Below are 441,525 nucleotides of genomic sequence, written 5' to 3' on the forward strand. Positions count from 1 at the left end.
AGATAGCTTATTTTTTTCAAATATGGCCCTGCCATTTTTATTGATATGACAAAAGTACTTAAGTTCTATGTGCCTCAGTTTACTCATCAGTTTAATGGACATAGTTTCTATCTCACAGATTTTTGAAGAAAGAATGAATACAGTAAATAGCTTACAATGTTGTATGACATATAGCAAATGTTTTATCAGTGTAATGTAGAACGATTATTGTATTATGGTTGTTGATATTGTTATCATTGTCTTATTATTGATATGACAACACAGAAATTGTATTTTAGCACAAAGATTTAAGAAAAATTCTTTTTGCTTACAATTTGCATCTGGTGGGAACTAACATCTTACAAAAAGTGTTGCAAACAGTAGCTAACAATTTTTTTACCTGCAGATGACTAAGTATATTTTTTCTATGTTACCTCCTCAATGAACTTCTTGCTACTTCCTCAAATAAAGTGTTTTCATAGGTTCCAAATTAGAAATAAAAGCCATAGCAGTGGCAGCGTCCACTGACCTCCTTTATTAAACAATGAGTGGGATCACTGAACTATTCTATCAACAAATTTATCAAGATTTACTCTGTTGGCCACTAGAGCTGACCTGAATATGATCAAGTTATGTTTCCTGTGTCTAGGACAGAGAATAACAATTTTTTTTTCTGCAAAGGGCCAGATAGTAAATATTTCAGGCTTTGTGGGTTATGGGGTTCTAACACAAATATTAAGCTCTACCTCTATAGTGTGAAAAGCCATGGACAATATGTAAATATAATAAATAGGCATAACCATGTTCCAATAAAATTTTACTTACCAAAAAGTATGTGCAAAGTTCTATGAAATGAAGGTAAGACTTCCCTGCTGTCTCCCCTTCAAGGAGTAAAACACTTAAACCCTATGGTTAAACAAAAATGTGGCTGAGGATATCAGGCCAAGAGTATTAAAAACTGGGAAACGTTGGAGGTGCTGAAGAATTCTACATTCCCAACATCAGTGGCTTCTTTCATGTGAAAGGAGTTCTTTTAAATTCTTCCTTAGCTCAAGCTTCTCTCTCACTTCTCACTAGGGAAGACGAAATTATTTAACTGATTTGTAATTTCAGAATTAGAATACACCTCCTTTTCCTACCTCCTTCTCTCTGGTGACCCCCAGGAATTAAATTACTCTCTGCTTCTTCATAGTTTTGAAGAGGCAGGCTCTGTTTCTGAATAGGGAAGCCTGCCCCAATCTGGTGCCAATAACCAGGTAAGTCTGATTCCCTGAATAGATATTTAGCAAGTCACTTGCCCTCAGATGCAAGCTACATTCTAGTGTTAGCTTCATTAATAATAAAGGTGATATTTTGATCTCTCACATTTCTAAGCCATAAATCACTACTTATCTATGATTTATTTTATTTCAGACTTTAATAGGGAAGGGAGATGCTGTTTATTGTGTGCTTTCTAAAATTCTAACATGTATTGTCTTATTCATGACACATAGACATAGATTACAATTTTGCAGAGGCTTTTTACTCAGCTAGTGTTTGCAACACTTTTGTAGGTGGGCATTAAGTTTTAATATGGGGAAAATAACTTTGATCTTGGCAGTTGGCAGAGGCTAAATTGAGCAATTAGATGTTCTTCAATTGACTTTTTAAATGTGTCTTTAGACTTTGAGTGAAAATCACACAGGATTTTTGGCATGTTAGGACACATCAGTTTATGGTGTTCCTGTTTATAGATAGGCCACCTTCCTGTGTATCTTAAGGGAGTGGCATGAAGTCCTTACCTACTTTAAGCAAAAGAGATTGCCTCTAATTTCAGTCAGACCATGAATGCCTTCACCCAATACTGGCTGTGTACAAGCCTACTAAACAAAGTCAGATTATGTTGATTCAGCAAAGTTATGGGGTTCTGCAAAGACTACACCTCAGCAAAGGGCATAAGAGAAAAAAAAAAAAGTAGCTGTTGCAAGCTTTAGTAAAAATGCTGCTCATGCATGTCAGAAAGCACAATCATGGGCTTGCAAGTTGGAATGAAGGGCCCACTCCAACGCTTTAACTGGTTTGGTTGGCCTTAGGTATAGGCAGCTATGGCTTGACATTGAACTACTTAGGTTTTTCTTACACAGTCATGGCTGAGGCTAACATATGATATAGGAAAAGGATGGTATCCATACTGGCATTAAGCATTTGTGAGTAGCATAACATTTGTTACTTTAAATTATAAGATGAATTATTCCTGTGGATGTTCTAGTTAAGATTTACTTTTAAATCATCTGTGCTTAGACCAAGGCAGTGTTGTATTAAGTACCCCAAATTCCACTGGGTACTTAGGACCGAGGAAAATTCATGGGACTTGTCCTCAGGATTAAGGGCCATAAAACTCTCCAAAGAGTAAATGAGTTGCAAAGATATCAAAGGTAAGAAATACAACACATCTTCAAGGACATTTATGGAATTAGGGCTCTGATGAAATGAAAGAGAGCCAGGCAGGACAAGCCAAGGCCTGGCCTGAGTTAAATGCTATTCTAATAAGAGGTATCCACTAGATATGATTTTCAAACAAAAATGTGAAGGGAATAAATACTTGATTGAACAGTAGATGCTTGTGTCAGACTCAGAGCTTACTGATTTAGGAATATGAAAGAAAAAACAAACATATGGGCCACAAAGTGGCCCCCAAAAAAGGAAAGAAAGGGTTGAGACCAAGGAAAGAAAGCGCTGCCTCTATTGTGTTAGAAATAAGGGTCCAGCTTAAGGAGCAGGTTAAATTGCTAAGCACTTGCTGAATTGGCCTGTAGGAAGGAAGAGAAGAACAGGGAAATGTTAGAGAACCCTTTAGGATTAAGAAAAGACGATGTATTTAGTAGCCCATGACAGAAGATTGGGTTTTCTCTAAGCCATTAGGAGGCCAAAACTTGAAAAACAACAGAAGCTTCAGTTTAAGACTGCACTGAGGATAATTCTCCAACTGAAAGAAATCTAAGGATGTTAAGAGAAGTTTCCATAGGCAGTATGTGGCAGTGGACTGACTATGTATTTATTTATGTTTTTGCTCAATAGGCAACAACTCCTTGTTTAACTATTCATTGATCCAAACCAAGGTGGTGAAAAAATCACCCTTCAGTGTGTCTTTCCCCTTTCCAAACCTAACACTGAATGTCCTGATTACTAGGCTCCAGCAGAAATCCAGAGAACATTTCCAGTTTTCTATAATCATTTCACTTAGAAAATCCTCTCAATGATTACAGAAGATTAGTTCTGAGCCCCAAGATTGCTAACCACCAAATGAAGCATGTCGTATACTCAGTTGAGGATGCTATTAGTAAATTCCTCCAAAATAAAGCACTTCAGATGGACTGAATTTCATATAATGAATCCAAAGGCAAATATGTATTAATTATTGGGCCTAAGGGTTATTGAAGTAGACTAGTGCCAATGTTTACTATTCATTAATTTATTAGTCAACAAATATTCATATTTCTATATTATGATTATATAAATACTGAGAATTTATATTTAAAGATAATAGCAGACTCAGAAAGAACCCAAGAGAAAATAGACAAAGGAAATTATATGCTCGTTTTAAAGAAGTAATAGCTATTTAAAAAGTATTGTTTTTCCACTGTAACCTTTTATTGTAATCAAATGTGATTAAACCTAGTTACAGAGAATCTCAAAATTCTGTGATTACAGGGTTTGTAATATTAGAAATAAAAAGGTTAAATACTTAATTCCTGGAACTTAGACTGTTTTGTGACATGGAAAGTTATGCTTAAATTGGCTCAAAGTAAAGCGAGAATACAGTTATTTCTGTGGCTTTGCGAAATGACATATCACAATCAATTCCATAATATTTTAGCTTTAAAAAATATCCTCTGTGAGAAACAAAGTATCTTACAGTATCTTGCATTGTCTTACAACTCGCTCCAGAGTATCTGTCAGATAACAAGAGATCAACAGCTATGATGCACCAACAAAATCCAAAAGAATTCAAGGGATTTTGAATAATAGGTTATTTTTAAAGAGGTAGCATTTTGTTAGTTTTACAATCATCATGGTGTATATAACTCATTGTCAAATTATTGATTTAACATATTTACTGCTAAGTAGACACAGGCACAATTATTACAGTTGATTAATTGCTTGCACATTGGCAGAGCAGCAGGCATGCGGTCTGTATGTTAAAAATACAAACTTCAATCAGAAGCTATCCCTGGATCTGTTTCCAAGGAAAACTATCCATGTGTTCCACATGATCAATTCTGGAATAAACCAAAAGTCAACGAAGAATAATATAGAATCATGAATCCCCAAGGAACCCTAAAGGGTCATCTAATTCAGTCTGTGGCTGCCTTCACATAAATCATCCAGGCTTAATGAACGTTGGAAGGCTTTTAAGAGAGATAACTAGGGAAGGAGGTGACCATATTCCTAGAAGTGGAATCTTCTCCTGCAAAGAGCCTACAGCCATTCTGTTACAATTTACACTAATTTATTATTTTTTACAGTTAATACACTAGAAAATACAGGTCACTATAATAAATGACATAGCTAGGATAATTATTCTAGTTCAGAATTTCAGAATATTGGTCCAAGCTTTTTTCCTCATACTCCATCATTATAGTAAAGGTAAAAAGGAATGCAAAGATAAGGTTTCTAAACATTGGCTCATTAAAAAAATCATTTAGCATTTGTGTGTAAACTGATCTATAGAGATTTATTGGCACTTAATCAAGAGAGACAGTTTGGAGTGCTTTTTCATGCTAAGCAGACATAACATTTTTGAAGAAAATCTTAGAAAGAGAGAATCTTATTACAGCCACCACTTTATATGACAGTTTATCGTTGCCAAAATGTTTGTTAATGTATAAACTGCTTATACATTATTCTTAACCTGAAATCATATAGAGAGAGCAAAAAGAGAAAGAAACAAAAAAACAGCTGAAAAATGGTAATGACATATGCACTTTTCAGAAATATAATACCATAGAAAAGTAAAACCATATCTAATCTATTTAGGTCATTTCCTTAGTACAGCAACAATAAAATAAGCATAATTGGGAATTAATATCCATTTAAAATGTATATTAAAATATTGCTTAGGTCCTAACCAAATTATCAGTGAAGTGTCAATATATTTTAGAACTAAAAGAAGATAAAAAGCTGATATTAATCCTTATCTTTTTTCATTTATTTTAAAACTATAAGGATATATTAAATGTGGGATACTATCAATAATTTCACAGTTTTATAATTTTTATGTGTACTTTCTAGTGAGTATTTACATATATTATTTTTTAAACTGTACAATATGCCTCTGTACTAGATTGTAAAGGTGTACCTACAGCATAATATTTTTTAATTTATATCAATACATATTATTTGAGTATTTAGTATGTGTGAGTGCTAGAAGTCAAAACCAATAGAAATATAAAAGTAGTTCTAGGCCTCAAGGGATTTGACCAATTAGTCATACCTTTGTTTTTGTAGAATAAATTTTACAGAACTTAAATCTAATGTCATATATGAACCCAGATCCCAGTTGAACAAAATGTCTGAAACCACTGGATGGCAACATGAGATTTTCTACATTTAATTACCCATGTTATCTGTAAGTTCAACCCAATTATTTGTATAGTTCATACTTGATTAAATTTGGTTTTAAATACATGAAACTGTTAAGTTGTTTTGACCTATTTTCAAAAAAGAATGGAAGATTTTTAGGTAATACAATTTAAAAAAATAATCTCTTCTGATAATTCAATATTAATAAATTCACCAGAAGAATTTTCAAATACCCTTAATTTGGCCAAATTCTAAGCTAGAGGTAGGAAGTCAAGCAAATATAATAGCAAGTATAATTGCTTGGCTCAGACAAACTTGGACTTCAGAATCACCCCAGATATAACAATCATACAATTGCGTGCTCACTGGCAGATTCTCTCCTTTTACCTGGAAAGTGCTCATAAAATCAAAAAGAGATGTAATTGTTTACAAAGTGCTATTGTGGTTGGCACTATGGGACACCTAGTTTACTTTGTTGTAATAGACTATTGTTAAAATGAAATTAAACAGATGAGTATTCATTATTTATTATTTATAAGACACTGCCATATGCAAATGCAAATAGATAATTGGCCAAGAAATTATTTCAAAACAAAGTCTGGGAAAATTCTCATGTATAAATAACTTTAGAACAAAGAAGACTAATTATGTTTATAATAATAAAATAGAGTACACATGAATTAATTAAAACAAATTATCTGCTTAAATATTCTTCAGTGAAAAGTAAACGTAGCAGAGGCAACATGTAGATAGCATGCTAAAGTTACAACCCTTTGTCATCGTATCCATGGAAAAGTATATAGGCTTTGGAAATATGCTTCTAATATTCAACCTTTCTGTGCTTCTTTGTAATAGGAGAATAAAATCCAGAGTTGTTAGGAGAATTAACAAGTTAATACTCGTAAAGTGATTTGTATGGTGCCAGGCACATAGTAAACCTTTAGGAATTATTTGATATTATTAAATCTATTTCTATATGATCTGATACTTTGTTTCTTAGCACAGCAGAGCACATTTTTCATTATGTTATGGTAATGCTTTAGTTGGAGAAGAATGATGAAAAAATGCTGTCTCATAGAAAGACAAAAGAACTATGAAGAACCCAGCTTTCTGTTCTTTAGTTTTCAGTGCTCACATACTGCTTTTTTATAGAGAGATTTATTAGAGATTAGAGAACTTGCAATGTAAGAAAATATGTTCACAGGTTTTACTGAAATTTATAATATATCATTGTACATAGACCATAGAAATATAAAATCTAACTTCAAAATACTTTTTGCTAAGTGGATTTTAACTGTGGTTAAGGGGCTTTCAAATTCAAATTTGTAAAACACTAGTCTCTAGTGGTCAGACAATTGAGCTTTTCTTTTTTGTATACACATGTGTACTTGTGGTGTGTTAAGTGTACATATCAATATGCATAATATTTTCAAGATGTAAATAAATCAATTTACTAGTTATTCAAAATAGAAAAAAGTATGCCAATATTGGAAATATAAAAATTTACTATAGATTTTATATTAAAATATTAATATAAATATTTTAATAATATAAAAATTTTAATATAAAAATATTTTATATTAAAATATTAAATTTTAATATAAAATATTCAGTTTTAATATAAAATCTAATTTCTTATTTTTGTTTTAGGTACTTGTTAATGCAATGTTTCTTCTATCAGCTTAGACATAAAATATTGACATTAAATAAATTGAAATTCTGATTTTTTTAAAATAACATACTTCATCAAAAGGCATAACATGAACCATTTGTTTCCTCATTAAAATGTTAAGGAGTTGGCATCTAACATTACATATTTTTATATACTTCTGGTTACATATTGTGGAGCCCTTTACAAAGGTTGTCTCCTTTCTGAATTCATGATTAATCTTTAGAGGACACATGCTTCATGAAGAGGCCTCACAAATGAATAACATAATGATAGTGACTCAAGCACACTTTGGCACAGTCTGAAAAGGCAGTCATCCAGCAAAGCAATTAATGTCAGAACTAATTTAGTTCTCAGCGAATTTTATTAATGATTAGAATGTTTATTCATTTAAAAAACTCTGTCTCTCTATAGCATGAATTGAAATTGTGAATTAAGAAGTGAACAATAGGTATCCTTCCTTTTCATGAAAGTGGAAATCTAGGGTTCAGACCGAATTGCAATGTAGGGAACCTGGGCCATATAAGACTATTGCCCCAAATAACAATATAATACACTAAAACTGAAAATGAATGGTCAACAGTTAATAAATATTGAGCATCCACCATATACCAAGCACAATACCATATGTTTTATAAGATTTCCTCAAGTAAAATATTTTCTTTTAGTGACTAGTTATAAAATATGTCATGGTAGTTAAAAGATAGAAGGTAATGTCTAACTGTTTAATTTTGTCATACAAATCAATATTTTACAATACACATTAAAAGCAATTTTTATCATCAATAACAGAGGCAAATTCTTATAACTCAGAGTCCAAATATTTATGCTTTTAATTTCTTTGTAATTAATGATGACAGAAACCTCTGGTGTGTGGTATGTGTATCTCTCCAGCATTCAAATTAAGATGTGAATGCTTCAAGTCAGATTACAAGGAATAATAATATAAGGCCTTTTAAAATTCAACGCAGTGCAATAAAATGTGTAGTATTACAAGAAATGAAGTAACTAGACAGACGAAAGATTCATAAATATTGAAAAAGCAAAAGAACTTTTTAAATTTTTTTCAGTATATTAATGACTAAAATGTTGGGAACTGAGATTAGCATTAACCACAGACAAATGGACAGTGCTTGGAAGAATAAAAATATATTTTAAGACTTCTATATAAAGCATCAGTTTTTACCATGCATAAAACCACACTTTTTTGTTTTAATCATGCATATTATGTGGTAGAACTATTAAAAGAGAGGAAACCTTTAAATACATCAATACCACAGACACTAAAATCAACAGAAAATTTTAACTTTTAAGAATTGAATAAAGTCTACAGAAACCCAGTAATTTATCCTACCAATGAACTAATTATTTATTAGGTTGAAATGACCAACATTAACTAATATTTGGAGGAAAAGGATGGGGTGGATAATAATAAGAAGAAGAATATCATCCAATATGAAGAGCTTTTAATGGGATCTATGTAATTGTTTGGAGACAACTATATCCACAAGCTTATAAAGCAATTTAAATGTTAAACCTAAATTTAGAAAAAAATATTATGTTTGCACATAAAGCTTTGTTACCCTAAAATGAAAAGTAACAAAATAAACCACAACTCCTTATTTAACTATGGAATATTTCTGACCATCTTATCCTAGAAAAAAAAATCTTTAAACTCCTCAAAATATATATTTACTTGATAGAAATCAGATTTTTCAAATTATTATCTCCTTGAGTATCAGGCAAGTTTCAATTCTAGTAGACATTTTCAAATTTTCAGAAATATTTTTACTGAACCCAGAGAATACTAAGAAAATATTTGAAATTTTTATTTAAACCTTATGCAAATAATAGCTAACAAAAAATATTTATTTACATTTCTTTGTGCCAGTACTGATCTAGACACTTTTTATGGTCTCAACTTTAATGGCTAATGTAATATTCATAAAATATCTTATAAAATAAGTACCATTATCCTCTCTTTGCAGATGAGTAAACTGAGGCACAGAGAGTGCTAAAATATATTGCCTGAGATAACACATATAGTGTTTCAAAGACATAACTCACAAGCAGAGCTTATACCCTTAAACTCTTATAAGCTATGTTATAAAGGTGACTTTGTACTGCAGGTTTCTTATAAAAGTAAATTATTATTCTCTCTGTTAATGTCATAATGTAAGAAAATAAGATAAACAATACTTAATCATTAAGCATACACTTAAATAACATGTGCTATTCCTTGTTCTAAACACTTTACATATATTAATCCCTCTAATGCCAAGAGTTTTTTTTTTTTTTTTTTTTTTGAGACGGAGTCTGGCTCTGTCGCCCAGGCTGGAGTGCAGTGGCGCAATCTCAGCTCATTGCAAGCTCCGCCTCCCGGGTTCACGCCATTCTCCTGCCTCAGCCTCCCGAGTAGCTGGGACTACAGGCGCCCGCCACTACGCCCGGTTAATTTTTTGTATTTTTAGTAGAGACGGGGTTTCACCATGTTAGCCAGGATGGTCTCGATCTCCTGACCTCGTGATCCGCCCGCCTCGGCCTCCCAAAGTGCTGGGATTACAGGCGTGAGCCACCGCGCCCGGCCGCCAAGAGATTTTAATCATAGAACTTCAAGCCTGGAATGTACAGCACCCTTATTTTATGAGAATGCTATAGCCAAGAGAAAACAAGCAACACCCAGAAAATTGTTAACTTTGACAATTGAAGAAATTTGAAGTAATTTTTGTATTACTTATTGTACTATGCATATAACCTATATCTTTTTTCAATAATAAATCAATTTATTAGTTACATAAAAGAGTACGTAATTGCTACATCAGAAATGAGAAAGTGGGAAATGTGAAAGGTAAATTGTCAAAAGTTCATAAATATAATTAAATAGGATCAATGCCTGAAGTCCATGTATTCATAACCAAATTCTAATGATTTCTGCTGAGTATTATTCAATACTTAACATACATTTGTAGATATTTTTGTTTCATAGTCATTTTTAAGAATCTGTTGTATGTCTAAAACTATGCTAGGCAATTTTGACATAGATTAAAATATGCCCCTTTGCTTACATATGGAGCCATCTGAAGTCCCAGTTCATGCTGGTCCTGTTTTGTTGTTGTTGTTGTTGTTGTTTTCTATTTAGCCTTTGTCTTGAATGAGAGTGTCCTAATTTGGATGTTGCCCCCACACACACCAAAAGATTCTGGATTTTAATCATGACGAAGACAAGGAATTACGTAATTAACCTTCTTAAATATTAGTTTGAAGAATATACAAGATGCTGGGTGTGTGGGGAAGAACAATTAACTCTACCCAGGGAGTTACTTCGGAGATCTACAGCTGGAATGGAGGATTAAAAATGGAATGGGAATCCATCAGGTGGTTAAAGTGATGATAGACATGAGGAAGTAATGTAAAGAGAAGCAAATAAATTAGTACAGATAGCATTTAGCAGAGATACAGTAAAAGAAGAGACTACTCTGGGTCAAATTGAATGTTTCAGTCAGTGCCTTCTCTGCTTTAAGCACAGTTCTAGAGGCTAAAGATACAATGGTGAAATGGAGAGAATTTCTTCTTCCTTCTGCTAATGTCATAATGCAAGTAAATTCGAAAGCATTGAAAGGAGACTGAACACAAAATATGAATAAACTAGAATAGAACACCTGGAGCAATCTTAAGTTGTAATTCCTATTAAAAATATTTTGCCATGTTAATTCATCTATGTCTAGAGAAATAACTGGAGCATTGAGGAAAAAAAAGTAGGAGAGACATTTCTTTCTTTTCATTTGTAATTTTTATTTCTGATTCAGAAGCCTTTATTATCTAATAATAAACAGCTAATAAAGCATCAAACTACAGCAGACATGGCTCTAAACAAGAAGGAATATAAAAACCAAATAGCAGAGCTGCAAATCAAAATAATTAAATATAAGAAATCATCTAGCGAGACTTTCCAGAGCCCATAAAAAGGGAAAATCTGCTCACATCTAGAAAAGGGAGGCAGGGTTATAAATAAGAACAGGCAAAAGCCAAACTATTGACTAAATTGCAAGTAAACAAAAAGAAACAGTCACTTTATGATAGAAATGTAGAACATTTGGTTAAATGGAACAATGAATGCTTCGTTAAAAGGAAATGTTATTAAGTACTTTACATATAGATGATCAATTTTCAGAATTTTTCTAACCTCCTGCAGTCTTTCTATATCAGTAGGTCCCCTTCAATTTCCAAGAATGTTCTCCTCCCTTTTGTAAAATGATTTACGAGGCCAAGTTCTGTATTCCATTGTATTCTTTTTTTTTAATTATACTTTAAGTTCTAGCGTACATGTGCACAACGTGCAGGTTTGTTACACATGTATACATGCGCCTATCTTTACTGAGTTAGTTCTCAACATTCAGACTGGACTCAACATCACAACAGGGGTGACTGGAATAACTCCCCTTCTCCTTACACTTAAGTTTACTATTTCTCCTCAATTAAGAACTGCCAAGAGGTACTGGCATGAAAGTAGATTTTTCCTTCTTTTCAGAACCATCTTCTCCCCAATACATGGGTCCCATACTTGGGACCAGTATATACAGGAACTCCAATTGTCAAAGGGACTAAGGGGTCCTGAAGGAAGGTATTATTTCAGCTTATTTTGTGAGCTGCATGGCCAACAGTATCTTCACTAGAACATAGTAGAGTTGGATAATTGTCTTATTCACACAGTGCTAGAAAAACTCACGTCACAAGGATGATTTCCTGCATTATATGTGTAAAATTCAACTTCTGAACTGAATATATTTCTGTCCATGCTATCCTCATTGTCTCAAGAGGGGAAATTGCCTCTCATCTGGTCCCTTGGGTCTGATGTCATTTATCCTCAAACCGTTCTCCACAGAGCAGCTAAAGTTATTTTTAATGCAATCTGATTATGGCACTTAGATTATTAAAATTTAATGAGTTCATTACTTTCTATAGAAAAAAGTCCAGATACCTTAGATACATTCTCAGACTTTCACAACCTACTTTCTCTGAGGCATCTTTCCTGATTTTCCAGGCAAAATGTATTGCACCCAGGACTGTACCCTTCATATACTGTGTACAATTTTTTGTTTCTCTCACTATTCTTTATTTCTGCCATTCTACAAGTTCCTAATATCTACTCCTTTCTCTCACACTTAGCACGTAATGACATCCAAATAAACTGTTATTAGTTCAATGGATTAATGAGTGAGTGAGTGAGTAAATGCACACACCTGTCTCGGACAATGGCTTGGTTCTGCATGGAACTTTTGGTCTTTTCATATTTGTAGTTCCACTTGGTGTAACAGTGGATTGAAAAAACCACTACTCTTAACATTGGAATATGTGACCTTAAATTCTGGTACCATTTTATACCTCATGAATGTTATATTCTTTGGCTTCTCTGGGCCCATTTTCCAGTCTATGAAATACAGTTTCTTACAGAAGAGTTATAAGCATCAAATATGATTAATGTATGCAGAAGCTTCTCGATAGCTTAGGTAAATGTGTAAATATCTAAGGTACCACTGTTAATTGTTATAAATATCTATATGATAATACAGTAATCACCACTATTGATTATTATAAATAGGTACCACTCTTGATTATTCTGTTACTACTTAAAAACTGATAAATTCCTGTGATTTATAATTACTGTCATATGTAAGATTATTATTATCACATGTAAGGTAGCAGAAGTAGCCAAGCCTACTTCTCTCAGTAGATTGAATAAATCTTTATATTATTTTAATGCTAAGATAATAAAGAACAGATTGCCCTACTCACCCTGGTTGGGGCTAGAGTTGGCCATATGTGATACATACCTGTTGGTGGGAATGTAATATCCATGGATATTACTACATACATGTTGGTGGGAATGCAATATCCATGGAGCCAGGAGTCAGGTCAGACAACAACTCGGCAACTAGCTTCTTGTTATATACGCTTTTTAGTCACATATCCTAAAGTCATATCCTAAGTGAGGATCTCAACTTGGACTTGGAAGATGACAATAACTTGGAATCACCTGTCCTTCAATAGCCAGGAAAGTTGGTTCTTGAATTAGGGCTTAAAGAATCAAAATGATTTGGATAGAATGAAATGGAAGCTAAAGGGCATTCCAGACCAGAATAACTCTTAAATGAGTGATACCAATAGAAAAAAACTTAATGAGAAATCGAGCAAATTAGACGTGTGCTGTGCTTGGTGGCTTCAGCATTCCTTTCTTACTTTGTGTAACTGCCTGATGGCTTTTGTTGGGAAACAGTGTAACAGATGGAGTCAATCTGAACAAATCAAAATGAGCAATGTAGACAAGACATAAATAGAGTAAGACGTTAAACCTTTTATTTCCCTTAACTATCCTTTTGTTATTTGTATTTTTCTTTTCATTTTGTATGCTATGAATCACTAATGATTCTCTAGTTTTAATTAATATACAATTCTAAATACATCTGTCATTTCAATGAACTTAATTAAATTTCCATTGGAAGATTTAATAATATATTTTCTGAGTATTAAATGATATCAGATTTTTATTTTCTCTTCAATCATTGTTTTGAAAACATATTACCCTGAAAAACACATATAAAAGTGCTGTATTTTAAAAATTTACTCTTCTTAACATATTTTTCCTTCTAGAAGAGGCAACATTTACTTTCATTATTTAATATGAATTCATGTACTCATTTATTTAACACTCATTTTAATCAAGATATGCAAAGGTGAGTAAAATATGGGCTTTGAGGCTAGGGTGTCCACAGCTAGGAAAATATATATTATTTAAATAAAGAGGGAATTTCTGATTAATTCTTTGCTTTCTTAACCTGATACCATGGAATATTTATAAATACTGAATATTAAGTAGGAAATTTTGATTTGCTTAATATTGAGAAAGTAGCACAATTAGCAAGTTATCTCTTTTGAATTAAAAATTACAACTGGATTATAGTTTAGTGATGAAAAATCCAACAAAACTACCATGTTTCTCTTGACTTTCATTTAGTTGTCTGCAAATGAATAGTGGCCTTGCTTGTTTATACTGTAAACCTAGTAGTTAATTTTTAAGGCACAAGGGCTCTGACTTAATTTTCTTTTCTTCATTCCACTGATAAGAAGAATGGCTCTGTGTCAAAGTCATTTTATATTTTTATTGTCATTGTCTCATTCTATTATATAAGCAGATATTAATTCTAAGTATATCTTTCTTCTTAAGTAGAGTTCAGTCTTGTTTCTCCCTCCACTTTGCCATCCATTACATATTTTCTTTTGGTATTATCTTTGAAAATTATTCAGAAACCATTTTAGATATCTATTATTCTTTTTGTTACTGTTTTCAGATAAATTATAATGTTAAATGTTATAATTATAAGCTTTCATGTCAAACACATTCTTTAAACTTTGCGGATGCTAATCATTTTCTTTTAAAATTTGCCACTTGATTATTAGTTTCAAATTTTTAGTTCCAAAAGCAACAAGTTTATATTTTTGTCTTGGATTGGATTCTCTATTTTACAAATTATAAAGTTGTCCACATAATTTAGTTGTCTCCTGTTTGTTGTATATTGTAAAGGATTTATGCCATAGTATAAAAATAATGAATTATGGAAGTGAATTATTTTAGTATCCTAATATTGTGATTTTATCATTCTTCTTCACTTCCACTAAATTCTGAGTAATGCCTCAAATCCCAGTTCAATTAAATATATATTGAAGACCTACTACTATTTGCCAGAAACCATAGCAGATGTAGTAACAGACACAATGCAAGTATAAAAGACTTCAAAATACTATTTGTTTTGGGAGCACACATTCTACAAAGTTATTCTACTTGCACACAGTGTACAACAGAAGACAAAATTTTATATGTGACTGCTTTGCAAACTCAGAAGGCTGAGGCCTTGCATAGTCAAGAAGGGCTCTGACTGTAATCTTTGCTCAAGCCAATTTAAAAGAAGCATTCTGCATTCAAAATACATAATTATCCTTAAACATTTAGTTGATGATCTGACTCTAGAAGAATAGACAGAATTTGGATATCTCACATGGTTGAAGAATTTCATAATGCGTTCCAGGCAAGTAAATGAACATGAGCCCAGAAGCAGATGGGCACAGTGTGATTGCAAGAACAAGAAACCCACTGACAAGAGCAGGATTAGCAAAAGGGCAGGGGACATAATTGATAAAATAGAAGAAAAGTATAGGGGAAGAGGTATTAGAAGTAGATTATACTGAAAAGTATAGGTAGAGGGGTGATATACTAAACCGATGTGTATGTAAAATCTCATGAGTGAGTGTGACAGACTCACGGGAAACCAGTTCGGAAGGTATCCCATTAACCCAGGCATGTTACAATAACAACCCAGATTGAGATTTGGAAATGTGAATATAAAACAGTGATTAATGATGCTGTTTTGATGATTTGTTTTCAGAAATAATAAATCTTGGTAACTATCTTGACAAAAGGAAGGAAGAAGAAAGATGAATCAGAGCCATTGTACATTTTTGAGCCTGGGTGAACAAAAATAATGGTAATGACATGCATACAGGCAAGGGCACTGGGAAGTGAGCTTATTTAGAGTCTGGGTATAGATGGAGTGAAAGGTAAGGAAAACCAAACACACCAAGTTTTCAAACTTCCATCTTGGGTATAGTTAGAGTGAATGATAAAGTATATTAAAACCAGACTCACTTTATTTAGACACTTTCATTCTCTATTTTGATTTGTGGAAGTTTTCTACAATCTCTGTTCTCTAAGAGCATCAATCAGTATATTTCATATAAATAGCTATTGTTAGTATCCTTTAAGTTATTTATTGCTCTAAGTGATTTATATATTTAACTTGTTTAATGCTCCCAATATCCTATAGAGAGTTACTAAATTATTATACAATTTTATAGATGAGAACAGGGAAGTACAGAAAATCAAATAGCTTAGCGAAGGTAACAAAGCTAATAGGTCCTGAAAACAATTTTTGGAACCCAAGAATCTTCTGCTCTTATCTACTGGTATGTAGATTGATTCCTTCATGTCAAATAGTCAGTTTAGTATAAACAAGTCACATCTTCTCTACCTCTTTTAGCTCTTACATACTCATTTTTTTTTTTTTAATTTAAGTTCTGGGATACATGTGCAGAATGTGCAGGTTTGTTACATAGGTAAACATGTGCCATGGTAGTTTGCTGCACCCATCAACCCGTCATCTAGGTTTTAGGCCCCACACGCGTTAGGTATTTGTCCTAATGCCCTCCCTCCCCTTTCCCCCCACTCACCAACAGGCCCTGGTGTGTGATGTTCCCCTCCCTGTGTCCATGTGTTCCCACTGTTCAACTCCCACTTATAAGTGAGAACATGTGGTGTTTGGTTCCTGTGTTAGTTTGCTGAGGATGGTGGTTTCCAGCTTCATCCATGTCCCTGCAAAGGACATAAACTCATTCTTTTTTATGGTTGCATAGTATTCCATGTGTATATGTGCCACATTTTCTTTATCCAGTCTATCATTGGTGGGCATTGGGTTGGTTCCAAGTCCTGCAATCATAAATCGTGCTGCAATAAACATGTGTGCATGTGTATTTATAGTAGAATGATTTATAATCCTTTGGGTATATACCCAGTAATAAGATTGTTGGGCGAAATGGTATTTCTGGTTCTAGATCCTTGAGGAATTGCCACACTGTCTTCCACATTGGTTGAACTAATTTACACTCCCACCAACAATGTAAAAACATTCATATTTCTCCACATCTTTGCCAGCATCTGTTGTTTCCGGACATTTTAATGGTCACCATTCTAACTGGCGTGAGATGGTATCTCATTATGAACTATCAAAATAAGCATAGAAGATAAGGACATTTAAAATCTGGTGATTATATGTATAGCTAACTTTATTTCCCAAAACTCCTCCCACCAAATCTGCTCTCCAAACACGGAGACTGTGTCATTTTATTTTATGTCTCTTGGCTTTTCACATATTAATTCAACCGAACAGAAAATTCCCCTGGCTAACTAGAAATTGCTAATCAGCTTTTATGCTTGTAAAGCATACTGTGGTTGTCAACAACTGTCTGGGCCTGATTTTGTTTTCATTTGTTTTAAATCTAGACTTTTGGAGTCTTGCTGCTATGGCATGCCTGTGCAATTGAGTGTACTAAAGAAATTCAGGAGTGAGACTTTTGCACTGTTTTAGTGTGTCCTGGCTTAATTTTTTTTTATTTTTATTTTTTGGACAAGCCAGAATGATCTGCTCATATCCTACCTCTTATCTGTCTTTTTTTTAGGCTGCTTTCTTCTTTGTACTTAAAGCTCTTAGTACCTCCTGAAAATCCACCTGGCCTCAGAGTGCTTTATAGTTCCTTAGTTGCTTCCCCTTATCAAAATGTTCATGTCTCTGATTTTGAGAACTGTAACATAACAATAAGTTATGTTAATAAGATAAACAAATCCCTGCTCCTGAGTAAATGAGATAATGTGCTATTTCTTATAGTTTGATCATTTCTGCTTAACTCTGAAATGCTGTGCTCATTGAAGAGGCCTTTGGAAAGTTATAATGATACCAGAAATAGTCATTTTGGTCTACTGCAAGGTAACTTTTGATGTGGACATTACTACAAGTAGACAAGTAACACTCTGTTTTTGATAAAGAGGGCTTTAAAATCAAGTAAAGGAAACAAATTTATATGGGGTATAAAAATTTGTTATGATGAAAATACATTGAATAAAATGATAAAAAATAAGTACATAGAACTGTTAGCTAAATGTAATCATTTTTTTCAGATTCCCTCCCCTGCCCCAGAATATCCTGTATACAGATCTTGTTATTTTTTTTAAAATCTTTTCAGGTATCTTTATTTTAGTATTTAACAGCTCAAAATACCACAAGGTAAATGGAATAGACATCCATTCTCTTGTTTTGCTTATGTTGAATACAGTTTATAGAAAAGGCAATATTTTGTTAATTTTAAAGGACCATAATTTTCCTGCTTCATGGTACATATCTGTTTGCTCTTAGACAAGTTCCTAGGAACAACAATTTTATGTTTGCTCCAGGTACACAACATCCATAATATAAATATAAAGCTGCATTTAAGCTGACATTCAGTCATCAAATTTCCTCATTTTAAAAGGCTAAATCATACATTCAAACAATGTGCATTTCTGAGAAAAAAAAAATTGTGTAGGTATGGCAAAATTGTTTTGTGTCAATTAAATACCAATGGTGTTTAAAATGTCTCCAACATGCATATCAAAAGGAAATTGTGTTAATTATACTGATTAACCCTAGTTTATTATGTTTCACCAAGTAAGTCCTCCTAGAAAGGAATTAGTGGAAGATGCATAAACATTTTAAATTCAAATGCAGAGTGTGGTAAATTGTTACCACAGAGCCTTAAATGGATTATTTTATGTTCTCAGAGCATCCATCAGGAAGAAAACTGCTTTAGAAAACCAATGTGATTGTGTCAAGATGATGGGACGAAATTGACCATGGCAAGGTTTAGTCAGTGTTTTTCCTGTTTTCATTATTGATTGCATAACATTGATTATGTTAACTGTGCAGAGCTCCAATTTACTTATTACGTTTGCTAAAATAACAGATTGACATTGGCACAATTTCTTTTTATTTGAGTTTTTTAGGTACATTCTACTTGTCATTATTTTGGGAGAGTTTTTTTTTTTTTTTTTAAGAAATCTAGAATTCCTCTTCCCCATCTTAAATTCTAGGTTTTTTTTTAACTTTTTATTTACTAATTTCATTGCTTGGGAATTTAGAAAAACCCAGTCATTGATATCCTCTGATTAACTACCTTATTTCCTAAGAAAAAAAAGGAATAGCACAGGGCGTATTGTCTTTTCTATAAACAGTATTCAGCATAAGTAAAACAAGAGAACAAATGTCTATTCCATTTACCTTCTGGTATTTTGAGCTGTCAAATACGAAAATAAGTAATGATATCTGAAAATATTAAAAAAATAACAAATCATTAGGATAGATTCAACATAAAAAGCAGAAACAAAAAATGTTATGGCTTCTTTCTGTGATGCAGTTCCATATTTTATACTATTTTAAATATGTATGTATGTATATACATACACATATATATGTATCTATATATCTCCGACCATTGAAAATAAAACAAGGTTCTGAGAACATCCTCATTAAAAAAAGATTAAACTATTAATCAGGGAAAGTGAGTACCTATTAACTGAAGATGCCATTTTGGGAAAGAAGAAATAGCCCATGACCTAGGGTTTCTTGCTTCAAGCTGCTACTCAGAAATACCCAAACTTTGGATAAAAGAACTTTTGAGAAATTTTAAGGAAGTAAAACCAGATAAGTATCATTAGTCACTAATAAGAAGATTATGAGGATAAATGCAAAGGCCTGAGTTTTCCAGGAGTATGTATGCAGTGACTTAACATTATCAAAAATGGGCAAGTGAGCTTCCCTGGCATAAATGGATAAGAAAGCAAAAGTCTAACAGGGACCTCACCTCTACCATGTATGACCATGAGGACATTAGCACCAGACTGTCAGGGTGCCAGAGTGGCTCCTGCATGTACTAGTTCTGGAACTTGGGCAAATTACTTAATCATTGTGCCTCAATTGCCTCATTTACATAGTAGTGATAATATAACACCGACCTCATAGGGCTGTCATAAATGTCAAATGAGTAAATGCATGCTAAGTACTTATAGCAGTGCCATACAAGCAGTAGCTGTAATTATTACATTTGTGTTTCTTTTATATTTGGGTTAATGGCTCCCTTATAGTGAGGGTGGGTATACAAGAAAGAGTGACAAGACTAAAGGTTTAAAAGGAATGGCAGAACCAGACAGCAGGCTGGTGGTTTGTTTTGTTTTGTTTTGTTTTTTTGATGGAGTCTCCCTCTGTCGCCCAGGCTGGAGCTCAGTGGCGCGATCTCGACTCACTGCAAGCTCCGCCTCCCGGGTTCACGTCATTCTCCTGCCTCAGCCTCCCGAGTAGTTGGACGCCCAGCTAATTTTTTGTACTTTTAGTAGAGACGGGGTTTCACCGTGTTAGCCAGGATGGTCTCGATCTCCTGACCTCGTGATCCGCCCGCCTCGGCCTCCCAAAAGTGCTGGGATTACAGGCGTGAGCCACTGCGCTCGGCCGGAGGCTGGTGTTTTTTTAAGGTTAATCAACAATTTATTCTATGTTAGCAATGCACTCATTTTCAAAATAATATTTTTCTATTTATATATCTATTTTCCTTTTAAAAAGTACACATTTAAGTTTTATATAAAGAATAAATTCATTTTATTTGTTTTTCTCTGCTATTGACAGTTTTTTTTTTATTTTTTTTAATCTTGTGCTGGACACCTGCAGGAAAACTAACATAAATCCATCAACAGTATTTGAAACAATAAAAAATTATATTGTTTAAAATTAAATCTGTTTAAAATAGATGTCTGACATTTGTACCTCATAGGAATTTAAAATTATTTCAAGAACAATGGTAGCCAGGAATACTCTTATAGCACATCAAAGCATAGTTTCTCATGGCGTAAGTCTGAGCTATTTTAGCCCCTTATCAGCAATGCAAGTTCTTAATGAACTGATACAGTTTTTAGATGAGCTTAACTTCCTTCCTCTTGCCAAATATGTTGTTGCCATAGCTATCTCCTTTAGAGCAGTGATGTTATTTTATTAGCATGAGCTTAAAAAATTCAGTTATTTCTGTCTGTCAAGACACAACATACACATTCTCTCAAAATTTGCAATTTTCTTTTTTTACCTGCTTTACTTAATTTAATAGTCAATATGAAATCGTTTTACAAAGTAAGCCAGTTTCTTCACATATCTGTGGAGACAATTGGCAGTTAAATTCTCCTGGCAGGTACACTAGCCAGTTCAAAGACAGAGAGTCCTTGGGATGTATTTTCTATTGCTGAGGAAGCTGGCTTGATTTGAAAGAAAAAAAAATCCAAGTCAAATCATCCTTTCAGAGTTTTATGTTATAAAACTCTGGGGGATCTGAATCAAAGGTTACTTATTCTTAGGTAAATGTGATGATGCTTTTTGAGAAAAATCTTGTTTTTAAGCTTTTTTAAAACTGCTTCTGTGGAATTAAAGTGTTCTGGTGATTGTTAATGATAATTTCTCAGGAAGGGTTTCATGGGTTTATAGGTAACTCCCCTAGGCAGGTATCTGAGGTCAAATCTACAGATTCAGCTCCCTAACTCTTGTAATGCAGTGTCTAAACTGATAGTTTGGCTACCCAAACATTTGTCCTGAAACAGCAACATGGGGCACTAATGCCAGAAAGTCCCACAACCTAGAGAATGGCCTTGACTCTGAACCATCAAAAACTCAGTAATATTTAAGAGAGGAAATTGAGGGCTGATAAGGTTTGGCTCTGTGTCCACACCTAAATATCATATCAAATTGTAATCCCTACATATCAGGGGAGGGGCCTGGTGGGAGGTAATTGGACCCTGGGGGAGGATTTCTCCCTTGCTGTACTCATGATAGTCAGTGAGTTCTCACAAGATCTGATGGTTTAACAGTGTGTGGCACATCCCCCTTGGCTCTCTCTCTCTCCTGCTCCACCACGGTAAGATGCGACTTGCTTCGCCTTCACCTTCCACAATGATTGTATGTTTCCTGAGGGCTCCCAGTGATGCTTCTGTACAGCCTGTGGATCTGTGAGTCAACTAATCCTATTTTCTTCATAAATTACACAGTCTCAAGTAGTTCCCTATAACAGTGTGGGAGGAGACTAAAATAAGGGCCTTGACATCCATCCCTTCCTCCTGATACATTGAGTTCTAGCCTTATAGCTGATTAGATCTCTGAAATGGTACATTCTTGAAATTCATTATCTCGGCCCTCAGAATGATCATCATCCTTGCTTTTATAATTATTCCCTCAAGTTTTAAAGGACTTTTATAAAATTAGGATATTTGAAAATCACCCTAACATTTTAGGAAAACTTACCAATGACACTTCTGTTATGATGATGAATGGCCCAAATATAAGAACCCATCTGACAATGTTTTGCTAGAATTTAGCATGAAGAAAAAATACTTTTGTTGAAGAGTCACTGCTCATTCTTTGTTCATTTATTTATCAAAGAAATATTGGCCAACTACCATGGGGGCCAGAGTCTGTTCTGGATGCTGGATATTCACTACTGCTGTCAGAAAACTCACTGTCAAGTCACAGAAAGATATAGGAAAATCTGACGCTATGAGGAGCCAGGGAAGACTGGAGACTCAGGAAGAAGTCTACAGCAAGAAGTGGCATTTGGCAAGGTGTTTCATCATAAGTAAATATTTGTATGTAGAAGAACAGGAAAGGGCCTTAGGGACAGATATTAGAGCTTTGGCAACAGCACAGATGTGAAAAGTAAACAGTGAGAAAAGGTATGTGCAGTTAAGAGAGAGAAGTTCCATGTGGCTAGTAAGAAACACTAGCAGGAGCTGAGGTTGAAAAGGATCTCTCAGGGTAGGTCGTAAAAAACTTGGGATGCTAAGCTCCACAGTAAGTTTTACTCTGTGGATGAAGAAGGGTCCAAAATGAACTTAAATTTAAGGCGAACAACATGGTCAGATTTATGAGATGAACTGTTTGTGAATTTCATAATGGAATAGACTGTTATTGTGCTTTGAAAATTCCTGTATTACCAGGATGTGGAACAGATTCAAACAAATAGCATATGCTTAATTACTATCTGTTGAGTCGAATGCTTAGTTATGAGGCTGCTACAAGAGTCTAAGGGTAGAGATACAGAATAATGTTGGAGTTCAGATATATTTTACCATTGATTCCTCTTTTGGATATTGACATTCCCATAACTTTTTCCTTTTCCTGAAGGCTAGGAAATTCAGAGCTATGCAATAATTATATGTGTTCCTCACAGTTGGCATGCATGCTTCTTCCTTTTTATGGCTTTTATTTTCTGTTTCAATTATATTGATGTTAACTCTTTTGTAGCTTTTATCATAGGCCACCTCAAATATGTTTTGGAAATATGTTGAGTGTAAATGAACCCATATTTATTTGAAAACATTTAGGTTAACACTGCTTATGTATTTCAGGCCTATTCACATGGAAATAACCTTAAAAGATGCTCACAGCCACGGGCTCACCCTCAATGATGCGCCCCCTAGAGGAGGCCTGCAGCCCACTCAGGCCGGCTGCCAGTCTTATTTTGGAAGACTAATGGCAAAATCCATTCTCCTTGTTATGTCCACTTGTCTTTTTATTTTTTTGTGGTTTCAGAAATATACAAGCATTGAGTTGTCATGTACAGGGAAATTGTCTAAATGCAGCTTTAAAAAAATGATATACATATCAATTAAACTCTTTAACCTTCTGGGATTTCTTCCCAACTTTAAGAATCTAAATATTAAAGGTAATCTATGGACAATTCAGTCTGCACCATGAACTATAATCACATAAAAACTTCAATTATCAACACTTATGATCTGAACTTGCTTTTTGGTACAATAGAAATAATAATAACCTAAAGTGTTATTTGGCATTGTTGAAGGCACCTCAGTATGCTGATATGCTTGAGAATCATAGCTATGCAGGAGCTTATGGCAGGTTGAAATAAGTGACAGCTTTGAAATCAGGAAATGCGGTCCTTTCAACATCACCTTCGCAACTCATTCACAGTATAATTGGGAAAGTCATGCAATCTCCTGAAAATCTTACTTCCTCATCTGTTAGACAGAAATTATTCTTTCATAGAATTATGAAAATTGAAAAAATGTATATAAAAGTATTCCAATACAGTATACTGTATAAAATTATATTTTAAAACTGATGTAAGTGAATTATAGAAATTCTGGTTATGGGACATTGCATTTAACACAGTCAGTAAATTTACTGTAAAATTAATGTTTTCATTATGAAAGAGACATATATTTTACCACTCTATGCCCACTATTCATCTATCCTGAATTAAACTTGGCTGAAAAAGTTAAATTTTTTAAAAAATGTTTGGTTTGAAGAGCAAGTATTTCCTAAATGTGATAGCTTAATGATAACACTGAGTTAGTTCTAATCTAACATTAAAGGAAGAAACATGTACACTTATGCTTTGGATGGGACAAATTTTTGTTATTCACATTTGAAATTCACTTTAGTTTTAGCACAATAAAATTTAATAATTTATTAGTCCCTCATAGCACTCTGCTGAGAAGTGAATGTCTTGTCAAAGGATCAGTTCAAAGTAGCTTTACTTCCTACGTTTAACTAATTTAAAACTGCCTTACCTAGGCCGGGCACGGTGGCCCACGCATGCAATCCCAGCACGTTGGGAGGCCGAGGCAGGCATATCACGAGGTCAGGAGATCGAGACCATCCTGGCTAACACGGTGAAACCCCGTCTCTACTAAAAATACAAATTAGTCGGGTGTGGTGGCAAGCGCCTGTAGTCCCAGCTACTGGGGAGGCTGAGGCAGGAAAATGGCGCGAACCCGGGAGGCGGAGCTTGTAGTGAGCTAAGATCGCGCCGCTGCACTCCAACCTGGGCGATAAAGCGAGGCTGTGTCTAAAAGAAAAAAAAAAACTGACTTACCTAATAAATACTAAAGTAGTCCTCCCTCCAGTTTCGGTTTTTTTTTGTTTTTTGTTTTTTTTTGAGATGGAGTCTCGCTCTGTCACCCAGGCTGGAGTGCAGTGGCGCGATCTCAGCTCACTGCAAGCTCCGCCTCCCAGGTCCATGCCATTCTCCTGCCTCACTCTCCCCAGTAGCTGGGACTACAGGCGCCTGCCACCTCGCCCGGCTAATTTATTGTATTTTTAGTAGAGACGGGGTTTCACCGTGTTAGCCAGGATGGTCTCGGTCTCCTGATCTAGTGATCCGCTCGCCTCGGCCTCCCAAAGTGCTGGGATGGTAGGCATGAGCCACCACGCCGGGCCTGGTCCTCCAGTTTTAATAAGTAAAAATAAAATATGTATATATATATATATATATATATCATTTATAGATTATAATTATCAAGGCCTTCTATCATATATTATTTTAAATTTTCAATTAATTCTATTTTCTTAATGCAAATTTTTCAATGTTTTGAAATGGAATGGACAACGTCATGATACTTTTGATTATTTTATTACTGAATTGGTCTCATTTTTGACAAAGTAAGAATTTGCCATATTTTGTCTATGATTAATCTTTATTTCCAAAGTATTTTTTATGAGGCTGAAATCACACAGGGGAGATGTTTTGGTGACAGAATCTTGTATATATTTAAAGTCATAAAACCAAACACTAGCTATCTAAAGCCCCATGGTTTAGCACCACAGATCTAGACACACATGAACAACCCTCAAATTTGTCCCAAAAATGTTCTCCATTTACCTACCTAACCCTTATATGAAGAAGTTAGTGTTGATTTTCTATTTTCTAGACTGGTGATGTGAAAGCTCTGAAACATCTGCTCTACAATGATTTCGGTGTCTGATAAGTAATAATTTACTAGAAGCCCATTTAATGTAATTCAGACCACACAGGAGAACAAGTGTATTGACTTCGTTTTGTTAAATCTCACAGTGATTAGGCTTTCTAACACACAGCATGAGTTAACTAAAGGAGCCTTAATAAGACTGCATATTGGAAAGAAAGATTCCTATTTTCTTTCTATAAATGTTAAGATAGTCTAAGAATCAATGCATTCAAAATGTTATTTAATACATCAAAATGTTTACTAGGAAAAATTGATATGGATTGGAAATATTTGTTCTGTTGGTTATTCACATTTTATAGTTAAAGAGAAAGATGCATGCTGTCAGATTTGCAGAGCAAAACAATTTCTAACTATGATAGGTTTCAAAATATAATGGACACATATACATTTGCATAGATTGGACTTCTAAATCACTTCATTGTAACTTAAAATATAACTGATTATATGGGAAAACACACGTGGTAATTGTTTTTCTCTCTAACTTGGATATTTGCTTGCTGCTGGATGTTGGGAATCCAATCATGTATTTGTCTTATATTCTGTTGTATTTTTAACTCTGGTTTGAACCTTAGGAGACAAAAAGGCATCCAAGTATTGGTTCTATTATGGTACTAGTTTCCTGACAAAGCTAGATAGCACTATCGAAGATCACAGTCGTGTCTCTGACCTACCACCTTTAATTCACGATAACCAGGCTCACTGCATTCCATTTACCTTCAAGTTGAAGGTAGAGAGACTGGAAAATGCCTGACCTCATAATTCATCTCATCTCTGCTGTACAAACCGTCCAAGAGGATGGCTTGTTCAGGAAGTCTTCTTGCCTAGAGACTAAAAGCACAAGGGCTGTTTTATCTGAAGATTGTCAAGTATAGGAGGAACTGAAAAAAAAACAAGAGTGCATGGCACATGTAAGCATTGACCTGTATCATAAAGGAATGGAGGGCAATGAATACCAGGATCTCATTAATTGTACCTGTCCTTGTGGAGGAACAAAGATTAACATGGACAATGAAGTGGAAGCTGAAAAAAATAGTATTCCATTTTTCTCATGCTCCTCAACAAATGATGAAGAGAGGGGCCAAAGTATCCTAGAACACGGACTGAAATTGGAGTAGCAGATAGAAGCAAAACGATACCCCACCATGCTCTAACTTCCTTCTTGTCTCTATCTGAATAAGCATACTAATGAAATATGATACATATACTAGATATATATAGTAGATATCTAGTGCATATATATATACTAGAGATATATATAGGATATATATACTAGAGATATATATAGGATATATATACTAGAGATATATATATAGTATATATATATACTATATATATACTAGAGATATATATAGTATATATATACTAGAGATATATATATAGTATATATATACTATATATATACTAGAGATATATATATAGTATATATATACTATATATATACTAGAGATATATATAGTATATATATACTATATATATACTAGAGATATATATAGTATATATATACTAGAGATATATATATAGTATATATATACTAGAGATATATATACATATATGTATATAGATATACATACATATATAGATATATGTATACATATATATGTATGTATGTATATATGTATATACATACATACATATATACACATATATATACACATAGATATATATACACATAGATATATATATCTAGCATATATATCTAGTCTATATCTAAAGTAACATGCTTGTGGTCCAAAAACTACTATATATGAACTATATCTATATATGCACATTATATATATATACATTTATATATATATAATAAATATATGTTTGCTATTTGTGTATAGCAAACAAGAACCCATTCATTTAATTTCTGCAAATATGAGAGTTAGGAATATAGTATTATAATTTGTTGATTGTTCCACAGATTTTATCTTATAATTTTGTTAGTATGTTTAAAAATATCTCCTTCCTTGTAAACCTGAGAAACCTGAACATAGCATGGAAAATAAACAAAAGATAGCATGGAAATTCAACAAGAACATTGCCTTCTTTTCTTGTGATCTCTACCTTGCTTCACATAACAAGTGAAAGGCTGAATTCACAGTTGGTCTATTAGTTATTAAGTCAGTTAAGACTTAGTTCTTTCACTGGAATATGAAAAATCTTTAGAATTTTATAAAAATCTGATACTGCAAATATTATCACAAAAAGTTCAATTAAATTAAACATTTTTGTGGTAACATGGTACTGACAACCATCATCTTGTTATCAAAATATATTTGAAAATAAATCAACCTCTAAAGCATTTTTTAATAGTAGAAATAATATAAAATTGTTTTTTTTATTGTTATACTTTAAGTTCTAGGGTACATGTGCACAACTTCATGTCCTTTGTAGGGACACAGATGAAGCTGGAAACCAACATTCTCAGCAAACTATTGCAAAGATATAAAATTGTTGTTTAAGCAGACTACCTGTTTAAAAGAGGATGAGATAAGACAATGAAGTCTTCATGGCTCTGTTATATAATCAGGGTGAAGCAATAATTTAAATAACTCAACAACATTTATAAAAACTCATAGGTAGTTTTAAAAATTGTCCATTCCGTATATATGCATAACGTAACATAGAAGGGGCTATTCATCACATAAGGCATCTTTTGAAAGCCGAAGAGGGAATGAAGTGCATTTTTATTTCAGATGACAACCATAGTAAGAGACTGCATCATTTGTTGTTTTTTAAATGACTACATCTTGGTTCCTAGATATATAATAAGAATCAACTGGGTAAAGCTAGAACTAAACAATTTTAAAGGCATAAGAATCTCTCAAGTCGGGAAAAACAAATATTTGGAAACTTGGAGGGAGGAAGAGATCCCACTCTTTCTTCATCCCCACATTTATTTAAAAATTCCACTGGTTAATTCTCTAAGGAATTCTCTTAGGGTTTGGCTTCCATGACAATAAGCTCTCTTTGTTTAGTTTTACTTTCTTTCAAATAATGACAAGCTAATAACACAAATAAAGAGGTCAGAAAGAATGGACTCACAGGCAAGTACACTTTTTAAGTAAAGTGACAAAGCAATACCAAGGGCTTTGACACTTGAGATGGTTCCTGAGTGGAACGACAAGGTGTTCTGTAATTTTACTGAAGTTGATGAGATTATGCTTTCTACTACTTTGGTAGTTTGGGTGTCTGACATTGTGAATGTTTGTATATTTTCACGTTAGCAGAGATACAATTATTAGGAAACAATGAAACTGGAATATAATAACAATCAAGTGTTCTATTGCTTCTTCTAAAACATTTGTTTAAACAAAGAAAGTAGCAGGCATGTGGCCAAAAAACTATATATGTATACACTAAAGAAATGTTCCAACAAATAAGAAAATTGGTCTTGTTGCTTTCAGTTATTCTGTGTTGATCAAAACGGGTAAATAATGTCCCTTTAAAGCTAAATAAAATATAAATATAAATTCCAAATAAAGCCATGCAGAGTAACTCAAAGAGTATTGCCCTAGGGTCAAGAATTATGGCTTCTTTTCACCATGTTAAATATGCAGTTGTTTGTATTCTGGGTCTGTTTCTCCAACTTTAAAATGAATTGTTTAAGAATGAGCTCTAATTTTTCTTCAAGCCCTAAGATCATATGACTAAGGAGAAATGATATCCGTATGACTGGCATGAGTTCTGCTTTTCTAAGTATTTATTATTATTATTATTATTATTATTATTATTATTGGACTTGGACTCAAGTGCCTGTTGCATTTGTTATCTTAGGCTTATAGTGGTTTTCAATCTTGTTGGTCTCAGGACTCTCCTATGCTCCTAAGAGCTTTGGTTTATGTGAATTACATTACAGTACATTAAAGCTTAAGTGATCACCAATGTTAAGTATCACTTGCCAATTGCTACCTAAGCTCTCCAGCAACCTTTGGTCTCATCAGTTTTAGCATGATTCAAACTGATCTTCGAAGAAAGGGAGCTAATTTCCTTACTGTATCATTAGGTTAAAGACTGTGACCTCAGCTGCTTATGTTTATGCTTTTAGCCAGAGCTAGTATCTTTCTCTGGGTTATTCTTTAGGCAAGTTTTTGCTAACTTCGTTAAACAGATCAACAAAACATTATTTCTCCTGTGTCTACTATGTAAATTATCTTTACCTCCTCTTACTAAAAGAGGATGGAACTTTTTGTTCACATATTTTGAAAGAAGAAAAATGTTAGTTTTAAATTTTAATTTTAAATTACAAAAATTACAATTTTACAAACACAGAGCTGTGACAAGTCCGTATTTTAATACTTTTAAAAGGCATTATGGTTATTCCTTCATCTTTAAATTTTATATTTAAAAATGTTTTCCAGGCTGTGTAAAGTTTGAAGCCACTGTATTTGCTGAAACAGTCAAATTTTATCTTGGCAGTAATTGCTTCTTTACGACTTGTCTGCCTGACAGTGTAGTAGATGATCTCTTGATATGTAGTGTGAGGTTGCAGACTCCTAAAGCTCTCTGTGGCTACTCACAGAATTCCTCGCACCTACTCCACCATTGCTTCTGTGAAATTATGTGTTCCTTAAAGTGTGTCATGTAATTGTCCTTAGTTCTTCCTTTGCTCATGGTCTTTGTGAGAACAAACTTCAAATGTATTCAATGGAATTGATGTGGCTAGGAAAATGTACAAACTGCCGTCATTGCTACATTAAAATAATAATCAATTTCAATTCTACAGGGTACACACTAATGGATATGGTTTGGTGTGCGGTAATTTCCCTGTAGTGAAAGAGTATTTTTCTATTATGTATATCAAGGGGCCTGAGTCTTTCTTAGGAGCAACTCTCTATCATACAAAATAATCATGAACAGATGGTTTTTGTTCTGTTTTAGAATGGCAACAATTATGTGTGTGATATTTTCAATAGCGTGCAGTATAGAAAGGAAAAGAAAAATATAATTGCAAACTTTTGTTAATGCTACTTTTGGAGCAATATAGGCAAGAACCAATCCAATTCATGAAGATGGTTGTAGGTTAATTCCTTTCTCCCACACAAATTTTAGTGAGGGCATTATTTCTTACAATAAATATTGGGAATCAATCTCTTTTATATTGATTTTATTATTTTGTTCTCCCAAATGCCATAATGCATATTCAAATCTACTCAGTAGGAAATTTAGTCTAGCAGCAAATGATTGCATACTGGTAGTGATAATTTAAAGGCTGCTTTAAGAAAAAGTGGAGAAGACAAATAAACTCAAATTATTTAGATCTAAAAAAACACAAAAGGTAGAATATTATAAAATGATACAACATCTGAATGAAATTTCATGGACAGGCTATTTTTGGTGTAAATGTTCATAATTAATTTTCAGCAGCTATATTGCTTTTGGAAATAATGAATATGTACTTTATCATGAATATTTATGAAGTGATATGAAAGATTAAAATTATTAGCAAAAATGTTGAAAATTTTTTGTTCCTTTTTTCTAAAAACTTTTAATACTATCCTACATTGTTTTTTAATGTCATGCTAAAAATTTTGTTTCTTATATGATATATGCAGCTCTTTAAAATTGTAAGAAATTATTCATGAATGCATTTAACTTCTGCCTTAAGAAGATAAACCTACATCAAGAGATTGTACAATACTTAAAAATGCAGACTTTATTAAAAACACAACTATCTTTAAAAAATCAAAAATACCTCTGTATAAAACGTGATTTAAAAGTTGACTACTAGTGCACTGCACAAAAAATGAATTGCTGTAAATTGTTTTAAAATCATAAATTATATTTAAAATTTAAATATGTACACTTGCATAATCCCAAAATATTGGTCAACTACTTGGTAAAATCAGGTGGAAAATTAATCAGATTTTCAATTTTTCCTTAGTCATGTAGTTAGAGAATCTGTGTATCTCTCACATATGTGTTAGCAGAAAGAAACCAGTAAAGATTATCTCTAGAATATGTTAGAACCTGCACTGCTTCTCTCCGGTAATGCCTGAGACAATTCCACAGAGTTGACAGTCTTTGTATCCCAACAGCCACTTGGCTTCCCACCTGGGGCCACACTTAAGAGATCCAGACCCCATCCTTCCTTGGGTGGAGCTTCAGCTTCATCTGTTCTGTCCTTCTCTCCTCCTATGCCCTTTCCTAATTCTGAATAGCAAAGATGGGAGAAATTGGTGGTTGATTTCAAAGATCTGAACTATATTATATAGTAGGCAAAGATTTCTTTATAAATAAAAAAAATCACTAAAACCAATGATAATTGTTTATATAACACTATTTGCTTCATCCAGTTAAGGTTGCAGTGTAGTTGACCCTGAAGTGAAGGCCACCACAACCCTCTCTCTACATATATATATATATATATCATATATATCATATATATGTTTATATTTACATTTATATAAGTTGAATATATGATCCAAATGGAGGAATTCTTCATATAAAAAATAGTTTGTTTGCTTCCTTACTTATCTGTTAATATGTCCCTTAGGAGGAAATCGCAAGATGATTTAGGACAAAGAGCAGTATACAATCAAAAAGATCTGGGAAATAAACTGTGTTCTTGAGGCTTCAATTTAATGCATTTAGTGTGGTACCTAATAAATGAATATCCATTATGATACTATCACTGTGTGGTTTAGCCGCATTTATGTTGTGCCACTGAGTAGAGATGGAAGGATGTACTCAACTCTGCGTCCCAGTGACTCCAGAACACGAACACTGCTTTAGTTAGTCTCCCTGACTTTGTTCCTTCTGTACATCCTCTCAGAGATAGGGTGTTTTCTGAGAGAACAAAGAAAGGCACATACCGAGGATGGCTGCTATTCCTGCCTATCCAGTGTCTATTTCTCCTTTTCTCTTAAAAACATCTGAATTTTGTTTGTGTGATTTAGCCATTAGATACTAAATTTTGGGGGTGTGTTAAAATGTGTCACTTCTCCTGAACTTAATTTTGAAAATCAGATGCTAGCTTCCTAAAATGTGCATCTTTAGGTAAAGAACATATAAATTAAGAAATATTTGGAAGACGCTCATGGGAATGGCAGTATCTGAAGAGACCATCAATAGTTCCTGCTAATTGTTCTCGACTTTTCTATACCTTGTCCTTTCTGAAACCTCTTCAGCTTTTTCCCTCAATATCCTTCTGATAAATACTCCTTTTAATTATATGTGCATGTGTATATATACACATTTATGCACACATACATACATGCATATATACACACATATACACATACATATGTGTGTACATGTGATATGTTTGTACATTTAATAAATTACCCAGAGTTGGGTTCCACTGGTTAATGAAGACCTGTATTTATAATTAAATTTTGAAGAGTTAGAATATATTTCATTATGTAGGAGAAGCGTCACTGCAAAGCATCACCAACAGATCATGTTGAAAGAGACAGGAGGAGATGTGGAAAGAATAGTACCAGCCAAAATAGGCAATCTATTTCACAGGTAGGCAATAAATACTGCAGTAGGGTTAAGCAAAATGAGGCTGAGGAAACAGCACTTATTTTGACAATGAAGACGGTAATCTTCATCAGAGAAAGTCCTGTACCGTGATGGCCCAGGTGAAGGGGGAGGGGGCCATCTATACTGCCATGGATTAAGGTGAGGAAGGAAGAGGTTAATAAAGAGAGAAGAGAAAATCAGCCTTGGGAAAGAGAGTTGAAGATTACAATATGATTAATCTGTGTTATTTGAGGAAAGTGGAAAAAAAGGCAAAGAAAGAAATGAAAGATTTGACACCTCATAATAGGAAGAATAAATAATAAAAGAGATTAAAAGAGAAGAAAACAAAGCACAGGTGATTTTCCTAGAGGAAATAGTAAACACAGAAGTAAGGAAATGCAAAGAGCTTAAATTTACAGCCTGTACAATTTTTTAGAACACAATGGTTTTTAGTGTTCAACATTTTCCAAAGTCAGGCGTAAGATGATTCTAAAAAAACAATAAAACACTCTGTTTTATGTACTCTCCATCTTTATACTTGCACATTGTTTTATTTTTAATTTTTTTTCTGAAAAATAAAGAGAGTTTGAAAAAGCAATGAATATATAATTCCTAGTACTGTGTTGCATTGATTTTACTTAAAGGGAAAAAAAAGAAACTCTTTAAGTAGGATTGACCCAAGTATCCATACATAGTACATTTTTTCTACTTATACTTCTATAGAAACAGTTTGATACAGATTTACTATCAGGTTCCTATAAATCTTAAATTGATCAGGTAATTCAATTTAATTTAATTATAAAATAGCTAGGTAGAAGTTTTCATAATAGATAATTAAAAATTCATAAAAGAGTACATCATTGAATTAAAAATGGATTAGCTATCTGTGAGATGCTGTGTCCTCTACTCACAAAATTTATAAATTGGCAAAAGTGTCATTGTTAAACATACTGTTTTTCTTTTATCAAAAAACCCTGTTGCTGTTCATTGGACAGTTTACTTTTATACTTTAAACTGACATTCTATGAAAAAATATGAAATGATAAACTAGTATGTGAAGCAGAGAGAAAAGTATTAATTTACTTTTGAATTCTGAGACCTATAAACTTGTAGTATCTATTAACTGCATGAGATCTTGAACAGGAAATAGAAAATATTTTACTGTCCCTACAACAAATGATTAAGTGCTAAATGGGTAATGGATAATGGGCAGCTAATGGATAACACTAAGAAAATTCCTCATGCCAAGGCAAGAAAGAATGACTTTAAATCATCAGGAACATTTGAAGTATCAATATTTATAGAATTTTTACAGGAACAATTAAGAGAGATATAGAGTGCAAAATGTGAGTAAATGTATTAACTCAGTGAATATTATAATTAGTGTAAAATTTTGGTGTGCCTGGCCTGGAGGAAAACAATTTTGATTAACATGAAGAAAAATTATAATGGTCAATGGCAGCCCAATCTTGTGGAACTTTAGATCTAATGAGAAAGACTATAGATTTCATTCTATCTTTGTAAAAGAGGAAGAATTAAGATCTTAGAACAGAAAGCAGTATGACTACTGCTGTACTATGGAAAGAACATTCTTACAAGAAAGTGTAGCATGAATGGACCAGAGGCAGTGAGGTCAAGGAGGGGGTCAATAATGTAGAAATAATTACAATGCCTTTTAATATATCCTTCATTGAATCATTCTTCATCTGCATTGATATCACACTATGTCTCTGATTAGACATAGTTTGTCTAATGAGAATGGCTCATTGTCTGAGCTCCCCTATTGATTGTGATCTTCTCTCTGTCCAGGACATAATTTATGTAATTATGATTTATGATTATGTGCCCTAGACCTACCTCAGGTAAAGGTTAATTAAATATGTAAAACCAAGTGTGAGTGAATATCAAGATGTCAGAAGATAGAAATCATTAGGATATTAGTTATCAGTGTAGGATAATGAATTTCAGTGGTAATTAGGAATTGCAGGAGAAAACAATAACAGACAGATTGAAAATTAGGAGACTACATGGTTCCATCAATCTTAAAAGAACAAACACTTGCCTTTTATTTATTCTGGACAGCTGGGCCATGGCCTTGTGACCTAAGCATGGCCATTTGAATAATCCAGCAGAAGACTTTATATTTTAATGGAACACTACAAAGGCATAAGGTTTGAGAAATTATTAATAGCAACTACCATGTTCACCTGTGTCCAGCTGTTATAAGGGGAGTAATGACATCCCCAGTTAATTTTCTCTTGTCAAGGTTTTGCCTTTATCTGGGTATTCTTGCAAAAAACAGATTCTTCAGGACTCCTCCTGTGAGCAGTATTCTGTGAGGAACTGTTTACCAAGTCAGGTTCAACCTAACCCTGACTAATATAGCATCATAATTGTCAAAGGAAGGGCTACAGAGAGAGGAGAATTTGAAATTCAAACTCAGGATATATTGACAGCATTAAAGAGGTGGGAGGACCAGAAAAGTAGAAAAGGGAACAAAGATGAGTAAGAAAAGCATAAGGGGGGAAATTTTTATTCACAAAAGCAAAGGAGTATCAAAAATTTTGCCTTGCACATTATAAACGTGTAAGACTCTTCTGTCTTATAATTATATTTATGCAATTTTTCTCTATTGTCATAATTTTTTTGTTGAATTTATTTTCCACACAGGGCTATAGAATTTATAGCTCAACTATGACTTCCACTGTTGACTTTCTACTAGTAGTTCAGTTACTTGTACCTTGAAAATAAAATTTGATAGCAAATTTGTGTAAACTAGTGATTAGTGAGCATAATGTATTTTGACTGTGCATTTTGTAATAATATAGGCAAAATACACTATTTTTTACATTTTATATGGATTAAGAATAATTTTGTGCTTCTCAATTGATTAGTAAAATATAACCTTACTTTCTGTAAGAATAAGAAAATATCTTGACTAAGCCTACAGATTTATTTGTAAAAGTAAGTAAATGGGAAGGTTTTAAGTATCATAATGATTATGTATTTAATTTGTAAATATCTATTTAATTTTAAGTAAGTTATTTATTTTTTCTTATTTTTTGCTAAAAAAATTGTTATGGACACCTGTCATTAAATGTTAGTACTATTAAAACCTTATGATCTCAATTTTTCTATTTTAGTCATTTTGGTATTTTCAAATGGAAATAGGCCCTAATTTATGTGATTATCAAGTGGCAAAAAGTTTAAAAGTTGATATTAATATATTGATCAATTTTTATTGGTATGTACATGTTGCATAAGATACATATATGTATCTTATACATATGTATATGTGTACCTACATATGTCATTATGTTTGTGACAAAATCTTTAGGCAATGCTGATAATGTTAATTACTAAATTTCCACTTAATATAATTTTTTAAAGAAATTAATACATTTTTAAAATAAAGGCATAAAATAATCCTATTGTTATTTAAATAAAAAAAAAACCTTAACTCTGGCTGTAACTATGCTTTATGGCAATACCCAAATATCTTGAGAACAGCAATACTGAAAGTTTTATATGCTAATAAGAATGTAATTTACATTTATAGCCGAACTTTAAGTAATTCCCATATAATTTTATTGTATATTAACTAGGTTTTCCCATTCATATATGTGCATTAAATTCCAGCTTTTAAAAGTCACCTAAGATGTAATTAATTTATAATAATTACATCAAACATTCTGAATTTATACTTTCCATGTTGCTAAATGAATCTCTAAACATTAAATCAAGTATTGAAGATCAAAGACAACTCATGGACACATAGAGGGGGAACAACACACACTGGACCTTTTTTGGAGGGTGGAAGGTGAGAGGAGGGAGAGAACCAGGAAAAAGTAACTAACAGGTACCAGGCTTAATACCTGTAGGATGAAATAATCTCTACAAAAAACAGCTATGGGGGAACAACACACACTGGACCTTTTTTGGAGGGTGGAAGGTGGAAGGAGGGAGAGGACCAGGAAAAGTAACTAACGGGTACCAGGCTTAATACCTGGAGGATGAAATAATCTCTACAAAAAACAGCTATGACACAAGTTTACCCATGTAACAAATCTGCACTTGTACCCCTGAACTTAAAATAAAAGTTAAATAAATTTTTCAAAATAATATTTTTTTAAATCACAAAATTGATTGAGCTGTCTACCTACAAACAGAACTGTGTAATGGGTAAACAAATAATGAATCATCTTAAAATTACATACTTCACTTGAAGTTGAGTCTGAAGTTGAGTCAGTCCTAGAATGGCAGACCTCCACAGTCCTAAACCCTTTTCTCTGCACAGTTACAGTCCTAGATTCTGTTACAGTAGAGCACTGAGGGAAATAAACATCTTCACATTTGTAATTGGTTAAATGGAATTAAAATGGTTTCATAGATGTTTAGTCTAATAAAATTTGTTTTTTTCTATGAACTATTTAATTTCAGTAATTTTATATTTTACTTTGATATGAGATCTAGCTCCAAAGTAACGTAGAAAAACATTTTTAATTTAATTGTAGAAAAAATATAGGGTTAAATATCAAAACTTATTTGGAACTCTATACAAAAGTATATTATATAAATATATGTAATTGCATTATCAATTTATGTTGATGGCAAAGTCATGCTTTGTTAAAGATATCTCTTAATGCTAGCACAGCATAAATATCTGTGAAAAGAATACTCTTTCAGGTTTATTGGAGAAACGTTAAAAATATTCACTTTTTCATTTATAAGATTATATACTGTCATATCTTGAAAGTCATTAATTTGGAGTTATCCTGGTCTAAGTAATATAGGACAAGAATAGTTTTTCTGGGTTTAGTAATGAGCAGATAGGGCCAAATAATTATGAATAGAACCTCACAAATTAGATACCCAAAATAAGGCACCCAGATTTCTAGTGAGTACCAGAACAAAGATGTCTGTGTTGGCACAGAGGCAGAGAGCTTGAGGGATGTCTAACTGTACACTGTAAGATAATTTGCCAGGAGAGAATTTTGGGAAGATTTTGGTAAATAAGCAATAGGCAGTGGGTAGTAAAAGCAATACCTGTGGGAAGTAAAAATGTATAGCAATAACTGGGTAGGATAGAAAATAAAAAATGGTTTGGCAGTAATTGAAACTTCAGTAACCAAACTACAAGCATATCAATTTTCCAGTTGGTAAAAAAGATTAAAAACATCAAGAGTTGTTGGAGAACAAGAGGACAAGAGCCTAGGTAGCAGAACAAGGGCAAAGTGGAGAGCTCAGTTAGGAATGCTTCCTTCCATTTATCTTGCCAAGAGAAAGGATCTTCATGTTCGTGTGAGGCGTGTGAAAGCCTCTGATGAATTACTTCTCATATTGAAACTTAAAGGGCTCTCAGAATAGAAAATAAAAAAATTATTTTACTAGTTTACTCTATCACACGTTCTTCTAATAATAGAACTGTACATGTACACATTATTGGAGCACCTCAAAACTTCCCCAGAAAAGTATCTATAAGCCAACTCATATTAAATCTTTGTTTCTTTTTATGTGGCAAACATGAAAATAACTTACTTGGCAAAGCACATTTAGACCTTTGCTCTTTTCCAGCTGATGTTGCCTATGTTTCATTCAGGTGTCCTCCAAAGGTTACTTGCCTTTTCTTTGTAATCTAGCCATTTCATTAACAGAAGCAAAGATGCAAAAGTGCCCTACAAGGCTGGCCTCATTTCAAACGTTTACACGCTGTTTACAATCTCCCATATGTGCTGGAAAGCTGATGTTTAACAGCTTAAAAACATTATCCAAATTTTTGATGCTGTCAGTGTAACAAAGTGACATATTCCTAAAGAAATTATTAAACCTCTCTCTCATTCTCTATGCAGTCTAACAAATAGACCCAATTGATTTTGGATGTAAAAAACAAAAACAAAACATAACACCTTACCTGCTAATAAAACCTTCAGACTAGTTCAGACTTCTTCTGTACCCTTTTATCCTATGGCTGGTCTCCGTCATGTAATCTAGCCCGGGCTGGATCTTAGTGGATGCTGCTCATGACATTTTCTGCTTTCTCATACATACTCTGAGTCTATGTCTGATTTCATACCATAAGTTGAAATGTATGTTATGTATATGTACTGCTGAAGAACTCTCTTGTAAGCTAAGTTTTCCCCTTTACCATATAATTATAAACAAAGTATATTTTATCCTTAAAAATAGTCTTTAGTTGATAATCACATTTAAATGTGACCTAAAGTCGCTATTGACCCGACGGGAATGATATGGTTTGGCTGCGTCCCCACCGAAATCTCATCTTGAATTATAGCTCCCATAATCTCCGTGTGTCATGAGAGGAAAGAGGTAGAGATAATTGAATCATGTGAGCAGTTTCCCCCATCCTGTTCTTGTGATAGTAAACTCTAATGAGCTCTGACGGTTTTATAAGGGGCCTCCCCCTTCTCGGGGAACTCATTCTTCGCCTTGCTGCTGCCATGTGAAGAAAGACGTGTTTGCTTCCCTTTTTGCCATAATTGTAAGTTTCCTGAGGCCTCCCCAGGCATGCTGAACTGTGAATCAATTAAACCTCTTTCCTTTATAAATCACCCAGTCTCCAGTATGTCTTTTTTAGCAGTGTGAGAACGGACTACTACAGGGAATAAGAACAAATTTTACTGTGGAGAAAATAAAACCAGAAGCAGCTAGAGAACTGAAGCACATGTACTTTAGTTATTAAATCCTGAATGCAGAGCCTCCAGGAAGGTTGCTGTGGTAAGAGGCTATGATACTGGGTAGGTGTTTGACTGAGCAATAGTAGTAGTAGGACAAGGCTAAGGAAAATGCTCTCATCCTCCAGGAGATGAGAAAGAGTGGCTCACCTTTAGAAGAGTAGAAAAGACCAGGAGAACGGCACCTGCGAGGGATTATGAGTGGCCAACATCCATCAATAAAATGCTTTGACATGAGTGGTGCTGGGAGTTTCTTGAGGAAAAAAAGGACAGAGGACGTTAGATTGTTTTGTGTAAGTCGTTGTAAGTCTTTGATATAGAGATTTGCCTGCTCCTAATTTGAGGATACACAAAACACGCAGAAGCATAAATGTTGAATGAAGAGGAGAAAACACATTTTCCTCGGTAAAGAGATAAAGAGGAAAGAAATCCTAGTGGGCTTTTAAATGCCTTTATGTGTACCTGTGACTTTGTGTACCTCACTTTTAGCTGAGATGCCTCAAAATAGCTGTCAATTATCTTTAAAAAACAGAGGAAGGCACTCAATGACTTTTGAAGGCTTTGGAAAAACGGTGGCTATAAACAAGTTTTGTGCCACTTGTCCACCCACCAATTGGAGGATGTGAAAAGGTTAACATCAGAGAGACCACAGGAGTTTGAAACTTGAAGAATATCTTTGGAGAGTATTGTCTGTGTTCTGTGAGTACCTTAAACTATGGAAGAGGGATAGTGTTCCATCCCCATAGCAAACCAAACTGGGGAGGAAGGGATGTCAAAAAACCATTCACTGTGTTTCCTGTATCTGTTGGAATTTTTATAAAAGGGTGGATAAATGTCTAACTCACATCTAGAAATATAAAGGGTAAGAAACAGCGACTGAAACTACTACCATATGCAAAATGAAAAGAGGGTTGAATTTAGCAAGAAACCGTACTTCTACCAGAAGCATGGTCCAACATTATGTGATTCTTCTGGACCCAATAGGAAACTCTAAAACAGGAGAAAGGAGGAGAAACAGGTTTGTGCTGTCCTAGATCCTGGCTAAGAGGTTCACTGGTTCACTTGCAGGGTTAATGAGACCCTATAAAAGAGTTTCTGTAAACTTCTGTGTGGAGGTTGTCAGCTGGCTAGGGTGTTCTCAACCCATTTTGAGAACTGCTGGTGAGACTCACTAATGGAGGAGGGAATGTTCCTTAAGAAACCACAAAAATGCTCCTATGGGTCAGCTTTGTCTCATCACAAATGAGTCAGAAACACACTTTAGAGTTATGTCTGTAAAGTAAGACTTTTTTTCTGTCATATTAATTGTTTTTCTACTATTACCAACTATACAAGGGCCAGAGATCAGGTAACACTAGGTAAACAAAAATAAAATAATCCAGCCAAGCATTTTTTCCCATTATAGACTTCTTCTCTGTAGGGGGCCTGAGCTACAGAAGGGGGAACTTGATTTTGAGTGGGGTTTGCATTTTGATTATAATATTGAGTTGGATATAAATATTAATGAATTAATACTGTAGAGGATAAATTTACTTCAGAACATTTTTATGACTTGAGAATGACAAAAAAAAATTCTATTTCATTCTAGTGAGTGGGAGACTGGATATGCACAATGAGCCAGGAGAAAAGATTTAGTACAACATTTTAAAATTTTTTCCCTGAAATTTTTACTTGTCCAGTGAACCACTTAGCTTTGCTACAGGGTACTGTAAACTTCATAGCACATACAAAATTATTTACTTCAATATCATTTCTTGGAACTTAAAACTCTCAGAACTCTGGTGTATCAGTCAGGATTTGATCAGGAAAAGAGAAGCCACCAGGTAAGAAAGAGTCCAATCCCAGGAATTATGGGTATTAAAAGAAAAACTTTAACAAATTAACTTAGCCAAGTTATTTGAGCAGTGATACAATTCATGAATCAGAAAGTTCCCTAAACCATTAAAGGATCAGAGACCCTCCTCCAGCAATGTGGACAGGCAATATTTATTGACAGAAAAGGAAGTGACATACAGGAATAGCCTGATTGGTTACAGCTCAACATTTGCCTTATCTGAACATGTCTGAGTAGTTTTCAGCCTGTGACTGACTTAAAGCTAAGTTGGTATGGTTGGCCTAGACTTTGTTACTTGTTACAAGAATACACTCTCAAGTTGCAGTTGCTTACATCTTAGGTTAGGTTACAGTTTGCTATGTACAGAGGCAGATTTAAGCCAAATTTAATTTAGTTTATCAGAAAAATTGAATGTATCATGGAAGTGATGGAGAAGTGAAAGTCAGGTATCTCAGCTGCATCTGGTGGGTTTCAAACGCTTCCCAGAAGTCACTGTGAATTTTTTGACTCATGAGGGGCTACCACAGATTATTTCAGTCTGCAACACCAACAGAAGTAATTCTTAAGAAGCACCATCTTGCTATCTCAGCTACTTAGAGTACTGAAGTGGATGATTCAAGGAGCTTGCCCATAGATATGCTTGAAGCTGCAAGAATTACGGCTGCTCCTTCTATTCTGCCTTCCAAACTGCACAAGTGCCTCATTGACAGACTCTAACACAGAGCTACAAAGGGCAGAAAACTCAAAGAAAGGTTCTTCTTGAAAAGGGTGACAATGATTCCAAGTTCCCAACCAATAATGCAGCACAACTAATTTGGCACTTCTTATTTTGTCCCTTTTCCCTTATAACTTTTTTTGTAGTGACATATTTTACTATTTTACTGCTATTATGTTGCTCTTGAAGTCAGGAGTCATAGTGATTCAATCACTTGTTCACTTATCCATGCAGCATATAATGAGAGCTTTGACTATTTTTCAGCCTCTCAGGCTCTGAGCACAAGGAGTGATAAGATACAACTACTCAGAAGTAGTCTTATCATTCACACTTATTTGCAATAAGAAACAGTCAAGTGTTTACTAAGAGTCCATGGATGAATAAACATATAAATACACATTTTTCATATGTGGACAGTAAGCAGTCCTTTATCTCTGGGACAACAGAATGTTGTATCTAAAGGAAGACTTTAAGAAGATATTTGAAGATGAGGTGCTGCCATAGATGTGTTAAATGTACAAACTAAAAAATTGGGAACATAAATTGAAGTATGCGGTGCTTTTCTTGTGTTACACAAAAACAAGTGTTCAATTCAATTGGTAATGCTTATTATATGAAGTTTTGAAATATAGTTTCATTTTGTGTATTTTTTAGGGCAGATATCACCATATATCACACGTAGAAGCATATATGAAACATGCTTATCACTCAGGGAATTATGAATTGAATAAGCCATACCAAGTTGTTACTCACCACCTCTAACTAGTGTTGGAATGTAGAAAAGAACATAAACTCAGACTTAAAGGGGCAGTGGAGCGGGGTAGGAAGAAATTCTCAAGGTCCAACCTGCATCCAGAGTAAGTAAGTTTGTTAGATGAAGGGAATCCTAGGTGGTGTTCGAAGACAAATTGAATGTATCTGTATGGTCTTTTGTGAAACCAGTTTGATAAACAATTTCCTGATAATCCCAAGGCCTCCTGAAATCTCTCAAGCATATGAAATTGGGGAATCCGGGGGCAAGACTGAGCAGGAAGTGTATGGCCCCCAGTAATAGTTCTCATCTACACTATGTAGCTCCGACTGACTCTGAGCTGAATTACTGTTTTCTTCACATATTCAGGTCTTTGTTTCCAAATATACTTGATCGCTGAAGGTTAAAAATGTAAAGCACAATTTGTAAATAAAACAGATGTCAAAGGAAAGTACAAAATATCATTAAGTGTATCTGAATGCCAAGTTCTCCAGGTGACAGCAATGTGAAGTGCACAGTTAAAGATGAAAAGAAAATAGCTCAGTTATTTGGGTGATCAAAAGAATATCCAGATGATTAATTACATATTTGAAACTAGAAGACATTTCTTTTGTTTCATTTTCTTTTGTCTTTTCAAAAGAAAAAAATGTCAAGGGTTGATATGTCATTTTAGTTAAGGTTTATGAGCTGTTTTTTTTCCCCCTACAGTGAAATCATTAATAGTTTTAGCATTTAAACAGAGCTATTTGAGCTTACAACTAAATCCTCTTGGCATGAAAGCTCTTGTTTTGCTACTCATGGTTTTAGTCTTCCTAGAAGCTGATTGATTAAAACCAATGTGCTCAGAGAATTAAAAATAAGAAAGAATACAAGTAAGAATAACTTTTGACGATGTAGGCTAAGTCAGCCAGTTTGTTTCATTTATGTCGCCTTTCTACTTCACACTTTTTACCTGATTAAATCCCATTTTCACTTTGTGTTTATTTTTTTCACTTTGATTAGAGTTTCTGAAATGAATACTTAGATTCAAATAACTATCCATAAAGCCATGTGACTGTAGGATTTTAATTCATAATTACTACTCGCATACACAATTATTAACAAATCAGGAAATTTCTACATTTCCCTTGAAGCAAGATATTGTATATTTAGTAAAATTCCTTGATAAATACTTGGAATGGAAGACACAACCCCCACGTGGTAAAAGTTTTCTGGTTCCAAGGTTTTAGCAAGGAGGACATAAACTATTCTGTGTAAAAAGAGGAGGATGAAAATTTGTTTGCCTCTTGAGAGAGGAATGGGTGTGATAAAAGATAATAAAGAAAGAAAGGACTCAGGAAAATGAAGAGATGATTTGAATAGGCCAAGTGGAACTCCCTGAATGATGAGTATCCAAAATTCAGATTTAAAATGGTGGTAAGATTCTTCTACTTGATATTTGTCATGTTCAATCAAAGCACTTCCTCCTTCCTCCCTCCCATCTGAAATCTTTAGAAAAACCATCCATTTAAAAAGTTTAGCCAAAATACTGAAATTGAAATTTTATCTATATAAATAAGAGATTTTGGTGATTGAATAATTCTTTGGTTATTTCTCCTTTTAGTATTTATAACTTCTGATTTTCCAATCTATGGTTTTACATTTTGTATTTTCGTACTTTTTACTTATCATCCAGGAAACATGCTGAAATAAATATGGAGCTAAAGATCACACATATTAACAGCTTAACTCTCTGAGATATCACCATAACCAATGCTAATAACTTATCTTCTTTCAATTTGTAGATAAGAAATACATGCTTTTGTCCATTTACACACAGAACAAATATTCTTTGATATATATTTTTTTGCCATGATGATCTTAATTTTTACATATAAAATGTTTGTAAAATAATTCCACATGTTTGAATTCAGCTATGAATTTAAAATCCATTCAAAGTTAAAAACTTTAAGATAAAAATTAAAATGTCTTATAAATTTGTTTAAATTCCTCATAGATGCTGGATATGATAACTTTGACAGGGGCATAGTTTGCTAATATTTTCTTTCTGTAGGTTGTCTATTTCCTCTGTAGATAGTTTCTTTTGCTGTGCGTAAGCTGTTAAGTTTAATTAGATCCCATTTGTCAATTTTTGCATTTGTTGCAATTGCACTTGGCATCTTTGTCATGAAATCTTTGTCTGTTCCTATGTCCAGAATAGTATTGCCTAGGTTGTCTTCTAGGGTTTTTATAGTTTTGGGTTTTCCATTTAAGTTTTAATCCATCTTGTGTTGATTTTTGTATATGGTAAGGGGTCTAGTTTCAATCTTCTGCATATGGCTAGCCAGTTATCCCATCACCATTTATTGAATAGGGAGTCCTTTCCTCATTGCTTGCTTTTGTCAACTTTGCCAAAGATCAGATGGTTGCAAGTGTGTGGCCTTATTTTTGGGCTCTCTATTCTGTTCCATTGGTCTATGGGTCTATTATGGTACCACCACTTAAAAGTGGGCAAAACACATAAACAGACACTTTTCAAAAGAAGACATACACATGGCCAACAAGCATATGAAGAAAAACTCAATACCCCCAATTATTAGAGAAGTGCATATCAAAACCACTATGAGATATCGTCTCACAGCAGTCAGAATGCTATTAATAAAAAGTCAAAAAACAACAGATGCTGGTGAGGTTCTGAAGTAAAGGGAAACTCATATACTGTTGGTGGGAGTGTAAATTATTTCAACTATTGTGGAAAGCAGTATGGCAATTCCTCAAAGAGCTAAAAGCAGAATCACTATTGGATCCAGAAATTTCATTGCTGGGTATTTACCCAAAGGAATCTAAATCATTCCACCATGAGGGCACATGCACACAAATGTTCATCGCAGCACTATTCACAAGAGCAAGACATGAAATCAACCTAAATGCCCATCAATGACAGACCGGATAAAGAATACACGGTACATATACACAATGGAATACCATTCAGCCATTAAAAAGAATGAAATCATGTCTTTGTGGGAACATGGATGGTGCTGGAGGCCATTATCCTTAGCAAACCAACGCAGGGACAGAAAACCAAATACCACATGTTCTCACTTATAAATGGGAGCTGAATAATGAGAACTGATAGACACAAAAGGGGGGCAATAGACACTGGGGACTACTTGAGGGTGGAGGGTGGGAGGAAGGAGAGGATCAGAAAAAATAAGTACTTGGTACTGGGCTTAGTACCTGCGTGATGAAATAATCTGCATAGCAATCCCCTGTGATATGAGTTTACCTATACAACAAACCTGCAAGTATACTCCTGAACCTAAATTAAAAGTTTAAAAATAAAAATAAAAATAAAAAACAGTGACAACACCAAAGACTGATGAGGATGCAGGGAAATTAGATCAGTCATACACTTCTGGTAGGCATGTAAACAGGTACAGTCACTCTGTAAAACAGTTTGCCAATTTCTTAAAAAAACTAACCATGCAACTACCATATGATCCAGAAATTGTACTCCTGGGCATTCAAACCCAGAGAAATGAAAATTTGTGTTCACACAACCACCTGTACACAAATCTTTATGGTAGTTTTATTTGTAATAGCAAAAAAATACTGGAAAAAAAACCTCTAATATCATCTGTAGACTATTACTCAACAAATAAATGGAACAAACTATTAATACAAGTGATAACCTAGATAAATATTCAGAAAATTACGCTAAGTGAAAAAAGCAAATCCTAAAAGGTTACATATTGTATAATTCCATTTATATACTGTTTTTGAAATTACAAAATTATAGAAATCGAGAACAGAATAGTGATTGCCAGGGTTTAAGGAGAGAGCTAGGGGTGGGAGGAAAATGATTGTGACTATGAAAGGTCAACAGGAGGGATCCTCGTGGTGATAGGAATGTTTTCTTTATTAGCTTTATCAATGTCAATATACTGGCTGACATTCTACTATAGTACTGCATAACATTACCACTGGGGGAAATTGGTTAAAGACTATGTTGAATCACTGTAACATCTCTTACAATTGTGTGTGAATCACAATTATCTCAAAGTAAAAAAGTTTAATTTAAAACAATTTTTTAAAATTAAATAGACTTAATTTATTCATTTAAAAAATTATATATTTTTTCCAGACTTAAAATATAGATTATGACCAAATTGTTACATATTGACCATTTAACATAGGTTGTACCATCTCTATTACATTATCATGTATGTATACAATATGACTACATTTCTATAGTTTTTAAATTTTGTTTTCTGAATTTCATCACTTCTGAAATTTTACCACACTGCCTGATCATCTTTGGAAATAGGGAAAAAGAGAAAGTAGATTAGGAGTGAGATGTGAAGGCAATGGATATTATTGACATTTCTATTCTTCTGTTTAGGTTTCTAAATCAATTGAAGGAATTAAATGACATATAATCAAGTATTTAATGGCCTGAGACTTGAAGGCATGTTTCCCAGAATCCAGACTTTTGTGCCACTAGTTATTAGTAAAGATTCTTCTTAAAGCAAGGCTAATACTGAGTTGCATAATTGTGTTGACTTACGCACTGTTAAATTCTAAGTGATCCAACAGGTTATATTTTAGACTACCATCTATACAAAACAGAGCACAGAGAGCAGATTCCATACTGTGGATCATAGTTTTAGAATATTTAGTAATCCTTTGAGTAAAGAAAAAAAATTCTTAAAACATTTCTTTCTGGTGACATTTTGAAGCCTTTTGCAGGAGATAAATAGAAATATCTAGATTAAAAGGAAATAACTACACCAAGTTCAAAGCTAAATATAGAGATTTACTGAATAGTTCCACAGTCAACAAATGTTTTCACATTTGAAACAGAAACATATTTAATGAGAGCTCCTGGGCTTAATATATGGCCAAAGTTCTATTGCCTGTTTTAAGTAACAACCAAAACAGGAATAGAAAAATGGAAATGAGTAAAACAAAATGGAAGTTGATATGCCAGGCCTAAGGGCCTTCTTCTGTTCCTTTATATTCAATGCTTTTAATAAAAAGAGAAAAGGCCTGCATGTCAACTTTTGCAAATAAAAATATATGGGTTTTTAGCAGTCCTACCAGTAGGATTTCAGAGGCATTCTTATTTCCCTGACCATATACATTCTGAAACACTTTATTGTTCACACAACTATCCTTGATATCTTGATATCTTAGGTAAACAAGCTGTTTTTCTTTCACTAAAACAAAGCGATGTTTTTGAACTATGGGTACAATTCAATGAAATATGACTGAAATAAATGCTTAGGGTAAATTAAGAAAGAAACTTTTGTTTATTATTTTAATATTTCCTACATACAAAAATAACATATAGTAAGCACATCTTATTTTATATATGATATTTAATAAGGAACCATAAATAAAAAATAAAATTTAAAGGAAACCCAAAGTATATGTTTTTTGTTATACAACATTTTACCTATAGCTCCAATAGAAAATATAGAAATTTTTGAAAATTTTAAATGTAAAGACAAGGGAAAAAGAGAAATCACAGGAGAGTACCAATTTACTTAAAAGTTATCATTTAGAGAAAAACATTCCGTTTGCTTAAAAATTGAGAATTATTTCATTTGAAGCATCATTACACAAGACAGACTTCTATATATAAGTATATCACATATATATGGATATAAGTATACATAGACTCACAGAACCACTGTCCCAGGATCTGTAGAAAATTAGGTCATATGGTAAAATATGAATTCAACTACAACATGTCAGCAATTTGAATGACTCTAAGAAATAATCTGGAATACATTTTTCCAAAGTTTGAAAATTGATTGCGGTATATTTCCTGTTCCTCCAGGTTTTCACTTTTACCACTCTCTTTCATGCATTGACAGGTATTCTTGTTTTATTCCTCCCAGAATCTCCTCCCCTATATCATTTATCTACCAGGGACTTCTCAGTCCTCTTTTCACTTCCGCATCACTGCATGTTCCTTTATCTCCTTTTCTGTTACAATCTCTTATTACATAGTCTCCTTTATGGCTCTCAATTCCAGGGTTCTTCTATTCTTTTTTCTCCCTCATGACCTTACCCACTTCTTTAGAGCCAGTAGCCTAGCAGGGGGCTCTGTCCAGATGTTCCACGTGGATTCAAATTCATATGGCAACACTTAACCATTATTTCTCTCCTGGAATGTGTTTTGCTTTGAATCTTTTATCTTAATTTATGTCAAACATTGAACTAGTCATTCATGTCAAAAATCTTATTTTTCTATTCCCATTACTTATTTAGTACCAAGTGCTTTCACTTTGAACACTGTCTTAAAAATGTCTCCTCCCACCAATCTCAGCCACCTTAATCAGCCCTCAGCAACTCTAATTACTCCTGGGTAATTTAATGAGGAAATATCTGCTACCAGCCACTTTTTATTTTGCCTTCTTCAGTCCATTTGTGTATTGCCACTATACAGAGCCTTCTAGAATAACAGTCTGGTCATGTTACAGATTTGGTGAAAATCTTACAATGCTGCTTTATCAAATCTGTTCTATTGAAAAATGGTTCTATCATCAAAAAGATATGGAAATTTGTGTTAAACAATAAATAATTTTCTTATATTACAATGTTTCTAAGAAATGGAATATGTTTTCTCTTTCCTAGAGCAAGACATACAATGGTATACAGAGTTTTTTGACTCTATTAGATCCTAAAAAGGTTTATATGTATCCTCCCATAAAACACTACACAGAACCAGTGTTCCCTAGGGCACATTTTGGAAAACTTAGGTCAGGATTAAATCTGACATGCTTTGTATGTACAAAGAAGGCTCTGAACAAAGTAATCCATGCCTAACTCTTTGTGTCCTACTCATGTACATCATTCAATGGCCTGGCCTCAACAAACTTTGTAGTTCTCCAAGTATGCCACAACTCTCTTTTTCTTCTTTGGTTAAAATGCTTGACTTCCTATTAGCAGTCTGTTGAATGTCTGTGTATTATGATATACCAATTCATACACAATCTTCATTCTTGATCATATCTTGATATATTCCTCCCTCTAGTGAAAGTGGTCATTATCCCATTTGTACCATTCTCCCAGACTTAATTATGAAGATGAGAACGAGATTAATCATCTTTTTAATCCATATACTCTAGTGGAGTCCCAAGAACATTGACATTAAATAAATGCTTTTTCATTAAGTAAATGACTGAAGTCTAGTTCAACATTTAATGGACATCTCTTATGTGTCACCAACTATAAGAATTAAAAGATGAATGATGCTTTTCTTATGAGTATAATTATAGTACATATTTTATTAGATTGTTTTGGTAATTAAAATGAATGACTGTAAAACATTTAGAACACTGCTTGATGTATTATCAGTGCTATATGAGTTTTTGTTAAAATAAAATTTAAGAAAAGGAATACTAGAGCTCAGCTGTCAAGTAGCTTATAAATCTAAAGCAGAAAATAAGTTTGCAGACTTGCTGATTGTGCCAAGCAGAACACGTTAAGCACTATAAATAAAGTTTTGAAATGTATGAAATGAAGATGGAGAAATAAATTCCAGCAGAAAGAATTGAGATGGGAACTCAGAATCCAATGTTAGTGAAGAGAAAGATTCTGTAAGTAGAAAGCCAGCTTCAGAGTGGCTGGTCACTCGAAATTTGTGCATGGGTATTTCTCCTATTGATGAGGAGAAGCAAGAAGTATTCAACCTTAATTGTCCCAGTCATTTTCATATGCAGTCCATGTTTAATGTTGAACTAAATTCTAGTATTTATTTTACTTAAGTCATACGTAAAAGTCTTTTTAGTATAGTGATTTTTAGTAAAGTGGCTGCTTCAGTATAATTATCTAACACTGATAAGTAAAATAAGTAAACAATTTTTTTTTAAACTTTAACCAAATGCTTGTTTCAGACACTTAGATAATAATTTAAAAGTACTAAAATATCTAGAATTTTCATTAAATATTTAATGAACAAGAGACTTAGTAAGTGAAAAGAGTAGATGTTAATATAACTTAAGTCTAATAAAATATCTTTATTTCTCTATTCCTCTTTCTAGACAGATACTCTTACATGTTTATATCTGCAGGACATGTTTTCCTAGAGTTATGAAATATATTAAAATTTTGTTTGGTGACAAATATTTTCCAGAAATAATAAAATTAGAAAATAAACATATATGCAATAATTTTACCAATTTTACAATTATAGGATTGATTTAATAACTTGGAGATTTATAACATGATATTATTATGAGGTTTTCTTTATTTTTCTAAGTTAAAAAGCATCACTTGATATAAAAATATTAACTAATGACTTTGTTTTTGTGTTTGGCTGTTTTTTACCCTTCTAGTGACAAGCTACTAGGGATATAACAACTCTTTATTGTTAAGCTTCTAATAATCTTGAAAAACATCACCTGGCTAGGGAGGAAGGAATCTAAAAATGTCTCATTAAAATAATCATTTGGTAACTTTTTTAAAAATTTTCTTCAAAATCAAGCAGAATTACAGCACACAGACTCCAAAAGCTAAACGTGAGTACATCCTTTCCAAATCTAATTAATCCACAATTTGTCACAAGAAATTTATTCTACTTATATTCATTTTCTGAACAATCTCCGCCACTTTCGGGTTCTTCTGACACCCCACCTCTCACCTTTGATATGCCGGTAAAATTGGAGAGATTGCCACACTATTTTGTGATTAAGGGCAATTTCAAACGAAATTGAGTTCTCATGTTATAGAGCAAGAACTTAGCTAAAGTAATCAAGAAACAAGAGAAACCAGAAACTGTTTTACATGAGACAGATCTCATATTTTTAAATATAGTGTACCACTTTCTTAATAAGTAAAATTAAAAGAAAAATGTAACTTAGGATACAGAAAGTCCTAAAGGACCATTACTCCCTCCTAAGAATAACAACAAAATGTAAAAATTACCAGCTCAAAGAAGTCAATTAGCTAATGGTTGCTTTTATCCCTAGCAAAGAAACAGGAGAGGATTTTGTAGTACGCCTGGGATATATTGTGTTATGTATTAATAAAATTGATGAAAAATTGAGTTTTTTGTTTTTTTTTTTTTTTGAGATGGAGTCTCGCTCTGTTGCCCACCTGGAGTGCAGTGGCGTGATCTCGGCTCACTGCAAGCTCCGCCTCCCGGGTTCACGCCATTCTCCTGCCTCAGCCTCCCGAATATCTGGGACTGCAGGTGCCCGCCACCACGCCTGGTGTATTTATTTATTTATTTATTTTGTATTTTTAGTAGATACAGGGTTTCACCATGTTAGCCAGGATGGTCTTGATCTCCTGATCTCGTGATCCACCCGCCTCAGCCTCCCAAAGTACTGGGATTACAGGCATGAGCCACCACGTCTGGCCAATAAAATTAAATTTTAAACTAACAATTAAAATTTTAATACATTCAGAAATATTCATGCAGGGACTGTGGTGGATTACAATATCAAGGCACCCTTGCTATGGTGTAAGTCTACCCATTCGAAACTCTTTCCCATGGGCCTTTATTGAGCACACTGAAAGTATAGAGTCTGGGAGTCACACCAGTGGGTTGAAAAAAATTCTTTCAAGTCCTCTGGGCCTTTATTGCATCCACTGCTGCAGTCTCAAATAGGTGGACATAAAGCATGAGAGGTAAGATAATTCTACCAGGCAACCAGGGTTTTTATGCAATTGTCTCCAGCAGCTGTCCAAAGTCTAGAAACAGGCTTCAGGACAGGCAAATATCTCTTGAGGTTCAGAAAGTCTGGCAGGACTAGACAGCAATAAAATTTTCCAGTAACCCACAAAGTCATCACCCAGGCTACAAAGCAGAGAATGATGTTCTAGAGTTTGGAAAGTTGACAGCTATCTGCAAAATATTTTAAAAATTGGGATTTTAATCTTGCTCAGATCCCAAGTCTTGCTGAAGACATCATAATCTCATTCTCAAAATACTTGAAAGCTGTGATCAATTGACTCGAAATTGCAACAAAACTGAGAACCAGTCTACCTGCAGATTAGGTTGAATCAGGCTCCCTCAGTTTGGCAAACTAGGAAAATTACAGGAAACATTTAAAATATTCTAGGCCAGGCGCGGTGGCTCACGCCTGTAATCCCAGCACTTTGGGAGGCCGAGGCGAGCGGATCACGAGGTCAGGAGATCGAGACCATCCTGGCTAACATGGTGAAACCCCGTCTCTACTAAAAATACAAAAAATTAGCCGGCCGTGGTGGCGGGCGCCTGTAGTCCCAGCTACTCAGGAGGCTGAGGCAGGAGAATGGCGTGAACTTGGGAGGTGGAGTTTGCAGTGAGCTGAGATTGCGCCACTGCACTCCAGCCTGGGTGACGGAGTGAGACTCTGTCTCAAAAATAAATAAATTAATTAAATTAAATTAAATATTCTGAGGAGAAAATTTTATTTACTACAATGTTTGTGATTCTTTCCCACACAACGTTCAACATATAATAAAAAATTATGAGTCTCTTGAAGGTACAATAAAATATGACCCATGGTCTAAAGAAGAAACAGTCAGTTGGAGCAACCCCCTATTTTGGATTCAGTTGCTGGAATCATCTTATAGGGATTCTTAAATAACTGTGAGTACTATGCTAAAAGATCTAAAGAAAAAAAGGGGACAATATGTGCAAAGACAAGGTATGTCAACAGAGATTGAAACTATAAAATTAATTCTGATAGACAAGCTAGAAACTTAAACAATTCATATTAGAAATGACGAATGTCTTTGAAGGTTTAAAGATTAAAAGCCATGGAGAAGATAAGTGAATCTGAAGGCTTTCCATAGTAATCGTCTAAATCAACATAAAGAGAAAACTTATTTAAAAAGATCAGAGCATATGATGCCTGTAGAATAATGACAAATAGCTTCTCACACATAATTAGAGCTAGAGATGGAGAAGTAAAAAAGAGTGGAACAAAAGAACTACTTGAAGAAGTATGTAGTAATCATTTTCTAAAATTGATGAAAAGCATAAATCTATAGTTCTGAGAAGCCAGCAAACTACATACAAGATAAAGTCAAAGAATCAATTATCTATGTACATTAAAATCAAACTGCTTAGAAGCAAAGAAAAACAGAAAAAATAAAAGCAGCAGGGTTGATATATCACATCATGACATCAATGATAAGAATGACAATTGACTTAAGAAACATTGGGGCTAGGAGACACTGGAACGAAATCTTTAAAATGCTGGAAAAACTCTGTTAAGGATTCTTTACCTATATCTATGTTTTTCAAAAAGAAAGAAGAAATAACACTTTTTAGGCAGAATAAAAGCTGAGATAATTTGTCTTCGGCATATTTATAATATAAAAATTACTAAAAATACTTGTTTAAGCTAATGTAAAATTATATCAGACAAAAATCCAGAACTCCAGAAAAAACTAAGAACCCAAAAAAGTAAATATATCATTAAACATAAAGGACATTTTTCATAACACATATATACACAAACATAACTACATATGCACATGCATATGCGTATGTATTTAACATAATTTTAAAGATGGTTGATTGGTTAAAGCAAACATAACAATGTATTATAGGGTTTATATCACATGCAGAAGTAAAATATGTGAGAAGAGGACATGAGAGGTAAGAATATACAAAACTAATCTATGGTATTAGAAATCATAAAGTTGTTGGGGCAGGGGTGGGTTAATTAGAAAAGTGGACAAGAGAACTTTTGCTATAATGGGAATATTTTCTATTTTGCTTTTTGTGTAAATGGGCATATAAAATTGTCAAAAATCATCAAACCTAAACCCTTAGATCTCTACATTTTATTTAAATTATAAAAATAATATTAAAAATAAAAATTGAATGCATACGAATTTAGCATGATGACCATATTTATTTTCTTCTTTCTTGTTTTGGTTTCAAGGCATTTAAATTAGCTACTAAACTTTTTTTTTAATTTGAATTTTTACTTTTATTGGTTTTCTTTACCAAATTTTCTAAAATGAGTCTGTGTTATCAGAGAACATAAATATAAATCTGTTCTATGTGAAATGAACAAATGAATAAAATAATAGCATTGCCTCAGCAAGAAGAAATCTTGTTTCTCAATAAGATCTTTCAGTTTACATTAATCATTCAATAAATAAGCCAAAGTAAGCCAAAAATCTTAGATTTCATTTTTTTCTGTATTTTTCTTTTTCCCTTTTGCTTTCATTCTGCTTCTCTGATGATTATGTACTTTCTTGTCATTGCTCTTCTTTCCTCTTTCTCTTTTCATTTGACTTCTAATCTTTGGCCTGAAAATAGTTTTTCACCTGGTTTTATCAACTAATACTAAAATTTGGCTGTTCCAATTAATTATTTTGCAACTTTGTTAGCCCTAATTCTGAAACAACAACATTTTCTCTCAATACATTGCCTAATTCAACACATTCTGAGGAATTAACACCATCTTTTTTTTTTTCCAATGGACAATCATCAGGGAATTAGCCAATAATGAGCTAGTGATATTGGCAAACTGACATACACTATGACTGTTCAGGCCTTTCCAGACATCCAATTTGCACACAAAGGTGCATGCACACACACATACACACACATACACATAACACCTATATTTTTCTCAATGAATCTCCTTTTTGGGTGTATCTACTAAACTGCCTCTTTGGTCTTGCCTGTCCTTGTTCATTGTCTTAGTTTGAGATGCAGCCCATTCTACTTAGTTTTATGCTTGCATCTGACCTACTGATTATCTTGCCTTCCCAACCTTTATGCGAGTTGGCATTTTTAGTCTCCCTTTCTTTGCACTCTAAACTCACCAACTCCCAAATTGTCTGGGAATATTCTTTGACCGATATTGAACAAAAATTCTTTTTAAGTCTGAGAATAAGAATTTTTTAAATCTGACTTTAAGGCCTTAGAATACTACTGTTTATCTTACCTTCTGATTAACACACTCCTGAAAGAATCATGAAATCATAAATGAACGAATCTCATTATGTCAAACCAGGCATTAAGTAACTCAAGTTGAAGAACAGAATAACATGTATTTAGGATACTAAGTTGTCATACCAAAAATAACCTTGGGTCTACAATCACAAAATTAAAATCAGCCAGGCACAGTGGCTCACACCTATAATCACAGCAGTTTGGGAGGCTGAAGCGGGAGGATTGCTTGAGCCCAGGAGTTTGAGACCATCTTGGGCAACATAGTGAGACTTTGTTTCTACCAAAAAAAAAAAAAAATCAGCCAGTGTGGTGGTGTGTGCCTGTACTCCCAGCTACTTGGGAGGCTGAGGTAGGAGGAATGTTGAGCCTGGGAGGTCGAGGCTGCAGTGAGCCATGATTGTGCCCGCTGCTCTTCAGCTTGGGCAACAGAGCCAGACCCTGTCTCAAAATAAAAAAAAAAGAAAAAAAATTCAATTAAATTCATTAAAACATTGATGGATTAAAATGATTTTTCTGTAGCTTTTAAGGGAGTATGCTATCTTAAGTAGTTAACCATTTTTTTGTCATTTTAACTTATTTAAATGTCAATATTAAGTTCAAGAACATTGATATAAAATATCATCTTAACCTTAGATTAAGACTTGCATTATTATATTAATCATTTTACAACTTACTTCTTTAAGGCTTAGTTTTATTTTTAATTCATTGTTTTATTAGACTCTGATGAGAATACGATTTTTTAAAAAGTTTGTTTTCTAATACCATATATCAACTATATGTTATTAAGCACAATTTTAGCATCTATTTTTATATAAATATGTCAAAAATCACATGAAAAAGCAAATTATAGGGTGTATTTTCATTCATATCTTTTTGATAAAAGAACTATATTAACTAATGATAAATAATTTATTATTCTGTATGAATAAACTTCTTTTATCTGAAGTCCTCTTACCTGCTTCGGGAAAACAAATGTAAGGAAAAAAACAAGTAAAACAAAGGGAACAGAAAGGGAAAATAAAAAAGATCTTCCTAATAAACTATGTAACAGAGATCATTCACCTTAACTGTCAGCAGGAATTCCAGAACAAGTCATTTATTCAGTGATGGTAACTTCACAACATTATGACGACAATTACAGGTACTCTCTATTACATGGTTCAACATTGAACCTCAGCTTGAGTTGAGTCAGTGCATTGGAGTAGCAAAATAAATAACTGTGACATTTTGAAACGTCTGCATATCACCAATATATGCATTGATTTTTCATTTTAAAAGTCTGCCCTTTTTCCAAATTAATCTTTATATTTTCTCCCCGAAATTTGGGTAATGCATAGGGCTACATCCTACTTGCTTGAAAAGTGAATGGAACCATTCATATAGTTATAAGAATCTCTACAAATAGAAAAGAAAATTTAGTAAAAGAGAGATAAATAGCATTTACCATTTGGCTTATAATGTAAATATCATGCAATGTCCTTAGTTGAAGACCTGTACTTATTAACAAAATATATATATAGAAAATTATATTTATTTCTTTACATACATAAAAATATCTATTTTTTAAATAAGTATAAATCTTTAGCCAATCAGATTATATGATTTTTAATTTAATAGACCACTTTGTCCAAGAATCTTTTTTCCCTCAATTAATATACATTTGTTTATGCATTAGAGCTAAATTTATGTGCCTCTTTGTAAAATTTATTTTGTTTAACATATGGATAAATCAATACATTCTGACTTTTTAAAAAGTCCATTTTGTTTATTCCTATTTCTTTGACAGTAAAACATATATTTTTATTCATATGGCTTTTCTCTCAAAATTTATCACCCTAATATTTAACTTTGCCTTTTATAGCTGCTCAAAGTTACTTATTAGACTTCCACTTAATGCATAATCTCTCTTGTAGAGTACACCTAAGTATTTTTTAGAGACTTCATGATGAGTACTTGGTTGTCCCTAAGTTTTTCTAACAATTTTGTTATTTTAACTTTCATTTCTTGTTCTTAACCCTCTTAAATGAAACTTCCTATTTGTGATAGACTTATTGTTTTGTTCTTGACTTTCCATTGCAACCACCTCTGGGGTAATATTTTTAAAAGAATGTTTAGAAATCAAATAGGAGTTGAGCTAACTATGAATGAGAACATATTTTCATTACATGTTTGAGGAATAGATTTTTTACTGGGTAAGAGATCCCAGGCACAATTCTGGCTAACTAAAATATTGGCTTTAGCTACATAAGGTAAGACATTTAATAAGTGTCAGGTCTATACCATAGATGTCATGATTAAACAAGCTACTAAGTGTATAGCTAGGATGCATTAAAAAATTGTTCAGGAAATTTTTGGCAGAAGAACATTATCCAGCATCAGATTTATGAGGATGCAGTAAAAGATTAAGATTTTGGCTGGTGCTCATGGTAATACAGTCTAAGGGAACCAAGGTTTTATTTAAGCTTGAGGTACGTTGATGTACTACCTAATGGTTATCAAATTTTTGTTTCCAGGAATAAATGATTTAGACAAATTAGTTCATAATTCATTAGGAGAAAAATATATTGCTTAAAATCTATTGATAACTGAAGTTGAATAACTTTTAATAACTTTGATTTCTGAATTGATCATTGGTATTTTCTTTCTGGAGCCAGAAATAGGCAAATTCTATAATTGGTAACATATGCATACTTAGTCTTTTATGAAGATGGCTTTCAAGGTTATTCAAAACCATATAGAGTTTTTGCTTTTCATAATATCTATGCCCTTAAATCATATTCTGTATGCTTATTTCAGATTGTTCCTTCTATTAGGTCAAGATTTTGTAAATTTCAAGGACTCATTATCCTGCTATAGTACAGAATACATTTGAAAGGCCAGTGGTGATAGTGTTTTTCACCCAGATAACAATACTAATAAATTATTTACTAAGTGCACTTATTGTGTCCAAGGACTGCAATAAATGCTCAGCATGCATCTCCTTTAACTATCATAAAAAAATCTATAATGGGTTTTAATTATGACCATATTACAGATTTTTTTAAATGAGGCTTAGACAACTTAAATTCCCATTATCAAATGGCTAGTAAGCGTAGAACTAGGATTATAAAACAGACCCATTTGAACTCAAAATCCATGTTCTTTCTACTCCACCAGGAATAACATATCTAGTAATTGCGCTGCTAACCTTTTATGATGCTCATCCCCGCTGAGCCCAGATGTGCTCTAAATCAGTGCTCTTGTGTTCAAATCAATCACCTGAGAATCTTGTTAAAACACAGACTGTCATATAAATGTGGAATCATACAGTAATTGTCTTTTGTGACTGGCTTATTTCACTTAGCATAATGACCTCAAGCTCTGTGCATGTTGCAGTTGTTGTTTAATGGGTACAGATTTTCACTTTTGCAAGATGAAGAAGTTTTGGAGAGTGGCTGCATAACAATGTGAATATACTTAACACTACAGAACTTCACACTTAAAAATTAAGTTAGTAAATTTTGTGTTATATGTATTTTACCACAGGTTTTAAAAGTAGACTCTTAGTAGGGTACAGAGGCTCCTGTCTGTAATATGAGTATTTTGGGAGGCCCAGGTAGGAGGATCGCTTGAGAACAGGAGTTTATGCCAGCCTAGGAAACACAGCAATACCCTGTCTCTAGAAAAATAAAAATATTTTTTTTTCACACATCTGGGTGTGGCAGTGCACATCTGTAGGCCTAGTTACTCGGGAGGCTGAGGTGGGAGGATAGCCTGAGCCCGGAAGATTGAGGCTGCAGAGATGATTGTACCACTGCACTCCAGCTTGGGCAACTGAGTGAGACCCTGTCTTAAAGAAGCCAGAAAAACAAAACAAAAAATGGAATCTTATTTGCTGGGTCTGGGATGAGCCCAAGGTGATGCTGATGCCACTGGTTCATAAGCACCCTCTGCCATGCAAGGGTATAGATATTTTTCTCCAGGGTGACCTCTAAGAAACCACTGCCATTTGATTTGAATTGGCATGTAAGATATTAATAAAACATATTGAGTTTTTGCTATCTACTATACTTTCTTTCCAACTAACATGCATGTCCTCATTCACACTAGTAAGACAGGTGAGCAAAAAGTGCCCATTGCTTCTGATGCCCTTCAATTTCCTAGACAGTTCAGATTCTAAGAATGTCTTTGGCCTTGGAAGCATTTTTGTCTTAAACTTCTAAAATAATTGTGTCCTGAAATACCTTTTGTGATATTTGTTGAAAAGTTTCCTCCTACCCTGACAGCTGAGAAGAGAGGAACCATTTCCAAGCTGCTGCTACATATCAAAGAGCCTGTCTTTTCAGCTTCACTGACAAGTTGAATGATTTTCCGGAGTCTGAGAAAATATCAGGCAAAATCTTTTCCAGATAAAAAAGCTGCTGTCAGCTGCCTGCAGCTGAGGAAGCAACTTGAAATCCTGTGGGGAGAATTTCTATTGCAACCTCAATCCCAGATTCCAGCTTCTGTCTTACATCCTTTTTTGGCTTGACTCTGCTCAAGGAGCTCACCAAACTAAGGAAAAGAAAGTTAGCAGGACCTACGGGTCTCACCTTCACACTGCCAATCTCAAAGTTTTCTCTTGAGGAAACCATGCTAACAGACACCTGTTCAGAGAAGCAATGTAAGGTGATTATTTACACATAACCTATTGTGCTTTTAGCCCCACCCTCACATGATAAAGCCAATAGAAATTGATGCTGAGGTCCAAGTACAGATTTTTTTTTTTTTTGAGGTGGAGTCTAGGTCTGTCACCCAGGCTGGAGTGCAGTGACACAATCTCGGCTCACTGCAACCTCTGCTTCCCGGGTTCAAGCAATTCACCAGCCTCAGCCTCCTGAGTAGGGATCACAGGCATGCACCGCCACACCCAGGTAATTTTTTGTATTTTTAGCAGATACGGGGTTTTGCCATGTTGGCCAGGCTGGTCTTGAACTCCTTACCTCAGGTGACCCACACGCCTCGGCCTCCCAAAGTGCTGGGATTACAGGCATGAGCCATCATGCCCAGCCTACAGGTTCTTCTAATACCTAATTGAAGTGTCCTGACATGACAATTTTATATTACATGGCAATGTGCTATGGCAATAATATCTTCTGATTTGGGAAGTGAATATGATACAAAGAGAATTAACAGGAAAGCAGAGAATCAAGAGATGCCTTCTACTATGAAAATTATTCCCAGAGCTGCACTGACCTTGAAACTCACCTGTTGCTCCATGGCTGCTGAGTTAATTTTTCTTTACTTTCCCATGTGTCTTCCCAATATATTTGCATTCATTGGAATAATCCTGAGTTCTCTTGATTTCTTGCAAATTGAAAATGCCTAAACACAGAATTAGTTTTGCCCATTGATCAAGCCTTAATAAATCTTACAGATTCTGGCCTTGACCAAGGCTATGATCTCCACTCAATCAGTGACTGGCCTGAGCTGGCTCTGGAGGGGTCTGGCCAGGCCTCTTACTAAGTTATCTTTATAGTTTTCATGGCACCTGTACTCAGGGGCAGCTCTGTTTTGTATTTAGAAATACCTCATTTTCAAGAAAGATATCTGTTTTCATTATTCCTATTATAGTCCCAGCAGCCTTTAAAAATGTGCTTAGCCAGTCAAAATGATAATCTTGAGATTTTTCTAACTTTACCTTTTTCTCCTACTTATTTGCTTAGAGAAAAGAGTGGTCATCTACCTCTCCAAACTGTATGCCACCACTACTGTGCTCTTAACTAATATTTCTGATTTGTCAGTTAGGAATTCCTTCCTCTCTGTTTCATTTTTTTTTCAGAAGCCTCAAACATACCATGTTTTCTATTCTTTCTTCACGTATTACTAAAGTATATTTTCCCTTCCCTTCCATATTTGCTATTCTTTCAACTTTGCCATTCACCTTCCTAATCCATTGATATTTCAGAAAATGTTCTTTTTCCATTTCTGCTATTTATTACCATGTGGCTTACTTCATCCTACTGAGACATCATTTCTACATTTGTAAATGGGGATTAAAAATGCCTGCATTTCCTACTTTGCATAGATTTGTGAGAATGAAAGATGGTCATACAATGGAAGTGTTTTGTAGTTACAAAGTTTTACATATTATCTAGAGAACTATCTTGCTTTCATTTTATATGGTCAGAAACAAGATATTAAATAAGGAAGTGCTCTCAGAAAGAAAGACCTTTGCATTTAAAAATGTGGTTCATCATTTATATTTATTTAGTCACACACCGTTTTAAAAAGTGTCATTACTTTTTTATCTGTATGATATATATTATTTTTGGACCTGAACTCAGTTTGTTAAAATGCAAAGATCAATAGAAATCAGAAAGCTCTGAATATTAGTTGTCAAAAATAATAAAATAGTTCACCTCTGAATTTTGATGAGCAAATCAACATGTTCAGTTTTCCATCAAGAAAGAAAAATAGCTGTCTCATTCAAATACATTTTTTAATTTATATTATATTAATATTGCTGTCACAGTGACCATTATGACTTCAAGTAATCTATGTAAACACCATCTAACAAAATGTACCTGAGAACTGTGTTTCATGCTTACCAATTTATTATTCTGCCTATTTGGAAGTTCTATTATTACTAGCATAAATAGTTTATATACTTCTTCCCTTAGGGAGGAAAAACCTCTCAATTATATTGTTTATTAGCTAAGACAAAAACTCTAGCATTTACCTAAATATAAAGCTTTTGGATAGAGGAGACATATAGTTTAGTGGGGATTTTGGGCACCTAAGATTTATTGCCAGATATTCTTGTTAACTTACTTGGTCTACAGTGATTGTGAAAGTACGTTTTTGAGCGTTGTCCCCTTTGCCATTCCAAAATTGAGATTAAAGCAATGCTCAATTTTACATTTAAGATGAATAAAGTATGATCATAAAATAACATATCTAAAATGACCAAAAATTAATAATTAATTGTCTGATGTGGACCATTCAAGCACATCAGACACCTAACAAATAGGCTAGATGAGCATCTTTCATGAAAGGAAAGTTAGCATCTATATTTTTAAGGAGGCATATGATAATAAGGACTACAGAGCAATTACTTTGAGAGTGCTTCTACTGTCACATTTTAGAAGAGGTTCTAATGCAAGATTTCTGTTTCATTTCTTATTTTTAATTTTACCAAGAAACCCTTGAATTTGCAATTGTATACTACAAATAAATGCACTAGGTACAAGTGCCTCAATGTCCTAGGAAATTGATGTCTTAGTTCAAAAGGAAATGCTGTTACAGCTTTATAATTGAATCATATAATTTCCATGGTTGAGTAGATGTTGGCTTTCACCGGTCCTTGTCCTTTAAAGTCCACCACCTGACACATCACCACAAAGAACAGGTAATTTATTATTTTTTATTGCCATTAATTTATAGCTTTAAGTTTCAAAGGAGAATTATAAGTTACCACAATATCTGGAGCTTTTTAAGCTTTGTATTCCCCTTTGACTGCTTAGGATAATCTAAATCACCAGAGATTAGAAAAGAATCATGAAATAATGTTCAAATTATGGAAAAACAGACTTTAGAAAACAGTATTAAAATGCAGGTAAATTATCTTAGTGGATTATTTATTTCTGACAGATTTGCCTATATTGTAGTTAAAGAAATTGGCTTTTTTTCTTGATTTATAATGATTTTATTTATAGAAAAAATATAATGGGACAAATTTTCTTTGGATCTAAAATTTTTCTTAAAATTCAAAATTCAAATGATAGTTGTGGTATTATAAATTTGGATTCTATTTTATTTAAAATGTTGCCACCTCTGAAAATGGCTTAAAGGCTCTATCACAAAATATTTGCTAGTAAAATTAATACAATACAATCTAGCTGTATTAACACAGAGCACCAATCAACTTTACCAAACACTATTTGCAAATAAACATTTGTAATCAAGAATTTTGGAGACTTAAAATCCATCTCACTTACACACTAGTTATTGAACTTTGAGGTCCAGAGAAGAAAATAATTTATCAGTTTCCTATCCTGTGATGTGAGAATAATAACAGGCATATCATAGAAACTTGTGAGGATTATCCCTCTTACATTTATACGAAAACTAAAGTCTAGAGAGGCTAAGAGATCTTAAGGTATCACAAAGAGAAACTTGTAGGTTTAGTATTCAAATTTATATGCCCTGCTCTAAAATGCTACATTTTCCTTGATAAGCACATAATCACATACAGAGTTTCAGATTATTTAATTTCTTATTCATAGAAAGAATATGTTGGATGTATAAAACATATTTCTTAGGAATTATTATCTACAAAACAGGTTTTAAAATACTGTTAACTCCAATCACTTAACAGTTTGAGTTGTTTTGGATGGTTCACCAGTCCCTATAACTCTTGCAGCTTACTGCCATTTGGGTTTCTCAGACAAAACCACAGCCTTCTACTCGATTTGAGAATTTTTCTTTTTAACCTGTACACTCGCTAAGAGAATACAATTTGGAATAAGTTGACAGAAATAGCTATAATAGTATATGTAGTTGCACATTGACTGTTTCAGTCAAGGCACAACCAGGGAAAGAAAGTGTTGCAATTAAGTGAATTCAGATCAAAGATTTGGTTAAGATGGTTAAGAAGGAGCTGAGGACCAATCAGAACACAGTAAAGGAACCTACATATTAGGAACTGCAGGAAACCATCTAGCACTCCTAGACTGGAGAGAGAAAGGAAAATTGTGGTGTCACTTGAAGTAGCACCAGTCCCTGAACAGAAGCTGGAGATGGAGACATGGAGGACATGTAGTCACTTTAAGAATACCCTTCAAAAAATCAATGAATCCAGCAGCTGGTTTTTTGAAAAGATCAACAAAATTGATAGACCACTAGCAAGACTAATAAAGAAGAAAAGAGAGAAGAATCAAATAGACACAACAAAAAATGATAAAGGGGATATCACCACAAATCCCACAGAAATACAAACTACCGTCAGAGAATACTATAAAAACCTCTATGCAAATAAACCAGAAAACCTAGAAGAAAAGGACAAATGCTTCAACACATACACCCTCCCAAGACTAAACCAGGAAGAAGTTGAATCTCTGAATAGACCAATAACAGGTTCTGAAATTGAGGCAATAATTAATAGCTTACCAAGAAAAAAAGCCCAGGACCAGATGGATTCACAGCCAAATTCTACCAGAGGTAGAAGGAGGAGCTGGTACCATTCCATCTGAAACTATTCCAATCAATAGAAAAGGAGGGATTCCTCCCTAACTCATTTTATGAGGCCAGCATCATCCTGATACCAAAGCCTAGCAGAGACACAACAAAGAAAGAGAATTTTAGACCAATATCCCAGATGAACATCAGTGCAAAAATCCTCAATTTTTTACTGGCAAACCAAATCCAGCAGCACATCAAAAAGCTTATCCACCATGATCAAGTGGGCTTCCTCCCTGGGATGCAAGGCTGGTTCAACATACGCAAATCAATAAACATAATCCAGCATATAAACAGAACCAACGACAAAAACCATATGATTATCTCAATAGATGCAGAAAAGGCCTTTGACAAAATTCAACAACTACTTCCTGCTAAAAACTCTCAATAAATTAGGGATTGATGGGACGTATCTCAAAATAATAAGAGCTATCTATGACAAACCCACAGCCAATATCACACTGAATGAGCAAAAACTGGAGGCATTCCCTTTGAAAACTGGCACAAGACAGGGATGCCCTCTCTCACCACTCCTATTCAACATAGTGTTGGAAGTTCTGGCCAGGGCAATCAGACAGGAGAAGGAAATAAAGGGTATTCAGTTAGGAAAAGAGGAAATCAAAATGTTCCTGTTTGCAGATGACATGATTGTATATCTAGAAAACCCCACTGTCTCAGCCCAAAATCTCCTCAAGCTGATAGGCAACTTCAGCAAAGTCTCAGGATACAAAATCAATGTGCAAAAATCACAAGCATTCTTATACACCAATAACAGACACACAAAGAGCCAAATCATGAGTGAACTCCCATTCACAATTGCTTCAAAGAGAATAAAATACCTAGGAATCCAACTTACAAGGGATGTGAAGGACCTCTTCAAGGAGAACTACAAACCACTGCTCAATGAAATAAAAGAGGATACAAACAAATGGAAGAACATTCCATGCTCATGGGTAGGAAGAATCAATATCGTGAAAATGGCCATATTGCCCAAGGTAATTTATAGATTCAATGCCATCCCCATCAAGTTACCAATGACTTTCTTCACAGAATTGGAAAAAACTACTTTAAAGTTCATATGGAACCAAAAATGAGCCCGCATTGCCAAGTCAATCCTAAGCCAAAAGAACAAAGCTGGAGGCATCATGCTACCTGACTTCAAACTATACTACAAGGCTACAGTAACCAATACAGCATGGTACTGGTACCAAAACAGAGATATAGACCAATGGAACAGAACAGAGCCCTCAGAAATAATGCCACATATCTACAACCATCTGACCTTTGACAAACCTGACAAAAACAAGAAATGGGGAAATGATTCCCTATTTAATAAATGGTGCTGGGAAAACTGGCTAGCCATATGTAGAAAGCTGAAACTGGATCCCTTCCTTACACCTTATACAAAAATTAATTCATGTGGATTAAAGACTTAAATGTCAGACCTAAAACCATAAAAACCCTAGAAGAAAACCTGGGCAATACCATTCAGGACATAGGCATGGGCAAGGACTTCATGTCTAAAACACCAAAAGCAATGACAACAAAAGCCAAAATTGACAAATGGGATCTAATTAAACTAAAGAGCTTCTGCACAGCAAAAGAAACCACCATCAGAGTGAACAGGCAACCTACAGAATGGGAGAAAATTTTTGCAATCTACTCATCTGACAAAGGGCTAATATCCAGAACCTACAATGAACTCCAACAAATTTACAACAAAAAAACAAACAATCCCATCAAAAAGTGGGCAAAGGACGTGAACAGACACTTCTCAAAAAGAAGACATTTATGCAGCCAAAAGACACATGAAAAAGTGCTCATCATCACTGGCCATCAGAGAAATGCAAATCAAAACCACAATGCGATACCATCTCACACCAGTTAGAATGGCAATAATTAAAAAGTCAGGAAACAACAGGTGCTGGAGAGGATGTGGAGAAATAGGAACACTTTTACACTGTTGGTGGTGTGTCCAGAATTGGTGGGTTCTTGGTCTCACTGACTTCAAGAATGAAGCCGCGGAACCTCATGGTGAGTGTTACAGTTCTTAAAGGTGGCGTGTCTGGAGTTTGTTCCCTCTGATGTTTGGAGGTATTCGGAATTTCTTCCTTCTGCTGGGTTCGTGGTCTTGCTGGCTCAGGAGTGAAGCTGCAGACCTTTGCGGTGAGTGTTACAGCTCATAAAGGCAGTGTGGACCCAAAGAGTGAGCAGCAGCAAGATTTATTGCAAAGAGCGAAAGAACAAAGCTTCCACAGTGTGGAAGGGGACCCCAGTGGGTTGCCACTGCTGGCTCCGGCAGACTGCTTTTATTCTCTTATCTGGCCCCACCCACATCCTGCTGATTGGTCCATTTTACAGAGAGCCTAGCGCTCCATTTTACAGAGAGCTGATTGGTCCGTTTTGACAGGGTGCTGATTGGTGCGTTTACAATCCCTGAGCTAGACACAAAAGTTCTCCACCTCCCCACTAGATTAGGTAGATACAGAGTGTTGACACAAAGGTTCTCCAAGTCCCCACCAGAGTAGCTAGATACAGAGTGTCGATTGGTGCATTCAGAAACCCTGAGCTATACAGAGGGTGCTGATTGGTGTGTTTACAAACCTTGAGCTAGATAGAGAGTGCTGATTCGTGTATTTACAATCCTTTAGCTAGACATAAAGGTTCTCCAAGTCCCCACCAGAGTAGCTAGATACAGAGTGTCGATTGGTGCATTCACAAACCCTGAGCTAGATACAGGTTGCTGATTGGTGTGTTTACAAACCTTGAGCTAGATACAGAGTGCCAATTGGTGTATTTACAATCCCTTAGCTAGACATAAAGGTTCTCCAAGTCCCCACCAAACTCAGGAACCCAGCTGGCCTTACCCAGTGGATCCCATACTGGGGCCACAGGTGGAGTTGCCTGCCAGTCCTGCGCCATGCGCCCGCACTCCTCAGTCCTTGGGTGGTTGATGGGACTGGGCGCTGTGGAGCAGGGGGCGGCGTTGGTCGGGGCGGCTTGGGCCGTGCAGGAGCCCATGGCAGTGGGGAGGCTCAGGCATGGCGGGCTGCAGGTCCCAAGCCCTGCCCTGCAGGGAGGCAGCTAAGGCCCGGCAAGAAGTCCAGCACAGCAGCTGCTGGCCCAGGTGCTAAGCCCTTCGCTGCCCAGTGCCGGCAGGGCTGGACGGCAGCTCCGAGTGCGGGACCAGCCAAGCCCATGCCCACCCAGAACTCATGCTGCAGCCCTGGTTCCCGCGTGCGCCTGTCCCTCCACACCTCCCCGCAAGCTGAGGGAGCCGGCTCCAGCCTCGGCCAGCCCAGGAAGGGGCTCCCACCATGCAGCACAGGGCTGAAGGGCTCCTCAAGTGCTGCCAAAGTGGGAGCCAAGGCAGAGGAGGCGCCAAGAGCAAGCGAGGGCTGTGAGGGCTGTCAGCATGCTGTCACCTCTCAGTGGGACTGTAAACTAGTTCAACCATTGTGGAAGTCAGTGTGGCGATTCCTCAGGGATCTAGAACTAGAATTACCATTTGACCCAGCAATCACATTACTGGGTATATACCCAAAGGATTATAAATCATGCTGCTATAAAGACACATGCACACGTATGTTTATTGCGGCACTATTCACAGTAGCAAAGACTTAGAACCAACCCAAATGTCCAACAATGATAGACTCGATTAAGAAAATGTGGCACATATACACCATGGAATACTATGCAGCCATAAAAAGGATAAGTTCATGTGCTTCGTGGGGAAATGGATGAAGCTGGAAACCATCATTCTCAGCAAACTATGACAAGGACAAAAAACCAAACACCGCATGTTCTCACTCATAGGTGGGAACTGAACAATGAGAACACATGGACACAGGAAGGGGAACATCACACACTGGGGCCTGTTGTGGGGTGTGGGGAGGGGGGAGGAGTAGCATTAGGAGATATACCTAATGGTAAATGACGAGTTAATGGGTGTAGCACACCAACATGGCACATGTATACATATGTAACTAACCTGCACATTGTGCACATGTACCCTAAAACTTAAAGTATAATAAAAAAAAAAAAAAGAAAGAATAGCTGCTAAGGCAGAGTAAGAGGAGAAACATCTGAGCTCCTTCCTCCCAACTGTTGCCCATCTCTAGAGGCTGACTCAGCTGGAATTCAGGTAATGTGGGATCCAAGGAACAGCGTCTACAGTGCTCAGCCTTCTTAATATATGATCATTACTCTACAAGCTATGGCATGTTTGATTTGAGAAGCACTCAAATCACCTTATTCATTTTATCAAATTCTGTTCTTTCTTCTGACTAAGTACTAGGTACTCAATAGCTACAAAAACTATCCTCCAAAGGCAGAAACAGCATCTTACACTTAGTTATTGGGGATAACCATGATAATATTCCCTCAAAGCAGGTTCTCACACACAGATACTCATCCACTCAGTACGTAAAACCTGACCTTCACTCTGCCTCACCGTATCATAAGCAAAGGATCTGAAGTGAAGAAACAAAAACCGACATGTTCCTGGAAGATGCCAATGGTACTGCTATAATTATTTGTCAAAGAATGCAACTAATATTTTAGAATTTGTCCATGTCATGATTCTCAATTTTTTAGTTGATTTTTGTGTCACGTTTCTTTTTCTATCACAATTTTAATAATAAGCAGCCCTTCCATCCACCTCCACAGGAGGAAGATTAACTGTGAGATGGCTAAGGAAAGGCAATGCTAATCAATGATGTGGCCAATTCTTTCTGCAACAGTTATACACATTTTTATATTCCGGGATAAACTTCTCCTGCCCACTCATAAATTTTTATTTCCTTCTCCTCTGGTTTTATGGTTAAATTAACGAAAAATAAAACTTTTCAGAAGGTAGCTGACTCTTCATGTGATTTCAAATTTACCAACAGGAAATATCCAATATACACTCTTTATGCCTTCCTACAGCACATGACATCTTTGTCTTTTGTTTTTTTTTTTTTATACTTTAAGTTTTAGGGTACATGTGCACAACGTGCAGGTTTGTTACATATGTATACATGTGCCATGTTGGTGTGCTGTACCCATTAACTCGTCATTTAACATTAGGTATATCTCCTAATGCTATCCCTGCCTCCTCCCCACACCCCACAACAGGCCTCAGTGTGTGATGTTCCCCTTCCTGTGTCCATGTGTTCTCATTGTTCAGTTCCCACCTATGAGTGAGAACATGCGGTGTTTGGTTTTTTGTCCTTGCAATAGTTTGCTGAGAATGATGGTTTCCAGCTTTATCCATGTCCCCACGAAGCACATGAAATCATCCTTTTTTATGGCTGCACAGTATTCCATGGTGTATATGTGCCACATTTTCTTAATCGAGTCTATCATTGTTGGACATTTGGGTTGGTTCCAAGTCTTTGCTATTGTTAATAGTGCCGCAATAAACATACGTGTGCATGTGTCTTTATAGCAGCATGATTTATAATCCTTTGGGTACATACCCAGTAATGTGATTGCTGGGTCAAATGGTATTTCTACTTCTAGATCCCTGAGGAATCGCCACTCTGACTTCCATAATGGTTGAACTAGTTTACAGACCCACCAACAGTGTAAAAGTGTTCCTATTTCTCCACATCCTCTCCAGCACCTGTTGTTTCCTGACTTTTTAATGATCGCCATTCTAACTGATATGAGATGGTATCTCATTGTGGTTTTGATATGCATTTAGTTATCTATGACAAATCCACAGCCAATATGATACTGAATGAGCAAAAACTGGAAGCATTCCCTTTCAAAACTGGCACTAGACAGATGCCCTCTCTCACCACTCTTATTCAATATAATGTTGGAAGTTCTGGCCAGGGCAATCAGACAGGAGAAGGAAATAAAGGGTATTCAATTAGGAAAAGAGGAAGTCAAATTGTCCCTGTTTGCAGATGACATGATTGTATATCTAGAAAACCCCATCGTCTCAGCCCAAAATCTTCTTAAGCTGATAGGCAACTTCAGCAAAGTCTCAGGATACAAAATCAATGTGCAAAAATCACAAGCATTCCTATACACCAATAACAGACAAACAGAGAGCCAAATCATGAGTGAACTCCCATTCACAATTGCTTCAAAGAGAATAAAATACCTAGGAATCCAACTTACAAGGGACGTGAAGGATCTCTTCAAGGAGAAATCTTTGTTTTTAATATTGCTTTTAATTCTAATAGTAATTACTTGAACTGGCCAGAAACAGAAATTCCTCAAGTGCTTAGGAGAAAAGCCTAGCTATAGTAGCATCACACTTTTTCTATTTTTAGGCAATTACAAATATATTTTGAATTTGGAAAATAACATATAATTTAAATGATATACACACACATATATACACACACATATATACACATATATGTATATACATATATACACACATATATACATATATATACACATATATATACATATATATATATATGCAGTAACTTCCTAATAAGTTTATTGAAATTTATCTGATTTTAGGTGAATAAAAAATAAAGGTTTGGAGAGTACCTTTTTAAATGTCAGAGGAATCCAACAACCAATTGTACAAGTGAGGGGCAGAAGGAGTCTTTGATTTGAGGATACTTACTAGCTGTTGTTGCACATCTGATCACTTTGCCTATTCTTCTTACTACCTGGGTGTCAAATCAATTCAGAAAAAGAATCTGGAAACTGTAAACCAAAAATAAAATTCTAAGCCCCCCCAATCAACTGAATAGACCCCTCATCTCAGCCAAGTGCATCAAGTGCATTCTTTTTTTTTTTTTTTTTTTGAGTTGGAGTCCTGCTGTGTTGCCCAGGCTAGAGTGCAGTGGTGCAATCTTGACTCACTGCAACCTCTGCCTCCTGGGTTCAAGCTATTCTGCTGACTCAGCCTCCTGAGTACCAGGGACCACAAGCACCCGCCACCATGCCCAGCTGGTTTTTGTATTTTTAGTAGAGACAGGGTTTCACCATACTGGGCAGGCTGGTCTCAAACTCCTGACTTCACGTGATTCACCCACCTTGGCCTCCCAAAGCGCTGAGATTACAGGCATGAGCCACCACACACGGCCATCAGCCAAGTGCATTCTAAAGTAAACCAGAAACCCTAGTTCAGGCCATAATAGGAATAGGTGGTCAGACATGCTTCATTACACCTCCCTCCTGTTGGATTAATTTGGGCACAATTGGCCAGCATTAACATTAAAACAGAAACCTTAAGATGGACAGTACAGACTCTTTGTAGCAATAAGATACCTACATGACAGCAGGTTCTGAAAGAAATTGAAGTATTAATATTTTACTCCCAAATATATTTATTTGACATATTTTGAAATGGCCCTGCAAAGCTGTCTCTTGTTGGGGAAAATCTACATTCTGTAGAGAATCCTTTTCCCTTTCCAGGTGTTTTTACTGATCCGGAGTGAATTAACAAAGAGTCTGGCACCCGTTAAAGTTTGACAAGAAACATTTACAATGTTTTCTCTCCGAAGGCTGCTACCTGGAGCCTTCATCTGCATAATAAGAACCCGGGTCTCTATAACCCCTGATCTTAACCCAGACAGTCCCTTCTGTTGATTCCTGATCTTTAGATGCACTCTTTCAACTAATTGCCAATTAGAAAATCTTTGAATTTGGCCTGGCAAGGTGGCTCACACCTGTAGTCCCAGGACTTTGGGAGGCCGAAGCTGACAGATCATGAGGTCAGGAGTTTGAGGCCAGCCTGGCCAACATGGTGAAACACCACCCCCCTCCGCCCCCCGTCTCTACTAAAGATAAAAAAAATTAGCCAGGCATGGTGGCGCATGCCTGTAATCCCAGCCACTTGGGAGGCTGAGACAGGAGCATCGCTTGAACTGGGGAGGCAGAGGTTGCTGTGAGCAGAGATCACACCATTGCACTCCAGCCTGGGCAACAGAGTGAGACTCCATTCCCCCCCCGCCCCCTCCCCACCAAAAAAAGAAAAAGAAAATCTTTGAATTCAGCTATGACCCGGAAGTTCCCTCCCTACCCACTTCAAGTTGTCCTGACTTTCTGTACAGATTCAATCAGTGTACATCTTGCATGTATTGACTGATGTCTTATGTCTCTCTAAGATGTATAACACCAAGCTGTAGCCCAACCACCTTGGGCACATGTTCTCAGGATCTCATGGAGCTGTGTCATGGGGCCAAGGTCACTTGTATTTTGCTCAGAATAAATCTCCAAATATTTTACAGAGTTTGACTCTTTTTGTCAACAAAATGTAAAGCATTAAAGAAATTAGCCAGCAATATACTTAATTATCATGAGCATAGTAAGCGATTTTAGTTTTCCTTTCATCACTTATTAATATCTTACATCAAATTTATTTTTACACTGACAGGATTATATCCCTTCTTTAAAGCTTTCTATTTATAGTATGCAATGTAATATGGAGGTTACTACCTACTTCAAGCATAGAAGGCCCATCCTTTATACTCCACAGGCTTGTAGCACATTTATATCTGAGAATTATTAGTGAAAAGCTTCCTTTAACAGTTTTAGAAATGAAAATCAAGAACATCTGTGACTTTTGTTTGACCCATAGGCAGTTACAAGGCAAATGTGCATACTCCTCTAGCAATCACTATAGCAACAAGCAAGTAATTGCTTTAAATAGCATAAGGTGCCTTCGTTGAAATCATTTCAAGTATCCTGAGTTAACTCTGTGTCAACAAAGCACTCATAGGTCTTGGATTCTTTAATGGGTGTTCTTTTAAAAAAGAAAATTACAGCTTTGTAATTGGTCATTTAAAATTTCAGAAAAATGTAGATACACCAAAGAAAATGTATTCTCCAACTATGAAGAAATAATTGGCAAAATAGTATCATTTCCATATTCCTAATAATTTTTCCTATACATATACTGTATGTATTTATTTCTATTTCTTATTTCTTACTATAAGACTTTAAGCCAATGCTTGTGTTACTTGTTTTCATTGCCTTCTTACAATTATCTTATACAGATATATTATAAAATAAACTCACTTTTAAAATATTTTCTGTGATAAGATTATGAAATGGCATCCAAAGGGAATCACACGCTGGATTTTTTATTTTATTTCTGAAAAATATTTGTAGGTTCAATTTAATTATCATATATTGAAAGGTGCTTAGTGCTTTTTTGCATCAGACAAGGTGAAAAATTCAACTTTCAAATGGCTATAGTCCCTGGCTTCTTATTTTCATCTTAGCGAAATAAAACAACACCCTACTTATGAATTGAAATTGTAATGCCATTGCATTTTCTGCTATACCATAGAAATAACTCTAAATACTAAAATGTATACAGTGGAAAATGCTGATAGTATTCCAATTTGTTTCATTTTCAATTTGAAGAAAAAGGATATGTGTCTCCTGGGGTGAAGAAATGAGTCAATTAGGTATAGAAGAAGGGGCATAACTATATCAAGCTTACACTAAAAATGCTGAATAACAATGACAAATTAGATAATTATTAATAAGTAGATAATTCCAACCCTAAAAAACAAAAGACCTTGCATGGTTAATATACAAATGACTTTTAGAAACAGAAACATAAATGGAAGCCAAGGAAACAATCAACTGAGTGAAGAAACAACTTGTGGAATAGGAAAAAATATTTGCAAATCATATATTCAATAAGGGATTATTATTGAAAATGCATAAGAAACTTGAATAATTTAATAGGAAACAAATGACCCAATCAAAAAATGGGAACGATCTGAATAGACATTTCTCAAAAGAAGACATACAAATGGACAATATATGAAAAAATGTTTAATGCCACTATTCTTCAGAAAAATGAAAATTAAAACCACTCCTCAGCTCCTCACAAATGTTAGAATGGCTACTATCAAAAAGACAAAAAGTAGCAAGTGTTGGAGAGAATGTGGAGAACAGGGAATCCTTGGACATTATTAATGAGAATGTAAACAATTATAGGCATTATAAAAATACGGAAATTCCTCAAAAAATTAAAAATAGCACTACCATATGCTCCAGCAATCCCTCTACAAAGTATATATCCAAAGGAAAGGAAATCAGTACGTCAAAAAGATATCTTTCCTTTCATATTTACTGCAACACTACTCACAATAGACAAGATATGGAATCAACCTAGGTGTCCATTAACAGATGAATGGATAAACAGTCATATAAATATGTATGTCTAGTATAAATACACACCACTTATAAAGAAGGGAAATCCTATTATTTCCTACAACATGGATGAACCTGGAGGACACTATGTTAAGTGAAATTAGGCACAGAAAGACAAATATCACACAGTTTTACTTATATTTTGAATCTTTGAAGGGGTAGAGAGGAGAAAGGTGGTTATCAGGGAATTAATGGGGGGGTGGAGAAGTGAGGAGATGTTGGACAAAGGATACCAAATTTTATTCACGTAGAAGAAATAAAGATACCTAATGTATGACACGGCGACTATAGTTAATGCATTGTATTCTTGAAAATTGCTAAGAGAGATTATTTTGAGTGTTATTACCACAAAAAATGTGAGATAATGCATGTGTTAATTATCTTGACTAAGCCATTCCACAATGTAGAAATATTTCAAACTACATCATGTTGTACACAACAAAAATAAACAATTTGTAATATAAAAATAAATTTAAAAAATATATGTACAAAAAGGAAATACAGATGGCAAATATGCATGTGAAAAGATAGTCAAAGTTAGTATTATAATAATGAAAATGATCAAATCAGGGTAATTGGGATATGCTAGGAACATTTAAATCACACATTACATGAATGTATTAAATTATCACATGTGTATTGAAAATATGTACACCTATTATATCATTTCTTCTGAAATTGAAATCTAAAATACTGTACACACCACAAGGATAGCAAAAATTAAAACAAGAACAAAAGCAGACACTAAGAACTGCTGAAAAGTAAAATCTAAAATAATACTGAAAACACCACTAGAATAGCAAAAATTAAAAGAACAAAAAACAGACAATAAAAAGTGTTGACAAGGATGTAGAGAAGCCAGAACTCTCACATAATGCTAGTGGGAATGCAATGGTACAGTCATTTTGGAAGACAATTTAAAAGTTTCTTTTGTATTCAAACATACACTTACCAACAACTGATAAATTTTACTTTTGTATTTACTCATGATAAATAAAAATATTTGTCTTCACAGAGACGTGTACATAAATGTTTATAGCAATGTTACTCAAAATTGACGAGAACTGAAACTAAATTTTTATTATGTGGAGAATAGATTAAAAATTAAGGTATATTCAGACAATAGAATATTATTTAACAATCAAAATGAATGAACTATGGGTACATGCAGCAGTAAAGATAATTCTCAGAAGCAATGTGGTAAGTGAAGGAAGCTAGACACAGAGGGTCTGTAGTGTATCGTCCCATGTACATGATATTTGAAGAGAGAAAAGTCTATCAGGATAAAAATACTATCAGTGGTTTCTTAGGGTCCAGAGTTTGAGTTGGGGTTATTGACTACAAAAAGGCATGAGGGAACTTTTTCAGAAAATGGACATATTCTATATTTTGATTATATGTAAACTATACATCTATCTAAATTAATCAAATTATATACATACAAGGGTTGAATTATACTGTATAAAATTATATCTCAGTAAACTTAATTTTAGAAAACTTCTCAGGAAGATAAAGGAGGAAATAATATCCATGAAACAAGAACAAGGCACTGGGGAACAAGAATAGGCAGCTGTGAAACAGAGGTGAGGGAGAAGAAATATTTGAAGTAAAATTTACAAAACCTTTTCAGAATTGGAGACATAATCTTCATATTGGCCTGTTATCACTGAAAACCAAGGACAATTAAAACTAAATAGATAAAAAGAATCACTGTAGTAAAATAGCAGAACCTGAAGAATAAAAATACATTTTTCAATATGACTGTTAACAAAGAGAGGTAATATTGACAATTTTACATTAATGTTACTTAGAAAAGGAATATTTTCTAAGTTAAGAGAAAAAGTAACTACAATATGCAATTATTTGTTCAACTAAGCTGACAATAAGTAGAAAAATAACAATACCTTTTTAAGTATATAAAACAATTTTATTATCAAATGGATCTTTCTAAAAGAACTCCTAAAGAATTCAGTTTGCCTAGAAGAGAAATACAAATAGAAGTAGTGAAGTTGATACCAGAAGCAAGATTTGGAAAACACACACACATACACACACACACATACACACATTTTATTAAATAAATGAATATCAAGATCTCAGGATGAGTTTAGGAAAGCTTGGAAAATTTGTGATTACAAGTTTGGTGACTGGGCATATTTGTATATTTTTAAACTCCATTCAAGATTTATTTGGTTCTTTTCAATGTTAAAATATATGAAAACTACTTCATTCTCCAAAACATGTTATTTTTGATATTCTAAGAGAAAATTACTGAATTGTCAATCTTATTTCCCAAGTAAGATTCTTTTTTCTTTTCTTTAAAGTAATGGTGTTGGTTATTTTCAATTACAATAATGTTGTATGGTCTAGTCATTCTAGAAATATATTTTTTAAAAAGGCTAAAAACAGAGCAAATTATAATCACCTTCATAAAATAAACCACAGTGATATATGGACAAATATAAAAATGTATTAACTATTAACTTTATTACTAAAAGTTTAATGGTAAATTATATAAATTTGACATTATAGGAAAGAAGCAGTAATTTATTATAGGGGTCAGCAAACAATGGCCTATGGGCTAAATCTAGCCTGCTTCCAATCTCTGTCAATAAAGTTTTGTCAGAACACAATCAGATTCATTTATTTTTGTATTGTCCATGGCTGCTTTCATACTACAATGTCAGAACTGAGTAGTTTCAACAGAAACATTCTGGTTTGCAAATCCCAAAACATTTACTATCTGTTCTTTTACAGACCTGTCAGCCTCTGCACTGCTCATATAGGCACCATAGGAACATTTGTGATACTACAGACACTTTCAACTAACTTAAAAAGAGAAAGGTGCCCTTTCTTTTTAGTAGTATAGGACAAAAGGAAAGAATTCTCTTTAACTTTTGAACTGGCAATGATAGAATTTAAGAGATGCAACCCTGAAAACTAAAATTGTACATTGGTTGAATAAAATATTTTCTAAATATGTATTTTTATACTTCAACTTAAGATTGTTGCTCTGACTAAATATTTTTATAATATTTTAATCATGAGCATTCTGCTTTACAAAACCATTTCTTAAAAATACTCATACTTTTGCTGTAGAGTAATTTTCAGTCAGGGGAAATTTGGCAACGTCTGTAGACATTGTTCACTGGCATAATTCTAGTGGAGGAAGAAAAACATGCTACTGGCATCTAGAGCAAAAGGCCAGTTGATCTGCTAAACATTACAATGCATAGGACGGGCCACACAACCAAGAACTCTTCACCCCAAAATGTCAATAGTTCTGAGGCTGATAAATTTTCCTATAGAGATATGGTAAAACAAAAGAAAGCAAAGTAAAACAGAACAGAACAACAACAACAAAAAAACACAAACTAATTAGATTTCAAGATAAAAAAGATTATTTCAGAATTCCCATCTCCAGGCCAGCTTTTATTGTATATACACCAATTGCAGCATCTTTCTGAAGAAAAATAAGGAGGCTCTTTACAGCAGACATCATGTAATAAACAGTATACACTCACAAGGATCATAAGTTTGGGAACTTTTTAGGAAGTTCGTAAAAATAATTTCCCTGCAAGGAAAATTAGCTGTTAGTATGTTGATATTGTTTTCTGTAGAATTCAGGTTAAGGTGTTACTTTTTCAAGGACTCTTTTTTTAACATGGCCTTGTTGCTATTTCATCTTTTTTGAAACCACTCTATGATCACATGACAAGGCAGTTTCAAAGTTTTTGCATGTTAATGCAGTGTGTCTTTGACTAAGGAAGAAAGATAAGAGTGTCCCACAATATAACTTGTTAACTAATAGTTACATGCAGTTTTTAAAGATTTTTGTTTGTTTGATCTTACAATTTCCAGTACCAAAAATTTTCACAAAAATTAGAATTATGACATGGTCTAATCTCCATAATTCTGTTCATGTTATTCCTCAATTTTTGCAAACCTTTTGTCTAAAAAATAAATGTAATAACCTTTCTTCCTAAAGTCATTATTATTTATCTACCTTAACATTTGTAATGACCATAAACTATTTAACATTTTCTTTTCTTTCCTTCTTTGTATGTGTATGTGTGTGTGTGTGTGTGTGTGTGTGTGTGTGTGTGTGTGTGCTTTTAGAGACCTAGTCTTGCTCTGTTGCCCAGGCTGGAGTGCAGTGGAAGGATCATAGCTCACTGCAGTTTTGAAGTCCTGGTCTCAAGGGATCCTTCCACTTTAACATGTCATAACACTTCTTGATTAGCATTAAGTACTGCAGCATTTCTTGTTGCAATGTCAATTATTTATTCATATGTTAAAGAGCTGATAAAAATCAATACAAAGTTACATTTTTTGTGGCGATTGTTGATATATATTCATTAAACAAATTCATATATTTCCCTAATGTTTTCCTATATGATGTATGTTTGAACAGGACTTTGTAACTATCATTAACAAGAATGCAGTATTTCAAGAGTAATATCGATTCTTTGTTAAAAATTTAGACACAATTGTATTACATAAAGATTAAATAACTTAGAATTTTTGAAAATGCATACACATTTTATATACTACTCTTTTTTTAAAAAAAATTTCATTCCATTCCAGGGGTACATGTGCAGGTTTGTTATATAGGTAAACTCGTCTTACAGGGGTTTGTTGTACAGATTATTTCATCACCCAGATATTAAGCCTAGTACCCAAGAGTTATTTTTTTCTGCTCCCCTTCCTCCTCGTACCCTCTACCCTCAGGTGGGACCCAGTGTGTGTTGTTCTCCTCTTTGAGTCCACGTGTTCTCGTCATCTAGCTCCCACTTATAAGTGAGAACATTCACATACCACTCATAATCTATCCTTTTACTTCAAGAAAAATTATGAAAAGTTAGTATAAAATTTGTGTACATCATTGTTCTTGTATTTCTGTATCTTATTCCATTATTTTCATTTGGTAAGATATTTTTCATCATTTTTATAGTTCATACCAAAATATACTAATTTTTTACATATATGTTAAATTATATTTTCCTAGTTTTACTTTACGTTAAATTTAACTTTATGACTAATCCTTATGATGTGTAGAAATTTATTTTTTATGGTCAATTGTAGAAATCTTAGGCTTTATAATTTTTACTTGTGCATACAAAAATTTTCTTCTCTGCCAAGATTATATATATTGGCCTTATTTTCTTTTGCATCTATTATAGATAATCTGAATTAATTTTCACAGTAATTATAAGTTAGGTGTTTTTCTTAAAGAAAACACTGGCTTTAAAGAAAAGTTCCATTATGTATGAATTCAAATGATTTTCTCAAATATACACTTTCAATTCCCTTATTCTCTCAATTTCCCATGGAAACAACAAGGTTCATAAAATATAGAAAACCATCTCACTATTATGCCTAATTCATCAGACTTCAAAAACATACCTGAAGGCCAGCCATCTGAAATACATAGGTAGGTACACAGTGTCCTACATAATTTCATGAAATGCCTCATTGTATTTACCGATAATAAAAATTTTCCTCAAAAAAATTAAAAAAATAAAGTTTGTTATACAAAAATAGGTGCAGTGAGGGGAGTGTCTGATTTCTCCAAACTTTGTCTAAAGTAAAGATATGAGAGTATTTGTATTAATGAGATAAGTGCAGACGATAAAGAATAGCATAGTCTGAGATGAATAAGAAATAACAAAACCTGGCAGAGACACAACAAAAAAAGAAAACTTCAGGCCAGTATTTTTGATGCACATTGATGCAAGTATCCATAAAAAATACTTGAAAACCAAATCTAGCAGCACATCAAAAAGTTAATTCAACATGATCAAGCAGGCTTCATCCCTGGGATGTAAGGTTGGTTCAACATACACAAATCAATAAATGTGATTCATCACATAAACAGAACTAAAGACAAAAACCACACAATTATCTTAACAGATGCAGAAATCCAACATCCCTAAATGTTAAAAAAACTTTCAATAAATCAGGTATTGAAGGAATATACTTCAAAATAGTAAGAGTCATCTATGACAAACCCACAGCCAACATTATATATACTGAATGAGCAAAAGCTGGAAACATTCCTCTTGAAAGCCAGCACAAAAATGCCCTCTCTTACCACTTCTATTCAACATAGTATTGAAAGTCCTAGCCAGAAAAATAAGGCAAGAGAAAGAAATAAAGGGAATCCAAATAGGAAATGAGAAAGTCAAACTATCTCTGTTTGCAGACAACATGATTCTATATCTAGAAAACACCATAGTCTCGACCCAAAAGCTCATTGAACTGATAAGCAACTTCAGAAATGTTTCAGGATACAAAATCAATGTATAAAAGTCATTAGCATTCCTGTACACCAACAACAGACAAACCAAGAACCATACCAGAAAGGCAATCCCATTCACAATTGGCACAAAAGGAATAAAATACCTGGGAATACAGCAAACCAGGGAGATGAAAAGATCTCTGTTTACAATGAGAATTACAAAAGGCTGTTCAAATAAATCTGAGAAGACACAAATGGAAAAACCTCCCATGCTCATGGATAGTAAGAATCAATATCATTAAAATGGTTATACTACCCAAAGCAATTTACAGATGTAATACTATGACTATCAAACTACCAATGGCATTCTTCCCAAAACTATTAAATTGGCTATAGTACCCAAAGCAATTTACAGATTTAATACTATGACTATCAAACTACCAATGGCATTTTTCACAAAACTATTATAAAATTCACACGGAACCAAAAAAAAAAAAAAAGAGCTCCAATCCTAAGCAAAAAGAACAAAACTGGAAGCATTCTATTACCTGACTTTATACTACAAGGCAACAGTAACCAAAACAGCATGGTACTAGTGCAAAAACAGGCACATAGACCAATGGAAACACATTCTTATTTGTTCTTTTATTCAAAACAATAATAATTGAATGACTTCAAAATATCAGGCCTTCTTAGAGATTACACTTATTAGCAGAATTCTATTCATCATCAGGATTTTTTTTTTTTTTAGGATTAAGCTCTTCTTCACTTTTCACATTTATCATTATCTTATTCTTTTCCTTATTAATTCTGGAATTTCTAAAATATATTATTAGTCAAATCTGATGTTTCCTAGAAGTCTACAAAAATATTTTTAATGGCCAATATTTTGTTCAATCTACTTAGTAAAAATGTTCATATCTTTAATTCAGTGGAAAGTACGTTTTTAAATAGAAGCTTAGAGGAAAAATAATAGACTGAGTCTACAGATTATAGAACCTAAAGTTTAAAAGTATTCAAGAATATGTGGAAACCCATTAATTTTTAAATAATCAATAATACTGCTATTATGGAAAAAATTGGTTTTCTCATTTAATGATGGTTGAGTGGAATTATCCTGTATCTGGCTTAGAGTGAGGAAAGCAATTATCCCATTTTTACTGTAATTTTTCCTCTGCCCCTAATTTATTAGAGAGAGAAAGAGATCTGAACTGGGAAGATTTAAGATTTTTCATCTGAAAAAAATAGAAGATTGTTATAGATTAATTCTAAACTGTTATCTTTAATATTCTATATGTTTATGCTATGTTTAACAATTAATATCAGTATTAATAATACTGGTAACACAATTTTTAGTATATAATTCACATTGTTTCATTTAAAACAATACTTACTATGTCTTTCTTTCCGCCAGATACTTTTCTGAGTAGCTATTAACTGGATTTTCATAGATGAATGATTTTCATTTGGTTGCAGACAAATTAATTATTCTCAATAAATTGCATAACTGTCAATGGTAAAACTCAGTATTCTGACAATAAATTCATGCAATATGCAAATGCATTAACAATTGACTTAATGGTTGTGAATAATGCAAATATTTTAACTTTAAGTACATTCATTAATAGTAAAACAATAGTAAATTGGAAATAGGTATTGAAGTAGGTACTTAGTTTTAGAGATGAAATTAATAATTTGTATAATCAAAATGCCTAATTTGGTTGGCTAGAAAAGGTCAATGACCACCTAAGTTCTCACATTTTCTGGGTTATTACTGGAACATATTTTCTCTGGACTTAGAGCTCATTAAAGATACATAGTCTAAAGTTCTGACATTCAATATTTTTTCTCTGATTCAGAGAACTAGTTTACAGCGTTCTTTTTATTTTTTCTTTTTTGAAGCAGATGAAAAAGAATTCTTGGTCTTTAAAGAACATCAGAGAGCCTTTTCAAACAAACACGAATATAATCATTAATAATTAAGCTGTATAGAGAAATCTCATGTATTCAAAATTCTGACACCAAATTTGACTTAAGAATTTAAAGGGATTCTCACAATCTTATTATTATAATTGATGCACAGAGAGTACTCATTATGTCTACTAAATCTGAACCAGATCCTGATGTCTAAAAATACTTGTCAAATTGCATGTTATATAAGCCATCATTGTAATTAACTCATTTATTCAACAAATCTTATGAAATATCGACTACACACTTTTGCTGAGCATCAAGGTTACCATACTTGGGAATAAAAAAGACATAGTCTCTTTTCTCAAGGAATTGACAGTCTAATGAAATATTCATAGACTAATCAAACAGTCACAAGTAATGTCAAATATTAACTACATAGATTATAAAATGAATGTACAAGGTATTATACATCAGAATAAAAAAAGGAATAAAATATTCTCAAAGTAAATTTAAATCTTAGAAAACCAAAAATATCTACCAGTTTTTATTTTTAAAATTTATAATTTTCCATTTATTTCTTAGAAATATTTTAAAATTATCAGAAGTATTACATTTATTATCTCAATATGGATTCAACATTTAGTTCATCCTGCTTTCAAAAAAACAAATGTCATATCTTAGCTATTGTGAATAATGTTGCAATGAGCATGGGTAAATAGCTGTTTAACACACTGATTTCATTTCTTTTGGACATATACCCACGAGTGGGATTGCTGGATCACATAGTAATGCTATTTTTAAATTTCTGAGGAACCTCCATACTGTTGGTCATAATGGCTTTGCCAATTTACATTTCTACCAACAGTGTGCAAGGGTTTCCTTTTCTCCATATCCTCATCAACACGTATCTTTTGTCCTTTTTTTTATTTATTTATTTTTTAGACGGAGTTTCCCTCTGTCGCCAGGTTGGAGTGCAGTGGCGTGGATCTCAGCTCACTGCAACCTCCGCCTCCCGGGTTCAAGCAATTATCCTGCCTCAGCCTCCCAAGTAGTTGGGACTACAGGTGCACACCACCACGCCCAGCTATTTTTTTATTATTATTTTTAATAGAGACGGGGTTTCACCATGTTAGCCAGGATGGTCTCCATCTCTTGACCTCGTGATCCATCCACCTCCGCCTCCCAAAGTGCTGGGATTACAGGCGTGAGCCACCGTGCCCAGCCTTTTTTAAATCATACTTTAGTCTGGAATATATGTGCGGAATGTACAGGTTTGTTACATAGGCATACATGTGCTGGAAACCATCATTCTCAGCAAACTGACACAGGAACAGAAAACCAAACACCGCACGTTCTCAGTCAAAAGTGGGAACTGAAAAATGAGAACACATGGACACAGGGAGGGAAACATCACACACTGGGGCCTGTAGGTTGGGGTGGGGGTCGGGGGCTAGGGGAGGGATAGCATTAGGAGAAATACCTAATGTAGATGACAGATTGTCGTTTTAATAACCATTCAAACAGGTGTGTGGTGATACCTTACTTTGGTTTTGATGTATACTACCTGATTTTAGTATGTTGAACATTTTTTATACACCTGCTGCCATTTGTGTGTCTTCTTTTGAGAAATGTATATTCAGATCCTTTGCGTAAATTTTTTTTCTGTTGATTTATTTGACTTTCTTATGCATTTTGGATGTTATCTTCTTATCAGATGTGTGGTTTGTAGTTATTTTCTCCCATTCCCTAGATTGTCTCTTTATTGAAGCCTTCCTTTTCTGTGCAGAAACGTTTTAGTTTTATGTAATCCCATTTGTCTATTTTCAGTTTCATTTCATGCAATCTCATCTATTTTTGCTTTTGTTGCTTGTGTTTTTTATGCCATATCCAAGAAATATCACTATCCAGACCAAAGTCAGAAGTTTTTTTTTCTGTTTATTTCTTAGTAGTTTCACAGTTTCAGATCTTACATTTAAGTCTTAAATTCATTTTGAGTTGATTTTTATACGATGTGAGGTAGTAATATCCATTTATAGATGAATGAAGAAAATGTGGTACATAATGGAATGTTAGTTTTTTTAAAAAGAGAAAATACTGCCATTTTGACAACATGGATTAACTTGGAGGACATTATACAAAGTGGAATAATAGACACAGACAAAACCATATGATTTCACTTACATGTATAGTATAAAAAAATTGAACTCATAGAAACAGAAAATAGAATGGTGGTTACCACAAGCTGGGAGGTAGGGGAAAATGGGGAGATGTTGGTCAAATGATATAAAGTTTGAGTTGTGTAGATTAAATAAGTTCAAAAGATCTAATACGTGGCATGATGGTTATAGTTGATAATACTGTATTGTATACTTGAAATTTGCTAAGAGTATATAACTTACATGTTGTTATCACAAATATGCATATAAAAGGTAACTATATACAGTGATGGATATATTAATTTGCTTAATTGTGGTAATCATTTTATTGTATATGTATATCAAAACATAACATTATATATCTTAAATAGATACAATACAATTCTTTAAAATTATACCTCAATAAAGTTGGGAAGAAAAGAAAAAGAAATCATACAAATTAAAAAAAAAAAACACCAAGCATTCAAAGTACAAATTAGTGCAATATATATATATATAACTGTGTGTGTGTAAGAAATCTGGTTTCACAAATGTAAGAGAAATCCTAAATACATGGCTTTCTATATTATTTCAAAAATTTTTATCTCTTTTCAAGCTATAGGTGGCTTTTCATTATGATATTCTATATAAGGAGGAAAGAAGACTTACGCACAATTATTCTCTGGTGAGATAGTGGTTTAGTTTACCTTATCTCACTAATAAACTGTAGACAAACAAATGGAACAAAGTATACTATCTCTCTGTATTCTTTCTTGTATACAGGAAAGAAAAATTGACACCCTGGGAGCAGACATGTATTTAAAACCTGTATTTGACAGTGACTAGGTGCATGATTCTGAGAAAGTTTACAAACTAACAGCGCCTCTGCTGGTAAAAATTGCAAAATAAATGGTAGTTATTCCTATTGTCATCATCAAAATTATCATCAGTATCATCATTGATGTTAATAATAAGCAATGTTTACTTCAGCAAATCTGGATAAAATGCAGAATTGATAAGAATGGGCACTTAATTCACATTTCTTACTACAACAGTGCAGGGGATATGTCCTAGGCACTACACATTTATCTAATATTTAACAATGGAATATATTATTTAAATTGGCTATTTACACATATTTTATGCTTTACACCAGTCCACCAAAGGCTTGAAGTTGGTGAGAAGTATTTAATACTAGATTAAAATCATGTATTAAAAGAAAACATGTAGGGAAATTACAAAGCATTTGATCCTGTGCATGATTAAGGATAACACCAATTTGATTCTAATATATATATATTTTTAAGACAGAGTCTCACTCTATTGCCCAGGCTGGAATGTAGTGCCATGATTTTGGCTCACTGCAACCTCCACCTCCAGGGTTCACATGATTCTCCTGCCTCAGCCTCCCAAGCAGCTGGGATTACAGGTGTCCACCACCATGCCCAGCTAATGTTTTGAGTTTTTAATAGAGACAGGGTTTCATCATGTTGGCCAGGCTGGTCTTGAACTCCTGATCTCAGGTGATCCACCTGCCTCAGCATCCCAAAGTGCTGGGATTACAGGTATGAGCCACTCCACCCGGCCTTAATTCTAATCTTTCAAGATATTTTTAAAAATACACTTCAGTGTAACCCTTATTTTTTTAAGCTAGGACTAAAAGAAAAAAAATTCCTACCAAAAATGCAATAACACATTTTAGAAACCAGTATTTGTCAACATCTCTCAATACGGAGTGAGAGTATACATCAAAACAAAATTTAGTATAATACACTTTATAAAGTCAACACATGATTCAATAATAAACATCTATCTGTTAAACTGACACTCTCTAAGTGTAAATTTAATTCTCTATATTGAAAAGAACGGGTTTCTTGCCATTAATTTATCTATTTGATTACTTAATGTGTATTAAACAAACAGTTGTTGAAGACATTCTAGGTGTCAAGCATGGTATTATATATCACACACACAAATAAATATAAGAATTGTATCCTTTTGCCTTTTGCAAGAAATTCACTGTCCAGTGAAAGGAGAGTTAAATAAGAAAATAAACATAATGCAATACTGGAAAGAATGAAGGAATAACTTGGTAGCACAATATGCTTACACCTAAGAAAAACGGAAGTAGAAGAAAAAGCTGTCTGAAGAGTGATATCTGAAAGAAGTCTCAAGTGATTTATTTGGAAAACTATTTCTAAAAACTAGAATTTAGTTAAGAATTATAAAGAAAATTATAACATATGGTAAGAATTTTGCATAAAAATGTAATTTACAAAAGCGGTATCTTAAGAGCAATAAAAAATAAATTATCTTCCTTTTCCAGCCATAATGTTATAATGAAGACCAGATTTAACCTTCTGCTCTAAACAACTAGAAAACTGACCAGTACAACTAAAACAAGGGTTTTATGTTTTGGACAATAGACTAGAAATGACAGTGAACTCTTTGATTACCCCATCATACTGTCTGGAGAAAGTCTCTGGTCTTCTGCACAGATTGTGGGAACACAAATGGAACATGGCATTCTCCATGAGTAGAGAAGATAGATTTGAGAATTCAGGAAGGCCAAAATAAATAGAATTTTCTGTGTACAGTACCAGAGAAAAGTGAGTTGCAGAGGTCTCCAGAAATCTGCAGAGGATTAGCCTTAAGTCTTCAACTGAACACTGATCATCATAATTATGTGAGGAAACTATGGGGTTTGGAAAAAACCACCAGAAAAGAACAGACCCAACAGAAAACTGATAAGAATGGAAAGCATATAGCTGAGAAATGTGAGCAGAGGAAAGTAAGACCCATGATGGAGAAGAAGGCCTAGGAAACAGAGCTAGTGAAGGAAGATGAACATGAAAAACAGACCAGAAATTAACATCTAAAGGGAGGAGAAAAATCAGTGAGCATAGTGCCAAGACCTTTCTCTAATCAAATATAATAGTTTAAAATACAGCTTCTCTCTCTGGGCAGCGTGTCTCTGAAAGAAAGGCAGCAGCCCCAGTCAGGGACTTACAGATAAAATTCCCATCTCCCCGGGACAGAGCACCTAAGGGAAGGGGCAGCTGTGGGCAGCTTCAGCAGACTTAAATATTCCTGCCTGCTGACTCTGAAGAGAGAAGCAGATCTCCCAGCACAGCACTTGAGCTCTGCTAAGGGTCAGACTGCCTCCTCAAGTGGGTCCCTGACCCCAGTGACTCCTGACTGGGAGACACCTCCCAGCAGGGGTCGACAGACACCTCATACAAGAGAGCTCCAGCAGGCATCTGGCGGGTGCCCCTTTGTACGAAGCTTCCAGAGGAAGGAACAGGCAGCAATCTTCGCTGTTCTGCAGCCTCCGCTGGTGATACCTAGGCAAAGAGGGTCTGGAGTGGACCTCCAGCAAACTCCAGCAGACATGCAGCAGAGGGGACTGAATGTGAGAAGGAAAACTAACAAACAGAAAGGAATAGCATCAACATCAACAAAAAGGACGTCCACACAGAAACCCCATCCAAAGGTCACCAGCATCAAAGACTAAAGGTAGACAAATCCACAAAGATAGGAAAAAAAAAAAAAAAAAAAACAGCAAAAAAAGGCTGAAAATCCAAAAACCAGAACTCCTCTTCTCCTCCAAAAGATCACAACTCCTTGCCAGGAAGGTCACAAAACTGACAGAGAATGACTTAGATGAACCGACAGAAGTAGCCTTCGGAAGGTGGGTAATAACAAACTCTTCCGAGCTAAAGGAGCATATTCTAACCCAATGAAAGGAAGCTAAGAACCTTGAAAAAAGGTTAGAGGGATTGCTAACTAGAATAACCAGTTTAGAGAAGAACATAAATGACCTAATGGAGCTGAAAAACACAGCACAAGAACTTCATGAAGCATACACAAGTACCAATAGCCCAATCAATCAACAGAAGAAAGGATATCACAGATTGAAGAACAACTTAATGAAATAAAGCATGAAGACAAGATTAAAGAAAAAAGAGTGAAAAGGAGCCGGGCGCAGTGGCTCACACCTGTAATCCCAGCACTTTGGGAGGCGGAGGTGGGTGGGTCACGAGGTCAGGAGATCGAAACCATCCTGGCTAACACGGTGAAACCCCGTCTCCACTAAAAATACAAGAAATTAGCCAGGCGTGGTGGTGGGCACCTGTGGTCCCAGCTACTCGGGAGGCTGAGGCAGGAGAATTGTGTGAACCCGGGAGGTGGAGCTTGCAGTGAGCTGAGATCGTGCCACTGCACTCCAGCCTGGGCGACAGAGCGAGACTCCATTTCAAAAAAAAAAAAAGAATGAAAAGGAACAGACAAGGCCTCCAAGAAATATGGAACTATGTGGAAAGACCAACCTTCGTTTCACTGGTGTACCTGAAAGTGAGGGGGAGAATGGAATCAAGAGAATGGAAAACTCTCTTCGGGATATTATCCAGGAGAACTTCCCCTGGCAAGACAGTCCAACATTCAAATTCAGGAAAATACGGAGAACAGCACAAAGATACTCCTTGAGAAGAGTAACCCCAAGTCGCATAATCCTCAGATTTCCCAAGGATGAAATGAAGGAAAAAAATGTTAAGATCAGCCAGAGAGAAAGCTTGGGTTACTCCATAAGGCAAGCCCATCAGACTAACAGTGGATGTCTCTGAAGAAACCCTACAAGCCAGAAGAGAGTGGGGGCCAATATTCAACATTCTTAAAGAAAATAATTTCAACCCAGAATTTCATATCCAGCCAAACTAAGCTTCACAAGTGAAGGAGAAATAAAATCCTTTACAGACAAGCAAATGCTGAGAGATTTTGTCACCCTCAGGCCTGCCTTACTAGAGCTCCTGAAGGAAGCACTAAATATAGAAAGGAACAACCGTTACCAGCCACTGCAAAAACATACCAAATTGTAAAAACCATTGACACTATGAAAAATTGCATCAACTAACAGGCAAAATAACCAGCTAGCATCATAATGACAGGATCAAATTCATACATAACAATATTAACCTTAAATGTAAATGGGCTAAATGCCTCAATTAAAAGATTCAGACTGGAAAATTGGATAAAGAGTGAAGACCCATGGGTATGCGGTATTCAGGAGACCTGTCTCACGTGTGTAGGCTCAAAATAAAGAGATGGAGAAATATTTACCAAGAAAATGGAAAGCAAAAAAAAGCAGGGATTGCAACCCTAATCTCTGAAAAAATTGACTTTAAACCAACAAAGATCAAAAAAGACAAATAAGGGCATTATGTCATGCTAAAGAGACCAATGCAACTAGAAGAGCTAACTATGCCAAATATATGTATACACCCAATACAGGAGCACCAGATCCATAAAGCAAGTTCTTAAGAGACCTACAAAGAGACTTAGACTCCCATACAATAATGGTGGGAGATTTTAACACCCCAATGGCAATCTTAGATCAACAAGACAGAAAATTAACAAGAATATTCATGACTTGAACTCAGCTCCGGACCAAGCAGACCTAATAGACATCTACAGAACTCTCCACCCCAAATCAACAGAATATACATTGTTCTCACTCCCACATCACACTTATTCTAAAATTGACCACATAATTAGAAGTAAAACACACCTCAGCAAATGGAAAACAACGAATATCATAACAAACAGTCTCTCAGACCGCAGTTCAATCAAATTAGAACTCAGGATTAAGAAACTCACTCAAAACCACACAACTACATGGAAACTGAACAAATTGCTCCTGAATGACACACTGGTTAAATAACAAAATTAAGGCAGAAATAAAGAAGTTATTTGAAACCAATGAGAACAAAGACACAATGTACCAGCATCTCTGGGACACTCCTTAGTGTTTAGAGGGAAATTTATAGCACTAAATGGCCACAGGAGAAAGCAGAAAAGACCTAAAATCAATACCCTAACATCACAATTAAAAGAACTAGAAAGTAAGAGCAAACAAATTCAAAAACCAGCAGAAGACAAGAAATAACTAAGATCAGAGCAGAACTGAAGGAATTTGAGACACGAAAAACCTTTCAAAAAATCAATGAATCCAGGAGCTGTTTTTTTTGAAAATATTAACAAAATAGATAGATCACTAGCCAGACTAATAAAGAAGAAAAGAGAAAAGAATCAAATAGACACAATAAAAAATAGTAAAGGGGATATCACCACTGAGCCCACAGAAATACAAACTACCATCAGAGAATGCCATAAACGTCTCTATGCAAATAAACTATAAAATCTGGAAGAAAGGGATAAATTACAGGACACATACACCCTCCCAAGACTAAATCAGGAAGAAGTCAAATCCCTGAATAGACCAATAACAAGTTCTGAAATTGAGGCAGTAATTAATAGCTTACCAACGAAAAAATGCCCAGGATCAGATCAATTCACAGCTAAATTCTACCAGAGGTTCAAAGAGGAGCTGGTGCCATTCTTTCTGAAACCATTGCAAACAATAGAAAAAGAGGGACTCCTCCGTAACTCATATTACAAGGCCAGCATCATCCTGATACCAAAATCTGGCAGAGACACAACAACAACAAAATTTCAGGCCAATATCCCTGATGAACATCAATGCAAAAATCCTCAAGAAAATACTGGCAAACTGAATCCAGCAGCACATCAAAAAGCTTATCCACCAAGTCGGCCTCATCCCTGGGATGCAAGGCTGGTTCAACATATGCAAATCAAAAAACATAATCCATCACATAAACAGAACCAATGACAAAAACCATATGATTATTTAAATAGATGAAGAAAAGACACGATAAAATTCAACACTGCTTCATGGTAAAAACTCTCAATAAACTAGGTATTGATGGAACACATCTCAAAATAATAAGAGCTATTTATGACAAACCCACAGCCAATATCATAGTGAATGGGCAAAAGCTGGATGCATTCCCTTTGAAAACTGGCACAAGACAGGGACGCCCTCTCTCACCAAGTTCCGGCCAGGGTAATCAGGCAAGAGAAAGAAATAAAGGGCATTCAAATAGAATGAGAGAACGTCAAATTGTCTCTGTTTGCAGATGACATGATTGTATATTTAGAAAACGCCATCGTCTCAGCCCAAAATCTCCTTAAGCTGATAAGCAACTTTGGCAAATATTCAGGATACAAAATCAATGTGCAAAAATCACAAGCATTCCTATACCCCAATAACAGACAAACAGAGAGCCAAATCATGAGTGAACTCCCATTCATAATTGCTACAAAGATAATAAAATACCTAGGAATCCAACTTACAAGGGATGTGAAGGACCTCTTCAAGGAGAAGTACGAAACATTGCTCAAGGAAATAAGAGAGGATGTAAACAAATGGAAAAACATTCCATGCTCATAGATAGGAAGAATAAATATTGTGAAAATGGCCATACTGCCCAAAGTAATTTATAGATTCAATGCTGTCCCCGTAAAGCTACTGTTGACTCTCTTTACAAAATTAGAAAAAAAACTACTTTAAATTTCATATGGAACCAAAATAGAGCCTGTATAGCCAAGACAATCCTAAGAAAAATGAACAAAGCTGGCGGCATCACGCTACCTGACTTCAAACTATGCTACAAGGTTACCGTTACCAAAACAGCATGGGACTGGCACCAAAACAGACATACAGACCAATGGAACAGAATAGAGGCCTCAGCAATAACACCACACATCTACAACCATCTGATCTTTGACAAACCTGACAAAAACAAGCAATGGGGAAAGGATTCCCTATTTAATAAATGGTATTGGGAAAACTGGCTAGCCATATGCAGAAAGCTGAAACTGGATCCTTTCCTTACACCTTATACAAAAATTTACTCCAAATGGATTAAAGACTTAAATGTAAGTCCTAAAGCCATAAAAACCCTAGAAGAAAACCTAGGCAATCAATACCATTCAGCACATAGGTATGGGCAAAGACTTCATGATTGAAACACCAAAAACAATGACAACAAAAGCCAAAATTTGCAAATGGGATCTAATTAAACTAAAGAGCTTTGGCGCAGCAAAAGAAACTATCATCAGAGTGAACAGGCAACCTACAGAATGGGAGAAAAGTTTTTCATTCAATCCATCCGACAAAAGGCTAAAATTCAGAGTCTACAAGAAACTTAAACAAATTTACAAGAAAAAAACAACCCCGTCAAAAAGTGGGCAAAGGATATGAGCAGACACTTCTCAAAAAAAGACATTTATGCAGGCAACAAACATATGAAAAAAAAGCTCATCATCAGTGGTCATTAGAGGAATGCAAATCAAAACCACAGTGAGATACCATCTCACGCCAGTTAGAATGGCGATCATTAAAAAGTCAGGAAACAACAGATGCTGGCGAAGTTGTGGAGAAACAGGAATGCTTTTACACTGTTGGTGGGAGTGTAAATTAGTTCAATCATTGTGGAAGACAGTGTGGCAATTCCGCAAGGATCTAGAACCAGAAATACCATTTGACCCAGCAATCCCATTACTGGTTATATACTCAAAGGATTATAAATAATTCTACTATGAAGACACATGCACATGTATGTTTATTGCAGGACTATTCACAATAGCAAAGACTTGAAACCAACCCAAATGCCCATCAATGATAGACTGGACAAAGAAAATGTGGCACATATATACCACGGAATACTATGCAGTCATAAAAAAGGATGAGTTCATGTCCTTTGCAGGGGCATGGATGAAGCTGGAAACCATCATTCTCAGCAAACTAACACAGGAACGGAAAATCAAACACCACATGTTCTCACTCATAAGTGGGAGTTGAACAATGGGAATACAGGGACACAGGGAGAGGAACATCACACACCAGGGCCTGTTGGTGGGTGGGGGCAAGGGGAGAGATAGCATTAGGAGAAATACCTAATGTAGATGACAGGTTGATGGTTGTAGCGAACCACCATGGCACGTGTATACCTATGTAATAAAACTGTACGTTCTGCACCTGTATCCTAGAACTTAAACTATTTTAAAAAATCAATTAGTTAAAAAAAGATTTTCAGTTAAGCTGTGGTTGAATAAAAGAACCAACCACTTCCCCATGTAATATTGATAAGCATGGAATGCATGACTCATAGAGTCTCAAGGTAAGAAGATTTGCTCCAAAGCTACCTTGACTCAATTAATGGGATTCAGCTGGAAACAAAGAAAAACCTTGAGGGAGAAGTACCAGTTCTAATAAAATGCTCACAGTTAAAACAAAAATAAACAAAAACTGATATATTCATGTCTTATGTTTTTAAAGTTCAACCAAACATAAAATTGGGGGCATAATTCCTGTGGGGTTAATAAAATAAGTACATTTCTTCAGCCAGTTGATGAAAAATATGTAATTTCATTTACAGCCCCTGTTGGTTTTAAAAACGAAGTGTTTTTCAAGTATACACAATGATACTTATATGCCTTCCGGTATAAATATCAAATGATCTAAAAGAACACAATTTTGCTTTATTGATTCCAGCTGTCAAAATGATAAAATACAACTTTATTTCCTTCTATTACAGAAAGCTGGTCAGGCTGTTTAGAGAGTGATAGAGGCACTAGTATCAAAAGAAGAGAGAAAGCACATAGAGAAGATAAAAGTGCATCCAATGTCTAACCAAAATGGTAAACTACTTAGGGAAACTTCACCCAGAATAAGAGTGTGATTGAAAATCAAACAGAAAAGTATAGCACCTAGTCATAATCTTAAATCAAAAGAGTTATTCTTATCATCTGATGTTCCCAAATTATATACAGAATTTTATCCACATGAAAATATGGATTGAATTTTCATGTCTTGTTTCTTCAGGATTAAAATCCTTTTTAGAAAGTAAAACATGAAATTTTCAAAGAAAAGGGAAAATAAAGAGCATGTTATTAAAAAAAGAAGACATTATTGGAATACAAAAGTTAATGTGGTTTCTACACTTGAAGTTTCTTAGAATTGAAAACATAGAAAGGAGGGGTTAGATATTGCATAACCTCAAGTTGTTAAAGCAGGATGAGGAGTAAGGCTCTTAGGAAGGAAGAGACAGCTTCATGGCAGAAGCAAGGAGTCCAGGGAAGGTGGTAAGAACTGCCTCAGAGCATCAGCGAGCTACTGAAACATTAAAATGTATAAATGGCAATTAATAAGATCTAGAGAAGCATTGGAAGCCCCTGGCTAAAGTATGATCAGGTACACAGAACCACAACAGAGGCAAGAATGTGACCATGTTTAGAAATCAAATGTCAGAATATGGTAAATTAGTCAGCAGTAAGTGAAGAAGTCAAAGGTATGGTACATAGTATTAAAATTCAGGACAAACACCAAGTTTAGGTTTCAAGTACTCTAAGCTTAAGGAACTAGACAGGTAGTAAATGAGTTGTGACAGTAGTTTATAAACTAAAGAGAGTATATGGAATTAAATTGAAAAACGGAAAGTTTGGGGACAGGCTAACATTTAGGTGGCACTGTGACAGCAATTTTTATAGATAAATTCATATAATCCTCAAAATGACTGCACAAAATTAGTGGTAGCCCTATATTATAGATGAGCAAACTGAGGCTATGTCAGAACTTTTCTAAAGACAAAGAGCTAGTAAGTTATAGAATGGAAAGTCTGGGGTTTATTCACCTTCCAAGCTTCTGTCATATTACCAGGCACTGAAATTGAACAACTGAAGGCCTTTAAAAATTTTGGAAAATGCATAAGGACTTTGAGCTAACATTTGCTTTAGTGTGGTAGCATTTACATCATCCTTGACTAGCCAGTGAAAAACCTGTAATAAGTGATCTGAGAACAGTGAGAGTTCGCCAAAATCATGTCAGCAACATTGTGACTTGGCGATCAGTGCGTTTCCTACTTGTTCTTTGGAAGTAACTTCCACAGTCCATCTTTTTGGAGAATGAGACTCATTTGTAATGAATATATGCCCAACCCCAGGTTTTTAGAATGTTAAAGAAGGGAAGTGACTTTAAAAGTCCTAAGTATTTTTCAGATGAGAAAATTGAGATTAAGACAGGTTAATATACTTAAAATTTTAAAAATAACGTCTGTCCAGGGCCAGAGAGGGAAAAATACCAAACGAACATGTTGAGAGTGTCTTTGTTCACTTGTTCCCACTTAGATATTTATGGGGAAAGGTCTTTAGAAGACTGAAGAATATCAACACATCTATGGTGCTATGTATATTTATTCATGAAATTTTTGTCTGAATCACAAAAATCTTGTATTTCTTTTAAGCTTTCAAACAAAATAATTTTATTTAAAAATAGTTTCTTATTTAAGAAAATTACTAAATTATGAAGAATATAAGCAATTGTTTTTCATGATGTATCAGCCTTGTGCTTAATTTGCCATTAGGAGGAAACAATAATCTCTAAGAAAGCTAATTTAGTATTGTAGCTTTTTAAAATGGATTGGATTATATTCCCCCAGTGACATGTTAAAGTTAAAGTCTCAACCTCCAATAACTCAGAATGTGATGTTATTTATAAATAGAGTTATTAGAGATGTAATTAGTTAAGGTGAGATTGAGACTGAATCCATTATGACTGGTGTTCTTCTAAAAAGATGATGTGAAGACACACGGGCAGAACACATGTGACGGGAGGCAGACATTGGAGTGATGCAGCTACAAGTCAAGAAACATCAAAGCTTGACCACCACCAAGGAAGCTAGGAGGGGGCGTGGAGGGATTCTCCTCTGTAGGTTTCTGAGGAAGCATGACCCTACTGATACTTTGCTTTAGTACAGCTAGACTCCAGAATTGTGAGACAATAAATCTCTGCTGTTTTGAGACAATCAGTTTCTGGTATTTTATTATGGCAGACCTAGAAGACTAATATGTTACATTGTTCATCAAAATATATTCACTATTCCAGCATTGGTGTCACAATTAAAAGACTTAGAGTAAATATAATCAAATGTCATGTCTTCAACATCCACCATCCTCTTTAAATATTTTATTTTATAGTTCTGTATTTTCTAATCATTACCTCTGCTCTCTCTCTCAATCGTTCAAATTATATTGAAGTCTGTCCACTCCATTTTGACTTTGTTACATAAAAATGCACACTACACACACACACTCACACACACACACAGACATATGCATAGAGTATTTCAGTTAAAAATCACTATGATCAGGGCATTCATAGCTTATGTTATTAAATATTATAGTTAAGTAGAGTTCCTCAATTCAACGTGAAGATACAAATCAATTTCCAAGAATGAGTATAGATGCACAACACTAAACATATATTTTAGAATCAACATGACTTATCAACTCTTGGCAGATGCAGAAATCAGAGGTTCTTTCTGTGCCTCAGGGTTGTAATAAGGAATGTCATTATAAACTTATCAGAGTTTCGCATTATAATAGAGCTGTTGTTAGAGACAGTTTTATAGCTGATAAAAATTTCTGATAAGCCTACTTGTAGCGTGTCTAAAAATTGGTTTGCATTATTTTCCTTTATTTGTCCTTAGAGGGTGGCTTAAGATGCTTCTCTCTACTTCATAAAATTGATTATCAAAACAAAAATAATCCAATGCATCAGAAAATTCCATTGACTCAACCTTCAAAACATATCCAGAATCTGACCATTTCTCAAGCTTTCATGCTGACAGACTAGACTGAGCCATGGCCATTTCTAGCCTGGATTAGGGCATTAGCCTCTTAACTATTCTCCCTTCATGTATTCCTGCCCAAACCTCACACACTGATCTGTTCTCCATAGTATAGCCAGAGTGGTCACTCAGATAATTTCACTTCTCTGCTTAAACCCCTGGAATAAGTCTTTATTTCCACTCAGAATACAAAACAAGGTCTTAAAATTGCCTAAAATTATCAGAATCTCCTCTCCCCCATTATATATGTGCCTTCATCCTCCACAAGTCTCTACCTTGCTTGCCTGCTCATCCACACTGTCGCCCCTGATGATCCTAGAAAATGTCAATACATGCCTACATTAACACAGTACTGGCTTTTTGCTCTGTGGGCTATTCTTCTCCCCTATAGCTACACAGCTAGCTCTCATCCTCTTCAAGTTGTCTTCGTCAAAGAGATCAATCCTGATGGTAGAATGTAACAGTGTTGTCACTCACTCTTCAACCCAGAACTTGTGACACCCCACACTTGTTCTACTTCTACTTTTTCTTTTATCGCATTCTCTTTCTCTCTCTCTTTCTCTGGGTGTGTGTGTGTGTGTGTGTGGTGTGTGTGTGTGTGTTTTATGCTTAGTGTTTATTATCTGTCTCTCTCCACTAGAAGTTAAGCTCCAGAGGGCATAAAATTTCTCTTATTTTCTTGCTTAGCAATGTATCACTAACTATGGAGTCCAGGACATGGTGTATTCACAATAAAATATGCTGCTAGTGAAACATGGTTATTGTGGAAGAACATATTTTATGATAATCACTATTACACTTAGGCGATAACACTGTTGAGGGGTTTAAGTAATATCTTAATTACTGACATTAAATACCATTTCAAAATATTGCTGATTGATGCCTATTAAAGTGACAACTTGTCGTACTGCACCACATGCTTCAAGTATAAATATATTTGGGAGGCAACAGAAATATCTTTTCATTAATTTTCTATGTACAAGTGACTGACATTAGTAAATAGAATTTAAAAAGTCTGTGGAGAAGCAAGTTCTTCTCCTCATTAGCAGAATTAGGTATGTTGGTCCTACCCATGGGCAAAAGAATGTGTCTCAGGTCTTTATTCCAGTTTTGATCCCTGCTCCCTTGCTTTAATCAATTCTGCCCTGGCCTTTCTCAATACCTGGAGTGAGAGATGCTCTTCACTAGAAGACCCAGCTAAGATCTGCCCTAGCAGGAAAGTCACTGAAGGCCTGAAGGACAAAAATGATAAGCAGAACTTCACTTCCTTCCTTGAACAGTATATTAGAAGGAAAAATCCATGATATCTGGATTTCACACACTCAAATTCCAATGCCAACTCACTGGAACCTGAGCCAAGATAGTCTTTGCCTTTATATCATCTGGAAAGTTGTATAGAGACCAAATCTTCAACCCCAGATCATTCTCATGTATGAAGCAGGTATTAAATAAATGCCAGTTACTATTATAATTGTACTTGAAACCAGGAATTTTTGTCCTCATTTCAATGATTTCTAAAGATGCCCACTGAGTATCTGTGTTGTTTCTTGGTCCAACCATTTCCTCCTTATAAATGTCCTCCACAAGCCTTATTATCACTGGACCAGGTCACAGACAGGGTTATTGGCTTAGGTCCTCTGCTTAGAACATGAAAATGCCCATTCTCATTCATATTCTCAGTGTAGAACTGATATTAAGTCCTGAAATTCTGCTGTACTGAATCTTTGCTCAAGAACAGACAGCTCTTTCCTACATGAATCCTGCTTTCTGGACATCTGGAATCAAGCACTATACTGGCCGGTTACTTTGAAATAAGCCATGATCCCTTACCTTTACATCTCTCACTAGCTGCCTGGAGTCTTGTGGTATCAAATCATTGACCTTTTCAAGGTCACTCTTAGCCATCATTAAGTTGATAATTTATTGGAATTACTGTATATTGAACCACCCAACTTCTTCCTTAGGAACCAGTCACATTATATTTATTTAATTTTTAAGTCCCAGGGTGTTTTCTATTCCTAGACTTTGACATTTTTATAGCTTATGTTGCTCTGTTCATAGAAGCTTTCATAGCTAAGCCTTCTTAACCTATATTAACTTGATAAGTCTTTGTGACAATTTTTAAGATAGATGACATACAGCCTTTCTGGGATCTCCATTCTTACAGCAAAGCTTTGGATAAAGTATTATGTCTATTAATATATAACTCCTCCTGAAAAAGCCCAAATACTGCTGAGGGAAGCTAACAGAAACAACAAATGACCAAAGTCAAGGTGACATTGAGTTATGCACAATATTCTATTGGAGCAAGGATAAAGGGAAAAATTAAATCTTCAAGATTTTTTTTCACAGAAGTCTTCCAATAGGCAGTGGCATTTGAATTGGGCCTTAGGACAGGAATTCTGATAGACTGGGCAATAAACGGCATTCATGAGAAGGGACTATGAGCACTAAAGTGCAGAGTTGTGCAACTGTATGACAGGACTGAGGAATGGTGAATCATAAAACAGGTTAGAAATGAGTGGTAGAGAATGACTTTAGATGATGCAATCAAGGTTGAATATACTAGTTGGAATGCTTAGGATTTTAAACCTTTTCTCATAAAAAAGAATAACTCTTGTAACTTTTAAAATAGAGGAAAGAAAATAATATGTTTATGTGTATATTATTTCTTAAACCTCTGAAAATAATGTGGAAGGCGGAATAGAAAGACTAGAGACTAGAAATTGTCCGTTTAGAGAGAACTGCATTAGTTCAAGAGAGATCATAAGAGCCAAAACTGGAGTTGTAATAAACAGACACAAAAAGCTGAACGAGAGAATTCCTAAATATAATTCATAGTATTTTTGATAAAGTTTACCCTGAAGTTTAGAAATCCAGATGGATGTAAATTTCATATGAGACATGAATCAGGGAAAAAGAAATATGGGTAGGGAGAGAGATGAAAATTTTTGGTATTGGGAAGATTACAATTTTATCTCAAGTTTAAAGTATTGAGAGACTTACAGGGGAAACACAATAAATAGTACAAAATAAGAAAGTATATATCTCTGCAGATATTTGAAGCTATGAGTGAAAGTGCAAAGACAAATTGTGGAACAAAGGAATAAGAATTGACTAAAGAATTAAAGATGAGTGGAAAGAGAAAAGGAAGAGAGAAAGAGAGTGATGGGAAACATCTAAGAGCAAATGTTGGAGGATTCTAACATTTAAGTGGTCAGCATGTGAAGAGGAGTCTGTGCATAAAACTGGGGTGGTAGAGTAGGGAAGGAAATTACAAAATAGTGGCACCATGGACTGAGCTACATACAAAATGTTCTGGGCTGAGTTGAAAATGAAAATCAGAACCATTTGTTCAAAAAAGTAGAGAAAATGTACCGTTACAGGTAATTAGATATACAGTTTTTCCTTTGTTTTATGGTCTTTATCTAATCATTTTATGGTATTTTATTTGCTGTTTAATGTCATTCTATGTAAGAAAAATTTTCAAATATTGGCATAAATACTACCATTTATCTTTATGTTGCATAATGCCAGCTTTAATGACAAATATAATTTAACAATTAAACATCAAAATTACATAATTCATATTTCATGGTTCATACATGCATGCTATTCTTATCACAACAGTGGAAACACTGAAGCCAGTGGCTTGTATAATGCCCTTACGTTGTACTCGAGTCTCACTGAGCTGTTACATACTGTGGCTCCACCAAGAGTGAAGTCCTTCTGAGGTCACACACCCCTGAAGCCAACACTGGACAGATCTGAGGGCTTCATGAAGGGCAGATAATGGGTGTCTACCACTGTCTATGTCTTTATCATAGGGCGCCATCAGAGTGGTAGAGAAGACAGGGACATTGTGACTTGAGATAGAACAATAGGATTAAGTAGGTCTGAAATCTGAACTTTTCTGAGTCCATTTATGGCTGATACTAAAAACTTGGCGAGAAAAGTAAAATAAACCAAACTGAGAATTGTCAAAATTTACCCATATCGTTGTATCAGATGCTGACAAGTTTTCCTGTAAAGAAGAACATAGTAAGTATTCTGGGCTTGCTATGTGTGACACAACTTCTGTCACAACTATTCAACTTTGTTGTCATTGTACGAAATTGGTCATAGATAATATGTAAACCAGCGGTCTCCAACCCCTGGGCCATGGATTGGTACCTGTCTGTGGCCTGTTAGGAACTGGGCCGCATAGCAGGAGGTGAGCCTCCTATCAGATCAACAGCCACATTAGATTCTCATTGGAGGTGAACCCTGTTGTGAACTGCACATGTGAGGGATCTAGGTTGCATGCTTCTGATGAGAATCTAACTAATGCCTGGTGATCTGAAGTAGAGCAGTTTCATCCCAAAACCATCCCCTAGCCCCCCGTGGAAAAACTGTCTTCCACGAAACTGGTCCCTGGTGCCAGAAATTTTGGGGACTGCTGATGTACATGAATTGGTATAGTTATAGCTGTGTTCCAGTAAAATTGTCTCTCCAAAAACAAGGAATGGGTCAGATTTGGCCTGCAGGCTATAGTTTGCCAATCCTTGGTCTTTTTTTTTTTTTGCTTGCTATTTTTCCAAGGTCATGTACCACTGAGATGGGTATTCAGCAATGAAAATGAAAGTATTTCAAAACCAAAGAACTGTAGAATGCACAAAAAGTTTGTATTATGAAACTACCACAATCACTCTACTGTATTCTCTATAGAATGTCAATAACACTATTCCATGCAGTGACTAGTGGGAATGAAATGCAAATAATGAATGATCTGGAATACTACAAACTAACACAACACAAAAGCACGGGGCTTTCATTTGTTAGGAAGGTGCTAGCAGATGTACAGGAAAGAAAATGCCAGTATTTTACTTCTGATCTTATTGCTCCTGTGTGTTGGGTTTCAGCAGATACAGTTGGCCCTGTAGGAAAACCAGCAGCATTCATTGCTGGGTTAGTTCCAAATGAGGTTAATTGTATATATTTTAAGTAAGTTAGAACAAAAGTGACATTATATATTGTTACAAAAGATTCTGTCTTCCATGCAAATACTTCCTTGGCCACAGGAAAAGGGTTCTGAGTGACTTTTAATGTAGTAAAGTAACTTGGAGAGGTATGGTTGGAAGTGTCTACATTTTACTTGTAGGTTGGACATCTTCTTTGGTGTTTAATAGTTTTAATCAGAAGGAAAACTTTTTCCTTATTTGCTGGTTTATAAAATGTAAATATAGGAATGAGGAGTTTGAAAACCCTGGGATATAAACATTATTCAAAAAAACCCTAGGATATAAACATATGATTCAAAATATGTAGGAAAGAAAAAAGATGTTATTGTGTTAAAGAGTTACAGCTCATATTTGAACACTTCAGGGCCCAAATAAGCAAGAAGGCAAACAAACAAACAATCATAGTGGTGACTGGTGCCTGTCACAAAGTAGACCATCAATGAACACTTGAATATTGAATAAAATGATGTGATTAGGCCAGGCACAGTAGCTCACGCCTGTTATCCCAACACTTTGGGAGGCCAAGGTGGGCTTATCACCTGAGGTTAGGAGTTCAAGACCAGCTTGACCAACATGGAGAAACCCCATCTCTACTAAAAATACAAAATTAGCCAGGCGTGGTGACAGATGCTTGTTATCCCAGCTACTCAGGAGGCTGAGGCAGGAGAATCGCTTGAACCTGGGAGGCAGAGGTTGCAGTGAGTCGAGACTGCACCATCGCACTCCAGCCTGGGCAACAAGAATGAGATTCTGCCTCAAAAAAAAAAAAAATGTGATTAATTCCACTCAATTTTTCTTCTAATTTCACTAAAACGTAAAGAATACTGTAGAAATGTGATTAACAATTTTAACATAAACATAATAATTTCATTAAAAATATGTAGATGGCATGTTTGGACATAAAATATATCTCTGTGTTCCATGCAAGATATATATTATACTTTTTTCAATTGATTTCCTGTCAACTATTATAATGCTATAACTTACAATAATTTCCTAAATGAATATATTTCTCAAAATTCTTGTAAATAGTTTATTTTAATCTAACATGAATAAAATGATCAAATATGCTTTTTGAAATATTCTTAATATCTCAATAAAACACATATTTGTAAAAACATATTTTGTTCTGATAAAAAGTATATAGTAATGTGTAAAGCATGTAGAAAATAAAAGTAAATATTAAAAACAATATTAAGGTTCTAGAAGAATTAGGTTGCATATGTGTGGTGTGCATGTATACATGTATTTAGAAATAAGTATACATGGTTTGACATTTTTTCCTATAGGAAGAGAGAAGCAATTTTCCATGTCAGTATTTAATAAAGCCACCATATTATGATAATAGTTGTTTTCCAATTTTTTAAATTTTAATATAATTTTTAATATATCAGTAATAATTTTCTAAAATTGAAATTATATTTTAATGCTTTTAAAATTTTTATTAACAAATAATCCTCCAGAAAGATGGTGCCAACTTACTCTCCCACCAATAGAGTGCCTCCACTGTGACTTCCCTAATTCAGACCATTACAATTGGAAAAAAAAAAGACTAACAAATAAGTAGTTAAAATTTGTGTCACATTTTGAATTTGATACTCTGAGTTGCTCTTAATAATTTTTGAATATATTTTACCGCATATAGTTTTTATTTGCAAATTGTTTTACTGTTCTAGTGGTCAGCATTTTGCCATCAATTTAAAAGAACACTTAATAATCATATGTCTGTCTTGTAAGGTAAAACATGGCTGCATATATTTTCTTTAACAATGCTTAAGATCATTTTTTGGCTTAGAAAGGTATTACTTTTAGTTAATGTACTATAAAATGTACTCACTATCAACATTTAATTTATAATTTTCTAATTTTGCTTTCACAGTTAAAAATTTTCAATTTTGAGATTAAATGAATACTATTATTTGACCCAGCAATATCGTTACTGGATATATACTCAAAATAAAATAGTTTTACTAAAAAGACACATACATTTGCATGTTCATTACTGCACTATTCATAACAGCAAAGACACGGAACCAACCCAGGTGCCAGTCAATGATGGACTGTATAAAAAAGGTGCGTATACATCACCACCTTTTATACAGTGTAGTAACACAGCCATAAAAAGAACAAAATCATGTCCTTTGCAGCCATAGGGATACAGCTTGAGGCCATTATCCTAAGTGAATTAACACAGGAATAGGAAACCAAATACTACATGTTCTCATGTGTAAGTAGGAGCTAAACAGTGAGTACCTATGGACATAAACATAGGACTGGCAGACACTTTGGACTAGTAGAAGTTGGGGAGGGAGCAGGTAGGGGTTGAAATACCTACCTATTGGATACTATGCTGACGACTTGGATGATGGGATCTGTACCTTAAACCTCAGCATCACACAATACACCATGTAACGAACCTGCACACATACCCACTGTATCTAAAATAAATGTTGAAACTTTTATTCAGATCATTTAATGTTTTGTTTTGCAATTCTATGTGGTTATTCCTAATACAATTTATTTTGGCCTGAAACGTAGAGAACGAGTTTTCAAAATAAAACAATGCATCAACAGAATTCAGTAAATAATCCTTCTCTATGGACTCACAATCACCCCTTGGATGTAGTTTTATATATAGCATGTATATCTAGACTTTCTATTCTATTTCCTTTTATCAGCATTGTCTGGAGCAATATAATATTTTAACTACAGTTTTTATGTGTTACAAAAACATACACATTCTCTTATTGCCCTTTCTATTCAACACTTTCTTGGTTATACTTTTGCACTTTCAAATAATATAAGTTCTAAGTATTATCTTATTTGGCCTTGTTTGGAATTTCTTTATACTTTTCAAATATTGTATGTAACATTAACAGCCTACATTTCTGAGTGCTCAAATTAAGATATCACATGTCCATTTATATACTTTTATGGTTAGTAAATTTTACCTTTTAAACTGTTCTGTATGGTTTTAATAAGCAGTAGTTTGAATTTTTTGTTGCTTAATGCTATGATTTGGATATTTGTGTCTACTCTAAAATTCATGTTGAAGCTCAATCACCAGTGCTGCAGTATTAAAAAGTAGGGTCGTTAGGTGTTTAGACCATGAAGTATTCTCTCTTCTGGATGTAATTAGTGTCTGATAACAGTGCTTGATGGGGTGAGTTCAGCCCTTTTGGCATTTCTTCCACATGAGGACAACCTAGAATGCACCATACATGAGGAAACATTCTTCACCAGACACTCATTGAACTTGCTAGCACCTTGATCTAGAACTTACCAGTCTCCAAAACTGAGAAATAAATATGCATTCTGTGGTATTTTGTAATAGTAGCACAAATAGACTAAGACACTTAATGCATTTTTTCCATATTTTCTAAATTAAGTGTAAGAAATACGTGTACATGTATACATAAGGCATTTTGAACTGTTAATGAGTTTAATGGAACTATCTCTTCTGTTTCAGCATTAAGACAATGAATATTGTTGTGAGCTATTTCTATATTGGTATGATTAGGAAATATTAATAGATGCCAAAAAGATTTGAAGATGTAAATCTTTTCAGAAAGAAAAAACAAGAGATAAAATGAACACATTTAATAAACTATCAATTGAGTGTTAAAGTCTTTTTGTTTAATGATGCAGTAAATTACATTATTAAATATCTTACCTTGACTTATCCTTTTTATTCTTGGAGGAAATGCCCCTTTGTCATTTACTAGAATTTTATCTGCAGTGTACATTTTTAAATTCAGAATTTTACAACTAAAAATGGAATAAACATAACTCAAACACTCTATTTTTCCTATCCATTGCTATTTGAGAATATTTGATTCATGAAGCTCTGATTGCTCTTTCTTATATCCTTCCCAAATAACTAGTAGAAAAAATAGAGTTATATTGCTGTAGGAAAAGAATGACAAATTGCTAGAACATGTTCCCTTTTTCTCTTACATTTTATTTCCTTTGTATGTTAAATTAAATTACACAAAGTCATCCAGTTTCAAAGACGTCAGAGAAAAGGACTTTGATTCAATTTAATAGAGCTGTCACCGTACTACAGCGCCAGCAATCGTGCACTTCAAAAAGTACACAAACTCAAAGAATCATGTTGATAGAGGTGGCTCCACGATGCCTCACTTTGTTAATCGCAAGAGGTTGCTCAGAGTGTCATTTTTTTTTTCTAGTGGTCCAATACAAAGTGGGAAATCCACCAGCAGCAAGGGACTCTAAAATTATAGGCTTGCTACCTTAGCTACTTTTCTATTATGGAAATACCACATATGGTGGAAATGATAGCACTCAGTGGTCTACTTTGGAAGCAGACATCTCCCTTCATCAGTTACACATTTGTTCTATATTTTGGCAGTGTCACGGGAACCATTATGTGTAAGAAACAGGTATATATAACGGTTCAATCTTTCAAGATTTTTGCATTGTAGAACATTAGACTATGGCCTACTATATCATTTCTCTACATGAAGAGATTAGACCAGAGTTTTTATAAAGATCATTTCCAGTAATATGTTTTAGTGACTTTATACAACCACTATTAAGCAGCTATTTTAATGCCACTTAGTGTTAGATGTTAGGTGTACAAGAGTGAACAACACAGAAATCATATTTATGTAATGCTTAGTTGTTTAACCTGGTGCTGGCTATCATTTTAGGTATCTGCACGTTCCTGGAACCCAATCTTTCATGGATACCAAACAATGACTACTATGGCAACATCTGCATCTAAATTGTGTAAAACAATTTTAAAAGACGAAAATACTATAGTAACCAAGACAGTTTGGAATTGGGTAAAAGAAAGACATATGGATTAATTGAAAAAACTAAGACTCCAGAAGTTGACCCGCATGTATACCATTGATTGATTTTTGACAAGGTGTAAAAGTAATTTCATGGATAAGGAATAAGCTTTTAAACACAAGGCTCTGGAACAATTGTATCACCAAGTTTTTCTATTTTCCTTTCCTTCATTGCCAGATAATTTTAAGATGGAGTCTGGAAAGAAGATTAATTAGACTAGATGGTATTTGTCAGTTGAGAAGTTAGAAATAAGTTAATTTGCTCAACAAATAAGATGGTTATCATATTCATGCTAAGAAAGATCAGAAAAAAATTCAAATAATCACTGTGATGAAAATTTTAGGAAGCCAATTCAAAATTAACTAGGATTGCCTAGAAGAATTAAGAGTCTAGGTGAGGAATTCCATAAGAATTTTAGTGGAACAAGCCATTATTATGAATTTTGACAAAATACAAGCTGGAAATTGACAAATGTAGGACTCTAATACATCAACATTTGCTCTTCCCAATCTTCTTTCCACCCTTCTTTATTCTACCCTCTAAACACTGGAGATCAATTCAAAGGACTGGCTTTAGCCTCCAGCTACTGAACAGCTTTGGTTAATAAGAAGCACCTGCAGAAGACTAGAAGACAACAGGAAAGGGGTTGTCTAGTATTTTCTAGTCTCCTCCCTGTATGTTCTTATTGGATTACCTGTGTCCTACTTTCAAAGGCCACACCTCCTGTAACCTAGAAGCTTTCCATTTTAGGTTCTGGTCCTTCTCTTACCTCTGTCTCTTTAGGCCCAATGCTGGTTTTGCTGTTATTGGTCTCTTGAGAACTGCAAGATTCTTAGTTTTCCTTAAACTCTACCCACATTTTAATAAGTAATTACCGTATTAAACTCTCCCCAAATACCCAATTAGACTGTTTATTCGCTGATGTGACTCTGATCAACACAGTGGATGAACATATTGGAAAATGTCAACAAATGCCTTGCAAATGATTTATTATAATGACTAAATGACTAGAAAGGCAAGAAAAACTGGAAGGAGATTAGGAGATGTAGGTGAGGTCAAAATAAAGAATAGTTGCAATGGGAATGAAGAATGGGAAAAGGGAAAAGTAGCAAGATTATGTTTAAAAAGACCAAATTTAAGGTTTTATTTACTAATAATGAAGAATTTGTGCCCTGATTATTTCCAAGAGGTGGCTATGGAATGAATTGTTTGAGAGACATTTTAACTCTGCTACATTTACCAAGAACCTTATATGTGAGAAATGATGTATTAGGCATTGTATGTGAGTTATAACAGCTAAACCACAAGCTATCAGCCTGTAAAAGTACAAGGAGAATACCACATTTAAATTTGCAATTAATTTTATCATGGTTTTAAGAAATTTTGTAGACAAAATTATATCATATTGAACATACCAAATAGAATGACTTGTTCTTTCATGTTACTGAATTTTCAGCCATAAATTACACACCTAAAACCTTTTAAACGTTGGGGTAATATATGAAGCAAAAACACACAACCATACATACACAGACACAAACCACTATAACTTTATTGTCAAAGGAAAATTAATTTCACTGCCACAAAGTAACACTTGAAAATTCCACAAGATAGAACTTCTTAAAATAATGAAAAATCTTCTCTTTCTGGTAAACACAATTCCTTAACCTTTTTCCTTTTTTACATCCTTACCAATTTGATAGCAATTACAAGGGGAGATTAGTGATTTAAAATACTCTTTAAAGTAAGAACCGTTATCTGAGAAAACTGGCTTGTCATTAATATATCAAGGCTCTGAATTCAAATTCACAGATATTATCTCCTTCAATTTTTGCATAGTGCTTTTGTTAAATAAAATACATGAAATTAACTTATATCCTGAATTATATAAAATGAAACAAAAAACTTTAAATTTAAAAATGATATACCATGCCATAGAGGATAGGAAATCTCAAGAAAGTTCCAGTGATTTCCTCTTTCCCATATTAAAAAAAATGCTACCACTGAAGATACTGTTAGAAAGAGTATGTTATATTGTGTTCAACCTGACAAAGAAGCTATTTCAAGAAATGAGAATAATGAAAGTTATTTCTAAACTTTGAGAGATCTGTCATAATGAATTGAACTAGTTCAGTTTCTGATTGCTTGCCAGCAGTATAGCTGTCTCCAACCTACTACTGTATTGATCTGGTAGCCTTTGTGGCAGTGCATAAAGAATAACCATCTGTGTCAGGTACAACAGCAGGTGCCTTCTCCATTGAACTGGCTGCTGCCCTGATTACAATGAGGCTGTTTAGAGCACCCGGTGACCACGACAGGCTCTTTCTTCTCTGTAGAAAAGAAACTCATTTCTAAAAGTTTACTGAACAGAAACTGAGAAACTCACCAGAAATCATCAGCCGTTGAGGTGCCAGAATGGATTCCAGTGAAGAAAAAGTAAGAGATCTAGTGAAGGGAAGATGCCGGCTTGCAGTGGGAAATTCCTGATATTGCACACTAGGCTGAAGTTCCCATTTGGACCATTCTGAAGAAGTCTTGACCTCTTTTTTAAGAGAGGTCATATAATCCGTAAAATATGGCCAATCTGGCCTAATTACAGACATGGAGGAAGACGTCTGTATTGAAAGTGCTGGAGTTGCTGAAACTGTATAAAATGCAACATTGGTGGTGACTTCTGAAAAATCAGGCACTGAGCCTGTCAATGGTGGCAGATTATTTTTGACGTCATTTGCATGTGTAATTTCTGAATATGTCTTTAAAGTAACATCCGGATAAATTTGTAAGTTTAACTCAAAATCCAGAGAACTATCACTTGGGTGAAGTTTGAACAGTGTATGAGATCCTTTACTTTTTTCCATGTCCAATAAGCTCTCTTGATTTAGTACCTCAGTGGGGCCCATAGTTATGCCATATTGTCTTATTTTCAATAGTTTTAAAATGTTTTCTGATACCAACAGTTCATCAGTAGTCATTTTTGAAGTCAAATCAGAATTCATCAAGTCTGAAGAGATAGTTTGTGAAGGGACAATGGATAAATAAGTCTTATCCAAACATAAATTAACATCCAAATTACTTGATAGGGTAATGGATTCTTCCAAGGATGAGGATAAAATTGTTCTTTTTGCACTCTTTTTAGAAGGAAATAAAGATGGCACGTCTGTGAATGCCACTGATGGTGTTATTTCAGTAGCAGAAGAAAGTGAATGCCCAGAAGTGATAGTTTGAGCTCCCATTAGTGCATACCAGCTGGCTAATATCGCTGAGTTCATCCAGAATGTCTCATAAAAGTGGAACTGTTTGCTATGCAAAATTTGATCTGAGAATTCACGAGAGGATTTTATTTCAGTCATAGAACATGTTGCACATGTTTGGCTTAATTCTCTTAAAGAATCAGCAGCCTGTGATTTGATGTTTGTGAGTCTCTGGTTGCTTGAAGCTTCAGTAATAGCCTGATATTCACTGGGATTGAAGGCTTTTGTACCGAACCGGTGCAGAGCTGATGAGTTTAAGATGGTTACCTGTTTAGATATAATTATCTTAGCAGGAAAAATGGGAGACATCGAGGGGCTGAGCAATCTCCAGTGCTCTCTTCTTGAAATTAAAGAATCAGCTGAATATTCTTCAATATCCTCTTGAGCCCCCCTAGAGACAACTGGAGTTGCACTTATGGAGGCAGCTGTAAGCAGGAATCCACGGGAGAGTAATGACTGCCTGTTTAGCTCAATATCAGCCCCTGGAATGCTTCTAATTACTGAAGTCGTTGGGGTAGCAGATGAAGCAACAGTCTGATAGTTCTCAAATAATAAAGATTGTGTAGGAAAAATAAAATCTGACATTAAGGAAGACATGATAAATGGGGTCCTTGCTCTCCTATCAGGAAAAAAGAAACCTAGTGTGGCTGCTGAAGTTCGAATAGGCATATGTGATACCGATGTTTTGTCCTGGACAATTTGTGCTGGGTCATGAATACCAAAATTCAGGAATCGAGAAGAGGAAACATCTGCGGAAGAAAGAAGACTGTGTTTTGCTGAAAGCTCTCTAGTGACAATCAGTTCTTCGAGTAAGTAGTTTTCCAAGGGTGTGCTAATTCTTAATGTTGCCAAACCAGTGGTTGGGAGAATGTCATGCTTGACAATGCCTGTCTGTTTTGGACCTACAAAAAGGAAAAAAGCCAAAAGGAATAGAAAAATGAATCAGAAACGAACCACTTTGGCACTGGGATAAATCTCAGGCAAATGCACTGCCACCTTACATCCATTATATGTAGACAAATATGGTTCTGTAAATCATATTTCTAATAAAAGTACATGAGGAGTTTAATGATTTCACAAACTGCATAAATGCAAAGATTCCTATTATTTACACTCCATGGGAGGGCTAAAGTCAGAACAAATGGCATTACATAGAATTGACATATTCCCAAGTAAATGACTCCTTTGAATAAGAACACATGAAAAATTACAACTCTTTGTCATTGACACAACCAATGAATGTTTGACCCATCGGGTTAGAAATGTTAGAAATACTGTTTTACTTCCTCAATAGGCAAAATGTTCTGTTTATATTAGATAACACTATATTTCAATTTAATTTTTTAAAAGAATAGAAATTACATAGATGAAAAATAGACAAGGTACATTTCTACTTAGAATACCCAATAGCCTTCAAAATTATTTTTTCTTCAAGAATTCCTTGCTAAGGGCTACAATTCTTACTCTGATTATCCGAAGTGGCATTGGCTACATGAAGAGTAAATTTGGAATTTAATATACAATGTACTGTTTATAATATGACATCACTTGATTTAGAAAGTTAAAGAATTGGACATGTAAAAAACAGCCTGAAGTTGTTAAAATAATTCACAATGGGAAAATAAGCACATATCTTTTATCTGAGTGTTAGTCAAATAATTTGATAGGAATATAAATTTACCTTAATGACTCAAGAGAATATGAAGTAAAGACACATTGATGCAAGTAGCACAAGGCCCTTTTAAAACAAAATGTTCTGGGATTGAGGTCCAGTTGTCTATTCAAATTTACACAGTGGAATAAAAACTGTTAATTTACATTTTTTTTACTGATCCAGAAATAGTATTAGCAAACAACATTGCTTAAAACAAAACTTAAAACAGGAGTCATAACCAATAATGCTTAATTTTACACCCCTAAAAATCATGTATCTCAGAAAAAAAAGATTTTAATAATGCAGAAAATATGCTTTTACCACACAACTTTTTCAAGCTCAAACTTCTTAATATCTTACCCACTTCTGCTTACCTTGATCAACTGGGTAAGTGTCCATTATGGCTGGTATTCTAGTAGCCTTTATAGATGGAAAGCTGCTGACCAAAGTCCCAGAAGGGGGAACTGTATATGTCTGTGTGGAAATGGGATCTGTTCTTTGAAAGATGGGAGTTAAACAGGTAATTCTCCTTATTTCATCACCACAAAGAAGCCCAATGGAGCAGGTCTGCAAATGACAATTACAGTAATTAAATTAAGCTCAGTTTCTTTGTTCCTAAGAGAAATTGTAAAGTTTGTTTTGAGATCCATTTGCATTTTCATAGACATATTGGATAGCTCAAATAAAATATTTTACTTGAAAATTAAATCTCCATAGTAAATTTTACCCATATTTCAAAATGGACTCAATCCTTTCAATTTGAGATATGCACAGTTGCATGCCCAAATTTATTCTTAATTCCTTTAATTTTAAGTCAAAATACTATTCTTACTTTTGAGAATATAGTTTTCCAATGAAGAATTTGTACTGTATGGTAATTAATGTGGATATAAAAAAGAAGTCACATTACAAATTATAAAACTTTTCTGCTCTAAAAGTCAAATTTAGTTGGAAGCTAATGTAAAATGCAGTATCTGCAACAGAAAATTTGAAAACATATTCTTGTGATTTGCAAATTATTTTAGTTTGTATTGGCTTGCAGTAGGAATGATCTTTATATGTTTTAGTTTGACATGAAAAGGCTATTTCTACCATATCCTGTAAAATAGCTTTCACATGAAGAAACTGTGAATGAAAATTGCGATAATGTATAAATAAGTATAAATGGACCAGAGAGATACATTTATAAATGTAGAGTTAAAACCAAGTTATACTATATGAATCATTTTTATTTGTAAGAAAATAATATTTCAAAGTGATTTTAAAATACTAATACATGTCTATTTCCTAACAATAAAGACATACCTAATAGGCATCCCTGCTTTAGTGTTCTAATATTTGTTAAAGATTACATCTAATTTGCAGAACACTTAAGTCTTCTTTCAGATGTGGGTGGTGGTTGTTTCAAAGTTCCATATTCTGTAGTCACTTTCAACTCACACCAAAAAGTTATATAAATGTCAGACGATTCCTGATGTTAGATAACTGCTTTTCGCAACAAAGAAAAGCCCAGGACCAGGTGGCTTTACTGCTGAAATTGATCATACTTTTAGGAAAGAACTAACACCAAGTCTTTGCTATTGTGAATAGTGCCACAATAAACATATGTGTGCATGTGTCTTTATAGCAGCATGATTTATAATCCTTTGGGTATATACCCAGTAATGGGATGGCTGGGTCAAATGGTATTTCTAGTTCGCAACCCAAATGTCCAACAATGATAGACTGGATTAACAAAATGTGGCACATAGACACCATGGAATACAATGCAGCCATAAAAAGGATGAGTTCATGTCCTTTGTAGGGACATCGATGAAGCTGGAAACCATCATTCTCAGCAAACTATCGCAAGGACAAAAAACCAAACACTGCATGTTCTCACTCATAGGTGGGAATTGAACGATGAGAACACATGGACACAGGAAGGGGAACATCGCACACCGCGGACTGTTGTGGGGTGGGGGGAAGGGGAGGGATAGCATTAGGAGATATACCTAATGCTAAATGACGAGTTAATGGGTGCAGCACACCAACATGGCACATGTATACATATGTAACAAACCTGCACGTTGTGCACTTGTACCCTAAAACTTAAAGTATAATAATAATAAAATTTTAAAAAATATATAAAAAAATGAAAAGAACTAACACCAATTCTTCTCAAGCTATTACAAAACATTGAAGAGGAGGAAATTCTTCCTTACTCATTCTATGAGGCCAGCATTACCCTGACACCAAAACTAGACAAGAACATAAAAAAATCCACAGGCAGCTATCATTGATGAACCTAGATGCAAAAGTTCTCCCCAAAAGACTAGCAAACTGAATACAACAACATATCAAAAAATAATACACTATGATCAAGTGGGATTTATCCCAGGCATGCAAGGATGTTTCAACATATGTAAATCAATAAATGTGCTATATCAATCAACAATATCAAGTACAAAATCTATATAAATATCTCACTAGATGCAGAAATTAATTTGATAAAATTGAACATCACTTCATGATAAAAAGTCTCAACAAATTTGGCATTAAAAAATACTTTAACATAATGAAGGTCATAAATGACAAACCCACACCTGAAATCATATGAAATGGGCAAAAGCTGAAACCCTTTCCTCTAAGAACTGTGATAAGACAGGATGCCCACTTTCACCATTGTTATTCACCATTGTCCTGGAAGTGCCAACAAGAGCAATTAGGAACGAGAGAGAAATAAAGAGCATTAAAATTAGAAAAAAGGAAGTCAAATTGACCCTCTTTGCAGAAGACATAATCTTATATATAGAAAAACCTAAAGACTCCACCACAAAATCTCTTAGAGCTGATGAACAAATTCAGTGAAATTGTAGAATAAAAAAATCAACACACAAAATTTAGCATTGTTTCCATACACCAATAATGAACTATTTGAAAAAGAAATTAAAAATGCAATCCCAGTCACAATAGCCACACAAAAGAAATACATAGAAATAAATTTAACCAAGGAGGTGAAAAATCTGCAAGGAAAACTACAAAACACTGATACAAGACATTGAAGAGGACACAAATGAAGGGAAAGACATCTCATGGTTATGGAGCAGAAGAATTAATATTATTTAAATGACTGTATTAAACCATTCTGCATTGCTATAAAGAAATACCTGAGACTGGGTATTTCATAAAGAAAGTAGGTTTAATTGGTTCTCAGTTCTGCAGGCTTTAGAGGAAGCATGGTGCTGGCATCTGCTTGGCTTCTAAGAATGCCTCAGATAGTTTACAGTCATAACAGAAGATGAAGAGGGAGGAGGCACATCACATGACAAAAGCAGGAGCAACAAAGAGAGAGAGAGAGCCAGGGAGGGGATGGGTAGGGGACACACACTTTAAAATAACCAGATCTCACAGGAACCCACCAACTACTGTGACACCAGCAGAAAGTGATGAGGGATCCACCTCCATGACCCAAATTCCTCCCCCCAGGCCACACCTCCAGCACTGGGGATTGCAATTTAACATGAGATTTGGGCAGGGTCAAATATTCAAACTTTATGAATGACCATGCTATTCAAAGCAATCTACAGATTCAAAGAAATCTCTATCAAAAGACCAATGATATTTTTCAGAGAGATAGGAAAAACAATTCTAAATTTATACGGAATCACAAAAGATTCTGAATAGCCAAAGCAATCCTAAGTAAAAAGAACAAAGCTGGAAGCATCATACTCTCTGACTTTAAATTATACTATGAAGCTATAGTAACTTAAAGCAGCATGGCATCGGTATGAAAACAGACACATAGACCAATGGAACAGAATAGAGAAGAAAGAGATATATTCACATATTTACAGCTAGCTTATTTTTGACAGAGATACCAAACGTTAGAGAAAGAATGCTATCTTCAATAAATAGCGCAGGGAAAACTGGATATTCATATGAAGAAAAATAAAACTAGACTCGTATGTCTCACCATATACAAAAATCAACTCAAAATTGATTATAGACTTAAGCATGAGACCCCAAGGTATAAAACTACTAGAAGAAAACACAGTAAATGCCTCAGGACATTGGTATAGGCAAAGATTTTTATGAGTATGATCTCAAAAGCACAAGAAACAAAAACAAAAATAGACAAATGGAATTGAATTACACTAAGGAGCTTCTGCATAGAAAAGGAAACAATTGACAGAGTGAACAGATAACCTGCAGAATGAGAATAAATGTTTTCACACAATGCATCCAACAGGGAACTAATATTTAAAATTTTACAAGGACCTCAAACAACTCAACAACAATAAAAAATATAACCCCATCAAAAAAAGTGGACAAGGGGCATGAATAGGCATTTTTTTCAAAAGAAGTCATACAAATGGCCAAGAAACATATGAAAAGCTGCTCAATGTCACTAATCATCAGAGAAAGGCCAATTAAAACTGCAATGAGATATTATCTTACATTAGTTAGAATGGCTATCATTAAAAAGACAAAAAATAACAGATATTGGCAAGGATGCAGAGAAAAGGGAACCCTTATATGCTTCTGGTAGGAATGTAAACTAGGACAACCTCTATGGAAAACAGTATGGAGATTTCTCAAAGAACTAAAAATAGAACTACCATTCAATTCAGCAGTCCCACTACTGGGTATACAGCCAAAGGAAAATAAATCATTATATCAAAAAGATACATGTATTTATATGTTTATCACAGCACCGTTCACAATAGCAAAGATGTGGAATCCACCTGTCAGTGAAGGCTGGATCAAGAAAATGGTGGTATATATACACAATGGAATACTAGTCAGCCATAAAAAGAATTAAATCAGGTGTTTTGTAGCAATGTGGATGGAACTGGAGGTCATTTTCCAACGTGAAACAACCCAGACACAGAAAGACAAATACCCACATGTTCTCAGTTACAAGTGGGAGCTAAATAATGTGTACATATGGACATAGAGTGGAGAAAAATAAAAACTGGAGACTTAAAAGGGTGGGGGAGGACATGGGGGGGTAAATAATGAGAAATTACTTGCGGGTACAATGTCTGTTATTGGAGTGATGGATATACTAAAATCCCAGATTTCATCACTCTGCCATATAGTCATGTAACAAAATTGCACTTGTAATGCTTAATTTGATACAAATTTTTTAAAAGCTAAAAGAGAATTTTAATGTTCAGAACACAAAAAAGATATCTTCAATGTTATGCTAATTACCCTGATTTTATCACTACACAATGTATACATGCATTGAAATATTACTATATATTCCATAAATATGTACAATTAATATGCGTCAACTAAAAATAAAAGAACAAAAGAACTATAAAGTGTCTGTGTATAAAAACTTAAACATTAAATGGAAAAATATCCACAGCAAACAAAAACACAGGGTCAACAGGATCCCATGTAAATTAAGAAAAAAGAGAAGGGGCCAGGCGTGGTGGCTCACGCCTGTAATCCCAGCACTTTGGGAGGCCCAGGTGGGCGGATCACGAGGTAAGGAGATCGAGACCATCCTTGCTAACACGGTGAAACCCCGTGCCTACTAAAAATACAAAAAAATTAGCCGGCCTTGGTGGCGGGCGTCTGTAGTCCCAGCTATTGGGGAGGCGGAGCTTGCAATGAGCCGAGATTGCGCCACTGCACTCCAGGCTGGGCGACAGTGCGAGACTCTGTCTCAAAAACAAACAAACAAACAAAAACTTAATAGGTACCAAGATGATATAGTAATTTCTATGAAACATCATGACTTAAAAAATTATTTTCTTTCTGAATCTATATTTGAGGAAAAATACGCAAATAAGATCTTCTGAATTAGAGCTTTATAAGAATATGGTCATCTGCTTTCACGTGGACATTGTATAGCCCTCTATGTCTTCACTCAACAAATGTTTATTGATCAATATCTAAGTCCCAGTGACTGTTGTAATTGTTGGAAATGAGCTGGTCAACAAGACAGGCAAAGTTTCTCCATTATATACTTTGTATTTTCGGAAAGAAATTTGAATTAATTAATATCAATTAGTGATAAGTGATTTTAAGACAAAATATCCCAAAATACATAATAAGGAAAAACAGCAAGGGCTGTTTTGGAGGCAGTGGCCAGGGAAGTCTTCTCTGAACAGGGATATAAATTAATGTGAGTATTTTAGGAAACAGTATCAAAGGTGAAAAGAACAGCAGTGCAAAGGCCTGCGGGCAGGAAAATGCTTAATATGTTTACACAAAAGCAAGATGGACAGTTAAAGAGAATAAGGGAAGGCCATGTAGGTAGAAATGAGGTCACAGAGGCGATTAGAAACCATATATTGTGGCTTCTTTACTTGTTTGTTGTTGAATTTGGAATTGATTCTGAGAATTATAGGAAGCCATTGGAATATTTGAAATAAGAAAGTTCTAATCTTATTGATATCATAAAAAGCTTACCGTAGATAATATGCGCTCAATGGAGTTTGGATTGGGGGGGAAGAATGGAAGCTAAGGTATATTTGGGAAGCAGGCAATGATCCAGGAAAGGGAAATAATTAGACTGACCTGGAGTGGAAATGGTGAATATACTGAGTAAAGTTTGTATTCAGGGTATACGTGGAAGGCAGAGCCTATAATACATGCTGATGGACTCGATGTATGGGGTGAGAATAAAAAGTTTAGTGAATGATTTGTAAATTTGTATTCCTATCAATAAAATAGAAATAAAAATTAAAGAAGACAAGCAAATTTACTAAATTATAGAAGACCAGTTACAGATTGGAGGATAGATCACAATTTCTGTTTAAATACATTAAATTTGAGAAGCTTATTGGCCACCAGATATGTAACAAGTTGAAAATATGAGTCTCTCTTGAAGCAGAATTATTAGTAGTTTCAATAAAATAAAGTATGGTTTAAAGAAAAGCAGTGTTATCCCATAGTCCTGTCTAATTTTCTGGTAATAGAGCTAGAAAATGGCAGAGCAAAGATTTTTACCTAAGAAGTGAGGCTCCAGAACCCACACTTCAAGCCACTATACTATACTTTTGATGTATGAAACATCGTCAAGATTTGTTATCAATATTTCTAAGCTAAAGTTGATTATTTTAGGTAATAAAGCTAAAACAATCTTGTACTCTGACAGTCTACTTAACAAACATCACTGTCAATTAAATTTAATCATCACAAACCATGTTTTAAGATCTGGGCAAAACAGTTTCTATTATCTCAATGACTTTACAATCCAGTGGACTGTTAGTATATTTCACTCTATTGACAGTAACATTTGAAGATAAAATGTTGTGGCTTATCTTTATTTTCTACAAGAAATAAGGAGTACATAATACAGAAAAAATCCAGCATCCTTCAGGTGACTTGTTCCTCTTCCCTGTGTCTTTCCAGCCTACTTTGAGTGGTTTCATGCCATTGTTGACCTCTGTTTACCTCACTAACCTCTGGTTATTTTCAGCTCTCTTTTTTTTCAACTGTATGTCCAATTCTCTCTATTATTTAAGTGTTAGAAATGGTTTCTGTTTTCCTCATTAAGATATTAACAGATTCAGTGTTCTATAAAAGATACATAGGATATTTCTCTATGTGGTTATCTAACTTGATTGGGAGACAAAAGGCAAAGTAGGTGGCAACCAGAAAGTGAGAATAATATTCTGAAGATATCATTTACCCATAATAATAAAAAACTCTAGTAATAATCAAATATCAAATGTTAAGAATACTTTGCTCCAAAACATGTAATATTGAGATATCTTTGTGCTATGTTACTGGGCTAGATAAATATTTTAGTTTCTAGGTTTTTAAAAAGATTTTTCCATACAAAATCAGTATGTAGGGTTCATGATAATAATTATAGTTTTTAATGGCATTCCTTTTGTTATGCCAAATTGATTTATATGTCTTTTCCAGCATACTACCAGTGCCCCTAGGCAGGGGACTATGTTACATTTTCCACTGAATGGCCGGGGCTAATATGATGGCTGGCACATACTGATGTACTTGATGGTCAGTAAACATTTATTGGAAAAAAACTAAGAGAAACATATTGAAAACACACGTTTATCTAAGTACATACATATTTCTTTTTCCCTTTTGTAGATAACTGTATTGAAATGAATATTCATTAAATTATCTAAACCTTTCATTCTTTCCTCAAGCCATTCTAATCTAGCTTTCATGTCTTCTTGCCACTAGGACTGTTATAGTGAAATTCCAGAAATCCTATTGTGCTGTTAAACACAAAGCACAGTTTTTGATCTTCATCTTATTCAAATCATCTACATACTTAACTACCACCTTCTAAAAAACTTGGTTTCTCTCTAACCTTCTACCTCTTTCTCCTATTCATTATCAATCTCCTCTGCTGGCTCCTTCTCTTTGTAGCCTCTAGTTTGGAATTTATCATGGCTTAGTATTCAACTTTTTTCTTTCTCCATTCTCCCCAGAAGCAATGTCATATATTCAAAAAGGCTATAAAGATATCATATATTGATGAGTCCCAAAATCATATCTCTACTTCACACTTCTCTGAAATACATTTTTATATAACCAACTGCTTATTTAGAATCATTATTTAAATATCTCATGGGTACCTTAAACGTAACACGTACAGTATTGAACTGCTGATTCAGTCCCTCCATTCTAACATGTTCCTCCAACCACCTGTCCCATCACAGGAAATTTATTATCATTACTCTATTGCTGAAGTCCTCCCTGATTTTTCATTATCTTCTATCTCACACATCTACTCAATACAATGTCTTGCTAATTTTTCTTTCATAACACATTTCAAAACCAGCCTTTTCTCTGAATTTGCTTTGCCACAAATATCAAACCATCATTATCTTTTACATAATAATTGTTAGAGCCTAGCTGGTTTCTTCACTCCCACTTTTAACCTCCTTCTAGATCTTTCTTTATGGAAGAATAGGAATATTTTAAGAACCTGAATAAGATCACATCATTTCCCTTTTGAAAAAACTTGTTAGTATATATGTCAATTGCACTTGAATAAAATTCAAACCAATTACTATTTTTCTGACTCTCAACCTAACCTGACCCTGTTTACTTCTACAGGCACTTCTGTACTTTTGCCCCCACCATAGTTACTGTGCTCAACTCCCATTATCCACTCTTTACTGTCTATACAGGACAAGATCTTTTCCTCCTCATGACCCTTGTTTATGCTGATACATCTGACAGCACATCCATACCCTCACTCTTCCTTTGGATTATTTCTTTTTATCCCACGGGTTATAACTTAAAGGTCCCTTCCTTAGAGAAAACTTTTCTACTATCTACATTATTTTTCTATCCCAATAACTTTTTCTTTTCCTTCTGACTACTACTAGTTTGAATTATATTTTATTTTTATTTATATTTATTATATTTTTTATTTTTATTTGTATTTTTATTTATTATAATTATAATAGATTATAATTATATTTATTTTAATATAAATATTTTATATTTATATCTGACTTCTACTAATACTAGTTTGAATTGTATTTTATTTTTCTATTGCCTTGATTTATATGTCATTCCTGGTACATTGTAAATGTCACTAGGTAGAAGCCTATCTCCATTCCATCCTGCATTGTATTCAGCACACTATTTGTATGCTGCTAACCAGTTAGTGTTTGTTGAATGAATATAAAATTATATTTACAAAATTGCCTCTATGAATTAGGTTAAAGAGTTGAGCAAGCAAAATGTAAGTATTTTTACCTATAACTTGTTTAATTAAAATTTGAAACACAGGATGGCCCTTTAGATGCCTTTATATTACAAGAAAAACAACCAACCAAATATGAGAGTTCAATAGGCACCAGTCTTGAGCTACAAGAGTCATCAACCTTACTCTGAGAAATAAGGGCCACATCATGTGAACAGTCTGTCTTGAAACCAGAGATGACAGATGAAATGGAAGTACAATTAGCACTATTACACTCTTTCTCTGTGTCCTCCACACTTAAGAAACATTTTCCCCTTTTCCCAAGGTCTATCATTAAGAAATGCTTAATGCTGCTGAAAATGAGCTCAAAAGAATTGGTAAATTATTTGAAAATTTAGCAATTTGAAAACTAAGTAAGCTCAAAGCTATTTACCACTATCCCATTTAAACATGCATCAAGAAACATTTTCCCCCTTTTCCGAGATCTTTCATTAAGAAATGTTTAATGCTGCCAAACATAAGCTCAAAATAAGTGGTAAATTATTTGAAAAATTAGCAATTGGAAAACAAAGTAATCTCAAAGCCATTTACAACCACCCTACCTAAACATGTGTCAGGTAGCTCCTAGGCTTTAGGGACTAATAAAAACAGAGCCCTGGGTGAGTTTTTCTGGTTGCTTAGCAAGTCACTAGAGGAAAAATGCAAGCTGGTAGAAGAATAGGTCCTATTGCCTCTTGTGTTGGGTGGACTTCCTGATGAGCTATACAAGGCTAGGACATTAGAATATGTAATATCATGGATGCTAATCTTCCACAAGATAGTGCCTCCAGGTTCAAACACTGCCCTACCTGGTAGCTCTGGCCCTTTTTGGGATAACTATTTTAAACCAGGAAAGATTTATAGGAAAAAAAGTGCTTACAGGAGAGAATAATTAGTCCCATTTAGCTTTTCTTCTTCTTCTGTTTCCTCCTCTTCCCCCACTTCTACTCCATCCTCCTTCTCTTCTTTCTTATCCTACTGCTGCTCCTCTTCCTTTTTCTTCTTCATTTCAAGAGCATAATCCCACAGAGATTTTGTTTCTCTGAGACTGATACATAATGAGTTCAAGCAGAAAGAGTGAAATTAGAGATCAGGAGACCCCGAAGTGCCTGGAAAACCTCTGTTGCCTCCCAAGAGCACACAGAACTTCGCCCTTCTTGAAAAAATCCATTAGACAGGAAATCATTCAGAATTTTAGAGGAGTCTGGTGAAGTCTCTCTTAGATTTCCAAACCCGGCAGGCTGTTTATCAAAATCTTATACAGCCTCATACAAACCCTGTGATCTAAAAAAGATGTTATCTAAGACTCCAGAAAAGAAAGCCCTTTCATGTAGTTTTCTATACGTGATAGGGCTCACAGAAGTAGATGGTCATCACTCAAACTGGTTCTGTGGAGGTGAGTCAGTGGTCATATCTGAAGAAGTAAGTGTGATCTATGCATGTCCTCCGAACAGAGTCTATCTTAATGGATTATATAGATAGTACTACAGATCACATGAATTATCCCTCTGCTTAGGCTGTGTATACTACTAAAGTAAATGAATACGTGTGTGTGTGTGTGTGTGTGTGTGTGTGTGTGTGTGTGTTTTCTCTGCCTGAACCATCTACCAAAAAGGTGGCCAAGCTCTCAATAATATATATAATGCTGGTATTCTTTTCTTCCCTTATGACAACTTGACAACACACAACAGGAATTCTCATTCCCCTAATCTGCATTATTTCTCTCTTTTTTTATTTTTGGGTGGAACATGTTGCATCAAATTTATGTGCTTCGCTCTCTGTATCTCTGTCTCTTTCTCTCGGTTTAGAATAATTCATCTATAATGGCTCCTGAGAGTTATTGCCTGGGACACTGCAATGTAATATTGTTTTATTTATTTTCCTAGGTTATCCACAATATCCTGTCATGAAAGTTTAAAATGTCTTTTCCTAGGGGAGGATGATAATCATGTTTTCTGTCTGATAACATAACAATGTATGGCCCAAACTTTTCAAAACATTTTCAAGTATGTCAGTCAATTAATTGTTAATTCAAATCAGTTTTCATCTTTCTCAAGGTTAAAGAGGAGAATAAAATCAAAGACCATGAATAAAAGCTATGGGTCCATAATTTTATAAATTTGTATGAAGTCTGAAGAACATCAAGAATTTGTGAAATTTTCCACAGAGTAGAAGCACACAAGCTCCATCTAAGTTTTATGGGGTGACAACAATATAAACATGAAATAGTCACTTCTTCTCTGATGTCTGATAATTGGTAGTGAAAACTTTAAGGATAATTTTATTTTTCCTTATTGAATTTGGCTACCAGAACTTCAGGGGATTTGCTTCAATGGCAATGCTTCTGAAAGCACAAGTTCATTGATTTGCTGTGTAATTTTAATCTGCAGGGAGATCTTCTAGTGGACTAAAGAATGCAGGAATAAGGATCTTAAGGAATGCACTGAATCTCACTTTTGTTTCTAGTCTATCCAAAAGAAGGTGCAATAAGAAGGGAAATGGAAAGCATAGCTCAGGGGAGAAGTCAAGGTTAATACTAGAGACAGATGCGCAGGCAACAAATATTGCTGCAGAAAATTGATGAGGCAAGAGGTCAAGATGCATTGTTTTAGAGGCAAGGTCTCAAAAGCACATTGACTATGTATCAAACATATGCCAGAGTTATCTTTCAAAATAAAAGTCTGACCAGGTGATTCCTCAGTTCAAAAAGTCATCACTGGCTTACCACTCTGCTTGAAAACAGTAAAACAATTTAATCTAGCACACAATATCACCAGTTATTTCTTATTGAATATTGATTTTTCTTATTGAAAACATGGTGAGAAACTTACTTAGGTTACCCCCAAATTTTAAATATATGGGATTTTCTCGACTTTTCACAATAATTAAGTTTAATTACATGTCAATTATTTTTGATATCCATGATCCTAATATAAGAAGTGCCAATGGCCTTCTGATACACTAACTACATTTGTAGATATTGAGTTTTAAAAGCAAAAAAAGTTTGAATGTTAAAGTTATATGCCTGACTATGGCCAAGTTCATATTGGAAATAGCATTATTTTTAATTTAAATTTAAGTACTTTGTATTTAACTCCAAATAGCAAAATCAAGAAATTACTCTGTGTGAGTCATCGTATCAGAACAATTTAATAACTCATAATTACTACAGGTGCAAATTATCAGTGTGACTAATATATATAGTTATATATAACATAACTAGAACTCTGTGGTCCTACTGTCAATAGCATCCTCCAAATTTTTTTTTTCTAAATTCTCACCTAATTGAAATCAAATACCTTAAAGATTTCCCTGAGACCACTGTTTATGACTCACCAATCCTACAAACTGATATCTGATACAGAACCCTGAGTATGTACAAGTAAAAGAGCCATGAAACATTTCAGAAGTCAAATTGTTTGATCTTTCCTACTATTTTGGTAAGAATACATGGAATTAGCAGACACTATAGGTAAATTAGTGGGTCATCGATGTGAGGATCCCAATACTCAATTGATTTTTGAGAACTGGCAAGTAGAAATTTAAAACTTTCTTTTTCTTACCACCAAATATCTATACCATTTAGGGAAGCTTTTCTTAAGTCACAGAATGTTCAACTGACTGCTCATGAGAAAAGACATTTATTTCATGAAACATCTTACGTTCCTCCATTGGAAATAATGTCCTCATTCTCTGAATCTGCATAATGTTATGTGTTTACATTTTATGCTGTTTACCCATTTCTTTTCTGAGTTATAATTGTTGTTTTGCATGTTGTATCTCTTTTCTACGAATCTGAGTTTCTTAGGATAAAAAAATCTTAAATAGTTGTTAGAATCTAAGTTCAACAATATACACATAGTAAGTGCTAAAATATGTGTCATAAAGGATATCTAAAAAATAATATAACCTCACATCTTTCCATTCACACTCCTTGAAAGTAACTTGCAAGCTTTCCTATCTGTTCTCCCTAGAACAATGTCTCCTTATATTCAAGAAGACTTGCTACACTTGACCTCCTATAGGGACTATTACTTGAGCCAATCTGAGCAAACAAATTTGGACTGCATACCTTTATTTTGCCATCCATAGCATCTTGTGTTTATACCTCTATCAACACATATTAGTTAATATATTATCATTTGTTTACCCATTTCTCCCTTGGAGTATTATTCTATACCAACCCAAACAGCCACAGTTGTCACACACCAATGAATACACTGATTATTTTATACTTATCTTTAACTAATTTACCATTAGAAACATTAAGTTGGCATCTTCATTTTAGAACATTAAGAACAATGTCTTCTGAACACGTTCAAGCCTCTCTCATTTTCTACAACATACTGTGGCAATACATATTTTCTTTCTCCTTTCAGATTGAAGTGAGTCAGCCTTATAGTCAGAACGCCTTTGAAGCTAATCTTCAAACTCTGGGAATGTGCACACAGCCTTCTCCTCACTTGGGAATTCAAGTGCAAATGACATGAAAACAGTTACAGAAAGTAAGGCAAAACCAAAACAAACACTATCATACAAGGACACCATCTAACATCCAAAATATATCAAAAGCAGCAAGCAAGATATGCTGTGCTGTACGTCAGTATCCCTGAGCTGCACGGAGAGCAACAACCAACAGGTCTTCCTTCCTATATATTGACTCTTTTCTTAGTTTCATTTATTTTTAATTAAGGGGGGAAAAGCTTAAAGCAGGTGGTTTCTGTATGAATAAAAAAAAAGACTCCTAAGCCAAAAGAGAAGTATAAAACCCTGCCGTTTCTCAGTGGCAATGCCAGAAAAAGCAGAGAAACAGAGATTGGTTTTTATCATAAAAAATGCAATAGATGCAAGTTATATTTTCTCCCACTGCCTTGCCAGAATTTAATTATTTCTAGAATAAGCTAGCAGGTGTAAAATGCACAGTTCCATTTGTTATCATGTAAGAACCATGTGAAGAAAAGAAGTTTTGGTTAAAAAAAAAATGGAAGGAACTAAGTCTTAGTCCGTTCAGGCTACTGCAAAAAAAGATACCATGAACTGGTTGACTTATAAATAACAGAAATTTATTTCTCATAGATCAGGAGGCTGGGAAGTACAAGTTGAGGGATGTTTAGTGTCTGGGCTTTCTTACAGATGGTGCTTTCTAACTATGTCCTCATAGGCTGGAAGGGACTATCTAGTTATCTGCAGCTTTTTTATAAGAGCACTCATCCCAATCATGAGTACTTCACCCTCATGACTGAATCACCTCCCAAAAGCCCTACATTCTAATACCATAGTCTTCGGGGTTAGAACTTCAACATTTGAATTTGGGTGAGGGAGATACAAACACTCGGGCCATAACAGAATATAAAAGCTAATCTTTATATAAGTTAATGTAGTCTGTGCTCACCAAAAGAAATCTGAGTATGGCTCAGAGTGAAAAGGTCTAGAACTGTATTTTGGTTGCAGAGTGAAAACTTTCTGACATAGTGCTCATGGATATAGGGTTTGTATTCACTGGACAAACTACATTCTAACATTTGCTATCTATGAATAAGCGACCAACATCTCTGAGCCTGTTTCCTCATCATCACCATAGGAATAAATAATGATTCTTACATCGCAAAATTGTTTTAATCATTCATTAGGGTAAAGTATCCAAGACATTTAGCCTGGCAAATAGTTAGGCTTCCTTCATAAATAATAACGTTTTAATGGAAGCTTATGGCTCAAGTGATATTTTAAATCACTCTAAATATTATTGTAGAAAACAATGCATCATATCTTTAGCAGTGTATGATATTGCATTCAACAGACTGTTCCACAAAATTCTTGTGCTTAGTTGTGATTAACACCACAATAATTGTAATCCATTCATGTTTTTGTTCATGTATACTAATCAACAAAATTTTATTTAGAATCTACTATGTTGTATCTGCCTGGAGAACAGAAGTAGGTAATATGTGCACAGTTCCTGTTTTATGGAACTTATTGAAGAGGAGAAAAGCAGACCAGAGAGGGAGAAGGGAATAGAGAAGGAGAGGAAGGGAGGTGAGAGTAGTTGGTCAAACAATAAATATATAGCCACAAAAATAATTGATGAATTACAATTTTAGTAATTGCTATGAAGACAAATTATAAAATGCTGCCTAATTTCTTGTGGGAATGCAAAATGGTACAAATATTTTAGAAAACAGTTGGGCAGTTTCTAAGTAAACACACTGTTACTGTATAATCCAGTGAGTGTGTGCCTTGATGTATAGCAAACGAATTGAAAACATGTTCACACAAAAAACTCCACAGGAATATTTATAACAGCCTTATTCATGATTGCCAAAACTTGAAAACAATCAAGAAAAACTTTAGTAGGTTGAACGGATAAACCATGGTACATCTGGACAATGGAACATTATTCAGCCCTGACAGGGGCTCTCACGTCATGAAAAAATCCTGGAAGGATATTAAATCCCCATTATTAAGTGAAAGAAGCCAATCTAAAAGGGCTATATACTGTATTACTTCAACTATACGGCATCCTTACAAATGCAAAACTATGAAGACCCTGAAAAGATCAATGATTGCCAGAGATGGAGGGGACAGAGGAATTCACAGGGGGATCACAGAGGATTTTTAGGGCATTGTTACTATTCTGTATCTATAATGGTGGTTACATGTCATTATGCATTTGTTCAGACCCAAAGAATGTACAAGACCAAGAGTGAACTCTAATGTGAACTACAGACTTTGGGTGATAATGATGTAATATAGATTTATTGATTGTAACAAATGTACCACTCTGTCATGGGATGTTGATAGTGAGGGAGCCTGTGCATGTGTGTAGGGAGGGGTATATGAGAACCCTCTGTATTTTCTGCTCACTTTTTCTGTGTACCTAAAGCTCTTCCAGAAAATAGTTTAAGAAAAAAAGAGTTACCTAAGCACATGTTGTGGCAGTATTATGAGGTTTACCTGAAAAAGAGGGACATATGCTAAAACCTGAAAGATGAGTAGAATTGGGATAGTGGGCAGGAAGGATTGGAGATCATTCTAGTCAAAGTGTAGCATGTGCAAAGACACACAGCCAGAATTTTGAAGGGAATATTTGAGCAACTGAAGGCTAAATAGGGGGCTACAGTACAGGGTTAGAAGATCAGGAGGAAGTGAGGCTAGAGAAGTTATCAGGAAGGGGTCAAACTGCACACAGCCTTGTAGACTACGGCAAAGTTGTAGGACTTTGGAATCGATTTTGGAATCCAATCTGTTTTTATTTTAGAGAGTAGCTTAATAATATCTTTGTACAGACATTGTGGCTCATGCCTACAATCCCAGCATTTTGGGAGGCTGAAGCAGGACGGGTGCTTGAGGCCAGAAGTTCCAGACAAGCCTGGCAACATAGTGAGACCTCATCTCTACAAAAAATATTATAAAAAGTTAGCTGGTTGTGGGGACACATGTCTGTAGTTCCAGCTACTCGGTAGGTTGAGGCAGGAGAACCATTTGAGCCCAGAAGTTTGACGCTGCAGTGAGCTATGATCATGTCACTGCACTCCAGCCTGGGCAGCAGAGAAAGAGCTTGTCTAAATATATATATATATATATATATATATATATTTAGTTACATAATATATTAACTATATATAGACAATAATATAGTTATTTATCTTAAAAATAAATGGATATTGCATTTAGTTATCTATCTTAAAAATAAATGGATAAGATTTATGGCATAGAGGAAAGAACACTGATCTACCAGTCTGTAAGTATGGGCATTTAAAATTCTGCGCCCAACTCTCCAATGGGTTAACAATGTTATCTTCAATATAGCCAAGCTTTTAATTCATCCACATGTTCATGCTGTAAGTGAAGAAACAGGCTCAGAGAATTTTCCATCTAATTGAAGTCTAAAATGTTAAGCCATTACTTTTTTGAGTCAATATATGACATTAAATATATTCTAGGTTTCTACCAAATACATTCTTCCACCAGCCACATTAAGCAAAAATCTGATGCATAAAGATGAAAGGTGGGCATTCATTATCTTTAATATCTACATAGGTCTATGAGGTGGTCATTATTTTACCATACTCCATTTACCAATAAAAACTGCTGTTGTAAGAATTTTTTTTTTTTTTTTTTTTTTTGAGTTTCACTCTGTCGCCCAGGCTGGAGTGCAGTGGCAAGATCTCGGCTCACTGCCAGCTCCAAATCCCCGGTTCAAGCAATCCTTGTGCATTGGCCTCTCCAGTAGTTGGGATTACAGACAGCCACTACCAAGCCTGGCTAATTTTTGTATTTTTAGTAGAAACGGGGTTTCACCATGTTGGCCAGGCTGATCTCAAACTTCTAACCTCAAGTGATCCACCAGCCTTGGCTCCCCAAAGTGCTGGGGTTACAGGCATGAGCCACTGCAACCAGCAAGTTGTAAGACATTTAGATTGTACATCACAGCTGTGCCATAATAAAATGTAAGGCAACTTATTTTAAATATTCTACTTCTGAAAATATTAAACTACATTTTTCATTATACATTATACTTATTTAATACAGAAAACTTCCTCTTTTCATTAATATTTATGTCTTTATTCTAGTTTGCACCATCTCCTCCCCCAAAACCCTCACATACCTTGCATTACAAAATACTGTCACTGTGTTGCTTAGAAATGCTCAGAACACACATCCCTCCATCTTTTTCTTCCCCATAGCACTCATTGCTGCCCATAAACAAATTAACAAATAAATAAACACAATAATTTTGTTTCTTCCCCCCATGCATCCTCTGCTTTTTAGGTGGTAGATTTCATAAAAGCTAGGATCTTGGCTCTCTGTTACCAGAGCCTAATTGATCTGGGGAGAGGAAAATACATTTTTTGTGTTTTTTTTTTGTTGTTTGTGGTAAAACTTGTCCTGAGAAGCAGATTGAGGCTTATTTCTTATGGCTATTTTATATTTAGCATTCTCATTAGCAGTACTGAGCAAACCCTCAGGGTGGACTTCCACTAGGTGGTACAGATTAAGTTTCAGCGCTTTTAGAGATACCTTTCTAATCCTTAGGAGGAAGCCATTATCTTTTGTCCATTGAGAAATCTTTCCTAACGACTACTTTACTCAGAGTTCGCCAATTGCTTTATTATTTTTTAATATTACTACCAAATAAGCGTCCTAGCTAATGCTTTTATTTCCCTCATCATACAGTTTTCTTCATTTTGTACCCAATGCTGACTTCCTTATTATCCCACACATTATTTGTCTCTTCCATACAGCTGAATGCTCTGTTTGGATAACAAACTGAAACTAATTGATTTTTATATTATTTTAAGGATCTGCAAAAAATGGTGCTCAACATATATTAGAGAAAACTATCAAATTTCACCCGAATAAGAGCATTATTGATTTTTTTAGTGCATTGCAAGAGGATGTGAGCCTGTACCCTTTTCCTTAATTTGAATGTAAGACGAGTGTATACGTATTTCTTTATAAGTTTTCCAAATACATTGTTTTAGTGAGTATCCAAAGGATGTGTTTTGACTGATCTAAAATACAAATTACTTGAATTCAAATAAGGATAAATGTCAAAACCACAAAAATATCTATTTAAAAGAGCGTTATGAGTTTGTCTAAAATTGCATCTTTGCTTTATTTCCTATTAAGAGATAATAAATATTTTTTAATAGAACAAGTCATCTCAAACACAGAAAACACTTGGTAAATATTTGTTAATAATATTGATGACTTTATCACATGAGAAAATAAAGACCAGAAACATAGACATACATCAAAATGTTTGTCTGTCTTGCTATACTGGTGTCTTCTGTGTTAGGTTTATTTTGAAGATGACATTTAAAAACTGAACACCACAAATAGGCTGTCCTTCTGTAGAACTCAGAATCCTTTTTTCTCAGAAAATAGTTTCTCCATTTTTTCTTCACTTTAATACAAATACAGCTTCCACACTATATAAACATCTGTGTTTTAATTTAAGGGCTGTAATTTACACTTTCATCGACTCTATCATTTACAAAACACAATAAGCCTGACCAATAGACACTCATCAGTTAATGCATGGAGATCAATCTTGTTTGGCAGAATTTCATTTACTGAGGAAGAAATGAGCAGTTCTGATCAAATGAAAAAGAGAATGATCATTTTTCTTGAATTCTTAAGCAAGTATAGGACATTCAAAAATTGTATTCTGTCATTTAAATTCTTTTACAGAACATTTGAATTTCAGAATGATGTAAGTACTTTAATCTTGTTTGGAATCACTTTTGTAATTGGATCTGCTTAAACGAATAATATTCACTAATTATCAGCTTGTCAGAGATTGTCATAGCTCTAAACATTAAGAAAAACCTGAGAGTTCAGACTTTTAATGTTATCTTCAAAAAATTAATTCTCAGAAATAAAGAAAAAAACAGCTTCCCATCTCCCTATCCAGCAGGGACTATTTACCTCCCGCATCACTCTTCATCATTAAACAAGAATAATTGTAGTAATATTAATCCTATCTAATCCTGTAAATATGTAGCTGAATTAACATTTTTATATGATGACCTAATTAGTGAAACTTTTAAAGTAGCTTAAATAAAAGGAATCTGGGGAAAAAGTGCCATTTTTCTGAAGATCTCTGAGAAGAAGAAAGATATTAGAGGGAAGTTCAGGTGAACATAAAAGGATTTAATGTGAAGAGAATTGCTACAAATTGTTAGGTAAAAGCCTTATTGCTTTGAATTGTGCTTTGTTGTTTCATGTTCAATTAAAAATTCAATACAAACATATTTCAATTATTTGAATTATTTGAATGTTCTTTACACAGATTGCATGTGCTACTGTATCAGCTGGTGTAATTAGAGTACACATGCAAGACAATTTTTAATTTTTAATTTTTTACATGTTAATGGAGAATCTGATTGCCAAATTAATGACTTTTGAACAATCCCGTAAAGCCTTCTAGTAACTCCGAAAAACAAGACAACTATTCAAGTTGAGATACCTGAGAAGCCTAATTAGAACAACAAAATCCTTTTTTAAAAAGACACATTGAATTACATGAATGAAAGAAAATCCATTCATGTTTTCTTAATAAATATATTCATAGGTCCTTTCATTCTAAAACAATCACAAAATTCTGGGTTTTGGTCTGGTGTATAGAGAATTTGGAAGTCATCATTCCCATCTACACAATAAGAGAAAAGCTGAACAAACTAAAAATCAACTCTTCTTAGATTTTTAAGAAAATTGAGATCATTTCCCACTAAAGGAAAACTTCTGCCCCCAAACATTGGAGAGACAGTCAGGCAGATACAAAGAATTATAGCTTACCAGAGCAGAAATTCAGAAGCAGAAACCTCTGCTGGAGCCAAAACCAGGGTAGAAAAACAAACTGTAATTGATGAAATGCTGGAGGCTCAGTGTGTACGAGCTTGAGAGTTAGTTAGAAACTACAGGGGAGCCCACTCTTAGGGAATATCCCACACTGTAATGAACTTTACGCTCAAAAATGCTACAGGGTTCTCACAGTGAGGTTTGGAGAAAAATCCCCTCATGCATGGAGAGGAGAGAATAGCCATTTTGAAGACTCCCAGAGCATTCTGTTCCTCTTAACAAGGCTTGTCCTCAAGTGAAACTATTTTACCAGAGCTTAATTGACCTGCGGGGAGGGAAATATCCAACTCCAGCCCTGTGTAGATTTTCTGTCTCACCTAAGGGATTGGGGTACAGAGAAGCACATTTGAAGGTCACAGACCAGAGGCACAGAATCACCAAGACTGAGACCTAATTATAGGACTGTTAAAGGCTTACCCTCTCCCTACACCTTACTGCCATATCAACAGGGATCTTTTATAACAACAGGAGATTACAACTGAAAGAACTCCACACCTCACACTTCTTTAAGAAGAATTTTCTAATGAAACCAAAATACAACAGGCAAGATGAAAATAAAAATATAAGAGGAAATTTTGACCTCTGACACCTATGGCTGTAGCATAGCAAACACAGCCTGACTCCTAGCCAGATAAACATAAAATGTTATGCTACAGGCCTATTTATCTGAGTTCCTTTTACCCAATGCATCATGTGTTTAAATATAAAATTACAAGACACATTAAAAGCCAAAAAAATAGAAGAGACAGAGTAAGCATTGAAGTCAGACTCAGGTATGGCAGGGAGTCTGTAATTATCAGACTGGGAATTTAAAACAACTGTGACTAATATGCTATGAGCAGTAATAAAACAACCTTAACAATGATGACCAAAATGAAAACACATATACAGATGCTCCTCGACTTATGATGGGGTTACATTACAATAAACCCATCAAAAGTTGAAAATATTGTAAGTGGAAAATGCATTTAATACACCTAATCTACTGAACATCATAGTTTGGCCTAGCCTACCTTAAATTTGCCCAGTACACTTACATTAGCCAACAGCTTGGGCAAAATCATTCAACCCCACACCCATTTTATATTACAGCGTTGAATAGATCATGTAACTTATTGAATGCTGTGCTAAAAGTAAAAAGCAGAAGGGTTGTAGGGATGTTCAAAATACCATTTCTACTGAACGTATGTCACTCTCGTACAATCATAAAATCGAATAATTGTAAATCAGTGACCGCCTATACTGTGCTCTGTGCTCTTAGGAATACTGCAACGTCCAGCGTTGTCATTGTCCTTCAGGAGTTTACAGTGTTTCAGAGTTGACAGAGAAATGAGCAAACGTTCCAACAGAATGTGATAACTGATGCAATGTTTAGTCTCTTCCCATCTATTCTAGTGCTAGAATGCCATGACTTACCCCCTGTACATTGTCAACTCTCCATTATGGACACTGTTTTCATGTTCACCTACACTCTATGTACACACTTCATTTTTAGTACTAATGCAAATCAATTTACCTTTTTTCTAATTCTTATAACTGCTTTATTCTTAAGACTCTCTCAAGTTTGATATCTTCCTGTGAATGAAGTATCCATGAAGTTTCGCATTTCCCCATGGTTGTGATTTTTATTCTTTTAATATCCCATTTGCAGTAAAGATTAGTGGGGGAGGGAAAAACAAACCTAAAAAGTGATTTTCTAATGTTTTTATGCATTTTCCATACCTGTATCCATTTCAATATTTTATTTCAATATTTACAAATTTAACTTGCTACAAATATTTTATCAAATATTTTGAATATTTGATTTTCTGATAATTCAGCAGATTATTTTATTTTCTGTTCCAATTAATAATTTGCATGTGATTTTCAAAAGTATATTTCTTAGGAATATCTAATTTAGAGTAAATACATACTGCTATAGCATTGGCATGAATAACATTTCAATGTTAAAATTCTTTTTCAATAAACTGAATTTCCCCTATCTTTAGCTACTCATTTTAAAGAATAACTAATGCATTAGCAAAAGTTGAATCTCCTTTATCTCATTGTAGCATTTCACACAAACATTATCTCTTGCTATGACAAGTTTTTAAATTTTGTTTCAGCTTTCAAGTACTTAGAGAATGGTTGCAAAACTATCCATTTGAAATTAATTTATTAAATGCCTTACTAAAATGTAAATGCATTATGTCTATACCATTTTCTTCTATTTAGTAGACATGTGGTCTTATAAAACTATATTTTCCAAGATGTTTCTATTTCTAACATATACTAATGTATTTATCCTTCAGATTTGATTTTTTTATTAAAGAAAGAGCTCAAATATTAATAGATTCATATTTCACATGTGAAAGAACATATACCAGGAGATTAACTATTTCAGGAAATTTTATAGATATTTGGTAGTAAATTATTTGTTTTTATGAAAACATATCATATATAAAATAAGCATTGATTTTCTAAGTTATTTAGATTCCTACGTATCTAAGGCTGCACTGGCAGAAGACATAGTTAAATAAAAGACACATCTCAGTATTTTGCTCTTTATACTGACTCTTCGAGGAAGACATTATTGGTATAATCTGAGGTGTCAGAAAAATAACTTCTTGGTACCAACTAACTTCCAATGTAAGTATCAGAGCATCTGATATTTTTCTCCAAAGATCTATCGCTTTTGTAGCAGTAAGAGAAAATCTTTTTCCTAGGGCAAATCCAAAATTAGAGAATTCTCAGAGAAAGGAAGATATCTGTTTGAGCTTATTCATATCCCTCCAAAACAGATGAGCCCTGGGAATATCCTTTAAGAGGGAACAGCATTGGACTTAAGCCCAGGTCCTTCTACAACTGATTTTTCAAAATCTTGTGTTCTGTGACAGTTATTGATTATTTTTTTCTATGTAATTCCTTAACCTCGTCTAGAGACTCTTGGTTCTGGTTTTTCCTTTCTGATCTTTCACTTCTGAGAAGGAGTTTCCAGCTCCATTTACACTTCCCTTCACACTTGTTCATCTTTTATACACACTGGCCAGATGCTTGAAGTATGATTCTTTATTCTGGCACTGACTCTAGTCACCTGACTATACCCCATCTCTAATTATTTAGCCTTAATTTCAGTGAAGGCTGGTCTAATAATGATATTTATAAATATACATTTAAAATTTCTAATAACACATTCTTACCAATTGCTGTTTTTTCACTATATTCATGCGCTGCGGTCAGTTTTAATAAAAGACTGTGGTCAAATGCTATTTTTTGAAAGAGACATTTTTACCAAGGAAAGTCATTTCTAGTGCTAATGGAGTTCAGGCCAGTTCAAACTTGCTAAGGAAGCAGATCCGTCCTCCTTGGACATACAATATGCTGAGCCCAACCCTGGAAGTAGTACTATGTCCTTGGGCAAAATAAAAGTTCCGCCAAGACCCTGACAGTATTAAGTAATTCCTCCGCTGGCATCCTCCTTCCAAATGCATTAAGACATTAAAGGCCAATACATTAAGTCACTTGCACCTTGGTGTCGATCAATTTATCAGAATGTTTTTCTTCTGAAAGAAAGGACTGAGGGTGCAAGTGATGCATGGACAAGAAGGGAAAGAGGAATGCTGAGAAAAGTGTAGCGTGCACAGACAGAGAAGGAGAGATGCGCTGAAGATTAACTACTCCGACCTTATTTTTCACCATATAATTTTCTACTATTTACTGTGTATCAAAGAGAATAAAAAATTATTACAACCACAACCACCAGTAATCTTTACCATAAATCCAGGTGTGCATAAACATGTCGAGCCAGGTTCATTCTCCATGCAGAGTTCATGAACACATGAGTTGGGAATGCACTCAAGCTCCTTCTCACAGTGGTGTCCAGACCATCCTGTTCAACAAAATTACAAAGCAGATATGCAATTTTTAATGATAATAAAAACAGTTATGCTAAGCCTATATTTATTGGCTTTTACTATTTGAAATAATTATGCTAGATGTTTTGTACAAATTACCTCAGTGTATCTTCATGATCAGTTTATCAGGTAGCTCTTATTCTATCTCTATTTAGTTCAAGAGAAAATTAAACTCAGAGAAAATAAATAATTTGCTCTAAAATCACATAGTTAAGTATAAATGAAAGTGAGTACATGTATGATATGTCTCAGCTCTTATCCGTGGTGCCATTCAACATTACATATTCAAATGTCTTTACTTATTTTACTTTGGAATAAATACATGGAAAGCAATAGAATAAAGACACTTAATAATTCCCTTAATATGAGTCTTAAATTCAGAGGAAAGCACCTACTATAGATATCTAGATATACAATGTTATTTGTAATACTTGTAGTATTACAGTTAGTATTTTACATTTAGTATTTGTTATACTGTGATTCTATAGAATATAAGTATTGTGTCTACGTACATTTGGCCATTGGCTGTAAGAATTCTCATTAAACATGACAATCTAAAATTTTCCAGACCAAAACACAGTTTGATTGTATGTATTTTGTTTGGCTTTTGCTAGTCAAACATTTTATTATTTCCATCATCAACCTATCAACCAACATTGCTAAGTACTCCATAAGCTAATATCTCAGCTATGCTTTACTGGGTAGATATTAGGAACGTTTTTTTGAAACCATTGATTCTTTCCTATCAGATAATTACTTCTAATGAATCTTAATATGCCTAACATGCTAGCCACAACATCATGTTAACCTAAGTATACCCTTCCACATAGGGACAATGGGTCTTTACAGGCAGCTCTCACTGCTCACTGACTATGCTTACTCTAATCACAACTTTTTAACTTTTCTTTATTTTTCTATGTATTGTCCAATAGCATTTAATCTGAGCCCTGGCTGTTGGGAAATGTAAAATTTAATTATTGTTTATACTTAGGAAGATATTCTGATTGTTCTTCCATGATAAATTGTAACAAAACAATTAAACACATATTTTGAGGTACTTAGAAATGATTTATTGAAACACTTCATTATAAGAAACAAATAGGGCCTGAGTCTAATAGACATGGCAATGTCCACATCAAACTTAGAAATAGCGGCCAAGAGACTAAATTTATCAAATCTTCATCCAAGACTCTTTCCACTTTGCAATGCTCTTTCATGTGCTGGGCTGATTCTGCAGGGATCTCTACTAAAGAAGCTATAAAAGGTGATATGGAAAAAAACATCTTCACAGGGTTTATAAAAAGCCAATATGACTTTGTTGAGTCTCACAAACATAGTTGAGTCTCACAAACATATTATTGAGCATAAAAACATATTGCATAAAAATACACCCTGATAAATGCTCTTATAAAATTCGAATGCATATGAAACTTAGTAACATTGCTTAGAGATGCATACACATATAATAAAACTCTAACAAATACTAAAGGAATGCTGATATAAAATTCAGAATAGTTACTTCAGGGAGTGGGATGTTCCTGGAGGGATATAGAGGTGGCGAGAATTATTGCTAATATTCTATTTCTCAGAACACACGGTAGTTATACACATTTATTACAGTGTATTTTATATTTTTTATATATTGTATCCTCTTCTGATCGAATATTTCAAAATATATTTTAAGCAATTAAAATGACATAGTTTTCCTTTGCTTCTCATACTGTGAAGAACATGATAAAGCTTTAAACCATAAGATGGGAAGTGTAAAAGAAAAATTGCACTGGGCCAGTTATACAGACAAAGAAGACTTCATTCAAGAGTACTGCATAGGAGACAGATTTTTACAATAGAGTAGAGAGCTTGTACTCAACCCCACTAAAATAAATGGGAGCAGGAACATTTTTAAAGGCCAGGTGAGCTAACGGAAAAGTATCAGGGGGATGTTTGGGTGGGTGGGAATTTGGTCAATTTCAATAGGCCACCTGTACTTGCTGTCTCTTACTGAAGTTAGGCTTCTACTCTCCCAAAGAGACTGGGAAATAGGGGCACTATTTGTTTCGTTCCAGGGTTACATTTGTTTTGTTTTGTCTTTCATTGTTGTTGTTTTTGCTGTTTTGTTTTGTTTTGTTTTTGAGACAGGGTCTTGCACTGGTGCCCAGGCTAGAGTGCAGGGGTATGATCACACGTCACTGCAGCCTCAACCTCCTGGGTTCAAGCAATCCTCTCACCTCAGCCCCCGGAGTACAGGATTACATTTTTGAACGAATGACTCCCAGGTCCTTGGGAAACAGCCTGAGAGAAGATTTACATCTCAAAGAGACAGAGAAATAATTTACAACTACAAGTTTTCTAAAGTAAATGCTCTACGAAAAGGGAGATCAGGCCCTATAGTCAGGAAGAAGTCTGTCTAAAGCCCAGTCAAACTGAGAAAAACATTAAGGCTGTGTTGGTCAAAGACAACAAACAAGGATAGAAAATAAATTAGTCAAGATTCATTACAAGAAACAGAAATCACTCTAGTTATTTAAGCAAAACGGACCTGAATAATGGAATTAGATGCTTACAAAATTATCAGAAGGAAGGAAAGCTGTAGGAGTAACACCAAGAACCACAGGTATGACTTTCTGGGAGATGTCCCCTCAGTCAGGATCAGGAAGATGAGAAATATAAAAGCACTCTTAGGATTTTTGAGTTCAAGAGCCCATTGTGCTAATCCAAGGAAGGCTGACTACCAGGCAGCTGCCATTTCAATGCACCTACGCACTGAAATAGTGACTCTACAGTGAGATCTGCTGCAAAGATCCACATAGCTCCATGACTTTTTTACCAGAAGAATCTGCTAAGACACCCAGAAATGGTCTCCATCAGAGCCTTCAGATTTTAGGTATGTTTCTTACTGGCGGAACTCAATTATATTTGCAACTCCAGTTTTGAGGGAGTCTGGAAATTGTAGTTTTCAATACTCTTGCCTCTGCAGTACAGGAAACCACACTACATGGGAGTGGATACTGAGTGTCAATCATACCCATTAGTATGAAGAAACACGTAAGATGAATAGGTGCTTATTCTGGTGTGGGACAAGGTAATGGGTAAGAAATGAGACCAGAATAAGAAAACATAAATCAGGCAAATAAATATTTATTGGATATTTTTTAATGTTCAGAAATGAAATATATTTTCTTTTGAATCTTATGTAGGTTTTATGTTCATTCTTAATAAGGTAACCAAATATTCAGAAAATAGTTTGGTAACTGAAAACAAAAACCAAAAATTGTCATTAGCAATCTAGGAAAAGTAATCAAATTATTATGGTGTTAAACTAATAGTATTAACCTAATGTCTGACACATAATATAAAATAAGTAAGTGCATAAGAAATAAATGATTGAAAATAATTGTGGTGCAAAATAAAGACAACTTTAGGTGACACATTGCAATAAAATTGGAGTAAATTTTTACTAATTTTTTTTTAAAGACAATCTTGCTCTGTCACCCAGGCTGGAGTGTAGTGGCATGATCACAGTTTACTGCAACCTTAAACTCCTGGGCTCAAGGGAGCCAACCCACCCAGCCTAAAACTAGAGTGATCTTAAGTTGAAGACTAAACCAAATCTTTAAATACATTGATATATTCAGCTAGAAATATTGACCAGTTTTAATATTACCATTCTATAACATAAGTTATAATACTTGGAGTTTATGAATGAAAATAAATGTCACTACTTCTAAGATTTATATATTTTATTTTCATTTCATTTTCCCTCTCCGCCCATAGTGATTTCTATCTGATGTTATGAATATAAAATAAAAATAAACCTAAACCTAAAATAATTTTGTCTAACTAGTTAATACATTATTTAGTAATTGGATAACATAAAATTATTTTCTCTTCTTAGTCTAACTCTAGAATATGTAAAAAAATTTTACATGTACATCCTCATGAAAATACAATAGTATACACTCTTTTATCTCATAATAAGGATTTTTTACTTTTCATGGATCTTGATTTAAAAAAAGATTATTCTGTATCTCTTTTGTTCTAAATGCAGCCACCTCATCACTGACAATAATTGTGGCTACTGGTGGCAGATATTATCTATGTTTGTTTCTCTGTTTTCTTGCCCCAAGGATAGTGCAGCATTTCTGCTACAAAATGAACAATACTACTTTAAGGGCAAAATATGCATTTGAAGTTTGCATCACCAGCAATATAAACACCATTGCACCCCTGCTGGGTATAAAAAGTATCTGGGCACAGTGACTGTCCCAGGGATTGAGAACAACTCTGAGTGGATTTGTGGTACACAAACTGTTCCCTATCACTTTCAATTTGCTCTTCATGGGATAGCTCTGATATCACTTACTGGGTGTTCTACATTGTTAGATGACACTATACATGGTACTATTTCGGCTTAAAACATACTAAGTGTGTTTCTATTTCTATAAAAAACATCTGAATACCTATATTGATACTTCATCGGAAATGAGCTCAAAAACCCATTTAATTCCCTATGTAGGTACAGGATGAACTCTGTGATTAGGATTGTCCTAAATGATGTTCAGATTGTTTCTTGCACAAAGAATTCATGCAAAGAGGTTGAATGAGGTCTGAAATCTAACCTGAGCCCCACTTGTCAAGTCTTATACCTTGTTGGCTTGGAGGAAGTGGCATATTTATATAATTTTTCTGCCTAGAGATGGTGGAGGGCTTTATGCTTACCATGGCCCTGTCATGACTGGACAACATTGGCCATCATAAATGAATTGTACTTTTTCAATATGTGCTGAACACTCCCCAAGGACCGATTATGATACAAACTCTCTACTAGGATTTGGTGATACAAAAATAAACAACATTTACAATGTCTTCTAACCCACTTATATCCAGTTTAAATTTCAGTGTGTTTTGCAGAATGTCTGGTGGGGAAAACAGTATTTAGTTTTTCAAACTGTGTTCTGTTCAGAATGTTGCAGGATTCATGCAGCTCTGTTTGTACTAAAATGAAGAGGGAAGGGAGAAAAGAGATAAAACCTTTTGGCATAGAGGTGGAGTTACCCAGGATGACAACCATGGAGTTGTTGTTAGATAAAGACAAGAGTATTTTGATAATTAGCAACATAATATGAATGTAAGAAAGATTTCCACAACTGAAGAAAATGGCAATGATTTATAGTGTTTAACCAATTTAAAGACAGAGGAATACTTAGTGTAGTTTTCTACCTGGAGCTGTGTAAGATAAGGATAATGGCATGACTGAGATCAAAGCCTAGGAAAAAATTATCAAAATTATTTGAGGCTTTTTAAAAATCAATGACAGAGAAGTGGACATGTGTAAATGAAATGAATCAGTCTTTGTGTTTTTCTATGGCATTTAGGAGAAAGCAAATTGCTGTGAATTACTCAGAAGAGTGAAAAGTTTTATATTTTTCTAATGGAATCTTTTAAAGAGAAAAACAGATTTGGGTAGGAGACTTCCTGAGAATTCTCACAGTGTTTAGAATTGCTAACATCTAGACTAAGCTGAACCACATTGATTGATTTTATTGGGGAAGGCCTTTGTTTTTTAATGATTGGTCAATTCAATTTTTTACTGTAGTAAGAACATTTAACATGAGCTCTCACCATTTAACACGTTTAACTGTGTAATACATTACTGTTAACTATAGGCATGATATTGTACAGATCTCTAGAATGTATTCATCTTGCATGACTGAAACTTTATGAGGAGTTTCTCTTCACCAAGATAACATTTTGGGGGAATATGAGAAATGATGAATGCACAAGTGTCAGTGCAGACGTCTTAGGTGTGAATCTTAGCTTTGCCACTAACATGTTGTGGGACATTACCCAGTGGTTCTGGGACTCTGTTTCCTTATTTGAAAAATCAGGTAAAATGAGATGCCCTTTTCTCAATGTTATGAAAACTTAATTAGTTAATACATCTAAAATAACATGGTGTCTATGCAGTAATACTGATATTATTATTATTTTCTAAGCACATACATGCCAAAGAACTCACACATTTGATCTTCGAAATATAAAATTCATATACACGAGACAGAGGTGCTGAAAAAAGGTAGAATTTTCAATAAAAATTATAGAGAAAAATTAGTATTCTATCAAAATCAGTTCCTTTTGGGGGTAAAGAGTTAATTACAAAGGGACAGCATGAGAAAATTTTGGAGGATGGTGGTTAATTGCCTTACTGTGAGGGTGGTTACACAACTTTATGCATTTACCAAAGCTATAAAATTGTACACAAGAGAGTTAATTTTACTGTGGGAATAAAAACACCCTGAAACCGTGGCAAACTATGCCCATTAAGAAAATGAGAAAGGGATGAAGAGTAATCTGCAGGAGCAAGATTATTCCTTAAATAACTTTAAAGGGAGGATGGATTGGCATGATTAAGAGCTATGGCTGGAGCAGAGACAGGAGTGTTGGGGACGTGTCAATAGCATTTTCCAAAAATTTGACTTTTTCATTTGTCACTTAGTTTTCACTCCCATGACTAAGTTGTGAAGAGTGTAAGTAACTCTAAAGTCAAAGGTATCAGCAGATTTTGAATAACACCTAGCAATATAGGTGGTATCATTTTGAGGTCTTCTGCTTCCCAATAGGGATCTGAAAAGCAGCCTGAACGATTCAACAGCTTAAAAATGTCCTCTTGCTTGCAAGTGAATCCAGAGTAGTGGAATCAACCTACAGCAACAAAACTAATCTAGCACCTGTAAGATGTTTATTAACATGAAACAGAAAATGAATCTAGTAGCTACAAGATACCTATTGTTATGATAAACAAAATTTATATGGGTATTTTACTTAACTGTTCCTGTAGAATTTATTGTTTATGCTAGCTACCATAGAGTATGAAGTGTTTGTGGGCACAATAAAGATATTTTTTGCTTGAAAGAGGCAAAATGTTTGAAATGGTATTCATTTCTTACATAAGAAAACTGTAATTTTATTCTACTTATTTTACCTACAAGAGTTCCCGTTTTATGTACGGGTGGCTATTTCAAAAGGGAAGTACAAAGTTCTCCAGATGTTCTATGTGACCAAATAAAACCTGGTACTAGTAATGAATGTTCAAAAAACAGAGTAGGTCTCTGAGTGATGTTTAACTTCTAAATAGTATGTGGGTGACACTCAGTTGATAGGTATTCACTAGTTTGTGTGACTTCACATAAATCATATTAGTCCTAATACTCTCATGGCTATTATTTCCGTGGTGGGCCCAATAACCAGAAGCCCAGAACCCTAGGGTTTCCATAGGCTTTCTGAAGTCTTCTGTGAGGTAGGTAAATAGGGACTTTTTTTTTTCTAAGAGATCAAGTCCTGCTATGTTTCCCAAGCTGGAGTTCAGTGGCTATCCACAGATACAATCAAAGCATGGATCAGCCTCCATCTCCTGGGCTCAAGTAATCCTCTCGCCTCAGCCTCCCAAATAGTTGGAACTATAGGCATGCTACTATCATGACTGGCTCAATAACTTTTTTTAAGTGACCAGAAATATCCCCTACATATATTCCTGAGAAATTACTGCTGCTCAAGGAAATTTAGGCATTGAACATCCCTTTTGGGTTAACTGAATGTTGAAAATAAGATGAGTGGCAGAAGATGTAGGAAAAGAGCAAAAATCTGAAGTTAGAGAACTAAAGAAAAAAGAAGGAAAAAAAATGCATGATCAACAATCACTTATATCAATATAGACCTAAAGGAATATGATCAAAGGTAGAGATGGCCAAAAAGACCAATTTTTAATGAGTAGTTTTCTTAATCCATTCAAGACTGCTATAACAAAAATACCATAAACTGGGTAGCTTACAGAAAACAGAAATTTATTTCTCACAGTTCTGGAAGCTGCAGGGTACAAGAACAAGTTGATGACAGATCCTGTGTCTGTTGAGAGCCTGCTTCTTGGTTCTTAGATGTTGCCTTCTGGCTGTGTCCTCACATTGTGGAAGGGCCAGCTAGCTCTCTAGGGTCTACTTTATAAAAGCACTAATCCCATTCACAAGGGCTTTACTCTCATGACCTAATCATCTTCCAAAGTCCCACATCTTAATACTATACTATTGTATTGTTGATTAGGGTTCAACACATGAATTTCAGGGAGACACAAATATTTAGACAACAGCAGCAATTATTCCTTGAAGAAAACAAGTTTATTCAGCTCGTCCATCTCTGTGCTGACGATTGTTGGAAGAAATAATAATGTCAATACTAATAAGAGCTAACATTGATAAAGTACTTGCTGTGTGCCAGGCATAATTGATACAAAGATCAGAAGTATGAGGCTTACATATGTTTAGAAAATCCATCAATAAGGTATTACACTCTAAACATTAAGATTTCCTGATGATAGCCTAAGTGCTTGCTTTCTAGTATCATACAACATTCATTTCATGTTTTTAAAGAATGATCATTGCTTAAAACTTGATTAGTAGTCAACAATAGTATTGGTGGAGTGGATTGTCAAAATTGTATTATACATACATGTCCATATACATTTACATAAACATATATATTATTATATATGCAGTACGCTTATTATTTTTTAAATAGTTACCTGGTTGGCATTTGCAAACATATGCATTGATGTGATCTTCACAGTCTGCACCATGTAGACATGGTGATGAAGAGCATTCATTTATATTAATTTCACAAAACTGACCAGAAAATCCAGGAAGACATCTAAGGAAAAAAAATGAAAACGATATTTGTATATATTATACACATGAGCACTGTCACTTTTCATCTTGGGATTCCATCATTCAACGTGTTTTCAGAGCTCCAACAACATGTAGCTGGGAGCCTTCCTTGGGGTGACAATGAGTTGAATTGTGGCCCCAAAACAGTATGTCTAATACTTAACACTAAATATCTGTGAATGTGAATTTATTTGGAAATAGGGTCTCTGCAGATTTAATTAAGTATCTTGAGATGAGGTCATTCTGGATTAACTCGGTGGGCTCTAAATCCAGTGACAAGTGTTCTTACAAGCACAGAAGACAGAGACCCACAGGGGAGAAGGCCACGTGAACATGCACATAAAGGTTAACATTATGCAGCCCTAAGTCAAGGAACACCCAGAGCCTCTAGAAGCTGGAAGAGGAAAGATAAGATTTTGTCCTAGAGTTTTCAGAGGGAACATGGCCTTGCTGACACTTCAGTTGGACTTCTGGTCTCCACAACTGTGAACAAATAAATTTCTGTTATCTTAAGCTAACGAGTTTGTGGTAATTTATTATGTCATTCCTAGGAAACTAATACAGAGATTATGTTATTGTATGTATCTGCTTAAATCCAAGTGAACTGTTTGAAAAGAAATAAAACAGAGGTCTCTAGGAGACTCTTAAAATGGAGAAATTGGGGGCATGTCATGAAAGGTATGCTCCATAATTGGAAGAATAGATATGGAAAGAGTCAATAGGTCAGAGACGATTGTACTTCCTCTTAATTTTTAGGGACGCTTTAATAAAAACCATTTAGATGTCAGCTGTTAAACCATGCTTCAAGAACTGATAGAGGATCCACAATATTGATTAAAGTGCAATGTCCATAGTTATAGATACAGATTTGTCGAGTGCCTACAACATGCAGGTATTTTATGAATGCTAAGAATACAAACGTAAGTAAAACTCTGTGTCTGCCTTCAAGAAGCACTGAGCCCAGTTGGGAAAATAGACAAGTAGCCGACACAATTATATGATAAATGCTATAATCAGCATATACAGAAATGTATTTTTATCATGGCAGAGTATACGCAAGGGCAAGAATAAGAAAAGAGTGTGAGTTAATCCAGAAATTGCCAGTAGTTTTGAATGGCTGAAATATAATGTGGGAGAGCACAGTCTGGGGTGATGCTGATGAAAAAGGATAAATTAAATGAATAGAAATTAGATCATTATACAGTATTGGATCATAACTTTTACCACAGCTAATATTTACTGAAAACTTATTCACAATATATAACTTTACCAAAGTCACAAGACAAGCAAATTTGCAAAAGTAGAATTTATTGGTCTGTGCTAATCAGCTAGCCAAATTTAGCCACTCTGCTTTACTTGCATACACAGTTACTTAGGTGATATAAAAATTAAGTTCTGTTTTTCACTGCAACTGGGTCTGCCCGGCTGAAGCTAGGTAACTATGAATTTTAGACCATCCAGAATGTTAGTAACTCCACTGTGCTAGATCCTTACCTAGCTGAAGACTTTCTTGACCAACAAACAGTAAGACTTGCTTTAGGGCCGGGGGCGGTGGCTCACGCCTGTAATCCCAGCATTTTGGGAGGCCGAGGCGGGTGGATCATGAGGTCAGGAGATCGAGACCATCCTGGCGAACACGGTGAAACCCCATCTCTACTAAAAATTACAAAAAATTAGCCAGGCTTGGTGGCGGGCTTCTGTAGTCCCAGCTACTCAGGAGGCTGAGGCAGGAGAATGGCGTGAACCCGGGAGGCGGAGCTTGCAGTGAGCCCAGATCACGCCACTGCACTCCAGCCCGGGCGACAGTGCGAGACTCCGTCTCAAAAACAAAAACAAACAAACAAACAAAAAAAGAAAGAAAGACTTGCTTTAACCGTGTGTGGATTTATGGATGGTCTGATTTTGTACTGTCAAGATGACATCTTCAGTATTGAATTCCCACTGCCACAGTGAACCTCCCCATCTTTGTAGCAAAAAGAAACCCATAGCAGTGTTTTTTTTTTTTTGAGAGGAATTCATCACTAGTGGCTTACTCTTATATGCAAAATAAACTTATATGCAAAATAAACTCAGGTCTGATTTTGTCAATAATCGAAGTGTTCATTGTCTTTCCTTGAATATCATAAATTGTTCTTCAAAAATGCATTATCAATATATTTATTTTATTTATTTTTGAGACAGGTTCTTTCCCTGTTACCCAGGATGGAGTGCAATGCAGTGGCCCGATTATAGCTCACTGTAATATAAAACTCAAAGTAATCCTCACACCTCAGCCTCCCACATAGGACTACAGGTGGTGTGCACCATCACACCTGCCTAATTTTTGTGTGTTCATTATATAAAATGGACATTTTCTCTGTGTCCATTATACAAAATGGGTCATGCTATGTTGCCCAGTCACATTATCAATTTATATTCTTGGCAGAGTTATCTAAAATGTCCATTTGTCTACGTTCTTACCTATGAACAATATTAACATTTATTTTAATTTTCATTGCAAAGAAAAAAACTACTTACCTAATAAAGATTTTCTAAAGGGGATAGTTTAAAAAAATTTTAATATAATTTGTATTTTGCGATAATTTTAAGGATAACAAAAAAGTTGCAAGGGTAGCACAGAATGTTCTCATAGACTACGTAACCAGTTTCCTTTATTGTTAACATCCTACATTCACATGGTATATTTGTCACAACTAGTGACACAATATTACTACATTATTATTAACTAAAGTCTATGTATTATTACAGTTTCTTTAGCTTTTATCTAATGTCTTTTGTTTCTGTTCAAGAATCCTATTCAGAATACCACATTCCATTTAGTTGCATATCTCCTTAGGCTCCTTTAGACTGTAATATTTTCTCATGCTTCCTTGTTTTTGATGACTTCGACTGTTTTGAAGAGCATTGGTCAAGTATTTTGTAAACTATACCTCAATTTAGGTTTAATATTATTCCCATGGTTACACTGGTGTTATATGTTTCTGAGAGAAAGACATCATAGAAAAGGCTCTCATCACATTATATTAACATTACTCTTTAGAGGGAAGTTGCTTTGCACATCCACGCTTCAGAGATGAGGAGTCATGCACACCTCTTTAAAGGAGAAGTGCCTATATAAATAATTTGAAATAATTTCTTCATATATATTTTTAAAATCTTTTCTGGAATTTTGAGTGAAATGGTTTTGAATCTATAAAAGTCAAGTTGTAAGAAACAATATCTTAACAATATTGAGTTTTTCAATTTATGTTAAGAAATATCTCTCCAGTGACACATATCTTTGATTTCTTTCACTGATATTTTATAGTTTTCTACACAGAGATATTATAAATATTTTATTAGATTTATACCTAAATGCTTCATTTTTGTTTACTGTTCTAAGTGGTATATTTGTTTTGTTTTGTGTTTCTTCTTTCCAATATTCCAGTGTTCATTACTGGAAAGCAATGGACTTCAGTATGATGATCTTATATCCTGCGAACCTTGTTACACTAGCTTATTAGGTCCAAGAGCTTTTTTCAAAAATAGTAGAGGGTTTTCTATAGAGAAAATTATCTTCTACAAAGATAATGATTGCATCTGTAGATAAAGACCGTTCTGTTTCTTCCTGTTCAATCTGCATACCTTTTATCTCTTTTCCCTGTCTTACTGCACTCAGTAGGACTTCTGGTAGGATATTAAATCGCAGTGTTGTGAGAGGAAATGTTTGCCTGTATCAAATCTGAAGGAGAAAGGGTTTAGTTTTCATCATTAAGAATGATGTTAGCTATAAGTTTTTAAAATGTAGCCTTTATTAGGTTAAGGAATTTACCCTTTATTCTGAGATTTTTTTGTTTTTTGTTTTTGTTTTTGTTTTTGAGATGGAGTCTCTCTCTGTTGCCAGGCTGGAGTGCAGTGGCACGATCTCGGCTGACTGCAAACTCCGCCACCCAGGTTCAAGCGATTCCCCTCCCTCAGCTTCCCGAGTAGCTGGGACTAGAGGCACACACCACCACGCCCAGCTATTTTATTTTGTATTTTTAGTAGAGACGGGATTTCACCATGTTGGCCAGGATGGTCTCAATCTCCTGACCTCGTGATCCACCTGCCTCGGACTCCTAAAGTGCTGGGATTACAGGCATAAGCCACCACACCTGGCCTATTCTTAGTGTTTTTGACAGTTTTTATGAGTGGAAATTAAGTTTTCTCAAGTGATTTTTGTGCATCCGTTAAGATCATTATATGGTTTTACTTATTCATCTGTTTATATATAATCGTATTGATTAAATGATACATGATATGATAATGATTGATACAGTCATGTGTATTTTTCTTGATCAAGTGTTAAAATAGTGAACTATACTGAACGTTTTATGAATGCTAAGGTTTGCTTTCCTGGAATGAACTCCACTTGCTAATTTCAGGGTGTGTTAATGCAATCATCTTCTTGTTATTTGCAAAGGGCCCATGATTTCAATTTTAAACTTTTAATGTTAAACTTTTACTCTTTGTTCCTTCAAGGTTATGTGATGTTTACATTCTTAGCTTGAATGGAGGAAAGATTTTGAAAACACTTATAAAATAGAAGTGCATAACAATTTATAACCCCATGTTTCACAAAAATATTTACACAATGATCTGTAAAAATTTATAACATGCAGAAATTGTGCTACTTATATTGGCATTATCAGCAGTTTTATCCCATACATATTTATTCACTTTATAAGCATTTTAATAGAATGTCTGACGGATTGAAATTACTTACCCAACTTGTTTATACAAAAGGATTTACTAAAAACTGTTAAACACTACTACATAATGACACTGTCACACCGGGCTTTTAACATAAGAATTGCTCTGCAATACTAGGAGGAGGGGCATAAAAGACAAGTTGATTTTGCAGCATAGCAACTAAAAATATAACAATGAAAGCAATTGTTAAAAATGAGAACTCAGAACTTAACATTAGAGGGACCCAACATCGTGCCTCCATTTAGCTTATTGATACAAAAGATTTAGTTTAACTGCTATTAACAGGTGACAGGAGCCACTCTCAAATGATTCTTCAAATTGGAAAGTACTGTCTTACAACCTGTTGTTGCAGATAAGAAGTAAATGAAATTATTTTGTATGGTTTGCAGCTGTTTGGATAACCACCTGGCCTGGATACTTTCCCATAACCATTCTGCTAGTTACCACTTATTACCCAAGACCTTCCTGAAAATCCTCCTTTAGGCCCTCACTATTGTTGCTGATACTGTTCCTTTGATACAGCTGCTTTTATTTCACATTTATTAAGCCCATCATCGTAGTATTTATTTTCCATTATTTTCTTCACTTGTTTCTGTTCATTAACGATACTGCAGAGCCCATGTCTCCTGTTGGTCTTGTCCATGGGAGTTTTATAGATTTTACCACTCCAAAAACAGCACTTGGTTCATTTATTAAGATAAATTATGAGGCACATAACAAAGCAATTCTCCAGAATTGCTTTATTTGTTTATTAACAAATGTGTCTGGTATCATACAACTGAATTAAGAAAGAATAAGAAGGGTACAAAAACTGAATTTTCATCCCCCACAATCTATTCTATTCAGAAACCTTTTTTTATTTTTTCAGATGGATAATATTTTAATTTAAATGAGACTTAATTCAAGTTACATACATTCACTAAATTCTTATTTGCCTTTGAAATATTTACATTAAAAACAATTAAATTTATATTCTATTTATATTACATTTATAATTTCTAATATCCCATTTGCTGGGCTTTGATTATATAATTGATAGGATGTAGTTTAATAATTGTCAAGGAAGGAATGATGTTATAACATGACTTTTTATATCTGCAAAGCATCAACTTTAAAATATTAACTCTAAATGCTCAGAAGCTGAATGTTTATTTAGAAACTTCACTGAACCCAAGAATTCTCAAGTTAAAATAGCTGAAAAGTATCAGATATGTAAATGACTTCCTACAATTTCAGAATCACCACAGTTCTTTTCTGTGATTTATCTTCTTTTTTAATAATTAGTGACCACAACTACACATAACTTATTTTCTTAAGATATGCAAAAAATTGTAAGTATATATCTCTGTGAATAGTACTCTATTAGTAACTGATCATACTTAATCATGAATAGGAAGCCTCCAGTTAGAAATCTACACACCTCGGATATTACTTGTGCTTAATTTTGATATTTACCTGTGCTGTAGCCAAAAATTTTGACGGTTTGGAATTTTTGCCTTGTTTTTACATAAGAAACTATAGTTCTGAGGAATAACCATAAACCAAACACAACCAAACCATTTTACACTTCACTTACCCCTGTGTCCTGACCTCTTCTCTGTCCTGGATGATATACCAGAATATCTAACTGGATCAGAAATTGTCATCTAAGTCATAGGAATTCACATATTTCTATTTATATTCATCCTTCAGATGAATGGCCATGGGCTTACAAATTTGACTTATTTTCTTTTTTAAAATGTTATTTTTATAGATGATATTGTAAACTGCTATGTTTCTGGGAAACACAATAGGAGCATCAGGTTGATAAGTAGGGGATATTCAGTGAATAGGCAAAGCCAATGATCTGAGCAGAATGGTCTTGATTATGAGTTCAATATAACACTGCTTCTCATTTCAGTATTTTTATTACTACTCAATTGATCACATTATATGCTCTAAATTTTTAAAAATACAGGTATTTTAAACTCATTTCATTGCTTTGTTGCAGAGATTGTGATAGATTGGAATCTAATTATTAAATGTATTTTCAAATGTGTAATTTAATTTTATTATAGTCAAACTGCATAAAGCAGAATCCAAATTGAATTACAAAATAAGTAATTTTAGTGTTGTTTGTATTATGTATCTTGAAGGTCATTTTAATTTAACATTTTTACTTTTATCCTGAGTAATTCTATTATCACTATCAATTATGCATACAGATTAAGAGGAGTTATTCTTAGCAATTACTGTAACATAAACCAAAGTTTCCTGAAACCACTTTAAAAACTAGAATATTGTCTAAATAACTGTTGAAATTGTATGTAGACATATACAAAGATTTAGGTAAAAAGGACATTAACTACACCTGTCTCTGTAGTTATGAATGAATGAAACTCAAAGTAGTTCCTTTTTATAGATGATATTATTTCATACCAGTTTTTAGTAAAACATTGCTTTATATATTGATATTGACAGTATTTAAACTTCATTAATTTGAAATGATCCATATGCAGAAATTAAGACAGAGCTGGGTGCAGGTTGTTTATTTAGAAGGTGATCCAAGTAAGCAGAAATGAAGGAGTGGAAAGAACAAAACAGGGAAAAAGAAAAGTTAAATAAGAATGCATTATTTAGCAGTTTGTCACATTGAGTAACTGGGACTCAGTCTCACTGCAGTAGTTTTCACATTCTTTCATACTTTTCTCAGCAAAAAAAAAAAAAAAAAGAAGTCTAAGCCCCCTTTTAACCCCTATCATTGGAAAGTTGGCTTCCTCCTACTCTGTTTGGATCTCTTGTGCAGGCAAGCTAGATGCTCTATCATAAAGAAACTCATGTATCACTATAAAGAGGCCCATGTGGAAAAGAACTGGAGCCTTGACCAATAGCCACATAAGTAAATATAGAAGGGGATCTTTCAACCCCATGTGGGTCTTTATATGATTGTAATCCAGCTGGCATCTTGAGTGCAACCTCCTGAAATATACTAAGCCAGCACCACCCAGATAAGCTGCTTCTAAATTCTTGACTCACAGAAATGGTGAGACAACAAATGCTTGTGTTTGTTTCTTTGTTTGTTTGTTTGAGATAGAGTCTTGCTCTGACATCCAGGCTGGAGAGCAGTGGTGTGATCTCAACTCACTGCAACCTCTGCCTCCCGAGTTCAAGCAATTCTCCTGCCTCAGCCTCCCAAGTAGCTAGGACTACAGGTGTGTGCCACCAAGCCCAGCTAATTTTTGTATTTTTAGTAAACACAGGGTTTACCCATGTTGGCCAGGATGATCTCGATCTCTTCACCTCGTGATCTGCCTGCCTTGGCCTCCCAAAGTCTTGGGATTACAGGCGTGAGCCACCACACCTGGCCTAAATGCTTGTTGTTTAAACAACAGAATTTTGAGGGTAAATTGTTATATGCAATACATAATTATGTATAAAATGAGGACTAATTGAAAAATATGTAAAGAAGACAAATCAGAAACTACCTCAGAATGACTGATGAACAAAGCAATTATTCACTGATTCTTATTCCCTACTAGCCATGGATAGCTCATAGGCTAATAGGGGCAAACTTCTGGGCTGATTTATGAGTGGCTATCTTGCGCGTATACTCAGTAAGATACCCTAGCTTCCAAAAAAAAAAAAAAAAAGGAGCCCTAAGGCACGAAAGTACAAAATATTGAAGTGTGGTATAGTCGATATACTTGGGAACTGTCCAGCACAGCTGGGATGAGATGAAAAGCATTAAAAACAACTGCTCCACATGCAATGTGAGGATCCCCAACCTATTCCATATGTCAAAAAACATCTAAGAAAAAATGAAGAAGGGAATTTAATAAATTCAAACTACACTGAGAACTTTGGTTAAGATAATTTTTCTCTTCTATATTCCACTTTTAAGAACATTCAATATAAAAGAAATTAGATTTTTATTAAGAGGATTATTTTTAAGAGATAACAAGCATGATGGGGATGGCATTGAATGTATAAATTACCTTGGGCAGTATGGCCATTTTCACGATATTGGTTCTTCCTACCCATGAGCATGGAATGTTCTTCCATTTGTTTGTATCCTCTTTTATTTCCTTGAGCAGTGGTTTGTAGTTCTCCTTGAAGAGGTCCTTCACATCCCTTGTAAGTTGGATTCCTAGGTATTTCATTCTCTTTGAAGCAATTGTGAATGGGAGTTCACTCATGATTTGGCTGTTTGTCTGTTACTGGTGTATAAGAATGCTGGTGACTTTTGCACATGGATTTTGTATCCTGAGACTTTGCTGAAGTTGCTTATCAGCTTAAGGAGATTTTGGGCTGAGACGATGGGGTTTTCTACATATACAATCATGTCATCTGCAAACAGGGACAATTTGACTTCCTCTTTTCCTAATTGAATACCCTTTATTTCCTTCTCCTGCCTAATTGCCCTGGCCAGAACTTCCAACACTATGTTGAATAGGAGTGGTGAGAGAGGGCATCCCTGTCTTGTGCCAGTTTTCAAAGGGAACGCTTCCAGTTTTTGCCCATTCAGTATGATATTGGCTGTGGGTTTGTCATAGATAGCTCCTATTATTTTGAGATACGTCCCATCAATACCTAATTTATTGAGAGTTTTTAGCATGAAGTAGTTGTTGAATTTTGTCAAAGGCCTTTTCTGCATCTATTGAGATTATCATGTGGTATTTGTCTTTGGTTCTGTTTATATGCTGGATTACATTTATTGATTTGCATATATTGAACCAGCCTTGCATCCCAGGGATGAAGCCCACTTGATCATGGTGGATAAGCTTTTTGATGTGCTGCTGGATTCGGTTTGCCAGTATTCTATTGAGGATTTTGCATCAATGTTCATCAAGGATATTGGTCTAAAATTCTCTTTTTTGGTTGTGTCTCTGCCAGGCTTTGGTATCAGGATGATGCTGGCCTCATAAAATGAGTTAGGGAGGATTCCCGCTTTTTCTATTGATTGGAATAGTTTCAGAAGGAATGGTACCAGCTCCTCCTTGTACCTCTGGTAGAATTTGGCTGTGAATCCATCTGGTCCTGGACTTTTTTTGGTTGGTAAGCTATTGATTATTGCCACAATTTCGGAGCCTGTTATTGGTCTATTCAGAGATTCAACTTCAATGCCATCCCCATCAAGCGATCAATGACTTTATTCACAGAATTGGAAGAAACTACTTTAAAGTTCATATGGAACCAAAAAAGAGCCTGCATCGCCAAGTCAATCCTAAGCCAAAAGAACAAAGCCAGAGGCATCACGCTACCTGACTTCAAACTATACTACAAGGCTAAAGTAACCAAAACAGCATGGTACTGGTACCAAAACAGAGATATAGATCAATGGAACAGAACAGAGCCCTCAGAAATAATGCCACATATCTACAACCATCTGCTCTTTGACAAACCTGACAAAAACAAGAAATGAGGAAAGCATTCCCTATTTAATAAATGGTGCTGGGAAAACTGGCTAGCCATATGTAGAAAGCTGAAACTGGATCCCGTCCTTACATCTTATACAAAAATTAATTCAAGATGGATTAAAGACTAACATGTTAGACCTAAAACCATAAAAACCCTAGAAGAAAACCTAGGCAATACCATTCAGAACATAGGCATGAGCAAGGACTTCATGTCTAAAACACCAAAAGCAATGGCAACAAAAGCCAAAATTGACAAATGGGATCTCATTAAACTAAAGAGCTTCTGCACAGCAAAAGAAACTACCATCAGAGTGAACAGGCAACCTACAGAATGGGAGAAAATTTCGCAACCTACTTATCTGACTCAGGGCTAATATCCAGAATCTACAATGAACTCCAACAAATTGACAAGAAAAAGACAAACAACCCCATCAAAAAGTGGGCAAAGGATATGAAAAGACACTTCTCAAAAGAAGACATTTATGTAGCCAAAAGACACATGAAAAAATGTTCATCATCACTGGCCATCAGAGAAATGCAAATCGAAACCACAATGAGATACCATCTCACACCAGTTAGAATGGCAATCATTAAAAAGTCAGGAAACAACAGGTGCTAGAGAGGATATGGAGAAATAGGAACACTTCTTTCACACTGTTGGTGGGACTGTAAACTAGTTCAACCATTGTGGAATTCAGTGTGGTGATTCCTCAGGGATCTAGAACTAGAAATACCATTTGACCCAGCAATCACATTACTGGGTATGTACCCAAAGGATTATAAATCATGCTGCTATAAACACACATGCACACGTATGTTTATTGCATCACTATTCACAATAGCAAAGACTTGGAACCAACCCAAATGTCCAACAATGATAGACTGGATTGAGAAAATGTGGCACATATACACCATGGAATACTATGCAGCCATAAAAAATGAAGACTTCATGTCCTTTGTAGGGACACAGATGAAACTGGAAACCATCATTCTCAGCAAACTATCGCAAGGACAAAAAACCAAACACCGCATGTTCTCACTCACAGGTGGGAACTGAACAATGAGAACACATGGACACAGGAAGGGGAACATCACACTCCGGGGACTGTTGTGGGGGGGGGGGGAAGGGGGAGGGACAGCATTAGGAGATATACCTAATGTTAAATGACGAGTTAATGGGTGCAGCACACCAACATGGCACATGTATATATATGTAACAAACCTGCACATTGTGCACATGTACCCTAAAACTTAAAGTATACTAATAATAAAATAAAAAAAAGAGATAACAAGCAAATGGCCAGAACCAACCTGGACAATGAAACTTACCTCAATCTATCACCATGTCTATATTACTCCACGGTGATCAGAAATCTCTTCTCAAGGCAAAATTCTCAATTATTATTGTCAGTGTGGGGAGGGAGCTGGGAGAGGGAGAGCGTCAGGAAGAATAGCTGGTGGATGCTGGGCTTAATACCTAGGTCATGGGTTGATCTGTGTAGCAAACCACCATGACACACGTTTACCTATGCAACAAACCTGCACGTGTACCCCACATAAAATAAAAGTTTATGGTAAAAAAGAAAAAAGAAATTTTTTTGTTCTTTTTTTACAGTAGCATGCTATTTCTAGATCACCTTTTTAAAAAAAGAAAATGAATACAACTCCACCAGGCACCCTGATGGACCAAACCCAACACAATTCAAATATACTGATCTTAAGGATACACTGAGCATTTCAGAGCAACCCACTGTCCTGAACTGACAGTTCAAAAATGTATAGGAGTGCATTCTGAGAATACAACTATATGATATTTTTAAAATTCTTTATTTTATGAAAAAACAATTTTAAACACAGGCAGACTACTTTGAACTTTGCATATAAATGCTGGGAAGAATGTAGGACCTTCTGAGGCAGGGACAGAACTAAACTTTAAACAGAACTAGCCTATTTCTGAAAGTGTTTAGTTATAGGTAGATACATTGTTCCTTTCTAAAGAAGCTACGACTAGACTCTATTAAATCTAAAATAGTGAGAATATGAATTGTGTTTACAATAGAATACACAAATTAATAAATTAAATGATTATTAAAATAAATGTATAATGTTGTAATGATAATTATTAAGATCTGTGAATTGTCATTCATCTAGTTACCTCCACAACATAAAGCTCCTGTCTTAGTTCAGTCCATCTTTCATTTTCTTTTAATTTTTAACATGTGTCTTTTTCATTATTTGGGAGAGTTCTAGAATGAGCAAGACAACTTGCCTGTGTTCTTTTTAGACTATCTTCACCCTGAGACAACAAAATCCTCCCTGACACATCTGTCTCATATATACTTTGTAGTGGCGGGTTTAAAGCCATGGCCTCAACATATTCCAGTGCAGTCGTTTTCAAGCAATTTTCTCTAAATATCTTTTCCTCTGGGTTTTTTGAGGGTGTTGAGAACATGGTGCTGATGTTTCTACTACCCTACCAAATGCTGTTCTAATGTTGCCAGTTACCACCATATTCAAGCCACTCATTTTGTCTTTAACCACTTAATGTGTTTAACAGTTCCTTGGTTGCTTTAGTAAATTCTTTCCTTGTTTACCTCCCTGCCCCCTCTAGTAGATTTTCAGGGTTGCCATAAGAAAGCACCACAGATAAGTGGCTTGGAAAACAGAAATTCATTTTCTCACAGTTCTGGAGGCCAGATGTCCAAAATCCATGTGTGGGCAGGATGACAGGATTGGTGTCCTCCGAAGCCCTCTCCTTGACTTGTGAGAGACTGTCTCCTGCTTATGTCTTTGCATGGTCTTCCCTCCATGCATGTTTGTGTCCCCATTTTCTCTTTTTTATAAGGACACCAGCCATGTTGGATTGAGGCCCACCTTCATGACCTCATTTTACCTAATTTACCTTAATTACCTCTTTAAGAGACCTGTCTCCAATCACAACCTTAAAGCAGGTCTTGGAAAATTACAAAATCAATTTTCAGAAACTTCATGAACATTTCTGTTTTCAAGCATGAGTATTATATGTAAATATACATCTCTTTTTCCATCAATTTGTGGCTTTTAAAATCATGCTCAGTTAGAAGCATTATACAAATTTTTCCCATTTCTTAATATACAAACCTTGAAACATTCTATAAATTAAAAAGCGTTTTGCAGCTTTTAGTGAAAAGGCATCGCATGGGAGGCCCTTACGCTAAAGATTAAAATTCCTTACACCTTATACAAAAATTAATTCCAGATGGATTAAAGACTTAAACGTTAGACCTAAAACCGTAAAAACCCTAGAAGAAAACCTAGGCATTACCATTCAGGACATAGGCATGGGCAAGGACTTCATGTCTAAAACACCAAAAGCAATGGCAACGAAAGCCAAAATTGACAAATGGGATCTAATTAAACTAAAGAGCTTCTGCACAGGAAAGGAAACTACCATCAGAGTGAACAGACAACCTACAGAATGGGAGAAAATTTTTGCAACCTGCTCATCTGACAAAGGGCTAATATCCAGAATCTACAATGAACTCAAACAAATTTACAAGAAAAAAACAAACAACCCCATCAACAAGTAGGCAAAGGATATGAACAGACACTTCTCAAAAGAAGACATTTATGTAGCCAAAAGGCACATGAAAAAATGCTCATCGTCACTGGCCATCAGAGAGATGCAAATCAAAACCACAATGAGATATCATCTCACACCAGTTAAAATGGCAATCATTAAAAAGTCAGGAAACAACAGGTGCTGGAGAGGATGTGGAGAAATAGGAACACTTTTACACTGTTGGTGGGACTGTAAACTAGTTCAACCACTGTGGAAGTCAGTGTGGCGATTCCTCAGGGATCTAGAACTAGAAATACCATTTGACCCAGCCATCCCATTACTGAGTATATACCCAAAGGACTATAAATCATGCTGCTAGAAAGACACACGCACACGTATGTTTATTGTGGCACTATTCACAATAGCAAAGACTTGGAACCAACCCAAGTGTCCAACAATGGTAGACTGGATTAAGAAAATGTGGCACATATACACCATGGAATACTATACAGCCATAAAAAAGGATGAGTTCATGTCCTTTGTAGAGACATGTATGAAATTGGAAATACCATTCTCAGTAAACTATCGCAAGGACAAAAAACCAAACACCACATGTTCTCACTCATAGGTGGGAATTGAACAATGAGAACACATGGACACAAGAAAGGGAACATCACACTCTGGGGACTGTTGTGGGGGAAGGGGGGGAGGGATAGCATTAGGAGATATACCTAATGCTAAATGGCGAGTTAATGGGTGCAGCACACCAGCTTGGCACATGTATACATATGTAACTAACGTGCACATTGTGCACATGTACCCTAAAACTTAAAGTATAATAATAATAATAATAATAATAAAAGATTAACATTCATGCAAGGTATTAAATAAAAACATTCTTAAGCTTCATGATGAAAACAAAACAAAAATAGCTTTGTATTCTTTTGTCGTTCTTTGTATCCACTAAACACATTTAGTGTCTCATTTTGGATAAATGCCATTGGAACACGAAGCTCAGAATCTAAGGTCAGCTGCCCTATTCAAGAGGCTTAGGACTTCTGGATCCTCTCATTCATTAATGACATGACATTTCTACTTTATACAAAATATTCAGTTGAAATGAAAGTCTCCCTAACCAGGTAGGGCAGCAGAATTTGTTTTTAACTCCAAAGCTATACCTTCACAATAGCACTACTTGGTATTAGTCCATTTTCATTCTGTTGATAATGACATACCCGAGACTGGGCAATTTACAAAAGAAACAGGTTTAATTGGACTTACAGTTCCATGTGGCTAGGGTAGCCTCACAATCATAGCAGAAGGCAAGGAGGAGCAAGTCCCTTCTTGCACGGATGGCAGCAGGCAAAGAGAGAGTTTGTGCAGGGAAACTCCGCTTTTGAAAATCATCAAATCTTGAGAGACTCATTCACTATCACCAGAATAGTGCAGGAAAGAACCTCCACCATAATTCAATTGCCTCCCACCAGGTGCCTCCTACAACGTGTGGGAAATCAAGATGAGATTTGGGTGTGGACACAGCCAAACCATATCATGCTTATAATAGTTTGCCAACTTTACATGGTACAGATTGCATGGTACAGTAAGAAGACCAAATCAATGAATGGGTTCCATGCATCAAAATAGCATCAGAAGGGAATCTCTTGCTCTCTTTCTCTCTCTCTTTCACAGAGACATTGTGGTTGGGGGTGAATTTCACTTTGAGATAAAAACTGATTTCACTAACAGTTTCCCTTTCATACTTAAAAAATTTTACTGTGTAAGGCAGAGGTCTCCAACACCCAGGATGGGGACTGGTACAGGTCCATGGCTTGTTAGGAACTGGGCTGCACAGCAGGAGGTGAGCGGTGGGTAAGGGAGCGTTACCTCCTGAGCTCTGTCTCCTGTCGCACCAGCAGCCACACTGAATTCTCATAGGAGTGTGAACCCTATTGTGAACCTCATATGCAGGGGAATTATGTTGCGTACTCCTTATGTGAATCTAATGCCTGATGATCTGAGGTGGAACAGTTTTATCCCCACACAACTACTCCTTCCTCCCATATGTGAAAAAATTTTCTTCCACAAAAGCAGTCCCTGGTGCCAAAAAGGTTGGGGACTGCTGGTGTAAGGATGAGATAGCTGTTATTACCACTGTGTCCACAAAAAGAACAATGTAGTTAGAGTGGAAATAATATGAAGACAGAAAGATTCTGGCTCCTTGATGGCATCATCAAGCTGCTGAAAGAAATCTGGAATCACCAACTCCTAAGTTTCTGATTTTGGGGAAAAAAATAAATCTGTATTGTTTGTCCATTAGTCAGTTTGTTGTTCTGGTGGTTACTTAAAGTTAAAAGCATCTCGATTTATAACATTTTTGTTTTAAATTTCATTCATAATTTATCTTTATATTTAACATTCATCTTAATAAACTTTTTTTATAATTACCAGTTTTCAGAACACATAGAAATATGATATTTGAAAAATTATGGTAGCTGAGATTTAATGTGCCATTATATATTATGCTCTGTATTTCTCCATGGTTATATACACATATTTTCCTATACTTACAATCGATATATTCTTTTCTTCCCCTAGCATATAAGGTTATCCTACTGTGAGTGAAGATGAGAAATATGACATAGCCCTTTCTGTGCTGTGCTCTTGTCTCCATATCATTTTGTCCACATTATTTATTTCAACATATATAATTTTCCTCTTCTTTGGAGAAATAATAAATGAAATGCTTCCTGTGAGGAAAACTTACATTCAATTTTTGAGTAGCCAGGGTTCCTGCCAGAGAGATAACACTTGTCCAGCTAATGCATTACTAAAAAGCAAACAAACAACAACAACAAAACCTATGTATCTATTCTTTTCATTCTCTCTAAAACCCTTCTCTACATTGAGAGGATAGAAGAAATGTGCTGTGCACCCCTTCCTTTATTGATAGATAGTACTGGGCCAGGTGCAGTGGCTCACGCCTGTAATCCCAGCACTTTGGGAGGGTGAGGCGGGCAGATGACCTGAGGTCAGGAGTTCGAGACCAGCATGACCAACATGGAGAAACCCCGTCTCTACTAAAAGTACAAAATTAGCTGGGCGTGGTGGCACATGCCTGTAATCCCAGCTACTTGAGGGGCTGAGGCAGGAGAATCGCTTGAACCTGGGAGGCAGAGATTGTGGTGAGCCAAGATCATGCCATTGCACTCCAGCCTGGGCAACAAGAGTGAAACTCCATCCCCAAAAAAAAAAAAGAACAAAAACACTGAAGAAAAGACGACTTTTCAACTCCTCTTAGTTGGTCCAAATGCACGCACTTCCTTTCTTAGGGAGAGAAGACATGTGCTTTTATCCATAGAGTGTATAATTTGCATCTAAATTTAGATATCAGGTCAGTGCAAAAGTAACTGTGGTTTTGTCATCACTTTAATGGCAAAACTGCAATTAATTTTACACCAACCCAATACTTTGGAGGTTTAAAGTAAGTCGTACTGTTAATTATCCTGGGCCAAAAACATGAATAAACAAAAAGAATTTAAGACAAAGTGGTATGTATGGTCATCCTACCCATAAAAGGTCTATGCTCTTTGGATGCTTGGCATCTTTTCCTCTAAGGAAATCCCGCATGGTCCTGGGCAGAGTTGGGGGTGAGAGTAGGCGTAGGGAAGTGTGTGGTGTTAACAGTGATTTCCCATCACATATCCCCTGATACGGTTTGGCTGTGTCCCCACCCAAATCTCATCTTGAATTGTAACTTCCACAATTCCCACATGTCATGGGAGGGACCCAGGGGCTGGTTACTGAATTATGGGTGTGGGCCTTTCTCCTGCTTTCTCATGATAGTGAATAAGTCTCACTAGATATGATAGTTTTATAAGGGAGAGTTTCCTTGCACAGGCTCTTTCTTTGCCTGCTGCCATCCACGTAAGACGTGACTTGCTCCTCCTTGCCTTCCAGGATGATTGTGTGGCCTCTCCAGCCATGTGGAACTATAAGTCCATTAAACCTCTTCCTTTTGTAAATTGCCCAGTCTTGGGTAGGTCTTTATCAGCAGCGTGAGAGTGGACTAACACATTCTCTAAGGCACTGAAGTGATCCGAGCTGTTTAATCCAAAAAGCTAGTTAATATATTTCCTGTAATTTTGTTTGCTTTGGAAGTGAGAATTTTACTCAAGTGGTATCAATTAAATTTTCTTATATGACCTGATTTTTCTTTTGAATTGTAGCCTAAGATACAGTGAAGGTTACCAGCTGCAATTTTTCCCACCATATGTATACAGTCTGCCTTTCAGTAAAGTCATTATATACAGGGGAGCAGAGTCAAAAGATAAATAATTTCTGGACGAGTCATTCCTGGATCCAGCTGTTCTTGAAATTAGCATCATAGTGAAGCATCCCAGTTTTATAAGCTATAAAAATTCTATATATGATTTAATTAGGCAGAGTTAATTTTTTTTTTACTTGCAGTTGACAGTATTAAAACGGCATTTTTGTCCTCTTAGGATTTAAAAGAATTGGGATGGAGTGAAGAGGGTAAGAACCAAGAGTAAGAGGAATTAAGATAGGAGATTATTTCTATTGTGAGGCTGATCATGATGAGAATGTATGAATTTTTTATATTTTAATGTGCAATGTGCTTTTAGGAATGCATATTCTCTGGAGATATAAACTATATTCATAAGAATTATTACAAAGCTAATACATTCTGGAGATTTATACTTATATTTAACCATTTTAAATACACTAATATCCAGAGAAGTAGTAGAACATTATGATATGAAAAGATGATGAGCAAGGAAATTATATATGCATGGAAAAATATGTTTGCAAACCAATTCCTGATTTCAGCCTACCTGAATTGATATAAATGTATATTTTAATGCAGTTAAAATAATGGTCTGGGTTCTCTTACACTGCAATTGCTAACTATAGCTCATGTCATATTCTCAGAGTTAGTGCAATCATTTACCTGTGCCAGGCAGCTCTGAATAAAAAAGATGCACATTTACTGGATAGGAGAAATTTCTATATGAGCCTACAGGATGCAGCATCAGCATGTCAGCTTCCTGAACTCTTTTATTAGTAGTTATTTTCTGTGTAAAATTTTATTGTTTTTTAAATCTCTAATCACATTTAGTGAGTAAACAACTAGAAATAATCACTTACCAATTCATTCATCAGAATATTATTTTACATCAACTAGCCTTTAAGAAGTAGCTAAATTTCTTTGGAAAACTAAATACCATTTCTCTTTGCCACCAGACTAATAGAAAGTTTTAGGTATATCTCACTGCTAAAACCCAAGCTGAACACTAAGCAATTGGGAGATTGAAATGAACACATCATTATCCGAGCAATGAAACATTGAAAATCAGACGCTGGAGCAGTCTTGTGTTTGAATCAACAAATAAAACAGAAGCATTAAGATTTCAATAAGGTGATTAAACAACTTAAAGTAGAACGATTTTAGACAAATCACAATATTGAATCCTCTCTGGGAACATCAGTCCTGTATGTAATCATGGATCTGAAATTGACTTCATGGGAAATTCACCAGAAGACCATTTTCTAATTTAACAGAAACCAAGAAACAGCAGTATGAAATAGTAAAGGTGTGGAATATTAAGAGTCAGAGTTTTAAACTTCTTGACATCAGACGGCGTGGAGATGAGTAAGATCACTGAGAATTAGATATGTGACCTTGGTAAATGACAGATGCTTTTCATCTATAAATATTCACAAGCTTTTTCATCTGTAATATTTGGATTACATTAGAACCAAAATCGTAGGTCTTTTTAAAGATGAATGTAAATAATAAGTGTAATAATAAATGAAAAAATAAACTTATTAGAATGCTGTCAAAAATAAGGCTACTTAAATGCTAGTGATTTTTTAATTCTCTTTTTTTATTCTCTTTTATTGCTATGATTGTGGTTACTGAAAAATTAAATTTACATTATTAATAGTGCAACAGGCATAATGTTGAGATGACTAAGGTTAATCTGTCTCCATTTGCTTAAATACTCTAAAAGAAATACAGCTTGCTATTCTTATCACAAAAGTATATTTTTAAATCTTTTAATGTTTCTGCTAAAATAGAAAATGTGTTAAGATATTAGGCAGTTACAGTTAACAAGTTTGAAATATTAATATTGAAAAACTATACTAGGAAGTAAAAATCATTTGGGGATCCTAAATTCTCAGGGTAGCTGCACTTCTTGTGTAACAGCTATAGACTCTCAGAAAAAAGAGAATCAAGAGAAACCGGCAGGGGCTACAAGGCATTTTCCAACCCAGTCGTGGAAGCATCACGTCTGCCCTGTTACTTCAGTTGAGGCATAGAGACATATATCGTATTTATAACCCTAAAATCTATTTTGAGTTGTGGATGGGCTGTCAATAAAGAATAACAAATATACATAATCAACTTTGGTAAAATGCTTGAGAAAGGGAAAAAATCAAAAGTGAATCATTCATTGGATTCATTATGAAGATTTCATTTCTCTAGACATATGATTCTGACTCATATAATGGTAAAAGAGACATTTAACCTTCTTTTCCCAAATATTCTCATATTATAAGTACATGATTGTCTGCTTTCAGATATTTATGAAGTTTGAGATATTTATAAGAAAATTCTTTATAGGCAGGGCGCAGTGACTCACTGCTGTAATCCCAGCACTTTGGGAGGCTGAGGCGGGCAGATCACGAGGTCAGGAGATCAAGACCATCCTGGCTAACACGGTGAAACCCCGTCTCTACTAAAAATACAAAAAAAATATAGCCGGGCATGGTGGCGGGCGCCTGTAGTCCCAGCTACTCGGGAGGCTGAGGCAGGAGAATGGCGTGAACCCGGGAGGTGGAGCTTGCAGTAAGCTGAGATTGCGCCACTGCACTCCAGCCCCGGCGACAGAGCGAGACTCCAGCTAAAAAAAAAAAAAGAAAAAGAAAAAGAAAATTCTTTATAAATGTTGAGTTGCATTATTCCTCATGAGCATAATAATACTATTAACATGGGATGAGGTCTTGGAGTGTTACCTAGTTTATACTTCTTTGTGACAGTTATGACAAATATTTGTAAGGCATTTTAATAAAGGTGAAGAAAGAGTAGTGAATGGAATGTCAAAAATGACGCTAATAAAGATGTAAAGTTGATTTTTTTCTAATTTTCCAACTTATAAAAGAAACCACTTACCGTGTAACTGTGAGACGTATTCTACTTCAAGAAGTAATATTTACATAATTTAATACTGAAGTAACTGTATGTCCGAAAACATCTCATATAAAAATGTAAATTACATCACTTGAAAATTCTTCATATCATGCCTATTGTTATGTACCAAATTTTAGTAAAGTACCTCCTGACAAAAGAATTTCTAAACAAAAATGACTACAAACAACAGTAATACTGAGAAAGGTCAAAATTAATGCAAAAAAAGAACATATTCTCACATGAAAGGCAGTTTTTAACACACACACACATATTGAGAGAGACAGAGCTAGCTATACTGAATTTCTAGAAGTTATTTAAACTCTACAAGATAAAATTATCTTAATACAGGTAACTTTGTTTTGGAATTGTTCATTATGTTCATGAAGAATATTCAACAAATTTATAAACTATTAAATAAACAAATAGCTATGTACAGATTTTCTATATGTATAAATCACTACAAAGGAAAGATGCTTTATGGCACTATACCAATGATTATCACTTTGTGGCAAGATTATGGCTAATATTTTTTATTTGTGCAATCCTTCAAAAATATTCTGATAATGAACATACATTGTTTTTATAGTCAGGAAATTACATGATAAATTATATTAAAACTCAGTTAAATAAAGAAAGAAAAACACTAGTATTCTTCAAACTTTTTTTCTTTACCAGAGGTTTTACTTCAAACGGCATTTGTTATTCTTTATTGGGAAAATTGTCCAACCGACTCCTTATAGGTAGGAACCTTTTTGCTTATTTAACCTCCAGTTGGTGGTCATAAGGGTTTATAGAATGCATGAGTGCCTTCATGAATAAATAAATGGTTTTAAGGAAAAAACATGCTTCTGTAAGAAAAAATATCTAATTTCCTGACATTTGCCTACTAATAATTGATGTGGTCATGCCAATCGCCCTGTGAATTACAGGGTAATTATAGCCATTGTATAGCCAGTTATGCTTAAATGGCTGATTAATTAATCATGTATTTTGCATACAAATCTTGTGTTCACTGGATCCAGCTAGGTGGTGTGGTCTCTCATACACTCATAGCCTTATGATGGCTGGCCCTAATGTTATCTCACCTACCTGGTATTTGGACTGAAAAGACTAAAAACTAGGGGCAGAAACAGCTGAGCTCCTTGCCCTCCCCCTGGTCTTACTAGTTTCTCTTTGTCATGGCCTCGAGGTAACCACACTGCTTGTGTGACAACCATAGACTCCCAGAAAAAGAACATCAAGAAAAACTGGCGGAAGCTATAAGCTGTTTTCCGACCTAGCAATGAAAGCATCATTTCTACTCTATTATTTCTGTCTCTATTGGTAGATATGATCATAAAATTCTGTCTGTGTTTAAGAGAGTGTCATAGACATAACTTCTTGGTAAGAGAAATATCATACAATTTGGGAATATGGTCTGAAACCACTACAATCTATAGGTTAAAGTACAATGGCTTAAGGGCACTTAAAAAACTGATTGATAATAAATTAACACAGTACTTCTAAGAGTGCATAATCTGAGTCAAATCACGTGGAAATGTCAGATAAACCAAAATTGAGGCAAAATTACAAGGTAAACGATTTATAATCATCAAAAAGTAAAGGTCATAAAAGAAACATAGACTGATAAACCGTTCAGAAGGTACAACTACTAACTATAATTTAGGAATGGATTCTGGAGGGGGAAAAGTAGAAATGAAGAAATAGCTAAAAATAATTTTATTGAGATAATTTATGAAATTTCAGTAAAGCTTGTGGATTAGCAAATAGTTTTACATGGAGTTTAATATCTTAATTGTGATAATTTATCAAGGTTATATAATTGAATATTCTTAGGAAATGCTGAAGTATTTAGGGGTAAGGCTCTGAACGTCTGCACATTTTCTCTCATGGTTCAGGAAAAATTTGTATGCACTTGTGTGTGTATGTGTATATTTTGCACTACCTTATATATACAGAAAGAAAGGAAAATAGAAGGAATGATTTAGAAGATCTAACAGTTAAGAATTGATGAGTCCAGATGAAGAATATACAAGCATTTTTTTTGCTCTTACTGTAATTTTCCTGTTACGTTTGAAATTATAACAAAATTTAATGAAAAAAGACACTTTACCATCATAAAACTTTTCCATGCAACACACTCAACATTCCAGATTTTGCCACTATTTAATTTTGAATTATAAGCATATTTGTTAAATCCATACTTGTAACTTTAATAATATGCTTCACATATAATATTAGGACTCCATATATTTCTATAACTGCCTTTATTTTTTGAGATGTAGTCTCGCTCTGTCGCCCAGGCTGGGGTGCAGTGGCACGATCTCAGCTCACTGCAACCTCCGCCTTCCAGGGTTCAAGCGATTCTCCTGCCCCTCAGCCTCCTGAGTAGCTGGGACTACAGGCGCCTGCCACTACACCTGGCTAGTAGTAGAAACTTTAGTAGAGATGGGGTTTCACAATGTTGGTCAGGATGGTCTTCAACTCCTAGCCTCATGTTCTGCCTGCCTCGGCCTCCCAAAGTGCTAGGATTACAGGTGTGAGCCACCATGCCCAGCCAACTGCTTTCTTTTTATAGAAATCATAATTGCTTCTCATTTTTGTTTGCTTTGTTTTCTATTTTACCATCACTAATTTATCTGACAAATATCTCAAAGACATGACAAATCAATGTTCAAGAGAAAAATTTGAGTATCTTTCTTTCAGAAAGTGATGGAACAGTGAACAAAAAGTTAGGATTTTTAATGTTTATAACACATTATGAAGAAATTTGATCTCATAAATATATATCTAGAACCATGGGCCAAGGAAATAGAATATATTTTGTAAGGGTACCATGGACTACTCACAGAAATTAACCAGTTTTTAAGCCTTAAAGAAATTTTAATAATTCCCCCAAACCAGAAATCATCATTTAGAACAAATTTTAAAATCAAAATTTAATACAATTTGATATCTAACAAAATTTCACAGCTAACAGAAAGATTTTCATTGGGAATTTTAGAAAATACTGTTAAGAAGTTAATGAGTTAAAGAGAAAATATAGATTTAAATTATAATCTAGATATATAGCCATGCAACTACTACATAGCAAAAACTCTGGTTTAATCAAACATTCTCAGAGAAAATTCAAAGTTTTTAATGCATATATTAGAAAATATTAAAAATTAAGTAAACTAAATCTTTAGCTACAAAATGAATAAAATAAGAATTAAAATTATATTAATGAAAGTGGTAACACATTAATTTAACATTAATTTAAAAATACTTAACAAAACCTAGATTTTTAGTTGTTGTATTTATCCCTTGAGCAATGAGTAGAAAACTTTTAGCCAGTGTGACTAAAAACAAAGAGAAACCCCACAAAGAAATAAATAACATTAATTACATGAAAGATGAGCTGGTGAAAATGTGGATTAAATGAAAGATTCATAGGAGAATTTACCTTTATACAGCAGTATGCTTATAAACCTATACTAAGTGAATGCTTTTTCAAAGAAAATATAAACTTACAATATTGTTTTGAGGAAAGGGGGAAAATTGGAAAGCACAAATTGTCATAGAAGATAGTAAAAATTTTGACTCCTACAGTCACCAAGCCTGAGCTCTAGTATCATGTGTTCTATAAACATTTTAAGAAATATGTAAATTCATGTTGTATAAACTGTCTCAGAACATAGAAAAAAGGTGTTTTTCACATCTACCTACAAACCTAGAGTAACCTGATATTAAAATAATTCAGGTAAGCTTATGTACCCACTAAATAAATTATAAACATATCTTTGAAAATCATGAAGAAATCACAAAAATACCACAGCAATATATTAAAAATAATAAAATATAAAAATGTATCTTCACATTTATTGTTTGACTAGTAGAAGAATAAATACAACCTTATTGTCTGGCAACTCCTTAATGAGTTATGATTTACCTATATTATGAAATATTATATTGTTATCATGAAGGAGCCAATTTAACTATTTGTGTAGACAGATTCCCCAATATGGTTAACTAAAAAAGCCAGTAACTTAAAAATTGGTTTCAATGTCTTTCTAACTTAAAAAAAAAGGTCCACATGAATATTATAGATAGATAAATGCTTACAGAAAGGATAGAATGGTTACGTATCACTTTGTTAATTGTAATTACTCTGGAAAAAAGACTAAATAGTTGCCAGGAGAAAGATGTTATTTTAAGAAATATTATAGTCTATAGTTCTGTATTACTTGAATGCCTCATATTGAGAATGTGTCTGTATATATGTGCAGTTCAAAAATTATGTTTGTTTTTGTTTTTTTTCCAAAGTACCTAAAAATAAGCCATTAGATTAGAGAGTAGATTCATGGGAATAATCAGAGAGAGAGAGGGAGGAGAGAATATGAAAGATAATAAAGTAAAATAAATGAGGAAGGAAAAATACAGGGCAAAAAACAAACCTGTAAAAATATTCATAAAGCCTGGGCACAGTGGCTCACGCCTGTAATCCCATCACATCGGGAGGCTGAGACAGGAGAATCGCTTGAACCCGGGAGGCAGAGGTTGCCATTAGCCGAGACCGTGCCACCGCACTCCAGCATGGTGACAGAGCGAGAGACTCCGTCTCAAAAAAAGGAAAAAAAAAATTCATAAAATACATATCAGAGAAAAGTTCAATATTGTTATAAGAGATTTTATATATCACTGAGAATGGAAAATTAGAACAAAATGAATATGAACATAAAGAAAGACATATTAGTGAACAATAAACCTAACTCAACGTTTTCTCTTATCATTTTGATAATCTACAGTTACATAAAGTAAGATACCAATCTTTATCATATTGCTTATCAAAAGATTTTGCTGTTATTATTTAATGTTGAGATAAAGTTCTGTTAATTGGCATGCACTGGCATACAGGCACTCCAAGTGTACTGGTGGAAGTGAAAATTAGACTTTAACAACAGGTTTTAAAAGCTTACAAAAATTTGCATTTACTTTGAGGGAGAAATTTCTCTGCCAAGGAACTTATTTTAGGGCAGTTATTCTCAAAAACACAAAGATGAACTAATGAGATGATTTTTAGTAGGCAGAATTCTAAGGTGACCCACAGTCATGTATATAATCTTCTCTTAAGTATAAATGAAGCCTACTAATATTATGAAATGTCAGTTTGTGATCAAGTTTTATGGCAATAGAGAAATTAACTGGGGGTGGGCCTTAATCTAATCAGGTGAGCTCATTAAAAACAGTATTTTCTCTGATGGGGCACAGAAAGGGCAGAAAGATTCATTCTGGCTGGCCTAGAAGGAAGCAATAATTTGCATTGTGAACAAGGGGGCAAGGACCTAACGATGCATCTAAGAGCTGAAAGTATTTTCTACCTGACAGAAAAATGGAAACCTCAGTCTTACAACCACAAGGAAATGAATTTTGCCAACATCCACTGAGCTTGAAAGGAAACCCTAAGGCCTAGAGAGAAACTACAACCCCAACAAACACTCTGATTTTAGCCCAGTGAGACTCTGGACAGAGAACCAGTCACGCCATGACTGAACTTCTAGTCTACAAAAACTGAGAGAAAATGAATTTGTTTTGTTTCATACTTCTAAATCAGTGATAATTTGTTATGCAGCAATATGAAACTAATACCATATTCATGAAATCGTCATTTATGATAGCAAGTAAATGGAAACCTCCTCTACATGTAGCGATAAAGAACATGTAAGCAAAATATGACATACTACACACAGCAATTAACTCTCATGTTTGCAAAGCCTATTTACAAACTTTGTAAGAACTATGTATAAAATTCCGTGTGTGTGTACATATATGTGTGTGTGTTTGTGCATTTTACATACATTCGCACAGTTTTGCATTGCATATCATTCATTAGGGGTTGAATTCTGTCTCTCAGAAAAGGATATTTGAAGTCCTAATTCTCAGTACCCCCGTATGTAACGTTATTTAGAAATAGGATCTTTGCCTATGAAAGTAAGATGGGGTTATTAGAGTGGACTCTAATCCAATCTGACTGGTATCCCTAATTAAAATCAGAAAATTGGGCTAAATGGAGAGAAATGCACCAAGGGAAGACTATCTGGACACAGGGAGACCACCATCTATAAGCCAAGGAATGCCTGATGCTACCAGAAGCTACTAGAGAGGAAAGGAGCTTTCCCTTACAGTTCCCAGCAAAAAATCAACCCTGATAACACCTTGATTTCAGACTAGCACCCAAATATGAAACAATAAATTTATTTTGTTTAAACCACCCAGTTTGTGATAGTTTGTTATGGCAGCCAGGAAAGTAATATAGATACCTCTACGTTCATGTAGATGGAATTGCAACAAAATTTAACAGTGACTGTCTCAGTTATTGGGAATATATTAGGTGGGTTAATACGCAATTTTTAATATTTGGCCACATTTAACCTATAAACGTGGCAATTTGGCATGTTTCAGTTCATTAATTTCTTCTATATTTTTTGTGCTCATCTTAATTTTTAATTGTTTTTCTTTTCATTTTTTTGAGACAGGGTCTTGTTCCCCAGGCTGGAAGGCAGTGGCGTGACTGTGGCTCACTGCAGCCTCAACCTTTTGGGCTCAAGCAATCCTCCTGCTTCAGCCTCCTGAGTAGCTGAAACCACAAGCTCATACCACCATGCCCAGCTAATTTTTTTTTTTTGGTAGAGATGAGGTCTTACTATGTTGCCAAGGCTGATCTCAAACTCCTAGGCTTAAGTGATCATCCCGCCTCTGCCTCCCAGAATGCTTGGATGACAGGAATGAGCCACCACACCTAGCCTCCTCTAAATTTTTGAAGTTTTCATAATATGTGTTATTTCCATAGCCAAATAAATTTGATAATCACAAAAAGTAGACAACCCTCTTCAAATAAGCAAATGTTGGAGATTATTTATATTCATAAAGATGTTAAACCAAGATGAATTGCTAACTTGAAAATCATTTCCTTTCCTATATTCCTTTTTCTGCATTCAGTCTCTTCATATTTACCTCAAGATGTTTTATAGTTTATGCATTATTTGTATATGTCAGGTTTTAAATTGAAATATTAGAAACAGACATTATTGGAAACAGCAGTTTTCTGTTTCTACTAGAGCAAAATAACTAATGGGAGATTAATATTAATAGACTATGCACTGAATTTTTCTTATAAAACTTCAATTCATTGTCTAATAAATTAATGATACCTCTCACTTTTGCAAATAATATGCATATCTCTACTTGCTAGTGTTGATCTGATCATTCAATAATCATTTAAGGATTCATTGAAATCCAAAAATTGGCTAAGAAACATGCTAGTGTTGTCTAGAGGGAAAGACAGGCATCAAACAAGCAATTACAAAAATGTATGTTTAGTCTTATAATGGGAAACATGAATTATATGGAACTAACCAAGTCAAAGGTGAGAAAATGCCCTCTGAGGAAGTGATTTGCAAGGTGAAGTTTTCCAATTTGGCAGGATAAGTAGGACCAAGTTGCAGAGGGAGCTGGGGCTTGTGCTGTATAGAATGATTAAAAATAGAACAAACGTTGCTTGACAAAGTTCTGTGATTTTAGTTACAACACCTGAAAAATGTTATGATGCTATTGTCTTTTAAATACATGATTTCTTTTGACATGAATCCTGATTTTTTAGAAATATTTTCAAATCTGCATTTTCTGTCACGAATAAATCTCATTAACTGCTCCACTCCAAATGGCCACTTCTGTCACTGCAAATTTATATAGGGACAGCTATACATTATTAACAAGCTATGAAAAGTCACTGGCTAAATGTCACCAAAGCTGAGCTATAGCTGCACCTTGGGATTCATATAGCAAACAGTTTAGTTTTAATCATCCCGGACCACAAGATGTCTTGACATTTGAGCAGCAACTTTTTCCTCTTTAACTTGCACTGGAATCAGACCTCTATTACCTCAGCCATAATTTTTAGCTTAAATTGTGATAGAAAGTTTTACCTTCTAAATTAAAAACGTGAAAAAAATCGATCCATCAAAGAACTTATCATTCATTTAATCATTGCTCACCTGCAGCCTTCTTCCTCTTAACCCCCACTCCAAGAAAGGTGATCAAGGACAGCTATAAAATTCAAACATCTTTAGATCAGCCAGAAATTTTTTGAGCTAAATGCTTTTCTGTTACATTAAGACCTACAAGAAATGACCTTGCTGAACTGCATTAAGAGAGATGATTGATTTTACTGTGAAATATTTTTTATTTTGATAAAATAAGTAGGTTTCATGTTTTTAAAATATGCTTTTGAATCTTTTTCTGCTCAAAGTCTAATAATGTTATCAGGATATCAATTTTCAATGCCTACAAACTGTCTAAATTTATTAATATTTTATAAAAAATATCTAATGCATATTATATATTTGAGTCTTTTTAAGATCTATCATTTTAGCCCTTCATTGTGGAGCATTCACAGTAATTAACATAGTAATTAGAAAAAAAGGAAACAGACATATCAATAAAGATAATGTTTGCTGTATATATGTGTCTTATAACCTCATGCTGTATACCTTAAAATGGTCATCAATACAATACTAAAAATGCATTACATAACCTGTTCTGAACAAATATGACTGGCTTACTGATAATTTTTCTATATATATATACTAAGTTATGGATGAGCAATTATTAAAAAAGGGCTTATTGTCAAATAAATTGGCTTATTGGTCTCTATCATACAGCTCTTACTTTATTTAGTAATAAATATCATATGGTCCATAATGAATGGTATAGTGAATGCATACATCAAAATAAAAGTAGATGATGGAATTTAAAACAATGAGCATAGCATTGTTTCTTAACTGTTTTATGAGTTAACACCTAAAAATATGTAAATTTATAATATGTCTTCTTTTTATTTTACCAAAAAATACATGTGATGGAAAATAGTCTATGGTTGTCTTCACCTCTTTGAAAAGTTAACAGCATCACTTTTATGTTTGCTTCTATTCTCTCTATTTTATGAACAACATTCAAGTAGTATTTGTCAATTACCTATTATGTTATGAGGTATTGTAGGTTTCATACAGTGATGAGCACCATGGACAAGATCTTTGTAGATATTACAATCAAATACAGAGAGAAAAATTAGTATCACAGAAAAAAAATAAATGCTGCTATGTTTTACGATGGTGTCTAATGAGAGATACAACTTTATTGAGTGGGTTGGTGGGAGGTGGGGAAAGAAGATTTTCCCACACCTGTTCTTTTGAGACTGAGTTAGGGGAGCATTAGCAATTATTCTTGAATAACAGGCTTAACTCAGGCACATGTTTAGTCAACTAACCCTACAGCCTTGACTGATTGACGGAGAATATGGTAGGTCCTGGGAACCTTTCCAAGACAGGAATACCTTAGTTGGGAGTCTCCAGAAACAGACCTTGAGCAAAAAGTTTTAGTAGAAGTAGTTTTTTAGGAGGTATAAAACACACCTAAAGTTGAGTAAGTTGGTAGACGAAAGAGAATGTAGAAAATGAAATGAAATCAACTATTAAAGTGGGTGCTTAGAGGTTATTCCCCTAGGAAACTCTGATCAACCACAAAAACACACACTTCAGAATTATCCCACCTGATGGGCTAAGAAAGCTAAGGTATGTATACCCAAACTTCCATCAGTAATTGTTGGGGGCTGCATCCTGGATTGGGAGGATGAGAAGGGGAAGGGGGTTAATTCCCCAGAATTTCTGTTCTGCTTTGCATGAAAGTAGTTTCTAAAAGAAACAAGCTCATAAATAAATACACAGTTTGCTGGAAATTGGCTGTAAAAGGTTGAAATGGTAGGATGAGAGGAGTAGGAGTAATAGCCACCCATTAGACAACAGCATGACAGAGTGAGCTAAGGTATTTGCATCTATTAAGATTATCAGTCTCCCATTATTGTTGTGCGGGAGTCTAAGTCTCTTTCTAGGTCTCTAATGACTTGCTTTATGAATCTGGGTTCTCCTGTATTGGGTGCATATATATTTAGGATAGTTAGCTCTTCTTGTTGAATTGATCCCTTTACCATTATGTAATGGCCTTCTTTGTCTCTTTTGAAATTTGTTGGTTTAAAGTCTGTTTTATCAGAGACTAGGATTGCAACCCCTGCCTTTTTTTGTTTTCCATTTGCTTGGTAGATCTTCCTCCATCCCTTTATTTTGAGCCTATGTGTGTCTCTGCACATGAGATGGGTTTCCTGAATACAGCACACTGATGGGTTTTGACTCTTTATCCAATTTGCCAGTCTGTGTCTTTTAATTGGAGCATTTATCCCATTTACATTTAGGGTTAATATTGTTACGTGTGAATTTGATTCTGTCATTATGATGTTAGCTGGTTATTTTGCTCGTTAGTTGATGCAGTTTCTTCCTAGCCTTGATGGTCTTTACAATTTGGCATGTTTTTGCAGTGGCTGGTACTGGTTGTTCCTTTCCATGTTTAGTGCTTCCTTCAGGAGCTCTTTTAGGGCAGGCCTGGTGGTGACAAAATCTCTCAGCATTTGCTTGTCTGTAAAGGATTTTATTTCTCCTTCACTTTTGAAGCTTAGTTTGGCTGGATATGAAATTCTGGGTTGAAAATTCTTTTCTTTAAGAATGTTGAATATTGGCTCCCACTCTCTTCTGGCTTGCAGAGTTTCTGCCGAGAGATCAGCTGTTAGTCTGATGGGGTTCCCCTTGTAGGTAACCCAACCTTTCTCTCTGGCTACCCTTAACATTTTTTCCTTCATTTCAACTTTGGTGAATCTGACAATTATGTGTCTTGGAGTTGCTCTTCTCGAGGAGTATCTTTGTGGTGTTCTCTGTATTTCCTGAATTTGAATATTGGCCTGCCTTGCTAGATTGGGGAAGTTCTCCTGGATAATATCCTGCAGAGTGCTTTCCAACTTGGTTCCATTCTCCTTGTCACTTTCAGGTACACCAATCAGACGTAGATTTGGTCTTTTCACATAGTCCCATATTTCTGGGAGGTTTTGTTCATTTCTTTTTATTCTTTTTCCACTAAACTTCTCTTCTCACTTCATTTCATTCATTTGATCTTCCATCACTGATACCCTTTCTTCCAGTTAACAAATCAGCTACTGAGGCTTGTGCATTCATCACGTAGTTCTCCTGCCTTGGTTTTCAGCTCCATCAGGTCCTTTAAGGCCTTCTCTGCATTGATTATTCTAGTTATCTGTTCGTCTAATTTTTTTTCAAGGTTTTTAACTTCTTTGCCATGGGTTCGAAATTCCTCCTTTAGCTCAGAGTAATTTGATCGTCTGAAGCCTTCTTCTCTCAGCTCATCAAAGTCATCCAGTATTGTTCTGCTGCTGGTGAGGAGCTGCATTCCTTTGGAGGAGGAGAGGCACTCTGATTTTTAGAGTTTCCAGTTTTTCTGCTATCTGTTTTTTCCCCATCCTTGTGGATTTATCTACTTTTGGTCTTTGATGATGGTGACGTACAGATGGGGTTTCGATGTGGATGTCCTTTCTGTTTGTTAGTTTTCCTTCTAACAGTCAGGACCCTCAGCTGGAGGTCTGTTGGAGTTTGCTGGAGATCCACTCCAGACCCTGTTTGCCTGGGTATCAGCAGTGGAGGCTGCAGAACAGCGGATATTGGTGAGCAGCAAATGTTGCTACTGGATCATTCCTCTGGAAGTCTTGTCTCAGAGAAGTACCCGGCCATGTGAGGTGTCAGTCTGCCCCTACTGGGGGGTGCCTCCCAGTTAGGCTACTTGGGGGTCACCCCAATGTCAACATTAGACAGATCAACGAGACAGAAAGGTAACAAGGATATCCAGGAATTCAACTCAGCTCTGCAGCAAGTGGACCTAACAGACATCTCCAGAACTCTCCACCACAACTCAACAGAATATACATTCTTCTCAGCACCGCACTACACTTATTCTAAAATTGACCACATAGTTGGAAGTTGAGCACTCCTCAGCAAATGTAAAAGAACAGAAATTATAAACTGTCTTTCAGACCACAGTGCAATCAAACTAGAACTCAGGATTAAGAAACTCACTCAAAACCGCTCAACTACATGGAAACTGAACAACCTGTTCCTGAATGACTACTGGGTACATAACGAAATGAAGGCAGAAATAAAGATGTTCTTTGAAGCCAACGAGAACAAAGACACAACATTCCAGAATCTCTGGGACACATTCAAAGCAGTGTGTAGAGGGAAATTTATAGCACTAAATGCCTGCAAGAGAAAGCAGGAAGATTTAAAATTGACACCCTAACATCACAATTAAAAGAACTAGATAAGCAAGAGCAAACACATTCAAAAGCTAGCAAAAGGCAAGAAACAACCAAGATCAGAGCAGAACTGGAGGAAATAGAGACACAAAAAACCCTTCAAAAAATCAATGAATCCAGGAGCTGGATTTTTGAAACGATCAACAAAATTGATAGACCTCTAGCAAGACTAATAAAGAAAAAAAGAGAGAAGAATCAAATAGATGCAATAAAAAATGATAAAGGGGATATCACCACCGATCCCACAGATATACAAACCACCATCAGAGAATACTATAAACACCTCTACGCAAATAAACTAGAAAATCTAGAAGAAATAGATAAATTCCTTGACACATACACCCTCCCAAGACCAAACTACGAAGAAGTTGAATCTCTGAATGGACCAATAACAGGCTCTGAAATTGAGGCAATAATTAATAGCTTACCAACCAAAAAAAGTCCAGGACCAGATGGATTCACAGCTGAACTCTACCAGAGGTACAAGGAGGAGCTGGTACCATTCCTTCTGAAACTATTCCAATCAATAGAAAAAGAGGGAATCCTCCCTAACTCATTTTATGAGGCCAGCATCATCCTGATACCAAAGCCTGGCAGAGACACAACCAAAAAAGAGAATTTCAGACCAATATCCCTGATGAATATCGAGGGAAAAATCCTCAATACAATACTCGCAAACTGAATCCAGCAGCACATCAAAAAGCTTATCCACCATGATCAAGTGGGCTTCATCCCTGGGATGCAAGGCTGGTTCAACATACGCAAATCAATAAACGTAATCTAGCATATAAACAGAACCAACTACAAAAACCACATAATTATCTCAATAGATGCAGAAAAGTTCTTTGAAAAAATTCAACAACCCTTCACGCTAAAAACTCTCAATAAATTAGGTACTGATGGGACATATCTCAAAATAATAAGAGCTATCTATGACAAACCCACAGCCAATATCATACTGAATGGGCAAAAACTGGAAACATTCCCTTTGAAAACTGGCACAAGACAGGGATGCCCTCTCTCACCACTCCTATTCAACATAGTGTTGGAAGTTCTGGCCAGGGCAATCAGGCAGGAGAAGGAAATAAAGGGTATTCAATTAGGAAAAGACGAAGTCAAATTGTCCCTGTTTGCAGATGACATGATTGTATATCTAGAAAACCCCATCGTTTCAGCCCAAAATCTCCTTCAGCTGATAAGCAACTTCAGCAAAGTCTCAGGATACAAAATCCATGTGCAAAAATCACCAGCATTCTTATACACCAATAACAGACAAACAGAGAGCCAAATCATGAGTGAACTCCCATTCACAATTGCTTCAAAGAGAATAAAATACCTAGGAATCCAACTTACAAGGGATGTGAAGGACCTCTTCAAGGAGAACTACAAACTGCTGCTCAATGAAATAAAAGAGGATACAAACAAATGGAAGAACATTCCATGCTCTTGGGTAGGAAGAATCAATATCGTGAAAATGGCCATACAGCCCAAGGTAATTTACAGATTCAATGCCATCCCCATCAAGCTACCAATGACTTTCTTCACAGAATTGGAAAAAACTACTTTAAAGTTCATATGGAAATAAAAATAAGCCCGCATTGCCAAGTCAATCCTAAGCGAAAAGGACAAAGCTGGAGGCATCACCCTACCTGACTTCAAATTATACTACAAGGCTACAGTAACCAAAACAGCATGGTACTGGTACCAAAACAGAGATATAGACCAATGGAACAGAACTGAGCCCTCAGAAATAAGGCCGCATATCTACAACCATCTGATCTTTGAAAAACCTGACAAAAACAAGAAATGGGGAAAGGATTCCCTATTTAATAAATGGTGCTGGGAAAACTGGCTAGCCATATATAGAAAGCTGAAACTGGATCCCTTCCTTATACCTTATACAAAAATTAATTCAAGATGGATTAAAGACTTACATTTTAGACCTGAAACCATAAAAACCCTAGAAGAAAACCTAGGCAATACCATTCAGGACGTAGGCATGGGCAAGGACTTCATATCTAAAACACCAAAAGCAATGGCAACAAAAGCCAAAATTGACAAATGGGATCTAATTAAACTAAAGAGCTTCTGCACAGCAAAAGAAAACACCATCAGAGTGAACAGGCAACCTACAGAATGGGAGAAAATTTTCGCAACCTGCTCATCTGACAAAGGGCTAATATCCAGAATCTACAATGAACTCAAACAAATTTACAAGAAAAAAACAAACAACCCCATCAACAAGTAGGCAAAGGATATGAACAGACACTTCTCAAAAGAAGACATTTATGCAGCCAAAAGGCACATGAAAAAATGCTCATCATCACTGGCCATCAGAGAGATGCAAATCAAAACCAAAATGAGATACCATCTCACACCAGTTAGAATGGCAATCATTAAAAAGTCAGGAAACAACAGGTGCTAGAGAGGATATGGAGAAATAGGAACACTTTTACACTGTTGGTGGGACTGTAAACTAGTTCAACCATTGTGGAAGTCAGTGTGGCGATTCCTCAGGGATCTAGAACTAGAAATACCATTTGACCCAGCCATCCCATTACTGGGTATATACCCAAAGTATTATAAATCATGCTGCTATAAAGACACGTGCACACGTATGTTTATTGCGGCACTATTCACAATATCAAAGACTTGGAACCAACCCAAATGTCCAACAATGATAGACTCAATTAAGAAAACATGGCACATATACACCATGGAATACTATGCAGCCATAAAAAATGAAGAGTTCATGTCCTTTGTAGGGACATAGATGAAGCTGGAAACCATCATTCTCAGCAAACTATCACAAGGACAAAAAACCAAACACCACATGTTCTCACTCATAGGTGGGAATTGAACAATGAGAACACATGGACACAGGAAGGGGAACATCACACACTGGGGCCTGTTGTGGGGAGGAGGGAGGGGGGAGGGATAGCATTAGGAGATATACCTAATGTTAAATGACGAGTTACTGGGTGCAGCATACCAACATGGCACATGTATACATATGAAACTAACCTGCACATTGTGCACATGTACCCTAAAACTTAAAGTATAATAAAAAAAAAGATTATCATTTAAAAGTCCCAGATTTAGTTTGCTTATAGACTTTTGTCCAGTAGAGATGCAAATATTTTCTGTTCAGAAGACAAAAATAACCCCAAAGTTATAATTTATTGTCCCGTGGGACAGCAACAAGACATGCATCTAATCCAGCAAATATTATTCTGAAATGCCTTTATTAAACTCCCAGTGAATACACAACTCTTCAAATGCTCTCTAGTCTGTTTGTATAATAGTTTGTAATTTCAAACTATTATAGGCTAAATCAAATTTAGCCTTGCTTCGCTCATAGACTTTTTTTGTTTAGACTATGTTTTAGGTTCCAGGTTTTGTATAACATTTTACATAATGTATTGAGATAGTTCCTACTCTTATTTTTTGTTTTATAAATGAGAATGATTGTGTGTTGATAAGGTTAAGTAATTTCCCAAGATCACGCAGTTAGCAAATAATGGATTTGGATTCTTACTCAAGGAATTCTGATTTGAGGTCCTTCTGATATACCTCCACCCCATTTTGAGAATTACTGCTCTAGACCTTTTCTGAAAGGAACCTAGATTGTTTATATCTAAACACACAACTACCAAGTATCTGTGCAATTCAGGTCAGAAATTACATAAAGTTGCAGATCTTTGAATAGGAACGTATTCAAGAAAATAGCTTTTTATTGAAGAGGGCTAGATTTTTAAAAATCTGTAAGAGTCAATCAGAGCTTAGCGAATTGATGATTTTCCTAAAAAATAATAGAATTAGACTTTCCAATGTTACTAGTTATTTTGATAACAATTGTGCTAAAAATTCAAAATCCACTAACAACAGTAATTATGTATACTTGTAAAACAAAAAAAGCCATATTCTGACGAAATATACCATTGGTAATAAGGGAAAATTGCTCAGTTTTTATTCTCATTAAGTCTCAAGAAAGTCTGAGTGAGGAAAATTTTAATTGGATACCACTTAATTTGGTAACACCATTAATTGATCAGTTAACAACTTTTTCAAAATGTTGATAAGTGAATTGGTCATGGTAGACTAACTTATGCTGTTTGAAAAAATAATCCCCAAATCTCAGAGGCTTAAAGTAACAAAAGCTTATTTCTTGCTTATAAGACAAAGCTATCACAGGTTCACTAGAACTACATTCTTCGGATCATTGTCCTCCCTTTGGACCTGGCTGATGATGTAGTACCAATGTCCATATCAGCAAAAAAAGTGAGCCTGCAAATTCTCTCATGAGTATTTAATTGTTCTTCCCACAGAGGAACACATTACTTCCAGCCAACTTCTCCCCTTGGTGAAAAATATTGATGTTGCCTCAACCAAACAGAAGGAAGCTAGATGTACAGTCATACTGTTAGCAGCGGGTCTTTGCTCCCAGAGCTCCCAAGATGGCGGCAAGCCTCTTGCACTTTGACCTGGGGTTCTTGGCCTCACGGATTCCAAGGAATGGAACCTTTGGCCATGCAGTGAGTGTTATAGCTCTATTAGAAGCCCTGGGTCACGGAAGAGAACCATGGAACCCAGCGACTAGTGTTCAGCTAGATTAGGATGAACCTGGGCACTTAGTCGCACAGAATAATGGCGAGCCTCTAGCCCGATCAGGAGTGGCATTAGGCGCCTTGCTGGATCAGAAGGGCAGCAGACACCCTGCCGGATCTGGAGGGATGGAAGTAAGCGGCAGGTCTGCAACGCAGCGATCAGCAGTGGTGGACGGCGAGTGATAGCTCAGCTCCAGCTGGAACAAACATGGACCAGCAGAGTATGCAGTTGCATGATTTAATAGAGTGAAAACAGAGCTCCCATACAATGGGAGGGGACCCAAAGGGGTTGCCCACTCCCCGCTTAATGGCTGGGGTTTATATCCCAATTATTGTCCCTTCCCCTGTGCTCTCAGATGATAGATGATTTGACTATTTCTTTACCTCCTGTTTTTAGCCTAATTGGTGTTTTAGTGAGCCCTCTTTACTACCTGATTGGTTGGGTGTAAGCTGAGTTACAAGCTCCGTGTTTAAAGGTGGATGCAGTCACCTTCCCAGCAAGGCTTAGGAATTCTTAGTTGGCCTAGGAAACCCAGCTAGTCCTGTCTCTCAATATGATATGTCTGGAAAGAGGGGAAGTGGGATATTTGGCCAAAAGAGTTAAAAAATACTGCAGTGAGCTGAATGTTTATTTCCACCTCGTCACCCGCCCCCAAATTCATATGTTGAAATCTTAAACTTCACGGCTGGGTTTAATTGGGAGGTGAGACTTTTACCAAATGATTAGGTCGTGAGGGCTTTGCTCTAATGAATAGGAGTATTATTCTTATGAAAGAGGCCAGAGGGAGCTCATTTGACCTTTTCATCATGAGAACACAGTAAGAAGACAGCTGGCTATCTATGAACTAGAAAATGGGTCCCCACCAGACATGAATTTGCTAGCATCTTGATCTTGGACTTCCCATCCTCCAGAAATATGAGAAATCAATTTTTGTTGTTTACAAGCCGTCCAGTTTAAGGTGTTTTATATAGCAACCTGAACAGACCAAGACAAGTACCACAACATGAAATGAAGTGATTATCTATACCTATATTAATATACATCTATTACTATAGAGTACATCAATTTCTTGCATATTTCTGCACATGTGTGAAAAAAGAGTCACACGAAAAGTCTTATCTTTGTAAATATACATATGTGGGAATGTGTAAACATGATACAACTGTGATACAAATAATATAGACTTTGAAAGTTTTCATAAATGAAACGCTTGTTTTCCGAAACTTTGTCCACTGTAATAATGTTCTGGCATTTATAAAATACTGCATGTGAGGTTTTTAATAATTAGAAAATTCACATATGTGTTTTAAATAACATAGTAAAATAATCTTTTTAGGTAATGTGGAACAAATTGTGAAAAAAATGCAAGAGTGAAGTAGAAATGATAAAAGTAAAACATAATTTAATTGTTGTAAGTGCTTTGAGTAAGGGATTTATCCAAAATTGGATTTCAAACTATTATAGGCTAAATCAAATTTAGCCTTGCTTGGCTCATAGACTTTTTTTGTTTGGACTATGTTTTAGGTTCCAGGTTTTGTATAAAATTTTAACTTGGAGAAATAGCCCTAGTCACCATTAATATGGTCATTCTAAGTTTTTTGGATGTTTCAGAATTATCGTTATGCTAAAAGTGCATTTGTATGATATTTAAATGTCTTAAGTTAATAGGTCTGAAAACTATCTGTATATAGACATTTAAAACAAATTTAGAAATTATTATACTGGTATAAAAAGCACACTTAATACTATGCTTCAAGTGAACCAATTGTCACGTTTTCACTTCCAAGACCCCCTCCCGCTTTTCTTTTTTCCATACTGAGTTCAGTTCCTACTGTTCTGAGAAAGCTATGCTCTTACTGTTTTCCAAAGCTGGGCCTCCATATTTGTGAACATGCCATATATTTGTCACTCCATTCTAAAGAGAATGCCCGATTTTCCTACCTATTACCCAATTTGCTGTTTTCCCTTCATCATCAACATAATGTGTACTCTAGTGAGGGGGTGGCTGGAGGCCCAGGAACATGGATGGAGCCGGAGGCTGTTATCCTTAGCAAACTAATGCAGGAACAGAAAACCAAATACTGCATGCTCTCACTTATAAGTTGGAGCTAAATAAAAACATATGAACACAAAGAAGGGAACAACAGACACTGAGGTCTAAGTGTGGAGAGTGAGGAGAGTGAGGAGAGGGAGAGGAGCAGAAAAATAACTATCGAGGACTGAGCTTAATACCTGGCTGATGAAATAATATGTACAGCAAATCACTGTGATGTGAATTTACCTATGTAACAAACGTTCAAGTGTACCCCCAAACCTAAAAGTTAAAAATAAAACAAAACAAAATCCTGTACTCACTGCTTTGATTTTTAATTTCCCATTTACTTCTCAACTCATGACAACATATCTTTCACCTCTAATGTTTAAATTGCTCTAACAAAAATCATCCAATCTAATGATTACAAAAGTCAAGACTCTCTGCTAATCCTGACTTCATTTTGGGATCAATGCAATAAATCAATCTGTCCTTGAAGTTAATTCTCCCCTAGTTCCCATGACATTCCCATTCCAATCTTTTGCTACTTGTTTATTTACTTTCACTGTGTCAACTTCAATCACACACTTCTTAAATGTTACTGTTTCTTTGGGCTGTAATGTCTGTTGTCTTCTTTTCAATAAATTATTGCTAAATAATACCAACCAGAAATCAATGTTATTTATAACTGATATGACAATGACTACTAACTTGTGTTTCCAGTCCTAAATGCTCTCATTAAACTAGATCTATATTTTCAGTGGCCACTTAGTTATCTCCACATGGATGCTCTACACACATCTCAAAAGGAACCTATCAATAACCAGTCTGATTATCCTACTTTCTCCTCACTACCTGATTCCATATATCTAATGGGCTATGTAAGAATTATTTTTTTCTTATTTCATCCTCATCAGTCGACTGCTTTGAGAGTGTTTGAAATATTTCTCAATTCTTTCATTTTCCTAGACTTTTGTGTTTTTGTTTTATTTTCTCTCCTGGAGATCAATGGGCAGACCAGAATAGTTTTATTACAGTTCAATGGCATTTAGGGAAAGGAGCAAATCATCTTATTCACTGTGACATCACAAAAAGAATCACAGAAATCAAGAGGAGTTTCATAGTTGATGTTTAAGAACACCAAGAACTTTCCGTATATCCTCACTCAGGATTCTCTGCTTAATGAAACGTGTAAGAGCACAGAGAACTTATTAAATATTTAATAATATTTATAATATATAATAATGTAAAATATATTATTTCCTCTTAAAATGATTAACATCATTTATTGGTATCTAAGTTTTTAATATAAAAATTAATTTATTTGATCTCCTAATTTCTTAAAGATGCCAAATACATGGAGCCTTCCCCTGATGTCCTGATGGCAGAATCCCATTTTGTTACAGCGTGGGTGGAGAGAGCAGATGCCCCAGTGCCTCCTTGCAGCTTTGGACACAACGTGCAGATGGCATCATTATCTCTTTTACATCTTGGATGGATTACTGGGAAGGACATTCTGTTAAATAGTTATTTTAAAAGATCATTTGGGAACTTATGACTTTTATTTTTTGCTATTTCCTTATATATTTTATGACTAACATATATTGTTATTTTTAATTTTTTTCTGAGTTCATTCCCTTAGTTTATCATGTTAAATTTCTCTAAAGAGTAGTAGTTTTCTTTCATTTATTCAGAATATTATATTTTCATATAGATGGAGATCCAGCACCCATAAAACATTAGAAACACTCAAAAGGTAATTTAAATATTGTTTTTTAAGATTTTTAATATTATTGAAAATACATTGTGGTCATTTTATTGTCCATCACAAATGAATAAATTCATACACAAATATATGATAATAAAAAATGCTCTACAAGCAGGTAGAGGAGTGAAAGGACTCCATGTATTCAGCTAAAGACTTTGAGCCAGTATTTGCAGGTAAGTATTATAAGCCAAATGTCTCAAACTTTAGCATGCATCATAACATCTGGAGGGCTTAAAAATTCAGCTTATGTTACCCATCCCAGAGTTTTTCATTCAGTGAGTCTACAGTTGGGCGTAAGAATGTGCATGTATAATAACTTCTCAGATAAGGTTACTGCTGCTCAAAATGTGGGAACTACTGCTTGAAGTCACCTATAGAATATTTGGAAATATTGAAAAACCAAAAGCAACCTGAAACTAGCAAATATAGTTAATACAGACAATAATACAAATAAATTGCAATGTTAAGATATCAATTATTTTAATGCTTTCATGCTAAAAGGACTAACAGAACAAAAGTGTTTAATGATCAAAATAAAACAAACCTTTTGGAAGTAATAGATGAAAACAAAACCTTTCATGATAACATTCTGTGTTGTTTTAAACGTACAGAAAAGTGCGAATTACCTTCAAAATATACTTTGCAAAAAGGTCCCCTGCGGTGTAGACATTGGAAAAGGTCAAAATAACTATTTTCTCTAAATGCTTATCATATTTGTTGCTTTCACCTATTTTAGGTGACACAATTTGCTCCTTTTTTAGTGTCTTATTTCCCTATTTATGGCACTACCCTCACCCAGCCTTCCAGCTAGTACCACAATTCTTTTTCTTTTTTTTTGGGAGGGGACAGAGTCTCGCTCTGTCGCCCAGGCTGGAGTGCAGTGGGCTGGAGTGCAGTCATGCAATCTCGTCTCACTGCAAGCTCGGCCTCACCATTCTCCTGCCTTCACACCATTCTCCTGCCTCAGCCTCCCAAGTAGCTGGGACTACAGGTATCCGCCACCACGCCCAGCTAATTTTTTGTATTTTTTTAAGTAGAGACGGGGTTTCACCATGTTGGCCAGGATGGTCTCAATCTCCTGACCTCGTGATCCACCCGCCTCGGCCTCCCAAAGTGCTGGGATTACAGGCGTGAGACACCACGCCCGGCCGCTAGTACCATAATTCTTGTGGACGCTGACTGGCACTCTGACCATCATTTTTCCCAATTTATTTAGTTTAAATAAATCACGTGTTTTGCCAATTGTAGTTGGTTATCTGTGTGCTTTTCTTTCTTCTTAGCTTCTGCCTGTATCTTCCACTATTTCTTCTCTGAAGTAAAGAAGAACCTTCACAATATCTTCTATATTGCTGTAAAAAATAGCATTTTAACATGGCCTTTATATACTCACTTGTTTCTTAGAAAACAAGTTGGCTTATTTCAGTTTGAAACATAAGTAATTGATCCTTACCAAACAGGATTAAAAATAGTAGCAACTGTAATAGAAATTTTGATATTGACCACAACAATTTTATCTTACTTTACAGATTAGTCTAAGATGCTAGGAGTTGCAAAGAGACTTAAGAGGCTTGAATGGATATAATCTGTACAGATTCTGATCTTTATCTAAAAAAACTGATATTCACCCTTTGATGCAAAAAAGAGAGAGAGAGATAGGTTTGCAGAGTGGGGGAAAGATGAAGAGAGAGAGAGAGAGAAATGCCCTCAGATTTGGGCTCGTATAAGAGTTTTGTGGAATTCAGTGACTGAAGGGTCCTGGACCAGTTCTTTGAATGAGAGTACTGGGGAGAAAAGGGGGCTTTGAGAAGTGATTACATGAATAATGAAATGAATTTTCTCTAATGTTCCTTAAGACACAATTAAGTGATTGCATTTATTTTTATTTGTGCAATGGACTGTGCTTTAATAAGTGCAAATCTCTGCAGAGCCTTCGTTGCTTGGACCTCAGGATTTATAAAAGCTATGTGTTTTTTATTTGTTCTTAAAATGACATTTTCTTGATTTTAGTTATTTTCAGAATGTTGAGAGTGGGAATGAAAGGCAACTTTAGAATCAGAATTTGACAGTAGTAGGAAAAAAGTGATAATTATACTGACATGGTCAAATTCACAAAATGTTCTTAACCTTGTGGTACTTAATTTTGCATATTGACCAAAAAAGGCCTTAACATTCTTCTCAGCTTAATGTTAGATAAGTTGTTTAAGTTCCTCACCTTCCTTTTCTTAGAGCAATTACCATAGAGAACTTTGAACTTTCTAGCCTTTGACATGTAAATCTTTTAAAAACTCTTATAAGCTTTACAACCTAGGACTAAGTTTCTCCAGGATCCGGGAGCCACGCTTTTGAAATATAATCACCATAGAGATAATGCCCTGATCTCCCCGTCTCTAAGGGAAAGTAGGAGCCTAACTTTGGTGGGCACCTTACTCCAAGTTGTAAAACTCCCTCCTGTCATGAAGAAAGTCTATTTTCCCTTAGGGTAAAGCCAATTAACAAACACAGATGACTCGTGGATCCTTCTCGCCCTCATTTTTAAAAGATCGTCCATGCTTTGTCTTAGAGGAGTTCAGCTCAGACTGAGTTATGGCCTTTCCCCTATTTCAACAGCCTTGAACGAAGTCTACATTGCCTGATTAACTTTGTCCAGTGCATTTTTTACTTTAACAATACGAATTGGCCAAAAATAAATAAATAAATAAATAAATGAATAAAAAACGTTAATAGCACTAGAAAAACTACAGGCAGAACGGTGTTACGTTTGACCTTTGCTTTACTATTATTGCATTCGCACAGCTTCAGTTGTTTACACTTCAAAACATAGAGTATGAGACATTTTGCATTTCTGTATTTCACAACACCACAGTCAGGATCTTTTGTGTCCCCAGCTTCCAGGAAGCAGGAAAATGCAATCTTGCTTGTTTTAGGAACTACCCTTCGTCTGCTAACAACGGCTTATTTAAGAATCTTGGTTGTCCTAGTGCCAAAAAATGGCCAAAGACATAAATACATTTCATGGAGAATGCTGTACTTTTGTTCCCAATCTCTACATTGCTCAGGAGCTCAGGTTTATACTATTTTTTTCCTCAGGAGTTACTCCTTCAGGTATATTAAGGATAGCAACTCACAGTAGACCCTCTCCTTCACCAGCAGCCTCCCTCCCCCACCCTCCAATTCTAAATGATAAGTAAAAGTGGAGTCCTAGACTCTGCTGCTGGAACCCATTTCTTCTCCCAATATTGGAAAGACCTCAAATTCATTCCCAGACCTACTATTTCCTCCTCCCACAGGAAGAAAGTACTTTATTTTGCATTCATTCCCTCAAGGCTAGAAAAACTTCCTCAAATTTATTCTACTTTCAAGTTCTAAAACCCTGAAGAAATGTATCTACTCTTTTACCTGGAGGAGGGTTAAGGAAGATAAAGGGTCAGACCATCTGCCATGGTCTGAATGTTTGTGTCTCCCCAAAATTCATACATTGAAACCCAGTCCCCAATGTGATGGTATTAGAAGGTGGAGCCTTTGGGAGATGATTAGATCAGGAGGGTGGAGCCCTCATGAATGAAACAGTACCCTTATAAAAGAGACCCCAGAGAGATAGCTGGCGCGTTCTACCATGTGGGAACACAGCAAGGAGCCATTTAAGAACCAGAGAGAGAGCCCTCACCAGACCCTGAGTCTGTTGGCACCTTGAGCTTGGACTTCCCAGACTCCAGAACAGTGAGCAACAAATTTCTGTTGTTTATAAGCCACCCATGTATTATATATTTTTTGTAGCCGACCAAAAGAGCTAAGAACCATCTTTTTGAGACAGTATGTTGGTGTGTCATTTCAGGGATGAGGAAGGAGCTTCAACCTGGTTATACTTTGTTTTTAAGACACTCTAAACTGATGATATATTTTAATGATGAAAATAACGCAAATACACATCTGACAGTTCTGTTGCAAACATTATCCTAAGGCTTCTCAGTTGTGTATTATAATAGAATTTAAAAAAAAAAACATAGTTTTAGAAGAGGGAGACACTCAGTGCATAAGAATATGGCTACTAATATATTCCTGCTCAGTGTTTGAAAAGTATTCATTTCCCCTGATATGCACATGATTTTCTACATGTCTGAAAACATTATTATTATGTTGATAGAAAAAAACAATAATTTATGATCACCTCACTGTAATTGCATACAAAAATTAATATGTGGAAACCCACCAAGAAGAAGTTATGTATCTTCAAAGCGCAATTATTTTATTGAATTCTTAGAAGAAATTAAAATGAATATGGCATTTTATTACTGAATTATTCTGGTTTTAGATCATACCTAGATACCTTTAAAGGAAAGTCATTTCGTAGCTGTGTCTTCCAGAGGCTTTTCAAATATATATTTAGCTTGTGAGATTTTTCTTTTGAATAACCTTTCCCTTTTAACTGATGCCCTAGTCTCTGATTACCCACTCCCTGGCCTCTGCCCTTTTCTCAAATCATCTTACTCAGCGGTAATGAAACAGCAGCCACAGAACGGCAGTGTTCCAAGACTCAAATGCATTAGCCTATCACGGAAAAACACAACACCTTTGTTTAGATACAAGTACGTACAATCTGAGTTCTCTTTTTTCCCCCGTCATGAACTCTATATATCTTGATGACTTTGAAAACTAAACTTTCTTCCTCTTTTCTTAGACTAGGATTCTAATTTAGGTATAATGGGATTTGAACCTCCCTCAAGCCTTTTAAAATATTCAAGGGAGGCATAAAAGAAATAGCAGAGAGACATTCACTTTTTATTACTCTCTGTGATGGGGATATTGTATTGCTCACATACTACTGTAAATTCCTCTAAAATATATAATTTGAACCCTTTTATTCTCTCACTATTCCCTTTCCACTATCAATTTGGATTTCTGAGACCTTACGTAACTAAACTAAATCGCTTCCTGAAGCTTATGTGCCTTGGTCTTTTGAGTTCAGTAACTGCACAATCGACAGAAGTTATAACTAATAAATTTCTCTTTGTGACTCTTCCTGACAACCAGAAAAAACAGTAATTTAACTTTTCTGGTTAAACTTGAACCAAGGCCTAAAAAGTAGATAAGTGACTCAAACTATTTATCTTACTACTCCAACCCTATAACCCTCACAGGGAAATGAAATATTGCCAGCATTCTAAAACTTGTTGAAAGGGAAGCATTCATATTTAGGAAAAAGTTACAGATATAGGACATTAAAATTTAGAAACATTCCTTTTCAACTTCCGCATAACTTCTATCTTTATAGTTCGTCTTGCTCTGCTTAAAGCTATACTGAGGAATGTATTTTAAATTTAGAACCAATTTTACCCTTTCTTTTATAATTCAAAAAGTTGGAATATTTGTTTTAATAATTCCTGTAAAAACAAAATGCCATAGAATTTCATATTCAGGATATTAGTATATACCTCACTATCTTGATAGACTCTTTTAGAATCTTCTCACTCCTCACTTAGAGAAATAGTGCACAGACATCCAGGACACAGAAGTGACTGTAACAGTTATTTTGATAAGACATATATGAGATAGAAGATGAACATTATTTATGTTGACCATAGGGACAGCACAGTATAATTGAGTTATGATAACACTAACTCCTTCATCATGTGAACAGATGCTAAGAAGCAACATGTTCAATTACTATTTGAATACATTATCTCATTCTTTGCCCTTAATAAAATATCCTAGTGCCACAATTTCAAAATGAGTTGAAACTTTGATGTACTGCTGCCAACAGCCACAGAACTTTTAAAGGTCACTGTCTAGTTATTTTGCCTCTAACAAGGAAACACATTTGCTGAGAATTAGAATGAATTAATATTATACTTATCCAGACAATTCATGATAAAGCTGTCTCTTCAGGATCTTTATAAATGATCAGCCTCTCCTGGATGTGATATTTTCTGCTAAATTCAGAAATAATCAGAAGAGACAATCTTTATCTCATTGATATCAATGCTGGTTTTAATGCCTACTACAGTACCTACAGACAACTAAACCACATGCTTACAATGTTTTAATGATGCCTACTATGGTACCTAAAAACAATCAACATTAGGAAAAAGTAACAGTTAAATAAATAGAAACCTATACTTTGCACTATTAGAAAAATTTATGTTTTAAATAAAATCAGCATGTAAATTAAATAATGAATGCAATATGTGTTCTAAACCATGCTACAGTTTAAAGATTTAAACAAATGTGTTGAGATGTAACTAATAGAAATACAATGAAGCAGTTCACATACTTGAAAAACCAAAAAACTTAATAAAAAATATATATGCAGATGACATTTCTTGACTAGTGATACAGAGAAATGTTCTATAAAAGTTGCATAGAGGCCTATGAACTTCAATAAATATTTAAAATCTATTCTTTACTGAGAATAGATCTTATCATAAATTTATCCATCTCTTTTATTGGCAGAGGAGAGAAGCAGTACAAATATCCTTGGAATGCTTGACCTTTTTAGCAGAGGGCAGCTGATACGTCATGTAGAGGTTCAATAGGTGCTCTGAGAAGACAAAATGTCCCTATTTCTTTGAGACTTTGTTCACTAATATTTCAATTTGGCAAAGTGTGTCCATTTTTTTTTCTTATGTGATGGGAAGGGATTTAAGAACTTTATTTAATAAGTCAGGATCTCTATTTATACAGGAAAAGTACAATTACTGTCAGTAAAATGAAAGTCTTCTATATTCAGCTGGCAACCCTAAGAGGCAGTTCAGAGAGTTTCTTAAAGCAGAGAAAGCTTTAAAATTATGAAGTGATGGATATACTTTATCCCAAATTCCTGCTGTCATATTTACTATTATCTTTAATATACCAACACACTGTTAATTGCCTAAGGAATAGAAAGTCCTTGGCTTATCTTGCTTTCTTGCCTGCATAGAAACCTCTTAAAACTATACTTTTCTTTTATCTGTTATGCCTCTAACACTTCTGTCATTAACACACACACACGCACACACACACATATATACATACACACACACATATATACATACACACACATACATATACTTACACATACATTTCTATGTTTGGGGCTTTGTTATACTCCAATTGCTTGGAGAAAAAAAATCTAAGTTTTAACGCTTGAAGACTTTTGCCAAACTCTCTTTTTCCATATGCTCTACCATTAGGGATTTCTTTATTTTCAGGGACTCGAATGTTTATGACACTCCAGCCCTGACCTGACATCATGCTGAAATTGTCAATAACCCACTTTTATTTCTACTGTTGCCCAATCAACATGTCCAACATAAAATTTGTTTTGCCATCCCCCCAAAATTCTAATACAAGTTTTAATTAATGGCTGTACCACATTTTAGTAATGCTAAGCTTTAAGCATTTTTGGCTCATTTTTTCTATCTTAAATTTTAGTCAGATTCCAAGTCATGCATAGTATACATTCAAAATGTCTTAGGCTTTTGCTCCCCACCTTACACTCCTACACTCGGTATCTTCTATCATGTACCATCTGTTCACTATAATGTTTCCTAAGTATTTTACAGCTGTCTTCCCTGACTTCAGTTCTTAATAAATGCAATAGCAAAATAAATCTTCCTAAACTAAAGATTCTGGTCATATGCCTGTGATTGCAAACCTTTCTTTTTGTTTTTCCTGTTTTTCTTTTTTTTCTTTTTCTTTTTGAGATGGAGCCTGGCTCTGTTGCCCTTGCTGGAGTGCAGTGGTGCAATCTTGGCTCACTGCAACCTCCACCTCCTAGGTTCAAGCAATTCTCCTGCCTGAGCCTCCAGAGTACCTGGGTGGTTACAGGTGCCCACCCCCATACCTGGCTAATGTTTGTATTTTTAGTAGAGACACGGTTTCACCATGTTGGCTAGGCTGATCTCGAACTTTACCTCAGGTGATCTGCCCACCTTGGCCTCCCAAAGTGCTGGGATTACAGGCATGAGCCACCACACCTGGCCTGTGATTGGAAACTTTTCTAGGGTACCACCGCATATGGAATTAATTACAGCTTTCTCTACCTATCCTGTAAGTACTTGACCTGCACTATGGTCTCTTAGAAAGTTACTTAACTACTTAATCCCTTAGTTACTATTTGTAAAAGGGAATAATAATGTGAAACTTTTAGACATGTTGAGAAGATTAAATGGCTCTCTCTCTCTCCCTCTTTCTCTATGTATATCTTTCTCTATGTATATCTAGATATATCTATAGATAGATCTATTGATCGATAGATATATCGATAGATATATCTATATATGGACAGATTCTATATATCTAGATATATATCGATAGATCTCTATAGATATACATATCTATATATATGGATAGATCTATATAGATATACATATCTATATATATGGATAGATCTATATAGACATACATATCTATATATATGGATAGATCTATATAGACATACATATCTATATATGGATAGATCTATATAGACATACATATCTATATATATGGATAGATCTATATAGACATACATATCTATATATATGGATAGATCTATATAGACATACATATCTATATATATGGATAGATCTATATAGACATACATATCTATATATATGGATAGATCTATATAGACATACATATCTATATATATGGATAGATCTATATAGACATACATATCTATATATATGGATAGATCTATATAGACATACATATCTATATATATGGATAGATCTATATAGATATACATATCTATATATATGGATAGATCTATATATAGATATACATATCTATATATATGGATAGATCTATATATAGATAGAGAGAGAGAGGGAGAGAGAGAGAGCCATTTAATCTTCTCAACATGTCTAAGAGTTTCATATTATTATTCCCTTTTACAAACAGTAACTAAGGGATTAAGTAGTTAAGTAACTTTCTAAGAGACCACAGTGCAGGTAAGGTACTTACAGGATAGGTAGAGAAAGCTGTAATTAATTCCATATGCGGTGGTACCCTAGAAAAGTTTCCAATATATCTATATCTATATCCAATATATCTATATCTATATCTATATCCAATATATCTATATCTATATCTATATCCAATATATCTATATCTATATCCAATATATCTATATCTATATCTATATCCAATATATCTATATCTATATCTATATCTATATATATAGAGAGAGAGAGAGAGAGGGAGAGAAAGAGGGAGAGAGAGCAAGAAAAGAGGAGCATTATAGGTACTCAAAAATTGATACTTTATTATCTATGTTTCTGGCCTCACTTTTTAAAATAATTTATTCTTTTGATTTGTTTATAATTGTTATTGCAAATAATTTTCAACATACATAAAAATTTTAAAAATAGTGCAATACATACCAGTAAACCTACAACCAAAATTCAATAACTGTTAACATTTTGCCATACATTTTGTATATATATGTTGTCTTAGTCTGTTTGGGCTGCTATAGCAAAACACCATAGACTGGTGGCTTATGAATAATAGAAATTATTTTATTACAGATCTGGAGACAGGGAAGTCTAAGATCAAGGCGTCAGCGGACTCAGTGTCTGGTGAGGGCCCGCTTCTTCATAGATAGTCTTCTTTTCACTGTAACCTCTCATGATGACAGGAGCTCTCTCTGGTCTCTCATAGCACGAATTCCATTCATGAGGGCTCTGCTCTCAAGACCTAATCATCTCCAAAAGGTCCCACCTCTTAATACCGTCACCTTGGGAGTTAGGATTTCAACATATGAATTTTGAGTGGGCACATAAACATTCCATCCACTTTGTATGTTAAAGTGCAAATGCATGCTTTTTGAACTGTTTCAAAACAAGTGGAAGACACTTTAATAAAGCAGATGATACTTTATCCTTAAATACTCTAACATCCGTTATTAATAATCAGAATATTCTCCATGCTGCCTAGACCATTATCACATCTAACAATATTAATCATAAATATTGAGTATTAGCTATTATCTAAGTCTTATCACAATCTCCCCAACTGTTCCTTTAATGCATTTCATAACTGTTTTGCCTTCAGTTTAGTGTTATTTTTTAACCAGGATGCAATTAAGCTTCATATGGTTGTGAGAAATGTTCTCTCTCTCTCCTAATTTAAAGGAGCTCTACTGATTTTTTAAAAAAACACAATGCTATTTTATTAAATATCTGAAATTATGGATTTTACCATTTGCTAACTCAGTTTTTCTAAACTCCGTATTTCTGCCAAATTGGAAATTAGATCTAAGACCAGATTAAATCATGTTAGCCACTTTCGGTAAGCATCTTTCATGAGCTTTTCATATAATATTACATCAAGACAAATATATCAGGGTGTCTTAAAGGTAGTAATGCTATATTTGACTGATCATTTAAGATGACCTCCATATCACTTTATTTTATAGTTTGGTAATTTTCTTTGCAATTAGAAAATATGCAGCGAATGATACTTTTCCTATGTTGGTTTATGAAATAAAACATTTCTTCTAAAAGTTTCAGTATCCACTGAGGGTTCTGTAAAAATCAACTATTTAGTCATAAATTTAAAAAAATTTCTAATTCTGTCATTTTCATACATAACAAAATGGGGTTTCTTTTTTCACCTCATCAAATCAATATGAACTACAGTTTGTCTTAAAAAGAGAAGGTAAATAATTATCTCCCTTTAATTACTAATGCTAAGAACAAGGAGTTGATATATACCTACTAGGTATACACAAAATTTAAAAGTAAAATAAAAATGACTATAAAGGAATAAGCAGTTGAAGTAATAGTAATTTTCAAAGATAGTAAAACTTTTTCCTCTTTTTATTTTAGTAACACTAAGAAATCAGGATTTTTTCCCCCTTGCTGTTTTATATTTCCTTATGCCCATTATTCTTTCTCATGCTCACATTATGTCATATTTGGCCACTGAGTCCATTCAGGCTGGCTCCTGTGTCCTTTTGTCACATGTCTACTAGCTTTCGAGTATCAAAAAGAGTCTGGCTTACATGTACTACTTTTTGTCCTCAAAATATATTGTACTTACTTACTATTTTTGATACTCAAAAGCTAGTAGAGATGTGACAAAAGGATACTGTGTTAAAAATCATTGAGAATACGCCAGGTGCAGTGGCTCACACCTGTAATCCCAGCACTGTGGGAGGCCAAGGTGTGCAGATCACCTGAGGTCCGGAGTTTGAGGACAGCCTGGCCAACATGGCGAAACCCCATCTCTACTAAAAATACAAACATTAGCTGGGCATGGTGGCACGTTCCTGTATTCCCAGCTACTTGGGAGGCTGAGACAGGAGAATCACTTGAACCCAGGAGGCGGAGGTTGCAGTGAACCAAGATAGGGTGACTGCACTCCAGCCTGGGCAACAGAGCGAGACTCTGTCTTAAAAACAGAAACAAAAAAAATTCGAAATATTTTTTTCACTCTGTAGTTTTGCTATGAACTTGATACAAGTAGTGTTTATTTGCTTAGTTTGTTTCCAATTTCACAATTCAAACATATCATTTTGAGGCCTGCACAGTGGCTCTCGCCTGTCATCCCAGCACTTTGGGAGGCCGAGGCAGGTGGATCAATTGAGGTCTGGTGTTCAAGACCAGCCTGGCCAACATGGTGAAACCCCGTCTCCACTAAAGACACAAAACAATTAGCCAGGCTTGGTGATACGCGCCTGTAATCCCAGCTGCTCGGGAGGCTGAGGCAGAAGGATCCCTAGAACCTGGGAGGCAGAGGTTGCAATAAGCAAAGATTGTGCCACTGCACTCCAGCCTTGGCGATAGAGACTCCCTCTCAAAAAAAAAAAAAAAAAACACTTTGATTTTTTAAAATGTGTTCAATACGTTATACACTTACACAATTTAAAGTTTATATATTCATAATCCATAAAAAGCTGTACTATAAAAAGTTACACTTTCATTTCTATCCTCTTCTCTGCAGTCTCTACCCCAACTTCACAACTTGTAGAGATTTCCCTCTTTAATTAGTTTCCGGTTTATCATTCTGATGGTCCTTTTTTTATGGATGTATGAGTGTATTGTTGGGTATGTTCGTAAGTGTGTATGTGCATATGTGTGTGTTGCCCTTCCTTCCTTAGAAAAAAGGCTGCATAGCTTTTCTCGGGCACTTTATCTTTTCGGATATATATAGCCTAAGGATTATTCAAGTACTCCATAATCTTCCTTGTGCTTTTTACACCTCCTTATTACACCTTTATGTAGCTTTATTTTTTTCCCACCAAGTCAACTACTGGTAGTCATTTGGATTGTTTCCAATATCTTACCATTATATGTAATACTGCTGGGAAAAGTCTAATGCATATATTGATTCTATCTGTAGAACCGTATTTTCAGCATAGAGTCCTGGAAGTGGAACTATGAGTCAGTGGTTATTTAATGTGATCATGTTAAAAACATGGCCAAATTTCCCTTGATATGATTAAGTAAGTCTTCACACCCAACTGCAGTGTGCGAGAGGACGTTTACAGCTTTGACAACTCAGTGTGTTGCCATCATTTTGGTTATTTGCTGGAGATATAACTTTAAAAATATATTTTAATACCATTTTAATTATTTTTTCTTTATTATGAGTGAGATAAGCATATTTTCACATGCTACACACATTTACTTTCTTTTTCTGAACATTTTATGCGTGTATTGTAATCTTTTTATTCTACCAGAACTCTTTTTATATCCTAGAGATTAGCTCTTTGTCTTAAGTTACTTTCTCCCTTTATATAACTTCTAACTTTACTCTTATCTCTTCTACAATAGGTATCCTACTGTCCAGGCCAAATTTTTACATAGGGAAAATAAATTAGGTTCCACATGTGTCAAAATAAAATAATTCTTTTTTTGCATTAAAATAAAGGAATTATTTTTTAAACCTAGATGATGGAAAAAAAAAGCCTATTCAATAAATAAAACATATAGTCCCTTAAACATAAAATAAAGAGAGTTTGGGAAAGACTATTTGTATGCCACAAAGTGAGTGATGAAGAAAGGAAAAGCTTAAGAAAGCAATGGGAACAGACTGCCTTAGTAGTAAAGTGGAGAGGGGTCCACCTCCAGAGTGCCAGCATGAGCTTCCCTGTTGATGCCATGCCCAGTGAAACAACCATAACTGGTAAAAACTATAACAAAATGATCATTTTATGTTCTACAGGCAGGAATACAACAAATAAGGAAACATTTGTTTAAGAAAATGTACTAATTCAAATGAGTGCTGAGAGTGTGTGACACTTGAACCACAACCCATTAACCACAACTTCCAGCTGACTGTGTTGGAATCTCTACTTTCAGTGAATATGGCTGAGAAGATGAAGCTAACTCTCTTCTCAACTCCCAATCAACAGATATTGTATCTCACTGGAAATGGAAAGGCCAGCAGCATTTATCTGCTTAAACGTTGAGTTGCAGAGGTTAAGATCCTGGTTAGTGTGACTAAGAGTTTACGGCTTCCTTTTCTACACTCAACCCCAACTCATAGGGCAGAATATTTACCTTAGTTTCAGCAGGCCAAGAATATGTGGAGACTGATTACCCTAGCCCTAGTTTGCTTGTACTGTGGGGGTTTCACATGCAGAGAAGTTCAGAGGCTCTCACCTTCACGCAGGGCCTGGAGGAGTGACTCAGAGATTTTGCCCCGGGGAAAACACAGTCCATAAAACTGAGTTCCCAAACCCTCTCCAAGAAACTAATTTTTATTTAAAACATAATGTTAGGTAGTGCAAAACCAAAGGCAATCTTGAAGACAAAGAAAATTTTGGGGGTAAGTATTTAAGAGGAGGCTGGTATATATAGCAGAGCAACAAACTAATCCTTAGGCCAATTAGCTTACTGGAGAGAAATGGGGAAAAAACAGCTAAGAAGAGCCTGGGACAGGAGGACAGGTATATATAGCAAGAGGAGGCTGGTATATATAGCAGAGCAACAAACTAATCCTTAGGCCAATTAGCTTACTGGAGAGAAATGGGGAAAAAAAACAGCTAAGAAGAGCCTGGGACAGGACAGGAGGAAAGTGTTAAAACATATCTCAAATACTAGCCTCACAAATTACTACGTTGGCTATTGGCACAGTAGTTTATCTCAGAATTACTGTCTTTAAAAATCTGGAGAAAATATAAAAACATAACTGAAGGCACCAGAACTTGACCAAAGACAGGAAGAAACTGAAGAAGATTCAACCCTTGAAAGAAGAGAATTGCACCTAGTGAGTAGAATTTTTTATTGTATGACTATTGCTTGAGGGTAATTTCTGGTCCCCCGTGCCCTTTTGTGTTTGGGTTGCTAGAGATCAAGTACAAAGTTGCAATTTCACTGGCTCAATAGAGTGTGACAATAACTAAAAGAATAACTACAAGATGAGGGGGGAAAACACTAGGGCAAATACTAGAAAGGAAACAGCTGTTTGATGTAGCTCAAAATGCTACAATTTTGGTAGTTAGGTAGTTAGACAGGCATGAGTGGGGCTGGAGAGGGCTCCTCCCTCTTCCACTAGGAATGTCAGGTGATGGTTCCGCAATGATCACGTGGCCTCGCTAAAAGTGATTCACGGCCGGGCGCGGTGGCTCACGCCTGTAATCCCAACATTTTGGGAGGCTGAGGCGGGCGCATCACAAGGTCAGGATGTTGCGGGACAATCAAACAGGAGAGACCGACAAAGTTAAGGAGAGCGCTTTATTATTAAGGTGATCACCGGCTCAGTCAGACTAGGGTCCAATCACCTTTTAAGCTGTTTGTGGCGGGATCATCACCTTTTAAGCTATTTGTGGCAGGAGTTACGTGCTACAGGAAGAGTACTTGTAGAAGCGAGAACAAAGGCAGTTAATCATTCTTTTACATTTGTTACACCACATGTCTTACATCCTTGGGAATACATGTTTTTGCAACATTTGCTTATCATCCTTGTGACTTAACAGCTGCGCTAGGGAGAGAAGTAAGAACACGCCGTGCCTCAAGGAACGTGAAATGATAGAACACAGATAAGCCTCTCTGGGCACAGAGGAGAAACAAGCAGTTAATATTCTCTTAACCCAGGCCCCCGGGTGGGGCTATATTACATTCTACCTTTAAGGAAAAGAATAAATTTCTTGGCTATTATAAAATTCATTAATTTTCCCTTCAAGGAGATCGAGACCATCCTGGCTAATAGGGTGAAACCCTGTCTCTACTAAAAATACAAAAACAAAATTAGCTGGGCGTGGTGGCAGGCGCCTGTAGTCCCAGCTACTCCGGAGGCTGAGGTGGGAGAATGGCGTGAACTTGGGAGGTGGAGTTTGCAGTGAGCCGAAATCGCGCCACTGCACTCCAGCCTGGGAGACAGAGGGATACTCCATCTCAAAACAACAAAAACAACAACAACAACAACAAAAAGTGATTCACTGGCAGTGGCACCAGAGAGAGGCCAATTCCTGATGGTCCACACTGTTGCACGAAAGTGTTAATTGGATGCAGGCACCAGGGAGATGCAACTTCCTGGGCATGTTCATTAAGAGACAAAATGGCAGAGTATGACCTTCCAGGGGCAGTTCACCAGAAAAGTGAAGAAAGCCTCACATGGACATGCCTACAACTTCCTAAACACACTGTGCGCCCTCACCTTCCAAGGGTAAGGAGGGTACTTTGCATGCAGACAGCCCACCCTAAGGGAGTAGTATTGAGAAAGAGGACAGTCTGTGAAGTCTTAGGATCAAGGTTGAACATCGCACTTGGCCTTCACATGCCCACTTGGGTTTCTTCCAAACGTACTTTCCTTTTTTTCCTGTTCTAAAGAACCTTTTTAAATAAACTTCCGCTCCTGTTCTGAAACTTGCCTGGGTCTCTGTTTCTGCCTTATGCTGCTCAGTTGACTTATTTCTTCTGAGAAGGCAAGAATTGAGGTTGCTTCCTGACCCATATGGATTCACAGCCAGTAACTCGGATACCTAACACCCCTAAGAAAAATCTTTACCCAGCTCCTTAACTAATACAGAAATAGTTCATGTATAGGAGAGAGCATGAGGATATAGAAGGAAGGCAGTAGCTGCAAGGCTGAGAGAGCCCAGCAGAGACTTTAGCTGCTGTACACTCTAGGGAAGGCAGAGTTTAGAGTAGTAATCCTTCCACGTCATCTGTCTGCTAAAGGCAGAATCAACATTCTTTATAAAAAGAATCCAAAGGCTCAATAGCCTATCATTCACAATCAATTTTTTTAAACATGGAAAGAAATAAGAAAATGTGATCTACATGTTAATTTTGCACTGAGCTCATAAATGTTTTAGCCATTTCTGATAGCAGAGAAATAATTAAAAGGAGCCAATATCAATATATTTAAGGAGTTAAAAAAAAGCCTAGGGCCACATGAATTAACAGATGGGGAACATACATGGATAAATTGAAACTATAACAAAGCACCAAATGAACATTTTAAAACTAAAATTTGTATTATCTGAAATGAAAAATTTATTGAATTTGCTTAATATTGGATTAGAGAAGGCAAAAGAAACTATCAGTGAAATTGAAGTCATATAAACAGTAATTTATAAAGTACTGAAAATACAGGAGAGAACAAGTTTGAAAATAAAATGGAGTCTAGATGTCCTAGGATAGGAGATAAAGAATAGGGCAGAAAATTGTACTTAATGGCTGACATTTTCCCAAACATGGTGAAAAGTGCAAATTACACACAAAAAGCTCAGCAAATCCAAAGAATTAATACAAAGTCAAAATTGCAACTTAGGCATGTTAGATCAAGTTGCTCCACTTCGTACAACCCCACCATTGTGCAGACCTTGGTGAGAGTGGAAAATTCCACTAGGGTTGGGACCATGAGAAACATCCTCCTGGACAAGTCCCAGGCCTAACACCCTGACCACAGGAAATTCCTCCTTATCAGCAGCCAACCTCGCTGCCCATCCTATTTCACAGTACGCCCAGAGCTTCCCCCGCCCTAGTCTGTAAACTAGTGCAGAAGGCAGGCTCCTGCACTAGCTGGTGTCCGCCTCTGCAGGTCTTTGTTCAATAAACCTGTGTTGCTGTTGAGCTGCCAACTCTCTCACTCTTTCTTTTACCTTCACCTTCCTTTCAAAGCCTTACAATGCATATCTTAAGAGATAAAGAAAATATCTTAAAAGCAATACAATATCTTGTATTCTATACAAGAGAATAACTGTATGAATGGTATCTGACTTCCGGTCAGAGAAAACAAAAAGGTAGGCTGGAAGACAATGAAATGATATCTTTAAAGTGCTGAACAAATTACCATGAACAACAACAGAAATATAAAACCTTTCAGCTCAGAAATATGTTATCCATCAAAAATATTTTTAAAAAATGAAACCTAAGTAAAAAAAGATATTTCTGAATACAAACCTCTTATTTTCTTTGAGTTTCAATAATAATTCATTTCAGTGGACCTGCAATAAAGTAAATGCTAAAAAAAACACAACTGAAGAGAAATTATACTGAAAACTACACTAAGAATAAAGAGCACCAGATATGGCAAATTTGTAGGTAAAGTCTTATATTTTCTCCTTATTTTTTAAAATACACAATTTTTAAAGCAACAATTATAACACATAATTATAGGAAAAAATATATATATAGAGAGAGAGATATATGTATATGAGTGGACACACACACATATACACTATAACATAATGGCCTGGTAAGGATATGGAAATATAGTATGACAAGTTTTTGATATTTTATAGGAAGTGTTACAATATTAATTCTAGGTGGACTGCAATAAATTAAAGATTCAATCCCAAGGACGTTAATAAAAATGGAATGTATAAAGATATAGTCAATAGAAAAATTAAAATAAGATATTAAAAACTTTCAGTTAACTGAAAAGAAGACAGAATAGGAAGTAAATTATCAATATCAGATGGGATAAATAGAAAATTAATAACATGATAAACCCAAATCCAACCATATAATTGTTATAATAAATTAAATGGCAATAAACTAATAAGTGCATATAAAAGGTAGACATTTTCCAAATAGATAAGTCTCAACTACAGACTAATATAAGAGATGTACTTTAAATATAAAATGTTGAAAGCAAAGGTAAAAGATGAAAAACAGTATGTTGTGGAAACAAAAAGTATAAGAAATTTGGCCTGACTATAATAATATCAGACAGAAAAAGTCAAGATGGGAAACATTACCAGAGATAAAGAAGGGGATTTCATAATGGCAAAGGAAAAATATATCAGAAAAATATATTAATCCTAAATATGCACATACTTAAAAGAATAATTATAGTTGGACATTTCAAAGATTCTTTATAAATATTTGATTTTTAAAAAAATCTCAAATTATTATTAATGATACAGAAGGTGTGAATTAAATTATTAACCACTGCTATCATTTGTATGTTTGTCTCCTCCAAATTTGATCCATATTGTTGAAGTTGGGATCTGATGGGAGGTGTTTGGGTCATGGGGGTAGATCCCTCATGAATAGACTAATGTTTTGGGGCGGTGGTGAGTGAGTTCCAACTCTATAGTTTCCAGGAGAGCTGGTTGTTTAAGAGTCTGGCACCTCCAGTCTCTCTCTTGCTTCCTCTCTTGCCATGTGATCTCTGCACATGCTGGCTCCCTTTCACGCTCCTCCACCAGTGGAAACAGCCTGAGGCTTTTGCTAGAAGTTCAAGCTTCCAGCCAGCAGAATCTTCAGCTGCTGCTGGCAATTTTTTCTTTATAAATTAGTCAGTTTCAGGTATGCCTTTATAGCAACACAAATTTACTTGTAAGAGACCCACACTCAGTAAACTTCAGAATACACTATTTTTTCAAGTACCTTTGAATCATTATATATTTTCAGAATTGAATCAAAATACCCTATCTTTTCAACTACATTTGAATCATTAACCAAGGGTGATAACATGCTGGGCTACAGAATATATCTCAGTAAATTGTAAGAGTTTGAAATCTTATAGAGTATGTTCTCTGACCATGATAAACTCAATGGAAAGCAATAAAAATAAAGTATGGAAAAAAGTCAGACATATTTGGCAATTACACAATGCACTTCTAACTCACCCAAGAGCCAAATGAAAAAAAACAAGAGAAATTAGAAAATACTTTTAAGATTAAAAACATTAAAAAAAACAGGAAGCTGTTAAAGCAGTGCTTAGGGAAAAAATTACAGCTTTAATAGCAATTATGAGAAAATAAGAAAAATTTAAAGTTAATGATCTAAATTTCTATCTGTAAGAAGATAGAAATAAAAAGATAAATTTCAATAAAATAGAAGGAAGTAAATACACATCAGCAAATAAATTGTTTAAATTTCTAATAAGAGAAATCTTTTATAAATAAAAATGTTGATTTTTTGAAAAGATAAATGAAACAAATAAATGCCTGGAAATACTGATGAAGTAAAAAGGAAATAAAACAAACATTACCAATATGATAAATGAAATAGAATTATATAAATATTAAAATGATTAGAATAGGCCGAGCGCGGTGGCTCACGCGTGTTATCCCAGCTCTTTGGGAGGCCGAGGCGGGCAGATCACGAGGTCAGGAGATCGAGACCATCCTGGTTAACGCGGTAAAACCCCGTCTCTACTAAAAATACAAAAAATTAGCGGGGCATGGTGGCTGGCGCCTGTAGTCCCAGCTACTCGGGAGGCTGAGGCAGGAGAATGACATGAATCCAGGAAGCGGGAGCTTGCAGTGAGCCAAGATCGCACCACTGCACTCCAGCCTGGGCGACAGAGCAAGATTCCATCTAAATATATATATACACGTGTGTTGTGTGTGTGTGTGTGTATATATATATATACACGTGTGTGTGTGTATATATATATACATGTGTGTGTATATATATACACGTGTGTGTATATACACGTGTGTGTATATATATACATGTGTGTATATATACGTGTGTATATATATGTGTGTATATATATATACGTGTGTGTATATATATATATATAAATTTTATTCTAAAAACCTAGAAAAACTGGATAAAATAAACTAATTCCTAGAAAAACACAATTTTCCTAAATGAGAAACATTTGAATAGAAAACCAGAGTAGTCCTCATATGTATTAAAGAAATTGGTTTCACTGGCATATTCTATGAAACATTTAACGTAGAAATAATGCTAATTCTACATAAACTCTCAAAAACTAGAGAGAAAGAAACACATTCCAAGTAACATTAAGTGGCCAAAGTAACTCTAATACTGAAATCTGACAAATATGTTTTAAGAAAATATGATTACAAACCAATATTTCTCATGAACATGATTGTAAAAATTATTATATTAGAAAATTAAATCAAGTAATATGTTACAAGAATAACATATTTATATTAATAGATGCATTGGAAGAATGTATGAGAGTTTAAATTGTTTAAAAGTCATGCATCAATACCTAACTTATTGAGAGTTTTTAGCATGAAGGGCTGTTGAATTTTGTTGAAGGCCTTTTCTGCATCTATTGAGATAATCATGTGGTTTTTGTCATTGGTTCTATTTATATGATGGATTACGTTTATTGATTTGCATATGTTGAACAAGCCTTACATCCCAGGGATGAAGCCAACTTGATTATGGTGGATAAACTTTTTGATGTGCAGCTGGATTCGGTTTGCCAGTATTTTATTGAGGATTTTTGCATCAATGTTCATCAGGGATATTAGTCTAAAATTCTCTTTTTTTGTTGTGTCTGTGCCAAGCTTTGTTATCAGGATGATGCTGGCCTCATAAAATGAGTTAGGGAGGATTCCCTTTTTTTCTATTGATTGGAATAGTTTCAGAAGGAACGGTACCAGCTCCTCTTTGTACCTCTGGTAGAATTTGGCAGTGAATCTGTCTGGTCCTGGAATTTTTTTGGTTGGTAAGCTCTTAATTATTGCCTCAATTTCAGAGCCTGTTATTGGTCTGTTCAGGGATTCAACTTCTTCTTGGTTTAGTCTTTGCAGGGTGTATGTGTCCAGGAATTTATCAATTTCTTCTAGATTTTCTAGTTTATTTGTTTAGAGGTGTTTATAGCATTCTCTGATGGTAGTTTGTATCTCTGTGGGATCGGTGGTGGTATCCCCTTTATCATTTTTTATTACATCTATTTGATTCTTCTCTCTTTTCTTCTTTATTAGTCTTGCTGGTGGTTTATCAATCTTGTGGATCTTTTCAAAAAATCAGATCCTGGATTCACTGATTTTTTTAATGGTTTTCTGTGTCTCTATCTCCTTCAGTTCTGCTCTGATCTTAGTTATTTCTTGCCTTCTACTAGTTTTGAATGTGTTTGCTCTTGCTTATCTAGTTCTTTTAATTGTGATGTTAGGGTGTCAATTTTAGATCTTTCCTGCTTTCTCTTGTGGGCATTTAGTGCTATAAATTTCCCTCTACACACTGCTTTGAATGTGTCCCAGAGATTCTGGAATGTTGTGTCTTTGTTCTCATTGGTTTCAAAGAACATCTTTATTTCTGCCTTCATTTTGTTAGGTACCCAGTAGTCATTCAGGAGCAGGTTGTTCAGTTTCCATGCAATTGAGTGGCTTTGAGTGAGTTTCTTAATCCTGAGTTCTAGTTTGATTGCACTGTGGTTTGAGAGACAGTTTGTTATAATTTCTGTTCTTTTGCATTTGCTGAGGAGTGCTTTACTTCCAACCCTGTGGTCAATTTTAGAGTAAGTGCAGTGTGGTGCTGAGAAGAATGTATATTCTGTTGATGTGGGGTGGAGAGTTCTGTAGATGTCTATTAGGTCCGCTTGGTGCAGAGCTGAGTTCAATTCCTGGATATCCTTGTTAACTTTCTGTCTCGTGGATATGTCTAATGTTGACAGTGGGGTGTTAAAATCTCCCATTATAACAAACCCACAGCCAATATCATACTGAATGGACAAAAACTGGAAGCATTCCCTTTGAAAACTGGCACAAGACAGGGATGCCCTCTCTCACCACTCCTATTCAACATAGTGTTGGAAGTTCTGGCCAGGGCAATCAGGCAGGAGAAAGAAATAAAGGGTATTCAGTTAGGAAAAGAGGAAGTCAAATTGTCCCTGTTTGCAGATGACATGATTGTATATTTAGAAAACCCCATCGTCTCAGCCCAAAATCTACTTAAGCTGATAAGCAACTTCAGCAAAGTCGCAGGATACAAAATCAATGTGCAAAAATCACAAGCATTCCTATACACCAATAACAGATAAACAGAGAGCCAAATCATGAGTGAACTCCCATTCACAATTGCTTCAAAGAGAATAAAATACCTAGGAATCCAACTTACAAGGGATGTGAAAAACCTCTTCAAGGAGAACTACAAACCACTGCTCAATGAAATAAAAGAGGACACAAAGAAATGGAAGAACATTCCATGCTCACGGATAGGAAGAATCAATATCATGAAAATGGCCATACTGCCCAAGGTAATTTATACATTCAATGCCATCCCCATCAAGCTACCAATGACTTTCTTCACAGAACTGGAAAAAAAAAACTACTTTAAAGTTGATATGGAACCAAAGAAGAGCCCGCATTGCCAAGACAATGCTAAGCCAAAAGAACAAAGCGAGAGGCATCACGCTATCTGACTTCAAACTATACTACAAGGCTACAGTAACCAAAAAGCATGGTACTGGTACCAAAACAGAGATATAGACCAATGGAACAGAACAGAGCCCTCAGAAATAATACTACACACCTAGAACCATCTGATCTTTGACAAACCTGACAAAAACAAGAAATGAGGAAAGGATTCCCTATTTAATAAATGGTGCTGGGAAAACTGGCTAGCCATATGTAGAAAGCTGAAACTGGATCCCTTCCTTACACCTTATACAAAAATTAATTCAAGATGGATTAAAGACCTAAATGTTAGACCTAAAACCATAAAAACCCTGGAAGAAAACCTAGGCAATACCATTCAGGACACAGGCATGGACAAGGACTTCATGTCTAAAACATCAAAAGCAATGGCAACAGAAGCTAAAATTGACAAACGGGATCTAATTAAACTAAAGAGCTTCTGCACAGTAAAAGAAACTACCATCAGAGTGAACAGGTAACCTACAGAATGGGAGAAAATTTTTGCAATCTACTCATCTGTCAAAGGGCTAATATCCAGAATCTACCAAGAACTCAAACAAATTTACAAGAAAAAAACAAACAACCCCATCAAAAAGTGGGCGAAGGATATGAACAGACACTTCTCGAAAGAAGACATTTATGCAGCTAACAGACACATGAAAAAATGTTCATCATCACTGGCCATCAGAGAAATGCAAATCAAAACCATGATGAGATACCATCTCACACAAGTTAGAATGGTGATCATTAAAAAGTCAGGAAACAACAGGTGCTGGAGAGGATGTGGAGAAATTGGAATGCTTTTACACTGTTGGTGGAACTGTAAACTAGTTCAACCATTGTGGAAGACAGTGTGGCGATTCCTCAAGGATCTATAACTAGAAATACCATTTGACCCAAAGATCCTATTATTGGGTATATACCCAAAGGATTATAAACCATGCCACTATAAAGACACAGGCACACGCTTGTTTATTGCAGCACTATTCATGATAGCAAAGACTTGGAATCAACCCAAATGTCCATCAGTGATAGACTGGATTAAGAAAATTTGTCACAAATACACAACATGGAATACTATGCAGCCATAAAAAAGGATGAGTTTATGTCCTTTGTAGGGACATGGATGTAGCTGGAATCCATCATTCTGAGCATACTCTCGCAAGGACAGAAAACCAAACACCGCATGTTCACACTCATAGGCGGGAATTGAATAATGAGAACACTTGGACAAAGGATGGGGAACATCACACACTGGGGCGTGTCCTGGGGTGGGGGGAGCGGGGAGGGATAGCATTAGGAGATATACCTAATGTAAATGATGCATTAATGGGTGCAGCACACCAACATGGCACATGTATACATATGTAGCAAACCTGCATGTTGTGCACATGTACCCTAGAACTTAAAGTATAATAATAATAAATAAAAATATTAAAAAGTAAAAGTCATGCATATATAATATTAAAAGAAGAAAATATAAATATATCATCACCTCAATAAATTTAAAAAATCATTTGAAAATTTTATCATCCATTCATGATTTAAATAACTATTAGCAAATTACAAATAAAAATAAACTATTTCAGTCTAATAAAGGGCAATGATTAAAAAGTACGCATGTAACATTAGATTTCATAGTGAAATATTAAATGTGCAGTCTTTAAGGTCACGAACAGGGCATGGATGACTACTCTCCATCTTCTATTTAATATGTTACAAGTCTTAGCCAGTATAAACCACAAAGTTTGGATAAAAAGAAATAGAAATGTCTCTATACACAGAGAACAAGATTTACTTCCCAGAAGTTTTATGGAACCTACAGAACAGCTAATAATAACTAATGAATAGAGTATTTTTCAGAATATAGTATATATGTACATATAGTCAATGAATTTTTATATGCAACAGAAACACTTTGGAAAATAAATTTTAAAAATTTCAATTTCAACTTCTCTTTAAGATACAGCAGTTACATGTGCAGATTTGTTACGTGGGAATATGTGCTGCTGAGCTTTGGAGTATGGATCCTGTCACCCAGGTAGTGAGCATAGTACCCTACAGGTCATTTTTTTAGCCCTCCCACCTTCCTCCATCCTCTAGTAACCTACAGTGTTTATTGTTCTCATATTTATGTCAATGTGTGTTCAATGTTTAGCTCCCTTTTGTAAGTGAGAACATGCAGTATTTGGTTTTCTTTTTCTGCATTAATTCGTTTCTGGTTATAGCCTCCAGCTCCATCCATGTTGCTGCAAAGGACATGATTTCATTCTTTTTTATGGGAGCATAGTATTCCAAGTGTATATGTATCACATTTTCTTTATCCAATCTATAATTGATGGGCACCTGGATTGATTTCACGTTTTTGTTCTTGTGAATAGCACAGTGACAAACACACGAGTCCATGTGTCTTTTTGGTAGACCAATTTATTTTCTTGTGGATATATACTCAGTAATGAGATTGCTGGATTGTACAGTAGCTCTACTTTATGTTCTTTGAGAAATATCCACACTGCTTTCTACAGTGACTGGACTAATTTTATATTCTCACCACCAGTATATAACTGTTCCCTTTCCTCCACAGCCTCACTAGCATCTGTTGTTTTCTGACATTTTAATAATAGCCATTCTAATGTGAGATAATATCTCACTGTGGTTTTGATTTGCATTCCTCTGATGTTTAGTGATGCTAAGCATTTTATCTTATGTCTGTAGGCCACTTGTATGCTTTCTTTGGAGAAGTGTCTGTTCATGTCCTTTGCTCATTTTTTAACGGGGTTCTTAGTTAAATTCTCAATATAAGACATTTGTCAGATGGATAGTTTGTGAACATCTTCTCCCATTCTGTAGGTTATCTGTTTATACTGTTGACAGTTTCTTTTGCTGCAAAGAAGCTCTTTAGTTTAATTCACTCCCGCTTACCTAGATATTTTTGTTTTCATTGCAATTGCTTTTGGAGACTTAGCCAAAAATTCTTTGCCAAGGTTAATGTTCAGAAGAGTATTTTCTAGGTTGTCTTCCAGGATTTTTATATTTTGAGGTCTTACATTTAAATAATTTTTGACTCATGATTTAAAAGAACTATTAGCAGAGGTAATTTTTGAATATGCTGAATGGTAGGCATCCAGCTTCAGTCTACTACATATGGCTATCCAGTTATCCCAGCATCATTTATTGAATAAGGAGCCCTTTCTCCATTGCTTGTTTTTGTCTACCTCATCGAAGATCAGATGGTTGATAAGTTGGTGGCTTTATTTCTGAGTTTTCTATTCTTTTCTATTGATCTATATGTCCATTTTCGTTCTAGTACCAAGCTGTTTTGGTTAGAAGTTCAGGAGTATGATGCTTCTGGCTTTATTATTTTGCTTGGGATTGCTTTGGCTGCTTGGGCTTTTTTTTTTTTTTTTTTGGTTCCAGAGGAATTTTAGAATTTTTTTTCTAATTCTGTGGAGAATATTGTTTATGATTTGATAGGAATATCTTTTTTAAAAAGCACAAGTATGAATAAATTTAAGAAAAATGTAAATTAGTTCTACTCTAGAAACTACAGAATAATGCAGATAGAAATTTTTAAAAAGTTAGGTAAATTTAAAATACTATCATGTTCATTAATTGAAAGACTTAATTTTTTTATTTTAATTCTTCCCAATTGATTCAGTCAAAATGCCTTGATCTTAATTTCATCATGTTTTTAAAAATAGAAATTGGCAAGCAAATTCTAAAATTTATCTGGAAAAATCAAAATATTTCTAAAAATTTATAATAATGTTAGAGGATACATATTTGCTAATTTTATGATTTATTATAAAGTACTGTAATGAAAATGAGCTATTGTGATAAAGGTATGCACATAGATTACTGCAACAGAATAGAGTTCAGAAATAAACCTACACTTAAATGGTCAATTGAGCATCATTTACAGGGGTGCCAAAGTAATTCAATAGTGAATGTAAAGGCTTGCTGCCAACTTGTGTTGAGACAACTAAGTATCACTATGGAGGAAAAAATGAATTTTGAATCCTCACATCATAGGTAAAATTGAATTCAAAATTAATAGACCCAAATGTATTTTTTATGGAAAAGACAATAAAAATGCCTTCATGTCTTGAGGGTTGGGAACGTTCTTAGGTCACAAATAGCATAGCCATTAATTTTTTTAAAAAATCAATAAAGAAGACTTTATAAAAATTAAGATACTCTCTTCATTAAAAATGGAAGTTAAAAAAATAAGACTTAGATGGGGGAGAAATAGCCTCCAAACATACATCAAACTAAAGAATTATACTCATACATATATTTGTTCACATATATGTATTACATTTATACATAAGTGATGAAATGATTAAAAGGCAATCAATCCTATCTTTTAAAAAATATAAGAAGGCTTAAATAGGAACATAATAATTACTCAAAAATCTTACAGATTCACATCAATGAATAAGGAGAAAAAAATTGAGATAATCTTGTTTTGATTTTTTTCTCTATACAAAATTTATTGTTCAAACTTAAAAGTTAAATGACAGTAGCTGAAAATTAAAATTGAAAAATAAATCATTGTTGGGTTTTTTTCCCGAAGATGGTGGAACAGAGGCTTTGCCAGCATGACTTATTTACATGTAAATAGTAAAACAGTATATAGAGATTCACATTACGAACTTTTATCCATGAAGGAACATGGGGTCACAACATAAAAGTTAAAAAACCATTGAATGCTTTTAAAAATAAGGCAGAAAACAGCTCACATGGCACGTACAGCAGAAGATTGAGAGTAAATTCTCAATGCATGAGAAGGAAAAAGAATGCCTTTGCAATGCACATTCCCACTGGGAAGCTGGGCAACTCAGGCCACAGGGGAACTCCTTGACCCTGCTAAGCCCTCGGTCTGACCGGGGGAGCAATCAGGAGACTGTGAGGAGGAATGATACTGGGAAGTGCCCTGCATGCATTCCCAGACCCACATGCCAATAGAAGACCATTCTTTATCCTTTAGTTCATAGCTGACTGCACAGGAAGCTGCCAGCAAGCACAGGCTGGAGTCACTGGTTTGAAGACTAACTGGATGGGAATTTGTGATGTAGTCTCAAGCTAGGGAGAAGCCTTCATAACTAGAACTGAGAGGTAAACGTAGCATAAGCTCCAGCGATGGACATGGGAGTTGGATGTCCCCACTTTTGTGAGACTGGATCAGGAGAAGTTTAGCCTGAGAACTGCAGTTTTGACCCAGGCAGCAAATTTTTTGGCCTGGTGCAGTTTCACGGTCTGAAGACAAACTGCTTGTGACTTGGCTAACTGGTCATTCTTGCTGCCAGTGTCAGGCTGTGGGAGAGAGCCCCACTGGGTCAGGAGCAGGAGAGTAAAGCAGGCTACACTACCACCTGCTAGTCTCTGGAGCCTGAGCTTCCCCTTTCCCCATGCTGCATCTTTGGCTCAACAGTAGTTGCTGTGCCCTTCTATGGAACATTATTCTAGGGGCCTGAGAACTGCCTTCCAACCACTTGGAAGGCTGCCACTTGTCCCCACTATTGGCCATCTCAGCCCCATCCAACCCATCCTAGAGGCAGAGCATAGGACTGGGACCACTGAGAGTTCCAGGGCCTAAACCATAGCCTGGGACACTCAGGTACTTCTCATGGCTAACAAAGGGCAAGCATAAGCCCTATTGCCACCAATGCAGCTGACTCCCACCTGAAAGCACAACCTTCTTGCCTGGAGGTCAACTTGCACAGCTCATTACAACACCTGCTGATACCAATTCATAACATTTGCAAAGGATACACCCTTTGCGTGATCTTCTGTGACCTTCATTGCCCACTGCACCCCAGCTACTGAGAAGGCCTTCAGCTCACTCATCCTCCCAGTACATTGCTATTACAACTGGCATTTGAGGAAGCCACCACACTAAGGCCAATTATAACCAAGGAAATCATACAGAGTATACACCACTGAATGCATCCAGAAGAAATGCCAAATAATCATACTTTTTTTCTTTTATTTATTTATTTTTTTTTTGGGAAGGAGTCTAGCTCTGTCACCCAGGCTGGAGTGCAGTGGCATGATCTTGGCTCACTGCAACCTCCTTCTCCTGGGTTCATGTGATTCTCCTGCCTCAGCCTCACAAGTAGCTGGGTTTACAGGCATGCATCACCATGCCTGGCTAATTTTTGTATTTTTAGTAGAGATGGGGTTTCGCTATGTTGGCCATGCTGGTCTTGAACTCCTGACCTCATACTTAATATATATCATAGACACAGCCTCACATAAAAAAGTGCCATCCCAATGAAAAGTAAATACAAAAGTAAGAAGTGACTCTTCCCACATATGCAAATAAATCAATGTCATAATACTGGAAGTATTTTTTTTTTAAAGGTACTATTACACCTCTAAGGAACACAGTTTTCTGTAGCAATGGATACCAAACAAAAAGAAATATTCAAAATGCCAGATAAATAATTCAAAATGCTGATTTAAAAGATATTCAAAAAGATACAAGATAAATCTGAAAACCCATACAAAGAAATCAGAAAATCAATTCAGGATATGAATGAGAAATGTAACAAAGAGATAGATATCTTTTAAAAAGATAAACGAAACTTCTGGAAATAAAAAATTTGTTGAAAGAATTACAAAATACATGTGAAAGCTTCAACAGTAGACTAGACCAAGCACAAGAAAGAATCTCAGAATGTGAAAACAAGTCTTTTGACTTTATCCAATGAGACAAAATGAAGAAAAAAGAATTTTAAAGAATAAACAAAGCCTTTGAGAAGTATGGAACTACATGAAATGAAGTAAATATATGAATCATATGTATTCCAGAGGGAGAAGAAATGAAACATCTGGAAAATCTATTTAAGAAAAAGCTTTCTTAGTCTAGCATGAGATTTAGACATCCAGATACAAGAGGCCCCCAAAATTCCAGCAAAGTATATTGCAAGAAGGACCTCACCATGACATGTAGCCATTAGACTCTCTAAAGTCAATATGTTGGAAAAAAATTTCTAAAACCAGAAAGAGAAAAGCGTCTCATTGCCTACAAAAGAAACCCCATCAGACTAACAGCAGACTCTTCAGCAGAAGCCATACTGGCCAGAAATAATTATATTTTCAAAATGCTTAAAGAAAAAACCTGTCAACTATATATTCTGCCAGAATAACCTTCATGAAAAAAAGAAGAAATAATGTGTTGGGCAGACAAGCAAATGCTAAGGAAATTTGTCACCATGAGACTGGTCCTACAAGAAATGCTCAAAGGTTTTTTAAATATAGAAATAAAAAGTTGATACCAGCCATCATAAAAACACAAAATTATAAAACTTACAAATTATATAAAGCAATTACACAAAGGCGGAAGATAAATGGAAACATGAGAAAATGCTATCAAACCACAGACAAACAGAAGAAAAAGAGAAACAGACTCAACAAAGCAACTAAATAATGCTTAACATTACAACAGGAACAAATCCTGTCAGAACTAACCTTGAATATAACTGGATTTAATGCTCCACTTAAAAATATAGTTCGGCAGTGTGGATTTAAAAAAAACATGAATCAACTACATGCTGCTTACAAGAAACTCAGCTTATTGGTAACAGTATTTGTAAATTGAAGGTAGAGCAGTAGAAAAAGAGATTCCACACAAATGGAAACTAAAAGAAGTTATACTTATATCAGATAAAACAGACTTAAAATCAAAAACAGTAAAAAAAGACAAAAAAGTCATTATATAATGATAAAGGGATCAATATAACAACCCAAAATACATATGCACCCCAAACTGGAGAACCCACATTCATAAAACAAATATTATTAGACCTAAGGAAAGGGAGAGACAGCAATGCAATCATATTGGGTGACTTCAATACCCCACTCATAGCACTGGACATGTCATTGAGACAGAAAATCAGCAAAGAATCACTTAACACTTAAACTGGACTTTAGACCAAATAAACCTAACAGACATTTACAGAACATTCTACTTTACAAAAGCAGAATATGCATTGTCCTCAGTGCATGGAACATTCTCCAAGAGAGGCCATATGTTAGTTAACAAAACCAGTCTCAATAAATTGCAGGCCAGACACGGTGGCTCATGCCTGTAATCCCAGCACTTTGGGTGGCTGAGGCAGGTGGATCACGAGGTCAAGAGATTGAGACCAACCTGGCTAACACTGTGACACCCCATCTCTACTAAAAATACAAAAATTAGCTAGGTATGGTGGCACGCACCTGTAGTCCCAGCTACTCAGGCGGCTGAGGCAGGATAATCACTTGAACCTGGGAGGCTAAGGTTGCAGTGAGCTGAGATTGTACCACTGCACTCCAGCCTGATGACAGAGCAAGACTCCGTCTCAAAAAAAAAAAAAAGCAAAAAAATCAAAATTAGATTAAATAACTTCTTGAAATACAGCAGTATAAAACTAGAAATCGCTTCCAAGAGAAACTCTTGAAACTATAAAAACACATGGAAATTAAACAATATACTACTGTTGTTATGTCAACAACACAATTAAGAAGCAAAATTTTAAACATTTTGAAACAATTGAAAACGGAAATAAAACGTACCAAAACCTTTGGGATATAGCAAAAGCAGTGCTAAGAGAGAAGTTTATTGCATTAAATACCTACATGAAAGAAATAGACTATAAATTAACAACCTGCCATTACCTCAATGAACTAAAAATATAGGAACAAATAAAATCCAAAACTACTAGAAGAAGAGAATAACCAAGATCAAAACAGAACTAAAGGAAATTGAGAATAAAATATAAGGGCTCAACAAAATAAGAAATTGGTTGTTAAAAATAAACAAAATTAATAGACCATCAGTTGGACTAACCAAGAAAAGAAGAGGGAAGATTTAACAACAAAAGCAAAAATGGACAGGTGGGATCTAATTAAATTTAAGGGCTTCTACACAGCAACAGAAATTATAAACAGAGTAAATAGACAACCTATGGAATGGGAGAAAATATTTGGAAACTATGTATCTGACAAAGGTCTAATATGGACCGTCTATAAGAAACTTAAATTTACAAGAGAAAAACAATCTCATTAAAAAGTAGGCAAAGGACATGAACAGACTCTTTTCAAAAGATTATAAACATGTGGAAAACAAGCATATAAAAAAAGCTCAATATCAATCATCATCAGAGAAATGCAAATCAAAACCACATTAAGATACCATCTCACACCAGTCAGAATAGCTATTATTAAAAAGTCACAAAATAACATGCTGGCAAGGTTGCCAAGAAAAGAACATACCTATACACTATTGGTGGGAGTTAAAATTAGTTCAACCATTGTGGAAAGTGGTATGGTGATTCCTCAAAGAGCTAAATGTAGAACTATGATTCAACCCAGCAGTCCCATTATTAGGTATATGCCCAGAGGAATATAAATCATTCTACCATAAAGACACATGCACGTGAATGTTCACTGCAGCTCTATTCACAAAAGCAAAGATTAATCAACTTAAATGCCCATCAATGACAGATTGGATAAAGAAAATGTGGTACATATATACCATAGAATATTATGCAGCCATAAAAAAAGAACAAGAGCATGTCTTTTGTGGGAACATGGGTGGAGCTGGAGGCTTATTATACTTAGCAAACTAACACAGGAACCGAAAACCAAATACCACATGTTCTTACTTACAAGTGGGAATTAAATGATGATAACTTATGAACACAAAGAAGGAAACAACAGTCATGGGAGTCTACTTGAGGGTGGAGCATGGGAGGAGACAGTGGAGCAGAAAAGATAACTATTGGGTACTGGGCTGAATACCTGGGTGATAAAATAATTGGTACAAAAAATCCCCATTACACAAGTTTATCTATGTAACAAACATTCATATGTACCCCCAAACTTAAAATAAAAGTTAATTAAATGAGAAATAGAAAGGGGTCTCCTTTACAGTTGATACCACAGAAATTCAAAGGATCATCAGAGACTACTGTGAACAACTATATAAACCCACAAATCAGAAAACCTAAATAAAGTGGATAAATTTCTGGGAACATACAACTCCCAAGATTCATGCAGGAAGAAATAGAAATCCTGAATAGATCAATAACAAGTAATGACACTGAATTAGCAATAAAAAATCTCCCAACCAAAAATTCCCAAGACTAGTCAAATTCACAGATGAATTCTATCAAATCTACAAAGAAAAACTGGTACCAAGCCTCCAGAAACTCTTCAAGAAATTCGAAGAGAAGGGAATCCTCCATAACCCATTTTACAAACCCAGTATCACCCTGATGTCAAGGCCGGAAAGGGACACAACACTAACAAACAAAAGTAAACTACATACCCATATCTCTGATAGATATAGATGCAAAAATCCCCCATATCTTTGATAAATATAGATGTAAAAATCCTCACCAAAAAACTAGTAAATTGAATCCAACAGCACATCAAAAAGATAATATACCATAATCAAGTGGGTTTTATTCCAGGGAAGCAAGGATGGGTCAATATACACAAATCAATAAATGTGATTCACCACATAAACGGAATTAAAATTTAAAACCATATAATCATCTAAATAGATGCAGAACAAGCATTTGATGAAATGGAGTATCTCTTCATGACACAAACCCTCAACAAACCAGACATCAAAATAACATACCTGAAAATAATAAAAGCCATATAAGGCAAACCCACAACCCACATCATACTAAATGAAGAAAAAGTTAAAGAATTTATCCTAAGAACCGGAACAAGACAAAGATGCATACTTTCACCATTTCTAGTCACCATAGAACTAGAAGTCTTAGCCAGAGCAATCAGGCAATGGAAAGAAATAAAAGGCATCCAGATTGAAAAAGAGGAAGTCAAATTATCTGTTAGTGGACAATATATTCTTATACCTAGGAAAGACTAAAGACTCCTGCAAAAGATTTCTAGATTTGATACATGACTTTAATAATGTTCCCAAATGAAAATCAACAAAAAATATCAGTAGCCTTTCTATATACAAATGATGACAAAGAGATACAAATAAATAAGTCAATTATGTTTATGATAACTAAAATATTAAAGTAACTAGGAATATATTTAACCCTGGAGGAAAATGATGTCTATAAGGAAAATTACATTACACTGATGAAACAAATCATAGATGATTCAGACAAATGAAAAAAACATCCCATGATCATGGATTGGAAAAGTTAATGTTGTTAACATGGCCACACTATCCAAAGCAAAGTACAGATTTATGACATTCCTTTCAAAATATCATCATCACGTTTTACAGAATAAAAACAATTCTAAAATTCATGTGGAACCAAAACAGAGCCCAAGTAAGCCAATGAAATTCTAACCAAAAAGAACAAAGTTGGAGACATCATATTAGTTGACTTCAAATTATACTACAAGGCTATAGTAACCCAAACAACATGATCCTGGTGTAAACCTAGACCTATAGATCAATGAAACAGAATAAAGAACCCAGAAATAAAGTCACGTAACTATAGTCCATTGATATTTGACAAAGATGATGAAAACATACGCTGGAAAAAGGATACCCTATTCAATAAATGGTGCTGGCCGAACTGGATTGCCATATGCCGAATAACATAACTGGATCCTTATCTCTCATTATGTACAAAAATTAACTTAAGATTAATTAAAGATTTAAATGTAAGACTTGAAGCCATAAAAATATTAAAAGAAAACTTAAAAGAAATCTTGGATATTTGCCTAGGCAAAGAATTCAAAAGCAAATGCAACAACAACAAGAAAATAGGTAAATGAGACTTAAACTAAAATAATCAACAGGGTCAACAGACAACTTGCAGAATGGGAGAAACTATTTGCATACTATGCAACTGAATAGAGACTAATATCCAGAATCTACCAAAAGGAAAACAATCATTATAAAAAGATATCTGTACTTGTATGTTTATTGCAGCACTATTCACATGCCTTTGGTATTTTAATACCAAATTCAAAACATGTATAGAACTGGAGGCCTTATCTTAAGCAGAACAACTTAGAAAATCAAATACTGCAGGTTCTCACTTAAATTGTGAACTAAAGAATGTATACATATGGACATAAAGTGTCCACAATAGACACTGGAGTCTCAGAAGGGTCAGAGGTGGGTGAGGGATGAGAAATTACGTAATAGGTACAATGTAAGTTATTCAGGTAATGGGTACAGTAAAAGCCCAGACTTCACTATACAATATATCCATGTAACAAAGCTGCTCTCACAGCCCTTAAATTTATTCAAATAAAAAATAAATTGAAAAAAATAAACTCAAAAATTAAAAGAGCAGAAGTATATAATAACTTTAAAATAGTCTGGTTTTTTTGAATTTGCTTTGCAATTTACAATAATTATTTTGAGAATGGAGTGCATATTATGTGTTAACTATTAAAATAAAATGCAGTAAATTTTACCCTTGTGCTATTAGTCATAAAATGACTTTTTTTTTTCTCATTGGTTTTCAATAACGAAAAACCTCATTTGATTCGACTTCACCTACATATGAATAAAGTAGCCACTATCTTTTAAGGGAATTGGGCTTCAAACACAACTGGACAGTTTTTACATATTTTAAAAGAAAAGCGTGTCTATGAAAGAAACACTTCTCTAGAATGAAAATTTTTACAAATACAAAAAAAAGAAGTTTCACACCCTTTCTACATAGATGAAATAGAGAACAGAGCCTACCAGTATCAATCATACAGCCTCAGTTTTCTAAGTTAAAAGACAAGAATGTATTTATTCAAAATGCTCAGTGTAGGACCAAGACAAAGAAGACATGCACACATGCACAAACACATATAACTATGTAAAATAAAATTTTAAACTGTATAATATAGATATTAAAATTAATGCTTTATATATCTATATGTTATGTAAATTGACAAATTTATGTACTTTATGTAATCAATTCAGAACACCGTCAAGATCAGATTCAGATATGTGAGATATTTAAACAGGTCTGAAAAAATGTACCACCTCAAATAACATCTGTTAATAAGTTCTCCTGTGTAATAACTGCTTTCAAAGTGCTTTCTGTTGATCTCTGGGTTCATTCAAGTTTATACTATCAAGTGCCATAAAAAGAATACAAGATCAGAAAGGGTATCCATTATTCATTTGTTTATTTAGCAAACTTTTATGGAACACCTAATGCTATACTCTGTACTATGCACTGTGAATACAGACATAAATATTTAAAACCATAAGTTTAAGCATTTCAATACAGAAATAATTAAAGTTTAATTAATTCTAAGGGAAATAAGTGTTTTGGAGTGTAACAAATTCTTAATGGCTAAAAGCAATGCTTTGCAAGTCACAAAAGAAAAATTTTTACTGATAGATAAAATGGGAAGAATAGAAAACATTGTATTACCTGTTAATGTGACAGACATTGTTAAATAATAATGTGATTAAACAATTTTTTTCACACTCTTAAGAACTGTGAAGCTTCAGAAATTTTGCTGTAATCACAAGCTAAGAGTAAACTCATAAGCATTTCAAGGTTTTATGGAGATTGGCAGAAGAAAAAAGACAAGGTAAGAGAAAAAGGACCTGATTAACTCTATTACTCGCGGCAGAGCAGGTAGCATGAGGTTCATAATATTGTGTTTATTCCCCTTGTCTAATTGATGGTGATACATATAAACATAGCTAAATGTTATCTTATTAATATCCTTGTTGTATTGAAATATAGTGGCCAAATAATTATCTGCGATGCTAATTTTTTTACGTATATATACTGGAGGTTTCTTAAATATATACATACACATACAAACACACACACAGACACACACACACACACACACACATATATATATATATATATTTTTTTTTTTTTGAGATGGAGCCTTGCTCTGTCACCCAGGCTGGAGTAGTGCAGTGGTGCGATCTCGGCTCACTGCAATCTCCACCTCCCGGGTTCAAGTGATTCTTCTGCCTCAGCCTCCCGAGTAGCTGGGACTACAGGTGTGCACCACCATGCCCGGCTAATTTCCCAGGACAATGTGGAGTAAGCCAAGTGGATGACGCTTTGGTTCATTACAACATTCATGAAGAGGGAATTTTCAGTGTCAAAGTTCATTGAATATTGATGCATTTAAATATATAATCTCACCACCCAAACTGTGGTAATTGTTATTACAAGAACAAAAATGACAAATTGTGAAACAAAAGCAACAATCAAAATAGTAACATATTTTAAGTATGTATATGTGGATAACTATTCTACCAAAATTCAAAACAAAATCAATTAGTTGGCAGTTAGAAGGGAGAGGTGAAAATAACGAGGGCATTATTATTTTATCTTTCTCAGAGCTGAATACAAAATATGCACATTGGTGCATATTTATTTGAAGACCAGTTTTTCAATGTGGTTCCATATGTCTCACAATGTATTTAATTGACTAAACAGTTCTACATCTAATAATAAATCCTACAGAAATAATTGCATACCCTTATATGAAAGAAATTTTAAAAAAACTTCAGTGAAAAATATTTTGCAATAACAAAATTCTGGACTTGCATGAAATTCTAAACAAGAATTTGGACAATTGAGTTAAATGTGTTTGCACTAATGGAACATGTAAAAAATATATCAGGAAAAATTTTAGACGTATTCGTATTATAATTCCATTTATATCTGTATTTTGTTTAATTTTAATGAGTATTCTAATATAAATGTAATAATATATATTTATATGTATGTACTATATATAAATATATATACATGTATAAAATAATTGCTACATTTATCTTTCTTATACAGCAATAAAATTGTATCTAGTTGCAGGGTTCATGAGTGGCAATCTAGATTATATTTCCTAGCTCTCATTGAAAGTAGATTTGGGAAGGTGATGACGTTGTCCCATGGAATATGACTTCACATCTGAGGCTAGCAAGTGAAATATCAGTTATGACTTACCTGCAATTTCCTCCTCCTGGATTTTGGAGCTATGTTTCATGAAAATAAAGCAAAGCTTGGAGGGAAGGGAAGAACAATGATTGAATGACTTCACGAGTTACAGCTGTTCCACAAACCTGGGCAGGTCTTATGACCATCAAATATTGAAAAGACAGAAAAGCATCTAACTGTAATGCCATAAAACCATCTATCACAAATCCACAGCCAAAATAGTACTGAACGGGGAAAAGTTAATAGCATTCCCGTTGAAAACTGGAACAAGACAAGGATGCCCACTCTCACCACTTCTATTCAACATAGTACTGGAAGTCCTAGCCAGAGCAATCAGAGAAGATAAAAAAATAATAATAAAGGGTGGTAAAGAAGAAGTCAAACTGTTGCTGTTTGCTGATGATATGATCAAACGTTTACCTAGAAAACCCTAAGGATGCCTCCAAATAGCTCCTAAAACTGATAAATAAATTCAACAAAGTTTCAGGATAAAAGATTAATGTACACAAATCAGCAGCTCTGCTATACACCAACAGCGACCAAGCTGAGAATCAAATTAAGAACTCAACCCCTTTTACAATAGCTGCCAAAAAATATAATAAAATGCTTAGGAATTTACCTAACCAATGAAGTGAAAAATGTCTGCAAGGGAAACTACAAAATACTGCTGAAGGAAATCATAGATAACACAAACAAATAGAGACACATCCCATTCTCATGGATGGGCAGAATCAATATTGTGAAAATGACCATACTGACAAAAGCAATCTACAAAATCAATGCAATGCCCATCAAAATACCACCATCATTCTTTACAGAACTAGGAAAAAATTCCTAAAATTCATATGGAACCAAAAAAGAGCATGCATAGCCAAAGCAAGACTAAGCAAAAAGCACAAATCTGTAACCAATAGCAAAGACTTGGAACCAACCCAAATGTCCAACAATGATAGACTGGATTAAGAAAATGTGGCACATATACACCATGGAATACTATGCAGCCATAAAAAATGATGAGTTCATGTCCTTTGTAGGGACATGGATGAAATTGGAAATCGTCATTCTCAGTAAACTATCGCAAGAACAAAAAACCAAACACTGCATATTCTCACTCATAGGTGGGAATTGAACAATGAGATCACATGGACACAGGAAGGGGAACATCACACTCTGGGGACTGTTGTGGGGTGGGGGGAGGGGGGAGAGATAGCATTGGGAGACATACCTAATGCTAGATGACGAGTCAGTGGGTGCAGCACACCAGCATGGCACATGTATACATATGTAACTAACCTGCACAATGTTCACATGTACCCTAAAACTTAAAGTATAATAATTAAAAATAAATAAATAAATAAATAAATAAATAATTATTAAAAAAAAAAGCACAAATCTAGAGGCATCACATTACCCTACCTCAAACTATACTAAAAGGCCATAGTCACCAAAACAGCATGATACTGGCACAAAAATAAGCACATAGATCAATGGAACAGAATAGAGAACCCAGAAATAGAGCCAAATACTTACAGCCAACTAATCTTCAACAAAGCAAACAAAAACATTAAGTGGGGAAAGGGCATACTATTCAACGAATGGTGATGGGATAATTGGCAAGCCACACGTAGATGCGTGAAACTGGATCCTCATCTCTCACCTTATACAAAAATAAACTCAAGATAAAGGACTTTAAGATCTAACATTATAAAAATTCTAGAAGATAACATCAGAAAAACCTTTCCAGACATTGGCTTAGTCAAAGACTTCATGACCAAGTACCCAAAAGCAAATGCAACTAAAACAAAGATAAATATATGGGACTTAATTAAACTAAAAAACTCTGCACTGCAAAAGAAATAATCAGTAGACTAAATAGACAACTCACAGAATGGGAGAAAATCTTCACAATCTATACATCTGACAGAGGACTAATATTCAGACTCTACAAGCAACTCAAACAAATCAGCAAGAAGAAAAACAAACAATTCCATCAAACAGTGGGCTAAGGACACGAATAGACAATTCTCTAAAGATGATATACAAACGGCCAACAAACACATAAAATAACATTCATTATCACTAATGATCAGGAAAATGCAAATCAAAACCACAATACAATACCATCTTACTCCTGCAAGAATGGCCAAAATAAAAAAAATCAAAAAATAATACATCTTGGTGGGGATGTGGTAAAAAGGCAACACTTTTACACCACTGGTGGGAATGTAGACTAGTACAACCACTGTGGAAAACAATGTGGAAATTCCTTAAAGAACTAAAAGTAGAACTACCATTTGATCCAGCAACCCCACTGCTGGGTATTTATCTGGAGGAAAAGAAGTCATTATACAAAAAAGATACTTGCACACACGTTTACAGTAGCAAAATTCACAATTGGAAAAATAGGGAATCAGACCAAATGCCCATTAATCAATCAGTGGACAAAGAAATTGTGAGATATATATGTATACACACACACACACACACACACACACATACATATATGTGTCATGGAATACAACTCAGCCATGAAAAGGGAGGAAATAATGGCGTTTTCAGCAATCTGAATAGAATTGAAGACCATTATTTTAAGTGAAGTAACTCAGGAGTGGAAAACCAAACATTGTATGTTTTCACTCATAAGTGGGAGCTAAGCTCTGAGGATGCAAATGTATAAGAGTAATACAATGGACTTTGGGAACTTGGGGGAAAGGGAGGCAATAGGGTGAGGGATAAAAGACTACATATTGGGGGCCAGGCATGGTGGCTCATGCCTGTAATCCCAGCACTTTGGGAGGCCGAGGTGGGCGGATCACGAGGTCAGGAGATCAAGACCATCCTGGCTAACACGGTGAAACCCCGTCTCTACTAAGAATACAAAAAATTTGCCGGGCGTGGTGGCGGGCGCCTGTAGTCCCAGCTACTCCGGAGGCTGAGGCAGGAGAATGGCGTGAACCCGGGAGGCCTTGCAGTGAGTGGAGATCACGCCACTGCACTCCAGCCGGGGCGACAGAGTGAGACTCGTCTCAAAAAAAAAAAAAAAAAAAAGACTACACATTGGGTACAGTGTACACTGCTTGGGTGATGGATGCAGAAGAATCTCAGAAATCACCACTTATTTATGTAACCAAATCCCACTGGTTACACAAAACCTATTGAAATCAAAAAAGAAAACTAACTCTACATTATGTAGGTCAAATAATTATGAGGTCCTGTTAAAGCAGCTTAGCTTTCCTTAAAAAGAAAAAAAAACATGAAGTTGAATCACCTATTTTTAAAAAAGTATGAAAGGAACTATGAAGTGATACAGAATATAAATCACAGTGAGGATTCGCATGGGTTTTAATGCATAAAATTATATAAAATAGAAATATACAGCACAAAAAAACCCCCGGATAAACATGGGGGAGCCCACACAAACACAAATGAAGACATACCCTTTAATAAACTATTTAGTCTTCAGCAGATTAAGTAAACAAGTGTAAGTATAAGATGTGAGTAACATGTATGCAGGCCTGAAAAAATGAGTACTGTCATAACTTGTTGACCCGACAATTCTTCTAGCTTAAATAATTGGTTGGTTTAAAAAATTAATCAGGCATGTGTGCAAAAATGTACCTGCATTAGGAGTGCTGCGTATGACAGGGAAACTCTTAAGACACTTTATATCCAAAGCAACCTATTCTGATATTCAGCTTATTTTAATAAAGCAAAATGCTTGTTTACCTCTCTTATTAAATAATTCAGACCCGAATCTTTTTACTTTCAGTTCCAAATTTAATCCTTTTACTCCCAATTTCAAATTCCTGGGGAAGGAAGTCTGATCTACCCAGGTTTGATAAAACTGCCTCATTTTGTTGGGATACCATTGTCCATGGGTCTCTCATGTTTCTGCATGTCATGTGCCCAGGGTCAATATTCTGGACAATCTTCACAAGGATGTTTGTCTTCCTTCAGCGTAAATGACAGATTTGTTTGCTATTTGGGAAAAAAAAAAGTCTCCCTCAAGGGCAAAGGCTGGGCAAGTTTGCTAGTATATCTCCTATAAAAGATTAGGATTACCTAAACTTGGATTTTCCAGCTGTGATGCAAATTCACTACATGTATAGCATCTACATGGACTGTCTGCATTGTCCTGGAAACAAGGAGAACTAAAACAAATGTGAAGTTGTGATGCCTGCTGTGCCATGAAAAATCAAGTCCATTGTTTCTGACTCAAGTATCCCTTAGATCCTACCACAATTTATGAAACTTTAGCAATCTAACATGCAAGCTTACAAAAAGCATAAAATAGCAGACCCTTCCCAGTTTTTGACATCGTGTTTATTTTTGAATATTGTATTAATGCCTAGGGCAAGGATGATTGCCTGGCATACATGCACACACACACACACACACACACACACACACACACAGCAGTAAGTAACGTACTAAATTATCTATGTGCAACGGAAAATACAGATGAAAATATAATATGTTTTAAAAAAGTCTGGAAAAATGATGACCAAATGGGTACAGTAATTATCTTTGAGTGTTAGAATTTTCTTTGTTTCCTATTTTGTCTTTTCAAATAAGCATGTATATTTTTATAACTTATACCATCTCATTTGAAAATGTGAAATCCTTACAATTCTGATACATCATTAAAGTGATATTAGTCATCACGATGTTGTCAGTAATCAAACACTGCTAGGGCATTTCTTCCAAATCACTATCTTAAGCTTAAAAATAACAATTGATGGAGTTCATTCTTGAGCATTTTTCTATATCCAGTTAGATGACATTACACCTTCTTTATATAAATATTTTTTATCTCTTTATATTCTTTTGTACATCTATACATTTGCTCATATTTTAAATATTTTAATTATTTATATTCAATAGGCTACCAAATTGTTTTAAATAATAACTTTGCTGCTAAGTATACCCCTGTTAGGAAAGTCAGAATATTATTTACCATAATCACTTCTAGGTGTTCCTGAAGCAATGAAGACACTAACAAAAATATTGGCTGTAAATTGTGTAGTCCATTAAAATTCAAGATAAGAAGTCAGATTGTATGAAGGAGCTAGATGCCACATATGAAAATTTGTCCTAGAGGAGTAGTATGTGGTAACACATTGTTCTCATTACAATGTAAGCTATGCATTAATATGATGGACCATTTATTTTAACTTTGTGGCATGAAAATTAATAAATCATAAGCAACTGCAAACTGGTGATTTTTTCTTTAGGCATATTTTCAAAATATTTTTAACCTGGTTTTTTTCTGGTGCTCTTCAGCTAACAGTCTTGGAATCTACTGTGTGACTTATGATCAAATTGTGTTTTTTACTTGATATATACAGAAATAGTCCCTCAAATTAATTTTCTAAAACATGAAGAATATGAAAACAATACTTTGCAGGAAATATACTTCTAAAAATAAGTATTTCCTTTTAGAAAAGAGGGAGAAACCAAGAAAATATGCTAATAAACACATCTTATAAATAGGGACATGATTATTAATGATTAAATTCTCATTGTGTAAGTGACAATTTGTAGATACAGAATTAAGTAATTTGTCTAAGGTTAGACAAGTAAGAATTAACAGGGTCACAATAAAATCCATGTCTTCTCATTATGTAGATGGTTTTCCACATGGCATTTCACAGCAGGTATTTTCATGTTCATAGTAACCCTGTATCCACTCTTAAAATGTTACAACCCTTCCTCTTCTACCACATCTCAGGTGAAAAGGAGAGTGCCAAGCATGGGCCATCCCTTCACCTGCATAGGGCACCAATTCACCTCAGCCTTTCATTAGCCACGGACCAAATCCTTCATCCAGTTAAAGGGTAGCCAATAGGGACCTCACAAGGAGTACAGAAAACCAAGAAACCTGGAATTGGGCCCTTGAGCCGCTTGCTCTGGCCCACTCCCACCCTGTGGAGTGCTTTCTCACTTTAATAAATTTCTGGTTTAGCTGCTTCCTTCCTGTGTTTCCTTCCTTTGTTACTTTGTGCAGTTTTGTTCAATTCTTTGTCCACAACACCAAGGACCTGGACAACTCATACTCACCACCTTGCTTCCTGTAACAAAAAGACACTGTGTAACCTTAAATAGAAGCTCACTGGCTCAAAGAGTGCTCTCCAGAATATGATTGGGGCAGATTGTCATTTACTTCATGTTGCCATGTTTTCTTGTGGAACATTTATACAAATGCTCACAGGAGGTTGGAGATAGTTTGAATTATGGTCAGGACAACTTATTTTATAGTTCAAAAGCAGCAGCCTGGTCTTCACTTTATGAAATGATATATGATATAGGTGCTGCCACCTCGAATAAACCTGAAAGTTACACAGGGATTCTGTGGACTTGATGTCCAAGGACAGAAAAAGAGTATTGCCTTGAAAGAAAAATGCCGTACCGTAAGACAGAGCTACAGAGATTTTTGTAGAAAATACAATTTTCTGACAAGGTTGTCTCATCTTGACAAGACATGAATTAGGTGTTAATACTGTAATTAGGTATCTCATTACTAATAATTAAAAAGACATTGTTTGCCTCAAAAATTGATTGCACCAATATTTGATTTACAAGAAAATAAAGGCTTTAAGACAACTGCTTCAAGCAGAAAGCAACATTGTATTTTAAAAGTTAAACCTAGAAATGCCTGTTTTTAGAAAATAGAAAATATATCTTTGTATTAAGACAGTTGATACTTTCATTCTGTTTTAAACTCCCTGTTTTATACATGTGGCTCATATATGTGTGCCCACAATAGTTTGTACAGGGTTGAATTTTGTTACTAACTTTCTTTAACAAGAGGAAAAAAACACTAAGAATTGCAGTTCAATAGTTTATGTATTACATGTATATCAAGATGAAAATCTACTAAAATTGGTCAAATTACTCTGCTATGAACATGACCATTAACCAAGAAACACTGGGTTTGGCATAGTCTTAGGCATCACCGGAAAATGTAAAGAATATAATGAATCAGCTAATTCTTACTCTGTCCAGTTTAGTTCTACAGAAACAAGGTAATACAAAATATTCATCCAAGAGTATAAAATTTAATGAGGAAGATATTCAGATACACAGATATGATGCAATATACAACATAGCATAAGAATAAAATGAACTGGGAGAAGAGATTGGACTAAACATTTCCTTTTGTGTCTATGATTAGACGAGTCAGGGAAAGGAGGGGTTATCATGAAAGACTTAGTTGTTTAAAGGAATTAACTATATTTTATTCATTTTTATAATCTTAGTTTGGAGCACGGTATGATTGGCACTGAACAACTACTGCGATGAATGAATAAAATAATTTTTAATGGATGAATTCAAATTAGCTAGGTAGGTTAAAAAATATAAATATTCTAAGTATGCTATTCTAAATACGCTATGCTATTTCTCAGAACCTTTTCAGACTTGCGCCCCTCCGAAGTCAGGTTGTCTCTTCCCCGAAGTCAGGCCATCTCCTCCTCTACCAAATGAGACTCCGGTCTTTATAGGCACAGGATGGGGAGTCCATTCTGACTGGTTTGTGAATATGCAAAAATGGTTAAAGCAAAGACACCACTCAAAGTTGGGCACAACAGTGTGGAGAAACAATTAGGAAAGGGTAGGTATATGTAAAATAGGTGAAGGGTGGGGATCGATCAGAGGAAAGTGCACCGAACCCAGAGGACAAGTTCTCAATCTGGTCCAAGGATTTAACTCGTAACGTGGCTTTCAGGCTTTAAGGTGTCTTCAGCTTGGCGATGGGGTTTCACTAGGTACCTGCCCCTATCTGCCTAGGCATTTGGCTGCCTCCTGTTACTATCAATTCCATAACAGAAAAAGACATGTAGCAATGTGTGTGTGAAATAAAATAGTGTGTGAATGTGAGTCTAAGAAATATCCTTAACATTCTCAGCTATAGAATATATACGAGCTGTAGCACATGAGGCACAAAAGATAGGTGGAGTATACATCATAGAGTGTCTTAGTTAAAGAGATAAGAGTGTTTGTGGAAGCATGATTAATCTACTTCAGAAAGATAGCTTTAGCACCAGTGTGAAAATGATTTGATTGTGAGGATCCTCGTGATGTTAAAGGACGAGGAAGCTGGAGGAAGGAAGTTGGGGGATTATGGAAACTTTATGTTCAGCAACAAATTAGGATCCTGCACAAGCAAGGAATGTTAAAGGCCAGAATTAAGACAATAGTGAAACAAAAACAGAGGAATTAATGTTCTGGAAGCAGTGAATGATCCCAGTGGAATATTGTGTATATTTGTCAGAATGTAGCACCAACTATGCAAATGTTCTTGCACCAAAAACTTGCAAACCACAAAGGCAACCCCTTAATTACTAATGCCAGTTAGTGCCATTGCAGTAATTTCCTGAATAAGCAATGCGTTCATTTCTCTGGCAAGTTATCTCAAAGCATGGAAAGGCTGAGGCATTTCAGGACCCACACCCTGCAAAAGAAACTGAAATGCTCTAAGGTAAAACAGAAGACAACTATGCAACAAGAGAGCCAAATTCTCCAAGGCAATGGAGTGTAGCACAGTTTGCTTCCAAAGATCAAATTCATAAAGCCACACATCAAAACAACTAATAGAAGAAGGCATTCTAAAATCATCCGCAACACCACTGACACAGTCAAAATATTCATAAACCAAACAAAACAATGTTCAAGCACCCACAGGTCCCTATCAATCTTTTGAAGTGCAAAACAGCCAAGGGAAATGCATTTTTAAGATAAGTGCACCTAATATGACTTTGTAAAGTAACTTTATGTCCTAAAATGCCAGTGTTATAGGTAATAAATGTAAAATCAAGGCAATAAATATTCCTTCAAACATGCAGCAGCATTGAGCAGCATTCCCTTTTGGTTTCCAGAATATGATTTCCAAAACTGCAGCAGGGAAAATACTTACTTTGAACCTCCTGCCTCTCCAAATCCAACATAAGCTGGTCTGGATTGGAACAATTGTCACCTATAGTCTCAGCATGGAATGTGACTGTTTTCAAGATTCCTTTCATGATGCTGTCAGCGTGAAAACTCTCAATTGTGTCCTCAGCTTGATCTTTAAATGTCATTTTTAAAACAGATTTGAAGTAAAAGAATACCATTCTCTCCATTTGTTCAAAAGGAGATATTTCCTTCATAAGTTTATAAAAGTCTAGGTGTTAATGAATTACTCACCTAATATAGACTCCTTAAGGCATCAGCAGCAGCTTGCATCAGGCACCCTAGGGAGTATAGGGGACTTAGAAATAAAGAACTATTTACCTATAAATCTTGTGCACATGTTTTCAGAAGGGCAAGACTTGTTCTTGGTTTCAGGTAAGGTCAACAAGCTTAAAAAATGACAATTCTTGGAATTTCTCAGTGACTCTATGAGACCTATGTAACAGCCACTCAATATATATGTTAAATAATGTTTTCTGTGAAATTTCTTTGTATATTAAGAAGGGCTTTCCTGTATTTCTTATTCCACTGAATTCCTGGAAGGGGACTATCCCACTCTGGCAAAGCTCCATGAAATGAATAACCTTGGGAAAATGTGCATAAAAATGTATTACTGAAGGCATTATGTTCCAATATATGAGCCTCTAGTTTCTTTGCTTTGCAGGGGCTCACCAAGCTATGTATTTTCAGAGAACTAATTGTGTTCATTTACTGCAAATTTTATAATAGCAAGCTAAATATGTTGGTATTTTAGAAGATGAATTTGAAGAAGTAAATTGTAGAGGTCTTTGAGAGGCAATGTGGTCTGCATTACAATGATGGTGGTAAAATAAATGGAAAGACTTGGAAAGATTCAAGAAATGTTTAATAGACAATGACAAGTAAATTATTGCATGTAGTGGATGAGGGAGTATACAAAGAAAACCTCATTGTTTTGGGCTTGAGTAACTGGGTGATTATATTAATAACGACGAGAAAAAAAGATAAAATCTAGTACGGGAAGTATTCTAATAAGTGTCTTTTCCCAGATAAGGAATAATTGAGAGGAAAACTTTCCTTTTTGACTCAGTCATGGCTTTAGCAGAAGGCAATATGACATAATAGATTTCACTGTCAACAGACAAGTTTTTAAAATTTTCATCTAGCAGTTGACTCGTGTGTGATATTAGTAAAGCCATTTGACTTATTTGAAACACATTTTCTTTCTTTCTTTTTTTTTTGAGACGGAGTCTGGCTCTGTCACCCAGGCTGGAGTGCAGTGGCGCAATCTCGGCTCACTGCAAGCTCCGCCTCCCGGGTTCACACCGCTCTCCTGCCTCAGCCTCTGGAGTAGCTGGGACTACAGGAGCCTGCCACCACGCCCAGCTAATTTTTTGTATTTTTTAGTAGAGACGGGGTTTCACCCTGTTAGCCAGGATGGTCTCAATCTCCTGACCTCGTGATCCGCCTGCCTCGGCCTCCCAAAGTGCTGGGATTACAGGCGTGAGCCACCGTGCCCGGCCTAAAACACATTTTCATGATCTATAAAATAAACAGGCTGATGAGACCACCCCCTCTACCAGTTGCTAGGAGAACAAAATTAGATCGTGTATAAAGTGCCGCTTGAAAATGTCTATCTAGTCTCAAACTCTCCTGCCTTTTTCTAGATGTGTTAATATGTAGGTGACCAAAGCAAATTGTATTAACAGTTTAAGGCAGCAGTCCTCAGTTTTTTTTTGGCACCAGGGACCAGATCTGTGGAAGATTATTTATCCATGGACTGGGGGATGGTTTTGGGGATGATTCAAGTGCATTATATTTATCGTGTACTTTATTTCTATTACAATTACATTGTAATATATAATGAAATAATTATAGAACTCACTATAATGTAGAATCAGTGGGAGCCTTGAGTTTGTTTTCCTGCAACTAAATGGTCCCTTCTGGGGGTGATGGGAGACAGTGGCCCCTGAAGTGTGTTGCTTACGTCCAGTCTACTCCAAAATTGCTTTTCAGTTGTTGTCACTGCAGAAAACCCTGCTTCACAAAGATAGCATGTTGGAAATGGAAGCAGGCTTCCCAGTGCTTTTGTGGCAATCTCAGGATATTCTGCCTTGACTTTAATCTGAAATGTATGGAGATTTGAAGTTGTCTCAAACATACTTTTAAGGCCACCATCACTTGTGATCTCAAGAGGGTGATCCTCTTCTAGCACAGACAAAGTTGATTAACCTGGCGTATTCACAAATGGGCTGCAGATCCATTCCTTCCAAGTTTGGGGGTCTTCTGTGGCTGGGAAGTAATGCTCAGATGCCTGAAAGCTGAGATAGGTGATGATGTACCAACTGGGAGAAAGAAGACCCTGGCTCAGTCTCTTTCAAAATCTCTGCTAATGTTTGAAACATGTCAAAAATCCCAATGCTCACTCATTGCCCTCATAATTCCCATTTGGCTTTGAATGCAGACACTTTATCTGCTGACTGGAACAGTTATCATTTGCCCCTGACATCACAGCTTGAATTTGTTGAGCAGGTTGAATACGTTCCACAAGTAAGCAAGTTTTGTCACCCATTCTGTGCCACTGAGTTGTGCTCCCAGTGGTGACTGTTTTTCTAAAAGAAATCTCTGGAGCGGCTCTTATAACTCCAAACCTCTGGCCAGTGATCTACCTTTAGAAAGTCACCTAACTTCTGCAGATAAAAGAAGAAACAAGTGCTCTGCATCCATCTCCTCACAGAGCTGCATGAAGAGACGTGTGAGTTAAGGGTGTGTAGTTTAGTGTGGTTGATAATTTTAATCACACCCTGCAAAAGGTTAATTTCAGGTGACATTTTTGAGTTAGCCAGCATTTCTCTATGGATGACACAGTGTGTAAACTCACATTCAGAAGCAATCTCTTTGATCCAAGTAGTGAAACCAGAAAGCAGTCTAGTCATGGTAGCCGCTCCATCTATCCATATATTCAGCACAAAAACCAATTCAGTTTTCCTGGCACATAATCATTCAAAGACTTGAATAGTTTTGCAATTGCGATATTGGTTGGCAACAAAAGCACACATAACATGTGTTCATGCACCTCCTCCCGAAAAATATGTTGCACAAAAACAAGCATTGTTGCCTTGTTATCAACATTGGTACACTCCTCAACCTGGATTGCATACCACGGTGACTCATTAATCCTCTCTAACAATTGTGCCTTAATATCCTCTGCCATTTCACCAATTTGTCTACTTATGGTTCTAGCTGAAAGAGGAAGACGTTGCCACCTTTTGAACTGCAGCCTCTCTGAGAAGTTCATGACAAATGTCCTTAGCAACAGGCAGGATCAACTCTTCACCAATAGTAAAGAGCTTCTTGGCTTTAGCAATGCAGTTAGCAACTAAGAATGATGCGCTCAGTGCAGACACATTTGATGAAGTGGTAGTCTTCAATAATTGCTTCTGTTCTTTATGTTCATTTTTTTTTCTTTTGAAAAACTCCAAAGGCTTGTATTTTAATGTAGGTTGCTTTGTCTCCATCTGGGGAAGCAGTTTTGAAGGTTTCATGCCTTTGTTGGATAGCTGGTTGCCACATATTATACAAAGTGGGCTTGGAGAATGTGAATCGCCTGTAGCAATGAACTCATGATTTAAGTAGGACTCTTGGTATTTTATTTTAAATGCAGATTTTTGTTGGCAGTCTTAGAGTCTTCTGCTATCTCATCATTGGCTCTTCTCCCTTTTCAAAATTTTCCAGTGATGTTTGTTTTTTACTCATTTTGGCTAGGGTTAGCTTGTGGGTTTACCAAAACCGTGACTGAGACAAGTGCATAGTGTGAGAAAAAGGTATAGATAGAAGTGGTAAATAAAATAATGAGTGGACCACATGTGGACTAAAATAAGTGTCAGATTCTGACTTAAATCCTGCCACCAGATGTAGCTTGTCGCTTGCCAGCCACTAATAGGGATTTGATATGAGTCTGCAAGCAATTGACGTATTATGGTCTCTGTTCAGTGAAACCTGTCTGCTAATGTTAATCTTTATTTGCAGCTGCTCCCCATTGCTCATATCACCACCTCAGCTCCACCTTAGATCATCAGGCATTAGGTTATCATAAGGAGCTTGCAGCTTAGATCCCTCACACACACAGTTCACAATAGAGTTTGGGCTCCTATCAGAATTTAATCCTGCTACTGAGCTGACAGAAGGCAAAGCTCAGGGCGGTAATGTGAGTGATAGGGAGCAGCTGTACATACGGATGAAGCTTTGCTTGCTCACTGATCACCTCCTGCTGTGCAGCCTAGTTCCTAACAGGCCACGAACTGGTACCTAAGAGGCCATGAACTGGCACCCCTAGTTTAAGGAATATAGAGTTTTTCCTGCTTACTTCAAAAAGACTGCATCAAACCAAAGTCCATACCCTTTGAAACTATGCTATGAGGCTTTTCTCAAAATTCCATCCTGTGATGTAGAGGTATATGGGCCTTTACACTTAGGTTCAAAGTTGATGGAGGCCAGAAATTGTGGTAGAATGCTTATTGATTGGGCCACGCTGTGAGAGTCACTACCTCAAAAGCCTTTAGAAAGGATTATGATACATATTAAAATTTCTCAGTATAGAAATTCCTCAAAATTCTCTTTTTCACATTTTCTTTGATGAATGCAGAGAGGAAAGAGAGACAGAGTGTATGTTTGTGTGTGTAAAATAAGCTCAGACATTATGAAATGACCCTGCTCTGAGCTGTTCTGCCTCTTACTACAGTTAGTTCCGCTATAACAATTTTTTTGAAAACACAAATTTATTCTAGTGTAATGGATATATTAGGGTACAATTTAAGCATGGTGTGAATTTCCTGTTTACTTATGCATGAATTCATCCCTGAGGAACACTAGGTGAATGCATAAAACTGCACTTAGCTGAACTGAGCTATGTAGGAATCCACAACAGTGCAAGCACAAACACCCCTCAAGTATCTACCAGCTGCCTTAGCTGATGACATGGGTTACGAGCCACTCCCATCCACCCCTGTAGTTACAGCTTTCCACCTGATTTCAAATAACCCTCCTTTCACCACTTCACAATTACTTGCAGGCTGAAACCTTCCAATAACCACTCCCTAAAGCAAACTTCACATCTTTCTCAAGGTAAAATACATATTTCATGTATTTTTAAATATATTTATCAATTCCTTAACGTATATGCAATGCACTTTTGACCTTATCAGTTTATCATTTTTTCAAATGTGTCCCTTATGAAGTTGTTGAATGTTATACACTTCACCTCATCTCCACCTTAACATTCACGCTTTTCATTGTGTGATTTTGCATAGCACAGTACATTTTAGGAATACATATGCCACACAGCAAAATTGACTGTATCTAACAACTTGTTCAGGTAACATGATCCTCTTCAGTACTCCCTGTAAAAGGTTAAAAATAGTAGAATCAATCTCAGAGCTGTTGACAAAATTAAAATATGTGTGGCGCATTTAGTATATGCCATGCAATATCACAGTACTTAATACATGTTAGATATTGTGATAAGCAGTATAATAGCTCCTTGAAGGTATCCACACACTAATCTCTGGAACTTGTGAATATTTTGTGTTACGCAGAAAAGTGGACTTTGCCAATGTAATTAAGACTTTGGATATTCAAATAAAGAGTATCCTGGATGACCCAGGTAGGCCCAGTCTAAATACGTGAACCCTTAAAGGCAGACGATTTTCTTAGGATGAGGTCAGAAAGATGCAGCAGAGGAAAATTCAGTGAGATTTGAAATTCTTGACAAGCCATTGCTGATTTGAAGATGAAGGCGGGCAAGTGATGTGGGAATGTAGGAGTCTTTACGGACAGGCTCCAGGATAACAGTCAGCAAGGAAAAGGAAATTAGATTTTTCCCTTAACCTCAACGAGGTTAGAACGAGATTCTTCCTAGCTAGCTGACACCTTGATTTGGGCCTTTCCCAACCTGAAATGGAGAAGCAAAACAAGTCCATCCATACTTCTGACCTACGGAGTTCTGGGATATGTTTTAAACTGTGAACTTTTGGGTAATTTATTATGGGAACAATAGAAAATGTAAGTTTTATTGTTATTAAATATTTCTATTTTTATTAAGGGAAGAGTACATTGCTATTGGGAAAAATATCATTTTAAACTAAAAATGTTATATTTTAAGGTTTTAAGTTAACAAGTCAATCATCAGTTACTACCTTAAGAGCAGCATGAAAGGAACAAAGGAAAAATTCCTGAGAGAGAAACCTTGGCAAGAAGGAGAGATGTTGCAGGCAAACTCCATTTGCCTCACAAATGTGTTTTGGGCCAGTCTTTCTTTATATGTCGCTAAACTTTGTTAAATATTTGTATATACTTCGGGAGGCTGAGGCAGGTGAATCACTGGAAGTCAGGAGTTCTCCACCAGCCTGGCCAACATGGGAAAACCTCGTCTCTACTAAAAATACAAAAATTAGCCAGGCATGGTACGCATGCCTATAGTCCCAGAACGGGAGGCTGAGGCAAGAGAATTTCTTGAACCTGGGAGGTGGAGGTTGCAGTGAGCCGAGATCGCACCACAGCACTCCAACCTGGGTGACAGAGTGAGACTCCATCTCGAAAATAAATAAATAGTATGTCAACTCCAAGTCTTGCCGTTAGAAAGACCATAAAAGGTTTAAACCTATATGTTAGTGTCCTATTACTGCTGTAACAAATTACCAAAACACTAGTGTCTTGAAACAATACAAATATATTGTCTCCCGGTTCTGGAGGTCTGAAGTTGAAAATGGGTCTCACTGGTATAAAGTCAATGTATCAGAGGGCATAAGGCTACTACTGGAGGCACTAAGATAGAATCTACTTCCTCACCTTTTCCAGCTTCTACAGGCTGCCAGCAGCTGTTAGCTTATAGCTCCTTCCTCCCTCTTCAAAGCCAGCAGTGCAGCATCTTCACATCCTTCTCTAACCTCTGCTTCCTTCATCACATCTCCTTCTCTCACCTTTTCCTTCCTGCATCCTTCTTATGAGGGTCCTTATGATTACATCAGTTCTACACAGATTATCCAGGACAATCTCCCCATCTCAATATCCTTAACTTAATCCTTAAGTAAATTTCCCTGTGCCCTGTAAAGTAGAATATTCACAGGTTCTTGGTATTAGGATTTGGACATTTTGGGAGGGCCATCATTCTGCTTCCCACAGCCAGAAACAAATATATTTCTAATGGAACACATGATTACTTAAATAATTATAACAGTTCCATTCCAGCTATTTCCCTTAAATCATATATTCTTGCAGTTTTCCATCCCCTAGAGTCTCTTTTTGCTTCAGGACATGAGTAGATAGAACTTCATTAATGAGACAACAGGTTGGAAGAAAGGTTCCAGGTGAAGACTATACTAGTGAGGGGGGAAAAAACAAAAATACTGTGTTTTTGGACTCCTCCAATATTATTCCAGTTGTTCTACAAACAACGCACACACACACACCAGTCTATCTTTCTCTTTATCAATCTATCCATCCATATAACTACCTATCTATTTAGACGTTTATTTTTCAAAATGATTTATGGTGCCTCTTTTGGTGTTTAATTTTCTAAATGTGCAAACATCTGCATTTTTTTATGAAAGCCTAAAATATGTATCATAAGCATGTCATATTATTAAGCACGTTTTGAGATCTAAAACCAGCTAGTGTTCTGTAAACTGAAAATAAGTAATAAGGTGTTTTTATATTCTCTAAGCCAAATATTCCAACTTACACTTTTATTCTACAACTAATTATCAAGTGTCTACAAAGTGCCAGGCTCTATTCTGGGCCTGGGGATTTAGTAGGACCAGAAACAACAACAACAGGAACAACAAAGGCTAACACAAATATCTGTCTTTATGGAGCTCACAATTCAATAAGATAGCTGAGCAGTAAGTAAATAAATAATAAAACAAGGACAGTATAATATGTCACTTAATGATAGTGCTACAGGAGAGTGAAAAAAGGCAGGAAAGTGGGGCTAGGGGCAGGAAGGTTCCAAAGGAAACTGCAATTTTAACTATGGTGGCCAGACTCACATGCTTTGCTGAGAAAGTATCTGAGCAAATAAAAAGGAGGTGAGAGATAAAGACTCAAGAGTATTTCAAGAAAAGAATCTTTGGTGGAGGAAGTGGAAAATCCTAGAGCAGGAAATGAGATTTATTCTTTGAGAACATTAATTCCATCTTTTAACTAATATTTATTGATGGCCTCAAATGGGTCGGGCATTCTTACATCAGTACACAAAATAAATCCCCTTTCTTCAAAAAACTTATATTCCAAGGAATAACTTGACTTTCCTTTAATTTATTCTACTCTGTCATTTTTCTGAAAATGAGGGAAAATCAATTTTCCTGTTTATGAAACAAGAATAGCATGATAAGCCCAAAAGAGAACTATAGAGATTATTTAGCTAAAATGTATAAAGTACTAAGAATCATTTTTATAGAATAATGATTGGCCAGTATAATCACCACATTGAAATCTTGGTTTTAGTTAGCTTATTGTTAATTTGAATTTTAGTTCCATCGCATCTAGGCCTTACATTTGTAGGGCTTCAGTTGGAACCAGATGATATTTGGAACAAAACTGATTTCATGAAGATGATTTCCTAGAGTCTAACACCCAGTAAATGCAATCAGTTTATTCAAACATTACACAGTTTCCAGAGTAATGTATGTTGCACAAATAAAATAAATCATGGATTTAGAGAGAAGCTGAAGTGTTGTCAACTGGGCTGTAAATGTTTCAACATAATAAACAGTACAGTAGAATAGAAGTAGCTCAAAAGTTGAAGATTTCAGTTTGTGATGCAGGGAAAAAGGATCTGATTTAGGTAGGAAAGAAAAGAGAATTTTAATGATGGAAATGGTCTAAAAGAAATCGCATATATTACGGTTGTCAGTGTGACAGATGGTGAGACTGTATATAATAAAGTCAAAAGATATTTTGACAGGAAAGAAGATGGATCTGACAGTTCAGAAATCAGAATCCTGGGCAGTAAAAAATGTGAAAAATATAATTGAATGTGTGCTCAGCTGATACATAGTTAATTTTACACAGCCCAAGGCAACAGATTATGGGAAATGGTCAGCAGTGTTAGCAGACTTGATAAAACAAAGAGGAAGGATAATGTGAAAACAAAGCGAAGGAAGACAACATTCCACCACCTGTAAAATAGTATTTTCAGTAAATTATTTGGAAAAAAAATAGAAACTAACCCATCTGAATCCATTCAAAATGGTCATTTGAACAATACAGGGCTAGATTTAAATGCTATTATACTTTACATAACTATACAACATCCCTTAAAGTAAAACTAATTTTTTTCACAGCTACAAAGGAAATACATTTCATTAACACTGTTTCTTAAAATAATCCTAGAAAACAAGGTCTCTTTTTGACACAGGTATTTGAATTTCCTTGGCCATTAACATCTTGTAACTACCATTGTTTTAAGATATAATTCTATTTAAACAAATCTAAAAAGTGATAGATTCTTTAGAACATGAATAAGTTATATAAAGGATTACCCATTTTTCTTTCAAAAAGTGACTGTGTTATTCGCCTGATGTTATGCTAGGCTTCCGTATTGTTATCACAGGGACACTCTCAAGTATAGCTTAAAAATACACTTGTCCTTCACATTCTTAATACTTTTAGGTCAGTATATCTGTAGCAGCAACCCCTTATGTTAAAACTCGGAAAGAGTAAACATAATGGCTTCATACTGAAGATTTCAGGAGGGGAAAGAAAGGCCCTAAAGAAAAAAAAAAAAAGAAAGAAAGAAACTGGTTTAATAACACACAGTGAGCATGGGCAGAGTGGACACACTGAGGCAGACATTCCACCTGTGTAGTCCATGCTCTTAACAACTTTGCCATAATGACTTAATGAGCCTTACCTGTGAAACATTCCCCGTCATTATCCTTGTCAGTCACATGTGCATTTACAACAGGAAAATGAGACAGATATCTAAATGCTTTCAGAAGAAACCCAACAGTAGGAAAAAATACCAGAAATGAAGAGTGTCTCTATGTTGTTTTTGTAAAGGACAGAGTTCTCAGAGATATTTTATGTGTATAGATGAAACGAAAAACGGCACTGCAGGATGCTTTAATAATCTTTATTGCATCATATTTGTGAAAATTATACTACATCACTGCCATCTGTAGTGATTCATAAATCACAAGGCAATAAAGCCTCCTAATAAATCTTATGCCCACTCTCTTCACATTATTGATCCCTTTTATTTGCTGATGCAAGAACTCTTCCATATGTTGATGCAGCATCCGTGATCTATGTATCATTATCCTTTATGTCTAATAGCATTTTCTATAAATCAATATCCTTCCTCTTTGAAGATGGTCCTGCAGAATGAGTTGCTATATGCTTGTGTGAGCATCGCTGAAAGCCTGGAGGTGTGGCATGGCTTGCCATTCCCTCATTAGTCTGAGGAAATTTGTAGGTGATCGTTTGTGGATCTTCCATGGGTTTTGTCACAGCCTCACCCTGTTAACTCTATGTTCCTAGTGAGTAGCCTCAGCAGTTTTAGCCTAATCACTGCACTGTGCCTAGTGGTCAGCAGTCTTGGATCTGTGCTTATCATCAGATACAGCCCTGTTCCACTACTTGACACTCTCCTTAACCATAACCTCCTGGTGGTCCCTCTTCTATCAGCCTCCATCTGCTAACACATCAATCACAGAGGATTTGTTTGAGACTCTTAATGTCTCATAATGTTATCATCATTGTTGTTTTTATTTTTTTTGTTTTAACATTTAATACAAGGAACCTGCTGTAGTGAGAACATATTTAATGCTGATTTGATAGTAAACTTGAGGAGCTGATTTAAGCGATTGTAGGTAAAGTCAGTTATACACCAGTTCTCTAACCCATTCAGGCTGAGCCACTTACAGAAAATCCAATCTGCAGTGTTGTGTTATATTTCTTTTGCCTGCCAGCCTCTCAAAGCATGTGCAGTTTTGACAGTTTCTTTTGCCTTGCCTGCTAGCCAAGCAGGTGACAGAACATTGCTGTAAAAGAAACAGCTTTGGATAGCTTTCAACGTTAAATCACTAACGTAGATTTTTAATGTTAAGCAAAAAGTCCATGGTGCAAATGGAAGTATGTCTGCCTTCATATTTCACAGACTCTTAGCCTAATATGTGTTTGATATGCTATCACCTTAAACCACTAAAGCCATGTGCTGCTCAAACATCATAAAACATACAATCCTATTTTTCTGTAAAGAATAGTTTACATCTGAAGTCAGATTTATTTTGAAATTTCACATGCTAACACAAAGCATTAATGTTGAGTGGGAAAACTATAGAATCTTTAGAAAGGTATCAGAATAACTTCAAAATGAATTTAGTATTTTTATGTATTATTATATATATCATCTGATATGCACTGAAAGGATGAAACCATTTAATAAAGGTTAAAAAATAGCATTTGTGAGTCAATAATGACTTCAAAATTAAAACAAATAAGTAACATTCTAATAATACAAGTAATATACCACTTTTAAGAAAAATAATTTGTAAAAGGTGGCTTCAAATTTTGCTATAGAAATTATGGAAAGAACAACTTAATCTCAAAATCTTTTCTAGTATACCCAAATAAGCTGACTAAGAATTTCAACACTAGAAACTTAACAAAAATGAAAAAACAAATGAAACAAAAACTCCAAAATACAAAAATGTAAAAGTGTATATTTATTAGGGTTAATAAATAAAGAACAAAGTAAAAGAAGAGATAACACAGAATGCTTCTTCCCTCTAACCACCCATTTCTGGTCACAGATGGGAAAATCTTACATTTAAGATCCTCTCTAATACAGATGTTGCTTGTAATACGTAGGATATTAATAGTTCCCTTTGGACCACGATATTCTTGACAATAAGTCCAGTAAGTCCTACAATTCCTTATATCCAAGCAGAAAGTTATTGTAGTAGAAATGGGTAATCAAATGACATTTGATTCATTCATTCATTCCACTCATTGAGGAGAGGGTTTCATGTTTTGTGTTACTTTCCTATCATGTTCTCCCAGCCCAACCCCTTCCCACCCATCAGAATAGGGGCTAATCCCCCAAAGTATCATATCTTATTGACTTATTTACTCAGACTCAGAGAAGCAATGATTTAAGGCATTATGAGCTCAACTGATTTATCTTCCTAGAGAAATGAAGTACTTCTAAAATAAGAGTCAAAATATTCATATGCCCTAGCCCTATTATGAATACAATATTAAATTTAACTCATCTATTCAGGCAAATAAAAATAATCGTTGTCATTTTGACTTCAAAGTGTCCTCTGACTTACTCCTCCAAGTCTTATTTCAGAACCAAACAGCATCACCACCCACCAAGACCTCCAGCACAGAGGAAGCAGGAGTCATCATTGATTCTACCTCATCCTCAACATTCATTTTATATCCATGTCTTATTGATTTCACCTTCAGTAACTGTTTAAACAACCTCTTCTGTTTAATCAAGCTTTTTCCTTCTTCTGTTTTTACATCCTACAATTTCCTGAGAGCTCTCCTCATAAAACATAAAATTAATCATGTAGCTACATTGCTGATACATTTAGGTGGCCTTCTAATGCCTACAAATTAAACCCCAAACCTTTATCACTATGCAATGTAAACAAAAGTGTTTCAACATGTTCCATTTATAATGAACACTTAATGCTACAGGTTCAAAAATACCCCTATTCTTCCCAAGTATGTTGACTTGACAATATCCAAGACTTTTGTCTCCCTCATTCTTTTCCTTCTTTATAAGTTGTCTTTCATCTTCTTCTCTGCCAAACAAAATTCAACCAACCCTCGAGGGCCCAATTCAAATCTCACTCTTCTTTTATGAGCCTTGCTCTATACACTCTTTCCCCCACATCACCTCTTTTTCTAGAAATTCTAATTATTTGGATGTTATGATGTGTGATGAATGTCTTTTAACAATTTACAGGCCTGCATGTAAATGAGATTCTGGAGGGCAAAGAATATCTAATTCATCCTTGAATCTCAATATTTCACACATTGCCTAGCACTGGAGTTTATAAATATTTATTGAATCAACTAAAATTCTCTAATCTTTTAAATATGCAAACATGATCTATGTATCTTATTTAAACAAATATGGCTCATGACTTAGTAGCTAACTATAGATAGATATTATAAAACTATATTGTTTAAAGTTCTGTCATGGTATATTTCTACCAAAATGTTCAGATAGAAAAAGAAGAGATTCAGTTGGAAATGCTCTTGTAAAGAACACTTTTATTCTATGATAAATAGAAGAATATAGCCCTGACTAATTCAACCAGAAATGTCCTTTTGTAGAATTCAATCCTATAACCCTATTCAGTGGAGTTAATGATTGTTTCACATGAGTGATAGTAATATATTAAGATTTATAGAAGGGTGTGCAAGAAAACACAGCCGAAAGCAGATATAATATTTAAAATATAATTCCTGTAGAACGAAAACAAAATCTATAAGACAGGGCTCCATAGAAACATAATGTTCCATTTCAGGCTTTCAAAACAGATTTACAAATGAAACATTTCATAAACAATGAATAACATGCACTTAAGAACCTCACACAGAGGAAAATTGCAACTGAGCATGCATGTGTAATTTGCACTACAGTAATCTTACTTTTTAGCAAATGCAATGAATCCTGTCACCAAATGGTGAGCAAAGTGATGGGTGGCATACTGATGTTACTGAAATTCTCTCCAGAGGAATATGGATACAAAAATATAAGTGTAATATTTTGTACATATAATTTTTAATTGCCAATAAATGTAAATAAATAATTTGAAGCTTGTTTTCATCAAGCTATCGATATGCTCTTTAGAAGAAGCCACTCATAAGACTGAGGAATTAGACATATTAAATTCTTAAAGTTTTATCTTGGAGGTGGGACGATGCTCATATTTCTGCATTGGGTAATTATGCTTTTTTTCAGAGATACAATTTCCTTCAGTTTTCTCACTTGCACAAAGCATGGAATTCTGGTACTTAAAAAATTTATTAGACTTTTAGTTTGTTTTATTTCTTTGCATACATATAAACCATGGGTTACCAGCTGTTTACAAGTTTACTCATGAATCTCAACTCTCCTGCACTGACCTGTCATCAAACAGTAGCCATATCACCTACCAGTTCCTCAGGGAACACATGTTATTGAAGCTACTTTTTTCTCTTTAAATGTGTTACAAGTAGTAAACTATATAATTATTTTCCGGAAAAAAAATCCTTGAATTTCTTGTGAATGAAGATAAAAATATCAGTTGAATTAAATAGTGAAAAGTAAAGGTGAGGCTTGTTTTTATATTTACAAAGAAATCCTAATTAATTAATCATCTTAGCCAACAACATCTTAGCACACAATCTCATAACACAATGTTTAGACAATGACCCAATCCTAGAACATAGTATGGACTTCATTTATGGTTATTGAACCAAAGGTGATGACATAGATTTTGTAAAATAACTCAGAAGAATAAGTTGTTTCTTTACAAAGTAGCCTAATAAGTACTTTGTCCTAAACAACCTACCTATGTACCATGATTCCTGTCAGCTACATCATCACTTCTAATTCTATTTGAAGATACAATTGAAACCACTACTGAAGCAGGAAACTTCCCTGACCCCTTCACAGGTGGAAACTGGAATGCATGGGCACTGGAACTAGCTGGCTGCTTCTTCGGGGCGGCAGGAGTGGACTCCCCTGGCTCAGTCTCACTGCATTCCACCCCTCGCAGGAGGGGAGTGCAGGTGAACAGGTGCAGGAGCCAGGGCAAGTGCTTTTGGGCATTGGCAGGAGCAAAACTTTGTGCGGGCCCTGTGGCAGTGTCTAGTGAGGAGTACCCATGACCCCTGAAGCCCCAGAGGATGTGTGTTACAGTGTTTTTTTGTTTTGTTTTAAACCTGTGTAAAAAAAAAGTAAACTAATAAATACTAATACCTTTAAATACCTAATTCAATGTTTCTTCTCTTTTTATTTATTTTTTTATTTTTTTGAGATGGAGTCTTGCTCTGTCGCCCAGGCTGGAGTGCAGTGGCACAATCTCGGCTCACTGCAAGCTCTGCCTCCCGGGTTCATCCCATTCTCCTGCCTTAGCCTCCTGAGTAGCTGGGACTACAGGCGCCCCCCACCATGCCTGACTAATTTTTTTGTATTTTTAGTAGAGATGGGGTTTCACCGCATTATCCAGGATGGTCTCTATCTCCTGACCTCGTGATCTGCCCACCTTGGCCTCCCAGAGTGCTGAGATTATAGGTGTGAGCCACCGCGACCAGCCATGTTACAGTGTTCTTTTAGTTTTGCCATCTGTGGACAGCTTAAGTCTTAAATAGCTCAGTGGGCCCCCTGCCTTTTCACGTGTGGTGGTTGCTCTCCACCAGCAAGGGCAAAGAGTCAGTGTGACAGTCTTCATTGTCTGCACCCATGGCTCCTGAGCTCTTGTTCAGTGTCCAGGAAAAATCAGGTCTTACTAACGAATTGGAGGGTGGTGAATGTGGAGGAGTTTATTGCTGATGAAAATGGCTCTCTGTGGGGAGGGGAGCTGGAAAGCAGATGGAGTGGGAGGGCAATCCTCCCCTGGAGTTCAGCAGTCCTTGGCCAGACTCCTCTCTGAAGCCATGCTGTCAAGTTGTCTCTTTGAATTCAAGCTGCTTCTCTTGGATATCCAGTTGCTTCTCTTCTCTGCTCTCTGCTGATGGAGCCTGGGGTTTTTATGGGCACAGGATTGGGGGCAGAGCAGGCCATAGTGGTTTTGGTAAAGGCAACATTCAAGTGGGAAAACAGGAATACATGTTCTCACATTGGGCCACGGTTCCAGGTTTGAGGGTGGGACACTTGCCAAAGACCTGCCCTCTTCTGCCCAGAATTTCCCTGCCTCCTATCTTTATCACTACTAAGGCTGTATTGTATCAAGAAACCCAAGTGAGATAAATTATATTATTGCTTAACAAGTATTCACTTTCTATCCCCTTCTGTGAAAGTAATATATTCCCTACCCAATTGATGTTGACCGTGGCTATGTGACTTGCTTTGTCTAATGGGATGATAGTGGAAATTATGTGAGTAGAATTTGAAATGTGCTTGTGTGATTTGACTTGGTCTCCTGCACTTTGATCTTTTTTTCATAAAAAGGATATGTCTCAGCTATCTTCAGTTTTAAGAAGGATGAGAAACAAGTGAATGTAGTTCACAGCTAGAAAGCAAGCCTAATTGCGCCAAATCTAAATTAGCTGAACTCATGTCAACCCATAGATGAGTAAGAAATGGATGCTTATTGACAAGCAGGTTGGTAAGTAGTTTGGTGTAAAAGTAATTATGTTTTTTGGTCCGTAAAAGTAATGGTAAAAACTGCAATAACTTTTGCACCAACCGAATACATGCCAATGAGTTTTGATTTTTTTTTTTACACAATGTTATTATGGATACAAATGACCGATACACCAAGGAATAAAAGCATTTCATCAATACACAAGGAGAAGAAAGAATTTGAAAAGTTACTTAATTGTGAAACTATTGGTTTAACTGGTAAAATAGTTGTACAGGTGAAAGTTTAGTTTTGTTATGCATGTAAAGACATTAATAACAGAAGATTTTGAAAAGTAAAGCATCCAGTGAGAAAATATAAAAGGAAAATGACAAATATAGAAAAATCTTAGGAATGTTATTGGTGAAAGGAAGGAAAAACTAAGAGTGAAGCTTGAAGGGGTAGTAGAAAATGGAAGCCTTTTTAAATTTTTGTTTCTTTTTTTCTTTAAAGGAATAAATGATCTAAATATATTTACAATTAGAAGAGAAATATCAATGAAGCAAGAGCCCTAAAATGCAAGGAAGGGACTTATTAACTGATTTCAAACAAAGCTTTGGCTCAGCTGAGTTGTGAATGACACTCTGCACAAAGTGAAAGAGAGGAAACAAACTTACTCTGAGACAGGAGGAAAAAAGAGTAATGTTACGGATAAGTTCTAAAGACATAAGGAAGCTGTGATCACCTAGATATGTTGAAATGACAAGATAGATAGCAAACAAAGGCACTTGTGCTAGATGACCTATATTTGCCAACATGGGATAAGGAGATTGCATGACTGAATAACTTGGAGAAGAGCACAAACAACTTTTACTTTTACTTATTTATTTTTTTTTTGAGATGGGCGTCCCGCTCTCTCGCCAGGCTGGAGTGCAGTGGCGCGATCTTTGCTCACTGCAACATCAGCCGCCTAGGTTCAAGCAATTCTCCTGCCTCAGCCTCCGAGTAGCTAGGACTACAGGCACGCGCCACCATGCCCAGCTAATTTTTATATTTTTAGTAGAGACGGGGTTTCTCCATGTTGGCCAGGATGGTCTCCGTCTCTTGACCTAGTGATCAGCCTGCCTCGGCCTCCCAAAGTGTTGGGATTACAGCCATGAGCCACCATGCCCGGCATGTATCAATAACAAAGATGATAGTGACAAGAGCAAACTGTCTGAAAATTTGATGTTATTTATATTAGTAATACTACAAACTCTTAGTCTTGTTAAGATTAATTCCAAAATGTGATCTTAATGTAAATTCGAGGATTCATCTGGGGCAGGCAATGCAATGTCTAGGGTCCATTTACTTCTGCTTTCCTGTTTTTAACATAAGGCAACTACAATTTCATCTCGGAGAAAAGAAAATCATAGATTTTATCAAATAACCTCATCTTTTAATGAACAAGATAACTATTTACCTTCTCTTTAAAAATAAAGCATACTGAAACTGGACCCCTTCCTTATACCTTATACAAAAAGTAACTCAAGATACATTAAATACTTAAACATAATACATAAAACCATAAAAACCCTAGAAGAAATCCTAGGCAATACCATCCAGGACATAGGCACGGGCAAAGACTACATGACTAAAACACCAAAAGCAATTGCAACAAAAGCCCCAGTTGACATATGGGATCTAATTAAACTAAGAGCTTCTGCACAGCAGAAAACAAAACCAAAAACAAACAAACAAAAAAACAAACAAAAAAAACAAAAAACTATCATTACAGTGAACAGGCAGCCTACAGAATGGGAAAACATTTTTGCAATCCATCTGACAAAGGGCTAATATCCAGAATCTACAAGGAACTTAAACAAATGTACAAGAAAAATACAATGCTATCAAAAAGTGGGCGAAGGACAGGAACAAACACTTCTCAAAAGAAGAAATTTATGCAGGCAACAAACATATGAAAAAAAGCTCATCTTCACTGGTTATTAGAGAAATGCAGATCAAAACCACAATGAGATACCATGTCACACCAGTTAGAATGGTGATCATTAAAATGTCAGGAAATAACAGATGCTGGAGAGGATGTGGAGAAATAGGAAAGCTTTTACACTGTTGGTGGGAATGTAAATTAGTTTAAACGTTGTGGAAGACAGTGTGGCGATTCCTGAAGGATCTAGAACCAGAAATACCATTTGATCCAGCAATCCCATTACTGGGCATATACCCAAAGTATTATAAATCATTCTACTAAAAAGAAACATGCACATGTATGTTTATTGCAGCATGTTCACAATAGCAAATATTTGGAACCAAATCAAATGCCCATCAATGTTAGACTGGATAAAGAAAATGTGGCACATATATACCATGGATTGCTATGCAGCCATAAAAAAGGATGAGTTCATGTCCTTTGTAGGGACATGCATGAAGGTGGAAACCATCAATCTCAGCAAACTAACACAGGAACAGAAAACCAAACACCACATGTTCTCACTCATAAGTGGGAGTTGAACAATGAGAACACATGGACACAGGGAGAGGAACATCACACACTGGGGCCTGTCGGGGTTGGGGGGCAAGGGGAGGGATAGCATTAGGAGAAATACCTAATGTTGGTGACGGGTTGCTGGGTGCAGCAAACCACTGTGGCACGTGTATACCTATGTAACAAACCTGCATGTTCTGCACATGTATCCCAGAACTTAAAGTATTAAAAAAAAAAGATATTATTACCTCCTGGACTGGATTGCAGAGAAAACTGTAAATGTTTTAACACACTAGTGTTTCTACTGCCAAATTCCTGTTAGCTCATTAACTGCTTTCCATATACACCTTTGCAAATGTTTGCCCTATAGTCTGTTTATAAACATCTTAGATATGGCAGAAATTTTAAAAAAAGTAAAAGATAGAGATAAAAAACAACATTCATATGAATTATACTAATTTATTTTTATTTTTGAATTCTTATTTTTTGAGGGAATCATAAGTATAAATTTACTGTATACCTAGTGGCGTATAGTAAAATTGTAGGCATAAGGATAAAAGGAAGTAATAAACTTTATAGTGCTCAGCTTCAAACCCAAACCTCTAAATAAGAGGACAGGCTCAGATACCTCAGGGATCAGGCAGATAATACAAATAAATGAAACAGGCAAAAAAGAGTACAGTCTTGCCAAGAGAGGCAATCCCTACTTAACTCCAACTGATTGTTCTCGTTTGAAAACACAAATCACAACTGCCAAATCTGATTGTTCAGGAGAAGCCAGAAATTCTGATGTTTAATGTGAAACCTCTAGATTTCTTATATGGTAGCACAATTTTCTTGAAAACACTAGGTAATCTAAATAAAGCTGACCATCTATCAGTTTCAGTGCTGTGTTGTGCAAATGATGAATGGCATATCCCCTAATTGTGGTATTAGACTGCCTCTCACCAGCCACAATTTGTAATTGCAACAATGGCATCACCAGATAGGACTCTCCTGCTTTGCTATGCACACATTCCTGAGCCCTGGAGAACAACTAACTCTACAGGAAAAAGTGGAAGGCTCATCTAAGCCATTCTCGCTAGCTTTCATGACTAGCTGCTGGCCTACAGGCAATAAATTCCCAACTGCTCCTGCAAGAAGGCTTTAGGGCCTGGGAGGTCTTTATCTGGTTCAGAAGGCAAGGCTGCTTCTCAAAGCACCTCCAAGTGCTTTGGGGCCCCTGTTCAGATGGCAGGCATTTCTGGTTACCAGCACCTGATGACTGACAGGAGCAGGGCAGTCATTCTCACATCCAGGAGCTTGGTGCTTAACAGATGGTACACTGATTTCACAACATCATCTACTCTGGGGATGATCCACTTGGCCACCACAATGATGCTGCTGACAGTGGTTGAAGTCTTCTTCTCAGCCTCTGAGCCCATTGTCATGGCAACAAGTTTTTCTCTCAAAGTGTGACAAATCTTCAAGATGACAATGCAGTGGGACATGAGACCCAAGGCATCCTAGATCCAGTCTTCATTCTCCAGAATGGGCTCTATGCCAGAGTGGGCGATGATGACATCATCTAGTTCTAACTCAGAGAGCTCAGATTGGGTCTCCATGGCACCCAAGAGACTCATAATGGGCTTGGAATCATAGCGCTACAGCAGGTCTCCTGGCCAGCGGTAGCGCTGCACTCAAACCACCACCAAGACTGCAAACAAAGCCAGAAAGATGGTAGCCAGCACGCTTATGGCAACAATCACTGTGGCCTTCTTGCTTCTCGGTGGCTCCTGACTTAGTCTCACTCATATCCTCCTCATAGGCTAAATTTTCTGAACTCTAGATGAGCAGTCCCATGGCGGTGGGAGCAAGCTATATTAATTTATTTTTAAAGAAATGAAGAAGTATTTTTTAAATACCACAAAATATGATACCTTCAATTACATTTAAAACAATAAAACAAACGAAACCCTTAGATGACAAATCCTAGTAACAATATTATATTGTGGTGCTTACCCAATCACGAATCTTCTGCCCATATTGCAGATATTTTAAGGGGGAAAAAAAACAAGTAGAAACAAACAAAAAAATAGATTTACTGCTGGCCATATGGAGAAATTCTATTTTCAATAAATAATATAATTCAGAAAAGCTTTGTTGAGGACTAAAGCGAATAAGCACTTTGTAACCTTTACTTCCAAGAAACATTCCTTTTATTATCCATGTAAGTTATCTATAGAAAAAATATTTCTAGCATTTTTTTTTTAAGTTTTGTTTGAAGGTTTGAAGTATTCCTTAGCAATTTGTGTTTGGAGAGAAAAACTAGATATCTGGCATATGCAATAGGCACAATTTTTAGTTTGCAAGTGTTTTGATGTGATTTTTTCCATTGAAAATATTGCTATAAGAGCATAGAAATCAGAATAAGTTAAATCAATCTCCTTATAAAAAATTTTGGGGTTTGTGTAGACAATCTGTTGTAAGTTTTTTATGACTATTTCTAAGTATTTCTGTTACCCATTTACAATTTTTTGTAAAAGTTGAGGCCATTCTGCTCCATTTTCTCTAAGTTCTCTCTCAAGGAAAAAATAAATTCTACGTAAAACTACACTAGAAAGTGTGTATATGCTCGCACATGTGTCCACATGGGGAAGAGTAGAGACTGGAGAAAATGTTCACACGGACAGGAAGGGGTCCGTGCCCTCTCAGAAATAAAGAACAAAATCAAGAACACTATGATTTTTCTTAATTTTAACATATCTTTTGAGTTATTTGTATATAGTGACATTCTCATTATGATTTCAGAACAATAGGAATTCTATATTTATTATTCTATTATTTTTCTATTAGTTCTTTCTCTCTAATGTATGTTGCACAGAGATATGCTTATATAAACCTAAATATGTTAATGAGGTGATTAAGACATAATATGCACTATATTATAAGACTGAAGTGTCTAGTCTAAATGACTTACTTTATGGTACAGTATAGGTTAAGTTTTCTGACTTTTTTTTTTTTGAGACGCAGTCATGCTCTGTCACCCAGGCTGTAGTGCAGCGGCGCAATCTCCTCTCACTGCAAGCTCCATCTTCCGGGTTCACGCCATTCTCCTGCCTCAGCCTCCCGAGTGACTGAGACTACAGGCGCCTGCCACCATGCCTGGCTAGTTTTTCGTGTTTTTAGTAGAGACGGGGTTTCACTGTGTTAGCCAGGATGGTCTCGATCTCCTGACCTCGTGATCTGCCTGCCTTGGCCTCCTAGAATGCTGGGATTACAGGCGTGAGCCACCGTGCCCGGCCAGTTTTCTGACCTTTTTTTCTGCCTCCTGTGCACTATCTTATTTATTTAAATTTGGATAGTGACACAACTGATCTGAAAATTGCATGAATATACTCCTTTCAGATAATAATATATCCGTGAGAAGAAAAAACAAAAAATTTGAAAAAAATTGTATAACTTATACTTTGTCTTATTTAAGTATTTCTACTACATAGCAAGTAAAGTATTTGAGTTTGATTTCACTTTCTTAAACTGAAAGGAAAATGATTGTACACATTTGAATAATATATTATTGAAACCTTAATGGTATTAAGGAAATATCAAAAGAGAAATATTTACAATTGTTACAATTGATGGATAGTGCCTGACAAAAGTATTTATTTTTTGACATAAATGTAGTTTGGCTATTGATGAAGTTGTTAGGTGGCAATTTACTAATGTATATAATATAATAACCAATAGATACAAATTCCTATTTCATGGAGGATGGAAATAAAGACAAAATAAAGAACTATGATCACATTGGGAAACTGAAAACATAAGCATATAATTAGATTAATTTAAATAGAGCTTTTTTGAGTTACATATTTCAGTTACAATCAAACCGATAGCTTAGTTCTTGAAGTTCTATAAAAGATGAATTAAATCTAATATATGCAATTGGTTGTATGCTCGAAAATTAGTTACTCAAATTCTCAAGCCCTTTCTATATTATTATTACAAAGGTTTTCTTCTGATAGCATATACTACTGGTTAATAAAAATTCACAGTAAATTCACTGAAAATATAACAATTTAAATTTTAACAATTTTGAAACATTCCACACTGGATTTGAATTTATTCTTTCCATTCCCTTTTCATTACATGTTTTAAGAAACTTCTGTGAATATTACCTTTTATAAAAATGAGATACTTAAATACATTACATATAAATAGAAATCATGTATTTAAAAATAAAATTCTATTTTTGAGTATTGAATAAACAATGAGGAAAGTACTGACTTCCTAGAATATTTTAGATATATTCAAAATAAAATTCTCTAAAGAGTGGTTGAAGAAATAACTGAAATGTTAATTTCTTAAAACAGTCTTTACTCTTTTAGTGGTATTGCACTAACTCTATGACTCAGTGACAATAAAACTACTTTAAAGTATTTTTCCTAGAATCATTACAGAGTATTGGTTACAAAAGCTTCCCCAAACTTGTTCCTCCCTTTGGCCCATTCTCGTAACTGTTACTATTTTATCTTTTCTGTAGAGTCTTTCCTGGTAAGTCAAATATTTTCCTGTTTTTAACATTATATTTCTATTGCGAAATGAGTCCTGCGTGAGGTATTTCTATATTTTCGAATTAGCAGTGTTTATTAAGTGCATATGCCAGTTCTCACCACTGTGTCAGACACTGAGTCAAGGCTGGACTATACACGAGTGAGCAAAATCGATAAGGGAAGCTTACTATTGAAGAAGACAGAGAATAAGGTAATCACACAAAGGAACATAAAATAAAAATTCACAATAATTCCCACAAAGAAAAATTGTATAAAAATGTGAGGGACGTGTCCTTTTCTAGGAAACAGAAGAATACAACTTATCATTTTATATTACCTTATGATGTTTCATTGTGTATTTTCATTTTATATTAGTACAGTTTGCCTTTCAAATTGTGTGTCACCCAAATTGTGAAGAAACAATGTAATGTACTATTTTTTATTCATCCCTTTGAATCTAGGCACATAAAAGATGTGTCTGTAGCTTACTACCGGCATGAAGACCAATATCATTTTTTGTGATAGAAATCTTATAATAATCCACTGTGATATAAAAAGTTTCTGGATGTGCATCTTTAAAAATCATAAAATGCATTTCTTTAGCAAAACAGCCTAATCAAATATCATTGATATCAGTATTCTTTTCTTTTCCTAATTCAATATTCAGTTTTCTTTTTTTAACTGTATGTTCTACTTTAGTAAAAGACCAAGTTCTATTGGGTAAACTATAATTTATGATGTTATATAACAGATAACAGTCCATTTTAAACAAAATGCAACCACGCTTTAACCTGGTAGAGAAAAACAATGGTAATTCATTATCCAATGATCATCGCAAAACGTTTCTCTGAAGCAAAATCTGGAAACGTTCACCTCTCTTTTCCTAAAGCTGATTCAGCCACAAAGATGGCATCACAAGCTTGGCACTTGGTGTAATTTCATTTTCTGCTGTCACCATCTTGAAATTTTTAATATTTTTATCTTGGAATGTATGTTTTGCAAGTGAGGTCTGATAGGTCTGATAGGACAATGGAACATGACAGTGAGCAGAGCTGCTTCCTTTGTAGACATCACGCCCAGTTTCTTATGAACACAGAATTCTTGTGGATCCACAACATGCAGGAGTTCAGGAAGACTCAGATCTACTACAAAGTCAGAGTGTTGCATGAACCATCGAGTAACTGTGATAAGGAAAGGGAGCACTGACATCCTCAAGAGGTCACAGCTTCCATTTGAGCAATACTTGCTTTAACTGTGGAAATAATGCAATGATGTTCTATCATGAATGAAAAACTCTCCATATCCTTTATTTGTTTTACTCCTCTGTATTAACCAACCATCAATGCTCAAAACCATGGTTCCTTTTCCTTATAGTCTTTCTTTAGCTTATCACTATGCTAAAGGTATAGAGGTTGGTAGCATGTGTACTATCGAGAAGTGAAATAAAAACAATAGTGTTAGTTTGTGCAGTATTTCCACCGTTCTGATAAGGATTTGATGTAATTTAGATATTTGTCCCCTCAAAACCTCATATTGAAATGTGATCTCCAATGTTGGAGATGGGGCCTGGGAAGTTGTTGGGTCATGAAAGGGCTGGATGGGGCTGGATCCCTCATGAATGGCTTGGTACCCTCCCTACAGTAATGAATGTCTTCTCACTCTAATAGTTAGCATGTGTCTGACTGTTTAAAAGACGCTGGTACCTTTCTTGCTTCCTCTTTCCTTGTGTGACAGGTCTGTTCTTCCTCACCTTGCTCCGTAAGTAAAAGCTTCCAAAAGCTTTAACAGAAGTTGAGCAGATGTTGGTGTCATGCTTGTACAACCTGCAGAACTGTGAGCCAAATAAACCTCTTTTCTTTATAAGTAACTCAGTCTCAGGTAGCTCTTTACGGCAGTGAAAAACAGACTAATGCAGGATAAAATATGTGTTGTGGAATTTTGGTGATGCTACTTTCAAGTTAAAGGCCCTTATATTTGTATAGGAAATGGCATTGCACAATAGAAAATGAACAGTTTAGTCTATGTTCATATTTGAAAATTTTATTTTTTCTTTATTTAAAACAACAATAGTGGCAATTTTAAAAATATCATGACAAGATGAGAGAAAGGCCATGCAAAAAAGAAAAAAGACTCATATTTTAGTAATTTTTTTTGAGATGTAATTTTGCCCTTGTTGCCTAGGATGGAGTGCAATGGCACGATCTCGGATCACTGCAACCTCCGCCTCGAAGGTTCAAGAGATTCTCCTGCCTCAGGCTCCCGAGTAGCTGGAATTACAGATGCCTGCCACCACATCCTGCTAATTTTTGTATTTTTAATTTTAACCATGTTGGCCAGGCTGGCCTCGAACTCCTGACCTTAGGTGGTCAGCCCGCTTCAGTCTCCCAAAGTGCTGGGATTACAGGCGTGAGCCACCATGCCTGTCCAGTAATTTAACAGTACTTTTTTCTTCCTGTTTGTACAAGAGTGTCCTTTTTTTCACTCTACTGAGCTGGACCTCTATAGCCTCAGACAATCAAATACTCTTTTTCATCATACAAGGTAGATGGGTTATACATGCAACAATCATTTCAGTCACATCTCAGTAAATTTATGATAATCACTATTTTGTTTTTGAAAACTAAAACTATTCACTGACATTAGGAAATTAAAACCATGCTGTGATGCCATTTACTGGAGGAACTTGTAATATAGTAGTTTAAAATCTAAACAAGAGACAAAGGTGAAAACTAAGGACAATTGTCTGTGTATACCAACCAAGGAAGATAATTATTTTTATGAGTTAAACTGCAGGTTTTTCTTTAAAGACTAAAGTTTAGCAATAATGATCATGACCACATATAAAACAATTTCTATGGTGCTAGTATCAAAATGTTATTACCAGAAAGATCTGTTTAGGCATCTTAATCTCTAATCATATCAGACAGATTGCATGTGTACTAAAGTATTCAAATTTATTTTCTCTATATCCCAGTTGTACCTATTGTTCTTTGCTAGGTAATTCCATTCAGAACCATTACTTTTCTATACAACAGAAGCACCTAGAATAAGAAACTTGATTGCTTTCCTGAATAATATTAAAAAATTTCTATTTACCACAAAATTCTGTAAGGACCTTAAAACAACACCGACATTCCTTCAAATTCTCAGAAATTCTAAAATGTAATTTACATAAATGTTAGGGTCCTAGAATAACCCTATTAGGGTTCCTTCATCCATTTTGTAGGGGCAGGGGAAATATAAACAATACTGTTATTAGGAAAATAAGTGAATAGGAAATAATGTTTTTAAACTCTTATTTTATGTTAATAGTTGTTACACACATTAGGCTAAGGTGTTAATAATAAAAACATATGAGAAACTCTTAAAACTCATTAGCAAAAAATCAAACCAATCAAAAATCTGGTGGGGGGTGTATTTCTAGGGAGAGGTAACTAAATGGTAATTGCTAATAAAACTTACTGATTTCTTTTCCTAGTCTCAGGAACTTTCTTCAAGCATTTAAAGTACGAAGAGAAAGTATTCTTTCTCCTCCTCATCAGAACCCCTAGCACAATCTACATAATCACAATAAACTTACATAAAATACAGTTATGAGCAGTTCTAATACATTTCCTAAATCTTGAAATACTTTATTCTATTGTTTCTACTATATTTTCAAATTATAAAAAAAATGAGAATGAATTATCTTTGTTTTATACTTCAGTATTAGGTCATGGAATCTACATAATGGTTAAATGATTATTACTTTCTTGTATTTCAAATACTCATTAAAAGCTTATATATTCTGTTCACCTTGGAGAACAGGGATCTATAGAAGCAGAGCAAAATAGTTTCTGTGTCCACAACTCTTAATGCTAATCTTTATTTTAGTTTACTTTGGTACCTAAGCAAACCTATATTCTAGCATAATTAAGCAGAGGAGAGACCACAGAGCACCTACACCACAGAACAAAGTAAGGTGATGGCTCTACTCTGGTTGTCACTTCCCATATGTCTGTGAGACACATTATCATACACGCCTGTCATTGCACAGTAACTTTGAACATCCAGCTAAAAATTCAGAGTCTGTCCAGAAAGAACATGTCCACTTTTTTGTTTTTTTACTGAGTCTCGCTCTGTCGCCCAGGCTGGAGTGCAGTGGCGTGATCTTGGCTCACTGCAAGCTCCGCCTCCCGGGTTCACACCATTCTCCTGCCTCAGCCTCCTGAGTAGCTGGGACTACAGGTGCCAGTCACCACGCCTGGCTAATTTTTTGTATTTTTAGTAGAGACGGGGTTTCACCATGTTAGCCAGGATGGTCTCGATCTCCTGACCTCGTGATCTGCCCGTCTCGGCCTCCCAAAGTGCTGGGATTACAGGCGTGAGCCACCGCGCCCGGCCATGAATGTTCTTAATGATATCTAGCATGGTGAATCCTTTTCAGAAGGTTTTTGCTTGACTTTGTGTAGATCTATCAGAGAAATCACTGCCCATGACAGCTGCAGCCTTATGAAATGTATTTCTTAAATAATAATACTGGAAAGTCAAAATTACTCCTTGATCCATGGGCTGCAGAAGGGAAGTTACGTTAGCAGGTATGAGAACATTAATCTTCTTGTACATCTCCAACAGAGCTCTTGGGTGACCAGGCACCTCGTCAGTAATATTTTTAATTTTTTTTTCTGCTCAGTAAGTCTGAAAAACGGACTTAACATATTCAGTAAGCAAACTGTAAACAAATGTGCTGTCATCCACGCTTTGTTCCATTCACAGAGCACAAGCAAAGTAGATTTAACGTAATTCTTAAGGGCCTTACGATTTTTGGAATGGTAAATTAGCATTGGCTTCAACTAAAAGTCACTAGCTGCATCGGCCCCTAGCAAGAGGCAACTTGTCCTTTGAAGCTTTGAAGCCAGGCACTGAATTCTCTCTATCTGTGAATGTCCTAGATGGCATCTTCTAAGAAAAAGGCTATTTTATCTACATTGCAAATCTGTTATTTGGTTAATCAATTATGTTAGCTAGATCTTCTAGATAACTTTCTGCAACTTCTACATCAGCACTCCCTCCTTCACCTTGTACTTTTATGTTATGGAAATGGCTTTTTAAAAAAATTAAACATTATGAAGCAACCACTGCTGGCTTCAGATTTTTCTTCGGCAGCTTCCTCACCTCTTTCAGCCTTCACAGAATTGAAGACAGAGAGTCAGGGTCTTGCTCTGGATTAGAGTTTTGGCTAAAGAGAATGTCATACCTGGTTTGATCTTCTATCCAGATCACTAAAACTTTCTTCCTAGGAGCAATGAGGCTGCTTTTGTTTCTTACTATTTACACGTTCACTGGAGAACCACTTTTAATTTTCTTCAAATATTTTTTTTATTTGCATTCAAAACCTGGCTATTTGGTGCAAGAGGCCCAGATTTCAGCCTGTCTTGACTTTCCATATGCCTTCTTCAATAGGCTTAGTCATTTCTAGCTTTTGAGTTAAAGTGAGAGACATGTAACTCTTTCTTTCACCTAAAAACTTAGATATCAATATAGGGTTATTAATTGGCTTAATTTTAATATTTTTATGTCTCACCAAATAGAGAGATTTGAGGAGAGGAAAGAGCTAAAGAAGAGCGAGTTTGTGGAGTAGTCAGAACACACATTTACTGATTGTTTGCCATCTTATATGGGTGTGGCTTATGGCCCACTCAAAACAATTACAATAGTAGCATCAAAAATCACTAATCATAGATCACTGTAACAGATTTAATGACAATGAAAAAATTTAAAATATAGTGAAAATTACCAAAAAGTGACCCAGAAACACAAAATGAGCACCTACTGTGGCAAAAATGGTGTCAATAAAATTGGTCAAAACAGGGTTACTAAATATTTCACTATCTTGAAGTGTAATATGATGAGGTTTGACTGTACTTAAAACTGATCGAGAGAGTAGAATTTATGTTAAATGTTCTTCACATACACATAAGTAATAATAAAGGAGGCAGTAGAAAAATTTGGGAAGTGATGGATGTGGTTATGTCCCTGATGGTAGTGATGGTTTCACAGGTACATACTTATTCTCAAGCTTATTGAGTTGTAAACATTAAGTATGTACAACTGTTTACATGTCAATCATATTTAAATAAGACCATTTTAACAACAAGAAAGAAATACTCCCCTGAGAATTTCAGGACCTCAGAGGGAATGGCTCCATGATGAACACAGGGAGCTTAATCATGTGCGTTCATTCAGTTTTTCAGTTTTGTCAAAGCTTCTCACATTACGAGGCAAGTATGAAAGCCACAAAATCACCGGTGATAAAGGAATTAGGTTAACTGCAAATAAGAAAATTTAGTAGTGAATATGGAAGACTTAAGATTAAAGGATTTAGTCTCTTTCCTCCCATACTGTGCTATCTGCTAAGATTTATTTCTTTGTCTGAGGACAGAGTGGACATCTAAAAATGACCTCATTTGAATTATCTTCTAGTGAAATGAGATGGAAACCGAGGTGACATTCAAGCAGAAACAAAATGAACAAATGTGATAAACCTAAGTTTACAGCATAGACTAATATCTGCTATAAAATTACATTTTAAAGATTTAGTTATTTTATAGAAATAAGTCTATAATTTTTTTGAACCTTACTGGTAGTGCCTACAGAACCATGGGGTGATTTCATAAATATGACAAGTGTAGGTGACAAAAGACAAAAGGCACCGGGCCCAATCTAAAATGCCTTCTAATTTCACATCTGGCCAAACCACATAACTGCTACAATTATGTAAATGAAAGTCTATATTTGGCAAACTTCCATATAAATTTTATTGGTTATAGAAATAGTAAATAATGATTTACTGTCAATTTTCAATTTTTTTTCTAATGGTAAAGAGCATTCTTAACTATTGATATTTTTTAAAGTTATCTTCACAGAATGGTCCATGAAAAGCAGTTCTGATTGCTTTTCAAAGTATCTGTAGTTATTTTACAGTAAAAGAGATTTTTCATCTCATGAGATCAAACAGCATGGAAATAACTTAGGATACTTGTGAAAAGTAAGAGTGTTATAAATTCATTGATTTAAATATCCAAAGTTCTGGAGAAGTTACTTGATTTTTTTGTTTATTTTATTGGAAATACTATCACATTACATAAGGGTTAGAATATTTAGAATTGTTACGAAAAGTGTCAGAAAATAATTGATAATCTTAACTTAAAAGGAACAAAGCACAATACCAAATTAATAAGGGGGAAATGATACCAAAGTACTGCTCTTCTGTAGATGAAATATAAGTGGCTATCAAACTTTAGTGATTGTTACATTACTCTAAAATAGAGAATACTATCATATCATTTTCTATTTCTAGAATAATTCTATAATGCATAGATGACTCTTCATAAAATTTGGTATACATTCTCTACATTCATGTCTTTACATGACATTAAAATATTGATGAAATATGTGGCTTAATTGGGAATCTTGGGCCTAAATTAAGCTATTATGAAGAATCTTATGTTTCTAATATTTAAAAAAAGCATATTTTGCCATTCAATGAGCTTTAGAAACAACACAGTTTTTAAGCAAATCACCTAGTAGCATTATTGAATCAATTCTAGTTGGTAAAGAAATCAGAAAATGGGTCGTAAACCACTGGGGCTCCACACCACTAATCTATAAATTCAATTTTCCAGTTAAAAGAGACTTAAATCCCAAATTGGGTAAGACTTGGAGTGAGAAACAGATGCTGCTTGTTTTGTGCTTCTAAGCCAATACGGAATCTCTGGAGGCTGTATTCAAGAGACCCAATCAAGGCATCTTATCACCTGCCCAATATTGGGTTATTCTAGACATTTTCTAAGACTCCTCTCACATGTTCCTAGCCAATATAGTAACTATAGTACAGTTTCAATGTCTATACGCAACCAGTATCAGAATTTACGGAAGTAGACTAAAGTTAAACAATCTGGCATTTATATTAACAAAATTAGTTATTAAAACTTTAATTTAGTAAAACTTGAACTAAAAACATGTATGTGTACCAAAATGCATGCACATTATATATGCAGATTAAAAGTAATGCTAGTTTTAGAGTGTATACACTGAAAAAACAGTTCCCTTTTAAGAAGAAATAAAATATGATTGAGAAATTTTTATCTCAGGCACATTTATTTTAAATTTAAAAAGTAGAGAAAAAATCACTTTAATTATGTGAATTGCTAAAAAAAAAATTTGACAAAAATTGCACACTAAAAGCTCTTAAACATTATTTCCAGATATACTGGAAAGATTTTTCTTCTCAGTATTGCCAAATTATTTGAAATAGATGTCTGTTATTAAAAACTCTGGAACAGTTATGAAAAAATTTCTATGTATATTTTCTTACTTCTCTAAAACTCTCATAAGCAGCATGAGGGGAAACAGTGTGTCATGCACCCTACAGCCCTTTTTTGTCCTAATGGGAAGACAGAGTGCACTCATCATATTTGATAACATTTTCACACAATTTCAAAAAGAAAACTGTTTCATTTTTTTCTTTGAAACATTTGTAAAAATACTTCAATTTAGTTTTCCTAAAAAATTCTGAAAAAACTCTCTAAGCATCACAATGACTGTTCTGAGATATGTATAATAAAAATACATGTTATTAATAAGATGTTAAGAAAACCAGGATTTTAAAAGTCAGTACATAAATATCAATATACAAAATGGCAGTCATTTATGGGCTTAGTAGGTGAATAGTGAATTAAAATGTGCAAAATAAAAAATGCAGTTTATTTTGTTAATGAATATTTAACTATTTTATTAAAGTGAAATTTATATAACAAAATTTAGCCATTTTGAATTGTAAAATTCAGTGGCATTTAGTATTTCATAATATTGTATAACCATTACCTCTATCAAGGTTCCAAAATATTTTCATAACCTTCCAAAAATAGACTTTACTCATTAAACAGTTACTTAAGCGACAATATTTTAAAACTTGTTAGCCACTGTAATCCAGAAAAATGGTACCACTATGTATAAAAATAAGCAGTTACTTAAGCAATAATATTTTAAAACTTATTAGCCACTGTAATCCAGAAAAATAGTACCCCTATGTCCAAAAATCCAGAAGGGGAAAATTTCATATGGTTTTTGAAATCTTATAAAGGTTCTCCATTGGCAAGCATTATAGCTTTTGTTTTGTTTTGTTTATCTGGAATAAAATTTGAAAGCAGCTCTAAGTGTAGAGAAGAATCAAATCTGATTCCCTTGAATAAAGTAGAGGGATATATGTTATACATTTGATCTCATTCCATTTCATTGCAAGCATCACACATAACCTTAGGAAGTCCTTGAGTAGTAGCCTCCAAAGGATAGAGTGTACCTTAGGGAATGCAGAACATGCACTGCTGGGATATAAGAAGAAAATATTGAAACTTTTATTTCTCATACTTTAAAATTTTTATTTGAAGTATTGCTGTGGTTTGACTAGCAATACCCCAAATAAAAATTTAGAAGTATGAGAAATAAAAGTTGAGTATTGTTACAAGGGCAATTAAATTTCAACATGAGTTTCAACCAAAACTTGTGTTGAAATTTAATTGCCCTTGTAACAATATTAAGAGGTGGGACTATTAAGCGATGTTTAGGCCATAAGGGTTCCATCCTCATAAGTGGATTAATTAATACTATTGTCAAGGTTCATTATCTCAAGAATGAGTTCCTTATGAAAAGAAGAGTTTGTCACCCCTACTTTGCCTTCTCTTTGCCCTTCACCATGAGATAATGTAGCAAGAAGACCCTTGCCAGATGCTAGCCCCTTGATATTGGACTTCCTAGCCTCCAGAGCCATGAGCCAATACATTTATGTTCATTAAAAAAATAACACATCTGTGCTAGTCGGTTACAGCATCACAAATAGACTAAGGTTTGATTTTTAAACATTTACAATATAACACTACAGTAATACATTGATGTGTTTTTTAAACCAAAACAAGTCATAGGAGAACATGAATAAAGACTTTAGGAATCACTGGATGTCTAGTATCCATCACGTTGTTTCATGTTGATACCTCTTAAGCATTTTGAATTGGCTCCACCACAAGGTCTATTTTTAGCAATTTCCATACAAACTGTATATAGGCTGATGTGCTTTTGTGGAGGATAAAGCAACTTTGTCAGTTCATCCATCACTAATAATCCTGATACTCAAAATCCTCCTGTAGGTTGTCCAATGCCCTTTGGCATAGTCATAAATATACATGCAATTTTATGATTATAAGAATTTGGAAAACTTAATCATTTCAATTTGCTATGGCTGATTAATTCTGCTATGGTCTATGGTATTGGAAACAGAAAAGTACTCAGATTTCTGGCTGCTAAGAGCTTTCCTGCCTGGAGCTGTCTTCCTCAAAGCAACAGCTTGGGGAATACAAATTTTCTACCACTACAACCACTCTGCAGGCCACCCATCTGTAACTATTCTCTGGGTAGAACAACAGTTAGAGTAACATACTTTTAGGTTAGTTTTTGTGAGTGTAAACTTATAACTGGATGATGAAAAGCAAGTAAAACTACTTTGTAATTTTTGGTAAGGATCAATGGGTTATATTGTCTAGGTCTAGAGTAATTTTTAACTACCGTTAATTTCCAGAGAAGGCTTTCCCATAGTCATTCCATTAGTCCAATGCTTATTTGAAATCTTTTCTCTTCTCTGCATTTTTCTTTCTGGTAACCCTTATGTTGGTGTCATTTTTGACCTTGTAGTGCTGTAATCCCAGAATCTTTTTGGTTTGTTTTTGTTTCGAGACGGAGTCTCACTCTGTAGCCCAGGCTGGAATGCAGTGGAGCAATCTCCACTCACTGCAACCTCCGCCTCCCGGGTCCTGGATCAAGAAATTCTCCTGCCTCAGACTCCAGAGTAGCTGGGATTACAGGCACGCACCACCATGCCCAGCTAATTTTTGTATTTTAGTAGAGACCAGGTTTCACCATGTTGGCCAGGCTGGTCTTGAACTCCTGACCTCAAGATCTGCCCGCCTCAGGCTCCCAAAGTGCTGTGATTATAGGCGTGAGCCACCATGCCCAGCCCTAGAATCACTTAATAGCTCCTTCATTTCTCTCTCTGATCTGTTTGAGCCATTAGTGTGCCTAGGGGAAAGACATAGCACATTCAGGGATTTACATTGAAAATTCTGGCTCTTTATACTTGTGCTTTAGGGTTTGTGCACAGAATTAGAATGACCTTCTTTATGTTTTACAAAGTCTCTCAAAAAAGGAATACAAGATTGGGAGTGGGATAATTGGATTTGTCACTTAAATTAAAATTCTGTTTTTATGCCTGCTGATGAACATACACTTTGTCAGTTGTTGGTTACTTCTCTTTGATGTTTTTCACATATTTATTTCCAATATCTGTCATTTATACCAACCAAGGTAGTCCCAAATAAATGTCATCAAGAATACAGTACTGCTAAGAGTGTGGAGAACATAGATTTCTACAAACTAACTATTGGATTAGCAGTGAAATTGCACTGTGTCATACCTACAAAGCCAAGAACATTATTCAGGGTAACTTTTGTTCTTGTGCTACATATTTAAAGACATGTGATTCGCCAGGAAATACAATAAACATAATAATAAACACACATCAACACATTTCAAATATGCTGGCATTCCAGCTACTCTAAGTAGGAAAGTTATAGAGCAGCGCTCCCCAACCTTTTTTGGCACCAGCGACCAGCTTCATGGAATACAATTTTTCCACAGACAGGGTGAGGAGGAACGGTTTCATTGCACCTCAGATTGGGCATTAGATTCTCATAAGGAGCTGCAACCTGCATCTCTTGCATGCACAGTTCACAATAGGGTTTGCACTCCTGTGAGAATCTAAGGCATTAGCATTAATTGGCATTTATAGCTCAGTATCATCTACATTCCAAACACTTAACCTAAAGAAAGTTCAATTTGCTTTTTCAAAATAACTCATCTATCATTGTATTCCCAGAAGGAAGGGTATCTGTGGATGCTATGGAGCTAGAGAAGACAGTGATTGAGAAAACACAGTGGAATCTGAAGCTTCTATATATTGTAATTAACCAAGTGGGCTTGGGAAGAGGAGATCAAAGTCTAAAAGAGCAAAAGAATGATAGCATGTATAATGTCACATACTGTTTAAAATTTTTTAATTTTTTATTTTTTTATGAGACGGAGTCTCACTCTGTTGCCCAGGCCGGAGTGCAGTGGCATGATCTCGGCTCACTGCAACCTCCACCTCCCAGGTTCAAGCAATTCCCCTGCCCCAGCCTCCCGAGTAGCTGGGATTACAGGGGTGTACCACAATGCCCAGATAATTTTTGTATTTTTAGTAGAAACGGGGTTTCACCATGTTGGCCAGACTGGTCTCGAACTCCTGACCTCAGGTGATCCACCCGCCTTGGCCTCCCAAAGTGCTGTGATGACAGGTGTGAGCCACCATGTCTGGCCTAATGCCACATATTTAACTTTGCTCCAAAGATTCAGGTTTGGAACCATTTAGAAAATTGTAATTTCATAATTTTAAAAATATGGTATACAAGAGATTTTATGGGCAAGTATATGAAACCCTAGTTCTTATCAAAATGAAAATGAGATATACAATTACATTAATAAAAATTGTAACAGACTATTGATGTAGATTATACTTTTTGTACACCATTTGATCACCTAGCTCTATGCTTTCTATAATATCTGATTTATTTAAGACCTTGTTACAACACTCAGAATTTTTTAAAAGCCTATGCCTTCTAATATCAAAGAACATGGACTTTAGGACTACTTAGGTTGTTTTGTTGAGTCAGATTAGGGCCCACTTGTTTAAGGCATAGCTAAGCAAGAAATGGTTAATTACTTACATTTGAAAATTTATCACATGTCAAACACTGCAAAGTATAGGTCACATACTTGGGTTCTTAGTATTCATAAAACCATATGAACTTCTTCTGCTGCCTCTACAGGTTGAATAATTCAACGACTATTCTAAAAAAAACATTTTAGCAAGTCTTGCTAAATTAGAAAATAGAAATCTTTAAAACAGACTGCAGAAATTTGATTCTGTTGAACAGATACCATCAAAAACTAAAGCAGATTTGAACAACTTGGACTAGAAACTATGAACAGGAATCGATAGCCCAGGTTGTCTACTCTGGAGTCCACAGTCACAATCACTGTGCCATTGTGTCTTTTTTTCATACATATTTTGATTTTTAATATTTGAGTACTGCTGGCATTTAGGAAGTTAGAGGCTAGTACGTAATATATCATAGCAAATATTTTAATATTGCTAACAATAGAATGCCTTATAGTAATTTGTTACTTATATCTTTTAATATTATTAGAAGTATTATAATTTCTAATAGATTATTAGAGTTGTGTTTCATTACAAAATTATATTTTATTTTGTCATTTGGGATTAATTTTACTACAGAATATAAGCGATTCATCTTTGCTTGTTTTTTCTTTTTGAAAACTCCACTTTTTGTGAACATAATATCTCTTACAAAAAGGTTCCAAAGTAATTTAATACTTTATCATCTAGTTATTTTTAAAGCTATATTTTGGGAATATTTTGCTGAAAGCTAAAATTATAATAAAATAGAGAGCAAAAGAAGTACTTTAGGTCAGCTTCTCTGTTACCCAGGTGTCAAATGATAAATTCCTAGATTCTTCTCTTGGACATAGATCTAAGGAGTAATAGGATTAGTTAGACTGAGAATAAAGAATAAATGAAAAAAGATAAAACCATGGCTTTGAGTTTAGAGCACTGAGAGTAGTAATTTTACAGCAAATAAGAGGAAAAGTAAAAAAAAAAAAAGGCTTTCTTTTTCTGAAATATTACAGAGAAGCTAAATGGTAAATAATTTTTTTTTTTACTATAATATGTCATCCGAAGAAAACTACTTTAGAAAAAAAAGAAAAGATAAGAGCTAAGGTTATGCATTTGAATGTGATCTGCATAAAGCTGGATGGATCAGCTTAAAATTACAATTTTAAATAAGGCATAGCAGCATAAAAAGAATTTCTAGGTTATTTAAATGTACATTTTAGGGTTCTTTTCTTCTACGATGTTGGATTGGAGGCTTTTAGAGCATCTCATCCACTTGGAAATAGCAAGATAACGCATAGAGACCAACACTGTGAGAGTATATAGAAGGTATATGGGAATTCACTGAAAAGCAAAGGACACTTCAGATTTTAGACAAGAGAAGGTGGGTAATCAGCATGCATGGAGGCATTCGGCTGAGAAAAGTAGGAGCCCCAGTACATGAGAGGGGCAGAGTCCCCCTGAGCTGCCCCTCCCTTCCCATGCCGAGAACTTGGTGCAACAGCACTGTCTCTGCTCCACACTCTGACAAATTTCGAGGCACTTGGAGCACCTATTCTTCTAGATTAGGAGTTTAGGCCCCTCCTTTGCTGTGTAGAGAACTTGATGCAGTGGCAGTTTTCATGCTACAAGCCTGGGCATATCTCCTGGCTTTTGGTACACCTGCCAACCTGGATTAGGAGCTTGAGTTGCCCCTCCCTTCCCATGCAAAGACCTTGTTGCAGCAGTAGTTTCTCCACTCCTTGCCTGGGCAGAGTATTTCCAGGCATATGGCACATTCGCTCCCCTGGTTTTGGAGCTTAAGCTGCCCCACCCCTCCCATGCAGAGGAGTTGGTGGAGCAGTGCTCTTTCCACTCCACACTTAGATATATCTCCAGGCATTTGAAGCAACTATACTTCCAGGTTAGGAGTCTAGGTCACCCCTTTCTTCCAATGCAGAGAACTTGGAGGAGTGGAGGTTTCTCTACTCCACACCTGGGCACAATTCTGGGTGCTGAATGGCTGCCCCCGGACTCCTCATTGGAGCTGGTGCTTGCACCTGCCTTTGAGACACCTGTAGGTGGACCTGCCTGGTCCAGCTCCAGGCAGCTTTGTCCCCCACTCTGGGGCTGAGCACAGAGACAAGGCCTCACAGGGCATAGCACAGACTAGCCCATTGCATGAGGAAACTGAGTTTCTCATGGTTCACAAAGATCATTCATATACCTATCTCTTTCAGCCACTGTTGGCTCCTATCTGTAAACACCACCTATTTGTCTGGAGGTGGAACTGCACAACCTAATAGAAAATTGCTGACAAGAGTGCTCAGACTTGAGGAACAACATAAACTTGCCAAGACCTCTGCTATCACAGCCCCATATGTGGCAGCAAGTCTGCTCACACTCCCAGGACATCACTACTACAACCAGGATTTGAGAAAGCCACCACACAAGGCTATCTGTAACCAATGAACTTATACTGAATCTTTGCCATTTAAAGCACCCAGAACCAAAGCCAAAGAACCCTGCACAACATACATTATAATCACATCCTCAAGGATGTGACTCATTAAGAACAAAATTAAAAATAAGAATAGACAGTTTCTCCTGATGAGAAGAAACAGATAAACAATTCTGGAACTATGAAAACAACCAACCAACCAAACAAACAAACAGTGTTACAAGCCCTCAAAGGTTACTCTAACTCTTCAGCCATGGATCCTAACCAAAATTAAATTTTTGAAATACCAGATAAAGAATTCAAAATAGTGATTTTAAAAAAACACAGTGAGATCCAAGAGAAAGTTAAAACTAACACAAATAAATCAGAAAAAGAATGACTCAGGATATGAATTAAAAATCCACTGAAAAGACAGCTTTTTAAAAAATAAACAAACATAACTTTTAGAGGAAAAAATTATTGAAGGAATTACAAAATATAGTTGAAAGCCTTAACAAGAGACTAGACCAAGCAGAAGAAAGAATTTCAGAGCTTGAAGACAGATATTTTGAATTAAACCAGTCAGACAAAAATAAAGAAGAATATTAAAATATAAACACTGCATTCAAAAAATATGTGATTATGTAAAGTGTCCAATCTTATGAGTCATAGGTATTGCTGAGGGAGAAGAAGAGTAAAAAGGTTGAACTATCTATTTGAGGGAATGATTGAGGAAAAAAACTACCTTAGTCTTGCTAAAGATTTAAATATCCAGATACAAGAAGCTCAGAGAACTCCAGGAACACACATTGCAAGATGGATTTCACCAAGACATATAGTTACCAGACAATCCAAAGTCAACATGAAGGAAAAAAAAATACTAAAAGCAGCAAGAGAAAAGTGTCTAATCACCTCTAAAGGACATCTCATCAGATGAAGTGGATTTCTCAATTGATACCTCAGAATACAGAGATCATCGAAGACTACTAGAACAGCTGCATACTCACAAACTTAAAAACCTAGAGAAAATGGATACATTCCTGGAAACATACAACCCTATAAACCAGAAGAGACTGTGGCCCTATGTTCAGTCTTAAAGGAAAAAAAAACTATCAGACATGCATTTTGTATACTGCTAAACAAGGCTTAATACATGAAGGAGAAATAGTCTTTTTCAGCCAAACAAATGCTAAGGAAATCATCACTACTAGACTGGTCCTACAAGAAATCCTCAAAGGAGTTCAAACATGGAGATAAAAGGGTGATGCTTGCCATTAGAAAAGCACACAGAAGTATATAACTCACAGGTCTGATAAAACAAGTATACAATTGAAACTGCAAAGCAACCAGGTAAAAACACTACGACAGGAACAGACTCACATATCAATATTAACCTTGAACGTGTACCAAGTGTTCACTTAAAAGAGATTGGCGTAATGGAAAACAGCAACAACAACAACAAACCCAAAAAACAAAAACAGGGTTCAGCCAAATGCTGCTTTCAAGAAACACACTTAGCTGATAAAGACATTTTCAGACTCAAGGTAAAGGGGTGGAAAAAGATATGCCAATGGAAACCAAAAGAGAACAAGAGTAGCTATACTTACATCAGATAGAATAGGCTTTATATCAAAAAACAGTAAAAAAAAAAGACAAAAGAGGTCATCAGATAATGATACAGGGTTCAATTCAATAAAAAGTAAAACAATTCTAAATACATATCCACCCATCACCAGAGCACTCAGATTCATACAAAAAAATGCTACTAGATAAAAGAGATAGACAACAATACAATACTACTGAAGTACTTCAGCACCACTAACAGCACTAGATAGATCATTGAAATAAAACAAAGAGACACTAAATTTAAAATGGACTCCATTCCAATGAACCTAATAGATGTCTACAGAACATGCTACCCAACAATCACAGAATATATATTCTTCTCATGAGTGCATAAAACATTCCTCAAGAGACATCATATTTTAGGCCACAAAACAAGTCTCAATGAATTTGGAAAAATTAAAATCACATCAAATATCTTTTTTAACCTCAGTGGAATAAAACTAGAAATCAATTCCAAAAGGAACTCTGAAAGCTATACAAATACAAGGAAATTAAACAATCTATTCCTGAATGATCTTCGGGTACATGATGAAATTAATTTGGAAATTAAAACTCTTCTTGAAAAAATGAAAATGGAAACATAACATACTCAGACTTCTGGGATACAGCAAAAACAGTGCCAAGAGGGTATTTTTATTGTGTTACATGCTTACATCAAAAAGATACAAAGTTCAAAAATTAACAACATATCTTCACACCTGTATAAATGGCACTGCTATAAATGGCTATACATTCTCAACCCAGAAAATATAAAGAAAATCAATAATTTCCTGAAAACATGCAACTTCCCAATATTGAACCAGGAAGAAACAGAAATCTTAAACGGACCAATAAAATGGAGTGAAATAGAATTAGTAATTTAAACATCTCTCTGAAAAACCCAGGACCAGTCAGATTCACAGCTGAATGCCACCAGACATACAAGGAGAATTTGGACTGATCCTACTGAAACTGTTCCAAAAAGTTGAATAGGAGGGATTCCTCCTAACTGGTACTATGAAGCCAGTATCAGCCTGATACTGTTGCCAGACAAGTACACAACAAAAAAAGAAAACTACAAACCAATATCACTGATTAATACAGATACAAAAATCTTCAATAAAATGCTAGTAAACCAATTTCAATAGCACATTATAAAGAATACACCAAAATTAAGTAGGTTTCATTCCAGTTATGGAAAGATGGTTCAACGTATGCAAATGGGATTCGCTACATAAACATTTGATAAAAAGCATCTGATGAAATTCAGAATCCCTTTATGATTAAAAACCCTCAACAACTAAGCTTGAAGTAAGCTATCTCAAAAGTATAAAAGTCATGTATTGCAAAGCCAACATCATACTGAATGGAGAAAAGTTGAAAACATTCCCCCTAAGATACTGGAGCAAGACAAGGATTCCCACTTTCATCAGTACTATTCAACACAATAATGGAAGTCTTTGCCAGATCAATCAGGCAAGAGAAAGAAATAAAAGATATCCAAACTGGAACCGAGGAAGTCAAATTAGCTCTGTTTACTGACAGTTGATCTTATACCTAGGAAACCCTAAAGATTACTCCCGAAGACTCCTAGATTTGATAAATGATATCAGTAAAGTTTCAGGATAAAAAATCAACATACAAAAGTCAGTAGCATTTCTATACATCAATAACAAACAAGTTGAGAACAAATAAAGACCTAAGTTCCATTCATAATACCTATAAAAACCTATGGAAAATGTTCTATGAATACATTTAACCAAGGAGGTGAAAGATCTCTACAAGACAAAGTACAAAGTACAAAACACTGATGAAAGGAATTATAGGTGACACAAGCAAATTGAAAAATACCTCATGCTCATGGATTGGAAGAAACCCCAAAGCAATCTATAGATACAGTGTAATTCCTCTCAAAATACCATTATTGATTTTCATGGAATTGAAAGTCCTGAAATTCTTATGGAACCAAAACAGAGCCTAAATAGCAAAAGCTATTCTAAACAAAAATAAGAAATCTTGAGAACATACATACACACACACACACACACACACACACACACACACACACGGAATACTATCCAGCCAGAAAAATAAAGAAATCATGTCTTTTGCAGCAGCATGGATGGAACGGGAGAGCATTATCCTAAGCAACATAATTCATAAACAGAATGTCAAATACTGCATGTTCTCACTTGTAAGTTGGAGCTAAATAATGTGTACACAGGGGCATAGAGAGTGGAATAATAGACACTGGGAACTCACAACAGTGGGAGGGTGAGGGGGGTGAGGGATGAGAAATTGCCTAATGGGCACAATATACACTATTCAAATGATTATTACACTCAAGGCCTAGACTTCACTACTGTATAATATGTCCATGTAATAAAGCTGCACTTGTAACCCTTAAATCTATAAAAAAATGAAAAATGAATTTATAGTTCATTTATGTAAAATGCACTTTGTGAATCTATAAGTTAATACAAATTTTATAAAAGTACATTCAAACCCACATCAAAATAATCACTTACATTGAGACTTGTTCTATTTGAAATTCTTCTCTAGCAAATCATTAGCAAATTATTAAATATTTTTCTACTCCAAACAGATATGAGTATATTCTATCATAATACATGTATACACTGACCCCCAAAATTCTTTAGGTATTCAACATTTCATATTTGTTATTTTATATGAAAATTTTGTTTCACAATTTGTTTTAAAGTCCAATTCCATATAGTTATTTTGAAACTTTTTGGATTTTATATTTACTTTATGGTAATGTTTAAAGTTTGCAGCAGTAGAAAAACTGAACTCCAAATGATTAAAACATTAACTTTCCATTTAATGTAAGTTTGTAGACATCTACTCATTTTCAGTCTGAGACTTTTATTTGAATAAGGATCTTGCTTTTTTAAGCATTAGATGCACATAGAATATGAATGGGAATGGGACCGTGGCAGAATTCAAGCCATAATGCCTTATGGCCTGGTTTCAGATACCTTAGATACAAGATTATTTCCTCAAATTTAAGGTGTGCTGATTTATCAAGCACATTTATGACGTTTTTATAGTCACGTCTATAAGTTTTAAATAACCTTTCATGTTTTAAAGGACAAGGACAATTATATATCTCCAACTTGTCTTTAATTTTAGTTGAAAACAGAACCTTATTAAAATTGGAGCATTATACATGTAAAACCACTACACAGTGTCCTTTTACTCAGCACAGAATACATCTTAGATGAAGTTCACAATAAAATATTCTTACATGAACTTTTGTCTTGTTTTGAATCGTAAGTGTAGAAATAAAGTCCTGAACATTTTCTCATGAAACAGATAATTTTAAAATAACAATAACAAATCAAAGTCAAAAATTTTCTGATTTAAAAATACGAAGCATCAGTGCTTTTTTTTTTTTTTTAACAGATGTGATACTCCCTGATGAAGTTTTCTAGGGAGAAAGAAAATTTTAATAGAGTCACTTTGGCCTTAGGCTCATTTATATCCCTTCTTTGAGACTTGGTAGATGGATCTTCACATATACATACAGACCCCAAACTAATATCTGATTTATAAAATAAAAAATTCTTAGGGTGACATTGAAGGTGCTCTATTACCTGTCTTCAATATATTTTTCTATCCTTACCTCTTCTTATTCACATTTCAACATTCGGTTTTCTAAGGAAGACATACTCTGTTATGACCTGATGTTTTTTTGTCTGTAAGAAATGTGCTTCCTTATCATCTCCCCATAGAGGAGTCCTTCTCCAACCTGAAAAGTTAGCCCTGTTGATTTCTCCCTGACTGTCTCAGGAAAACTGACTAATTTTCTTCACTGCTCCCACACGTCTTGTTCAGACTTCTATTATAACACTTAGTGCACTGCCTTGGAATTATCTCTTACCATAACTTTCTTTATCAAAAGACTAAATATTTTGCGGCAAAAGACATGCATTTTTTTTTATTTCCAGCATATTGAGGAGTGGCACATTAAATACACAAGTATGTTTTGACTGTGTGAGTGAATAGTAGAATACACATTTTGGTAGAAAAACTGTGCTATCACGTCTTAATTTGTATTATTTAAAATGTATGCATCCGCTTAACCAATGGTTTTATCCCAATACCCTAACTGACAGAATGAATATTATACCACTCTATCAATCAGCAAATAAGTGGGTTTTATGTCTTCTCACTCCATCTGTTCTGTTCCTTCTTTTACTGCACAGCTACATCTACAAAAGATTTTTTTTTTTTTTTTTTTTTTGTGCGTGTGTGTTTTGTTTGTTTGTTTGTTTGTTTGAGACGGAGTCTCGCTCTGTCGTCCAGGCTGGAGTGCACTGGCGCGATCTCGGCTCACTGCAAGCTTCGCCTCTCGGGTTCACGCCATTCTCCTGCCTCAGCCTCCTGAGTAGCTGGGACTACAGGTGCCCGCCTAATTTTTTTTGTATTTTTAGTAGAGACTGGGTTTCACCGTGTTAGTCAGGATGGTCCTGATAGCCTGACCTCCTGATCTGCCCGCCTCGGCCTCCCAAAGTGCTGGGATTACAGGCGTGAGCCACTGTGCCCAGCCCAAAAGATTAATTTCTTAACACGTCAAACACAGACATGTCTCATCTAGTACGCACAAGTTATTTGTTGGGTGTCAGTCTTGTGCTTTGTTCTTTGCTCCAACAGTTCATTGATAGGGATCCTGGGAAAAACCCCTTTGGAAGCCTGGACATTCTCCCATTTACCTCACTAGCCACTATACTCTCCTCTAAATAAGTTAAAACTTCTGTGTCTTGGATTAAAAGAAGACTAATACAACTTGATTACAATGTAGGGGCAAATGACAATATCAAAATATAAGAGGATTATTGGATTTTGTCAATAAAATTGAAATTTATCACTACTGGGGTACTACTGCTTGGATAGCCTGGAACTTGGGTGTTTGGTTTTTTATGATTAGAGACATGACTAGACTCAACTCTACAAAGGAAAGAGTTTACGACAATCCTCTCTCAGTGGCAAACTGAGGAAACAGAACTTGCACCCAGTCCATGCTACAATTATTGTGCCTATAGAAATCCACCAGTGGAATTACTTTTCTCCCTCTAATTAAGGACACAAACCCAGTTTTATCATTCCCTCCACTGCAGTTTGGAGTGAGAAAAAGTCAGTACACACTACATCCCTTATGACAAGATTTCTTTTCTTTCATCAACACCCAGCTAGGAGAATAATGGGAGATGGAGCTAAAGTCTATTTTTGTTTTATTAAATAAGGAGTCTACCCTTTGGGCAAAGAGTAATCAATTTGGATGGGGAGAAAAGATAAAACTATCACCAATGATAGTAGAAAATTAGTCTTGGCCGGGCGCAGTGGCTCACGCCTGTAATCCCAGCACTTTGGAAGGCCGAGGTTGGCGGATCACTAGGTCAGGAGATAGAGACCATCCTGGCTAACACGGTGAAACCCGGTCTCTACTAAAAATACAAAAAAATTAACCAGACGTGATGGCGGGCGCCTGTAGTCCCAGCTACTCGGGAGGCTGAGGAAGGAGAATGGCGTGAACCCGGGAGGCGAAGCTTGCAGCGAGCAGAGATCACTCCACTGCACTCCAACCTGGGCGACAAAGCGAGACTCCATCTCAAAAAAAAAGAAAAGAAAAGAAAAGAAAATTAGTCTTAAGTTGTAATGAGACGACGGGTAGCTATCAAGAGATACAGGATTTGGGGCTAGGTGATAGTTGTTTCAAGCGAGACATTCCTTTTGACTCATCACTAATTATTGTAGTGTGAAATCAGCTCATGGATTTAGTGACATGATACACTACTTATCACCACTTCTCTTAGTCTATTTGTACAAAGTCCAATTAATAACTTATTTTTAGGCATTTGTAAATATAATTTTATTTACATAATTTTACTTGAAAGTAATTCTGTAGTAAATTTGCCTACTGTTCTAATGAAAATAATGTGTCTATATAAAACAAATTGTATAAGCAAAATCATCCTATTTTTAGGCAAATATAACTAATAATTTAATTACACTTATGCTCTTAGTTCAACATGTAATCAGTTGTACAGTAAGTGCAGAATTAACACTGAAAGGTTAAAAATGAACTAGAAGTTCTACATATATTTCATAGATATAGATAAAAATATATTTAAAATCAAAATAAAGGAGGATTTAATCATCTAATAATCCACAAATGATTGCAGGAATTCACTCTTTCTGAATTATTTTTAAGAACAATCAAGAGAAAATATTAACAATTAGCAAAGAGTAAAACCTTCAAAAAATTTTGAAAATAAAAACTAACAGTTCACTTTATAAAATGAATAGTGTCTAACAAGACAACATATTACTGCTTATTACTACCATGGATAACACCCATATGTATTAATGCTATAAAAATGGTCAAAAATGTCTCATTACAATATTTAAACCTTTGTACAATATTTGAGGCAAAAAAATGTTTTCAGCACAGAAATGCACTATACATTTTGGAGGATTTACCTTTGCCATACTAATCCTACATTTGTGTACTCTCATTAAAGGTACCAATTATGTTTTTAAAATATATTTTACACTTGTTGGAATGCTGAGTACAAACTTTCTAAACAAGGATAATTTGATGCAGGCCACAGTGCCCTCTGTCTTCTCACCCCAAATGGTTCTATAGTTTTTTTATCTTTCCCCCATCAGCATCTGTACTTTTCCACTCTCCTTTACAGCTTCTGCATGCCATAAAGCTTCTCCTCTCTTTGACACTCTAGGCTGGTGAGGATTTTCAGATGTTATCTTGTATATAGAGTGACCAGCTATCCAGGTTTGACTAATATGTTCCCGGTTTTAGCTCTATAAGTTCTGTGTCCCAGAAACCCCTCAGTCCTAGACACCCCAGGAGGGTTGGTCATCCTGTTGATACTTTCTACATCATAGCTTCTGATGTAACGCTGCCATAGAGTAGAAATGGCATCAAGCTAGGTTAAGGCAGAAAGAGAGAGAGTGAGTCCGAGGAAGTCTGCTTCTACCCAGTCCCCTTTTCTTTAGGTTGCTATGAGAAATGACATGAGCCAAGATACTTATCATGGCCATGGCAAAGAAAGCTGATAACTCAGGGCCAATGTGCCCTCCCAGAAGACCTATAAACACAAGCTGTTGTGCAGGACAGTCTTGAATATTCATCAGTGGATCAACACTGTCTTTAATTGCAGCTTGTCAGTTGGAAGTGATGAGCAGGTCCAGTGCAAAGTGCATTCATAAGGCCAAGAGAGAGGGCTGACATTCAGCCAGCCACCGATGCTTCGGTGGGAACCCTACAAAGTCAGAGGCTGACTCAGAGAACTGGTAAGATGAGACATACTGAAAGAGGCTGGTGGTACCAGTGAGGAATTGAGGACACTTTAGAACCTAGCCATTGTCTCCAACTCTTTGATGTAACTATCTGGGAGAAGGAGTAGGAAGGAAGTAGGAGAAGCATGTTTTTTGATAACTTTTACTAAAAAAATGCTTTAAATGACAAAGAAGTGACTGAACAATTTTCTGTCACATTTTTCTACCATCAGTGGATTTGGAGGTTTCGTAACTCTACTTGAATTCAGTTAGAACTATCTGCACAAGTGGGTTGAGACCTAACAACTTAAAGCCATTGCAATATTCTCCAGGAAATTGGAAACTCAAGGCTCAGGAGAGATTTATGTGGAGCAGTGAGGGATTAAAAGACACTTATTTTCTCAATCAAGTTTAGAGAATCAGACTGTTTGAAGATCAATCCTGAATCCTGATTATCACTTAGAATTTACTTATAACTTTTCCTTCCCTGAGAAACTGAGTCAGTTTCTCTGCATTTGATTTACCATCTGTAAACAATGGATAAGACCTATGTCCTCACAAGCTTTTTGTGAAGATTACCAGAGACAATGTATATTTGAAGTATACATTAAGTGCTCAGCAAAAATAGTATTAATGTTGTTATTATTAGTATTATTTTATTTATTTATTTTTGAGATGGAGTCTCACCCTGTGGCCAGACTGGAATGCAACCTCTGCTTCCCAGGTTTAAGCAATTCTCCTGCCTCCGCCTCCCGAGCAGCTGGGACTACTGGCACATGCCACCATGCCCAGCTAATTTTTGTATTTTTAGTAGAGATGGGGGTTTCACCATGTTGGCCAGGATGGTTTCTATCTACTGACCTCGTGATCTGCCCACCTCGGCCTCCCAAAGTGCTGGGATTACAGGTATGAGCCACCACACCTGGCCGATTAGTATTATTTTAAATTCTTCAAGGGCTAAAGAACAAATAGAAAAGGTAAGCACAGATAGGACATAATATATAGATATATAAAATATCACTTTCCCCACGTATAATATGATTTATAGATAACATATAAACACATAAAAATTGCCTTTTGGGGGAGAAAAGGAGAAATATTGGTTAAGAGTATAAAGTTTCAATTCGATAGGAGAAAATATTTTTGGTGATCTTCACAGCAAAGTGACTATATTTAATAATAATGAATGAATGATAGTATTGTATATTTCAAAATTGTTAAAACAAGGATTTTAAAAGTTCTTACCACAAAGAAATGATAACTATGTGAAGTGTTATACATGTTAATTAGTTGATTTGATCATTCCACAATTAATACATGTAACTGAACATATTGTACTCCATAGACCATATAAAATTAGTAGCCAATTAAAAATTAAAATATAATTTCAAAAATGACTTTGTAATGGATGTCATGATTGACTGCTGAAAAAAAGTAATGAACAACCTCACTTAACAAGTTGCAGAAGGCAAAAGCTAACTAAAATATTTTTCTGCACTAGTCACTCATTAGGGACTCTATTCACTCATTACCTGCACAGCTGTCTGCTAGAGTATGATCTTAAATCATGGAGTCCCTGAAAACCCAACTTGGAGCAAATATCAGTTGCTTGTTATGTTTCTCTGAAGAGCAACATGAAAGTGATGTAATAGGAAATTGGGGCTTATTCCTCTGCCTCTGTTGACAGTAAGAAATGATTAAATTCTATAAAAAATTCATCTTTTCTTTTTTTCTGTTGTATTTCTTGCTTTCTCCAGAGAAGAGCACATATATGCAGATGGTTCCAAAACTATTTATGATGTATTTTTACATCATGTTGGAGAAAGTAAACACACACACACATGCACAAACACACACACACACTCACAACCATGGTGCTCACCCCTCATCGATAGGAAAGTGTTTAAAATTTATTTGGTATTTGGGTCTTTTTCTTTGCAATACTGATTATACTGTTTTATACACCACTATGTTATTGTCTTGAAAGAAAACAAGCATTTATAGTGTATTGATTTTAGCAAATCTATCTCTAGTTTACTTTACGTTTGATTGCTCTAGTTTTGAAATGGAATTTATTTCATAAAATACTCTGTGGAATGGCATGTTAGAAATACATTCCCTGTGCAAGTATATTAATAAAGTTATTGAAAGTAACTTGCTGTAAAACCAAACTTTCTGAATGGGAATTATGAACACAATATAAAACAGGGTACTGGATTGCTTGCCATGGTCATTCTTTAACAAACCTTCAGTGCTTCTTTTATTTTGAAAAAATACAAATATTTGATATAATGTTAAATATTACCACAGGAATAAATGCAAACGCAATAAAGTTTAATTTTAAGGAACTATTTTTATGGGTGTATCAGTCTGTTTTCACTGTGCTATAAAAGAACTAACTGAGAGTGGGTATTTTATGAAGAAAAGAAGTTTAATTCACTCACTGTTCTACAGGCTTAACAGGAAGCATGACTGGGAGGACTAAGGAAACTTACAATCATGGCAGAGGGCAAAAGGGAAGCAAGCTCCTTCTTCATATGGTGGCTGGAGAGAGAGACAGAGCAAGGGGAGATGTGCCACACACTTTTAAATCATGAGACCTCATGAGAACTCACTCACTATCATAAAAACAGCATGAGGCAAATCCTCACAATCCAATCACCTCCCACCAAGTCCTTTCCCCAACACTAAAAATCCCAACTGGAGTTGAGATTTTGGTGGGGACACAGAGCCAAACATATTATTCCAACTCTGGCCCCTCCCAAATCTCATGTCCTGACATTTCAAAATACAATCAAGCCATCCCAACAGTCCCCCAATCTTAACTTATTCCAGTATTAACTCAAAAGTCCAAATACAAAGTCTCATCTGAGACAAGACAAATCCCTTCCACCTATGAGCCTATAAAATAAAAAACAAGTTAGTTACTTCCAAGATACAGTGGGGGTACACAAATTGGATAAATCCTCCCAATCTGAAAGGGAGAAACTGGCCAAAACAAAGGAGCTACAGGCCCATGCAAGTCCAAAACCCAGTTGGGCAGTCATTAAATATTAAAGGACCAAAATAATGCCCTCTGACTCTATGTCTCACATCCAGGGCACATCGATGCAAGAGGTAGTCTCCCAAGGCCTTGAGAAGCTCCTCCTCTGTGGCTCTGCAGGGTACAGCTCCCCCTGACTGCTTTCATGGTCTGGCATTGAGGGCCTGAGGCTTTTCCAGGCACACTGTGCAAGCTGTTGGTGGATCTACCATTCTGGGGTGCGGAGGATGGTGGCCCTGTTCTCACAGCTCCACTAGGCAATGGCTCAGTGGGGACACTATGTGGGGGCTCCAACCACACATTTCCCTTCTGCACTGCCCTAGTAGATGTTCTCCCTGAGGGCTCCGCTTTGCAGCTGACTTCTGCCTAGAAATCCAGGCATTTCCAAACATCTTCTGAAATCTAGGCAGGAGTTCCAAAACCTCAATTCTTAGCTTCTGTGCATCTGCAGGCCCAACACCACGTGGAAGCTGCCAAGGCTTGGGGCTTGCACCCTTTGAAGCCACAGCCTGAGATGTATGTTGGCCCTTTTTAGCTGTGGCTGAAGCTGAAGCAGCTGTGCTGCAGGGTGCCATGTCTCATGGCAGCACAGGGCAATGGGGCCCTGGGCCCAGCCCACAAAACCAATTTTCCCTCCTAGGCCTCCAGGCCTGTGATGGGAGGGGCTGCCATGAATGTCTCTGAAATGCCCTGGAGGCATTCTCCCTATTGTGTTGGTTATTAACATTTTGCCCATCTTTACTTATGCAAATTTATACAGCAGGCTTAAATTTCTCCTCAGGAAATGGGGTTTTCTTTTCTACTCCATTGTCAGGCTGCACATTTTCCAAACTTTTATGCACTGTTCCCTTTTTGTTTTTTGTTTGTTTGTTTGTTTAGACATAGTTTTGCACTTGTCACCGTAGCTGGAGTGCAATGGTATGATCTTGGCTCACTGCAACCTCTGCCTCCTGGGTTCAAGTGATTCTCCTGCCTCAGCCTCCCAAGTAGCTGGGATTACAGGCATGCGCCACAATGCCCAGCTAATTTTATATTTTAATAGAGACATGGTATCTCCATGTTGGTCAGGCTGGTCTTGAACTCCTGACCTCAGGTGTACCGCCTACCTTGGCCTCCCAAAGTGCTGGGATTATAGGCGTCAGCCACCGTGCCTGGCCCTTCCTTCCTTTTAAATATAAGTTCCAATTTCAGATAATCTCTTTGTTCACACATATGAGCATATACTCTTAGAAACAGCCAAGTCAAATCTTAAATGGTTTGCTGCTTAGAAATTTCTTCTGCCAGATACCCTGAATCATCTCTCTCAGGTTCAAAGTTCCACAGATCTCTAAGGCAGGGGAAAAATGGCATCAGTCTCTTTGCTAAAGCATAGCAAGAATGACCTTTGCTCCAGTTTCCAATAAGTTCCTCATCTCCATCTGAGAACACCTTAGTCTGGACTTCATTGTCCATATCACTATCACCATTTTGGTCAAAGCCATGCCACAAGACTCTAGGAAGTTACAAGCTTACCTGCTTCTTTCTGTCTCCTTCTGAGCCCTCCAAACTGTTCCAGCCTCTGCCTGTTCCCCAGTTCCAAAGTCACTTCCACATTTTCAGGTATCTTTATAGCAGTGCCCTATTCTTTTGGTACCAATTTTCTATATTAGTCTATTTTCACACTACAGTAAAGAACTACCTAGGCTAGGTAATTTATGAAGAAAAGAGTTTCATTGAATCGCAGTTCCTCAGGCATAACAGGAAGCATGATTGGGAGGACTCAGAAAACTTACAATTATGCTACAAGGCAAAGGTGAAGCAAGCACCTTCTTCACATGGTGGCAGGAGAGAAAGAAAGAGCAAGGGAGGAAATGCCACACACTTTAAACTATCAGATCTCATGAGAACTCACTATCATGAGAACAGCATGGAGGAAATCTGCCCCCATGATCCAATCACCTCCCACCTGGCCCCTCCTCCAATACTAAGGATTACAACTTGAGATGAGATTCTGGTGGGGATACCAAGCCAAAAAACCATATCAATGGGTATATTTCAGATTTAATAAATTCTGAAAATATTTAGTACCATACCTTCAGCTTTTCTTCATTGAGCTGTTGGCACTATTTTCAAGTAATTAGGGTCAAATATATTAGCTAGGCTATGGGAAAAAATGAAATCCCCCTTTTTTTTTGTAAAATAATATTTGTAAAAAAACATGCCATCAAGCCCAGCTAATTCTTTGTATTTTTAGTAGAGATGGGGTTTCACCATATTGGCCAGGATGGTCTTAAACTCCTGACCTCAGGGGATCTGCCTGCCTCAGCCTCCCAAAGTGCTGAGATTACAGACATGAGCCACTGCACTGGCCCCTCCACTTCCCTTCCCTTCCCTGATCTGCCCTTCTCCTCTCCACTCCTTTCCTTTTTTCTTTCTCTCTCCTTTATTCTTTCTTTCTCTATTTATTTATATTTTTATGAAAATATATCCAACAAGGCCAAATGCAGTGGCTCACGCCTGTAATCCCAGCACTTTGGGAGACTGAGGTGGGCAGATCACAAGGTCAAGAGTTCAAGACCAGCCTGACCAATATGGTGAAACTCTGTCTGTACTAATAATACAAAAATTAGATGGGCATGGTGGTGGGCGCCTATAATCCCAGGTACTCAGGAGGCTGAGGCAGGAGAATCACTTGAACCTGAGAGACGGAGGTTGCAGTGAGCCAAGATCATGCCATTGCACTCCAGCCTGGGTGACAGGGTGAAACTCCGTCTCAAAAAAAAAAAAAAAAAAAAAATATATATATATATATATATATATATATAAAATCTAACAAATTGTTCACTGTGCCCTTCCACTGAGAAACAAATATGAGATGATTTCACAGATAAACTTAAAGTGAAATGTATTCATTATTTTCTAAGTCTAATATATACTTAACACTTAATCATTTGAACAGAATTTGAGTATTTTATTATTTTGTGACAATAATTTGTTACTTCTTACCTTAAAGGATGCTAAGGAGAGCAAAAGAATAATTTGTTTATAGTGAAAAAGCATAGGTTCAGTATAGTAAAAGAAAAACTGAAAAGAAGTCAATTATTTTAAGTCTACAGATCATTCGAAGTTCTGAAGTCAAATCAAACAGTTTGAAATTTTATATGTGATGATATTACTGGGGTTATCCTCACTTTACATTCACATGAGCTATATATTTTTTTGCTCTACAATCAAATAAAGGTAAAATTGTATTTTTTCCTTTTTACATAAGCTTTTATAAGTGAATTTAATTTTTAATTGGCATGTACTAATTGTACATATTTATTGTGTACTAGTGATGTTTTGATGTATGTAATATATAGTGATCACATCAGGGTAATTAGCATATTCATCATACCATACATTTATTATGTCTTTGTATTGGAATATTTTAAATCCTCCTCTAGCTAGTTGAAAGTATACAAGATATTACTGCTAATTATAGTCACCCTGCAGTGCTACAGAATGCTAAAACTTATTCCTCTTTTCTAGCTGTAATTTTGTATCCTTTACCAAATCTCTCCGCATCTTCCCTTTCCCCATACTCTTTCCAGCCTCTAGTATTCTTTGTTCTATTTTTCTTTTTCTATTTTTTACTTTTATGAGTTTTTTTTTTTTCATTCATATATGAATGAGAACATGAGATAGATAACTTTCTGTTTCTGGCTTATTACACTTAACATAATGTCCTCCAGTTCTTTCCATATTGACACAAATAACAAAATTTCATTCTTTTGTATGGCTAAATAGTATTTAATTGTTTATATATACCACATTGTCTTTACTCATTCATCTGTTGTTGGACACCTAGGTTGATTTCATATCTTGGCTGTTGTGGATAGTGCTGCAATAAACATGGGGTACAGGTAATCTCTTTGATATACTGATTTTTTTTCCTTTTGGTAAATGCCCAATAGTGGGATTGCTGGATCGTATGTTAGTTCTAGTCGTAGTTTTTTGAGGAACCTCCATATTTTTCTCCATAGTGAATACACTAGTTTACATTTCCACGAGCAGTGTATGAGCTCCCCCTGTTTTTGCATCCTTGCCATCATTTGGTATTTTTTTGTGTTTTTGATAGTAGCCACCCTAACTGGGGTGAGATAATACCTTATTGTGATTTTGATTGGCATTTCTCGTATGATAAATTGTATTATTTGATGAATAAATTATCAGTTGGAGCATTCTAATATTCCCAATATTAACGTGAAATAAAATTTAAATTAACCTAGAAGAATGAAAAATAACAAAATAGCAATGTATTAAACTATTCTGTTTGATTCATGTATTTCAATATGAATATTTCAGAATAATCATAAGAGATATTTAAAAGTATTCTACTGTAAATTCATATTAAGATTCTGCAAAGTATTTATTAAAAATAAAATAGAACACTTTGAGAAATTTCCTTTTTTTGAAAGAGAAAATATAAAAACCATGATGATAATGAAAATGATTTTTAATATTGCCTTCATGTATATATTTAGCAAGAGGAATACTCACACAAGATGGACAGGGGTGATGAAATTGAATTCTATTTTATGAGAAATTTAAAATGGTTGAATCAGAATCTGATGGTATGCTTTAGTCCTTCTGAAAAGTCTATTACTTTTTTGGTCTTTAAAGAAAATTATTGGCAAGGAATTCTTTATATAGGGGTCACCTTATAAAAGGATGAACCATTTCCCTTAAATGTGTCCCTGGTCATATCAGAAAGTTTTATTATCACTTCAGGGTAGCTCTCTGATAAATTGATAAAGTCATATTTAACTGAATTTGCAACCATAATATGAGCCCTTTGGTGATAAAGGTACAGAAGCAAAGCTTTCTTATGATGTGTTTTGGAGTTTGAGAAAAATCAGTTTTCCATGAATCACCTCAATGAGCAAAGCCCTGACTGCTAGATCATCCCTTATCACAAAAAGGGCAGGCTGTTTATAATCATATCTTCTACCCTTCCATTATTCATGTCTGTGAAGGCAGCAGGAGATCATGAGACACTTGTAGGGCCATGACAAGGAAGAGCCTACATATCTTACATTGATGATGCTGGCAAGAAAAGTGTTGGCAATTGTGTATGAATGGAGCTAGATCCTGTTGCTTCCCTGAGTCACCTTGTGGCTTGTTTACTACACTCCAAGCCAATGCCAGCTAGTCACTTTCATATTAAGACAAAAATAGATCTAATTCTGCAGGTAGAAAATAAGAACCTACATTACTTTTTTATCATACTTATGTGAAAACTACATAGCGTAACGGGACAGCAACTAAAGAAGGTGCGCCTCACTCTATTATTACAGGCCTAAATCATTTCTTTTTAGGTTTGTAGATGTTCTGCAGATACCAGCTGAACTGTGTGTTCTTATGTAAATGAGTATTTAGTATTATTTTTGCTCTAAAGGATGCCTAACTCTGCTGTCCTAGCTCAAAAGCAGCCACAGAAAGACAGAAATAAATGAGCACAGCTGTATTTGAATACAACTTTATAGACACTGAAGTTTAAATTTTATATAATTTTATATAATTTTCACATTATTAAATATTATTCTTGTTTTAAAATTTTAAATCATAAATTTAAAATTGCTTTCCCATTACGCTATGTAATAACTGTTGTTAGCTCACAAGCAGTACAAAAATGGGTGTCCAGATGGATTTGGCTTACATAGTTCCCACCTGTGTAATAGCCAATTTAGTGACTACAGACACATGTAATAAATAAATAACCAGGTGATTTAAACATCGTTTTATAAATGCTAAGATTAAAAAGGGCAGGATATGATTGGATCACCTAAAAAATGTATCCAGCTTGATCTTACAGAACCACGAAATTCTTCCTGAAGGAGATGAAAAACTGAGGTAGGAAAGATGGAAAGAAGGCATCCAGCTGAACATGAGAATAAGGTGTCAAGCTAAAGGACCAGCATTGGTGGAAGTTAAGGAGATCAAGAGAGAGCAAAGCAAGTTTAAGGAACTAAAAGTATTAAAGAAGAGCTAAAGTGATTTTGTCAAGACTATATGTACTTTTCAAATATGTTTCTGCTTCAGATATGTATATATACACACACACATATAGATGTAAATATATATAAATATAAATATTCATTTATTATTGTTGATAGAAATAATTTTTCTTACTTCTATCCTTATATTCCTTTACATAAGTTTGACAATGACTTCAACAACAGAAATTGCTTGTCTCTCAATCTTTGTTTTACTGCTTAGTAGACTCTAGAAATGTTTTCTTATTAGCAAGGAGTAGGAAAGCATACCACTGAAGTTTGAGAGATTGTTTTGAGACCAGTCCCTATTAATACTTTCTTTTGACTACCTCTTAAAAGAATTATACAAGCATATTTCAGGTGGAAAGGATATGTATATACAAACAGGAATAGAAACGGTTTGTAAAGGAATGAAAAGTTATTGTTTTAAAGAAATTATATCGAACACTATTTGTTTTTTGTCCGCTGATAAAAAGAACATGGAAAGCTATATAGGTATGATTATTTCAAACAGTCGTATTCAGAAAAGACAAACAAGCTATTCTCAGAGTAGTGGTGGTGATCACTAATTGTTTTAAAAACAATTCCAAAAGGATTTATCCCATATGAAAATGGGTTAACTCACCAGTGTACTTTAATAGAAATTGTAGACATATTGACCCATAATGGTTGCCAGTGCTTCTGGGGTTCACTGTTTCACTAAATTTCCTTTAAACTCAATCGTCGAAACTAGGTGCAGCTTTACAGTAGGTGAGTATGCAAAGACTTTGAAGGTATGCAACATCACAATCACAGTCAAAGCGCTCTTTAAAAGGCATCATATTTCTAGGTGAATTATTATTAGTAGTAGTAGTATTCATAAACGAACCTCAAATGAGCTTTTGCATTTACAAACAGAAGGTTTAGTTTGTACAAAGCATTTTAAAAATATTGAAGTCTGTGACATTAGAGCCCATCTTTGTAGGTTACTTCCTTCTACAGCACAGCAGAAGTTTGTACATTCTTAGAAACTCATAATTATGAGGAATAAATACTTTTTTGATCAAGAGGGATATAATATATTGCAATTCAAACAAGTCCAAATTGACAAATACAATTGTTTTAACTGAGCCCTTGTCTGTTTGAAATTTCCTTGATATTTAACACTGATGAGCACCAATTCCCCTTCTGAAACTTGCTATTCCTTTGATTCCAGGATATCTCTCATTCCATAATCTCATTCTCTTTAACAACTATTCAAATTCTTCACTTTTCCTTCTATGCTATATATATAATTTCTCAAACTTTTGCTATATTCTTGTATATAGTATTAATTTCTAGTCTCAAATTTCTTATGTATCTATAGCTAGATCCCCTTTCTTATTCCTAGTATTTGTGATTCTCCTCTTTCTGAATTGCCAAATATTTGCCTATGTTATGAGACTTTTCAAATAACTATCTTGTGTTTTTGTTGATAAAATCTACACTTTTGTCATTACTTTATATGTTGATGTTTCTGTATTATTTCATATTGATTTTGATTTCTATTTTACTTAGGAATTCTCTCTCTACTTATTTTGGAATTAATTTGTTGTTCTTATTTTTCTTTAGCTTACTTGCTTTAATTTATCCATTATAAATTGCTATTAAGTTTACTGCATACATTTCACATTACACATTTTTCTTTGTACTACTTTGCATACAGTTTTTAGTATGTAGGGCTTCATTGCAATTCATTCCTAAACAGCTTATAACTTCTGTTTTGATTTCATTTTCATCTTAGGAATTCTGTCAGCTGCTTTCATTTTAGTTTGTTGTTAATTTCATTTTTAAATTGTTTTGTGTTCAATAAATATGGTCTAAAAGACTTCTGCCTTACAGAATTTATTGATTATCTTGTGCTTTCATACATGGTCATTTTGCTCTGAGTTCATTCATGTCTCAAAAGAAGGCTCCCTTTTTGTCTGCTGTATGCAATGCTCTAAATGTAAGAACTAGTCACCTCATTGCATTATGCAAATATTCTGTGTTCTTATTGTTTTTAATCTATCTTTTGTATTCAGAGAGAAGTTCCTATTTGATTATATTTTAAACATTTTTTCATCTCTTGTGTAAATAGATACTGCTTTATTGTTTTTCAAAATGTTAATATAATAAGAAATATCCTGTTTCATTTAGTAGTTTTTCACATGGAATCCTTCTTTCTTTTTTTGGCATTTTCCTGTTATTTTTGACCAACAATTAATTTTATAAAAATATATCTTTATTCATCTTTTTGAGAATAATACATGGTTGGTGTTTTCCAGTCTAACTAATCTGTTTTTAGGGAATCCATTTTGGGGTAGACTTTCATACATTCTCTCCTATATCAGCTGTCCTGTTTAGCATGGTCTTCATCTTCCATACTGGTTGTTTTTCAAAAGTTTGTGAACATGGTTGTCTAATTAGTTTTGAATATGAGTATCTGTTGATTTGTGTAAGTAGCTGTATCAGCTTTTCTTTTGAATTTTTGTAGTTACATAGTTTTTGTATACATTTATGGGGTACATGGGATATTTTAATACAGGCATACAATGCATAATAATCACATCAGGGTGAATGGGATATCCATCACCTCAAGTATTTATCCTTTCTTTGTGTTACAGACAATTCAATTATAGTCTTTTAGTTATTTTAAAATCTACAATAAACTACTGTTGACTGTAGCCATGCTGTTGTGCTATCAAATACTAGAACTTATCACTTTTATCTAACTATATTTTTGTATCCATTAATTATCCCTACATACTCTGCCTCCTCCGCTACCCTTCCCAGTCTTTGGCAATCATTGTTCTACTCCCTCTCTCCATGAGTTCAATGGTTTTAATTTTTATCTCGCACAAATAAGTGAGAACATGTGAAATTTGTCTTTCTTTGCCTGGGTTATTTCACTTAACATTATGTCTTTTAGTTTCATCCACGTTGTTGCAAATATATCTTTGCTCTGTTAGTATGTAGTTCTTCTCAGGATACCTGCGTCCTAACTAGGAAGGTTTCCTCAAACTTCTTCTACATGGATATGGCATAGTTCATTAGGTTATGTGGATACAGAAAGAGGAAGAGTGACATATCCTTTCTCAACTTTTCTTTTCCACTTTTAAATTCAGGGGGATGTGGACAGGTTTGTTACATGGATAATTTGCATGTCACAAAGATTTGGTGTACAGATTATTTCTTCACCCACGTTTTCAGAATAGTACTCAATAGGTAGTTTTTCAATCCTCACCCTACTCACACTTTCCACCCTCAAGTAGTCCGTGGTGTCTGTTGGTTCCTTCTTTGTTTTCATATGTACTCAATGTTTAATCCCCACTTAGAAGTGAGAACATGTGGTATTTGGTTTACTGTTCCTAAGTTAGTTTGCTTAGGATATGGCTTCTAGCTCCATCCATGTTGCTGCAAAGGGCATGATCTCATTCTTTTTTATGGCTGCATAATATTCCATGGTATATATGTACATTTTCTCAATTCAGTCTACCAGTGATGAGCACTCAGGTTGGTTCCATGTTTTTGCTACTGTGAATATTGCTGCAATGAATATACATGTGCATGTGTCTTTATGGTAGAACGATTTATGGTCTTTTGGATATATACCCAATAATGGGATTGCTGGATCGAATGTTAATTCTGTTTTAAGCTCTCTGAGAAATTGCCAGACTGCATTCTACAATGGGTGAACTACATTACATTCCCACCAGCAGTGTATAAGCATTAAATTTTCTCTGCAATCTCACCAGAATCTGTTATTTTGGACTCCTTAATAATAGTCTTTCTGACTGTTGTGAGATGGTATCTCATTGTGGTTTTGATTTGCATTTCTCTAATGATTAGAGATGTTGAGTATTTTTTCATATGTATGTTGGCCATCTGTATGTTATCTTTTGAAAAGTGTCTGTTCATGTCCTGTGCCCACTTTGTAATGGAGTTGTTTGTTTTTTGCCTGCACATTTCAAGTTTTCAAATATTTTCTCCCATTCTGTAGGTTGTCTGTTTACTCTGTTGATTGTTTCTTTTGCTGTGCAGAAGCTCTTTAGTTTAATTAGGTCCTATTTGTCAACTTTTGTTTTTGTTGAAATTGCTTTTGGCATCTTCATCATGAAAACTTTGCCAGATCCTATGTCCAGATAATGAGGTCTTTACTGTAAGACTGGAGCATTTTTGTTTACTTCTGTCAAATCCCTTATGAATTACCTTTCATTATTACACATACTTATGCATTTTGTTTTATAAAAATACAGAACACTAAATACACAAAAACTCTAGATTCTACCCACGTGATCCTGGTTGCACTTCTGAGGCTTTCCCAGGGTTAATTTTTGGGGAGAGATTGGGGAAACTAAAGATAATTTTTCAAGGTGTCTCCTCTTATCTTTCCTTATAATCCCTCTTCTTTTATGGAATAAGGAAGGGAAAACAGCAGGAAAATGTTAACATAAGTCCATAATTGTAACTGCAAAGGCCTGTGATTGGTATTATTTAATGTTGACTTGCAGATTTATCTCCACTCAATCTGGGAGCACACCTAGACCTGCAGAGGGAAGGGAAAGCATAAAGGTACCTGCTATCACCATGCATCTGCTTAGTGTGGAGTAGATTTTAGCATTAGCTCACCATTTACCTCCATACACCAGTTTCTCAATTCAGCAATGGGTCCTATGTGGATCTTTGGCTTAAGTTAGTTAATAGCCAGTACAAGGACTTCATTTTCTGTCCTTGAACCTCAGTCTGTTATGTATAAATTATAGTTCCTAAAACTGAATCTCCTGATAACATGTGCCTGCTGCTTAAGTCTCAGTCAGCCCTAATCTGGCCAATCAGATAGACTCCAAATTCCTCACCTTGATTTGAAACTTCCCACTGTAAAATTTACTTTTCTCAGACTAAATTTTGGGCCCATCTTTCCCTGTAACTCTCTCCTTTCCTAAATTTATGACCCCTTATCTGACACCTTGCCTTTTTCTGATATTTGGCATGCTTAAATCTAATTCTTTCTTCTGGCACTAAATTAGAGTGCTATAAAATATTTGTATTTGCATCTATTTCATGTTTATCTTACAGACTCATTTTTGTCACTAGGGAAAGGTATTTCTAGTGCCTATCAGATAAGTAAATAGCCTGTAAATAGGGAGTGCAAACTCGAATGCCTAGAGATGTCCGTGACAGATAATGTAAACAAGTGAAACTCTCCTGGGATAAAACAGCAGGAGGTGGTAACTGCTGAAAACCTTACGACTGTTTAAAGACATTCCAAATCAAATTATTTCTAAAAATCAGTAAAATGTGAGTCAACAAACAGACAAACAAAACAAGTGTGGTCTGCATTGCCACCTTGAGTAACTCCTCTAAACCAAATAGACTTCTGCTCATCCTTGCAAGGCCACATCCAGCCATTAGGTAACTTCTTGTTTGCCTCCCATAAAGGCTGTTCATATAGTTAATTTTTGACATGCTTTTACCTCAATAAAATTATCCCGAGGCAATAGGATAGAAGATAAACCTTGGTTCAAACCCCAACTTTGCTACTTAAAACTGAACCACCGCATGGCAAGTTATTAAATTTTAGGAGCTTCAGTGTTCTCTTTCATAAAATGGGCATAAAAATGTATGTAATAAATTATTGTTGGAAAGATTAAATATAATCTAAGAAAGAGACTATAGGAAAAAAATCAAACATTTCATGTTAATCCTCTTTTCTGTCATACATGTTCTCCAAATATTGATGTTTTTCTCTAGGCCACAAAATTTTCTTAAGAGTAATCCTACCTATAGCAGTTGGAAGTCAGGACCACAGTATTTTTGAAAGACAAATATTTACAATCTATTATAAAAATTTCCAATATCATTTTTGTTTTTATTTGGAAATATCTTCATGAATTCCTATTCAATATTCAAAACATCACAAATATGTAGAAAAGGGGATAAACATCAAGGTAGTACAATATATCTAATTTTTTGGTTGAATCAAAATTTTAAAATATAGCTGCTAGTTGTTTTGTGTTTTGTTTCGATTTACACTTATCTCTCAGTAATGATGATGCTTCAAAAGAACACATCTATATCAGGTTCTATCTCTACACACCGTTTACTATTATCAACTTGTAAAATGTATCAGCCAAACAGTACCTGCTACAGGATTGCTGATGTCTATAAAAATGCAGAAAGCACTAAATCAAAACGGGCTGCTGAAAAACTAAAAATCAAATATCATACAAATCACTCAGCTGCCTGGGCTTAGAAAGAGAGCATTTGAAAGCTCATATGTGGACTGATATTGCCAATTGACATACTCAGTTGTTTTAAGCAAATCTTTTAAAAATTCATTGCTCGAGGAGATCGAGCAAACCTGTTTTTCTGGCCAGATATGCTTTTCCTATTTCCCTGGCTTATGAAGTTTCACAGGATGAGTTGTAAATTACTCAGGAAATAGCTATAGGGTATCCTATTTACACCATAAAAGATATACTGACAGAACTGCAGGGTTTATGCCAATCTATAACACCAGACAAAGATTTTTCACTGTGCTGCAGGTTTTATAAGGAGACATTTAAAAACATATGTAGGAAAAATATAATCCTTTATATGCTATTTAAATATACTCTCTGGCTATCTGAAAGGCTTTCTGTTCTTTGAAGGAAAAATTCTATTCCCTTTTTTTTTGCTGACTGTTGCTCTTTGTGTGTAGTTATATGAAATTATCAGAAATATTAAGGCTATCTATATGTACTATATTTAAAGTGGGACTCTTCTGAGCTCATCACATGTCTCATCATTAGCCTTTCACATATATTTCAAATAAAAATGTAATTATATTAGTAATAATGCTTTTGGTGCTTAGGGAATGAATAACACTTGCCACACTGTCCAGTTGGTAACTTAGACTAAAATAGTTGACACTTGCTGAAAATTTTTCCTATGCTTCATTAGCTTACTAAGTCAGACAGGAACATTCCTGTCACTGGGATCTTTGCTAGATTTCTGATGTTATGTTAGTTTATTCTCATGCTGCTATAAGGACATGCCTGAGACTAGGAAATTTATAAAGGAAAGAGGTTTAATTGACTCGCAGTTCAGCATGGCTGTGGAGGCCTCAGGAAACTTACAATCATGGCAGAAGGCACATCTTCACAGGACAGCAGGAGAGAGAATGAGAGCCCAGTGAAGGGGAAAGCCCCTTTTTAAACCATCACATCTTATGATAACTAACTCACTATCATGAGAACAAGATGGGGAGAACCCCCATGATTCAATTACATTCAAGAACTACAATTCAAGATGAGATTTGGGAGGGGCACAGCTAAACCATATCAGATGTTATCTAATTATATAGTAGACTGGGATATAAAATAGACAAGGCAGACTGTTGTATTAAGTGGAAACTCTAGTTTATAGATATTAACATGATTTTAGGTATTATTCTTTATACCTTAGATTCTCAAAGCACTTGATAAATAATGACCCTAATTTGGTGGTGAACATGCTGTTGGAGTGTTGAATCCAATAAAGTTAAATAAACAAAAGAAAGAAATGGCATCTAAAAGGACAAAAAAAATAAGGTACTTAAGGCTGTGCACCTATTTTTCTGTGTTTATAGTGCCTTAAATATCACCCTCTGACCAAGAAGTAATGAACGGGTTTGGGGCTTTTCTTAATGTGTTTTATACTTGCTTTATTGCTAATATATTGATTAGTTTCCTAATGAGATCACAGCAAAGTTGTTACTTCTAAATAAAAGCTTTGCCACAAAGGTTGCAAGTAATGAACACTATAAACTGTATGTAATAAAATGTTTGCAAATAGTCATCCTTTGGTTCATATATAAGGTATTCTGGAGAAATAAAAGCTTTCATGAATTTATTTTATACTTTTTCCAGCAATCCTAAATGCTAACAACAACACACTATTTTAATCTGAGGAAATTGCCATGAATTTGAAAATAATCTCAACACTTTGAAGGAATTAATAAAAACAAAGAGTTGTGTAGGTATTCAATTCCAGTAGACAATATTAAAGTATCATAGATATATTAATTAAGAATATGAATGTTTAAGGATAATTCTTAAGTTTCAATGAGATTCCAACCCAATTAAACAACAAAGATATGTTTCCCTTTTAAATTATCTAGTTGACTTAATCTATTGCTTTTAGAAAAGGATTGTTAGAAGTAATATGATAGTGATGAATAACCCAAGGTTTCATTACTGCCAAGAATCCAGAATGTGTTTACATATCTCTCAGATGCCAGAAGAACTTGGACAGGAGTGAATGCCTTCATGATTGGTGAAGAATTTTTCTTGCCTTGACTGGTAATTGTCTGAATCTTCTAGTAGTGATCTTACCTCTTGTTTTGAAGTTGAGAATATGAATACTCATGAAGAGAAAAGGAGAGGAGACACATTTGAATTGAGCTTCAAGGTATTAAATAAAATGTTGCTTGTCCAGCAGCCAAAGAAATCTGCAAAATCTGCAAAATCTTAGGCTCCAAGCACTAGTGGTCTAAAATGAAAATAACCCAAGATATCCATCAGGGTTATGCAAACAATAGGGGAAGACAATCTGCCCTTGGGCATTTTCTTCTCTTCTTTTGTCACACAGGTCTACCCAGCTATAATGGAATACAACTAAGAGAGCTTCTTGTTCATTGGCTACTTCTCTCTGAGAATTTAAACATGAATCTTTCACTAAAAAATGTGGCTTGGTCAAGAGAATGACAGATAAGCCAGCAACTGGGATAACATATTTTCAAAACACATTAACTGATAATGAACTGGTATTCAAAATATACAAAAACTCCTAAAAACCACCACCACCAACAACAAAACTACATCACAAGCAAAAGATCCTAATAAATGTTTCACCAAATAAGATATACAGATGGCAAATAAGCATATGTAGCTATCCACACGATTTCTTAAAACCCAACAACAACAACAAAATTACGTTATGCGCAAAAGATCCCAATAGATGCTTCACCAAATAAGATGTACAGATGGCAAATAAGCATATGTAGCTATCCACGCTATTTGTCATCAGAGAATTGCAAATTAAAACATCACTACATCACCTATTAGAATGGGTAAAACACAAAACACTGACAACACCAAATACTGGCAAGTATGTGGAGCAACAGGAACTCCCAATCATTTCTGGTGAAATTGCAAAAATGATACAACCACTTTGAAAGACAGTTTGGCAGTTTCTTACAAAGCTAAACATATTCTTACCATATAATCCAGCAATTACACTCTTTGGAATTTACCAAAGTAAATTGAAAATTTGTGTACACTCAAAAAACCTGCCACAAATATGTATAGCAGGTTTGTTTCTAATTGCCAAAACTTGGAAGTATTTAAAATATTCTTCAGTAGGTGAATGAATAAATGAACTGAAGTATATCCATACAATAGAATATGTTTCAGGGATGGAAAAATGAGCTACCTAACCACAAAAATGACATGGAGGACACTTAGACCCATACGGCTAAGTGAGGAAGCCAATCTGAAAAGTCTATATACTGTATGATTCTTATTATGTGACATTCCGGAAAAGAAAAAACCATGGAGACTATAAAAAGATCAGCGTTTGCCAGGAGTTGGGTTGGGGGAAGGGAAGAATAGAGGAAGCATAGGATTTTTAGGGCAGTTAAAATATTCTGTATAATTCTGTAATGGTGGATACATGCCATTATACATTAGTTATACCTATTGAACGTACAACACAACAAATGAACTCTAATGTAAAACATGGACTTTAGTTAACAATAATATACCAAAATTAGCTTATCAATTATAATGTGTCCCATGAATGCAAGATGTTGATAAAAGAGGAAACTGGGGTGGAAGGAGGGGTATGTTTATAGAAACTCTTCCCACTTCTCACTCAATATTTCTGTAAACCTAAAACTGCTCAAAAACATAAGATCTATAAATTAAACATTATTTAAAAATGCTGTTTGATAGATTAGTGATAAAATGGAGAGGCTTGAACTGGTTTAGTAATTACTAGTGCTCTCCTGCCTGGGGATCACCTCTCTCCAAGGGCCACCATAAATGCTAACTTACATAAATGATGCTCTCTAGATTTATGCAATACTTAGCTACAAAAAGATATAAAATAAAAACATCCTAATCTCTTCTTAAACTCAAGAATGAACACAATCCAGGGCTTGGTTTTGGTGCTTTTTGAACATAGAGACTAGAGATTAATATCTCCATGTGAACATGAGCTAAATAAGTAGCTATCTGGGAGAGATCACCAATATAAAGGAAAAATGACATATATAAATGAAGCAGATTTTAAATCAAAGGATTAAAAATAACCATGTTATTTAGCCTTATGTATCTAAAGGAAGACACTAGTAATAAGAGGCTGAAATAAGATTTTATTTAAATGTGGATTTTTGACATATGAAAAATATAATGGTTGAAGAAAAGAAAATGGTAGATGGGATTTTTAAACATCAGGATTATTACTACTGAAGAAAGAATTATGGATGGAGCCATTAATCTAAACGAAATAACTCAGAAACAGAAAATCAAATACTACACGTTCTCACTTATAAGTGGGAGCTAACCAATGGGCACACATGGACTTAAAGATGGGGAAATAACAGACACTGGGGACTCCAGAAGGGGAGAGGGAAGGAGGGGGTTGAGGGTTGAACAATTATCTATTGGGTACAATGTTCATTATTGGGTGATGGATGCATTAGAAGCCAAACCTCACCATTATGCAATATATCCACGTAACAAACTTGAACACATATTCCCTAATCCATAATAATAATAAAATAATCCTGCAATGAAAGGCAAAAAATAAATTAATTCATCTGGGATAGCTGGAATCCTGTGACCCAAGTGAAGACCATGAAATTTATAAAATAATTATTAATTCTTGCCAAAAATATTCTTTAAAAAAATTATTCTATAGAGGAATTCACCATTTTTTATTTCCTTTCACCAGTGTCTTGGAATTATTTTCTAAGAATAAATTCACAGGCAAAGGAATGAATGTGTATATATGCTTCTCAAATAACAGTCTAATGTGGGAAATTAAGAAACAAAAATAAGGGGATAAGGTTTATATTTCTTTACACCACAGTTGATTTGTAAAATTAATAGGTTTTATATTCATCGATTCTGTTGATTCTAGGACAGAGGTGGTACTCAAGACTCAAGGTATTAGAATCCTTGTCTGTCACAGGGACAAATTCTTACCAGGAGAGGATAGGAAGTGCCTGCAGGGTAGAGTTGACAGATTTGGCAAATAAAAATAGATGATACCCAGTTAAATGTGAATTTCAGGTAAATAATGAACATTTTTTTTAGAATAGGTATTTCCCAAATATTGCATGTGTCTTTCATACTGATAAGCCCCACCACAGACCTATTGAATCAGAATTTGTGGGGACAGGGACTAAGGCATCTAGTTTGTATAAAAATTCGTCAGTAATTCTAACAGGCAGACAAGGTGGAGGCTCACTATGTTTAACGATTATTTATCAATCAAACCTCCTATAAGATATATGAAATGACACTTATGGCCGGGCGGTGGCTCACGCCTGTAATCCCAGCACTTTGGGAGGCTGAGGCAGGAGAATGGTGTGAACCCAGGAGGTGGAGTTTGCAGTGAGCCGAGATTGCGCTACTGCACTCCAGCCTGGGTGACAGAGCATGACTCCGTCTCAAAAAAAAAAAAAAAAAAAGAAATGACACTTATGAGGCCATGACTACACAACAAATCCAGATATGGATAACCCTCAGCCCATGGGCGTCATGTTGACTATGATATTCTGTGTTGGTTGATGACTGCTATCAAGTTTTCAATTTTATCCTGGTTTTCTTTTTCATACATTGGAGAACAAGCTACAAGCCCCACTACCCCCAATAATTTCCTCATTTTCAAAGTCATCAGGGAATGTGTGCAAAAATAAAAATAATGCCTGCTATAAAACTGTTTAACTACTGTGTGAAAAATTGAATTTCCAACATAATGCATATTATGTTTCATCTCATAAAACATGAAATGGTTGAAGATGCTAAATATGGCACAGTGGATAGGAAATTGATTATATCAGGAAATCTAGTCATCTGTTTCCTGGCTATGCCATTTAACTTCTTTGGGCCTCAATTTCTTCACCAGTAAAACGATGTTTTGTCTTGTTGACTGCCCACTTTTAAATGTCTGTAAGATTTAGTGTTTACAATGTCTCTTGGAAACACTAAGGTTGGTATTAATAAGTTATTGGCAGATCATATGTTTTAATAAGAATGTTGTAGAAACAAAATAGATTATCATCTGTATTTATGCCCCATACTTGTCATCTGAGAGAATTCTTAAATGCAATTCAATGTAGATTACAAATTTGCAGTCTACAATTGATAATCACACTGTGAACCTTCCAGAATATTGAAACTCTATTTTAGAGGAAACAAATGTGTCTTGCTTTAGGCTTACTTGCAGAAATAGTCAATACCCTATTTAGGGTCATGAAGCAGAGACAACGAAATTTTCATGAATATTAATTGAGATTTAGCTTGCAAAATGAACACGGAAATATCTCTCAGATACTGCCCATCTTTTAAGGACTGACACTAAAGTAAGGCTTTCCTTTAAATAATATTTAATAGACTAATATACTCTTTTTCCTTCTAATTTTTAAGCTAGGATAAGTGCATTCCACATTAAAAAACTGTTCTCTTTAAAAAACTTAACTGCATATGATGGTGATGGATGATTACTTTTCTTCATTTCAAGTTTGTTGGGTCTATCTCCTAGTTTATATGTATGTTTTAACCAATGCATCTGATTATATTAATCTCAAGATGAAATAAATGTGCCATTAAAGTCCATATGTAAAAGAATAGTTGTAAAGTTATGAAAATAGGCCAGTTCTCAATTACATATATTTTTTGTTCACCATTAAGTAATTTATCACTGGTTCATTTTAGGGCACTTGTATTTTTAGTATTTACGATTCAAGTACATTACAGTAGTCCTTTCTTATCTGGAGCTTGGCTTTCCATAGTTTAAATTACCAATGGTCAGCCATCTTCTCAAAATATTAAATAAAATCTAGAAATAAACAATTCATAACTTTTAAGTTGCATACCATGCTTAGTAGTGTGATGAAATCGTGCACTGCCCTGTTTAGTCCTGTCTGGGACGTGAATCATCCTTTTGTCCAGTATCCACACCGTAGGCACTACCCACCTATTAGTCACATAGCAGCATTCTTGGTCATCAGATTGACTGTCATGATATCACAGTGCTTGTGTCCAAGTAACCCTTATTTTACCTTTATTACAGAATATTACTATGATTGTCCTATTTCATTACTAGCTATTATTGTTATTCTCTTACTGTGCCTAATTTATGAACTAAACCTTATCCTATATACATATCCTATATACATATACATATCCTATATACATATCCTATATACATATATCCTATATACATAATATAATTAGGTTTCAGTACTATCCATGGATTCAGTCATCTGCTAGAGGTCTTACTGCCATGGGGAAGGCAGAACTACTCTACTGCATTCAATTTATATCTTCATTATGTGCTAAAGGAAAATTAATTTTAAGAAATTCAGGTAAAACTATATTCACATTCTCTTATGTGGCTTTTCATATCTAAAATTATTATACATATTGTGCTGATACATAAATATAAATTGTAAAATGTGTCCTATGTAAATAAAGATGGAAATCAGAATTCAATAATATTTCAATGGCTATACCATTTAAAAATACACATGTATAGTCAATGAATACAATTTTAAAAATGCTATAATTTTTTAGCCAAAGCTTTTATCTTTCATTTGAGAACTTGAAGACTGTCAGCAAATTTCAAAGGCTTTAATCATCCAAAGTTTTTTTAACATTCCAAAGTATTAAATATTCCAAAAGTAGATTCGAACTTTCTTTACCCCAACTCTGCTTTAGGAACCCAAGTTCAGTCAATGATTCTCAAAACTGAAAATTATTTTAGAGACAGAAAGTCTTCTTTGAGATAAATTTAACAAAAATTTAATCAAAATATTACTTTTAAATGTTATCTGGAGGGGAGAATATGGTATGTTCATTACCTTACAGAGTTTATGTACATACTTTGAAGCTTACCACAAACTTTGCTTTTAATTGGTGATAATTACTATATGTGATTAACATCAACTATCCCAACACTTAAGTTATTTTTATAATTCTTAATATTATTTGTGATATCTTTCTAATCAATATTTTTGAGTTTTACCTATTTTTATTGAATTATCTTTCTTTTCTTTTTTGTTTCTGTAAATTTGTATTCATTGTTTATTTTTTAAATTTCCTTCCTTCTACTATCTTTAAAATAATTTTTTCCTAATTTTTAAATTAGATTATTAGTGTAGCAGTTGTATATACTTTATATATATGTCCGGGATATAAGATCTATTCCCTATAATTTGATTTTTATTTTGTTAAGCTTTATTAAGATTTTTTAAACCTTTTTATTTGGTCACAAACACTAACATTGTTGCACTGTGAATAGGTAATATGGTTTGCTAGCTATCTTGCTTATTGTCTTCCCCCTTTACTGGAATTTAAGATCTCTGAGGGCAGGATTTTTTGACTGCTTTACTCATTGTTATGTCCTCTGAACCAGAAGAGAGCCTGGCACATCATAAACCTCAATAATTACTTGTTGAGTAAATTATTTCATTCTAAAGGTTTCAGCTGTCTTAGATCAGTTTTTATATTACTGCTTGTTGTTGTTGTTGTTTGTTTGTTTTTTGTTTGGATTTCTATAACAAATGACTGTGTAAATTCAAGCCATCAACCACTTTTCACACAGACTGGCATTTTCAAATTCTCAGTTTTTTTTTCCCCTCCACTTATTGCTTGTGTTGGATAGAAAGTTCTCTTAATATCAGTATTGCTTTGTTCTGATGTGTAAAGTGTCTCTAGGTCTCCAGTTCACAGATTGTACAACCCTTAGATCAGTTGTATTCAAGGCCCATTTTCTGCCCTCTGACTTGGGAGAACACAAGATGTCTTCTGTTTCTGTAACAGTCATTAAAATCCTGTCCTAAGCTGGACATGGTGGTTTGTGCCTACCATTCCAGTTACTTGGGAGACTGAGCTGAGGGGAACTCCTGAACCCAGGAGTATGAGGCCAACCTGGGCAACATAACACCTCCATTTCTAAAAAATCAAATAAAAATAAATCCTGAACTGCAATTTCAAGAAAATGTTCTAATGCATATTTAAGCCTGTCACTACTTCAGTTGCCAGCGTTTCAGCTAAAATATACAATCTATCTTTAATTTCCTTTTTATTTCTAGCCCTAGGGATTTCTTTCTTTCCAGCTTAGTTAGCTGTTAAAATTTTCCTTACATGTTTTATCTAGCATTTTTATGTGTATGTACTAATCAATCTTGTTTAAATCTCACAGTCTTTAAGTCTTGATTGGAAATGAATATAGCCAAATCTTGCTGGCCTAAAACTGTTTCATTTCTTTGAGAAAATGTGAACAAATTAAAAGGTCATTTTCTGAAAGCAGCCATAATTTTCTTATTTCAGAATTCCTACAGCTCTTTGTTAGACAAAAAGGTTGAGCACCACCAGGTCAGAATTTCTCATCTTAAACATATGCTTCCTTATTCTCATGAAAACTCTCTGTCTTTATCCAAAGAGATTGTTCTTAGGATCCCAAAATAAACATATTTCACCTTCTGAAACATATTTACAGTCTTGACAATAAACATCATGTAATAGTATCATAACCTGATAGCTACCAGTATAGCCAAAACCAAGCTTATTTATTCAACAAATATTTGTTGCACTTTGATTATCTGTCAGGCACTATTTTTTATGATGTATTGCGCTAGTTGCTGGAGGTATAAATTTAAATAAAGTAGATAAAGTCCTTGTCATCATAGATCTTATTTTCTGATAGGGAAAACTGTCAAGAATAGCAAATCCAGGTTAACCCAGACCCAACTGAATCTTTCAAAATGTCAGTAAATACTTCTAAATTTCCTCCTATGTGCCAGTGTGGCAATGACCAACAAAAAAAGAATTCCTATTGTGTGTATCTTATAGTCAAGTAGGGAATAAAGGCACTAAATCCTGCAAAGAATTAAGTAAATAATCGTAACTGTGCAAAGTATAGGCTGAGAGAAAAATGGAGTGTTTTAGAAATTCTAGCAGAATATAACTCAGGTTTTACAATGAGCCCATCTAGCTTAGCTAGACTGAGCTTTGTTTGACCTTTAGACTTGGTAGTCTTTACTGGTTCTACATTTTTTTTTTTTTTTTTTTTTTTTTTTTTGGTTTTAAGAAGCAGAGGGTTTAATAGGCAAAAAGGGGCAAGAAGGAAGGGAGAAGGAAGAAGCTCCCCTGTACAGAGACAGAGGGGTGGGCACTCCAAAGCCGAGAGACAGAATCCCAAGTGTGGCGGAAACCAGCCAGGTGTATATATAGACGTTGGAAGAGGCAGTGTCTGATTTGCATAGGGCTCAGGGGATTGGTTTGACCAGGCACGTCATTCACCTAGCCCACGAAAAAGCTGGCCCTCCCACCCTAGTCTTTTAATATGCAAATGCAGGGCACCATGATGTTCTACACACGTGGGGATATGCGGGGGCAGTCATGTTGCCAGCAACATGTGGGGCAGGGGCACTGCTTCTACTTTTTTATCATGTCATTCATTCTATCTCTCTTGACACCATACCGGAGTCCCCACTGGGTCACATTAGGTAATTTCTTTTTTTTTTTTTTACAGTAATATTTTTGTTGGTTTATTTTATATTTTTTTAACTCATAAACCTAAGCACCTTTCACCCTAGATTCGTCTTATCTATTTTTATTTTTTTTATTATACTTTAAGTTTTAGGGTACATGTGCACATTGTGCAGGTTAGTTACATATGTATACATGTGCCATGCTGGTGCGCTGCACCCACTAACTCGTCATCTAGCATTAGGTATATCTCCCGATGCTATCCCTCCCCCCTCCCCCCACCCCACAACAGTCCCCAGAGTGTAATATTCCCCTTCCTGTGTCCATGTGATCTCATTGTTCAATTCCCACCTATGAGTGAGAATATGCGGTGTTTGGTTTTTTATTAGGTAATTTCTAATTGCTGATGTTGATTCTCAGTCCAGGTTTACCTCTCAGAGCATCTGGTCCAGGTGTTATTTGTAAATCTTACGCCCTTCTTTAAAACTTAAATGTCTCTCAACATGATTTTTTAAAAAATTATTCCTTCCCCAGGGGACCTGACCTTGGCATAGCAGACTGTGCCTTGGTTAGAATTTTAACCTTCTTTGGAGCTACTCTAGTGATAAATCCTGGGGCTGGCACTCAGCTTTCTCTGACTTCACTCTGAGGAGATGAGGCCCTTTTCATATGCTGCCAAGAGAGTTTGCTGAGTTTCACTCTTGGCTTTCAATTACTTGTTAACCACCCTTAGCATTTTGTTATCCTTTTTCTAGAGGTCAGTAGAGTTTGGCAATAGCATGAAATCCAATTCTCTTGAAGCTACTATTTCCCTCACGCTTTTCAACATCAAACCAGTTAGTGGATTCCTCTTTCACTGATATATCCCAATTCACCACCAGTGAAAGTTGTATGATTTTATGAGTCCCTTGTGCCAGTAGAATCTAGAGTCCATGTGCTCAGTAGTGCATTCCTCATTGCCAGCTAGGCAATGAGAGGTCTAGCTCAAAGAGTAGTTTTATCACTTGCATTTTCAGAAAACTCCTGGCATAAATTACCATATTTTGGATTCATTATTTGATTCCTATACATGATTGATTGTTTGGGTGGTATAAAATTGGAAAGACATTTTTCCTAAAGTTTTGCAAGCATTGTTCCCTTGACTTATGACTTCTGATATTATACTTGAGAATTTTTACTTATCCTTTGCATATTATTTTTAAAAACTTTGTTTTTTTTTCTCTATGTTGAAATGCTCAGAAAATATTTTCTGTTTTCTTTTCATTTGAAAATTTGAAATGGTCTCATTATTCTGATTTTTTCCAGGCCTTTGTTGAGCCCTTCACAATCTAAAAATGAATGAACTTTAGTTTCAGGAAACAATAACGAATTATTCCTTCCTCTTTCCTGTTATCTCTTTCTGAAATATTAAGAATCAGATGTAAACTAATAATATGTCTATATATTATTTATAGATAATAATACATATATAACATTTTATAATATATATATAAGTATAAATATTTTATTAATTTTCTCATCTTCTCATTTTACTTCCGTGTGGCTTTTCTTTGGGGGAGAATTTGCTTTCTGGGAAATCTGCTTAATTTTATATTTCAAGCTTTCTCTTTAATTTTCAATTTTTCCTATTTTCTCAGTTTAGAGAAGCTCTTTTTCTGTTATCTGGGTTTCCCTTTTACATCATGCCCCTTTGTAACTGTTGTTTTTAAATGGGTGAATATGCTGCTTGTCTATCTGAGTATAATAATTATATTTTTGAAGGTTTTTTTTCTGTTTCCTACATTGCTTACAATTTCTCCCTCTTCAATGTTTCTGGGGTTGTTTGTTTGTTTTAAGTGTTAGAAGATTTATCCAGAGATCTAACAATCCCTATCTGTCTGCTCATACTTAAGAATAAGGAACTAAATATCAGATTGGAAGTTATTTAGGCATTTACAGAATTTTAAGGATCTGGTACAGATTAAGTTGACTAAGGAGGGATCCGGCTGTTTCAGTAATACCTCCAACTGTTAATTTTTCTTTCCCTGAGGTGGGGGAGCTGGTCCTACGTACGGCCTGGAAATCAGAAGCTTGAGTGACTGTGATCTGGCAGCTGAGTAGGAAGAGAGGTGTGGACCTTCAACACTCAGTGCGTAGACCTCCATTAACCCCAGTTTCCACACGGCACTCCCACCTCTAGTGATGCCTATTGTTCAAAATTGCAAATTCCTTCCATTTTAACATTTCCAGAGAAAAACTTTTCAAAATTCTTTTTAGGTGTTCATGTGTATGTTTGTTGCCTGAGACGTGGTAGAGGGGATAACAGTGCTTGGAATGGAGAGTATCCAGGGGTCTAAATGCTTCTAACACTGATATTCAAGTGACTTCCCGTTTCAGCTCCATCCACACAACCTGGCCTTCACAGGCAGCAAGCGTCTCCAATTCTCCATCTTAAGAGTTATTCAATGGCAGTTTCATTGCTTCTTAATTTCTTTCCCTATTGTCACTTACTTCTCTTGTCTGCAAACTAAATTACAAATGGGCATTTTTAATCACTTAATTAACATCTTTTCTCTTGTGACTTCCTGTCCTTGTCTCTTCTTTGCTTTATGGAATTACATTTTTAATAAATATTTTAATAGTTATTTTGTAGTGTTTGTGGAGTTTGTAGTGGTAAAGATGTGTTTAATCTGCTACTTGTAACCCAAAACCCGTAAGTCACCTCAATAAAGTGATTGCAATTTTCAACCTCTCATTCAGCACCCCCATCCAGTTATTCAACAACTTATTCAATTCAAACACTGGAATATATCTCCAGTCAGCCCAATAGTCTCCATTCCCTATGCTACTATACAATGTCAAGCCACCATAGTATTTGACCTAAGTCACAATTCCAGTCTTATCCACTTCTATTTTCAACTGAAACAAATGTATTTATCTTTCTAAAATACAAAGATGACTGTTATTTTCCTCCTTACAAGATTTTTAACAATTTTTCTAATTCCTAGAAATATTTTCTAAACTGCTTTGTAATGCACACAAATCACTTGAGACCCTGATTCTCAGCCATCTCTCTTTGTGCTTGGATTACATTCAATTTATGATACATCCTTCTGCCTTTCTTAACCAGAGGAACATGAACATGGGGTGAAGCATGCACATACATGTTCTCTCATACACACACATGCTAACATGCTCTGTCAATATTAATGTACTTACAAGTCTATAAACATGCAAGAATTTTTTTATACTGGACTACCAACCACCAAATTGTCCACTAAAATAATGTCTTTCTTTATATTTTTAATACCGTAGTTTAGCTGTAACCCATACCAAGGTGCCCTTCCTGATTCTGTGTTAGACAATATGTTCACATAATACTTTCCATTTATCCAAAATTATCATTATCACATTGTATCAAATTCTCTTTCTCCTTCCCCTGTACACCACTTCCTGTGCTCTAACCTCAAGACTGTAAGCCTTTCTTTTTTTTTTAAACTGCAAGCTCTTTAAAGAATCCTTTTGTCTTTTCCTGTATCTAATTTTAATTTCTGATATACTACATGGCACAGCAGATGCTCAGTAAGTATCTGATAAGCCAGCATCCAATGACTACTACAAGGAAAGCGATAGGATTCTAAAGTTGTATGATATATATATATAAATGTCAAAAAGCTAGGGGAATATGAATAATCTTCATTATAACTAGTTTGTGGTGGGAAGCAATATATCATTAGATTTGTTCTTTTTTTTACGAGGAAGATACAACAAATAAATCCTTATAAAAGCAGCCAATAAATCATTTATCATCATATTGATTTTCTCACTAGATTTGTTTTTTAAGAAAAAGTTTATTTGCTGGAAGAAACTAACAGGAATCTTTTTTGCTTTGCTTTTGTAAGTAAAAACAAGTGAAAGGAGAAGAATAGGCTGTATGTTTATAGTCACCAAAAAGACTGCAAAAATGTGACAGAAAGAAGAGAATAAGGTCTTTAAGTATCTTTTCAAATTAAAGAGTAGACTGGATCTATGAATACCAAACATCAGCGGCATGCAATTTACCCATGTCATAAACCTGCACATACACCCCCTGAACCTAAAAGTTGAAAAACAAATAAAGTATAATAATTATTTATAGCATTTAAATGATGACCAAATCAAAGATGAATTATGAATTCAGTTAGTTCAATCATAAGACAAGAAAAAATACGTACATCTAACAATTAGCAATCACCAGATAAGATACAGAAAAAATAATTAATTTTTTATGACTATTTTTATTTCAAATAAGTGACTGAAAAGAAATAAATTTCAGTGGGATTTTTCCAATAACAGTTTTATGGCACTAAAACAAAGACAAATTGCAATAGAACTTTCACTGTAGATTTTAAATAAGAGTAAAATCATCCCACTTTGGTTTCATTAAGGCCAAATGTAGACAAAGGAAATAAGAACATGATCACATTTTATTCTCATCTGTTTCTTACTTCTATGTAAGGCTTAACTTACAAAAGTGTTATCATTTCAAAGATACGATTTCTGGTATGTATTTGAAAGGCAAAGTAAGAACAAGGTGGCACATTATCCAGAAGCATTATTTTTTCTTATTCTTTTTATTTATTTTGCATTTTTCTTAATAGAAGAAGAATGAAGATGCGGGAAAAAATTTCCTCTCTACATAATTTAAAAACATCTTTCAAATTATACTTTAGAGTTCATTTGCAAAATTATGAACAATGTTTTACATGCAGTTTTTCACATGCTGAAAACATCAGTTTTTACTTAATCTCCTTATGCTGTTTCTTTCTTCCTTCCTATAGATAAAAGCCTAAAGTGGGTTTGCGTGGATTACAGCTTTTCTCATTCTCCTTTCATCATAGCTCATTGTTTTGCATAATGTGCATAAAATACATATAATATATCCAATCCATTTTAGCCTCAGATCCGAACAAGCATTGAACTTTTACAAGTTTTGTAAAAGTTTGCAAATTTCACTCAGCAAGACAAAAAAAATACATACATTCTAATGACTTTTAATTTGGTAAATAAATGTTAAAATTAATGCATGCACACACACACACATACACATACATTAGGTGTTTGTTCATTAAGACCTAAAATTTGCCATTTCCGCACTATATTATTCACACAGAAAGGGCATCAAGCACAATGTACCATAAAGCTGTTTAACTTCTCCTTAATTGGGAAAAGTAAACTCAAAATATCTAAAAGGCAACTTTATGACAGAATAGAAATCTGCTATAAAAGCAACATTTTCATGAGTATTTAAAATTATCTCTACATTTTAATAGCTATTTAGACAGGAATGTGCAACCAAAGAGAAAACTTAGAAAAAGGCAGCATACAACATTGAATCAGTGATGAATTAATTGTTGGCAGCAACTACAACCATTTTTGTATTGTTTCCCATTTAAAAATGTTTTAACCTGTGTAAAAAGTGTAAACTAATAAATACTAATTGATTTAAATACCTGATTCAATGTTTCTTAAGCTTGAGACACATATTAAAGGAAAAATTATGCTATGTCTCACAATATTGCATTATTTCCAGAATGTCATTTAAATTAGAATATTCATAAAACATGGCATTAATCGTATATATTTATAGTTTTTATAGAACCATATGACTGGAACAAGATTTTAATATACTTTTCATAGAACTACAAAACTAATGAAGTTTAAAATAATAGTATTATTATGTGGTCCATAGCATTGTTTTCTGAATGAAAAACCATCACTCACAATATTACTATGATATTCATCATCCTAGTGCAGGTTCTGTTGAGCTCATCTTGTCTGTACTGCATTTTTTCCTTATAATGACTCAATTTTCTCACATTTTTGGGTATTCAAATTACTGTGAAGCCTTTATTCATCCATTATGGTATGATGTCAGGTGGATATAACTTGGCTCCACTTTTAGATATACATATTAACCTTGCCCAAATTATTTCCTATTAACTTCTAATGATGAAAGTAACACCACTAGGCAGCAATATGATGGTAAGAAGAATGTGTCTGTAACTCATAATGTTCTGGATCAGCATTAGATCATATATTTACAATCCAAATAATCAGGAAATACTTTTTTAGACATTTATAAATATTAAAATATAAAATTTAGATTGTTACTGTGGAGAATTTTTAGACACCAAGTTTATGATCATAGGCTTGCATTTAAAAAATAGTACCAAAATTATATGTGCTGTGACAGTTAGTGTCTACCTAAAGTTAAGCAGTACCAAGCTGTGAAGAGTTAATTTTTAAGATTAACATTAATTTGGTGTTCTAATATGAGATCAATTGCCATTGAAAAATTGAGAAAATATAACAAAGGTATGATTAATACCTAAAACTCCAAAGCACAGGGAAATTCAAATATTTTAGGAAGATAAATCTGTTTTCAATGCAGCAAAAGCAGCATGTACCCGTGTCCAAAAGTTGTTTATTTATTTGGCATAGTCAGCTATTATATTGTATAATGTTAGGCTAAGAAAGGGTTTCCAAAGGAGGATTCCTTTCTGTCTCCCTGTTTCTGTCTCTGACAATGTCAAAGTAATAATTGTTTTAATTTCATACAATCTTGACACGTGTGTGTGTGTGTGTGTGTGTGTGTGTGTCTTAGATGTAACATTAAGGGAAGGCCTTTAGTAATTATGACTTTAATTGTTATGGCTGATTTTTAGAAGAATATTTCCAAATATCCAACATATATAGAAATTCATAATTATATGGAAACATAATTTTTATGCATATTTCAAAACTGATGTATGAAAGTCATTTAGCTAATTAATGAGTCAGAATCTCTTCCTACATTTGCATTGTTACTTGTCACTGTATGACTTTAGAAATAAAGCCACCTCCTAGTACTAGTTATGAGAACAGATGGAATATGAAGAGTCCAAAAAGAAATGATTCTTTACTGGATATTTTCAATAACTATGTAAATGGCTTAAGCTTTGTATTTATTGGTGTAAATGAATTAATTCCAATTGTAGCTAGTGTTAGCTATATTCTACTACATGTTTTGGGTAAATTATATGCTATAAAATAGTTGAAAATCAAAAATGTAAGAATTTGATAGCTAAAGTCTCACAAAATTTTAAAAATAAAGTATGACCTTGGAGGAAGAATACTGTGCAGTCTTTAGGAATGCCCTAATGTCGAGGATCTTAAGTAATAGTAGGGAATGTAAAAACATTGAGTTCCATTAGTAGATGAAAAAAATGCTCAAATGCATATTGGATAATTTTGCCTAAATGTGGCTTTAATACATGGTTGTAAATTTGCTATTGCAGATGTAACTAGATCACATGCTAGACCTGATCAAAATACATTAAATGTTGTAGCTACCTTTTTTTATTTACGGTTTCAAATTCAATGGCTTGAGTTTCAGGAATAAATATTTCAGTGAATATCATTGTTCATAGTTGATGTCCAAGGACTCTACTAAATTTCCTCTTCTTCATCTGTTTTATTACATAAGTTGAAATTTTAAGAAAATGTTTTACAAATGTCTTTATGAACAATTATTTTTCCTTCTTTTTTTTGTTTGTTTGTTTTGTGGTAAGAATATTTAACATGAGATATACTCTTTAGCAAATTTTTAAGCATACAGCCCAGCATTTTAAAGCACACAACACAATATTTTTAACCCTAAGCACAATGTTTCGGGATCTCTAGAACTTATTTATTTTGCATAACAAAAACTTTATTCCCATTGAACAGCAGCTCCCCATTTTTTCCTTGCCCCAGGCCCTGGTTAATCAACCATTCTACTCTCTGTTTCTACAAGTTTGACTGTTTTGAATACCTAATATAAGTGAAATCATAAAATATTTGTTGTTCTGTGATGTGCTTATTTCACTTAGCATAATGTCCTCAAAAGTTCATCCATCTTGTAACATATGGCAGCTATCCCACTTCAGGCTATTTATGCAAAGGAATTGAAATTAGGATCTCAAAGAGAATTTTTTACCTTCATGTCCATTGCAGCATTATTCGTAATAACCAAGCTGTGGAAACAATTTAAATGTCTGATATGGTTTGGCTCTATGTCCTCACTAAAATCTCATATTGAATTGTAATTCCCAATGTTGGTGGAGGGGCTTGGTGGGAGGTGACTGAATCATGGGGGCAGACTTCTCTCTTGCTGTCATGATAGAGTTTTCACAAGATCTGGTTGTTTGAAAGTGTGGAGCACCTCCCCCTTCTCTCACTCTCTCTTCTGCCCACCATGTGAAGATGTGCCTACTTCTCCTTTGCCTTCTGCCATGATGGTAAGTTTCCTGTGGCCTCCCCAGAAGCAGAAGCCTGACCAGAGCCAATTAAACTTCTTGTCTTTATAAATTCCCCAGTCTCTGGTATGTCTTCATAGTAGTATCAGAATGGACTAATACAGTGTTCATCAACAAATGAATTTAAAAATGTGGCATATACATACATATTCAGCTTTTAAAAAGGAGAAAATCCTGCCATATGTGGCCATTGTTTTTATTCCTTGAAATGGGACAATTCAAATAATCAATTCCCATTACTATGATTTTCTGAAAAAAAATCACAGGACACATAGTTGAGATACAGTCTTCTATTATACCCCACCAACCACCCACACACAGGCACACTGCCCAATGCTAAGCATTTATTCTTTTCTGTATCTTGGACATTTATACTACGGGGATAGAAATAGACATTGCCAGCCAGGTGCAGTGGCTCACGGCTGTAATCCCAGCACTTTGGCAGGCTGAGGCAGGTGGATTACCTGAGGTCGGGAGCTCGAGACTAGCCTGTCCAACATGGTGAAACCCTGACTCTACCAAAAATTCAAAAATTATCTGGCATGGTGGCAGATGTTTGTAATCCTAGCTACTCATAAGGCTGAGGCAGAAGAATCGCTAGAACTAGGGAGGTGGAGGTTGCAGTGAGCTGAGATCACATCATTGCACTCCAGCATGGGTAACAAGAGCAAAACTCCGTCTCAAAAAAAAAAAAAGAAGTAGACATTGCCTTTTACTTTGAAATTATACATGATATTTGTGTTTCCTAGAAGTAGATAAAGCAAGCAAATATCATTGAAGAAAAGCAAGATGAACTGGGTGGTTGAAAATAGAGAGGAAGTAGATATCCCGAGTATGAGAGAAGGAACACCATTCTTGGTTGGACAAGATATCTATAATTGTTTTTAGTAGGATTATTTTATGTTTCTACATATCATGCCACATTTTTATGCAGTATCAAATTTTGAGGACTGCTACTGGGTACTTCATGGAATTGAATTCTGAGGACCAAAGTCTTGAACTTCTTCATGATTAATCTCTGCATCCAGTATTGGCATCAAACTTTATGGCATTTCACTGTCAAGGGACCATGTAAACATAGGTGAAATACCTGGAATGACCAGAATATTGTTTCCTAATTGTTCTTGATTTAATACAATTTTTGAAACTTTTAATGAACTTCAGTGGGCAGGTAAACTCAATGGCTGGAATTTAGTATCCCCTAATGAGCTGTGACAGAATTTTAGATTAGATTCAATTTGATTTGGAGAAAAATAAACAGAGCGGTACTTTTTTCAAACATATACATGCTCAAATGTGCTATATGTGAGGACCTCATCCAGATGTGTACTGAGGGTTTATGCTTTGTAGAATGATAGCAATCTACAGAAATGGAGCGAGATGCTTTTGAGACAAGAGTGTTGATCTAGTTGCAGGACTTGCGTACGTGGATGAGTCTACACTGAGAAGTAACTACTGATTTGGAGTACAGCACTAACGTATGCTGAAACTAAGTTGATTAAAAACTGCTTACACATGAAACAAAATAAAAAAGCGTACATCTGGATGTTATTGAGGCGGTCCTGAAAGAAGACAATGCTTCTGAAAATCCAACCTATATCCAACTTACATAATTATTTATTCATGCTTGCCCCACAATAGAAGATTATGCTTTTTACATGGAAGCAAACTATCTCTGGAATCCTTTAGTGCCCCAAATTTATATGTAGCTACTGGGATGGGCCATTCTTTAAGAGACTTACAGGTTTACTGATGAAAGGGGTTGTAGAATAAATAGCAAGGAGAGAAACAGCTGACCAATTGCTTTTCTACTACTACTTCCAGGAAGAAAAGACCAGCAGTGTGTTCTAAAAACCCATTAAGGGGAGAGGATATAAGACAGTCCCACAGGAGTAGGAGACAGGAGTTAGAGATTTAGTAGGGCAATCAACCACTTAATTTTTAGCGTGAATCTCAAGTTATTTGATATATAGTTGAGTTTAAGGCTCTGAAAATAATGGACACCTGCTTCTAATTCTGCCAATTTTTCTGGAGAAATAGCAGACCGATACACACAGACGCTATATTCTGAGGTATCCAAACTTCCATATTTGGTCAAGTACTGTACGTTGAGCCAGAAAGAGCAGAACTGACTTTCCTCAAATTAATAATGTGGAGTTGAATATGAACATTTCTATTAAAATGAAGAGTTGTTCTTCTGCGTATCCTAGACACCATTTAAGCCTCAGGTATTTTTGTGTGACACAAAGATGTGTGAGAGATACCAAAACATATTACTGAAGTTCAATTTTACACCACTCTTGTAATTTGGGGCTTAGGGATAATTTAGAGAAATTAAGCAATGTAGAATATTTTTCTCCGGCGGGTGGTGAAGGGAAACTCACATCAGTTATATTTTCATTGTGAGTGCTTCCCATGGTAGTCACAAACACATCCATTTCTCCAGTATACTGTGGAATTTCAAACAAGGAGAAAAATCTGATGAAATTCAGCTCCTGCCTAGAAAATTCTAATCGCGTTAATCAATATCAGCCAGTTCTACCTTCAAAATACCAAATGTTGTGACATATGCTGTGCAGAGTTTGGCAGCAAACAATTGGCCAAGAAAAGAAGTAATGGGATCAGATGTGAGGAAAGAGAAAAATAAGTATGATAGCAAGAATACCCGTACTCTTTAAGAGGTAAGGCAGAAGAATTAAACATTTAAGGCACAGCAGGGATTGACAAAGAAAAGAAAAATTGACCTCCAGGGAAGATTCCCAGTTCGGAGATGTGAGATTATTGTTAACAGACACTTTATGCCTGAACAGTTTGTTATCTAAATACATTTCCATGGACCTATAAGTTTGAAATTAAATGGGTGAATTTTCAGAGAAATCCTTAGTTTTCCCAGTATTGATGTCTTCCCAAAACATATTATTATTGTGTTTTAAAATAAATGATCAAAAGGGTATATTTAACACCTCATATATTATATCTCACCTGATTGACCAATTGCCAAATAAAGCTTATCTCCATTTTTTCTGAGTTTAGGATTATACTTATAAAATAAAGGTTACTATAAAAATATGGTTTTTAAAATTATACTTTAAGTTTTAGGGTACATGTGCACAATGTAAAAATATGTTTTTATTTCCCATAAATACTTTTAATAAGACATTTAAAATAGGTTAAAACTACAGTGCCTGGATAAAAGTGCTTGAATCTCCTAATCCTCCATGTAAATCTTAAATAAGCAATATACCCATGAGATCTCTAAATCCACAAATGCAAATTGTCCATTTATGTTGCCAACAAGCCAGATGGCATTCAGAGCTTCCTCAATACCCATGAAACACCTGCTTGCTCCAATTATTAGATTTTCAAATGCTATTTAATATCTCATATATTATATAAATTTTATGGATAAACCTAGGTATATATACATATATTAAAACCATTATTTTCTTCATTATATTCTTTACAATCGTATTGATATAAAGTAACAAATAAATATTAAGTAACAAATTCAGAAGCAGATCACTTTTTTTCTAAAGGAATCAGAGAGAAATTTTGTCACACCTACATATGCCTGCATAGTGTTTAACTTGGAATGATACAAAAATCTTTAATTCATCAATTACACTATTAATTTTACAAATTCTAAAATTACATACTCATATCTCCCTCAAGATTTTCAAGGTTCCTTATCTTCTTTTTCATAAAGATGTTAAAACATAATTAATGGCTTGGTGAATGATTTTAATCCATACAGATATAAGAAGCTTAGGAGATACCAAAAAATATGTTTAAAAATAAGCTATTTATGGATCTACAGAGTCCTTCCCATATGTTTTAAGTTACTTTAAGCTTTTAATTCTTGAAATGTGATTAGATTAATCTAAATAAAGATAAAATGAAAGCAAGCACATGCGACGGATGCCATGTTATCCATGTAGTTCTGTGCATATTAATTCTAAAATTGACTATGTTCCTAGGTCTACAGACCTGGTTTGAAGATTCATTCTGCCTGTTTCTTTGTTTCTGTTTTTTTTTTTTTTTGCATCATTAGCTTAAAAAACATTGCATTAATAACTCCTGGTGAGTTGAACTCATTGTCTCCAGTCCAAGTGGAGGAGAGCCTTAGTCTCCTTCCTTCCATAACTCTCTTCCCACTTGAACTGGAGATGATGATTATTGCATAAATGCTCAGGATATTTTTGCATTTGAACCCACATAATTACCCCAGCCTAAATAAAGTAGTCATAATAGACTTTTCATTCTACTCCCACATTTAATCAATAGTAGAATATTTTATTTTTACCTTCCAAATTCTCTGGATCCTACCCTGTCTTCTCCCATTATACTGCTTTAGCTGGACTCACATTCCCCTCACCTTGATCATTGCAGTACTTGGCACTTTGTCTCTTTAACCAGATAAATCTCTCCCAAAAATTATTTTTCTAAAATACAAATTTGACCATTTAACTCCCTTACTTACAAACTTGGAAAGTTACAAACTTCGAAAGGACCCTCTCTCATTGTTTATAGAATCAGTTTCATCAGTTCAGTAAGCATTTTTTACAAGTCTCCATCCTACCCCACAAATACTATTTTGTTTTACCTCTACTACTTTTTTTAATTTAAATGATGGTTCCTTGTAATCCATCAAATCTCATCTTTCTTTACTTCCATTTTTTTCTTATGCTTTGATACCAAATATATCAATGTGATAAGCTCATCCTTTGAGATTGAGGTCAAAGCATACCTCCTGTTGAAGCCTTACACAATCTCTCAAAATATAGTAGGTTTAATCTTTATTTTTTCACTGAAACTTTATGTACTTGTAGTGTGTTGTTCTTATATACTCTATTCCATTTGTTTACAAGTTTCACTAAAATATTGTAAGCTTATTCATTTAAGACATTTATCTAATTTATTCATATGCCTTTAGCATATGTTAGGTTGAAAGCATCTAACAAATATTCATTAAGTAAATAGTTAATTTAAAAAATTAATCTATGTAGAATGAGTAGGCCATATATGATGCAATCTATACCTGTGCTATTCTGAATATATGATATATCTTATATCTATCTATAATATATATAAGTACATATATAATTAACACATTTATACCTATGTCTGTATCTCTTTATCTCAAATAAAAAATGTTACAGGAGCCAAAAGAAAACATTTATAGTTTTAAATTTTTCACATATTTAAGTATCTGAATACCTACATAAATAAAGTAGAATTGGACAGTTTAATCTGCAGTTTCTTTAGAGTAAGCAAAGTGAATGTCTATTTCTACAGAAATGGAAAATACTAATAATATTCTCTGACTGTCTTTCTTTGTCGCTCTATAATATACATGCCCACACACAAATACACAAATACATTGATCTTTCAAGTTAAAAAGCTCACAATATAATCCTTTTTATCTTCCAAAATATCACTATCAGGTTTATAGTTCTGCTGAACTGAAAAATTTTGGGAGAAGCTTAGAAAACTTTTATGGATAAAGAGAAATCAAAATCATGCTTTTAAAATTGGAAGGCAAGAAGAGTTTTCAGCTATATAAATTGGTCTACAAAAGGTATTGCTAAAGAACTAAAGAATGCTGCAAATGTACAGATGCCCTGACCTGTGGAGATACAGTAATTCCACTGACAATAAGCATCATGAGCAATTATTTTTATTTCCTTACTGCCCAATGTCTTTGATGAAAAAGTACTATCAACCTAGACTACAGAATGTGGCATTAAAGTTTAATTCTCTTCAATCAGGTAGGCAGAGATCAAATTCTGACACTGGCTTTTATTGTGGAAGAGTTAGAACTTTCTGAAAATCTCTTTTAAACCATTGAAGCAAACTAAAAATGTTATAAAAGCCAAAAGAAAACATATGCAGTTTTTTTCACATATTCAAATATCTCCACACCTACATAAGGAAAGTATAACCAGAGAGTTTAATCTATTTTTTTTTCCAGAGGAAGCTTTTTTTTTTTTTTTAAAGTTTAGGCCTGCTGCTTATTTAACTCTTTAGATTCCTGTCTTGTTTTTTGCATTATCACAGTTGTATAAGCAGGCTTTCCTATAAATTAAAACATTAACAGCAGAAAAGTAAAATACCATATAATTCCGTACACTGACATTAGCTTTTTTACTTTTTTACTTAAAAAATAAAAATAATCATATTGATAGAAAGTTTTTTTGTTTTCAATGTGAATATGACTTATGAAGTGTAGCTAAAATTTGAAAATGTAGCTGCAAGCATGGGTTACATTTTTGAAAATAATGAACAAAAGGACCTGAATTTTGAACATTTTTTCTACAATTGAACATGTCAGATTAATCTGCTATAATAGAAGCACACATTAAGCACAATAAAGTATTTATCAGTGTTCAAAATTACTATTTTTTATGCCCCTCTCATCTGAATGAACTGTCTTTCTAAATAATGAGAAGTTTATCTCATTGTTTCTTTTAACTAATTCTACTTCAATTTTTATAACTTTATAGTTCTGGGAAATACACCCTTACTTTCAAAAGGGCATCACTTCCAGAAAACATCTGAATGTTTAAAAAAAAATCATCATTTTAGGGCCAGTCATAAGTTTAAAAGACTGAAAACTAGCACATGTAAATTTGCAGAAGGCAAGTGTAATTTTTTTATATAGGACAAGCATTAAGCACTAAAATTAATTTAACGAAGATACACTTTTGAAGAAAACATGTGTTTATATTTTTCTCACCACTGATAACGCAAATACAGATTAAAAACCATATCATTCTAAGAATTGCTAAACTATATACACAGAAAAAATGTATTTTTATCAATTCATTCAAATAATATACTATACAGATTATAAAAGGTGTGGAATGTTTCACATCCGAAGTTACTTACATATAATTTAACATTTTTTGTATCCACTTTTTAAAAGAAGAAAAAGCTGCTGAAATTGTTATATACTCTGGGTTGATGATAACTGACTCTATAAATTTCTACCTTTGTTGATTAATTGAACGTTCTATAGCTATTTAGCCATTATGTGTTTTTAAACCCTTTTTAATGTATTTTATTAAAATTCTTTTATTTAAAATGAAAAGGCTAATAGATGTGTCAGAATTGTATCAAAGAGAGAAAAAAGTACAAAGAAAAGACAAAATCATACGATAATTTTATTCTAATTATTTCATAATCACCTGTGACATAAATTGGCAAGCCAGACTTCATGAGGAGAAAGAAGGAAGTGGAAATGGTAGAAAGAAATGTACCATACCCGTCTTAACTAGTTGCTGAGGAGAGATTCTCCAAACAAGTTTATCTTTGCCATCTATCTTTGCCTATCTCATGAAGTCCCCTGCCACACTCTGATTAGGTTGGCTGTAGACCATGCTATTTAATAAATAAGGATACTAATTTGTTATAAGAGAGTTATAACAAATTTATTTATTTATTTATTTATTTATTTATTCATTTATTTATTTATTTATTTATTTATTTATTTTGAGACGGAGTCTCACTCTGTCTCCCAGCCTGGAGTGCAGTAGCGCGATCTTGGCTCACTGCAAGCTCCTCCTCCCAGGTTCACGCCATTCTCTTGCCTCAGCCTCCTGAGTAGCTGGGACTACAGGCGCCCACCACCATGCCCGGCTAATTTTTTTTAATTTTTAGTAGAGATGAGATTTCACCTCTGTGGCTAACACCTCTGCGTTAGCCAGAATGGTCTCTAACTCCTGACCTCATGATCCATCTGCCTCGGCTTCCCTAAAGTGCTGGGATTACAGGAGTGAGCCACCGCGTCCGGCCGAGTTATAACAAATTTCTGAGTTTCATAAACAGTAACTAAACAAGGTTTTTGAGTGTGTAATTCTTTATGTTCCAGTACCTTTGCTCTTTCCTGTTAACCTTCTCTTATCAAATGAAGCAGACCTATAAATAAATACTGTAAGATGGCTAACAAATTGCCACCAAAATAAAAACAAAATAAACTTAATTTTATATTATCCTAATTTACAAAATTCTTTTAAATTGATACTTCTTCATTCATATTTCATATTTTCACACTACTAATTTACCTAAAGTGTTAGTGCAAAATTAAAATATGCAGATAAGTTATTTTTAACATCATCCCTTCTCTGTTTATTCTCTATTAATTAATAACAAACTATCTCAAGATGAAGGTTACCAGTGAGTTCCCTGGTTAAAATCAGTTATTTGCCAATTTGCTTCACGTAAAAAGATTTTATGTATCATCTATCTATGTGTCTAATCATCTATCATTTATCATCTATCTCTTAGTGAACATCTGCTGAGACTAGACTGATTTGCCACAATTATTTGGCTAAACTGATGGCAGCCACAAGCCCTCTGGAGTGGCTGCTGTGAAGACACCAGCTGCTGTGGAGAGGCGGGCAGCTCCAGGTGCTGGCACACGTGCTGGCTCCATGCAAGGCTACAACTGGACCAGAGGTACTGCACGTAGCTCCCACTGCAGGCACCCACATCTGGACGAGGGGAATGCAGTGGTTCCCAGAAGCTTGGAGATGCCATGTGGTCCTCAGAAGCTTGGAGAGGAGCTTCATTGATCAGTAGAACAGCTCTTAGGAGGCCCGAAGTGGGTAGTTGCTCTCTGTAGGCAGGTTATCCCAGGAGACCCAGAGTGGGTAGCTCCTTTTCAGCTCTCTGCAGAGAGCAAATCTGGAGTGGGTAGCTCCTTTTCATAGGCAGGTTGACCCTACAACTCAAGGAGACTCAAATTGAGTCCAATTTGAGTCTTTCCACAGCTGGTCGTCCAGATGTCTCTCTGAGTCTGGCTGAGTAGGGGGACTGAAGGTGTGTGTTGCGGGGGGGTTGGTTTATGGGCTTTAGAAGGGAGGAAGTGTGTGCTGATTGGCCATGGTTGGGTCTGGAAAAAGCACCATGAGTTCTAAATCCCAAAGTAGACTCCACCTAGAACTGACAGCCTGGCCCCCTGCTTCACGCCTTCCCTGGCTTGAAGGTGGGGCATCAATGGGGACTCACCCCTTTCTGCCCAGGAGCCTGTCTGCCTCCCACCATCATCAATCATGTTGTCCAAGACACTCAGGCTGTTCTTGTGGAGGGGCGTCTGCAGGTCCATAGGGAGCTACCCTCAGCATCCCCTTGGCCTCCCTCTTGTGTTTGTCAGTGCCCAAAATCTGGAGGGGGCCAGGGCGGCAGAGGGCTGGCATGTCAGCATCACCCCAAGCATGGGCACACCTGGCCGGTCCTGACAGTGCCTGGGCTTGGCCTCAACCTTGCTCCAAAATTGGAGCAGGTGCCAGGAGTGGGGAAGAGTCCAGGCAGCAAGAGCAGGCACTTCCAAGACTGTGGGGCCATGGGGTAGGCTCTCCAGGGCCCCCAGAGCACAGGGATGCCTGGGTTCACAGCCATGGCTGGGTGGCTGCAGCTGCGCCCGGGAGGGTAGGGCTCTCATCCAACCAACTTGGAAGGGGGCGTGGTTCCTGCCTGCTCCTTGGAGTGTAACCCTGGCTGTGCCTCACCTACTGCAGCCAGTGTCTTTGCAGTGGCTGGTCCAGATGGGCCACACCTACAATCAAAATTATCTGGAGGTATGTAATTTATTACAATAAAATTGTTATTTATTAAAGGCATCAAATTTTGCATTGAGACAGCCATTTGATATTTATCAGTTAAAATAGTTTGAACTCTTTCTCTAGAAAATTCAGTATACTTGGTATAACTTGTTTAGTATTATTAAAGATTAACTTTGACAGGAATTAATAGTAAAGATAGTAGAACTGGACATCAATATTTACTTCTTTTCACACTCTGTTTAGTTAATTAAAAGAAGTGTGACATATAACAATTCACTTTTTTCTTACCAAAATTTAAATGGTGAACCATTTTTTACTATTTATCTTGCCACAGAAAACCACCAAACTCATTAACCATCTGGTAATTATGCCAAACTATCATAAATCCATAATTATTAGTGCCACAACTCTCTTTAATATGGTTAAATTGTCTACTTTTTTTTCCTTCATTTTTCCTTTTGGTTTCAAGAAATACAGAATTGTAATTAACTAGTCATGTTTGATCCTATGGATCGTATATGCTCCTCTTTGGCTTTTGGAATCTGATGACATACTAAAGCAACCTATGTTTGATAAAGGTGTTTTAAACCATAGAAAATTATTTCTGCTTCATCAAAGGAAAGGAATTTGAATATATCTGTGTATTTATATTTTCTGTGAAATAGTCACAAATATATTTTAATATACATAAAAAATTCACATATTTGTAATTGGTTACTAAAACTAATTTGTAATTTTGAATGGACACAATCATCCTATTAAAATGTATCGCATACATATTTTCTTCTGCTAAAATCTATTTATAAGAACTTCTGAAGGAAATATAGGTACAGCTATGATTTCTCAATTTTCAAATTCCAACTGCAATTTTTTTTGTACATAGTAGTTTTCCAAAAAATATTAGCTGAATTAAGTTATATAATAATTAGATGAACCATGAAATTAACTTTTTAAAATTTTAATCTTATTTTGAAATCAATTAGTTGCCTAAAAAATACAGCAATTGCCAATTTTCAGTGTAAGTTTTATGTGTAAATCAAATACTCTTTAATGTAAATTCACTTGGTGAATTAAACGAGTAGTCTCATTTTATTTTCTACATATGGCAATAAAGTAACCTTAATTGTATCCCCAAATGGAATAAACAGATGTATTTTTAAAATTGAACTTGATGCTGTTGAGCAAACACTATTTGTGTTTGATAGAATGAAACCTATTATATTGAATGCATAGGCTTTTTCTGTTACTCGTTTAAATTTTTGATTGAACATGTGATCACTAACTGTGGTTTACCATCACATTTAGTATAGCTGACATTGATTTTATCTAGAAAATAATCTATATTTACCTTTCAAAAATAATTTGATCATAAATTATTGCCAGGTATTTTGAAAGGCAAACTATAATAAATTCTCACCACTCAAAATATATTTTTATTTATTTATCTATGGAATGACAAAGAAAAGTAGAAATCATAACAGAACTAAACAGGAAAAGGTGTGTAAGGTATTATATTCAAAATCAGTTCCAAAAGTTATGCAAAAGCTGGAACTATGAAAATTTTAATAAATTCTAATTTATTATTTAATAATATTTATTTAGTAAAATTATATTTTAGATTGATTCAATTTGTTAATAATATTTGAAATATCTATAAGTATTTCAAAAATTCTGATTTGGAGAACTAAAGTACAAAAATACGTAATTTTTAAAAATCCCAAGGAAATTTGAAATTCTAGTGATTTTATTTAAAACATGAACAAAGAAAAATATTTAGTAAGCAATTATAAGGGTTGTGATAGTTTAGGAGGTCATCAGAAAAAGATTTCATTATTATGAGATGAAATTGTAAAAAAAATCTTACATGTGAATATACGAAAAGGCCTACTAATTTGATGGATAAAATATAATTTTAAAATTATGACATAATTACTAATAAGAATACTTTACATTAAAAAATCAAAATAGGTTGATGTTTTAAATTTGAATCTCTCCATGTTGTGAAGTAATAGTCATAAATTTAGAGTATTACATGTTCCATCTTTTATTTTTGAAAATATAATCTCTATTTAATAAAATGTCACCTAAACTACAGCCGTTAAAATACCAACATCATTTTCCAAGCTGTAAAACTAATTAACTTAAAGCTAAGTTGATTAATGATAGTTGAAAATGGTTATTGTACAATCAATATCACTACCCTGTAACCATCATAAGTTACCTAACTTCTCTTAGTCTTTATTTTGGAGGTTTTTATCTAAGCATATAAGAAAATAGCTTCTGTCCTTCCTCAATATGGTACCAGTATGGATTACTTATCTCAAATATTTTATTTAACAATATTATAGGATATTGTGGTCCCTAAGAATATGTAATTTAAAATAATTCACTTTTACTGATTTTCCTGCAATCTTTTTAAAAAGAAACTTGAAAATGTCAGGAATCAAACATTAAAGCTTACTAATCTTTTAACATATAATTAGTGTGAATTAATTATGCTCAGTTCAAGGTAGAAAGAGTAATAAAGTTTAAGTAAATAATAAGGGCAAGAATATGACACACTTCAAAAATATGGAGATAATGACCAAGGAGAATCAAGTCTGGGGAAAAAAAATCATACAAGATTAAAGGGAAATTTGGAGCTGGAGGGTGGGAAAGTTGTGGGGATGGATGAGGACTCAGTAAGGCAAAGGCAGAGAGCACTATGGAAAAAAAAAAATGCCTGGAACAGGATTTCACATATTAAAAACAAACCAACCATCTTTGTGTCTCAGTGCTTTGTTTTATAAATCATTTCCTAAATTCTGTGTAATCTACAGATTAAAAAAGTTATGTATAATGTCTTTGCTTATTTCTGCAGTCCTCTGCTGTGTGAGTCTAATTTGAATTTTAGTGTAATTTCAACATAGCTTTTATAGTTTAATAAAACTTACATGCATTAAAATGCTATTAAAGTGTTACACATGGTTAATAATACTTATGGATTTCTGAAAGCAGTCATTATTACACTGAACAAAGTCATTAATGTCTTTAAACTTTGCATCAGGAAATAAAATACAAAATAGATGTCTAACTGCAAGGAGAATAGTCATGATATGTGACTATAAATATTTCTTCTCTTTTTACCATATATATTTTTCTTTTGTATTTCATATTTCAAATAAAATATACTGTAATAAAAATAAATGAGCAATGCATTGGATTCTGGTATTGACCTTCCCACTGATTGTGACTTCAACTTTGATGACTGACAGAGTACAAACCTCCTTAGGCCTTTGCCTTGTCACCTATATAATAACTAGGACACTAAAGGTAATCTCTGTAATCTCCCTCAGCCCTAAAACTCAATTGAGTTTACAGCTAGAAATGAAATCATCAGGTATTATATTTTCTGAACAAAAATATTTTCAATTATTTTAAATAACGTATATAGTTTGGGAATGGCAGAGACTTTGAAAATCTTACCTATTATTTGTCATGTAACTTTTCTCTACTTCAGACGTGCATATTATTAAATTGGCATTTCTTCATTAAGTAATATAAAGTCAATCACTTAAATGTTTGGATTGCCTAAAACATACATTACTAAAAATAAGTTTAGGTGTTTAAAATGTCCATTCATTTCTCTATAAATCACCTGAAGTATGGTTATAGAATGATATGTTACTACACACCTAACATCTAAGTAACTGTTTATCTAAAAGAAATACTAACTTATTTTGCTTGAAATAGTTAACTTTTATTTTATTTCAGTATGCAAAGCATACTGCCTATGTATTTGTCCACAGTAATAAGGAGACTATATGTCAGTGGTTCATTCATTTTACTATCCAGAGTCACATTCCAAACAGTCAGGCTTAAGTCCTTCCTTCCCTTCCTTCTCCCTCTGTCCTTCCCTTACTTCCTTCCTCCCTCCCTCCTTCCTTCCTCCCTCCCTCCTTCCTTCCTCCCTCCCTCCTTCCCTCCTTTCTCCCTCCCTCCTTCCTTCCTCCCTCATTCCTTCCTCCTTTCCCTTCTTCCCTTCTTCCCTTCCTTTCCCTTCCCTTCCTCCCTTCCCTTCTTCCCTTCCCTTCTTCCCTTTCCTTCCTTCCCTTCCCTTCCTGTTTAAATAATCTACCTATGATCACGATATAGCACACTAAGGATTTACAGTATAAAACATGCTTTGGAAGAATTATATTTTCAACTGGCACACTGAAGCAAGGGGACACTGATGTAGACAATGTCATATGGTAGCAACATCAGAGTTTATCACATTAAATTAGCATTTTATAGTAACACTTCAATTAGGCTTATAGTTTTCATTGAACTTTAAAACATTTTTATAGTTATATAACAGCAATAAACATAATGGGTTTATAACTAGCTTTATATTTGTATATATCAATATATAATTTAACTGAGACAACATGAAATTTATTTTGCTTTGAAAGGAGACCATATATAAATCAACTTATAAATTTACAAATCTGTTGCATAGAAAATAAATTCCTAACAGGTTCAGTGTCTCTAAATGTGCCTGAGAACATTAGACAAGACCACTGAACTCAAAGTATAAAAAATTATATCTAATCTGGGTTTCTTGGTAATTTTTTTTTCTTTCTTCATCAAAATACAACTCTTCTGTGTTGATATCTGTGCTAACTACCATAACAAATTTATCCTTGCCAGAAAACAAAGAATCTACCTATCTTTCAAGATTTAGTTACTGCATCAGCAAGATTTTTTTAAATGAATATTAGCTATCTTAATTAGGTACAATTGTCTTAGTTCTAAAATAATTTAAAATAATAAAATGTTTTCATGAGAAAAATCAGCAATGAACAAAGTATAAATCTGATACGACTCTGACCTGGAGAGGTCCAATACTCAAAATTTAATAGTAGAGGAAGATATTTAAATAGACTCATACTTGTGTAGTGATTTGACCCTTAGACCCTGGCAACCACAACACATGTAGTAAAAATAGGCTTTCATGGGTGTTCCTGTGCATTAATGCTTGCCTCCGCCCAGACATTTAATGGTTCAGCCTTATTTAAAATAGTCTTAAAGACACAGAAATAATTCAATAAACAAGAGTCTGGCAAATAGAGTTAGGATATTAAAGTGGTCTTCGGCTATATCTGGGTAACAACCACGAAGATCAATAAAGCTGGGATACAAAATGCTAGAAACTGACACACTGAGTTAACTTAATTCTGTAACAATAAAAAGATGAGTTCAGCTATATGAACTTTGAAAAAAATCAAACTCTTGGAATAAACTACTCTGTAAACAGAAGATAATAATATGGCATTTTAAGTGGGCGTTACATTTACGATGAAAGAAAATAATGAAAAACTAAGGCACACTGAAAAGTAAAAGAGATTAAAATACAAAAATTTCAGAAAAACTGGATAAAAGTTTGAGAAGTAAATAAAAATGTGAAAGGAACAAAAATATAAAAACTGAAAAAAGTGAAATACATGAAGGACAGAGTTTTAAGTAGTGTTACTCACAATAGCAAGGATATAGAATCAACCTACATGCCCATCAACAGCGGATCGATAAAAGAAAATGTGGTACATATACACCACACCATAGAGTACTATGCAGCCACAAAAAATAATGAAATTATGCCCTTTGCAGAAACATGAGTGGAGCTGGAAGCCATGATCCTAAATGACCAAACACAAGAACAGAAAACCAAACACCATACGTTCTCCATATAAGTGGGAGCTAACCATTGAATACACATGATCATAAAGGTGGGAACAACAGACAATGGGGATCACTAGATGCAGAAGGGAGAAAAGGGGCTGAAGAACCTCTTATTGGGTGCTATACTTACAGCCTGGGTGATGGGATTTTTGGGATCCCAAGCCTCAGCATCAAGTAATTTACCCCTATAACATACCTGTGTATGTGTCCTTTAATCTATAATAAATGTTGAAAATGTTGAAATTTTTAAAAAAGGAAGCAAAAAATTTCATCAAAGAAAATGTTTCAAGAAGTGTGATATACAATATGTAAGCAATATTGCTACCCAAAGTAGAATGCAGAATGAGTGAATCAATATCAATCTGCATAAGACAAATAGAATAATTTTAAAAATTCTCCTGACTTGAAGAAATAAATAACAGAAACGTATGACACCACATATTTTGAATAAACACTTAAAACTCCAGAACTAAAAACAGAAGGGAATTAAATTATAAGTTCTCTATATGTCAGTCATTGGAATAAATCTTTTCTACATGGTTTTTAATTAAATAAAAGTCATGTTAACTTCTGTGAAAGAAATGAATCAACTGAATTTATAACATATAGCATTCATGAAAAAAGACCATTCCTTGGTTTAATTTTGGCAATGATGGAGATGAAAGCAAACTTGACAGCACTTACTATATCATCCTCAGTCAAAGATAAGATCTAAGAAATTTACATTTCACCAAGTTAAAATTAATATGTGAATCTTACAACACAACAAAATATTTTAGGTTGGCAATTAAAAAAATTACAGGCAATTTTAAAGGGTAGCACAGTCTTTACATTTTTTGTTTATTTGTGTAATGTCATTCAGCATTAAATTTCAATTGGAAAAAATAATTCTAAAATAAGTGCAAGCCTATGGAATATTCTGCAGGTCATTAAAGGCTGAAGTATTTAATATAATAGTTTTCCTTGCAAGTAAGACCTCAGAATAAATACCCTTAAGGTGCAAAGTTATAAAGTTGAGTAATTTTCCCAATTAAAGTCAAACAGACCTTAGCAAAATCATTAACAAACCAGCAACAAGAATGAAGACATTAACTTTTACTATGATTGGCATAAACTTTGAAGCAAAAATAGTATAAAGATAATAACAACAAAATATTTTACCAGGTTTTTAAGAGTGACATGATTCTTTTTGATTAAATTTAGAGAACACAAAATAGAACTCAGAACAATAAGTTCAATTTTCTTCTTTAAATATCAAATAATAATTTTATTATGATTTTACATAAACATATTATGGATTAACCCTTAACCCATGAACAAATCTGATAATTTGACTTGAAAAGCACTACCTTCTATCCTAGAATATGAGTTTTCTTTGGTAAGTAAACTATCTAAGGACTGTGTTGACTTGGCACCAGCTCTGACTTCTCATAGTGTAGCATGGAGTCCCAGTAGAAACTGCACCTCCCAAGGCATTACCATTGACAGATCTTCAGGGGCTTTTAAACACATTGAATCAGCAATGATAATTTTGGAGATAGATGACTCCTATTTAAATACAGTCTGAATAACTTTAGAGCAGTAATGAATGCCTATGCTTATCCCTGGGAAATATGCCAGGAAAAGAAGCAGGCATTTTCAGCCTGAATTCCACTGGCTTCATGCTGTAAAAAAAAAAAAAAAAAAAAAAATCAGCCTAGCTAGCCTGTGGATAACTTTTCCCTAAAAGGAATATTTATAAAGGAGCTTGCTATGGTTTAGGTGTCCATACCAAAACTCATGTTGGAACCTTAGTGCAGCAATGTTGGGAGGTGGTGCCCATACACAGTGAATAGACCTTTAAAATAGATTAAAGTCTTTCTCATGAGACTGGATTTGTTCTCTCGAGAAAAGATTAGTTCTGGGTACAGTGGGTGTCAGAAAGCAAGGTTGCCTCTCCTGTTTGGTCCTTCTTGCATTCCAGCTTCCACATTCACATCTCTGCCATCCTATGGTACAGCATGAAACCCTCATCAGAAGCCAAACAGATGCCTATGCCATGCTCTTGGGCTTTTCAGCCACTTGAAGCATAAGCCAAATAAACCTCTTTTCTAGTCTCTGTTATTCTGTTATAGCAACACTAAATGGACTAAGAGCTCTTACAGTGCTTGATTTAACAAATACTAACAGATTGTAAAAATACACATTTTAGGTTTATGTTTACTTATTTTGATAATCAATTTTTTTATTGAACAAAATGTATTTCCATGAATTGAATCCTGATTTTTAACACTGTATCCATCAGAAATATATGTTCAATTTATGATTAATGACTTAATCCAGGCAATTATTAGGTTATAACCCTGTGAATCCTTGTAGCAGTCATTTTAATAATTTTGTTTTATGTAATTTCCATTTGTATAAAAAACATGTTTACTATATTTTATCAATCTACAAAAGTACGATAAACAGAAAGTATGTTCAAAACACAAGATACAAGAAAGAAGGATTTAAAATACACACACACACACACACACACACACACACACACACAGGTACACACACATGTCTGATGCATGTGTATATCAAACAAAAATGGCATGTTAGGCAATGTGTAATAACTAATATCTATGTCATAATAATAAATAAACATTGTTTGCCTATGCTAAATGTAAGTTAATATTCTTGAACTTATATGAAATTAGCTTTTATGTATGTCTTACTAGAGATATACACCAAATAAAAAATACAGTAGATACCAAAATATATAAGTAGGCAAAACATGCCCTAGATATTGAACACAGAAAATACGGAAGTGACAGTATTGTATAGAAGGCAGAATATATTAGTGTCTTAAAAAAGAAATAATAAAATATAGAAATGATAAGTATACTTTACTAGTAAATAACTATATATCAAGATATACATGATAAACCTGTCAGTAATTTAAGATATATGACAGAAATACAGCTCACAAATTTTAACTTAACATCATCCTAGCACAAATGAGACTGAAAGGAGGTAAAGTATGTGTGTATATTTTTTAATACCTGGGTTCGGTTATTATTTTACAAGTTGAACAGATAGTGACTAAATTCTCAAATGACCAATCCATTGGATATATTATATAATCAGAAATAACAAAGGAAAAAAATTCATCTCCTAAAAAGTTTAAAACTATACCTTTAAAAAGTGGTTCAAAAATATAGTGATAGAATAATTTGCTTTTATAACTCAAATAAAATTTTTATAACCTATTAAGATCTCAGGAGATAGGCATAGTAGTAACAGAAATGAATCTCTGGCTAGGAATTATTCTATAAATGTGAAATATTAGCAAATCATTCATTTGGTATAAAATATTCAAGAAAAAGAATAAAAACCCACTTTGAGAAAGGAGAAGAGAAAAAAACAATTATAAAATCAGGGATGATTTAACTGGGAAAGCAAAACATGGGAGTGATATGAATATATGATATTTGGAAAATATAAACAATGCCATTTTGTAACTGTTATTTTCTAAGTTGTGCTTATATAAATATATAAGATAAAATCTTACTTCAAAACTTAGTATTTACATTGCAGAGTGCATTACTAGTGGGATGTTTATAAGCTCTCCTAAATATATATTTACTTACTTGTGGGTAAATAAATACTGACCTGCAGTCAAAAGTATGTCCAGGCCCATCAACACAGATCCCTCCATTAAGACAGATGACTGAATTAAGTTCAGGCTCAGCACAATTATCAATGCTTTTTTCACAGTATGCAACAGTGTATCCACGTGGGCAAATGCAAGTAAATCCATGTGCTGACTTCTGACAGAAGCCTTCATTCATACAAGGGATTGATGTGCAGTCCTAGATTAAGAAATAGAGAATCAAATTTGATTATTAGTATAAGGTTGACCCTTTTAATATAATTATATTTTTATTTAAACATAATCTAAAAAACTGATGTGCAAACTTATTTGACATTTCCTTCCTCTGTTAATTGAAATATATGTTTATGACAGTAAGCGGCTTTTTACCTTTTATTACCAGAAAGACTCTGTCAAATATTTTATTGCTGATTTACCAAGAAATAAAATCACTATTAATCTTTATAAAAAGATGTACCATGTCAGAGAACTGCCCCTGCCCCCAATAATGGTGCTAAAGCAAATTTCCTCTGCAGATAACAGAATTCACTGGCCCTTAGTGTCTACCATACCTCTCAGTTTTCCCAAAACAGCCCCAGTTCAACTCTGCTCTCCTACGGTAATGATTAATAGTACTTCCATTAAATTTCAAAGGATTTCTGGGTTTGATCACATACTTAGAACAAACATTTCACAATGCATTTATATCCATGTAAAATAGCTAAAACATCTGTAATAGCTGAAGTTTGAATCCAATCCTAATCTTTTAATTACCTACTTTTCCCCATGCATTTGTCCAAATGTATGTCCAGCATTTCTGACACCTATAGCTGCAGAAGTGCAGATGTCTTGTAGAGTTAGAGGAATCTGGATAATACCTGTTACTTTTTAAGCTTAAAAATATTTTAAAATTTCTCATAGTTTTACTTACTTATTCAACAAATGGTATTTTATTTATTGTAACTACATGGATGCACAAAATGGTGATAATATCACCCACCTCATATGGTGTGCTATGAGAGTTAAATAAAATAATGGCACTGTGTCTTAAACGTCATATGTGATCAGTAAATATTATCTTTCTTTCTTCTCCACTCTGAAGGCCAAGAGCTCAGTCAGCCTCTATTTCAATCTTTTGGCACTTAATTTGAACAAGAAATATGTTTCTCTGTATATTTAGCTTCTACCATATCATACCATATACCATATGCTTTTAAGTTTACAGTTTAGGGTTTATATATATACTTACAGTGTGGAAAACACATGTCATAGTACCACAAACATGGTATGACATTATTTTTCATAATGTAAGCTGAAAAGATTTGCACCCATAATTCTGAGAAATAATTTATGGAAAGTTATGACATCATTAGTAAAACTGTTTATTTTCAAGAGTTTTACCTAAAGATAATATCTTAATGAACCTAAACCAACTTGAATCATTTTGCACTCTAGGTCTTGAGTTCTTCCATTCTCAAGGATAATTGCATATGCAAACATAAAATACTTCTTCAGCATTTTACCTTGAAAAGTGACAATTTTCTAGAATTATTGTTCATTAATTGACACCTATGCCTACAAATATTTAGTGACTTTTAAAAAAAGTATTAACAACAAAAACTCATACCGACAAGACTATTACGGAAGCCATTGCATTAATATCATGTATCCACTGGAAAATTAGATGATGTTAAAAATTATCAGAGAGATTAATTAGCGTCATCCACGATTAGAAATGAATTGTGCACTTCAGTATAATATTCCAGTCATGCCTGGAACTTAGATAGTGATCTTGTACACCCCCACCCCCCCACAAGTGATAGAACTAAGTATGTTTTTATAAACAAATCCTTTGATATTTGTTCCACTTTTGCTGAAAATGTGAACTTGTTAAGAAAAACCAAGGGCACATAGTAGACTATCCTGTAGGTATTGCAGTTTTATTTATGGAATAGAAATGCAGAATTCCACAGAGAGTGGCATGTGGAAACATGTTTCTCCCTTAGCTCTGTTTCTAGATATGTATAGAATGATTTATTAGAAAACATTACATAAACTAATTGAATTGTATCTCCCATGGGAAGATAGGGATAGTTTTTAGACTGCCAAAAGTTCTGTCTCCAGGGTTTCAAGAATCTTTTACTAAATTAATTAGAAAGCTTAATGGGAAATACAAAGGCAATTTCTTTTTAGAGGAAATCAAATTGTCATTTAAAGTTCTTGATCTTTCCTGGTTTAAAAATTTAAAAGGATGCCTTTCCTTTTGTTCATCATCATTTATATTGCTTTGCTATATTCTATTTAATATAATAAAGTGCTTTCCCAAAGAGTTCACTAAAGTAATTTCAGAAAATAAAAGATATAAAAGGTTGAGTATTTAGAGAAAGAGATGGAAGCTGGGAGGAATCCTGCAGACCAGGGCAATCTAGACAACAGAGCTTGACCCCAGTGATATATTCATTCAACTTGTACTGAAAATATTATGCAGGAAATGTACAGGAGCATGAAAGGAACAGGGCAGTGATATATTCATTGTGAAATTCTTAGACAGGGCAAAGTACTAACTGGGCTAGTAAATGTGACAGTTATCTCACTGACTCAGTTAGTTGTGTTCTCTCTGAGGGATGTGGTTTAGATCCACAGGGTTGTCCTGTGATCTCTTAACTGCCTAGAAAAGGAAATTACCCAATGTCATCTTTATCATAACATTTCTCTCATGGCATCACGTTTTATTTTTTAGCATTGGTGTTTTGGGTAGTGGAATACCTTCCTCAATTAAGATCTTGAAGAAAGGGAAACAGATACAGAGAGAACCACTATTTGAAGAGTGGGAACAGAACACGGTACCTACTAAGTCCCTACCATTCCCTCTGCAAAGGCCTATTAACCTTCACAGAATTCCGTGAACTTTGTCCAGTTCTGAATAAAAACTGCTAGTGTAGTCCAGTGTTTTTAAATGCGTATATTCAAAATCTCATTAATTATATGGGCTTTTACTTTGCAAGCTGCAGGATTGGGCAATCCAAAAGACTGAGAACTTTGATTAGACGTAACTACGGAATCTGTAGCACTGTAAGTGACATGTGGTTGCTGTTGGTAGTAAAAAGAGTCTGGAAAAGGAAATGCAACTTCTCTTACCCCCACTTGTTTTGCTCTTCTGATCTAGGTTTGGGCTCACTTTTGCATGAGTCGTGATAGGCTTTCCCTAACTTAGGGATTCAAGATTTATGGAGGAGGGCAAATAATGGAATAGCTAGAGAACAAATACCTAGAGAACATAATGGCATTTATTTAAACAAAAGATACATATACCAATAAGTACTAATCACATTTTGTCAGAACAAATACGTAGGAAAAGATTTCTGATAAACACACAAGTATGGTAGGGCACACACAAACAAATGAGCAAGAGGGGGTCTTAAAAGTCGTGCTGATTATTTTCTGCTGTGAAATAGCTAGAATGAACTCAAACTTCTGTACCTAAAACACAGAAAGAATTAAGAGCAATAGACTTAAAATATCTTAAATATCCAAAAAAGGATACTAATTAAATAAATATGGTATTTCCACACAATAGAATATTAATAAGAAGAAAGTAGAACAATATATGGTAGTATAGAATATATATATAATTATATATAAAGTAGAATAATTTTCTATGATTAAGTGGAAAAGCAATGTACTCTGTGTGTGTGTAATGAATGTTCCCATTTTGCAAGATCTTGTTTATTTTAAAGATTTGTTTCTAATTAAAGGATATCGATATTCTCTAAAATAATTTGTAGGAAAAAGCTGACCATTTGTTGAGGGAGATGGACTCCAACTCAAACCCTCTCCTGGAAAGCATTCTGATGGTTCAATCATTTAATTTCAAATAAAAAGAATGAGAAGAACTTGTTAAATAAGTCCCTTTTAAACCTGTCAAAAATCACAGAACCTTTAGAGTCTGTAATCAAGTAAATTTGGATACATGAAAATAATTTTCTGAATGCCAGAATCCACTATGTACTAATGAAAGAATAACAAAAAATAGAAAAATATACATGATATACATGGCAGACAAAATGTAAATTATATTAAATAAAAAGCTCATAAATTACAGTCCACACTCAGAGAAACACAAATACATGCACTCATGTGTGCGTACTCAGTTTTTTACATGCAGGGGATACATGTGCGGCCTTGTTACACGGGTGTATTGCACTTGGGTAGTGAGCATAGCATACAATAGGTCATTTTTTTGAACCATTCTCCTCTCCCTCCACCCTCTTCTAGTCCACAGTGTCTATTATTCCCATGTTTATCTCCATGGGTGTTGAATGTTTAGCTGTCACTTATAAGTGAGAACATATGGTATTTGTTTTTCTGTTCCTGCATTAATTACCTTAGTTTTATGGCCACCAGCTGCATCCATGTTGCTGTGAAGGACATGACCCATTTTTATCACTCTGTAGTTTTCCATGGTGTATATGTACCATATTTTCTTTATCCAATCCACCACTGATGGTCACCTGTGTTGATTCCATGTCTTTGCTATTTAGACACAGTTCTTTAATTCTCTCCTTTTTATTTAGAGAACTTACATGAGTCCTTGCTTTATATTAAGTCTGCTCATAGCAATATATTCACTATGAGTTAAAGCACGAATTCTCTTATTTCTACTTCATCTGAGAAAGTCACGATTTTTTAATTCTGTAATTAGTTTTTTCCATTTCAGTACATAACATATATTTATAATTTGATATCTTAAAAATAATGCTGCTTCCATGTACAGATACATGGTGCATGAGAAGGATACATGCCATCCTCCTAAGTCTTATCAAACTTGAAAGAAAAATATCTGGTTTCTATGCTGCCCTACTCACTTTCCTTTTCTGTTTGTGTGTGCATATCCAGAACTTAAATTACATTTTTTTCACTAGTCATGGCATATGTTCTCTCCCCAGGCATGCATTTGCTTTTCTCCAGCATTAATTGTAATTTTTAAAGCTTCCTTCTAATTGTCACTTGGACAAAAAAACAAAACAAAGTGTATTAGGTTTCTCTAGAGAAACAGGACGAATAGGATAGAAGTATATATGAAAGGGAGTTTATTAAGGAGTACTGACTCACACTATCACAAGGTGAAGTCCTACAATAGGCCGTCTGCAAGGTGAGGAGCAAGGAAGCCAGTCCGAGTCCCAAAACCTCAAAAGTAGGGAAGCCGACAGTGCAGCCTTCCGTCTGTGGCTGAAGGCCCGAAAGCCCTTGACGACCCACTGGTGGAAGGTCCAAGAGTCCAAAAGCTGAAGAACTTGGAGTCAAATGTTTGAGGGCAGGAAGCATCCGGCATGGGAGAAAAATGGAGGCCGGAAGACTCAGCCAGTCTAGTTCTTCCACGTTCTTCTGGCTGCTTTATTCTAGCTGAGCTGGCAGCCGATTAGATTGTACCCACTCAAATTGAGAGTGGGTCTGTCTTTGCCAGTTCACTGACTCAAATATTAATCTCCTTTGGCAATACTCTCACAGACACACCCAGGAATAATACTTTGCATCCTTCAGTCCAATGAAGTTGACACTCAATATTAACCATCACAGCAATTTTGCTTGTGTTGTTGCCCATCCAGCCCTAACATAAACTATATTATTTCCACTCCTAAGGAGGTTCACATGTAACACCTCGCCCTATATTGACCCGAGTGCTCTTTTCAGTTAGTACTGCCTATCTTTCTCCATTTTTCTTGCCTCTTTAGCCTTGAAAAACAGTTCATGAATCTCCTGCAGAGTGTGTTATCTAAGCATTGCACCATAGAGAAAGTTAAAATAAATAGGTCAGCTAGTAAGTAAGATAGAGAGAGATGTAGATCACTCTCCATGTGGAGCTGGTCAGGTAGGAAATATATCTAATGATTATTATATCTCAATTTCTTATAGACGTTCAATATCTAAGATTTACAGAATGAATGAGCAAAATTACATATAGAGTACACTTAATGTATTAGTGAAACATGACAAAATTTTAAAAAATGTATTAAACTATAATAATTATTCTAGATAGTACTGGTGCAAATGAAATAAAAAGTAAAGAAACAGAATAGTCCAAAAACTAACCCATATATAGAAATCTATTATATGAAAAGTGGAGCATTCCAAATCAAGAAAGAATTAACAGACCCTTTGATAAAATTTCTTGGAAAAAATGATTATACTTAAAAGAAACCATTAAGTTAGATTCCTAGCTTTTATCAATCATAATATATTCACTATGAGTTAAAGCACTAAAAGTATCATGAATTCTATAATTGTAGATGAGAATATAAAAGTATATTTAAAATATCACAGTGGGAAGGATTTCTTTGGAGAGCAGCAAAGTCCGGTTAGGAAGAAAAAGGTAAAGAAAAATATGAAAATCTCACAATTCATAAGCTGTATAAAGTAAGAGTGTCCAGACTTTATAAAAGATTTGCATTTTTTCAGAACCTAGTGGATTTTATCTATAATTTAAAATAAGACATACAGATCAAAAAGTAAAGGGCAAGTAATCAAAAAGTAAAAGGGCTATAAGTAGGCAAGGCACAAAGAACTACAAATGGCAAATAATAGCATGGAAAGGTGTTCAATCTTGATAGTAACCTAGGAAAATATAAATTAAAATAATGACAAATTACTTTTTCCTCATGAAATTAGTCAACACTTTGTAAAAAGTGATTTCATTTAATAGGATCTAGGTAAGCGGTGTGCTCATATTCTCATCAGGTAAGTGTGGTCTTCAGTGTTTATTTGGAATACTTTATAGCTATTAAAAAGAATGAATTGCATTTTAATGGAATGATTCCTAAGATATACTTCTAAGACAAAAAAGTCACTGAGTATAATGAGTTTGCTCTTATGTCAAAATAACAATATTAGGAAAAAATCTAGAATCACATAGGTAGAATTTTAAGAATTGCTCTCATAATATTGGCCGTGTATGTATATACGTATGCATGCATATATACATACATATGTCAAAAATGTCTATTTACTGATATTTTAATACAAAACTAAGAATATGATATTTGTACTATTAAGAAATATGGTTTTAGACATTACTTCAGGCAATATTTGCGGTAATGCAAACAAGATGTATGGTTCATTCATTCTCTACTAGGGAATTTATCTATTACATTTCCTTTTCCACATCAAGAATAGCTTTCACTATCCAGAACAAAATAAACACAATATCAACAGATAATTATGCTTTTTAAAACTGTGTGTCAGAAAATGTGCTAATTGTTTTACATGCATTATCTCATTTAATTCTTGCAATAACCTGAGGTAGTTACTGTGATTATTTTTATTGAATAGTCAAAACATAATTTCAAGATAAATGTAAATTGAGAACACACAGTAGGTAAGTAGCAATATAGAGTTTCAATCTTGGTTCTCCGTGAATGCATTTAACTACTCCATCACCCCTCTCTGGAAGGGCCACTTACTGAATAGTTACTGTGTTTCATGTGCATTCTCACACATGACCCTGTGATGTCAGAACTAGTATATCTATGTTTTACTGACGAGGGAGAGAGACACAAAGAATGTAATAAAATACCCATGGTTTCACAATGACAAAGGCTTTTAGTTTGTATGCTTCCTCCCTTTACCATGTTATTGTCAATCAAAAATGATTTGGAAGAACTCCCCAGTATTCCAAAAGGCTCACAAGATTCTCATCCACCAAGAACGGTCACAATTCTCAGTCGACCAACATTTTTCAACAAATGAGGCATCCCATATAAAATACCATATGTCAATCACACCACATGAGACTCCTGAAGATTGAAAGACATATCCTGAGAATATTAAAGGTGTTGCCCACGTCTTGATATATACATCCAGTATTTATATTCTCCTTGTGATATCTGAATTAATTGAATCCTATGTCATCCCTACAGATCCACAGATACCTCTGTCTCCTAAGACCAGGGAGGACGAGACAGATGGTAAAATTTAAGCCATTTGAGCAACTGTTGATAATGGATACTTCTAGGATTTAGTTTGGTGGGGCGGTCGGCGGGAGGGAGGAGAATTGTGGAATTTTGTAACAACAAGAGACAAAGAAGGAAAAGGTGGGGGAAAAAAAAGCCATGATTTGTAGTTTTGTTTGGAGCAGCCAAAGAATTACACAGAGGAAAGATGAGAGAACAGTTAAATCATCAACAACTGTGGAAGAAATGACTCTGAAACCTACAGCAAGCAATTTGATTTTTCTTTTAAATTAAATTTTTGTCATATAACTTGAATAAAATTATAAGACTTACATTAATTTTGATCTTACATTGTGTGCTAGTCCCATCTGCATCACATGAACATGGATATTCATTAATAAGTTCTGTGCACCTGAAACACAGAATTAGAATTACATTTTCAAATAAGTAGATGTTAAAGCATAACTTCAAGGGAGTTTCACCATTTAAACTTTTCTTTCCTAGTTCAGGTGAAAAAAGCACTCCCATGAGCAATACAAAGCAGAGTTTATTCCTGGGTTTCTCATCCTTGAAGGTGACTGGACTGAAAAAACGGATCAATTTTCATTTTCGCCATTTTCCCCATGGCAATGAAAAGAATGAACAGTTTTAAAAGATAAAAAGTATGTCTAGGGCTTATGTGAGAAACTGAAGTTAGCTATGGCCAGCCTGCATTGCAATGAGCTGCCAACCTTCTTTCTCCCTTCCCTGCTTACAAAGTAGGTGGCAGGATTAGAAAAGAAAACTAACGTCGAAGCAAGCAGCATGATGCATCTGTGATACATTCTTCTTTGCCACCTGCATCTCCTAGAAATACCTTCACTCTAGATGTGTATTAACCAATATTTTATCCATGATCAGAGCAGTTATTATACAGATTCATAGAGTCATAAAATACTTTTCATACACATAGGGCTGAAAGAACCAGTTTACTTAGGAACATTTTAAATACTGTGTGGTATTATCTCTCCATACAGCAAATAATAGAATTTCTCATCATCTTACCTGCTACTTCTATTACCATGAGCAGTTACCTTTAAGTATATTAAAGTCTAATTAATCCACATTTATAGAAAATTACTTTATGCTAATGAACAGAAATAAAAGAAGGGCAGAGATAATGTATCAGTACATTGCATTAGCTAAAACTGGCAGCATCTGTCATCTTAAATGTACTTAGCTCTTGTTTTATAAAAGAGCATAATTAAAACTATCTTTATCAACTTTCCCTTGACATTAAGTCTTAAATATTGTGAGTTAAATATACTTTCATAAAGCTAATAATAAAAAAAAATAGCTACCTTCCATGTAGACAAGGATTTGAAAGGCAATCATTGGCGTTTGTTTCACAGTGTGTTCCAAAAAACCCACTCTTGCAGTCACAGGTATAATGATTGATGCCATCGATACAAACTCCATCATGGAGACAGGGCTCTGATAGGCATTCATCTAGATTTGTTTCACAATTGATGCCTGTGTTGGAACAGACAAGGCAAAACATGAAACCATTTAAATACAAAACTCTTAAAAGTTTGTTCATTATGGTAAACATCATCAAGAAATGAAGACCTCTCTCTATAATGATAACTTGGTATTTGGTAGCAAAAGAAAATACATTTCAAGGTTAAATATATTTAGGTCTATGAATGTTCAGATTACTAACTTAATGTGAATGACAAAAACAAAGCACAAGCTTAATCTACTGAGGAGATTGTTTTTAGTGTGATGTTTGTTGAGAATATTAGTGAAGTAATGAATTATATCAAGTTGTCACTGTGGATACTAATTCATAATTTTTTTGTAATGGTCTTTGAGAGTCAAACATTTATTACCTACAAGAATTAAGAATGAGTTTGAAGTTTTCTAAATTTGGCTTTAGTGAGTCTATTAATGGGCTCTCTGAGATTTCTAAATGAAATCTAACTTTAGCTAAATACCTGGGATTTTCAAAGGCCAAGTAGCGAATATTTTTTAAGCACCTACCGGGAACCACCTCTATGCTCAACTAGAGGTACCAAGCCAAAAAATAAACTTCCTGTTAACCCAAAAACGTTTTTAGGGAGGTAATAATTTACAGATAGAAAACACCGAGATGATAACATAAGCAGAGCTTAATGGAAAGCAAGGTTGTGTTTCGTATGTTTGAAATATCTGGAAAGAGCACAGAACCATTATAGAATTGTTAGAATAATTTATTTGCCCATTACATCCATTACTAGCAAGCATCTACTAATAAAAACTAGCATTGATTGAGCACTTATAGGTGTGCCCTGCCCTTAAGGCTTCCTGCACATTATCTTAGATAATGCTCATCAAACCGACAGGCAGATCTCATTAACCTTAACTCACTGGTGAGTATTCAGAGTGTAAGTGAAACTTCCAGGTCACACAGGCCGTAACAGCAAACAAGAATTTAAATCATGTTTCCTCTGACTTGTGCTTCTGATCATTACTTTAAATTACCTACCTTGCAGCTACTCTAATATGTGCATAAGTTGCTATGCTGAGTAATACCGTGGATACCAATTGGAAAACATGGTTCTTGTAGCCAATACATAATACCTAGTTGTGAATAAAGGTAAGTAATAAGCTTATTACAATGAAGAAGACAATAATGAAAATAGCTGACATGTGAGGCTCTTACTATGTGCCAGGTACACTCAATTTCAGAGGTTCATGACACAGTTTTATTTCCCACTCACTCTCCATGACTAGAGTGAGTTACAGATCCTCTTTACATTATTTTCACTCTGAGACCAATGTTAATGAAGCATACTCTACCTGGGATATTGACATCTGTGTTTAAGAGGAAAAAAGACACTTCCCTTTCATGTTGGGCTTGGTCATATGACATAAAATACAGGTGGCTCTTAAGTCTTTCACCTACAAATCAAGTTATACGACTAAGTCCAACAGAAATGGAATGGGAAAGAATGTTTCTCCCCCAGGAAAGGGCAGATATTTGTAACAATAAAATTGAGTACAAGCATAATCAATCAAGCTTCTCACTTGTAAATGAGGGTTACTTATTGGTACATCACACGTTTATTGGGATGATAGAGTATAGGCATGCATCAAAAACAACCTAGCCAAGGTCTGATACATGTTTAACATTTTATTACTTTCAGGTTCTTGATAAAAATATTACAAACACATTGTATTTGATTAGTGATTTGGGTGGTTCCAAAGACGCCACCATTCTAACTAGGAAGATAAGTGAAAAGTCTCCGTATCACTATGCAGAATGCTGGCAGAGTCAGTGCTGAAATTTTCAGTTAAAAAAAGATAGATGGTCAATTTATAACAAAAGCGTGGGGGCAGGGACAGAAAGTGTTAGAAGAGCTTGGGACAGGATGCATCCAGCAATGTTGGGAGATGAGGAGATTTGACAAAAGACACTCCACTCTGTTTTTGAAATGTTCTCTCCATAAAAGGCAAACATGTCTCAGTTTAGCTAGAGACAGCATCATCAAGATTATCTTAGGATCTTTTTTTCCTAATGTTTTATTCATTAATTAAAATTGTGGTTATAATTTGACTTTCTAAGTAGCCTCCAAAGAGGATAAGAATGGAATAACTAGCCAATGTGAGCATTTTGGTCTCTATAAACCATTCTCATTTTTAACATTATAGTCCTTCAGATTCATACATATCAAAGTCCCTTTTACCTTTCTAACTTCATCTTATTTTAATCTCACCCTTGACTAGTCTACTTTACTTACATTGACCTCCTTATGTTTTCTCAAAAGTTTTAGGCATGCTGTTCCTAAAAGACCTTTGTACTTTTATTCCCTTTCTAAAAAATCTCTTCCAAATATTTCACAGTTTACATCTTCTTCAGGTTTTTACTCAAATGTCACTATCTCAATGAGGACTATTCAACCACGCAATACAAAATTGCATTCTCGTCTTAATCCACAATTGCCATTATCCTGTTTTATGTTTCCCTCTTATAACAAGTAATCTCCTTCTAGCATTCCATAAGATTTATTCATCTTTTTTTTCTTTTTCTCTGTATTTCTCCAGACAAGCTTAGCTTCATAAAGGCATAGATTTTGTCTGTCTCATTCAAACTGCATACATTCAAATATTTGTTAAAAAATAAATCCTTGTCATATACGTGTGTGTGGGTTTATGTGTGCATGTTTTTGTATTTTGTTTTACAGATATCTGTTATTTTCTCAGAAATCCCAGCCTCTTCCCAACCACGAACAAAGCAGTTCTTGAGAATCTGGGGAAACTGTTAGTCCTTGCAAAGGTGAGAGTCAGAATCCAATGAGGCGATGGTGATGCCTCTGAGGTGCATAACTAAAAGAGTTGTCTGTGCAGCCAAGGGGAAATATTTAATGGGACCTCTGCTTTTTCCCACCTTCAAACAAAGACATGTTCATGTGTGAAAAAAGACACACAGTTGTGGAGGGTCTTGGACTTTGGTTCACAATGATCTCCCACAAATAATTACCAACCTATTCAAACTCTAAGTTATTCATCTGTAAACTATGAATCAAAATATCTCTACTGTAGCATAGTAGAGAGATATTCATAAAGTGCACTTATATATATATATATATATAAATACATATGCTTCCTGATTATTATAACAACAAGATTGTTTATCTTCATAGGATAACAATGCTTTGACATAGCACATCTAAAAGAAATAATAGTATTTATTAGACATGATCAAAGCCTTGGCTAAAGTCTCAGTCTCAGTTTTTTGCCTACATTGCCTTATATACCAGGTATTTCCTACTAGTCATTAATTTATCTAATGCATATTTATGTGTCAATCAGAGTTCTAGACTCCTTGCATAGTTCCCTTGACCTGGCATGCATCACTGCCACCTCAATCACAGCATAGCAGATGATTTTCACAAAATCTAATGATTTCATTATGGACTTCATTTGACAAAAGAAGAGCCATGATAAATTTTTTTCTTTCTTTTTGTTATGTCTAACATATTGTTCTTTCCACCTACCCTCCTGCCTGCTTTGGAGCTATAGCAATAGTTTATGTTTGAAATAATTTTCAGCTTGTGGTTCTAAAGTTTTTTATTTCATTCATAATTCAGGCAATTCCTTTTTTAAGCAGATTGGAAGGTTACCTGTGATATTTGAGTTTTTTTCCTATGATCCCACTTATTTAAAAATCCTCTTTACTAGTCCGCCTCAACATCTGCCTCCAGATTGAATATTTTCACATAGGAAATTACACAATCCTTTTAGAATCAAGCCATTAAAGTTCATAAACTGAGAGGTTTGATCAGCAAAACATTTTCGTGCATCAACAATATTATAATAGAAATTACATATATTCCTATTATATAAATATGTGATTTTATGTGTATATATATATATATATCTGTCAATCAGCTGTCTTTTTTCAGATCGTGGTTTTTTTTCTTACTTTCTCTTCATTCCCTTTTTACTCAACTTCTTCCCATTTGTCAGCGTTACATGTTTTGACAAGTTTTTCAAAATCACTTTCCTGATTCTTAATTTTTTTCATTTCACATATGAGAACCTCAAAACATACTTTATGAACTCTCCATTGTCCCCAGAAATAAATGTAGTCTCCCTAGCCTAAAACCAAATTCTCTGTTCCAATCTTTCCTTTCTTGTTGCTGCTCTGATATTATCAAATACTCTCATCTCCTGGTTTATAAACCTGATTGAATAATACAATCAACTGTGGAGTTTTTAAAAATACAAAATCCCAAATCTGAATCTCTGAGAAATAGGACTGAAAAGCTATATTTTTAAAAATCTCTCTAGATGATGGTAAATCATAGCTAAGGACGGCTGCTTTTTATCAAACTGGCTTAAAATTAAACATTCTCAATATTTTCTCATATCCATGTTAGCTCCTGATAGTTCTGCCTGAAATGTCATTTCCACATCTCTGTTTGCAGCCTGTTTTTTTATTTGAGGTCTTACAAAATTCTAGTTAATTTTAAATATTCCTTTTGATATCTCCTATTGCATATCAGCTAATATCATTTATCAGAGTCTCCTTAGAGTTTATTTATTTGAATTACTGTCTTATCTTCCAAACTTTATCACTAGTTATTTGAGCACAGGGATCATACCTATTTACTTTTACCTCATGAAAATGCCAAATACAAAACTTTTCATGTAGTAAATGATCAAAATAGTCGGCTTAACTACTACTGAACACATCTAAATTGTGATAACATTTTGAAAATGACTAAAATTTACATAATAGCATGATATTTACAAAGGACATAATCAAGTTAATACAGGCATGCAATAATTACATAATTTATGGACTTAAGAATCAGTGATTTTAAAAATTCAAATTCATATTTCTAACCATTTTGAATTACAAAATTGAAAAAGTCATAAGAGCTCCAAAAGCAAAATGAGAGTTTTGTAAACGTTTCTTATTATGAACAATATTTAAATTAAAAACAATTTTAACTATCATATAAAAGATTTCCAGATAGGCAGTCCAGCAAATGCTATTCTATGAGGAATAATCTAGGCAAACATGCAGCCATGGTGTTTAAAGGTGTGTCAATCAAAAATTATGAGATGTAAAAAAAATCCAGAAACAACAAAAAATGGATGGAATAAGAATAAAGTTGACAGAAAGGTTGAAATTATCAGAGAAGGAATTTAAAATAATGATTTAGAACATGACTGATATGTTAAAAAATATATCATGAAAGGTGGATAGATGACTGAATCTATGAGGAATATCAAAAGAGATGGAAACTATAAAAATATTCAAATTTCAATGCTAGGAAAATAATACGAGATGAAGAATTAATTTAATGAGCTTATCAGTGGACTGGACATAGGAAAGAACCAATGAACTTGAAGATAAGCAAGTATGAATTAATCAAAAGGAAACACCTGGAGGTAAAAAGAGTAAGAAAACAGACAAGAGCTTCTAAGACATATAGAATAATATCAAAGATTCTAACTGACTTGCAGCTGGAATCCCTAAAGTAAAAGGGAGAGATAATATGATAGGAGAAATATGTAAAGAGATAACGGACATGGATTTGACTAAATTAATGGAACTCTGTAGCAGTTTCAGGCAGTATACAAGCTATTTTGCTGTTTGGGGCATATATCTTAGAAGACTCTATGGTATTAAAGATATATGTAGTGGAAAATACGATGCATAGACTTTATAGTAGTGCCAGAGGAAGAATCATAGACTGAGGCTCTGGACCAAAACTAAAACATATGTAGCAGAGTATTATCCTGAAATTGAGAAATAGCTTCTGGCATGTCTGGGTAGTTGTAGAGATGAAACACCTGACCATGGGACATCAAGTATCCATGTGGACAGAACTGCCAATGCATTTGGCAAGACCAGTGGCAATCTACGGTAGGTAGTACATCAGGAATTGTGTATGAGTATGCCAGAGATCACAGATAGTTGCACTCCTAAGTTATGTACTTCTTTCGCAACAGAAGCTCATCCTAAGTTCATACTGTTTCTGTCTGGGCCCTCCCTGGTGGCCATCTGAAGGAAAAATAAAAAAAGTCTGAGCTTGGTTCATGGATGGGTTGACTTGGTATATGGGTATAAACTGGAAATGGACTGCTGCTTCCTTAAAGCCTTATTAAGAGATTACCCAAGAAGGTAAAGCAAAAGGGACATCCTTCGGATGGGCAGATCTTCAGTCCCATGATGTGGTCATAATTTTTGGGTGGAAATAGCCTAAGAGAAGAATATGCATGGAGTTATAGGTGGTGGTAAATGACATGGCTAGACTGGAAGGTAAAATATAAGACTATCTGGGTCAGGGAAATATGAGAAAGAAGCATATATTGGACTGATAGGAGCGGGCATGAAGTGTAAAGTTCTCTGCAATGCATGTTAATGCAGAAGAGGCATTAAATAACCATACAGAAATAACTCAGCCAGTTAACATCTGTCCTTCTCTGGCATCAGCCACCACAATGGTGGTACAATAGGCATGAATAGAGTAGCTAGAGTGGCAAATATGGAGGCCTGTGCATGGACCCAATGTATGGGCTCCTCTGTCCCAAGAATTAGTTAGGTACTGCCCTCAGATATCCAATCTTCCAGGAACAGAGACCATAGCCACTACACACTTAATGGTCAGCCTTTCTTGCTTCTCCTGCCAATAGATGTTTGGCCAGAATAACTACTCAAGGGCTTATGTAGTGTTGATCCATCAATATGAGAGCTCTCATAACATCTCATTGGACCAAGGAAGCCACTTTACGACAAAGCATAGTAGCAACCAGATAACGATAGATCTGTTGGTTTCATGATGTAGCACACCATCCAAAAACTACTAGGTGTAACCGAGGTGCCAGTTCGGAGATGAGAGCTTTTGGGGATGGAACACTATATTATAGAACGCAGTATGCACTCTATATCAATAATCATTATATGACGCTTTGTTCCCAATAGGTATAATATATGGAATTGGGAACCAGGGGGTAAAAGTGAGTGAACCGATGTGTCATCCTTCTTTGTGAACAGTTGGGAAATTTGTGCTTTGCATTCCTGAAAATATAGGTTCCAGGAATCTAGAGGCACTGATTACCAGGGGAGGGATCCTTGCTGTAGAGAACACCGCTAGAATCCCTTTTTGAAATGTATGGTTGTTGTAGGCTCTTTGTGCTAAGAAACTATCAGTCAAGGAAAGAAGTTCCTTATTGTGATATGGACTGAAATGTTTCTGTTCCCCCCAAATTCACATGTTGAAAGCCTAACCCCTAAAGTGATTAGGTCATAAGGGCAGAGACCTCATCAACGGAATTAGTTCCCTTATAAAATAGGCCCAAGGGAACTTTCCACCATGTGAGGACATGGCTAGAAGGCACAATCTATGTACCAGAAAATGACTTTCACTGGACATCAAATCTGCTGCCACCTTGATCTTGGACTTCTCAGCCTCTAGACCTATAAGAAATAAATTTCTGTTATTTATAAGCTACCCAGTCTACAGGATTTTGTGATAGAAGCTCAAATGGACTAAGATACAGGGGTAAGTGATGCTGATAATGGGGGGGGGGGAAGTAGGACACTGTTATAAAGTAGGGACAAGGATAAAAATATGTGACATTAAGGTGATCTACTGAGCAGAGTCTTCATTGTCATTCATGAACAAACAAAAAAGTCATAGCCTTACTAGGAGATTAACTCTCAGGCATGAGTTTCTAGATTAATTCACCAGGTAATCCAGTAGGCCAGCATATTTTCTAGCCAAGGATGAGGGTAATATAATTTGCACAGGAGAGGAGGAAGAGAAGTATCAGATGCAGTACCAAGATCAACTTTGGTGAAAGAAATTGGAGTTCTTCCCAGTAATCCCTGAAAGTGATCTTGTCTATTTACCCAGGAAGAGACAAATTATAATTTTGGGTATCTGTTTCCAGATTAGGTGTACTTATTTTAGAAAGCAGGTAGATCTGAGCAGCACAAAGTGTTGACTATAATAGATAGAGTAATGAGCATTCCAGGTCCCCATTCAGAACAGCAACACGCAATTCCACAAATAGAGGAGTTTCTTACCAAGTTCTAAGTGCAATTCTTCCTCAGGAATTGAATTTTGCTTGGCCAAAGGGGTCTGCCTTGCCCAGGTTTGGGCCTCCCCTCTGCTGTGCAATGAGTGAAGGCGACTCAGTATGGGTCAACTATGAAGGGGCCATCCCCACTTCATAGTTCCTGGAGGGATCAACTGAGGCTTCTGTTATAACTACGTCTTAGCTCAACATCTTCCTTTCGCAGTCCTACTTCTCTTTCCCCTCACAGGCACTGCTGTTGAAAGTAGTCACTGATAACTCACCTACATGTAAATTTCAGTCTCTTTCTTGGGAAGCCTAACCTATGAAAAAGTTTCCTGGAAATTAATCTTTTCCATAGGAATGCTTTTAAATTTTTTTGCCAAAAAACTTAAGAAAAAATGTTGAAAGTGTATGAAGTAGTTACTAGGAAAATGTATATCATTAATAAAAATATTGCCAGTATATATCAAATACTGGATTAAACCAGCATAGATTTAGCATTTGATTAACAATCATTTGCTAATATTTTCATTGTTTGGAAAGAATTTATTAGAATACTATATCTGTTTTCAGAAGCTCTCCAAGGAACTTTTACTGATGCTTTATTTTCCTGTCTATAAATACCCCAGGTTTGGACAGAGGCTTTTAAAATTCATTACAGTAGTCCTTAGAGGTTTGGAAAAGGACAAGTATCAATAAATATTTGATGATGAAAATGATGATGATAATGATGTTCATTTAAATCTTATTTCTCCTTATATTTTCCTACCTCTTTTATGAAAAGAATGGGGGCAATTCTTCAATATCAGGCCACAATTAAATGAAGTCTTTTCTCTCTTAGACTTTGTTACCACAGGAATGCGGCCAGATGTTAGAGGACTTCACAGTTTATTGTAAAAGTTATAAAAACAATTACTATGTCTTTGTAAAAAATTTTAAAGAAGACATTCAAAATATCCTTCACAAAATTGCTAAGACAAGCAAAAACAATATTCTGATTCATATTAGTTACTCATTGTTTTTAGATCATTCTAAATGAGTGAGTCAAGAAAGGTATGTGAAATGAGGTGTGTGTTTAATTAGGCAACTATGTTGAGAGCTTTGGAAAGTGAGAAGTTGTTCAAGGTGAAGAGATGCAGAATATCTCTAAGTACAAACAGGCATATGAGGATTGATTAAAAATGAAAGATATTAGACAATAGAAGTAACAGTTTATAGATGAGTCGGACTTCTGTTCTAATTAATACATAATTACTTATTATTTGAGGGCCCTGTGTATTAACTCTGATTAACATGTTAAAATATTGTCAAAACTTATAAACTTCACACATTCATACGCATGTACATGGCTATAATTTATCAACTAACATTAATACTAATACAATCAGGAAATTTTATTTCAAACAAATGATTCTAACCCTTGCTAATATAATGCAGAAAATAGCTCATTATTTAAAGTATTGTTTAGTTCCTAGGTTCTGTTATGATTAAAATAAACACTGCATGATTCTATCTGTATGAGGTATCTAGTCACCAAACTTATAGACACAGATAGTAGAATGGTGGTTTCTAGAGGCTGGGGGTGGGAGAAAATGGGTAGTTGCTCAATGGCATAAAATTTCACTTATGCAAGATGAATAATTTCTAGAGATAAGCTATTAACTATAGTACCTATAGTTACCAATATAGTATTGTTCACTTTAGAGTATTAGGATAGGTTGCATGTTAAATATTCTTACCACAAAAAAAATTAATAAATAACATACACACACAAAAGACTATGAGAAAATTTTTGGAGGTGATGAATATGTTTGTTATCTTGATTTTGGTGACAGTATCATGGATATATGCATATGTCAAAATTAGTCAAGATGCATATATTAAATGTATGTAGTGTTTTTGGATATCCATTGTATCTCACGAAGCTACAAATGAAGTTTATTAATCACATATACAATAATGATTTCTACCTCATAGGGCTAATGTGAGTATTAAATGTGTCTACACAAAGTTACTGCAATCTAAGTATTTCAAAGGACATTCTTTAGTTCAAAGGACATTCTTTAGAAATGATTGCTCTAAGCTTGTCTAAATGAGTGCCTCAAATATTCTTATGTGCATCATTGAGCTCCAACCATTAGACCCTGCCACATTCCCCATTCCAACTCATAAGAATGAGAATTGAGATCATTAGGACTAATTTTATGGCTTATTACATATAAACATTAATGCACACAACTCTGTTTCTGATTATGCATACCTTATTTCTTGTACTTCAATACCACAATACTATTTCACTTATATGTACATCACAATCTTTACATGGTAAAGTATTTCAGTAGGACTACACTGAATAGGATTGAAAACCAGCTTGCCATCAAAACAATTCTTTAAATGAATAATGACTTTGTGAAAACATTCAGTTTTAGGTAACCTGTGTGTAGCTAGGAAAACATTTTCATTATGCTTAAAATGTGAATTATAGGACAATTTTGCTTCAGATAAACAAGGCTGATAATCAGTGGGATGTACCGGCATGACTAGTGTAAAAATATTGAAATGTTAAGTAACTAGCCATTGGGCGTTGCTGTTGCTCACCCTTCTTAGCAGCCCCAACATTTCTTCTGTGACTATGCAGACTTCATGAGCTATCAAGTGAGGCATAGAAACATGAGGTTATACATAGGTCAAAACAATCATTACATAATTTTATTATTACCTCTGAAGATACATATAACAACCAAAATGTGTCTCATATCAGTGAGCTCATGTTTAAATTTTTTGAATCAAAGTAGCTTGTAATTTTTTGTATTTTGTAACAATTAGAAATGAATGAGTCAGCCTTTAATTGCCATTATTAGTTAAAATTATATTTCTACATAAGGAAAGTACATGATAAGCACTGAAATCTTTCTTTTATAATTAAAAAAATGTAAGATTGAATGGCCTAAAATTATGTTATTAGAAGATGACAAATGGAATCACTTTTACAGAATCCTGGGGCTTTGAACAAAATTTGTGACATTTTACAATGTATGTTTCTCTTATTTCTGACAACTCTACCAAGTAACTGGAGATCAATGAAAAATTCTAATTTTAATTCTTCATTTGAATGGGCCCCAAACCAGGGCCTTGATGAAATGTAAGGATTTTGTTTATCCCCTCCAGGTTAGGCACAGACACATTCTGACATAAAGATTGATTTAGGTCCAATGAGTCAATCGAATGCATTCAAGAGAAACCCTTTGGGAAAACAAAGCAGACCCAGCAGTCACTAAGACCAAGCTGTGAGCCAGAACACTCAGAGTGGAAAATAAATGTTCTTTATCGGAACCAAAAAGCGATCTGAAACTTACAAAATTTTGGAGGTATTCTTTAATTTAAAAAACGCTCATGATTACAAATATAAAATAAGGCACAATATGTTAGCACAACCCCTTCTGTGTAAAGAGGTTAAAGTTTAAACATATTAGCTTCATAGTAAATTCATTTCTAGTTGCTACTATTTTTAATACAGAGCTGCATGAAAAAATGGAAAAATTTGAAATTAATATAATATCTACTGTTCTCCATATGGCTAATTCCATAGTTTACTTAAGTAGGAAGCACACTTTAAAGACTAAGTCAATTTTGTCATAGAAGTAAAAATCCATAATTAAAAAATCCAGTGACCTAGTTAATTTGAGATTTAATTTTCCAAAATTAAGAAAACATCTTATTGGAGGTGCTTGCTTTAATCCTTAAATCAATAGCATAACATTTTATTTATTCAAAGTTATAGGCAATGGCTTATAAGCTGCACCTAATTCATAGTTTGATAAAAGAGTATTGTTTCTAGAGTGGCATTTTAAAAATACTAAGTCTCTATAATGTTTAATTTTAAAGACCAGGTGAAATAAAATGTTAAGTGATAATCACAGGACTTTCTATATTGTATGTTTTGATTAACAAACACATTTCTTAGTTGTTAATTTGATTTATGCATAAACCAACCTGTTAAGTTGATGTTAACCACAGGAAATAGATAAGGCTAACTGATGGTTGTACTATTGAGAGACAGTCCAATATCAAATAATAGCAAAAATAAGCTTTGAAGTAACATCTTCTGATTTAAAATGAGTGGCCCAATGTGTGTTATGCAGAAATAAAAGGAGTTTAAAGATGTAAAGTTATAGTTTTGTACTAGTAAATGTTTAACTGGCTCTTGGAAGAAAAAAAAATCAGGAAGCAAGGGCTTATTTATAACATAGTTTAATTCCGCTGATGCAGTACTCCCATCCTTTTTATTTCAATGTCCCGAAATTATGTCTACAAACCAACAGAGTTTATAAAAATTAATATTCAGCTCTCATGAGCACTATTAGCTTTCTCCATCACACCACTGGAAAGGTACTTTACTAAGTATTAATTTGGGGTTGAGCAGAGTGTTAGAGAACTAGAAACATGTGCATAATAAGGATGAGGAAAGGCAATAGAGATTGTTGTTGAGGGAGCTGTTGAAATGATAGAAGAAAATATGTGGTGTGTGTCTGCATATGTGTGTGTAGCAGACAATTCCTCACAATGTTATAGACTAACACAGTCACTAATTAGCATAATGTGGCTGAGAATTTAAAAAAAACTTGTGGCAAGACTTTAATACCAAGATGACAATACAATTATTTTATTATCAACACTCACTGAATCTTATGTACTAGGTAAGCACTGGTGATAAAAGCATGACACCAGACTTAGGTACCAGTTGTGTCCTTATTTTACATAGCAAACATAGCCACAGGGTAATATACAACCTCTTGAAGATCAGGCTGTTGTAAACTGGGTTTATAGGATATATCCTATATATATATATATCCTATATATATATATCCTATATATATATCCTATATATATATCCTATATATATATATCCTATATATATCCTATATATATATCCTATATATATATCCTATATATATCCTATAAATATATCCTATATATATATCCTATATATATATCCTATATATATATCCTATAAATATATCCTATATATATATCCTATATATATAGACATACATATATATCTCCTATATATCATATACATATATATCATATACATATATATCATATATGTATATGTATGTATAGATCTGCATTTCAACACATAGAGTCAATTATGAGAATATTCACTGCTAAACATTTGAATCAACTGTGTATATATTATAACAAATATAAACTTTATTCTATAAAAATAGAATGAAACAACATCGAAAACTATGTGCCAAGGCTAGAGACAATAAGTGCAGTAACGTGGTAGTATTATCAGTTCAGTTGTGAATCAGTAAGGCCTAAATTAAGATGATGATATTAGCAATAAAAATAAACAATGTATAAAAGACATCTCTACTTAGTTTGGGCTAATGGTCAAATGCCTCCCCTTCCTCCATTTTTATTGTAAAAACATATTAAAATATTTTAAGTTGAGTAAATACAAGCAAATGAAAATAATCACTCAAATCTCAGTCGTAATTTTTATATATTACTTATGTTTTAATTTTTTCCACATGCCTCCATACATACATACATTGGCACTTTCTCAATGTAAAAATAATTACTTAAACAATTATAACATGTCATGATTTTTTTTTCATTTGGTGACATGGTCTTCAGTCATACCATTTTAATGATTGCAAAATATATACATTCTTCTATGAGAATATATATCATAAATATATTATGATTTATTTTATATATATACACACACTATAAATATATGGCAATGTATTCTTCCATGAATAATATATACAGTAATCTATTTTCAAAATAATGGTTATTTCAACATTTCACCAATAAAAATAACTAATGAAGATCTTTATGCATACACACACATATGTTTTGGGGGGTTATCTCTGTAGACAATTTATGCAGGGAAATATTTTTCTAGGCAAAATTTTCATGTCAAATGAGTATTTTAGCTCACTACTGTTTACCTCACTAGCAGGCAGTAACATGCATATTAAAACACTGAAGCATAATTTTGCCAAAATTTTTTTTCCTAAAAAAGATAAAAATTTTCTATTGAAAATAGCAATATCCAGTAGCGATGAACATGCAGTCAAATGAGCACATGGTTACAATCTCGGTTGGTCTGAAATTTGTGAAAACTTGCCAAAATGTAGAAAACGGCATAATTTAGAGAGCAATTTTAGTGAAATGCTGTAAATAATCTCTTCAAATGTGATAAAAGACAAATATAATAAAAATTTCACACATTTCTGTGAAATTCCACTTTTGAAATGTGCCTAGGAAGATGATTATTTCAGTGGTTTGAAAAAAGTGAGACATTGGAAAATATATAAATGTATAAACTAGAGACACATTAATTATAGTATATCTTCATGATGAAAAGTTTGACAGTTATTATAAAAATGCTGTGGAAATTTAATGAATGGCATGGGGGATTTCCAGAATATATTGTTACTAAATAAGAATTCATGTGATCAAATCCTATGAACTGCATAAAACTAATAATAAATCTATCTTTAATAGGTTATAGCAATAAAAAATTGTTATTGTTCACTTTTTGTGGTAGGCATTTTGTAATCTTTACTTTTTATGTTTTATCTGCAATTTCCATTTTTTTATCTTGTACATGTATTGTTTTTAATTAGAAAATTATGTTTTAATGGGTTAGACTCTAGATGCTTAAAAAGCACTTGATATTTGACATCTCTTCATAATAAAAATCCTCAATAAGCTAGGCATAGAAGAAACACACTTCAGCAAAATAAAGGCCATATATGACAAAGCCATAGTTAACAACATACGAAAGGTGGGAAAATTGAAATCCTTTCCCCTAAGAACTGAAACAAGATGAGGATGTCCACTTTCACCACTTCTATTCAAAATAGTACTGACAGTTCTGGTCAGAGCAATTTGGTAAGAGAAAGAAATAAAAAGCATCAAAATGAAAAAAGAGTAAGTCAAATTGTCCCATTGTCCCTGTTTTCAGATGACATATATATATATGATATATATATATGATGTATATGATATATATATGATATATATGATATATGATATGTATATGATATGTATAGGATATATATAGAGGATATATATATATAGGATAGATATATATATAGGATATATATATAGAATATATATATAGGATATATATAGAATATATATATATATAGGATATATATATATGTGTATATCCTAAAGAGTCCACCAAAAAACTTTTGGAATCAACATATGAGTTTAGTATACCGCAGGATCCAAAATCAAATTACAAAAAATCAGTGGCATTTCTATATGCTAATAGCAAACTATCTGAAAAAGAATAGACATTGAAGACTAGGAAGGGTGGGAGAGTGAGAGGAGAGTGAGGGATAAGAAATTATGCAATGAGAACAATATACACCATTCAAGTGATGACTACACTGAAAGTCTAGACTTCACCACCTTGCAATATATGCATATAACAAAACTGCACTTATATCTCTTAAATTTATACAAACTTTAAAAAAACGAATATTTTTGTGTCCTTTATATATAACCAATTTGTTTTAAAAGAATCACAGTGATTCTTACAGTAATGTTACTATTTCTGCTTCTTTTGTTCAAACACATTGATGTATTATTGCTTAGTCTTTTATTTTTAGTGTTCCTGTGCCATTTAGTTTTATATGTATTTCATAAATATAGCATAGTTTGGGATTTGACTGTGAATCTGTTCCAGTAGACTTTGACTTTTAGAGAGCAATTTAAAGACATTTATGCATGTTTGGGATTTATTATGTCTGGCCCTGCATCTGACAGACTTTCTTTAATTTTTTAAAACAATTTATCTCTTTCACCCTCCCCCCTCCACATTCTTTCTCTTTCTCACTTTTGCTCTCTCACTTTTTTTTCTGTTCAATTCTTTCACTAATGTGGGCACTCTTTGAAGGTAAGGACTTTATCCTTTATCTTTGTGCCAAACACATGTACAAAACAATTTAAAATTTCTGAATAAATAAATAATTCTATACCTTAGAATTCAAATAGCTAATTGTCAATTCTGTCATGCAGAATTATCTTATACTTTACTTAAATTCACATGAAACCGTTGAATATTGATATAATTTAAATTATAATTTTATAAACATAGAAATCAAATGTAAACTTTATATTAAGCACTGTTGTTTCATTTTATCCATCCATATATCACTTAAATTTTTGTCTGCAACTCATTCCATTTTCTAAAAATATTACTTTACCCTGTACTATTTAACAAATATGGAAATAATTAAATTTTCACCCACAATGCTAGTGATATTTTTATTTAGTAATCTATTTACTTGTATCAATAACTGCACTAAGGCTTAACCTAGCAGGGTTTTTTTTTTTAACTATAACATTCAAACTGAAGTATTCCCTTTCTTGTTTAGGCTGGTGGTGTTTTATCATATCTCATGGGTTTTATTTTGCAGGAAAGAAAGGCTCTTAGCTAATGTGTCCTCTGAGACCATAAATCTGAGAATACCTTTATGTGGCTTTCTCAGAATATGACAGTTTGGATCCTGTCTTTTTGACACCGTGAATTAAGTGATTCCCACATCACCGTTAAATCAATGGTTGAAAAAGAGGAGAAAACATAAAGACATGGTGATTTTAACTCTTCTGAAATGGTTCCAGTCAAAAGAAATTCTGAGCAAGCTGATGATATAATAGGTTCCCCTTTCTCATCCACTTTCTTTTTAAAATAATATTTAAACTGATGAGCCTAAAGATTGAGAACTGACTTATCAGATCAAGAAAATAAGATATATTTGCCAAACTTAATGCTGATGTACATTTTTACATTAATTCTTTATGTCTGAAGATCCAGGACCAGAAGTTTCTAAGGCCAGCATTTCAAGTGGTGTCTGGTTCTCTATTCTTTTGCCTAGGGATGCTGGTTAAATGAGAGTAAAACAGTGCACACAGCATTTGCAGGCTTGCTGATCTGATTGAAATTTCTGTCATTAAACATTTTCATTTGGAAATTTAATGTTTTGTTAGACTAAATGATATGTAACAATATGGCTATAACATAGTGAGTCTTCCTCTCTTTCTGTTTCTCTACACACACACACACGCACACACACACACGCATGCACGCACACACAGAGCTGTTATTTGATAATGCATAACAAATTACTGCTTATGTGATTCTATTTCATTAAATAAATGCTATCAGAATTGGTAGACATTATCTTTCCATAAATTTCCTGTGGAGTTGTAGAACTGAAATTCATTCACTTCGTTTCCTTATGCTCCACTTACGACATTTTTGTTTAATGCCTGACTTGGTTAGTGTTGACTCAATACCTACGATACAATTTTTTGCATTTTAAATATGAGCCCTAAGCAACTAGGAGGAGCTGCAGCTCCATGGTAAATTGTAATCTGTATTGACAGTGTAATATTAAGAAACAGTTTGGAAAAATATATGACATATAGAATTTAAGGTGCAGGCTTAATTTTACCTACTTCTCAAGCCTTACCAATTATATATTCTATTCATAACAGAAATTCTGTCATTATTCTTGATGATTAACATCTTGTAATTAAAAACATTTTGCTATACTTTTGAGATCTGCCCTTATTTCTGCTGCATTGATCCAAAGCAATCATATTGAATTAATTTTTGCTTGAGCAGTTCACTATAAATACAATGAAAATCGATCACTTCATTTTGAAAAGCTAGATTGGATACATAAATTTCATTAGTCATTAGATAATTATCAATTCCACATATAATTTTTATAGATCCTACCAGTTACATAATAATTTTATTAAAAATTTACTATAACAAAAGTACCCAAAATTTCATTACATGGTCTTTCAGATTTTGTGTACTGTGACTCTAATACATTTTACTTCTATATAACAGTGTTCCTTTATAGTACAAATTTACAGGGAAAATAAGCTTATTAAAAAGTTGCCGGCAGTAAGACACTGATACAAAATAGTTTTTAACATAGAGAGTTGTATTTAATTTGTTTAAAAGTTTAGACTAGGAGGCAAGTTTTCCCTTTTTTTCTCCTAATATATACTGTCTTAGCCTGTTTGTATTTCTATAATGATATACTTGAGCCTAGTTGATTTTTACATAAAGTAAATTTATGTATCCCAATTATGGAGGCTATGAAGCCCAAGATCAAGGTGCTGACAGGTTTGGTGCCTGGTAAATGCTGCTCTGTTTTCAAGACGATGCCTTGTTGCTGGATCCTAGTGAGGGGAGGAACCCTGTGTTCTCACATAATAGAAGGAATGGAAGGACAAATAGGAAGGGTCTACCTTCCAGCCTTTTCATAAGGCACTAATCCATTCATGAGGGCAGAGCCCTCATGATTTAATCACTCCCCCCCAAAATCCCCACCTCTTAATATCACCAAAATGGAGATTAAGTTTTAACACATGAATTTTGGGGGACATTCAGACTATAGGGTATGCATATGGACATATGCATACATGTAAGATCATTCTAAGTAGGGCACTTTAATTTTACTCACGTGATGTGTTAGCACTACATAGTTGTGGTTATGAACTCAAATATGGAGTCAAATAAACCTGATTAAGAACTCTGCTTTTGCTACTTATTAGTTCAGGTGAACTTAATTTTGCTACAACACATCCGTAAAGCAGTCATAACATCTACTTTACATATTATTGCTATAAGATTGTCATGGTGTTTAAAATGGTCACATACTATTATTATTATCTAGGAATGGGGTAAGTAAAGATAACTGGTGCCTGAATTTGTAACATGTGCAGTAAAATTAATCCATAAAAAGTGAAATAATAAAAATGTAACTTGCAGTCTATGATTTCTGAGTGCTCTGCAGTTCTAATAGAGGATGCTATGAAAATCAACAATAAAAGATAGGATTTGAGAATTTCTTCTTCTCTACATTTGAATTAATGGGTTGATTCCCAGCTAACAGTGATGGGAAAACATTTTAGATTCCTTCATATCCACATGTTTTCAAATTCCAAGGGAAAGATGGCAGAGGACTTCGAAACTAATGGATAGCCCTTAAATTTACGATTCATTTGTTGTGGATAACACTGAACCCTCATTGCTCGTTGAGAACTAAAGGTAAATCCATGGGGTATAGAATCATAAAGCCACTGGTATCAAATATTTTACTATAAGAAAAAAGAATGTAGATGGTAACAAGTGTTAACTGATTGCTTAAATGATTTCTTTTTTATAATTGACCTTACCCCATTAAATATGATCTTTATCACTAGAATGTAGAACTGTGTTGTCCAATACTACAGTTTTCAGCACACACATACTTAAATTTAATTAAAAGTAAATTGAATTTAAAATTCATTTATTTAGTCAGACTAGCCATTTCAAATGCTAAATAGACAAAGAACTACACAGCACACAGCAGAATATACCCATCATAACAGAAAGTTCTATTAGACAGCATTGATCAAGACCACTGCTCTTCAACCTTTATTTTTTTCTTATTGCCCCTGTACATAGCTTTTTAAATATTTTTTTCTAATCACTCCTCATCATCAAATTTTACAGCCAAAGATACATGTTTTATGTACCTGTGTCTAATACATAAAAATAGTAAGATCCCAGAAACCTTTTGAGAATGCATGATGTAGAACTATAGAAAGAGAAAAGAATCAGTCCATAGATAAACACTATGAAGGGCAGAACAACACTTAATCATGTGTTCATGTTCAAAACATCTATGAACCACTTATTAAATTTTACCTTCCTAAATATGCAAATAAATGTAATTACAATAAATGTTAAGGTAAATTTAAGAGAATATTTAACTCTATTACTGTATTATTTTATTAATGTGCAAGTGAAATTACCATGAAATATTTTTCATGCCAAATATAAAATAAGAAGATTAGATCTGTGTTATTTATATTTCTACCATCTTCTTGTGAATATCTCAGGTGCCAGGAAATGTGGTTGATGCTGGGAAGGCTAAAGGAGATAGAATAGTTCTTGGTCAACAAATTTTAAAAGGCTGATGTAAAGATAAGGTAAGTATCTAAATTTCCCAATCCGAAATCCAGAACATTGTCTACTAAATTATATTGCTTTGATACATCAACAGGAAGTGATATGCTGGGTCCAGTTAACACTCACTCTCAATGGCCAACTGTAAAATGTTCAAAAGTTTTGGGAGACAATTGGCACTATCACATTGGTAGTTTAATATCAGCTATAGTCAAACTATGTGCACCTTGGACATGAGAAAGAAAACTGTGAATCAGGGATTTTAGTTTGCTGTCAGATAAATGATTGCTAATCATTCGCCAACACATCATTGTCAAATACCTTTTACAAAAGAACAAGATTAACTTCTCATACCCAATTATCCTAATTCCACAGTCCTTTATTAAAACTATGGAAATCAAGCAAGTGATGGAAATGTCAATAAGCCCAATTTCTTCATACATTGCAGGATTAGATGGCTTTGTCTACTAGAAAACCTGCTGAAAACTCACCTTAAGTGAGATTTTAATGTTTGGCACCAAATATCATCAGTGTTTGCACTATCTATTACTCTCTATCAGTAAAACTAACATACAGGGCATTAAGGCTAATAGTGTTGGTTTTACAATTAACAGTGAACTACACAAAGATAAATTTGTCAGGAGCACAGAATTTACATAAGGTCTGGAACAACTTTTCCTGGTCTGGGCCAGCAAAGTGACAGAAAAACGAAAGAGATTGATCTGGTATGCCATTATTTTCTTTTTTCTGCTAAACCAAATTTCCAATAAGGTTACTGCTGATAATACTGGTTGATATGGTTTGTCTGTGAGTTCCCACCCAAATCTCATCTTGAATTGTACTCCCATAATTCCGTGTTGTGGGAGGTACCAGTAGAGTGGGGCACTGCCGAAAAGATACCCAAAATTGTGGAAGCGACTTTGGAACTGGCTTTCAGGCAGAGGTTGGAACAATTTGGAGAGCTCAGGAGAAGACAGAAAAATGTGGGAAAGTTTGGAATCTTCTAGAGACTTGTTGAATGGCTTTGACAAAACTGGTGATAGCAATATGAATGCTAAGGTCCAGGCTGAGGTGGTCTCAGATGGAGATGAGGAACTTGTTGGCAACTGGAGCAAAGGTGACTCTTGCTACATTTTAGCAAAGAGACTGATGGTACTTTGGACCTGCCCTAGAGATTTGTGGAACTTTGAACTTGAGAGAGATGATTAAGAGTATCTGATGGAAGAAAATTCTAAGCAGCAAAGCGTTCAAGCAGTGACTTGGGTGCTGTTAAAAGCACTCTGTTTTAAAAGGGAAACAGTGCATAAAAGTTCAGGAAATTTGCAGCCTGATGATGCAGAGAGAAAACCCCATTTTTTGAGGAGAAATTCAAGCTGGCTGCAAAAAATTTGTATAAGTTAACAAGGAGCAGAATGTTTGTCCCTAAGACAATGGGAAAATTGTCTCCAGGGCATGTCATAGGTCTCATGGCCACCCCTCTCATCACAGACCCAGAATGCTAGAAGGAAAAAATGGTTTCATGGGCTGGGCCCAGGGTCTCCATGTTGTGTGAAGCCTAGGGACTTGGTGCCCTCTGTTCCATCTGGTCCAGCAGATGTATGGAAATGCCTGGATGCCCAGGGAAAAGCTTGTTGCAGTGACAGGGCCCTCAGAGAGAACCTCTGCTAGGGCATTGTGGAAGGGAAATGTGGGGTTGGACCCCCCACACAGAATCCATACTGGGGCACCACCTAGTAGAGCTGTGAGAAGAGGGCCACTGTCCTCCAGGCCCCAGAATGGTAGATCCACTGACAGCTTGCACAGCAGACCTGGAAAAGCCTCAGACACTCAATGCCAGCCTGTGAAAGCAGCCCAGAGGTGGGCTATACCCCGCAAAGCCACAGGGGCAGAACTGCCCAAGACTAAGGGAACCTATCTCTTGCATCCACATGACCTGGATGTGAGACATGGAGTCAAAGGGGATCATTTTGTAGCTTTAGAATTTTACTGCTCCGCTGGATTTTGGACTTGCATGGTCCATATAACTCCTTTGCTTTGGCCAATTTCTCCCATTTGGAATAGCTGTCTTTACCCAATGCCTGTAACCTCATTGTATCTAGGAAGTAATTAGCTTCCTTTTGATTTTACAGACTCATAGGCAGAAGGGACTTGCCTTGTTTCAGATGAGACTTTGGACTGTGGACTTCCGGGTTAATGCTGAAATGAGTTAAGACTTTGGGAGACTGTTGGGAAGGCATGATTGATTTTGAAATGTGAGGACATGAGATTTGGAGGGGCCCAGGGTGGAATGATATGGTTTGGCTATGTGTCCCCACCCAAATCTCATCTTGAATTGAATTCCCATAATTCCACGTGTTGTGGGAGGGACCCAGTGGGAGATAATTGAATCATGGGGATGGTTTCTGCCATACTATTCTTGTGGTAGTGAATACATCTCACAAGATTTGATGGTTTTCTCAGGGGTTTCTGCTTTTTCATCTTTCTCATTTTCTCTTGCTGCTGCCATATAAGAGGTGCCTTTCACCTCCCACCATGATTCTGAGGCCTTCCCAACCATGTGGAACTGTAAGTCCAATTAAACCTCTCTTTCTCCCAAGTCGCTGGTATGTCTTTATCAGCAGCATGAAAATGGACTAATACACTGGAGTTACTTCATCTCTCCATATTAAGTGAGTATTTTAGATTAGTATAAAGCAATTTTGTGTATATCATCCTTCTTAAATTTCTTTTTTTCTCAAAATAGCCTTTCTCACCCAGCACTATGATAAATGAGTGAGACTAAAACCATGTAATTTAGAGTTTTTATGCTGTTGGGTTTTTTTTTATTTTTGAGTAGAAGCATAGTTTCAGTGCTTGATACTCAATAATGAATTCTTTCTCAAAATATTTTCCAAATATACCAATCATGAGATATTGCTTCCAGAAACATTTTTCTGGTAATATTATATTTTAAAGATTTTCTGAGCAAGTAAATCTGTCTCTTATCCATGGGTAACATCTTTCTTCAATATTTAAATTTTTGTAGACCCTTCTTTCACCTGCTAGTTCTAAGTGAATTATAAGGTTTCTTGGTTTTCTCCTGATGATACCAAGCTTTTTGAAACCCTCTTTAGGGGAAGCTGATATTTATTTCATTTGGACAAACTCAAATTAATAGTGGAAATGGATGAGTAGAGTTCCTGTTCCAACTTTGGACTTTTATACTAACATAATCATTTAACGTTATTTTCACTTTGGAAATTAATGCATTCAAATATATTTCCTTCTCTCAACTTTATTTCATGGTAATTTCAAAAACCATTATTTGGGTGTGATGTTCAGATCAAAGTTTCAGCCTCATCCACCTCAATTAATTTTTAGATGACTGATATTATAGCCATCTACTCATTAGCTATTACACACAGATACATACCCTATGCAACTCAGCATTGTAAATTGTTCTTTATAAAACACCTAATCAAATAAATTTTAGTGTGGTGGCTCACACCTATAATCCCAGCACTTTGGGAGGCAGAGGCGGGAGGATTGCCTGAGCCCATGAGTTGGAGACCAGCCTGGGCAATATAGTAAGACCTGGTCCCTACAAAACAAATTTAAAAATTAGACGATTATGGTGGTATGCACCTGTGGTTCCAGCTACTCAGGAAGCTGAGGTGTGAGGATCATTTGAGCCTGGGAGGCAAAGGTTGTAATGAGCCAATATCGTGCCACTACACTCCTGCCTGGGTGACAGAGAAAGTGCTTATTTAGAAAAAAAATTAAAAATAAAATTTAAAATATATAATTAGAATCCATTCTTGGCTCTTCCCCTTTGTGTATCCTAAACATACTAAGTTTCCTTGATTCTAATATACACATCTTGGTCTTAGAATCTTTATTCATCTTCCATGGTGCATAAAATAATGGTGAATCCTATCATTGATAGCACATTAGATTTGTTGAAATATAATTGATTTTATTCAAGTTTCTTCCAACAAAAAATAATCTCTCTCTCTCTCTCTCTGTCATTTTAGCCTACTCCTAGGCCTTTTCTCTCTCCCTGTTTTGCTCCCAACTTCAGGAATTTCTTGACTCCACATCCTGTCTATACAGGTAACTCACGAAAATTCATTTGAAGTCATTTCTTTCTTCTAAGCGTCAGATCCTCTTTTTGATGACTTACTTGAAATCCCATATGATTTTATTACTTTTAAGTTTAAACTTAAGTTTTTCTCCATCACTCCTTCTAACAAACATCTCATTCTCCTGACTCAAAAAGTAAAATTCTCTCTTCCTTTTCTAAACTTTCCTCCCTATGTAAATTACCCAGGCTTAAAATTGTAGAGGTAAATTCAATTTCTAATACTTTTATAAGTCTGCTGCTTTAGCTAACTTTTTTCCTTTCTGTTTTCACTGGCATAGGTCCAGACCAGGCCTTCATTTTTATTTAAAATCATCTGAGAAACTCTTCTTTTGTTTTCTTCAACTTAACATGTTTCCAAATTTTTCAAATCAATCATCTTATAGAGGCAGTTCCTGTAAATCGATTTCCTTGCTCAGAGACTTTCAATAACTCTCTGGTTATCCAAAGTAAAGTAGAATCCACATTTCTTATTTCTGATTAATACTGGAAAAGTAAGTCAAAACTTGTCCTACCAATAATGGGCTTTGTGGAAGGAAAACATAAAACAAAATAATTATGTCAAGCCTTTCATTAAAACATTGCAATGTGAAAGAACAGCTTTAAAATGTGTGTTCTGCAGGGAAATTACAGATTGGTGAAGGTCAGTCACAGTTCAGGTTATTCCTAGAATTGAATACTGTTCACGTTCTCAAGAGTAATGGGAAACTGAGGCTCTATTAGTTACAGAATAGAAGTAAGAGGCAGCCAGCTTGAGGTTGCACATTAGTAGCTTTTGGTTAGATAATTTGAGTTTAGCAAGAGGGGTGGAGAGAAACAAATGGGGTCTAAATTATCTCAAGTATAAGAAGAAAACATTTAGTTTTATTGGAGCTGTGATAGTTTGAAATCATAGTTGATATAGAATAGACAATATAATATTATTCTCAAAAGACATACAAAGCCATTTCTTCGCTTTACTTTCAGCTATCTGTTATATATTCTCAAAGCAATTGTTAATTAACATTTCAGTGAGAGTAATTTTCCCAATATAAAATCTCATTGATTTTAATATTAAGGTAAATACATTATATTAAGAATTGCTTGATGTGGTAATGCAGTGAATTTAGGGGAAGTATTTCATTATCTATATGCAACTCTTATGAAATAAATTATTGTTTTTTATTAGTTTACTCAAAAAGTAAAATAAGGACACATAATTAATCATTGCATGTGTTCACTTGACTGGACCTCAGGGTGTTTAAATATCTGGTTAACAACTATTTCTGGGTGTGTATGTGAAGGTGTTTCCGGGTGAGACTATCATTCAAATCTGTAAACTGAGTAAAGCATATTATCCTCCCCAGTGTTAATGCCCATCATCCAATACATTGAAAGCCTGAACAGAACAAAAAGGCAAAGAGAATTCTACCTGCCTGTCTGAAAGCTGGAACATTGATTTTCTCCTGCCTTGAGACTTGGACTTGGATAGCAACTTATGCCACTGGCTGTTCTGGTCTAGGCTTCTCATCCTCTGTAATTGCAGGAGATAATTCCTTGCAATACAAAATTCCCCTCTCTCTCTTCTCTCTCCTGTCATTCTCTCCATCTCTGTGTATATGTATATTATGTGTGTGTGTGTGTGTGTATCCTATTGGTTCTATTTCTCTGAAGAACGCTAATACAGATTAAATGTTAATGCCAATCAAAAATGAATTTATTTACAAAAATCCTAGTGAATATAGTTACTACACTTAAATGACTATAATGGTAAGCAAATATTCTCTTAAGTAGTTAATAATAATTATTTTATATCTCATATCCTCATCTTTAATTATCTTTTCAGCAGCACAGTTTAGAAAAGTCTGAGTAATCTATGAATTCTTACATGCTATATCCAATTTTCCTAAAATAATGTCTTGTAAGTCCATCTCCGTTTCCCTGGCAACTGCCTGAGCTCACCATTTCACTACAACCCAACAGTGTTTTTAAAAGACTCATCATGTCAGCAATATCCTTTCTGGATTTACACTAACCCCTACCATGTCTATTTATTTTCTAAAACAAACAAACAAAAAAAACATACTTTTTTGCCAAAGAAATTCCAGTTATTTTCCCTTTTCCCAGGGGAAAAATGAATCTTCATCACAGACAAGACCCTTTGATTCTTGTTTACCTTCTTACCCTCACTGTGAACAATTTGTAGAGTGGAACCCTAATTACATCTATCAATGCTGATTGGAAATGCCACACTTGAAATATTTTGGGCGCTTCCTTCCTACCTTCTCCAATTGTGACAATGTATTTTCCTTTGAATCTGAATATGTATGCCATTCTGGTTTTGCATATTTTTCTAATACAGTAGTATAGATAGTTTATTTGTCTATAAATATGTTTGTATAGCTATCACATTGGGTCGAATTATTTATGTATAAGATTCTGAGCTCATTACAACCCTCTGTCTACTGCCCCAGTTCCTGAACAAATGCTGATCTCTTTCTCTTTAATACATGTGGAGAAAATGATTTTGATTATGACAGCTTTCAATAGATAACTGAGTGATTGGCTCATGTAACTCTTCCTCTTTCCTTCAAATTTTTTCTTTTATTTTTTCAGTCTTTAACAATAATATTATGTTTCTTTATAATTTCTAATAACAAGATTATGCTTTGATCATTTAAAAATCAAATGTTTATATATATTTCAATAGTTCCTCTTGAATTGCAGAATAGGTAAACAGCAATCATGCAGAAATTTGAAAAAATGCATATGAGTTAAAACTGCTTTTATAGTAAAGCTAGTGAAAAGCAAGAGGCACTTCTGGGGAAGTTTTCAGTTAACTGCATTGCTAGGAGATTGAACAGAGAGACTGATAACGAATGTGTGATGTTTTCAAACAATCAACTCACACAGGAGACAAAATTATGACATATAGTTTGTTTCCAATGAGAATGGGAGGGGCAGTATAGCAGATCAGGTGGATGAGCTGAAGGATAAATGTCTTAGTTGTACTGAACAAGCGAATGCAGCTGGTGTAAATAGCATGGTCTGAGTAATAGTACACAGAACAAGTGTAGGAGAGAATGATAAATTTAGAGATTGCCAGCATGGATCAGAATATGAGTCCATCTAATATTAAATTCTTCCTATGGCAATAACTAATATTTAATGTTCTAAAGGAAGATGAAAACTCATAGACTGTGCCTAGGCAATTTATTCAATGTTATTTATCAGATGAGAAATTTCTGTTATCAGTCCCATATGAAATCTTTGAACAACTTGAATTATGCAGTTTGAATACCCTAATATTTTTATGCTGGCAGAACTGCAAATCATATTGATAAGCATAAAGGTAGTGAAGCTTTTAAAATAATCCCTAAATAATCCCTCCACACTATTCTATTTTCATTTACCATCAAAAAACAATGGTTATTCACATCTAGTGCAATATATATACAATTTGAATGCATTTTGACATCAAGCTTGGGTCACAATACATTTAAAAACATGTTAAAGAGAAAATGTATTAGCATTCATGTAGCCAATACAATACTAGCCTGCTTTACAGAATGTTCATGTTTACTTACTTTATGTTTTTATATTTATAATTTAATTAATATAATTTTAAAAATCTCTGAGATTCTTAGAAATATCCATTTGGTTATATAAGACAATTCTACTAAAATAAATAAAAGTAGGTTTTATTAGAATTATAGTCAGAGGTAATGGAGTGAAAAAAATATTTGAAACTAGAAATGTCTTGGGCTTTAGTTTTTCTGTAGTCACATTTTAGATCAAAAATATTTGGGGAGTCACTTATCCTTCAGTAGATTTCTATTCCTGCATATTTAAGCAGACTTAGCAGCTTAAACACCATCAGTTTATTAGCTCACAGTTTTATATATTAGAAATATAAGTGGGCTTGACTCTTTTTCTCCTTAGGGTCTTACCAGACTAAAATTAGTTGTTGGCCAGACAGATCTTTTCTGGAGGCCCTGGGGAGGAATTTGTTATAAGCTCATTCAAGTTGTGCTTAGAATCCAGTTCCTTACAGGTAGATTGAACATGCACATTTCCTTGTTGGGTGTTAATCACAGGCCACCCTTTGTTGCTACAGGCAACCTGTGTACCTTCTCATGTAGTGCCCCCCATCTTTAATATCACCAAAGAAAGACTTCCCTTATGTTCACCAGCTGGACAAAATTTTCTGCTAAAAAAAAAAAGGTATGTGATTAGATTAGGCCCAGCCATAGGAGCCCCTTTTTTATATAATAATTTAATGTAATCATGGGAGTTATAGCTCATCATATTAGTAGGTTTCACTCACACTCACAGAGAGAAGATTACAGGAAGGCAGTATTTATGGAAGTCATTCCTACAATTTTGCTTATTACAGGAGCCGATATTTTATCTGAAAGAATTGAGATTAATTATGTCTTCCATGAACAATTGTTGGTAGTAGTAGAAGAGCTAATGTTTAGACTCACTCGCCACATCATAAACAGCGAAATTACTAATTGTTCTGATAAACATTTGACCCTCATGGATGCATATTTTATTTATAAACAAGAGTGTATGTTAGAACATTCTTTCTATATTAACTATAAATCTATCTCCTTATAATTTCCCCCAGCCTTTGAAGTCAAACAGATAATATGTAATCTCTCATCCATGTTTATTCACTCTGTGGCATTGGTCCAGCATTTGTAGAAACTCCATTTCATGTAAGGCACTCAGTGCTGGGGATCAGTGAACCAAAATACATGACCCCCATAATCTCAGAGGGTCCTCCCTGAAGAAGGAACTTGAAATGAGATGTGGTAGAAGTTAATTAGGTGAATAGGGAAAGAATGAGCCTTTCAGAAATAAGCATAGGCATATTAGAAAAGGAAATAAGACAGCAGGAGAAATTAAACAGCTAGAAGACTGAAAATTATTCAAAAAGTGTTACAGTATTAGATAGGAAAGGTAGGCAGAACTTGTTACATGTAGATGAGAGGGAGAAAAGACAGTAATTGAAATCCACTAAAGTTTTTTAAAAGTTTTTTAAGCATGAAGGTAACATAATAGACATTGTGAGAATAAAATTATTCTATTTACTATGCAGATGAAGGTAAATTAGTTCAAAAGTAATTAAGAAGACCAATCAGATAGAATATTAGACTAGTTTTGTGGTGATAGAGATAGACATGATTTATTTTGAAATAGCTAGATGACAACCAACATAATTTTATCGTAAATTTAATATAGTAGGGAAGATGCAAGGGATATTAGGAATTTCTTCAAGATTCCTAGTTGGCATATGTTGATAATTTGTGTATCATTAACTGTTTTAAGTTCAAAGCCCAGCAGTTTAAACTTGTGTACATTGTGGTGGTTTGGCAGTATTTAAAATGAGATATCAATTAGCCTATTTAACAAGGTCTGGCATTTAGAGTGGAGCAGAAACTTGAGAAAATAACATGGAAGCGACTGCACATAGATGAAATGGAGCTGCCACCATGCATGGAGAAGGTGGAGAACCTGATTCAGAAGTCACCAAAGAGGGTTCAGAGTTCTGAACATCAAGCCAGAAAGAATTATTCCTATGACTTGAGGAAATAGAGTTTTCCTTGATGACATCTGGACTTGTTGAAGGCCAGTGGCTCCTTTGTTTCGTGATTTTTTTAAAAAAAATAAGGACATCCATGCCTATCCCACCATAAAATGTCAGATGCAAATAATTTATGTTCTAGAGTCAAAGATTCACACATGGAGAGAAATTTTGCCCAAGATGAAATACTCAGAGCTTCATTCATACCTGATTTAGATGACTTAGGTAATACTTGGGACTTATTGATTTGATGTTATTTAGATTAAATTGCAGACTTAGAGTTGGTGCTAAAATGGATTAAACTTCAGCCTAAATGTCCATGAATAATAAACTGGATAAAGGATACACCATGGAATACTATGCGGCCATAAAAAAGAATGAGATCATGTCCTTTTCTGGGACATGGATAGAAGTGGAGGTCATTAACTTTAGAAAAGTAACACAGAAACAGAAAACCAAATATTGCATGTTCTTACTTGTAAGTGGGAGCTAAATGATGAGAACACATGGACACATACAGGGGAACAATACACACTGTGGCTTTTCAGAGGGTGGAGGGTGGGAGAAGGGAGAGGATCAGGAAAAATAACTAATGACTACTAGACTTAATACCTGGATGGTCTGTACAAGAAACCCCCATGAATAAGTTTCCAGGTGTAACAAACCTGCAAATTTACCCCTGAACATAAAATGAAAGTTTGAAAAAAGATTTGCGGATTGTTGGGATAAAGTGCATTTATATTGCTTGCGGAAAGATCATGATTTTGGGGTAGCCACAATGTAGACAGTAGTGGGTTGAATAGTGTCCTCCAAAATCTGTCCATCAAGAGCCTGTGATTGTTCATTTCACAGTTTTATGCTGTGATGGTTAGTATTGAGTGTCAACTTGATTGGATTGAAGGATGCAAAGTATTGATTCTGGGTCTGTCTGTGAGGGTGTTGGCAAAGGAGATTAACATTTGGGTCAGTGTTCTGGGAAAAGCAGACCCACCCTTAATCTGGGTGGGGACCATGTAATCAGCTGCCAGCATGGCCAGGATACAAAGCAGGCAGAAAACTGTAAAAAGGCTTGACTGTCTTAGCCTCCCAGCCTACATCTTTCTCACATGCTGGATGTTTCCTGCCCTCAAACATCAGACTCCAGGCTCTTCAGCTTTGGGACTCAGACTGACTTCCTTGCTCCTCAGCTTGCAGACAGCCTATTGTGGGACCTTGTGATCTTGTGAGTTGATACTACTTAATAAACTCCCCTTTACATATATATATATGACTAATACACATGTCTACCATAAACCCATGAATGTAAACTTATTTGAAAATTGAACGTTTGTAGATGTAATAAAGTTAAGATGAGGTTATACTGAAATAAGATCGCTCATAAGTCCATTGAATGATGTCTTTATAAGATTGGGTGAAGACATGGAGACATAGATACAGGGAGAAATGGCATGTGCACATGGAAGCAACAATTAAAGTAACGTGAAAACCAAGGAACACCAAGGTTTGCTGGCACCCACCAGAAGCAAGGAGAGAGTCATGGAACAGAGTCTTCTCTAGACCCTTCAGAGAGAGTATGGTCCTTCTGAAACCTTGTTTTTACACTTGTACCTACCAGAACTGTAAGAAAACACATTTCCATTGTTTTAAATCAACCAGTTTCTGGTACGTGGTTACAACAGCCTTAGGACACTAACCCAGAAAATATAGGAAAAGATAAGGCAGACCTACAGTGATAAATGAGAATATTTTTGTTTCTTTCTTGCCTTTCGTTCACACTATGAAATTAGAGAGACCCAAGGTATTGTATGATCAATGTGTAGAGTTCAGTTGATTAAATATAGATATCTCTCCTAAAGATCCTTTCATATAAATAACAATGTATTATAAGTTTTAAAACTTACATAGGAATAAAACTTATGACAATTATAGAACAAAAATGGGAGAGAAGAAAGAGAAGTATACTCTTGTAAAGTCCTTATCTTATGTGACATGGTATACTAATGACAGTACACTGTGTAACTGTGTCATTTATTTGACATAAATATCAAATATTTGTAGTATGTTAAACAACAGGGAAGGTGGAAAGTCTATGTGCCATTAGATAATTTTGTGTCCAGGGCTTTCTTTTTCCATGCAGAATACCAGGTTTCCAAACTTCACAGCCGACTATGAGAAGCTTCTGTTATACTTTTTTTGTTCAAATTTGCCTCAACCAATTGAGATTATTTTGCAAGTACAAACTTTAATAATTACTACCAGGATTAATTTGGGGCTTTTGAAAAGGGAGGACAATTAAGCAAGAAAAATGCTAAGGGTTCAAACTTATCTCAGTGGAGAGGTAAAGCAGCTTGGTATTGGTAACGCTGTTGTTAATATAAAGTAGAAACCTAGGCAATACCATTCAGGACATAGGCATGGGCAAGGACCTCATTTCTAAAACACCAAAAGCAATGGCAACAAAAGCCAAAATTGACAAATGGGATCTAATTAAACTAAAGAGCTTCTGCACAGCAAAAGAACATCAGAGTGAACAGGCAACCTACAGAATGGGAGAAAATTTTTGCAATCTACTCATCTGACAAAGGGCTAATATCCAGAATCTACAATGAACTCAAACAAATTTCCAAGAAAAAAACAAACAACCCCATCAACAAGTGGGTGAAGGGTATGAACAGACACTTCTCAAAAGAAGACATTTATGCAGCCAACAGACACATGAAAAAATGCTCATCATCACTGGCCATCAGAGAAATGCAAATCGAAACCACAATGAGATACCATCTCACTAGAATGGCGATCATTAAAAAGTCAGGAAACAACAGGTGCTGGAGAGGATGTGGAGAAATAGGAACACTTTTACACTGTTGGTGGGACTGTAAACTAGTTCAACCATTGTGGAAGTCAGTGTGGTGATTCCTCAGTGATCTACAACTAGAAATACCATTTGACTCAGCAATCGCATTACTGGGTATATACCCAAAGGATGATAAATCATGCTGCTATAAAGACACATGCACATGTATGTTTATTGTGGCACTATTCACAATAGCAAAGACTTGGAACCAACCCAAATGTCCAACAATGATAGACTGGATTAAGAAAATGTGGCACCATGGAATACTATGCAGCCATCAAAAATGATGAGTTCATGTTCTTTGTAGGGACATGGATGAAGCTGGAAACCATTATTCTCAGCAAACTATCGCAAGGACAAAAAATCAAACACTGCATGTTCTCACTCATAGGTGGGAGTTGAACAATGAGAACACATGGACACAGGAAGGGGAACATCACACACAGGGGCCTGTTGTGGGGTGGGGGGAGGGGGGAGGGATAGCATCTGGGGATATACCTAATGTTAAATGACGAGTTACTGGGTGCAGCACACCAACATGGCACATGTATACATATGTAACTAACCTGCACATTGTGCACATGTACCCTAACAGTTAAAGTATAATAATAAAAAAAAGAAATTGTATTTCTCTTTCATTTACCTTCAGTTTTTTTTTATATCTGACAGTCTATTTCAAGATACAGGTTTCTGTTGGGGATCATACTGTTTCTGGAGGAAAAATATTAATTAATTTGTTGTGAAGTGATAGTCTGATGGTAATGAATCCTTTCGGCCTATTTTTCTTTTGAAAGATATTTTCATTTAGACTTTTGTGTTGACAGTTTTTTTAAATATCATTACTTTTAAGGTGTCACTATTGTCTTCTGGTTTACATAGTTTCTGACAAAAGTCAACTGTTTTTATTTTAGTTTTTATTATAATGTTTTCATATTCTCTGTCTGCCTTCAAGATTATCTACGGTTTGCATCAGTTTTACTATTTTTATTTAGCACTCTCTCTCTCCCCCATCCCCCACCGCGTTTGTGTGTGTGTATCTGTGTATATGTGTGTGTGTGTTGTACTCATCCTGATTGAGGTTCTCTGAGCTTTGTGGATTGGTGTATGTTTTTTACCGTTTTTGTAGAAATCTTGGCCTTTATCTTTTCAAAATTTCTTCTTCCTTGTTTTCTATTTTTGCTCTGGAACTCCATTCATATTTATGATTGACTGTTTTATGTCTTCTCATAGCTCTTCAGTGTTCTGTTCAGTTTTCCTTTTCTCTAGTTTTTTTCTTATTTTTCGTTTTTATTCCAAAAGAATTTTTCATCTCTGATATTGTTATTTTGTATTGAGTATACTATTTTTAGAACAGTTTTGTACTAGTTTTAGAACAGTTTAGGGGTTTACAGAAAAATTGAGAGATACCTTATTTCCCCTATACATATTTTCTCCTATTATGAATGTCTAATATTAGTGTGGTACATTAACCACAATGATGATCCAATATTGATACATTATTAAGAGTTCGTAGATTATATTAGGGTTCTCCCTATGGGTTGTATAGTTGTTTGGGTTTTCACAATTGCATGATGTCATGTATCCACCATTCTAGTATCATAGAAAATAGTTTCACTACTCTCAAAATCCCATGTGCTTCACCACTTTCCTCCCCTCCCATATTTATTTCTGATCCTTTTACAGTATTTATAATTTGCCCTTTTTCATAATGACATAAAGTTAGAATCATACATTATGTAGTCTTTCCAGATTGGCCTTCTTCACTTAGCAATATGCATTTAATGTTGCTCCAGTTCTTTTCATGGTTTGATAGCTTAATTTTTAAGTCATTGAGTAAATTTCCATTTTACTGATGTACTGGTTTGTTTATCCATGCACCTATTATAGGATGTGTTGGGGCTTCCAGCTTTCAACAATTATGAATAAACCTGCTATGAACAATTATATACATAATTTTATGTGATACACATTTCCAACTCATTTGGGTAAATACTAGAGAACATTATTGTTGGACTGTATGGTAAAATTATGTAGAGCTCCATAAGAAAGTGCCAAACTGTCTTCCAAAATGGTCGTGCCATTTTGCATCTCCACCAGAAATAAATGAGAGTTCCTGTTGCTTCACATTTTCGCCAGCATTTGGTATCATTTGGTATCAAAAAAATATCATTGGTATTTTTTTTTTCCCAGAAAGGGTCTCACTCTCATCACCCAGGATGGAGTTCAGTGGCACAATCTCAGTTCACTGCAGGCTCAACTTCCCAGGCTAAGGTGATCTTCCCATCTCAGCCTCCCAAGTAGCTGGGACTACAGGCGCTTGCCACCATGCCTGGGTAATTTTTGCATTTTTAGAAGACGCGGTTTTGTCATCTTGACCGGGCTGGTCTTGAACTCCTGGACTCAAGCAATCCACCTGCCTTGACCTCCCAAAGTGCTGGGATTACAGGTGTGAGCCATGGTGCCTGGCCTGCCCATTTTTAAAGGACTTTTTTTCTTATTGTTTCATTTAAGAGTTATTTGTGTATTTTGAATACAAGTTTCTTAACATACGCACGTTTCACAAACATTTTATCTCATTTTGTGCTTGTCTTTTTAGTCCTTCACAATCTCAAACAACAGAAGCTTTAAACTTATAAGTTTCCAACTTATGTTTTTTTTTCTTCTTTCATGGATCAAGCTCTAGTTGCTGTATTTAAAAACTTCATGCCAACCCTAGGTAACTTAGGTTAATAAACACTAAAATTAATATTTCTCATATGTTAATTTTCAGAAGTTTTATATTTTTGTGTTTTACATTTAGATCTATAATTCTTTATGAGTTAATCTTTAGAACATATGTAAAGTTTATATCTAGATTTATTATTCCTTGTGGATGTCTAGTTATTCCTGCATCATTTGCTTAAAAAACTATTTTATTGAGTTGCCTTTGCTCTTTGTAAATGATCAGTTGACTATATTTTTATGGGTCTATTTCTTGGTTCTCTAGTCTGTTCCATTGATTTGTCTATACTTCCAACAATACCATAATAAAGTATAGTAAGTAAGCTTAGATTGTTGGTTTTAGATCCTTTTATCTAATACATGCACCGAATGCCATACATTTCCCTATAGGTACTATTTTCACTGAATCTTACAATTTTTTAAATCCCTCTCTCCTTTTGCCCAACCTCTGGTTACCACTATGAGTTCAACACTTTAGATTCCATATGTAAGTGAAATAATGTGGTATTTGTCTTTCTGTGCCTGGCCTATTTCATTTAGTTCTCCAGTTTCATCCATTTTATTGTAAACAACAGAATTCTCTTTTTTAAAAAAGGTTGAATAGTATTCCATTGTGTATGTATAGCACATTTTCTTTATCCATTGATGAAATTCATTCATGAAGACTTAGGTTGAGTCCATATTTTGTCTACCATGAATAATGCTGGAATGAAAATGGAGATGCAGATATACTTTTAACATATTGATTTCCATTCTTTCGGATATGTATTCAGAAGTAGATATGCTGGATCATATGGCATTTCTATTTTTAGTTTTTAGAGGAACCTCCATACCATTTTCCATATGGATTTACTAAGTTACATTCCCACCAGCAATTTACATGAGTTCCCGTTTTTCTCCACGTCCATGCCAACATTGGTTCTCTTTCTTTTTTGTTTTAAATAAAAGCCATTCTAATGAGAGAGAATTGTGGTTTTAATTTGCATTTCCCTACTTATTAGTGATGTTGAGCATTTTTTCATATACCTATCGACCATTTGCATGTCTTCTTTTGAAAAATGTCTGATTTTATTTCTCATTTTTAAATTAGGTTGTTTTGTTTGAGTTGTTTCAGTTTCTTAAATATTTTGGATATTAACCCCTTATCAGATGTATGATTTGCAAATATTTTCTCCCATTCTTTGGGTTGCCTCTTCACTTTATTAATTAGTTCCTTTGATATGCAGAAATTTTTAGTTTGTTGCTATCTCATTTGTTTATATTTGCTTTTGTTATCTGTGCTTTCAGAGTTATATTTAAAAAATTATTGGCCAAACCAATGTAATGGAGATTGTTGGCTATGTTTTCTTTTAGTAGGTTTACAGTTTCAGGTTTTATATTAATTTTCAAAATTTGTTTTGAGTTAATTTTTGTATATGGTATGAGACAGGGATCCAGTATCATTCATGTGTGTGGATAGCCAGTTTTTCCAGCATCACTGATTGGGGAGACTATCCTTTCTCTATTGTGTAATCTTGGCACCTCTGTAAAAAATCGATTAAGCATAAATATGTGGGCTTGTTTTTGCGTTTTCTATCCTGTTCCATTGGTTGATGTGTCTCTCTTTTTATGCCAGTACCATGCTGTTTTTATTATAATTGCTTTATAATGTGCTTTGTAATAAGAAAACGTAATGGTGTCAGTTTTGTTATTGCCACTTAGGATTTTTTTCCTATTCAGGGTACTTTGTAGTTCCATCCAAATTTAAGATATTTTTTCTATTTTCATGAAAAACACCATGACTAATTGGTATTTATGCTGTTTCAAGTATGGTTCAATGTACACAAACAATAAATGCAGGATACCAATTAAATAAAATTAAGAAAAATTATATGAAATCATCTCAATAGATGCCAAAAAACCTCATGTTAAAATTCAACTACCCATAATGATCAAAAGAAAACTTTCAAAAGATTAAGCATAAAGGGAATGTACCTCAACACAGTTAAGGTCAAATATAACAAACATATAGCTAACATCATTCTCAATGATGAAATGTTGAAAGCTTTTTCTCTAAGATCAAGGATAAGCATGTCCATCCTCACCACTTCTTTTTAACATTGTATTGGAAGATGTAGCCAGAGCAATTAGGCAAAAGAAAGAAATGAAAAGTATTCTAATAGAAAATGAAGAATTGAACTGTCTCTATTTGCTGGCCTGGTAATCTCATATATAGAAAATGCTAAAGATTCCACCAAAAAACTATTAGAACTGATAAATGCACTTAGCAAATTTACAGGATATACTTTCAACACAAAAAATCAATAACATTTCTATATGCTAATAACTACCCAAAATAATATTTAAAAATATTTATATCTAATAATTTATATTTATTAAATATATTAATATATTTATATTTATTAAATATATTAATATATTTATATTTATTAAATATATTAATATATTTACATTTAGTTTTATAAATAGATTTATATTTATAATAATATTTAAATATTCTTTTGGATAGTTACTATAAATCCCATTTACAGTAGCATCAATAAAAATATTACAACATGTATATTTAACCAAGGAGGTAAAAGACCTGTATGTTGAAAACTTTAAAACACTCAAGAAGGAATTGAATAAAACAAAAATAAATGGAAATATATGCCATTTTGATATGGTTTGGCTGAGTCTCTACCCAAATCTCATCTTGAATTCCTACATGTTGTGGGAGGGACCTGATGGGAAGTAATTGAATCATGGGGACAGGTCTTTCCTGTGTTGCTCTCATTATACTGAATAAGTTTCACAAGATCTGATCATTTTAAAGAGGAGAGTTTCCCTGCACAACCTCTCTTCTCTTGTCTGCCGCCATGTGAGATGTGCCTTTCACTTTCCCCTGTGATTGCGAGGCCTCCCCAGCCACGTGGAACTGTAAGTCTGTTAAAACTCTTTCTTTTGTAATTTTCCCAGTCTTGGTTACGTCTTTATCAGCAGCATGAAAACAGACTAATACAAATGTTATTGATAGAAATAACTAATATTGTGAAAATGTTCATGTGACTCAAAGCCATCTACAGATTCAGTGCAAGCCCTATAAAAATTTCAGCTTTCTTTTGATTAGTCTTAGCATGGTATATCTTTCTATATCTCTTCTGTCATTCACTTTTGAAAACATTAATCTCTCTCATTGAAACAATAACTGCCAAATTTGTAACAGTTTTCTATTTGTGGCAGTTTTTCTTTGTTTCTTATTTTTAAAAAACATATTCTCCCTTTTTTCTGTGTCTTCTGGATCCAGTGGTGCATCTTATATAACTCCATTTGATCTCTCTTTGTGTATACTATCCTTCCTTTTTGAAAAATATTGATTGCTCTAAAGTTTGCAGTATGTATTTACACTAATCCAAGTGCTATGGAATCCTTGGGCTGTCACTTTGCCAGCCAGAAAACTCTGTGGGCAGTGGTGCCTTTGCCCAAGTCTTGGTCAGGGCCACTGGGCCCACTTGGCATGGCAGGCTGTGCTCAGCTCATGCTACTGGCCTAGATCCCATGCCTGCCAAGGTTGAGCAGAGTGGCAAGGGTTTTGTCAGCAAGCGAGTGTGGGGTCGGGCCACTGCGCACAGCCAGGCACACTGGCTGTGGCAGGGCTGGAAGCTCCAGGCACCAGCACTGGTGTCGGCTCCCTGTGTGGTTGTGACTGGGCCAGAAGTACTGCAAGCAGCTTCCATGGCTGGTACCAGGGAATGCAGTAGCACCTGGAAGTTGGAGACACCAGGACCTGCAGAGCCCCAAAGAGGGTGTTGCAGCCCTAGCTTGGGGAGCTCCTAGGTCCGGACTCCCTGAAGGGCCACAGCTGTTTTCTCTTTCTTGTTGCCTGCAACATGGTGAGCAAGGGGTGTTTTTCAGCCCTGTTTGTGTTACAGCTCTTTCAGCTCTGCCACTCAGTGGGTCCTGAGTTCTTGTCCCATGCCGAGGAAGAATGAGGTAGGTAGACAAGTGGAGGATGAGCAAGGCGAAGAAGAGCTTTATTGAGCAATAGAACAGCTCAGAGGAGACCAACAGTGGATAGCAACTCTTAGCAGGCAGGTTGTCCCATCATGTCCTGGAGTCTGATTGAGTTCTGGGTTTCCGCCTGCTTCAGAGGAAAGGAAGTGTGTGCTGATTGGACCATGGGTGGCTATGGGCAGGCCCAGAAAAAGCACCATAAGTTCCTGCTCCGGTCTACAGTACTGACAACCCAGACCCCAGGCTTCAGGACTTCCTGGCTTGAAGGTGGGGCTTCACTGGGTACCTGCCCCTTTCCACCCAGGAACTTGTCTGCCTTCTGGCACTGTTCATGGTGTCCAGGCTGTTCATGCTCAGGGGTTCTGGCAGGCCAGTGCAGAACTGCCCTTAGCCCCTGCCTCAGATTCCCTACCATGCTCGTTGGTGCCCAAAGTCCAGAGGGGGCTGAGGCGGCAGGGGACTGGCATGTCAGTGCTCCCCTGAGCATGCCCACACACAGCTGGGTTGCAACAGCACACAGGCTTGGCCTCAACTCAACTCTGCTCACTGGAGGGGGCAAAAGGAACAGGAAGAAGCCAGGCAGCAGGAGCAGGCACCTCTGAGCCAGTGAGGTCAGGGGTGCTTCCCAGTCCTGAGAGTGCAGAGATGCCCAGGTCCACAGCCATGGCTTGGGTGGCTGCAGGTGCACCTGGGAAGGTGTGGCTCCTGACTGCTCCCAGCCCCCAAGAGCTCAGGGATGCCTGGGTTAACAGCCATGGCTGGACAGCCTCGGCTGCAGCTGGGGAAGGCAAGGCTCCCACCCTGCCATCTCAGAAAAGGGCAGGGCTTCCACCTGGTCCTAACTCCTATCACAAGTCCACTTTTAAATAAATTTTTTCAAAGGGATTTTCTGAACCTTATAACATAACATTCCCACTTGTCCCTCTCATCACTTATTACATTGCTGTCATTCATTTCACTTATCCATAATGTACATAATACATCTTTGCTATTATTAACAATTTTAAGACTTTGAACACTTTTAAGAAGATATTTTGTTTTACCTTCATTTACTCCTCTAATGCTTCTTTCTTTACATAGATTTTGGTTTCTGACCATGCTTCTTTCTCTACGTAGATTTCAATTTCTGACCAATATCATTTTTTCTTCTCTCCGAATAATTTTTTAACATTGTTTGCAAAATAGTTTACTGGTGACAAATTATCTGCTTTATTATTTAAAGAAAGTCTTTATTTCTCTTTAATTTTTGAAAGATAATTTTGCTAGACAGTGACTTCTAGGCTGGTGATATTTTTCTCTCAACACTTTAAATATTTCATCTCACTCTCTTTCTACTTGTATGATTTCGCATGTGAAGTCAGGTGCAATGCCTATTCTTGTTTTCCTATAGGTGAGGTGGTCTTTCATTTCCTCCTCTGGGTCTTTTTAAGAGTTTATCTATGTTTTTCTATAATGAATTCTGCTTCTGTTCAGCTGCAATTCTCTGAATTCATCGGTTACTCTAGTTTTGTGTATGAAGGTTTGTCTTGTCACCTCAATTATCTGGTGGACTTCAGTTGTTTTTCAGCTTTTCATTTTGTTGTTGTTTCAATGATTATGGGAGTGATGACCTCAGCTTTTTACATGTAAGAGCAGAAAACAATTTTTGATATTGCTCAATATTTCTAAATTTTCCATTTGACTCTTTCTTATTTCTACATTTCTGCTATAATTGTTCATCTTTTCACTCATATTATCTTTTGTTTCCCCAAGATCTTCTAATATATTAATTATAGTTATTCTTAACTTCCTATTAGATAGTTCCAACATACGGAGTAATCATTCAGTCTTGTTCTCTGGATTACTCCTCCACTGTGCAATGGCTGAGGTTTTTAAAAATTATTATTATTTTTTTGCAACTTCTATTTTTACTGAATGCCAGGCATTCGTATGTAATGGCACAGACTGAGGTGAATACTCTTCAAAACTGAACTTAGGAATGCTTTTTTTGTTTTGTTTTGTTTTTTTAAATCAAGCTGTTATTATGGGCAGTTGAGTCAATCTACTTAGGAGCTAATCTAGACTTGACTTTTGCTGTTGTACCAGAGGATTTAAATTGGTCCTGCACTGGGCTTCTATTAACTTCAGCCTTGTTTGGGGTCTAGTGGGCTGGAGAATTTTCTCATTGTCACTGCTCAATCATCAGCTTTTGGCGGTTCCTCTATGTTTTCATTAACGACAGAGTATTTTCGTGAATTATTTTTCCTCCTCCAGTGCAGATTTTTGCAGGTTTTTACTTGATGCTATGCTTCTATCGTGGGATAGTTTTTTGAACTGTTCTAACCTGAATCCTAGGCAAGTCCTGTGCACCTAAGTCTAGGAAGTTTAAAATTTTTTAAATGTATTTATCTGCTATTATCAATAATCTACAAGCAATTAGAAACACCTAGGAGATTTTTAATATTGTGACACCCAGGTTTTAACCTTAGAGGTTCTTAAGTAAATGATCTGGGTATGGGTCTTGACATTTACATTTCTTAAATAATTCTGGGATATTTAATTATAATATTAAAACTGCCAAAAGCAGTGTTTTTTTTTTTTGTTCGTTCGTTTTTGTTTTTGTTTTTGTTTTCTTGAGACGGAGTTTTGCACTTGTTGCCCAGGCTGGAGTTCAATGGCAAGACCTCAGCTCACTGCAACCTCCACCTCCTGGAGAACCAGTTTTTTATTATACCAACACACTGATTGACAAAATAAAACTAAAATAATAGGGGTTCTGATTGACATGTCTGAATCACCAGACTGGTAAACGCTTTTCCCTTAGTTCTGTATTAAAAATTGTTTCATGTTTATTCTCAAAGAATGTTTTCACTAAATATAAAATTTTATATTTTTTCTTTTAGTATTTAAAACATATTATTCAGTAGGGTGCAGCAGCTCACACCTGTAATCCCAGCACTTTGGGAGGCCGAAGTTGGCGGATCACTTGAGGCCAGGAGTTTGAGACCAGCCTGGCATCAAACATGGTAAAACTCCATCTGTAGTAAAAATACAAAAAGTAGCCTGGTGTGTTGGCACACACCCGTAGTCTCAGCTTCTTGGGAGGCTAAGGCAGGAGAATCACTTGAACCAGGAAGTCAGAGGTTGCATTGAGCTGAGATCATGCCACTGCACTCCAGCCTGGGCAATAGAGCAAGACTCTGCCTCAAAAATAATAATAATAATAAAAAAATAAAAATAATTAAGATAAATATATTATTCAATTTTCTGCTAATTTACATTGTTTCTGATAAGAAATCAAAGTTAATTCTAAGTGTTTATATGTATATATTCAAATATAATTTGGCTACTTTTAAGATAGTTTCCTTATTATTGATTTCCATGAGACTTCGTGATACGTTCTCTGTATTTATTCCATTGAAAGTTGTGTTGGGATTTTGGAATTCTGGATATGTTGTTTTCAGCAAATTTAGAAAAAGGATTGGCCAATAGTTTTTAAAGTACTTCTTCTGCTCTAATATTTTAATCCTCTCAAATATTAATTCCATTATTCTTTTATTAGCTCATGTAATATTGTCCCATAGGTTACTGGGTCTATACATATTTTTAATTTTTTCTTCTCTGTCTGCTTTAATTTGAAATTTGAATATTCAAATTCCCACGTATTTTCTTCGCCATGCATTGTACTGTTACTTTCATCCATTTTAGTTTTAGAAAGCATATTATATTTTCATTATCAAGAAATTCTTCTGAGTTCTTTCCCTTTCTCTGTTGAGACTTTTACCTATTTATTCATTATTCCCACTAGTTTCTTTACATTTTTAAACATTTTTGCAATATCTGTTTTAAGTAGCACATGGCAATTCAAATGTCTATATTCTCTGAATCTGTTTCTATTATCTGTTTTACTTCCCAGATATAGATCACACTTTTTTTTTCACATACTTTTTAAAAAATTTTATGCTGAATAGTAAAGATATCACAGTATATAAGGTTTGTATATTTTATTCCTTTAAAAATCGTTCAGTTTGAGCTGGTGGGCTGTTAATTTGCTAGTGGCCTGACTTGTTGCTTACCAAGCCTCCTTTGGGTGCACTTAGAATAGCTCTCATTATATAGCAATAGTAGCTTTATTTTTAAGTCACGACCATCTTTCAACTCTGGCTGGTCAGATATTCATCTTTCAGCACTCTGTGGACTCTAAACCTGCCATTTATCTCATAGTCTTCCAGGAATTTTCTGAAAACCCTCATAGAATGTTGTCTATGAATGTGCAGGTTTGCATTCAACCAAAAATCTAGGGCTCGTGCATATTTTAAATTATTATTTTTTTCCTGAGAAGCTGCCTCCTTTCTAATACCTTCCCTGTAAGTCCAACTTTCCAAAATTTCCAAATCAACCCTGTAATCTGATCTCTATTATCTGTATGGATTATAATTCCCTATGCTACATTTTGGAAACTAGCTTAGAAAGCAAATTGGTTTCAATGTGACAATCATCTCATGTGTTTCTCTTGTGTCACACATCAGTTTGTAGGTCCATTGAAAAGCCTTTAAAATATATTTTATCCAGGTTTTATTTGTATACAGCAGAAGAGTAAGTCCAATGACTGATTATCAATTGGATCCAAAAGTCTGGTTACTAATCATAAGTCATACATAGATCTATTAAATGGGATTTTGCTAAATGGAAGGATATGTTTTTGTGACCTCATCCACTGTCCCCCTTGGTACTGGCTAAATTATATTTTTAGATTTATATTAAAAGAGAGTTTCATAGGCCAAATCAGAGCTAAGTTGGCACATGTGCTATTGAGAAGGCAAAAATAATTTTGAGAAATACAGAGGTGCTATAATTTCTTTTTTTTTTTTTTTTTTTTTTTTGACAGAATCTTGCTCTGTCACCAGGCTGGAGTGCAGTGGCGCAATCTCGGCTCACTGCAACCTCCAACTCCCTGGTTCGAGTGATTCTCCTGCCTCAGCCTCCTGAGTAGCTGGGATTACAGGCGCACGCCACCATGCCCAGCTAATTTTTGTATTTTTCGTAGAGATGGGGATTCACCATGTTGGCTACGATAGTCTCGATCTCCTGACCCTGTGATCCACCTGCTGCGGCCTTCCAAAGTTCTGGGATTACAAGCGTGAGCCACTGTGTCTGGCCCAGAAGTGCTATGACTAATGGACTCATCTGAGATTGAGAACTTTAAGTTGACTTAGAAAGGTTAATAATGGGGCAGGCGCAGTGGCTCACGTCTGTAATCCCAGCACTTTGGGAGGCTGAGGCAGTTGGATCACCTGAGGTCAGGAGTTTGAGACCAGCCTGGCCAACATGGTGAAACCCCGTCTCTACTAAAAATACAAAAATTAGCTAGGCACAGTGGTGGGCATCTGTAATTCCAGCTATTCAGGAGGCTGAGGCGAATTGCTTGAACCTGAGAGGCAGAGGTTGCAGTGAGCCTAGATAGCGCCATTGCACTCCAGCCTGGGCAACAAGAGGGAAATCCCGTCTCAAAAAAAAAATTAATAATGTTATTTGAAGATATCAAGATTCTCTATAGACCCAACTTTTCTGTCTTAGGATATTGGTTACTTTATAACAATCTATATATTTATTCAAAAGCCAATTATCTAGGGATATTTCTGGGCTGTGAAAAAAAATATCTTTCTACTTTCAAGTAACTCAAATAAATACCAAGGTGTGGAAATAAAAAATTGCATATATATACACACATAAAATCTAAGAAATTTGAGATTATGGTAAGTACTGTTAAGAAAATAAAAGAGATCATATAATAGATATTAAATCAGTTTATAAAGAGGAAGGACTATAGGAGGTGATTTCTAAGAAGGCAATATATGAGCTGATGTCTAAAGAAGCCAAGCATGTGAACGCCATTAGAAATGCACCCCAGGCATAGAGGAGAAAAAACGAAGTGTTTTCTAAAGAATGAGTGATTTTTAGATATGTTACAGGAAAGCAACAAAATAAAGTTTAATATAGATGTGCATTGGAATGCATATATTGAAAAAGTTGTCAGTGTCCAAGTCGTATAAGCCTTTTCAGTCATGTTAATAAATTAACTTTTATTTTAAGCACAGCAGGAAAATCACTGAAGGGTTTATAGGGGTAAAGTTATTTATTAAATGTATATTTAAAATTATGTTCATTTTTTTCTGCTATCTGGAAAAGGGAAGGTAAGAATGTAGAAACACAGATATCTGTTGGGAATCTAGATTTTAGGACTCAATGAAGGATAATGATACCCTAGACTGATGTAGCTGCAATAAAGGGAAGAAGTAAACTAATTAAGATTATTTCATTGTGTAAACTAATAGAACTCTGTGATGGATTGGATGTGGGAATGAAGTAGAGATCAGAATCACATATGGTTCCAAGATTTATGGTGTGGTATTTATGGAAGCTTTTACTGAAGTGGAACAGAAATCAGAAATTTTAAAAAATTAATTACAGACAGTTTGGAGATTCTTTAAATTGAAAGTGTTAAGTAAAAGATTATGATTTATTACCAGAAACTACTTCTTGTCTATTTTTTGATTCTCATAATCTTATTTTTATTACCATATTACATTTAGCAATCTGCTTAAACCATATCATCCATTCTTTGAATGTTCATGAAAATACATGCAATCTGTCTGCAGAGATGATAAAAGTTAAATCTTTATCATGATTATTTGGAATTTACTGATACGGGATTTCTTTCACTTTAAAGAAAATTGCCTCTTTCTATTTTAGTGAAATATTTAATACAGTCCTACTATAGTTGATTAATTGCATCCTATAGGCAACAACAAATTTGAATGTCTCTCTTAGACCTTGAGTTCTGTTTCAATCACCAAAATTATCTGGTTGTCATTTTATAAACTAGAGATATAAGAATGAATAGCTTCTCAGGTTTTTTCTTTACATTTGCCAATATAGGTCACGTTTCCCTATGGTTTATTATTTATTCAACAGCCTTTAAAATATTTAAAGCAATAGAATTTTTCTGCCTGTATTGAAGGAATATTAAATGTGCTCAAAAGGCCTCTAGTTAGATATAATTTTTATGATTCCCAAACCGTTTTTTATTTTTTAGTTATCTTTTTCTGCTATTAGAGTTCTACCATTGAATTAAGTTATTAGATAATATTTGTAGTTCTACTTTATATTAATAAAATATATTTTTGTCCAAATATATCTTTAAAGATGAAATTTGTGATTTTTTTCAATGACAAGTTCTGCTATAAAACAAATACTTCAAAGTTGCTCCACTGTCCTGAGAATGTTAATTTTCCAATTTCAATAAAAAGAGCAGATGATTAACATTAAGAGTGATGAAACAGGAGATTTAAATGGTTTTACAATAAAAAATGAAAACAAACTCAGTTCATCATTAGTTAAAAGTTACACAATTGATCTATCACCTTCATATTCCAAAAATGTATGCATATGCCTGGTAAGAAGGTAAATTTATTTTCTGGGTGTGGAATACAGAAGAACTTTTAAAGGGAGAAAATATTTTAGAAAGGAGAACTCACTATGCATAAGTAAATTTAGAACATAGCTATCATTCAATAAATGTTAATTAAATCCAGATATTTAATTTGAGGCATAAAAATATCAAAGAGACCATGTGTCTTATTTTATTTCCAGCTTTAGATGACCGATTTCCTACAATCTTATTAAAAGTTTATAGAGAATTTGTTCATTTGTTTGTTTTTATTTTAGTTTTCTACAGATGAATTATGTTTCAGAAAATGCCAAACCTGAATTTCAGTCTCAAATCCTCTACCATCTTTTTCACCTAATACGACTTATTTAAATTTGTCCTGTCTTCTCAAGTGTAAGGTGGAAACATGCTTAATTCAGTATGTTGAGATATCAAATGACAAATGCCTTCAAATATGGTCCACAGTAGGAACTCACAAACATTCTATCTTTTTCCTATTGCTTTTCTTGACTAACCTATCAGGCAGGTGATCCTATGACACACAGAGCAAAAATCTGTCCATGTCTTCAAAAACCATTATCAATATTCCATTGTCAATGAAATCTGAGTTCTCTATAGATGCTTATCTTCTTAGCCTGTTTATCTTATCTTTGATGGCAGGAGTTATGTTCTAGATGTTACTTGTATTATTATAGTATGTGGTCCAATATTCATTTACTAAACCAAGCTGTTTTTATCTCTGAATTTTCTGTAATATTGATAAAAACTTCCTTTGCTTGAACTTCCAGAAAATTCCAAGTCTATGTTAGAAAGCCATACAAAATTAAATTCTACTTTTGAAAACAAGCCTTCAGACTAAGTGAATTGTAATTATTTGTGTATATTTCCTGGTCTTTTATCTCCAATTAACACTTGTTATAAAATGAACTTTCATTAGACAACTGACATTAGACAAGCTTCACTAAAAGTATCATTAATTTTGATTTTATTTCTTAAATAAAAACCCTGTGGATAATTAAAACCCTTGTATATCATTTAGAAAAAGCTCTAATACCATGGATTGTTTGAATACTCATAACATATATAAAGAAAAGATGACATATTTCAAAATCTTGAAAACATTGTCTTTATTAATTCATTTACATATCATTTTAATCTTATTTAAATTATATTTTTATTTAAAAAAAATCACTTCAAGTCTTCTGATGTTAGTATTTGTTTGTTTATTTTTAAATAGTTATTGAACCCTTTGAATGTGACAAGTGTGGTTTTTAATCCTGGAAATTCACTTGTGAATAAACACAAATATTTCTGTACTCATGGAGAATTGGATATTTTTTTCTCATTTTTATAGTGACAATTTTTTCTAACTTATTAAAACATAAATGCATGTTACAAAATATTAATGGAGAAAGCATGTAAAATGCCACTAAATGTAAATTTTCTGTTACAGCTTCGTTATACCTAAATACAAAGCCAATGTTTCCAACGATTATGTAATCTTATACAACTCCATCATATTCAATTAACTATGAATTATACCCTAATCTATGACTTATGTGGCTAGAATATTATGCAAAACATTTAGGTATTATTCTTAGAATTAATAAATTTTTGTATTGGTTACTTGATAAAATTCTTGCTGTATCAACTAAGTGGGTTGGATTCATTATACATAATAAACCAGAGAAGGTCTCCATATGGAAGGAGGATATTCAGAAAAGTTCAAAGATGGGGGAGAATACTATTTTCTAGGAAGATTAAACATTTTGTCATTTCATTACAGGAACATATTTTTCTGAAGGTGTTGATTAAATTATACAAACAGGCCATCAGGTTAAAAAGAATTACAATCTGAGTACTACCTTTGGAATTTTTCTATCATTCTTTACATGATTACTATAAACGGACCTGCATGAGACTTTTTAAGCTCAGTGTTCTTTCCCTTTTGATTTTCCCCAGTAAATAATAATATTTCACTGTCTAAAGACTTCCGACTAAATACACTTAATTAAATAAGTAACAGCCTTTTAATCCTTTAAACTGTAATGTATTAATTAGGTAATATGCTAGAAATTGAGTTTTCTTAGATCTCAGTTGTGACTTCTCAGTTATAATTTTATCATACCTTATACTTCATTTTATATTTTATACAAAAGGATTCTCTTATCTACTTATCAGTCAGATACATCAAGGGAGTGGCTCTATGTCTTGTGAGTTTGACAGAAATAACTACCATGTTCCATAAACATGAACATTTGTTCAGACTATTATAATCCATGCTCAGTTGTTTTTATTTATTCTGAATTAACTAAAAATACAAGTTCCTCAATCTCATCTAATTCTTTTTTGTTTTCAAAAAACATGTTTTCAGCATCTCTTTTATATCTGGACCAGGGGATACAGGGAAAGTCCCTGCCCTCATGGAACTTTGTTCTCCAGGGAAGAACTAACAATTAAAATAATAAATGAGATAATTACAAATTAAGGTAATGAATGAGAAGAAAATTTTAAAAAAAGATGACATAGTGAAGTAATTTGGGGTTATTTCATCATAAAGAGTTCCCTTTTAAGAGAAAAAAAATCTTAGTTGAGACCTGAATAGAAGGAAATGGCCATGTGCAGATCTGAGGAAAGGATATTTCTGTAGAAGAAACATGATGAACAAAATCTCCAAAGGAAGATAGAGTAGCATGTTTGAGAAATAAGCAGCAGCTCGTGAACTTGCATGATTAAAGAGATAATGTTTTGATATAATGTTGAGAGACAAGCCAGAGATAAAGCAGATTATAAAAGGTCTTGAGAATTAGGTTAAGTTTTGATTTTATTCTAACAAAAATGAGAGGGCATTCAATTATTTTAAGTGGGGAGTTATAAGATCTTTTTTTTTTCTTTTTTATGTAAGACAAATCTGTAAAGAATTTATTGGAGAAAGGTAAGACTAGAAGTAAGGAGATTGACTGAGAATATCACTGCAGTCATACAAAAAAGAGATGGCTATTATTTCAACTGAAGTGATTAACAGTGGAGAAAAAAAAGACATCTAAGATGGTCTTTTAAGTTAGAACGGAAAGGATCAGGCACTAAATACGAGGGTGAGAGTAAGAAAACAATCAATCATAGTTTCCATGTTGTTTTCTTAGATCACCGGATGGATAATGGTTTCTTTACACAAGATGAGTAGGAACATATAACACTGAAATTCCACTCTTACGTATATACCAAAGAGAATTGAAAGCATGCATACACCCGAAATCTTACACACAAATATTCATAAAAGTGCTATTCATAACAGCTGAAAATGTGCATATTAGAAAGTGATTGTGAATACTCAAAAGTCACAGGCTTAGAAATTACTTGAGAAGAAGTTTACAACTTAGGGTGATCCTTGATACAGAGTCAGCTTACAACAATTAAAAAACTAAAAATAAACAAAAACAATTACCCCCCTCCTCCCCCCCCACCAAAAAAAAAAACAAAAAGCTGGGAAGTGGGAGGATCTGATTTGCAGATTTACAACATTATAAGATTCAAATATCCACTTTTCAACAAACATCACAAGGCATAGTGAAAGAAGGAAACAGGAAAAGATGGCCCATTGAAATGGAAACAAAAAACGTAACCAACAGAACCTTCCTGAATAATACCTCGCGGCAGATCTACCAGACAACAATTTTAAAATAATTTTCTTAAAGATGCTTAAGAAGTAATAGAGGATGTGGAGAATGTAAAGAAACTATATGAACAAATTGGAAATATGAGTAAAGAGATATCCTAAATAGGAACTAAGAGAAATTCTGGAGCTGTAAACTACAATAACAGAAATATGAAATTCACTGGAGGGACTTAAAAGGCATATTTGAGCAGACCGAAGGAAAAAAATAGTGAATGTAAAGATAAGACAATAGAATTTATGAATTCAGAGAAACAGAAATAAATAAAGTTTGAAGAAAAGTGACCAAAACCTAAGGGAATTGTGGGATACCATCAAGTGGACCAACATACACACTGTGGAAGTCTCAGAAGAAGATGAAAAGCAAGGGGCACAGAGAATGCTTGAAGAAATAATGGCTTAAATTATCTTACATTCGACTGAGTAAAGTCAAAAATATGAACATCCAAGAAGCTGGCTTATTTCGCTCAAAATTAAGTTTCTACGATTTTTCTGCTGTTGTGTGAATTACAATTATTGTGATTACATAATTATATAGACATCTAATAAATATCTTTTACATAATATTATTTGCATAACATGCCATTTGCATAATATTCAATGTTCCCATTAAGACCCTAATGGATATTTTAAGGAACAGGCCATCATTAAACTTTTTTTCTGCTAGGTTTTCTCACAGTTGCTTCTCAAAAAAAAAAAAAAAAAATCTTGTTTTGGTCACAGAGTGGAAAGTACCTATAGATCTACTTAATATCCCTTTTGAAAAGATTAGGAGAGCATTGTGGTATTGGAGTTAAATGTCTCTAACTGACTACAGGTAACACATGTTTTCTTTTAGGCCTGAAATTAATGCTATGTTTATATAACTTCCTAAATGAAATACAATACTTTTGGGAGAAAAATAAAAGTCATCTCTTGCTCTTAGAGAGGACAACAGAGTAAAAGAAATGTTCTGAGCCGATAAATAAAGGTAGGTAACTATGTCTGCTCTCTTGGAGTCAAAATTTTCTCTAAAGGTCAACACCATACTAAACACAATGCTAAAAACACAATTACTAAAATGCTAGTCAGCTCCTCCCGAACTCTGTACAAATTTTGCAGATGCAGCTTTGATTTGTTTTATTCCTCTTGAGAGAAGGTAGGTTTCACCAGAGTATTTTTGTAAATAGTAATTTTCCTTAGAAAATTAAATCTCAGCTGTTTAAACGTTAACAGGGTCTTTCTGTTATGGCTGTAAAGGATAAGCCAACCAAGGATTGACAACAAAGAATATGAAAAAGAAGGCAACCATTCATTTGCCAATGAAAAGAGCAGAAGGCTGAGAGGTGATTATAAAAGTTATCCAGAAATAGATGACTCCGGACAAAAGTAGCAAATGAAGGGAGTGGATATATTAAAGATGGAGAATCTTGTTTCTACTGTCCTCTGAAGTTATGGTGGTAGCAAATTCAAATTTATATAGTAGCCAGGTAAATAGCCTAAATAAGTACAGTTGACAACTCATATGAAAGGGAGAGTATATGTCCCATCTCAAGGAGGTAATGACTCCTCATAGCCAGCCTGTTGTTACCAAAGTGAAATGTATGCCCAATGTTTACAGGTCTTCTACATTGTAATAAGAAGCAAAAATTAAGGGTATCATGTAATGATCTAACTTATAAATATTATCTCACCTTTATAACTTATCTTGCCCAACAAAACAGATCCAGACTATATTCAACCTGTGGGCCACATTTAGCAAGCTGCCTAATAATTAATTAAATGTTGAAAACCAATAGTGCAGTAAGTCAAAACTCCTATCTTCTGATGATAGAAAATCTGGCTGGCTGGTGATTTCTTGCTGAGGACATAGGATCCAGCCCAAAGTTTCTGACCACAACACATGGAAGTGGAGGTCAAGATGCAGAAGAAGGAGACCATCTCTTATAGCCCCTCTGCTTCCAGGGAGTGGTAGTTGACTCCCCTGTGCTTAGAGATGAGAAAATGTAAATCAATATCTCACCTTTCCTTAATCCTCACCCACTTTAAAGCCTCAGTTGAAATCTAGAGTTCCAGCATCATCAAAATTATGATAATGAGAGTAAACACAGGAAAGCTAGATTATCTTAGAGTCTCAAATGAACATAAACAGCATGAGTCAGGAAGTCTAACATGTTCTTTGCACTTCCCCCAGTACCTAGACAAGTTGGCATGTTGTAGGAGCTCCATAAATGGACCAGGAAGTATAACAGGAACTTCAGGAGTGCAGTCACACTTAGTAAAGTGTGACTTGATCAATATGCTCACATGATTAAATTTGTTTCAGCCAGATAACAGTGGGAACTGTTATGAAAAAGACTAAGAGATAAAATGCTAAAGAGACTAAAACAAGGTAAGATCTGTAAGGAAATAACAAGGAACTAAAATAGAGCATTGTATTAGTCTGTTTTTACACTGCTGATAAAGACACATCTGAGAATGAATGGGCAATTTACAAAGGTAAGAGGTTTATAGGACTTACTGTTCCACAAGGCTGGGGAGGCATTACAATTATGGCAGAAGGTGAAAGGCACATCTCACATGGATGGCAGCAAGCAAAGAGCTTGTGCAGGGAAACTCCCATTTTTAAACCCATCAGATCTTGTGAGACTTATTCACTATCATGAGAACTGCACGGGAAAGACCCATCCCCATGATTCAATTACCTCTCACCGGGTCCCTCCCACAACATATGGGAATTCAAGAAGAGATTTGGGAGGGGACACAGCCAAATCATATCAAGCAGTGAAATTAATTTTCCACTACAACACCAGAGGAAAGAATCCTCTCAAACATGGGAGACACTTTTATGTGAAATCCAAAAAAGTTGATCCCATAGAAACAGAGAGTTAAAATGCAGTTGCCAGAGGCTGGAGGAAGGAGCAAGGTGGAGAAAGGGGTGATATTGATCAAAGGGTACAAATTTTTAATTAGAATAGAGCAATATGTTGTAATGACATCACATTGTATGGGTGCCATAGTTAATAATAATGTATTGCATATATCAAAATTGCTTAAAAATAGATTTTTAACATTCTCATTACAAAAAAAATTATCAGTTAGTGGGGAGATGGATATGTTCATTAGCTTGACTGAATCTTTCAACAATGTCTACATAAATAAAAAAATCATATTGTGCCTCATAAATATATAAAATTACTATGTGTCAATTAAAAATAAATAAATACATAAATTTTACAAATGAAAAAATAAATGTGGCACATTTTTTTCTTTTTACATTAGAAATATTAGGGCCAAGATTTCAAATTGCAAATGTCTTCAAAGCTCTTTGCTTTCTAATGGATTATATTTCTATTTATTTTTCCCATTAAAAGCCACAATTAAATGGCCTGGTAGTACTTCAAAACTTTGATTTTTAAGTGTCTTTAAGATTTCTTTAAATTTGACCAGTTTGTATGAAACCACAGCACATTTCAGCTGAATAATGACAGTGCAGAAAGGCACTTTGTTACAGATAAAAATCATTGACTTTTGGAGATGCCATCAATAGTCATTTAGACTAGAATATTTCAGTCTCAAAAGTAAAGATATTTTCTCCTTTATAGGCAGCACATTGCATTTTATATGGTTGTTAAGATTTATAGATTCATTCTCTAGCTTCCATAGGTGAAGTAATTTCAGACTCACATAACCGAAAGAGGTAGAATTTCATTGTATCGAATTCTCTTTTCTTCCCTTTCTACTCAACTAGTGAAAAATCTGTTTTTCAAATTGTAATGTCTCAGATACTGACAGTAAGGATTTCCATACTTTAAAAAGTATGCAGTATGCGCCATACCTGGGCTTTGGGCACCTTCACTGGATTCCTTCCCGTTTTGATTTTTAAACTCACTATTTTAGTTTGGATTCTGCTGAAATCAGAACTTAAGATGGAGGCTTGTGTGCAGTAATGCATTTGGTAGATGATTTTAGGAAGTAAAATTGAGGGGCTCGGGACATGAAATCAGAGAATAACGAAGTCAGTAGAAGAAATCTTATTATGGTTACTATTTGGGCAATGACTAAATAATTACATAATGACCTTTAGAAAGTTAATAACATATAATCAGGATTATCCATAAGTAAAGCTGGTGATTAGAATATTTATAAATTACCTTCCATCCCTAGTTGTTTGAAGGGTGTCTTAGGAGCACTGACTTCTTGTATTTTGAGCCTGAACGTGCCTGTATGCTAAGGTAGTTCACATCGTGTATGAAAAGATCCTCAAAGGGAGCAAAGACTTGATATAAGGAACTGCCATGATGAGGCGAGCTGAGATCACTCAGTACAGCTCATTCCAAATGCAACTGAAATCAGAGGCTGACCAAGAAAGAGGATGTAGCCTGGAGCACCAGAGTCATTTGCTATGTTTACTGCAGGAAGTATCAAGGCCTGCTTTCTAGAAATATACCTGTAGGTCTGCCTCCCTCCATGTACTCTCTGATCTTCCCCATTCAATTGACCCCAATCTTCCAAGAAGCCAGTTGTGTATATTTTGCTTGGAATGCGCTTTCTACACTCAATTCTTACCTCAATTTGCACCAATTTGTGTGTGTGTGTGTGTGCTGAGGAAGTTGGAGAATTAAAATGTTCATGCTTTGGGTCATAGGTATTAGGTGTGCTCTTCATAATAACTTTGCCAGAAAGCCCTGCACTTTGGGAATTATTGAGCTTTTGTGATTACATATGGCAATGTAATCTTGTATTTTGAGTTCTCACTTATGATTAGAACTTCAGTTGGGTGCTCCGGGCTATATCTTCTTCCTTGTCCAGCCTCTGATATCAGTTGCATTTGAAATGAGCAGTTCTTAGTGGTCTCAACTCACCTCATAATGAAAGTTCCCTATGTAAAGTGCTCACTGAGTCTTTGCTCCCTCTTGAGGGTCTTTTTCTATACATAGGAGCCATCCATGTATAGAAAGAAACTATGAACAACTGAAGAAGAAGAAACACTGAACAACTAGGAATAACAACCACATCAGAGCCTAACACATTAAATCATCCAATAACTATAATTTTTGGTACCACTGGTCTTTAATTAGGTCATTCTAATTAAAATGTTCTTACATAATTTGTTCTGTAATGTTAAAAGTGTATTTTAATGTTCTATCTATTATATATAATTTATCTGAGGCCAATTACTCTAAAATATGTGATGCCCTAGAAAACTAAATATAGGTGGATAATGACCTATAAATATATGATAATTGATGTGTTTTTAATAGACATTACTTAATCTCAAAACATTATTATCTTATTTTGTAGAGTATAAAAAATTAACTGCTTCAAGATTATTTTATATTATATAAAGAATCACCAATGATAAAGTTACTTGTCTTAATTTGCTATTGGTTTCAATTTAGAAAGATTTATTATGAGTTAGTGAATAATATAAAAAGTCTAAATTTTGTGTTTTACTTCACCTCTAGATTTACTATAAAGAACAATTTTACTTTGTAATATTACATCAAATTATATCCTATCTGAATTTAAAATTAATGTTATATACTCACATATATTGTATTTTAATTTAGAATGAACCTGATTCACAGGGTTGTAAAAAATTCTCTAGATTGTTTGCCACAGTTTCAAAAAGTCAGCATTTTAAAAGTCAGAATTTTATTTCTTATTGGTTACTAATTTTTTAAATGTTTTTTATTGGCAGCATGAGAAGAAAATTAAAAGAGAAAACACTTTATGAAAAACTATAATCACTAAGCAGTTATATGTGTTAACATTCAAAAAGTTTACATTGTATACAATTAAAAAATTAACTTACTTGAAGTGAAATATGATTTTATTTTAAAAATTTTTGTGTGCCTTTAATGTCCTAGGCACTCTTGTAGGTATTGCGATAAAATAATGAACAAAAGAGAGAAATTCCTGTCTTCAAGGAGATTTAATTCAAGTAGTAAGAGAGAAAATAAACAGTTAAGTGACAGACTTATCAGGAAGTGCTAATTGCTAGGAAGGGAATAAAAGGTAATTGAATAGAGTGACATAGTGTTATTTTTATATAATGTAGGTAGGCTTGTAAGAGAAACTTCTATACAAGGCCTGATAAAATAATACAGGTAAGCATGCTATCGGAGGGAAGTGATACACACCCAGATAGAATAGCAGAGGCCAACACTGTGGAATTGAGGGAGAAATTAGATTAGAGAGGTAGCTAGGGGCCATATTTACAGGATTTAGCAGACCAATGTAAGGAGTATGTGCTTTGTTCAAGTATTTTGGGAAGCTACGGAAGATTTTGAACATGAGAGTGAAGTGATATGCTTTAATTTTAAAATGATCACTCTGGGTGCTAGATAGTGAATATATTTTAACATGAGAAAAGGGAAGATGGAGACAAATTAAGATGTCATATTTCAGGCAAGAGATGGTGGTGGCTTAGACTAGTATCATTGCAATATAGGTTGTGAAAGTGGTTGAATTAAAATGTATTTTGAAGATGCAGCCAATGGGATTTGCTGATGGACTGCATGGAGATGTGTGAGCAAAGAGTTAAGAATAACTCCACAATTTTGGCCTGAGAAACTGGGTAATAATGATGCTATCCACTGAGGTGGACAACACTAGGCAGAATACAGTTGGAATAAATCCTCAGTACTAATCAGTCTGAGGTATTATATGGATACCTGAATGAACATGTTAGTAGTTATTTGGGTATATGAGTTGAGAGTTCAGGGGAGACACAAAGATTCATAGAACATATTTGGGAATTATTAGTATATTTATGGTATTTTTTAAATGGTTGAAATTCCTGAGTCAGTGAACATATCTAAAAATAGAAATAATGACGATCTAAACAATTATGGGATCCACTAATAGTAAGAGAAAACAATGATGAAATTGATAATTGCGGAAACATGGAGTGCAAGTTTACAAGGCATTTTACATAAACAAAATAGGTAAAATGCTACTGATAATATGACCACAATGTGGAAAGAAAATTTGCCTTTGAATATGGCAATGGAGAATAATTAGTGACCTCCAACAAGAAGAATATCATTTTAATCTTGGGATTAAAGCATGATTGGAAGTGGGATTGAAAGAGAATAGGTAGTGAGGAAATGGATATTCAATAGACAGCAGGTTTCAAAATTCTTTTTTTTAAACAAATCGAGTAGTAGTTTAACACTTTTTACACATTGTAGAAAGATTCAAAAACAAAATGAGGAATAGGTAAATATTTATTCATATGCTGATAGCAAGTGATATAGTATGGAGAGAATAATTTATGCTGGAGAAAATAAATGCAGGATAAACTTTCCTTAACAAAAAATGAGGCTGGGTGCAGTGGCTCACGCCTGTAATCCCAGCACTTTGATAGGCTGAGGCGGGCAGATGACTTGAGGTCAGGAGTTCGAGAACAGCCTTGCCAACATGGTGAAACCCCATCTTTACTAAAAATACAAAAATTAGCTGGGTGTGGTGGCGAGCACCCGCAATCCCAGCTACTTGGGAGGCTGAGGCAGGAGAATTGCTTGAGGTGGAGGTTGCAGTAGCAGAGATTGCACCACTGCACTCCAGCCTAGGCGACAACAGTGATACTCCATCGGAAAAAAAGAAAATATGATAATAATAATGGAGAGAATCCATACAGCAGTAGGGCAGTAGGGTTGACAATAGACAGGAATGTGGAAAAACAGAAAATGTAGTCTATGAATGCAGATGCATATAGTTTGGTAGTTGTTAGTGCGAAGATAAAGAAGCTTTCTTCTGATGGCTTTTATTTTCTCAGGGATATAAGAAACAAAGACAATTGAAACTTCAATAGAGAAAGGATTGATAATGGTGTAAAAAGATAAAGCTAGAATAGTAGGCTAGGATACTCGGAAATTCAATTGATTCAGAAGAAGCAGGATTGTCAGGCAGCACCAAGGGCTTTCTTGAGATTTGTGGTCAAGAAATCAAGGTAAGAACATTCATTCTCATTCTCTCTCTCTCTCTCTCCCTCCCCCCCCCTCATAATTTTTCTCTGTGTGTGTTTGCGTGTGTGTGTTTCTTTAAGCACATGCATTTTTTTTTTCTGACAAGTAAGAGTGATTTTAATAATGAGTCCTATAATGTAGGCTGGGAACATGGGAAATAAGGATATTTTTTTTTTTAACAAGAGTCAAAATTGGCAGCCTGAAAATAGCATTAATGAGCAATTCTTGGAAGACTTGTATTTTCCTACTCACCTCTTCAGCTAATGTCATGCCAGCCTCTTGGTCATTGCTCTGTGCTTCTTTCCTGCTGCAACTTCTATCCTCCTGGTGTTTATTTTGCCCTGTGCTAGAAACTGCATTGATATTTTACTCTCTAAAGTTCCATTAACACCCATTTTTGTTTGCATTATAGAATTTCACTAAGGGTTTGAAGAAATAATTTAGAGTACGGTAGAAAAAATAAGTTGAATTTTATGTGTTGCCCTTTTAGCAATTTGTTGGCTTTTTTGGACAGAACTATCTAACTGGCCCTTGGGTTCTGGCTCACCAAATCTTGTCAAATCTGTTTTCTCACTGTGTATGTCCTCACCTCTATCTCCACCTATCATTTCCTATGAAGGGGAAAAGACCCACCAATAATGACATTTCAGCTTTCTAAAATACAATAGCTGGCTTTGATGCTCACTCACAAATAGTATCAAAATCACCAGTCAGGCATTCCCATTCATTCAGATTTTTCAGTTAGCATTTTGGTGGTTCTCTCTTAGACATTAACTGATATTCAAGGATTTTCTCATATTAAAGGGATATCTCTAAATAAATAGATACATAAACAAGAAAATAGCACATACACACAGAAAAAAAGAAATTTTGAAACACTGAGGCAAGGCAGGAAAAAAACACACAAAAAGCTTCATAAAGATTATTTTAGAGAAAATATAAGATATTTTGTTTGTGAACATTGCAGAATGCACTAAAAATATTAGGTAAGATAGACAGTTTTGGGGAACTGAAATGAAAGCTAAATATTAACAATGTAATAGAGGCACTGGAAAAGAAGATGTAAGTAAATCCTCAAATGAGCAAAAAATAAAATTAGAGAGGAATATTGATATAGTTACAATATTATTAACAATGACTTCTGACTAATAACATTTTTGATATAACTATGTGGGGAGGAAAGAGTAAGAAAACATATTTGGTTAGGGGGATAGTGATAAGCTAAGTTTTAATTATCCATAGAAACAATTAGATATGTGAAACACAGAAGAGAAAAGTTCAAGAAATGGTAGTATAATTGTGCCATTTAGAAATATAGAGGTAAATATCAGAAGTATTAAGAGTGTTGAAAGAAGTTGCTTCTGGAAGCAGGTCTGCTGTGTTTTATATTATTCTCCCACCTCCTCAATCCTGCTTTATACAGGCAAATCATACCTTTTCCAGAGCTGTCACTGGTATAACACCTCTTTCTTCCTAGTGTCATTATAGAATTAGTTACCTGATTCTGTAACTGTTAAGCATAGTCATTGCTAAACACAGGGCCCTCATTACACATAGGCGGAAAAAGCAAAGCATTTTGAGGAATCTGTGAATTTGTAAGTCCTTTAAAATCAGATTAGTCTTTCTACATTGTATATTTTTTTCCTAATACCTCAAGACTGCAAGACTGCTAACTATAGCTAAAATTCTGAGGTGCTTCCCCTATTTAATTTATGATATGATGGTGCTTTTTTATATAATTGTATATACATGCTATGAAGATTCTAATGTCCCATAGACATATCAAAGCTTCTTTTTTGCTTTACTCTCTTCTTCTAATTATTCAATTACATAAAAATATAAATATCAGTTAGTAAGGAACTATTTCATCTTTATATGTAATTAAGTGTAATTTTGGTTCTTGATCTCTCTCTACCTCTCCCTCTCTATACACATTTGTATATCTGTGTTTGTACCAATATATTATAGGCATCTTGAACCCAAACCTAATCAACTTTTTCCATAGCTTTCCCTTAATGTTCCATTTAAATTCACTTCCCCAACTCCTTACCTTCATCCTGGTCCCCATAATCATTTGTTTTTAATTTCTTTTTAGAATTTTTCCTGTGGAAAGTTAATACCATATAAGGCAATTAAGCTATTATATCTCATATATATCTATATATACATATTTGTATATATTTACAGGTTTGTGTTTATATTTTACACACATACTTATATATAAGAGATTTTATATATATATATACACACACATATATTTGTATACACACACTCTAATATGTATATTATACTGGCCTTATTTTATATATTATGTATGTGTATAATATATAAAATAAATGTGAATAAATTTTTTTTTTTGGTCATAGCTTTCTGTCAGAACTTTGAGAGTTAAATCCTCCAACCCTTCTAGGAAGTAGTATTGCCAGTCTCTGACACACCTGGCCTGAATTGATGCCTGAATCAATTCAGAATTTACTACATCTATTGAGACACTTTGTCCATCCTGATTACTGCATAACAAGTTCACCTTATGTCTCATGCTAGTGCATTAATCCAGGTGCAAAAACTACCCCCTAACAATTGTATGTGAGCTGGGTTTTTGTACCCTTATCATCATTTTTTTGACATTAAAAAGAAAGCTCATTTCTCTCAATATGAGAAGCCTAAAATAGAGTTAACTGAAAGTCATACACATGAGGACAAGTTATTGATTGTAGTGGCAGGAGACTAAGTGCCGAATGATGTTGTATAACAGATTCACTGTGCCAAGTCTAAATGTCTGGAATATCATCTGTGGGAAAATTCAACTTCTTATTTTAGCCACTATATTTTAATATTTTAGCATTTTTTGTTAGCAAAGGTAATCTTATCTGGATGAATATATTCAGTTATACATTTTTTTCATATCTTTGGAAATATCTCTGATTACTTTACATATTTAGTTGGATTTTGTTCAATATCTCTCTTTACCGTAACATAAGCTCCTTTAGGGTAGGGAACCTTCTCTGTTATGTTCACCAGACTTTACTGAGAGTTTTCAACAAGGCTTGGGACGTAAGAGGCACATACACATTTGTGACATTAGCAAATAGAAAATGCAATTGCACTCTGCGTCCATTCATGGTTATAACTCAATAAAATAAGATATTGGCTATTAAAATTTGCATCTGGATAGTAAATCTAGAATATAAATCTTCAATGTAAACTCCGTACGTTTTATTCTTTCTTTGCAATTGTTCCTCTTGCCATTTGAGCTGATTTAAGGGCTTACTTAAATAAACATTGTTTTAAGAAAAGCCAAGGACAGTCTATAAAATAAGTTAATTAAAAGTACTATTAATGTTTGTAATTCAATGATATAAACATCATTTTTCAAAGTGCAATTTCAATGTGTAAGATCCAGCTTTTGATAAAAGAGAAATGGATTTGCGAGTTCTAAGTGATAAAGGCAATTTTATAATGAGGTTTTGGATTTCAAATGAGGATGAGACAGCTTGGACATAGTAAGCAAAGCCCATGGAAGAGAACATGGACATCAAGAGTCTATACCAGTACACAGTACCCACATACTAGGGACAATGTCTTTCTCCATTGCGTCCAGATTAAAAGAGCAAAAGAGTGATGGATCTCTGAATAAAAAAGATATTCAACTCCGAAACTGATATAACTGAATTTTGTCTTGAAAAAGTCACACATCGACTTGGCACATTGACATTTTCTTCTGTTAGATGAAATTTTACCCATACATTATATGGAATTCATTATGACACAAATAACATATATTTTTGCACATTTGAGTTGTGAAAGTGAATTTTAAATCTTGTCACATAAGGGAAAAGTGGTTGAGCACAATTCAGCTGCCTGTTTAATGTAGCTCCTGCCTACATTAACAGAAAAAGGAAATGGTAAATGCTATGTTAATAATGTTGCTGTCGTTGACAAAAAGAAATGATTACTATTAATCTAAAGCTAAATATAATCAAATACCAAATATTTTCCTAAATGTTTATATCTATAGACTTATAGTTGTCAATCAAACAAAAAATAAACACTAAACCCTTTGTGTTTAAATTATTACAGATGCATAATATGTAATTAGAAATTTGAAGTTGCTTTTACATCTTTTATTTCCCATTCAATTAATTATCTTTATATTCTATTTTAATATATCTTGTTAAACTAGGAACTCAGCTGACATATTGTACCAGAGTAGACTAAACTTTGATGGAGAGAAGAGATAAAATGGTGAGCAAGTAGATTTGGGGAGTCTCCTCAGATGAACTGATAATTAAATCAGAATTTCACAAAACTATAAGTTCAGTGGATAAAATGGGTGATATAGAAGAAAATAACAGAAGCCAAGAGTCTAAGAAAAGATTCCTATACAATAACCAAAAATGTACAATTGATCAATTGTCCATATTTTCCCAAACTATGCTTCTTTATACATGTACTCAAGGCAGATTGTTTTACTTCTTATGTAGATTGGGCATTTGGCAAAAAACGTATTCAGAAGACAGCTTAGTTATCTCAAGCAGAAAATATTATAACTGAATACAGTCATATGTTTGCATGTGTATATGAAACATACCCAAGAAAAAATGTGTATCGCTTTGAAGCAAACATAATTATATTTTATTATTCTGAACTATTGAATTGTATATGTTTTCTACATGGCATTATTATCAAAGTTATTATTTCTGACATAGGACTTAGGCATTTTAAAAATATTTATACTTTTCTAGTAGATATATAAATATTAATATAGATATAAACACAAATGTAGACATGACTACATGTAATCATATTTAAAGTCCTTAAGCACAAGTTCATAAACTTTTATCTACAGATTAATAATATATAATTGTGTCTACTTAAGAGGAGACTTCTTGCTAAATGAGTGAATATTTTAGAAAGCAATATAAATTTATTTATACTCATCTTTCCTATATTTAAATCACTAATAATTAAAACTCAAATTCATAAGCCAATATTCTTTAGGAAAGACAAAGTTAGACAATACTGCAAATCTGCTGATAAACTGATTTATATCTTTTGCAAGATAAACTGTAAGCCTTTGATTATATGCCATCACTTGTGTATTTCCTGTTCATTAAATTCAGTCAACTCACTACGTGTGTAAATTTGGACTCTATTTGTGATAGTGTTAAATTGAAAATACTCTAGATAAATTAATTATAGAATGGCTTTAAATAGTCAACTTTGTAAATGTTTATTATCTTCTTCCAATTCTAGATACCACAAGTCTTCATAAGAATAAGAACCGTGTCAGCCTTGATCATCACAAAACCTCAGCAGCTAATAGAATACAAAGCATAAAATGAAGCAGTATCGAGTTAATCACTGATAGCTTGTGTACATATTATTTAATGTGTTCTTCAAAGAATGCGCTGATTTAGATAATTAAGAATCATAAACTTTCCTGGTCAGAGTCTTGAAAAATTTATATCCTTAATAACTTGGTTAAATGTATCCATAGGTGTAGGCAAAGCTAAATTTTTCTGAATAATATATTTGGTTACCAAATTTTAACATATTTAATATTGTATTTAATGTTATTTTATCTTTCCTCTCTATCACTAATACCATTACATTCACATTTTGTTTTTTTCTGATGGAGCAAAGCTAGAGTAGAAATAAAACTGGAATTAGAGAGGGATGTGTATTTTGGTTCCGGCTCTGTCACTGCCAGATGTATGATCTTGAACAATATACAAAAGTATAACATCCTTGTGTTTTAAAGTTTAAGATTCTTTAAGTAAAACCTTGCAGTGTCATGACTCTCCTGAAATGGAACAACCTAAAAATGAATAGATTTGAACATCTCACAAAACAGTAACGCTTTAGGAGCCTTGAAAAAAAAAGATTTCCAGAGAAGGCTAAGAAAAATAAATGCTATTAAGTGTCTGAGAATAAGAAAAACTTTATCTGTCCATGTATGAAAGAGAAGGTCAATTTGAATGTCAAAAGAGCATGTACAGAAAAACAAATACATGTAACTTTCTTGAGGGGGAAAACTTCTTTTTGAATGTCCAGTCATGTATCTTTCTTGGTTTGAAACCAAACTGTAACACATATTTCATAATATTTTTTCTATATTCAACTGTAAATTCTGAAAGTGGTACACTTTTAATTTCTTATCTTCCAGTGAACCTAAAAATGGACATGTGAGCAGTTTTGCTCAGTGACATATTAGCAGGTTTTGACTGTTATTCTAAAAAGGTTCTCCTTACAGAAAGACTCAATACAGTTAGCACCACTCTTTTCCCTTGACTCAAGTGTAGAAATAATGACTTAAGTCATTGCAGCAGCAATTCTGAATGCATGAACCTATAATCATGAATTAAAAACTAAGAAAACCATTACCCCATCCTGGTACTGTCAAGTCACTGGACCAACAACCATTAGCTGTCTACCTACAGAATTCTTATTATGTAAGAAAAAATGAACCCTATCTATTAAGGATAACAAATAATTGAGTTTTCTTTTACTTGTAGCTGTACCAATATGCAAACATATATTAAAACATCTTAAATCATGTGCCGCTGGTAACATCTTAGATATATCATTTTAAAACAATGCTAAGTACCATATTTTGAAATGAAATTAAAGAGGTTATCAAAAGAAAAATAAAGAACATGTTAATCTTTCAAATGTTGATACATTTAAAATATCAGAGCAAGGTGTTATAACAAATAATTTTACAAAATGTGTTTCTTAGTCATGTTGAGCTCAGTGTGTTGTTTCTTATTTTAATACTTCTAGCAGCAGTAACAACAACAAGGTGAATGGCATTGCTGAGTGGATATATATGGTTCTACATTGATAGCTCAATAATTTTGAAGGTAATGGGCAATGCGAAACTTAGAAAGTACACTGTTTTATAGTTGAAATTTAATGTTTCTTGTATATTATATGTAATGAACTTTGCAGAAAATGATACTTTTTAGGAAATATTAACTTAATCTGATAGTTTTTGTGTATATGAGATTTGTTACCAAGATTACCTCTGAAGCCATCAAGATTTCTCAGGAAAGACACCTTCATATTTCTTTTTAAGGTCACGTAACTTTCTCTCACCTTTTGATTACTTATTCTCTGGAAATACTTCTAGTTCCTTTCCATTTTTGCTTGCCAGTATAATTTCCATGTGTCTTGTATTATTTTATCCCCGCTGGCAGAGAACCTAATATTAGATGTATTTAACTACTCATCCCTCAGGATAGAAATCCATATGATTTTAGTGCTGCACAAATCAGATGTTAATAAACTGAGATTTGAGATGTAAATACATTATTGTAATCTCTGTGGGAATTGTGTGAAAAAATAAATATGAAACAAAATAACACAAAAACTATATTATTGTTAGTCCCATATCATTAATACTACTATGCCTAAACTAAAACAATATAGCTTTTTGTATTTTGTAAATGCAATTTCCCACCAGAAATTTAGAGGGCTAATGCCTCTACCTTCTGTAAGCTCCCTGATGACTTTTGCCTTTATGTTTGGATAAAATTTATGTCGTGAAATGATTGATACTGACAGCTAATGCCAATCTTCTTTTGCTTTACGTTTAAATTCACAATGGCTGTCTTTTTTATGTAAATATTTTTAATGCTAAGCATATTCTAGAAATGACTGTTGTGTAACAGATATAATAATGTTATTTCTGTTAGATTATCCATCCAGAAATACTTTTTCCTATATTATAGCCATGCAAACTTACTAAAGATAAATTTACTGTAAAAGATAAAAATGTAAGATAACTTAAAATCTAATCTTAGGATTTAATAAATTGAAGATAAAACACATAATTTTACTTCTTATTAATTTCTTTTATAAGAGACAAATTATCTCTTGACATTTTTGCCCTGTTTGCATCTGGCAGGTTATTTCAGGTTTTGGAGTGTAAGTATGAGGTTTCCATTTGCTTGCAGACAGAAATATGTTGCTGCACATGGGACAGATATGGATTTACCTGTATAACCAGGGGCACAGAGGCAGTTGTATCCATCAGTCCTGTAGACACAATTTTCTTCATCTAGACAAGGTGAGATTTTACATTTATTTACATCAAGTTCACAGAAGGGCCCATGGTACTCAGGTTCACAATTACAAAAAAATCTGGAGAAAAGTGGAGAAATGAGAAATAGCCATGTAACAATGATAATCATGTATTATATATGATTCATATTTATATTTTAAATTCAAGACATTCAACTTAATTGAAATGAATAATATATGTATTTCATTTTATTCTTTGAAAAAATATAGCAATTCCCCTTGCAAAATTTTGTTCTGCTCAAATGTTCTTTATGTGTGAAATTTTGAAAAACAACATGTTGGGTAAATAATTACTGTAACCTGATAAATACTAGTATCAAAATATAGATGAGGTCATGTCCTTTGTAGGGACATGGATGAAGCTGGAAACCATCATTCTCAGCAAACTATCACAAGGACAAAAAACCAAACACCACATGTTCTCACTCATAGGTGGGAACTGAACAATGAGAACACATGGACACAGGAAGGGGAACATCACACACCGGGGACTGTTGTGGGGTGGGGGGAGGGGGGAGGGATAGCACTGGGAGATATACCTAATGTTAAATGACGAGTTGATGGGTGCAGCACACCAACATGGCACATGTATACATATGTAACAAATCTGCACGTTGTGCACATGTACCCTGAAACTTAAAGTATAATAATAATAAACAAACAAACAAAAAAAGAAATAATTTCCAAAGGAGATATTAAACTGATCGAAACTGTATACTTAGCAAAAATATCTCTTCATAGTTTTTCCTTTTAGAAGTCTAGATAAAGAAGCTTTAGCAACTTTCCATAAAATGTTTTTGAGCTAGATTTCTATTTAGATTTTTTAGGAAACTCTTCCTAATTAACTTCACTCATCATTTTATAACCACAGAAGTCTAACATTCCCCATGCTCATCCTTTTACTTCTTTAACCTACATTAATTAATTGAGCACCAGACATTAGTCATGTACCCATATTCAAGTGTAAATTAAACTGGAGCTTGCTTTTGAAAGTCTCAGGAACAGGACAGGAATACAGATATGTAAACATTACAGTAAATACATGTCAATTGAGACAGGTCCTGTTAAAGCATGGCTAACTGCTAGACAAGAGGTGACAGAAAAGGTCTTACTCAGTATTAATAAAGAAGGAGCAGGATCAGTGTTTTAAAATTCTGAATATGAATGAAAACATGCAGTATTTTTCTTTCTGTGCCTGGCATATTTCATTTACAATAATGTCCTCCAGGATCATGTATGTTGTTACAAATAACAGGACTTCATTCTTTTTCATGGCTGAAGAGTATTTCATTGTTTATGTATACTACATATTTTTTATTCATTCATCTCTTAAGTAAAGTAAGCCAGACAGTAGGGGAGAGGGGATAGGAAAGGTTGATTGATGGGTGCAAAATTACAATTAGAAAGGAAGAATAAATTTGGTGTCCTATTGCACAGTACGGTGACTGTAGTAAACAGTAAGGTATTGTATATTCAAAAGAGCTAGAGGAGAAAATTTTGAATGTTTGCACCACAAAGAAATGATGAATGTTTGAGGTGATCTCTATGCTAATTATCCTGATTTGTTCATTACAAACAAATGAACAAATGTGCTGTAATACAATATATTATGTAGTATAATGATACAACATATTCATGTATCAAAACAACACAACAAAACAACACATAAATATATCAATTAAGTGTAAATTAAAAATAAAATTAATAGAAAAAGAAAGAGTAAGGAATCTTTGTATCAGTTGAACAGAAGGCATTAAAATGTCATGTGCAATGGGATACTGGGTGAAAGATTAGAGTATTTCCCAAGAGCTCTTCATGTGACTAGGGAATTGACTATAATCATCTTTTTGGAGTAACACTAATCCAAATACTAACTTCTTGAATTTTTGTTCAAATAGTCAAACTGTTTTTCTCCATCTTATTCATTTTGTGAATATCTCCCATCTAGTGAGAAGTAATGTAATGAATCTGCTAAATGTCTTACTAAAATCAAGATATGTTTGTTAATAATACTGTCTTTGCTACTTTGTGTTCTCACTGAATTAATGATGATTCCAAGGAATCACAGAATAGAGAGAAATTGGACACAGAATTCTCAGAAATAGCAGTGAAAGGTATCTCAAGAAATGATTTGTTTCATATTGACAAATTTTAAAATGTTATATTACTATAAAAACAATGACTTTCATTTCAATTTATGTATTTCTTTCATGTACTTCTGACAGTTCTATTATATTTTTAGAAGTTTCAAAATCTACTTTGTATTTTGAAATATTGAATACTAGAAAATTATTTGGGGATATCTTGCTTTTTCAGTGATTTATGATAATCACCACCAATTGTTTCAATTTTTTAAAAATAGTAGTTTACTACTTAATTTATAGAATTTTCTCTCTCTCTCATTTTGAAAATCAGAAAATCATAACATCCTTTGTCTTTTGCTCCCCAAATTTTGTTTTCTGTGATTTTCATTATCTTAAATATACTTACTTACTTGTTCCATAAGTTAATGGGAAATTTTTGTGAAATGTCTTTTTGTCATGATGAAGATGTGGGTTTTGCTGAGTATTAATTTTTTTTTGTCTGTATAGTTATCTTGAAGATACACGAAAGGATTCAGATTTTGACACCTACCCAGAATTCTTGTTTTTTCAATTATGATTTCCTTCTGAATTTTGCCTTTTGAACCCTTTGTTAGTTTTTACTAAATGTTATTGTTGCGGGAAGTCAGGGACCCCAAATGGAGGGACTGACTGAAGCCATGGCAGAAGAACGTGGATTGTGAAGATTTCATGGACATTTGTTAGTTCCCCAAATTAATACTTTTATAATTTCTTATGCCTGTCTTTACTGCAATCTCTAAACATAAATTGTGAAGATTTCATGGACACTTATCACTTCCCCAGTCAATACCCTTGTGATTTCCTATGCCCGTCTTTACTTTAATCTTTTAATCCTGTCAGCTGAGGAAGATGCATGTCACCTCAGGACCTTGTGATAATTGCATTAACTGCACAAATAGTAGAGCATGTGAGTTTAAACAATATGAAATCTGGGCACTTTAAAAAAAGAACAGGATAACAGCAACTGTTCAGGGAATAAGAGAGATAACCTTAAACTCTGACCGCCGGTGAGCTGGGTGGAACAGAGCCATATTTCTCTTCTTTCAAAAGCAGCTGGGAGAAATATCACTGAATTCTTTTTCTCAGCAAGGAACATCCCTGGGAAAGAGAATATGCGCCTGGAGGTATAGGCCTATAAATGCCCCCCCCCAAGGTGTGCCCATCTCTTATGGTTGAGACTGCAGGGGTAAAATAGACCCCAGTCTCCCATAGCGCTCCCAGGCTTATTAGGAAGAGGAAATTCCTGCCTGATAAATTTTGGTCAGACCAGTTGCTCTCAAAACCCTGTCTCCTGATTAGATGTTATCAATGACAATGGTGCCCGAAACTTCATTAGCAATTTTAATTTCGCCCTGGTCCTGTGATCTCGCCCTGCCTCCATTTGCCTTGTGATATTCTATTACCTTGTAAAGTACTTGATGCCTGTAACCCACACCTATTCGCACACTTCCTCCCCTTTGAAAATCCCTAATAAAAACTTGCTGGTTTTTGCGGCTTGTGAGGCATCACGGAACCTACCGACATGTGATGTCTCCCCTGGACGCCCAGCATTAAAATTTCCCTCTTTTGTACGCTGTCCCTTTATTTCTCAAGCCAGCTGACGCTTAAGGAAAATAGAAAAGAACCTATGTGAATATCAGGGCAGGTTCCCCGATATGTTATATCCATTTTTTTGCTTCCATGTCCATCCTTCAAATGTATTTACTCTAATTTAAAATGAACTTCTCAAAAAGTTCTGCTTTTTTGTTTGCTCTTTAACATTTATCATGTAACTTATTTTATGAATCTCAAATATGTACCTTACGCTTCTGATTTTGAAAGTGATATCACACAGTAAATAAACATACATGTACTATCTCAAGACTTATGGAAGTTTATTTTTCTAAAGTTTTTGACATACAGATAACTATGTGAAGAATTATTTTCAATAATATGAATCATAATGATCCTTTCTTCTAAGAATGCTTTGCTTCTACTTCAATAACCTCTCTTTCCTTTTTGCTTTCAATCAAGACCATTATTTTTTCTTACTTTCTACACTACTCCTGAAATCTGAACTTTTCAACATTGCAAAAATATGCTTTACTTTTACATAAATTCCAAACATTATTAAATTTCAAGAATCTGTTAAATCACAGATGCCTGTTCAACTGGAATGTTGGGAGTCCCTGCTTTGTTAATAATGATGCAAAAAGGCCCTGGGATTCTAGAGTCCATTTGGACATTTTCTGAATGGCATCTAAAATTTCGTAGAGATAAAAAAAAAAATCATTGACATTAACAGCAGCCCTGGTGAAACAGTTTACAGAAAATATTCAACTTATATTTCTTACTTTCCACCACACTAAACAATATGAGGGCAAATTTGTGTGAAAATAACATTTTACTCTACAACAGAGCAACTACCTTTAATCCTTGTCTCTGCTTTCCCAGAAAAATTTAAATGTTTTTATTTTCTCTCCCTCCTTTCCTCCCTCCACCTGCCCTGCCCTGCTCTCTTCCTGCTCCCTGTGTCTAACAGGAAGGGCAAGCACAATGCTGAGCACTTGGGACGTTTTTACTTTGCACTTAACATTGGCCCTTCAAAACGTTAAAAAAATAAAAGTGCCTAGGGTATGTCTGAAAAGATCCTCATCAAATTTTTCCCCTCCTGGCCTCTGGCTATAGTGTGCAATTCTTTCAGCTTTGGTATAATTTTCCTTTCGCTATTACCTGCTGAGGGTCCCTTTATGCTAACCACCTCTAATAAGGCTAGAGAAAAATTAAATGTAAACCTGATTTTTATCAATGTCCTAAGTGATCCAGTCAAATGTACAGTAAGTACTGCATTTTATATTAAAGGTCCCTAAAGTATACCTTCCTTTGATAAAACTCAATTTTCATAGCTTTTAAAATATACATATATGATAATATCTTCTATCTTGAGAGAACAATTAAGACCATGAAATATGTATTTTTGATGAAATAAAAATTTCTCATTTAAATAAAAAGCTTTTACTTCAAAAGTTTTAGAATTAAACTTAAATATATTGTCAAAGTATTGAAATAATTCATATTTTTAATTTGACATTGCCCTAAAATTTTTCAAATAGGTGTTCAAGATACTTTTTCAATCACTAAGATGCATTTTAACAGTGACTTCTGAAGAAAATTCAACATATTAAAATAGAGATAAGGAAGAGTAACTATAATTTGCATAAAATGATATCTCCAAACTATAAAAAGATGGAAAAATACAAGATAATCACAGGAATTTATAGCCCCCAAATTAGCCATGATTACATTTCATTTACATTATTCTTATATACTTTTTCTTGTATTCCAGATGAGAGAGGAATTAATAAGTAGATGTATTATTTGTATGCTTCTGAAGTTATTTTAAAATATAATTATTAAATAGATTGAATAGTATTACAAAATCCAAACATAACACAGAATGCTTTAATGAGAGTTTTGATTTTAAAATGTGTTTGTAATAAGATTAAATCATACTTGTTTCAGTAGATATTTTTTAAAAGCTTACATTCAAAATAAGAAAATGAAACCACTGGTGAAACTTTCTGATAAGGACTTTTTAGCCTATGTTAAAGCAATTCAAATTTTGAAAGAATTTATAATGTATTTTAAAGCATTTCTACTTTTTCCTTGTGATATTATAACTGCATTCGTGAACCACACTTCTTTACAATGAATGACAATTTTTACTTAGAATATGAATAATCTATTTTATATTTGCAACATGTCTTTATTATGTTATATATAAATATATGTCTACATTATTTATCATACTCACAACATGTCTTATTATATGTTTTTATTATAATTGCATGTGGATGTGAATCTGATTTGAAACAGTGATGTTATCGTAAATTCTCTAGTAGAATAAACATCATTTGGATTGATGACTGTTTCTAGGCAAACAATTACAGAAGAGTAAACAGATTTTTGTCTTTTGGTTAAATGCATATTAACCAATCACTTTTAAATTTGTAACAGTGAAGAATTGCTAAACCCGTGAACACAACAAACTGAATGGTCACAATATGCTTGTTGGTAATGATCTTGCTATGATAATCACATCAGCCAGGCACTTGGAACATTTTCTTCTATTTTTTCTTTAAATGGACTAGCCACTGTTATTGTAATTGTTCTTGCAAATTCTATTTAGTTGTAAATTTTCAGTAGATGGATACTATTGTGAGTGACCTAAATGAACTAGTAACAATGACTTGAAAAGACATTAGTTGCATTGGATAACATATGCTATCAAGTGTCAGAAAAACGTAAATTCCAGTGTTCACTTTTGCAGTGGATTTGTATATTAATTGGGGCTGTCATTCATGTGCCATTATATCTCATCAAACTCATCTTTAAATCATGTTACTAGAGGTAAGTCTTAATTGTTGCAGGCCACAGTTTCAATAACCATAAGAGAGAATGGAATAGATTAAAAACATGAATCTAACCATGAGGCATATATGTAGTAACTACTGTTTTTAATATGTTTTTTGTTTATGTGTCTACAGTTTAATTTACTTTGAAGTAACTATAAAATTATTGCTTTTAAATGAGTTGGTAGATTACTTGAAATATTTTTAGTGAGTACTTTATCAATAGATTGTTTTTCAAAAAAATAAAAATTACTTTAAGAAGAGATAAGACAATCAAATGTGACTACTTCATTTTCAGCTGCTAATTGATTTTTAATCTTTGAAAGATTTTAATTCATTGAAAATGGCTTTTATTATAATAATTTACACCAGGTCATTTTCTAAGAATAGAATAATCAGCACCTGTATGCCCATCACCCATATTTAACTCATCTTAGTATTGTTTCATGTTGCTGAAATATTTTTAAGGAAAACACACAAAACATATTTGATCTGTCATATATATATGAGATCTTTCATAAATATGTATGCACACACATATATATGTACACACATTTCATACACATATATGTACACATATTTACACATATACATACATACATTTCATACACATATATATGTATGAAACTCCTATGCATGCATTCAATTAATTATCCTCCATTCCTCTCTACCAGGAAAAAATTACTACTCTTAAGATGCTATGTATTTTTCAAAATATGTTTTAATACTTCACTAAATATGAGTTACATATCACATTATTCTGAGACTTATTTTTTCAGTCAATCATACATTTTAATAAATATTTAAGTGATATACTTTTATATAATTTATTCACAGTAAGTAATGTATAGATGCTTATGATTAAGTTGCACTGCATTTGTTTTGTTTTCTAATGTTTACCAATATAAAGATATTGGAAAGGCATCACCTTGTTCATATATCCTTGCTGACAGTGCTGGATGTTGCCATGGAATTGGGTTTCGTGATATTAATTACAATAGATCTAAGAATGCATAGACTATTGGATATGCTTGACAATTAGATGCAAAATGAGCAAATAAGCATATAAATCAGAGAAACAGAGTGGACATCAGTGGACTGATTCACAGATATCTATGGCAGAGGCTAACTGATGACGGGGTTTTAGAAATGAAATATATAAACAGTCTACTTACGGTGCTGCCTCATGTATATAGAATGAAATGTATAGTTCTGGAGGACAGAGACATAATTCAGTTTGGCTTTGTAGGGATTCTCTGCCTCTTTCACAATTCCAAAACCTAAGTTGTGTCACACACTCAGTCACTCGAAGGTCAGGGTTTGCCTCCTTAAGAGGAATCTTTAATAGAGTCACAGGTATTGTATGTATCTTTTTGAAGACTTCCTCAGAGGTATCTGAGGCTATTTACCAGTATGACTGTTCTATGGTGAAAGAAAGATATTCAGACATTTTAGGAGTTGCTGAATACTGGTTCTGAAAGTATACTTATCTCTGCAATGCTACTGATCCACCAGTAGAAATATAAGATTATTGAGGTCAGTTCAGGTGAGGCCACAAATATATCTTCTCTTTGATTTTGTTTTTTTTTTACCCACAATTCTTGAATATACAGTGTAGTTGATATATTTAGTAATAGCACAATTTTTACATTGGAGTAAGAGCTATTATGGAGGAAAATCCAATTGGAAGATCTTGTCATGCCCCTTTAGACCAATGGAGATTTTAAACTGACAGCAATTCTCTATTCCTGTGGTACTTGTAGTGACTGGTGTCCCCTTGAAAGGACTGAAAGTTGCAGGGGTGGTGATTCCAAACATCCCTACTTACCTCACCAGATTGGACAATGCAAAAGCTAGATAGGGCACAGAAAATAAGATGAATGATAGAATATTGTTGGAAAATTAAACAGGATCTGATGCAAATTTCACCAATTCTAAAGGTTGGATCTCTATGAAGATAGATAAACAGAGCTCCTGGTACCTGAGTCCAGCTATGACATAGAAAATTAATTATTTTGTGTTCTAATTAGTGCAGCTCCACTTGAATTTGTCAGAATGCCTTTTTAAAGATATTTTGAAAGACCTAAATAAATAGATATCAATTTTTCTTAAATTGGCCTACCCATTCAATGAAATTCCGATCAAAATTGCTTGTTTGAATGTATATTTATATAGAATAAAGTTGATTTTAACAGAAGAAATTGCCAAAATATCTAAAGCTGCCTGAAGATTAAATAGCCCTACTAGTATTGAGATATTTCAAAGGGAAGTAATTAAGATTTATGACACTAGCACATGGATGAGTAACTGAACTAAAGCAACAGAACAGCAATAGAGAAATAGACATATCCATATGTGGAAACGTGATCTGCAACCAAGAAGGCACTACAGATCAGTGAGTGAAAGATGAACTTAATATGTAGCAGACATGGCTTATTTATATAAAAAAATAAGAATCTGAGTTTACTTTTTAAGTGTGTAAAGAATGAGATAAGAATACTTTACACCCATACTCATACTTATACATACAATATACCTGATGCATCTACATATAAAGAACATAATCTTAATTATTTTAAAAGGAAATATAGGGAAAAAATCCTTTCATCCTAGTGTAAAGAAAAGTTAAATAAGATGAAACTTGCAAACCATATACTAAATAATAAATTAATTCAAATATATTAAAATTAAGTTTTAGTACATATAACTTATAAAGGTGAAGTGTCTACTTCAATCAGAACTTATATTCAATAAATACAACTAACAAAGATATTTTAAAAATCATATATAAGGATTCTTACAAAGCCATAAGAAGAAAAAATATTAAAGAGCAGATGCTGACTCAGCAAGATGGCAGAATAGGAATAGCTCAGGTCTGCAGTTCCCAGAGAGACGAACGCAGAAGGCAGGTGATTTCTGCATTTCCAACTGAGGTACCCAGTTCATCTCCCTGGTACTGGTTAGACAGTGAGTATAGCCGACGGAGGGCAAGCAGATGCAGGGTGGGGCACTGCCTCACCTGGGAAGTGCAAGGGGTCAGGGGCCTCCCTCCCCTAATCAAGGGAAGCCCAGAGGGACCTTGCTGTGAGGGACGGTGCTATCTGGCACAGATACTACATTTTTCTCATGGTCATTGAAACCCACAGACCAGGAGGTTCCCTTAGGTGCCTACACCACAAGGGCATTGGGTTTCAAGCAAAAAACTGGGTGGCCGTTTGGGCAGACATTGAGCTAGCTGCAGGAGTTGTTGTTTTTTTTTGTTTTTTTGTTTTTTTGTTTTCGTATCCCAGTGGCACCTGAAACACCAGCAAGACAGAACCCTTCACTCCCATGGAAAGTGGGCTGAAGCCAGGGAGCCAAGTGGTCTTGCTCAGCAGATCCCACCCCCACGGAGCCCAGCAACCTAAGATCCACTGGCTTGAAATTCTCACTGCCACCACAACAGTCTGAAGTCCACCTGGGATGCTGGAGCTTAGTTGAGGGAGGGGCGTCTGCCATTATTGAGGTTTGAGTAGGGAGTTTTCCCCTCACAATGTGAACAAAGCCGCCAGGAAGTTCAGACTGGGGGGGGGGGCCCACCACAGCACCTCAAAGCCGCCGTAGCCAGACTGCCTCTCTAGATACCTCCTCTCTGGGCAGGGCATCTCTGAAAGAAAGGCAGCAGCCCCACTCAGGGGCTTATAGATAAAACTCCCATCTCCCTGGGACAGAGCACCTGAGGGAAGGGGCGGCTGTTGGCACAGCCTTAGCAGACTTAAACGTTCCTGCTTGCCAGCTCTGAAGAGAGCAGTGGATCACCCAGTACAGTGCTCAAGCTCTGCTAATGGACAGACTGCCTCAAGTGGGTCCAGGGCTCCCATATCTCCTGACTGGGAGACAACTCCCAGCAGTGGTCGACAGACACCTCATACAGGAGAGCTCTGGTTGGCCTCTGGCAGGTGCTCCTCTGGGATGAAGTTCCAGAGGAAGGAGCAGGCAACAATATTTGCCTTTCTGCAGCCTCCACTGGTGATACCCAGGCAAACAGGGTCCGGAGTGGACCTCCAGCAAACTCCAGCAGACCTGCAGAAGAGGGCCTGACTGTTAGAAGGACATCTAACAGACAGAAAGCAATAGCATCAACATCAACAGAAAAGACAAACACGTGAAAACTCCCTCCGAAGGTTACCAACAGCAAAGACCAAAGGTAGACAAATCCACAAAGATGAGAAAAATCAGTGCAAAAAGGCTGAAAATTTTAAAAACCAGAATGCCTCCTCTTCTCCAAAGAATGAAAATTTCTCACCAGCAAGGGAACAAAACTGGATGGAGAATGAGTTTGACGAATTGACAAAAGTAGGCTTTAGAAGATGGGTAATAACAAACTCCTCTGAGCGAAAAAAGCATGTTCTAACCCAATGCAAGGAAGCTAAGAACCTTGATAAAATGTTAGAGGAATTGCTAACTAGAATAACCAGTTTAGAGAAGAACATAAATGACCTGATGGAGCTGAAAACCACAGCACAAGAACTTTGTGAAGCACACACAAGTATCAATAGCTGAATAGATTAAGTGGAAGAAAGGATATCAGAGATTGAAGATCAACTTAGTGAAATAAAGCAAGAAGACAAGATTAGAGAAAAGAGAATGAAAAGGAACAAACAAAGTCTCCAAGAAATATGGGACTATGTGAAAAGACTAAACCTACATTTGATTGGTGTACCTGAAAGTGACAGGGAGAATGGAACCAAATTGGAAAACACACTTCAGGATATCATCTAGGAGAACTTCCCCACCTAGCAAGACAGGCCAACATTCAAATTCAGGAAATACAGAGAACACCACAAAGATACTCCTGGAGAAAAGCAACCCCAAGGCACATAATCGTCAGGTTCACCAAGGTTGAAATGAAGGAAAAAATGTTAAGGGCAGCCAGAGAGAAAGTTCGGGTTATCTACAAAGGGAAGCCCACCAGACTAACAGTGGATCTTTCTGCAGAAAACCCACAAGCCAGAAGAGAGTGCGGACCAATATTTAACATTCTTAAAGAAAAGAATTTTCAACGCAGAATTTCATATCCAGCCAAACTAAGATTCACAAGTGAAGGAGAAATAAAATCCATTACAGCCAAGAAAATGCTGGGGGATTTTGTCACCACCAAGCCTGCCTTACAACAGCTCCTGAAGGAGGCACTAAACATGAAAGGAAAAACGGGTAACAGCCTCTGCAAAAACAAGCCAAAATGTAAAGACCATTGACACTATGAAGAAACTGCATCAACTAATAGGCAAAATAACCAGCTAGCATCATAATGACAGGATCAAATTAAACACATAACAAAATTAACTTTAAATGTAAATGGGCTAAATGCCCCAGTTAAAAGACACAGACTGGCAAATTGTATAAAGAGTCAAGAACCATCAGTGTGCTGTATTCAGGAGATGCATCTCATATGCAAAGACACATATAAGCTCAAAATAAAGGGATGGAAGAATATTTACCAACAAATGGAAAGCAAAAAAAAAAAATAATAAATCAGGTGTTGCAATCCTAGTCTCTGACAAAACAGACATTAACCAACAAAAATCAAAAAGACAAAGAAGGGCATTATATAATGGTAAAGGGATCAAGGCAACTAGAAGAGCTAACTATCCCAAATATATATGCATACAATACAGGAGCACCCAGATTCATAAAGCAAGTACTTAGGGATCTACAAAGAGACTTAGACTCCAACACAATAATAGTGAGAGACTTTAACACCCCACTGTCAATATTAGACAGAACAATGAGACAGAAAATTAACAAGGACATTCAGGACTTGAATGCAACTCTGGACCAAGTGGACCTAATAGACATCTACAGAACTCTCGACCCCAAATCAACAGAATATACATTCTTCTTAGCACCACATAGCACTTATTATAAAATCAACCACATAATTGAAAGTAAAACACTCCTCAGCAAATGCAAAAGAATGGAAATCATAACAAACAGTCTCTCAGACCACAGTGCAACAAACTAGAACTCAGGATTAAGAAACTCACTCAAAACGACACAACTACATGGAAACTGAATAACCTCCTCCTGAATGACTACTGGGTAAATAACAAAATCAGGCAAGAGAAAGAAATAAAGCGTATTCAAATAGGAAGAGAGAAAGTCAGGTTATCTCTGTTTGCAAATGACATGATTGTATATTTACAAAACCCCATCGTCTCAGCCCAAAAACTCCTTAAGCTGATGAGCAACTTCAGCAAAATCTCAGGATACTAAATCCATGTGCAAAAGTCACAAGCATTCCTATTATAATAGACATTAATAGACAAACATTAATAGACAGAGAACCAAATCATGAGTAAACTCTCATTCATAATTGCTAAAAAGAGAATAAAATACCTAGGAATACAACTTACAAGAGACTGATGAACTTCTTCAAGGGGAACTACAAATCTCTGCTCAAGGAAATAAGAAAGGACACAAAAAAATGAAAAAACATTCCACGCTCATGGATAGGAAGAATCAATATCGTGAAAATGGACACACTGCCCAAAGTAATTTACAGATTCAATGCTATTCCCATCAAGCTACCATTGAATCTCTTCATATTATTAGAAAAAAAATACTTTAAATTTCGTATGGAACCAAAAAAGAGCCCATATACCCAAGACAATCCTAAGCAAAGGATCAAAGCTGGAGGCACCATGCTACCTGACTTCAAACTATAAGGATACAGTAACCAAAACAGCATGGTGCTGGTACCAAAACAGATATACAGACCAATGGAACAGAACAGAAGCCTCAGAAATAACGTCACACATCTACAACCATCTGATCTTTGACAAAGCTGACAAAAACAAGCAATGGGGAAAGGATTCCCTACTTAATAAATGGTGTTGGGAAAACTGGCTAGCCATATGTGGAACTCTGAAAATGGACCCCTTCCTTACACATTATACAAAAATTAACTCAAGATGGATTAAAGATTAAAATGTAAGATCTAAAATCATAAAAACTCTAGAAGAAAACCTAGGCAATATCATTCAGGACATAGGCATGGGCAAAGACTTCATGACTAAAACACCAAAAGCAATGGCAACAAAAGCCAAAATTGGCAAATGGGATCGAATTAAACTAAAGGGCTTCTGCACAGCAAAAGAAACTGTTCATCAGAGTGAACAGGCAACCTGCAGAGTGGGAGAAAATTTTGCAATATATCCATCTGAGAAATGGCTAATATACAGAATCTACAAGGAACTTAAACAAATTTACAAGAAAAAAAAAACAATCCCATCAAAAAGTGGGCAAAGGATATGAACAGACACTTTTCAAAAGAAGACATTTATGCAGGCAACAAATATATGAAAAAAAGCTCATCATCACTGGTCATTAGAGAAATACAAATCAAAACCACAATGAGATGCCATCTCATGCCAGTTAGAATGGCGATCATTAAAAAGTCAGGAAACAACAGATGCTAGAGAGATGCGGAGAAAATGTGGAGAAATAGGAATGCTTTTACACTGTTGGTGGGAGTGTAAATTAGTTCAACCATTGTGGAAGACAGTGTGGTGATTCCTCAAGGATCTAGAACTAGAAATACCATTTGAGCCAGTAATATAATTACTGGGCATATACCCAAAGGATTATAAATCATTCTACTATAAAGACACATGCACACGTATGTTTATTGCAGCACTATTAACAATAGCTAAGACTTGGAACCAACCAAAATGCCCATCAATGTTATACTGGAAAAAAAAAATGTGACACATATACACCATGAAATACTATGCAGCTATAAAAAAGAATGAGTTCCTGTTCTTTGCAGGGACATGGATGAAGCTGGAAACCATCATTCTTCGCACACTAACACAAGAACAGAAAACCAAACACTGCATGTTCTCACTTATAAGTGGGAGTTGCCCAATGAGAACACATGGACACAGGGAGGGGAACATCACATACTGGGGCCTGTCAGGGGTTGGGGGGGCAAGGGGAGGGATAACATTAGGAGAAATACCTATGTAGTTGAGTAAATATATATATATATATATATATATATATATATATATATAGGCAGATGCCATAATTAGGCATTTCTAAAAAGGCAAAATTAATCATCTCAAAATGTACATAAAATTGTTAAACTTCATATTATTATAAGAATGCAGGGAGACTACGATAAGATATAACTTTACACACAGCCTAAAATGGAACATTCTGAAAATGCCAATAAAAACATTTATTCCCTGCTAAGAATACAAAAATTGTATTTTTCAAAAGAAATGAGAAAAATATAAATGTGATTTAGCAAATGTGACCATGTTTACCCAATGGTTCAACAATTCTACTTCTATGTATGTAACCTCGGACATACTAGTACTTGTGTATTTAGAGAAATATTTGAAAACTTTAATATCATTGTAGGTAAGAAAAAAGAAGCAAATAGTCCAAATATCTATAACCAGTAGAATGATAAATGTTGGTATATATTTAATATTAAATATTGTATAAAAGTTAAAAATGAGCAACAGATACATGCATCAACAGGAATTACAAAATATTATGTTCAACAACAATTTCGGGAGACTCTACACAATATTGTTTTGCTTATATTAACATGGAAACTAAAGAGCATTTTGTTCAGGCACACACACAAATAGTACTATAAACTAACAGCAAGATTGGTAAATAAAAATTTGAGATTTTTGACATAAGTGATTGGATGGGACAAATGAGGATGTGCTGGTACAAGCATAAATGTATCAGTGGTGATCAGCTGCCTTAGTTACATAATGAGCACATGTGTGCTCACTTTATTACTTGTTGAATTACACATATCAAATAATTAATTTAATAAAAAGTAGCTTCTCACCTGTTTGTCAGATCCACACATGTTCCATTATTTTTGCAAGGTTCAGAGGAACATTCATTAATTTCAATTTCACACAGAGATCCAGAAAACCCAGGCCTGCAAATACACCTTTTAAACAAAAAATTTAGTAACTCCATTAGTATAGATGCATAAAATCAATGCTTCAACTAATTGTAGCATGGCAAGTTTTTAATAATTATAATTGTTGCTTAATTCACCAGTTAAAATTCTATACCTGTATACATCTAGACACATAAACATGTATCTAGATACTTTTTAAGTTTTCTGTACCTGAAATTGTTGACCATATCTTCACAGTCACCATAATCCTGGCAGGAAAGGAAGAGGCACTCTTTCACATCAATTTCACAGTTTTTACCTTCAAATTCTGCAAAGAGTATGAGATGAGTATGGATGAGCAATCCTTGTTATAGAGTAAAAAAATCAGAATCAGTGGTAATCTAAAGAATACGCTCACAATGGAGGTTAAAAAAGGAAAAAGAAAATAATTAATCTCAAGCTTCTCATAAAACTCCATTTCACATAATGTGTGCATAAAAACATGCCAGTTTCTAGATTAATGAGTTTAAATGAAATATTCAAGGGAGGAATACTCCACTAAATCCCCTGAGAAGGTAGAGATGTTGCTATAATGTTGCTGTTGTTTTAAGGTATTTAAATGTTTGAACAAGAAGAATTGAAATGATCTGGAAAGCAAATGAATTAATGTGATGACCAATCTTAAAGTAAAATTGAGCTTCAATGATCAAATTTATTCAAGGCAGTTAGCAGATGAAGCAAATTATTTAATTGCTTTTTATATCCAAGTGATTCAAAGAAAACAAATTATTTTGATTCATGGCTACATAATCAGTCATCCATTTAAACACATGCCAGTTATATTTAAAAAAATGAACATGAAAGAAAATTATACAGGCTGATAAACGAGACAGTTGCAATTATTTCAACACATTTGTGTCAGAAAAAACCTGCATGATATCACTTTTTAAAATACAATGAAATATATTAATATTTATAATAAACAGTTAAACAATTCTATGGTTATATATTAACTAAGTATAATAAAATATATGTGTAAAACCATTTTTCTTGTTAATATTTTTTCTGTACTAGTTCAAACATGTAAGAAACAAGATTTCCCTTTATTTTGCTTTTTTCAGTGATATTACCAAGCACTAAATAAGTGCAGCCACATTATACAATATTCTAAATGTCAGTATGCAATCAGGCTAATTTAGTTTGAGGAACAAAGAGTCATTCAAGTTACTTTAAGAAAACTGTATTCATTGTTTGCATACACATAGACTGGAATTGGAACTAAGAAGCATTTAAAGGCAAGCATAGTCTAGCTACCCAGGAATGGCTGTCTTCCTTTTATAGTACATGTCCTTTATCCTTCTCATATCACTTTTTCTTCTCTATCACAAATATCTCAGCATGTTCAGTTTCAAATCACTCGTAATGTTGGCATGCGAGTGATATAGCACAGCTTTCTTGGTCTCTATGTCTATATTGTGACATTTCAGCTTCAGCACCAACTGTTCAATGAAAAATTCCCTCGGTATTTTCTCACTCAGATTCCCACGATAGAACACGGAATTGACTGACCTATTTCATCTTTTCATATCATACCATGCCACAGTCAATGCCATTCTCTGTGGTGTCTACCATTGGATCAAACTGCAAACCTGCCTCCCGTTGCAATTTAACAGGGAGCTTGGTGTTATACCTTATAAAATCTGGCTGCCTCTTTGGTAGTATATAATATGGAAAACTAAAAGTTACTTAATCCAAAAGAAAACAGAAAAAGAAACAAAGTACAGATACAACAAATAGAAAACAAATAGCTAGAAGGTGTATTTACAGCCACACATATCAAAAATTATACTAAATATGATTTTTAAAAACGCCAATTTAAAGGTAGAGGCAGACTAAATAACAGAAGAAATTACATGATATCTAAAAAAATTTATTTAAAACATAACAACAACGATAGGTTAAGATTTAAAAGATGGAATGATCACACACTATGAAACACTAATTGTAAGTAAGCTACCATACTATGTGGGTAGCCGACCAGGTAGTCTTCAGGACAAGCAATATTTTTAATTTGCCTTATTTTTCTTACTCGATTCTCAGAGCCTGCAAATGAATCTCTGAAGTTACATTTTTGTAATTCATTCATACGCTAGGTGTTGTATCCTCAGCTTTAGGAACAAAATTAAAATGAATTACTTCCAAGTTAATATGGCTCTCCTCATTTTAGGTGAGCAAGTTGTAATTGTTCCAACATGCTTCATCATTCTTCAATCGCCATTGCTGTTTTCTATATTTAGGTTGTAAATGCCATAGTACAGATATAAACAACTTAGATTCTATTTTCAAAAGATGTTTAATTCTTTAAGTATTTGATTGAGGTTAGATTTTTCACAAGTTAAAAATTGAGAAAGTTGAGTGCATTTCACCATTTCTACTTTAAGTCTGGTTAGTTTTCTCTGGGAGGCAGGGTATTTTGACACTAAAATGATTCTTAGAAATGTTCTTTTGAGGCAGTGGAACTCAGGGGCACTGACTGGCTATAAAGAAGCACCAGTGAGCCTCCATGATTTCAGCTGTGCTGATGAATCAGAACACTCAGGGCCCAGGACCTTGGGTAGCTCACAGGATAACCTTGTTTCCTGTGATTTTGTCATATTCATTAAGTTTGACATTTCTGAGATGGAGTTTTGTTACCAGCTAGCAACATATGTCAATGGGTTGAGGAAATGAGATTGCCGAAATGCAGTAGACATTGGGAGAAAACATAACATGTGGATTGCATTCAAAATAAAGCAAAGCTTTGCTGAGATAGCCTATGTTTTGGGGATTTTAAGAGCGGAGTATGCATACAGTCACGTGCTGCATAACAACATTTTGGTCAATGACAGACCACATTTCTAATGACAATGATCTATAAATATTATAATGGACCTATAAATGCAGCAGGCTATCTCATCTAGGTTTGTGTTAGGGCACTCTATGTTGTTCACACAACAAAATTGCCTAGTGATATATTTCTCAGGATATATCTCCGTTTTTAAGCAATACATGACTGTATACTTAATCCCAAACTACATATTCTATAATCCTTAGTGTTAGAAGTTGATATTCATTTCTGTGAAAGGTACTTGTTTTGAATATATGAAGTTACAGGTAAGAAACTGCCCAAACAGAAAGTTTATTAATACTAATTTTATGCTGTTCCCCTGTTCTTTATTCCTACTCAGAACTATTCGGTTGGCCGTACTTTGTTAACTGGAGGGAGGATCTTTACATGCATAAAACTGAAGCTTCTGAAATGGATACTGTCTTGATCCTTTTCTTACACTGTCTCGTCTGTGTATGGCTATAACAAATACACACGAATGGTCAGTAAATGATATTTTTATACTTCTGCACTCGTTCCTCCAAAATACACAAAATTGATTTTTAAAACCTACTGCTCAAATGCAAGATCTGCATCAGTCTGGATTGTAGGTATTATTTTTTAAAATCACTTAATATTTTCTCTTTTCTAACAAATTCAGCCTTTTTCCACTTTATGCTCTAGAAGGTAATGTATGGAACAGAGTACAATAATGAAATTTTCATAAAAATCATTTTACATAGCATTTTGTCATTCAGGACTATATTTTAACAATCTCCACTTCAGAATTGGTATTAGTTGGAGTAATTTGAAATGAATGTAAATAGGGAAAAAAACTAGTGTATACCATAGCATGAATTCACACAAGGTAGTTAAAAATCATATATTTTTAAATAAAAACTCAAACACTTAAAAATGTTTTTCTTTCAAAAGTATTAAATGTATTATTTCTATTTATTCTTAATTAAATAATCTAATTTCTCTGGATTTAAAAGCTTGATAAAAAGAAAACAAAAAACACCTCAGAAGTTTTTCTTAGCAAGTCAGATTTTTTTTAAAAATATTATTTTATTTAAAAATATTTGTATCCAAATATTAACATTTTCTAAAATAATTAACCAATATAAGAAATTCTTTAAATTTAACTTTAAAAACTATGAAATATGAATATACAGAACTAATATTTCCAATAGTCTCTAATAAGATTTTTAACATCTGTTTTTAAAGTGAACTTAAAAAAAAGAGCTAATATTTTAGAATGTAATAAATATTTAACATGTTTTATGTTTAATTATGTATGTATTTTCTTTAAGGAATTTTCTAAATTCAAATTTCTACAGCTATTAACCTTAATAGGTATGTGCTACAACATGGGTACATGTTTTTAATTGTCAACAGGAGTAATTTCTAATTTATACAAACTATTTTGTCAAATGACACATTTATTTGGTGTTTGTACTTGTATACCTTAGGTAATGTGGAATTAACATAATGATAGTATATATATAGTGGAGTAATAGACACATTTAAATGCAACTACTTGTCTCCCGTGATACCACAATTCCATCAAGCGTAGGATCCCAATTGTAAATCAATAGCACATGTAAATGATCTGATTCTGCTCTCACTGCAGCTCCTTGTGAGGCATCTTTGCCACCTTTTAATCCTGTCATTTAAAGAAACTTCTGTTCCTTTCACCTTGAAGACATACAAAGTAGCTGTTTTAGAAACTAAGCTCTTTACATTAAATTAAGAAGTATTTGATAGGGTAATTTTTTGCCTATAAACTGAGAAAGTGGAGAAATTCAAAGTAGAAAGATAAAGAACCATTCATAAAAAGAACATTAGAAAAGAAATTATTTAATTCTTGACATATATTTCTAGGCTAGACACACACATGCTAACATAATAATTCTACTGTATGCTACAAACACACACATTCTCATGCATTTAATTTGAAGTCGTCTTTACCTTCTTAATCTTCATGTGGTTTTGTGGTATTTATTATTATTTTTTTTTATTATTAGAGACAAGGTCCTGCTCTGTTGCCTAAGCTGAAATGCAGTGGTGTGATCATAGCTCACTGTAACCTTAAACTCGTTTGCTCTAGTGATCCCTCCTGCTTTAGCCTCCTGAGCAGTTAGGACTGCAGGCATGAACCACCATGCACTGCTAAATTTTTTTAAATTTTTTTGTAGAGATATTATGTTGACCAAGCTGGTCTGGAGCTATTGGCCTCAAGCAATCCTCATGCCTTAGTCTCCCAAAGTGCTGTGATTACAAGTGTGAGCTATTGTGCCTGGCCCTCAAGTGATATATTTTATATTTGATTTCTACCAGCTTGAAGTTGAAACCAGTTTATTCAACCTTTCCCACTTAATTAACTCTTTGCCTTCACTATATGTTTTAGCCATTACTCCAATGGCCATAAACATATAAATAAAAACATGAACTTAGTTAAGAAGTGAGATATATTGGTAACCCAGCTGAGAGGGATACCAGACAGTTCACAAAATTGAAGAAAGAACTGTAAGTTCTGCCAGGATTCCTTCCCCAAACACTTCTATCCTACTATATACAGATCATCTCCACATGAAGAGAACATGGTAGTTGACTGTACTGATTGAAAACATCCGGCAGAAAGAGAAGGCCTCTTCTCTCAGCATCAACTCTAAAGAAGGGGTCTGAATGCCAATATTCCACTCACAAGCATGCCCAGACTTAGGTAAATCATAGTTACCATGGGGATGGAATTTACTACGTGTCTTAGCTTGGGTTGTTCCAAAAATAAAAAAAAAAAAGTCTGAGATAATGATTTTCTCACAAGTAGTTTATTTGAGAGGTGATCCCAGATCCCAGGAATTATTGCAAGGGAGTGGAAAATAAAGCAGGGAAGGGAGTGGTTTAATGAGCACATAATTGTGGGCAACTGAGGCTTCATATGCTGGAGACTCTCTTATAAATCACGTGAAACATAACTGAAAGTTGTCAACAGAAATGAGAAAGCAGTGTTATGTATCCACAACTTGTCATCCCTTGTGCATATTTCTGGCATAAATGTGGAAGTGATGCAGGATTTTTCTCAGCCCGTTTGGCAGACTTGTGGGAGGGGTGCCCCATCTACTTGGTCCATTATGCTCAAGGTTTGGGGGAGGGAGTACATATGCCAGCAAGTGCAGGACCTGGCTGGCCACTCCAGGTGCCGCAACAGGAGCAAGCTCCACACGGGCCCCCAGCCTGACCAGGTGTGTTGCCTTGGCGGGAACATGGTGGAACCCAGGTGAGGGTGCCTGTGACACTGAAGCCCCAGAGGGGATTTTACAGTGCTCCTTTAGTTCCACCATTCACAGACAGCAGTGTGTTAGCAGCTCAGTTGGTGCCTTGCCTCGTCACATGGGGTGGCTTCCCTCCGCCGGGGAGGGCAAAGGGCTGGTTGGACAGCCTTTCTGTGTACCCGCTCTCAGTGGGTCCCAAGCTCTTGTCCAGTGTCCAAGAAGAATGAGGTCATGCAGATGATTGAAGGGTGGTGAAGGTGGAGAATTTTATTGAGTGATGAAAACAGGTCTCAGATGAGAGGGGAGCTGGAGAGGGTACAGGAAGGACAGGTCGTCTTCCTGTACAACCTGAAGTCAGGCTGTCTCTTCCCCAAAGTCAGGCCATCTCATCTTCTACTGACTGAGTCTGGGGTTTCTATAGACACAGGATGGGGAGTGCTTGCTGATTGGTTTATGAGTGTGCAAAAGTTAAAATGAAGACAAGACTCAAAGGTGGGTACAATAGTGTGGAAAACCAATTAGGAAAGGGCAGGTATATGTAAAATAGGTGAAGGGTGGGGATCAATCAGAGGAAAGCGCACCAAACAGGAAGACAAGTTCTCAATCCTGTCTGAGAATTTAACTTATAGCTTGGCTTTCAAGCTTTAAACTGTCATTGGCTTGGAGGTGATGTTTCACCGGGTACCCACCCTTATCTGCCTAGGCATTTGGCTGCCTCCTGTCACTATCAAAAGCTTTTACCGCATTGTACTTTAATGGTTAATTAACTGGTATGTCTCTCCCTTAAACTTTCAATTCCTTGAGGGCATATCTTCACCATGTTTAATTTTTCCAGAACCTATCTCAAGACTTGACGTATCATAGGAAATCAATATGCTTGTTGAATCAGCTAATAATATTTTTAAAATTTCTAGAACACTAACAACATGCAGTTACAAGATACACATGTATTTGTCTATGGAGTACAGTTTATAGAGGCAAAAAAAGTTGGTTACAATAAAATAAATTTCTAGGTGTGTAAATTCATTACATACTAAATAATCAAAGCTAACACTATTGAGGTGTCAAAAATAAAACCCATTTGTTTATAGAAATCTCATAAAATGTGCCTTCCTATGTGTTATTTTTCTATTTATTAAAGCTAATTTCTTACAGATATTGTGCCTATTTTCTTACAGATATTGTGCCAAACTAATAAGATTTTATATAAAATAACCATATTGAATTATTACTGTCACATGCTCTTTTGCCTCCTCATTTTCCTGTAAAAATGTTCATTATTCATAGAGACCCAATTAATCACCTCAGTTTTAGTCAGAAGACAGAAGCTTTGCCCTTTATTTATCTCACAAAGCAGGATCACAATAGTTCTGGTGCTTAACTATACCGATAATATTTTAAGTAGCTTACTTTGCTAAAAGGATTAGATTATTTTTACTATATATATTTTTTACTATATATATGTTTTTACTATATATTTCAATCACACAAACCAAAATAGCTTACCTGCTAAGCATGCAGTCTGACGTAAACCCAAAAGTATCAGTTATTCTACTTGCTGGTCCTTCAGAGTGAATTTGAATATCATTTCTAATATAGTTTTCTAACATACAGTCGCATTGTTACTCTGGCTGAAATTTTACCTATACTCATATTTATCTAGTGAGAGACCCTACAGACTGACTAAAAACTGTGAAAACAAATTCAGAAATACATACGCTGAATCCTTAGCCTAAAGCCTTAAATTTCTACTCTTACGACCTGTCCTATTTTAGTCAATTGACAAACACCAACAACTTACAAAGTGATCCAGTGGAGCTTCCAAATCATATCTGTAGATGTTAAGTCTTGGAATTCTTTGTAGTTCTAAATGTTGATACTTGTGAGAATGAAATTTGATAAAATATTTTCTTTTAAAAACAATATACTGGCTTTGACATAGAACCTATTTTAAATAAAGCTATTAAAGTAACCCAGTCAAAGCTTCTAAAATGTTGCATAGTCAACTTTTGAATTTTCTGAGGTGGTTTTTAAAAGCAATGTTACAGCCTTTAATTTTTCATCTGCTACAGAACTTAAAACTACTAAAGACACGTTATTACAGTATTCAGATCTGATTTACAGAAACATACTCCACAATTACGTTTAGAAAAACATAGATGCAAATTAGTTAAAAAATGATGTGCACTTCAAGTATCTCTTTGTACTGAATCACAATCACAGAGGAATAAACACATAATTCACTGTGTTTACCTGCCACTCTAGCCAAAGATCTGATTTGGCTTACGTACAATAATAAAATACTAAGGGGAAATAAGATTTCATTTATTTAATAATAGTGAAATCTAAATTCTCCCCATGACATCTTTGTCAATGTTCAATGGGACAGCAGATATCATTACTAGTTCAATATATGACTAGAGGGTTTTAAAATGTTTCCAAACTTTCTTTCCCTAACCCCGTAGCAGGAAAGAAATATCACTATATTTTATAAATTTATTAAATGCACTTATAAATAGCAAAAGAATTTTTAAAATATTAAGGTTTGAAAACAATGCCCACTTCGCAGAAAATTATCTCTGGTGAAAACAAAGGAAGTTTATCTAAAGTGAATAAATATACTATGGCCTCCTCAATAAATATTTATATTCTGAGATTTTTTTCTATTTTACTTAGCCTACTTATGCTCTCAGAAATAATAATATGTTTCTTACATTCTTAGAAATGTAAGTAGGCTAAGTAAAATATTCTACATAGTAGAATGTTTAGAATTGTTCTACTAAATAAATTAGCTTCACTGATATTGAATAATTTTCAACAAGTTTCACTCTCAGTGCTTGCTAAAAGGAAAACTATTTACTTGTTTGAATTATGTTCTTCATAATTACTAAATTTTTCTGGGCATCAAATGCTCCCCTTGTATTTTTTCATTTTTTTCTTCTCTATCTTGTTTTTCCTGTCTCATTCTTGAAAATATTCTCTCATATGCTCTATAAAGCCCATGCTATTTTTGCAAAATCAATTACTGATGGCTTTCTAGCTTTTAGTTTTAATCCTTCAGAAGGCCCAGAAGTTTCTGTCATGTATACAGGTTCAATGACTTGGTTCAATATCCTTAAAAAAACATTAACATCTTAAGGAAGTTTTAATGCAAAACAAATGGAAATAGCTTTGAATAAGATATCTGTTTAACTGATGTCATCTAAGCTGACTTTTTTGAACAGAAGAGTAAATAAGTGATATTCTTATTATTAAGAGACTCTCTTAAGGGCCAGTGAGAGGCAGGAAAACAAGAAACCACAGTGAGTATTAGAATATAAATTGCAGTTGTGGACCTCCAAACACAATGTGTTTTTTATATTATGCTTATGACACATCTAGTTATTCTGAAAACTGGCCATGTGTTTTGGAGCAGAAGCATTTCCATTGAAGATGGTAATTGCTTATGAGTAGCCATTGATACATGAACAGTGAACATGTACCTAAACCACTGTGCATTAATAAGACTTTCTTCGCTTGCATATGAAGAGACCCCAATCAAGAAAGTTTAATGATACAAGCAGAGTTATTGGCTGATATGACCCAGAAAGCCAGAAATATCCTGGCTTCAGATACGGCTGGATCCAGCAGCTCCAATAGTATTTTTTGAACTGCTCATTCTTTCTTGCATAGGATTTCTCTCATGAGACAAAGTAGCCACCAAAGTTATGTGATTGTAACTAAACAATCTAAGCAGAAAGAAGTAATATTTTGATAGCTCCAGAAGAAAATGTACAATAGGGCATTTCATTACCCCCAATTATACCTATGCCCATCTCTAACTAACTGCTATTGTCATGAACACTACATGAACAGGATTGTTCAGAAAAGAGAAACTGTTATTAAAGGAGAGACAACTTCTGAAAGAACAAAAAAAGGGCCAAAAAGCTATAAAGCTTCACTCTTTTCCCTCTTCCCAATGGTTAATTCTTAGATTAACTCCTTTGGTACATTTCTCTAATATATTTTTATAACTGGATTTGAAGTTAGATACTCCCCTACCCACAATGTACATAGGATTTTTCCAACCCATTTTAGGAGGCCATCATCTCATAGGCACAATAAATACGCAAACTAATTAAGTAATTATTTAAAAACATTAAAATCTATATCAGCTCTTACCTTCTCTACAAATACAATGCTGATTTGCATCTACCAAAGCTAAGCATGTTGAGTTGTTTCTGCAAGGGTTATGAAGTAGGTCACAGGGGTTATAGCGTTGGTGGCAAAATTGTCCAGTATAAAGGGGTGGGCACAGACATACAAATTGTCCAGGGATGGTAGATTCATGACAAAGACCTCCATTCATGCATGGATCAGAGTCGCATTCATTTATTTCTTCACTACAGTTCTGTCCAGTCCATCCAGATGTACACTCACATCTGAAATAAAATATTAAAATTTTTAGAAGTGTGAACTCTATTTCAAGTTTAGTTTTTGTATTTTTAATTACTCCCTTGAACTAATAGTATGTGGTGCTTTTAAATTTATAACAGGACTAATAAATAATACATAGTTTTAAAATATTGTTTGCCTAATTTCCTGTGACAATATAATATATATTACCATAAAACTTACCACATTGGCTGAAATAAGATTTTAAAAGCATTAACAAATTTCTAACATAGTTAGGCCTCTGAGACATGTCAGAGAACAACTATTGACCTAAATTACCAATTGAGCAAAATTTTCCTATGAATTATTTAATATAAGTTTTACAGATGAGATCACTATTTATAAGCCTTAAATGCTATTTAATTCAGCGTCCTTAGCAATATGTGAAATTCTTGTCATCACCAGAGTATATAACAAGGTGTTACTTTATGTTAAGCATCTGTTTTTGGCTTTGTGTGTGTGTTGAATCACTTGAAATGCATTTTTAAAAATATATTTTCTTTTTTAAAAATTTTAGATTCAGGGCTTACATGTGCAGGTTTGTAACACAGATACATTGCATAATGCTGTAGTTTGGGCTTTTGTTGAACCCATTGCCCAAATAGTGAACACAGAACCCAATAAATAGAATTTCAACCCCTACCTTTCTCCTTCCCTGCTCACTTTTGGAGTTCTCAGCCTCTATTGTTTCCATCTTTATGTCCATGTGTACCCATTGTTTAGCTTCCACTTGCAAGTGAGAAAATATGATATTAGATTTTCTGTTTCTGCATTAATTCACTAAGGATAATAGCCTCTAGCTGCATCTATATTGCTGCAAAGGACATGATTTAATTCTTTTCATGGTTTTGTAGGATTCCACAGTGTATATGCATCACATATTCTTTATCCAGTCCACCGTTGATAGACAGCTACGTTGGTTCCATGATTTTACTCTTGTGAATAGCACTATGATAAACATATGAGTGAAGTTGTCTTTTTGGTAGAATGACTTCTTTTTATTTGGGTGGATGCTCATTAGTGGGATTTTTGGGTCAAATGGTAGTTCTATTTTTAGTTCTTTGAGAAATCTCCATAACGCTTTCTGTGGGCTGAACTAAATTCTTTAATAAGAATAATGTGGGATAATTGAAGGGACAGCAAACAAATAAAAAATAAAGCATTTGGAAGTTATCTGTATATCACAGGCTTCTAGCTCAGTCTAGTCCTCCATCCAGTATCTGTCATTATCTTCAAATACCGCTTTGGACAGTCATCATCCATGAAACGAGGCTAGTCTGCTGTGAAGAGAAAAATTCTAGCAGACAGGAGGGGGAAAGTGTTTTACACACAAAATTCTAGCAGACAGGAGGGGGAAAGGGTTTTACACACAAAGTGTCCATTTGAGGGAAATGGAAAGGTTATAGTGAAGCCTGCAGATAGAGAGTAAATGCAAATAGAGAGGTAGAGAGGTAGTCCATCAGCTGGGTAAGTGGAAAACAATCACAAACTGTAGGTGTGTTCAAGGAGAGAACTTGTGTCAATTTGTGGGCAAGGTAGATTTCCAAATCATGAGCAACTTTACTATTATGCAAGTTATGAATCATGAAACAAGCACAGGAAATATTAGAACAATTATTTTCAAAAAGTGTATTTACTGATAGATTAGATTTTTAAGATAACTTGAAAAAGGTCATAGTGCTGAAATAATGTAACTTACTTTATGATACAGAATATCTTACTAAAAGGAGGGGAGCAAAGAGGAAGGAAAGAAGGAAGAAACAAAGAAAAGAGTCACCTAATTTGCAGTTTCAAAGCCCCAGATATATCAAAGCCCTTTATAATTATAAATACATAGGATACCAATATATTGGAGGAGATAATTGAACAAATGACTTGCAACAACATCTATAATTGAATTCTAAATAGATATAGTTACCATTGAAATAAAAACCACAATGAATAATTGGCAAAATGGTATTAGACATAATTGACTAATAAAGTGTTTACTAGTTCAATAAGTTTAAATCCAATGCATTGTAAGCCAGTGGATTTCACAGCTGTCTAAATTTTTTTTAATTGGCTGTGGGCAGAAAGTAATTGCTATCATGATAATTGCACATTTCTTTGTGAAGTATGCTAGCACAAGAAAAAATTTATGACTGAAACAATTCATACCTTTACAATATAAAAAATATATACCTAACGGTATGTTATTTACTTAATATTTTATTTTCTTCTCAAAATCAAAATGCTCTAATTATTTTGATGACTTTCCGTCCTAGTTTGCCTGGAGAGACTTGGTTCAGTTTGTTGTTCTGACATAATTTTCAGGGCATTCTTTTACTTATAAAAGTTTCTAAGGTGCTTTTTTAAAAAATCTTTATCTCCTATATCCCATTACTGATATTGAGTATCTAAAACAAAACAAAACAAAACAAACAACTATACACTCACCTATTTACTAATCCTACAAATTATTTCACTTTGCTCTAAAATTTGCTTGCCACACACTTTAGGAACTCATCATATATACTATCTTATGTTAAAATCATTTGCATGGTTTGCCTCCACCATTAAACTTCTGGTTCCTGAATGTGTAAGAATGATCTGAATCTCCACATTATCATGTCAACACAATAAATGTTGACAATACTATAAGAATTGATATAAGGTCCTCAGTGTTGAAACAGATCAACTTATCTGCACTCTTTCATTTAGGAAGTTGAGGATCAGAGAGTTTAATGAAATTGGTAATCTCAGAGAATTGTTGTAAAGATTACATGATATGATGAATAAAAAGTATATATAGTGCCTGGAATCTGCATTGCCTGGCCACCTACACTGTTTACTAGATGCTGTCACAGAAGTTTCAAGAATACGTTTTCTGACCTATGAGCCTAAATACAATGTGTATCTCAACAATGAATATTTCTTTAGCTTTTAGTAGTACTTCTTTTTAATGTTTGATCATCACATTTTAAAATTGTCAAATATATTATCCAATTTGATACTTTCACTAAAGCTTTGAAATATGTAGAAGAGATATTCTTTTTCTCACTTTACAGATGAGATAGGTGGAAGTTCAAAGGATAACAGTGATGTATCCTAAGTCATGTGGTTAAGCAAATGGAACTTAGAATCCAGATCTCCTCCTCTCAAGTTCCTGTTTTTCTTTTCTTTTCTTTTTTTATACATGCTTTAAATCTAGTATCATTTCTTTAAACATTTTGTGAAATAATGTTAAAATTGGGTATTACCCAGTCTTAAGAGAACAATTTCAGTGTATTTATTTTGCTTGAAATAACATCACTGTAAATATAACTATTCAGTCATATAATGGGACTCAGTTAATATACTATGGCAATTTTAAGAGGAAAAAAGCTAGAGAATTAATATTTTCTAAAATCATGGTTACTACCACATCACGATCACAGGTCCTGAGGGTATTGCACAAGTATTTATGTTTTTCTCTTTATTGTATTCTGAGTACATAATTTCAACTTGGTTAATTTAAAAGAGTTTCCTAAGAAAAACTGACAATTCTTGCCTATTTGGCATATGTGCTGAAGGTTTGTTTTATCTTCTCACATAACAGGTGGCCTAAGACCTCATGTGGTGTCATTACAAGGATCAAATCCTCAGGAAAGAATGTGGCTGTATGTCAAGAGGACTGATGATGCCAAGGCTGAGTCCTACGGAGATAACATGGATGTTTTGTAGAAAATAAAGTTCCGAGGAACAAAGTCACTACTAGTGACTAGCAATCATACCTACAGGTTTATATATTTGAATCTGCTTCCGCACATGTCAGAGAAGCTAGTCTTTGATGGGTGGGAAAAGGAAAACATATTTTATGTGAGGGCTTCAATCACATTCTAAGTTTGCACCATGAAATAATTTCAGGATTTAGTGGAACCAGGCAGATATTTTCAAACTCACAGCTAGAAGCAGAGTCTTTATGGATTAAAAAAAAAAATGCAAAGCACATACTGTGTGACTTTTTGAGTGTACAATTTCTGGTAGTAAACACTTGAAAACAAGTAAGTGCGTGCCTAAAGACAGGTTAATACATTCTAATTTGCTCTTTTCCCTAGTGTGAGAAAATCTAAATTCATTGGTGTAAAATACATTGAACACTTCTAAGGACAACTTTTCAAATCTTAAATGCTGATTTAAGGTACTAAAGCTGATAATAGAAAATAAAGTAGTTATCATTGTTAAAAAGTGGAAGAAATTCTACTCATTAAGGTGCGTTGGCTCACGCCTGTAATCCCAGCACTTTGGGAGTCCGAGGCGGGTGGATCACGAGGTCAGGAAATCAAGACCATCCTGGCCAATATGGTGAAACCCTGTCTCTACTAAAAATACAGAAATTACCCAGGCGTGGCAGCACGCGCCTGTAGTCCCAGCTACTCGCGAGGCTGAAGCAGGAGAATCGCTTGAGAATCGCTTGAACCCAGGTGGCAGAGGCTGCCGTGAGCAGAGATCATGCCACTGCATTCCAGCCTGGGTGACAGAGCGAGACTTAGTCTCAAAAAAAAACAAACAAACAAACAAAAAAATTCACCAGCTTCAAAAATCTTAATAAATGTCAATTTCTAATGACTAAGCATTCTATATGTTAACCTTGCCATAAACATTTATTTATAATGACAAAGGATCGTTCAGCAATATGTATCTGTGTTTGAATATATTTTGTATATTAAGGCATATAGGCTTTTTTGGCTCTAAATATATTAATACAAACCTAAGA

The 441,525-nt window shown here is 34.8% G+C and overlaps 1 protein-coding gene, 1 long non-coding RNA gene and 1 pseudogene across 2 annotated transcripts; 1 reads left to right on the plus strand and 2 right to left on the minus strand.

The window, feature by feature from the left end:
* Positions 1–652: 652 nt before the first annotated feature.
* On the minus strand, positions 653–436,773 carry LOC101154316 (eyes shut homolog). Its single transcript, XM_055391317.1, has 12 exons — positions 436,518–436,773; positions 426,447–426,543; positions 426,156–426,263; positions 410,699–410,844; positions 344,149–344,320; positions 343,142–343,220; positions 334,883–335,082; positions 146,402–146,526; positions 137,689–137,804; positions 113,268–113,460; positions 110,375–112,141; positions 653–1,052 (listed from the first exon to the last, which is right to left on the minus strand). The coding sequence occupies exons 1-12, from the start codon at positions 436,702–436,704 to the stop codon at positions 1,030–1,032; spliced, it is 3,213 nt and encodes a 1,070-aa protein (XP_055247292.1). The 5' UTR covers positions 436,705–436,773; the 3' UTR covers positions 653–1,029.
* Positions 187,437–187,860, plus strand: LOC134758672 (uncharacterized). Its single transcript, XR_010134107.1, has 2 exons — positions 187,437–187,496; positions 187,652–187,860. It is a non-coding gene; the product is annotated as an uncharacterized lncRNA (long non-coding RNA).
* On the minus strand, positions 253,714–259,526 carry LOC129534186 (transmembrane protein 98-like; annotated as a pseudogene).
* Positions 436,774–441,525: the final 4,752 nt, after the last annotated feature.

Source organism: Gorilla gorilla, chromosome 5 (genome assembly GCF_029281585.2).
Source record: "Gorilla gorilla gorilla isolate KB3781 chromosome 5, NHGRI_mGorGor1-v2.1_pri, whole genome shotgun sequence".
In the NCBI taxonomy this organism is placed as follows: Eukaryota; Metazoa; Chordata; class Mammalia; order Primates; family Hominidae; genus Gorilla; species Gorilla gorilla.

Coding starts and splice junctions, on each gene's coding strand:
- LOC101154316 (XM_055391317.1), bottom strand. CDS start 436,704: ATGAATGGAGGTCTTTGTCATGAATCTACCATCCCTGGACAATTTGTA. Junction 343,221..344,148: donor AATCCTTGTCTACATGGAAG/GTAGCTATTTTT, acceptor TCTGTGTTTCAG/GTGCACAGAACTTATTAATG. Junction 335,083..343,141: donor AATGTAAGATCAAAATTAAT/GTAAGTCTTATA, acceptor TTCTTAATCTAG/GACTGCACATCAATCCCTTG.